At 44.2% G+C, this 576,716-nt stretch overlaps 1 protein-coding gene and 1 non-coding gene across 3 annotated transcripts; one reads left to right on the top strand and one right to left on the bottom strand.

The window, feature by feature from the left end:
* The first annotated feature begins 145,030 nt into the window (after positions 1 to 145,030).
* Positions 145,031 to 535,280, top strand: NLGN4X (neuroligin 4 X-linked). 2 transcript variants are annotated; one of them, XM_086387267.1, is made up of 8 exons: positions 145,031 to 145,403; positions 184,798 to 184,966; positions 188,112 to 188,199; positions 233,177 to 234,002; positions 381,942 to 382,094; positions 510,500 to 510,685; positions 518,866 to 519,655; positions 531,506 to 535,280. In XM_086387267.1, the coding sequence occupies exons 4-8, from the start codon at positions 233,531 to 233,533 to the stop codon at positions 532,350 to 532,352; spliced, it is 2,448 nt and encodes an 815-aa protein (XP_086243393.1). In that variant the 5' UTR covers positions 145,031 to 145,403; positions 184,798 to 184,966; positions 188,112 to 188,199; positions 233,177 to 233,530; the 3' UTR covers positions 532,353 to 535,280. The 2 variants fall into 2 exon arrangements, with proteins under 2 accessions (XP_086243393.1, XP_086243394.1); XM_086387268.1 differs by lacking the exon at positions 145,031 to 145,403 and adding an exon at positions 147,438 to 148,002.
* LOC147339710 (U6 spliceosomal RNA) lies at positions 499,719 to 499,820 on the bottom strand. Its single transcript, XR_015160045.1, has one exon. It is a non-coding gene; the product is annotated as a U6 spliceosomal RNA (small nuclear RNA).
* Positions 535,281 to 576,716: the final 41,436 nt, after the last annotated feature.

Genomic DNA, 576,716 nt, shown 5'->3' with positions numbered 1-576,716 from the left:
CTAGGGAATTACAGGGAGCTTAGCTATTTTAAATATTTTTTTTTTTTTTTGAGAACGCTCCAGGATAATTATAAATAGAGAGTAGCAGTAATCAGTCTTTGTAAACTTTTGTTATTTGGATTCTGAATCTTTAATTAATTGACTGATACTATTCAGTGATAATCCTGTTTCATTTAGTCTTCAGAGAATGAAGATTTGAGAAAGATGTAGCCCCCAATCCACAATAGTTTCCACTTGGTTTGTGTTTCTACTTTTAGGGCTCACGTATTCTGGTATGTAAGTGGTCTCATGCTTTTCATTTTGAGCCGTCCATTTTTTGCTGGGAGTAGAAAATAAGATTTTAACCTCTTAATTTGCCCCCTCTTATACCTAGATTGGGGAAACATGCTATGTTTTAACTGTTTTTTATTTCTAGAACAACACATATGACTTTCCTTGGTTATTTTTCTTAGCAGATATTAAATGATTATAATAGCAAATTTAGTAATTGTAGGTCAATTGCATCACTGAAATTTGATCAGTTTGTGTATTTTCAGAAAAAAGTAAATATTCACGTTTTCCAAAATAAGCAACTTTAATATATGTTTGTTAATTTGCAGTCAATACAAATTTATTGATCTTTTATTATGTTCCTCTTATAAAACATCTTTTTTTTCTGTAAAGTGTAGCTGATTTGCAATATTGTGTTAGTTTCCAGTGTATAGCAGAGCAATTTAATTATACATATATATTTTTTCAGATTATTTTTCATTATAGGTTATTACAATTGAATATAGTTCTCTGTGGTATACAGTGAATCTCTCATAAAGTATCTTAAATTGATCTAATATAAAATATAGAGAAAATCTTGACAGGAAATTGCTTATAGTATAAAGCAAAAATATGCCACATATCTTCAAAGAAACTCTACCAACTACAGCTTTCACTCACCGTGGTGGTTAGTTTATTTCATGTCGGGGTAAACGTATTTTACTAGGAATGTACTGACTCCGAATTGACTCTGTCCCGCATCACAACTTAAAGTCACATCCAGGGCAGTCTAATCCCACAGTGACGGCCCTGTGTGTGTGTTTTCTGAGAGTCCACTTCTGTGATTTCCAGAAACACTGTGTGCTGGCCCTGTCACCAGAACCTTTTAGCTCCGTGGTTTACACGATAACAAAGCCATAGGTCATTCACCCAGCTGGTTTTGGTGGCTTCTGTTCCAGACAGAGCATAGATAAGACCACCATTAATTCACTACGGCTTTGACGGGAACAAGCCCCATGTGTCTCAGCTTGGATCTCTTTCGGATTGCAGGCTCTTACACATCTGTGTGGTTTGCAAAAGTACTCGAGCGTCCATGAATGGAATAGCTAAAAGGAAAATTCTGACACAGGATATAGCGTCTCCTGTACTGAACAAGAGTTAACAGACTCTGCTAATAGACAATCAAGCTTGACTTTACATGTGATGAAAAATTATAGAGTGCACGCCTGTGCTCAGTCATGTCCTACTCTTTGTAAGCCCATGGACTGTAGCCTGACAGGCTCCTCTGTCCATGGGATTCTCCAGGCAAGAATACCAGAGAAGGGGTTGCCATGCTCTCCTCCAGGGGATCTTCCCAGCCCAATGATCAAACTGGCATCTCTTATGCCTCCTGCAATAGCAGGCAGATTCTTTACCACCAAGCCACCCGGAAAGACCCGCAAAATTAGAGCTGATGCTGAAGTGATGACAAAGTTTAGTTATGAAAGTACGTTTTCAAACATTAAAAGTCCTCGTACTGTACACTGGGTCATAAGTTAACAATATTGGTAGCAATCATGCCATAGTGTTCTTCATCACTTCAGTTTCTCTGATCCTGGTGGCTCGGATGGCAAAGCATCTGCCTGCAATGCGGGAGACCTGGGTTCCATCCCTGGGTCAGAAACATGCCCTGGAGAAGGAAACAGCAATCCACTCTGGTACTCTTGCCTGGAAAATTCCATGGACGGAGGAGCCTGGTGGGCTACAGTCCAGGGGGTCCCGAAGAGTCGGACACGACTGAGCGACTTCACTTTTTCACTTTAAAACACACAAACAATAAAAAGATGGAAAACACAGGAAAGTGATGGTCCATGAGTATGTGTCGGAGAATGGGGTCTGGATAGATGAATGTGTGAAAACTAGAGAGTGGTGTGTCCTCCATCAAGGATGGCTCAGCAGGGACACCTGGACTCCCGGTAGGTTTCGTAATAACTCTTAGTATTTTTACAAGCAATCCATCTAGGCATTTTTCTCTTAACAGCTTAAGGGGAGTATCCACAGCAGTGGATCTCCCAGGGTGAGCCATTTGCAGGGAGGTTATGAGTCTTGTGTGTTAACTTCGTGTGCGACATACTGGGAGGACAAGAGAAGGCAACATGTAGCGGCTGGGGATGGTTGCATCTTTGTGGACCACTTCTTCCAAACTGAGGTTTGGCTGCAGATGTTAATGCTTCAGATGGTTTTCCCCCTCCCGAAAACACAGTCAACTGCAACATTTCGAGGTAGATTTCTGGAATAACATATGAGGTGGTGGGGCGCCTAAGTCCCCAACAGGCTGGGCATTGAAAGCTTGCTTCTGCCTGGAGGCTTTAGGAGGAGCAACACTGAGCTATCCGAAATGAGAGGAAAGAGAATATTCCTTGACCTCCTTTCTTTGGAGAAAACTCTTGAGAGTCCCTTGGGCTGCAGGGAAATCCAACCAGTCTGTCCTAAAGGAGACCCATCGTGAATATTCATTGGAAGGACTAATGCTGAAGCTGAAACTCCAATCCTTTGGCCACCTGATGCAAAGAGCTGACTCACTGGAAAAGAACCTGATGCTGGGAAAGATTGAGGGCAGGAGGAGAAGGGGACGACAAAGGATGAGATGGTTGGATGGCATCACCAACTCGATGGGCGTGAGTTTGACCAAACTCTGGGACATAGTAGAGGACAATGGAGCACAGCATGTTGCAGTCCATGGGGTCACAAAGAGTCAGATGCAATTTAGCAACTACACAACAACAACCAACTTTCTCTAGCTACTCAAGAAAAAGCAGGTGTGTAGTGTGTGAGGTTGGGATCCAAGATGGCTGGAGGCTGAGTTAAGCATGAACTTTGACCATGGCCCCTAAGGACGATGAACGATATTTTAAACTTTGTGGAGGAAATAATAAAATCTGTTTTTAGATATGGTGCAGCACCTCCAAATACCAGACTGACAGGAGACCCAGAAAACAAGATACTGAATACATCTGCATTGTGTATCTGCATGTGCCTAGTCGCTCAGTCACGTCCCACTCTTTGTGACCCCATGGACTGGATCCCGCCAGGCTCCTCTGTCCATGAAATTTTCCAGGCAAGAATTATGGAGTCAGTTGCCATTTCCCTTTCTCCAGGGGATCTTCCCGACCCAGGAATCAAATCCACATCTCTGGTGTCTCCTGCATTGGTGGGTGGATTCTCTATCTCTATTGCCATATTCTCTTTGAGGAAAAACAATGTAATGAAGAGTCAAAACTCACATGTTGTTTAAGAAAATGTCTCTAAGGGAAGAGGGGGCACCCGGGTCACTAAAAGTAAGACTATAACTCAGCACTCAGTGCACTTATGGAATTAAGCAGTCAGTGTTGGAAGATAGGGGAAAAAAATCACTTGTTGTTGAGTCTGGGGTAAAGGGAATCATTTGGGAGGGGTTGTAAAGTGGATCATGCTTTTAAGCAAGTGTATCTCAGGGTAAAAGTGGCCTCCAGCTGTCTGCCTCTGGGAAGTAACTAAGACTTGATGCAAATACAGGCTCCTTCCACAGCACAACTGAATCTGCCCGCCAAGACAAAGACGCCACAGTCTGAACGAGAATTCTGTTGCGTCCTCACTTTGAACTTGACTCCCAACGGCTAAATTCATCGCTTGTTTCCAACCCTGTCTAAACATTTGCAAGGCATGAGTTGTGCTTAAGGTTGGCTCCTCCTTGCAGAAGCTCACGGGAAAGAATAAAGCACGTTACGAAAAGATGTGTCGTGTCTAAGTGATCAGCACCCCATCCTGCGCTCAGCCCCGTGAGATATAGCTTCAGATCAAGTTGGGTGTGGCACAGCCGTGCCGTCCAGCCGGGCAGCAAAAGATGCACTGGAGACAGAAGCTACCAGTAGCAGGAACTGATATTTGACAACAGATAACATTCTCTCTCTCTCTTTTTTAACTTTTTATTTTATATTAGAGCATAGCTGATTAACACTGTTGTGATAGTTTCAGGCAGACAGCAAAGGGACTCAGCTATACTTATATGCATGTATTCCTTCTCCCCCAAACTCCCCTCCCATCCAGGCTGCCACACGACATTGAGCAGAGTTCCCTGTGCTGTCCAGCAGGTCCTTGTTGGTTCTCCATGTGAAATACAGCAGTGTGTCCATGTCCATCCCAAACTCCCTAACTACCCTTTCCCCTCATCCTTACCTCACCCTGGCAACCATAATTTCAGTATCTAAGTCTGTGAGTCTATTTATGTTTTGTAAGTAAGTTCATTTTTATCATTTATTCTTAGATTTCACATATAAGGGACGTCATATGATGTTTTTGCTCCCCTGACTTGCTTCACTCAGTAGGAAAATCTCTAGATCCATCCATGTTGCGGCAAATGGCATGATTTCATTCTTTTTCATGGCTGAGTAATATTCCACTGTGTATATGTACCACATCTTCTTTATCCAGATAGGGTATACTCGGTTCCTTTTCTTTTCACCTGTTCAGTGAAAGAATGGAAGGAGGTCACTCATAAGATCCTTTTCCAGCTCTGAAATTCTGTGCTCATGGGGTGGCCATGAGTCTTTAGGACTCAGAAAAGTAGGGAGCAGCGGCCTTGTGTTGGAACTCAGAGCTGCGTGGCATCTGGGTAGAGAGACAGAAGCCAGGAGGTCATGCCGTGGGCGAGAATACGAACAGAGAGCTAATTCTTTGTTTACCGGGGGATTTTGACAGAAACTAACGCCTCTGCCCAGCGATTTTTATTTCAGCCAGCCAAAAATGAATTCTGTTGTTTCATTAACACTTTCAAGGGTAACACCTGTCACACTTGTCATGTCCAGCACCATGAGTTTCATATTCACTTTCTGTATCAGAATCCATCACTAAGGGTTTTTTTCTTTTTTGTCTTTTTGTTGGTCTGATATTCACATCGTCTGAATCAGAACTATATTCAGAAGAACTAGCATCTTCTAAGACACTACTATATACGCTGCTGAGACAATCAGAGAAAGTATCTGCAGACATTCACTGAAAATTCTCCTTCACTCAACATTTCAAGTCGCGTCATTTTTAAAAATGTTATGGTAATAAACTTGCATTTATCATGTGACTCAGCTGGTAAAGAATCCGCCTGCAATGCAGGAGATTTGGGTTTGATCCATGGGTTGGGGAGATCCCCTCAAGAAGGGAAAGGCTCCCCACTCCAGTGTTCTGGCCTGGAGAATCCCAAAGACTGTATAGTCCAATGGGTCACAAATGTTGGACACGACTGAGCAACTTTCACTTTAACTTTCATCATATACACAGGGTTGGAACAGAAACCTGAGGAGTAAAATGTGAATGATAATGACAGTCATAAGTTGTATAAGTGCTTCTCAGGCAGCCCTAGTGGTAAAGAACCTGCCTGCTAATGCAGGAGACGTAAGAGATGTGGGTTTGATCTCTGGGTGGGGAAGATCCCCTGGAGAATGAAATGGCAACCCACTCCAGTATCCTTGCCTGGAAAATCCCATGGACAGAGGAGCCTGGCAGACTTCAGTCCGTGGGGTCTCAAAGCCTCACACAGACCAGTAAAGTGACTTAGCACACATGCATGATGAACCCTTGACCACTTTAAGCTCTAAGCACTTCTCATGGCAATGTTAATTGTATAAGTCTTTAAAATCCCATTGATACGTCTCTGGTCAATAATGTGCTGAAAAAGAACACTTATCTGTGAGATCCTCAGACAGCTTCGGTTCAGCAGAGAATGGCTCATCGAGAGGTACAAGCCATCAAGATGGACACGAGTGCGTTGGTCAGATTTCATGTGTCCTCAGACGACATGCCAGTTCAATGGTTAATCCTAGATGTGTAAGAATCACCAGGAAGTGATTCAGTGTGTGGAGCAATTAAAGCTTCCAGTACTGCATGATGCAGAAGGCAGATGATGTATAAATGTGATTGCACTGTGTAATGTTCAAATTCTCGATGTGCTTTTAAGGAGTGATGGCTCAGTTGGTAAAGAATCTGCCTGCAAGTGCAGGAGACCCCAGTTCGACTCCTGGGTCAGGAATATCTGCTGGAGAAGGGAGAGGCTACCCACTCCAGTATTCTTGGGCTTCCCTGGTGGTTCAGCTGGTAAGAACCTGCCTGCAATGCGGGAGACCCAGGTTGGATCACTGGATTGGGAAGCTCCCCTGGAGAAGGGAAAGGCTTCCCACTCCAGTATTTTGGCCTGGAGAATTCCATGGACTAGTCCATGGGGTAGCAAAGAGTCGGACATGACTGAGCGACTTTCACTTTCACACTGCCTGGTATGAATTAGAAGAGAAATAGGTGGGAAAAAAAGGTGAGGTAGGGTTCCTTATATAGACAGACAAGAAATTTAGAAATAGATTTAAAAAGTGGAGGTGTACTTTGGGACGATGGAGGGTATCATCACCACTGACTAGATTTATGGTATTTAATGCTTATGTGTATCCACTAGATGGAGAAGGAAACGGCAACCCACTCTTGCCTGGAAAATCCCATGGACGGAGGAGCCTGGTAGGCTACAGTCCCTGGGGTTGCAAAGAGTCAGACACAACTGAGCGACTTCACTTTCACTTTCACTTTTCACTTTCATGCATTGGAGAAAGAAATGGCAACCCACTTCAGTGTTCTTGCCTAGAGAATCCCAGGGACGGAGGAGCATGGTGGGCTGCCGTCTATGGGGTCGCACAGAGTCAGACATGACTGAAGCAACTTAGCAGTAGCAGCAGCAGTATCCACTAGACTTGTTCAGTTTCAGAAAGACACACACCAAAAGCAACCAAGAAAGGAAATAGGATATCTTTGTGCCCCCACAAAATATTCATTGGATAATCATTTCTGAACTGATGCTGAAGCTTCAACTTTGATCCAAGGCGCCAACCCATTGGGAAAGACCCTGATGCTGGGAAAGATTGAGGGCAGGAAGAGAAAGGCACGACAGAGGATGATAAAGTTGGATGGCACCACTGACTCGATGGACATGAGTTTGAGCAAGCTCCGGGAGTTGGTGATGGACAGGGAGGCCTGGTTTACTGCAGTCCATGGGGTCACAGAGGGTCAGACACGACTGAGTGAACAACAGCAACGGCACACCCCAAAATCACTGTAGGAAGACACGGAGTTTGACTGAATGGAGCACACAGAATAACAAGGACAAAGCATGCCTTAGTCTTAAGGACTTGGATTCTGGTTAGGCTGGCTCTACCCTGGAGTGGGGGCAGTCCAGAGGGGCTTTAAGGTATAAACACAATTTCCCCTTCCTCGTACATTTTACCCACGAGAACATACCTGTTGCATCTGTAACCGCTAAATGTGAAGGATGCTTCGATAATCCCTTCTTTGCTTGGCTCACACGATTCTCGGCAGACAGGGAAAACCGAGCTCTGCTGTCACAACATCATCATGGGCCAGAGTGACTCCTAAGGGCTGAATGTACTGTTTAATCCTTAATCAGCCTCAGGGTGTCCCCACGTCGGCGCTAGGGACATCCTGGGTGGGCCGTGCCTTGTGTGTGCGTGATGGGAGGTGGGGGTGTGTGATGGGAGGTGGGGGTGCATGATGGGAGGTGGGGGTGTGTGATGGGAGGTGGGGGTGTCGGGGGCGTCCCGTGCACCCTTTAGCAAGCATCCCTGGTGTCTACTTCCTAGAAACCGGTGACAATCTTCTCATTCAAAGAGAAATGTCTCCAGACATTGTCACAGTTCCCCCTGGGGGCCCAATTACCTCTGGTTTCCCCCTTTTAGTAGCTAAGCTCAGCCAGATACCTTACATTTGTCTGAATGAAAGAGTGAATGAGCTGTTTTCCTACTGAGGGTGACTCTTCACTGTAAATGCCAGACTCCCTCCACACCAAACACATCTTCTCCCTGTCCCTCCCACACAATTTTATGAACACAGAGATCCTTTGGCAGAAATCTAGACAGTACATTTTCTTACTAGGTGGCCTTGGTTATAGCAGGAAAGCCCTACCCACCTCCTTCAATATTTGGGGGACGTAAGACTGCAGGGGAAAAAAATAGGGCGTTTGCAAATGGCCATCCATTTTCGTTATAAACAGCAGTTTGATAAACAGTACTAAGTCTCTGAAACGATTGCATTCCACATCCTGTTAAGATTGCTTTCGAAGCTGGGTCTGGGGACTGTTTTGGGGAGGGGGCGGGGCGCGAGTAGAGACATTCCTTCTGAGCCTGCCAGGCGCGTACTCACACCCGTGACGCACCGGCCCAGGAATGCGTTCAGGAGCCAAGCTGAGCCCCTGTGCGCCTTGTCTTCCTGGCACTGAGACCCCAGCAGGCGCGCCAGGGTGGCGTTCTGGGCTCTGGGAAAACTTCGGTCAATGGGCTCATTGAAGCGCATCCATGAAAACGAGGGCGCTTTGCAACTGGCAGGGCGTTCAAAGGATTCCAGAGTGGCCTGGGGAAGTTGGGGGGTGGGGCTGGGCGGGCATTCTTTGGCAAGGAAAGGAGGCAAGTAAGAAATCCAAAAGGAGGTCCGTGCTTACAGGGAGGCCTGAAAAGCTGCGTATAAAAGGAAGCTATTTATGATATTTCAGACGCTAGACTTCAAGTCCAGGCGCCCGTGTGTGCGCAGCGCTGTAAGACGCTAAGGTGCCCGCCAGTCGCGCCTTGACGCACGGGCTCCATGGACGCACGGGCTCCTTGGACGCACGGGCTCCACGGACGCACGGGCTCCTTAGACGCACGTGCTCCTTAGGCGTTACGCTCCCCGTGCTCCGTAAGCCAGGCCCTCCCTTCCCAAGGGACGCAAAGCACAATGATTGTGCCCTGACTGCTGCGTGCCGAGTCGCTGTGAAAATGGCCCTAGAGCCAGGCTCCTCTGCAGAATGGAGCTGGATGAAAGGGATCAACAGGGTTTTCGTTTACATCTTGAGGGTGGCGCTGGTTTTCTCTTTCAGAGATAGTGAGCCGCTTGGTCATCAAGCCTCTGCTTGGAAGATGTGCTCAGTCGCTCAGTAGTGTCCAAGTCTTTGCAACCCCATGGACTGAAGTCCGCCAAGCTTCTCTGTTCATGGGGGTTTTCCAGGCAAGAATACTGGAGTGGGTAGCCTCTCCGATGAAGATATCCCAAAGCCCGGCATCCTCCACTCAGCACTGAGGTTCCTTAGCTTTTGTAAAATTAGGCTGTAGGCTTGGACACCCTCTGCACTTTTCCCTGCTCTGTAGCTGGAGGAAAACAAGTGGAATCTCGGACCTTGATTTCTTCTGTTAAGTCGAAGTGTGAGTCGCTCATTCATGTCCAACTCTTACGACCCCATGGACTAGCCCACCAGGCTCCTGTGTCCATAGGATTCTCCAGGCAAGAATACTGGAGTGGGTGGCCATTTCCTTCTCCAGGGGGATCTTCCTGACCCAGGGGTCGAACCCGGGTCTCCCCCACTGCAGGCAGACTCTTTACTGTCTGTGCCACCAGGGAAGCACCTTTTTAACCCTGGAGCCTTCATGCGATTCAGTGGCACTGGCACCACATTCCGGTCTTTCTGATTATGGCATGAGGCTCCCACCCGCCTCAGCGCCCCATCAGCTCTGCTGGTTCCCGCTGGGATCTCTGAAATCTCCGCAGGCATCCTGCACCTGCCAGTCTAGGCGAGCACCTCTGGACCTGCACGTCTCCTAGCAGCGTTTCTCCTCCTTGGCAGACACAGTCAGGAACCTCACAGGCTCACCGCCCAGTCCCTCTCCTCACAACAGGACAGGACCCACCCCCGCCGGAGAGGGCGGAGCTCCCAACTGTGACGTCAGAAGAGCCCACACGGTTTCCAGGGCAACCGGGCTGCCCGCAAGACAGAGGCCGGCCGGAGGCCCTTGGTCCTGGGCGAGGTGCACTCTGTTGGCTCTGGGATTCCTCACTCCACCCGGGGAGTCTGCCACAGGTGTTGGAGCCCTCTGGAAAGCCTCTGAAACAGACTGCCGCCTCCTTGTCCAGGAAAGCACCTTCCCTAGTCCCTTAAGATTCACATTTGGGGGAAGCCCCACAGAAGAGTTCTGTTGACTGCGGAGAGAGGTAAGAAGCAGCATTCTTTGTATACACCTATGACCAATTCATGTTGATGGATGGCAGAAGCCAACACAGCATTGTAAAGCAGTTATCCTCCCAATTGAAAATAAATAGGCTTAGAAAAGAGGAAGTATTATTTGTTAGGAATGGACCAGACAGCCGTAGATAGGATGCGGTTCGACAGCCCCAGGTTCCATGTTCATAACTGTGTTATGGGCCGTGAGTGCCCTGCGCATCCCAAACCTAGAGCAGAAGTCAGCTGTGGCTCTAAATGCAGACGCCCTTCTTCTAGACAAACCAAAGTGTGAAAATCCCTCGGTCCTACCTGACACTTTGGGACGCAACAGACTCTAGACCACCAGGGTCCTCTGTCCATGGGATTCTTCAGGCAAGGATACCAGAGTGTGTTATCACTTCCTCTTCCAGAGGATCGTCCTGACCCAGGGACCCAACCCGGGTCTCCTGCATTGTAGGCAGATGCTTTACCATCTGAGCCACCAAAGAAGCTCAAGCCCGCCTTCAAATCGTAAAGCAGAAAAGCAATACAGAAAATGCAAAGGATTTGAAATCTGGGAAACATTTTGCTTTTTCTATCTTTCATGCTTGTGGTATTCACATGTAAATTAGTTAGGTAAAGGTAGTGCAGGACTTTTTCTTTAAAAGCAGTACAGGTATAAAAATCAACAAACACCTGCTAGATCAATCACTGCCTCTCAAGGAGACCACGTGATCTATGAATATGTCCACGAGATCATTTCTTAAATGTCAAGTGACCAGTTAGTTTTCCTAAACTAGATGTTAGTTTCAAGCTTCAGGAACTGCACCCCGCCCCCGCCCCTGCCAACTTCGGAGTATCTTTGTGTACACCTGTGCATTGCGAAAGCTTTACCCCAAGTGCACGGAGCCCAGGTTACCCTGGGTTTTGCCAGCAGCCTAAGATCTCAGGAAGTTTGTGCGCAGCGAGGTGGTTTTTCCAGAAAGCCCAGGACAATTACGAGAAGAGACTCTGTCTGGCTAAACTGGTGTCAAGAAAAAGATGAGACACAAATAGGCCACTGGTGGCAAAGAGGGGCACATGCTTGTTTCATGTTTAGTAGACACTATCTTTTCCACCAGTGAGTAATTCCTGGTGGAACACACGGATGATATATGCAAACTCAACAATCGCATCACAAAGAATACTCTTTTTTTAATTACTATTGATGAGAATGACTTCAAGCTTGTGGAATGCAAGGATCGCAAAAGAAGCAAAAGAAAACCTGTGACCAGATTATTTCAAGATTGGACCCAATTTCTAGGGATTTAATGAGATGCCAAAATGCATGTTTGTTTTTTAATTTTTTTTTAATTGGAGGATAACTGCTTTACAATGTTGAGTTAGTTTCTGGTGCACCATGACATGCATCAGCCACATGTATACATATACTGCCTCCCTCTTGAGCCTCCCTCCTTCCCAGCCACCCCCATCTCACCCCTCTAGGTCATCACAGAGCGCCAAGCTGAGCTTTCCATGCGATACAGCAGCCTCCTGTTACCTATGTGTTTTGCACCCCACTCCAGTACTCTTGCCTGGAAAATCCCATGGACGGAGGAGCCTGGTAGGCTGCAGTCCATGGGGTCGCTCAGAGTCTGACAGGACTGAGCGACTTCACTTTCACTTTTCACCTTCATGCATTGGTGAAGTAAATGGCAACCCACTCCAGTGTTCTTGCCTGGAGAATCCCAGGGACAGGGGAGCCTGGTGGTCTGCCATCTCTGGGGTCGCACAGAGTCGGACACGACTGAAGCGACTTAGCAGCAGCAGCAGTGTATAGATGCACTTCCCAGGTAGCTGAATGGGTAAAGAATCCGCCAGCCATATAGCAGACGAAGGGGAAGAAGGTGTGAACCCTGGGTTGGGACAATCTACTACAGGAGGAAATGGCAGCCCACTCCAGTATTCTTGCCTGGAGAGTCCCACGGTCAGAGGAGCCTGGCGGGCTACAGTTCACGGGGTTGCAGAGAACCGGACAGGGCTGAACTGACTTGAGCACACACCATGTATATAAGTCAACTTTGTTCTCCCAGTTCGTCCGACCCTCTGCTTCCCCTGCTGTGTCCACAAGTCCAGATGCATCTGTAACTGTTTCTGCCCAGACAGCCTCTCTCCCTTCTACAAGCCTTTCTTTGAGAACTGGAATCTAAAGACGATCTCAGAGAATAACTGATACACGCAGAATGAGCATGGGGGATGGTGGGAGGACCGAAGAAGAAATTGTTCTACCCTTTCTGTTCAATTACACAGCATTAAATCCCCCATTATCCTAAAAGGCTCATCAGCCACCATGAAAAATTTAAATTGTCAAAAATAAAACAGCGAGGTAAATATAGAGAGAATGCAAAGTTGGCCACATTGCATAAAGATGAAGCAGGCTGCTAAGATGTTGCCAAAATTAGGACCAGTGGGTATAAATAAAATCACGGTACACGTCACCATGTCTGGCAATCGATACGTGTGTCTGGGGGGGTCTCTTCCAAAGAGTGAATGTCACTAAAAAGAACGCAGCAGCAGCAATGACAAAATGAGGGGGAGAAAGTGGGATCAAAAAGCCTAAAGCACTGTATGTAACATGGAGAACCAGCAAGGACCTGTGTGCAGCACAGGGAACTCTGCTCAATAGTCTGTAATAACGTTCTGGTCACGGGGGGGAAGGAGTGGGGAAGGGATAGTCAGGGAGTTTGGGATGGACATGGACACACTGCTGTATTTAACATGGAGAACCAACAAGGACCTGCTGGACAGCACAGGGAACTCTGCTCAATGTTACAAGCCAGCCTGGATGGGAGGGGAGTTTGGGGGAGCATGGATAGATATATATGCTGAATCCATTGGCTGTCCACCTGAAACCATCACAACCCTGTTAATCGGTACCCCAGCATGAAATTAAAAGTTTAAAAAGTCTAAAGGAACCTGAAAACATGCAGCATTGGAATTTTTTTCTGTTTATTGCTATTAATTTCTATTGCATTCCAGAACTCTCTCTCAGAATCCACAGAGTAGTTTCATTGGAATTGACGCTGGGTGGAAACGGGCACAGGTGAGTGGGAATGCTCCCAAGATATGGAGACCCAGGTATCAAAGCAGAATCGGGTAAGAGCGGATACTCCGTCTGTGGAACTCTGAGTGGGTCTCAAAGGGTCTCTACCAGCTCGCACAAATGGGAGGCACACATTGAGAGCAACTCTTAATTCTTAATGAGACCAGGCATTCAGACAGTGACCTTGCCCACACCCCCTCCAGCGTTTATTTGTAGACTTTTTAGTGATGGCCATTCTGCCTGGTGTGATGTGATTCAGTTCATTTCAGTCACTCAGTCATGTCCCACTCTTTGCGACCCCATGGACTGCAGCATGCCTGTCGCTGTCCATCACCAACTCCCAGACTTTACCCAAACTCATGTCCGTTCAGTCGGTGATGGCATCCAACCATCTCATCCTCTGCCGTCCCCTTCTCCTCCTGCCTTCAGTCTTTCCCAGCATCAGGGTCTTTTCCAATGAGTCAGTTCTTCGCATCAGGTGGCCAAAGGATTGAGGTGATTACCTCATTGTGAGTCTGACTTGCATTTTTCTAGTAATTAGTGATGCTGAGCATCTTATCATGCGTTTGTTGGCCATCCATGTGTCCTGTTTGGATAAATGTCTATCAAGATCTTCCACCCATTTTTTCACTTGGGTTTTTTGTTGTTATGTCTGCATCCATCGCAGTGCTAAGATGTGGTATGCCCCCAAATAAACAACTACTATCCCCACAATTGCACTGCTCCAGTGGTGTAGTGGTAAAGAATCCACCTGCCAGTGCAGGAGACATGGGTTCCATCTCTAGGTTGGGAAGATCTTCTGGAGGAGGAAATGGCAACCCACCCCACTATTCTTGCCTTGGAGAATCCCATGGACAGAGGAGCCTGGCAGGCTATAGTCCATAGGGTAGCGTAAGAGTCAGACACAGCTGAGCACATGTGTGAGCACAGACACACACACGCACACACACACACACACACACAGGAACAATTACCGGTTCAGACCGGAATACAATTAACATTCGGTGAAACAACAGTTCTATACACATGGGTAAAAACGTTCTGATGAAGCTTCACGTATGTTCTGTTCATTTCAGGGCTAAATGTGTTACCTAGAAGGTATCGATGCCAATTCTAGACATACGTGCCTTTTCTGGGAAAGGGTTTCTTGCTTAAATTCTTTTGTGGTGGTCTGTGTGCGCTCTTTCAGGGGTTGAAGTGTCGGGCTAGAGAAGTGGTTTTAATAACCGACATGTGTGAATATTTGAAATAACGGAATACTTCTTGGCAAGCTACTTTGAGGACTTGGAAGTCTACCTTGAGGAACGCATAAGCTATACTTTAAAGCGCACAGGACTTAAACAGCTCTTGACTGATTAGAAATTGTCCCCCAGCTACCCATCACCTTCACTAGAAAGTTATTAGCCTGATAGCTTAGTAACAGTTGTGTAAATACTATTAGCACAATGACAAATGGTTTCCTCCAGAAGACTAACTTCTGCGTAACTAAACCACTTTACTAGCAATTTTTAACAGAGAAATCACCTCTGGAGCAGAACCAAAGTGCAACTCTTGGAGTCACAAAGTGCGTTTTATAGAGTCTAGATTAAAAAAGCACTTTATGGAGTTGGGGGTTTCTCTTATAATCCTTCATGGACACTGACTGTATGTGTGCTCAAAATTTTTCTGATCTCGGTGCGATATTTATCCCACTCCTTGGAGGTTCTGTAGACAACCATTTCAAGCACATTTTGAATTTAATGTACATTCAGAAAACGAAGATCATGGCATCCGGTCCCATCACTTCATGGGAAATAGATGGGGAAACAGTGGAAACAGTGTCAGACTTTATTTTTCTGGGCTCCAAAATCACTACAGATGGTGACTGCAGCCATGAAATTAAAAGACGCTTATTCCTTGGAAGGAAAGTTATGACCAACCTAGATAGCATATTCAAAAGCAGAGACATTACTTTGCCAACAAAGGTTCGTCTACTCAAGGCTATGGTTTTTCGTGTGGTCATGTATGGATATGAGAGTTGGACTGTGAAGAAGGCTGAGCACCAAAGAATTGATGCTTTTGAACTGTGGTGTTGGAGAAGACTCTTGAGAGTCCCTTGGACTGCAAGGGGATCCAACCAGTCCATTCTGAAGGAGATCAGCCCTGGGATTTCTTTGGAAGGAATGATGCTAAAGCTGAAAGTCCAGTACTTTGGCCACCTCATGCAAAGAGTTGACTCATTGGAAAAGACTCTGATGCTGGGAGAGATTGGGGGCAAGAGGAAAAGGGGACGCCAGAGGATGAGATGGCTGGATGGCATGGCTGACTCGATGGACGTGAGTCTGAGTGAACTCTGGGAGTTGGTGATGGACAGGGAGGCATGGCGTGCTGCGATTCATGGGGTCGCAAAGAGTTGGACAGACTGAGGGACTGATCTGATCTGATCTGATATGCATATTTAATTAAATATAAGTATGTGCTTTTGTGTATATATATATATATTATGTATATATGTATCTGGGGATTCCCTGGTGGCTCAGACTGTAAAGAATCCACCTACAATGCAGGAAACCCAAGTTCAATCCCTGGGTCAGGAAGATCTCCTGGAGAAGGAAATGACAACCCATTCCAGTATTCCTTCCTGGAGAATCCCATGGACAGAGGAGCCTGGCGGGCTGCAGTCCATGGGGTCGCAAAGAGTTGGACACATTTCAGCGACTATCACTTTCACTCGTGTGTGTGTGTGTGTGTGTGTGTATGTGTGTTTATGTAGGACCACTTTCTGCCCACTTCTTAAAGTTAGTATTTTAAAAACCTTAAATATGTTAAAAATAAGCATCTTAGACGTTTGACTTGGTGAACCAAGATGCAAAATTGAGGAAATTAATGTAGCTATACATACAGCTATTCAAAGTATAACCACTTGGAAATGGTCAAGCCATTGTTAACGGGGTAACAATTAAAAATGAGAAACATAGGTGCCTGGCCAGATTTGACACACTGGGTTGTATTTGGCCAAGCCCTGTATTTAAAGTATCAAAAATGTGACTTCCCTGGGGGTCCCATGGTGAAGAATGCACCTGCCCATCCAGGGCACACGGGTTCAGTGCCTGGTCTGGGAAGATCCCACATGCCTCAGAGCAACTAAGCCTGTGTGCTACACTCTAGAGCCCGGGAACTGCAGCTCCTGAGCACACACGTGTGGCAAGTACTGGGCGCACACACCCTGGAGCCTGTGCTTCACAACGAGAGAAGCCACCACAGTGACAAATCTGTGCAGCACCACCAGAGTGCAGCCCCCATTTCCAACAACTAGACAAAAGCCCCACACAGCAGCAAAGAGCCAGCATGACCAGAAATAAGTACTATCACAAGTGCTCTAAATCATCTGTTCAGTAGTGATGGTGATAGGAATGGGGCTTCCCAGGTGGCAGGAGTGTAAAGAACCCTCCTGCCAGTTCAGGACACATAAGAGACACAGGTGCCATCCCTGGATCGGGAAGATCTCCCAGAGGAGGAAACGGTAACTCACTCCAGTGCTCTTGCCTGGACAATCCCATGGACAGAGGAGCCTGGTGGTCTACAGTCTGTGGGCTCGCAGAGCAAGACACGACTGCAGCGACTTAGCACTGCTTGATAGTAATAATAGAAAGAGGAGAGTGAAAGAGTTGGCTTAAAGCTCAACATTCACAAAACTAAGATCATGGCATCAGATCCCATCACTTCATGGAAAATAGATGGGTAAACAGTGGAAACAGTGTCAGACTTTATTTTTCTGGGCCCCAAAATCACTGCAGATGGTGATTGCAGCCATGAAATTAAAAGACGCTTACTCTTTAGAAGGAAAGTTATGACGAACCTAGACAGCATATTGAAAAGCAGAGACATGACTTTGTCAAAAAGGTCCGTCTAGTCAAGGCTATGGCTTTTCCAGTAGTCATGTATAGATGTGAGAGTTGGACTGTGAAGAAAGCTGAGCACCAAAGAATTGATGCTTTTGAACTGTGGTGTTGGAGAAGACTCTTGAGAGTCCCTTGAACTGCAAGGAGATCCAACCAGTCCATTCTGAAGGAGATCAGCCCTGGGTGTTCATTGGAAAGACTGATGCTGAAGCTGAAACTCCAATCCTTTGGCCACCTGATGCAAAGAGCTGACTCATTCAAGACCCTGATGCTGGGAAAGATTGAGGGCAGGAGGAGAAGGGGACGACAGAGGATGAGACAGTTGGATGGCATCACTGACTCAATGGACATGGGATTGGGTACACTCTAGGAGCTGGTGATGGACAGGGAGGCCTGGCATGCTGCTGTCCACAGGGTCGCAGAGTCAGCCGCGACTGAGTGAGTGAACTGAACTGATAGTAATAATAGCACTCATGACCGCAGTTGCTGAAACCCACATGTTGCAGATCATGGACCCATTTCGTGTGTGGCCTTGTCGGATCCAGCTGAACCCTCACGCCTCAACTACCGTTCTAAGAGCTCCTCCAATGGTCGCTTTGGGAACCAGTGTGATTAAACTCAGTGAGGACACACTCATCTTTTGTCTGAGACGTGCATAAAAAGAACATGATTTGTGGGGTCATCTGGCACACACATTAAGGCCAAGAATCTCTGTGCATGGTCTTCTGGACATTGCCTTCGACAAGCCAGCCTGCAGAGAAAAACAGCAAGCAGTACCCAATACCATGGCATCCTCGGAAAGCCCTCCTGGGATAAAAGATGTGTGACCACGTTTCCAGCCTCAACCTTGGACATTCCCATATTTGCACTAATGGTCCTCTACTGAGTAATGACTCTTAACAATTCTGAAGTCATACGGTTTATATCACAGACACTTCTGTGCATTTTTTTTTTTTTTTTCGGAAGCCCCATGCAGTGGCTCAGACAATAAAGAGTCTACCTGCAATACGGGAGACCTGGGTTTGATCCCTGGGTTGGGAAAATCCCCTGGAGAAGGAAATAGCAACCCACTCCAGTATTCTGGCCTGGAGAATCTGATGGACAGAGGAGCCTGACGGGCTACAGTCCACAGGATTGCAAAGAGTGAGACACGACCAAGAGAGTAACACTTTCACTTTTCAAGCAAAGCCAGCCCAAACTCATCTTGCAAGAGTCATCCTTATATGTGAGATCGCCGACATCATCAAATTAAGTATTGACTATCAAAGGAAAAGAAAAAAGGTAGGTCAGGGAACCTTTGTCCTGCTGAACCTCCAAATTGATGTTACAGAGGAAAGTAATGGACAGGATGTCCAGTGTCACTTCAGCATAGAGCTCAGAGACAGGAAATCAGTGAAGGTCATGGTGGAAGATGCATCACTGGTTTCTAGGTGTTGAAGGTGGAGCACCTTATAACCCCAAGGTCAAGAAATCCAGATCTCTAGCTTGTTCAGTGACCTAATGCTCATCCTGTAGTTACTAACACATTTTCAGATGGTAAAGAATCCACCTACAATGCGGGAGACTCAGGTTCCATCCCTGACTCAGAAAGATCCCCTGGAGGAGGGCATAGCAACCCACTCCAGTATTCTTGCCTGGAGAATCCCGTGGACACAGGAGCTTGGGGGACTACGGTCCCTATGGCTCCTAGGGTTGCAAAGAGTAGAACAGGACTGAAGTGACTTATCATGTTCCAGTTTCTCTTGATTTAGAGTCTATTCTCATAGACTTGAATAGAATTTGTACCCTGCTGCTGTGTGAAACGGAGAAGGCAATGGCACCCCACTCCAGTACTCTTGCCTGGAAAATCCCGTGGATAGAGGAGCCTGGTGGGCTGCAGCCCATGGGGTCGCTACGAGTCGGACACGACTGAGCGACTTCACTTTCACCTTTCACTTTCATGCATTGGAGAAGGCAATGGCAACCCACTCCAGTGTTCTTGCCTGGAGAATCCCAGGGACAGGGGAGCCTGGTGGGCTGCCGTCTATGGGGTCGCACAGAGTCGGACATGACTAAAGCGACTTAGCAGCAGCAGCTGTGTGAAAATCGCATAAATCTTAATTATGTTGAAGCGGTTCGGGTGCTTTTCAAGTCTACTCTATCCTTCTACTTTTCTATCCATTCTATTAATTTCTATGAGTTTGATACTGGAACTCCAACTAAGAATCTTAATTTCCTTACAAAATAATTGTCCCCTGTTGTGGAACACTGCGCAACTTTGTTCTGTATTTTGTCTCCTATCAATGTATTACCATTCTTCCATGATTTAAACAATTAAAAAAAATTTTTTTTCAAACTTCATGAGAGTATTCTTTTTTACATGCAATCCATACAAATATGGACCAACCTTAACCCCAAGGACCCCGGAATGGCCAATGGAAATCATTCCTTTAGGCAATGGTACTTCTTCTTTTGCTCACTGATACTATCTTTGTACATTAAGGGTGCACTGATCAGTTTTAAAGGGCGTTAAGTGGCTCAGATGGTAAAGAATCTGCCTGCACTGCAGAATACTTGGGTTTGATCCCTGGGTTGGGAAGATTCCCTGGAGGAGGGCATGGTCACCAATTCCAGTACTCTCGCCTGGAGAATCCCATGGACAGAGGAGGCTGGTGGGCTACAGTCCATGGAATGGCAAAGAATTGGACACAACTGAGTGACGAACACAAAATATTTTAAATTGTGACAAAATACACATAACAGGAAATTTACCATTGTAATTGTTTTTAAGATTTCGGTGCAGTTGTTATTCAGCGTATCCCTACTGTTTTGCAAACAATAAATCTGTATGCAGGTCAGGAAGCAAAAGTTAGAACTGGACATGGAACAACAGATTGGTTCCAAATAGGAAAAGGAGTACGTCAAGGCTGTATATTGTCACCCTGCTTATTTAACTTCTATGCAGAGTACATCATGAGAAACGCTGGGCTGGAAGAAGCACAAGCTGGAATCAAGATTGCTGGAAGAAATATCAATAATCTCAGATATGCAGATGACACCACCCTTATGACAGAAAGCGAAGAAGAACTAAAGAGCCTCTTGATGAGAGTGAAAGAGGAGAGTGAAAAAGTTGGCTTAAAGCTCAACATTCAGAAAACAAAAATTGTGGCATCCGGTCCCATCACTTCATGGGAAATAGATGGGGAAACAGTGGAAACAGTGTCAGACTTTATTTCTTGGGGGCTCCAAGATCACTGCAGATGGTGACTGCAGCCATGAAATTAAAAGACGCTTACTCCTTGGAAGAAAAGTTAGACCAACCTAGACAGCATATTCAAAAGCAGAGACATTACTTTGCCAACAAAGGTCCATCTAGTCAAGGCTATGGTTTTTCCAGTGGTCATGTATGGATGTGAGAGTTGGACTGAAAAGAAAGCTGAGCATAAAAGAATTGATACTTTTGAACTGTGGTGTTGGAGAAGACTCTTGAGAGTCCCTTGGACTGCAAGGAGATCCAACCAGTCCATCCTAAAGGAGGTCAGTCCTGGGTGTTCATTGAAAGGACTGGTGCTGAAGCTGAAACTCCAATACTTTGGCCACCTGATGCAAAGAGCTGACTCATTTGAAAAAAACCCTGTTGCTGGGAAAGACTGAGGGCAGGAGGAGAAGGGGATGGCAGAGGTTGAGATGGTTGGATGGCATCACCAACTCAGTGGACATGGGTTTGGGTGGACTCCGGGAGTTGGTGATGAATGGGGAGGCCTGGTGTGCTGCCGTCTATGGGGTCGCAAAGAGTTGGACACAACTGAGAGACTGATCTGAACTGTTTTACAACCATCACCACCATCCATTGCAGACCTCATCTCTCACTGAACTGAAGCTCTGTCCCCATGAAACACTATGTCCACATTTCCTGCCCCCTGGTCCCTGGCACCCACCATTCTGCTTTCTGCCTCTATGGTTTTCGTGATTCTCGGAGCCTCGTATAAGTGGAATCGTACCAGTGTATCCTTTTGTAGCTGTGTTATTACCCAGGCTTAGCCAAGGGAGTTTTGTAAAGCTTGTTCCACAAGACGTAGAGTTATAGAATACAATAAACCCGATTTAGAACCGTTTAGAAGAAGCTGGGGCAGCATTTATTTTTCTAAAATCCAGTGGTGGGGGCCTTGTGGTGCAGAGATGAACAACGTAATTAAAACACATGTATTCGTCCTTCAAATAGTGTCCACTTCCTATTAAAAAAAAAAGATGGGGGAATGGCTTCATAGTTCAGTTTGGGGATTTAATTAGGAATTTAGTACAGGGAAGGAATGCTTTCAAATTAAAAAAAAAAAAAAAAAAAACTAGGGTATGGGGTAATAACGAATAAAAGTGATTTAACAGTCCTCTGGAAGCATACTCTGATGTATCCATGTACTGTGGTAATGGTCAGCTTGGTATTTATGGGGAACTGACTTCCAGTAATAGCCGAATGTACTCAGTCTAGAAGAACAGCATAGCCCGCTCTCCATATTAGTTACCTTGTTAAGTGCTCGTCCCATTTTTGTCCTTATATAATAGGAAAAGCCTCATTAGGCATGCTATTTAAGAGAGAAATGGAATGCCTACAGTTCAGTGGCATCCTGAAGGTATATTCTTTCCTTCCATATATCTATATATCCATCTTTCTATTTTTATATATGTGTCTAACATATCTAATCTACCTACATCTTATCTACCTACCTACAACCATTCATCCATTATGTATCTATATCTATCCAACCAAAGAACCAGGTATTTTAAAACAATGTTAACTAATTTGAATATATACCATCAACAAAGAGTAAAGAATCTATGAAAACTATTCACCCCAAATATTTATATGAGTTTATGATTGGTATCCAGAATATATTATGGATATATTATGATATATATCCATACATATATTATGGATATATATATATTATAGAATATATATATATTATGATAACCCTCAAATATATAAGAATATATTTGTATTCTCTGGCTATGACGTACAATTGCTGAAGACCAAAGCGGGAAATAGAGGTTACAGATATTTGCTTCTCTGGTGCCTCAGACAGTAAAGAACCTGCCTGCAATGCAGAAGACCTGTGTTCAGTCCCTGGGTCAGAAAGATCCCCTGGAGAAGGAAATGGCAACCCACTCCAGTATTCTTACCTGGAAAATCCCATGGACAGAGGAGCCTGGAGGGCTACAATCCATGCGGGTCGCAAAGCGTCGGACACGACTGAGATGAAGATGTACGCTTGCCATTAAGACCACAGCAGAAAGCAGAGGTTATAGATATTATACCATCCTGAAACATGCCACCAAAATTCCTGGATAAATATGTAAAATAGATGACCAGTGCAAATTGGATGCATGAGGCAGGGCACCCAAAGCTGGTGCTCTGGGATAAGCCTGAGGGATGGGGTGGGGAGGCAGGCAGGAGAGGGGTTCAGGATGGGGGACATATGTCCAACCGTGGCTCATTCATGCTGATGTATGGCAAAAACCACCACAATACTGTAAAGTAATTAACCTCCAATTAAAGTAATTAATTTAAAAAAAGGAAAAGGAATAGATACATGTACTTGTGTAACTGACTTTGCCAGCCACCTAAAACTAATACAGCTTGGTATTTATGGGGAACTGGCTTCCAGTAATAGCCAAATGTACTCAGTCCAGAAGAACAGCATAGCACACTCTCCGTATCAGTTACCTTCTTAAGTGCTCACCAAGTTAATCAACTATGCTCCAATACCAAATAAAAATTTTAAAAAAAATCCCAGATAAACTCAAACTCGTATTCTGATGGTGACAAGGGTCTCGGCATATATAAAGCTTAAAATCACAATAAGTGAACACACCGGTTTATAAGGATGTATAAAAGTACACACAGAAACACGTTCTGAGAGACACACACATGGATTCCAAGAAACCAAAAAGGAAGGGCAGAAAACCTCTGCAGAAAAGAGGGAATGAAGAGAACTTAGAAGACTAAAACCAGAAGGGCAGTAATAGTCAGTGTCCATTGTTATGGACAGTGACATTCAAGTTAAATGTTGGGGCAAAATTGGGGCAATTTTTTGCCCTACCTTAAATTGGGGTAAAATTTAAGTCAGAGAGTGTGAAGCACCAAAGAAATTGTGAAGCAGGAAGGTGTCCCCATAGTGTTAGAGGGCGCCCAGACTGATCACACCTCTTTGGGAAGACTTCTGAAAGCATCCATGGAATTGAAGATGTGGTCAGCTCTCCAGCCAGCTGTCTGCTCCTCTGAAGCTCACACCATGAGTACAGAGCGTGGACGAGGCTATTCATGGTAACTTGTGCTTCATAATGAAGACTTAGAAACTACCCACACTGGAATAGTTAATTATAAGTTCAATGAATAAACTGTAGTTAGAAGTATCAGTCTAATCAGTCTAAAGCTGAATCGTCAGTAAAAGAAGTGACCTTCAGCATGATGCTGTTTGCTTAAAAATGAATAGCTTGATAAGTGGTGGATAGGTGATGGATACATGTAGGTAGGTGGGTAGATATAAATAGATGACAAGTGAGATAAACAATTAGAACAGATGATAGATGGATAGATATATGGAAAGAAAGAAACAGATGTTAGATATATGCATGATGGATGGATAGATGTAGGTAGATTAGATAGGTAGGTCATAGATATATAGATAGATGTATTAGTCACTCACCTGTTGAGAAGTGGTGGATAGGTGATGGATACATGTCTGTAGGTGGGTAGATATAAATAGATGATAAATGAGATAAACAATTAGGGTAGATGATGGATAGATACATGGAAGGAAAGAGAAAGAAAGACATGGTTAGATGTGTGCATGATGGATGGATAGATGTAGGTAGGTAGATTAGATAGGTAGGTCACAGATCTAAAGATAGATGTATTAGTCACTCAGTTGTGTCTGATTCTTTTGCAACTCCGTGGACTGTAGCCTGGCAAGGCTCCTCTTCCAAGGCAACAGTCCTGGAGCGGGTGGCTGTTTCCTTCTCCAGGGGATCTTCCCGACCCAGAGATTGAACCCGGGTCTCCTGATAACACAGAGAGAGAGAATGAAATGGATGCTGGATGATGGACAGATACAAACAAGGAAAGGAAGAGAGATGAATAGATGGAGAGATAGATACACAAAGCATGGACAGCTGTAAGTAGGTAGGTAGATTACAGAGAGAGATACAGATGAGAGAGGGGCAAATACACAGAAGGAAAGATGCATAGATAGGTATCGATAGAAAGATGATAGGCACGTGTGTGTTAGAATGATAAGAAAACTCGGGGATCCAGAACAGTGTTGAAACCTAATTGAGTTTTCTGTAAAGAGAAGGCGAGCAGGTACACAAGGGACTTAAAAATATTCCTCTAATGTGTCCTTATGTTTTACAAACCAGCGTGAAGAAGACGTGATGGAACTACGAACAACCATTCACCACCCTCTTTTCTTCCACGTCTTCCAGCCCACCCAGGAATCTTTCCAGGCCCTCCCCCACGAGCTGCAAGGCTGCGTTCGACAGCATCAGACAGCTCACATCATCATTTCAAAAACCCTCTTTTTAGGACAGGTGGAAAATCGCAGACATTATTCTCCTGTGATATAATTTCTCCTACTTTTCCACAGCGATGAAAAATATCCAGTTAATTTCCTATTTTCCTCTTTCATCCATTTCTTTTTTTTTTTTCTGTTTAAATGTCACTTTTTTTTGTATCAGCAAATGCTGTATCAAGCACCAAATAGTAGAGAGCTCTTCCCATTGGAAAAATATTAAGTTTTTTTTTTTAAAGATTAAGGCCCCAGGAAATCTTGGACATATGTTAGAACACACGGGCATATGCTCCTGCATTTAGATGAAGAGACTCAGTCATGGCAGTTGACTTGCACCGATTCCATTCCCAGCATCAGTTACGAGAGCAAAGCATCAATTATCTCTGGATTGAAAAGACCTACATCCTTCTGCATGCTGTCTTTCTGTCCTTGCCAGCGCTCTCTCTCTTTCTTTCCTTGCCATACTCAGATGTTCTAGCCTGGACTTACTCTTCCTGTCTCTGAGTGGGGTAGTCCTGAAACACTGGGTGATGAATATATCCAGGGTCTCATAAGTGTGCAAAGGGGTACACAATTGGATGTCTCAGGGAGCACCTATGAGAAGGAGCACCGACAGGCTGCCTGCTCACTTGGGTCCTTGTCAGGCCACCGTTGTTTGAAAAGGAAGATTTCAAGATTTGCTGCCAAGACTGCACAGAGATCCAACCAGGCCATCCTAAAGGACATCAACCCTGAATGTTCATTGGAAGGACTGACGCTGAAGCTAGAACTCCAATCTTTGGCCATCTGATATGAGAGCTGACTCAATGGAAAAGACCCTGATGGTGGGAACGATTGAAGGCAGGAGGAGAAGGGGACGAGAGAGGATGAGATGGTTGCATGGCATCATCGAGTCGATGGACATGACTTTGAGCAAGCTTTGGAAGTTGGTGATGGACAGGAAGGCCTGGCGTGCTGTGGTGCATGGGGTCGCAGATTCGGACAAGACTGAGTGAATGAGAAGCAACAGAAACCATTTAGACACATCAAGCAGACTCACATGTACACATATATGTTTATGGGTCTATATATATGTCTGAATCTCCTTTCTGACTGTCTCTGCATCTGTGTGTATGCTTGGTTGCTAAATTGTGTCTGACTCTTTGTGACTCCAGGGATGGTAGCCTGCCAGGCTCCTCTGTCCATGGAATCCTCCAGGGGATCTTCCCTACCCAGGGGTCAAGCCCACCTCTTGTGTGTCTCCTGCCTTGGCAGGCAGATTCTTTACCACTAGCAACACACCTCTCTCTCTCTCTCTCTCTCTCTATATATATATATATATATACAGAATAATTATATAATTACAGTTTATATTATTGGATGTTAGCATATTGATCATTCTTACATTGTAATAATGTATTATGTTGCATTTATTATATAGCAGATAATGTATAATATGTTGTATATAAATTATGTTATATAATATGTTGTGTATTATATATCAGTTCAGTTCAGTTGCTCAGTCGTGTCCGACTCTTTGCGACCCCATGAATCGCAGCACGCCAGGCCTCCCTGTCCATCACCAACTCCCGGAGTTCACTCAGACTCACGTCCATCGAGTCAGTGATGCCATCCAGCCATCTCATCCTCTGTCATCCCCTTCTCCTCCTGCCCCCAATCCCTCCCAGCATCAGAGTCTTTTCCAATGAGTCAACTCTTCGCATGAGGTGGCCAAAGTACTGGAGTTTCAGCTTTAGCATCATTCCTTCCAAAGAAATCCCAGGGCTGATCTCTTTCAGAATGGACTGGTTGGATCTCCTTGCAGTCCAAGGGACTCTCAAGAGTCTTCTCCAACACCACAGTTCAAAAGCATCAATTCTTCGGCGCTCAGCTTTCTTAACAGTCCAACTCTCACATCCATACACGACCACAGGAAAAATCATAGTCTTGACTAGACGGACCTTTGTTGGCAAAGTAATGTCTCTGCTTTTGAATATGCTGTCTAGGTTGGTCATAACTTTCCTTTCAAGGAGTAAGCATCTATTGTTATATTATACATATTATACGCTATTATATATATTGCATGTTGTATATATACATATATATGTTATATATACATTGTTATTATATATGTTATAAAAATTATGTTATAAATATAATATATATCATATATATAACATAATATATAATTGTATGTGTGTAGCTAATATAATAAATACTTATGTATCTATAGTAACTCTATGGATATATTGATGAATACTGTATTTGCACAGAATTATTAGGAATGTTTTACATCAGGCAGCTTTCTAAGTATGATACGTTTGTCAACTTTAGAATTTAAACTTCACAACAGCCATGAGCTGAAAGGCAACCATTTTTGCAGTGAATTCTGTTGCCCAGTGAGGCAGCCATACCAAGCAAGAAGTGCTAAGAGCAAGCAATGCTTCGATTCTAGTCAGTATGGCCCAGCGATCCTCTCCCAGCCAGTAGGCACTGTTGGAAGTCACCACTTATCCCTAAGAGTAAGATGGCACCTCAACAGGAGACAGATACCCCGGAAATCCGTCATGTCTAGTTTAGCATTCAAGATTCATCATTACCCTGGGTCGGGAAGATTCCCTGGAGGAGGAAATGGCAAACCACTCCAGTATTCTGGCCTGGAGAATCCCATGGACAGTGGAGCCTGGTGGGCTACAATCCATGGAGTTGCACAGAGTCAGACACGACTGAGTGGCTAAACAGCAAATAATTGCAACATCTATTCTTGCTCTTGTGTGTACACAACCATAATCTCTTCTACATAATAGCCGTGTGTGCACCTCAGAGCCAAAAGAGGCTGGCAAAAGATGCTCTGTAGATAATGTTTCTGTTGCTCGACATACAAATATTGCAAAGGAAAAGTTTGGTATGCACCTGAAGTACTCGCCTAAGGAGTCACTAATAGCCTTGGATCTATCTAAGTTGCTTCTGTATGGAACGTTCTTTACGTATTGAATATTTTAAGCCCCTTTACCACCGTCATTAGCATCTGAGGCTGTACTTTGTCATCATCGGCCAAGTAATGAGAAATGTTTTGCTAGCTCCTAAAGTGCTGTGTGCTCATCTCAGAATGTCTTGTGCTCCTAATGCGTTTCTGAAGGACGGTTCCAAGTGGAGATGGGGAACAGGGCCTCTGGCGGTCAGAAAGCCCATGTCTTCAGGTGGAGACATCCCCGCCCATCTCAAATCAGACTGCAGTACATAAAGCTGAGATGACCAAGACTTCAAACTTTGATTCCTGAAACCACATGAAATACCGATGTCCCTTTTCAAGATAACTGCACTTACAGTCGCCTCTGAATTTTGTATGAGTGATTTGCACATTGGAAAAACAGGAAGAGATATCCTTGATGCGTTCTGACTTGGAGACTCTGACCAAGGCGCTTCACTAGACAGGAAAGGTTGTGCTGCGACTTGAAAGGTGACCCTGCGTAGCTTAAATGAGAGTTGGGGGAACTTCCCCGGTGATCCAATGGTTAAGACGTCGCCTTCCAATGCAGAGGAGACCTGGGTTTGATCCCTGGGTAGGGAAGATCCCATGGAGGAGGGCATAACAATCCACTCCGGTATTCTTGCCTTGAGAATCCGGAGGACAGAGGATCCTGGTGGGCTACAGTCCATGGGTTTGCAAAGCATCAGACATGAGTGAGTCAACAACACTTTCACTGCCAGTGGTTTATTATGCAAGCCGTAATTGTGTATATTTGAAACTGAAAGTGAAGTCGTGGCCGACTCTTCCCGACCCCATGGACTGTAGCCCACCAGGCTCCTCCATCCATGGAATTTTCTAGGCAAGGGTACTGGAGTGGGTTGCAATTCCCTTCTCAAGGGAATCTTCATGACCCAGGGATCGAACCTGGGTCTACCACGTTGCAGGTAGACGCTTTACCGTCTGAGCCACCAGGGAATCCTGGTGTATATTTAAGTTCATGATTTCTTGATCTTTCACCTATATCCTAAGGATTTCTTTTTAAGATTTATTGGCACGCTTTCAAATCCTGGGGTTCATTTTGCCTATGAATTTTGACAGCTTATAAATCCTCATACTTAGCTAGAGTTGACGCCGAGAGTAATGATTTCTCAATGAGAAGTCGAACTGGATTTATTAGCAGGTTTTGTAAATCAAGTGCAAAATATATAGTTTAAACTCCTAAAGCACAGATTTATGTATCCTTGCAATAAATTGTGAGTATGAGTACCCATAAAGTCCTATTTTTCCCCCCCTCCACTAATCCAGTCAACTGCTGGGTAGATACGGCTTGTCTTTAAATCCATTCCGTATCCATAATTAGAACTCATTATTTCAGTAAATATCTGTCGATTTATGGTTATCCTAAATGCATTCATTTAGAGAGGTTTTGGAAGCCTGCCCGCATATTAACAGTTACGGAGGATAACTAAGGCAATCAGCGTGAGAATGCATGAAAAATGTACCATAATAATACCGAGTCCCCGACGTAAAGGATAAAGCAGAATTTAAAACAGCTCGGCTTCTCCTCTCAAAAAGGCAGCATTTAGTAATTATTATTAGGAGCGAGTCATTCAACTTGATCATTGCATCACTGTCTCTAATGGGCTTAACTCGGTTCTGCCTGCCCCTTTATTTCCTTCTGACACAGGAGACAGGCAGGGTGCCTCTAACGCCTTTAGCAGACAAATGGATGAAACCAAGGCTCTGCTGCTCAAGGCATTCCCCAGGGTCACCGAGATGGTCTTCTTGCTGCAAGGCCTGACCTCCAGCGCTCACAAGGCTCTCACCTCCACACATTTGATTGTTGCTGTTCACCCGCTTAGTGATGTTGGACTCTTTGCGACCCCCATGAACTGCAGCACGCCAGGCTCCTCTGTCCTTCACCATCTCCCGAAGTTTACTCAAACTCATGTCCATCGAGTCCGTGATGCCATCCAACCATCTCATCCTCTGTCGTCCCCTTCTCCTCCTGCCCTCTGTCTTGCCCAGCATCAGGGTCTTTTCCAATGAGTCGTCTCTTCACATCAGGTGGTCAAAGAACTAGAGTTTCAACTTCAGCATCAGTCCTTCCAATGAACACCCAGGACTGATTTCCTTTAGGATGGACTGGTTGGATCTCTTTGCTGTCCAAGGGACTCTCAAGAGTCTTCTCCAGCAACACGGTTCGAAAGCATCAATTCCTTGGCGCTCAGCCTTGTTTATATTCTAACTCTCCATGCACATGCTTTAGGCTGGGCCTGAATGGTCACTGCTGCGGAAAATGCTCTCTAGGACAACTCCGACCTCCTTTGAAAGTCTCCACACACAAGAATCCCTGCTGCAGGTGAAAACTCTGGAATTCCACTAGTTTGTACCCCCTCCATCATCCTGGGAAGAAACGGCGTGAAAAGAGCATACACCAACTGCACAAAGCCCTTGTACAGTCGGCCCTACACGTCACGTCTCCGTCAGGATCCACTTATTGGCATCGGCAGGAATGAACAGGGGTGCCTGGGAAGCAGTCCCTTGAGCCTGGCAACCGGGGAGCTGGTTCGATCGCTGTCACGCAGTCGCTGGGAAGAAATATGGATTTAATTTTCCAGAAGGGATTAAAGACTTCGTTAATATTGTGAAACATTAGGGTGACGTTTTAAAATTTTAATCAATGATTAATGCCATTATGGGAAAGCCACACGCCAGGGGACTGTCGGAGAAACGGTGGTTCGATATTCTTTGTAAATGACTCACCGTTTAAAAAAGAGAGAAGAGGAGGAAAGGAATTGGAGTTCAGGAGTGCCTGAGTTAAGAGGAATGTGAACAAGATGACTATAAAATGTCATCATTTTACCAGGAATCTTGAGAGAATAGAGACATTAAAAACAAGTATATAAATTCATACACTTTATTATTTTTTAAAAATTACTGGTTGAAAAATAAATTTTATTGAATTGGGAGCTAGACATTAGTGGTCTTAAAAGGAATTTCTACTCACACACATAGTAAAAAAAATATTTCTAAGCAGAGACTAATTCTAAGGGTTCTCATCACAAGGAAAGTTCTCATCAATATATATGTACATATGTGTCGTTCAGTCTTGTCCAACTCTTTGTGACCCCATGGACTTTAGCCCCCCAGCTAGACTCCCTGGAGAAGGGATGGAAACCCACTCCAGAATTTGTGCCTGGAGAATCCCATGGGCTGAGGAGCCTGGCGGGCTACAGTACATGGGATTGTAAACAGCTGGACATGACTGAGCATATATATATATATATATATATATATATATACACACATATATACACAGACACACAGATACATATGGGGCTTCCCTGGTGACTCAGATGGTAAAGAATCTGCATGTAATACAGGAAGCCGAGGTTTGATCCCTGGTTTGGCAGGCAGATTCTACACCACTGAGCCACCTGGGAATTTCTTGCCTTCTCGTTCTGTATAAAATGGTGTATTCTTCTTCAGTTGCCATCATAAAATACGCTAGACAGGGTGCCTTAAATAATAGAAACTTCTTTTTTTTTCCTCACTAGTCCTGGAGGCGGGAGTCTGAGATGCAGGTGTGGGCAGGCCTGGTTTCTCCGGAGGCCTCTCTCCTGGGCGTTTGGACGGCTGTCTGCTGCCTATGTCTTCACGTGGTCGTTCCTGTGTCCATGTGACCTGACCTCCTCTCCTTATAAGGACCCCAGTCCTGTGGGATCAGGGCCCACTCCAGTGACCTCATCTTACCTTGGTGGCTCTATCTCTACTTACAGTTATATGAGGGACATGGGGTTTCAGCTCGTGAATTTTGAGGGCATGATGTTCAGTCTAACATATGAAACCAGTGCATTGCATAGCGCACTGAATGCAGCTGTAAAATCTGGACAAGGGCTTGAGGGACCCTAACCCTGAGCTGGACGGCATATATCTATCAGAAGGGCCAAACACGAATTCATGGAAGTGGATTTGCTCTACAATATCCCTTGCACAGTAAGGAGCCCTAACTTGTCCATCCGAAAGGAAATCAACCCTGAATACTCACTGAAAAGACTGATGGTGAGCTGAAGCTCTGAAACTTTGGCCCCCTGCTGCGAGGAGCCAGCTCACTGGAAGAGACCCTGATGCTGGGAAAGGTTGAAGGCAGGAGGAGAAGGGCAGGACAGAGGACGAGATGGTCGGACGCCATCACTGGCTCAACGGACATGAATTTGAGCAAATTCCTGGAGATGGTGAAGGACAGGGAAGCCTGGCCTGCTGCAGTCCATGGAATCACAAAGAGTCGGACACGACTGAGCCACTGAACAAGAACATTAATGGCAAAGCTGCCATCACAGAGCATCACGTAACTACTGATGGACACTGAGGCAGTACTATTGAGCCTTCTTTTCCAGCACACATTTGCCATATTTCTTGGCCAGTAATGTCCTGTTTCTCCCCCTGAAACTTGCCCTGATGGTTTATTTTGGGTCCTGGCACCAGCTGTGGCTCCATTGGCATATGAGCCAGTTCCACTGGCCACCGTCATCAGGGACCAGAAAGAGTCCACGGGACCAGCTTCCTCTGCCCCAACTCCAGCTGCGTGATCGCTCAGCCCCCTGCATCCTGCCCTTCAAATGAGATGCTCGTGACTTTGCACCCGGGAAGTGTTGGGGAAGGAGGTTGTACAGCTTGCACTTCAGACGTAAACATATGTTTAAACAGGAACCCCGGAGACCACTGCTGCTTTGCACACAGCACCAGAGAAAAGTCATTGCAGAATCCGAGAACTTAACTGTGGTGCTTGGGTCCACGCGTGTGAGCTCTTTTTAATGCAGCTACGGGCAGTGCTTGGCATGCACAAGTATGAAGCCCCTTTAGTCTTATGCAACTCTTTGAGACCCCATGGACTGTAGCCCACCAGGCTTCTCTGTCCATGGGATTTCCCAGGCAAGAATACTGGCGTGAGTTGCCATTTCCTCCTCCAGGGAGTCTTTCTGACCCAGGGATCAAACTCGGGTCTTCTGCATTGGCAGGTGGGTTCTTTACCACTAGCAGCCACATGAGAAGCCCAATGTTTGGCATCATTTACTGGAAATAAAAAGTCTGTGAGAGATGCTATGTTGAGAAGGCTGCTGAGGGATCAGCAGAATAATGCAGGTTTGGAACACACACAATGTCCCATGCAAACCACAAAGAATGGTTACCAAACAGAAAATGGACTGGAAAAAAGTAGTCTACGGTGTCATGGAATACCCAGGACCAGTGGTTCTTTACTTCTGATGGAATAGATAGTATGTAAGATTTCAGAATTTGCTGAAAAGTTGCCAACCAATAGCTCCTGAAGAAGAATGATCCTACACTCAATGTTTTGCCTAGAATTGCAGAGTCTGTGGTGATTCTGAATTCTGTCCACAGGGTCCTTAGAATGGTAACTCCTCAGTGGTCATTGTGGGATTTTGTTGTTATTACAGTTATTATCATAATTCAGGGTCACTCTTGCCTGGAAAATCCCATGGGTGGAGGAGCCTGGTAGGCTGCAGTCCATGGGGTCGCTAAGAGTGGGACACGACTGAGCGACTTCACTTTCACTTTTCACTTTCATGCATTGGAGAAGGAAATGGCAACCCACTCCAGTGTTCTTGCCTGGAGAATCCCAGGGACCGGGGAGCCTGGTGGGCTGCCGTCTATGATGTTGCTCAGAGTCGGACACGACTGAAGCGACTTAGCAGCAGCAGCAGCAGAGTCACTACTCTCATGTAATGGGTAGCAGCCAGGAATGATAAAAAAAAAAATACAGCAGTGTCCTTAACATTGAAACAAACATAATTTTAAAACGGCAAAAAGAGTTGTAGCATTTCCCATCAGTTCAGTCGCTCAGTCGTGTCTGACTCTGTGACCCCACATGGACTGCAGCACGCCAGGCCTCCCTCTCCATCACCAACTCCCGGAGTTCACTCAAATTCATGTCCATCGAGTCAGTGATGCCGTCCAACTTCTGTCGTCCCCTTCTCCTCCTACCCCTAATCCCTCCCAGCATCAGGATCTTTTCCAATGAGTCAACTCTTTGCATGAGGTGGCCGAAGTATTGGAGTTTCAGCTTCAGCATCAGTCCTTCCAGTGAATATCCAGGACTGATCTCTTTTAGGATAGACTGGCTGGATGTCCTTGCAGTTCAAGGGACTCTCAAGAGGCTTCTCCAACACGGCAGTTCAAAAGCATCAATTCTTCGGCGCTCAGCTTTCTTTATAGTCCAACTCTCATATCCACACATGAGCATTTCCCTTAGAATTTTGAAATATCCCACCAGGTGTTCGTTACATTAAAAAAAAATTCTCTGTGATTATCTGAACCTAGAACCTAATTTCATTTTACATCTGAACTGAAGGAGTACTTTTTCTTTTGCACAGTTATAATAGGCACTGAATTTTCCAGGAACACAGCTGCCAAGTAATTAGAGGGAAGATTGTAGTTTATTTGTTTGGAAACTTACCAAGAGCAGTTAGCAATTTTAGAAGAATTCCAACACCGCTCCTGGTATTTGAGTCGCTTGCATGAGCAATTCATCCCCTAACACTTTGGACCACTTCGTTGTAACCTGTGGTGAGAATATATATTGTATTATTTCATATTCCTTTCCATTTGTTTCTTGTTTCTACTGTAATTAAGAAATTCATTACTGCTATTATTACTGTAATAAGTAAGAGAGCTGGTTTTCTATTTCATCATTTATGGGCTTTGTGATCTTGAGCAATTTTTAACTTTAAAAATTTTTAATTTTTAAATGTTTAACTTTTGTGCCTCAGTTTCCCGATTTACAGAACAGTTATAAAAATTGCTAACATCTTAGAACTTTTGAGAATTAGTCACTTATTTTGTCTGTAAAATATTTGTGCCTGAAACCATAAAAAGTTAGCTATCATGATTACCATCGTTGTTGGTCATTAATATACATTAAAATATCAGTGTGAGCATAAGAGATGTTTCAAATGTTTGTTATGTAGCAATATATAATCAATATATAAGATATCTTTGCATATATAGGATATTTGTGTCTCTTAGAATGTTAGTCACTCAGTCGTGTCTGACTCTTTGGAACGCCATTGACTCTAGCCTGCCCGTCTTCTCTGTCCATGGGGTTTTTCCTGACAAGGACACTGCAGTGGGTTTCCGTTACCTTCTTCAGGGGATCTTTCCAACACTTGGATTGAACCCCAGTCCCCCACATTGCAGGCAAATTCTTTCCTGTCTGAGCCATTGTATCTCTTAAGGTTTAGAACGATTGTTCCTAAAATTTTGGTAAACCTATACTCACAGGTTTAAGAAAATCGGCTACTAGGGACAGATTTAATTTTTTTTTTTTTAAGTTAAATTTTAGTACTTTTATTATATTTTAATTTTTAAAAAGTTAACAGTTCAAATGTCACATATAAAACAGTCAAATGTCCAATCATCACAGATAATTGTAATTTTCCCCAAGGAAGCTGAATAATTTTTTATTTTAAGTCCTACCTTTGAAAAGACAGGTAGGCTTGACTCCACTTTCCTGAAATTTGTTTTGTTCTTGGCATCATTGACACATTCCTCCCACCTAGAAAGGAAATCCTAATTTTAAGTATGATTTGCCATCCATGAAACATTCCTCCTTTGCCTCAGGATGTGGGTCCATTTCCCTGTCATTCACTAAGCAGTGATTGAAACGGCTGTGATTTCTAGTGATGCCTTTTTCCTCCAGTATCTAAAACCAATTTTGCTCTAACAAAAGGAACTTCCTAGAGTCCCCTGGAAACAATGACCACTCCACTTTTCTTTCCTGGGGGCTATTCAGGAAGTCTCTGACTTCCTTTCCGCTTGCCTTACTGTCGTTTGCAAGCTCGCCCATCAACAGAATGTTAAGATCAATCATTTTCTCCTTCTATGCTCTCCACGGTCCCCAGTGCCTCCAACCCACCAAATGGTGATATTTCCTCATGCGGGTGTTGCACAGACTTTCTTTCTGAGAAGCAAATATGGTCTTTGATTTCTGCTGGTTAAATGTGGCTGCCTTGAGAGCCAAGAGAGTCTGAGAAATGGCATGGATTTAATAACTTCCTGTAAAAAAAAAAAAGTCAAATCATGCTAAATTTTCTTGGCTCTGTTTTAGGGAAGAGAACTGTTAGGATTCACAAGGAATTTTATTAGTTGTGTGCATTCACCTTCCTGCAGGAATACAGGTTGCTGCCATTTTTGTTTTTCTTTTTTTTTCTTATTCTTCGGTTCTCACCAGCTTAACTAGTGCCTACGTGCCTTTCTTCTGCCCTAAAATTAGTGTTCCTTAGAATCCATAAGTTGTAAAATGGGCCATGCATACGGCTCTGTGTTTCATGATCCTTGCCTGCAGGTGTGCCAAGTTGCTTCAGTTGGGTCTGACTCTTCTGTGACCCCGTGGACTGCAACCCACCAGGCTCTCCTGTCCATGGGATTCTGCAGGCAAGAATACTGGAGTGGGTGGCCACTCCCTTCTCCAAGGGACTGTCCCCACCTAGGGATCGAACTCTCATCTCTAATATCTCCTGTATTGGCAGGTGTGTTCTTTACCACTAGATCAACCTGGGAAGCCCTTCATGGTCCGAAAGGTAAGTAGATCCACTCTTTTTCAGTATCAAGGTACACATCAGAAAGGAATTAATTCCGCTGTGTCTCCTGCCCAAGTTCTCATCAAACCACTTCTGAACGCTTAACTTCATGGGGAATATTTTTTTTAAATAATTTAAGCATTTTATTTTATTTTGGAATATAGCCAGTTAACAAGGTTGTGACAGTTTCACGTGGACAGCAAAGGGACTCAACCATACATATTTGTGTATCCATTCTCCCCCAAACTCCCCTGCCATCCACGCTTCACAGAACATTGGGCAGAGTTCCCTGTGCTGTCCAGCAGGTCCTTGCCGGTTCTCCATGTTAAACACAGCAGTGTGTCCATGTCCATCCCAGACTCCCTGACTATCCCTTCCCCCACCTTTTCCCCTGGTGACCGTAAATTCCTTCTCTAAGTTTATGAGTCTGTTACTGTTTTATAAATGAATTCACTTCACTCATTTCTTTAGAATCCACATATAAGTAATACCATATGGTATTTGTCTTTCTTCAGTTAGTATGAATATCTCTAGGTTCATCCATGTTGTCGCAAATGCCATTATTTCACAATTTTTAATTTCTGAGTAATTTTCCTTGCTGCTAAGTCGCTTCAGTCGTGTCAGACTCTGTGCGACCCCACAGACGGCAGCCCACCAGGCTCCCCCATCCCTGGGATTCTCCAGGCAAGAACACTGGAGTGGGTTGCCATTTCTTTCTCCAATGCACGGAAGTGAAAAGTGAAAGTGAAGTCACTCAGTCGTGTCTGACTCTTCACGACCCCGTGGACTGCAGCCTACCAGGCTCCTCCATCCATGGGATTTTCCAGGCAAGAGTACTGGAGTGGGGTGCCATTGCCTTCTCGGGTAATTTTTCTTAAAGGGGACTAACTGAAGGAGAACTAGCTCATGTACCATTTAGATGTCTTAAACATCAAGAAATTTGTTGTCCTCCATCTATCTGGACACTGTTTTCTTGGGTGGCCCCAAATAGCAGTGAAATCTGGCCTGGATATTGTGTCATCTGCTTCTGTTGAGAATACAGCACATGGAGACAGGAAGTACGTGCTGGACGAGCTCATGGTCTTGGACAGAAGAACAGACCTAAGATCTGGGCGTGTGGAGAATCCTTCCCTGTCCCCCCATGCTCATGCGAACCGATGGATCTACCCTGAAGCCAGTGGTCCCCAATCCTAGCAGGCAGTATCCTGACTACTTGAAGAAATGACTCCATGTTCTCCATTTCCAGAAAAAGAGATGATTAAGTGAACATTAGCTCTCATCGGGCTTCCCTGCTAGCCCAGGTGGTAAAGAATCCACCTGCCATGTAGGATACCCCAGTTCGATCCCTGGGTTGAGAACATCCCCTGCAGAAGGGATAGGCTACCAACTCCAGTATTCTTGGTCTTCCCTAGTGGCTCAGCTGGTAAAGAATCTGCCTGCAATGCAGGAGACCAGGGATTGATCCCTGGGTTGGGAAGACCCCCTGGAGAAGGGAAAGGCTACCCACTCCAGTATTCTGGCCTGGAGAAGTCTATGGGCTGTATAGCCCATGGGGTTGGTGCAAATAGTCAGACATGACTGAGCGACTTTGACTTCCCTTCACTAGTTCTCATCTGCTTTAAATAGACATTCTTAAAGCACGCTGTATGTGATTCTTCTATTAAGTATAATGAACATTAGGACAGGCACTTGGGGATGAATGTATCATGTATTAAAATCTTTGTTACAATTTAAACTAATTGGGTGGATGATACAAATGCCCATAAAACAACAAATAAAAGTCTGAGTATTTACCTGTTCTTTTGCGGCAATTTCAATAAGTGCTTCCGAGTATTATTGGAGTCACAGACACACCAACTGGTAAAAAGCCTCATAAACAAGGATGGACTTGCCTAATTATTTGAATTTATCTCAGATTTGAAGCTCTAACACTTTGGCCACCTGATGCAAAGAGCCATCTCATTGGAAAAGACGCTTATACTCGGAAAGATTGAGGGCAGAAGGAGAAGGGGATAACAAAGGATGAGATGGTTGGATGGCATCACTGACTCGATGGACATGGGTTTAAGCAATCTCCAGGAGTTGGTGAAGGTCACGGAAGCCTGTCGTGATGCAGTCCAAGGGGTGGCAAAGAGTCAGATATGACTGGGTGACTGAAAAACAAATCTCCAAAGGAAAGAGCAAGAGAAGTTGAAAAGGATAAAATCAGCAAAGGCACTGAGATTTAGAAGAGAATGTTTTGAGAGACCTGGTCTAAGTCAGGGTGATGAAAAAAGAGCTTGCTCTCTGGCCAGCAGTCAACTTGAGTTTGTCCGAGTAGACTGGTGAAAAAATAAGAGACCTAGAAATTCTGAAATTTAGATCCATAATTGGACAATGAAAGTGAAATGAAAGTCACTCAGTTGTGTCTGACTCTTTGTGACCCTGTGGACTATACAGTCCATGGAATTCTCCAGCCCAGTATACTGAAGTGGGTAGCCTTTCCCTTCTCCAGCAGATCTTGCCAACCCAGGGGTAGAACCCAGGTCTCCAGCATTGCAGGCGGATTCTTTACCAGCTGAGCCACCAGGGAGGCCCGTAATTGAACAATGGAACACCATAATGAGGTTTGGAGCAGGGACTTGGAATATAAACAAAACACTTCAGTACAGTTAAACTCGTGGGAGTCATTGCCAATGGACACAAACAAGAGAAAGCCTGCAGTCAGTGAAAATCATCAGGAGGCTGTTGGCATCATTCAGTCAAGAAGGTGAGCTGGAGAACTAAAGGCAGGGTGCTCGGACAGGAAGCATCTTTTCGTCCCCACCAACATGGTAGGCTGCTTATGCCAAAGCAACATTTCCACTGAAAAAATGCATAGGAATTCTGAAGAAGGGGGTAACAGACACTTTTAGAACACATAGCAGGAGGGCTTCCCTGGTGGCTTAGTGGTAGAGAATCCACCTACCAATGCAGGAGGCTTGGGTTCGGTGCCTGGTCCGGGAGGACCCCACATGGTGTGGAATAAGTAAGCCTGTGCACCACAGCTGTTGAGTCTGTGCTCTGGAGCCTGGGCGGCACAAACTACTGAACCTTCATGATGCAACCACAGAAGCCCGCACGCCTAGAGCCCGTGCCCTGCAGCAAGAGAAGATACCACAGTGAGAAGCCCGGGCACCACAGTGAAGAGTAGCCCCCACCGGGTACTAATTGAGAGCAACCACACAGGACATGGGGTGTTCCTTCTTGGACAGTTGTGTAGAGTCTCTCTCGCTTAGATGAAGCAAACATCCCATGTCACATCATATCTATCAATAGATATATAAAGCATATGAATATAAATCATCTCTCCTTTTCTACCTCCTTTGTGATTCATCTTCTCTGATTTTACCATGATCCTTCTGTGCCTACGCACCCTCCCCATCTGTGATAGATCCTTCCAGAAATGAGTTAGGCATCCTTCCTACCTGCCATGGAAACAGCAGATGCTCCTATTTGTCTCAACACTTCTGACTTCCAGTAACATGTCCTGGGTCTGGAGTCTTGGAATACACGAGAGCCAGGAACTAGGTTTCTCTCATACCATGGTTTTGTCAAAGTCAGGCATGACTTACTGCTTCCTCAAACTTCCCAAGAGCGATCGATACTTACCCTATACCTCCTTAATGACCTTTTTTTTTTCACCCATTTTATACTGAGTCAGTAGAAGGAGATCAATCTTCTGTTACCCTATCACCTTTCCCAGGGAAAAATTGATGCAGAGATGCTTGGATGTTGTGGAGGTCGTGGATCTCAGATCTCGAGCAGTGCAGAAGTAAATTTTGGCCTGTGATTCTGTAATGTCAAAATGCCTTGAAATCATTGTCTTTCCTGTTTAGAGTGCATTGAAGATCTGAGACTCCTCTCAGGTATGTCTCAGGGTGTTCATGGAGTTTTCGAAAGTTTAACTCTTGCCAAACTTGCTGTAGGTAGTAAGAGGCGATGAAGAGCTTAGTTTTGTTTTATTTTCTCAGGCACTCCCTCCCCCTCACAGAAAGTGTCAGTCGCTCTCAGTCCTGTCCGACTTTTTGCCACCCCACAGACTGTAGCCCACCAGGCTTCTCTGTCCACGGGATTATCCAGGCATGAATACTGGAGTGGATTGCCATTTTCTTCTCCAGGGGATCTTCCTGACCCAGGGATCGAATCCTGGTTTCCCTCACTGCAGGCAGATTATTTATCACTTGAGCCACCAGGGAAGCACACATCATTTTATTTAAGGGTAATGAAGCCTGTTTTAGGTCAAAGACATGCAGAGCACTTTCCCAAAAGAGGAAATGACGTGGACGTTGATGTGATTTTTAGGTGAGTTGGGACTGGACTGATTAAAAAGCTTGAAAGCTGGCAGGTAAAATTCTGCTAAGTATATAAAAATTTCTTTATAGTAGATTAGATGAGAAAAAATATGGTATAAACTAATGTATGTCAAAAATGTTTGTAGTTTTTGTGTTGGAAACAGGTTACAGGGATTATGTATTCATTTTTATTTGCATAAAGAAAACACTGGATGGTTGCATACTAATCTTATTGGGAGAAAACAGAAGTTTGAGCATGAAATATCCAAAGGCACATTTCATACCATTTTTGAATTTTGAATTTTATGGCTATCTCACTCGTTTTAACATTAAGTGAAACTTAGAAACTGGTATATAAAAGTGGCCTTCCCAGGTGTAGTTGTAAAGAACCCAATTGCCAGTGAAGGAGATGTAACAGACATGGGTTCGATCCCTGAGTCAGGAAGATCCCCTGGAGGAGGGCATGGCAACCCACTTCAGTATTCTTGCCTGGAGAATCCCATGGACAGAGAAGCCTGGCAGGCTACAGTCCACAAGGTTACAGTCAGACATGACTGAAGTGACTTAGCGTGCACACACCTGTGTAAGGGTGATTAGAAAAAGAGGTAGGTTAAATTTTTAATTCCTAGATTTCTAGTAGACATTCACTACTCAGGACGTGAGTCTGAGTGAACTCCAGGAGTTGGTGATGGACAGGGAGGCCTGGCGTGCTGCGATTCATGGGGTCGCAAAGAGTCAGACACGACTGAGCGACTCAACTGAACTGAACTCAAAACGTAATTCTGACCAAGATGGAAAAGAACTGATATAAAACAGTTCAAATTTTGAAGGTGAGTACAACTCAAAGACTTTACTCAGTCCCTCATGTTCATTCAAGGGGGAACTGTGACTATTTCCACTTAATTTTAGGCGAACATTTATTGATACACACACGTTTCCATAGTTTGAGCAAACTTTCTTCACAGCAAAGTTTTCAAGCAGACAAGATATTCTCAAAAACGAAAACTTGCACTTATGATCCCAGTCTTTGTGTCTGCGGATCAAGGAGGTTTCTGACTTTGGGATGTTCAAATCGTATGTTCACTTTCTCTTGACAAGCCCTCAAGGGAAAAAGAATGGAGAAATGGACCAGAAGTTGGGTGTCAAGAGAGCGCAGTTTCAGAATAACTTTGCTGTTACATAAGTGCTGAATACAGCTGAGAGTGTTCATAAATCTGTAGTTCTACCAGTGTGACAACAACATCTGTATCTACCATTTTCCTGGAAATTCTGAATAGTCTCTTTTAAAACGTTTTTTAAATTTATTTTTCGATGCACTAGGTCTTCCTTCCTTCTCTCAGGCTTTTCTCCAGTTGCAGGGAGCAGGGGCTACTCTCTGGTTTCAGTGAGTAGGGTTCTCATTGCAGCGGCTTCTCTTGTTGCAGAGCACAGTCTCTAGGGCGTGCGGGCTTCAGTAGTTGCGGCACGTGGGCTCAGTCCTTGCGGCTCCCGGGGTCTAGAGCACAGACTCAGTAGTTATGACACAGGGGCTTAGTTGCTTTGAGGCATGTGGGATCTTCCCAGACCAGAGACAGAAGCCCTGTCTCCTGCATCAGCAAGCAGACTCTCTAGTACCGAGTCACCAGGGAAAACCTAGGTAGTGTCTTGATCCAACAACTTTCATGGCTACAACCCGGGGTGCTTGCCTACACATTGGCCTTCCCTCCCCCTTCCCTCCCCGATCCCCGCCCCAATACAAAGCCAGCATCATTGCAAAGTAACACCCAAAGAGAGTGCTTAGGGATCCCTTTGTGAAGTCATATTCTAGGGTTGAAGCATTTTCTATAACATTAGAAGATGACTTCAAGGAGTGGAAATGTTCTCTGTATAAATGTTATGACTTCCCTCATGGCTCAGATGGCAAAGAATCTGCCTGCAACCCAGGAGACCCGAGTTTGATCCCCAGGTCGGGAGGATCCCTGGAGAAAGGAACAGCAGCCCACTCCACTGTTTGTGCCTGGAGAATCCCATGGACAGAGGCGCCTGGTGGGCTACAGTCCATGTGGTCGTAAAGTTGGACACAACTGAGAGACGAACACACAATAAAACATTTAGAGATGCAGTCTGAGATACTGACCTTTTTCCCCTCAACACTATGGCTGCTGGTGCTGCTGCTAAGTCGCTTCAGACGTGTCCGACTCTGTGCCACCCCATAGACAGCCTCCTACCAGGCTCCTCTGTCCCTGGGATTCTCCAGGCAAGAACACTGGAGTGGGTTGCCATTTCCTTCTCCAATGTATGAAAGTAAAAAGTGAAAGTGAAGTCGCTCAGTCGTGTCCGACTCTTAGCGAGCCCATGGACTGCAGCCTACCAGGCTCCTCCACCCATGGGATTTTCCAGGCAAGAGTACTGGAGTGGGGTGCCATCGCCTTCCCCGAAACACTATGGCTACCCTTGTTATTTATCAAAGATGCTATAGGTTGGCTGTGCTGACTACAACACTCACTACAGGTGTAGGCACTCCTGAGGGTTATTGAATTTATGATAGATCACCCTGGGTATGAAAACTAGGAATGCATTTTGGAATTCATATACACAGGCATCCAGTTTGAGTGGGGGAAAGTGGCTGAAGGTGTTTTGCCGAAAGTTTTAGTCTCCTTTTTATATTTGAAGGATTTGTTAACAAAAGATACCACTCGTTACACACAAGCAAGCAATTTCAATTTTTAATCAAAGATTCTTTGACTTAATTTCAGTATACAGACATTAAAAGAAAAGAAACAGAAGCAAAATAAATACCACTCCACGATTCTTGCCTGGAGAATCCCATGCACAGAGGAGCCTGGCAGGTTACAGTCCATAGGGCCCCAAAGAACTGGACACAGCTAAAGCGGGCTTAGCATGCATGCACAACAGCAGATACATTACCCAGTTGGGCTGACAACCTACATACAGACATGAGCAGTGTTCAGAAGTCCAATATAAGACCAAACTGGATTCCCACTGGGGAAAACGTCCCAAGCGGTGCATCTACCCTGTGGGTGAGACTTCAGATTGCAGTTTAAGTGACTCCTGCTTATAATCCCAGGGTGCAAACTGCTGCCATCATCAGCTTGTGCTAAGAAATTCATCTCTGGTTGTCTCAACTTTTACAATGCTGTTTGTTTCAGCTTGGGAGTCATAAGATGTCTTACACCCTTGTACGACTGGCCAGACCTCCAGGGGCTCAAGACTTCCAAGACCCACTCCCTTTCTTATCCACAGTGCTGCCTGACTTGCTGTGCTTGGGAGCAGGCATGCAATCTGAGCCATCTCCAGGCAGATCAGCGGCCTCCTCTCCTGCTTCTGAAGCCTGTGCAAGACTTCTTCCATTTTAATTTCCCTAACAGAGGGCAGAAAGAGGCTGGTGATGGGGGAGACAATAACCCAGGACCATTGATTTGCGTCTTGCGTACTGGATGAGCCACAGATGTTCAGGCAATGACCGCCACTGGCTGAAGCTGCCTTCCTTGTCTTCCAGGTCAGTACGCTCTGTAGCATAGCTGTGTCTCCCTTCTTCCAATGGCAAATATAGGATTAATGAATATTTGGCTTACCATTCAGAAAATGCCAAAGCACATCTCTAATCTGTGAAAAAAAAATACATATCTAATTTCAACGACGTATTATGACAGCATTCCTTCTAGTTTTATAAGCAACTGCCATCGTTGGCAGTTGTCAAAATATTAGAACCCAAATATTACTGGAATGTTTTACTTGAAAAAATCAGTGATTCTGTGTTTGTCATATTATGGGGTGTACAGTACTATGCTAGCCTAGCTGTGGAATCAGTCGCTCTTTCTCTGAGGTCCTTTCACATTTGCTTATGTTTTTATACACGTCTTTCTTCCCTGCTTTTCCTAGAGAATGAGTGGTAATGCATCATTCTGATTTTATTTCTTAAAGTATGACTTTCTCTTCCTAGGTAAGCCAGGCCATTGCAGACTCATAAGAATTGATGCTTTTGAACTGTGGTGTTGGAGAAGACTCTTGAGAGGCCCTTGGACTGCAAGGAGATCCAACCAGTCCATTCTGAAGGAGATCAGTCCTGGGTGTTCTTTGGAAGGACTGATGCTAAAGCTGAAACTCCAGTACTTTGGCCACCTCATGCGAAGAGCTGACTCATTGAAAAAGACTCTGATGCTGGGAGGGATTGGGGGCAGGAGGAGAAGGGGACGCCAGAGGATGAGATGGCTGGATGGCATCACTGACTCGATGGACGTGAGTCTGGGTGAACTCTGGGAGTTGCTGATGGACAGGGAGGCCTGGCGTGCTGTGATTCATGGGGTCACAAAGAGTCAAACACGACTGAACGACTGAACTGAACTGAACTGCATCTCATGCTAGTCTAAGTCACTTGCTCTTTTCTTTCCATTTTGAATCAAAAATGAATTTGATTGATTCAAGTATTTCTAATCTACTAGCTTCAATAATGTGAGAGATTTTACTGACTCTGAAATGAAAAAAAAAATTTTTTTCACAGCTACTCTATCAAAGAATTTGGAATTTGAGAGTGTGTGACTTCTACTCCCATTAAAATTCTTTGTAATATGGATTGAAAACCCACAGTGTAGTTACAAATATTTAAATGCACACACACACATTTCATGTTATGTGACTATTGTATAAATTCCAAAACAACGATTTTACATTTTATATGCTGCTGCTGCTAAGTCGCTTCATCGTGTCCAACTCTGTGCAACCCCATAGATGGCAGCCTACCAGGCTCCCCCATCCCTGGGATTCTCCAGGCAAGAACACTGGAGTGGGTTGCCATTTCCTTCTCCAATTCATGAAAATGAAAAATGAAAGTGAAGTCATTTAGTTGTGTCCGATTCTTCAAGACCCCATGGACTGTAGCCTACAAGGCTCCTCCATCCATGGGATTTTCCAGGCAAGAGTACTGGAGTGGGTTGCCATTTCCTTCTCCACATTTTATATGAACACTATATAAATTTTAAAATTAATATTTTACATAAACATTGTATACATTATAAAAATTGTATGCGTTATGAAAATTATAAGCACCCAAATACAGAGCATGAGGTTTTGCGACTCACAACATGTGCTAAGAGGGAACAGACTTCAGAGTGAAGAAGGTGGGGGTAGCCACTGGGGAAACAATGAAAATAATGTGTCTTGGGATTTCCCTGGGGACCCAGTGGTTAAGACTCCACTTGCCAATGCAGGGGGACCCGGGTTCCATGCCTGGTCCAGGAAGATTCCACATGCCACAGGGCAACTTAGCCCATGCCCCACAACCACTGAGGCCCACACATCCAAGAGCCCACGCTCCGCGACACGAGAAGCTGCTGCAATGCGAAGCCTGCACACCACTAGAGAAAGCCCACACAGAGTAGCAACGACCTAGAGCAGCCAAAAACGTGAAAGTCGCTCAGTCGTGTCCGATTCTGTGACCTCAATGGGCTATACAACTAGAGAAAGCCCACACAGAGTAACAAGGACCTAGAGCAGCCAAAAACGTGAAAGTCGCTCAGTCGTGTCTGACTCTGCGACCTCAGTGGGCTATACAACTAGAGAAAGCCCACACAGAGTAACAGAGACTTAGAGCAGCCAAAAATGTGAAAGTCACTCAGTTGTGTCTGACTCTGCGACCTCAATGGACTGTACAGTCCATGGGATTCTCCAGGCCAGAATACTGGAGTGGGTAACCGTTCCCTTCTCCAGGGGATCTTCCCCACCCAGGGATCGAACCCAGGTCTCCCACATTGCAGGTGGATTCTTTACCAGCTGAGCCACAAGGGAAGCCCAAATATTAATACTGGAGTGGGTAGCCTATCCCTTCTCCAGCAGATCTTTCCAACCTAGGAATAGAACCAGAATCTCCTGCATTGCAGGTGGATTCTTTACCAACAGAGCTAACAGGGAAGCCAAAAATAAGTAAATAATTAAAAAAAAAATCCTGTTAAAGGCATGGCCCTTCAGGGAAAAATGGAAACAAGGACGAAAAATTAAGATTCCACTCCCCACAGGTTACTGCCCCCATCACAGTCATTGATTAAATAGACCACATTTACTGCAGTCACAGTAAAATGTAGTCTTGACTCAGAAACTGTGTTCACAGCATGTCAAGGAAAAGAAAGAAAAATCAAGCAAAACAATGGTACTGTCCAAAAAAAAAAAAAAAACCAGGAGAAGGAAATGGCAGCCCACTCCAGTATTCTTGCCTGGAGAATTGCATGAACAGAGGAGCCTAGCGGTTTACAGTCCATGAGGTTGCAAAAGTTGGACTTGACTTAGTAACTAAACCACCACAAAGAAAACAGATGTGAACCAGCTGATGAAAATTCTCACTCTAAGCAGAAAAGCAAAATCTTCCAGCTCATCATAATGCTGGGAATTTCCAGGACACATTATGTCTACCAAACCCCAGAATGGTCATTGACCTTCCCCAGGCTGGCAAAATCCCCCACAGGGTCCCAGTATTCTGGTTTCCTGAGAACAACATCTTAACAGCAAGCATGCTCCTGCCCACAGCTGGAATTGCAAGTATTGGTGGTCCCACTGGTTGGACTGTCATCCTCTCTTTTTCTGAAAGATGGCACTTCTCCAAACACAAAGTATGTCCAAGATTTAAGAAGAAAATCCAAATATAAAAAGACTCATGATCCGAAAGGATACATGCACCCCAGTGTGCATTGCAGCACTGTTTACAGCAACCAAGACACAGAAGCAACCTGAATTTCCATCAAGGGAGGAATGGATAAAGAAGATGTGGTACAGATACACAATGGAATATTACTCAGCCATGAAAAAGACTGAAATGATGCCATTTACAGCAACATGAATGGTCCTAGAAATTATCATATTAATTGAAGACAGAGAAAAATAAATATTATATGGTATCACTTACATGTGGAATCTAAAAAAAGAGTGACACAAATTAGCTTACAAAGCAGAAGGAGACTCACAGATTTAAAGAACAAACATATGGCTGCTGGAGGGAAGGAATAGTTAGGGAGTTTGGGATGGACATGGACACACTGCTGTATTTAACACGGAGAACCAGCAAGGACCTGCTGGACGGCACAGGGAACTCTGCTCAAGACTCTGTAATAACCTTATGGTTCCCAGGGGGGAAGGATGGGGAAGGGATAGTTAGGGAGTCTGGAATGGACATGGACACACTGCTGTATTTCACATGGAGAATCAGCAAGGACCTGCTGTCCAGCACAGGGGACTCTGCTCAATACTCTGTAATAACCTTATGGTTCCCGGGGGGAAGGATGGAGGAAGGGATAGTCAGGGAGTCTGGGATGGACATGGACACACTGCTGTATTTCACATGGAGAACCAGCAAGGACCTGCTGGACAGCACAGGGACCTCTGCTCGATGTAATGTGGCAGCCTGGATGAGAGGGGAGTTTGGGGGAGAATGGATCCATGTACATGTGTGGCTGAGACCTTCACTGTCCACCTGGAACTGTCACATTATTATTAATGAACTATAGCCCAATACAAAATAAAAAGTTCAAGATTTTGTTTAAGTTAAAAAAAAAAAGAAGTGGAGAAAAATTCAAAGTTGTGTCCTGTGGTTTTAGCCAAACAAGTATAAAAGTAGGTAACAGGAAATCTTCCTCCATTCAGCTAATACTTATCAGACAAGGAATGTCACAGTTGCAGAAGTCTTGAAAAGGAGATGTTGGCTATTTGCAAAATATTTTGAGACAGAGTTCAAGAAGTAAGACTGTGAAGTTATCGTATTTCATGTATTGAGCATCTCCGAATGAACTCTTGGCGATAGGTGACTGATGATTGTAGATTTCTTCCATGTGACTAATTCCAATTGCTTCTGTCTGTCTCTCACTCTTCCGTACGCCTAGTTCTATTCATTTGTCTCTTTCTTTCTCTCTGTAGAAAGTCCTGCTGTGAACCTGAAGACAGCAATTCTTTCCCCCTGCACCTTCAGCTCTCATCATATTTGCCAATATTTTACTAAAGTGATGATGGCAAAAGAGAGAGAGAACCCAGTTGAAGGGTGGGTCCAGTGATGAGCAGGGCCTCTGGTGATGACGAATTAAGACTGTAATAGAACGTTCTATGATGACGCTGATGGTGATCTGTGAGACAGCACTTCCATCGTCGTTCTTTGTTAGTAATGCTCACATAGTCCTGACCGCTCCCTAAGTAGGAGGTCTGATATAAAACCAGGGAAAGTAATCTGCAGTAAAAGGCACCCTGATCACTGCTGTGTCTTCACTCCCCACGAGGAGTTCAGATCTCAATGCACTCCTTTCTCAGAGCATCACAGACTCTGAGGTCTGTAACATGGAAAGGTAAGTTCAGTTCAATTCAGTGGCTCAGTCGTGTCTGACTCTGTGACGCCATGAACTGCAGCACGCCAGGCTTCCCTGTTCATCACCAATTCTCAGAGCTTGCTCAAACTCATGTTCATTGAGTCGGTGATGCCATCCAACCATCTCATCCTCTGTCGTCCCCTTCTCCTCTTGCCTTCAGTCTTTCCCAGCATCAGGGTCTTTCCCAAGGAGTCAGTTCTTTGCATCATGTGGCCAAAATATTGGAGCTTCAGCTTCAGCCTCAGTCCTTCCAATGAACACCCAGGACTGATCTCCTTTAGAATGGACTGGTTGGATCTCCTGGCAGTCCAAGGGACTCTCAAGAGTCTTCTCCAACACCACAGTTCAAAAGCATCAATTCTTTGGCGCTCAGCCTTCTTTGTAGTCCAACTCTCACATCCATACATGACTACCGGAAAAACTAGCTTTGATAAGATGGACCTTTGTAAAGGCACTCTTAGCTCTGGCTCTTATTTGTATGATACTATGTAAAGAGAGGTTCCTTTATAGCCACATGCTTTAAAAATCGCATGGTAACATTACTGAAGACGGGTTTATTTTATGGTGTGCATGTTTCAATTCAACTTCACATAAATCTAGATTCCATATAAATTTTATTAGTTTCGCTATCCTAACTTAGTTAAGGAAAATTCATTGAGCTTCTGTGTATCCTTGGGTGTCTTTGTCGACTTTCTATTCCATTCCATTCTATTTTTCTACAGGATCAACACAGTTATCATTGTAAAGACTTTGTTGTGTTTTTTTTTGTTTGTTTGTTTTTTTGCTGCGTGTGCTGTATCTTTATTTTTGGGGTGAGTGGGGGCTATTCTTCATTGTGTTCATTGTGGTTTGCAGGCTTCTCATTGCATTGGCTTCTCTTGTTGCAGAGCATCCAGGCTTCAGGAATTGCGGCTCACTGGCCCTAGAGCATGGGCTGAGTAGTAGTCATGCATGGGTTTAGCTGACCCATGGTAACAGGCGTCCAACCTGTGTCCCCTGCATTGGCAGGTGGATTCTTATCCACTATGGCACCAGAGAAGTCCCTTTGGTGTATATTCTAATATTCAGGGTGACCAGACTCCCCTCGTAGACCTTCCTTTGCAGTATAAAATGCACCCCCCAACATTTTTTATTGAATATATTTGACATATAACACTGTGTACACTTTAAGGTGTGCAACTTGTTACTTTACAATTATATAACGTACCATGGTTGATTGCCGTAGAAGTGTTAGTCACTCAGTTGTGTCCAACTCAGTTGTGTCCGACCCCATGGTCTGTCTATAGAATTCTTCAGGGAAAAATACTAGAGTGGGTTGCCATTCCCTTCTCCAAGGGATCGTCCTAACCTAGGAAAGGAACATGGGTCTCCTGCATTGCAGGCAGATTCTTTACCATTTCCATGATTGCCATGAAAATTGAAGTCACTCAGTCTTGTCCGACTCTTTGCGACCCCACGGACTGTAGCCTGCCAGGCTCCTCCATCCATGGGATTTTCCAGGCAAGGATACTGGAGTGGGTCACCATTTCCTTCTCCAGTGATTGCCATAGTAGTGATGTTTATCACATTCCATGATTATAATACAGTGTTATTGTCTACAGTTATTATGCTGTACATTAGATCTCTCTCTGTGACTTCTTTACTGCTCACAGCAGGTTCGTAACCCTTCAACAACATCAATTTTATCCTCCACTCCAGTCCCCTGGTAACCACCAGGCTGCTCACTGACTTGTGAGCTTGACACTTTTAGGTTTCACGTGTGAGATTACTCATAGTGCTTGTCCTTCTCTGTCTGACTCAGCTCACAGAGCGTAGTGTGCTCAGAGTTCACCTGTGACGTCACAGATGGCTGGATATATCTTGTTTCCTCATGGCTGAATCACATCCCATGATTCATATATACCAGCTCCTTTTTTATTCAGTCGTCTATGGAGGGACAGTTAGCTGATTTCTGTATCTTGGCTGTTGTGACTAATGCCACAATAAGCATGGAAGTCCACTTGTCTGTTTTTCCTTTGTTTTAGTAATTTTTACTGGCGTATAGTAGCTTTACAATGTTGTCAGTTTCTGCTGTACAGCAAAGTGAATCAACCATATGTATACAGATTTCCCCTCTTTGTTGGATTTCCTTCCCAGCTCAGTCACCACAAAGCACCGAGTAGGGTTCACTGTCCTGTGCAGTGGGTTCGAATTAGTTATCTAACGTTTGCACCTACTATTTTCATTTCCTTTAAGTATATCCCCAAGTAGTGTAATTGCTGCATCAACTTTCTAATTTTTCGGGGAACCTCCATTTTTTTTCCCATGGTGATTGGATGAAATGTGCTTTTCTTAATGAAAAGAATCAAAATTGGTGAGACCCTTTAGGTGTGAAACTTTTATAGCATTTGGGAGCTTAAAAAAAATTAGAGGTGTCAGCCCACCCGAACACACTTCAATCCAGACTCTTCAGTACTTCTGAATGCGTTTGTGTACACCCACAGGAATACACACCCATGTTCTGCATTTGCCTGGTAAAAAAGGAACAGAGTTGCCTTGATATCTTCATTAGTGAAAGTGAAGTCGCTCATTCGTGTCCGACTCTTAGCGACCCCATGGACTGCAGCCTACCAGGCTCCTCCATCCATGGGATTTTCCAGGCAAGAGTACTGGAGTGGGGTGCCATTGCCTTGTCCGATTACTGATGACACAGGCTGCTAAATCTCCTTTGTAATTGAACAGAACGAGCCTGAGGGTTTCAGAAGGAAACACTTTAGTGTTGTCTTTTATAAACCGATGAAGACCTGATGACGGAGAATTATAAGGGCGGTTGATATTCTATTTCACTGTCAAACCAAGGTAATTTAATGTTCAATTAATCTTGGGAGGAGGGACAGACCGTCTCCTGTACCCCTTCCTGCCAGTGTGTAAGTATTGTCGTATCAAATAATAGCCTCATCTGACTGTAATGAAGAAGTACATTTTTAGCCAAACATTCTGTCTCCCAGTAGCCCATATGTCTAGACCAGACATTTCACAAGAATTTCTAAATGTGTAAGAGATGTTTGGAGTACGTTTTTCACTGCAAAATGTGCTGTCTTAAAAGCTCTCATTAGGTTATTATCAAGTTTATTACCATAGGTATAATTGTAAGAGATTAGTAGACAATTTTGAACATCCCTTTGCAATTAAGGTGTTTTAATTTTTATTTTTAATTGTCCCAGTCAGTGAATCATTAAAAGCTGTCTGACAAGTTTTCTGTTGACAATGATTGTTGTTGATGTTCAATCCCTCAGTCACGCTGGACTGTTTGCAACCCCATGGACTGCAGCACGCCAGGCTTCCCTGTCCTTCACTGTCTCTGGGAGTTTGCTCAAACTCATGTCCTTTGAGTCGGTGATGCCATGAAACCATCTCATCCTCTCTTGTCCCCCACTCCTCCTGCATTCAATCCTTCCCAGCATCAGGATCTTTTCCAATGTGTCTGCTCTTTGCATCAGGTGGCAAAATACTGCAGCTTCAGCTTCAGCATCAGTCCTTCCAATGAATAGTCAGGGTTGATTTCTTTTAGGAATGATTAGAAATGCATACAGTAAAATCCTGAGTGATGCCACTGATCAAACACCAAAATATTTTCCTTTTATTTAATGAGATTTATGAGGGAAGGGGAAATATCTTAGGGGTTTAAAAAAATCATACCTAAAAAAAAAAAATTTGTCCTTTTTCCTAGTCTTTTCAATTTCTCTTCTTTAAGACTGAATTTTATTCTGAAAACATTACCAGTGGCTATAAACCACCGGTGAATTGTCATTACACGTAGAATGGCCATATCTTCATTTTCTATCTTAATTTCTTCTGTAGAATATTAAGTGTATTTGATTTAGACACATGACTTGAACATATATTAGTGGCATGTAGTTGTTCAGTCAGGAAAAAAATGCATTTTTAATAAGTGACTCTTAAGCTTATGACTTAGAGAATTAGAAATTTGCTTTAGTTAGATCAAGTTGGCCAAAAAGTTCATAACGGCTTACAGAAAAACGCGAACGAACTTCTTGGCCAGCTCAGTATAATAAGCCAAAAATATAAAAGAGCACATTTTCAATTAGGTGTCTTTTTCAGATAAAATATGACTGGCCTTTCTAGTTTCATTTCTGTTAAAGTTGCAATTGGGTAAGAAACATCTTAAGGCAACAGATACAAAGATAGCGTGAATAAAACTGTTCTATGCTACCAATCTAATTTTGAACAGTTTTGCTATTTATATTTATCTGCGCCCGTGTTCTGCACTTAACACACAAAGTTTTGAATTATTCTGTCCTCTGGCCTGTCATTTATGGGACGCTGGGTTGGCATCAAGGGAACGGGTTTCTTGTTCTGAATCAGCCTCTGCTGCTGCTAAGTCACTTCAGTCGTGTCCACTCTGTGAGACCCCATAGACGGCAGCCCACCAGGCTCCCCCGTCCCTGGGATTCTCCAGGCAAGAACACTGGAGTGGGTTGCCATTTCCTTCTCCAATGCACGAAAGTGAAAAGTGAAAGTGAAGTCGCTGAGTCTTGTCCGACTCTTAGCGACCCCATGCACTGCGGCCCAACAGGCTCCTCCGTCCATGAGATTTTCCAGGCAAGACTGCTGGAGTGGGGTGCCACTGCCTTCTCCGAATCAGCCTCTAATCATCCCCAGTCGCCACTGGCCGGTGTTCTTTCCTGTGAAATGACATATGGGCAGGTCAGCATCTAAGATGGCAGGCTGGTCATCATCTAAGATGGCGGGCTGGACATCATCCAAGATGGCGGGCTGGTCATCATCCAAGATGGCGGGCTGGTCAGTATCCAAGATGGCGGGCTGGTCAGCATCAAAGATGGCGGCTTTATCTGTCTTCAGGTAGAAGCGGCTCCCGTTGCATTCTTTGCTGAGAAGGAATGGAGGCTTAGTTGGAAGCAGTATTGATCTTTTAGTCTACATGGGAACTAGAAGAGTATCTGGGGGCCTGTGTCACAAACACCTGCTCCTGGTGGCCCTCAAATGTCAACTTGACTTTGTATTTGTGTGTGTGTGTGTGTGTTTAAAAGGGAAGTTTGCCATGTAATGTGTAGGTCTATTTCTCAAGTTCTGGTTCTGTTCATTTGATCTGTTTATCTATCTAAACACCAATATTATATTGTCCTGATTTCTATAGCTGTAGTATATGTTGAAATCGTGTGAGACCTTCAGATTTATTCTTTTTCAATTTTTTTGTTTTTGGCTCTTCTTTGTTGTTTAAATTTACATATGAATTTTATAATAAATTTATCAATTTTGACAAAAAGCCATCCTGCTGAGGTTTTTTGACTAGGATTGTGTTGAACCTATAGACTGATTTGAGGAGAGCTAACATCTTGGCAATAAATAGTGTTTTAAACCATAAACAAAGTAATCTTTGCATTTATTTAGGTCGTCTTCAAATTCTTTCAGCCATTTTTTGTAGTTTTCAGTACACAGGTATCGCACATCTTTGTCAGAATCGTCCCAAAGTGTTTCATCCATTTGATGCTACTATAATTGAGATTGTTTTCTAAGTTTTGATTTTTGAATGCATAGAAATAAAATTTAGATGTTGATATTTTATCTTACAACCATGCCAAATGCACTTACTAGTTCTAGTACTTGTGTATATACCACGGGATTTTTCTATACAGATGATCTTGTTATGTGTAAATACAGTTTTAATTCTTCCTTTCTAATCTAAAGGTTTAAAAACTACTTTTCCATATCTTACTGTCTAGAGTCTTCAGTACAATGGTGAGCAGAAGTTCTAAGAGCAAGCATACTTGTCTGTTTCTGATTTTAGCAGTGACAAATTCACCCTGAAAAATGCTAGTGGTTGTAGATTTTATGTAGATGCCTTTTAGGATATGGAGGAAGTCTCCTTCTTTTCTCACTTCTTTTTTTATCATACTTTAAAAAGAAGTCAGGAATGCATATTGAATTTCAGTAATTCTTTCATATATATTAAGATGATCATTTTTTTTTTTCTTTTCTAACTGGTCACTGGCACATCGATTTTTGAATGATAAAACAAACTTACCTTCTTGAAATGGTCCTCCTTGGTCATGATATGTTATACTTTTTACACTATTTTAATACAGTTTTCAAGGCGTGTGTTTAGAATTCCCAACCCTATGTTTATGAGGAATATTGGCCTGTAGTTTTCTGTTCTTGGGCTGTCTCTGTCTGATTTTGTACAACAGTTCAATTTCACTTTTCCAATCATATATGACAGCATATACTATTATCGTCACGTTTTGATTTTACATATATTATAAATTTCACAATACAGTCCTGTAAATTTTGTTTAACCCATCAGTTCTTTTTAAAGATATTTAAACAAGAAACATATAGATTTATCAAGGAGCTTATATGGTATTCTCCACTCTTGTGTTAATGCAGATGTCCATCTAGTATCATTTTTTTTATGTATCTGAAAGATTATTTGGAAATTTATTATAATGCTGGTCTTCTGGTCATGATTTTTTCCCCAGATTTGTATGCATGTTCTTTCCTCCATTGTTTGATCTAAAGATATTTTTTCTGGGTATAGAACCATAGGTGACCAGTTTTATTTTGTTTGTTTGTTTGTTTTAGTACTTTGAATATGTTTATTAGTGACAAGAAGTCTAAAGTTATTCTGATCTTTGTCCTCGGTATAAAACATGTTTCTTTCCTCTGGGGCTTGTGAAAATTTTATCTCTGTCATGGATTTTGAGCAATTTGGTTATGATGGTAAAATTTTATTTATCTCTTGCACTTGGAGTTTATTGAGATTCTTGAGTCTGTAGTCTTCTATGCTATGCTATGGGGTCACTTCAGTCGTGTCCGACTCTGTGCGACCCCATAGATGGCAGCCCACCAGGCTCCGCCCTCCCTGGGATTCTCCAGGCAAGAACATTGGAGTGGGTTGCCATTTCCTTCTCCAATGCATGAAAGTGAAAAGTGAACGTGAAGTCGCTCAGTCCTTTCTGACTCTTAGCGACCCCATGGACTGCAGCCCACCAGGCTCCTCCATCCATGGGATTTTCCAGGCAAGAGTACTAGCTTTCCTTAAGTTTTGAAAACTTCTGTCCATTATTTCTTCAAATGATTTTTTAGTCCTCTCCTGTCTCCTGTCTTCTGAGCATTCCAGTCACCCATTTATTAGGATACTTGATGGTGTACTGCAGTGAATTTATACTTTTTTTTCTGTGTCCAGTCAACCCTTAAAGAACTTGGGAGTTAGGGAAACTGACTCTTGGATAACCCCATATTACTTTGTATCAGTAATTGGTCTTCCACATCCATGGTCCTGCATCCAGATTCAGTCCATCACTCATCATGTACTACTGTAGTATCTTTTGGGGAAAAAAAAATCCATGTATAAGTGGCCCCTAAACAGTTCAAACTCCTGTTGTTCAAGGTTCTGCTGTATTTCATTTTGGATATTTTCTGTGGCTGTGCTTCAAATTAAATATAGAACACTGAATTTTTACCACTTTGGGTTTGAGAATTATTCCTGTGAAAGTCTTAGCTTTTATTCTGAGATGCAGGTGAGCCCTTAGAAGGGAGCCTGGTCCTGGAGCCTGGCTTATGAGGTTCGGCAAGCAGACTGTGAGCTGTGCTCAGCCTGTGGTGAACAATTTCGCCCTTACAAAGGCTGGACCTTCCTCAGCACTCTGCAGCATCTCAAGTACTGTGAAATTCCATTCCTTTCTGACTGAGGAGGAACAGGCACTATCTGTGGCCCTCTTGGAGGTCTGAGCACTGTGCTACTGAATCCCTTTGGATGGGTATATCCCCAGTAGGCTTTGCTGGTGGCTCAGATGATAAAGAATCCGCCTGCAATGTCGGAGACCCGGGTTCCATCCCTGGGTTGGGAAAATCCCCTGGAGAAGGAAATGGCAACCCACTCCAGTATTCTTGCCTGGAGGATTCCCATGGACAGAGAAGCCTGGTGAGCTACAGTCCATGGGGTCACAAAGAGTTGGACTAGACTGAGCGAGTAAACACAGCACCCAGCATGTCCCCATCTGCGGGTCATATGCATGCACACTGCATCAGTCATATTCGAGTGCCCTTTACTCGTCTGCTAAACACTCAGGGGTGGACCCTGTAATCCTTTGGGATTCTCTGGGCAGCTTTCCCTTGTCCTGCAGACTCAACTCTGAAAGCTTTCCTTGCCTTGTTATCTCTAAACCCTCACTTCAGATGAAGGCATCTGCTGGGTTCTGCTTGGACCCTCTCCTTGAACCATGACCTTGAATCCCGCTCAGTTGCAGCAGCTGTAGTCTCACAGTGCTAATCTCATTTATTCCCCGTCTTTCTGGAGCCACTGTTATCCATTCTTTGAAACTCAGTGTCTTGATGATCATCGTTTTACTTGTCCTGTTGCTAAGGTAATTCTCTAAGAAATAGAAGCCTTGGGAACCTCCCTAGTAGTCCGGGGGTTAAGACTCTGTGTTTCAAATGCAGGGGCTTTGGGTTCGCTTCCTGGTCAGAAAACTAAGATCCTATAGGCTACGTAGCACAGGCAAAAAAACAAACAAACAAACAAAAGCAGTAGAAATCCTATCCCTTGTATGTGGAATCTAAAAAGAAACTGTACAAATGAACTTACTTGGAAAACAGATACAGAGTTACAGACTTAGAGAAGGAACTTGTGGTTACTGGAAACAAGGATGGGAGGAAGCGACAATTAGGGAGTCTGGGATGGACATGGACACACTGCTGTATTTACCATGGAGAACCAACAAGGACCTGCTGGACAGCACTGGGAACTCTGCTCGATGGAGGGGAGTTTGGGGGAGAATGGATACATGTGTATGTATGGATGAGTCCCTTTGCGGTCCACCAGAAACTATCACAACATTGTTAATCAGCTGTACCCCCCAAAAATTTTTTTTAATGTAGAAGTCTTAGTTTTCTACACCTACAATTATATAATTCCTTGTTATGAGAAGATCTGTATTGATCTAGCTGTGAGGATTATTGAACTTCTATATTTGAGAACATTTCTTTTTTACACCGGTAATATTGACACTTGGCTATTTTCCCAAATGCAAAGATGTCTTTGCTACTGTCTTCTGGCTAAGCTTCCCCTGCTCTTGGAGCAGGAATGGAGAGTGGGGATTAGAGTGCTAAAGTCAGGATCCAGAATCTATGGGTTTGTATCATGGCCCCCAGACTCAGTGACTGTGTTCCACTGGGAATTTATCAGAACTTTCCACACCTAAGTTTCTTGATACTTAATGTAAGACTAACATTAACTTGGAAGGCTGTGAGCCCTGTTTGGAAGACATTTGAAACCGTGGCTGGCGCCATACCACATGTGGTTGCTAAAAAAATAAAAATAAATGGTAAATCCAAAAAGGAATTATAAATGTTGCAGTGAAATAATGGGAAAGTGCTATCTGTAATTTCAGAAACCATTATGTAGACAAATAGCTCTCTCATTCCAGTCGTAATGGATTTATCAATAAATTATGCTTAAATCTTTCATAGCATTATATCACATCAGTATTTTTTTTTAAATGGGTCATCTTGACAAGATGGAAATTAAATCATTAATCTTATTTTTAATTTGGAATTCTAATGATACTTGCTCCTAAATACATACAGAGTAATTACCAGCCCTCCAGCGAGTTACTAACAAAAGAAGGAAAAAAAAGAGAGAAGATTTTTTTTTCCTTTGTGTGTATTTGTATGGAAAGAGGATGGGCATGTCCTTAAAAGGGAGTTGAGTGATCTGATGAGAGAATGAAGTTAGTGTCCAGAAACTCAGCCTTTAGATGGATTCCAGAAACCACGTGTTCTTAGATCTGCCCTTTGCCATTGAATGTAGAACAGTCTGAAACTGAATTTATATTGTGTCTCTCCAAGGGCTGTAGGCAGAATGGCAAGGTTTCTCAACCATGATGGTGTCCTCCAAATATGGGAAGGACTAGGGTTATCATTTTAATTGTTGTTATCGTTCAGTTGTTAGGTCCTGTCAGACTCTTTGCAACCCCCTGGACTGTAGCTGGCCAGGCTTCCCTGTCTTGCCTTCCCTCCTATTTCCAGGGAGGGGAGTCACCTGGCTGGGGCTCCGAAAAGCAGATCCCTTCCTTCCTTCCTTCTCATCTCTCACTGCCACCACCAGCCCCCACCCACCCCTTGTTGTTCTGGCAGCCTTTAGTCCAAAGCTTTTGTCTCCGATAACACTTCTCATTTGCTCTGACACCAAAGATGGATGACTTTTTCATAAGCACAGCAGTTCTTACCAGACCAGAATCCCTAAGTCAGATGTTTTAAGGAAGGAATCCCCACATCTTCTGGGTTTCAGGGCATAGTTGCACTTTTAAGTGGGGTTCCCTGGCAGCTCAGCCGGAAAAGAACCCGCCTGCAAAGCAGGAGACTCTGGTTCGATTCCTGGGTTGGGAAGATCCCCTGGAGGAGGGAATGGCAACCCACTCCAGTATCCTTGCCTGGAGAATCCCATGGACAGAGGAGCCTGGCGGGCTATGGTCCACGGGGTCACAAAGACTCGGACATGACTGAGAGACTAACACACACTTTCTCCAATTTTACTGGATATGTGAGTCACCCTGTCGAAATACAGATGCTGTAATAGATGGAAAGCTTGCCCAAATGTACTTTCTATAGATAGATGGAAGACGGTTCTCAAGATTCTGCTTCTCCTAAGAGGTCCCAGGCAATGAAATGCAACTGCTCCAGGAAGCATACTTTTTAAGAGGAAGGCCTCAAAGGCCATGGAGAGATTTCCCTGGTGATCCAGTAGCTAAGACTCCATGCTTCCAATGCAGGGGGCCCAGGGTTTGATGCCTGATCCGGGAACTAGATCCCACATGCCTCAAGTAAGAGTTCACGTGCCACAGCTAACACAAAGTCATCTGTGACACATTCCTTTTTAAATGAGGGGTATGGGGCTTCCCTGGTGGCTCAGACTGTAAAGAATCTGCCTGCCGTTCAGCAGACCTGAGTTGCATCCCTGAGTTAGGAAGATCCCCTGGATATTGGAATGGCAACCCACTCCAATATTCTTACTCGGGGAATCCCATGGACAGAGGAACCTGAGGTCACAAAGGGTTGGACCTAACTGAGCGACCAAAACTTACTTGTGACTGAAATAAATCCTAAGTACTATCTTCAAGACATGTTTATTTGCCAGTGTTGGGGGGCGGGCACTGATTTTAAGAGTGTTTTAAAATGTTTCTCGCTGACTTTGGAATAAAGCTTCTGTGATTACGATGACTAGCTGGAATATTCTTCACTTCTGCAACTGACTCGGATTTGCATGGCAAAAGTTTATTCGTAAGTGATGGTAAAATGTGTACCTGTTTTCTTCAATTAAGGAGCCAATTTATCTACCCATCTCCGTGCAGAATTCTCAAGATTAAGGTTTACAAGAAATGGCCCCAGAACACATTTGATCTTGAAACCCTCTTTAGTGACATCCAGACACCCCAAAGTGAAATGGAAATTTAGCAAGTATCCCATTAATTCAAACTAGGAGCCATGTTGAGAGCCTGATTTATGAAGTAAACTTATTTTGACACGAAACAAATTAGCAGCTGAAAGCATAAGAAAAAAGCAACAGATTGGCCTTGGAAAAGCAAAGGGGGGAAGAAAGAAGTATGGTTTGTAAAAGATAAGAGACACAGCAAATTCACAAACAATAGTGCATTTAGAAACAAGATAACAGATTAAGAAGGAAAACATACCCAATCCAGGCTGCTTCTGTAATCTGTCTGATTTAAATTCAAAACTAAAATTTTAAAGTAACTCCTAAAAATGCCTTTTTAAATATGAAAGTTCTTCATCGCTTCTTCTTTGAAAATGTAATTATACTTCCATGAGTCCCGTAATTTCTGTTTTATTTTGCAAGCAGTTGGCAGTGAACACAAGATAGAAAGGGGAAAAAAAAAAGATGTTTCTTTAAGAAATGGTGACACTATTTAAGTCTGTGAAAGGGTAATTCGATTGAGGATATTATTCATTAAGTAATTATCCTTTGGGCTTCCCTGGTGGCTCAGCTGGTAAAGAATCCGCCTGCAATGCAGGAGACCTGGGTTCGATCTGTGGGTTAGGAAGATCCCCTGGAGGATGAAATGGCAACCCACGCCTGTATTCTTGCCTGGAAAATCCCATGTGAGGAGGAGCCTGGTGGGCTACAGTCCATGCGGTTGCAAAGAATCCAAAAGGACTGAGCTACTAAGCACAATTAATCCTTTATTTTTCATAAGGATCCACAAACAGCAAATAACCTGTGATGTGTACATTTGTAAACTATCAGCTTTTCTTTTTAAAGGGTACAGAGAAATGCAGTTCTAAAATGGCAGCCATTGTTGGGGGATGGAAGTTTGTGTAAGATTCGAAGATCAAAGACTTGGTACTAATTTTCACTTTGCTGGCATGTTGTTGTTGCTGAGTCGTTAAGTCATGTCCAGCTCTTTGCAAACCCGTGGACTGCAGCACGCCAGGCTCCCCTGTCCTCCGATATCTTCTGGAGTTTGCTCAAACTCATGTCCGTTGAGTTCATGATGCCATCTCACTATCTCACTCTCTGTCGCCCCCTTCTCCTCCTCCTCCTTTATGGGCATGACACCCTCTAAACTGTGGATGAAGCACTTGAGCCGTGTCTTTCAAGGAGTCACCCTGCCACGTGTTAACAGCCACGGTTCCTTCCACCTCTCAATTCTCTGACTTTCCCTCAATGAGTCTGCGACGAAGTGAAATGAAAGTCGCTCAGTCGTGTGCAACTCTTTGCGACCCCGTGGACTATACAGTCCATGAAATTCTCCAGGACAGAATACTGGAGTGGGTAGCTGTTCCCTTCTCCAGGGGCTCTTCCCAATCCAGGGATGGAACCCAGGACTCCTGCACTGCAGGAAGACTCTTTACCAGCTGAGCCACAAGTCTGTGATACCTGAGAATTTGGCTTTATAACAAGTTCCCAGGACCATTTTCGTCTTGCTGACTTGGAAATCAAAGTCTAAGACTACTGTTTATACCATGTGCTCAGTTTTGTCTGACTCTCTGCGATCCCATGAACTGGAGCACGCCAGGTTCTTCTGTCCATTGGTTTTTCCCAAGCAAGAATACTGGACTGGGTTGCTGTGTCCTTCTCCTGGGGATCTTCCCAACCCAGCGATCGAACCCGCATCTCCTGCATTGCAGATGGATTCTTTACTGCTGAGCCATCTGGGAAGCCCCCGTTTATATCACGGTATCTTCAACTGATTATTTAGAATGTTCTTACTAAGTATGTGTGTGTGTGTGTGCAGGAATTAGTTACCGATGGAAGTTCTTCATTTTCTCCTTCCTGCTCTTCTATGATAAACTTATAACTAAGGGTGTTTATCAGAGAAAGAACTCATAGAAAAATTTTCAGAGGATTTGTAATCATTTAAGAGATAGGTGGCTATGATTCGATTGCATATTAAAACTGAGGGAACTCCTTGGTGGTCCAGTGGTTAAAACTCCAAGCTCCCAATGCAGGGGGCCCGGGTTCTATTCCTGGTCAGGGAACTGGACATGTGAGCTGAGTCACTTCAGTCGTGTCCAACTCTTTGTGACCCCGTGGACTGTAGCCCGCCAGGCTCCTCTGTCCATGGGATTCTCCAGGCGAGAATACTGGAGTGGGTTACCATTTCCTCCTCAACGGATTCTTCCCCACCCAGGGATGGAACCTGTGTCTTTTATGTCTCCTGTGTTGGCAGATGGATTCTTTACCATTGGTGCCAACTGGGAAGCCCCAATACCCGATGCAGCCAAATAAACAAAAATATTTTTTTAAAAATAAAATGAATGGATGTTGCCCCTTCTAATGTACCACTTTTGGTATTAAAATATTCCATTTGCAATTAAGAAATCTGGTATCAGCCAGGGTACCATGAGGACAATCAGTTCTTACATCTGTTGGCTCCAGGGGAAATTCAAAGTGGGAGTTGTATCCAAAAAAAGTTGCAGAACAATCCTGGTGAAGATATACCTGATGCCTCTTATCTGGTTATCTGGAAATGGCCCATCTTTATTAGGACTGGTTTCTAGAGTTTTGTTCCTTTACAGGAAAGGGAGTTTTCTTGTAGCGGGGATAGAAACTGTTCATGAACCCACTGTCTTCAAACAACACAGCTTTATGATCCTACCTTTCTGGAGGTCGAGATTCTGACCTTGGTCTTATCGGACTAAAAATCAAGGTGACGGTGAGACTTGTATTCATTTTGATGTCTCTAAGCAAGATTGGATTTCCCTGGTGGCTCAGATGGCAAAGAATTTGCCTGCAATGCGAGAGACACAGGCTCGATCCCTGGGTTGGGAACATCCCCTGGAGGAGGGCATGGCAACCCGCTCCAGTATTCTCGCCTGGAGAATCCCGTGGACAGAGGAGCCTGGATGATTACAGCCCAAGGGGGTAACAAAAGAGTTGGACACGACTTAGGACTAAATACAGCAACAAGAAGTTCGAGGGGACCTGCCTTCATTTTCACAACCAGCATTAGAAGCTTCCACCGTGAGTCACCCCATTGACTCCCTCTTACCTGTGTAATCCGAGATACTCCCTCCAACTCAAGATCCTGAACTGGCATCAAAATCGCGATATCTTTTGCCATGCAAAGTTGCATAGTCACGGGTTTTAGGAATCAGGGCGTGGATGTCTTTGTATATATGTGTGAAAGTGAAAGTCGCTCAGTCGTATCAGACTCTTTGCGACACCATGGACCGTATAGTCCATGCAATTCTCCAGGCCAGAATACTGGGGTGCACAGCTGTTCCCTTCTCCAGGGGATCTTCCCAAGCCAGGGATGGAACCTAGGTCTCCCGCATTGCAGGCCGATTCTTTACCAGCTGAGCCACAAGGGAAGCCCTGTATATATAAATATATATATGTATATCAATGTTTTTAATAGAACTATAGTTGATTTATAATATTGTGTTACTATCTAGGTAACACACACACATATTCTTATTCAGATTCTTTTCCATTCTAGGTTATTACAAAATATTGAATATAGTTCCCTGTGCTAAACAGTAGGTCCTTGTGTTTGCTTACATTATATATGAATATTTTGTATCCACTAATCCCAAACTCCGAATTTATCCCTCCCCATACTCCCCTTTTGGCAACCATAATTTCTTCCCTATGTCTGTGAATCTGTTTGGTAAATAAGCTTATTTGAACTACTTTTTCTAGTTTCCACGTGCATGAGATATCCTATGACATTTGTCTTTCTCTGCCAGACTGACTTCACTCCGTGTGACAGTCTCTAGGTCCATGATTCATGCTGCAAAGGGCATTATTTATTTTTTATGGGTGATTAATATGCCCTTGGGTATATATAAGAATATACACTATACATTTTTAATTGAGGTCTGTACTTTTTTTTTTTTAAGGCACCATGCTACTGCACAGTTAATAGACTGCGGTCCAGTGTGACCATAAGTTTTATGAGAAACAGAAGCATCTATGTGACTTTCTTCATTGCCGTCTAGAACTGAGCCCACAGCGTCTCTGAAATATGCCTGTAACCTCGATTTAAGCTGTGCTATTTTCCTTGAGCCCTGCATGCCCATGATGCTATCAGCTGACTGAACACTTCACACTGTTGACTTTTCCTCTGCTGATGGATTTTTAATATCCAGCTCCTCTCCGGCTCTGCGTCCTCCTCATCCTCCATGTTTATGTGAGAATCTTAATAAAATTCTAAATCATTTGTTGTTAAGTTGCCTAAGTTCTTTCTAGACCTAGACAGCATACTAAAAAGCAGAGACATTACTTTGTCAACAAAGGTCCATCTAGTCAAGGCTATGGTTTTTCCAGTGGTCATGTATGGATGTGAGAGTTGGACTATAAAGAAAGCTGAGCACAGAAGAGTTGATGCTTTTGAACTGTGGTATTAGAGAATACTCTTGAGAGTCCCTTGGACTGCAAGCAAATCCAACCAGTCCATTCTGAAGGGGATCAGTCCTGAATATTCTTTGGAAGGACCGATGTTGAAGCTGAAACTCCAGTACTTTGGCCCCCTGAGCGAACAGCTGACTCATTTGAAAAGACCCTGATGCTGGGAAAGATTGAAGGCAGGAGAAGGGGACAACAGAAGATGAGGTGATTGGGTGGCATCACTGACTCGATGGACATGAGTTTGAGCAAACTCCAGAAGTTGGTGATGGACAGGGAGGCCTGGTGTGCTGCAGTCCATGGGGTCACAAAGAGTCTGACACAACTGAGCAACTGAACTGAACTGAGCTGAACTGAACTGACAGAAGTCGTTTCTGAGTCTTTGCAACCCCGTGGCCTGTAGCCTCCCAGGCTCCTCTGTCCATGGGATTTCTCAGGCATGAATACTGGAGTGGGATGCCATTTCCTTCTCCAGGGAACTTCCTGATCCAGGGATCAAACTGCATCCCCTGCATTGGCAGGTGGCTTGTTTACCTGTGAGCCACCAGGGAAGCCTAAGACACTTAAATCCTACCTTCAAAGCATCACTTAAATTCTTCCGTATCTTATACTCTGTCCTTTCTGATCTGACCTACCCTTCTGGTTGACCTCCAAGCCCTAGAGTCTCCGCAACAGAGTCTACTCTGATGCTTACAGATGGTGAACAGAAAGTACTGATGGACCAGAAAACCTCTTACCCACCTTTTCGCCTGAAAGAACGTCCTTAAGATTCAGCCGATCGTCGTTGCCTGTGTGAATTCTTCTGCCCTCCCATCAGAGCTAAGCACTTCCTGCTTTACTGACCCAGCCGCCCTGTTCTTAGTCCTCCTCTGTAATTTCCGCACTGTGCTTCACTTCCTTTCTTTTCTTTTCCCTCCTGTCTCTCCTCATCCTTCCATGTATCCTCAGCTCCTACCAGAGGAAGCGCTGATCAGAAGGTTTGAAAATTCCTTTTTCTGATCAAAGAATACACGAGTCACAGCCCAGTCATCCTGCCCCCCACATGTCATGACTCCTTCCTTTGTTGTCACTGGTTCCGACCAATGGTCTCTCACGTAATCAAGATTTGAGGCCCAGATGCTGAGCAGATTATCCAAATCCCAGGATAATGCCATTACACAGCCTTTTTGACTTAATATGGCTTAGTCCCTCTTAGGCCAGCCTCTGGCGTCTTGGTGAAATCGGTCATAGAGCCAAAACCCACGGCTACTGCTCCAAAAACGTCATTAAGGCACAAGGGTTGAGACCTTCATACAGAGTGAAGTTAAATCAGGCAGAGGAAAAAGAAATATCATATATTAACACATTTATGGGCTTCCCTGGTGACTCAGATGGTAACGAATCTGTCTGCAGTGCAAGGGTTCCATCCCTGGGTTAGGAAGATTCCCTGGGTTGCCAAGGGCCCACATCTGCCATGTGGGCTATACCCCAAAGCCCATTCTCCTAGATCAACCAGAAAAACCTTCTCTGGGTTTTAAGACCTTATAAACCAAACCAGAGTGATCAACCTCTATGAGAAGGCAGTTTAAAGCTTCAGTGTGAGGGGAAAAAAAAAAAAAAAAAGTAGACAAAGAAGCTGAGCTACGAGGTGGAGGGGAGGAAACCCTTTCCAGGAAAATGCAGCTCCCAGACCTTCTAAACCAAACCGGAAGAATCACGAGAAGGCAATTTACAAATTCAGTGTGAGAATAAAAGGAAGAACAAGAAGAAGCTGAAGTTGGACGTGGAGGGGGACAAGCAACAGGAGAAAAGGAAACAAGTAGAGAAGGAAAAAGGAGAAATAGAAAAAAAGCTCTTACCTCTGTTGCTAAGTGCAGAGCGCTTTCCAGCAGCCTGCTTTATCAGCGCCTGATGGTCCACGCTGCAGATGCGTCAAGGTGGCCACACCCCTAACTGTGAGCATCACGGCCCCGTCTCCTGGACAACCTTTGTGACGTCACAGACAGGCAGGACCACAGCCCCATGACATCACCGGGCTCTGGGACTTGGTCCAGTTGAGACCTGAAGGGCTGCCTGCCAGCCTGGTGTCCTGCCTGAGCCATCTCACCTGAGGACAGGTGTTGGCTCAGCTGCAGTGGAATCTGTAACAGAAGATGATCATCATGGGATGCGGGGAGGGTAGCCCATGCTTCTCCTCCCAGGACTGGCGTTGGACATCCTTGGGGACCCAGAAAGGGAGGGAGGTGAGGAGAAACTGTGTGTCGAGGGAGGCTGGTCCAGGAATTGACACGCTCCAGCCTGGAGGCTCGTCAAAGATGCTTATTCTGGGTTCCATTAAAGATCTTAGCTTCAAAGGGGACGGTCCCATGTCCCATCTATCATCGGACTGCGAGGAATGGTGGGGAGACGAGGATGAAAAGGTTGAAGCTGGAAGACCCCTCCCCACCAGAAAACAGACTCAGTGTATCCAACTCCCTCTCTTGTCATACTTTGGACATCATATGAGACTGTCACAGCCAACAGGAGCCTAAGGTGACCAGGGGCGGAATGGCATGGGGTGTCCTAAATAGACGCTGGGAGAGACAAGGGATGTCAGCTATAAAAACAAAGGAAACAGGAAAAACGTGTGGACTGGGGTTACCGATCATGTACACAGATCAGACCATGAGTTGTGAAGACCACACCACGCCTCTGGGTATGGAGATGAACTCTGGGAACTAGAGGGGGTTCTACCCGGGGAGCTCAGCTGGTAAAGAATCCGCCTGCAATGCAGGCGACCCTGGTTCGATTCCTGGCTTGGGAAGATCCCCTGGAGAAGGGAGAGGCTACTCACTCCAGTATTCTTGGGCTTTGCTGGTGGCTCAGCTGGTAAAGAATCCCTCTGCAATGCGGGAGACCTGGGTTCGATTCCTGGGTTGGGAAGATCCCCTGGAGAAGGGAGCGGCTACTCACCCCAGTATTCTTGGGCTTCGATGGTGGCTCAGCTGGTAAAGAATCCCCCTGCAATTCGGGAGACCTGGGTTCGATCCTTGGGTGGGGAAGATCCCCCGGAGGAGGGCATGGCAACCTACTCCAGTTTTCTTACCTGGAGAATCCCACGGACAGAGGAGCCTGGAGGGCTGCAGTCCAAGGGGTCACAAAGAGTCAAACACAGCTAAGCAACTGAACAACTGTAAAGTTACTATTTTTTTGTTTCATAATATTTTTGATACAGAAAGATGCATAGAACAAAGTTGCAATAGTTTTAATTGTGCCACTGTTACCCATTGAGTATATATGCTTTTAGTATTTTCTCTGTATCTGTATATCTCTGTATATTTGTATCCGTCCAGTAGTTTAAACTTATTCTGTTAACTCATATACACTACCTTTCACTTGCATCATTAAGTGTCCCGAAACACCGTCATTAAATAAGTGCCTTGAAATTCAACTCCTTTGCATAATATTTTAGCTGTTCTTCATTTGGGGCATTTCGCTCCAGAACTTTGAGGAACACAGGATGAAATATTTGCCCTCATCAATGACTGTTTGCTTAAGATGCGTTTCTCCAGATGGAATTGCTAGCTCAAAGGACATTCCATTTGCTTAGAGCCTTTGCCGTTTATTTCCTTCTGGAAAGTTTGTTAACCAACTCTAGTCAGAAGTTGTCAAGTATGCTTATTTCCCCAAATGACACCAGTATTTACTGTTTAATATAGTGTATTAATTGGATATATAGATAAATACAGGAGAGAATTGCATATATTAGAATATCCTCTCTTGTGCGAGCGTGCGTGCTGAGTCGCTTCAGTTGTATCCAACTCTTTGCAACCCCACAGACCGTAGCCCGCCAGGCTCCTCTGTCCATGGGATTCTCCAGGCAAGAATACTGCAGTGGGTTGCCATGCCCTCCTCCAGGGGATCTTCCGGACCCAGGGATCGAACCCGAGTCTCTTATGTCTCCTGCATTGGCGGGTGGGTTCTTTACCACTTGGTGCCACTGGGGAACCCCATTCTCTTTTATACTTATATATCCAATTTATATATATATATATATATTACCTATATCACTTTGTGTCCTTTTGGCTAAGATCAGGTGTAGTGGGGGCTTCCCTAGTGGCTCAGTGGTAAAGAACCTGCCTGCCAATGCAGGAGGTGCAAGAGACACAGGTTCGATCCCTGGGTGGGTAAGATGATGAGACATGTGGGGGGCATGTGCTAAGAATCGCTACTTAAAAGATTGTCACGGAGTGTGCAAGGCCGTCATTTCCCGTTTTCCTAACCAGCAGGTGTCTTTACCTTCATGCCATGCCACTTTCAAAAATTGCCTCCGAGACCTCAATCTGAAAGTCCTTCCACCGTGGATGGATAAAAAAGTCCATTTTTTAAAGCCCGGTGTATTGACCAAATGGATCATTTTCACTTTATAGCTCCTGGCGACTCAAGAACTTCCTTCTTTGTGTTTGTTTTTAATTGCCAGATACTTGCCATACTGTGGTGCTTTCTGAGCTATATCAGCATGAACCAGCCTTAAGTACACATATGTCCCCACCTTCTTAAACCTTCCTCCCACCCCATCCCACCCCTCTAGGTTGTCACAGAGCATCAGGTTTGAGCACCCTGAGTCATACAGCAAATTCCCGCTAGCTGTCTGTTTAAGTTATGGTAATATATATGTATATATATATATATTTCAATACCACTGTCTCTATTCCTTCCACCCTCTCCTTCCCCCACTGTGCCCACAAGCCTGTTCTCTATGTCTGCGGCTCCCTTATTACCCTGCAAGTGTGTGCATCAGCACCATCTTTATATATTTGCTATATATTGGGTTAATGTGTGATATTTTTTTTCTCCTTCCAATCTACTTCACTCTATAATAGACTCTGGGTTCACCCATCTCACTAGAATTGACTCATATGTGTTACTTTTTATGCCTAGGAAAATTCTCAGGAAAAAAAAAGGAGAATTTTCTCTCTCTCTCTGTCTCCCCTTTCTTTTACTAAATTCTCAGAAAAAAAGAATTTTCTCTATTCTCTCTATCTCCCCTTTCTTTTTGTAGTATCTTAGAGTTTCGGAATATGATCTAGATATCTTGAAAGTAAAGACACAGAGCAAGGTACTGAATCCTCCTTCGAGATGATGACTTTCTCTTTAAACATTTTTTAAATTGATTTAATTATAGATTGTTGATTTCCAACTATTGAGAAAAGAGAATCTCACCCTGGAAATTTGAGCTTTTTTTTTTTTTTAACCTGAAATATGAATTTTGAAGTTTTGAACCGGTATCCCACATCCATTAACTCCCCCCGCAGTGAAGCACCTGAATAGCAAAAAATTAATTAACATTCATTAGTGCCAACAGCCCATAATCATATTTTTTTTAAGGCGGCTTTTATTTTTCATTGAGCACTCTTTTGAGATGCAGTGCTTTAATATGCTTTTTTTTTTTTTTTTAACAAATTCAACTTTTCCCGTTATTGCTGGCCGATGAAAACTTCAGGGGGCGCTGAGGTTGATGAGCAATTATGCCAACATCAGGTCAAGTGAGGGAGCGTTAAAGAGATGAGAACTGGGGGATGGAATGGTGAAAGTTGCTTCCTAGGACAGACGTCACCAGTAAAACGCTGTCCTCACATGGACGGATAGATGTCATTGATGCAGTTTCCTCATTGCTCAGATGAAAATGCATTATTCTCGTCTCATAACTGAGAGTTCACAGAGACAGAAAGAAGAACAGACTTGTGGTTGCCATGAGAGATCGATGGCGTGGGAGTCCGGGACTAGCAGATGCCAACTGTCCTGTACAGGATGGATCCACAACACGGTTCTAATGGAGCGTGCAGGGAGCGATATTCAGGCTCCTGTGATAAGCCATCAGTGGAAAAGAATATGGAAAAAATGCATGTATGTCTGTAACAGACTCACTTTGCTGTACAGCAGAAATTAACACAGCATTGCAAATCGATTGCGCTTAAATAAAATAAGCCTTTTTTAAAAACTTCAAATTTGCTTTCCATTAAAATCTCTCCCTCCCCCTCCAACACCTCAAACTTGGACATTTCTGTGCCAACTCTTTAACATACTTGATGTAGGTGAGGAGCTGAGAATTACAAATGCATTTCAGATCACCTCTGGTTCCTCCTTTGCAAGTCCTGGTGATATTTATCCTTTCTTGGGGATATGGAGATGTTGGCAAAAAAAAAATTGTCTTGGGTCTTCTAGAAACTAATATTGAGTCCTAATTTAATATCCACTAATAGATCTAACTAAACCAGAAGTCTGAAATTAAACTTAAAACTTTTTTAATTGAAATTATAGAAATTGAGAGCTAAAATGAGGCAAAGGTTATGAAACCAAGTGCTTTATATGATCAAGGAGACATTGTTATTTTCAAACTGAAACTGACAAGTGAATTAAGCTACTTAGTATATTTTTAAAATACATTTCTAACCTATTTTCAGTATTTTTTAAGATGACCAATTATATTTTTAGCATTGCTAATGCTAACACATATCATGATTAGAATTTGTATTTGAATAGATGGGATATATCATATGTCTGTTTTTATCTTTTATAGTTTGTTTTGTTTTGTTTTGTTTGTTTGGAGAAAGTATTAATATGCAATTTGAATTTTGGTGCGTATCAAATTCCACTAATGCTCTGTGGGAATTTTTCTGCACTTTATTAATGCACGTTTAAGATCACTTGTTAAATAGCACAGTGGCTATATTTTGTAAGAATGAGTGGTTGTATATATGTCAAAATTTGAACATGGGCCATTAACTCGAATTTAGTACTCTTCTTACACGTATAGAAAATTCTCTGCAGGACATTAACAAAAACACAAGAGGTAACATTTCACTTAATGGTAAAATTCTGGATTCTTCCCCTCAGGGTCAGAAATATGACAGGTTTTTTTGCTGGTTGTGTTTAATATTGTACTGGACATTCCAGCCTTGGCAGAATTAAGGCAGAAAATAAAACAAAGGCATGCAGGCTATGAAAGAAAGAAGTAAAAGATTTTTTTTTCAGATGTCATCATCTCGTATATAGAAAATCCTAAAGATATTAAATCCACATAAAAAGCTCAATCAAATTTCTATACATTTTCAGCAAAAGATAAGAAAGCAATTCCCATTTACTGTATCATCAAAAATAATGAAGTGCCTGGGAATAACTTACAATGGAAAATATACACCTTACAACCTGAAAACTACGAAACATTGGTGATGGAAGGCGAAGAAGACCCCAGTAGGTGGAAAGACATCTGTATTAATCATTTAGAAGATTTCACGTTGCTGGCATAAATTAGTACTCACCAAAGTGATCTGCAGATTCATCGAAACCCCCGTCAAAATCCCAATGGCCCATTTCAGGAATGGAAAGCTTGATTCTAAAATTCATCTGGAATTGTAAGGAGCCAGGATAGATAAAACATTCTTGAAAAGGAAAAATAAAGCTGGAGGACTCCTGTGTCCATCAATAGACAAATAGGTCAACAAGTGTGGTCTCTGCATGCGTGGTAAGTCGTTCGGTCTTGTCCAACTCTTTGCGACCCCATGAACAGTAGCCCACCAGGCTCCTCTGTCCATGAGATTCTCCAGGCAAGAATACTGGAGTGGGTTGCCATGCCCTCCGCCAGGGGATCTTCCCCACTCAGGGATCGAACCCACGTCTCTTACTTCTCCTGCATTAGCAGGCGGGTTCCTTACCGCTAGTGCCACCTGGAAAGCCTGTGGTCTCTATGTGCAGTGGAATAGTATTCAGCCATAAAAAGAAATGAAGAATTACCTCACGCTACTCTTTGGATGATTCTTCAGAACATTATGCTAAATGAAGAAGCTGGTCACCAAAGACCACATATGGTGGGATTCTATTGATGGGAAATGTCTAGAATGTGGAAATCCATAGACACATTCAGTGCATTTGTGATTGCCTGGGGAGAGGGGTAATGAGGAATTCTAGCCAAAGGTTACAGGTGTTCTTTTGGAGATGTTGAACATACTCTAAAATTTCTTGTGATGATTGAGCAATTCTTCTGATGTACTAGCAATCATTGATTTCTACTTGAAATGGGTGAATTGTGAGGCATTGGGATTAGATCTCAATAATTATATCTTAACAGGCTTCCCTTGCGGCTCAGCTGGTAAGGAATCTGCCTGCAATGCGGGAAACTTGGGTTCGATCCCTGGGTTGGGAAGATCCCCTGGAGAAGGGAAAGGCTACCCACTCGAGTATTCTGGCCTGGAAAATTCTGTGGACTCTATCGTCCATGGGATTGCAAGAGTCGGACACACTGAGTGTAAATATCTCAGTAAAGATGTGATCAAAAAAAGACCACTCAAACAAAAATGTGATGGAAGTCAGAGTAGCTTGGCTCACTTTTTATAGTTGATTCCATTCTCAGTGTTTAAGTTTTCCTCTTCTAGCATGAAGTTTATATTAAGCTGAGACAGAGGACAAATTGAGGAAACTTTAGCCTCTTACTTTTGGGGGGACAAGTGAATCAATTGTTTTCCTGCTTGGATGTAGAGGGAAAATTTCCTGTTTGAGAGTATGGAGTTGAGTCACAGGATGAATTGATGATCGTATGTGTAGAGAGCGATTCTTTATTCAGCCCGCTGTGCTGAGGGCTTTTGATGACACTAACTAAACAAACCAAGAGAAGCATCCTCAGCCTTGAATCCGCTATGACTAGGCTGAGAGATGCATCTTGTTAAAATGTCTCTTTTAGTTTCCCAAGGAGATCCAACCAGTCCATTCTGAAGGAGATGAGCCCTGGGATTTCTTTGGAAGGAATGATGCTAAAGCTGAAACTCCAGTACTTTGGCCACCTCATGCGAAGAGTTGACTCATTGGAAAAGACTCTGATGCTGGGAGGGATTGGGGGCAGGAGGAGAAGGGGACGACAGAGGATGAGATGGCTGGATGGCATCACGGACTTGATGGACATGAGTCTGAGTAAACTCTGGGAGTTGGTGATGGACAGGGAGGCCTGGCGTGCTGCGGTTCATGGGGTGGCAAATAGTCGGACATGACTGAGCGACTGAACTGAACTGAACTGACTGTAAATCTGGAATGGCCAAATCAGTAAATCAATATTGTGCCTAGGTTTCTGCCTTGATTTGAAAGCTGTCTCCACTTCAGCCCCGTACTTGTGAAATGAGCCCTGCTCCCTTCTATTATAGAATTTCTACCCTGCTATTTAAATCTCTATAAGGAAAATATAAGCCATAGGTAAATAAATGGAAATGTAAATATATGTCATCTATCAGCTCTCTGAATATACACAGATATTATTTAGTATATGTTAGTCACTCAGTCGTGTCCGACTCTCTGCGACCCCATGGACTGTAGCCCGCCAGGCTCCTCTGTCCATGGGATTCTCCAGGCCAGAATACTGGAGCGGGTTGCCATTTCCTTCTCGAACCTGGATCAAACCTGGTTCTCTGGCATCACAGGCAGATTTTTACCATCTGAGCCAGCAGGGAAACTTGAGCTCTATTTAGTGTAGAGTCTGTCTTTATGTAGTATAGAGCTAGCCACGCCATGGACTGTATCCCGCCAGGCTCTTCTGTCCACGGGATTTCCTAGGCAAGAACACTGAAGTGCGTTGCCTCCAGGGGATCTTCCTGACCCAGGGATCAAACCCGGGTCTCCTGCATTGCAGGCAGCTTCTTGGCTATCTGAGCCACCAGGAAAGCCCATGCCTAAAGCCTACATATAGTTATCATCAGTTCAGTTCAGTCGCTCAGTCGTATCTGACTCTTTGCGACCCCTTGGACTGCAGCACGCCAGGCCTCCCTGTCCATCGCTAACTCCCAGAGCTTGCTCAAACTCATGTCCATTGAGTCGGTGATGCCATCCAACCGTCTCTTCCTCTGTCGTCCCCTTCTCCTCCTGCCCTCAATCTTTCCCAGCATCAGGGTCTTTTCAAATGAGTCAGCTCTTTTCATCAGGTGGCGAAAGGATTGGAGTTTCAGCTTCCGCATCAGTCCTTCCAGTGAACACCCGGGACTGATTTCCTTTAGGATGGACTGGTTGGATTTCCTTGCAGTCCAAGGGACTCTCAAGAGTCTTCTCCAACACCACAGTTGAAAAGCACCAGCTATCATACAGAGTAACAAACACAGTTATATATATATATATATATATATATATACACACACACTCACATATATGTATGTACATATTCACATATATATTTTCCCTTGATGGCTATATTTCTACCTCACAATTACTTGATAAGCGTACCGTCTCTTCCTCCCTGATTTAGGTTCTTCTCTTTGTAGTGTATTCAGTTCCTCTCTGTATGTCTGTCTACTTATGCCCTCTGTCCTGTCTCTTGCTCTCTGTGTATACTCCGGTGCCGATGTCAAGCAGCTCTAGTAAATGTAGCTTTATCGTACGTCTGAATGTCTTGAGGGGCAGACCCTTCCTCATTAATCTGAGATGCAGCTTTTCTAGTTGCAGAGAAATCCTATTGGCATTTACATTGAGATTGCCTTCAATTTACAAATTAATTTAGGGTGACGGACGTGGTTATAATCCCAAGTCTTCTTTGCCAAGGAAGAAATAACAGGCTTTTCTACTTATTTAATTCTTATTTATGTCAATAACGTTTCAACACCTTTCTCTATATATATTGTATGTGGCTTGTTAAGTTAATTTTGAGGTGCTTTATCTACTATTTAGTTATTTGGTAATGAGTTACCTTCCTGTCAGTTTATTCTCTAACGTATTATTACTCATATATGGGGGAAATACTGAATTTCTGTGCTAATTTCATAAATACCCATGTTCTTTTGTTGTCTTAATATCACTTTTTAAAGATTTTCCAGTTGATTCTCTGAAGATATTGTTATAAAACTAACCTGTCCAAAAATAATGACTTCACCTCCTTTTTCATAATGGGTACACATTTTACTGCATTCTCTCACGTGTTCCGTTCGATAGCAATTCTACAGCAACATCAAGCATTACTATTCTTAGCCATCGCGAAGGGGAATAAATAAATTGTGGTCTCTCAAAGGCTCGAGACGGGGAGGTAGATATGCAACAACAGGCAAACTGGTGAAGCTGCAGAAAGAAATGAAAAATGAGTGTCGTGGTCCTCTCGGCCTGGGAAAGAATCTTGACTGTGTCTGCTGGCGTGAGTCAGCTTTGTGGCTTTTGTCTCTTCAGTGGCTTATTTTCCACTCCCTTCTCCGCACCTATTTGCTGGCGTCAAGCTCTGTGACGGCACCCCTTGCCAGCATTATGACCCTGGAGCATCTCCTTAGCTTTTCTAGGCTTCCTTCGCCCAGGACAAGGGGGTCTGTCATTTCTTCGTAAATGCAGGTTCCACGTTCAGTCCGCAGACGAGGATCTCTGGAAAGTTTCTTCTATTCAAGCTAAAGGCTACTTCTTCCCTCTAGCTTTCCATCATTTCCTGTCTTTATGGCAAATTTTAAGGAAGGAGAGTACAGTGGACATGTCTTTTCCTCAACCACCTTTGGCCAGAAACTTAAATGCTTGTCAACCGAACCCGTATAAGCAAAGGCATTTTGCATAAACTCAAGGACTCATTAAGAATAATGCTTTCAAAAGTCTAGATTCCTGGCACGGGCCAGACCTCTGGGAGCTGAGGCCCCCTTTTTATTGGAACGAATCTCCGAGCTGAGTGACAGGAAAGATAACTCAGATGACCTTGTCCGTTTCCTCACCCCTGCAAATTCCAGTGACTGTTTTAGAAAGCATCATTCTCTAGATGGTGTCAAATGCGTGCGTTTTAAAAAGAAAGAAAAAAAAGTAAAGCAAGACAGTGACTCTATTTACTAAACGATTATGCTGGGAAAGCATATGCTGGCTAAATGATTACCAAGGAAAGAAGTTGTGGGGTGTTGTGCTTGGATTTTCTGTGTTCTAAGTCCTCTGGTATCTCTCAGTAAATATCTCCTCTTCCTCACATTCTAGGGGTCGTCTCTAGCAAAAGAGTTTTGCCCATAGGTCAGCAAAGAACTAAGTGGTGAAGGTCTTCAGCTCAGTAGATTATTTATAGATTTTTGATTCAAAGCTAATAGCACTAATTATTAATAACTATTTTGCAGCACAGAACTGCTGTTAAGGAAATAATTTTCATGGAGATATATACATATATATATTTATATTTAATTTGACTATGCCCAGGCTTTGTTGTAGCACACAGGATCTTTAGTTGTGGCCTGTGAGATCCAGTTCCCTGACCAGGGGATTGAACCTGGGCCCCTGCATTGGATGTGCAGAGTTTTAGCCACTAGACCAGCAAAGAAATCCATATGTGTGTTTGTGTGTGTATATATATAGAGAGAATGACGTCACCAGACTTTGCCAGTCAGTAAGTCAACTCTGAAAAAGTAAGGGATAAGAAAGTAAAGTGTTAGTTGCTCAGTTGTGTCCGACTCGGTGACCCCATGGCCTGTAGCCCACCAGGCTCCTCTGGCCATTGAATTCTCCAGGCAAGAATACCAGAGTGTGTAGCCATTCCCTTCTCCAGGGGATCTTCCTGACCCAGGGATCGAACCCAGGTCTCCTGCATTGCAGGTGGATTCTTTACGTTCTGAGCTACCAGGGAAGCCCCTAACACATGAGAGGGTCTGATCAGTTCAGCTCAGTTGCTCAGTCATGTCTAACTCTTTGCAACCGCAGAGACTGCAGCACGCCAGGCCTCCCTGTCCATCACCAACTCCCGGAGTTCACTCAGACTCACGTCCATCGAGTCAGTGATGCCATCCAACCATCTCATCCTCTGTCGTCCCCTTCTCCTCCTGCCTTCAATCCTTCCCAGCATCAGGGTCTTTTCCAATGAGTCAACTCTTGGCATCAGGTGGCCAAAGTATTGGAGCTTCAGCTTCAGCATCAGTCCTTCCAATGAATATTTAGAACTGATCTCCTTTACGATGGACTGGCCTGGTCAAACGATCAAGTGACCAGATCACTGGCCTGATCTGATCATTCAGATCAAATGAATGAGAAAGGATGAAGAAAAAGGATAAAGGCAGAGGTCACCGAGCTCAACCCGAAACTGAAAATAGACCATATTTCTACCATGTGAAATGGAGACCCCTGGCCGTGGGTTGTACAACTGCATGAGTTTTACATCTGCAGCCGTGTTGACATGTGAGTTGACTACAGGTACTGCGTGCTTCTTGATTCAACTGCCAACATATGACCAGAGTCCCTGTCAGTCTTGTTTCTGGAATTGCTTACGAGTACCAAGTTCAGGGAGAAAGCAATTCCCACCTCACAATCCACGTTCTCCATGTTTCTCTTTCATCATCGCTTAGTTGCCAAGTCATGTCCGACTCTTGAGACCCCCATGGACTATAGCCTCGCCAGACTCCTCTGTCCGTGGGGATTCTCCAGGCCAGAATACTGGATTGGGCTGCCATATCCTTCTCCAGGGGATCGTCCCTATCCAGGGATTGAACCCGGGTCTACTGCACTGCAGGCAGATTCTTTAGCGACAGAGCTACAAGGGAAGCCCAGATTGAACAGAACCTGTTTAGTCATGATAAAGATGTGACTACAGTGTAACATTTAAGGAATATTGAAGGGAGTAACTTTCCTGTTCTTGTTGTTTATGGCATCATGGTCATTCACTGGAAAGACGATCGTTCATTCCAGGTGAATTTCACTCAGAATGCCGTGGGCTGAGTTGGATACTTGTAAGTCTGTACAGAATAATTCTTAGAGAGACAGGGGGTGTTGGCCGTGATGTCGGTACCACTCCATGCAGAAGAACCAACCTCTGGAAGGAATGTTCTCCTCCGTAATGAAGGGAGACAGGGAGAGTGGCATTTTATTTGTCTTCTGAAGGTAGATGCTCTCAGACCAGTCAAAGCCTGGAGGGATGAGTTAACTCCAGAAGGGAGAGACTGTAAGGCAAGAACAGAGGTCAGAATCAAGGAAAAGTCCTTTAAAAAGTGCAACTCCCACTTTTCATGGAGGTGCAAAATCTGGGCTCCCATTGTAACTAATTCAAACAGCGCCCAGTAACTCAGAGCAAAGGTTTTTAAGCAACTGGGTGACCTCTCCCATCGTTCAGCTTCATTATGTTCAAAAATGGAACCAGGCCTGTCTTCTTTACAAATTATTGCTGGTTTAGTCTCTAAGTCATGTCCGACTCTTGCAAGCCCAGGGATGCACACGAGGCTCCTCCATCCATGGGATTCTCCAAGGCCAGAATACTGGAGTGGGTAGCCATTCCCTTCTCCAGCCATTCCCTTCTCCAGGGGATCTTCCCTACCCAGGGATCGAAGCCAGGTCTCTTGCCTCTCAGGCAGATTCATTACCTGCTGAGCTGTGAGGGAAGCCCTTACAAATTATTACCTTGTTCATAATTTTCTTTCTTTTTATTATTTGTCTGTGCTCGGTCTTCACTGCTGCATGGGCTTGATTCTAGTTACAGCGAGATGAGGGGTGGGGGTTTGGGGAGTTGGGGGTGGTTGGTGGGTAGGGGGTGGTGCTGCTCTAATTGTGGAATGCAGGCTTCTTATTGAGATTATTTCTCTTGCTGCAGATCACAAATTCCAATGCTTGTGGGCTTCAGTAGCCATGGCTTCTGGACACTTAGAACACGGGCTTAATAGCTGTGGCCCACAGGCTTAGCCGCTCCGAGGCATATTGGATCTTCCCCGACCAGGGATCGAACTCATGTCTCCTGCATTGGCAGGTGGATTCTTTACCACGGAGCCACCAGGGAAGTCTAGAGGTCGTTTCTCAAGGTTGAAATGGACCGTGTTTGAGAAGCTTCTGATTCACCCCCAACTGGTTCAGAAAGTAGAAGTGTCTTCCTTCCCCACACCCCCTGCAACTCGGTTCAGAAATGCTGATGTGCTTTGATCCTATGCTTAGAAGCCACATCAGGTACTTCTCTGATGCTAATTGGATTTGAAACCGGACCTTATTCTCCATGATGAGGCTCGGCTGCGGCTGCGTTGATACCCTCTCTGCAGACATCAGGCTTTTATAGCTCTTACCTCACTGAAGATCCTCTCTCCCCTAGAGGGGACGCTCTTCAATAATTAATGGCTGCAAGAGAAACGTTGAATCATTCTTGCTTGGAATGCACTGAGATAATGCTCTCAGCAGTGTGTAAACAGACTCATGATCACGACTTGCTTTCCCTGCCTTTGGAGAGCTTAAACTATATCTGTGGCATGCTGTCCCTGTATACGCACCTTTAAGGAACATCCCCCTAGGATGAGCGGGAAGGTGTCTTGTGAGGGACGATATATCTCTGAAAAGAGAGCTGGTCTTGAGGGACACGGGTGGGAAAGCAAGATAGACCAAAGCTTTAGATGGAAGGGACCTTCTTCTTGTTTTATTTTTCAGTTTAAATAACAGATACTCATTTTCTCATAACTCTGGAAGCCAGATGTTCAGGATTAAAATGTTAGAGGCCGTATTTCTTCTTTCATTTCAGCTCAAGGTACAATCAACACATCGTATTCATTTTTATCTTTTTCAATTCAAGGAGTAATCACCATATCATATTCGTATGAGATGTACAACAGAATTTTTTTTAAGGATTTCTCTTTTGTATTTACCCCGATGCTGCAAAAAATTGAAGGCAGGAGGAGAAGGGGCAGAGGATGAGATGGTTGGATGGCATCATCGACTCAGTGGATGTGAGTTTGAGCGAACTCCCGGAGTTGGTGAAGGACAGGGAGGCCTGGCCTTCTGCAGTCCGTGGGGTCGCAAAGAGTTGGACACAACTGAGTGACTGAACAATAGCAAAATTCTACCCACCAGCTTTTAGCTGTGGCATGCAAAAACTAATTCCCAGAGCAGGGATTGAACCCAGACCCTCTGCATTTTGAGTGCAGACTTTTTGCCACTAGCCCACCACGGAAGTTCTCATGATGGTTTGATATGTGTATATATTGTGACAGGCTTCCCTGGTGGCTCAGATGGTAAAGAATCTGCCTGCAATGTCAGAGACCTGGGTTCCATCCCCAGGTTGGGAAGATCCCCTGGAGGAGGGCATGGCAACCCACTCCAGTATTCTAGCCTGGAGAATCCCCATGGACAGAGGAGCCTGGTGGACTACAGTCCTTGGGGTCGCAAAGAGTCAGACACGCCTGAGCGACTAAGCATATACATTCTGACATTGTGACTACCAGAGGTCCAGTGAACATCCATCACCTCACATAGAGATTTTCTTTTTCTTGTGAAGTTTTATGATCTTACTGTCTAAGCGACTTTCAGATACAGAATTATCTTGTTAACGGTTCCCTCCATGCTGTATGTAGTTCATCTCCAGGACGAGTTTTTTATTTTTGTAATGTTTTAAATTTTGTTTAATTGAAGGATACTGGATTTACAATATTGTTTTAAATCTGTTCTATAGCAAAGTGACTCATATATATATATATATATAGTTGCAATAAATAAAATTTTTAATATTCTTTTCCATTGTGATTTATCACAGGAGATTGAATATGGTTCCCTGAAATGTGCAGTAAGACCTCATTGTTTATCCATACTGTGCATAATAATTTTCATCTCCTGACCCCAAACTCCCTATTATTTCGTCTCCTATCTCTCACCTGCTCGGCAACCACAGGTCAGTTCTCTATGTCTGATACACAGCCTGTTTTCTGGTTTGTAGATGAGTTCCCTGTGTTATATTTTAGATGTGGTTAGATTTTTACAGATCCCCAGCATACGATACTTTATCTCTGATGAATTTAAGATCTGATGGCATGCGTTACCTTAGGGATGTCACGGACTGCAGTGAATCTTTTTCGGACTGGAGTGAATCTTTGAAAGCTCTTCTGTTTATTTTTTCCTTTGGCCGAAGTACAACCACCTACGGAAATCAATGACTCTTTACCAGTTGTAAAAAAAATGATTGGGTGTGGCCTGTGTCTATGTCACAGATAAGCTCATTTGTGTCCTTTTTTAGATTCTACATGTAATGGATACCATAAGGTGTTTGCCTTTTTCTGACTTACTTCACTTAATATGATCGCCTCTGGGTCAATCCATGTTGCTACAAATGGCATTTCATTCCTTTTTTATGGGTGAGTAGTATTCCATTATATATGTGTACCGTATATATAGATACCACATCTTCTTTATTCATTTCTCTGTGGATAGACATTTAGATCGCTTCCACATCTTGGTGTCTTGGCTGCTGTGCATAGAAGTGCTGTGAACATAAGGATATCTTATCTTTGTGAACTATAATTTTTTCAGGATATCTGTTCAGGAGTGGGCTTGCTGAATCATGTGTGTGCATGCTCACTGGCTTCGGTCGTGTCCGACTCTTTGCAACCCCATGGACTGCAGCCCTCCAGGCTCCTCTGTCTGTGGGATTCTCCAGGCAAGAATACTGGAGTGGGTTGCCATCCCCACCTCCAGGGTATCTTCCAAATGCAGGGATCAAACCCACATCTCCTGTGTCTCCTGCATTGGCACGCAGGTTCTTTACCTTAGTACCCCCTGGGAAGCCCCTGCTGGATCATATGGTAGATCTCTTTTTAGTTTTTTAAGGGTGATCCATGTTCTTCTCCATCGTGGCTGTACTAATTTGCATTGTCACCAGCAGTGTAGGAGGGTTCCCTTTTCTCCACACCCCCTCTAGCGTTTGTTATTTCTAGCCTTTCTGACGTTGGCCGTTTTCACCACCGTGAGTTAATACCTCACTGTGGTTTTGATTTGCCTTTCTCTAATCATTTGCGATGTCTGAGCACATTCACGTGGCCCCCTTGACCATCTGTCCATGTCTTCTTCTGCCCTTTTTTCGATTGCCTTGTATCTTTTGTTGCTGTCATTGTTGAGTTGTATGAGATGTTCATGTATATTTGGAAATGAAGCCCTTGTTGCTTCCATCACTTGTGAATATTTTCTCTCATCAGGACTGGCTTATTTTATGATGGAAAGTGTGTAGTTTTAGCCCCCTTCATCCACTGTAGATGTCTTTGTCCACACAATTTATTTCACTTAGCCTATTGCCCTGAACATCCATCCATGTGGTCTCAAATGGAAGTGTTTCTTCTTTGTCGTGAATGATAGTCCTGGGTGTGTGTGTTGTGTGCTCCGTGTGTGTGTGTGTGTGTGTGTGTGTGTGTGTGTGTGTACAGCTTTCCTGGTGACTTAGCAGTAAAAACAATCTGCCCGCAAGGCAGGAGAGGCAGGAGATGTGGGTTTGATCCCTGGGTCGGGAAGATCCCCTGCAGGAGGGCATGGCAACCCACTCCACTATTCTTGCCTAGAGAATCCCATGGACAGAGGAGCTTGAAGGGCTACAGTCCATGGGGTTGCAAAGAGTTAGACACGACTGAGCACACACACACACACACACACACACTGTGTGTACATATATATATACATTTCTTTTATCCACCCATCAGTGGACACTTGAGTTGTTTCCATCCATAATCATTATTCTGTTTTCTGCTCATTGCTTCCCGCTGGGCTTTCTTTATGTTAACATTCATTTCTTTACTTTTGGTCATCCTGGGTCTCCGTTGCTGTGTGCAGGCTCTGTCTAGCTGTCCCCAGCAAGGGCTGCTGTTGGTCGTGGAGCATGGGCCGTAGGGCACACAGGCTTCGGGAGTTGTGGCCTGTGGGCTCAGTAGTTCCATCTCACGGGCTCGAGAGCAGAGGCTCAGTGGTTGCAGTGCACGGGCTCAGCTGATTAAGGCACATGGTACCTTCCCAGACCAGGGACTGAACCCGCGTTCAATCTCCTGCAGTGGCAGGTGGATTCTTTACCACTGAGCTGCCATGGAAGCCCCATAATCATTATTAGGGAACTCTTACTGTGATGCATTTAGAAAAGCCTCTGAGAGGCCCTGAGATTATGTATTAGTTTCATTGCTTCCTAGTTGGGCGTTCCCAGTTGAATTACCCTCCTTGTTGGTTGTGTATGTCATCTGCTCAGTCGTGTCCAACTCTTTGCAACCCCCTGTGGACTGCAGCCCGCCAGGCTCCTCTGTCCATGGGATTCTCCAGGCCAGAATACTGGAGTGGGTTGCATCTTCTTCTCCAGAGGTCTTCCTGACCCAGGGCTCAAACCCACATCTCCAGATCATTTCCTGCATTGCAGGCAGATTCGTTACCACTGCGACACCAGGAACGCCTCCTTTGGTTGTAGGTTTTAGAACCCTGACTAGCAAACGGTAACTTAATGTTAGTGCAAGTTCTCCCCTCCGTCACGGATTTAGAGAGCATTGTTGAGCAACTGATAAGAGCTGGCTGGATGTGAAGGAGGTACAAGTGGGGAAGATCCTGCCACTTTTTGTGAGGTCTTCCTGTTGGTGGGGAAGATGCTCCCATAAATGACCGATGTGTTTTCTAAGTATAAGTAGTTAAAACACCTAAAGTGTGAACTGCTGCTGCTACTGCTAAGTCGCTTCAGTCGTGTCCGACTCTGTGCGACCCCACAGACCGCAGCCCACCAGGCTTGATTCTCCAGGCAAGAACACTGGAGTGGGTTGCCGTTGCCTTCTCCAGTGCATGGAAGTGAAAAGTGAAAGTGAAGTCGCTCAGTCGTGTCTCTCTCAGCAACCCCATGGACTGCAACCTACCAGGCTCCTCCATCCACGGGATTTTCCAGGCAAGAGTGCTGGAGTGGGGTGCCATTGCCTTCTCCGAAAGTGTGAACAAAGGACTCTAAAAGGTGAACCTGGAGAGATAAACAGGTGAAGCAGTTGACACTGGGTCCACAGGATAACACGAGGATTAGGATAAAACTCTGCTGCGTTAAGCAAAGGTTGAAATCTGCAGAGGAATGCAGGCAAGCTTTCTTCTGGAGTGGACTGGAGCCACAGAGACTGTTGTTGAAAGACTGCTCTGAGATGTTAAATACAGAATCGGATTGCTTACAAGGCATCAGAATAGCAATAGGCAAGGAAGGGGTAGGCTGGGATGGTTGAATAGCACAGGGAGGTAGAGAGATTTTGCAAAATTCAGAAATGCTCCACCAACATGATGATCTGCTTTGGAATAGGTAAAAAGAGACAGCAAAAGTTGGAGAAATCAACTCAGGGATATGGCAGACAGGTGGAGATGGTTCATGTGAAAGCAAAGAAATGGGATCGATTTTTTTTTTTCTTTTTTTGTGAAATGAAAGGAATTTAGTAGATTTGTTTAGGCTAAAGAGCCCTCCAGAACTGTCACTTTAACATCCAAATAATACAGTTGACACTTAAGAAAATAAAGACCAACGGAAAACGGGAAAATATTGTATGCGTCATAGAAGACATTTTCCTGAGCTGACAAAATAATTTTTATAAATGTTTTAATTTATTTTAATTGGAGGCTAATTACTTTACAATATTGTGGTAGCTTTTGCCGTACATTCACATGAATCAGCCATTTAAGCTGACAGAATAATTGAGTTTGGTGACTTGAGAAGGCTTACCAAGAATTTCATGGAAAAGGCAAGAATCGTCTGTATGCGTTCAAGCAGGAAACACACATAACCTAAAAAATGGAAAGGACAAAACAGATTATCCTCAAGGTTTATTTTTTTTTTTCTCCCGCAACAAATGCCATAAGATAATTTAAAAATAATGCAGAGCCTTGAAGCAAAATGGTTGCAGAGTGTCATTTTCCTTCAATCCAAAATACAGCTCAAAATGAGCTGTATTTTCAGCTCATCTGTGAAAGTAAAACAAACGGAGGGTGAAAAAAAGGTCAGTGATTTAAATGTTGCCTGTTGGTTCGCATGGAAATAAATCACATTGACTCAATGGGTTATATATACGAAAACATAAAAAGCATATACAAAGTCAGAAGATGTAAATACTGTAGTAAGTATTACATTCAATTATAAATATGACAGTATATCCAGATGGGCTTGCAAATATTCTGGGATGAAAAAGAGACATGACATAGTACTTGTTTTATTCGTGGGGACTTACAATGATGCTTCCCCCTTGGTTATCTGACATGTAAAGCATTCCACACTTAACCTGCATTCATTTAATGCTGGAAAACAGAACTTTAATATTTGATTCATTTATGCTTTATTTATCAGCAGTTAACAGATGCTCATACGGCCTTCAAAAGAAAGATCCCTATTGATGCTTTTGAACTGTGGTGTTGGAGGAGACTCCTGAGAGTCCCTTGGACTGCTAGGAGATCCGACCAGTCCATCCTAAAGGAAATCAGTCCTGAATATTCATTGGAAGGACTGATGCTGAAGCTGAAACTCCAACACTTTGGCCACCTGATGTGAAGAGCTGACTCATTGGAAAAGACCCTGATGCTGGGAGGGATTAGGGGCAGGAGAAGAAGGGGAGGACAGAGGATGAGATGGTTGGATGGCATCACAGACTCAATAGACATGGGTTTGTGTAAACTCTGGGAGTTGGTGATGGACAGGGAGGCCTGGTGTGCTGTGGTTCATGGGGTCGCAAAGAGTTGGACACGACTGAATGACTGAACTGAACTGAAATGAGGACTTCTCTGGCGGTCCAGTGGTTAAGACTTAGTCTTCCAACGAGCGGGTTGCAGGTTCGATCCCCAGTTGGCAAGCGAAGCTCCCACGTGTCTCACAGCCAAAGAGCAAGACAAAAGACAAAACCGGGACTATATTGTATCAAGTTCAGTAAAAAATGGTCCACACCAAAGAAATAATAAAATAAAAATGAAGATTATGTTACTTTCAAGGTGTTCACACCTAGAAGGGAAGTTGGACCCGGATGTCAGGATGTCACTGATTTAACATGATGAACGCCTGTCCACTTCTTCATTCCTTTTGACACTGCCAGATCCTGCCCTTTTGTCTCACTGCTGGTCCTTTCCTGCTGATTACCAGTCCCCTTTCCGTTCCCTCTCCTTTCCTTCCTGATGTCCCTCTCCAGTCTTCCTGCCAATTCCTATGTCTGGGCTTTTTCACCATCTTGCATGCCATCATGCACCCTTTCCGACCTCCCGCTCCTTCAACATTCTTGCAGATCCAGCTGCCACGCCTCCATATCTCATTTGCAAACAGCTGTCCAGTTGAGAGTTCTGAAAAGGGCGTATTTCTGGCCTGGTTCACCCCTGCACACGATCCCACATCTGAGGTAGGTGTGCTCGGTCATGTCTGACTCTTTTGCAGCCCCAGTGGACTGTAGCCCGCCAGGCTCCTCTGTCCATGGGCTTCCCCAGGCAAGAAAACTAGAGCGGGTTGCCATGCCCTTTTCCAGGGGATCTTCCCGACCCAGGGATTGAACCCATGTCTCCTGGGTCTCCCACATCGCCAGGCATGTTCTTTGAGCCACAGGGGAAGCCCACATCCGAGGTGTCCAAACTCTCCTGTCCTCTTGGGTGACTGCCTCCACTGGTCCTGCCAACAGCATTCAAGGCATTAAAACAGCACTGCTCATCCCAAGTCCTTCATATAGGAGGTGCAGACAGGGCCGTGAGCTTGTCATTCCCTGAGAGTGAAAAATCAATGGAGGAAAACCAGTGACCATTTTAATAACAGACATTTAGTTAATTGCTAGTACTCAACCCTGTATCATTCTGCTGCTGTTTAAGACATCACACGGCAGGGGATGGCAACGAATCTTGGCTTCCCTTCACATCTAACTCTCTTCTCTCCTCTTTGTCCCCCGCCCCTGGAAACCATTGGAAGATTCTGAAAAGCATATGTTGATTAGCTTCATGAATTCCTGAAAACGACTATAATACTCGTTATTGAATAATGTGCTGTACTCTCTTCATTCATTTAATTACTGCAGAGCTCTCCAGTACTTTGGCCACCTGATGAGAAGAGCCAATTCACTGGGAAAGACCCTGATGCTGGGAAAGATTGAGGGCGGGAGGAAGGGGACGACAGAGGATGAGATGGTTGGATGGCATCACCGACTCCATGGACATGAGTTTGGGTGAAATCTGGGAGTTGGTGATGGACAAGGAGGCCTGGTGTGCTGCGGTTCATGGGGTCGAAAAGAGTCAGACACGACTGAGTGACTGAACTGAACTGAACTGAACTTATAGCTCAGATTGTAAAGAATCTGCCTGCAGTACAGGAGACCCAGGTTCAGTCCCTGGGTCAGGAAGATCCCCTGGAGGAGGGAATTGCAACCCACTCCTGTATTCTTGCCTGGAGAATCCCATGGACAGAGGAGCCTGGTGGGCTACAGTATAAAAAGGACTAATGAGTCAATACTTTAATTGTGTCTGGGTTTTCATTTCATTTCACTTCTACTTTCAGAGGTATGGATAAATACAATGGATGTTAAAAATGTCCTCTAAGGGATGTCCCTGATGGTCCACTGGTTAGAAATCCGAGTTTCCACTGCAGAGGGCACAGGTTCAATCGCTGGTCAGGGAACTAAGATCCCATATGCCTCGTGGCAACTAAGCCTGTATGCCATAACTAGAGAGGAGCCCACGCAGCAACAAAAGATCACAAAAGACCTAATACGGCCGAATAAATAAATAATTTTTTAATGCATGTGAGAGTTGGACCATAAAGAAAGCTGAGTGCCGAAGAATTGATGTTTTAGAAATGTGGTGTTGGAGAAGATTCCCGAGAGTCCCTTAGACTGCAAGGAGATCCAACCAGTCCGTCCTAAGGGAAATCAGTCCTGAATATTCATTGGAAGGACTGATTCATTGAAGGACTGATGCTGAAGGTGAAGCTCCAGTACTTTGGCCACCTGATGCAAGGAGCCAACTCATTGGAAAAGACTCTGATGATGGGAAAGATTGAGGGCAGGAGGAGAAAGGGATGACAGAGGATGAGATGGTTGGATGGCATCACTGAATCAATTAACATGAATTTGAGCAAGCTCTGGGAGATACTGATGGACAGGGAAGCCTGATATGCTGCAGTTCATGGGGTTGCAAAGAGTCAGACACGACTGAACTGAACTGAATTGAGGTCCTTAGTCATTTTTAAGAAGGTCAAGTTGTTCCCCAGGTCAAAAGTGATGGACACTGCTAACTTAGAACATGTGGCTTCCTGCCTGCTCCCCACAAATTTAGGAAAGGTTAAACCCTCTCTCGCTGAAGTGATCTGAGACTTTATGGATGAACCCTCATACGACCTTCAGAAATGATGCCTCCCTTCATGGCAATGAACACTCCATCCTTTGCAAATCTCACAGACATGAACGCCAAGTAGCAGAACTTTCAAAAGAGTCAAGTGTTTCTCTTCGGTTCTCTTGGAGAAGGTGTGTGTTGTTGCTGCTGTTGAGTTGCTCAGTCGTGTCCGACTCTTTGCACCCCACGGACTGCAATGCGCCAGGCTTCCCTGTCCTTCACTATATCATGGAGTTTGTGCAAAACTCATGTCCATTGAGTCAGCGATGCCATCCAACATCTCACCCTCTGTCTCCCCCTTCTCCTCCTGACCTCAGTCTTTCCCAGCATCAGGGTGGGTAAGAAGGGTAAAAATGCATCCAGACAAAGAGCCAGGTCAGCTAAAACATGCCAGGGCAAAGGGAAATAAGATATAGTTTGTGTGTAAATGCCTGCTTCTAGACCCACACTCACATAATCTGGCATACTGATTAATAATTTGAATTAAAAGTTATTTATGTAATGGCTGGGGGCTTCCCTGGTGGTCCGATGGTTAAGACTCGGAGCTCCCAAACTCTGCTTCGATTTTTCACTAATAAAGCACCTTAACCCAAGTGTCTTTGTCCCCCCACTGGTATAGACTTGATGGGTCACGTGATGGTATGCTTTTCATGGAATATAGGTGAGTGTGATTAACACCAGTTGTTGTATCAAAGATCTCTGCTGCTCAGGGACTCGACCCAACCAACATTGACTCTCTCTGAATGCAAATATGTCTGCTATTTTTCTCTGCACCCAGCTTCTTGTATGATCATATGCACAGGAATCACGGCAAGGATTTTGTTGCAATCAAAACTTGGAGCAAGTCTCATATGAGCTTGAGATTCTGCTTTTTTGGGGGGGGGGTTGGTAAAAATTTTACGTGATCCAGGAGTTCCACTTGTGAGTATACCCTTAAAAGAATGTCAAGCAGAATATTTGTATATCCGTGTTCATAGCAGCATTATTTACAGTAGCTGGAAGGTGGAAGCAACCCAAGTGTGTATTGACAGATGAATGGAGAATCAAATTTGGTTTACAGAGACAATGGACTGTTGCTGTTTTAGTAAGTCATGTCTGACTTTTTGCAACCTCATGGACCAGGCTCCTCTATCCATGGGATTCTGCAGGCAAGAATACTGGAGTGGGTTGCCATTTCCTTCTCCAGGGGATCTTCCCAATCCAAGGTTCGAACCCCTGTCTCCTATACATGCAGACAACTTCTTTACCACTGAGCCATCTGGGAAGCCCACAGTGGACTATTATTCAGTCTTAAAAAGGAAGGAGATTCTGACACGTGCTACAGTATTCATGAAGCTTGGGGGTGTTTTGCTAAGTCAGACCCAAAAGGACATACACGGCATGATTCCACTTTGACGAGTTACTTAGAGATCGGTGTTTATGAGCAATCTCCCCAACAGTACTGATGTTGCAGCCCATGATCAAAGATGTTGTTCAGTGCTACAAGTGAAGCTCTCGGCATCTCTTGAATACAAAGCGTCACTGTGCTCCCATGAAGAACAGTAGACACAACATCTAACCACCTTCTGCCACGCACAGACACGTGCATATTAATATATGCGTCTGTGAGTTGCTCAGTTGCGTCCAGCTTTTGGGTCCTCGTGGACTGTAGCCCACCAGGCTCCACTGTCCGTGGGATTCTCCAAGCAAGAACACTGGAGTGGGTTGGCCATTCCCTTCTCCAGGGGCTCTTCTCAATCCAGGGATCTAACCTGGGTCTTCCAAATTGCAGGTGGATTCTTTACCTTCTGAGCCACCAGAGAAGCCCTGAGGTGATGTGTGTTAGTCGCTTAGTTCTGTGCTACTCGTTGCATATTAATATATGTTTGTGGTCTTTTTCAGCGTAGGTACGTTACATGCATGCATTTAACTTTGTAAGGGCAGTCTAATTGGTGAAAACTGATTTCATATTACTACTTAAGGAAAAGAGTCAAATCCTGCTACTCTAAGCGTTCTAATACCTGCCCTGTAGGAATTCACTCAAGGCCTATAAGAATTTCCATAGTTTTCAGCAATGTCCAAAAAAATAATCCCCTCTAGGAAAAGTCCATATTCCATCTTTGTGCCAAGAACTAGGGGGGGGTTATAAGCCTGTAATGCACCATCAGCGAGCCAAATGAATTTGAATTGCTGCACACGAAAATTGTTTTCATCCGTGTTTGTATCACTAATTACAACATGGTTCTGTTTTATAAAACATGAAAATTAAATATGGATGGTCTCTGAAGAGAACAGTTTACATCTAAATGTTTAAAAAAAAATAAACCTTTAAATGATTTACAATTTGTTTTCCTATCCAAACACCAAAAGATTTGATTAAGATGTTGTCTACTTGGCTATCTGTTATTTTAATGCCATTTCTAGCCACTCAGATACTGTTCTGATTTCATGATTCTTTAAAGAAGACGTACACAAATAATAGATGGATAAAGTTGAAGGGTTTTTACAATCAGGCAATTTTCTAGAGTTGAACAAGTCTTTGTTTTTGCCCCTATTGCTGTTGTTCAGCTGCTCAGTCATGTCATGGGATCCCAGGGAAGCACGCCAGGCTTCCCTGTCCATCACCAACTCCCGGAGCTTGCCCAAACTCACATCCATTGAGTCAGTGATGCCATCCGACCATCTCATCCTCTGTCGTCCCCTTCTCCTCCCACCTTCAATCTTCCCCAGCATCAGGGTCTTTTCCAGTGAGTCCGTTCTTCGCACCAGGTGGCCAAAGGATTGGAGTTTAGCTTCCCTATCAGTCCTTCCAGTGAATATTCAGGGTTGATCTACTTCTACCCTGACAAAATTTTGAGTCGGAAAATCCGAAGTTGAGTCCAGAGAAAGCGATATTACATTGATTAGCATGTCCTGCCTATTTCTCTTGATGAGCTTAGAGACTGAATCAAGAAACATAGAACGCAAAGACACACTCACAGACTCACGGTGCAGGAAGGGGCTGTGTGTTGCTCATGCCACCCAGGAGTTCCAGAGTCCCTTGATATATTTAGTGGAGTATGGAAACGAGATCACAGAGCCTACAGTGGCAGAGGGGAGTGTGTGACTGCTGAATGCAGAGGGTGTTATTATATTTTCAATGTGTGGCTCAAGTTATCAGAAATTAACTGTCAGAGTAGGTTGAGGTAGAGACCTACATTTTTTGTTCTTTATTATTGAGACCTGCTTTTTTTTTTTTTTTCATTGAGAAAGTATCAGCCTGTAATTGTGCAACTGGATTCTTGGATATGCCTTTTCTGTTTCATCTTTATCTAACTCTTCCCCACAACAAAAGCATGAAGGAAGTACAATTGCTTGGTCATCGCTTAAAATCTTAGCTCTATTTTTCAACATGTAACCAAGGACACAATTAATTTAAACACTTTGGCCAGCAAATGAAACTTAAAATGTTAGTTGCTGAGTTGTGTCCGACTCTTTGTGACCCCGTGGACTCCCTGTCCATTGGAATTCTCCAGGCAAGAATACTCAAGTGGGTTGCCATTCCCTTCTCCAGGGGATCTTCCTGATCCAGGGATCAAACTCGGGTATGTCACATTTCAGGCAGGTTCTTAACTGTCTGAGTCACCAGGGAAGCCCTTTAATAGCAAACCAGTCTAAACCAGTCCTGAATATTCATTGGAAGGACTGATGCTGAAGCTGAAACTCCAATACTTTGGCCACCTGATGAGAAGAAGTGACTCACTGGAAAAGACCCTGATGCTGGGAAAGACTGAGGGCAGGAGGAGAAGGGGACGACAGAGGATGAGATGATTGGATGGCATCACCAACTCAATGGACATTAGTTTGAGCAAGCTCCTGGAGATGGTGAAGGACAGGGAAGCCTGGCGTGCTGCAGTCCATGGGGTCACAAAGAGTCAGACACGACTAAGAGATTGAACTGAACTGAATGCTAAAACAGTAAGCAATCTTTTTTTAAAGATCTTACAGAGGTCTTTAAAAATCTTGCAGTGATGCTCCTGAACTTAGGAGTGTGTTCTTCCAGTCAGTCCTTCAGATGAGGTCTCAGCCCAGCCCGGCTCCTCTGGTGGAAACCTCACCAACCTCTGCAAGGAGAATCCATCTGGTTCTGAACTCCTGACTCCCATAAACTGTGAGATCACAAAGGCACATTAAGTTTGGGCTATGCCACCGTCTCTCTCAGAGAACACAGAGAAGTCTGCTCACTGCTCTTGACTCACTTCAGTATAAACCCTGAACACAGGGGATGGTAATAATGCATCTTGAATGAGTCATGCGAAGGATAACTTCAATAAAAAAAAAGAAGGGAGAAGTCACGCATTGGAAACGAATGGCTTTGCATTCTGCAAAGCATGTCAACTTGTTGCCAAACACTCCCTGATGCCAGAGAAATCTCTCAAACGAAGACAACTGTAGCACGAACTAATTCATGTCCATTCAACGGAGATCAGTAAAGAGGGAACAGCTCTGGCCCTGGGCATGGAAGATAAGGGTTACAACATCGGTGCTTCCAGTTATCAAGTACTGGAAACTGCCAACACGCTGAAGCTTCTTCGCTCTCAGCTTCCTTATTGGGATGGTGCAAGACAGTCGAACTTCACAGAGAGTTGATTAACCAGAGGAGGCGATGGAGACGCTCCGTGGAAAGCACCAGATTTTGTTCTCCACATCCCAGGACCCTGAGCAATGTGATCTGATTCTCTTTCTTTCTCCCCACAAGTATTAAGGAGCAGCAAATTTTTAACATTTACATGTGTGTTTTTATTTATTGTGGTAATGATAGCTTACGGTGAACAGTGTTGGATTCATGATCTCCGAAAAAAAAGATTTGGCTTCAGGACCAGAACCAGGTTCGATGAGTTCAGTTCAGTTCAGTCACTCAGTCCTGTCTGACTCTTTGCGACCCCATGGACTGCAGCATGCCAGACCTCCCTGTCTGTCACCAATTCCCGGACTTTACTCAAACTCATGCCCATTGAGTCAGTGATGCCATCCAGCCATCTCATCCTCTGTCGTCCCCTTCTCCTCCTGCCCCCAATCCCTCCCAGCATCAGAGTCTTCCAATGAGTCAACTCTTCGCATGAGGTGGCCAAAGTACTGGAGTTTCAGCTTTAGCATCATTCCTTCCAAAGAAATCTCAGGGCTCATCTCCTTCAGAATGGACCGGTTGGACCTTCTTGCAGTCCAAGGGACTCTCAAGAGTCTTCTCCAACACCACAGTTCAAAAGCATCAATTCTTCAGCACTCAGCTTTCTTTAGAGTCCAACTCTCACATCCATACATGACCACAGGAAAAACCATAGCCTTGACTAGATGGACCTTTGTTGGCAAAGTAATGTCTCTGCTAGTAATGTCTGTACTATGATATAATATTATATTATATAATTATATAATATATATATATATATAATATTATATAATCCTTAGTACAGAGTTTAAGCTGAGTTGTTTTGTTGTGTAATCATCAACTCTGGGCTTAAAGAAAAAAAAAAAAGAGTTGTATGTGACTAAGACTAAGGAATGTAGCAAAAAAAAGGTTTGTCCTTTCCTCCTCCTTGAGAATTCCAGACCCCTATCTCCTCCCCGAGAGCCCCAGACCACTCGCTCCTCCACGGGGACCCTGGACTTATCAACCTGCCTAGGAACTGACTCTCTCGGTAAGAACACTTAACGTGAAATCTGCCCTCTTAGCACATGTGCTGCACAATATTGTTAATTCTAGACATGGTGTTGTATAAAGGATCTCTTTTTTAATTTAAGTTTTATTGGCATATAGTTGATTTATAGTATTGTCTTTCTGGTGTATAGCAAAGCGAGTTTTATATATATATATATATATATATATATAAACATACACACACATATATGTATATACACACACATATATACACACATACATATAAATATATATATATCCACTCTTTTTAGATTCTTTTCTCATATAGTGAAGTGAAGTTGCTCAGTCATGTCCGACTCTTTGCAACCCCACGGTCTGCAGCCTACCAGGCTTCTCTGTCCCTGAGATTCTCCAGGCAATAATCCTGGAATGGGTTGCCATTTCCTTCTCCATTTCTCATATAGGTCATTACCAAATATTGAGTAGAGTTCCCTGTGCTAAGTAGATCCTTATTATTGGTTATCAATTTTATATATAGTAGTGTGCGTATGTTCATGGTAAACTCCTGATTTATCCCTTCCTTCCACACTTCCTCTTTGGTAATCATAAGTTTTCTGTATCAGTTTGTCTGTAAATCAAATCGTTTTCAGTATCAGTTCTACAGAATACGGTCATTTGTATATGTTTTTAAAAAATAAGATTCCACATATGAGTGATATATTGTGCTGTTTGTCTTTTGCTGTCTGACGTCCTTCACTAGGATAATAATCTCTAGGACCATCCGTGTTGTTGCAAATGGCATGATGCCATTCTTTTTTATAGCTGTGTAATATTCCACTGTATATATAGACCACCCCTTCTTTATCCATTCCTCTGACAATGGACACTTAGGTTGACTCCATGTCTTGGTTCTTGTAAACTGTGCTTCATTGAACACTGGTGTGTATATATCATTTTTGGATGATAGTTTTCTCCAGATATATGCCCAGGAGTGAAATTGCTGGGTCATATGGTAGTTCTGTTTTTGGTTGGTTTTTTTTAAGGAATGTCCATATTATCTTCATCGTGGTTGTACTAATTTTCATTTCCACTGGCAGTGTAGGAGGGTCCCCGTTTCTTCAGGAGCGGTATTAATCAACTGTCGCAAACCCTCCATCATGGTTCTCTGGAAAACAAGATGAATCTGAGGCATTGTATCCATGCAGCCTGTTGTTTTTCTTATTTTTATTACTCTCATTCAGAAAGGCCACAGGCAACAAGCTCTCTGCTATGAGGGGGGATTTCAGTAGAGATGGAGAACTCTTTCTGTCTCTCGTCTTAATGACTAAGTTGCCTCTCAAATTGCAGAGCATAGAGTTTTGCGTATAGGTTAGAATCATTCATTCAATCATTTTATCAATCTACCGGCAGTGCGGGAGACCTGGGTTCAATCCCTGGGTTGGAGAAGGGAAAGGCTACTCTTCTGGCCTGGAGAATTCCACGGGCTGTATAGTCCATGGGGTCGCAAAAAGTCAGATATGACTGAGCCACTTTCACCAGAATCATTCATTCACTCCTCTGGCAGATAAATATACGGTTGCTCCTCAAACAATGTGAGGGTTAGCGGCAGCCACCTGCACAGCTGAGACTCTCCATAAAACATATATGAACCTCTGCATTTTCTGTTGCATCCTGGAATTCAAGCAACCTTGTATTACTTGGAACTTTAGCATTGGGTTGCCCAAAAACTTTGTTTGGGTTTTTCCATAACATCTTACAGACTTTTGGGGCAACCCAATATTTATTGCTTTTTTTAGAAAGTGAAAATCGCTCACTCATGTCCGACTCTTTGTGACCCCGTGGACTCTACAGTCCATGGAATTCTCCAGGCCAGAATACTGGAGAGGGTGGTGGTGGTGGTTTAATCACTAAGTCATGTCCAACTCTTGAGACCCCATGGATTGCAGCCCGCCAGGCTCCTCTGTCCGTGGGATTCTCCAGGCAAGAATACTGGAGTGGGTTGCCATTTCCTTCTTCAGGGGATCTTCCCATCCCAGGGATTGAACCCAGGTCTCCTGCATTGCAGGCAGATTCTTTACTGACTGAGCTATGAGGGAAGCCCTTTAAAAAAAAAAAAAAAAAAAACCATATATAATTGAACTCCCAGAGTTCAAACCCGTATTGTTCAAGGACAAGCTATATACTGAGAAAATCATTTATGCCAAGTATGGTAGTAGACTCTGTGTATTAAACACATAGAAAACTGGCCTTGATTTTTGAAAGAGTTTCAGATATTCTGACCCTTAATGTTTCCCTTTGATTTCATTGTGCCTCAGGAACAAAATTCTGCAGCGTAACTTGTAAAGGTTAGATCAGAGCTGCCAGTCAAAGTGTGAATGTGGCTCAGTTGTGTCTGACTCTCTGTGACCCCATGGATAGCGTCCGTGGAATTCTCCAGGCCAAAATACTGAAGTGGGTAGCCGTTCCCTTCTCCCGGGGATCCTCCCGACCCAGGGATCAAACCCAGGTCTCCCACATTGCAGACGGATTCCCTACCAGCTGAGCCACCAGGGAAGCCGTGGACAGGGTGCTACCTTAATCTACGTTACCAGTGTCACTCCCGGTTATAAGACGAACAAGAATTTGATAGCGAAAACCTCATCTTTCTATACTTACAGGAAGAATTGAAACCAGATGGCTTTGCGCATGTTGTCAGCTTTAGTGCTGAATCAGCGTGGCCAAATTTTTCAGTGATGTCCAGGGTCTTTTCACATGTACATCACCCTGGAATACATGTTCTTCAAGATGAGACTTCTAACAGATTGTTTTGCCCATAGATGAGTATGTACAAAATACCCCCCTTTTCATCTAACCCCTTACACTGAACTTTGAATGAATTGTGTGTACCTGGGTGAAAGTAATTCGATTGCTCTCATGGTTTGCTCAAGAAAGAACATGACAGTAATCTTATTTTTTAATCGGTGAAAGAAGATCACGTTCTGCCCTCAATGAATTTACATTAAAAACAAACATTAAATATAGATGGGAATTTTTTTTTCTTTATTACAAAACCCTCTGCAAGATCTGTTCAGGGACTTTAGAGTCTAAAGCGTTAGGAAAGACAGATTTCAAACACTGCACGTGATTTTATTGCCACCTATTTTTTTGATTCTCACCAAATCGTATATTTCCATTGAATTATTTAATTCCAATGATAAGTAAGACTGAGCAAACACAGAAATCATAAATCAGCTGTCTGCGAACTAAAGCCCTGTTTTCACTAGAGCATTTCATGGAGAGTTTAAAAGGAATTCACGATGGAGCCAACGGCCTCCCATCACCAAAAAATAGAGAAGGTAAATTATCTTGTTTGTAACTCTCAAGGTACTCCTGGGGGCTTCTCATTGCCTTTTCCAGCCCATTCTGGTTCTATCAATGACTGAAAACCACTGTACAGTGTACCTCGGAGTATATTTGAATGGCAATTTGAGATTGCCTTGTCATAATAAGATGTATGTGAGTACTTTCCTTTCATTAAAGGAATGAAAGAAAAAAACCTTTTTGAAACAAAATGAACCACGGTGAGGGAAGCTCTGTCTTGATTTCCAAGTCGTTCGGTGCCCCCAAAGTCTGGATTTAATACTGATGGGTAATGAAGAGTAGACTTTAAAAGACAGTAGTCCCTCCAAAATTCTCAACCCCTATTAGCCTGGGGGGCGGTGCTTTCCCCCTAGCAGTCTGTCTTCTTCTGTGAACCCAGCTGGTCTAAAGCATCCTCAACCTGACGACCTCACTGTCTGCCCCCACCCGACCTTTTTTTTTTTTTTTTTTTACTGTCTTGGAGAATCTGGTCTGTGGCAAAGAAGTGGAAACATTTACATCTCACAGTGAGAGCTCTAGATGTCCAAACACGCATTTTTGCAACTTAACCCACTGCTTCAACGGGCACCAGCGAGACGGCAGAGGTTAAATCATCATTCCCAGGAGCAGTGGGATGCTAGAAGTTAATGAGGAAGAAGGACCCACTGAGACAAATATCTTTTAAATCGCTTCCAGCCACAGCCACTTATCGTGGATCCTTCTAGAAGTTCTTTTAAAATGAGGGGAAAAAAGAAGAAAAGAAAAGGAAAAAAAACAAAGAAATAAAGAAAGAATTCAAGAGTATCACAGCAAAGGGAGTTACATAATTCTGCAGGCTATTTTTAGAATCATTTCCGCGGTGTGAAAAGCAACCGAGGAAAGAATTAAATTAATCATGCACATCTAGCTTCCTCGTAACACACCAGAGCTCAGTAAGCAGCCAGAAGTGCTTCCCCTTTGCGGACAAGAGCAGCTTTGCAGAGGGTTATCTCCGCCATAGCCTTTCACATCTGACAACGGCGAAGCAAAAGTCATCTAGTTTTCAAGTCTTCATTTTGAGCTTGGGAGTCAGTCTCAGAAGGAGGCGTTGCCGACTCAGACTGGCCATCATTTCCAAAAGAGTGTCTCGTCACCCATTTGGGGTCCCCAGGATCTGTCCTCTCTTGCTTCCATGCACAACCAGTGCTCCTGTTGGCAAGCTTTTCTACCTGCCTGTCAGTCACTCTTCTCAAGATCAGGTCGCTTCAGTTCAGTCACTCAGGTGTGTCTGAGTTTTGCAACCCCATGGACCACAGCATACCAGGCCTCCCTGTCCATTAGCTACTCCCAGAGTTTACCTGAACTCATGTCCATCGAGTCGGTGATGCCATCCAAGCATCTCATCCTCTGCCGTCCCCTTCTCCTTCTGCCCTCAGTCTTTCCCAGCATCATTGTCTTCTCCAGTGAGTCAGTTCTTTGCCCCAGGTGGCCAAAGGATTGGAGTTTCCCCTTTCAGCATCAGTCCTTCCAATGAATATTCAGGACTGATCAGATCAGACCAGTCGCTCATTCGTGTCTGACTCTTTGCGACCCCATGAATCGCAGCACACCAGGCCTCCCTGTCCATCACCAACTCCCGGAGCTCACTCAGATTCACGTCCATCGAGTCAGCGATGCCATCCAGCCATCTCATCCTCTGTCGTCCCCTTCTCCTCTTGCCCCCAATCCCTCCCAGCATCAGAGTCTTCTCCAATGAGTCAACTCTTCGCATGAGGTGGCCAAAGTACTGGAGTTTCAGCTTTAGCATCATTCCTTCCAAAGAAATCCCAGGGCTGATCTCCTTCAGAATGGACTGGTTGGATCTCCTTGCAGTCCAAGGGACTCTCAAGAGTCTTCTTCTCCAACACCACAGTTCAAAAGCATCAATTCTTCAGCGTTCAGCCTTCTTTATAGTCCAACTCTCACATCCATACATGACCACAGGAAAAATCATAGCCTTGACTAGACAGACGTTTGTTGGCAAAGTAATGTCTCTGCTTTTGAATATGCTATCTAGGTTGGTCATAACTTTCCTTCCAAGGAGTAAGTGTCTTTTAATTTCATGGCTGCTGTCACCATCTGCAGTGATTTTGGAGCCCCCCAAAATAAAGTCTGACACTGGTTCCACTGTTTCCCCATATATTTTCCATGAAGTGATGGGACCGGATGCCATGATCTTCGTTTTCTGAATATTGAGCTTTAAGCCAACTTTTTCACTCTCCACTTTCACTTTCATCAAGAGGCTTTTGAGTTCCTCTTCACTTTCTGCCATAAGGGTGGTGTCATCTGCATATCTGAGGTTATTGATATTTCTCCCAGCAATCTTGATTCCAGCTTGTGTTTCTTCCAGTCCAGCGTTTCTCATGATGTACTCTGCATAGAAGTTAAATATGCAGAGTGACAATATACAGCCTTGACGAACTCCTTTTCCTATTTGGAACCAGTCTGTTGTTCCATGTCCAGTTCTAACTGTTGCTTCCTGACCTGCATACAGATTTCTCAAGAGGCTGCAGGCTTCAATTTTATTTTGTCCTCCCTGTGTTTTTTCTTCTCCCGAAGCCTGCTTTCTTTGGAGACAAGCCTGATTTCTTTCCTTCTTTTCGTTACATTTTTTTTTCTTTTTGGAGTATAGCTGCTTTACAAGGCTGTGTTTCTGCTGTACCGCAGAGTGAACCAGATCTGTATATGCATATACATATATCCCCTCTTTATTGTCTTTCCTTCCCACTGCGGTCACCACAGAGCATAGAGTAGAGATGCCTGCACTGTATAATAGGTTCTGATGAGTTATCTATCCTACAGAGGTGGTGGTGGTGGTGGTGGTTTAGTCGCTAAACCACTGACTCTTGCGACCCCATGGACTGCAGCCCGCTAGGCTCCTCTGCCCATGGGACTGTCCAGGCAAGAATCCTGGAGTGGGTTGCCATTTCCTTCTCCAATGTGCTTTATGCATAGTATCAATAGTTTATATATGTCAGCCCGAGTCTCCCAATTCATGGCCTGGTTCTCTAAATCTTGGAATAGAGTTGTTTGTGTCTATTTCCGCTTCGCAAATAAGATCATTGATACCAGTTTGTTTGTTTTTTTTTCAGATTCCACATATATGTGTTCATATAGGATGTTTGTTTTTCTCTTTCAGACTAACTTCACTCTGTGTGAAAGTCTCTACTACTACTACTACTACTACTAAGTGACTTCAGTTGTGTCCTACTCTGTGCGACCCCACAGACGGCAGCCAATCAGGCTCCGCTGTCCCTGGGATTCTCCAGGCAAGAACACTGGAGTGGGTTGCCATTTCCTTCTCCAATGCATGAAAGTGAAAAGTGAAAGTGAAGTCACTCAGTCGTGTTCGACCCTCATCGACCCCATGGACTGCAGCCTATCAGGCTCCTCTGTCCATGGGATTTTCCAGGCAAGAGTACTGGAGTGGGGCGCCATTGCCTTCTCCAGTGAAAGTCTCTAGTCTGGTCCAAATCTCTAGCCTGCTTTCTTTTTCAGCCAACTGTCAGGCAGGAGCTAATCAATGTAGCCGTTTTGTGGCCATCCTTCTCTTTTAGGATGTGATGGGGAAAAAGGTTCCACTGTGTCCCTTAATATTAATGTTACGGGAATACTGACTCTGCTGGTGGGAGTGGTGACCTCACATCACACAAGGAGGTGAGTTTCATAGTGGACACGATGCCAGGTAGCAATAGCTGCTGGCAGACGACAGCTTCTGAACAGGACATGGGGAGACTTCCAGAGAAATTTTTTTTTATTTAATTTATTGGTGTTACATTGAAGGATAATTGCTCTACAGTATTGCGTTGGTTTCTGCCATCCATCAGCCTGAATCAGCCACAGGTGTACATATGTCCCCTCCCTCTTGAACCCCACTCCCAGCCCTCCTTGTTATCACAGAGCCCTGGTTTGAGTTCCCAGAGTCGCACAGCAAGTTCCCACTGGCTGTCTATTTTACATATGGTAGTGTGCTGCCTGATAAACGTGTTGTAGTCACTCAGTCGTGTCCGACTCTTCGAGCCTGTGGACTGTACCCCGCCAGGCTCCTCTGTCCATGGGATTCTGCAGGCAAGAATACTGGAGTGGGTTGCCATGCCCTCCTCCTCCAGGGGATCTTCACAACCCCGTGATCAAACCTGGATCTCCTGCACTGCAGGCAGAATTCCCAGAGGACTTTTATGGTGAATGGTTCCCTCCTCTGATTGCAGAGACCGAAGAAGACCTGTGTGCTATGTGATGTAATCAGTTGGTCAGTCGTGTCCAACTCTGCAACCCCATGGACTGTAGCCCTCCAGGCTCCTCTATCCATGGGGTTCTCCAGGCAAGAATACTGGAGTGAGTTGCCATGCCCTCCTCCGGGGGATCTTCCCAACCCAGGGATCAAACCCACATCTCCTGCTTGGCAGGCAGAGTCTTTACCACTGAGCCGCCAGGGAAGCCCAAAAGATTAGATTAACAAGAGAAAAACAAGCAGAAATTTAGTAACATGTGTACCTTCTATATACTCGGGAAATATCCAAGAAAAGAGAAATTCCGTCTCCTGTGTTGGCAGGCTAGTTCTTTACCACTAGTGCTGAGCTGAAGCTGTTCTCTTTACTACCATTTCTGGGTGTGAATCCAGAGAAAGGGACATCAGGACCTCCAGGAGAAATGCACACTCCTGTGTCCACTGGGCCGTTATCCACAACGACCAAGCTGTGCCAACCACACACAGCTGTCCACTGACCCACGGACGGACCAGGGATGCACAGATAATGAAAAGCGCCATATCCGTACCTCGGGAGGGTAACCTGCCTTAAAGAGAGGGAGGTCCTGCCGTGTGTGACCACACCGATGAACCCGGAGGCCATCATGCTGAGTGATGTCACCCAGACAGAGTGTAACAGGGGAGAAGCTTCGTGTTCCAAGTGCATCCCTAAAGGGTTGTCGCCTGCAAGCGTAAGTGCCACACGATGGCCCATCTCCGGGGACCCTGCCACCCAGGTAATGAGCATTAAGGTAACAAATACTGCCACTGAGTTCAAGATAAATAAACATCCTGCCCAGGGCCACTTGTGAATAACTGCAGGAAGGGAGAGATTAACACATCCCCTGTGGAGTCTGGCCGGAAGCAAGGTCTTACCCTCCTCCCTTTCAGTATAAAAGACTCAGGAGGCTTCCCTGGCAGTTCACTGGTGAAGACTTCACCCTCCAAGGCAGGGGGCTTCCTTGGTGGCTCAGACGGTAAAGAATGTACCTGTGTGATTCGGGAGTCCCAGACTTGATGCCTGGGTTGGGAAAATGCCCTGGAGAAGGGCATGGCTACCCACTCCGGTATTCTTGCCTGGAGAATCCCACGGACAGATGAGCCTGGCAGGCTACAGTCCATGGAGCCTGGCAGGCTACAGTCCATGGGGTGGCAAAGAATCAGACATGACCGAATGGCTAAGACTCTAATTCAGGGTGTGTGGTTTCCATCTTGGCCAGTGAGCTAAGATCTCAATGCCTTATGGCCAAAACAAACAAATAAACAAACAAGCAAAAACAGACACAGATGTAAAGAACAGACTTTTAGACTCTGTGGGAGGAGGCGAGGATGGGATGATCTGAAACAATAGCACCGAAACATGTATATTACCATATGTGAAATAGATGGCCAGTCCAGGTTCAATGCGCGAGACAGGGTGCTCGAGGCTGGGGCACTGGGATGACCCTGAGGGATGGTATGCGGAGGGAGGTGGGAGGGGGCTTCAGGATGGGGGACACATGTACATCCGTGGCAGATTCATATCAAGTATGGCAAAACCACCACAATGTTGTAAAGTAATTAGCCTCCAATTAAAATAAATTAAAAACAAATAAGTTAAAGGTCAAAAAATAAATAAATAAACCTATGTTCATCATCATCGAAAAAAAAGAGAGATGGGGACTTCCCCGGCGGTCCAGTGGGTAAGACTCCAAGCTCCCGGTGCAGTGGGGACCCAGATTCAATCTCTGGTCAGGGAACTCTATGCCCAAAGTCATGACCTTGCATGCTAGAAGGAAGGTCATAGATCCTTTGTGCTGAGACAAAGATACAGCGTGGCCAAATGAATATTTGAAATTATTTTTGAAACAAGAGAAACAGATGCTATTCTACTGTATTTATCAAATTGAATTTATAAAATATGGGACATACTCCAATCTGTTTGTAAGGAAAACCCGTTTGGGACAGATCTTAAATAGATGGGCAAAATATAGCCATGAGGACTTTCCTGATGGTCCAGTGGTTAAGATTCCACGTTTTTAATGCCAGGGGCACAGGTTCAATCCCTGATCATGGAATTAACATCCCACATGTCATGTGTTACAGCCAAGAAATAAAAATTAAAGATATGTATGCATGGGCTTCCCTGATAGCTCAGTTGTAAGGAATCCGCTTGCAATACAGGAGACCCCAGTTCGATCCCCGGGTTGGGAAGATCCGCTGGAGAAGGGATAGGCTACCCACCCCAGTATTCTTGGGCTTCCCTTGTGGCTCAGCTGGTAAAGACTCCGCCTGCAATGTGGGAGACCTGGGTTGGATCCCTGGGTTGGGAAGATACCCTGGAGAAGGAAAAGGCTACCCACTCCAGGATTCTGGCCTGGAGAATTCCACGGACTGTATAGTCCATGGGGTCGCAAAGAGTGGGACACGACTGAGTGACACTTTCACTTTCATGTATGGAGACATATGTTTATATGTCTGCATGTGGACCAAGTCGATTCAGTCTTGTCTAACTCTTTGCAACCCCATGGACTGTAGCCCACGAGGCTCCTCTGTCCATGGGGATTCTCCAGGCAAGAACACTGGAATGGGTTGCCATGCCCTCCTCCAGGGAATCTTGCCCGCCCAGGAATGGAACTTGCCTCTTCTGTTTGGCAGGTAGATTCTTTACCGCTGAGTCATCAGGCAGCAGAACTTTCATAGTCCAATCACATCTTGTAGTAGTTTTTAATGGCATCCCACTCCAGTACTCTTGCCTGGAAAATCCCATGGACGGAGGAGCCTGGTGGGCTGCAGTCCATGGGGTCGCTGAAGGTCGGACACAACTGAGCGACTTCACTTTCACTTTTCACTTTCATGCATTGGAGAAGGAAATGGAAACCCACTCCAGTGTTCTTGCCTGGAGAATCCCAGGGACAGGGGAGCCTGGTGGGCTGCCGTCTCTGGGGTTGCACAGAGTCGGACGTGACTGAAGCGACTTAGCAGTAGTTTTTAACTTGTCCTGCTGCAAATTTGCAAAAAAAAAAAAAAAAAAAAGAGAGAGAGAGAAAAGGAGCTGTTCATTTACCATGGATGTGAGCTGCAGACCTTTTCCATTCAGAGAACTTTGAGTGGCCAATTAATAAAACGTGTCACCCAAGTTGGTACCCTCAATTGTATAAAAAGTCAAGACGCGAACCAGAAAGACTTCTGAAAACCTCTTCCAAAGGCCTGCAGTGGCCAAGGTGACAAGGATCGGGTGTGCAAAAACCCAGCTTCCTGCCCTGTGCCCTCCTCTGCTATTTTCTCATGTTCTACTTCTGCTGTCAGGCAAAGGTGCCCCCTCCGTGTTAATAGCTCTTCTCAGAAGAGGCCTCTCACCTTGTCCTGAAATGCCCCCCATCTCATAACCGGCTCAGAATTCTCCCTCCCACCCTCTGCTTAGTTTGAAGGCTGCACGCTGTCTTTTGTGGTCTTCAGAACAGCCCTTTGGAATTGTAAAACGCTTTCCACGTTGTTTCAAAGGCGTCATCCTTTCTGAGCACCGGGGCAGCTCAAAGAAGCCTCTCTCTGTGCCCCGTTTGCCTTTCAGCTTTTAGCCATGCACTCACACACGCACACACACACACACACACGCAGGCAGGCAAAGGAACAGGAGTCATGTTTATTTGGTGCTAATAAGAAAGGACCACACACCTCCTGGTCCGAGTTGAGCCGTGACCCTCCCATTTATGGTTTGAAGTCACCACTCTCGGCATCTCAGCATGGGACTTTATTTGAAGAGGCAGATGAGTTGGGATGAATCCATGCTGGTGGGCGCCGATCTGATAGACCCGTGTCCTTAGGAAAGGAGGAAATTTGCATCAGAGGCACAAACACAGGGAGAAGGCCAGGTAAAGAAAACAGGGGAACAAGACGTCCATGCACAAGGCCAAGAGAGAGGTCTGGAACTCATTCTTCCTCCCCAGCCTGGAGAGGGAACCGACCCCAAGGCCACCTTGATCTGTGTCTTCTGCAATACGTGGTTTATGTATATGTAGTAGCTCTATCGGCTTCCCTGGTGGCTCAGAGGTTAAAGCGTCTGCCTGCAATGCGGGAGATCTGGGTTCGATCCCTGGGTCAGGAAGATACCCTGGAGAAGGAAATAGCAACCCACCCCAGTACTCTTGCCTGGAGAATCCCATGGACGGAGGAGCCTGGTGGGCTACAGTCCACAGGGTCGAAAAGAGTCGGACACGACTGATCAACTTAACTAAGAGCTCTATCAATGGCAACCCACACCAGTACTCTTGCCTGGAAAATCCCATGGAAGGAGAAGCCTGGTAGGCTGCAGTCCATGGGGTCGCTAAGAGTCGGGCACGACTGAGCGACTTCACTTTCACTTTTCACTTTCACGCGCTGGCGAAGGAAATGGCAACCCACTCCAGTGTTCTTGCCTGGAGAATCCCAGGGACAGAGGAGCCTCATAGGCTGCCGTCTCAGGGGTCGCACAGAGTTGGACACGACTGAAGCGACTTAGCAGCAGCAGCAGCAGGAGGTCTATCAATCTAGCTAAATGTTTATATGCCTATCATTCACCAGACTAAGCAACTAACACTTTCACTTTATACACTCCAGAATACTGAACGTTGTGTGTGGATGGATGCTGTGTTTGGTTGCTCAGTCATGTCCAACTCTTGGCGACCCCATGGACTGTGTAGCCCAACAGGCTCCTCTGTCCGCGGGATTCTCCAGGAAGTATACTGGAGTGGGTTGCTGTTTCCTGCTCCAAGGTATCTTCTTGACCCATGTCTCTTGCATCTCCTGAATTTACATATATTTATATTACAAACAAGTTTATTATGTAGTCTGTTGGATTCACTTTTTTTTTTTTTTGATACATTGCACATATGATTTATTTCAAGGAACTGGCTCCCAGGATTTGCGTGGCGGAGGGGAGAGTACCTTCACATTCAAAATCTGTAAGAGATTTGAAAGTTAGGCAGGAGTTGATGTTTTAGTGCTGAGACAGAATTTCTTTTTTTTGGTGGGAAATCTCAGTTCTGACATAAAGGCTTTTCATCTAACCAGGAAAGACCCCCCTTCATTATGAAGGACAAGCTCATTTTTTTTTAACTTTTACTGGAGTATAGTTGATGTACAGTGCTGTGTTGGTTTCAGGGTACACAAAGTGATTCAGTTATACGTATACATGCATACGGACTTCCCTGATAGCTCAGTTGGTAAAGAATTGGCCTGCAAATAAAGGAGACTCCTGGTCAATTCCTGGGTTGGGAAGATCCGCTGGAGAAGGGATAAACTACCCACTCCAGCATTCCTGGGCTTCCCTGGTGGCTCAGCTGGTGAAGAATCCACCTGCAATGCGGGAGACCTGGCTTAGATCCCTGGATTGGGAAGATCCCTGGAGAAGGGCATGGCAACCCACTCCAGTATTCTGGCCTGGAGAATTCCATGGACTGTAAAGTCCATGGGTTGTAAAGAGTCAGGCACAACTGAGAGACTTTCCCGTTCATACATGTACACACTCTGTTTTTAGTCTTTCCCCACGTAGGTCACTACAGAATATTGAGTAGAGTTCCCTGTGCCGTACCTTAGGTCCTTATTAGTTATCTATTTTGTATCCAATGGTGTGTACCTGTGCGTCCCAATCTTCCGATTTACCCTTCCTCTCCACCCCTGATAACGCTGTTTATTTTCCACATTTGTGACTCTATTTTTGTTTTGTCTTTGTTTTTTCTTTCATGTTGGAGCTATAGTTAATGCACAATGTCGTGTCCGTTTCGGGTGTATGGCAAAGTGATGCAATTATGCGTATATATGTACGCACGCTATTAGATTCTTTTCCCATGGAGGTCTTCACAGATCCCTGAGTAGAGAGGTCCCAATTAGTCATCTGTTTTACATGTACAAGTGTGTCCATGTTCATCCCAACCTCCTAGTTTACCTCTCCCCACTCAACTACTTTCCTTTAAGTCTGCTGATAATGGATGCTAACCACACCGACAGACCTTCACAGCCACATGTAAACTAGTGTTTGATTAAGCTCCTGGGCACTATAGCCTAACCCAGTGGATATGTTCCGGACGAAATTGTGTTCCCACCCCCAGCGCCATTCACGTGCTAATGCCCTGACCCCCCAGGACCTCAGAATGTGCTTTATTTGGAGATGATGGTCTTTAAAAAGGGGATGAAGTTCAGATGAGGTCACTGCTGGGGGGTCCCTGACCCCACAGGACTGGGGTCCTTATAAGAAAAGGAGGTCAGGACTCGGACACACATGGACGGATGACCATGTGAGCACACAGGGAGGAGACGGCCGTCTACACACCCAGCAGAGAGGTCCGCCCTGCTGGTCGGTTGATCTCCAATTCCAACCTGCAGGGCTTCCAGAGGTAGCCTTTCCTCCAAGCTGCCCACTCTGAGATCTTTGTTATGACAACCCTTGCAGACTAAGGCCACACGTAAGACTAACCATTAACAGAGCTAACAGACTGTGGGCTACCATGCTTAAAGTATGTCCAGAATATTCACCCCAAACAATAAAGACAACAGAGTTTGAGAGGAATAAATGTATATATAGCATTAGTGTTAGTCACCGGAGAAGGCAATGGCACCCTACTCCAGTACTCTTGCCTGGAAAATCCCATGGATGGAGGAGCCTGATAGGCTACAGTCCATGGGGTCGCGAAGAGTTGGACACGACTGAGCGACTTCACTTTCACTTTTCACTTTCATGCATTGGAGAAGGAAATGGTAACCCACTCCAGTGTTCTTGCCTAGAGAACCCAGGGACGGGGGAGCCTGGTGGGCTGCCCTCTATGGGGTCGCACAGAGTCGGACACGACTGAAGTGACTTAACAACTTAGCAGTGTTAGTCAGAGTCCTGTCTGACTCTCTGTGACCCCATGGACCACGGCTCCTCTGTCCATGGGATTCTCCAGGCAAGAAGACTGGAGTGGGTTGCCATGCCCTTCTCCAGGAGATCTTCCCAACCTGGGTCTCCCCAATTGCAAGCAGATTCTTTGCTATCTGAGTCTATATAAATTTCCCACTTATTTAAATATATACGTATATGTATATATAAGAGCCTTATTACATATATATATAATGTTATTTATATATACAATTTCCCACTTATTTAAATTTAAGTTTGTATATATAAATATATTAAGTTAACACATAAAACATGTATATATTATATATGTTATATATATATAAGTATATATATTAAGTTAATATATATACGTTAAGTATATATATACTTAAGTTTATATAATAAATTTAAATAAGTGGGACATTAATTTTCCCTCTAAAGTAAAGACATACAAACAGGGATGGGAACCCATAGTTTTAAACCTTCCAATACCATCCCTCTGGGTCATCCCAGTGCACCAGCCCCTAGAGATCTAAAAGCTTGATAACACCTAGTAAGTTTTGGTAATAACAGTGTCGATGGGGCAGCTCCCTAAGGGGGACCTTTGGCAGAGATGATCCACACTTAAAATGCACACAGCCTGTGACCGAGCACCATTTCCTCTGGAGGGGTGTCCTCAGGTATACGAGCACCTATACCTACACTCAGGTATACGAGCACCCTATGGCAGACAGATCTGTGTGGTAGGGTGCGTATACCACACAGTGGCTCCTTGACAGTGCAGAAAAATGCTGAAATCACCGTTGACAAAAGTGTACAACAGCCATTTGTAAATGGAATATTAGGCAGCCGTGAAAAAGAGTGCATGCGTGGGCCTGTGTGTGTGTCTGTGTGCACACGTGTGTACCTTGTTCTAAATGATACTATTTGCAGAAGGTTACAAGAGAACCTCGTAGCAGCCTCTAGGAAATGGTGACTCGGAATCTGCTGCCCAAGAATGGTTGATTTTTAGCTAGTAGAACTGTATCTGTTCTCACACTTTTAATGTTTCCATATGTGTTCTGGCCGTCAGTGAAAAGTCATCAGTTAAATATTATTGAATTCCTTCACTTCTCTTTATTTTATTTTTTTTCAACATTTCATGGTTTATTTCCCACTTTACACATGAGGAAACTGAGGCTCCAGTATTAGGTTTCATACCAGATTTCTGGCCATTAAATGGCTGGGTTGAACCTAGGTCTTCTCATTTTATTTTATTTTTTTTTAATTTTATTTTATTTTTAAACTTTACAATATTGTATTGGTTTTGCCAAATATCAAAATGAATCCACCGCAGGTATACATGCGTTCCCCATCCTGAACCCTCCTCCCTCCTCCCTCCCCATACCATCCTTCTGGGTCGTCCCAGTGCACCAGCCCCAAGCATCCAGTATTGTGCATCAAACCTGGACTGGCGACTCGTTCCATATATGATATTATACATGTTTCAATGCCATTCTCCCAAATCATCCCACCCTCTCCCTCTCCCACAGAGTCCACAAGACTGTTCTATACATCAGTGTCTCTTTTGCTGTGTCGTATACAGGGTTATTGTTACCATCTTTCTAAATTCCATATATATGCGTTAGTATACTGTATTGGTGTTTTTCTTTCTGGCTTATTTCACTCTGTATAATAGGCTCCAGTTTCATCCACCTCATTAGAACTGATTCAAATGTATTCTTTTTAATGGCTGAGTAACACTCCATTGTGTATATGTACCACAGCTTTCTTATCCATTCATCTGCTGATGGACATCTAGGTTGCTTCCATGTCCTGGCTATTATAAACAGTGCTGCGATGAACATTGGGGTACACGTGTCTCTTTCCCTTCTGGTTTCCTCAGTGTGTATGCCCAGCAGTGGGATTGCTGGATCATAAGGCAGTTCTATTTCCAGTTTTTTAAGGAATCTCCACACTGTTCTCCATAGTGGCTGTACTAGTTTGCATTCCCACCAACAGTGTAAGAGGGTTCCCTTTTCTCCACACCCTCTCCGGCATTTATTGCTTGTAGACTTTTGGATCGCAGCCATTCTGACTGGTGTGAAATGGTACCTCATAGTGGTTTTGATTTGCATTTCTCTGATCATGAGTGATGTTGAGCATCTTTTCATGTGTTTGTTAGCCATCTGTATGTCTTCTTTGGAGAAATGTCTATTTAGTTCTTTGGCCCATTTTTTGATTGGGTCATTTATTTTTCTGAAATTGAGCTGTAGGAGTTGCTTGTATATTTTTGAGATTAGTTGTTTGTCAGTTTCTTCATTTGCTATTGTTTTCTCCCATTCTGAAGGCTGTCTTTTCACCTTGCTTATAGTTTTTTAGGCTTCTGTTTTAATCAAACAGTCATGGACTTTGTATGACAGTCAACGTTTTACACAAGACGCTTGTAAAAGACTGGATTCTGTAGGTGGATTCTACTCATTTACATCTTTCTCTGCTGAAGTAGTAATTTAAAATCAAAGCTGGTTCACATACAGCTCCTTGTTAGATAAAGCTTAATCACGGGTTCAGCTCTGGACAAAGAAAACATCAACCTTTCACTGAAGGTTTGATGTATCTTTGAAGCAGACAGTTCTTAAGATCAGTCATCTCAAGTTTACCTTTTACGTAATAAATAATCCATTTTGAGGTCTGGATTAAAGTTTGTCGTGCCCACCACGACAGTTATATAACTATTGATTTAATTTCTGAGCACACCTATCAACGTGTTTTCTGCCTAGAGATACAGAAGGAATCATTAGTACCAATATAAATATGAACAACAAAACTTGCATGAGAGAAAGACTAAGAGGAAAACTTGAGAGCTTAGCTTTGCAGGTTTTTAATCCAGGTTCTGAACATTCTGCCAGGAGGCACGGCCAACTCAGAACATTCTCAAGTGCTGAGAATTGTCAATGCAGGTGCTGAGGAAACAGGCAGTAATTGCTAAGAAGACATGTGAGAAATGTGCTCAGAAGAACGTGCTTGACGTCTATTTAATTGTGCTACAGTAAAAAGGGAAAAATTACAATGAAGCGAAGTTGAACTCATAACCCTCGCTGTTGTTCAGTCGCTCGGTCGTGTCCAATTCTTTACGACCCCATGGACTGTAGCCCACCAGGCTCCTCCATCCATGGGATTCATCAGGCCAGAATAGTGGAGTGGGTTGCCATTTCCATTGTTCCATGTCAGGTTCTAACTGTTGCTTCTTGACCTGCATACAGATTTCTCCGGGTGCAGGTCAGGTGGTCTGGTATTCCCATCTCTTGAAGAATTTTCCACAGTTTGTTGTGATCTACACAGTCAAAGCCTTTGGCGTAATCAGTAAGGTTTCCCTGTCCTTCACCATCTCCCAGAGCTTGCTCAAACTCACGTCCATCGAGTCGGTGATGCCCTCCAATCGTCTCATCCTCTTTCGTCCCCTTCTCCTTTTGCCGTATGTCTTCCGCCAGACCTCAGATTCACTTCATACCGTGTGACTTCTCATTTCTCTGGAACCCACTTTAAAATAAGTAAATTGAAACAGACGAAGTTCACTTTAGTAATATGATTCATGTAACCCACTATAGACAAGATGCTGTCATTTCAACATGCAATTTGTGTACAAATAATTGGGGGGACTTGTTCTGAGTCTTTGAAATCTGTTGAGTATGTCATACTCATAGCTTCTCTCACAATGGACTGCCCACATTTTTCATGAGGGCCATAGTTGTATGTTCCTAGAGCCGCCGTACTAAGCAGCAAAGATGTCTATTATTATTTTCTTTTTTCCAGTCAGTAACCTATGACTGTATCAGTGGTAAGTGTCCTAGGAGGTTAGAGATACACAGGACCATAAATATTTTTCTACTCCATAGAACTGGACTTCTGTTTCCCTTTTGCTGTTTGGTCCATTCACATTAAAGCATCTTTTTTGTAAAAAAAAATAATAATAAATAAAAAGTATAGAGGCTTCCCTAGTGGCTCAGACATTGAAGACTCTGCCAGTAATTCGGGAGATCCACATTTGATCCCTGGGTCGGGAAGATCCCCCGGAGGACGAAATGGCAACCCACTCCAGTCTTCTTGCCTGGAGAATCCCATGCGCAGAGGAGCCTGGCGGGCTGCAGTCCACGGGGTCGCAAAGAGTCGGACACGGCTGAGTGACCATCAGTTTTGCTTCATGGTTGATATTCAGTGTCATTATTTCAGTACATGTGTCTGCTATAGTGATTCATCATTTTAAAAGATTATACTCCATTTATAGCTCGTCTGCCCCTCCCCACCTTCCCTCTCCCCACTGGTAACCACTGCTTTATTCTCTATATCTGTGAGTCAGCCGCTATTTTCCTTATATTCACTAGTCTGTTGTATTTTTTAGACTTGCTATATACGTGAGGTCATACAGTATTCGTGTTTCTCTGACATCCCACTTAGCACAATACTGTCCAAGCCCATCCATGTTGCCGTAAATGGCATGACTTTTTCCTTTTTCGTGGCTGAGTAATATTCCATTGTGTATATGAACCACATCTTCTTTATCCATTCACGTGTGGATGGACAATTAGGTTCCTTCTATGTCTTGGCTGTCATGAACACTGCTGCTGTGAATACTCGACTGCATGCATCTTTTAAAACTAGTGTTTGAGGGGGATGCCCTGGTTGTCCAGGGGTTAGGAGTCTATACCTTCACTACCGAGGGTGTGAGTTCAATCCGTCGTGGGGGAACTAAGATCCCGCAAACCATGTGCTGTGGCCAAAAAATAATCAAATAAAATTAGCAATTTTTTCCTTTTTTTTTTTTTTGATGAATAGCCAGGAATAGAGGTACTGGATCATATGGTATTTGCATTTTGATTTTTTTCAGAACCTTCCATCCTGTTTCCCATATGGACTGTACCACTTTACATAAGCAGAAGTTGACATTTTCTTTTACAAAATCAAGTAACCTGAGCCTGTAAGAAACTCTCACAAATAACAAAAAAACAGCTTGTCACGCACAAACAATTAGAATATATATATTTTTAATGTACAATGTTAAGACTTACGTAACTAGAGGAGAGCTTTATGGTTTACATTTTGGTTGGAGATTGCAGGCCAAGTGTAGATGAGCAAAGGTTCAACAGTCAGGCCTTATCGATGATCAGCTTATATGTCTGCAAGGTATCTTAGACGCTCCATCAGGGAGACTGGACTTAGCTCACATAAAGGCCACCCCCCCCCCATGCCTTAAAGGCTCTTGGCATTGTAATACAAGAGAGAGAGACAAAAATCAATGTGCTCACCTCAAACATCAATAGCTTGTTGAGGTTTGGGAATGAGCATAGAAGGCAGATAATTACAGAGACCTTGCGAGAGGAGAGGCCTGATATTTAAACCTGTCACACAACCCAGAGAGGGTCCTGCATTCTGGAAAGAATGGCTCTTCAGGCAAGTCCTTCCTCTCTGAGCAGGATTCCTATTAGATCTGAGAAGCAGAAAAAGAATATAATAATACTAGCTGAGCAACATTCACCTCTCTGAACGTTCAGGTTCCTGGGAAAAGAATCAGTACAACAAAAATAACAGTGATAGCTTTATTAAATATATATATTAAATAGTATATATTATTTATATATATAATATATAAAAATATATTAAATAATATATATTATATAATAATATATTAAAGAATAGACATTAAATAATATATATATTAAATAACATATATATTAAAGAATATATATATTAAATAATATATGTATTAAATAACATATATATTAAATAACATATATATTAAAGAATACATATATTAAATAATATATGTATTAAATAACATATATATTAAATAACATATATATTAAACAATATATATATTAAAGATCCAGGGGATCTTCCCGACCCAGTGATCAAATCTGGATCTCCCCAATTACTGGCAGATTCTTTAATGTCTGAGCCACTAAGGCTTGACTCTTTGCAACCCCATGGACTTTATAGCCTGTGGAATTCTCCAGGCCAGAATACTGGAGAATCACCCATCCCTTCTCTAGGGGATCTTCCCAACCCAGGGATCGAACCCACGTCTCTCGCATTGCAAGCAGATTCTTTACCAGCTGAGCCACCAGGGAAGCCTAAGAATACTGGAGTGGGTAGCCTATCCCTTCTCCAGGGGATCTTCTCCACCCAGGAATCGAACCGGGGTGTCCTGCGTTGCAGGTGGGTTCTTTACCAGCTGAGCTATGACGGAAGCCCCCTAAAAATGAACACTATCTGTAATGAGCTGCTGGGATAAAGCATCACTGACTCAATGGACATGAGTTTGAACAAACTCCGGGACATAGTGGAGGACAGGGGACCCTGGCGTGCTGTAGTCCATTGGGTTGCAAAGAGTGGGACACGACTGAGCGACTGGACAACAACAACAGCAACATATATAGTGACTGCAGGATGGCGAGGCTGTTATTTATTCCAACTGATAGGTGAGCAGAAGGAGTCAGAGAGAAGCAAAGTCTGTTTGGATTCAAAACCCAGGTCTTACACGCTCTGCTTCTCCTACATTATAATAGGATCACATATGGGCTCCTTGCAGGCTCCATTGATTAGTCATGTTTGACTCCTTGTGACCCCCTGGACTGCAGCCCACCAGGCTCCTCTGTCCAGGGGATTCTCCAGGCAAGAATACCGGAGTGGGTTGCCATTTCCGCCTCCAGGGCATCTTCCCAACCCAAAGAATCAAATGCACATCTCCTGGGTCACCTGCATTGCTGGCGGATTCTTTTCCACTGAGCCATCAGGGAAACCCCGTAATTGTGTCTTCCAGAAATCATAAAACCTTGCTGGGGAAAACAAATTTAAATTCCTATCTGAAGAGCCTGGTTTTCTTTCAGAGACTGATGTTCTATTTTTGCCAACTTCCAGTAGGGTCAGTGTAAACCTTTCAAATTTAGGTCTTCCTCGAATGTTAATATAGTTCCTTTCTCCAGGGAGGTTCGGCATGTTTTTCATGAAGTTTCTTCAGTTCAGTTCAGTCGCTCAGTCATGTCCGACTCTTTGCGACCCCGTGGACTGCAGCACGCCGGGCCTCCCTGTCCATTGCCAACTCCCAGAGCTTGCTCAAACTCATGTCCATTGAGTTGGTGATGCCATCCAACCATCTCATCCTCTGTCGTCCCCTTCTCCTCCCGCCTTCAGTCTTTCCCAGCATCAGGGTCTACTTCTGTTATTATGATTTGTTAATTATTTATGTATTTATTTTTAGCTGTGCTGGGTCGTTGTTGCAGTGTGGGCTTTTCTCTAGTTGCAGTGTGCTCAGGCTTAGTTGCTCCAAAGCGTGTGGAATCTTCCTGGACCAGGGATCAAACTCCCATCTGCTGCTTTGGCAGGCGGATTCTTTACCACGGAAGCCCTACTCGTATTACTGATTCTTTTTTTCTATGCTAGAAGCATTCACTCTTGATTGCTGTGTTTCTAATAAGTTTACCTGTAGAATCTTCCTTTTCAAAACAAGCATTCATCTTAGAAACACCTTTTGGGCAATTGAAACATTGCCTGATAGTCTAGAGAAACCATATGCTACCTGGAAGTATATTGATTTACAGTTTCCCTGAAACATCCAGGCAGGAGACGAAGCGTGAAATTAAAAAAAAAAAGATCACATAAAAACTAAAAATAAGATGACTTCACTAATTATGTTTTTTTTTTAAGTTCACGTTGAAATTTAAGGTGCACATTTTTCAAAGCCATTCTAATGTGACAAAAGGTTTAAAGAAATGTCCAAGAGGGAAAAAAAAAAAAAAAACCTGCTATTCATCAAATAAAACTATAGATAATTCCATAGAAAGATAAGTATAGAAAAACTACAGAAAAAAAGTCCGTAAAAAGATGTACCATTATATATAGATTTGTTACAGATGTCCTTTTTAAAAGTGCACTTTGAATAATTGAGTGGGTACATATAGAAGATAAATTTCTCACCTTATTTTTCTTGAACTCTGTAAGCTGCAATTTAACTCTTTGAAGAGTTTCTTCTAATAAGTTTACCTGTAGAATCTTCCTTTTCAAAACAAGCATTCATCTTAGAAACACCTTTTGGGCAATTGAAAAATTGCCTGATAGTCTAGGGAACTTTGAAGACTTGTTTATGGGGGTTTCCCTCATGGTCTGATGGCTTAGACTCTCAGCTCCCAATGCAAGGGGCCTGAGTGCCATCCCTAGTCAGGGAACTAGATTTTGCATGCCACAACCAGGAGTTTGCATGCAACAGCTGGACAGCCTGACCTCTGTGACTAAGACCCATCGCGGTCAAAGTAATTAATTAAAATAAATATATTTTTTTAAAAAGAGTTGTTTATAACTGGAAAATAGACACTGACTACTGGCCTTTAAGGATATATCATCTTCCATCTGAAGCCATTGCTGTGTTGAGGGAAATTCCACGAGGAGAAGAGAGAGAAAAGCAAAAAGAACTACAGTTGCAACATATTCTTTGCTGGCATAATTCTGTGTGACGATAGTAATAATCACATTAAAATCAGCACCTCTCCTTATAACCTCATGTCCTAATAAAAGGAACTGTGAAGATTCAATTACAAGTCGAAAAATGTTAACCCAAGCACGTTCGATTTTAAAGCAGGAAGCAATTAAAGAGAAAACAGCATTCACTTAATTATTTTCTCCAAAATAAGATTTTCCTCAGAATCCATTTGGCACTTTTCAAAAACACGATAATTTTTTTTTTCCTATCTCCTTTCTGTATCCAAAAATATGCTTGGAGAGCGATTCTAGGCGTCCCCGTCCCAAACCTCTAATAGCTAAGAGGACAGGTCGAATTAAAGTTAATAACTGGAGGAGATTAGGTGATAATTGTCATCACGCAGGTCGTCTCCCTAAGTAATTTCCACCCCGTAACTGCAGAAGGTAACGGAGCATCACCCACAGGCCTGAACCTAAATCCTCCTGTCTGGAGGTCCCCTTGTAATAGCACCTCTTAAGAGATACAGGGCTCATTTCAGATTCCGCCTTGGTGGCCCTTGACCATTCTCATGGGGTCCGGGAGCCTTGCAGACTAGGGCAGTCAACGTTTGGGGGTGGGGTACACCTTACATAACTCCATCTTCCTGTAACCCTGTCCACATGACTTCGAAATGTGGACAAAAAAAAAAATCACCTGCCGTATCAATGAGAAAGGATATCCCAGTCATCAAGCCACTGCAACTACCCATGGACTAAAAAATTAGTCACAACTTGCAAAGACTCAGACACGACTGAAGCAACTTAGCAGACTCGCAAGTAGAGGGCTATCTTACTTGGTGGGAATGTTTAGGACCCCCGATCCCCTAGAAACAGCATCTCAGTAGCTCTGGGAAAACTGCTGAAGAGTCAGGCTATATATAAGCTTGCAACAAAGGGAGCAGGAGGTCTGAAAGTCAAAGATTATTCTGAGGTGAAGAAGACCCTAATGATGGGAAAGACTGAAGGCGGGAGGAGAAGGGGACGACAGAGGATGAGATGGTTGGATGGCATCGCCAACTTGATGGGCATGAGTTTGAGCAAGCTCCGGGAGTCGGTGATGGATGGGGAGGCCTGGCGTGCTGCGGTCCATGGGGTCACAAAGAGTCAGGACTCAGTGACTTAGTAACAAAAGGGAAATGAGATATCCGGGAGACGAATGTAGTGTTCTTCTCTGGGTGAAGAAGCAAGGGAACAGGCTGAGCTGACTCCATCTCGATAAAGAAGCAAACTCCATCTTACATTCCCCGTGAACTTGGGATGATGTGCCTGGTAGCCATGGAAATCATACACCGAACAGGCCTCCCAGACTGATAGACACCAGATTCCATACCACCAGAAAGACTGTAACAGTCCCCTATGTGGTCAATCTCCTTTGTAATCTTAAAGGCACCCGTTGATATACGTTGCCATGTAGAACCATCTGATCCTTCTGATTATTATGAATCATGGCTGTAACCTGATGGCATCTCCCATTAACATTTTCCAGGCTAGGTTTAAGGAATTTGCAGATGTAGGCTTGAGCACATCATACACTTAAGGTACATACGGTTTTCACAAAAGTTGGTCAGTGTCCCTGGCTAAAGAGGATACTCTGCCTTGGACCCGCTGATGTAATAAACTGCAGGTTGTCCTTCTGAGTGAGTTTGTTTCAGCATTTGACTATAACATGGGAAGATGCAAGCCTCTAGGGCTGACCAAATTCATTCCTCTTAGCTATCTGGGGCCAAGTCCTGTTTTTTTATTTTATTTCTCAGACTGGATCTTCACCATTGTACTCCCTTTGGGGAGCCCCCATTCACTTTCAGAGGTTTGCAACGTCTGATGGCTACTCCATGCATGTTTATTGATACTGGCCAGACATAATTCCATCTCGCACACCCCTGACTGTGCACCCTGAGGGGATTCAGGGTGGAGAAAACCTGCTCCTTGGCCCTCAAGAGAGCTGAGGTGCGTATCAAGGGAAGGGTTTCATTCCCTTCTCCAGGGGATCTTCCAGACCCAGGGATTGAACTCACGTCTCTTGTGTCTTCCTGCATTGGCATATGGATTTTTTTTTTTTTTTTACAGCTGAGCTGTCTGGGAAGCCCAGGAATGATTTCAGGGAGCCCAGATTCCTGCATTTTCCCATACATAGAAAAGCTCTAAAGTCATTACCTCAAAATGCCTGTTTTTTGTTTTTTAATAGTAATCGTTTGATCTTCCAGATACCTGATTTTTCTTGCAAGAACTGCTATACATGCTGACCCCTCCCTCACCTGCTCAGAGCAGTCCCTTAGAGCTATCAGAGGGGCCACCTTCCTGGCTTAGGATCTCAGCAGGTCCACCGAGTAAAACATAATTTTCAACTTTTAGGCTGCGTGCTAAAGGGCTGCTTGAAGGACCTAGACTTGCCTGCGCGATTTCTCCCTCTTCCTCTGTCCTTGACTTCAGAAACAATCCCTCTTGCCAGCTTCCTCCTTCTAATGATCAACCCATGGTTTAAGCACAAAATCATGATTTTTGATAGTTTATTAGGCTCAACTCTTTTATTTTTGTTTTAAATTGTTTCGTGTTTTATTAAGTAAAAAGAAAAAAAGAAATTGTTTCCCTTTTGTCTTTTGGCTGGGAAAAAAAAAAAAAAATCTTCCCAATCCCACGGTCACTTCGCCAGATATTTTAGGCACGCACATCCCTGACTGTACTCTTGTAGATGACTGTGGGGATATTGACCCCGTTTGTGGGAATTTATGGCACTTAGCACATCCATGCTTCCAGGAAATGCATGTTAATTATGGAGAATGAAGGAGGATGTTTCTCCTGCTGACTGTTTTGTCTGCAAAATGAAACAGGTGGCGTATTCAGAGCCGTCTATACATACAATAGTCTTATCTCGCTTAACAAAGATAACCCTCATTAAGTAAATGACTCCTTTGTTTAAGGTTTAAGGCCTAACTACGGGAGACGTTTCTTCTGTTTTGCCTCTAACTTTTAAAACTGAGAAATGGGAGGAGGAAAAGTTTAAAAAATAGGGTGGGAAATCCCGTGACATCAAAGTGAAGCTAAGCGTTCCTAAATGGAACTCATCATACAATTTTCGTATTTGAGTGTCAGAAGGAAAAGCTATAATCTGCTTTATCATTCTTTTTATGTCATGCAAAGCAAACACTTTTTCTAAATGATGCTCAACACAGACTTTAAAAGTTTTTTCTTTTTTTTTTTTTCACATCATTCAAACTGGTAGAAGCTTTCTTTAATGCCCAGGCCAAATCAAAAATGACTTAATAGCCAGACCAAATTGGTCGTTCAATTTCAAGGTCTACCAAAACAAATTGAGTGTGTCTTTTTATCCAGATCGTCAGATAGAGACCTATTAGGATGGCCGATCCACTTCTTAACAAAAAAAAAAAAAAAAAAAAAAAAAAACTTAATTTCAGCTTTGTGTGAGCTCTAACTTACCCAGAAGCAGAATCAACTACCTTTTTCCGCAGGTTTTCTTTTTTTTTTGCAGGTTTTCTTAGATAAACCCACAGTACAGCCTTTCACGACCATGTTTCCATGGACTGTATATGGATTTGTTTGGGAATTAAGCACTTGACTCTTTTAGCCCATGGTTTACCCAGAAGACTCTTTTGAGTGTGAAATGGGACTGTAAGAGACCATTTGCTGTCTCTTCCTTCGTTTCCATATCTCAAGGGAAGACACTCTTCCATTGAGTTTAAATATGTGTTTATCTCAATAGGAAAAGGTCCCACGAAAATTCATAGAGCAATGTGGCCAATCCTTGTCTGATTTGCAAACATTAAAATGAAGCTGAAATGGTGGGAAAGGGATCTTTAGGGAGTTTGGGATGGACATGGACACACTGCTATATTTAACATGGAGAACCAACAAGGACCTGCTGGACAGCACAGGGAACTCTGCTCAGTACTCTGTAATAACCTATGGTTACCAGGGGGAAGGATGGGGGAAGGGATAGTCAGGGAGTCTGGGATGGACATGGACACACTGCTATATTTAACATGGAGAACCAACAAGGACCTGCTTGACAGCACAGGGAACTCTGCTCAGTACTCTGTAATAACCTATGGTTACCAGGGGGAAGGATGGGGGAAGGGATAGTCAGGGAGTCTGGGATGGACATGGACACACTGCTATATTTAACATGGAGAACCAACAAGGACCTGCTGGACAGCACAGGGAACTCTGCTCAGTGTCATGTGGCAGCCTGGATGAGAAGGGAGTTTGGAGGAGAATGGACAGTACTTTATAATTACGGTCCTGGAGAAGACTCTTGAGAGTCCCTTGGACTGCAAGAAGATCAAACGAGTCCATCCTAAAGGAAATCAACCCTGGATATTCATTGGAATGACTGACGTTGAAGCTGAAGCTCCAATACTTTGGCCACCTGATGCGAAAAGCGGACTCACTGGAAAAGACCCTGATGCTGGGAAAGATTGAAGGTGCGAGGAGAAGGGTACGACAGAGGATCAGATGGTTGGATGGCATCACCGACTCACGAGTTGGACATGGACATGAGTTTGAGCAAACCCTGGGAGATAGTGAAGGACAGAGAAGCCTGGCTTGCTGCAGCCTGTGGGGTAACAAAGAGTTGGACATGACTGAGCTACTGAACAACAATATATATGGCTGAGTCCCTTTGCTGTCCACCTGAAGCTATGAAAATGTTGTTAATCAGCTGTACTCCATTACAAAAAAAGAAAAGTTTTTGTCAAAAATAAAGCTGAGTTCTTTGGGGCTGTGTAGGTTTCACAAAGCTCTTTACTTCATCGAAACGCTGAGTCCTTGCATTTGTACATCCTTCAAATAGATAGTATTCAGAGTCCATGTTGCAGACGCAGGCAACTCCATCCAAATGATAACAGCCAAGGTAGCTTGGGAACGTCTTGCTGTTCACAGCTACAACTTCTGAGGGCACTTCTCTAACTGCAAGTCTACCACACATGCAGTCTTGCAAAGAAGAAGCCAATTTTACAACAACAAGAAGTTCATTATTTCAAGATGGTTAAACCCTTGAGCAAGCTTCTCTGGTGGCTCAGATGGTAAAGAATCTGGCTACAATGCAGGAGACCTGGATTCAATCCCTGGGTCAGGAAGATCCCCTGGAGAAGGAAATGGCAACCCACTCCAGTATTCTGGCCTGGAGAATCCCATGGACAGAGGAGCCTAGTGGGCTACAGTCCATGGGGTAGCAAAAGTTGGACACAACTCAGCGACTAAACCACCACCACTAAACCAAGGGTTTGAGCATTTGGGAAGCAGTGGAAATACGTCTTGATTGATTCTTTTGCTGGAAAAAATGCTGTGCCTACATGCTCAGTCACTCGGTGGTGTCAGACTCTTTACAACTGTATCCCACCAGGCTCCTCTGTCCATGGGATTCTCCAGGCAAGAATACTGGAGTGGGTTGCCTTTCACTTCTCCAGGGGATCTTCCTGATCCAGGGATTAAACATGCATCTCTGGTGTCTCCTGCATCTTGTAAGCAGATTCTTTACCACTGAGCCCCCTGGACAGCCTCAAACTGCCGTTCCAGAAAGGTTATCCACACTCCAAACAAAACATACACTCTGCACCTTACCTCCCTGTTCCTAACTCACAATTTGCCACTGCAGGCTCATTGACTTTATCACAGGGTCAACATACATTATCATTCACTGTGGTTCTTCATTGTTGCAGAAAGACAGGCAAAATGACCTCTAGCATATCTTCTGTAAACACACATCATCTTAACTGTAGCTCTCTGATGCTCACCGCTAGGAAAATTGTTAGCTCGGTGAGTCGCACGTAAGTGAGAACACATTTAAAGAAATATCAAGACCTCTCTGGTGACTCAGACAGTAAAGAATCTGCCTGCAACGCAGGAGCTCTGGGGTCCATCCCTGGGTCGGGATGATCCTGTGGAGGAGGGCATGGCAACCCACTCCAGTATTCTGGCCTGGAGAATCCCATGGACAGAGGAGCCTGGCGGGCTACAGTCCATGGGGTCACAAAGAGTAGGACATGACTGAGCCACTAACATTTTCAAGGTAGCCCTTAAAATCAGCAGAAAGATCTTTGATATCAGTTATTTGCTTTCACAGAAACATCTCCAGTTGACAAGCTAAGGGCTTTGGGGGCAGATTAAAAAAAAAAAGTAACAGTGTGTCCATAAGTGTTTTTAAAACATCAGCCTTGAGCAACAAAACACTTTGACTGCCAGTGTGAACATAAATACGAGGGACTTTTTAGAATGAAAACTGCGATCTGTGTAACAGCATTGGTCTTCTCTGTGAAAGCCTCCTGCATTTTAACCTCTGCATCACTGAATGGAAGAAATCAAATCTAGTACAGTCCTATAGTTAGGCTCACCAAATGTCTTGCACCAGTCTTTTTTTTTTTCATAAAATGAAATATTCATCTATTGCAAATGTTCATATTCAATCACTATATTACTTTAACTGAAACGTCTACTTCAAGAAGAGAAAGCAGAAGATATAATAAGAACGGAATCTCACAAAACCTACTAAAATCAGCTGAAATTTGTGTAGCCATTACTAATCCGGTTAGAGTGTGAGATGGGCTTCCAAGCTGGTGCCGGTGGTAAAGAATCCACCTGCCAGTGCAGGAGACCTGGGTTAGATCCCTGGTTGGGGAAGATCCCCTGGTGGAGGGCATGGCAAACCACTCCAGTATCCTTGCCTGGAGAATCCCATGGACAGAGGAGCCTGGCGGGCTACGGTCCAAGGGGTTGCAAAGAGTTGGACACGACTGAAGTAGCTTAGCACATGGGCACTCAGAGTGTGAGATACGGTGTTTGAGTTCCACCCTGTCAACAAAACAAATCTCCCTAATTGCACAGAGAAAAAAAAATTTGCTTTTAATTCTTTGTTCTTTATACTTAAATATCATTGGTTTGTAATTAAAAATGAAACATTTGCCAATCCTCAAATGACAGATGAAGAATCTTTTTCCTGATGACTCCATCTGAGTCAAAATATCTAACATAAGTGAGCCTGGTTCATGTCCAATCAGAGAGAGGCAGGTTGGTTTTTTTCTGGTTTTTATATAAGGTTCGTGGTTGAAGGACCGTTCCTGGAATCTTCATTAAGCAGGGAGCTTGTGTGTATCTAGAACAGGCATGGTTTGCATTCTGTCCACTTGGCTAGGACAAGAATATATAAGAAGTATAAAATTTCTGAAGCAGGCTCTTACAAAATCATCAAACGTTATCAGTAAAAAGGAAGACTGTTCTCTAGTAGTTATAGGACGAGGTTATCTAATACATCGAAATATGAACGCCACCGACTTTAATACCTGTCCCATAAACCTATTACCAAAGTCCCACGCTTTGGTTTCTCTTGCATAGATATCATCCTCACCCCTCAACCCCCCAGATTATAAGAATTTGACCCCCCCATCTCCTTTGGAAAAAGAGCCCTCAGCAGAAAACAGGAATCAGTCAGCAATTGTATTGTAACCAGGTCTGTGTTTTTATTTAAATAGGAGTGTGCAAGTTCACAGGGCAGGTTTGTTTCATTTACAAGACATAGTCACTTTTTTGCGAAGTGATTGAAGTAAACTTGATTTACAGTATTGTGTTAATTTCTGATTTCTGCAGTACGGCAAAGTGATTTAGCTACATACGTATATGTGTATATACATATATATGTGTGTGTGTGTATATATACATATATGTATATATATGTGTGTGTGTGTATAGGAGAAGGAAATGGCAACCCACTCCAGTCTTGTTGTAAGATACAGTTCAGGCCGAGGCAGAAAGAGGAAAGACGACCTCAATAGAAGTAGGTTACCTTTATTCAGGCAGGGACGGGCGATGCTCAGCCTAAGGATCATGCTGAGCACAGAGAAGGATCGGGGAGGCTCCATATTTATAGGGAGGTTTGTGGAAGCGCTAAGGGAAACGCTAATCAGGCGGGATGTTTTGGGTATTCTTTAGTTGAGATGGCATTTGTAGTTGGGCAGGGGTGATAAGTCTTCTGGGGAGGTGTAGCGGATGGAAGGTTTCTGGACAGGGAGTGATAAGTCCCAGAAGATGCAACCGGCCTGGAGCATCAGGGCGGGACCTAAAGTTCTGCTTTGTTTTCTCCGAAGTTAGATGATTCAGCAAGGGCCTTTGAAAGTGCTGTTTTGTTTTCCAGGCCCAAAAGATGCCTTCACTTGTTGCCTGGAGAATTCCGTGGACAGAGGAGCCAAGTGGGCTACGGTCCATGGGGTCGCAAAGAGTCACGCGCTACTGAGAGTGTAACACACATTCACACACTCACACACACGCACACTCATGCATTTTCTTGTTCTTGTCCATGAGGGTTTTTCACAGGGTGTTGGAAGTAGTTCCCTGCACTCTACAGTCGGCCCTTGCCGTGTATCCACCCTATACGTAATAGCTTTCATCCGCTAACCCCAAATTCCCACTCCAAGCCTCGCCCTTGACAACCACACGTCTGTCTGTGAGTCTGTTTCTGTCTTATGGATGGATCCTTGTGCCGTATGTTAGATTCCATGTATAAGTGACATCCTGTGGCCTTTGTCTGTCTCTGACTGACCTCGCTCAGTATCATTTAGTACGATCGTCTCCAGGCCCATCCATGTTGTTGCAAATGGCTTTGATTTATGCTTTTTAATGCTTGAGCAATATGCCATCATGGACCACATATTCTTTGTCCATTCGTCTGTCAGTGGACACTTAGGTTGCTTCCTCGTCTTGGCTAGGAATTCCCAGGGGTCTCTAGTGGGGAAGAAGCCACCTCCCAATGCAAAAGACATAGAGACATGGCCAGAATACTGGAGTGGTAGCCTGTCCCTTCTCCAGGGGATCGAACCCAGGTCTCCCACACTGCAGGCCAATTCTTTACCATCTGAGCCACCAGGGAAGCCCAAGAACAGTACAGTGGGTAGCCTATCCCTTCTTTAGGGGATCTTCCCTACCCAGGAATCAAATGAGGGTCTCCTGCATGGCAGGCGGATTCTTTACCAGCTGAGCCACCAGGGAAGCCCGTTCTGCATACTTGTAGACTTTTTGATGATGGCCATTCTGACCAATGTGAGCTGATACCTCATGGTAGCTTTGCATTTCTTTAATAATTAGCCATGATGAACATCTTTTCCTGTGCCTGTGGGCCATTTGTATGTCATCTTTGGAGAGATTTCTCTTTAGATCTTCTGCCCATTTTTCGATCGAGTCCCTTTTTGTTATTCAGTTGTATCAGCTCAGATTGAGTATCCCGAGTGCTCAGTATCATACTTGCAGCTCAAAGTATGAAGGAAGAAATTGTGTTCTTCCTACTGTCTGTCCTGCCAAGTTATTTTTGGTTTTAGTTTCTCTTTTTGGTTATTTTTGGGGGCAGTTGCAGTGAGGGCTTTAGCACTGAGTGATTACAGCCCAAGTGGAAGATACAGGGGTTTACTGAGCTTCAGGTGGTACAGGGTATAGACGCAAAAAGCCAGGTTTAATAGGATAGGAAATGCAAAGCAAAGACATCATTTGAATCATTGCAGTTGCTGTTTTTCTAAACCAGTAGAAACCACCACTTTTCTTATTCACTGTACGGTTAGTTGCTCAGTCGTGTCCGATTCTTTGGGACCCCATGAGCTGTAGCCCTCCCATGGCAACCCACTCCGGTATTCTTCCCTGGAGAATCCCGTGGACAGAGGAGCCTGGTGGGTCTACAGTCCATGGGATCGCACAGTTGGACATGACCGAGTGACTTAGCACACACTCAGCAAACACCATGATAACAAAAGGCCTGACTGTGGAAATAAACTGAAATCAAATGTGTGGTGGATAGCTGACAACTTTAAGAAATGAGCCAAGAAAAAGTTTGTTTTCTCTAAGAATTCTGCAACCGTCTTCCGTAGCTTCCAAGCCACCACTGGACGTCTGAGTTCAGTGAGATGTGAAAGCGTGTGTCCTTTATAAAGAAAAGAAAGTGGCTTGAAAGAAACCACGTTTGAGGAATCAGTCACTGGAGAAGAGACAGCTCTGCCACTCTGACAAGACACTCGTGGGGCACACTGATGAGCCCCAGGAAGAGCGTGTCTCTTGTTCAGTCGCTCAGTCGTGTCCGACTCTTTGCGACCCCGTGGACCACAGCACACCGGGCCTCCCTGTCCATCACCAACTCCTGAAGTTTGCTCAAACTCAGGTCCATGGAGTTGGTGATGCCATCCAACCATCTCATCCTCTGTCGTCCCCTTCTCCTCCTGCCTTCAGTCTTTCCCAGCATCAGGATCTTGTCCAACGAGTCGGCTCATCGCATCAGTATTGGAGCTTCAGCTTCAAGATCAGTCCTTCCAATGAATATTCAGGACTTATCTCTTTTAAGATGGACTGGTTGGATCTCCTTGCCGTCTAAGGGACTCTCAAGAGTCTTCTCCAACATCACAGTTCAAAAGCATCAATTCTTCAGCATTCAGCTTTCCTTACAGTCCAACTCTCACATTGGTACATGACTCCTGGAAAAACCATAGCTGTGAAAATGCTGACCTTGGTCAGCCAAGTGGTGTCTCTGCCCCTTCTCATTTCAAGTGCCCTGTGAGGACTAGCTGGAATCTTGTGGGCTGTAAGTGGTGGCTTGGTCCTGTTGTTACAGAGCAGACAGATGAAAGGGGAGATTTCTCTGGGGCAGTCTTTCTGCAAATGTTAGAAGTGCTGTCGGAAGCCTTGGGGGAACCGACCAGTCGGAATGACCCGAGGGCATCCGAGGCTAAAAAACATCTCCATTGCTTGAGGCTGGTGCTATCCGTAAAAGCGAATGAAGACAGACTAAAGCAATAGGTTATAAGGATCGTGGAATCTTTAAACATAAATGTATACATGTTGAAATAATGTTCTCAGCAACAGAAGAGAGAAACACACCACACTGATTGTTTTGGGGCCAAAACGTCTCAGGCTGGGCTCTCCTCAACCTCTGAGTCTCCTACGCCCCAGCTTTTCAGGGGAGCTGCAGGGGCCTGGAGCCCGGCTAAGGGAGGCTTTCCTGGGAGGGGGTGACTCTGGGAGCCTGTGGACACATGGACGGGCCTGGGGGAGGCCGAGGACTAAGGATGCTCACGGTTCTCAAGGGGGAAAGGTGATTCAGCCTGAAAGCCAGAAGGACCTGTGAGGTTCTTGCGAGGAACAAGAAAACTTGCTCGAAGATAGAACCCTTGGTCTGGGCTGCCCAGTCCTGTGCAGGGAAAAGCATGTGCGTGTGTGTGTGTGCACGCTCATGCGCGTGTGAGTATGTGACTGATTGAGAGAGAGACAGAGAGAGAACGCGATGGAGCGGTCCTTTGCCCTGAACACGCTGACACTCACTTCTCATGTGATCTAAGAAAGATTACAACTGAGGTGGGCTTCCCAGGTAGCTCAGTGATAAAGAATCCACCTGCCGAGGCAGGAGATAACAGGTTCAGCCCCTGGTCCTGGAGGATCCCGTAATGCCATGGAGCAAATAAAACCCGTGCCCCACAACTCCTGAGCCTGTGCTCTGGAACCCCCTGCTCCCCAACAGGAGAAGCCACCGCAACGACAAGCTGGCCCACCGCAACTCAAAAGTAACCTCCCCATCCCCCAGCTCAGCACAACGAGGGACAAATCCACGAAGAAACAAAGACCCAGCACACCCAAAAAGAAAGAACACAGTTATTTTTAAAAATACAATCTCGGGACTTCTGTGGTGGTCCAGTGGTTAACACCTTGCCTCCCAATGCAGAGAGTGTGGCTTCAATCCGTGTTGGGGAAGATAAGAACGCACATGCCTTGAGATGCTCCCCACCCTCCAAAAAAAAAGCCAACAAAAGAGAAAATGGATTCAGCCAAGACTTTAAAAATGGTCCAGAAAAGAAACTTCAAAAATATGATCTGTAAGTAATCTTTATGTTCTTTAAATCGGCCAACATACATGTATGGCTGTATAGTCTCACAGCCCACGGGCTGGGTACTCCCGTTAAAGACTGTTGATCCCCAGTTGCTGTCAGAGAGGACTTGTTTATAATCACCGTCTAGGATCTAGAGACAGACACCTTGATGATGCTAGCAACATTTGAGGTTGACTACAGACTGGAGATGTGGTGGGCAAGACTGCATCTCCATGCAAGACTTGAACCCTTTCGCATTATTAATAAAGTCGTGTGACTTCCCCTCCTATCAGAAGGCTCGTGGCTATAACGTGGGATGAGATCAGTTTGGCAGATGACTTCACTGTGGTTTACCCAAGGATATGGAAACCTCAACCCTCCTGGGAAGACAGAGTAACATCCATCCTTCCCAGTAGATTTCCACTGAGGTTTTTGGAGGGATCTGCCCAATCTATGAAAAGAAAGCCAAATGAAAAAGATGAAGCTAAAGCCAAAACATAACAAACCTTTTTTGGGGGGGACGGGGGAGCCTGGTGGGCTGCCGTCTATGGGGTGGCACAGAGTCGGATACGACTGAAGCGACTTAGCAGCAGCAGCAGCAGTATAGACCCGAATGCTGGGAAAGATCAAAGGCAAAAGGAGAAGGGGGCGGCAGAGAATGAAGTGGCTAGATAGCATCACCGACTCAATGGACATGAGTTTGAGCAAACTCCGGGAGATGGTGAAGGGCAGGGAAGCCTGGCGTGCTGCAGTCCGTGGGGTCGCAAAGAGTCAGACGCGACTGAGCGACTGGACAACAGCAACATATTTGGTTTACAACAGATTGACAATGTTGTGTTACTTTTATGTAGACAGCAAAGTGATCCAGCTGTATATATACATATGTAAATATATATTTTTTCAAATTCTTTAGGTTTTTTATAAGATATTGAACACAGTTCTGTATGCTCTGTCATCGTTTAGATTTCCTGATCCCAAACTCCTAATTCATCCCTCCCCATTTCCCCTTTGGTAATTATGACTTTGTTCTCTAAGTCCGTGGGTATATTTCTACCTTGTAAATAAGGGTAATTGTATCATTTTTAAGCTCCACATATAAGTGACATCATATGATACTTCTGCTTCTCTGCCTGACTTAACATCACTCAGTGTGATCATCTCTAGATTCATCTGTGTTGCTGCAAATGGCACCATTTCATTCCTTTTTCATGGCTGAGTAATATTCCACTGCGTATATGTACCACATCTTCTTTATCTATTTTTCTGTCCCTGGACGTGTAGGCTGCTTCCATGCCTGGGCTAGTGTAAATAGGCCTGCTGTGAGCACTGAGGGTCACTTATCTTTTCTCTTTTAGTTTTTGTCTTTTCTGGACATATGCTCAGAAGTGGGACTCCTGGATCAATATTGGTAGCTCTAAAAAGCAGCAAGCCTTTTTAAAGTGAGGCATTAAGGGTAGACTTCTAAATGCAGCCTACAGGGGACAAGACACACACACACACACACACACACACACACACGTACTTTCTAGATGCCACCAGAAGCAGCTGGTTTACGTACTAGCAGAGGGTCAACCTACGTTGAAAGCGGAGGAGGTCGAATGGCGAGTTTTGCGTACAGGAAGACGTGGGGGAGAGGGGCGTGAGTGATTCTATCAAGACACTATACATCCTTTGCCACTGAAAGGTAGCATCCCCAAGGCCCCGACACGCTGGTGAGCACACAGAGCTGACCGGACGGAGGGGGGGTCCTCTGTCATCCCATGATGCGAGGGCTATGGTACACACCCAGGAGCCTGTTGATGAGGGTTAAAACAATGGTCAGCCAGAGCGCACACCGTCTATTCTGCCGGTTGCAGGAATTACAGATCTACTTGTCAGGTCCTGCCTCGCCCTAATTTGATAACTTTTTGGCAGGCTTCACAGGCAGATGATATATTTCTTCATCTGGTGTGTTCATCTGCGCTGTCCCTTGAAAGAGCTGTCCCTTGAAAGAGCCGTCCCCTGAAAGAGCCGTCCCCATCACGCTGCAAGCTGTGACATCTTTAGCATCCTGGTTTGACTTGGTCAACGTTCTTTTATTTATTTTTTTAAAATAATTATGTTTATTTATTTTCTGGGTTGTAATCGGTCTCCTTTGCTGCACCACGGGTTTTTCTCTAGCTGAGGGGCGTGGGCTTCTCATTGCGGTGACTTCTCCTGTTGCAAAGCAGGGGTTCTAAGTGCACAGGCTTCTGAAGTGGCTGAAGCCCCAGCTTCAGAACGTTGAGGTTGACAAGTGTACAATCCAGCGATGGTACTAGTAATTTTATGGTCAACCTCATTTTTATTAACAATAAAGGTTCGTAAATCATTTTGCATTTTCCAGAGTTGTTCCATTTCCCTATTGGCACCTGGACTCAGTGGTTGAGGCCTGTGGGCTCTAGAGTTGTGGTTGTGGCCGATAGGCTTCAGTTGCCCTGCAGAACGTGGGGGCTCTTCCCGGACCGGGAATCGAACTTGCGTCTTCAGCATTGCAAGGAGGACTCTTTAACCACTGGATCGCCCCTCCCAGGGAAGCCCCGGTCAGCATTCTTTTACAATCCCTGCTTGCTTCAGCTTGGTGACCGCCCTCCACCTCCATATCCATCCTTGCCTATGTCCAGGCAGCCCTCTCTGTTGAAACAACCCAGCTATCTGTCACAGTGTAACAAATTCGCAGCTGCGGAGGCTGCGAACCATCCCTGCGACAACCGGTGTATACCTCCGCGGAGTCCCCTGGTGCTAGCTGTTCTCATAGGCTGCGGTCTGGGTAACAGTTAAGGCTGGAATCTCAGCGCAGAACTCAGTAGGGGAAGGGCCCACTTTTGCCGTTCTGTGCGTGGGAATTCAGTTTGTCACAGGCTGTTGGACTGAGCATTTCAGCTCTTCACCAGGATTTAGCCAAAAAGCAACATCAGTTTCTTTCGCTCTCTCTCTTTTTTTTTCAATTGAGGCATAGTTGATTTACAATCTTATTGTATTTACAATCTTGTGTCCATTTCTGCTGTACAGCACTATGACTCAGTTATACACGCATATCCATTCTTTTTTGCATTCTTTCCTATGATGGTTGATCACAGGGCATTGAATAGAGTTCCCTGTGCTGTACAGGAGGGCGTTTTTCGTCCATCCTATATGTAATAGTTTGCATATGTTAATCCCCAACCCCCAGGCCTTGCCTCCCCTACCCACCTATCTCTTCCTTGTAAACCACAAGTCTGATCGCTATGGAGTCTGTTTCCTCTTTGTAGGTGTGTTCATTTCTACCATATTTTACATCAGTTTCTGGATAGGAAGATATTTCACACGTTGGGCTGTTTTCTGTATAATTTGGGTCATGGCTGTTCCAGGAGAATATTACCTTTTTATTCATGTACCAGTGTCTTAGAGCAGAAGCTGGTCCCTCTTTAAAACTAATTCGTTGGTGTAAATATACATCTTCCTGCTTTGACTCCACAGGCACGCAAATCCACTTCTGTGTACAAGTCACCTGCAAAGCTTCCCTGGCGGACTTCCCTTGTGGCTCAGTGGTAAACAATCCACCTGCCACTGCAGGATACATGAGCTCAATCCCTGGGTCCAGAAGATCCCCTGGAGGACGAAATGGCAACCCACTCCAGTATCCTTGCCTGGAGAATCCCATGGACAGAGGAGCCTGGTGGGGCTACAGTTCATGGGGTCGCAAAGAGTTGGACACGACTGAGCAATTAAAGAACCACACATTCAGAGCACAATTTGGAATACCTTCCTCCTCTTCCCAGGGAAGGATTAAACAAGGAAATGATTATTTTAAAGAAAAGATTCCATAATGAACCTTGAGGTTGAAAAGGTGTGAGAGAGCAGTGGTACTAATAATTTTATGGTCAGCTTCATTTTATTAACAATAAAGTTTTAAACCATATTGCGTTCACCAGAGTTGTTCCATTTCCCTACTGGCATAGTGGGTACAGGTCATAACGAGACAGAAGGCTCTTTGCGTCAATGAATAAGGCACAGCTAGGCCACTTCTCAATTTGTCTACTCAGGGCTAAACTTTTTTCTTTTTAAATATGACTCTCTGAAGTATGGGCTTCCCTGGTGGCTCAGCTGGAAAAGAATCCACCTGCAATGCAGGAGACCCCAGTTCGATTCCTGGGTCGGGACGGTCCCCTGGAGAAGGGATAGGCTATGCACTCCAGTATTCTTGGGCCTCTCTGGTGGCTCAGATGGAAAAGAATCCACCTGCAACTCATGAGACCCTGGTTCGATTCCTGGGTCAGGACAGTCCCCTGGAGAAGGGATAGGCTAACATTCCAATATTCTTGAGACTCCCCGGTGGTTCAGATGGCCAAGAATCTGCCTGCAATGCGGAAGACCTGAGTTCGATCCCTGGGTTGGGAAGATCCCCTGGAGGACGAAATGGCAACCCACTCCAGTATTCTTGCCTGGAGAATCCCATGGACAGAGGAGCCTGGCGGGCTACGGTCTGTGGGGTCGCAAAAAGCTGGACACATCTGAGCCACTAAAGAACCACACATGCAAAGCACAATTTGGAATACCTTCCTCCTCTTCCCAGGGAAGGATTAAACAACGAAATGATTATTTTAAAGAAAAGATTCCATAATGAACCTTGAGGTTGAAAAGGTGTGAGAGAGCAGTGGTACTAATAATTTTATGGTCAGCTTCATTTTATTAACAATAAAGTTTTAAATCATATTGCGTTCACCAGAGTTGTTCCATTTCCCTACTGGCATAGTGGGTACAGGTCATAACGAGACAGAAGGCTCTTTGCTTCAATGAATAAGGCACATCTAGGCCACGTCTAGTCAAGGCTATGGTTTTTCCTGTGGTCATGTATGGATGTGAAAGTTGGACTGTGAAGAAGGCTGAGCGCTGAAGAATTGATGCTTTTGAACTGTGGTGTTGGAGAAGAGTCTTGAGAGTCCCTTGGACTGCAAGGAGATTCAACCAGTCCATTCTGAAGGAGATCAGCCCTGGGATTTCTTTGGAAGGCATGATGCTAAAGCTGAAACTCCAGCACTTTGGCCACCTCATGCGAAGAGTTGACTCATTGGAAAAGACTCTGATGCTGGGAGGGATTGGGGGCAAGAGGAGAAGGGGACGACAGAGGATGAGATGGCTGGATGGCATTGCTGACTGGATGGACGTGAGTCTCAGTGAACTCCGGGAGTTGGTGATGGACAGGGAAGCCTGGCGTGCTGCGATTCATGGGGTCGAGGGGAGTCGGACACGACTGAGCGACTGATCTGATCTGAGGCCACTTCTTCGGAGAAGGCAGTGGCACCCCACTCCAGTACTCTTGCCTGGAAAATCCCATGGACGGAAAAGCCTGGTGGGCTGCAGTCCATAGGGTTGCTCAGAGTCGGACACAACTGAGCGACTTCACTTTCCCTTTTCACTTTCATGCATTGGAGAAGGAAATGGCAACCCACTCCAGTGTTCTTGCCTGGAGAATCCCAGGGATGGGGGAGCCTGGCGGGCTGCAGTCCACGGGGTCTCAAAGAGTTGGACACAACTCAGCGACCAAGCAGAGCACAGCACAGCTAAAGTATAGGGTATAAATCAGGAAGAGAAGTCGTGTGTATACACCGAACAAGAATACAGGAACAGAATCAGGAACTAATCAACTTTTACGGAAATATAAACATCTGTCTACAATCTACAATCTACATACATATAAATGATGTATGTATATTTATATAGTATACAATAGAGAAGGATTATATAAAACATAATAATTATGTCATCATTTCAGTTCAGTAGCTCATGACTGACCCCATGGACTGCAGCATGCCAGGCTTCCCTGTCCATCACTCTCTCCTGGAGTTTGCTCAAACTCATGTCCATATGTATGTATAACTCTATATATGTCATATATAATGCTATATAGACATACCTCATTTTATTGCACTCTGCTTCATTTTACTTCATAGATATTGCTTTTTTTTTTTTAAACAAACTGGAGGTTTGTGGCAACCCTGCTTCAAGAACATCTATCAGGGCTATTTTTCCAACAGTATTTGATCATTTCACATCCCATTTTGGTACTTCTTCAGTTCAGTTCAGTCGCTCAGTTGTGTCTGACTCTCTGTGACCCCATGGAGTGCAGCACGCCAGGCTTCCCTGTCCATCACCAACTCGCAGACCTTGCTCAAATTTATGTGCATGGAGTCGGTGATGCCATCCAACCATCTCATCCTCTCTACTTGGTCCTTCTTGGAATATTTCGTACCTTTTCATTGCTATTATATTTGTGACAGTAGCTGTGATTCATGATCATTGATGTCACTTCTACAACTCGCTGAAGGCTCAGAGGCTAGAGAGCATTTTTTAGAATCAAGTATTTTTTAATAAAAGGATGGACATTTTTAAAGACATAAACCTATTGCATAATTAACAGACTACACTCAAAGGTAAACATAACTTTTCTGTGCGCTGGGAAATCAAACCATCTCTTGACTTTATTTAGACATTCACTTTATCCTGGAGGTCTGGAACCGTACCTACAGTATGTCTGAGGTACGATGCTGGAAGAAGGAAATGGCAACCCACTCCAGTACTCTTGCCTGGAAAACTCCATGGATGGAGGAACCTGGTGGGCTATAGTCCACAGGGTCGCAAAGAATTGGACACAGTTGAGCGAGTTCACTTTCACTTCATTTTTATAATTCTGGGGAAAGATTTAAGGCGGGAGGAGAAGGGGTCGACAGAGGATGAGATGGTTGGATGGCATCACTGACTCAATGGACATGAGTTTCAGTAAGCTCTGGGAGTTGGTGATGGACAGGGAGGCCTGGTGTGCTGCAGTCCATGGGGTTGCAAAGAGTCGGACACGACTGAGTGACTGAACTAAACTGAATGCCTATATATTCCCATTGTCATTACATAAATACATTAAAATTATATATGTATATTTTAAAATACAAACTTACACATAATATATAACCCCTCTCTATTATATAATATTATGTGTGCATGCTCTGGTGTGTCTGACTCTTTGTGACCCCGTGGACTGTAGCCCTGCCAGGCTCCTCTGTCCACGGGATTCTCCAGGCAGAATACTGGACTGGGTAGCCTTTCCCTTCTCCAAGGGTTCTTTCCGACCCAGGAAATGAACCCAGGTCTCCTGCATTAGGGGCAGATTTCTGTACTGTCTGAACCACAGGAAAGCCCTACCAGTCATATATATATGCTGCCAAGTCACTTCAGTCGTGTCCGACTCTGTGCGACCCCATAGACGACAGCCCACCAGGCTGCCCCGTCCCTGGGATTCTCCAGCCAAGAACACTGGAGTGGGCCACCATTTCCTTCTCCAATGCACGAAAGTGAAAAGTCAAAGTGAAGTTGTTCAGTCGTGTCCGACTCTTAGTGACCCCATGGACTGCAGCCTACCAGGCTCCTCCGTCCACGGGATTTTCCAGGCAAGAGTACTGGAGTGGGGTGCCATCGCCTTCTCCCATATACATATATATACACACACGCATATATCCCCTCCTTCTCCTCCCCCCATCCCACCCCTCTAGGCCATCACAGAGCACCGAGCTGAGCTCCTTGTGCAATACAGCAGGTTTTCACTAGCTCTCTTTATGTATCTGTATGTTTTTTACTAAATGAACATGGAGTGTTGCTGCTTCTTGTACACTTTTTGGTGACAGAATCCTTTCTTCATACAGCTGTCCATGTAAGTAGATCTGGTCACAGTGTTCCTAAGAAATTCCAACAAGACGATTGTTTTTTTTTTTTTTTTTTTCTTTTTTCCTTCCTTCCTTTCTCCCTTTCTCTGTCCCTTTCGACTCCCCCAGCACAGCTCATGGGATCTCAGTTCCCCAAACTAGGGTTGGAACCCTTCCCACGGTCTTGAAAATGCCCCGTCCTCACCACCACGCTGCCAGCAACTCCCTACCCTTGTTTCCATTCTGCAACTTTGAATATATGCAGAAGTTTCCGTATTTTATTATATGCAAAAGTTTCCATTCTGCAACTTTTATTATACCTTCAAAGGTTCAGGCCTGGAAGGCAGAGCCTTGTGGATGTCCTGTATTGTATATTTCAGGCAATAGGCAAGATTGTTTCACCAAAGGGGCGGAGCCAGTGTGAGGGAGCCCAGGAAATAGAGCACAAAGATTAAACCAGAAGGGTTCGATTCAACATGGGGTCAGGCCTGCTCTGGTCTGTTGCAGTCCCTTCACAGCTTTCTCCTTCATTTCCACTTCCATGGATCCCTGTGAATTCATGCATCACAGGTATTTCCACAACTTCAGCTACTCTTTTTTTTTTTTTTTTTCATTTCTAATGCTGTTGGCTCCCTTATCCACTGGACTGTTTGTGTCTTCTGAAATAAATGGATGGGTGTTACTCACACACACATTTTTCCTTCTTAGCGTTATGCTTGTGCTCAGGATACACTTGATAAATTTATAAATAAATCAGTTAATTCACACTTTCTTGGCAAAGCCAATGACTTTCGGGCCTGCTGTAAGCTTTGTGTTTGACTTGAGGCTCTGCTTCTAAACTCCACTTTAGGAAGGATGTATGTGTGTGTGTATGCCTGTGTGCACGCATTCTTAGTTGCTTCGGTTCTGTCCGACTGTTTGCGACCCCACAGACTTTAATCCTGCCAGGCTCTTCTGTCCATGGGATTCTCCAGGCAAGAATACTGGAGTAGGTTGCCATGCCCTCCTTGTTTATAACTACACCTCTGTATATATCTATATTTTCGTATCTGAAAGTGGCTCAGTCGTGTCCAACTCTTTGCAATCCCATGGACCATACAGTCCGTGGAATTCTCCAGGCTGGAATACTGGAGTGGGTAGCCTTTCCCTTCTCCGGGGGAATCTTCCCAACCCAGGGATTGAACCCAGGTCTCCCACATTGCAGGCGGATTCTTTACCAGCTGAGCCGCAAAGGGAAGCCCTTTGTATCTGAAGTTACATGTTTTACTACTTTGGAAGGAAAGCTATTATTGACGATACTTTTATTGGATCTTAAATATCTATTCAATGATAGAAGAAAATAAATATGTATATAAATCATATGTAAGTTTCTTCTATTATTAGATTGTATATCTATTGTGTACATATAATGTATTATATAAGTGATCAAAATAGTAAGCTCTTTATGCATATGAGATATACAGCTCTTTTTGGTAAAGGGTGTTTCATGCATATTAGCTCATTAGCCATCCCAAGGGACCCACAGGAGAGCTATTTTAATCTCTGTTTAAAGGATCTATTCCCTAAAGTTCACCGACCCTAACAGACTTTCCAGTAGGTTACAGCTACCACAGATCACACACTTGATCCTAAACTGTGTCCCCTAAATCAGTGTACATCACCTTTCCCTCTACTGGCTGTGTCGCCCAAGTGTCTTTCTCTTAAAACTTGTGAGGAATCCCTAACTGTGCCATCACACCGAATATGACAGCAGATGGGATTAGGGAGAACGTGTGAGCATGTCATAGGGATAGGAGACATCATCTTTTTCCTCCAAGACATAAAGCCATAGGTCTACAAAATTAGGTTATTAACAGAAGCAAACGTTTATTTACAGCATCTTACATGCCTGAGCCCTGTATCAGTTATCACAAGGATATCATGAGGGGATTACTTTCATCTGCTCCACGTCACAGAGGCAGAAACCCAGACAAAGCATCTCAGCACATGCCCCGAAGGTCACAGGCCACTGGAACCCTAGGAATCGAGTTTGGGAATCTGTGTGCAGCTTGCCACAACACTCTACAGCCTTCTCCACCTTGTGGGCAGTAAGCCTCAGATATCAGCCAGTGGACAGCCAACTCACCTCAACCCAGCGATGAAAACCAGGTCCTATCAACAAGCGTGTAGTTGGCTGGAAAAGATGAACTCCTAGATTGCAAAAGTGAAGAGCGACGTTTCAAAGTACATGACAGACGCCACCAGTGTCTTCAGTACTTTATTCATAAGAACCATTGCGTATTTTATTCATCAGAACCATACGTTCTTACGTATAAGAAACAAACCCCAAAAGGGATTAATATTAGCCCATCACCTGGACAGAAAACAGGTTCTGTCCTTTACGGGTCTTCATGTTCATTTTGTTATACAGATGGATACAGATAGCTATCTATGTATCCATCTGTGTATCACTGTATGTATATGGGTGTCTATCTATCTCTCTGTCCATGCATCAGTCCATCCATCTATCCAACCTTCCATCTTTCTATCCATCCTTCTATATATTATCTATTCATGCTTCTATCTACATGTCATTGCTTCCCAGCAGCTCCGTAGATAAAGAATAGGAGACCGGGGTTCGATCCCTGGATCGGGAATCTCCCCGGGAGAAGGGAATGGCAAACCACTCCAGTATTCTTGCCTGGAAAATCCCATGGACAGACGAGCTTGGCGGGCTACAATCCACGGGGTCGCAAGAGTCTGACACAACTTAGTGACTAAAGAGAAAGAAACAAAGACAAACCCAACATCACCCAGAAACAGTAACAGGTTTCGTCAGTCTGTTTGCCTACCCAGGTATCTATCTATGAATTAATCTACATGTCACTGCTTCCCAGTACCAAGCAGAAATGGTAACATACTTGTCAGTCTGTCTGCCTGTCCATCTTTGTATCTATCTACCGATCTATGGCTATGTATCTATGTGTTGATGTATGTATCTGTCTGTGACCGTGTGTATTTATCCGTGTGTTGGTCTGTGTATCTGTTTGTGACTGTGTGTGTATCTGTGTGTTGGTCTGTGTGTCTGTGACTATGTGTGTGTATCTGTGTGTTGGTCTGTGTCTCTGTCTGTGACTGTGTGTGTATCTGTGTGTTGGTCTGTGTATCTGTGTGTGACTTTCTGTGTTTGTATCTGTGTGTTTGTCTGTGTGTCTGTGACTGTGTGTATGTATCTGTGTGTTGGTCTGTGTCTCTGTCTGTGACTGTGTGTGTATCTGTGTGTTGGTCTGTGTCTCTGTCTGTGACTGTGTGTGTATCTGTGTGTTGGTCTGTGTCTCTGTCTGTGACTGTGTGTGTATCTGTGTGTTGGTCTGTGTATCTGTGTGTGACTTTCTGTGTTTGTATCTGTGTGTTGGTCTGTGTGTCTGTGACTGTGTGTATGTATCTGTGTGTTGGTCTGTGTCTCTGTCTGTGACTGTGTGTGTATCTGTGTGTTGGTCTGTGTGTCTGTGACTGTGTGTATGTATCTGTGTGTTGGTCTGTGTCTCTGTCTGTGACTGTGTGTGTATCTGTGTGTTGGTCTGTGTGTCTGTGACTATGTGTGTGTATCTGTGTGTTGGTCTGTGTCTCTGTCTGTGACTGTGTGTGTATCTGTGTGTTGGTCTGTGTATCTGTCTGTGACTTTCTGTGTTTGTATCTGTGTGTTGGTCTGTGTGTCTGTGACTGTGTATATGTATCTGTGTGTTGGTCGGTGTCTCTGTCTGTGACTGTGTGTGTGTATCTGTGTGTTGGTCTGTGTCTGTCTGTGACTGTGTGTATGTATCTATGTGTTCATCTGTGTATCTGTCTGTGACTGTGTGTGTATCTGTGTGTTGGTCTGTGTGTCTGTGACTATGTGTGTGTATCTGTGTGTTGGTCTGTGTATCTGTCTGTGACTTTCTGTGTGTGTATCTGTGTGTTGGTCAGTGTCTCTGTCTGTGACTGTGTGTGTATCTGTGTGTTGGTCTGTGTGTCTGTGACTGTGTGTGTGTATCTGTGTGTTGGTCTGTGTATCTGTCTGTGACTGTGTGTATCTGTCTGTGACTGCGTGTATGTATCTTATGTGTTGGTCTGTGTGTCTGTCTGTGACTGTGTCTAGGTATCTGTGTGTTGGTCTGTGTATCTGTTTGTGACTGTGTGTATGTATCTATGTGTTCATCTGTGTATCTGTCTGTGACTGTGTGTGTATCTGTTTGTTGGTCTGTGTGTCTGTCTGTGACTATGTGTGTGTATATCTGTGTGTTGGTCTGTGTATCTGTCTGTGACTATGTGTGTGTATCTGTGTGTTGGTCTGTGTGTCTGTCTGTGACTATGTGTGTGTGTATCTGTGACCGTGTGTATTTATCCGTGTGTTGGTCTGTGTATCTGTCTGTGACTGTGTGTATCTGTCTGTGACTGTGTCTAGGTATCTGTGTGTTGGTCTGTGTATCTGTTTGTGACTGTGTGTATGTATCTATGTGTTCATCTGTGTATCTGTCTGTGACTGTGTGTGTATCTGTTTGTTGGTCTGTGTGTCTGTCTGTGACTATGTGTGTGTATATCTGTGTGTTGGTCTGTGTATCTGTCTGTGACTATGTGTGTGTATATCTGTGTGTTGGTCTGTGTATCTGTCTGTGACTATGTGTGTGTATCTGTGTGTTGGTCTGTGTGTCTGTCTGTGACTATGTGTGTGTGTATCTGTGTGTTGGTCAGTGTCTCTGTCTGTGACTGTGTGTGTGTATCTGTGACCGTGTGTATTTATCCGTGTGTTGGTCTGTGTATCTGTCTGTGACTGTGTGTGTATCTGTGTGCTGGTCTGTGTGTCTGTGACTATGTGTGTGTATCTGTGTGTTGGTCAGTGTCTCTGTCTGTGACTGTGTGTATGTATCCGTGTGTTGGTCTGTGTATCTGTCTGTGACCGTGTGTATTTATCCGTGTGTTGGTCTGTGTATCTGTCTGTGACTATGTGTGTGTATCTGTGTGTTGGTCTGTGTATCTGTCTGTGACTGTGTGTGTATCTGTGTGTTGGTCTGTGTGTCTGTGACTGTGTGTATGTATCTGTGTGTTGGTCTGTGTATCTGTCTGTGACTATGTGTGTGTATCTGTGTGTTGGTCTGTGTCTCTGTCTGTGACTGTGTGTGTATCTGTGTGTTGGTCTGTGTATCTGTCTGTGACTGTGTGTGTATCTGTGTGTTGGTCTGTGTGTCTGTGACTGTGTGTATGTATCCGTGTGTTGGTCTGTGTATCTGTCTGTGACTATGTGTGTGTATCTGTGTGTTGGTCTGTGTATCTGTCTGTGACTGTGTGTATCTGTCTGTGACTGCGTGTATGTATCTTATGTGTTGGTCTGTGTGTCTGTCTGTGACTGTCTAGGTATCTGTGTGTTGGTCTGTGTATCTGTTTGTGACTGTGTATGTATCTATGAGTTCATCTGTGTATCTGTCTGTGACTGTGTGTGTATCTGTGTGTTGGTCTGTGTGTCTGTGACTATGTGTATATATCCGTGTGTTGGTCTGTGTATCTGTCTGTGACTTTCTGTGTGTGTATCTGTGTGTTGGTCAGTGTCTCTGTCTGTGACTGTGTGTGTATCTGTGTGTTGGTCTGTGTGTCTGTGACTATGTGTGTGTATCTGTGTGTTGGTCTGTGTATCTGTGTGTGACTTTCTGTGTTTGTATCTGTGTGTTGGTCAGTGTCTCTGTCTGTGACTGTGTGTGTATCTGTGTGTTGGTCTGTGTGTCTATGACTATGTGTGTGTATCTGTGTGTTGGTCTGTGTATCTGTCTGTGACTGTGTGTGTATCTGTGTGTTGGTCTGTGTGTCTGTGACTATGTGTGTGTATCTGTGTGTTGGTCTGTGTATCTGTCTGTGACTTTCTGTGTGTGTATCTGTGTGTTGGTCTGTGTATCTGTCTGTGACTGTGTGTGTATCTGTGTGTTGGTCTGTGTATCTGTCTGTGACTTTCTGTGTGTTGGTCTGTGTATCTGTCTGTGACTGTGTGTGTATCTGTGTGTTGGTCTGTGTGTCTGTGACTATGTGTGTGTATCTGTGTGTTGGTCTGTGTATCTGTCTGTGACTTTCTGTGTGTGTATCTGTGTGTTGGTCTGTGTATCTGTCTGTGACTGTGTGTGTATCTGTGTGTTGGTCTGTGTGTCTGTGACTGTGTGTGTGTATCTGTGTGTTGGTCTGTGTATCTGTCTGTGACTGTGTGTGTATCTGTGTGTTGGTCTGTGTGTCTGTGACTATGTGTATATATCTGTGTGTTGGTCTGTGTCTGTCTGTGACTGTGTGTATGTATCTATGAGTTCATCTGTGTATCTGTCTGTGACTGTGTGTGTATCTGTGTGTTGGTCTGTGTGTCTGTGACTATGTGTGTGTATCTGTGTGTTGGTCTGTGTATCTGTCTGTGACTTTCTGTGTGTGTATCTGTGTGTTGGTCAGTGTCTCTGTCTGTGACTGTGTGTGTATCTGTGTGTTGGTCTGTGTGTCTGTGACTGTGTGTGTGTATCTGTGTGTTGGTCTGTGTGTCTGTCTGTGACTTTCTGTGTGTGTATCTGTGTGTTGGTCTGTGTATCTGTCTGTGACTGTGTGTGTATCTGTGTGTTGGTCTGTGTGTCTGTGACTATGTGTATATATCTGTGTGTTGGTCTGTGTCTGTCTGTGACTGTGTGTATGTATCTATGTGTTCATCTGTGTATCTGTCTGTGACTGTGTGTGTATCTGTGTGTTGGTCTGTGTGTCTGTGACTATGTGTGTGTATCTGTGTGTTGGTCTGTGTATCTGTCTGTGACTTTCTGTGTGTGTATCTGTGTGTTGGTCAGTGTCTCTGTCTGTGACTGTGTGTGTATCTGTGTGTTGGTCTGTGTGTCTGTGACTGTGTGTGTGTATCTGTGTGTTGGTCTGTGTATCTGTCTGTGACTGTGTGTATCTGTCTGTGACTGCATGTATCTGTCTGTGACTGCGTGTATGTATCTTATGTGTTGGTCTGTGTGTCTGTCTGTGACTGTGTCTAGGTATCTGTGTGTTGGTCTGTGTATCTGTTTGTGACTGTGTGTATGTATCTATGTGTTCATCTGTGTATCTGTCTGTGACTGTGTGTGTATCTGTGTGTTGGTCAGTGTCTCTGTCTGTGACTGTGTGTGTGTATCTGTGACCGTGTGTATTTATCCGTGTGTTGGTCTGTGTATCTGTCTGTGACTGTGTGTATCTGTGTGTTGGTCTGTGTGTCTGTGACTATGTTTGTGTATCTGTGTGTTGGTCAGTGTCTCTGTCTGTGACTGTGTGTGTATCTGTGTGTTGGTCTGTGTATCTGTCTGTGACTGTGTGTGTATCTGTGTGTTGGTCTGTGTGTCTGTCTGTGACTATGTGTGTGTGTATCTGTGTGTTGGTCAGTGTCTCTGTCTGTGACTGTGTGTGTATCTGTGTGTTGGTCTGTGTTTCTGTGACTATGTGTGTGTATCTGTGTGTTGGTCTGTGTGTCTGCGACTGTGTGTGTGTATCTGTGTGTTGGTCTGTGTATCTGTCTGTGACTTTCTGTGTGTGTATCTGTGTGTTGGTCTGTGTGTCTGCGACTGTGTGTGTGTATCTGTGTGTTGGTCTGTGTGTCTGTGACTGTGTGTGTATCTGTGTGTTGGTCTGTGTGTCTGTGACTGTGTGTATGTATCTATATGTTCATCTATGTATCTCTGTGTCATCGCTTCCTATTACCATCAGTCAGGAAACAGTAGCACTTTAGTCTGCCTGACGCCCAGGGAATCGCTACCACCGCTGGCGCTCTCGCTCTCGCCTAGCCCGACAGGAAAGGGTTAAAGCTGTTTGCAAATACAGCGGCACGTTTGCCGTCTCCGAAGGGTGCCGGAGGAGCGCAAGAACCTCTCACCTCCCCCCCCACCCAACCCCCGCGCTTCGGGCACTGGGGGCCCGGGGAGACGCGGCTCACCTGTTCCACCACCCCGGCACACCCGGGGAATCTCTCCGTTCCAGCTGGTTTGCACTGGGATTAGCTGCTCTTTGCAAGCGCTTTGTAGCTGCGGATTTGGTTTCTGTAGTGACGGGGCCGACTGCGGAGATCTATTGGCTGCTGGCTTTGTAAATTTCATTCAGTTTGGTCCAATAGCAGAGGGCGAGCTGGGAGCCATCAGGACCTTTCGCTTCAATCTCTCTCTCTTTCTTGCAGCCCGGGTCTCTGTCTCTCCGTACAGAGCGCTTATTCAGACCTCACGTTGCCCTTCGAGCTCCGCCTGCGTCCCCGTTTCTTCCTCCCCGTCAGACTATTTACGCCACAAACACCGAATTTTCCTGCCAAAGGCCGGGGTCGGTGGTCCTCGCATTCCTTTGGGGACGTGGGTTGGGGGTGGGGGACGGTGTGCAAATCTGGTTGGGATTCGACAGAACCCCAGGCGGCTGGACTTCTACACATCCTCCTGAATCATAAGCATCAGTCAGGGTTCCCTGGAAAAATCTGGATGCCTAACAGGAACACTCAGAACCGATGCGGCTTCTCCACGGCTGAGGTAGGTGCCGTTTTAAGATACACGTCTCTGGGTTATTTTTCATTTAAAGCCCCCCCCCCCTTTTTTTTAACGATTGGACTCGTGTGTGCATCCCAGAAAATGATGCTAATAAGCCTGATTGCTAACGTTTGCGCTTCACTTCATCCGATATTTTTTTTAAATTATTTTTTCCCTCATTTTGAAAATTTGAATAGGACTTTCATCTGTCGCTCCATTTCTTAGGTGTGGGTGGGAGTGTGGACATGCATGTCGTCTGCCAGCTCCGTGCACATCTCGACACAAACGTTATATTATTATTATTATTTTTCTTTTGACTTAGAAAAATCGCGATATACCACCGTGGGGTTGGAAGCCTTTTGGCTGCAGTCAGCTGTTTGAACGGCGCCGGGGCCGTGTTTGCTGTTTACAAAGTAGCGCTGTGTTACATACAAATAAACAGAGAAGAGTGTGGCCGAGAGAGGAAGGGGGAGAAAAAAAAAAATATATCTGCAGTACAGGGAGAGAAAGACCGAAGCGCTAGCTCTCTGCAAAGCGGGACTGGTGAGGCAGCCTGGAGGACTTAATGGAAACTGTGAGCAGCCACGGCCTTTTTTTTTTTTTTTGCCTTCCTCCTTCTTTAAGGAAAACTGTCAGCTGCTACCTCCTGGGGTGCATTTTATTTTATTTTATTTTTTGGGTTAACCAGGGAGAGGGAAAAAAAAAAAAAAAGCAGGCTTGGCTGGGTTTGCATTAACCGATTTTCCTTTTTTTTTTTTTTTTCCCTCCCTTCGTTCCTCTGCTGGCCTTGAGAGCAGATGACGGGCTTGTGTGATGCACTGAATAACGCGCGTGACTGATTAGGACGGGGCTGGGGTTTGCTGGGCAGCGACCCGGGGCGCGCTGGAGACCCCGGGGTGAAGACGGATTGATGGTTAGCTCCGCGCGGTTTCTGCCAAGCTGGGGGGGGGGGTGGGGGTGGGGGAAGAGGGGGGCGGGCTACCTGCACCCCTCAATCTTCTTCTTCCCGTGCGTGTGGGCTGGGAGAAAAAGCCAGCGGCGCGAGGTGGAGGGTGTTGAGGGGAAGCGAGTCGGGGGCGGCTGGTGGCGGGGGGAGCTGGTCTCACTGCTTCGGGGAGCTGGGTTGGGGAGGTCTGGCCTGTACCTGTGCGAGGGGCACGCGGCTCCCGCGCGCGGCACGGTCCCCAAGGCTGCCCGCTTGGCCCCAGGAACCACAAAAGTTGCTTTAGCAGCGGGCACCCGCGCGGGGCGCTCCGGGCCGGGGTCTCGGGTGGGGGGTGCGGACGGACCCCATCCGAGCCCCTTGGAGGACCCCGATTCTCTAGAGCAGAGCCCACTCCCCCGCCCCCCATCAGCACCACCACCACCACCACCGCCGGGCGCGCGGCGGGCCAGCCCTTTCGTCCCAGGTAGGGGCTGGGGGTCTCGGGAGTCTGTGGGATCTGAGGACCACCCCCACAGACTGGGGCCCACAGAAGCGCCCCACACCCCGACCTAAAAGCCGGCGGCTCTCCTCCCACCCTCCCCTCCCCACGCTTTCAATCCGATTTCGTCCCGACCACCTCCTCGTCCCCCCCACCCCGCCCCGCAACAGCCACCCCCCCTCCCCCCAGCCAAGGCATTCCCGCGCGCCTCGGCCTGGTTACGCCGCCACCTCCAGCGGGCGGAACTGGTGGCCAAGACCCGCCGCCTGGGCTGGGTGGGGGGGGGTGGTGGCTGGAGATGGGGCGGCGGGGAGGGGGGTACCCGGAGGTGGGTGAGGGGCTGGGAGAGCCTGGCAAAAAGCAGCCCCCTCCCCAAGGCAGCGGCGGCGGGGGCGGGCCGGCCCCCGGGCCTGCGTGGCCGGACCTGCGGGCGCGCGGGGTGGGGACCGGGGCTGGGGAGGTGTTGATGGTGGTGGTGGTGGTGGTGGTGGTGGTGGGGCGGGGGGCGGGTGTGCGCCGCTCGGCTGTAGACGGTGCGGGGGGGTCGCGAGCTCGAGGAAGGAGGAGAGGCTGAGGTTCCCCAGCTGTAAACCACCCCCCCCAGCCCCCAGGCACGACAGTTGCCTGCCCCCTCCGGCTCCCCAGGACGCCCGCCGCCTCCTCCCGGCGCGCACGCATCCTTCCGTCTCCCAGACGCGCCCCTCTCTATTCCCCCCTTCCCCGACCTGGACCCCCCGGCTGTTTTCCTCCCGCCGAGAACCCGGGAGGCTCGCCTTCTCCCCTCCGATCCTCCCGGGCGGCCTTCCCGGGTTGCGGAGGTGGGGGGGGGGGTGTTGCACCTCCAGATCCGGACGCGGGTACCCCCCGCAGCCCTGGGCCCGGGCGCACCATTCCGGCGCCTCTCTCTCTCTCTCTCTCACACACACACACTTCACCCGATCTTCCTGCATCGGCGGGGTCCCGGAGTCCCCCCCACCACCACCCCTCCCACCCCCTCCCACCGGGGGCCCGGCCGGGGGACCACCCTGGGAACGGACGTCCGGCCGGGAGGACGAGGGGCGCTCGGACGACGTCCTCTGCATCTCTCCCGCCACCCCTTTTCTCAGCGGGGTTTGATTTTTTTTTTTTGGCTGCGGGTTTCCTCGGCTTCGGACTCATTCCTCGGAACCGACCAGCAGGTGTGGGCCTCTTTAAAAATATATATATATATTTTTTTTACTTTATTTCTGGAGCCACCAGGTTGCTATTTTGGGGCTGGCGTGGGGGAGGGGGGCAGCAGGCAGCGTCTCGGGGGTCCGGGGTGGGGGTGGACCCCCCCAACCCCATAACCTGGAGCTGAGGCTGGCATCTCGCGCGCGCCCCGGCTGCGCGCGTAATGTATGAAAGCCGGAGCGCGGGCGGGTCCCTGGGCGAGCCCGTCTTTCAGGTGGACCCAACTTAAGAAATTTGGGGTGAGGGGTGTCGGGGGCGGGGGGCGGGGGGGGAGCAGCGAAGTAAGCAGGTGCTGTCCTTGCGAGCAGGATCCACAAGGGGGTAGTGTGGCTACTTCCTTTCATTTTGATTTGCCTTCTTTTTCTTTTTCCTTTCCTTCTCTTTGGTCCGTGTGGTGAAATAGCTTTCTGTGATACCCTATAGTTTTGGAAAGGATCCACTGGCCGGCCCTGTTTCCACCTTCTGAGCGCGTTCCATTTTCCCCGTGTCCCCATGCGAGGTGGTGCCGACCTAGCATCTTTTCTGAGTCAGGCTTGTCCCCTGATTTGAGGAACGGGACGCAGAAGGAGGTGGGGTGGCGGAGAGAGAAAAAGGAAGAAAAAAGTTTGGGGAGACTTAGTGATCCTCACGGGGCCGAATTTCCAGTCCGTGGAGGTCTCTGCAGGCCAGAACAGAAGCGCAGGCGTCAGGCACCGTCTGCTGGGCACCTCCTTCGGCTAGAAATGAAACGACCGGGGTGTCGAGACCTGACTTCCCGGTGGAACAAAGCAACCTCAGCTGCTTGGGAGAGCGCCGTGATTTGAATGGAGATGCTTTAGCGTTTTTCCTCGGGGCTGACGGAGTCAGGGGAAATGGTTTTGATGGCCCCGAAATCTGCATGTGTGTGGGGGCACATTGGGGGTGGGGTAGGGACTGGTTGCAGGCCTCCCGTCCGCTGTTGGGAAGAGGTTACTAGCGATCTCGAAAATACTCCGGGTTGGTCCCCGTGTTTGAATGCGACACAAGGTGTGTGTCTGGGAAGCCGGGCGTTTGTGGCACATGGTTGCATTCATCCTTTATGTCCAGATTTAAAATAAAATTGAATTTTAGAAACGTGCCCCGATATTCAAAACAGAAGCGTCTCACAGAGGCCTCTGCAAATAATTTTCTCCCCCAAGATGAGAACCTCAGTATTCTATTACCCAAAGAAATGTAATTGACAATTTTTAAAGAGTATTTTCCTTGACATGGAAGAAAAAAAAAATGAGGGCCAGGATGTAGCAAGTGGAAAATTACTTCATCAGTTTTAAATCACTGGATTAAAATGACATGTTAAATTTTTTGGAAACCAGTATGATTTCGAGCGGGGAGTTAATGATCATTGCTTTTTCATAATAACGGCCGTGCTTTGATGCTGTTTGCAAGGCGTTTTGACATGTTTTTCTTTGGTGGAAGAATTGTTAATGTTCCTTTGTATTTTTTTTTCCCAAATAAAAGAATGCTGAATGTACATTTAGCCCTAAATCCAGCTATCCAGGTAATTTTTTATCCCAGTCTTAAGAATAGGTAACATGCTCCATAAGTGAGGAATTGCTCCATAAGAAGCATAAAGCAGGTATGATCCTGTGAAATTCACAAGTGAATACATGTGCAGAATTGTCAAGTTATTTCTTTGGCCTGGCATGTAGACCGACAGCAAGTATATGGGTGTTTTTCTTTTATTTTTGAACTTGGCCTTTTCTTTTTTTTTTTTTTTCCTTTGCAGTAATTTGTGGAAAGCTTCTGGTTTCCATACAAAGACAAGAGTGTTTCCTGTCTGTCTATACACATTTTGTTGGTTTCAGAATACGCAGGCAACTCTGTAAGAACCCTTTAGAATATTGGGCTTTGATGCCTGGACCACAAAACAAAGACGCAGAGACGGTTCTCACAAAAGTAAATATTCAAGTGCCTGGAATCTGGCAGGGGGCTCACCGGTCTTCCGTTTTAATTGGTACTCCAGATTCTCAACCTTTGTTACAGCCTGGGTATTGTGGACTGTACAACCTGTAGACAGAGTTTATGTGATTCAAATGAAGCGACCCTGTGAAAATATTTAAAGTCCTTTAAATGCCCTCACTCTGAAGACAGGCTTCTCTGATGAAAACAGATTTTAAATCCCAAACTTGATGACAGTTGATTTTTTTTTTTTTTTTGGTATGTGAAAGTCAAGGGCAAGGACCAGATTTTTAATATATCAACCACGACTGTATTCTTTCTGAATATTCTCCATCCTTCACAGCATGCCTTTATTTTCAAATGAGAGAAGTATGTTCAGCTTTAAATCAGTTGCTCAATTAAAAAAAAAAAATTCTGGATGCCGTATTTTTTTTTTTTTCCAGAAGTGACACTTCATCGTCTGCTTAAGGACTTTAAAAAATTTCTGAGACAGGCTATGCCTTCTAACGTAGCAACAGCTGATTTCTTCAGCGTGTCAGCTACCAGTTTCAAATAAAATATTCCGCTTATGTGCAGAGATGGGGAGACAGTGAGGCTCTCAAAACTGAGCCCACGTGGTTGTAGGCAATTAGGTCATCTGTTGTGGCCTGTAAACCATTCATGGGCCATTCATGGCACGAATATTTTCCAGTTTTGTAATTTTTTTTTTCTCTCTAAACAACCTACATTTGGCCTTTCAAAGCTTCTTCTGTTCTTTGTTCAGTGGATGGCAGGATGGGAAATCCTTCCTCTTATTTTCTTGGAGACGGGCAGATTAGTGCAAATGAATAAAGGAGAGGGGGAAAAAAGTGGTGGTTGCTGTTGTTCATTTGCTAAGTCGTGCCCGAATCTTCGAGACCCCATGGACTGCAGCACAGCAGGCTTCCCTGTCCTCCACTATCTCCCCAAGTTTGTTCAAACTCATGTCCATCGAGTCAGTGATCCCATCCAACCATCTCATCCTTTGTCGCCCCCTTCTCATTCCACCTTCGATCTTTCCGAGCATCAGGGTCTTTTCCAATGGGTCAGTTCTTTGCATCAGGTGGCCAAAGGATTGGAGCTTCAGCATCAGTCCTTCTAACGAGTATTCAGAGTTGATTTCCTTTAAGATTGACTGGTTTGATCTCCTTGCGGGACAAGGGACTCTCAAGAGTCTTCTCCAACACCACAGCTCAAAAGCATCAAATCTTTGGCACTCAGCCTTCCTTATGGTCCAGCTCTCACATCCACATGTGTCTACTGGAAAAACCATAGCTTTGATTATATGGACCTTTGTTGGAAAAGTGACGTCTCTGCCTTTTAATGTGGAGTCTAGGTTTGTCATAGATTTCCTTCCAAGGAACAAGCATCTTTTAATGTCGTGGCTGCAGTCAACGTCCACAGTGATTTTTGAGCCCTAGGAAAGAAGTTGGCAATTTATAGGCTGCGAACAAATATCTAGGCTGTGAGAAGGATTTATGTCTGCGGTGGGCATATGACACAAAAATGAAATAAAAGGCTCGTAAAATCGGTGCCCGAGTGGAGAATATATCCAGGCCACTTGGGGCTCTGATTTCAAACTTAAGACATTCACTGTTGAGAGCAACTGCCCTCGGTGTGCAGGACTCTGGAGCGCCCTCTGCCTGTGGAAATGGGCCAATCAGTTTCCAGAATGAGTCTCTGAATCAGTCCTGAATGTTCATTGGAAGGACTGCGGCTGAAGCTGAAACTTCAATACTCTGGCCACCTGATGCAAAGAACTGACTCATTGGAAAAGACCCTGATGCTGGGAGAGATTGAAGGCAGGAGGAGAAGGGGATGACAGAAGATGCGATGGTTGGATGGCATCACCGACTGGATGGATGGATGGATGTGAGTTTGAGTAAACTCTGGGAGTTGGGGATGGACAGGGAGGCCTGGCGTGCTGCAGTCCATGGGGTCACAAAGAGTTGGACATGACTGAGCGACTGAACTGAATCTGGTCCAAACTTCCCCTCCCTGCTCCCCAGAAGGGATGCCTGATAGAACAGAAACCAAACCTCAGCAAACATAAAGTATACAGTTAAGATGAAGTATTATTGAATTGATTCCAGGAAAGAAAAAGTGTCTTAGGAAAGGCGTAAGAAAGAGAAAACCCCGTAGGGCCTCATTGGAAGACATCTCAAACAAGCAAGTCTTGATTTCAGGATGTGTTCTGCGTAGCTGTATCTGACTCTTTGTGACCTCCAGGCTCCTCTGTCCATGGAATTCTCCAGGCCAGAATACTGGAGTGGGTTACCATTTCCTTCTCCAGGGGATCTTCCTAAGCCAGGGATTGAACTCAGATCTCCTGCATTGCAGGCTGATTCTTTACTGTCTGAGCCACCAGGAAAGCTCTTATTTCAGAATGGTATTCAGGAAGTAGCAAGGTGCTTTTACAGGTCTTCAGAAATGAGGACGAGGAACCAGAGCTCTGGTGGTTTTCTTTAAAATGTGTGTTGTGTATAATGGTCTCCCATGAACAGATGACAGCCTTTAGGCTGACAGTTGGAACTTCTTGGTTTGACATGTCGATATTGGTGAACATTTTGGTTTCCAGAGGCTCATATCACATTGGGTGATGAAGTCATCATTTGGTCTTGAGGCCAGCACCCCAGCCATATCTTTGTAATCTTAGGAAAATGTTAGTAGCTCAGTTGTGTATGACGCTTCGTGACCCCCATGGACCGTATATAGCCCGCCAGGCTCCTCTGTCCCTGGGATTTTCCAGGCAAGAATACTGGAGTGGGTTGCCATGCCCTTCTCCAGGGCATCTTCCCAACCCAGGGTTTGAACCCAAGTCTTCTGCATTGGGGGCAGATTCTTTACTGCCTGAGCCACCAGGGAAGACCTTTTTATCTTATGGCATTGTGGTAAGAACATGGGAAAACAGATGTACCCTTTCAGCTTGGGTTTCAGTGTATCATACAGTCCCGTGGGCTGTAGCTACAATATTACACAGCAGGTCTGGAACATCATCACCTTGCTTTGAAAGCGAAAGTGTTAGTTGCTCAGTCTCATCCGACTCTTTGCAAACTCATGGAGCATAGTCTGCCGGGCTCTTCTGTCCATGGGATTCTCCAGGCAAGAATACTGTACCTAACCTTGATAACCATGGATTTGTTACCTGCCATTTCCTCCTGGCCACGCCCATTCTAGTCTGAAATTCTCTGCACTTGACTCTCTGTAGGTTCCTGTAAGCACCCATCCCCCGTCCTGACTCATCTTCCTCTTCTTTTTTTTTTTTTTAAAAACTGAAATATGGCTGATTTGTGGGGCTTCCCTGGTGGCTCGGATGGTAAAGAATCTACCTGCAGTGCAGGATTCCTAGGTTCAGTCCCTGGGTTGGGAAGATCCCCTGGAGAAGGAAAAGGCAATCCACTCTAGTTTTCTTGCCTGGACAATCCCATGGACAGAGGAGCTTGGTGGGCTACAGTCCCTGGGGTCACAAAGAATCACACACAACTCAAGTGACTAACACTTTCACTTTTCACTTTTCCTGGTTGGTTTACAAAATTGCGTTTCAAGTGTGCAGCAAAGTGATTCAGTTATACATACATACATATATTTATATATATATAAATATTTTTTTTTGCAGATGATTGCAAAATAATTGAGTATATAGTTCCCTGCACTTTTCAGTAGCTCCTTGTTGTTTGTCTATATTATATATAGTAGTGTGTATCTATGTGGCTTCCCTCGTGGGTCAGGTGGGAACGAATCTACCTACAATGGGGGAGACCTGGGTTCGATACCTGGGTCAGGCAGATCCCCTGGAGAAGGGATAGGCTACCCACTCCAGTATTCTTGGGCTTCCCTGGTGGCTCAGCTGGTAAAGAATACGCCTGCACTGCGGGAGACCTGGGCTCGATCCCTGGGTTGGGAAGATCCCCTGGAGAAGGGAAGGACTACCCTGTCCAGTATTCTGGCCTGGAGAATTCCACGGATTGTATAGTCCACGGGGTCGCAAAGAGCTGGACGTGGCTGATTGACTTTCACTTTAGTGTGTATCTGTTAATCCGAAACTCCCAATTTACCCCATCCCTTTTCCCCTTTGCTAACCACTTTTGTTTTTGTTTGGCTGATTACAACTTTTTTTTTTTTTGCGGAGGTTGATGATGGGGGGAAAGAAATTGTATTCTGCCAAGTGCAGTCCTTTGAAATGTGGAATTTCACTTCCGATTTTTCTCATGTTAGAAAGCAAACTTGTTTAAGCTTTGGAATCCTTTAAAAAAAAAACAGAACGAAGGTTACAGAAACTGCGATTGGCAGTGATGAGAGGTGTGCACTTGCAGCCCGTGATTATTTTTGCAAAGCACGGAAAAGAGCTCCTTGCTTGTGTTCTTACAGCGGTGATGGGACTGGAACATGGTATCATTTTCCAGGTCTCGTTTGTCAGTATCACCAGTGTTTGGTTCATAGTCACAGCGGGGGACATGGATTGGGTTACCTTGACGGTCCGCCAGCTATGAATGCTCAGCCCGCGGCGTCAAACTGTGGTCTCGGAAACCACCAGCAGGGTTGGGAGGGGTGGGGCAGCTGGTGGTTAGGGGGTGAGGAGCCCAGAACCCACTGAGGTTGGGTAGCTGCAGAGCTTTCAGGTTTTTTCCTGCACGAGTATTCTCTGAATGCGCTAGATGGTGGGAAAGCATAAGCACATTTTTAAAGAAATTTAGATTGATTTGCATAATTTTAGTAGTTTCCCATGGACAACACAGTGATTCGGTATGTTTACACTTTATGCAACACAGTTTCCTGTGCTGATCAGTATGTCCGTATCTCTTTTATAACAGCAGCTTATTTCCTCTTTAAAAAAAAAATTTGAAGTATAGTTGATTTACCTGCTTAATGGGTGGCTCAGATAGTAAAGAATCCGCCTGCAATGCAGGAGACCCTGGTTTGATCCCCGGGCCAGGAAGATTCCCCTGGAGAAGGAAACGGCAACCTACTCTAGTATTCCTGCCTGGAGAGTCCCATGGACAGAGGAACCTCAGTCCATGGGGTCGCAAAGAGTTGGACCCAACTGAGCGACTCACGCTTTCAGTTTCATAGTGGGTTTACAATGTTGTGTAAGTTTCAGGTATACAGCAAAGCGTATCTGTTTGTTTTCTATGTCTTTGAGTCTGTTTTGCCGATAAGCTCATTTGTGCCCTTTTTTTTTCCGTTCCACGTGTGAGTGATGTCATGATATTTGCCTTTCTCTTTCTGCCTTACCTCGCTTGGCATGGTCATCTCTAGATCCATCCACATTGCTCCAAATGGCATTGTTTCATTCTTTTTTTTTTTGTGGCTGAGTCGTATTCCATTGTGTGTGTGTGTGTGTGTGTGTGTATGCATCGCATCTTCTTTACACATGCAGCCATCGATGGACACTTGGGTTGTGTCTGTATCTCGGCTACTGTAAATTGATGGACGCTTGTGTTGTGTCCGTATCTCGGCTACTGTAAATAATGCTGCTGTGAGCATTGTGGTTGGAGGGGTAGTCCATGTGTCTTTTTGAATTAAAAGTTTTTGTGTTTTCTAAATATATGCCCAGGAGTGGGATTGCTGGGTCATATGCTGGTTCTCTCTCTAAGTTTTCTGAGGAACCCTCCATCCTGTTCACTATCGGGGGCTGTGGCAATTCACATTCCGTCCAACAGTGTGGGAGAGCTCCCTTCTTCCCACGCCTGTTTACCGTTGGCAAGAGTTTTTTGATGACGGCTGCTCTGACCCTTTTGAGGTGATATCTCACTTTGGCTTTGATTTGCATTTCTCTTAGTTACCGGCATTGAGTCCCTGTTTCTGTACCTGTTACCACTTATTGGAGGGTAGTGTGTTTTATTATTGCCCCTCCATCTTGCTGTCTAGGTTTGTGGCAGCTTTCCTTCCCGGGAGGAGGTGTCTTTTATATACCTGTATCTATGTATTTTATTCAAGTGTAGTTGATTTACAATGTTGCGTTAGCTTCAGGGATACACCACAGTGATCCAGCTATACGTATAGGTGTATCGATTTATTTTATTGGAGTTTTGTTGATTTACAATGTTGCGTTAGCTTCAGGGATACACCGTGGTGATCCAGCTATCCCTATACATGTGTCTATTTACTTTATTGGAGTTTTGTTGACTTACAACGTTGCGTTAGCTTCAGGGGTATACCATCGTGATCCACCTAACCCTATACATGTGTCTATTTACTTGACTGGCGTTTTGTTGATTTACAATGTTGTGTTCTTTTCAGGTGTACTGCACAGTCGTCCATTTATGCATATGCAGATTCTGTTACACGTGCTTTGCTCTAAGGATTTATTACAGGATGTTGAGACCTCAGTCATGAGACCGAAAGAGTTTGCGAGTGTGTGTTGAGGGGCACACGTGTACTTTCTGTAATTTTCCCGGAAGCTTTCTCTTCCGATGTGAGTAACGTTTATCAACAGGGCATCACTGTCCACGCCCAGGGTGAGCCCCTGTGTGTGGTAGGCGTGAAATCAGACAGCCCCTTCATGGTCATCCATATTCCGCCAGCTTGCATAACTGGGATGCAGAAATTGACTTTTTTTTTTTTCCCGAGGATCAAACCAGACACTCTTTTTTTTAAAAGACAAAACTAAATAGCCCTTTTATCTGCCTGGTAGGAGATGCCAGCCTTTGTGTCTTTCTCGGTGCGCAAGAGCGCTGATGAGAGGCTGTTGCCATTCACTTCAACTGGCAAGATCCAAGGAGCTTTGTATCAGCACAGTGGACAAAGCCGGGGTTCACGTTCCCCAAACCCTGAGAAGCTGCAAGTCCCCAGAGTGGGGCAACTCATGACAATCTCTTTGTGTCCTGGGGGCCCCTGCCTTCGTGCCATTCCCATGCATTCTGGTTCCACGTGGACCGCTCCCCCGCAGAGCACCTACCGAGAAGCGTGGACGACACCCCAGCCCCTGGGAAAGACGGGGCAGCGGTGAATTAACACCTCAGGGTTTCCAGGCCCAGGCTGTCACTGTGTCTCCAGCAGCAGGTTCTTTGTAAATTGGATTGCACGGAATAGCAAAGAGACTTATATAGCAAATACATAAATAGCTATATAGCATATGTATATACACATACAGCTACATATATATAGCAAAGACCTCAATAGCAGATAGACTTAAATAGACTTTAAGTCCCTGATGTGTCTGTTGACTGCCATGTAGGCACAGGGGGGGTCTCAGGACAGTTACAGACGGCATCACAGAGCCCTTTCTCGTACAAATCATTTCATTGGCAAGTCGTATCTAGAAAGCCTTCATCCAGAAAACTAGCTAAAGTCGATTTGAATATATGTGTATATAATTATTGCTGTCTTGCGTTTATGTATTTATATAATTATATTTATACACAGCATTTTTAAATTTGGTTGATTTGCAATATTGCATTAGTGTATACAGCTAAGTGATTCAGATGTATATATATATATTTATATATATATGGATGTATATACATATATATACATGAACTTATATATATATAAAACTTATATATATATATATATAAATCATATGTGTGTGTGTGTGTGTCTGTATGTTTTCAGATTCTTTTCCCTGTAAGTTCCTACAAAATGTTAAGGAGAGTTCTCCATGCTATACAGTAGGTTCTTGTTGGTTGTCTATTTTATATATAGTCATTTTATATATAGTCTGTGTTATGCATATCTAAAATTGAATTTGTATATAGTTTATATAACTGATAAGAAAAACTCATCAAAACATGCTTTATTTCAACATCTATTGGAAAACCTTTATATCCATAATGAATAAAATTCATTTAGCACCATAATGTCTTATGGAGAGAAGGAAATGACAACCCACTCCAGTATTCATGCTTGGAGTACCCCATGGACGTGAGCCTGGTGGGCTGCAGTCCCTGGGGTCACAAAAGGGCCGGATATGACTTGAAAACTAAACAATGTGTTACAGAAATATAGCTGTGTTATATAATGTAAATGAAATTTAGCCTGTATAAGGAATTAATATAAATATATATAAGATTGAGATAGATATAAATTACATAGAGAGATGGATGGGTGGATAGAGTTTGATGGGCATTTTCCAGAAGAAACTCTTGTATGTGGCCAGTCCATTTCCAGGCTGGTCCCCAGAGTCCATGGGGTCGCTAAGAGTCGGACACGACTGAGCGACTTCCCTTTCACTTTTCACTTTCATGCATTGGAGAAGGAAATGGCAACCCACTCCAGTGTTCTTGCCTGGAGAATCCCAGGGACGGGGGAGCCTGGTGGGCTGCCGTCTATGGGGTCGCACAGAGTCGGACACGACTGAAGGGACTTAGCAGCAGCAGCAGAATCTTCCCACTTCTCGCTCAAGTGAAGTTGAGGAGTGTTGCTATGGTAACAGGCTTATTACAGTCCTCACTGAAACATAACTAATTGATAGTTAGTGGGCAACCTTATGTTAGTGGGAACATATGTATCAAGTCAACCTATCAAGTCTATCAAGTCAAGATAGACTTCTTCTGCCCTTAGACTCCAAGACCCAGAATCTGTGTCAGCCCGGACAGAAGTCCCAGGAAATCAGCGCTGGGCACCACGGACCTCGGGCGGCGGTGGTCCCCTGTCTGTCCATCTGAGTAGCTTCTCTTGGCGAGGTGTCTTTTGCTGTCTTCTTCTGGGTGGGAAGTCAGTATGGTGGCTCAGGAATGGAGATCCTTTCAGCACTGGCAGGAAAAGAAATTGGGCGATTAACAAGTATGCATCTTTTTTCTAGAAACTGGTTTCTGACTCCTATTCCGTCTTCCCTTCATCACTTTTCTTGAGCATGTCCAAGGTACAAGTCTGGAAGGAAACTTAGTTCTTGTATTGTAGAGGGGAATTAGGCATCAGTTCAGTCGCTCAGTCATGTCCGACTCTTTGCAACCCCATGGACTGCAGCACACCAGGCCTCCCTGTCCATCACCAACTCCTGGAGTTTACCCAAACTCATGTCCATCGTGTCGGTGATGACATCCAACCATCTCATCCTCTGTCCTCCCCTTCTCTGCCCGCCTTCAATCTTTCCCAGCATCAGGGTCTTTTCCAGTGAGTCAGCTCTTCCCATCAGGTGGCCAAAGTATTGGAGTTTCAGCTTCAGCATCAGTCCTTTCAATGAATATTCAGGACTGATCTCCTTTAGGATGGATTGGTTGGATCTCCTTGCAGTCCAAGGGACTCTCAAGCGTCTTCTCCAACATCAGCTTCCTCCAAAAAGCTTGCCTGTGTGTGTAAATGATCATGAGAAGGTTATTAATATATTTAACTCATGTGTGTGTCATTGCTTACCATTTCCCGGTATGTATTGTGGATTTTCCTTTTTTTATTTCTTCTTTTCTCCTTCCCCTTCCTCCTTGTCTTTATTCTGCTTGGCTGAGTAATGAGGACTCAGACGTCCTTAAAGGATTAAAGGACCAATGAAGGTAATTAGATAGAGGATAATTCTTTCCATTAGTCAGAAAAGAGGAGCAAAATGAAATGGCTAAGAAGATTTTCCACGACAGTGTAATAGAGTCCTTCACATGCCCTGTTTATTCAGCTGCTTGGAGCTTTCAAAGTTGTCAAACCACATATTGGTGAAACACTGATTTTTCGTTTTAGTATATCATGTGAGTGAATACATATATGAAACAGATTATTTTGATTCAACAAAGAATTGAGGGCCCATAAAATACTGTTTTTTTTTAAACATAAAGTAGTGAATCTAGCTAATGAATGGCTATTTCGTATAGTCACTATAAGAACTGATAGGCAACAGTTGTGTATTTCAGCAATTTTGTGGGCCTGAAAAATACCATGGATCCTGATGTAACAGAGTCTCAAAGATGATACAATCTCAGATAGTTGTCTCAAACTCTACCACTTCTCATATATGTTTCAGCTGTTTAAGGTCTTTGACAAGAGCTCCCAAATCAGGGCTTTCCTTTTTTAAAATTTATTTTATTGGAATATAGTGGATCTGCAGTGCTGTGTTAATTTCTGCTCTGCAGAAAATTGATTCGATTTTTATATATATAAATGTATATTATTTTAATATATTTAATATATATATATACATAGCTTTTCATATTCTTTTCCATGATGGTTTATCACAGGCTCTTGGGTATGGTTCCTTATGCTCCACAAGGAGGACCTTGCTGTTTATCCACATATACTAGTTTTTCTCTGCTAATTGCAAACTGCCAGCCAATCCTTTCTCTGCCCTCTATGTGCTTAGTCGCTCAGTCGTTTCCGACTGTTTTCGACCCCATGGACTGTAGCCCGCCAGGCTCCTCTGTCCATGGGATTCTCCAGGCAGGAATACTGGAGTGGGTCACCGTGCCCTCCTCCAGGGGCTCTTCCCCACCCAGGGATGGAACCCAGGTCTCCTGCATTGCAGGTGGAATTTTTTTTTTTTTTTTAACCATCTGAGCCACCAGGGAAGCACCTACCCTCTGCCCATCGGCAACCACGTATCTGTCATCTTTGTGAGTCTGTTTCACAGATAAGTTCTTTTGTGTCGTATTTTAGCTTCCACATATAAGCGATATCCTGGGATGTTTGTCTGGCTTCCTTCACTTTGTATGGTCCTCTCTAGGTTCATCCATATGACTGCAGGTGGCATGATTTCATTCTTGTCTATGGCTGAGAAGTATTCCATTGTATGTATATATACACACCACATCTTTAAGGGATTCTCTTTTAAGGAGACTCCCACATCACATAATTCTGGAGAACCTGACTGGCCATACTTGTGTCTTGAACTTTACACTGACAACAGGCACCCTGAGCATTTGAGAAACCCCACGCTGATGGATTCAGGAGACGCCACCTGATTTGAGATTCTTTGTAACGAGTGTTCCCTAAATTGTGGAACTGGAATAATATTGAAGGCTTCTATGGTATTTTACTGACACAGAGCTAAAAGGATCTAAGGTGACCTGGGAGTGTTTCAGTTGCCAGGGCAGCGTCTTTCCCCTTTCTCGCTTCTAGGCAGCATTTATGGAGGGCTGAGACAGCACTGAAGAAGAGCAAGTTGTTCATCTTTCTTATATGATCCATGTGACAGGTCCACCAGCAAAAATAGTGGGTGGATGATGGGTGGGTCGGGCACATAAACGGAACCAGACTCAAGACTAAGAACAAAGAGGTTTTATAGCAGAATCTTCCTACTGGTGAGTGCGTGCATGGGGGTGTGTGTGTGTGTGTGTCTCCTCGTGTCCCACGGCCAACAATAAGGGAAACGGCAACTTTATTCAGTGTTCATCAATATTTTTCCAAGAGTTAAAGGCAAGATCATTAGGGCCATATAGCTGAAATATTAGAAGGTCAGTAATTCTATACTTTTCAGATAGAGAGGATGATTTATTCAGTCGCCCAGTCGTGTCTGACTCTCTGCGACCCCATAGACTGCAGCACCTCAGGCTTCCCTTTCATCACCATCTCCCGGAGTTTACCCAGACTCATGTCCATCGAGTCGGTGATGCCATCCAACCATCTCATCCTCTGTCGCCCCCTTCCCCTCCTGTCCTGTTAAATTTTATTTTCTTCAACAGCACAGGCTGCTGGGGTTAATACGCAGAGAGATGATTTGCTAAAGAAGCAAAGAGTTAACCAGGGTCCTCTGGGAAAAGCAGTCTGTCTGTCCTTGTGCAGGCTGAAGATGCTACCCGTATCCCGGCCTGGAGCTAGCCATCTAGGTGTGTCTGCATTAATTTACTGTCTGCTTACCCACGGCTTCCCTGGTGGCTCAGCAGTAAAGAAACCACCTGCTCCTCTGTCCATGGGATTCTCCAGGCCAGAATACTGGAGTGGGTTGCCATTCCCTTCTCCAGGGGATCTGCCTGGTCCAGGGGTTGAACCTTGGTCTCCTGCATGGCAGGCAGATTCTTTTATTGTCTGAGCCACCAAGGAAGCCCCAATCGTTATAAGAACAGAAAGATGGAGGAGAGATGTTAATATAATGGCTATCCTGGGAAAATTCCCATCTCAGCCCGCATCTTCTGACAATTTCGGGTCATAGTGGAAGTCAAACAGCAGCGTATTATGGGAATGAACATGTAATTCACACATTGCTTCACTTACAATTTGTGGGCAGGTTTTCCATTGATTCTGCTAAAGCAATTTCACAGATAAAGCGATGTATCTGAGTCGTGCGTGATGATTTTTATTGATGGAAAAGTCTCTCTGATGAACAACAGGGATCAGCTATTAACAGTTATCAAAATTACATGAAAATGACGCAGATAAGCCTGTGTTTTAATTTCACGAGTTTGGGGAGGCGGAGTATTGATTCTGGTCCCATCTAAATTAATAAGAAATTGCTTAATTCTCTGAATATATATCTAAATGGTCAGGATACATGTTGGGCATTTGTAGAGAAAACCAATTTCTTGTTCATTTCTTTAATTCACATTTTTTGAAAAATTGGAAAATAATTGCTTTATTATATTACGTTGGTTTGTGCTGTACCACAGCGTGAATCAGCCGTGTGTATCCATATATCCCGTCCATCGTGAACCTGCCTCCCACCCCATCTTGTTCACTTAGATGTGTTTGTGTGAGAGCTGAGTTGCTTCAGTCGTGTCTGACTCTTTGTGACACCATGGACTGCAGCCCGCCAGGCTCCTGTGTCCATGGGATTCTCCGGGAAAGAATACTGGAGTGGGTTGCCGTTTCCTCCTCCAGGGAATCTTCACAAACCAGGGATCTAACCCATGTCTCTTGCAATCTCCTGCATTGGCAGGCGGATTCTTTACCACTGGGCCCCCTGGGAGGCCCTGTGTTCACACACAGAAAGAGAATAGTTGCTCTGCGTTGTGTAAAACCATAACAGAATCAGCTGAAAGATACGAATGTGTTGATGAGATGGACAAAGTCTGACTGGTAACAGTGCTATTGCTAAGTTGTTCCAAGGTGTATATTTACCTTTTCTCTCTTTGAAGGTCGCTGAAGGAAAAAGTCAAAGGGAAAGGAGCTTGAAATATCATAGTTAACTGTCAACTGTATCTCCCATCTTCCACTGTCTGCATGGTGTTGATTTAGAGAAATCACAGAACAGCCTCAAACCCTGTATGATCTGTGAAGACCTCAGACATCCCTGGAGTGTGGGGCTGAGCCCAGGGAGGGGGGTTTAGTTATAACCAGGAGTCTTTCCCGGATTACCCGCTGTTGAAACAGCTATCTCTTCATCTTTGCTTCTTCTGGTTTCTCTTGATACGCATCGGTGGCATTTCTTCAGAGGGAATTAATTCCCCAGGTGGTCCTAAAGGGGTCCTCCCCAGGGCGAGGGACCAGGGGTGCCCTCTGGGTCCGGCTGGACCTCTGACTCTGATCAGAGGAGATCAGAACGAAACGCAGCCGTTTTTCCTCTGTCCTCCTCCTCCTCCGGTCTGATTTCCTTCCAGACCTACTCAGTAGGAAAAATAAATCCTCTCTTCAAATTAAGAACGCTATTCAAGGGACCTCCCTGGTGGTCCAGTGGTTAAGAATCTGCCTTCCAAGGCAGGGAACGCAGGTTTGATCCCTGGTCGGGGAACTAAGATCCCACATGCCATGAGGGAGTTGAGCCTGAGTGCCACAGCTAAGATGAGATGGTTGGATGGCATCACCAACTCGGTAGACATGAGTTTGAGCAAGCTCTGGGAGATGGTGATGGACAGGGAGTCCTGGCGTGCTGCAGTCCATGGGGTCACAAAGAGTCAGACACGACTGAGCAACTGAACTCAACTGCCACTACTAAGATTCAATGCAGCCAAGTAAATAAATACTTAAAAAAAAAAAAACTGTTCAAGAATGCATTATCTTTTCTTGGCTGTTTCAGTTTTGGGCGTGGAGAGATGGTAGATGTAATAATTCTACCAAAGTGTGCATTTGAGTCCACCTTTAATTCCAGGAAGATAAAAAGGAGCTTAGATCATGATTGAATCACCTACGTCAACTGTACAGGCATTTGGGATATTTGTGAGAAAATAAGATGACACTTGAGAATCACGGGTTATGGGAACTTCTAAGAAACTGAGTAACCATTTGTATTCATTTGTATTCACTCGTTTACACAGAAGGAAACTTAAGGCTTAGAGAGAGAGAGCCAGTTGTTCACTCATCTCTGACCACACAGGTGGTCCGTCCTTTCAAACCCTGTTCTTGAAGATCGAAAGTGAAAGTATTAGAGGCTCAATCATGTCCAAGTCTGTGACCCCATGGACCGCAGCCCGCCAGGCTCCTCTGTCCGTGGGATTCTCCAGGCAAGCATAATGGAATGGGTTACCATGCCCTCCTCCAGGGGATCTTCCCCACCCAACAATCGAACCCACATCTCCTGCATTGAAGGCAGATTATTTGCCATCTGAGCTACCAGGGAAGCCCTGAAAATTTCAGGGTTTGGAATCTATTTTTGCCCATTTTGTGAGAATCTTAAGAATTCAAACACTTCATCAAACAGGTTACTAAGGGACCTCTCTGGTGGTCTAGTGGTTAAGACTCTTCTTGCAGTGCAGGAAGCTGGGGTTTGCTCCCTGGTCAGGGAACTCAGATCCCATGTGCCCCCACAAGCCGATTGGTGTGGCCAAAAAAATAAGGTAAAGTAAAAACACATCAACTAAAAAAACGTAAAGAAGGAAGTACAAATTACTTAAAAAGAAGGAGAACAGGTTACTAAAACAAAGGATATGATTTCATTCTCAAAACTGACTTTATTTTGTGTTGCAGGGATTGAAAAAAGGCAAATCTTTTTGATGAGAAGAACTGGGGGAGGATACAGGGGAAAAAGAAGTCTTCAAAATCGAAAGTAAAACGTGTTACTTGGACCTCTATTTTTTTTTAATTTTTTTCTGAATTGTTATGAAAGCCGCTTACCTGCCTCTGATCTCCCTTTTCTCTTGATTCTTAATTATTCTCTGTAAGAATCCAGTGCCTGTCTCTTTTTTTTTTTTTGAAACGTTAATTAATTGCAGTTGTTTATTACACCTTGCCATGTTTCACACATTGCTAGGAGGAGATGAAACGATTTTAGGAATGCTGTCTCTTCTGTTCCTATAAGCCTTGCAGGGTAGTTTTATCCCAGATGGAAACTTTGTGTCTCTTTTAAAAGAAAGTATTCATTCATTTCTCTGGCCAAGACAAGTCTAAGTTGTGATATAGGAGTTGCAGCATGTGGGGTCTGGGACCATCACTGAGGATTGAACCTGGGCCTCCTGCTTTGGGAGCAGGAAGTCTTAGCCACGGGACCTCCAGGAGTGTCCCTGGACATTCTTTATGAAGGCATAGTGCTGTTGCTCTCTTACTGGACTGCAGTCAAGTATAAGCATCACTTTTACAAGCAGTGGGAACCCCAAGCATTTTTGTCAGCAAATTCACGTAAATGGTATGGAACCATACCTGCATTATTCCAAGGTATTCACACTCTGTTTTCATCTTTAAAAAATAAACTAGGGACTTCCTCGGTGGCCCAGTGGTAAAGAATCCACCGGCCAATGCAGGAGACTTGCGTTTGATCCTTGGCCCGGGAAGATCCCCCGGCCTCCCTGGTGGCTCAGCTGGGAAAAAATCCACCGGCCATGCGGGAGACCTGGGTTCGATCCCTGGGTTGGGAAGAGACCCTGGAGAAGGGAAAGAATTCCGTGGGCTGTGCGGTCCATGGGGTTGCTAAGAGTCGGACAAGACTGAGCAGATTGCACTTTTTCTGGGAAGATCCTACATGCCACAGGGCAAACTGAGCCTGTGCAACGCAGCTACTGAGCCTGTGTTCTCGAGCCCGGGAGTCACAACTCCTGAGACCCACGTGCCCTAGAAGCCGGGCACCTCCAACAATAGAAGCCATCACAGTGAGAAGCCACAGGTAGGAGTAGTGCCCGCCCCTTGCCGCGACTAAAGAAAGCCTGCAGGGACCAGTGAAGACCCAGCACAACCAAAAAATAAAAAATCTAGATTTACCAACCCCCCCGCCCTAAAAAAAACCTGTAAAAATAGTACAGAGGCGGCTTGTTTACCCCATTTCTAATTAATGTCTTATTTTACCCTGGAACATCTGTCAAACTAAGGAGCCAACACTGGTGCAGGGCTGTTAACTAAACACCAGATATGTGTGGATTTTTCCAGGTTTCACCTAATCCTGCTTTTCTGTCCCAGGGTCCCCTGCAGCCCACCCGGCTGAATTCATTAGCCTGTCCCGTCTCCTTCATCTCCTCTCGTCTGTGACCTTATCCTCCTTGATTTTATTAATGGCTTCGTGATATTAGGTACAGAGTCCCCCCCCGCCCAGTTGGAGTTTGAGTGATGTTGTCTGGGATTTGTGTCTGGGCAAGAAAACCCAGGAAGGTCAGTTGTCTTTCTCAACTCTGTCAAGGGCATCGCCTACCCACAGGCTGAGGTTGACCTGCACAAACCGGGGGAGGCAGGAAATGGGTTTTTTCCCATGTTCAAGTAACAGCCTGGCTCACATTGTCGCAGACCGTTCTTCAGAATCTAGGCACTTAAAAGTCCACGGAGGCGAGGAGGTGGGCTGTCCAGCTGGTCGCCTTGGATGGCAGAGTACTGACTTGGATTATTTAGAATTTCTCTGTAATGGAACTCCATGCCTCCTCCGTCATTTGTTCATCGATTGTCAGTCTTTCCTTCGCATCCATAGGGACGAGTGGATGTGAAGCTGTGGATATTCAGCATGTGAAGCTCAAAGTGTCAGTGGCTCAGTCGTGTTCGACTCTGTGCGACCCCACGGACTGAAGCCCACCAGGCTCCTCTGCCCGTGGGATTCTCCAGGCAAGAAGACTGGAGTGGGTTGCCATTCTCCAGTGGATCTTCCTGACCCAGGGATTGAACCGGGGTCTCCTGCACTGCAGGCAGAGTCTTTAGAGTCTGAGCCACCAGGGAAGCCCAGTTTCCTGTACGCTTGTTGCTCTCTATGGTGTAACACTAGAATCCAATACTGTGTTGCTCTTCACTTGGTTACTTGTTCTTTGCTGCTTTTGCCTGGACACCTTGAGGTCTGTTCTTTTTGAGAGCTGCTAAGTCATGTTATTGTTTAGCTGCTCAGCAGTGTCTGACTCTTGGCGACCACGTGGAGTGTAGCCCACCAGGCTCCTCTGTCCATGAAATTCTCCAGGCAAGAACCCTGGAGTGGGATGGAACACGGGTCTCCTGCATCTTTGCTTCTGAGCCACCAGGGAAGCCATCCTCAGTTGTAGAACCACTGGAGGAAAACTCCCATCTGGGGTTTGGACCTGGGAGGGGGATTCTGTCCTTGGAAGATCTAGAAGAGCAAATGTGACTCTGCTGTTTCCTTGGGACTCTTCCTCTCTTGTGGGTCAGCTCTGCTCAGCACACTGACCCGGGGGAACTCAGCTTGCAAAAATGCCACCTTCCACCTCCGTGGACTGGCAGAGGTCACAGTGTTGTTCACGGTCCCTCGTTGCATTAATCTGCAACCCTCCTGGGCAGCAAATTTCAGAATGGCCTGGGGCTCACTCCTTCTCACAGTTTATCCCAATATTTTTCTATTTCTTCTTGTTGTTAAGTCGCTAATCATGTCTGACTCTTTGCAATCCTGTGGACTGCAGCACTCCAGGCTTCCCTGTCCATCACTGACTCCCGGACTTTGCTCCAACTCATGTCCATCGAGTTGGTGATGCCATCCAACCATCTCATCCTCTGTCTTCTCCTTCTCCTCCTGCCTTCAATCTTTCCCAGCCATCAATTCAGTTCAGTCTCTCAGTCGTGTCTGACTCTTTGCAACCCCATGAATTGCAGCACGCCAGGCCTCCCTGTCCATCACCAACTCCCGGAGTTCACTCAAACTCACGTCCATCGAGTCATCAGTCTTTTCCAGTGAGTCGGTTCTTTGCATCAGGTGGCCAAAGTATTGGAGTTTCAGCTTCAGTATCAGTCCTTCCAGTGAATATTCAGGACTGATTTCCTTTAGGATGGACTGGTTGGATCTCCTATATAGTCAAAAAAATGAAACCTGGAGCTGACTGTGGCTCAGATGTTGAGCTCCTTATTGCAAAATTCAGGCTTAAATTGAGGAAAGTAGGGAAAACCACCAGGCCATTCAGCTATGACCTACATCAAAGCCCTTATGATTATAAAGTGGAGGTGATGAATAAATTCAAGGGATTAGACTTTTTTTTTATCAAGAGGCACAAATTTGAGGGAACACACTCCTGACCTTTTTTTCACTGGTACCACAGGGAGGGTAGATTTTGAAATGTTCATAGGCACGGGGTCAGCTTTTCACCTTGATTGATACTGTAAAACCTGAGCTTGTCCTCTTAACATTATGGCTGTGGGACTTACAATGAAATTATCATATGCACACAGGTGATTATCGTTTCAGCGTATCTTGAGAAGCCTTCTGTTTGGAATTCTATGAGTATACATCATAGAAGCACAATGAAACCTTTTCAAGGACATTTTAAGGACAGTGTGATTTTCTTTGCAAAGAAGGGATGAGAGGCGTCTTATAGGAATATAGAAGTTCTGAAACAAATGTTAACAGCAATCCTCAGTCTATAAGCCACTGGGTAAGCACTAAACACCTTGTACAATTTCTCTCTAATTTTACCTATGTTTTACTATTTTAATTGTCTGAATATTTTAATAATATAGTTATTTATCTTTGCGTCCTTCTTTATCTGTATGCATGCGTGCTAAGTCGCTTCATTCGTGTCTGACTGCGACCCCATGGACCGTAGCCCACCAGGCTCCTCTGTCCATGGGATTCTCCAGGCCGGAATACTGGAGTGGGTTGCCATGCCCTCCTCCAGGGGATCTTCCCAACTCAGGGATCAAAGCTGTGTTTTTTATGTCTCCTGCATTGGCAGGCGGGTTCTTTACCACTAGCACCACCTGTGAGGGCCCTTTATCTGTATGTGTGTATGTAAATTTCTTTGTATGTATATCTGCATGCATGTTTCATCAGCATCTACATATCTGTATCTTTATCTGTATCAATCTATATAATAGCCATATCGTATCAGTGACTAGACTAGGTCATGTTGTTCCCACCTGGGTTTATGTCTGAATTGTGTCCATATTCATATCTCTACCTATATCTTTACTTATGTACATACTATGCATTTACTGGAGCTTCCCTGGTGTCTCAGATGGTGAAGAATCTGCCATGCTGGAGACCTGGATTCGATCCCTGGGTCAGGAAGATCCCCTGGAGAAGGGAATGGCAACCCACTCCAGTATTCCTGCCTGGAGAATCCGATAGACAGAGGAGCCTGGCGGGCTACAGTCTATGATATCGGAAAGAGTCAGATATGACTGAGCGACTAACACTTTTGTTTTCTTTATATATTTAAATCTATGCCATTCTGAACTCTACATTTCCCAAAGTGTTGCCGCAAAAGCCTCTTTAAGGTTATCGCAAATGTCCCACCAATGTCCATAAGTGTTATTTTCTGTGATTAATTCTCTCAGGAGGTTACATCCTAAGCATTTATTTTCCGTTCTATTACAGGGCATTATAAGATATTGACTATAGGTTATTATAAGATATTGAACGACTACAACAGGTCTTTATTTTATATATAGTAGTTTGTCTCTGCTAACCCAAGGACTTGAAACCTTTCAAAGTAAAATATTTCAACAGTAATATAATCCCTAAGACTTCAACCACATAAGTTTAAAAACACACACATACCAAAAGATAAACAAGTTTACTAATCAAAACAGTATATACATCAGTCTACAAAACGAAATAAGGAATGCCCCTCTAGTGAAGCATGTGGGATTTATATGTATGAATTTGAAAATAAGTTACAGGTGCAATATCCCTCCCACTATCCTTCCAATATCCCTCCCTGCCTTTCCCTCTTGGTAACCATAAGTTTGTTTCATCTGTGAGTCTGTATCTGCTTTGTATATAAGTGACTTTGTACTATTTCTCGAGACTCAACTTGTAAGTGATACTGTGTGTTTGCCTTTGTCTGGCTAAATTCACTCAGTGTGATCATCTCTGGGTTCCACCGTGTTGCTGCAAATGACATTATTCCATCCTCTGTTACAGCCGAGTAGTGTTGCTTTGTATGTACGGAGCACGTCTTTATGCACTCACCTGTTGATGGGCATTTAGGTGCGTTCTCTGTGTTCACCGCTGTGAACATTACGATGCCTGTATTGTTTCAAATTCGAGTTTTTGCCTTTTACAGATGTATGCCCAGGAGGCAGGCTTGATGGATTATATGGTACCTCTAATTTTCATTCTTCTAAGGAACCCCTGTTGCTCTTCTTGGGGTCTGCACCAATTTCCATTCCCAGCAGCCGTGGAGGAGGGTGCCTTTTCTCCACGCCATCTTAAGCATTAATTGGTTGCAGATTTTTTGATGATGCCCATTCTGACCCAGTGTGAGGTGATAAGCTCCTTGCAGTTCTCATTTGCATCTCTTTTATAATTAACGACATTGAGCACCTTTTCAGCATCTGTTGACCAATTGTATGTCTTCTTTGGAGAAATGTCTATTTAGATCTTCTGCCCGTGTTCCGATGCGGTTGTTTGTGTTTTTCTGTCCTTGGGTTGTATGAGCTGTTTGTTTATTTTGGAAACTAAGCTCTTGTCCGTCCTGGCTCTTGGACGTGTTCTCTCTCATTCTGTAGGTTGTCTTTTCATTTCGTTTGTGACTTCCTTTACTGTACAAAAAGCTTTCAAGTTTGATTAGGTCCAGTTTGTTTATTTTTACTCTTATCTGTTTGCCTTTGGAGACTGACTTAAGAAAACATTGCTGCAATTTATGTCAGAGAATGTTGTGCCTGGGTCTTCTCCTGGGAGTTTTACGGTGTCATGTATTATAATAAAGTCTTTCAGCCATTTTGACTTTATTTTTATATGTGGTGTGAAAGACTGTTCTAACTTCACTGATTTATATGCAATGTCTTTATTTTTTGACTGGTAGAGGGTATATTTATAACTTATTTTCAGATTCATACATATAAATCCCAAATGCTTTACCAGAGGGGCATTACTTATTTTGTTTTATAGATTGATGTATATACTGTTTTGATTTGTAAACTTGTTTATCTTTGGTGTGTGTGTGTTTTTAAACTTATGTGCTTGAAATCTTAGGGATTATTTTACTGTTGAAGGTTTCAAGTACTTGCAAGAAAAAAAAAGAAAGACAATGGAATAATGAACCCCAAGTACCCCATCATTCAACCTTAACAATTATGAATGCCTGATCTAAGTGTTCCTATGTAACGCCATGCCCCCCCCAGCAAATCTCATTATGGGGACGTATGATTCATGTCATGACATGTCAGTCCACTTCTTTAAGATGAAAAAGCACTATTTTTTCCCCCATATGTAACAGTTGTATCTTTACTACCTCTAAAAATTATCAACAGTTTCTCAGTATCACCAACAATGCAGTCATGAAAGTCAGAGGATTTTGATTTCTTTTTTTACTAGTTTGCTAACTTACCCAAGGTCCATGCGTTGCAATAGGTTGATATATCTTTTGAGTTTTGTCTGTCTCTGACCCTCTGCATTTTTTCCTGCGAATTCTTATTGAAGGAACCTCTCTTTTTATCCTATGTGAAAGTAGGTTATAGACTCAGCAAAAAGTAGTACTCAAGTTATTTTTAAAAGAACCAGAGTGTTTCCTGTAATACTCAGTCTTAGCTTACCAGCTCCTTAGGGAGGAAACCTGCCTTACCCGAGCCATTGTTCTCCATAGAAGGAAAGCTTTGTGAGTATGGACTTGTGTGACTGGGTCCCTTCTGGGATCACTGGTACCCATTTTATCTGGTACCCATAGGAGAGGCAGAGATGGAGAGACTTGGATGGTAAACTTTGCCCCATCATTACAAAGGCATCTACACACACATATTCCTGCATTTTTATCCCCCTTTGCTAGCTCAGGTGCTGTGCTTAGTTCCTCAGTGGTGTCTGACTCTTTGTGACCCCATGAAGTGCAGCCCTCCAGGATTCCTCTGTCCATGGGATTCTCCAGGCAAGAATCCTGGAGTGGGTAGCTACTCCCTTCTCCAGGGGATCTTCCCAACCCAGGGATCAAACCCAGGTCTCCCGCATCGCAGATGGATTCTTTACCAGCTGAGCCACCAGGGAAGCCCAACAATACTGGAGTGGGTAGCCTATCCCTTCTGCAGGGGATCTTCCTGACCCAGGAATCCAACTGGGGTCTCCTGCATCGCAGGCACATTCCTTACCAGTTGAGCCATCAGGGAACCCCTGGCTGCTGCTGCTGCTGCTAAGTTGCTTAAGTCGTGTCCCACTCTGTGCGACCCCATAGATGGCCTCCTACCAGGCTCCTCTGTCTCTGGGATTGTCCAGGCAAGAACACTGGAGTGGGTTGCCATTTCCTTCTCCAATGCATGAAAGTGGAAATTGAAAGTGAAGTTGCTCAGTCCTGTCTGACTCTTAGTAACCCCACGGACTGCAGCCTACCAGGGTCCTCCGTCCATGGGAGCTCATGCTTAACCCAATTTTATCAATTTTTTTCTTTTTTAAGAAGAAATGTGTTGATTGATTTTTGGCTGTGCTGCTGGGTCTTCATTGCTACCCATGGGCTTTTTCTCGTTGCAGCAATGGATTTGGGGAGGGTGGGTGGACTTTACTCTCTAGTTTCAGAGCACAGGCTCTCGGGCAAGTGTGCTTCAGTAGTTGGGGCTCGAGGTTCCCAAACCTCCTGAGTGTAGGGTCAGTAGTTGTGGAGCACAGGCTTAGTTGCCTGGGGGTCGTAGTTCCCAGGCCAGCGATGAAACCCACGTCCCTTGCATTGACAGGTGGATTCTTACCCACTGGCCCAACAGAGAAGGCCAAATCTTATCAGTTTGGTTAATAGTCCATGCTGTGTATAAAATTCGCAAAAATAAAGACTAAACACTCGCAACGTAAGCTACACAATTATAGGGCTTCCCTGGTGGCTCAGCTGGTAAAGAATCCACCTGCAGTGCAGGAGCCCTGGGTTGGATCCCTGGGTTGGGAAGATCCCCTGGAGAAGAGAAAGGCTGCCCACTCCAGTATTCTGGCCTGGAGAATCCCATGGACCGTATAGTCCACGGGGTTGCAAAGAGTCGACACCACTGAGCGACTTTCACTTGCATCATTCTCATGGGGCCCCTGGTTAAGACATTTTTGTCTCCGGTGACTAACCGAGGGGCTTTCTCATCACTGTTGGTCTGTCTCATCCTTTCTCCACACCACGGGTTTCCTGAGACATGACTGATACATTGTAAGTGGAAGGTAACTTCCCTGTTGGCTCAGATGGTAAAGCATCTGCCTGCGATTCGGGAGACCCAGGTTGGATCCCTGGGTCGGGAAGATCCCCTGCAGAAGGAAATGGCAACCCACTCCAGGACTTTTGCCTGGAAAAATCCCATGGATGGAGGAGCCTGGTAGGCTACAGTCCATGATGTAGCAAAGTGGAAGGTGTCCAGTCTGAGGATTTGATACCCTTATATCTTGTAGAATAATTGCCACCATGGTATTAGCCACCATCCCTGTTATGCCACACAATTATCCTTTCTTATTTGTGGTGAGCACCTTGAAGACCTATTCTCAGCAGTTTTCAAGTGGAGGAGACAGTCCAGTGAGTCCCCTGCATATGAACTTTCAAGTTGCGAACTTTGAAAGAAGTGGGTGTATTCTAAACCCAGGGTACTGCTTGTGTTAGCTGGGTCCCTGGGCTCACTCTGATGGACTTTGAAACAAATCGGACTTAAGAACGTGGTCTCCGTACAGGACGAGTTCATGGGTAGGGGACTTACTGTGTTGTCAGACCTTATGTCCTAACTGGAAGCTTTTACCCTTTGGCTGACGTCTCCCCATTTCCTCCATCCCCCAGCCCCTGACAGCCACCGCTGTACTGTCCGATTCTAAGTTTATTTCATCCTTCAGCACAATGGCATAGACCTTTTCAGTCAGTGGGTCCATATTTGAGAAAAAAAAATACCTCTTGGATTTCTAACTTGTAGAGAAAAAGAAAAGGGATGATGTTATTATCATTGATGTTGTCAAATAAGAGGGAATTTCCTTGTCTTGGCAGAGTGGTAAAGAATCAACCTGCCAATGCAGGAGACCAGGGCTCAGTCCCTGAGTGGGGAAGATCCCCTGGAGAAGGAAATGGCAACCCACTCCAGTATCCTTGCCTGCTGCTGCTGCTGCTGCGTCGATTCAGTAGTGTCCGACTCTGTGTGACCCCATAGATGGGAAGCCCACCAGGCTCCCCCGTCCCTGGGATTCTCCAGGCAAGAACAGTGGAGCGGGTTGCCATTTCCTTCTCCAATGCATGAAAGTGAAAAGTGCAAGTAAAGTCGTTCAGTCGTGTCCGACTCTTCGAGACCCCATGGACTGCAGCCCACCAGGCTCCTCCACCCATGGGATTTTCCTGGCAAGAGTACTAGAATGGGGTGCCATTGCCTTCTCTGATTCTTGCCTGGAGAATCCCTATGGACAGAGGAGCCTGGCGGGCTACAGTCCATGGGGTCTCAAAGAGTCAGATGCTACCGAGTTCATGCACTTGGGATTCTGTTAGCCTAGTATGCATGCCAGGCATGATCAGAAAAACTGGGCAAACTCTTTTGCCATGAGAGGTAGTAATTGTATTATTTTGGAAGCTCTGTTTTATACAAACTAGGCTTTTTTGAATTATGTCGGTTGTAATGCGAAGGAGGGTGATGTTGGAGACAGTCATTATTATGTTCTTGACCTCAAAGGAAGATGGAATTGACTTGTATAAGGGAGCACTTCAGAGCAAATAAAAAGCGAAAACACGAACAGGAAAATCTCAACGACTGTGTTTCAGAACAAAGTGCTGAGCAAAATGCAGCTGCTGCTGCTGCTGCTGCTAAGTGGCTTCAGTCGTGTCCGACTCTGTGCGACCCCATAGACGGCAGCCCACCAGGCTCCCCTGTCCCTGGGATTCTCCAGGCAAGAATACTGGAGTGGGTTGCCATTTCCTTCTGCAATGCATGAAAGTGAAAAGTGAAAGTAAAGTTGCTCAGTGGTGTCTGACTCTTAGCGACCCCATGGACTGCAGCCTAGCTTATCTAAACCTGGACAAAATCGAGTTGCAGCTGGAAAACTTGGTAGATGAGGATTGAGACAGTGTTCAAACATTGGATGCCTGGAATACGATTTGCACTTCTATAGATGAGCACGAATTGGGGAGAGCTGCCCGTTGCTGAGAAGTGATTGGCATCAGTGGAAACCATAGAGGCGTTCTTTGCAGAGTTTCTGACGCCTTGAAAGTGGTGTTGTGTTTCTGTACACTGTTGCATTGATGGATTAAAATTAGATTCTTGAGCAAAATAAGAAGTGCTAATGTTCTGTGAGTGATCACAAGATGGATTTGTGTGGGGAAAAGGTGTTTTTGAGACATGCTATTGTTAACCTCAGAGGTTCAGATTTAATATTGCTGACCCCAAAGAAGGCAGTGTAAGATCTGTGATAAGTGACCACATTATAACTTACTTTGTATTATCATTTTTAATTTCTCTAAGACCTGGGCACCTTCTCCCTTTTTTTATGATAAAAGGATTGTGCAGAAACAGTGATTTCCATTCACGTGGTTATAAATAGCAGTACACTGCCTTGCTTCAGTTAAACTGCTGATACCAACTGCATAATGGTCCCTCACAACCTGGATGCTGCTGCTGCTGCTGCTAAGTCACTTCAGTCGTGTCCGACTCTGTGCAACCCCATAGACGGCAGCCCACCAGGCTCCCCTGTCCCTGGGATTCTCCAGGCTACACCCTAACTAATACTTAACAGTTTGTCTCTAAAACTGGGTCCTGACGTTTGCTGTTTTTTTTTATCTTCTACAAACATTTCTTTAGTCTGTATGTTTGCTACAATGGATAAGTATTTCATCGTATTCAGTTTGTAGTTGGTAAACAGGAATGCTTTCCTTTTCCCATCTGTGTTTTTAAGACTCTCTCTTATATGTTTGAAGTGTCGATGCCGTGGCAACGATGTGTAATCTAATGGCTAGAGCAGATTTAAAATGAGTGTCTGAACCACAAGGAAAGACAGAGGTGAAGAATCTGGGCTCTGGGATAGTAGAGGCGAGGAAAAGTCAGTTCAGTACTCAGTCATGGCAGAGAGCTTTCTTTCTTTTTTTCTTTTTTTTGAGGTTATTTTGTTTTATTATGCTTTGCGAGGCGTTTGTCATCTCCAGCAATTCCTTTACCATGTTTTGTTTTAATATATATTATTTACTTTTGGATTATTATATCATTTATTTTACATTATTAGTTTGGGATGTGCTGGGTCTTCCTTGCCGTACCAGCTTTCTCTAGTTGCGATTCACAGACTTTTTATTGTGGTGGCTCGTCTCGTCGTGACTTCCGGGCTCCAGGTGGACTCATGGACTCAGGACCTGTGGTTCAGGGGCATAGTTGTCCCGTGGCCCGTCAGATGGCAAACGGGCTGAGCTGTCCCGTGACAAGTCAGATCTTCCCTGACCAAGAACGGAACCAGTGTCCCTGCATTGGCAGGTGGATCCTGAACCACTGGGCCACCAGGGCCGTTGCTGGGAAAGAGCTTTGGATGCTCGCGTGCAAACTGTTCCCAGGGGCCATCTGGTTCCCATTCTCCTTCCATTTCTGGCGGGGTCCTGTATGCAAGTGGCTTCTGCAGGGAACACACCTTCTGGCTTCATGCAAATGTGTAGAGGGGAGTTTTTTGTATAAAGGAAAAATACAATGAAATAACCTGGTTGAAAGCAAACCATCCTGCCCGTGGTTAGAATGTTGTGGTTCCAGGATTCCAAATGTGTGTCACACACACACACACACACACACACACACCTGGAGCAATTTTCTTCTATTTCTTTCCAGGATTAACACTTAGACACTAAAAGCCAAAAATCCAGAAGCCCGACCATCTCATTTAGAAGATAAACCCGGCCCGGTGAGTCGACCTGCCCTTCTCCAAAAGATATGATGCGTTCCCAACCCCGAGGACCTCCGAAGGTGACCTGGGTTGAAACTGTGGGCTTTGCAGATGGCATGAAAGATGAGGTCATCGGAGCAGGCTGTGATCTCACATCCCTTTAAGAGGGGCAGACGCCACGTGCAGACACAGACAAGGCAGGGTGGAACAGACAATGCGTGAGGGGAAGATGCTGATGTGAGTGCCTGGCAACAGCTCCGAGTCAGGGAGCGCCCACCCTGGCCAAGAGCCTTCTGATTCTAGAACACAGCAGGGACCACCCTCCCAGGGAATCTTCAAAGGCAGGGAGGGCACCTTGAGTTTAGGACTTTTGGCTTCCAGAATCAATAGTTCCTACTGTTTTTTTTTTTATTATTAAAAAAATTTTTTTTTGCTCACCGAACATTTTTAATTGAAGTATAGTTTGCTTTAAAATGTGCTGTTCGTTTCTGCTGATACATACATCCCCTTCCTCATTTTATTTTTATTTTTGGCTGTGCTGGGTCTTTATTGCTGCACCTGGGCTTTTGCTAGTTGCAGAAAGAGGTGGGGGGTGTCTACTCCCCAGTAGACTTCTGATTGCAGTGGCTTTCTCTGGTTGAGGGGCTCCAGGGCAGCGCATGGGCTTAGTTGCTCTGACGCCACGTGGGATCTTCCTGGACCTGGGATCGAACCCGTGTCCCCTGCATGGGGGCCGCATATCTGCTGCATCACCAGGGAAGCCCTCATGAGGATCACTAGGATGGCGCTCTACCCTTAAAGAGCATCACCTGTCCCGGGGCGAGGATGGGTCCCCCTTCCTTTTTAATCACAGCGCTTACAGGGGAGGCAGCTTCCTGTCCCCTCGACTGTGAAATGAGTGGGTTGGACCCATCCCCAGGTCCTCTCCAGCTCTTAATTCTGCCTGATTCGAGAGCGGTGATCATTGTAATTAAGACTCTCCATGTGAATAGGGCTCGTCGGACACCGTGATTATCGAGACCACACGCTGTGGGGATTTTACTCAGTGTCTTGGCGACCGGGTGAGACATCACAGACATATTGGGAAAAGGGCGGGGCTGAGGGGGAGCGGTTTGCAATTTGAACTGTGCCACTGAAATCGAATGCAGGGGGATGGACATCTTAAGTGACAGCCAGCCCGTCCCGACCCTGGATCCTTAAAGCTCAGGGTGGCCTTTATGTCAGGAAATCAAAACTGCCCTGAAATTAACCCTGGACAGAGAGGTGTTAGTTGCTCAGTCATGTCTGACTCTCTGCGACCCTGTGGACTGTACCCCCCCAGGCTCCTCTGTCCATGGGATGCTCCAGGCAAGAATAGTGGAGTGGGTTGCCATGCCCTGCTCCAGGGGATATTCGTGATCCAGGGTCTCCTGCACTGCAGGCAGACTTGTTACCATCTGAGCCACCTGGGAAGCCCCCAGAGATGTAGGGTTTGTCCTATCTCATCTTCAGCTTTCTCTCCAGCGTCCAACACTAAGCAAACAGGAGCTGCCACGTCGGTTTGCCCCCGTGTATTTCTCCACTTGTAGCTCACGGATTGTAAACAGTTAAGCAAATAGCAAACCTTTTGACTTAGGCGTGTTTGCACGAGGTGACCCGCTGTCCAGCCCTTCACGCCTTCTCTCTTCTCTGCTCCCCGAGGATGGTATTTCTTGACCTTGATCAACTGGATGGATGGGAACGTGGAAAACAACTCCCAGTCGCCGTGAGTGTCAGAACCTTTAGAAGTGCAGTCGTGTGTTTTAACACGCTGGGCAGTCCTGGGCGGGCATCGGACTTGCCGTGGGGGTGGCTAGATAAGCGGGAGACACCGTCTTGGTCTTGGAGTCTTGTGGTCTGTTGGAGGACTCAGATGCTAACATACGTTCAGGTGATATCATTCCTTGAATCAGGGTGACGTCGTGTTTATGGCCCTAGGGGAGAACAGCCAGGAGGGGGAGTGCTTCTTTAGGCCGAGTTCACGGGACGCCTTCCTAAAGAACTGACACCTGCCTGCTGGGAGGGTCTTGAACAGATCATGAAGGATGGGGGCATTGGGGGTCAGAGAAGTGTAAAGTTTAGAGCAGCTGCTGAAGACTCCTTACTCTTTCATGGCCCATGAAAGAGTTGGAGGGCTTCCCTGGTGGCTCAGATGGTAAAGAATCTGCCTACAATGCAGGGGACCCAGGTTGCCTTCCAAAGGGGGTGTTCACTGGCTATGTGTTGAAGAAAGGAGCAATTGTCAGGCACCCTATATGTATTCACTGAGAGAATGAAGAAATCAAACGTAGCCTGTTAACAAGTGTTAACAACCGAGGCATCACTGTCGGACTTGTAGGTGAGTCAGAGAGGCTGGAGAGACCACCTCTGTCATTGAATCAGTTTATGGTCGGAGCAGCTGGCCACAGAGGCAAGATGGGTCTTCTTTGATGGCTCAGCTTGTTTATAGACCAACACGATTTACTAAAATATAGGGCTTTCCCTGGTGGCTCAGATGGTAAAGAATCCACCTGCAATGCGGGAGACCTAGGTTCAGTCCCTGGGTCTGGAAGATCCCCTGGAGAAGGGAATGGCAACCCACTCCGGTATTCTTGTCTGGAGCATCCCATGGACAGAGGAGCCTGGCGGGCTACAGTCCACCACAAGGAGTAGGACACGACTGAGCCACGAACACTATTTTGTCCATTTAGGTTATTCTAGAATATCAAGCAGAGTCCCCTGTGCTATACAGCGGATTCCCGTTAGTTATCTACTTAATACCTAGTATCAATAGTGTATGAGCTTCCCTGGTGGCTCAGCCGGTGAAGAATCCACCTGCAATGTGGGAGACCTGGGTTCGATCCCTGGGTGGGGAAGATCCCCTGGAGGAGGGCAAGGCTACCCACTCCAGTATTCTGGCCTGGAGAACCCCATGGACTGTATGGTTCATGGGGTCGCAAAGAGTCGAACATGACTGAGCAGCTTTGGCAGTATCAGTGGTGTCTGTCTGCTAGTGCCAAATCTCCCAGTTCATCCCACTCACCCGCTCCCTGTGGTATCCATAACATCTGTTCTCTACATCTGTGTCTCCTTCTTTTTTCTCAATAAGATCATCTCTACAAAAAATTTTTTTTTCAGATTCCGCAGAGAAGTGGCATCCTCTCCAGCCTATTTTTTTTTCAACTATTCTCGCTCCATTTTTGCAAGTCGTAGATTGAGTAAAATGAGTACCCTATTCAGCAACCACCCACGAGCACAGACATCTTCCATCACCCATCCCACCCCCACCCCCCAGCTTCATTCATCCCTTCTCAGAGCGTCGCGATCCACCCGAGCTGAGACGCTCGGACATCCGCTGCTCTTGTTCTTTGTGTGTTTCCTGTTGTTGATTCTTCCCAGCCGCTCCTTCAGCCTGGACTACCCTTGTATTCCCCTCTCCCCTATTGTTTGGGGAAAACTGTGCTCACAGACTCAACAATCCTCTGACCCCAGATGTGTGGGTTCCCCTACTCCACCAAGTCATAGCCTGTGACTCCAGCTGGGTGTCCCCCAATTCCGTTCAATGTGTCACTAATTGGAGTTAGCACAGACCCCACCGGTGAAAGACTCAGCCCCATGAGGCTGCTCCCTGACCCCCAATTCTTCTGCCAGTTGCAAGCAGAAGGTCCTTGCAGTAGGTTGCAAGCCGATGACCCTCTGCTTTGCTTCAACTTCCCTATAAATTGAAGGTTCCTTTACCTTCCTGAGTGGTGCTAGTGGTAAAGAACCCACCTACCAATGCAGGAGACTAAAGAGACTCGGCTTCCATCCCTGGGTCGGGAAGATCCACTGGAGGAGGGCATGGCAACCCACACCACTGCTCCTGCCTGGAGAATCTCATGGACAGAGGAGCCTGGTGGGCTACAGTCCAAGGGGTCGCAAAGAGGGGGACACGACTGAGTGACTAACACACACAGTTCGGAGCTTTGTGCCAGAAGGCAGGGGCAGAGAGTTACATGTATATTTTCGCTATTTCACATGCGGGCATCCTTTGTCCGTCGCATGAGGCTACGGGTCTGCTCCTCTCACACCCTCCCCTCTCTCCGACAGGCACTATTGGCCCCCCTCTTTGGTACTCACCCGTTTCTACCACTGTAGCCAGGCCACCTCTGACACTTCCCAGGTGTGTGAATTGCAATAGCTGATTTTTCCCGTTTCACTTTTCTCCTCCTCGAAGAGGCTTTATACGAGAGTCCCTGCTTGTAGAGATGGTTGCAACATAGGCCGAGGAATCAGTGAAAACTCACTGAAATGCAGGCACATAGTCAGTACCAGAGGCAGGTTTTTTGTATTATTTATCTTTGACCTTGTGCTCCTCCTTCTCAGCCTAAAATAGCTCACAAAGAAGGGCTGCGTATGAATGACTCTTAACATGAACCCCACATTCCTTTCCGTGACCTATTTGGCTTTGCAGAAGGAGCTTCCCTGCCTGCCTACAAGCTCCGTCACGTAGGGGTCTCTGAAGACATCGCTGCTGGTATACCAGCTGTCTTTAGGTTTCGTGGTCCAATCAAGCAAAGTTAGCACACGGCCACTGCCCCTGCCTTCTTCCCACGTAAGGTAGGCTGTACACCGTTGCTTTCTTCTTAAAAAATATTAATTGATCTGTCTATTTTTGGCTGTGCTGGGTCTTTGTGGCTTCACAGACTTTGTCTAGTTGCCGTGCCCGGGCTTCCCATTGCGTTGGGTTTATCTTGTCGTGGACCGCAGGCTTAATAATAGCTGTGGCACATGGGCTTGGGTGCTCTGTGACACGTGGAATCTTCCCTGACCAAGGATCGCACCCATGTCCCCTCATTGGCAGGCGGATTGTTATTTCATCTCCTGCTTGCTTCCCTTTCCGTGCTCGCCCAAACTCGAAGGCATTTTCACTCTTTGGCTACATGTGTAGGTTGAAACGTTTTTCTGCTTTGCCCTCACAAGGGGGTGTTCATTGGCTATGTGTTGAAGAAACGGGCAATTGTCAGGCACCCGATACGTATTCACGGAGAGAATGAGAACATCAAATGTTGCCTGTTAATAAGCATTAGCAACCGAGGCATCACTGGTGTACTTGTAGGTGAGTCAGGCTGGAGAAACCACCTCTGTCATTGAATCGGTTTATGGTCGGAGAAGCTGGCCACGTGAGGCAAGGTGGGTCTTCTTTGACGGTTCAGCTTGTTTACAGACCAGCACAATTTACTAAAATATATGGACTTCCCTGGTGGCTCAGATGATAAAGAATCCGCCTGCAATGCGGGAGACCTAGGTTCAATCCCTGGGTCTGGATGATCCCCTGAAGAAGGGAATGGCAACCCACTCCAGTATTCTGGCGTGGAGAATTCCCTGGACAGAAGAGCCTGGCAGGCTACAGTCCACGGGGTCAAAAGAATCAGACATGACTGAGCAACTGGCACTTTGATACATGAATGGATCATTCAACATCCTTCTGGGATTTGTTTCTAAATGTCTACTTATCTTTGAAGATCTCTGCCGGTATTCGTGTCCCGTGAATTTTTAGTTTCTTTTTCTGTATTATTTTAAAGACACTGTCATAGAAAAGCTTTATCAAATTTCCCATTCTAGTCCACACCTAGAAAATTTAGAGGGATATGGTTTAGGAACGTTAAGGATTTTGGACTTTAATCCTTTTAAGTCTTACGTGAAAGCTATAAATGTTCATTGCAGCATTGTTTCTTTGCGCCATTTGCGGGATAACGACTCTAGTACTTTTTAATTTTGTTGTAAAGATTGGGTTCAAAATTAGCAAAGTGAATACGAAATGAATTTCTTGAGAATCATCAGAATTCTGGGATGTTCTCGGCAGTGTAGAACTGTGTACAATTGATTATCTGTATTTTCAGTTACTCTTTAAATGCTAAGGAAAATTTTTCTCTGTTTCTCCTCGCTGGATTTTCCTAATGCTAAAAATGAAACAATTTGAGCATTGCTTAAAGTTGGGAGCCAATCCAAGACAGAAACACATGTTTTATTAAATATGCATCTTTTCAAAACCGAATGTGGTTTGGAAGATTGTGACAGAAAAGAGATAAAGTCTGGGTTAGATACATTAGGGTGCAAATTAAGATGATTTATGTTAATTGGAACATTTATCTGCACATTCAGACATGTCTGGGACACCCTGCTCAAACCTCGCAATAAGTACAATTCTCATCTGAGCATGCATTTTACTTAATTTGTTTAGCTACTCATGAAAGTCTATCAAAATTCAGCCTCTCCCATTTTTCATTTAGAAATTCAGCAAGTCACTGAGATCCAAAAGACAGTTAAATGATGAATGATACTAGTTTTTTTTTAAATTTAAAAATATCTCTGAAATATCTTGTGGTCTTAAAGACAGTTTTTATATTTTCCCCTTTCTGTATATGTGTGTGCAAGAAGACAATACATGATGACGGACACCAGATTTTTCTTTTCTTTTGAACTTTTTTATTATTTTGTATTGGGGTATAGCCAATTAACACTGTTGTGATGGTTTCAGGTGAGCAGCAAAGGGACTCAGCCATACACATACATGGATCCATTCTCCCCCAAACTCCCCTCCCATCCAGGCTGCCACATGACATGGAGCAGAGTTCCCTGTGCTGTCCAGCAGGTCCTTGTTGGTTCTCCTTGTTAAGTACAGCAGTGTGTCCGTGTCCATCCCAGACTCCCTGACTATCCCTTCCCCCATCCTTCCTCCTGGTGACCATAAGGTTATTACAGAGTCTTGAGCAGAGTTCCCTGTGCTGTCCAGCAGGTCCTTGCTGGTTCTCCATGTTAAACACAGCAGTGTGTCCGTGTCCATCCCAAACTCTCTGACCATCCCTTCCCTCCTCAGCAACCATACCAAGTCTAAAAAGAAACGATACAAATGAACTTAGAAAACAGAGACTCTCAGACTTAGTAAACAAACTTATGGACACTAGAGTTTGTTTTTAAACAAATCTCTCTGAAATATTTTAGGTTTTAAATATGCACTTGTATTTTCCCATTTTGTCTATGCGTGTGCTGGACTACATGCAGATACTGGTCACGAGTGATGTGGAAACCTCAGGCCCCCTTAGCTGTAATCCTGGCTCCGACTTCTTGAGGGCTTCCCTGGTGGCTCAGTCGGTATAGAATTCGCCTGTAATGCAGGAAACTTGGGTTCGATCCCTGGGTGGGGAAGATCCCCCAGAGAAGGGAATGAGAACCCACTCCAGTATCCTTGCCTGGGGAATGCCATGGACAGAGGAGCCTGATGGGCTGCAATCCACGGGGTCGCAGAGAGTGGGACACCAGTGAGTGCCTTTCACTGCACTTACTTGAACCTTATTTATTTGGCCGCAGTCGATTTGCTTGCTGTCCATGGAGGCGTCAGTCTTTGTTGTGGCCTTGGAGCTCTTGTGGGGAACTCTTGGGGCATTGGGGCTCTTGTTGCAGCTTGTGGGCTCTTTAGTCACTGCATGTGGGATTTAGTTCCCTGACCAGGGATGGAACCAGGGCCCCTGCATTTGGAATGCAGAGCCTTAGCCATTGCACCACCAGGAAAGTCCTTGATATTTCTTTTCTAGTATCCTCAAATCTTTCGCAAAGTGTGTGCTCAATGAACATTTCTGAAATGAAATAACTTAGGATTTCTACGCAGTGTTTTCTGTACAGCATTTGTTGTTGTTCTTTAGTCGCTAAAGAACAAGTTCTTACAGTCGCTGGACTGTAGCCCGCCAGGCTCCTCTGTCCATGGGATTCTCCAGGCAAGAATACTGGAGTGAGTTGCCCTTCCCTCCTTCAGGGGAATCTTCCTGAGCCTGGGAGCAAACCCACATCTCCTGCATTGGCAGGTGGATTTTTTACCACTCAGCCACCTGGGAAGCTCACAGTATTTAGCTACCAGGGAATAAAATCATATTTGTACCCTACTGAAAAGTCCTAGCTTCATCAACGGTGTCTTTTATGAAAGTACTTATGTCCCTGTTACCTTATGTTCTAGGTTTCTGCTGGACCTGCTGCCCAGAGCCATCTGGAATGGCTGTGAACACCTCTAGGAAACCCCAGGTCTTCGGTCATAGAGATGACATTATTTGGAGAAGCTTCCTTGAATTGTTGTCATAGAGTGGAGTAGACCGTTCTTAGCTTCTGCATCGAATATTCTGCTAGAGGTCTGTATACTTTGACTTATGTGTTTGCTGCATCCTAAGACGCCAGCAGCGTGACATAAGATGTTCATGCTAGGATTTGCTAATATACCAGTAACTCATCAATATTGGTGAAACTTGAGAACTCAATATCAGTCATCTCAAGGGATTTTTTTTTTTTAATCTGCACTGGTTCTTCATTGCGGAATGCAAGCTTGGTAACTGTGGTACACTGGCTTAGTAATTGTGGTACACGGGCTTACTAGTTCTGGTACACGGGCTTAGCTGCCCCGAGCATGTGGCATCCAAGTTCCCCAACCAGGGATAGAACCCAAGTCTCCAGCATTGGCAGGTGGATTCTTAACCACTGGACCAGCAAGGAAGGTCAGGTTTTGAAAGAAACTGTCACCGATGAGTCAATAACATAATAATTATAGTGTAAGTTTTTTTTACAGGTGGTATCTATATGGTAGCTTATAACTTTATATCCTATACAGTGAAACTGCATAATAAAATGTAATTTCTTACTAATTTTTAATGAATCAGCAGTTTGTTGTTATATTTATCTGTTTTCAAGACATCTGTAATATGTCCTCCAGCACAAATGTAATAGACCCATCGATACTTTTCTTTCCCCCCGCCCAATAAGTGATTTATCATTTTGGTAGTTCTTTGCTGACACACACACACACACAACTTGTGAAATGGACACTGAGCTGTGGGTGTGAACCAAGGCAGGACCTCTGATCAAGGGAAAGAGAAACAGAGCCGGTTTGTAAATTGTGATATGTAATCCCGCTATGTTATAATAGCTCCTAGTCCATGGATGCTTGCTATTCCGATCCGCATCACTGGGGCACTGAGGCTCTTTGGTCCTGATACAAAGTAACCTTTGATGGAAACCGTGTCAGGCTGAGATTCTCACAGTCTGGGGACTGAGAGGGAGACAGAGAGAAGGTATTATTGCTCCACCTGATAGAATGTGTCTTGATAGTCTGACTGCCCACTTTGAGCCCTACACCGCCATTAATAGCACGGTGATCTTGGGTGAGTTCCCTAATACCTCCTTCGTGTTCTTTTTTTCCAATTAAAGGAGATAATGCTGTCTTTTGCGCTCATTGAGAGGATGAAAAGAGTCCGAATGGGAATTCCCTGGTGGTCCAGTGCTTAGCACTTGGTGCTTTCATCACCTGGACCGCGGGTTCCATCCTTGGTCAGGGCACTAAGATCCGAAAAGCCAAAAATGAAGAGTCCATCCATGTGTAAAGCAGTATGTTTAAGGTTGACCCACCATATATATATGGGCTTCCTAGGTAACTCAGTGGTAAAGAATTCTCCTGCCAGCACGGGAGATGCAGGAGACTCCGGTTCGATCCCTGGGTCGGGAAGATCCCCTGGAGGAGGAAATGGCAACTCGCTCCAGTATTCTTGCCCGGAGAATCCCCATGGGCAGGGGAGCCTGGTGGGCTACAGTCCATGGGGTCGCAAAGAGTCTGACATGACTGAACACGCACACACACACACACACACACTATACACGTTTAACATTGACCCACCATAGACACGTTACCTACTGTAACAATTCCTATTATGTTTGGACAAAGACACAGCTTGATTCTGGGCAAAGGATGTGTTCTCTGAACTCAAGGTAGACGTGGGTCCAAACTCTGTCTTGCAACTGGTGAGTTGTGAGACCTAACATCTGAATATCGTTTTTCCTAAAAGTATTTAAAATCAATGTGATGGTAACTGTCCTGCATGGCTATAGAAGGGTCAAGAATAATGAGTGCAGCTAAGATTGTTTGTTTCATACAAATTCATTTTCACGAATATATTTGCCCCGGCGATATTTATGACATAGTAACTAATGGTGGCTACGTGTTACCAGTGATCAAAAAAAAAAGAAAAAGAAAAATGACAATGAACCTCCCTTCCTACAACCGAAGAATGGGCTGAGTCGTTAGCTTTGAAAGCCAAACATCAGTACCGATGTCCTCTAGGGTTGAAGTGCATTAAATTGAGGGTTGAAAGGTTTATCCTCTCTTCCTACTTGCTGTCTTCTTGCAGAAGTAAAGTGATGACTCAATGACAAGTGCGTAGTCTGTCCATATGTCTCACGGGTGGTGGTGGGGTCACTTGCTTTGGGGTGATCCTCAGTTAGAAGTGGGATTGTTGACAGTCATCCTGTAAAGAGAAGACTCCAGCCTGAGCTGACAAGTAAAGTACCAAATGGTCCGAAGATGGTTCCTGACCAAACAGGGCCTGGTTTTGCCATAGGAGAGTCAAGACACATGGACCGCTTGAATCTTGCCCGTCTGACATACTGCTGTTGGAGGAAAAAAAAATCTCTGCAGGTTGAGAAATAGTCTCTCAACTAAATGATGCCTAAGGTGTTGCTGCTACTGCTGCTAAGTCGCCTCAGTCGTGTCCGACTCTGTGTGACCCCATAGACGGCAGCCCGCCAGGCTCTGCCGTGGGATTCTCCAGGCAAGAACGCTGGAGCGGGTTGGGCTTCCACAAATCAAATTGTGCAAGGAGCTGAGTTGCCTCAGTCTTGTCTGACTCTTTGAGACCCCATGGACGGTAGCCCACCAGGCTCCTCTGGCCATGGGATTTCCCAGACAAGAATACTGGAGTGGGTTGCTATTTCCTCTTCCAGGGGGGTCTTCCCAACCCAGGGATCAAACCCTAGTCTCCTGCATTGCAGCCGGATTGTTTACTCCTTAGCCACCGGGGAAGCCCAGGCAAAGAGTTTAAATCCTTAACTTAAATAAACTAGATCAAACATAGACATGAACTAAACTGATCGTTCATTTTCAATGAAAATTTAATGGCGGCCCGAGGAGTGTAAGTGGTAAGTATTGATACATTGCTGACTTCCAATGGTCTCAGTTTATTCTGAATTCTCAAATCGCCCGTGGACTCGTGCGGTCACACAGAAAAGCTACAGTTTGCGGTAATCACTGTTTTGGCGTCCTTTCTTGATTGGTTGCTTGAATTTAGGAAATCGGTTCGGAATTACTTGATGTCTCTACCCACCCCGGTTTTTCTAATCACAGAGAAGAAGGCTTAGAAGAAATGTCATATTGATTTTGACACAACGATAGCATCTCTTTCACTGAGTGGATTTTTCTCTCTCTTTCTCTGTGTCTCTGTTTTATGGCAACAGGGGAGAAATGTGCTGAGATGGAAAAGCAATCAAGTAGATTTTCATGGAGGCATTTTTAAAAGCATCTTCTTAGAAGGACGATGTAATGGTAAGTATGAAAAAAGTAAAGATTGATCTCCGCTGGTTTATTTTCCTGAAGCATTTACTGCCTGGTTAATTCACATCTAGCAGTGCTTTGAAATTACTTTGGTGGGGACCGTGGTTTTCTTTAAAAACAGAAAGAAAAAAAATCCATTTCAAATTCAGCACAGTGCAGAGCAGCGATTTCAGCCTCCTTTGGCGTGTACAAGGGGCATGCCTTGTGAATTTAGGATTTCGTAATAATCATTTGTTTCTGCAAATAGCCCCAGTGCAGAGTCTATCTCATTAATGAGACAGCAGGGTCAATCCTCTGACTCAGCTTGTGTATATTTCTTCCAAAATGGACCCTCATCCCACTTTATCCTGCAGGGAGCATCTCAAGCTACTGAGATCTTTGAATGGCCTCAATGTATCTTTGTATCATTTTTGCGTGCAGCCCTGGGGAGTGGAATACTAAATACCAGATGTACTTTTAATGCAGGGTGGGGGCCCACTGAGGCCCCGGAATCCTTTTCTTTATCAGAAATAGAGCACAGCGCAAAGAAGGGGAAATGGAGAGAATATTTTGATGGTTGTGAGCTCGCAGTAGTGAAGGTACTTTACAAGTCAAAACTGACACACTTACCCACCTCCCCCCATGCTTAAAATTTAAAATGAATGCATGCATACTTTGTCCAGAGTTGGGTCCAACTCTTTGCAACCCCGTGGACTGTAGCCCGCCAGGCTCCTCTGTCCATGGGGATTCTCCAGGCAAGAATACTGGAGTGGGTTGCCATGCCCTCCTCCAGGGGATCTTCCCCACCCAGGGATTGAGCCCAGGTCTTCCGTGTCACAGGCGGATTCTTTACCATCTGAGCCACTGGGGAAGCCCTTAAAAGTATGTCAGTATACTAAAAAGAGCATGTCTTAATGTATTTCAAGTAAATAGTTGAGGTTTTCCATGACTCAGCTGTCCATTCAAGCCCTGCTGATATATATGTGATTATTGCTGCTCTTTGTTCAGTCAGTAAGTCGTGTCCAACTCTGGCTTTTAACTGTCTGTTTCCCATTTAACCACTTAATTTTCCAGTCTTCACTCTAATAAACCTCAGTGGTTTTCCGGGATTTTAGGTGATTGTCAAGGTCATGTCCTTCACTGGACTCTTGCTTTCAACAAACTAGATTTGCAAACTCCTGTTCCTATATCCTGCCATAAGCAAATGCTAGGTCGCTTTCTTTTTTGGCTTCCCCGAAAAACTAATTTGTAATGAATAGGTAGGATGCAGTCCATGGGGTCGTAAAGAGTCGGACACGACTGAGCGACTTCCCTTCCACTTTTCCCTTTCATGCATTGGAGAAGGAAATGGCAACCCACTCCAGTGTTCTTGCCTGGAGAATCCCAGGGACTGTGGAGCCTGGTGGGCTGCCGTCTATGGGGTCGCACAGAGTCGGACACGACTGAAGCGACTTAGCAGGAGCAGCAGCAGCAGAATGCCACCCCTGTTTATGCAGTTAACATGGAAATGTGAAAGATAGCAGATGAGGAAACACATGAACCCCAGTTCGCTCTTTTTATCTTGAGTAGACGTACCTATTTTATCAAAGGAGTTGTGTGCACACACATTTCTCATCAGGATATACGGCTCACCAATCAATAACAGCACATTAATCAAATTTGTTTCTCTTGTGAATTCTGAAACTTTTTTTTTTTTGTATTGTCATTTTCTTTTTGGAGGAACATCAGATATATGTGACCAAGGCGTGAGGTTGCACAAGTATCGGGTCAGCCGAAAAGTCTGACACCCCGAGGAACTCCTTGTCCAGCCCGATACGTGTCTTCCTTCTCATAACACCAACCTTTAGAACAACCCTATGCAGTTCTACTTGTCATCATTTCAGCAGCCACCCTGCAAGGAGCATTCAGTGCAGTGAAGCAGGCCGTCCTGGTTTTAGAACCAGGCGAGGCGGTGGTTACTAGGTTTGGAGTTTGAGCTCTAAACCGCACAGCTCTGAATATGGGCTTCCCGTGTGGCTCAGCTGGTAAAGAATCGGCCTGCAGTGCGGGAGACCTGGGTTGGGAAGATCCCCTGGAGGAGAAGGGAAAGGCTACCCACTCCTGTATTCTGGCCTGGAGAAGGGTTGCAAAGATTAGGACACGACTGAGCGACTTTCATTTCAGACCATGAAACCCATAAAGGAACATCATGGAAAGTGCAGCAGTGAAGGGCTTTCCCAGGCGGTGCTAGTGGTAAAGAACCCGGGCGCCAGGGCAGGTGACCTTCGAGACTCAGGTTCGATCCTTGGGTCAGGAAGATTCTTCTGGAGGAGGACTATAGTCTATGCAGTTGCAAAGAGACGTGACTGAGCTTGTGTGCACATTAATATATAACAAATTATGGATACTATAGGTGTAAGCTTTCATAATTAGGAATTTTGTGAATGCACCCACTACAATGTCTTAACCGTACAGCAGCTGTTTGTCAGCTGAAATTTGGGATGCATTCAAGCGTGAGGCCTGGGTGGTGGTTGTTGAGTTGCCCAGTCGTGTCTGACTCTTTGCGACCCTATGGACAGCAGCATGCCAGGCTTCCGTGTCCGTCACCAGCTCCTGGAGTTTGCTCAGGAACGTCTGGGAGCTCCCTGGAGTTTCATGTAAGAAAGTGACCTGCCCCAGGGAGAGAATCCACGGCCATCCACAGAAAAGCGGCCATCCACAGAAAAGCGTGTGTGATTCAGCCGCTCTGATGAGGGCGGGTCACCCCCAGCAGCTGTCGTCCCCTGTCCGTCACGATCAGAATCGAGAGGAAAGGACTGCTTGAAGAAGCGCCTTCAATCATTAAGACTTTTGGTTTCTGCTCCCCTGAATGTTTTAACGAAGGGCATTTATAGGGTTTAAACCAAGCAGTTCGCAGATCCCATTTGTGCCTGTCTGAGGCAGCCAGGTGATTGTGACTCAGCAGGCTTCCAGGAAGAGGGTAATGAACATTAGGATGGAACGCACTTGTTTTCTCTTTTCTCTGGCGGGTTGTCGGACGTCACGCCTTGGCGTGCTGGGGACCTGCAGTAAATATTAAGAAAATATATTTTGGTTGTACGTGATTTGGGATCTTTTGCATAAACATATGCCTTTTTCTCATTTTTTTTTAAATTGGAGTCAAGATGCTTTACAAAGTTGTGTTTTTTGCTGTGCGAGAGTGTGACTCAGTTCAGTTCAGTTGCTCAGTCGTGTCCGACTCTTTGCAACCCCATGAATCACAGCACGCCAGGCCTCCCTGTCCATCACCAACTCCCGGAGTTCACTCAGACTCACGTCCATCGAGTCAGTGATGCCATCCAGCCATCTCATCCTCTGTCGTCTCCTTCTCCTCCTGCCCCCAATCCCTCCCAGCATCAGAGTCTTTTCCAATGAGTCAACTCTTTGCAAGAGATGGCCAAAGTACTGGCGTTTCAGCTTTAGCATCATTCCTTCCAAAGAAATCCCAGGGCTGATCTCCTTCAGAATGGACTGGTTGGATCTCCTTGCAGTCCAAGGGACTCTCAAGACTCTTCTCCATCACCACAGTTCAAAAGCATCAATTCTTCAGCGCTCAGCTTTCTTCACAGTCCAACTCTCACATCCATACATGACCACTGGAAAAACCACAGCCTTGACTAAATGGATCTTTGTTGGCAAAGTAATGTCTCTGCTTTTGAATATGCTATCTAGGTTGGTCATAACTTTCCTTCCAAGGAGTAAGTGTCTTTTAATTTCATGGCTGCAGTCACCATCTGCAGTGATTTTGGAGCCCAGAAAAATAAAGTCTGACACTGTTTCCACTGTTTCCCCATCTATTTCCCATGAAGTGATAGGACCGGATGCCATGATCTTCGTTTTCTGAATGTTGAGCTTTAAGCCAACTTTTTCACTCTCCACTTTCACTTTCATCAAGAGGCTTTTTAGTTCCTCTACACTTTCTGCCATAAGGGTGGTGTCATCTGCATATCTGAGGTTATTGATATTTCTCCTGGCAATCTTGGTTCCATCTTGTGCTTCTTCCAGCCCAGCATTTCTCATGGTGTATTCTGCACAGAAGTTAAATAAGCAGGGTGACAATATATAGCCTTGACTATTCCTTTTCCTCTTTGGAACCAGTCTGTTGTTCCATGTCCAGTTCTAACTGTTGCTTCCTGACCTGCATACAGGTTCTCAAGAGGCAGATCAAGTGGTCTGGTATTCCCATCTCTTTCAGAAGTTTCCACAGTTTGTTGTGATCCACACAGTCAAAGGCGTTGGCATAGTCAATAAAGCAAAAATAGATGTTTTTCTGGAACTCTCTTGCTTTTTCCATGATCCAGCACATGTTGGCAATTTGATCCCTGGTTCCTCTGACTTTTCTAAAACTAGCTTGAACACCTGGAAGTTCATGGTTCACGTATTGCTGAAGCCTGGCTTGGAGAATTTCGAGCATTACTTTACTAGCGTGTAAGATGAATGCAATTGTGGGGTAGTTTGAGCATTCTTTGGCATTGCCTTTCTTTGGGATTGGAATGAAAACTGACCTTTTCCAGGCCTGTGGCCACTGCTGAGTTTTCCAAATTTGCTGGCATATTGAGTGCAGCACTTTCACAGCATCATCTTTCAGGATTTGGAATAGCTCAACTGGAATTCCATCACCTCCACTAGCTTTGTTCGTAGTGATGCTTTCTAGGGCCCACTTGACTTCACATTCCAGGATGTCTGGCTCTAGGTCAGTGATCACACCATCGTGATTATCTGGGTCATGGAGATCTTTTTTGTACAGTTCTTCTGTGTATTCTTGCCACCTCTTCTTGATATCTTCTGCTTCTGTTAGGTCCATACCATTTCTGTCCTTTATCGGGCCCATCTTTGCATGAAATGTTCCCTTGGTATCTCTAATTTTCTTGAAGAGATCTCTTGTCTAGTCTTTCCCATTCTGTTGTTTTCCTTTATTTCTTTGCATTGATCGCTGAGGAAGGCTTTCTTATCTCTCCTTGGTGTTCTTTGGAACTCTGCATTCAGATGCCTATATGACTCCGTTATGTGTGTACATATAGTGCCTCTTTTGTGAGCCTCCCTCCCACCCCTCTAGGTCATCACAGAGCCCCGAGCTGAACACCCTCTGCTATACGCCAACTTCGCACTAGCTAGGTGTTTCACTAGCTCAGTTGGTAAAGAATCCGCCTGCAATGCAGGAGACCCCGGTTTGATTCCTGGGTTGGGAAGATCCCCTAGAGAAGGGATACGCTGCCCACTCCAGGATTCTTGGGCTTCCCTGGTGGCTCAGCTGGTAAAGAATCCGCCTGCAATGTGGGATACCTGGGTTTTCGATCCCTGGGTTGGGAAGATCCCCTGGAGAAGGGAAAGGCTACCCACTGCAGTATTCTGGCCTGGAGAATCCCATGGACTGTATAGTCCACAGGGTCACAAAGAGTCGGACGCGACTGAGCGGCTTGTACTTCACTTCACTGTGTATACATGTCAGAGCTACTCTCTCCATTCATCCCGCCCTTTCCTTTCACCTGTGTGTCCACAAGTCTCTTCTCTACATCTGTATCTCAATTCCCGCCCTGCAAATAGCTTAATCCATACTGTGACTCAGAAAGACACAAAGCACCCCAGTGTTTGCAGCCAGGACATGGGAGCCACCTACATATCCATCAAGACACAAATGGATAAGGAAGCTGTGGTAGATATATGCAGTGGAATATTACATAGCCATAACAAAGAGTGGATTTGACTCACTTGTAATGATGCAAATGAACCTAGAGCCTGTCATGCAGAGCAACTTAGAAAGAGAAAAATAAATATTGCATATCGATGAATATGTATAACAGCAAGGGCATCCAACCAGTCCATCCTAAGGGAAATCAGTCCTGAATATTCATTGGAAGGACTGATGTTGAAGCTGAAACTCCAATCCTTTGGCCACATCATATGAAGAGTTGACTCATTGGAAAACACCCTGATGCTGGGAGAGACTGAAGGCGGGAGGAGAAGGGGACGACAGAGGATGAGATGGTCGGATGGCATCACCAACTCAATGGACGTGGGTTTGGGTGAACTCCAGGAGTTGATGATGGACAGAGAGGTCTGGCGTGCTGCAGTCTTTGGGGTCACAAAGAGTCGGACACGACTGAGCGACTGAACTGAACTGACTGATGGAATCTCAACATATGCCTCTAACGTGCCCTGCCTCCTTCCCTTTCCGTGGTGACTGCTAAAATAAGATTTTCCACTGTGTTCCTCAATGTTTACTGAAGTGTCTTGACGTGGGGTCATGGAGAATGGAACAGTTCGATCCTCAGGGAGGTATCACGAAACATAACCTCATGAACACCGTTAGCGAACGGGACCTGAACCTTCCTGGATTCTTCTTGGCATGCAGTTGGAATTTTTTTTTTTGACTGTCCTGGGTCTTCATTGCTTTGTGTGGCTTTTTCACGAGCTGTGTCGAGCAGAGGTTACTCTCTGGTTGAGGTCCATGGGCTGTGCATTGCGGTGACCGCTCTTCTTGCAGAGCACGTTCTCTAAGGTGAACTGGCTTCTGTAGTTGCGACTCATGGGCTCAGTAGTTAACAGCACATGGGGTTAGCTGCCCCGTGGCCTGGGGGAATCTCCCCAGACGAGGGATCAAACCCATTTCCCCTGCATTGGCAGGTGGATTCTTAACCACTGGACCACCTGCCAAGTCCTGGTGATTTAAGTCAGGAAGATTGAGTCTTCTGTGTTCCCATCATACCACAAGGCCACACAGAAGGTTCTCAGTAAATGACCGGTGAATGCAGGTCAACAAGCTTGACTCCTGGTCTCACAGGGACACGTGCTTTCTGGAAACCAGTAGCTCTAAGGTCTAGTCCGGGCTGAGACGCTCAAGGGAGCAAGTCAAGGACACTGCACTGGTCCTTTGACCTCCTTCCTGTGCCATCTGCTGACAAGCGAAAGAATCAGCCTGGCGGATGCAGTTTTATCCAGGTATAAACGGTCCCGTCCTGTGCGTGAAGCTTTTCTGCCCAGCGTCTGAGTGGACGAGACTCCTTCCCGTTGTGCAGATAATCCTTCTTCGAACCTTTAATATCAGACGGAGAAAACAAAGTCATTCCAGCCCATGTATGCTGTGTTTCAGGAGACCAAACTTCTTCTTTTGACCCCAGGGATGGGACCCCTTTGGTAGCTCAGTGGATAAAGAATCTGCCTGCCTATGCAGGAGAGTCGGGTTAGATCCCTGGGTCGGGAAGATCCCCTGGAGAATGGAATGGCAGCCCACTCTCCAGTATTCTTGGCTGGAGAATCCCCATGGACAGAGGAGCCTGGTGGGCTACAGTCCATGGGGTCACAAAGAGTCAGACACGACTGAACGACTAAACCGCCACCACCACAATGGAGCCTCGATTCTCGAGAATTTTTATTTCCCTCGCTATTTGTTCTGGTCTGGTTCATATGCACGGGAGACTATAAATTATTTAGCATTGACTTATCTGTAATTAAGTCTTCTAAATGGACTACGATTTCAGCTGCTGTGTTTTCTTCTCAATTACTTAGAAAATTTAAGGCTTCCTTGGGGGGGCATGTTGAGTCTTTCCCTTGTCCTTTTAATGGTAATTGATTGGCTTGTTCAAATTAGGCTGTTCTGGGAAGAAGGTTAACAAATAATACCTGGCAAGGGGAGAAGCAGGTGGCGTCAGATGAATGAAGCGCTGTCCGCGCTGGGTCTGTGTCCTCATTAATTTCTCACCTTCCCAAAGTTGCAGATGCATCATGAAGGGTAACTTGAAAAAGGAGCCTGTGTCAGCTACGGAGTTTCAGTTTCCTAACAGGTGTTCCTTTGCTCTCTTGGGTTGCTGTTATTTGCATGGGGTCTTTTATTTTTTGTTGGTGTCTCGTCGCTCAGGCGTGTCCGACTCTTTCTGACCCCCATGGACTGTAGCCCACCAGGCCTCTCTGTCCATGGGATTTCCCAGACAAAAATACTGGAGTGGGTTGCCCTTCCCTTCTCTGGGGGATCTGTCAAGCCAGGGATCCAACCCACGTCTCTGAAGTCTGTTGCATTGCAGGTGGATTCTTTAACACTGAGCCACCAGGGAAGTCCCTTGAGTCTTTTATAACCCATTGTTAATTAAACATCTCAGCTAACTGCATTATCTTGACATTGTAGGTTTAATTTTTTAAATGTTGAAACCACGAACTTCCTCAAAAATCGATGGATGAGGGGAACTGAGGCTGAATGTGGAATCCTGGTTGGTCATTTTGTTATTTTATGGTTGGAAACGTCAGATCAGAGTTGAAGAATTTTACAAGGCGGGTAGTTTAATCTTCTCAAGTATTTTCAAATCATTAGGTTTTCTGTGGTTAAGTCTTAGAAGAGATCTCTGAAAATGATGTGCCGTGAAAACCATTTAAAAAAATGTTTAGGTTAATTCTTTATTTTGGCTGTGCTGGGTCTTAGTTAAGGCATTCACATTTTTTAGTTGCAGCATCAATTCAGATCAGATCAGTCGCTCAGTTGTGTCCGACTCTTTGCAACACCATAAGTCCCAGCACGCCAGGCCTCCCTGTCCATCACCAACTCCCGGAGTTCACTCAGACTCATGTCCATTGAGTCAGTGATGCCATCCAGCCATCTCATCCTCTGCCGTCCCCTTCTCCTCCTGCCCCCAATCCCTCCCAGCAACAGAGTCTTTTCCAGTGAGTCAACTCTTCACATGAGATGGCCAAAGTACTGGCGTTTCAGCTTTAGCATCATTCCTAAAGAAACCCCAGGGCTGACCTCCTTCAGAATGGACTGGTTGGATCTCCCTGCAGTCCAAGGGACTCTCAAGAGTCTTCTCCAACACCACAGTTCAAAAGCATCAATTCTTTGGCGCTCAGCTTTCTTTACTGTCCAACTCTCACATCCCTACATGACCACTGGAAAAACTATAGCCTTGACTAGATGGACCTTTGTTGGCAAAGTAATGTCTCTGCTTTTGAATATGCTATCTAGGTTGGTCATAACTTTCCTTCCAAGGAGTAAGTGTCTTTTAATTTCATGGCTGCAGTCACCATCTGCAGTGATTTTGGAGCCCACAAAAATAAAGTCTGACACTGTTTCCACTGTTTCCCATCTATTTCCCATGAAGTGATGGGACCAGATGCCATGATCTTTGTTTTCTGAATGTTGAGCTTTAAGCCAACTTTTTCACTCTTTTCACTCTCCACTTTCACTTTCATCAAGAGGCTTTTTGGTTCCTCTTCACTTTCTGCCATAAGGGTGGTGTCATTTGCATATCTGAGGTTATTGATATTTCTCCTGGCAATCTTGGTTCCATCTTGTGCTTCTTCCAGCCCAGCATCTCTCATGATGTACTCTGCATGTAAGTTAAATAAGCAGGGTGACAATATATAGCCTTGACTATTCCTTTTCCTATTTGGAACCAGTCTGTTGTTCCATGTGCAGTTCTAACTGTTGCTTCCTGACCTGCATACAGGTTTCTCAAGAGGCAGGTCAGGTGGTCTGGCATTCCCATCTCTTTCAGAATTTCCCACAGTTTATTGTGATCCACACAGTCAAAGGCTTTGGCATAGTCAATAAAGCAGAAGTAGGTGTTTTTCTGGAACTCTGTTGCTTTTTCGATGATCCAGCGGATGTTGGCCATTTGGTCTCTGGTTCCTCTGCCTTTTCTTAAACCAGCTTAAACATCTGGAAGTTCACGGTTCACATATTGCTGAAGCCTGGCTTCAGCATGCAAACCCTTAATTGAGGCTTATGGGAGCTAGTTCTGAGACTAGAGGTCAAACCCAGGTCCCCTGCATTGGGGGGATACTTTTACTCACTGGACCACAGGAAAGTCCCTAAATGGCTAAACGGCTTTGGAAAGAAGTGTCATCGTGTGTGACATCTCAGGGCTTGGAGAGAACCCTCTGGAGCTCTGAATGTGTCCCTTTCTCACCAGTGTTTTCTGCCCGCTGCTGGTTGAGAAGCTTTCCGATCCATTTCTCTGTCAGGCCGTTCTGTTGGGAGATGCTATGTCAGTCATTGCAATCTGAAAGGCACCCTCTTGAAGCCCCACCATTAAGTCTGCTGTATTTTTCTCAGCCAGTCTTCTTTTCCTCTTTTAACTTTTTATTTTGAATTGGGCTGTAGCTGATTAACAATGTTGTGGGAGTTTCAGGCACACCGTAAAGGCACTCAACCACGCATGTACATGGATCCATTCTCCCCAAAACTCCCCTCCCATCCAGGCTGCCACACGACATTGAGCAGAGTTCCCTGTTCTCAGCCAGTCTTCTTGAAGAAAAGAAACTGAAAGTTGCTCAGTCGTGTCTGACTGTTTGCGACCCCGTGGACTATACAGCCCATGGAATTCTCCAGGCCAGGATACTGGAGTGGGTCGTCTTTCCTTTCTCCAGGGGATCTTCCCAAAAGCCAGGGATCGAACCTGGGTCTCCTGCATTGCAGGCGGATTCTTTACCAGCTGAGCCACCAGGGAAGCCCAAGAATACCAGAGTGGGTAGCCTATCCCTTCTCCAGGGGATCATCCTGACCCAGGAATTGAACCCGGGTCTCCTGCATTGCAGGCGGATTCTTTACCAGCTGAGCCACCAGGGAAGCCCTCTTGAAGAAAGGGGTCATGGAAATGCCTTTGCGTCACTTCCCATTGCTTTTGCAGTGTGTTCATTTCCTCCTACTGCTGAACAGAGCATCACAAAGTTACTGGTGTGAACAGGACGCACGGACGAGCTCAGTGCTGGAGCTCCCATGTCTGGGGCAGAAGCCAGGCTCAGCAGGGTCAGTTGCTTCTGGAAGGTCTAGGGGAGGGGAGGATCCACTGTCGTGCCTTCTCCCGGTTCTGCCCCTCCTTGATTCCTGCTCCCTTGTCCCATCACCTCCTCTGTCTGCTTCATCTGTCACATCACCTTCTCTCACTCTGACCGCCGCCTTCTCGTTTCATTTGTTTCTTAGTCACTCAGTCCTGTCCCAATCTTTTGCCACCCCAAGGACTGTAGCTCGCCAGGCTCCTCTGTCCGTGGGGATGCTCCAGGCAAAAAGACTGGAGCGGGTTGCCATGCCCTCCTCCAGGGGGATCGTCCCAACCCAGGGATCGAACCTCCACCCCCCGTGTTGGCAGGCTGATCTTTCCCCGCTGAGCCACCTTGTGAAGGAGGCCCCCTCTTCCTTTTAAGGACCTTGTAATTCCTCTGGCCTCACCCGGATGAACCAGGGACATCTCCCCATCCCAGGACCCTTGGTTTGATCACGTGTTCAGCGTCCACATTAAGTTCTCTGCCAGGGAAAGCTGTGTGTTCTCAGGAATTCTGGAAATACAGAAGTGGATGGCTTTGTGGTATGTATGTGTATGTCTGGCTGGGGGTGGAGTCATTCAAAAGCATTAGTTGCAGACTCTTGAGAGTCCCAAGTACTGCAAGGAGATCCAACCAGTCCATCCTAAAGGAAGTCAGTCCTGGGTGTTCATTGGAAGGACTGATGCTAAAGCCGAAACTCCAATCCTTTGGCCACCTGATGCGAAGAGCTGACTCATTGGGAAATACCCTGATGCTGTGAAAGACTGAGGGCAGGAGGAGAAGGGGACGACAGAGGATGAGATGGTTGGATGGCATCACCGACTCAATGGACATGGGTTTGGATGGACTCCGGGAGTTGGTGATGGACAGGGAGGCCTGGCATGCTGTGTTTCCTGGGGTTGCAAAGAGTCAGACACGACTGATCGACTGAACTGAACTGAACTGAACTGGAATCATTCAACCTACCGCAGGTCGAAGGCTGCAATCCTGTGAGTGTCAGGAGATGAGTCTCAACTCTCACCTTCAGTGACCTCTGCCACACCCATCTCCTTCCCTGGCATGGTCTTTCTTCCGTCTGTCTGTCTCTCTCTCTTATTTTGGCCGCACCTCCTGACATGTGGGTTCTTAGGTCCCCAACCAGGGATGGAACCTCTGCCCGCTGCAGTGGAAGCCTGGGGTCCTAATCCTTGGACCCACAAAGAAGTCTCCTCCTCCATCTCTTTTACAAAATTCTTATTCCTTTTTCTTTTCCCCTTCCTTCTTAGCATCCTCTTCACTTGCGTTCCACCTGCTCCCACCCCTTCCTTCTCTTCAACTCTTTGAGATGCCATGGACTGCAGCACACCAGGCTTCCCTGTCCATCACCCTCTCCCAGAGTTTGCTCAAACTCATGTCCATTGAGTTGGTGATGCCTTCCAACCATCTCATCCTCTGTCATCCCCTTCTCCTCCTGCCCTGAATCTTTCCCAGCATCAGGGTCTTTTCCAATGAGTCAGCTCTTCGCATCAGGTGGCCAAAGTATTGGCGTTTCAGCTTCAGCATCAGTCCTTCCAATGAATGCTCAGGGTTGATCTCCTTTAGGCTTGAGTGGTTCAATCTTCTTGCAGTTCAGGGGACTCTCAAGAGTCTTCTCCAGCACCACAATTTGAAAGCATCAATTTTTCGGTGCTCAGCTTTCTTAATGGTCCAACTCTCACATCCATACATGACTACTGGAAAAATCATAGCTTCCTGTAGATGGAGCTTTGTCAGCAAAGTGATGTCTATCGTCTATGGCATTGCATAGCGTTGGACATGACAGAGTGACTAACACTTTTCACTTTCCTCCCTTAGCTGACCTTTCTTGGGAGCTAGGAAAAAATTCCGTTCAGCCTTCTGACTCCATTCCCGCCCACACATCACTTCTCAGGGAAAGCTTCCTCCCCCTGTAAAATCCCTTATCTAACAGCATCTCAGGCTAACTGGAGCGCTCCATGTTTACTGGAATGTCTCACTTCTCTCCCAGACTAAACATTCGAGTGTCAGAAATATTTTGTGTTACTATAACCATCTGAGACAGTGCTCATGCACAGTTAAAACCTATTTATTGAAGACAGTATAATAAATTATGATAAGCTTATATGCTATATTATAAGCTTGTAATATAATTATAATAGATTATAATACTGTTGTAATAAAAATATGTATTAGTAGCAGGGAAGGCTGTGTTTTGAGCAGTGGTCCCCAACGTTTGGTACCGACCTCTGGTTTCATGGAAGACAGTTTTCCCACAGACCAGGGGCGGGGGATGGTAATGCGATGATTCGAGGATGTTGCATTTATTGTGGTCTTTATTTCTATTATTATTACATCAGCTCCAGCACAGATCGTGAGACATTAGATCCCACAGATTCCGGACCCCCGATTTACAGGTCTATCTCACCACTCTACCGACAGTCTCTCTTAGCTTTGCTTATTTGTGTTAATTTCCATAGTATGTGTATGTTTGGTGGTGATTTAGTCGCTAAGTCGTGTCGAGGTCTTGTGACGCCGTGGACTGTAGCCCTGCCAGGCTCCTCTGTCCATGGGATTCTCCGGGCAAGAATACTGGACTGGGTTGTCATTTCCTTCTCCAGGGGATCTTCCCGACCCAGGAAGTGAACCCAGGTCTCCCGCGTTGTAAGCCAATTCTCTGCTGACCAAGCTAAGAGGGAACGTCTATGTAAATGATACTGGGGCTTCCTTGGTGGTGTGAGTGCTAATGAACCCGCCTGCCAGTTCAGGAGACACAGGACCTACGGGTTCCATCCGTGGGTCGGGAAGATCCCCTAGAGGAGGAAGTGGCAGCCCACTCCAGTATTCTTGCCTGGAGCATCCCATGGAGCCTGGCAGGCTACAGTCCATAGGGTCAAAAAAGAGTCGACTGAACAACAAACTCAGAACGGACGACTGAAGAAGTCAGGAATCCCTTGGCAGTTCCCCGTGCCACCTGCTAGAATTTATTCCATCTGTACAGAGTTGGCAGAAGGCGGCCAATGTCCCCGATGACCTGAGCGGACTCCCTTCTACTTGGTCAACACTAATGTCGCCGAGACCTCTTGATATACGGATGCAGGTGAAAATAAAGCTCCCTTCTGAGCACACAGAACATTTGTCTCTGTCTCTGAAGAGACAGGCTAAATATTGCTGTCTTCTGATGCAATATTGTTTTCCTCCAAGAGGTGCTCAGCCTTCACTTAAAAGAAAAATGTTGGCCGGGCCCGTGGAAATGAACTGATAACCTTGTTTGGGGCGGGTGAGGATAGGACTCTGCTCCAGGGTAGCTACTAAAGAGTAATGTTTTCAAAATAACACTGAGAGATGAAAGTGAACGTTAAAAAAAAAAATGCTGTCAGCGATTTAGACCTTCTCAAGGTCATGTGGAGAATTGCTTAACTGGAGTTATTGCCACTCTGATCTCATATATATATATTTTTTTTTTCCCCTGAGAAATGGCCTAGCCAAAGATTTATTTTTTCTCTTTTTTAAACCCAGTACGGTTTCTACTTTCTATATTTATAAACAGGAGAGAAACATACCCGGTGTTAATTGTAACCAACAGGCACAATAGGAGGAACCGGTTCCTCTTGATTTGTGCTCTGGTGGAGTTTTACCGAGGAAGGTTGAGTTGAAGGCTCTCTCTGTTGTGGAAATGAGTTGTTTTGTTCTGTCCAGGGGCTCCCCTTTCTAAAGGGGACGTACTCTCTAAAGCTACACATTTAATTTTGTAAGACAAAAGGAGCTAACTTTGCTTAAAACAGGAAGGGCTTTTAGTGTTGCTAGTAGCTTGTCATTTCCTGTGTGATGGTAGCTGTCTTCAGCACTTTAGTCATTAGGAATGTGTGTGCTAAGTCGCTTCAGAGTGTTTGACTCTGTGCAACCCCACGGACTGTAGCTTCCAAGGCTCCTCTGTCCATGGGGTTCTGCTGGCAAGAGTACTAGACTGGGTTGCCATGCCCTCCTCCAGGGAATCTTCCCGACCCAGGGATCAAACTTGGGTCTCCTGCATTGGCAGGCAGGTTCTTTTACTCCTAGTGCCACCTGGGAAGCTCAACTCTTAGGTGACAGAGAGAAATAAGGAAATGTCTTTGGGAAGGCGGATAAGGTTCAGAGGGTGTGCACATCCCAGCCTTGCAAGGGAGCAACAAGCCATCTCTTGCTTTACCTTCTTTGAACCCGAACTTTGCTGGCCTCCATGGGTCTTATAATTGTTTTTTGATCCCGAGAGACAATGACTTGCTCCCTCAAACTGTTGGACAGTTGAGTCTTCAAGGGCCCAGAGGTCACGCCGGCTAAATCTGCCATCGGTGACCGACCGTGTTGTAATATGCTGTGAACCCAGCCGTGATCACATTGGGGCGTCCAGGTCAGCATGCTCACACCCAGTAATCAGACCACGGTGCCCCTCGTGGAGACCAGGGGTTTTCTCTCCTTGTAGAGGAATGCCCTAAGATTTACGCAAATGGCTCTTCTCTCAATTTTAGCCTACCGTCACCTGTTATCTAACAATTTTTTTTAATATGAATCTATTTTTGGCTGCACTGGGTCCTTGTTGCTGTTCACAGGCTTTTCTCTAGTTGTGGTGATCAGGGGCTGCTCTTGACTTGCGAAGCATGGGCTTCTCATTGTGGTGGCTTCTCTTGCTTCGGTAATTATGGCTCGGGGCTGAGGGGTAGCATCTCCTGGGCTTAACACAGGCTCGGTAGCCATAACGCAGGGGCTTCATCGCTGCGTGGCCTGTGAGCTCTTCTTGGACCAGAGATGGCACCCGTGTCCCTGGCACTGGCAGGCGGATTCTTAACCGCTGGACCACCAGGGAAGTCCTCCTACTGTGTTTTAAAAGATAACTGCAGAGTCATGGACACTCACAGGAGGTGGTTGACATCAGGCATACTCTTTTCCCGCATGTCCGGATGATGCTGTTGCTAAGATAACATGACCTGAAGCATGCTGCTTTTACCCTTGGCTGTGTGACGGTTTTAGAACCTTGGTGAAGAAAGCCTGCCTTTTCTTCTTTGCCACGCTATAATCAGTGGTTTGATTTTTTTAAATTTTTTTTTTTTAGTTATTAGCACAGGGGAGTTTTGTTAGCTCAGAACTCCAGAAGGTCAAGGTGATATTCTATCTTTGCCAGTCCCATGGAATTTAGCATTTGGCCATTCTTGTCATTGCTGTTCAGTCGCTCAGTCGTGCCCGACTCTTTGCGACCCATGGACTGCGGCACGCCAGGCTTCCCTGTCCATCACCATCTCCCGGAATTTGCTGACTCATGTCCATCTAGTCGATGATGCCATCCAGCCGTCTCATCCTCTGTCGTCCCCTTCTCCTCCCACCCTCAATCTTTCCCAGCATCAGGGTCTTTTCCAGTGAGTGAGCTCTTTGCATCAGGTGGCCAAAGGATTGGAGCTTTGGCTTCAGCATCAGTCCTTCCAGTGAATATTCAGGACTGATTTCCTTCAGGATGGACTGATTGGATCTCCTTGCAGTCTGAGGGACTCTCAGGAGTCTTCTCTAACACCACAGTTCAAAAGCATCAATTCTTCTGTGCTCAGCTTTCTTTATGGCCCAACTCTCACATCCACATCTCCTGGATTTTAGTTCGTCTCTGGCATTTCAGTTAGTCAGCTATTTCAGCATGCACACATGCGTGTACACACACACACACACACACACACACACCTACAAATGTGACTCTTTTCTGTATAGGTGATGTAGCAGATTTACATTAATCACCACCAAAAAGATCTCTGCTGATGATCCAGACTTGGGATATGTAGGGCATCAGGAATCCACTCCTTTTGTTTTTGCAAACATTTCTATCACGGCGTCATAAGTGGGCTTACTTACGACTTACACAGACTCGCAAAACATCTTTCCACAAAGCGAATGGCACCTTCCTCTGTACTGCCTTAGGTTTTCAAGATCAAAGCTTCATTGAAAACATTCCATGCTGGAGATGGGTTTAAGAACTCAAACTCTGGAGGGACGGATTTAAAGGCAACCACTTTATATTAATGCTTTATATTAGTGCTGCCTGATATCTTGAACTTAAGCCGGAAGTAAGGAGCACCAGCATGACTTCACTTTCACTTTTCACTTTCATGCATTGGAGAAGGAAATGGCAAACCACTCCAGTGTTCTTGCCTGGAGAATCCCAGGGACGGGGGAGCCTGGTGGGCTGCCGTCTATGGGGTCGCACAGAGTCAGACACGACTGAAGGGACTTAGCAGCAGCAGCAGCAAGGGCACCAGGAAATTTAAAGCTCAATAAACATGTCGTGGTTTTATTGTTTCAACATTTCAGCTCTGCTAGGTAGACTATTATAACACTGAAGAGACTTTGTATCCTAGTGGTTAAGAGCACAGAATTTGGAAAGAAAAGAAACATAGTGTGACTTGTGATATCACCTCTGCTTCCTTAGACAGGTTTCAAGTTCCTTAGAGCATCCACCTTGTTCTCTGTAAAGCAGGTAGAGAACAGTTGTTCTCATCGCAGTGTGTGGGGTAAGAGAAGAGAGCCTGGCATTCCACCTGGAACTCTGTTGGTACTCACTCGATTCCTCTCAAACAGTGATTTCATGGGGACAAAGTAGTTTATTTAAAAAACATATTTTTTGCAATTATATGACCATTTTCTGAATTTGTCATTCTTCAGTCGCTCAGTCATGTCTGACTCTTAGGGGTCCCATGGACTGCAGCACGCCAGACCTCCCTGTCCTCCACTGTCTCCTGGAGCTTGCATACATTCATGTCCATCGAGTTGGTGATGCCATCCAACCACCTCATCCTCTGTCATCCCCTTCTCTGCCTGCCTTCAATCTTTCCCAGCTTCAGGGTCTTTTCAAATGAGTCAGCTCTTCACATCAGGTGGCCAAAGGATTGGAGTTTCAGCTTCAGCATCAGTCCTTCCAGTGAATATTCAGGGCTCATTTCCTTTAGGATGGACTGATTTCCTGACTCTCAAGAGTCTTCTCCAGCACCAGAGTTTGAAAGCATCAGTTCTTTGGCGCTCAGCCTTCTTTATGGTCTGGCTCTCACATCCGTACATGACTACTGGAAAAACCATAGCTTTGACTAGACGGAAGTTGTCGGCAAAGTGATGTCTCTGCTTTTTAATAAGCTGTCCAGGTCTGTCATATGTTTCTTTCCAAGGAGCACGTGCTTATTTATTTTATGGCTGCCTTCACTGTCTGCAGTGATTTTGGAGGCCAAGAAAATAAAATCCGTCACTGCCTCCACGTTTTCCCCTTCTGTTTGCCATGATGTGATTACACTCACATTTCTTTTTCAGAGCTGCTTTAGATTTACAGCAAAGGTGAGAGAGAGGTACAGACAGTTTCCATTCCCTCCCTGCCCGTGTTCATGTTCCAACCCCACTATTACGAACACCTCTCACTTCCACCCCCAGAGTGGGGTGCCTGTATATACATATCTATTTAACTAAGGAATAACCTACATTGCCACATTGTCAGCATCCAAAGGCCAGCCTTTGCATTAGAGTTCACTCTGGGTCTTCTACATCCCATGGGTGTGGACAAGCGTGGAACGACATGGATCCATTGTTAGAGTGTCGTCAAGAGTATTTTCAATGTCCTAACGCTTCTGTATATCACCCTTCTCACCACCCCAGTCCTGGCACCCACTGATGCTTTTACTGTCTCTATAATGCTGCCTTTACCAGAACGTCACGGACCTGAAATCACACATTCTGTAGCCTTTTCAGATCAGCTTGTTTCACGGAGTGAAATCCATGCATTGAAGGTTCATCCGTATCTTTTTTATGGCCCAGTAGCTCAGTTCTGCCTTATCATTGAGTACTCTCCCGTTATCTGGATCGACTGTAGTTTATTTATCCTTCCAACTGCCGGGGAATATCTCGGTTTCTTTCAAGTTTGGACCTCGATCGCTAGAGATACTATAAACAGCAGCGTGTGGATTTTTGTGTGGCTACAAGTTTCCAGCTCCTTTGGGTAATTACTCAGGAGTGTGATTGCTGGAATCTACTGTATTCGTCACATCCTATGCAAGGGAACACTCTGGATTTTCTTCTTGAATACCGAAACAGTGGTATGCCTAGGGAATGACAACAGACTTGGCAAAATTAGGCTTCCAAATTCAGTGGCGATGTGTTTGCCAAAGGGATTAATCACACCTATTTTTAGGATAGTATTTCTGGCACGAAAAGCAAGGAAAGGGAGGAAGCATTTGAAAATGCCCACTTCTCCGCAGACCAGCCAATCCTAAAGGAAATCAACCCTGGATATTCATTGGCAGGACCGATGCTGAAGCTGAAACTCCAATACGTTGGCCACCTGATGTGAGGAGCCAACTCACTGAATAAGACCCTGATGCTGGGAAAGATTGAGGGCAGGAGGAGAAGGGGATGACAGAGGATGAGATGGTTGGATGGCATCACTGACTCCATGGACATGGGTTTGAACGAACTGCAGGAGATAGTGAAGGGCTGGGGAGCCTGTCATGCTGCAGTCCATGGGGTCACAAAGAGTCAAACATGGTTTAGCCAGTGAACAATTTCTCCCCAGACCAGCTCTCACTGACGTCAGTTGCTTGGACAAGGCTCGTATTTGAGACAGATCTACCTTCATAAACAGCCATGCTTCCGTAGCAAAGCTCTACCTCTGAGAACTTAAAGAATTAGACGAATCTAATATATCACTGATGCTCCACAAAGTTACATCTGATCCATTGTCTTCTCTCTTGTTTTCTGTAAATGCATTTTTTCCCCCTACATTATCACAGACTTTCCCCACCAAAGCTTCTGTCCTGGGGAAAGATGGTTGGATTTAATTTTCTGTATATCTAATCCTAAGATTGGAAACTTAATCCCACAGTACTGTTTAGGTAAGCTATTGGGTTTTCTTTGGCAAATTCAAGAATATGGAAATCATCATATATTCCCGATATGTTTCATATAAAAGACAGAAGGGCAGGAGCGTGTCCATCATTCTCTCGTTTCTGGCATGGCTGCAAAGTCACTGTAATGCATTTGTCTGCTTTGACTGTCGTTTAGTCATTTAGTCATGTCCGACTTTTTGCGACCTCATGGACTGTAGCATGCCAGGCTCCTTTGTCCGTGGGGCTTCCCAGACGAGAATACTGGAGTGTATTGCCATTTCCTCCTCCGGCGGATCTTCCTTACCCAGGGATCATCGAATCCACGTCTCCTGCATTTGCGGGCAGATTCTTTACCCTGTGGGCCACCAGAGAAGTCCGAAAGAGGCATAAATGGCTTACAGGAGGCTTCCCGGATGGTGCAGTTGGCAAACAGACCCACGAGACGCAAGTTTGATACCTGGTTCAGGAATATTCCTTGGAGGAGAAAGCGGAAACCCACTCCAGTATTGTTGCTTGGGAAATCCCATGGACAGAGGAGCCTGGCGGGTTATAGTCCTTGGAGTTTCAAAGAGTGGAACCTGACCCAGTGATTGAGAACACATGCAGATATCTTATACATAAATTATTCTGCCATCATTGAAAGATCTAAGCTTCCGTGCCTGCATGGCACACTGGATACCCAGCATGAGAATGAAATGAAATTCACTCCCAAAGCACGCTGCTGGGAAGCTTCACAACAGCAGCTACAGAGAGAAGAGCCTAAGAATCTGGGGTCTTCAGGCGGTCGGAAGGGCAAATAAAAAAAAAAACAAAAACAAAAGAATAACCTCAAATAATCAAGAGTTACAATACCATGGGCACTTCAAAAATATTCCATTAACCTAAGTAGAGGGCTTCCCTGGTGGTTCAGTCGGTAAAGAATCCTCCTGCAATGCGGGAGACTTGGGTTCAGTCCCTGGGTTGGTAAGATCCCCTGGAGGAGGAATTGGCAACTCACTCCAGTATTCTTGCCTGGGAAATCCCATGGACAGATGAGCCTGGAGGGCTCCATGGGGTAGAAAAGAGTCAGACACGACTGAGTGACTAATCACACATTCTAAACAGAACTGATTTCCGATCTAAAACTCTGTTCTGAATGATACAGTCCACTGGAGGTCAGAGTCTAGAATCTTAACTCATGCAGGGTCTCTAAAGATAGCCTGCTCTTGCCTTTTTTTCTCTGAAAGCTGTGTGATGCTGTGTTTCTTCAAATAGCAAAATACATCAAGCTTCCCTAGCAGTCTAGTCGGTAGGACCCTGCACTTCACACTGCTGGGGGCTTGGGTTTGATCCCTGGTCAGGGAACTAAGATCCCACAAGCCATGTGTCTTGGCCAAAAACCGAAAAAGCAGAATACTTAATGAATGGAAAGACTTGCTTTCCAAGAAGCAGTGGACTTCACAGAACATAGCCAGAGCCATTGAGTCTCCCATGAATTCCGGGCAAAGACTGGGACAGAAAACGATGTTCAAGAGAGACATTGAGGGGAAAAAAAATAAATAAACAAAAAGGAAATGGAGCGTTTGGTCATTTGCACATGCTCATGGGCTGCCCAGTTGGACAAATGATGCTTTAGAAAAGGGTATCCACCTGCACGCACCCTCAAACTTTGACTTTATTATTTTTTCTTTGAGAAAAATTTCATTTCAACAACGAAAGACTTAGTGTTGTCTTTTTTCTTTTTAATGTTTCTTTGTTTTATTTATTTATTTATTTAGGCTGTGCTGAGACTTTTGCTGTGTGCGTTACTGCTCACGGCCTTTGCTTTAGTTGCAGCGAACAGGGTCTGTTCTTGGCTGTTCACAGGTTTCTCATTATGGTGGAGTCTATTTTTTTATGGAGCACAGGTTCAGTAATTGTAGCACACGGGCTTTCTTGCCTCAAGGCATATGGGATCTTCCCGGACCAGGGATCAAACCCGTGTCTCTTGCATTGGCAGGCGGATTAACCATTGGACCATCAGGGAAGTTCCCCACTTTGTCATAAAAGCCAAACTTCTTTTATTGTTTAACAATTGTTTTATTGTTATTGTTTAAGGACCAACTGCAACCTCAAACAGCTAATTCCTGCCCCAGGGTCTACCCCCTCCCTCACAAGCATGCCTGTCCTGAGAGGAGAGTTTCTGGTGAAGACAGTCCTGGAGATGGGCATCATGTTTTCTCTTTTGTTTTTTGGCGGGGAAGCATTTAAAAAAATGAACAATAGGTTCACAGCAAACATGAATACAGAGTTCTTAGGCTGTTAAACTGTCTCCAGTTAAAACAGGTCATTCAAAAGAGGAGAGTTTTTTTAGACAGCCAGTGGGAATTTGCTGCTCAGGAAACTCAAACTCTAGGCTCTGTATCAATGTAGAGGGGTGGGATGGGGAGGGAGGTTCAAAAGGGAGGGGATATATGTACACCTGTGGCTGATTCATGTTGAGGTTTGACAGAAAACAGCCAAATTCTGTAAAGCAATGATCCTTCAATAAAAAAAAATTTATTTTTTTTTATTTTAAAAGGAGATTTTTGTTAGACTCCAGAGCTTGCTTCAAGAGTCCCGTTAATTGCACAGTGACACTGATGTTTGTAGTAGAGAATTATAAAAGCTAAAGAGTGTCTGTAACTGTTCTGGGAAGTTTAGACACGAGGCAAAGAGGATGGATCCTGTCTACATATGATGTAGACATTCTCCATCTGCTGTTGTACCTTCGTAGCTAGGTATTCTACATATGATGTAGAGTCATTTATGCATGTTCCAGCTGAAAATCACATATCAAGAAAATGTAGCGGGGGCTTCCGAGGTGCCTCGGTGGCCAAGAATCCACCAGCCAATGCAGGAGACACGGGTTCGATCCCTGATTGGGGAAGATCCCGTACGCCGCAGGGCAACTAAGCCCATGAACCACAAGGACTGAACCTGTACTCTATTGCCCACATGCCCTAGATCCCTTGCTGCACGAAAGAATCCACCCCAGGGAGAAAGCCAAGCACCACAGAGAGTAGCCTCTGCTCACTGCAACTAGAGAAAAGCCTGCCCGGCAACAGAGACCCAAGACAGCCAGAAACAATATATACAATTTAAAAAAAAAGAGAGAGAGAGAGAAAGTAGCAAAGCATATATTTTTTAGAACTTTGTGGGGAAAGATAGATTGAGAGTTTGGGACTGACACGTAGATACTGCTCCATTTAAAACACATAGCTCGCAAGGACCTAGTGTTAAAAATTTTTTTTTTTTTGATGGAGCATATTTTAAGAAGCAAAGCTGAGACACGCCTGGAGATTGTTCTGCCTCCACGGCAGGCATGGTGGGTGGGGGGCAAAGGGATTGAACCTTGGGGCCCACGTTTGCTGTGTTGGGGTATCACTTCTGCTTAAATAATACTTACAGTTTCCCTTTTAAGACAGCGTATGAGTATTTGTGTTGAAATGAGATTTTCCTAAAAGAAAAAATAAAAAAAAGAATAAAATAAGGCCCAAGTTTCATGACATTTTTTTACATGTAAGCAGAGACCCTGGGTCCAAGCATCAGTGGCCGGTCGGGCGGCCCATTCGAATCTCCTGGAGGATCTGATATTTACAAACACCTGGTCTTCCGCCCCTCCCCACCCCTGGAGATGCTTGACCACGTGGGTCTGGAGTGGGGCCTGGACCGGGGGTTTCTCAGTTCTCCCCCAGGCGTCCAGGACAGAGCTGAGTCTCAGAACCAGAACTATAGTACAGAGTTTCCTGCTGATTCAAAAATCACGTCCCTGGTTCCCTTCACCGAGGTACGGCACTTACCCTTAAAAGATAAATACGAGGGTGTACAGCGAATGCCCATTGGCTCTCTAGTTTACATTTGTTAATGTAACTTTCCATGCTACTGTCTCCATACATCTCACCCTGTCCTCCCCTCTCCCAATGTCCATAAGTCTTTTCTCTGTCTGTTTCTCCATTGTTGCCTTGTAAATAAATTCTTCAGTACCATTTTTGTAGATTCTGTATATATGCTTTAGAATACGGTATTGATCTTTCTCTTTCTGACTCACTTCATTCTGTATTACAGGCTCTAGGTTTATCTGTCTCTTCAGAACTGACTCAAATGCCTTCTTTTTTATGGCTGAGTAATATTCCATTGTGTATATATACCCCCAACTTGAAACTCAAACAGGGGCTCTGGATCAACCTAGAGGGGTGGGATGGGGCGGGAGATGGGAGGGAGGTTCAAGAGGGAGGGGATATATGTACACCTCTGGCTGATTCATGTTGAGGTTTGACAGAAAACAGCAAAATTCTGTAAGGCAATTATCCTTCAATTAAAAAATCAATCAAAAGAAAAAAATACATTAAAGAGCAAAGAAAGAGAGAGGGACTTAAAATCCGAAGCCTTAGTTTAAATCTGGAAATTACACCTTATTAACTATATAATACTGATTCATTTAATCTCTCTTTTCTTCAAATTTTTCCACCTGTTAAAAGGAGGGTTAAGTTCGACTGTTTTTAGGGTTACGGTAAAGATTACATCATTTTAAACCTTAAAAAAAAAAGAAAAAGGCGAGGGTGTACCATGAGCCAGGTTCATACTCGTTTCTTGTTTTCCTTTTCCTCCTTATTATCGGATGTGCTCTTTCCAGAAAGGCAGCCGTGGCTGATAAGTGACCTAATGCCCCTCTCAGAAAGCCTTTCACTCTTGGGGTTGTTTTCCTTTTCTGTTCTTTAAAAGCCCAAGTCACAGAACGTCCTCGTGGTGGAGGGCTTTTTGTCTGTCCTGCGGGAGGCCCATCGGGCTGGTTCAGAGGCACCTCTGCCAATTTCACCGTTGCCCCCTTTTCTTTCCTGTTTCTCGAACATTGCATGAGGTTAAATTAAACACAATTATCTCAGTTTGCATTTCCTGGGGAAGTCCGGCCTTCTAAGTGGCTCTTTGGAGGAGCTCCCTGAATTCTTCGGGTCTTAATTCCGTGAGGTCCTTTCATGACATCATTACCTGCTGTAGAAATTTGTCCAGTGGTCAGGGATGCACGTGTGGAAGCCAGGTTTTCCTTTCACCGTAATCTGCTTCTTCTGAGCGTCTACCCTGATGCTGGGAAAGATTGAGGGCAGGAGGACAAGGGGGCGACAGAGGATGAGATGGTTGGATGGCATCACCGACTTGATGCAAATGAGTTTGAGCAAACTCCGGGAGTCGGTGATGGATGGGGAGGCCTGGCGTGCTGCAGTCCATGGGGTGGCAAAGAGTCAGACCCAACTGAGCGACTGAACTGAACTGAGCTTCTATAGTGAGAAGTATTGACCTTCTCCCGACAAACCCTGGTCACTATCAATACCATGCTTTACCTTCTTCAGCCAGCATAGCCCGCATGATGGCGTGCAGGTAGGTCTCTGTATTATGAGACGAGAAGTGAGGGACTCAGCTCCCTTCTGTTTATTTTTAAAAGACACTGTTTATTTTTAAGGAGTTGCTTTCTTCCAAGCAGAAACCCACTCACGAAATCCACGTGGGCTGGCATATTGAGCTGGCATTGTGACATGATCTGATCCTTGGGCCTCTTTCTCAGATGATGGATGTTGCTGGAACTCATTTGTTCCCCCATAGCAAACACCTGTGTTTCCTCTTGCCTGGAGGTCCCTTCCTAGGATCTAGAAAAGTCTTCTTCATGAATGGCGGGCTGTCTGTCCTTCCTGCCTCTCGGGATCCGTCTTCACCATTTTCCTTAAAGAGTTTTGCCTTCCTAACTTTACTCTTGTGTGTTTAAGCTTTACTCAGTTGCTTGGTCATGTCCGGCTCTTTGCGACCCCATGGACTGTAGCCCTCCAGGCTCCTCTGTCCATGGGGTTCTCCAGGCAAGAACACTGGAGTGGGTGGCCATTTCCTCCTCCAGAGGATCTTCCCGACCCAGGGATCGAACCCATGTCTCCTGCGTCTTCTTCATTGGCAGGTAGATTGTTTACAACGGAGCTACAGTCTTGTTAAAGCTAGTGGATTTCTGATGTTCTTGAGTGTGTGCATGTGTGTGTGTGTTTAATTTGGAGGATAATTGGTTTACAGTATTGTTAGTTTCTGCTGTACGACAGTGTGAATCAGCTGCACATATACATACATCCCCCGCTTCTTGATTCACACCTCATCCCACCCGGGTCATCACAGAGCTGAGCCGTGCTCCCTGTGTCACACAGCACCTTGCTAGCAGTCTATTTCACACGCGGTGGTGTATAGAAGTCAGTGCTGCTCTCTCAATTCGTCCCACGCTCTCCTTCCCCCTCTCTGTCAACGGGTCTGTTTTCTGTGTATGCATCCGTATTCCTGCCTAGCAAATAGGTTCATCAGGACTATCTTTCTGTATTCCATATATATGCCTTAATATTTGATATTTGTTTTTCTCTTTTTCACTTTCCTTTCCTCCTTATGACAGACTCTGCATTTCTCCACCTCACCAAAACAGACTCAGTTTTGCTTCCCTTTTATGGCTAATATTCTGCAGCCTAGCAGTCCATCTAACATGAATGGATCAAGAATCTGTGGTACATACCCACAATGGGATATTGAGTATATTTTTAAAAGCTCTTCATTTGGGAAGTAAAATCAAGCATCTAAATGGGTCTCCTTGAAAGAGGGTGAAAGTAAAAGTCACTCAGTTGTGTCCGACTCTCTGTGACCCCATGGACCTGTGGAATTTTCCAGGCCAGGATACTGGAGTGTAGGTAGCCTTTCCCTTCTCCAGGGGATCTTCCCAACCCAGAGATCAAACTCAGGTCTCTTAAATTGCAGGCAGATTCTTTACCATCTAAGCCACCAAGGAAGTACCTCTAATAAAGTGAAGGGAAATGTTAGTCACCCAGTCCTATCTGAGTCTTTCTAACCCAAAGACCTATAGCCGACCAGACCCCTCTGTCCATGGACTTTTCCAGGCAAGAATACTGGAGTGGGTTGCCATTTCCTTCTCCAGGAGATCTTTCCAACCCAGGAATTGAACCGAGGTCTCTTTGGAGAGACACTTGAAGCTCGTCTGTAAAAGCCTTGGATAAGCAATTACACCCCCTCCCCATAGACACAGACAAGTGAAGTTTATAAATACATATGGAAGGCTGTTACCTGGACTGCCATAATTACCGTGTGTTTTCCTAATGACCTAATTAATTCAAAGACATTCTCAACAGAGGCAAGTTGTTTTGTATGTGGCTGTTTTAAAACCTCTTGGACATGATCACCCTGCCCTCCTCCAGTATCTGAAGCTCCTTCGGAATTCAGTCTTAAAATGGCAGTGTCGTGTTGGTGAATTCCCACTTGGCAGGGAGTCTTCCAGGTGAAAATCTAACATGAAGATTTTATCTGCGTGTGTATCACGCCCTCTGAGTGATACCGCCGGGGGTGTGGGCCAGTGGAAAAGAACACGCAGTAACAGGGACGTGCTAACGGATAATTAAGGTGGGGAAAATAGAACCATCATGGCAGAGGATTTAATTGGGTCTAATTGGGTTAAGAGGAATAGGCCAGAAGGAAAGAATAGCTCTTAATAGGAGGTCTGAAAATAACCAAGGAAAGCGTTCATTGCAAAAAAAAAAAAAAAAGCTGTGACATCTGATGATTGTAATGCAAAGGAAAAATCAACCTTTTTATATCCTGCTCTGTGCAGAAGGAGGTGAAGGGTAGAAAGAAATCTTTCCATATATTTATATGTGTGTGTGTGTGTGTGTGAAAAGTGCAAAGTCTGAAAGTGTTAGTAGCTCAGTCGTTTCCGACCCTTTGCGACCCTGTGAACTATAGCCCTCCGGGCTCCTCTGTCGATGGAATTGTTCAGGCAAGAATACCGGAGTGGGTTGCCATGCCCTCCTCCAGGGGATCGAACCCAGGTCTCCTGCCTTGCAGATAGATTCTTTGCCATCTGATACATATATAAGAAAAGCAAGAAAAGAGTTTTGAGTTGCGAAAGGGGAGATGCCACAGGTTACACGTCAGAAAGGATAGCGTTATCTTTAGGGTTTCAGGGTTGCGCCATTAAACACTCCGGAGCATCTATAACATTGAGGCTTTCCGCGTCCCTTGTCTTAGACACGGATCGCGGGAAACAGATGGGCGACACGACCGAAAGCAGTGGCTTTATAAATGCCGTCCTCAGTTCTGTTCTTCCCTGCATTGCTTCTCCACGGCTTTGACAAGTGGAGACTCCGTCTGGGTACCCAGCATCCAATGGTATTTTTTTTTTTAATCGGAGTATACTTGATTGACAATACTGTGTCAGTTTCAAGTTCACTTTCAGATTTATGATACAGTAAATCAGTTATACATATACACATATCCACTTTGGCTTAGGTTCTTTTGCCATCCACGGCATTATAGAGTATTGAGTACAGTTCTCTGTGCTATGCAGTAGGTCTTGTTTCCTATTTTATAAATAGTAATGTGAATATGTCAATTTCGATCTTCCAGTTGGTCCCTCCCCTCGGGCTCCCTGGTAGCCATAAATTTGTTTTCTACACCTGTGACTCAGTCTCGGTTTTGTAAACAGGTTCATTTGTATCATTGTTTTTTATCAGTAGATTCCACGTAGAAGTGATATCATATGATACTTGTCCTTCTCTTTCTGACTTAATTTCACTTAGTTTGATAATTTCTAGGTCCATCCATGTGGCTACAAGTGGCAAAATTTCATCCTTTTTTTATGCGATAAAACGAGCAGAGAGAAAAAAAAAAGGATTGCTTGGCATGTGGCATCCCTTACTTTGCTTGCAGAGGTCACACCAGTAGATCCTCAAAACCAGATCTGAGCCTTAGGGGATGGGTTTTTTTTTTTTTTCTACTTTGCTTTATTAATGGAAGGACTCATTGCTTCTCCGTGTGTTGGTTTCTGCTGTACAACAATGCAAACCAGTCCTAACTGTATATATACTATTTTATACTGGACTATATGGTTAGGGACTTTGGCAATGACATGTACACACTGCTTTATTTCAGAGGAACCTCAGTTTTTAATGTTAGATTCCATTGAAACTGGGAATTTGTCAAGTGCCAAAGACTCTAGCACTGTTGACTCCTGTGTCAAAGGGCAAAGGCTAGAGGCTCTCTTTAGCATGAAATTTCTGCGGGTAGGAAGCATAGAGGCTGGGACTTCCCTGTGGTCCAGTGGTTAAGACTTCGCCTTCCAACGCAGGGGCTGAAGTTCGATCCCTGGTCGGGGAGTGAGGATCCCACATGCCTCATGGACAAAGGACCGGAAACGTAAAACAGAAGCAATGTGGTAACAAAATCAATAAAGACTGTAAAAATTAATAATAATAATAGTAAAAAGGATAGAGATTGAACCATGGGACTCAAAGGAGGTTTTATGTCTGGAGTATGAATGGAGTTGATGGAAAGGAAGAGGTTTACCAGCTACCCAGAGGAGACAGAGCTGAGGAGAGAAGCTTGATCGCTGACCTGGCCTTCCTCATCCGGGTACTTTCTGACTTCTCTCTGCATCTCGTCTCTTCCTTTTCATGGAATAACCTTTGCTGAGGACCTTCTGCTTCCCCAGAATCAGTATTAATTGTCTGTGGTCTTTGACCTTCTATTGCTCATCGTCGGGCAATGAACGTCAACCTGGAGGAATTAACTCTGACTTAATGTGTGTTCCTTGATCCTTTCCGACGTCCATAAGCCCTTGTAGGCTTGTATGCACACGCTCAAAATTCAGTCCTTCACTTCCTCTGTTACCGCGTGACCGAACCCCTTGGACTCAGCTCTGTCTCCGTATCTAAGATATTCAAACACATCTCTCAGACGCGCCATCTCAAATTGCACCCTGCATGCACCCAGGGTCCCACAGGAGAAGGGAAGGGGAGCACGTGCACCAAGCATTTGCTCAACTGTAATAATTTATATCTGGGCTTGACCTCATCTTCTGGAATATAGACTGTCTTCAGATGGAAGTTTGATGGATGTATCTTCGTATTGATCAAAGTGCATTTCACAGTGGAACCACTGACGAGCACCTTAACAAGTAATTACAGTTGGCTCTCATTTCTCTAGGGGACATGTCTTGTACTAAATGTACGTATGTTAACATACAGGTAAGTGAAAGTGAGAGTTGGGGTGGCTTAGATGGTAAAGAATGTGCCTGCCGTGCAGGAGACCCAGGTTCAATCCCTGGGTCGGGAAGGTCCCTGGAGAAGGAAATGGCAACCCACTCCAATATTCTTATCTGGAGAATCCCATGGACAAAGAGCCTGGGTAGCGTCCATGGGGTCACAAAGAATTGGACATGACTGAGTTGACTGTGGCTCAGTTCATGAACTCCTTATTGCCAAATTCAGACAAACTGAAGAAGTCGGGAAAACCACTAGACCATTCAGGTATGACCTAAATCAAATCCCTTATGATTATACAGTGGAAGTGAGAAATAGATTTAAGGGCCTAGATCTGATAGATAGAGGGCCTGATGAACTATGGATGGAGGTTCGTGACATTGTACAGGAGACAGGGATCAAGACCATCCCCATGGAAAAGAAATGCAAAAAAGCAAAATGGCCATCTGAGGAGGCCTTACAAATAGCTATGAAAAGAAGAGAAGCAAAAAGCAAAGAAGAAAAGGAAAGATATAAGCATCTGAATGCAGAGTTCCAAAGAATAGCAAGAAGAGATAAGAAAGCCTTCCTCAGTGATCAATGCAAAGAAATGGAGGAAAACAATAGAATGGGAAAGACTAGAGATCTCTTCAAGAAAATTAGAGATACCAAGGGAACATTTCATAAGAAGATGGGCTCGATAAAGGACAGAAATGGTATGGACCTAACAGAAGCAGAAGATATTAAGAAGAGGTGGCAAGAATACACAGAAGAACTGTACAAAAAAGATCTTTATGGCCCAGATAACCACGATGGTGTGATCACTCACCTAGAGCCAGACATCCTGGAATGTGAAGTCCAGTGGGCCTTAGAAAGCATCACTACGAACAAAGCTAGTGGAGGTGATGGAATTCCAGTTGAGCTATTTCAAATCCTAAAAGACGATGCTGTGAAAGTGCTGTACTCAATATGTCAGCAAATTTGGAAAACTCAGCAGTGGCCACAGGACTGGAAAACGGTCAGTTTTCATTCCAATCCCAAAGAAAGGCAATGCCAAAGAATGCTCAAACTACTGCACAATTGCACTCATCTCAGACGCTAGTAAAATAATGCTCAAAATTCTCCAAGCCAGGCTTCAGCAACACGTGAACCGTGAACTTCCAGATGTTCAAGCTGGTTTTAGAAAAGGCAGAGGAACCAGAGATTAAATTGCCAGCACCTGCTGGATCATTGAAAAAGCAAGAGAGTTCCAGAAAAACATCTATTTTTGCTTTATTGACAAAGCTTTTGACTGTGTGGATCACAATAAACTGTGGAAAATTCTGAAAGAGATGGGCCACCTGACTTGCCTCTTGAGAAACCTATATGCAGGTCAGGAAGCAACAGTTAGAACTGGACATGGAACAACAGACTGGTTCCAAATAGGAAAAGGAGTACATCAAGGCTGTATATTGCCAACCTGCTTATTTAACTTATATGCAGAGTACATCATCAGAAATGCTGGGCTGGATGAAGCACAAGCTGGAATCAAGATTGCTGGAAGAAATATCAATCACCTCAGATATGCAGATGACACCACGCTTATGGCAGAAAGTAAAGAACAACTAAAGAGCCTCTTGATGAAAGTGAAAGAGGAGAGTGAAAAAGTTGGCTTAAAGCTCAACATTCAGAAAATGAAGATCATGGCATCCGGTCCCAACACTTCATGGGAAATAGATGGGGAAACAGTGGAAACAGTGTCAGACTTTATTTTGGGGGGCTCCAAAAATCACTGTAGATGGTGATTGCAGCCATGAAATTAAAAGACGCTTACTACTTGGAAGGAAAGTTATGGTCAACCTAGATAGCATATTCAAAAGCAGAGACATTACTTTGCCAACAAAGGTCCATCTTGTCAAGGCTATGATTTTTCCAGTAGTCATGTATGGATGTGAGAGTTGGACTTTGAAGAAAGCTGAGCACCGAAGAATTGATACTTTTGAACTGTGGTGTTGGAGAAGACTCTTGAGAGTCCCTTGGACTGCAAGGAGATCTAGCTAGTCCATCCTAAAGGAGATCAGTGCTGGGTGTTCAATGGAAGGAGTGATTTTGAAGCTGAAATTCCAATCCTTTGGCCACCTGATGCGAAGAGCTGAGTCATTTGAAAAGACCCTTATGCTGGGAAAGAACATCACATGTATTTGATCATCTCCAACACAAGGAGCATTGACCAAGGTGTTTTAGAGATTTAGAAAGAATGGAGAAGGTGTACTTCTGAGCCCAGGGAACTTAATTCCTCAGTGGGTTGGTTTAAAGATAGACACACACACATAGACATACATATGCACATACATGCACATATCGTATATTATTGGCTTAGATGTAGATGTATGTATATTTTAAAACTTGTTGTTGTTTAGTCAGTCCATTGGGTCTGACTCTTTGCAACTCCATGGACTGTAGCCTCCCAGGCTCTTCTGTCCATGGGATTCTCCAGGCAAGAATACTGGAGTGGGTTGCCATTTCCTCCTCCAGGAGATCTTCCCAACCAAGGGACTGTATCCAGATCTCCTGCATTGACAGGCAGATTCTTTACCACTGAGCCACCAGGGAAGGCTTTATTTTGAAACTGTATACAGGTAACTACATACATGTATATATAACTTAAAGTACTGTTCAATTCAGTCGTTCAGTTGTGTCCGCCTCTTTGTGACCCCATGGACCACAGCACGCCAGGCCTCCCTGTCCATCACGAACTCCCAGAGCTTGCTCAAACTCACGTCCATCGAGTTCGTGATACCATCCAACCATCTCTTCCTCTGTCATCCCCTTCTCCTCCTGCCTTCAATCTTTCCAGACTCTGTGAAATAACCCCATGTGGTTAAATATGGGAAGAAGGCAATCGATTCTTTGTATAGGACAGTGACTACAAGGACTCTGTGAATACTGGGGGTAAAGAGAATTAGTATTCATTCTGAATCTGTCTGTAGACTTCAGGTGCATGACCTTCTACTGACATTTTAATCCTGCTCGGAGAGGGTTTGTGGTCTTGGAAAAGTATATCCATTAAGAACAGGGTTGGAAGGCTGTCTTATCTGCTTCTGACAACATTAATCTTACTGTATTCTTCAGTACCCGTGGTCTCCCCGAACTGTGACTTCCTGCTTCACTGGAGACCTTTCTGTCCCCACGACTCCCATATTTCATGTACAGTCCAGCCGTTGGTTTGGTTACTTAGATGTATCTGACTCTTGTGACCCCGTGAACCATAGCCCACCAGGCTCCTCTGTCCATGGGATTTCCCAGGCAAGAATACTGGAGCAGGTAGCCATTGCCTTCTCCAGGGGAATCTTCCCGACCCAGTAATCGAACCCGGGTTTCCTGCACTGCAGGCGGATTCTTTACCACTGAGCCACGGGGGAAGCCCGTGGCTTTGAAGATATCTGCTTTGAAGATAACAGTCAGGTTTCTCAGGACCCTCGGGCTGAAGGCGACTGATGAGGTCACTTCATCCAGGCCCTCGTGGCTCGGTCCAGGAAGCCAAAGTGCTGGGCGCTACATGATGTTTCAGAGATCTGCTGGCTAACTGGTGACCAAGGCAACGGCAGTCTTGGGTGACCTGACTCTGTGAGCAATGCCGACAGCCTCTGCTGCTTTTTATGGATTGTGTGGGCAGCTGGTCTACCTCCTTGGCCTTGGAATGTAACCTTGGTGTTGATATTTTTCCTTCTCTCTTATTTTCTTATTTTTAATTAATTTATTTTAATTGGAGAATAATTACTTTACAGTATTGTGATGGGTTTTCTTTTTGCCATACATCACCCTAAATTTTCTTGTAAAGTTCAGTTATGTTTTAAGTGCTTGGGAAGATCAATTTTGGGGAGAAACCTATAGAGATACGCCTCTCCTAATGGACATTTGCACTGTACAGTGAAAGAAGGTAGAAAGTGTTAGTTGCTCAGTTGTGTCCAACTTTGTGACCCCGTGGTCTACCAGGCTTCTCTGTCCGTGGGATGCTCCAGGCAAGGATGCTAGAGTGGGTTGCCATTTCCTTCTCCAGGGGCTCTTGCTGACCCAGGGATCGAACTTAGGTCTCCTGCACTGCAGGTGGATTCTTTACCATCAGAGCCACCAGGGAAGAACTGTACAATTACCACACTCAGAAAATGTGCACTGTATGGAAAGATATAAATAAAAATATTTATATATGTGCATATATATATATAAAAGTTAAACAAATACATCTACTGACGTACTAAAGAAGAGAATGTCACCAATATCTTTGTATATCCATATGAATTGCTACCCAGAATAGACTAGTTACTGTCCTGGCTTTTGGTTTTTATAATGCCCTTGCTGTTTTTGTATTTCAGTACAAGTACAGCTCTAAGCTGTTTACACAATGCCAATAACAACATCCCATCATATGTCTTTTTCTGTGACTTGCTCTTTACTTGGAGGACACATCTGTTTTGACTCCGATCTTCATTTTATTTATTTTTCACTATTGTGCAGTATTCTAATACCCTAACATGTACTTATCCATTCACCTCTTAGTGCATGTCTGGGTTTTTTCCATTTTTTTTTTCCTATTATAATTTTGCTTGTAAATGGAACGTTCTGGTTAGGTCTCCTGACATGACTGTCAAGGAAGCTCCATAGGAGACATACAGACTATTTAGGCTGTATAGTTGGTATGTCTGCATGGTGTATTTGTTAGTCTGCACCAGAGTTGTGTGCACGCTTGGCACTCCCCTATGACACAGAATTGTTTCCCAGGGGACCACCCTAATTTGTCACCAGCCTGGCATGGAACTGCTCCACATCGGGGCTCAATGCTTTCTGCCTCTTGGCTTTTGCATTTCAGTGACCCTACGTGACCTCTTCTCTCTTTCACTGATACCCAATGAGCTAATCTCTCTAGTCCACTACTAAGACGCTCTGCCGATTTGAGGACTTACTGTGTGTGGCGTCTTGGAAAGGGGAGACACTGGAGATGGCTTTGAATTTATCTAAAGTGAAAGTGAAGTCGCTTAGCCGTGTCTGACTCTTTGCAACCCCGTGGACTGTAGCCCGCCAGGCTCCTCTGTCCATGGGATTTTCCAGGCAAGAGTACTGGAGTGGGTTGCCATTCTCTCTTCTCCAGGGGATCTTCCCCACCAGGGATGGAACCCAAGTCTCCTGCATTGCAGGCAGACACTTTACCATCTGAGCCACCAGGAGAAGTCCTGAATTTATCTAAATATTTAGAAAAAGGATGGTCCTAGTTAGTGGAGTGTGGAACAAAAATTATGAAGGCTATTTGAAAAGCACAGAAATGGGAAATTTTTCAGAGACATGATGTCTTGAAGGCCTGACACTTAGACCCTGATGTTCTGTGAGTGAGTCTGATGAGAGAGCTCCACACAAACCCTGGAGATATTTGCAAGTAACTTGATTTATATTTGGAAATCGTGTTTAGTAATATGCAATCATTTTTTTAAAAAAAATTTAAACATGTGTTTATTAAATTTTTCTGTTAAATATTAAACACTTTTGTTTGTCCTAGGGCTGCAGTGATAAATAAGATGGATAGATTTTAAATTTTTATTTATTTATTTTAATAACTTTACAATATTGTAGTGGGTTTTACCATACATTGACATGAATCCGCCATGGGTGTACCTGTGTTCTCCATCCTGAACCCCTCTCCTACCTCCCTCCGCATCCCATCCCTCAGGATCATCCCAGTGCACTGTCCCTGACCACCCTGTCTCATGCATCGAACCTGGGCTGGCCATCTATTTCACATATGGTAATATACGTGTTTCAATGCTGTTCTCTCAAATCATCCCACCCACCCCTTCTCCACATAGTCCAAACGTCTGTTCTGTACATCTGTGTCTCTTTTGCTGTCTCGCATATAGGATTATTCTTACCATCTTTCTAAATTCCATATATATGTGTTAATATACTGTATTGGTGTTTCTCTTTCTGACTTACTTCAGTCTGTATAATAGGCTCCAGTTTCATCCACCTCATTAGAACTGACTCAAACGCGTTCTTTTTTTCTTACAGCTGAGTAAATACTCCATTGTGTATATGTGCCACACCTTCCTTACGGATGGGTAGATCTTTTTTGAAACTTTATTTTTTGTTGGAATGTAGTTGACTTGGAGAAGGAAATGGCAACCCACTCCAGTGTTCTTGCCTGGAGAATCCCATGGATGGAGAAGCCTGGTAGGCTGCGGTCCATGGGGTCACACAGAGTCGGACACGACTGAAGCGACTTGGCAGCAGTTGACTTACAATGTTTCAGAATCTTTTCCCTTATATGTCATCACGAAATATTGAATATAATTTCCTTTACTATACAATAGGTCCTTGTAGTTTAGTTAACATGGAGTAGTGTGCATGTGGTAACGCCAAACTCATGATTTATCTCCCCCACCCCTTAGTGTTTCCCTTTTGGCAACCATAAGTTTGTTTCCTGTGTCTGTGGGTCTGTTTCTCTTTTGTGTGTAAATTCACTTGCATCTTTTAACATTTTTTTAGATCCGCGTCTAAGTGATATGACACTTGTTTTTTGTTTGACTTACTTCACTTAATATGACAATCTCTCCATCTGTGTTGCTGCAGAGGGCATTATTTCACTCTTTTTTTATGGCTGAGCAATATTCATTGTATCCCATAATCATCCATTCGTCTGCCGATGGGCGTTCAGATTGCTTCTGTGACTTGGCTGTTGTGAATATTGCTGCAGTGAATATAAGGGGTCATGTGTCTGGTGATGGTTTAGTCCAGATACAAGCTCAGGCTATCCAATCAGTCTTGAGTGGACCACCTATGAGCCCTTAGACCCTTTTTCCTGGGTTTATTCTGAGTTCTGTCTCTCGTTGCAAAGTCCACTTCCTACGGCCGTGCCCCAGATGTGTTCCTGACCCATTAAACTTCAGCACAAGAACGGAAACGGTGATGGAGGTGACAATTTGGAGCCCCTCACTGGGCACCAGTCCACCTTGAAGGCAGTTCCTATGACATCTTTGCTCTTTGATTATTTACATGTAAGCCTCGTGGTTCAAAAGCGTGGATTTTGATGGGCTCTGCTTTTTAGAAGTGCAACTACATGGATGGGTGTACAAAGAACTGTAAGATTTGACAAAAGATAGAGTAGTACTCTCGTCCATCTGAGAGATAAAATCAAAGCCAGGTTTTTTTTTTTTTTTAAGGAAACACAAAAATATACTAATTGGCTGAGTACTGGCATGGAGTAAGTCTTGAATAAGGATTGGGTGTGTGTGTGTGTGTGTGTGTGTGTTGTAAGCCAGTGAGAGTGTGTGTGTCTTGTAAACCAGTGAGAGAGAGAGAGAGAGAGAGAGAGTGTGTGTGTGTGTTGTAAGCCAGTGACAGGTGTGGAGGTTGTAGACACTCGTAACTGGTGCCCTGGGCTATCTCACAACAGAGATATGTGTGCTAAGGTGTAAAAGATGAACCACACATCACTTGAAGAAGTGAAAATGTGAAAGTGTTAGTCACTCAGTCGTGTCCGACTCTCTGCGACCCCATGGACTATAGCCTGCCAGGCTCCTGTGACCATGGGGATTCTCCAGACAAGAACACTGGAGTGGGTTGCTATTCCCCTCTCTAAGAGATCTTCCCGTCCCAGGGATCGAATGCACTTGGGTACCATAAAACACTGGTGTGTCCGCCCCAGAATCTACAGACAGAATAATAGATCTTGGGAGGTATACAGGCTCTGCAGTTTGGGGAAAGGCTATTGCAGACTTTCTAGCCCACAGGGTGGAAGGATTGCTGTACAGGCTCCTTCATTTGGACAAGGACCTGGATCTCTTGGTCTTGTTTTCCTGATGCTTCATGGTGTGAGATCAAAGTGCATCTTCCAAGTGCCTCTGCTTGTTGGCAGCCTCCCGGCAGCAGAAAGCAAATCCCGGACGTTCCTGGGAGCTGAGAGTACCACCAGAGGAGGGCTGTTTCTAACCTCATTAATTCTCTCGTTTTTTTTTCCCCTGGGAGATGCATCCTCAAAGATCTAACATGTAATGTATTTCATGACCACAGAGTGGTGTGGCTGTGAACACCCTGGAGACGTGATTTTACTCCTTGAAAGGTCAAAACACCAAGGTAAATTTGACCAGGCCTCCCCTGAATTAAGGCTTCCCTCATAGCTCAGTCGGTAAAGAATCTGCCTGCAAGTGCAGGAGACCCGGGTTCAATCCCTGTGTTGGGAAAATCCCCTGGAGAAGGAAATGGCAACCCACTCCAGTATTCTGGCCTGGAGAGTCCCACGGACAGAGGAGCCTGGCGGGGCTACAGGCCATGGGGTTGCAAAGACTCAGATACAACTGAGTGACTAAACCACCGCCACCACCCCTAATTAAATGTATACATTTTAAAATTAAACCAGTCTCATTCTGAGTGATGTTCACTTTGGGAGGAAGTCCATTGCGATTCTAGATTGACAGGCCTGAGTTGTTGAAGCCTTGCCTTAATGACAACCTCAGATAGACTGGGGGTCCTACAGAAACCTTTTACAATTACCCAGTCAGGGGTCTCCCTGGTGATCCAGCAGTTGGAAGTCCACCTGCCAGTGTAGGAGACACAGGTTGGATCCGTGATCCTTGAAGATCCCACGTGCTACGGAGCAACTAACCCCAGGGGACACAATGACTGAGCCCATGCACTAAAGCCCTCAAGTTGAAACCACTGGGCCCATCCATCTGAGAGCCTCTGCTCCCCAGTGAGAGTAGTCTCTGCTCAGCAAAGCCAGAGGAAGCCTGTGCGTGGCAACGAAGACCCAGCACAGCCAAAAATGGATAAATATATAAATAAGTCTAATTATGTATTTTATGCCATGTATGGATGTGAGAGTTGGACTACAAAGAAAGCTGAGCACCGAAGAATGGATGCTTTTGAACTGTGGTGTTGGAGAAGACTCTTGAGAGTCCCTTGGACTGCAAGGAGATCCAACCACTCCATCCTCAAGGAGCTCAGTCCTGAATATTCATTGGAAGGACTGATGCTGAAGCTGAAACTCCAATACGTTGGCCACCGGATGCGAAGAACTGACTCATTGGAAAAGATCCTGATGCTGGAAAAGATTGAAGGTGGGAGGAGAAGGAGACGACAGAGGATGAGATGGTTGGATGGCATCACCGACTCAATGGACATGGGTTTGGATGGACTCCGGGAGTTGGTGATGGACAGGGAGACCTGGCGTGCTGCGGTTCATGGGGTTGCAAAGAGTTGGACACGACTGAGAGACTGAACTGAAATAAAATTATATAAAAAGAAAGCCCAATGTCCTTAAAAAATACCCAAACAAGTTATAAAGCACGTTGAAATGCCACTCAGAGATATTACTCTTTGTGCAACTTTTGCAGAGAAGATAGGCTGTTAAGATTCCTCCAAACTCCCCAGTTTCATGTATGCAGTAAAGTTAGGTTTTTAACTTTTCATGAAAATATTTTATTCAGGAATTTTTTTTGTAGCATCTTGTTTTTATTTTGGACACATTTCAAAGCTACGTAAACACATCTTATAGAGAAAATATATATAAATATGTGTACTATTAACATTTACTGAGAATACACATATATTATATTATGTGTAGCTGAAACGTTCTACTCCCTGTGAAATTATTTTCAGTGTGAAATTTACATGAGAAGTCTTTTTTTTTTTTTTTTTGTCTTCAAACATATTTGAAAGGGCTTCTCTGGTGGCTCAGAAGGTAATGTGTCTGTCTGCAATGCAGGAGACCTGAGTTCAATCCCTGGGTTGGGAAGATCCCCTGGAGAAGGAAATGGCAACCCACTCTAGTACTCTTGCCTGGAAAATCCCATGGACCGAGGAGCCTGCTAGGCTACAGTCCACAGGGTCACAAAGAGTCGGACACGACTGAGTGACTTCACTTCACTCAAATGTATTGGTTGGTTAAATTTCTTCTGTGGAAAAGGAAACGGCACCCTGCTCCAGTATTCTTGCCTGGGAAAGCCTGTGGACAGAGGAGCCTGGCGGGCTACAGTCCATGGGGTGGCAAAGAGTCAGACACGACTGATTGTGTACACACACATATTCATTGTGATTTTTAAGTGATGAGGAGGATGCCCATTTAAAAGGTTTATCTTAAAAAATCTTTGTTGTCTGTAATGTTAAAACATTTAAGGTTGCCAAGTATTTGAATGTGAAACACACACACACATACACACACACACACAAACATATATCTGGTTCCACTGATAATTCTCACACCTACCTAGAGATGCTTAGTTATTTAGACGGCTGCTGTAAATCATAAATTTGATGATGTACACCAGCAGTTCTTACCTTGAGATGATTTTGCCCCCTGGGGGTCACTTAGCAGTGTCTGGAGAAAATCTTGATTTTGGAAGCTAGATTGCTAAATCTAGTGGGTATAGACCAGCAAAACTGAGACACAAGACTGTTGAGACTCCCTTGGACAGCAGGGAGATGAAACCAGTCAATCGTAAAGGTAATCAACCCTGAATATTCACTGGAAGGACTGATGCTGAAGCTGAAGCTCCAGTACTTTGGTCACCTGCTGGGAAGAGCTGAACATTAGCAGTGGCACCAGATAAATGTTTGTGTGTATATGTATGTGCGTCACCTTCAAATATTTCGCAGCTTGAAGAACAGTGGGGTCCGAAGTGTCACCAGCACTGAGAGACAGTGCTGGAGGTTGATGGTATGTCATTTTCTGCAAATTGCCAGATTCTAGAACATGACTACATAAGGTAGCTGGGAGCCTATGGTTATTGTGACTGCCTAACCTGGATGCTATGAGTGTCCGGGTAACGCCCCACCCCCACGCCAATGCCAGGCTCCTCCTCCAATGCCCTGCTGGTTCATGGTCTCCCCGTGGCCCCCTGCTCCTTGTGGGGAGGTAGGCTTGAGCACAGGACTCAAGCGTGAAGGCTCCGTGTGACCCCACTTGCTCAGTCGTAAAGAGCATGCCACACAGAAGTGTTCTCATATGTGGAGGTGCAGGAGTGATGGAGTGGACCAGACTTCCTCAAGGCGCACACCTTGGAAGTCCTGGGACCGAGCCCCTGCCTGAGTGCTTTTTGTTGTTATTCAGTCGCGTCCATCTCTTTGCAGCCCTATGGACCGCAGCATACCAGGCTTCCCTGTGCTTCACCATCTGCTGGAGTTAACTCAAACTCATGTCCGTCGAGTCCGTGATGCCATCCAACCATCTCACCCTCTGCCGCCCCCTTCTCCTCCTGCCTTTAATCTTTCCCAGCATCAAGGTCTTTTCCAGTGAGTCGACTCTTTGCATCAGGTGGCCAGAGTATTGGAGCTTCAGCCTCAGCATCAGCCCTTCCCATGAATATTCAGGGCTGATTTTCTTTAGTTTGATCCCCTTGCAGTCCAAGGGACTCTCAGGAGTCTTCTCCAGCAAGACAGTTCGAAAGCATCAACTAAATGCTACTTGTACAAAATGCTGCCTTCCAGGGACAGTGTGGTGCTGCGTGTAAGCTAACTCAGTTACTCCCCCAAAGAACTAGAAGAAAGTAAGTGGAACGAGAATCAAATACTTTAAACAACTTGCTCTGTCTCCGTACGTGCTTCATGCCAACAGGGGGCTGACTTCAGTGCATTTTATGTCTGTGTTCAGGAGCCTTTTGAGCAGCTGTGTGCATAAACTCCCCGCATGTCAAGTCAGGAAGACATAAAGGAAATACTGCATATTAACACACATATGTGAAATGCTGAAAAATGGTACAGATGATATTACTTGCAAGAAAGAAATAGGAACACAGTCGTAGAGAACAGATGTATGGATACCAAGGTGGAAAGAGAAGGTAGAACGAATTGGGAGGTTGGGATTGACACACTATTGATAGTATGTATAAAATAGATAACTAATGAGAATCTGGGCTTCCCTGGTGGCTCAGACAGTAAAGAATCCGCCTCTAATTGCAGGAGACCCAGGTTCGATCCCTGGGTCACAAAGTTCCCCTGGAGAAGGGATAAGCTACCCACTCCAGTATTGTTGGGCTTCCCTGGTAGCTCAGATGGTAAGGAATCTGCCTGCAATGCAGGAGACCTGGGTTCAATCTCTGGGTTGGGAAGATCCCCTGGAGAAGGGAAAGGCTACCCACTGCAGTATTCTGGCCTGGAGAATCCCATGGACAGAGGAGCCTGATGGGCTACAGTCCATGGGGTTGCCAAGAGTCGGACACAACCGAGCGACCAGCACTTTCACTTGTCAATGAGAATCTATTGTCCTGCACAAGGAGTTTTGGTCAGGGCTCTGTGTTGATCTAAACAGGAAGGAAATGCAGATAAGAGGGGATATGTCTGCATGTATAGCTGATTGACTTTGCTATAGAGTAGAAAGTAATCGAACCTTCTAAAGCAACTATATACCAGCATCTCCTGATATTGAGGGGACGTTTTCTAAACCCCGACCCTTTGCTTACCTGTGGCTCGCCCCAGCCCCACAAAGAAGGCGGGACACACCATCCGTATAAAAGCTCAGGGAGGTTGAGTCACATCTCCCAGCTCACACAGAGGTAGCATTTGGCCACCCAAGTCTGTCAGAATCGGATATGACTGACACTTCCTATGACCTCGAGGCAGGGTTGAGAAGGACCTGCTGATGCTGGTTCTAAATCAGAAAGGACTTTCAGGATCAAAAAGTCCGAGCAACTCAACACCTCTGCCCCGTTCTTGTCTGTCCCTGAATTATCCAGCGGTTGGATCACCGCGTGGCAGGAATCCAAATGTTGTCTCCAGTGCAAAGATAGATGCAGACACAGCAATTAGCTGTTTGGTGCGATGCAGAGTTTTCCCTGTTGATGCTACCACCCAGCGTCTCTGAGTTTTCATCCAGCTCTGATTAACTCGGCCTGGGCTGTCATGGATGGCGGAGCTTCCCCCAGGGATAGTCTGGCTCCCCGACGGACAGATCTGGCTCAGCTACGTTTCATTAAAAAGTAAATTATCTGTTTGACATATTTTGCTCAGCTTCGTTCCCTGGAATGAAATGCATAATTACATTCTGGTCCAGAAAGACTCTTGAGTAACCCACCGTGTCCTTAGAAACACATTCGTCTATTCTGGGTTGCAGAATGCTGTGTATTTAAAGGCAGGGTCTGATGGAGAGTTGGAGAAGGAAATGGCCACCCACTCCAGTATTCTTGCCTAGAGAATCCCATGGACAGAGGAGCCTCGGGGGCTACAGTCCATGGGGGGTTGCAAAGAGTCGGACACCACTGAGCGACTGAGCAGCTGATGGAGAAAAGACTGGTGGTTGCCAATGGTGGGGAGGTTGAGGGAAGGATGGAGTTGGAAATTAGGGTTAGCAGATGTGAGCTTTTATATACAGAATGGAGAGACAGCAAGATCCTCCTGTATAGCACAGGGACCTGTATTCAGTATTCTATGATAAACTATCATGAAAAGGATTATTAAAGTACATAAAGGTATAACTGAATCACTTTGCCATACAGCCAAAATTAACACAACAGTATAATGAACTATATTGTATGGTCTCTTAAGTCCTGTCTGGCTCTTGGGACCCCATGGCCCATAGCCCACCAGGCTCCTCTGTCCATGGGATTCTCCAGGCAGGAATACTGGAGTGGGTTGTCATACCCTCCTCTGGTGGTCTTCCCAATGCAGCAATCGAACCCAAGTCTCCTGCATTGGAGGCAGATTCTTTACCACTGAGACCCCTGGGAAGCCCGTAATCAACTATACACTTCAATAGAAAATGTTGATTTTTAAAAAGTAGCATCCTTGTATCATCACTTGAAATACTTTCTGTCTCTAATGCATTATTTGTAATGCTCATGTGTGACATTCTTACGAATATCATACATCCCTTATCTATTGAGAGTTGTGGGATCCACACCGAGATGCATTGAAATGGTTAGGTTTGTTTTTGAGAGAAGGGGAGGGGAAGCCAGTGGCTTGCAGGGTCTTTAGTTCCCCAATCAGGGATTGAACCCAGGTCCTTGCAGTGAGGGTGTGGAGACCTGATCACTAGACTGCCAGGAAATTCATTCCCAAGGATGTCACTGTTTCAAAGTGGACTCCTCCAAACTCCACAGGTCGATAGCTTAGATGTATCATAAGCTTCTTACAGAGGCTGCAGGGTCTCCTCTCAAAGGCAGGTGATATTTGACATGAAAGTGAGCATCTCTGTACCAACACTCTTAATTATGAATGATGACTTGATAGGACAGGCTGCATGACTTGCTGATGATCCTGGAGATGTACCTACCATGTTCTTCAGTCTCTTCCAAGGAAGCTAAGGTTCAGGGCAACAATGTCTGGAGCCCAGATGCGTGCTATTGAGCCGCCCAAGACTGATAAGTATTCACTGTCTGCATGCATGCTTAGTCGTGTTAGTCCTGTTCCGACTCTTTGCGACCCTATGGACGGTAGCTCTCCAGGCTCCTCTGTCCATGGGATTCACCAGACAAGAATAGTGGACGGAGTTACCATTTCCTCTGCTAGGGGATCTTCGCGGCCCAAGGATCGAACCTGTGTCTCTTAACATCTTTTGCTTTAGCAGGCTCTTTCAATTTGATCCTCCCTTTGTGGTGGGCCTCTTAGGTGGTGCTAGTGGTAAAGAACTGGCCTGCCAGTGCAGGAGACCTAAGAGATGTGGGTTCCATCCCTGGATCTGGAAGATCCCCCTAGAGAAGGAAATGGCAACCCACTCCAGTGTTTTTGCCTGGAGAATTCCATGGGCAGAGGAGCCTGTCAGGCTACAGTCCATAGAGTTGCAAAGAGTCAGACATGACTGAAGCAACTTGGCATGCCCTTGGGATTGGCAGATAAATGTCCACATGGCAGGAAGCTGATCTGGTCTGGGTGCACACCTATGTTTCCCACATCTCAGAAGACTTTCAGAGTTCCACTCATAATATCTTAGGGCGTAGTGATGGTTTTTATTAATACTTATTTTTTTTTAATTGAAGTATAGTTGATTTGCAGTGTTGGGTTAGTTTCAAGTGTACAGTGAAGTGACTCAGCTATATATGAGTGTGAGTGTGTGTATGTGTGTGTATTTCGGATTCTTTTCCCATATAGCTTGTTATAAAATATTGGGTATAGCTCCCTGTGCTATACAATAGGTTCTTGTTCATCTGTTTTATAAAGGTAACTCTTTTTTTAAAATATGAGAAACTGTTTAGGTTATGCATAGTGAAATTGTACTGGAGAGGCCGCTGCACTAGATTGATCGGTGAAAAAGGATTTCCTGGAGTGATGTGTAGGGTTTCCCGGAAGATGTAAGATGCCCCCGGTGACGCGGGTCTTCCGTTCATCATCTGTGTCTGGTTTCTCCTTTCCCCTTAGGCCGCCTGCTGTGCGTCGGCGTTCTTATAAAGGATCACTGTTGCTGGGAGGTGCTGGACGGGCCTGCCATCTTTGGAGCCCTACAGCGGCGGGAATCCAGTCCGAGGATTAAGGCAGCGCAGTGGTCTTGCGATGGGCGGTCAGGACCACCGCCCGGCTGGCTGTTGACCTTGGGCTCTGTCTATGCCTCATCGGGAGTGGGTCTGCAGGAAGCCCTTCGCCTTTCCCGGCTCTCGGTCTTTGGAAGCCCCTCTGTCTCCCCGAGGGCACCCCCTCCCAACTCCCCTGTCTGGTCTGCTCAGAGTCTCCGCCCCGGACGCCCCACCCACCCAACCCCGGATGTGCACGTGAGCCATGTCGAGACCCCAGGGACTGTTATGGCTTCCGCTGGCCTTCACCCCCGTCTGCGTCATGGTCAACTCCAACGTCCTGCTGTGGATCACCGCCCTGGCCGTCAAGTTCACGGTCATCGACAGCCAGGCCCAGTACCCCGTGGTCAGCACCAACTACGGCAAGATCCGGGGCTTGAGAACGCCGCTGCCCAATGAGATCCTGGGGCCCGTGGAGCAGTACCTGGGGGTCCCTTATGCCTCGCCCCCCACCGGGGAGAGGCGCTTCCAGCCTCCCGAGCCCCCCTCCTCGTGGACCGGGGTCCGCAATGCCACCCAGTTCGCCGCCGTGTGCCCGCAGCACCTGGACGAGAGGTCGCTCCTGCACGACATGCTGCCCGTGTGGTTCACGGCCAACCTGGACACACTGATGACCTACATGCAGGACCAGAATGAAGACTGCCTCTACCTGAACATCTACGTGCCCACGGAGGACGGTGAGTACCCGTCTTTGGCAGAGAGCGGCACCTGCTGGGTCCGCCTCCCCGTGTGCCCGACAGCCTTTTATCACGTCCTGTGCATGACAGTTTCTATGACCCAGTTATTATCTTTCATCTCACAGTGAAGTTATCACTCGTGACTTTCTGCAGTGTGTATTTACGCAGCTGGACAGTCCTGAAATGAATGACTTAGTCTTTTCTGGCTTTTGTAGTATTGCTGCCATCTTTATTTGCAGATGAGAATCTGTGCAAGCATATAGTCTTGTAGATTTCACTGGGGTCGCCTGTAAAAGGCCAATCTAAAGAAACTAATAGAATTAACGTGATCGGCCTTCACGGAGCCACTGAGAATCATATCAGGAATAGCGCCTTTGGCTTTAACATCTTAAGATGCTCGCGCTTTTCCTTTTGAGTCTTAAGAGGAACCACCGATTGTTTTAAATACACAAGCGAGGGATAGTTCGTTGAATGATTGGACTTGATTGTTGAGAAGCCACCTTGTCGCGGTAAACTTGGACGTCATTTCGTTCCAGTAGTCACTGCCGGCAAAAGGCAGATGTGTGTCGTCAGAAGAGTCTAGCTACCTCAGAAAAATAATGTTCTTGCTGGGAACCAATGCCCCCTTTCCTTTTGGATAACTCAGCAGTGAAAGTCTCGGTAACAGTAATGTTCCATCTAAATCCAGAGCTTGTAAAACTTGGGTATCTCCTTCTTTGTGTAGACTTCAAAAGGCCAACCAGACTGAAGTTGGGCCAGGTCCATGAGAAAAATTATGTTCTCACTAGAACAAAATGACCCTTTTATTTTGTTTGGATAACACAGCAGTGAAAGTCTGTGAAAGGCATCACGTTTCATATATTATTATAACTTAATATCACGCTAGTAGAACTTGGCTGTCTCCTTGTTCGTGAAGACTTTGAATTAAAATGTTTGATACAGACCAACCAGACCACTGGATATAGTGTAGACCCATTTTTTTCATTTATTTACATGTGCTATTTTCATACAAGGAGAAGAAAAAGGATAGAATGAAATCTTTCTGGAATTTAAAATTTAGAGGCATCATAGTAGCCATCGTGTCTACTCTGAAAACCAGAGTGCATCCTTGTCCTTGGTAACTTTCACGGACACCTTTGTCTTCCTTTTTTTCCCCCTCTTTAATCCTTGGGAGATGTTTCTCCGTGAGACTCAACTGAGACCCTGGCCACAAGCGATGATATTACTCAGGGATATCCAGAATCGCATCGCGTCCGCCATGTGGTTCTTTCTCAGGGCGGATGCAGGGAGGTGGTGTGAGGACTGTTCAGGAGAAAGCAGGCCGCTGGCATCTGTTAGGGAGATGACAAAGGATGCCCAGGGGAAGATAACGGAAGGGTTGGGCTTCATCATATCAGCAGAGGTTGGCATGGAGACAGCCTCCTTGTTGCTATGGAGACAGATGAACCAATCACCTTGCATAGTCTAGGGCTGAATGGGGTTCAAGGAGTGACACCCGATGCCTTACTTCCATGTCCTACCCTGAGCTGTCCTTGCACGTGGCAGCTCCTGGTACCTCCTCGGTGCGTCGACAAGGATGGGTAACCCCATCCCAAGCAAATTAAAGGTTCACCTTTCAAAACCACCTAAGTCCTGGACTTTCTCATCATGAGCTGTCCACGTGAAGGAATTAAAAGAAAGATGGAAGGGGAGGCAGGGTAGAGGGAACAAGCCTGGGTAAAAGATTAAAATTGCTTTCACAATAAATTTGACATGCTGGGGTTTATGAACAGGTGACTTGAGAGTGCTACCCTTCCAAATAAGGACTGTGCTTCAAAGGGAATACTTCCTTATGAGAAAGTGAAAAAGTTTTAGTCCCTCAGACATGTCCGTCCCTTTGCGACCCCGTGGACTATAGCCCGCCAGGCTCCTCTGTCCATGCGATTGTCCAGGCAGAAATACTGGAGTGGGTTGCCATTCCCTTCTTCAAGGGACCTTCCCAACCCAGGGATCGAATGAGGGTCTCTTGCGTTGCAGGCAGGTCCTTTACAGTCTGAGCCTTGAGAGGTAGGGCGCAATTAGACCATCCAGGAAGAAAAGTCAATAGCTTCCTTGATTGCAGACTCATAAGTGCAATTGTGTGGATGGAAACCATAAGCAATTTGGCCATTTCTTTGTGGTTCAGTATTCAATAGGAATTTGGGGGGCGGGGCATGAAAAATGCTGCCTAACAGAGAAGCAATCTAAATTTAAGAATAAAGGCAGTGCTGCTTGTTGACTCCTGGGGTATTTTTATAGCACTTTGGCATGCCGTATCTCACACCATCTTGATGGGAGAATCAGAAATCTAATAGGGGCTGAATAGCCAAAATTGATCTCCGTATAATATATAAATAATGGATTTTCGCTGGTGAGTGAAGCCACACACCTGTGTGTTTGCAGAAACAGAAAATTGCAGCCTATTGGGTCCGGAGTTCTGTGCGTTTAAAAAAGATAACTCTTGTCCATTTCACAATGAACATGGAGGTTTAGATATTTAATTACTGGTTCTTCCTAAATGAAGAAACCCTACTTCTACCACAACACATGAAAATTATGGCTTCATGCTGGTCCCTGCAAAGAGCTTCCTTTAGGGCATATCTAAATTTGTAACTGTGCCTTTGATTAAATGGATGTATGGTGATACCAGCTATTTGGAATTCAAAATTCCACTTTGGCACTCGGTTACTTAATTTTTTTTTTTTTTTTTGGTTTGTCGTGATGCTTTGATCAGCTGGTGTTTCCATGTGACTTCACTACCAATAATGTAATTATGTATTGCTGTCATGTACCAGTTAAGCTTTACATGTTGGCATGGCAACAGAGACAGCCATTCTTAATTTCCAGAGACACACATTTATTGGAAGCAGAATAGTGGCTCCCCCAGAGAAGGGCGGGCTTCTCGGGTGCCTCAGTGGTAAAGAACCCGCCTGCAATGCAGAAGGCCTGGGTTCGATCCGTGGGTGGTGAAGGGTCCATGGAGGAGGAAATGGCAACTCACTGTAATGTTTGTGCTGGAGAATCCCATGGACAGAGGAGCCTGTTTGGCCTCAGTCCATGGGGTCGAAAAGAGTCGGACACGACGGAAGCTACTTAGCAGGCATGCATGGCCGCACATGGAGGGCAGGGTGAGTCCTAAGCCCAGGAAACATTGACTGTTATTACCTTAGAGTGCTAAGCGGAGAAGGTTGTATCTAAAATTAATACCTGCTTACGTGTTGGAGGAGGAAATGGCAACCCTCTCCAGTGTTCTTGCCTGGAGGATCCCAGGGACGGGGGAGCCTGGTGGGCTGCCATCTATGGGGTCGCACAGAGTCGGACACGACTGAAGTGATTTAGCAACAACCTGTTGACTTTAAGAGGCAGAGAATATACTATGGCTTATCTGGGTGGGTCCATATGTGATCGCAGAGACTGTTAATTGTGAATGAGGGAGAGACAAAAGGTGAGCAGGGCCAGAGGAGAACAAGAGGGAAAAGGCGCAGTGGGCCATTGCTGCCTTTGAGGACAGACGGAGCCGGAAGTCATGGGATTCGGCACCTTCTCGAAGCTGCAAAAGACAAGATATCTCCCCTTGAGCCTCCAGAAAACCCTGCCCACCCGTCAATTTTAGCCTGGTGGAACTCTGACCTTCAGAACTCTAAGAGCCTCAATAGCTGCCCCTTGAAGCTGCAACATTGGTGGCGATTTGTTATGGGAGCAACAGAAATCTCATACAAAATTTGGGCAGCTTTTATCACAGTTTGAAATTTATCGTAAAGTGTTTCCCTGATTGAAAAGAACCCACACACCACTAAACAGTTAATGTGAACTTTGTCTGTCACTACTCATTCTGAGATGGCAATTCCTTTGTTTACCTTTGCAAGGCCGCAATGGCTTGTTTTTGTTAAACAGTCATTTTAATGCTGGGTGGTTAAAAATGTGCTGCTTTCTGTTATACATAGTAAGGAGTCAGCGCTGGTTGTGATGGCTGGGTGGAGATTTTTGAAGATGTGAGGTTTAAACTCTAGAAAGTAGACATCCAACTTGGATGTGTGGAGGTGTGAAAAGAGGTTTATGGCAAACCTTCAGTTCAGTTCAGTCGCTCAGTCATGTCAGACTCTTTGTGACCCCATGAATTGCAGCATACCACTCTAGTTTTCTTGCGTGGAGAATCCCAGGGATGTGGGAGCCTGGTGGGCTGCTGTCTATAGCGTCACACAGAGTCGGCCATGACTGAAGTGACTTAGGAGCAGCAGCAGCAGGCCTCCCTGTCCATCACCAACTCCCGGAGTTCACACAAACTCATGTCCATCGAGTCCGTGATGCCATCCAGCCATCTCATCCTCTGTCGTCCCCTTCTCCTCCTGCCCCCAATCCCTCCCAGCATCAGAGTCTTTTCCAATGAGTCAACTCTTCACATGAGGTGGCCAAAGTACTGGAGTTTCAGCCTTAGCATCATTGCTTCCAAAGAACACCCAGGACTGATCTCCTTCAGAATGGACTGGTTGGATCTCCTTGCAGTCCAAGGGACTCTCAAGAGTCTTCTCCAACACCACAGTTCAAAAGCATCAGTTCTTCAGGGCTCAGCTTTCTTTATAGTCCAACTCTCACATCCATGCATGACCACTGGAATACCCATAGCCTTGACAAACCTTACTGGTATTCAAAAGTGATGCTGATTTTACACGGGAGCGTAGTGAAAATGTTAGTCCCTCGGTTGTGTCTGACTCTTTGCAGCCCCATGGACTATAGCCCTCCAGGCTCCTCTGTCCATGGGATTCTCCAGGCAAGAATACTGGGGTGAGTTGCCATGTGCTCCTCCAGGGGAATCTTCCCGACACAGGGATGGAATGAAGGCAGTGTAATGAAGGCACCTTTAAAAATCTCCAGATGCTCAGAGTGGGTGTAAGTGAATGGCATCAAAGAAAACACCCAAATGATTCTCTTCCCTCATCTGACATTTAGAAGCAGCTGTACCTCTGAATGGCTTCTTCTCGTGTTAGCATAATGTTTTCAGCTCCTTGTTCCTTCTGTCAAGACCTCGAGATCTGATCTCTTCTGGGTCATGTAGATTCTCTCCCCTTTTGAAAAACAACTTACTGGTGAATTTATCTGAGAGGATGTCAGTAAGTTCTCTCCCCTCCCCAGTTTTAGTGAGGTGTCCCTGAGGGACATCGCCATGCAAGTTGAAGGCAGATAGCATGACACTTGGACTTCCATGAACTGAGAGACATGATCACAATAGTTTCAGCTGACGTCCGTCTTCTCATGGGCTTCCCTGGAGGCTCAGTCTGTCAAGAATCTGCCTGCAGGAGACATGAGTTCGATCCGTCGATTGGAAAGGTACCCTGGAGGGGAAGACATGGCAACCCACTCCAGTATTCTTGCCTGGGGAATCCCATGGACAGAGGAGCTTTCGGGCTATAGTCCGTAGGGTTGCAAAGCGTTGGACACAACAGAGCAACTATACCACCTACCACCCAGATCTCATATAGCTGTGAGAAAAAGAAAAAAAGGAGAGATTTTTTTTTTCCTTGTGATGAGAACTGTTAGGCTGTACTCTTTTTTAAAAAAAAAATAATTTATTTTAATTGGAGGCTAATTACTTTACAATATTGTAGTGGTTTTGCCATACATCGACATGAATCAGCCATGGGTGTACATGTGTTCCCCATCCTGAAGCCCCGTCCTACCTCCCTCCCCATCCCATCCCTCATGGTCCTCCCAGTGCACCAGCCCTGAGCACCCTGTCTCACGCATCGAACCTGGACTGGCGCCATCTCCAAGTTTCCTGTGTCTCATCCAGCAGTGGTAACTACAGCCGTCAACCCTGTACATTACAGCCTTGGTGCTAGTTTATCTTAAAACTGGGAGCTTGTATATTCCGACCACTTTCATCCAACCCCCCACGCCTCCTCCACCCTTCCACTTCTGGCTGCAGCAAATCTGATCTCTTCTACGGGTTTGGTGTTTTTTAAAAACGTACTTTTTATTGGGGTATAGATGGTACACAATGCTGTGTTAGTTTCTGCTGTACAGCAAAGTGAATCTGCTAAACATATACACATATCCCCTCATTTTCAGATTCGTTTCTGGCATAGCTCACTACAGAGTGTTGAATGGAGTTCCCTGTGCTATGCAGTAGGTTCCTACTAGTTATCTGTGTTTTATAGAGTAATGTGTAATTGTCAATCCCAATCTCCCAATGTATCCCTGCCCACCTCCTTACCCCTTGGTAACCATAAGTTGGTTCTCTACGTCTGTGACCCTGTTTTGTAAAGAGGTTCCCTTGTACTTTTTTTTTTTTAGATTCTACATATAAGTGATACAGTATGATTTTTAGATTCCATATGGATGTGAATACAGTATTTGTCCTTTTTTAAAACCAGTCTCACTTAGCATTATGCCATCGAGGCCCACTCACTTTGTCACAGACAGTAGGAATTTCCTTTTCAGCAGCTGGGTAATATTCTACCACATACCTGCACCTACATACCAACTTGTCTACCCATTTGTGTGCATGTGATTGCTTTGGTTGTTCCTGTGCCTTGACTCCTGTATACAGTGCTGCTGTGAAGGTAGGGTTGCAGTAACTTCTCTGAATCCTTCCGACTGTCAGCTTGGTTCAGTCCTTCCACTGAGATTGCAGCATTGGTTGGCTAAGAACACGCCTGCCAGCCTGCAAATGCCAGCCTGTTCCCTTGCCAGTTGAGTGATTATGGCTGGGTTCTTAAGCTAGTGCGTGCCTCAGTTTCCTTGGGTATAAAGGAGAGATGAGCTGGGAGACTTCTTTGCACACATATCCAGCCCCTAATTGGATGTTTGTGAAGCATAGTTAATACAAGAACAGAGAACCTGAAGATGTTTCTCGCTCTGTCTTGTCTGACTCTTTGCGACCCCATGGACTGTAGCCCACCAGGCTCCTCTGTCCATGGGATTGTCCAGGCAAGAATACTGCAGTGGGTTGCCATTCCCTGCTTCAGGGGGTCTTCCTGACCCAGTGATAGAAGCCTGGTGTCCTGCATGACAGGCAGATTCTTGATTGTCTGAGCCACTAGGGGATCCCGGAGAACCAGAATTTTTCAGCTAATTTGTACATATGTAGAGTTGACTCATTGGAAAAGTCTGTGATGCTGGGAGGGATTGGGGGCAGGAGGAGAAGGGGACGACAGAGGATGAGATGGCTGGATGGCGTCACTGACTTCCATGGACGTGAGTCTGAGTGAACTCCGGGACTTGGTGATGGACAGGGAGGCCTGCGTGCTGCAGTTTATGGGGTCGCAGAGTCGGACACGACTGAGCGACTGAACTGAACTGAACTGATCTGTCTTAATGTCCAGTACATCCCTAATGTAGATTGTCTGTAACATAAGTGTCTATATGTCATAGTGCAAGGGTCAGCTTAGGAAATGGGACCAAGGCTCTATCACTTCTGACAGTTCCTAATATGGCTTTAACAAAAGGGAGTTTTGAGAAATGGAATATTTCTTTTTTAAATTAAAGTGTAGTTGAGTTACAGTGCTGAGTTAGTTTCTGCTGTATAGCAAAGAGATTTCATTTACATGCACACACACATATTTGTTTTCGTGTTCGTTTCCATGGTGGTTTATCACCGAATGTTGAATGTGGTCCCCTGTTCGGTACAGTAGGAACTTGCTTGTCTGTTCTAAATACAGTCGTTTCCATCTGCTAACCCCAAGGTCCTATTCCATCCCTCCTCCTACCCTTAGGTGGCCACACATCTGGCCTCTGTGCCTCTGAGTCTGTTTCTCTTCCGTAGATAAGTTCCTTTGTGTCGTGTTTTGGATTCCACATTTAAGTGATATCACGTGACACTTGTCTTTCCATTTCTGAATCACTTCACTTAGTATCACCAGCTCTCAGTCCATCCACTTGCTGCAAATGACAATATATCAGGAATGGTATTTTTTTTAAGTATTTCCTTCTCCTTTATTCCTAAGCTTTGTCTTTTTCAGCCTGAGTCGTCAACTGGATTTTTAGCATCCCACTTGATTTACAGAAATTAATCGTCAAAGTAGCATTAAAATGCATTTCTTGGAACAGGCTCTCAGAACAGCCAAAGACAATAGCACAATTCTTTTTTTAACATCAGATAAAGGAAAAAGTAAGTGCCTTTCTCTTCTCAAGTCACAAATAGGTCAGGTGTATGCAGAGGGGAAAAAAAAAAATCTAGGTGAAAAACTTAAAGCTGTGCAAAGTAACGCAGTTAGACAGGTGTTTTGGCCGGTCCACATCAGCAGGAAGCTACGTGAGAGTCACTAATTACTTTCCATTTTCATGTCAGGGGGATGTTTGACATTGTGTAGACGTGGCTTGTAAGTGGAGATAATTAGGAAAGATTATTAGATAAGTATCTCCCTGACAAGGATTAATTGAAAACAATTTAGTATTTTGTGAAAACGGTTAAACAAGAGTGGGTTTCTGGCAACATGTGTTTCTCTCCCAGCTTAAGAAATTCTCCAATAGAATAATCCTGTGGAGGGTTAAGAAATTTTCCACGTTTCGAATAATACTATTTGCTTGGCATGCCTTACAAGTTAGAAAACCTGTTCTCTAAGGAAGAGAATTTCCCACTGCATTTGTCATCTTCCAGAATATGAGTTTTAACTCATTTGGCAGTTTATAATTTTTTTCCGTTACTAGAACAAGTCCCAGTGACATCCTTTCTGTTACATCACTCAGTCGTGTGTGACTCTTTGTGACCCCATGGACTGCAGCATCCCAGGCTTCCCTGTCCTTCAACATCTCCGGAGTTTGCTCAAATTCATATCCATTGTGTTGGTGATGCTATCTACCCATCTCATCCAAGTCACTTCAGTTCACTTCAGTTCAGTCGCTCAGTCGTGTCCAACTCTTTGCGACCCCATGAATCGCAGCACGCCAGGCCTCCCTGTCCATCACCAACTCCCAGAGTTCACTCAGACTCACGTCCATCGAGTCAGTGATGCCATCCAGCCATCTCATCCTCTGTCGTCCCCTTCTCCTCCTGCCCCCAATCCCTCCCAGCATCAGAGTCTTTTCCAATGAGTCAACTCTTTGCATGAGACAGCCAAAGTACTGGAGTTTCAGCTTTAGCATCAGTCCTTCCAAAGAATGATGCTACAGCTGAAACTCCAGTACTCTTAATATGTATTAAAAACCACGTTTGCTATCTATGCATGTTTATAAGCAATATTTAAAAAAAAAACTGTTGGAAACTTGAGGTGCAGGTTAATCTGCTAGAGTATGTGTGTGTGTCCAAAAATTTGCTCGTTATTTGTTCAGTATCCCACCACCCACAAGGGCTTCCGTTGTGGCTCAGCTGGTAAAGGACCTGCCTGCAATACTGGAGACCTGGGTTCGATCTTTGTGTTGGGAAGATCCCCTGGAGAAGGGAAAGGCTAGGCATTGCAGTATTCTGGCCTGGAGAATCCCATGGACTATATACAGTCCATGGGGTCGCAGAGTTGGATGCAGCTGAGCGACTTTCCCTTTCTTTCATCCCACCCCCAGGACGTGTAATAGCTTCATTTGCTGCCAGAGACACTGCTGGTTTGGACACTTGCTTATTTTGCATATTGTCTTAGTGAAACTTTCAACCTCCTTAGTGTTCAGTGACCTCACGAGTAATAATCGTATTGTGTCTATGTGCTGCTGCTGCTAAGTCACTTCAGTCGTGTCCGACTCTGTGCGACCCCATAGACAGCAGCCCACCAGGCTCCTCTGTGTCTGTGTGGGTGTACTTAATTGTTCAATTGTGTCCGACTCTTTGCGACCCCATGGACTGTAGCCCAGCTCCTCTGTCCATGGGATTCTCCAGGCAAGAATACTGGAGGCGGTTGCCTTTCCCTTCTCCGGGAGATATTCCCAACCCAGGCATCGAACCCAGGTCTCCTGCATTGCAGATGGATTCTTTACTGTCTGAGCCGCCAGGGAAACCCAATAGTATTTTATCTCCTGTGAATGTCTTTTCATATTATAGTGATTTGGGTCTAAGCTACTGTATACGAAATAATTAGAAAATAGAAAACATGGGTATGTTCTTGTAACCTCAGTTTCATGGCCATTCACTGTTGGCCTCATTACCAGTATCTGTCACCGGAAGATTAAATTTCTTCAGTGTTATGAAGGGGAGTCGATTCCTGTCTGTCTGGTTTCTTGCTTGCTTGTCCTAAACCAGGCTGTTAGTATTAACGAATTACATTCATTAATGTTGGTACAATGAATTCCTGTTAATGTTTTTTCTCTTTTATGGTTAACCAGGCTGTTGGTGTAATGAATTAGTTTCATGTTTTGCTCCCTTTATAGTTAACCAGGATGATTCTGTAACGAATTAATTTCGTGTTTTACTCCCTTTATGGTTAACCAGGATGATTCTGTAATGAATTAATTTCTTGTTTTCTCCTTATAGTTAAACATGAATCAGTTTCATGTGTTACTCCCTTTACAGTTAACCAGGCTGTTTCTATAATGAATTAATTTCTTGTTTTCTCCTTTATAGTTCGACATGAATTAATTTCATGTGTTACTCCCTTTACAGTTAAGCGGGCTGTTTCTGTAATGAATTAGTTTCATATTTTCTCCTAATCAATTAGTTTCATGTTTTTTCCTTTACGGTTAAACACGACTTCCTTTCATGTTTTACCTCCTTTATGGTCAAGGAGGCTGTTTCTGTAATGAGTTAGTTGCGTGTTGAAGGCGATGGCACCCCACTCCAGTACTCTTGCTTGGAGAATCCCATGGACGGAGGAGCCTGGAAGGCTGCGGTCCAGGGGGTCGCTGAGGGTCGGACACGACTGAGCGACCTCACTTTCACTTTCTCCTTATGCTGCCTGCAGGGACAGACAGACTGCAGTGAAAAGCGAACAGAAGCTGATACTCCGTTCAGTTCGGCTGTCAGGACCACAGAGAGTTTGTGAGGCGTGCAAAACAACAGCCCTGTGTCAATAGATCAGACCTACAAATCACCTGGGAGCTTGCAGACAGAAAGTGTGAAAAAGAGCTGTCTGTTCACGCCCTCACCCCTTGTTAGGATGAAATGAAGCTGAGATACAAGGTCGTCTCTGTCTCATTAATTCAGTCGAATATTCTATGTAGGCTTGGAAAAGTAAGTTTCTACAACTGGAAACAGATTTTAAAAAATGCAAAAAAAAAAAAAAAATTCTTGGTAGATTTCACATGTCTGATGATTTGGAGTGGTGATGTTGGAGGTTGGTGTATAGTTTGTTCAGTATCTGTGTGTGTCAGTGTCTCTGTGTGTGTATGATTTAGGAGGAAAATCCACAAGAAAAACCACCCATAATCCCCTCAAGATCCCGTGTGTCCCCATTTTCTGGAAAAAGCCAAATTGCGCATGGAGATGACTAGACCATGCCTTCCTCCCAGAGTCCCCAGGTACTTTGAGTTTTCCCTTCACTGGGACACTGCCTTGTCTGACGTGACTGCCGTCCCTTGTACAATCCTGGAGTTTCCCTTGGGGAAGAGGGTTGTGTGCCCATCTGAAAGGGAGGAAAACTGAGAGTACTGATTTGTCTCAAGCCAAGGAGCTTTTGTAGTCCGTTTCCATGAGTTCTGAAAATGACACGTCCCCAAGCACTCCTTTTGCCTTAAGACGGGTGCTTTGAGCTGTGTTGTGTTCTGTTCTATGACGCGACATAATCCATCATCCCATCCAAAAGCGGACACGTTCACCTCACCTGCTGTATCTTCAGTGTGGTTCTAACTCGAGCCGGATCCTCTGTGGGTCTTTAGAGCCCAGCAGGGAATCTCTGTGTATTTTTTCTTCTCTCCTCCATTTCTTATTCTCCTCGCAGCCTTCTTGGAAGGTTCATTGAGAAATAGTGATGAGTCATTGTTTGTACTTAGCGTACACATGGTTTTGGGTGAATCCAACAGAGGTCCATCTAGTCAAAGCTGTGGTTTTTCCAGTAGTCGTGTATGAATGTGAGAGTTGGACTATAAAGAAAGCTGAGCGCCGAAGAATTGGTGCTTTTGAACTGTGCTGTTGCAGAAGAGTCTTCAGAGTCCCTTGGACTGTGAGGAGATGAAACCAGTCAATCCTAAAGGAAATCAGTCCTGAATATTCATTGGAAGGACTGATGCTGAAGCTGAAACTCCAGTACTTTGGCCACCTCATGCGAAGAGCTGACTCACTGGAAAAGACCCTGATGATGCTGGGAAAGATTGAAGGCGGGAGGAGAAGGGGACGACAGAGGGTGAGATGGTTGGATGGCATCACGGACTCAATGGACATGAGTTTGAGCAAGCTCTGGAAGTTGGTGATGGACAGGGAAGCCTGGCGTGCTGCAGTGCATGGGGTCACAGAGTCGGACACGACTGAGCCACTAAACCAACAAAAAAGATGATGTATAGAAATATAAGGCCTTTGATGGGAAAGTACATGAGTCCCAGCAAAAACTAAAGTTTCAGAAAGGCATCAGTAGGCACAGTGAATTCAAGCAGGGAGTGCTTTAAGTTTCCACGGAGAAAAAAAAAAAGAAAGAATTTGAAAGTTATCTTTTCTCTTGAGGATCCATGATGGAAATGTTCCCATCAGTCTTGAGATGACGAGCCAAACATCCAGTCCTTTACCGTGAGATGAAGAAACTCTTTCCGAGTTTCTGAAAGCTAAGCTTCTTGTTCATTGTTTCTCTAGATGGACCAAGACATAAAATGTACACAATGGTGAGAGAGGGAGAGATAAATAAAAACCACGACACAACTACAGGGAGGTGCTTTGGTGGTGCAATTCAACATGCAAAGTACGCACTTGGCTTTTTGTTTCCTTTTTTGCATAGCTCTATTTTTGACATTGGAGGATTCATAAATGGAATTACATCCGAAGGAATGCTAATGCCTATTTTTCTTCTTAACAGACTGTGCAATAAAATCTATGTCAAAGAGCCCAAGTTTCCTTTCTTACCAAATTCAAATACACTTATCTTCTGAAATTAGGAAAAAAAAATTATTAAGAGTTTTGCTGCTCCTCCCAAATCTTTACCTAGTGAAATACTTTCATAATGTTATATTTTAGACTCCAGAAGTCTTATGATATCACTATAATATTAATTTCCTACATTTTGACATATAGCTGAGGGACTTCCCTGGCAGTCCAGTGGTGAAGACTCCACTTTCCAATGCAGGAGGCGTGGGCTTCATCCCTGGGAGGGAAATAAGGTCCCACATGAAGCTTGGGTGCATCCAAAAATTAAAAAAAAAAAAAAAGTTTAAATTAAAAAAAACAGAGTAGTAAATTGTAGAGAGGAAATTGTCTCTTTCCTAAGAAAATTAAATCGATAAAAACATAAGAAAGCTCAATTCGATATTTCCTTTGGAGTTTAAGTCAGGTAATGAGATTTGCATATTGTATAAGGATGTTTACCTTCCTCTTCCTCCACCTCCCAAAGAAAGGGATCCTACGACCCAGTGATCATACTACCCGGGAGTGACCAGGGAATTCAACCAGCAGGTGAATCCCAGAGTCACGAGGTCCTCCCTAGGCTGCTGTGGATAGCCTGTCCGTTAATTATCTGACTCTTGGTTGGCTGTCTTGGTACCAACAGTCATAGCCAGTGTCAACCAATAGGCGTGTGTTTTCTCTCATTGATCATGGCATGTGCGTGGCAGTCATATTATTATTTTTTTTAACTGGCGGATAACTGCTTTACAATGTCGTGTTAGTTTCCGCTGCTTAGCAGTGTGAATCAGCCATATGTATACATGTACCTTCTCCCTCTTGAGCCCCCCACCCACGCCCCCATCCACCCCTCTAGGTTATCACAAAGCACCGAGCTGAGGCCCCTGTGCTATACATAGGAGCTTCCCACTAGCTGTCTGGTTTAGGCACGGTGCTGTATATGAGTGGGCTTCTGTGGTGGCCCAGATAGTAAAGAATCTGCCTGCACTGCGGGAGATGCAGGTTCAATCCCTGGGTCGGGAAGATCCCCTGGAGAAGGGCACGGCAACCCATTCCAGTATTCTTGCCGGGAAAATCCCATGGACAGAGAAGCCTGGTGGGCTACAGTCCACGGGGTTGCAAAGAGTCAGACACGACTGAGCAACTGACATTATCGTTTTCAGTATATATATATATCAGCAGGTTTTTTTTTTTTTTTTTGGGCAAATGCATGTAATTCTTGGCTCATCTATATTGAACCTGAAATGTTTTCATACTTTAAAAAAAAGAAACTAATATAGATCCAATATGAATTACAGAATGAGAAAGAAAATAGATTTCCTCTGCTTCTTGCGACAAGCAGATCACGTGCACCAGGGAGGAAGCATTTTGCAGCTGAGACTTCGATTTCCCCACAGGAAACCCTCTGCACGACAATAACCAGCTTCAGTCTTCTGAAGCTGCGTGTTTCCCCAAAATAGCAAACCCCAGAGGTGTTCCAGGGGAAGGAAGCAGAAAATTGTGACGGAACGGCCAGCACCCTAACGTGCTTGCATTTCGGGGATAGCAGTGGGTTGCCCGGCTTTAAATGCAGTCGTCTATAATTTGATTTCATGGAGATGGAATCATTTCCCAGGAATTAATTAAAGTTCACAGGTAGGAAAAAGAGTTGAGCTTAACATCTCAGAGGGCTTTCTCTAGACTTAGGAGAAAATGCTCTTCCTCTAGCCTTTTTTTTAAAAATTAAGGTTGTGCAATTATTATTATTATTGTGTGTGTGTTAGCCACTCAGTCGTGTCCAACTCTGTGCGACCCCATAGACTGTAGCCCGCGGGGTTCCTCTGTCCTTGGGATTTTCCAGGCAAGAGTACTGGCGTGGGTTGCCATGTCCTTACCAGGGGATCTTCCCGACTCAGGGTTCGAACCTGGGTCTCTTATGTCTCCTGCATTGGCAAGCAGGTTTTTATTACTAGTGCCGAGAAGCCCATTATTGTTGTTACTTTTTTTTTTATTATTTATGTTATTTATTTAGGGCTGCACACAGGTTTTCGCTAGTTGCTCTGCTCGGGCTCTTTCTTGCCGAGGTTTCTCCTGTTGTGGAGCACGGACTCAGTACTTGTGGTGTATGGGTTTAGTTACTCTGTGGCATGTGGAATCTTTGCAGACCAGGGATTGGACTCTGGTCTCCTGCATTGGTGGGATGACTCTCCTCATCACTGAGACCCCAGGGGAGGCCCCTTATTATTACAATTACTATGGTCATGGTTGAAAGTAAATGAGCTATGAGGAGGTAGCGTGAGGTGTCTAGGGGCACATGAGATGTGGCGGGGGGAATATAGTCTGGGAGTATATAAATGCTTATTGGGATTCCCTGGTGGTGCAGTGGTAAAGAACCTGCCTGCTAAGGCAGGATTCATAATAGATGTGGGTTCTAGCCCTGGGTTGGGAAGATCCCCTGGAGAAGGAAATGGCAATCCACTCCAGTAACTGCCTGGAGAATCCCATGGACACAGGAGCCTGGCGGGCTACAGTCCACGGGGTCGCAAAGAGTCAGACGTGACTGAAGCGACTTAGCACACACAGAATGTCAGTTGGAATCTTTTAAAAACTTTGAGACCATGCCTTGGCTATGCCTTCTTCAGACTTTTTTCTTGTCACATGTTTTGAGTTTACCTGAGTAGACGTTGAATTGTGTCCTCCCCCTCCCCAAACTCTGCAAAGATATGTTGAAGTTTTAGCAGCCCCCCAATACATATGAATGACACCTTATCTTGAAATAGGGCTTTCACAAATGTCATCAAGGTAAAAATGAGGTCATAGTGTATTAGCTGCTGCTGCTGCTGCTAAGTTGCTTCAGTCGTGTCCGACTCTGTGCGAACCCATAGACGGCAGCCCACCAGACTTCTCCGCCCCTGGGATTCTCCAGGCAAGAACACTGGAGTGGGTTGCCATTTCCTTCTCCAATGCATGAAAGTGAAAAGTGAAAGTGAAGTCACTCAGTCGTGCCCGACTCTTACCGACCCCATGGACTGCAGTCCACCAGGCTCCTCCGTCCATGGATTTTCCAGGCAAGAGTACTGGAGTGGGGTGCCATTGCCTTCTCCAACTGTACTAGTAGGGCCCCTAAATCTGTTATAACTGGTGTCTTTATAAGAAGAGTTAGTGTATTCATTCAGAAATTTCTATTTACGATGAAAATGGGCAGAAAATCAGAATAGGTGTTTTCTGAAGAAGCCATAACACAAGGTCAGTGGGTACTTGAAAAGATGCTCGACATCTTTAATTATCAGGGAAATGCAAGTCAACACTGGGAGATGTACTTTCACACCTGTTAGAACACTTGATATTGAAAAGACAGCGTTGGCAAGGATGTGGACAAAAGTGAACGCCTGTTTGCTGTCGATAGGAATGTAAATCGGTACAGCCACTATGGAAAACAGTATGGAGGTTCCTCAAAAAAAGAAAAAAAGAGAGCAGCCGTAAGATTCATCAGACCTGCTTCTGAGTATTTATCCAAAGAAAGCAAAAGATACTACCTTGGGAAGATGTATGCACCCCTGTATTCATTGCAGCATCGGTTACAATAGCCAAGATATGGACAGTCCGTCAATGGAGGAAATCAGTGTCCATCAGTGGGAGAAAGGACAAACAAGATGTGATCGATACATTCAGTGGGATATTACGCCACGATTGAAAGAAGGAAATCCTGCCATTGGCAACAATATGGACGGACCTCAGTGGCGATATGTTTAGTAAAGGAAGTCCGACAAAGACAAATACTGGGTTTTTTTCAGTTATGCGTCAAATCTGAAAAGCAAAACCAGAAAAAAAAAAAAAAAAAGACAGTCAAGCTCATACCGAGAGCAGACTGATGGTTACGTGGTAGGGAGTTGGGAATGGGAGAAATAAAACGTAAGAACCCTGTAAATCTCACTTCCTTCCTTTCTACGACTGTATAAAAAGAAAGAAAACTAGCTTGTGGGAAGCTGTCCCTTCTGTGTGAGCTTTGTCCATGGAGTCCTAGTGAAGTGTTTGCATCAGCATTTCAGAAGGAACTAATATAGGAGTCCTGGGTGTTCTTTGGAAGGACTGATGCTGAGGCTGAAACTCCAATACTTTGGCCACCTCATGCGAAGAGTTAACTCATTGGAAAAGACTGGTGCTGGGAGGGATTGGCGCAGGAGGAGAAGGGGACGACAGAGGATGAGATGGCTGGATGGCATCACCGACTCAGTGGACATGAGTTTGGGTGAACTCTGGGAGTTGGTGATGGACAGGGAGGCCTGGCGTGCTGCGATTCATGGGGTCGCAAAGAGTTGTACACGACTGAGCGACTGAACTGAATATAGGAGGGAAGATAGTCAAACACATCACCAGCAACGCTTGGTCTTTGTTTTGTCTTGAGCAAAAGGTTCTTCAATCTGGAGAGTGGATCTTAAAAAAAAAAAAAAAACAAATCTTAGCAGAAGTGTTCATACCTTTCGTATGAGAAGATCGTGAATTTAATAAACAGGGATTGAGCCCTTACATTGGGAGAAGGAGGAGAAAAAAGGAGAAGGAGGAATACAGAGGAGAAATAGGAGGAAGAGAGAAGAGGTCAATGGAAGTGGATTTCAGGGAGGGGATGAGATCGGAATGGAGCCCACAGAGATTCAGAGGGAAAACAGCTATGACGATGGAGGCAGAGACTCAGAGATGGAAGGGGTGCATCTCCAAGCCAAAACCCACCAAGGGCCAACACCAACAGCTCTGAGCTGAGAGAGGGACATGGAACAGAGCTTCCCTCACAACCCAAGGAAGGAACCCAGCCTGTGACCCCCTGACTACTGCACGTCTGTCCTGCAGAACCGTGTGACCGTCACATTCTCGTCGCTTAAAGCCACCTCGTTGGTCAGACTTCCCTGGGGGCTCAGATGGTAAAGTGTCTGCCTACAATGCGGGAGACCTGGGTTCCATCCCTGGGTCGGGAAGATCTCCTGGAGAAGGACATGGCAACCCCCCTCCAGTATTCTTACCTGGAAAATCCCATGGACGGAGGAACCTGGTAGGCTACAGTCCACGGGGTTGCAAAGAGTTGGACACGACTGACTTCAGTTTTAGTTGGTGGTCATCTGTTCCAATTGTGCTAGTAATCTTTTTCTTTTTTTGTTTAACACCCAAAGCATTTTGCGTTGAGGTATAGCCAATTAATGATGGTTTCAGGTGGACAGTAAAGGGACTCAACTGTATGTATATGTGTATCCATTCTCCCCCAAACTCCTCTCCCATCCAGGCTGCCACATGACATTGAGCAGAGGTCCCTGTGCTGTCCAGCAGGTCCTTGTTGGATCTCCATGTTAAATACAGCAGTGTGTCCATGTCCATCCCAAACTCCCTAACTATCCCTTCATCCCATCCTTCCCCCTGGTGACCATAAGGTTATTACAGAGGATTGAGCAGAGGTCCCCGTGCTGGACAGCAGGTCCTTGTGGGTTCTTCATGTTAAATACAGCAGTGTGTACGTGTCCATCCTTTCAAACTTCCTAACTCTCCCTTCCCCCATCCTTCCCCCTGGTGACCATAAGGTTATTACAGAGTATTGACCAGAGTTCTCTGTGCTGGACAGCACGTACTTGTTGGTTATCCATTTTAAATATCAGCTGTGCTAGGAATCTTAATACAACCTGGACTGCATATTTTCTATCTGCACCTCCTGCTGAGGTCAGAAGAAGCTAGAACAACTGTCCTCCACCTTCACGCTTCCTAAAACCATCTCTCTCTCTTTGGGAAACCCTCCTGAGACCCTCACAGTCTTCTTCCCCTCTGCTTACCAGAGAATAATGTCTTGTCTTCCCATCCCCCAAGAAACGAAATTGTGTTTGAATGACCTTTCAGCATACTCTTGGGAAACTGATAAGTTCCCTTCTTCATTTTCTCTATTTAGTGGACTCTGCAAGAAGCACAGAAGGTCAGGCTCAGTTGCTGCTTTCTGCTTACTGGGCTCTTTTTTAAATTTTGGTTGTGCTTGGTCTTCATTGCTGGCCGAGGGTTTTATTCTAGTTGCAATGAGTGGGGGCTCCTCTCTAGTTGTGGGGGGTGGGCTTCTCACTGCAATGACCTCTCTTGCTGTGGAGAATGGGTTCTACACATATGGGCTTCAATTGTTGAGGCTCGGGGTCTCAGTAGATGTGAATCACGGGCTTAGTTGCTCTGAGGCGTGTGGAATCTTCCCGGACCAGGGATTGAACCCACGTCCCCTGCATTGACAGGCAGATTCTTATCCACTGTGCCATCCCTGGGCTTTTTGTGGGTGGGTTCTCAGGATGGTGGTCATACCTGGTTTTCCTTTGACCATGCAGCTCTGTAAATCCAGGGGGTGCCACTGGTAACCTTGCTTCACTGACTTTCTTTGGCTTGGTTGTTAACCTTTCCTACTCTGTGAGCCCTGACACAAGCAAAAACACAGTTATTCACCTGTCTTCACTGACCTCATGAATACTTATTTATTGTTGTTGCTCAGTTGCTCAGTCATGTCTAACTCTTTGTGACCCCAAGGACAGGCTTCCCTGTCTTTCACCATCTTCCGGAGTTTGCTTCCTCTCAACGTCCATTGAGTCGGTGATGCCATCCAACCATCTCATCCTCTGCCGTTCCCTTCTCCTTCTGCCCTCCATCTTTCCCGGGATCAGGGTCTTTTCAAGTGAGTCTGGATCAGGGGCTTTTCCACTGAGTCAGCTCTTTGCATCAGGTGGCCAAAGTATTGGAGTTTCAGCTTCAGCATCAGTCCTTCCAGTGAGTATTCAGGATTGACATCCTTTAGAATTGACTTGTTTGGTCTCCTTGCTGTCCAAGGGACTCTCAAGAACACTTACTGGTCAGCTTCTAATTATCAGTCCACTTGGCTGAATGTGGTCGCTACCCCTGTCCTTGTTACCACACAGGAGAAACCAGACAGCTGCCTGGAATAATCGTTTAGTTTAATGAACACGGCAGTGTCACAAGTCAGAGAGATACACAGATATTCAGAGAGACACTGACTCTCGACGCAGGGTCAGAATCCACTCGGGAGGAACTTGAAGGACATGCAGTTGACCCTGTTGCTGTGGGGAGGGGTACTTTTGAGAGCATGAATCACAGCTTCAACGATGGAGCCCGGAAGCCGACGTTCAGATCGATTCTCTTAGAGGAGCGTCATCGTTTAAAGAGATGGAGCGAGTGAATTGGAAGTGTTTGCTCAGCTGAGGAACTGAAGTGCGGCCGCTGTGGTCAGTGAATTGCAGGTCAGTGTGTTCCCGGCATCAACTGAGCTAAAGAGAGTATTGACAGACGTGCTTTTAGGAAAAATTGAGAAGCCCAACATGGTATTGAACTGAAAGAGTGCCCCTGCTGCTTTGCGGAGATGTGAAGCAGGAGTGGGCAGTGTAACGCGGAGGCTGGATCCTTCCTGCCATTGAAAAAAAATAAAAGTGAATGGAACACGGCCATGCCCACAAATTGGCCTGTTTTCTGTGGCTATGCTCGCACTGCAGTGGCAGGGTTGAATAGATGCAGCAGAGGCCATGTGGTTTAAGAATGTAAAATACTGTCCTTCATAGAAAACAAAGGGTTTGCGTACCCTCCATGTGAAGGAATGAGTTCGTGAAGGCATTTGGGCATCTTCTCATAAGCACACAGAAATGAAGGACAGAATCCAGAGGTTCATGTTCTGGAACACTTGCTCCCAAACTAACTGGCTGTTTTTCAATATGCGTGTGACCCTATCTGTGTCCCCACTGGCTGACTCATTTAGGGAGGGTGGGCCCTGGTGGCTCAGTGGTAAAGAATCTGCCTGCCAAAGCAGGAGATGCTGGTGCAATCCCTGGGTCAGGAAGATTCCCCTGGAGATGGAAAGGGCCACCCACTCCAGTCTTCTTGCCTGGGAAATCCCTTGGACAGAGGAGTCTGGTGGGCTACAGTCCATGGGGTCACAAAGAGTCAGACACAATTGAAGTGACAACTTAGCACGCCTGGGCCCCAAGAAGCTGTATTTGCTGGCAAAGATCTTTTCTGTAAAAGTCATAAACAAGATGTATTTGTCTGTAAAAACTCCAGGAGTTGGTGATGGACAGGGAGGCCTGCAGTCCATGGGGTTGCAAAGAGTCGGACACGACTGAGCAACTCAACTGAACAGAGCTGATGGCTATATGAACACCATCTTTCATGACGGGACTAAATATATGAAGAGTCGGCACAAACAGGACCTCACAAAATTCAGCCTGGCTTGTTTTGTTTTTTCAGAAATGATTTTTAAAATAAAAAAAAATTTTTTTTCTTTTGAGATATTATGTTGGTTTTCTTCGTACAATAGTGCAAGTCCGTTGTAATTATACATACGTGCACTCACTCCTGAGCCTTCCTTTGCCCCCATCCCACCCCTCCAGGTCATCACGGAGCACCAGCCTGGGCTCCCTCTGCTACACGGCAACTTCTCACCGGCTGTCCATCCTACAGTTGATAGCGTATATATGTTGATGCTGCTTTCTCCATTCCCTCTACTCTCTCCCTCCCCCTCTGTGTTCCCAAGTCCATTCTCTATATTTGCATCTCCATTCCCTCCCTGCAAATAGTTCATCAATATCATTTTTCTAGATTCTCTCTCTATATATGCTGCTGCTGCTGTTGCTAAGTCGCTTCAGTCGTGGCCGACTCTGTGCGACCCCATCGACGGCAGCCCACCAGGCTCCTTCGTCCCTGTGATTCTCCAGGCAAGAACACTGGAGTGGGTTCCCATTTCCTTCTCCAGTGCATGAAAGTGAAAACTGAAAGTGAAGTTGCTCAGTCATGTCTGACTGTTAGCGACTCCTTGGACTGCAGCCTACTAGGCTCCTCCATCCATGGGATTTTTCCAGGCAAGAGTCTTAATATGCATTAGTTTTTTCTCTTTCTGACATTTTCATTCTGTACGACAGGCTCTAGGCCCATGTACCTCACTAGAACTGACTCAAATTCTTTTTTTATGGCCAAGTAACCGTCCATTGTACATATGTACCACACTTTCTTTATGCAGTCACCTGGACTTGCTATGTTCCTAAACCAAAGATAAACAAGTATTCCTTTCTGCCAATAGGGAAAAAATAGGGAAAAAAAATGAATCATTAAAGAAACCAGGGTCTATATACAGTAACTTTTTGGAGAGACCTTTAAGAAGGTCAAGTTGTGTATTATATCTGTAGGCAGTTTGATGAATGGATATGCCACAAGGGATTGTTAGAATAGAGCTTTGAATTTAAGTCATTTTAAACACAACTCTCACATGCTAGTAATAAAATCCACAACCAGCCCATGGATGATTAAATATAGTACTAGTAGGTGATTTTGGTGAAGCTGTTGATGTAAATGAAGAATACTATGGTGATTAGTGGTGAGGAGGGGAACTATGATGGTGGTGATTGTAGTGATGATGAATTTGATGATACTCATGATGGTTTTGTGGTAACAAGGATGGTGATGGTTTGCTGGTCGTGTTGATGGTCATGATTGTCATGATGATAGTGATGATCGTATGGTGATAACAAGAGTGAAGACGATAATGGTGTTGCTGATGGTGGTAATAATGATCCTGATGATGGTGCTGGTGTCAACAAGCAAGATGACGATGGTGTTGCTGGTGGTGGTGATGGTCATGAAGATGGTGATATAGGTGATGAGGTTCATGATCCTGATGATAGCACTGCTGATGGTGGTGATGGTCATGAAGATGGTGGTGATGATGGTGGTGTTGACGATCCTGATGGTGGTGCTATGGTAACAAGGAAGATGACGACGGTGTTGCTGGTGGTGATGATGGTCATGAAGATGATGATGTTGGTGATGAGGAGGTTGATACTGATGATGGAGTTGCTGGCGGTGGTGACGGTCATGATCACGGTGGTGGTGGTGATGATGACATCGATAATATTGATGATGATGTTGGTAATCGCAGTGAAGATGGTGATGATGGTGGTGACGATGGTATTGAAGATGATAATTTTTCTGATGATAATTTTTTCAGGTGGTTGTGCTGAAGATGACTGCGATGATAGGCATCATGATAGTCAGAGAGTATTGCTCGCTCCTTTCCCCTTTGGGAACCATAAGTTTGTTGTCTATGTCCATGAGCCTGTTTCTCTTTTGTAAATAACTTCATTTCTACAATTTTTAAAATAGATCCCAGAGGTGATGTGATGTAACATGTGTCTTTCTCTGACTTAACTTCACTTAGTATGAGTATCTGTAGCCCCATCTGTATTTCTGCCAGGGGTGCTATTTCCTTCTTCATGGCCGAGTAATATTCTATTGTGGTATATGTATCTGTGTGTGTATCTTTATATATGCACAGTACATCTTTTAAAAGCAATCACATCTTCATTTGCTTCCATGGCTGCTGTAAAAAGTACTGCTATGAGCATTGGGGTGCATGAATTAAACTTTTCCCTTTTTTGGATATATACCCAGGAGTGGGATTCCTGCATCATATGGTAATTCTCTTTTTACTTTTTCAGTTCTCCACAGTGAAAGTGAAAGTCGCTCAGTCGTGTCCGACTCTTTGCGACCCCATGGACTATACAGTCCATGGAATTCTCCAGGCCAGAATACTGGCATGGGTAGCCTTTCCCTTCTCCAGGGGATCTTCCCAGTCCAGGGATCAAACGCAGGTTTCCCGCATTGCAGGCAGATTCTTTACCAGCTGAGCCACAAGGGAGCTCAAGAATACTGGTGTGGGTAGCCTATCCCTTCTCCAGGGGATCTTCCTGATCCGGGAATTGAACTGGGGTCTTGCACATTGAAGGCAGATTCTTTACCAGCTGAGCTACCAGAGAGGCCCAATAGTAGCTGCACCAAATTTACATTCTCATTCACGGTGTTGGAGGGAGTTCCCTTTTCTCTACACCCGCTCCAGCATTTCTTATTTGTAGACTTCTTGATGAGGGCCATTCTGACTGGGGTGAGGTTATACCTCATTGTCCTTTTTGATTTTCATCTCTCTAATATAGATTAGCGCTCCCCTGATGGCTCAGATGGTAAAGAGTCTTCCTGCAATGCAGGAGATCTGGGTTCAGGCCTTGGGTTGGGAAGATCCTGTGCGGAATTAACAATGTTGAGTATCTTTTCATGTGCCTGTTGGCCACCTGTATGTCATCTTTAAAATGTCTGCTTAGGTCTTCTGCCCATTTGAAAACAAACTTTTTTTTTAATAGACTTTTTGACCCATTTGTACAGTTTAGATATTAACCCTTTGTTGATTGCATTATTTGCAAATATTTTCTCCTATTCCGTAGGTTGTTTTTCTGTTTGGTTGATGATTTCTGTTGCTGTGCAAAAGCTTTTAAGTTTGATTAGGTCCCATTTACTTGCTTTTGCTTTTACTTCTTTTGCCTTGGGAAACAGGTAAGAAAACATGGCTACAATTTATGTTGGAGAATATTTTGCTTATGTTCTCTTCTGGGGTTTTTATGGTGTGTGCATGGCTTTTCTTGGTAGGCATTTTTGTAAATCGGTAAACGGAAAAGCATGCTTTTTGGAAAGGCAACATAGCAGTATGTGTGAAAAGGATGAAAAATGTCCATCATTTTTGAATCAGTCCCTCGGCCTTGTTTTTACAAAGGAATTTTTAAAAACGCTCCTCAAAACTTATGCTTAAGAATTTCCACTTACGATAGGGGAAATAAAAGATAAATCAGGTGAGAGGTAATTGATGACCTCTTCATGGAATGAAATACTGGGTAGGATGCTTTCATTTATTGTCTTTAAGGACTTGCTTATGAATAATACTTCAGGTACAGGGACTAGTTAGCTGTAACCAGAGTGGAGGGCAGACAGCAGAGCCAGTCGGCTTGCAATGCGTCTTCCTTTTGGACCACAGCTTCCTGTAGCTCTTCACAGCTAGTCAGCGCCCTTCTGTGACTAGCACATGAGCAAGGGAGTCTAACCAGCAGATTTCCTATGTAGGCAGATAAAGAACGTGGCAGGTGGATGGTGGTCATTGGGGTCACACCCACTCTTGACGGTTGACACACAGGGTCTCGTTAGAACTCCTTGACCATGAAGGAACCCGGGAACTGAGGTCTGGGTTCAGAACCTGCCTCAGGCATCAGCAGCTGGATGTCCTGTGACATACCATGAACAAATGACCGACCCATTCCGTCATTTTGCCATGCACTCTAACACCTGTCATCCACACTCAATCAGCAATATCGTCTTTAGGTTCTAAACGATTTGTTGTTGTTCAGTTGCTAGTTTGTGACCAACTCTTTGCTATCGCATGGACTGTGGCACACCAGACTTTCCTGTCCTTCACTGTCTCCCTGAGTTTGCTCAAAGTCATGTCCATTGAGTGGGTGATGCCATCCAGACATCCATCGTCTGTCATCTCCTTCTCCTGCCTTCAATCTTTCCCAGCATCAGGATCTTTTCCAGCGAGTCAGCTCTTCACATCAGGTGGCCAAAGGATTGGATTTTCAGCGTCAGCAGCAGTCCTTGCAATAAATATTCAGGGTTGATTTCCTTTAGGATGGCCTGGTTTGATCTGATTCAGTAACACAGGTCAGATGTTGAAGTACAGTCTTTAGGCGTGAACCCAGGGCTGGTGTGTTGAGTCCAGAGTGATGACAACAGAATCTTCAGTGGGCAGCGTTTCTTTCACATTCTAGAGATCGCTGCATCCTCCGTGCTCATTAATGTCTGGTGCAGGGAGATTTGATTATAAATGTGTGTCTGCCATTTCATTTGCAGTCCTCTCCACAGAGAGGGGACTGGACCACTAATGTGAGACTGTCTCAGCTTGGCATAGGACCCTGACTTTACATAGCTCTTTGTGGAGCACATTCCTGTCTGTTATGTTTGCAAGAATTGTTCATGTAACTTCGTGGCAGAACAAGGAACAACATCAAAAACCCTGAGTGTACAGAGTGTGTGTGTGTGTATATATATATATACACACACACAATAGCTGTTATATATATATGTATATGTATATATAGTTGTTGTATATATATCAAAACTCTCCAAGACAGACTTCAGCAATACATGAACCATGAACTTCCAGATGTTAAAGCTGGTTTTAGAAAAGGCAGACGAAATGGAGATCGAACTGCCAACATCTGCTGGATCATTAAAAAAGCAATCGAGTTCCAGAAAAAAAAAAAAATCTATTTCCGCTTTATCGACTATGTCAAAGCCTTTGACTGTGTGGATCACAATACACTGTGGAAAATTCTGAAAGAGATGGGAATACCAGACCACCTGACCTGCCTCCTGAGAAATCTGTATGCAGGTCAGGAAGCAACAGTTAGAACTGAACATGGAACAACAGACTGGTTCCAAATAGGAAGAGGAGTACATCAAGGCTGTATATTGTCACCCTGCTTATTTAACTTCTATGCAGAGTACATCATGAGAAATTCTGGGCTGTAGGAAGCACAAGCTGGAATCAAGATTGCCGGGAGAAATATCAAAAACCCCAGATATGCAGATGACACCTTATGGCAGAAAGTGAAGAGGAACTAAAGAGCGTCTTGATGGAAGTGAAAGAAGAGAGTGAAAAAATTTGCTTAAAGCTCAACATTCAGAAAACGAAGATCATGGCATCCAGTCCCATCACTTTATGGCAAATAGATGGGGAAACAGTGGAAAGAGTGTTAGACTTTATTTTTCTGGACTCCACCAGATAGGCCTTCACCTTCTAATGCAGGGGGTGCCGGTTCAATCCCTGCTCGGAGAACTAAGCTCCCTCATGCCCCCCCAAAAAACCCAAAATGTAAAACAGAAGCCATATTGTAATACATTCAATCAAGTCTTTTTTAAAAAGAAGAAATGGAGCATTTAGAGGAGGAAAGGATAGCACATACAAGGAAAACAGGACAATGTTGTCTCAATTGTTCAGTCGCTCAGTCGTGTCCAACTCTTTGCGACTGCATGGAATGTAACCCTGCCAGGCTCCTCTGTCCATGGGATTCTCCAGGCAAAAATACTGGAGTGGGTTGCCATTCCCTTCTCCAGGGGATCTTCCCAACCCAGGGATCTGTGCTGAGTCTCCTGCATTTACAGGTGGATTCTTTAGTGTCTGAGCTACCAGGGAAGCCCACTTGTCTCAGTTACTTTTTGCTTAATTTTGGCATGGAAATGTTTGCTGGTAGAAGTTATACATGGTTGGTTCTGCTTCCCAAGTTGGGTTATGAACATTTTTTTGGTCACTTGCTGGGGTCCTGCCCCGGCTGATCCAGGGTATTCGAAGTGGGGATGGCGTCGGCGACCTATTTATTTAAATATTTTATCAAAGATATAAAGAGTAATAGGATGAGGATAGCTCAGTAGGAAAATTCAGTGGAGAAAAGAGGCTGAGTAGCTTGGTTTACGCGGGAGACCAATAAAACTTCAAGACAAGAAGTTTGCACCACTTACGTAGGCCGCAGGCGTCCTTCCGTTCTCCCGAAGGAGAGGAGACACTGAGGCCTCCCCCGGTCGGATCTTAGAAGCCCAGGCATAATTAGTAAGCATGGCGGGGTCCGCGCTCCAGATGGAGACTCAACCAGAGTGAGAGAGAGAGCTACATGGGGAGACCAGTATTTCGAGAAAGTGATCCCAATTCTTTATTTTCCATGGTCTACTTTTATACACTGAGATGTTATGCAAAAGTCACGTGGGGACAGCAGTCCTGACTTTTATCAAAGTCAGGTGCTTCATACAAATGTATACAGAGGTCTTAGGGGTGTTACATCATCTTCTGGCCAGGGGGCCTGCTGACAATTTATGACCCTCTCCTTGTGACAGCAGTCAGTCAACCAGGACACTTATTTCTCCAGGGGTGATTATTCTTAAAACAGACGCCACCCAAATAAAGTTACATTCCTATAGGGTGAGGGTGTAGTGGGTTTTAGTTAAGGAAAGAATTTACTTAGCCTAAGGTCTAATGTGATTAATATCAAAGGTTAATACTTATTTCTTCTATATATTCATTAATGTGTGTAAGGGCAGGGGATGTGGAGACTTAGCAACAAACATTGGCTCAACAAATGAAAAACCCTTCACCAATACAATTTCTAATCAGCCCATTATACTTATACTAATAGTTTTCTAACTTTTCTAAGGAACCTGTTTTTAGAAGGTTTAAAGCATCTTGTGCCTCTCACGGTTGGGAGGCTGTGAGCAATCACATGTGGCCGGACAAGCCTGTCAGGCAGGCTAGAGAACCTTCAGAGGAGTTTGTAGGTTAAAACACTCTTATCACACCCAGGAATTATTATTAACTGGAGCTCTAGGTTAACTCCTTCTCCGAAAGAGGTGGTGGGGGACAGCTCCCCGTAAAGTCAGAGATGTAGGTGAGAGCACAAAGTAGTAAAGTAGGCAGGCTCTGGTAATGGGGGTAGATGCTCGAGGAGTTCCAGGGGGACTCCTGAGGCTCGATCCCGCCTTTGCGTATGTCGAGCCTCCTTCCTCATGACTTTTGTCAGGGCAGAGTACCTCACTCTGGCCCCCAACAGTCACTCTTGTCCAAGTGGTGTACTAGTGTAGTAACATTCAAAGGGAATATCCACAGGTACATTTAGAAAGAAAAGATGAATCTTCCTTCATGGTAGAAGAAATGATCTAGTTACTATTGCATGGAGCATAAAGCAGAAGCTGACTCATCGGACAAGACCCTGATGCTGGGAAGGACTGAGGGCAGGAGGAGAAGGGGGCAGCAGAGAGTGAGATAGTCTGATCGCATCACTGACTCAGTGGACATGAATCTGAGTTCAACATCTTGAGGAGACGGTAAAGGACAGACAAGCCTTGCTTCCCGCAGTCCGTGGGGTAGACTGAACAACAACAAATTATGAAATGACAGACAATTATTTCAGAGTTCCTTTCTTGCTGCAGTGATGATAGCTAGAACGCAATGCCAGAAAGAAATACTTTGCCCCTTGTATATACAACTGGGTCAAAAATGTCCCCATATGCAAACACTCTGTAAAGAGTACACCCTACAAAGGGAATGTTCCACCATCACAATTAACAAAATTAGCCAGTGGTCATTATCCTGGGATTTGTGGTACATTTTATACGGTCCTGATTAGATTCAAGAAATGAACAATAAGGCCTAATTGATGAAAACCAGGCTGTAATTTTGTTCTTTTAATATAATGGCCACTGGCCAGATACACACAAAGGGAAGAGGGTTTGGTTTGTGACTTTAGATCCGTTTTTCCCATCCTCCTCGAAAATAGCTGTGGTTTACAGTTTTAATATATTTTTCACGCACAATTAACATCATTGTTGCCAGATTTACGGAAGAGCTAGGAGTGTGAAGCTGCAGTGATTTATGTGGGATGCGTGAAACAGAATTAATGCCACCAGAAGCCAGAGTTTAATGGGAAAACGCTGAAGCACAAAATCTTAAGCATGAAAATAAAGCTTAGTTGCCTAGATATCTCTGCTTTGGGTAAGCGTCTGGCCTTCGTGGGGGCTTCCCCAGGGGGCGCTGGACTAGGGAACCCAGTAGCTAGTGCAGAAGCCGCAAGAGACTCTCGTTCCATCCCTGGGTCGGGAATATCCCCAGGAGAAGGGCATGGCAACCCACTCCAGTATTCTTGCCTGGAGAATCCCATGGACAAAGGAGCCTGGAAGGCTACAGTCCATGGGGTCACAAACAGTTGCCAACCACCGAAGTGACTTAATGAAAAGATGTCCTTTTCATTATAGGGGTCTGCAATGCAAAAGTAGGAAGTCAAGAAACACCTGGAGTAACAGGCAAATTTGGCCTTGGAATACGGAATGAAGCAGGGCAACGACTAATAGAGTTTTGCCAAGAAAATGCACTGGTCATAACAAACACCCTCTTCCAACAACACAAGAGAAGACTCTACACATGGACATCACCAGATGGTCAACACCGAAATCAGATTGATTATATTCTTTGCAGCCAAAGATGAAGAAGCTCTATGCAGTCAGCAAAAACAAGACCGGGAGCTGACCGTGGCTCAGATCATGAACTCCTTATTGCCAAATTCAGACTTAAATTGAAGAAAGTAGGGAAAACCACTAGACCATTCAGGTATGACCTAAATCAAATCCCTTATGATTATACAGTGGAAGTGAGAAATAGATTTAAGGGCCTAGATCTGATAGGTAGAGTGCCTGATGAACTATGGAATGAGGTTCGTGACATTGTACAGGAGACGGGGATCAAGACCATCCCCATGGAGAAGAAATGCAAAAAAGCAAAATGGCTGTCTGGGGAGGCCTTCCAAATAGCTGTGAAAAGAAGAGAAGCAAAAAGCAAACGGGAAAAGGAAAGATATAAGCATCTGAATGCAGAGTTCCAAAGAATAGCAAGAAGAGATAAGAAAGCCTTCTTCAGCGATCAATGCAAAGAAATAGAGGAAAACAACAGAATGGGAAGACTAGGGATCTCTTCAAGAATATTACAGACACCAAGGGGACATTTTCATGCACAGATGGGCCCGATAAAGGACAGAAATGGCATGGACCTAACAGAAGCAGAAGATATCAAGAAGAGGTGGCAAGAATACACAGAAGAACTATACAAAAAAGATCTTCATGACCCAGATAATCATGATGGTGTGATCACTGACTTAGAGCCAGACATCCTGGAATGTGAAGTCAGGTGGGCCCTAGAAAGCATCACTACGAACAAAGCTAGTGGAGGTGACTGAATTCCACTTGAGCTATTTCAAATCCTGAAAGATGATGCTGTGAAAGTGCTGCACTCAATATGCCAGCAAATTTGGAAAACTCAGCAGTGGCCACAGGACTGGAAAAGGTCAGTTTTCATTCCAATCCCAAAGAAAGGCAATGCCAAAGAATGCTCAAACTACCCCACAATTGCACTCATCTCACACTCTAGTAAAGTAATGCTCAAAATTCTCCAAGCCAGGCTTCAACAATACGTGAACAATGAACTTCCAGATGTTCAAGCTGGTTTTAGAAAAGGCAGAGGAACCAGAGATCAAATTGCCAGCATCCGCTGGATCATGGAAAAAGCAAGAGAGTTCCAGAAAAATGTCTATATCTGCTTTATTGACTATGCCAAAGCCTTTGACTGTATGGATCACAATAAACTGTGGAAACTTCTGAAAGAGATGGGAATACCAGACCACCTGACCTGCCTCTTGAGAAATTTGTATGCAGGTCAGGAAGCAACAGTTAGAACTGGACGTGGAACAACAGACTGGTTCCAAATAGGAAAAGGAATATGTCAAGGCTGTATATTGTCACCCTGCTTATTTAACTTATATGCAGAGTACTTCATGAGAAACGCTGGACTGGAAGAAACAGAAGCTGGAATCAAGACTGCAGGGAGAAATATCAATAACCTCAGATATGCAGATGACACCACCCTTATGGCAGAAAGTGAAGAGGAACTAAAAAGCCTCTTGATGAAAGTGAGAGTGGAGAGTGAAAAAGTTGGCTTAATGCTCAACATTCAGAAAATGAAGATCATGGCATCCGGTCCCATCACTTCACGGGAAATAGATGGGGAAACAGTGGAAACAGTGTCAGACTTTATTTTTGGGGGCTCCAAAATCACTGCAGATGGTGACTGCAGCCATGAAATTAAAAGACGCTTACTCCTTGGAAGGAAAGTTATGACCAACCTAGATAGCATATTCAAAAGCAGAGACATTACTTTGCCAACAAAGGTTTGTCTAGTCAAGGCTATGGTTTTTCCTGTGGTCATGTATGGATGTGAGAGTTGGACTGTGAAGAAGGCTGAGCGCCGAAGAATTGATGCTTTTGAACTGTGGTGTTGGAGAAGACTCTTGAGAGTCCCTTGGACTGCAAGGAGATCCAACCATTCCATTCTGAAGGAGATCAGCCCTGGGATTTCTTTGGAAGGAATGATGCTGAAGCTGGAACTCCAGTACTTTGGCCACCTCATGCGAAGAGTTGACTCATTGGAAAAGACTTTGATGCTGGGAGGGATTGGGGGCAGGAGGAGAAGGGGATGACAGAGGATGAGATGGCTGGATGGCATCACTGGCTCAATGGACGTGAGTCTGTGTGAACTCTGGGAGTTGGTGATGGACAGGGAGGACTGGCATGCTATGATTCATGGGGTCGCAAAGAGTCAGACTGAGAAGCTGAACTGAAGTGACTTAGCACACACACCCTGGCCTTGTATGTCTCTTTTTACTCTTTGCAACCCCATGGACTATAGAGTCCATGGAATTCTCCATGCCAGAATATTGGAGTGCATAGCTATTTCCTTCTCCAGGGAATCTTCCCGATCTAGGGGTTGAACCCAGGTCTCCCACATTACAGGGGGATTCCTCACCAGCTGAGCCACAAGGGAAGCCCCTTTTTAACAACAGTAGTGAATTCACACTGAGGACTTCTCTCCACTTCAGAAGGTTTCTTGTGGGCTTTCCATATGGGAAAATACAATGACTCTGTGATAAAAGGGACTGAGGGAAAATCCAGTGATGAGATGGACATTTGTAGAAAGAAATGTGCTATCAGGAGTGTTTTAAGAATTAGAACCCCCCCTTTTTTTGGGCACAATTGGTACAGAAACTGACAGCCATGCATTGGATAGACAAATAGGTTTCAAAATTGAAGTATGGTAGATTTACACTATTGTACACTTCCAGGTATACAGTAAAGTGATTCGTTTGTGTAATTTTTTTCAGATTCTTTCCCATGATAGGTTGTTACAAGACAGTGAATATAGTTCCCTGTGCTATGCAATAGGTGTTTGTTGGTTTTCTGTTTTATCTATAGTAATGGCACCCCACTCCAGTACTCCTGCCTGGAAAATCCCATGGACAGAGGAGCCTGGTGGGCTGCAGTCCATGGGGTCGCTAAGAGTTGGACACGACTGACCGACTTCACTTTGACTTTTCACTTTCATACATTGGAGAAGGAAATGGCAACCCACTGCAGTGTTCTTGCCTGGAGAATCCCAGGGACGGGGGAGCCTGGTGGGCTGCCGTCTATGGGGTCGCACAGAGTCGGGCACGACTGAAGCGACTTAGCAGCAGTGTGTATCTGTTAATCCCAGACTCATAATTTATTCCTCCCCTCCTTCCCCTTTGTAAGCCTTTGTTTTCTACGTTGGTGAGTCTGTTCCTGTTCTGTAAATAGATTTCATTGTTTTTTCATGTTTTATATTCCACATACAGGTGATATCATACGGTATTTGTCTTTTTCTATAGGACTGACTTCACTGAGGATGATCATCTCTAGGTCTGGTATTATTTCATTCTTTTTCATGGCTCAGTAATATTCTATCATATATATGTATCACATCCTCTTTATATCCATTCATCCATTGATGGGCACTTGGGTTGCTTCTGCAAATAGGTTTTTGTAGCAATTTTAGTATAAAAAAAAAAAGTTCAGTCTTGGGTGCTCGTGTATGACTTCGTTATGTATTTGTTATGTTTTTTTGTTTGTTTTGTTGTTGTTGTTTTTGAGAGAGAGCAAGGGGACCTTTTCATTGAATGTTGGAAATTTTACTGAAGGAGGAAACGGCAACCCATTCTAGTATTCTTGCCTTGGAAATCCTGTGGACAGAGAAGCCTGGTGGGCTATAGACCGTGGAGTCATAAAGGGTTAGATACAGCTGAACACACAGGCATGGAAGATTAAAATGCATTTTTGGCAGGAGGTGCACCCATGGACAGATTTCTTGACTTTTTGCACGCCTTTGTTTGAGACGAGAAGCAAGTGAAACTCCTTTTAAGCGCAAAGATGCGACCTCCTACCCATGACACCTGTTCTCTTTCAGTGGAAACAGAGACGTTTTGCAAAAAAAAAAAAAAAAAAATAAGGACAAGGTAAAGAGCTTACCAGAAAATATTCAGCCATCCGTGAATTTAACGTTTTGGAGCGATGATTATACATAGGGAAGCCTGCTTGTCCATGTAGCTCGTAAATGTAGACAGACAAAATCCTGCGTCAATCCATGGGTTCAACGAAGCTTGATTCCAGAATGCCTTCTCCCCCACTCTGACCTCAAAGCTCCCTCCTGTCTGTAATGGCAGGTTTTCTCTGATTTGCAATTCTCTGTTCTTCCCTGTTTACATCAGATGACCTGCTTGCCTTCTAAATCCACTGCAAGCAAGACTCTAGCAACAGGGCTGTTTACCTCTCCAAGAGTCTTCAAAGTTGCTAACGATGGGGGCATTCAAAGTATAGCTGAGGCTTATCATCCGTTAAATTGAGATCTGTTTCTACCTACTTATTAGACTCGTGTTTTCTGTCTGTTTGAAGGGAGGACTTCAGTTTTCTCTGCAGCTGCTGTACTTTACAGCATCAATTCCTCTTCATTCTCCTAAAACTCCCCGAGCTGCAGGGTGGGGTGAAATGCCCACCCACACAATGTTGGAGGGTTTGCAAATTGTCCTAGTCTTCTCAGGAGAAAGCACAGCAGTAGGTAGCAAATGCCAGGAATACATCACACGACATGGGAGTTTTATCCTCGGGAAGGATTCGGACACGTGCAGAAAGACCCAGGTATCAGGCATTTTTATAGCCGAGCGCTTAAGATGGCAAAAAGGAAAAAAAAAAAAAAAAGGGATGAACTGTTTTTCACAGTCTAGAATTTGTTATGCAATTAGAGATACAGTATAAGCGTGGGATATCAGCCATTAAAAAGCCATTATAGAGTAATGTTTAGTGACATGGTGGAAACAGAGGGTGTTGTTACGTCAAAAGCATCTTAATCGTATTAATTTCTTCCATTTCACTTGCAGTGTTTTTAAGTTGCCTTGTACAGTCTACTCGGGGGCGTCTCAGTTTTATTTCTTATTATGACACGAACAGAAAACAATGAATTACGACAAGAATACAAAACAATGACAGGCTGACACAGTAGATTTTGAGAATATTTACACTGGTGTCAATAGAAGATCCCGCTGGCTTCCTTCATCCTTCAGGTTACATCCCCCTTAGGCACCCCATGTCTTGGCTTTCCAGCCATAGGGTGCCAGGCACACAACTCAGCAAGCTTTGCTTTAAAAAACAAAATCAGCCATAAAATTTTTTTTTAAACATTTCACGTGTCTTCTCCCAATTCCCTGCCATCCTTACCACCATGTCTGAAGCAAAAAAAATGAATATTTTTCATTTAGCAGTAATCCCTCAACACTTTTTTTTTTCCTCCCTTAAATCTTTTTTGTGAAGGACATATTGAAGAAATACTAATCTATTTCAAGGTCATGAAATGTTCGTCTTACATAGGATTTTCGGAATGCTGGAGTTCATCCCTGCGTTCTTATCTATGCGGATTTTATTTGTACGTATGGTGTGAGGTAGGGATCTGATATTATTTTCCTCCAAATGGTTAACAAATGTTTTCAAGATAGAAGGTAAACAGTGTTTCTTTAGCCAATGATTTGCAGTGTCACCTTGCGTCTAGATAGGGCAAGATGGTGCACGTACAGAGGGGTATATTGAAAGATGTGTGTGTGTGTGTTCTGTTGCCTAAGTCGTGTCTGACTCTTTGCAACCCTGTGGACTGTAGCCCACCCAGCTCCTGTGTCCATGGGATTCTCCAGGCAGGAACACTGGAGTGGGTTGCCATTCCCTTCTCCAGGGGATCTTCCCGACCCAGGGATTGAACTAGGCTCTCCTGCATTGCAGGCAGATTCTTTACTGTCTAAGCCACCAGAGATGCCCAGTAAACTCAACTAGAAATCAAACAGAACAAATAATCTGTGTTTTTCTTCTTCACCTGTTCTCTTTGTAAAAGTAAAACATCTTTGTAGATGTTTATTCTTCCGCGTACACTGGAGAATCAGTGTGTCAAAATCTGTAAAATTCTGCTGGCTTTGTTGAAAGCTATATTGAGTTGAAGGATTTAAAAAAAAAAAAGAAAAGAAAAACAGATACTTTTTCAAATTCTTGAAGCCCCCCATGCATAAATTGGCAGAGTTCCACACTTGCTGAGTTCTTATTTTAACTGTGTTAAAATGATATTGAAGGTAACTAATTTTGGGGGTACGTGTTATCTTCTTTCCAGTGTCACTTCCTGCTTCTGATACAAAATGATATCTTGACTCTTGATACGTTATGATTATATATTGAGCAATCTTTCTGAGTTGTCTACTCTTTCGAGTGCCTTACCAATTAAAGTGCTTGCAGCTGACGAAGTCCATATAGCCTAAAGTGTGTGCTCCACAGGAAGAGAAGCCACTGGATTGAGAAGCCAGAGCATCAGACCTAGATAGCAGCCTCCACTCCATACTCCACTCCATACTCTGCTCTTTTTTGTAGGGAAAGCCCACACACAGCAGCAAAGATCCAGTGCAGCCAAATATAAAAATAAATACATAATAAATAGATTTTTTTAAAGTGTGATGTTGCCTAGAGGTATTTTTTTTTTTTTTTTTTTACAAATGGCTATTACCAGATAAAAGAAATTACCTGTAATTTGGAGTGTTTTAGTAAGTTATTAATAGAATTTTTTTCTAAACTATAAATAGGAATTTTGAATATTGTAAAAAAAAAATAAAGTAAAAGTCTTGGCATGTCTACAGTTGATTACACGACATCTTTCTATTTTTTTCTCTTCACCTGGTTTAATAATTTGTTTTTTCCTATTAATGTATTTTGAAAATAGCCCCATGTTGATCCTGATGTGAACTTTTAAAAAATTGTGAGGGCTATTAAGTCTGGTTTGTTAGTGTTTCACTTAGGGTATCTGTGTCGGTACATGCATGACTATTTTGCGAGCCCATGGACTGTAGCCCACCAGGCGTCTCTGTCCCTGAGATGTCCCAGGCAAGAATACTGGGACGGGTTGTCATTCCCTTTTCTAGGGGATCTTCCTGACTGAGGGATCGAATCCAGGTCTCGTGCATTGCAGGCAGACTCTTTACCATCTGAGCCATCAGGGAAGTTGCAAGTTAAAGGTACTCTTACAAAAATATTTTGGCTGCTTCCTTTCATTTTATCTTTTCTGAACAAATGTCAACAAAAAGGATTGTTAGCAGTTGCCTGAAAATTATCTTGATTGGAGAGTTTTATGTGGGAATTCGTTTTTATTTATAATAAATAGTCTTTAGTTAGCTTCAGTTCAGTTCAGTCTCAGTCCTGTCTGACTCTTTGCGACCCCATGGACCACAGCACGCCAGGCCTCCCTGTCCATCACCAGCTCCCGAAGCTTGCCCAAACTCATGTCCATGGAGTCGGTGATGCCATCCAGCCGTCTCATCCTCTGTCTTCCCCTTCTCCTCCTGCCTTCATCGGTGTTTAAGATGGTGATGGACAGGGAGGCCTGGTGGACTGCAGTCCACTGGGTCGCAAAAGACTCGGACGCGACTGAGCAACTGAACTACGACAATCTTTTCTTATTTTTTCTCAAGTATTTATTTACGATCGACTGATCAACAAACGTTTATTTTTTCACAAATATTTATTTCAATTTAAGTTTTTTTTAGCATCAGTGATTATATCATTAAAAGACTTTTTTTTTTTCTATTTTTTTTAAATCACTGAGTCCAAGCTTGGTCTGCTCACTTCATGAGAGGCCAGTGAATCCCAGAGTTGAGGTGTTGAGGCAAGGAAGAGACTTTAATTGGGGAGCCAGCAGACCTAGAAGAGCTCTGGCTAGCTCCTCAAAATAACCATCTGATTGGGGTCTGGATGCCAGGTTCTTTTATAGACCAGAGAGAAAGAAGCAATGTGGTTCGAAGGTCAAAAGGCAGAATAGAGAGGTAGAGAAAGTTGGGAAGTAAAGCAAGAGGGTCTTCAGTCTTGCAAAACATATCTCAGAATTGACAGTCTTGGGAAGGGGTGTGTTAATCTCTCCTACTCACAGGTGGGCAGGGACAAACCCTCTTTCCTTGAGCTGAACAAAAAGGCTCTTTAGTTCAGAGTCCAGCAGAGGAGCAGGTCCTCCAGGCAACCACTGAGTATGATGGTAATAACAAAAGCAAGGAAAAGCAAGTCAAACAGTTTCCAACTTGGAGTTAGAATTGGCTTTTCCCCTGCAACATAGATAGGATTACTTCCAATGAAATCCCCCTTTGTTCATTTCCTTCCATCAGGTTTTGATCTCGCTTCAGCCGTCTTACCAGATGTTTGCTTATATGACCAAGCTTCTCAGTAAATTAGATTTCATGTTGCTAATTATCTGAACTGTTTTCCTGTTCCCTGTTTCACAGATTTATACTCTTGTCTCTATCAGACGTTATTTTCCTATTTACTTGCGTTTATTCTGTGTCTCTTATTCTGGGTTTTCTGTTTTTTTCTCTGGCTCATTTATTTCCAATCTTTCTTGTTATCTTGTAAATGTATTTCAAAGTTTTAATTATCTCTGAAAGCATTTTCTTTGGATCTGTCAGATTTGTACACGTGATGCCTTAGTTATCATTGAATTCCAAGTATATTGGATCTTTACTCTAGCTTTAAAGTATGTTCTCAGACAGATCCAACGTCCTAACACCTTTTGTATGCACCCAGTTGCTCAGTCGTGTCCAATTCTCTGTGACCCCATGGACTATACTCTCCCAGAATTCTCTGTCCGTGAGATTTCCCAGGCCAGAATACTGGAGTGGGTTGCCATTTCCTATGGGATGTTGTAAAGTATTGACTTATAATTCTGATGAATTATGTATCAAAGAATACATTGGCTTATGATGCTGCTTCTTGAAAGTATCGCTTGCGATTGGAACATTTTGTCAGTATTCTGTGTGTGCTTGAAAGCTGTACATACACACACACACACACACACACACACACACAAACACACACTCACGACGCACACACCTCTGTTTCTGCATATGCACATTTACAAACGTGTATTTTCAGGGGCATAGATTTCCATGTATAGCTACCAGATCACATTTTATATCCTAATTTGATCAGTTCCTAGAAAATGCTATTTTAATTTCTTGTCATATTTTTTCTTACATTTCTTTCATCTTAAATGTTATAGGTTAACATTGTATATTAATATATAGTAACACATTATCTGTTATACAGGGAAAGTGAAAGTTGCTCAGTCATTTCTGACTCTTTGCAACCCTATGGTCGGTAAACTGCCAGGCTCCTCTGTCCGTGGGATTCTCCAGGCAAGAATACTGGAGCAGGTTGCCATTTCCTCCTGCAAGGGATCTTTCCGACCCAGGGATCTCACCCAGGTCACCTGCATTGTAGGCAAATTCTTTATCCTCTGAGCCATCTGGGAAGGCGACATTGTATAATATATAATACTAAATGTAATATTTATAAAAGTGCATTATTTATATATTGGATTGGTCAAAAAACTTGTTCTTTTTTTTCTTTACCATATTGCAGAAAAACCCAAATTAGTTTTTTTGACTAACTGAATATTATTGAATGCATAAATAGGTTACAGATTGCATATCTAAATATATAATTATAATTGCAATTATCATCATACTATAAATATAATATTTCTGAATAATACATATGTGTTACTATTTAATAGGATGCTTTATGTGTTCTTCATATAAATGTACAATATATATATATATTACTTTTTTTACACACTTTGAGGCTTTGTTATGAAGGAGTTACATAAATATGTCCGTTACATCTTTTCTCTCTTGTACTCCTTTCCCAGAGTTTAGTAAATCATTATGACGTTTATGATTTTTCATCTGAGATTAAATTTGAATCCCAGAAATGTTTTCAGTCCCTTTTATATTCTGCTTTATCTTTTTAGTCTGTTCTATCTCAAGTTTCCTTAGCCCTGAGTTTTAAATATATCTACTGTCAACAGCATATTGATAAAACTATTTGTAGTTCTAATACATCATCTTCTCCGACTTGTATTTCTGCAGTTACATTTCTTCTACGGTCTAAGTGAAAGTCGCTCAGTCGTGACGGATTCTTTGCTTCCCCGTGGACTAACAGTCCGTGGAATTCTCCAGGCCGGAATACTGGAGTGGGTAGCCTTTCCCTTCTCCAGGGGATCTTCCCAACCCAGGGATTACACCCACATTGCAGGCAGATTCTTTCCCAGCTGAGCCACCAGGGAAGCCCGCAAATATTGGAATGGGTAACCCATCTCTTCTCCAGGGATCTTCCTGACCCAGGAATCGAACCTGGGTCTCTTGCATTGCAGGCGGATTCTTTACCAGCTGAGCTATCAGGGAAACCCTTATAATTCATGTTACTATTTTGGTGTAGTCGGTTTGCCATGCTTCCTTAGTTTTTATTTACTTTGCGTTTTTTCGAAGTGAAATTGTCGAACTCTGAGTTATTATCACTACTTTTATTGTCATATTATTGTCTTTTCCTGGGGTGTGTTTTCTTCCGTCTTCCTATAGGATGGATTCATCAAAGTTTCCTCTAACCACTTGAACGTTAGCATCTGTAATTACATTTTACAATAAGATGCATATCTGTTCTTAGTATTATCAGTTAACAGTTTTGATATTTGGAGAACAGGATAAGGACCTAGTAGGCTTTTTTTGCCTGACTCTCTTCTCTCCCCCATCATCCCCTACCATGTTGGGTGGGAAGGGAACGTGAGCTCTAAATGACTGTTTTCTGAGACTGCTACATAAGCTTACTTCTGTCGTATTGCTTTCTTCTAGTCCTGTGTCTCTCTTGGCAGAACTAAATCATTCCAAGAGTATTTTCCCGAGGGCTTAATGCAGTCAATTTTATAAGACTTGCAAATTTGGATTTCCTTTTCATTTAACAGATAGATTCACTGTATATAAAGTCCCACACTTCCTTCCCTTCCCTTTAACTTGTTGAAAATAATATTCCACATATATACTTGGTTGCTTTTTCTATCTTGACTTGCTGTGAAAACCTCTGATTACAATGATTTTGCTTCATTTGCTCTTTTTTTTCTCACTGGAAGCTTGAAAAGTATTCTGTGTGTTCTTAATGTTCCTAAAAATCATAGTGTTTGGTCCAGAAATTGATTTTTTGGTTTGGTTTTTAAAATAAGCTTGTTCTTTAATGTGTGAATTTTCCATGCTAAGCATACATTTTTCTTCACTGCTTGGACAGTCTCAGACATTCTTCTATCCCCCCTCCTCCCTTTTTTTTTTTTTCCTTTGGGTTTTGTTTTTTTTCTTTATGGAGATAAAATTGGTGTAGCATAAGATTTGTCATTTTAATCTTTTCAAAAGGGGCTTTGCTATTGGCTCAATGATTAAGAACCTTCCTGCCAATACAGGAGACACTGGGTCGATGCCTGGGTCGGGAAGATCTCCCAGAGGGGGAAATGGCAACCCACTCTAGTATTCTCGCCTGGAGAATCCCGTGGACAGTGGAGCCTGTTGGGCTACAGTCCTTGGGGTCGCAAAGAGTCGGACAAAACTGAGCGACTAAACGAGAAGAACAATAATCATTTACAAAGGGTGCAGTTGAGTGTCAGTCATTATTGAATAGAATTCTTCTCAACCTTTTTGGGCTGGTAAAGAATGTACCTGCAGTGCAGGAGATCCGGGTTGATTCCTGGTTCAGGAAGATCCACTGGAGAAGGGATAGGCCACCCACTCCAGTATTATTGGGCTTCCCTGGTGGCTCAACGGGTAAAGAATCCGCCTGCAATGCAGGATACCCTGGTTTGATCCCTGGGTTGGGAAGATCCCCTGGAGAAGAGAAAGGCTACCCACTCCAGTATTCTGGCCTGGAGAATTCCATGGACTGTAGAGTCCATGGCGTCGCAAACAGTCGGACACGACTGAGTGACTGTCACTCTCAGCCTTCTAGCCTGCGTTGTCTTTTGATGATTCTCCTCTGAGATGACACACGTATTCAGCCTTTGTCTTCCATATCTTGTGATGGAGGGTATTTCTTTTTCCCATTCCTCATTCCAGATCCTTCTGTGAAAATGACTTCATCTTTTGGCGTACACATTGTCTTCGTTGGGTGAATTTTTTTGGCGTACACATTGTCTTCGTTGGGTGAATTTTTTCATTTCAGCCGGTTCTTTGAATTTGGCAGTTCCACCACCCTATTTTTCTTGCCCAGCAACTCTCGGGACCCCCTTCAAAACTGTTCCTGTGTCTGTTGCCTTCCACTGGGGGAGGATAGTTAATCTCCTTAGAGTGAAGCCTCATTCTGATATACAGATGATTCTATCTGTTGTGCTTGTTGGATTCCATCTGTCTTATCTGTTCGTGTTTCCTAACTGGCTTTACCATATTTCCTATGAGTTGATCAGGAGCGTAAGTCCCCTACATACGAGTGAGTTTACTTCAGAGAGTCTGTTATTACGTCAGAGTTGTTGAAGAGTCCCAACAAAGTTAGCCTAGGTGCCCAACTAACAGCACAGTTGCCTCTGTACTGCTGCGTTAACGCTTGCTTTCTGGACTTCCTGTGCTTGAAATAAAGATCCTCTATTCCTGTATTCTATCCAGTAAGGTACACAAAAGCACAGCCTCTCGTTAAGGAGACTCATGACAATGTACGCAAGACACGTGAGCTATATTACCCAATTGGACATGCAAACACACACCTTCACCTCTCTGATGGTTTGCAACTCAAAGGTTCCTATGTGGGTGACTTGCTCTGTTTCCTTGGGGCCAGCAGATAACCCTGACAGGTGACTTATGTCCCTTTGCTGCTCAGAAACCCTGCTCTCAGCTTGATGCCTCTGGGTGTATGGAAGGCGCTGTGGATCTCCCTTAAAGGGGCTGTAGAATTTTCTGGCTCCTCAACCAAAGTCTTTATGCCCTTTTCCCCCTGTCCCTTCTCACCTCCACAGGTAGGCTCTTCTCCAAGAAATCTACAAAGTTGAGTTGTAAATACACGACCTGCTGCACGGAGGGTTCAGGGAGGAAATGCCCCAGTGTTTCATCAGCCAGACTTTTCCATCATCACAGAAACCTCACTCTTTAGCTGAAATGTGTCCTCTGTGTACGGGTGCTGCATTATATCTCAGAGATAGAGTTTTGGGTGAAGTAGAAAGAGCTAGCTTTCTAGCTTAGCCAGGCAGAGGGGAGCCACTGTGGGCTGATGCCCTCAAGATTGCGTGTTCTGCTTAGATGGGATAGAAAGGAGTCTGGTAACGTTCAAGAAGCAGGGTGTGGTCAGCTCATGGACATCCTTCTGATGAGATGGTGATGCAGTAATCACAAGTCAGCATCAACAATTTTCGTGTCCAACTCTTCTGCAGTCTCTGTGCTTGTGGGCAGCATGAACTTAATTTATCCCACCTGGCGGGCTTTTAATAAATGCTAAACAGCCTGGAGAATCCCAGGGACGGGGGAGTCTGGTGGGCTGCTGTCTATGGGGTTGCACAGAGTCAGACACGACTGAAGCGACTTAGCAGCAGCAGCAAACAGCTCAAAGACTGGGCTCAGAATATTATCTGTAGCACTTGATTGTGTGTGTGCTAAGTTGCTTCAGTCGTGTCCAACTCTTTGCGACCCCATTGGCTGTAGGCTCCTCTGTCCATGGGATTCTTCAGGCAAAAATACTGGAGTGGGTTGCCATGCCCTCCTCCAGGGGATCTTCCCAACCCAGGGATTGAACCTGCGTCTCTTATGTCTCCTGAATTGGCAGGTGGGTTCTTTACCTCTAGCGCCACCTGGGAAGCCATTCTATCCCGTGAGGAGGAACTAAAGGCCCTTGACTTTGTGTAATGGCTAAAGCATTATTATTGTTGTCTTGCTTGACTATTTTCCTTTCCTTCTGCATTTCCTCACATGTCTGATTAAATGCATCCTTGGACTAAAGTTTTTGTACAGAAGCAAGGCAGGGTGAGGCGGGGGGTGGGGGATGATTTCTGGGAAGGCCTCACGGGGTCCTTGCTTGGTTACGCCTCCAATGGGAAGCCAGACCCCTGTGGAGTTTGCAGGAACGCAGGCACCTCGAGTTTTCCCAGGTCTGTACCATGAAGTCCCTGATTCAGAATCCTGGTGATAGGAAACACCATGATCTCCTGGTAACCAGGAAGGGTTAATTGTGAATTTATGCTGAATGTGGTGTTGGAGAAGACTCTTGAGCATCCCTTGGACAGCAAGGAGATCCAACCAGTCCATCCTAAAGGAAATCAGTCTTGAGTGTTCATTGGAAGGACTGATGCTGAAACTGCAATACTTTGGCCACCTGATGCGAAGAACTGACTCATGGAAAAGACCCTGATGCTGGGAAAGATTGAAGGCGGGAGGCGAAGGGGACGACAGAGGATGAGATGGCTGGATGGCATCACCAACTCAATGGACATGGGTTTGAGCAAACTCTGGGAGTTGGTGATGGACACGGAAGCCTGGTGGGCTACAGTCCATGGGGTCGCAGAGAGTTGGACACAACTGAGTGACTACACTTTCTTTTTTATTGTGCTGTCCTAAGTCTCTTCAGTCGTGTCTGACTCTTTGTGTGATCCTGTGGGCTGTAGCCCTGCAGACCCCTCTGTCCATGGGGTTCTCCAGGCAAGAATACTGGAGCGGATTGCCGTGCCCTCCTCCAGGGGATCTTCCCTACCCAGGGATCAAAGCCAAGTCTCTTACACCTCCTGCATTGGCAGGTGGGTTCTTGACCACTAGTGCCACCTGGGAAGCCCGTTCATTTTTTAATTAGAATGTTGAAATGTGATCATCTTGCATTCTGAATCTGGATTCTAAAATAACTAAGCACAAGTACCAAATCTAAACGTGATTAGTAAAGAATGTTAAGGAAATGGCGAAGGCTTTGCTTTCAAAATACAATAGTCACCTTAGGGAGTAACACACAAACACAGCCTCCAGAATCAAGTCCCTTCCTGGTTCCACCACCTTGTCTGGGATTCACTGGCCTTCCTTGCAGTGAGCAGAGGGACCTTGGACTCAGTAACATCTCTACCCAGTCAGGGAAACGTGGGCACTCACCCATCCTTCTCACCTGGGCGGTTCAGGTTCTAGGTCACCCCTACCTTGTCACAACGGAACACAGCTACTCTTTATCCCTCCAGTTCAGTTCAGTTGCTCAGTTGTGTCTTGACTCTTTGTGGCCCCATGGACTGCAGCACGCCAGGCCTCGTTGTCCATCACCAACTCCCGGAGTTTATTCAAACTCATGTCCATTGAGTTGGTGATGCCATCCAACCATCTCATCCTCTGGTGTCCCCTTCTCCTCTTGCCCTCAATCTTTCCCAGCATCAGGGTCTTTTCAAATGAGTTAGCTCTTTTCATCCGGTGGCCAGAGGATTGGAGTTTCAGCTTCAGCATCAGTCCTTCCAATGAACACCCAGGACTGATTTCCTTTAGGATGGACCGGTTGGATCTCCTTGCAATCCAAGGGACTCTTCAAGAGTCTTCTCCAACACCACAGTTAAAAAGCATCAATTCTCCGGCACTCAGCTTTCTTAACAGTCCAACTCTCACATCCATACATGACCACTGGAAAAACCATAGCCTTGACTAGACGGACCTTTGTTGGCAAAGTAGTGTCTCTGCTTTTTAATATGCTGTCTAGGTTGGTTATAACTCTCCAAGCTCTTCTCAATTTTTGTAGTAATCTCAGATGAGATAAAGAGTTGGGTCAGAGAAACAGAGAAAGGAATCGAGGTGACTCAATGAGAAGATGGTGTGAAAAGTTCTGTGACTGAACTGCTTCTGGCAAGACATTTTTTCCATCTGTTGATCAAAAGAAGCAGTTTCCAGAACTCTTAAAACAATTGATGCTGCCTCTGCAGAGTCTCTCACATCTGGCCACATCTCCATCTGATATTCTTAACCTGTGCGCCAGCCAAGCTCTGGCATTCTGGAACATTTGGATTGCCAATGGTCCTCTTAGAACATGGAGCAGCTGTTTATTTCTTACGACACCTTCAAGTGTCCTGCACTTTGTGACCTGTTGACTGTTTCAAAGACCCGAATTGACTTTGGGAAGCTCCTCTTTACTGAGACAGAGCTACACAGTGGGCTCTTGTTTTCCTTGTTGTTTCATCGCTTTAGTCGTGTCCGACTCTTTGCAACCCCATGGAGTGTAGCCTGCCAGGCTCCTCTGTCCATGGGTTTCTCCAGGCAAGGATACTGGAGTGGGTTGCCATTTCTTCCTCCACGGGATCTTCCCAACTCAGGGATCGAACCAGAGTCTCTTTCATTGGCAGGATGGTAAATGTGAGATTGGTAGCTGTGGATCGGAGTGTTGGCTGGAAATGGAGAGTGTGGCCTGGAGATACCCATTCAGGAGACCTCAGAAATTAGAGGTGTTTTAAAGTTTTGAGACTGAGTCAGAGTTTCAAGAGAAACGAGTGTACGTAGAGAAGCAAGTGTGGTCACTGAAAAATAAGGAGAAAGGGGAGGAAAGAAGGAGAGGAAGAGAGAGACATAGAAGGAGTAAAATTTGTGTAATCCAGAACCATCATGCCAATTATTTACAACAGGAGTGGTTTGTCTTCCTTCCGGTGGTGAGTTGGTTTCTGCCCGGCTTTCCTGCCACATCATCCTCATTCTAGAATCCAAGCCGAGGGGGCCCAGGAGACCAGGCTGACCACACTTGGGAAATAAGCAGTCATCCCTCAAGCTTCTGCTCAGATGTGGGATGTGTCATGTTGAGAGAGTCAATTTCTAAGCAGGTTGATAAGACATCCAGAGTCCCCATGGAGGAGAGAGGGGTCTGGAGCTCTCGAGGAGGAGATAAGGGGTCTGGAATCCTCAAGGAGGAGGAAAGGAGAAAGGTTTTCATTGACATTCCTTAGTCTTAGTCACTTTCCTTGTGGCTCAGCTGGTTAATAATTCACCTGCAATGCAGAAGACCTGGGTTCGATCCCCGGGTTGGGAAGATCCCCCAGAGAAGGGAAAGGCTACCCCCACTCCAGTATCCTGGCCTGGAGAATCCCATGGACTGTATAGGCCATGGGCTGGCAAAGAGTTGGACACGATTGATAGACTTTCACTTTCTTTCTAGTCTTAGTTACATAAAACATTTTTTTCTTTAAGCTGCTATTTACAGAACAAGCCAAGTAGGTTTCACCTCTGTACTAAGGATTAGGTAACAGCAAGGTAGCCTTGCTTGAGGACAGTTTCTCCTTCTTGAGAACCTTCTGACTAATCCTGTCATCTTCAAATGCATATTATGGGAGTGGGCCTGGTAAGATCTTTCTATTGTTAGTTCTAAGCCTCCCGTCCTAAAATATAAATGGTGGGAGTGGTTCTAGTAAGATCTTTACAACCTTGAGACATTCTTTTGATATATTGTAATAACCAATTTAAAAAGTATACAGCTCCCTTGCTAAGACTAACAAGGGGGGGCACTCTCTGTCCCCCTTCTGATGTTGATGTCAAAAGCTTTGTCTGTCCCTTTTTATACTTTAATAAAACTCTGCTACACAAAAGCTCTGGAGTGGTCAAGCCTGGTACCTGGTTTGTCCGGAAGCCAAATCTTCTTCTGGAGATCACGAGTCCACCACTGTTTACTGCAAGCTGTCAGTGTCCACGCTCAAACCTCTGGCTCCAGGCTGCAAGGAGCCAGCCAGTGGCTCTTGATGGAGACTATAAACAGGAGATGTGTTGCAGGAGGCATGCAATGCATGCAGTATTTCAGGGGGAAAAAACAGAATTAGGAATGACTGTGCTAAACGCAGCCGTTGAGAGTAACGATCCAGAGATCGCAGGTGACTGACCACTGTGACCGTCGCTTGAAGGTCACGGTGACGTCGCTTTGTCGGGACTAAAGCTGCTTTGAAGAGGCCTCCAAAGAGTCAAGAAAACCAACAGAAGAGACTCTGATCAAAGAATTGTGCCGTGTAAATAGCAGCACACGGGTGGGGCCATCTGTAACTGGGGTCGGAGGAGGGAAGGGTGTGAAGGGTGCAGGGTTTTGCCAGGTGCAGAAAGTTAGATAAGGTTTGTGGGATGAACTGAAGAGAGGGGGTGAAGATACAGGATGGGAGACTTGCGTGATGGTCCTGTGGTTCAGCACGTCCACTGCGGGGGGCGAGACTTCCATGCCTGCTGAGATCCTACGTGTTGCGTGGTCCAGCCAAAGGGAAAAATAAAAGATACAGGATGAAAGAGACAACTGTAGCGTGATGTCAGCGAGTTCAGTGGGCTGGACGGTTCCCTGGAGTGGGGAGCTCACAAAGACAGGACCTTTCCACGCGTGCCTGAGACGCTCGGGGTGACGGGGACTCTTGGCTGAGATGCAGGAGGCTGGGCTGGTGCGGCCTTTGGAGGAGTATTCTTCTGATTGCGTGTGCTTTCTCACATCTGTCCCTGAGAGCAAGGCTGTGGAGGGGCTGGCACAGAAAGCTGGAACAGACCGTTAGGAGACAGGGTTGATGAGACTGTGGAGTGACAGGTGATGGAAAGAGGTCTGTGTCCTGCCCAGCAAGAGGGGAGGGCAGGAGCTGGAGGGAACCTTCCAGAAGGATGGATCCGCAATCTAATGTGGGCAGGCCCAAGGCAGGTAGGGGAGGGGAAAGGCTAGGAAGCTTCGTGCCCGATTGGTTACTTACGTACTTGTTTTGTATTGAAGTGTAGTTGAGTTACAATGTTATATGAGTTTCAGATGTACAGTGTAATGATTCGGTATTTTGTAGTTTATGCTCAATTCAATGTTGGCCATATTCTCTATGTCGTGTAATGTTGTTCAGTTGCACAGTCGAGTCTGACTCTTTGCCACCCCATGGACTGCAGCACACCAAGCTCCCCTGTCATTCATGAATTGGCTCAGACTCATGTCCATCAAGTCGGTGATGCTGTCCAGCCATCTCATCCTCTGTCATCCCCTTCTCCTCCTGCCCCCAATCCCTCCCAACATCAGAGTCTTTTCCAATGAGTCAACTCTTCGCATCAGGTGGCCAAAGGATTGGAGTTTCAGCTTCAGCATCAGTCCTTCCAATGAACATTCAGGACTGATCTCCTTTAGGATGGACTGGGTGGATCTTCTTGCAGTCCAAGGGACTCTCAAGAGTCTTCTCCAACACCACCGTTTGAAAGCATCCATTCTTTGGCGTTGCATTACACATCCTTGTTTCTCATTGATTTTACACATAGTAGTCTGTACTTCTTACAGCATCTTTCCCCTCCTGCCCAGTGGCAACCGCCAGTTTGTCCTCTGAGTTCGTGAGTCTCTTTCTGTTCGATTATATACCTTCATTTTACTTTCCAGATGTCGTAGAATAACAGAATATTTGCTTTTTGACATTCTCAAGACGTGATGCGAGTTTGTTCTGCTTCGTGCTGCTGTCATCATGTAAAATTCATCTCTTCTCCTCCCAGCTCTCCTCTCCCTTCTGAGCAATCAATGTGTTCTGGAATTTCTGGTCTGAATTATTAAATGATTCTCTCAGCCACTCCCTTGTTAAAGAGCACACCTCTTTCATCACAGGATCAATTTTTTCTCTCTTCCCAAAAGCCACTTAGAGATGAAGACCCACTTAAGGAGATGGGTTGATCTTTAAAACTAGGTTATTGATGGCACGAATCGAGGACGTGGTGACTGGTGTCAGTATCTGTCAGGGATTGGTTCTCTGGATTGAATGAAAGAGACAACCTTTCATGTTGCAGGTTATCCACAGTCTTTGGATGGTTTGCAAGATGAAAGTGATGCTTTCTGAGAACGCAGATGTTTAAAAAGAAATGGCAGCCTGCTCCAGTATTCTTGCCTGGGAAATCCCATGGACAGAGGAGCCTGGTGGGCTACCGTCCATGAGGTCGCAAGACTTAGACATGACTTAAGTGACTAAACTGTCTCAGCAGACATTAGGAAATGGGCAAGGAGGTTTACTGAGCTTCCTGTAGGTTGAAATGATTCACAGCCTCACAGATAAGTTTTATGCCTACAGTCCCCGCCGACCACTGTACCGGGCTACCTTCATTTTAATATTTGCGCGTGTGAAGGAAAATGTTCTGTGATTTGATGTTTCATTTCCCTGACTGTGGTAACTACAGTAACGAGGAAGAAATGTCAGTAATGAAGAGACAAAATTATACTTAAGGTTATAGGTAAGGTTATCAGATGTTGCAGGGACAGATGCTGTGTGTTGCGTTTTGGCCAATTGGGTTGCTTCTGCTGTTTAGTCATGTCTGACTCTCTGCGACCCCGTGGACTGTAGCCCACCAGGCTCCTCTGTCTATGGGATTTTCCAGACAAGAACACTGGAGTGGGTTGTCATTCCCTTCTCCAGGGGATCTTCCCGACCTTTGGATTGATTGAATCCATCTCCTGCTTTGGCTACTATCGCCCCTGGGAAGCCTTTGTCAGTTGTACAGGAAGAGACTTTACAAATACTGGGTCTTCCCTGGTGGCTCAGCTGGTAAAGAATCCGCCTGCAACGTGGGAGACCTGGGGTCGATTCTTGCATTGGGAAGATCCTCTGGAGAAGGCAAAGGCTACCCACTCTAGTATTCTGGCCTGGAGAATTCCATGGACTGTATAGTCCGTGGGGTCGCAAAGAGGCAGACACGACTGAGCGACTCGCACTTTCAAGTCTTGTTAAGAGCTTTCCATTACATTTAGAACTTCAGCTTGGTTTTAACATTGATGGCATTAGTCTGGGGAAAAATGGGAGTTTGTGCCTTAAAAGGTATTCACACCTGGTGGTGACCCGGATGGGAGTGTGTGCACGTGATGCTTTTATATCTGGTTATCGACAAGAGCTGAATGTTGGGATTTGTCTCGATAGTTAGTTCCATCAGTGGATGTAGGAAGCGAAAGTGAGAGGGTTGGTCACTCAGTCGTGCCCACCTCTGCGACCCCATGGGCTGTAGCCCATCAGAACACAGTTTGTACGGACAGGCTCCTCTGTCCATGGGATTTCCCAGGTAAGAATACAGGAGTGGGTTGCCATGCCCTCCTCCAGGGGATATTCCCACCCAGGGATCGAACCTGGCTCTCCTGCACTGCAGGCGGATTCTTTATCACTGAGCCGCCAGGGTACATGTAATAAATAAAAGTGACAAATATCCTTCTAAGACTATTCCTTCCTACACGCTCTTTGCCAAGAGCGGTTTTAAGTCTCTGAAGCTTTAAATCTGTGGTTTATGAGACAGGGGAGAAGAAACACACGGAAAATGAAAATGCAGACTAACTTAAGATTCATCAGTTGAAAAGAAGCAGTTCAATTCTGTGAACATCTACAGTAGCTCAGACATGAGTTGACTGTTCAAGTCTATCTGTTTATTGTATCATATGTATCTTTCTCAGAATGAACGATGTCCCAACCTGAATGAACCCTTAGTATCCTGCTCAGAGCCAGGTCCTTCAAAAGGACAGTGTTGATAATCTGTTCAGTTCAGTTGCTCAGTGGTGTCTGAGTCTTTGTGATCCCATGGACCACAGCACTCCAGGCCTCCCTGTCCATCACCAATTCCCGGAGCTTGCTCAAACTCATATCCGTCAAGTTGGTGATGCCATCCAACCATCTCATCCTCTGTCGTCCCCTTCTCCTCCTGCCCTCTGTCTTTCCCAGCATCAGGGTCTCTTCCAGTGAGACAGTTCTTTGTGATGTTGCTAAATGTTATAAATCTGGGACTTTTGTTAATTCTTTCTGAATTTGGGACTTATTGAATTGTAAATCACTCCAGGCTTTCTTTTTTCTGTAATACCTAGTAAGTCTAAAAAAAATATCAACTACTTATTTCTTTTCATTAAAAGATTGTTCTACTACTTTGCATATTTAGATATTTTTACTCAAGTTTAAAGTATAAAAGAAATATGCTATATATACATTGAAATGTACATTTTAATGTCTTTCAAGTTTATACGTATGCAAATTACTCCCTTGAGAAAACAGTATGTAAGATTTACATTCTTGAGCCAATATTATCAAAAACTGCTTTTAGACTGTACTTTTAACTCTAGTATTATTTTTTTTTATAAAGAATTTTTTTTGTTTTGTTTTGTTTTTTGATGTAGACCGTCTTTAAAGCCTTTACTGAATTTGCTGCAATTTTCCTTCTATTTTGTTTTTTCTTTTTTTTCTTTTTTTTGTCCACAAGCCAGGTGGGACTCTTAGCTTCCCAGCCAGGGATTGAACCTGTACCCCGCTGTACTGGAAGGGGAAGTTCCAACCACTGGTCTGCCAGGAAAGTGCTGGTTTAGTTTTCGCTTTACAAATGGTTGGAGGGGATATCCAGTCTCCTTGGAGTCTCTCGTGGTCCATATCCCACCCTGGATTCCCTTCTCATTAGCATCCTCTGTTACTAAGGTACATCTGATACAAATAAGGAACCTGTCTGTGTGCGGTGTTAACTAACCACAGTTCACAGAGCTTCCAGGTTGCCTCAGTCTCCATCCTTTGTGTGGGTCTGACCCAGGAGCCCATGGTCTAATGCCTTGATTGCTTATAGCTCCGTGGGCAGCTCTTGTCTGTGACCGTCTCTCCTCCTTTGCTTGTCTTCTGGGACCCTGACGGTTTTGGAGGAGGACCGATCGGGTATCAAGTGGAATGTCCCTGCATCGGGGTTTGTGTAGCACTTGGACTGGAGTTGGGGGTGTGGAGCTGAAACCCACAGAGGTGCAGTGCCCATCTACTCACATGGCAGCCAGAGGGCTTTGCCCTCATGGCCCATGGTGTGACCTTCATCGCCCGGCCAAGGTCGTCTTCCTTGGGCCCTCCACCATGGAGGGACTTTCCCCCTTTGCCTGCCATCCTCTTTGAAAGAAGGCTGTACTGTGTGTTCCTGGCTTCAGGATCGGGACTCACTGCTCTCTTCCTGTTCTTCGTCTACATCATTTGAAGGTTTTTTGCATGAGAGATTTGTCCATCTTCCCCTGTTTATTTATTTATTCAGTCATTTACTTGTGCCAATATAGAGTCAATAGATACTTTAATCGTTGGTTTAGAATCCAATATATATCAGGCATATATATATATATTATATGTTATATATTTTGACTTTATAATATGTATTATATATTTTGATTTTAACATGCTGGAGTCCTCAGAAACTAAATGTGGGCTTGCCAAGGAAATGAATTCTGTTTCTCTTGAGTAGATCTCACAAGCACCTCCAAGGTCATGTGCATTTTTTTTCCTTCTTTATTTTATAGAAGTGTGCACGCGTGCTAAGTCAGTGCAGTCGTGTCCAACTAGGTGAGACCCCATGGACTGTAGCCCGCGAGGCTTCTCTGTCCATGGGATTCTCCAGGCAAGGATACTGGAGTGGGTTGCCATGCCCTCCTCCAGGGGATCTTTGCCCAAATGTGCTGTTGCCAGTGAGCCTGGTACCTCTGTCTCTTCTTGCCTCTATAGAACTCTTGCGTTAAAGTCGACATTCTTCTCTGATGCTTTGATGTTTTCTTGTTGTTCAGTCGCTCAGTCGTGTCTGACTCATTGCAACCCCATGGACTGCAGCACGCCAGGCTTCCCTGTCTTTCACTGTCTGCCGGAGTTTGCTAAAACTCATTTGCATTGAGTCAGTGATGCTATCTAACCATCTCATCGTCTGCCGCCTCTTTGCTGCTAGAGACATTGCTATAACTCCTCAATGGCTCTTGGTCTGTTCGTTGGGGTTGTGCTATTCTCAGTGTGGCTTGGCAGGTGAGAGTGTGGATATCTACCCTTCCTCCAATTGAGTGAAAGCCTTTAGTGTTCCTTTTCTGCTTCAGAACAGTTATTCTCTGCTTCTTGACCTTGGAGCTCCAGGACGCAGGTACCCGTTAGGGCATGCTGGAATCTTGCCTGGCTTATTTCTGAAACTTTTCCCTTTCCAGATTCATTGCTTTAATTACCGAACCTGTTACCAGCGGGTCTGGGAAGGGTTTGCAGTCCCAAGAGAAAGCATTCCTCTCAAAAGAGAAATAGACCGTAGGTTCAGCCATGGTGTTTGTGAATTCTCATGTTTTACGCGCTTGGGGTTTTTTGTTGTTGCTTTTTTTTCCCACCCACACTGCTCAGAGAAGAAACCCAAAATGCACGTATGGCAAATATATGTCTGATATTTGCTGCTGTGGAAACTCTGAGTTTATGAATAATGTGCCCAAAGGTTAAAGATCAGGAGATTTAAAAGAAGAACACAGCCACGAATCGATAACGTACTCAGATTTTGTTCATTAGCCCTAGCAAGTCAGCGAATACAGGCAAAAGTGTCAATAGACCCCAGGATAATGAGAGTTGGGTCCTGTCCTCCTGTTTAACCCCCTCCTTCTGTATGTCTTTCCCTTTACTGGCTTCACCCGCACATCACTCTCGTCTCTTAAGTCAGCAGACCCCAGGCTTTTTGGTCCCAGTGACTGTTTTTGTGGACGATACCGTTTCCAAGGACCAGGGGTCGGTGGTAGTTTCCTGATGATTCGAGCACGTTCTGTTTATCCGGCACTTTATTCTTAACGGAAGATGCTGCTGCTGATCTGACTGGAGGTACTGGTCAATGGCATGGAAATCGGGGACCCCTGTTTTATGTGATTTGGTGGTTCAAGCCTCATGTACAGTGTACAGCCAGGTGTTACTTGATTTCAGAATGTTTACAACATTGTCATTGTGATGCATAGGGTGTTAAGAGCTCTTGATACAAGGGAAGAGAAACAATAAATAAATACTAGAAAAAAAAAAAAAAAAAAACCCCAAAGTTCCTCTTGTGCAGCTTTTAAGACAAATGACACATTTGCGAACAGCTAGAAACCTCGTCTGAGTTGATCTTGGACACAGCCTGGAGGGCTTCCTGGAGGAAGCACATTATGGCAAAACCTGAAAGATAAGAAGGGAGGCCATGAAAACCCACACACTGAATTATGTAGTCAGTGCGTTGAATGCTACGGAAAAGGGATTTCTCCAACTAAGCATTATGTTTCCTCTCTCTCTTTTTTTTTTTAAACCGTATTTTCTCTCTGTTGTTTTAAATTGAATGGAAGATTGTTTAAATTCTGTGTGTGCTAAGTCGTGTCCAACTCCTTGTGACCCCACGGACTGTAGTTTACCAGGCTCCTCTGTCTACGGGATTGTCCAGGCAGGAATACTGGAAAGGGGTGCCATTTCTTTCTCCAGGGGATCTTCTGACCTAGGGATTGAACCCATGTATTCTACAATAGCAGACGGATTCTTTACCACTGAGCCAGCAGGGAAGCCCAAATCAACTGTACTCTGATATAAAACAAACAAAAAAATAAAGTGAGAAAACATAAGAGCTAAGAAATGATTTAAGAACGTGTAAAAATTCTAAATCCCCTCCCTTTCCACAAAGCATCTTCCTTCTCAAGTGTTTTCAGATCCCCTTCAGTAGACCTGAGTTACCAAAGGTATTATTCAGAGTCTTGGTGGTCGGTGGTCAAGTGGATATAAGATGTGCAGAGAAAGGCAGTGTAGCCTGGACGTTAGGCAGTGTCTGTGGCAAGAAGTCACATTCAGTGTTTTCCATATGATTTGTCTCTGTCCCGTGCTTCTGAAGACTTACACATGGGTGGTACCTAGAGAAGATGCTACAAGTTGAAAAATAAGTGTGGTACCCATTACATGAGCTGACTCACTGGAAAAGACTGTGATTCTGGGGAAGACTGAAGACTAAAGAAGGGGTTGACAGAGGATGAGATGGTTGGGTGGCATCCCCGACTTGATGGGCCTAAGTTTGATTAAACTCCTGGAGCTGGTGATGGACAGGGAACCATCGCATGCTGCAGTCCATGGATCACAGAGTTGGACACGACTTAGAGACTGAATGACAACATTACAAGATGGCATTTCTTTGTAGAGAAAGGAGTTAGGTGATGCGTCTCCGTGTGAGTTGCTTAATTTTTTTGGACTGCACTTGCTGTTAGCTGTAACGTGTGGGTTCTTTAGTTATGACCTGTGGAATCTAGTTCCCTGCACAGGGATTGAACCCAGGCCCTCTGCATATGGAGCACAGAGTCTTAGCCACTGGACCACCAGGGGAGTCAGTGTGTAAATGAAGCTCCTGCTTCTTCACTGGGATGGATTTCCAAGGGACGATTCTGGGACTCTGTGATCGCCAGAGGAATATGCTGATTTCTCCCGTTCATAGTAATGAAGTAAAATAGTACTTTATTTAATCAGACACATCAGACAACGCTTTCTAAGTGCTAGAAGATTAGTAAACCCACTTATATCTTGGAAGGAAAGTTATGACCAACCTAGACAGCATAGTAAAAAGCAGAGACATTACTTCGCCAACAAAGGTCCGTCTAGTCAAGGCTGTGGTTTTTCCAGTGGTCATGTATGGATGTGAGAGTTGGACTATAAAGAAAGCTGAACGCCGAGGAATTGATGCTTTTGAACTGTGGTGTTGGAGAAGACTCTTGAGAGTCCCTTGGACTGCGAGGAGATCCAACCAGTCCATTCTAAAGGAGATCAGTCCTGGGTGTTCATTGGAAGGAATGATGCTGAAGCTGAAACTCCAGTATTTTGGCCACCTCATGGGAAGAGCTGACTCATTGGGAAACACCCTGATGCTAGGAGAGATTGAGGGCAGGAGAAGGGGACAACAGAGGATGGGATGGTTGGATGGCATCACCAACTCAGTGAACATGGATTTGGGTTAACTCCGGTAGTTGGTGATGGACAGAGAGGCCTGGCGTGCTGTGGTCCATGGGGTCGCAGACTCGGACATAACTGAGTGATTGAACTGAAGTGAACATTTGTTCACGTCCAACCCCTTAGTCTGATATTCAAATTTATTTATTTTTGTTATTTTTTTTCACCTCTCCCGCAATGTTTGTTAGGAAGCTTTTCAAACATAACTAGAGAAAACCAAAGAATTCTATGACTCACATACATACAGCTACTACCTAGATCCTACAATTAATATTTTGCTCTGTATGCTACCTCATGTGTCTCTCCACAGACTGCCTTTTAAAGAGGCCAAGTTTTATGATGGTTACAAAAGACACATCATCCAAGACAAAATAGCACAAGCTAGTTAAGTCAGAGAAAAAATAACCCGTATTTACACATATACGTGGAATCTAGAAAAATGGTCCCAGATGGACCCATTCGGAAGGCAGAGAGAGAGACGCTGATGTAGGGCATGTGGGTATGGAGACAAAGGGTTTTGGTAAAAGGCGGGTGGGATGAGTTGAGAGGTTGGGATTGACATAGACACTACGATACTGTGTGTAAAATAGGCGGCTAATGAAAACTGCCTTACAGCACAGGGAGCTTTACTCAGAACTGCGTGCTGACCTAAATGGGAACCGAATGCAAAAAAGAGGGGATACTTGTATACCTACAGCTGATTCACTTTTCTGGACAGCAGAAACCGTTCACAGCATTGTAAAGCAACTATACTCCAATAAAAATTAAAAAAAAAAAAGAAAAGGAAGAGGGTTCCAGAGTCCTTAGAGTTTTTGCAGATAAATGGAACACTTAGGTCCGCATGTAAACCCACCCACCGATGCTTATCGCTGCTTTTATTCATGCCTGCTAAAACTTGGGAGGAACGGAGAATAAACGCTGTGCCCCAGCAATCCCACTCCTGGGCATATGCCCCGAGGAAACCAAAACCGAAAAAGACACGTCTCCGACTGTTCACTCAGCACCGTTCACAGTATCTAGAACGTGGAAGCAACCTACATGGCCATGGACAGATGAACGGATAAAGACGCTGCGGTCCATATACGCAATGGAATATTACTCAGCCACCAAAAGGGACGTCTTTGAGTCAGTTCTAATAGATGGATGAACCTAGAGCCTCTCATGCAGAGGGAAGTCAGAGAAAGATAAATATCATATTCTCACGCATATATTTGGAATCTAGAAAAATGATACTGAAGAGTTTATTTACAGGCCAACAATGGAGAAACAGACATAGAGAATAGACTTATACGCAGGGGGAGAGGGGAGGAGAGGGTGTGAGGTATGGAGAGAGTAACATGGAAACTTCCATCACCATATGTAAAAGGAAGAACCAATGGGAATTTGCGGTATGGCTCAGGAAAGTCAAATAGGGGCTCTGTGTCAACCTAGAGGGGTGGGATGGTGCAGGGAGATGGGATGGAGGTTCAAAAGGGAGGAGATATATGCATACCTATGGCTGATTCATGCTGAGGTTTGACAGAAAACAAGAAAAATCTGTAATGCAATTATCCTTCAATTAAAAAATAAATTAATTAAAACCGCAACAAGAAAAGCAATTTGGGAGCAATCAAGAATGGCCCTCTGGTAAATGAAAGGGTAAATAGTGGTCCATGCACCCAGTGGGATGGGACTCATTGCTCAAGAGAAATGTGCTATCAAGCCATGAAGAGTCATGGAGGAAGCTTAAATGCGTACGACTGAGTGTGAAAAGCCAGCCTCAAAAAGGCAAAAAACTATGATATGCCAGTGAAGAGACTGGTTAAGTTTTAGAGCGGGGATGAAGAAGGGGAGTATAGAGGAGTTTTAGGTCCTTTTGCTATTTATTTATTTTTAATCTCTCGACTGTTCTTCGCAGCCTGCAAGATCTGACTTCCCTGACCGGGAGTCAAGCTGGTGCCCCCTACATAGGAGCACAGAGTCTTAACTGCTGGATCGCCAGGGAAGTGCCCATTTCATCTGCTTTAGACTTGCTCATACACAGTCTGAATGCAAGACTCTTGGAAGGCACGGTCTTTGGGCTCACGGTTTGACTCCCTTTCACACCCAGTTGAAGCATATTATTCCATATACCAAGTTTTCTGTGAACACACACACACACACACACACACACATGGCTGTGAGTTAAGGGCCTAAAAAACTGAGACAGACACTTGCAGACATTTGTAAAATAACGTTGATTAAATGCTCTAAAGCGATTTGGTTTTGCTAATCTGGTTTCCGCTCCCACACACACACACACACACATTATTCTTCCAGTTCAAGCAGGACAGCTATCTCGCCACTTTGTTTCCATCCCTACCTTGAAGGGACGCCAGAGGACGAGATGGTTGGATGGCATCACCCACTCGGTGGACATGAGTTCAAGCAAGCTCCCGGAGTTGGTGATGGACAGGGAGGCCTGGCGTGCTGCGGTCCATGTGGGTCGCAAAGAGTCAGACGCGACTGAACGACAACTCTTGTCCATTCCCGCACTAGATCTGCCCATTCTATGCGATTGATGCATGAGGTTCTTTTTGCTCTCCTCCATCTTCATGATACAAGTTGTTATTTGCATCTCACCCACCATGCATGTGGTTTACAAGTGTCTCCTTGTCTGCTAAGGCGCTCAGCCCTGTCCGACTCTTTGCAACCCAATGGACAGCAGCCCACCAGGCTCCTCTGTCCATGGGATTCTCCAGGCCAGAATACTGCAGTGGGTTGCCATCTCCTCCCCCAGGGGACCTTTCTCACTCAGGGATAGAACCCGGGTCTCCTGTGTCTGCTGCATTGCAGGCAGACTCTTCACCCACTGAGCCATCACGGAAGCCCACACGTGTCTAGCTCCCAACAACAGTGCGTGTCCCCCAGAAATACACAGAGAAGGAGGGGAGACGGGAACTCTGGGTCTGTCCACTTTGTCTGACTTCCATCATCCTATAGTTATACATGCTTTCTCTCTACTTGTCCTAACACTTCTCTCATCACGCAAACACTCCCAGAGCAAATCTTGGTCCTGGAGGCCTTCCTATGGGTATTTTTTTTTTTCTCAGAAAGGCTTTCAGGATGCAAGTCAGAGACGATGGGGAAGCAAGCATGCAAGGTATGAACACCCTCAGATATAATCCTCCAGACTAAGTTAAGAGCGCATGCATAGTTAGAGATGGTCCAACCTGTAAAGGTAGGTACCTGGAGGAGGAGACGGCAACCCACTCCCGTATTCTTGCTGGGAGAAGCCCGTGGACAGAGGAGCCTGGCGGGCTGCAGTCTGTGGGATCACAGGAGTTGGACGTGACTGAGCGACTGAGCACAAAGTTGGCTTTCAGAAATACACTGCATATGTATTTCTCCACATGGAGTACTGTGTGAAGCCCTCAGTGAGGATGAGAAAGACAGTAACAGCTTTAACAACTCCGCAATCGCTTTGCTTTTATGTTTTTTACACTTAATGCATGTTTTTTTCTTTTCACTTTTTTGTTTCCATCGGCATACAGCCAATTAACCATCTTATGGGTGTTTCAGGTGAACAGCAGAGCGACTCGGCCGTGCATAAACATACATCATGAGATATAAGATTTCTTTCTAGAAATGTGTATTTGTAGAAATGTGTCCGTACTTGAACGTTCCAAGAATGCGTTCAAGCTGCTTAAGAATAAGTAGGAAGTAAATGAGCCGCCGTGACAGGCGGCTCAAGAGGTGACTTTCACAGGAAACATTAGCAATTTTGAAATCTAAAATGGAGATCTACGTAGTTTCTGAAAATACTGAATCGCTTTTCCAATTAATCCGTTGTATTGAGGTGTAGTTGGTTTACAGTGTTATCTTAGTTTCTGCTTTACAGCCAAGAGACTCGATGATACGAATATATGCATTTTCTTTTTTTTCTGTTCCTTTCCACTGTATTTTATCACAGTATGTGAAGTACAGTTTCCAGTGTTGTGCAGAAGGTCCTTGCTGTTGGTCCATCCTGAGCACTAATTTGTACATGTAGACAGTCCGTGGCTCCCGTCTTCCTTGCGTAGATTTTAAAGTGAGTCAGAGTGTATATGGGGCTTCCCTGGTAGCTCAGTTGGTAAAGAATCCTCCTGCAGTGCTGGAGACCCTGGTTTGATTCCTGGGTTGGGGAAGATCTGCTGGAGACGGGATAGGCTACCCACTCCAGTATTCTTGGGCTTCCCTGGTGGCTCAGATGGTAAAGAATCTACCTGCAGTGCGGAAGACTTGGGTTCGATCCCTGAGTTAGGAAGATCCCCTGGAGAAGGGAATGGCTACCCACTCCAGTATTCTGGCCTGGAGAAGTCCATGGACTGTGTAGTCCATACGGTCAAAAAGAACTGGACACAACTGAGCGACTTTCACTTTCATTTTTTCAGTTTCAAGAGTGTATACACACACATACACAAATGTATCTGTGTATATATATATACACACAGCTGCTGCCGCTAAGTCTCTTCAGTCGTGTCCAACTCTGTGCGACCCCATAGACGGCAGCCCACCAGGCTCCCCCGTCCCTGGGATTCTCCAGGCAAGAACACTGGAGTGGGTTGCCATTTCCTTCTCCAATGCATCAAAGTGGAAAGTGAAAGGGAAGTCGCTCAGTCGTGTCCAACTCTAAGCAACCCCATGGACTGCAGCCTACCAGGCTCCTCCATCCATGGGATTTTCCAGGCAAGGGTACTAGAGTGGGGTGCCATTGCCTTCTCTGCTTATATATATATATATATGGATATACATAAATATATATTATTTAGATATATATGATATGTATCATATATATGATATTTTGTGATACAGGAAATTTTAAATTTTAGATATTATGGTATCCATTTTAAATGTCTTAGATGTGATCATGGTATTAGAGTTACTTAGGAGAAGGTCTTTGTTCTTAGGAGACACACAACAATGTTTGTGGGTGTTTGCGCTCAGTCGCTCAGTATTGTCTGACTCTTTGCGATCTTATGGACTGCAGCCTACCAGGCTTCTCTGTCCATGGGATTTTTCCACACAGAGTACCGGAGTGGAGTGCCATTGCCTTCTCCGATACACACAGCACTCACTCACGAATCTACATACCACATACATACACACACCCCACGTTCATCCACCCATTCCCCTCACTCACAAAGGCATCCCTCACCCACAGTCACACCACACACACACCTCCACACCCCTCAGACACATGTACTCTGTAGCTGTTTTTTGCTATAGGCACTGAATTTTGGAATAAGTGCTATATACCAGCGTCATGGTTTGGTCAGTAGCACCCTAAGGGTTCACATACTGTGAATGTGGTGTGGATTTCCCTGTAGTGCTGAACCGTGAAGTGTCGATGTCTAAAAATAAAATTGGGCAACCTTTTGGAAGAAAAACCCTGACGTATCATGCGTTCATGTTAAAAATATTTACTGTATTGAAGTGCAGTTGATTTACTGTGCTGTACTGACTGAGCTATGAGGGAAGCCCATACTTGATTTACACTGTCCTGTTAATTCCTCCCGTATGGCTTCGTGACTCAGGTATACATCCATGATTTTTCGTATTCTTTTCCAGGATGGTTTATCACAGAATATTGAACAGAGTTCCCTGTGCTCTACAGTAGGACCTTGCTGTTCATCTGTGTGATCCCATAGATGGCAGCCCACCAGGCTCCCCTGTCCCTGGGATTCTCCAGGCAAGAACTCTGGAGTGGGTTGCCATTTCCTTCTCCAATGCATGAAAGTGAAAAGTGAAAGGGAAGTCGCTCAGTCGTGTCCAACCCTCAGTGACCCCATGGACTGCAGCCCACCAGGCTCCTCCGTCCATGGGATTTTCCAGGCAAGAGTACGGGAGTGGGGTGCCATTGCCTTCTCCGGTATATACAGCACTCACACACAAATACATGTACACATACAACATGCATACATAGACACCACATTTAATCACCCATTCCACTTATGCATAAAGACAGCCTTCACACGTAATCACGCCACACCCACAGACACAGGCACACACACACACGGACACACACATACCCCTCACAAACATGTACTCTGTAGTTTTTGTTTGCTGTAGGCACTGAGTTTTGGAATAAGTGTAATATACCAACCTCATGGTTTGATAAGGAGCACCTTAATGGTTCACATACTGCAAAGATGGTATGGATTTTCCCTGTAGTGCTGAACCATGACGTGTTGGTGTTTAGAAATAAAATTGGTTTGCAGTTTGAAAGAAAATGGTGATGTATTATCTGTGTACTTTAAAAAAAAAATTTACTTTACTGAATGATCGGTTCAGTTTGGTCACTCAGTCGTGTCCGACTCTTTGTGATCCCAGGGACTGCAGCCCGCCAGGCTCCTCTGTCCACGGGGTTCTCCCGGCAAGAATACTGGAGCAGGTGGCCGTCTCCTCCTCCAGGCACCCACCTGTACAGGTGGACCATCTCTGACTATGCCTGCGCTCGTAGCTGAGTCTGGAGGGTTATATCTGAGGGCATTCATCTCCTGTGTGTTTCCTCCGTGGCATTCACAGAGATTTTGCTCGGCATGTGCTGAACTAGGTGGGGAAGGCATATACCTTGCTTAAAAGGTGAGGAAAACAAAACTGAGATGCAGGATACACGATCTTGTCCCCAATAAGGAAGCAAAGACGGGACTCTTGGCTTCACACTGACTGCATCCCAGTGCTAGCTGATCATTTTTCCGGTATCTGCTAGTTCCTCCATGCTGAAGGCTTAAATCACACTGAAAGTGAAGTGAAGGTGTTGGTCACTCAGTTGTGTCTGAGTCTGAGACCCCATGGACTGTAGGCAGAGATACAGAAATATAGAGATGGATGGATAGGTAGATGGATAGATATTGTGAGTGTATTGCATGTGTTAATCACTCAGTGGTGTCCGACTCTTTGTGACCCCACGGACTGTAGATAGATAAAGATATAGAGGTAGATAGATAGATAGATATTTCTATAGATATCCATATCTGTCTATCTGTGTGTGTATGTGTTGTGTCTGTTAGTCAGTGGTGTTCAACTCTTCACGACCCCATGAACTGCAGCCCACCACGCTCCTCTGTCCATGGGATTCTCCAGGCAAGAACATTGGAGTGGGTTGTCATTCCCTTGTCAGGGGGATCTTCCCAACCCAGTGATCGAACCCAGGTCTCCCACATACGGGCAGATTCTTTTCCGTCTCAGCCACCAGTGAAACTCACTCAGTCGTGTCAGACTCCTTGCAACCCCATGAACTATACAGTCCATGGAAATCTCCTGGCCAGAACACTGGAGTGGGTAGCCATTCCCTTCTCCAGGGGATATTCCCAACCCAGGTCTCCTGCATTTCAGGCAAGATTCTTTTCCATCTGAATCACCAGTGCAAGTGACTCAGTCATGTCCAACTCTGCGGCCCCGTGGACTATACAGTCCATAGGATTCTCCAGGCCAGAATACTGAAGTGCGCAGCCATTCCCCTCTCAGGGGGATCTTCCCAACCCAGGAATCGAACCCAGGTCTCCTGCGTTTCAGGCAGATTCTTCACTAGCTGAGTTAGCAGGGAAGCCCAGGAAGAGTGCAGTGGGTGACCTGTCCCTTCTCCAGGGGATCTTCCTGGCCCAGGATTCGAACCGGGATTTCCTGCCTTGCAGGCAGATTCTTTACCAGCTGGGCCACCAGGGAAGCCCCTAAATACTACTGATTGATACAGAGTATATAATTCAATCCAGTGCCAGTATTTGCAGAATATTGGTTGAGTACTTGGTCTACTCTGGACTCGATGGTGTCAGTACTAGCTGATGACGTCGCATGAGCAGGACAGCTCTTGTCCCCATCTGCTTTGAAAGGCAGGTGCCTGGTGGTGGAGTCATGTCACAAAGCAGTTGTGGGAATGAAGACATGTGTCTGCAGTCGGTTAGCTCAGAAACCAACTAGGGAGGGAGCAAAAAGCAGGGTTATACTGCCAACCACAGAGGTCATAGGGGAAAAGAAGCCCGTCTCTGAAGTGTTTTTACGTCTTCTTCAAAGTCACCAAGTGCTCAGACCTTGGTAGAAATCGATAAATCAGGCTTGCTGATTTGCGTTGGGTCTCGTAGAGTATTCCACCAGTTATCATCAACTCTGAAATTAACCCACCGTGAGTGTGGATGGATTCATTTGCTCGCCTAAATGTCATCAGTGCCTCCTAGGCGTTCTCTGTGGAACTGCGCTCTGAAACTACAACATTGAACAAAGCAGTTTCGTACCTTCAATGGGTGGTTGTTACCCAGTGGTGGTTTTGCTCCCAGAGGACACTTGACCATGTCTTAGGGCAGATTGGATGGTCGTGACTGGGCTTTACTCACAACATCTCAGCCAGAGATGCCTCTGAACACGAGATCATTCTCACGAGAATTAAGTGTTCGACCCATAAAGAAGACACAGTGCGAGTACAGAAAGCAGTACTACTCAGCCGTGAAAGAGAATGAAATAAATGCCATTTGCAGCAACATTGATAGACCTAGAGATTATCGTACGGAGTGAAGCCAGTCCGACAGAGACACACAAATGTTATATGGTATCGCTTATATGTGGAATGTAAAATTCTCTGAAAATAGAAGGACACTCACAGACAGAGAACAGGTTTGTGGTTGTCAACGGGGAGGGGGCAGGGACAGAAATAGATGGAAAATTTCAGCTTAGCAGATACGAACTATTATATATAAGGATGGGTAAACAATGAGGTTCTACAGTATAGGACAGGGAACTCGATTCAATATCGTGTCATAAACCATAATGGAAAAGAATATTTAAAAAGAATGTATGTGTGTGTATATATATATACATCCAGGATCTCAGGGTACCGGTGCAGTTCAAGGGCAAAGGTAGAGATGGCCAAGGGGGAAAGTATATAGAAAAGCAGAGAGGGGTCAGATTTCTGGATTTCCCCAGCCATTAATAATATGGGACACTGATACGATTCTCTGGACCCCTGTCCTCTCTCCTTTAATAATAATCAGTTTCTGGATCACCATTTTTTGCTGTCTTTTGTTCCTGTGGTTCAGTCGCTGAGTCGTGTCTGACTCTGTGACCCGAGGGACTGCAGCCAGGCCTTCCCTGTCCTTCACCCGTTTGCTCAAACTCATTTCCATCGAGTCCGTGATGCCATCCAACCATCTCATCCTCCGTCGCTCCTTTCTCCTCCCACCTTCCATCTATCCCAGCATCAGGGTCTTTTCCCGTGAGTCCGTCAAAATTATTGGAGCTTCAGCATCACTCCTTCCAATGAGTACCCAGGACTGATCTCCTTTATGATGGACTGGTTGGATCTCCTTGAGCTTCTCCAACACCACAGTTCAAAAGCATCCATTCTTCGGTGCTCAGCTTTCTTCATAGTCCAACTTTCACATCCATTCATGACTACGGGAAAAACCATAGCTTTGACTGTATGGACTCGTTGTCCACTCCCATCTAAGCCAATGACAGACCCTGGCATGCAAGCAAAGATAAAAATGGTGCCTGGGGAAGGGACTTGGTGTTCTCTGAAGACCCTGGCTGGGCTACACCCATGGGTCTCAGAAGTCTGTAATTTCATGACCATCGCTTATTCTTTCCTAGCTTTCCACTGGGCTTTTTACTTCCCACATTTTAGGTCCAAGCCACTGAATCCTCACTGTGGAGGTGTTTCCTTTAGCCTTTGTTTTCCCCGCATTTCCAAAGTCAGACGGCAAAGAAGGAAACCTTGTCACTCAGGCCCCTGAAATGCTAGACGCGGATTCTTAAAGTGGCTTGTTGCAAAGAGCTCTGATTTGAGGGCTTCTGGCAGTTTTTTGTTTGAAGCCTGCTGTTGAACTGATTTGAAATGTCTGTGATCCTTCAGCTCTTTTGTATGGGTGATCTATGAACTGACACGTGACGTGGAGTCTTTGAAAAACTCCCTTTTTCAGCTCGAGAGTACCCTTTATAAAGTCATCGTCTTAGAGCACCTGAAGGCCAAAGGGTGTATTTGCTGCCCAGATGAATCTCTTTCTCTTTGTTTTTAGCTTTTCTCGACTTCTTTCCCATCTTATTAAACCATGTCTCTCATTTTGGGGGTTCTGTCATTTTTTTTTCACTTTGGGATCACACAAGGAGGGCTAGCTGGCTGGGGTTAGGATGAGGGAATCTCCAGAAAGCCATTGTTCACAGCAGCATCATTAAGAGTTGCTCATTAGATTCTATTTGTCCTGTGGCTTACATTTTGGAACACAAAGCATTTTCAAGAGGATAAGCAGCGAAAACATAGGTTGATAATTGCTTTCCGTTTACAGCAAGATCTGAAACAAGACAAATATGTCTGCTGTCCCCATCTCTGTCTGACAGAAAATTGGAGTGCTTCACCAGGGCAGGAGGGTTTTTAAAAAAGGAATTACGTGTATGTATTTGGAACGGAAGAACTGTATTTACATGCAGATGACATGCTTGGTTATGTAGTGACTCCTAAAGAATTTACAGAGTGGTAAAACAGAAATGATTTTATCAAGATTTCAGAATTAAAGACACACATCTGTATTACTCTCAGTTCAGTTCAGTCGCTCAGTCGTGACCGACTCTGTGCGACCCCATGGACCGCAGCACGCCAGGCCTCCCTGTCCGTCACCAACTCCCGGAGTTTACCCAAACTCATGTCCATTGAGTCGGTGATGCCATCCAACCATCTCATCCTCTGTCGTCCCCTTCTCCTCCCACCTTCAATCTTTCCCAGCATCAGGGTCTTTTCAAATGAATGAGTTCTTCACATCAGGTGGCCAAAGTACTGGAGTTTCAGCTTCAGCATCAGTCCTTCCAGTGAATATTCAGGGGTGATTGCCTTTAGGGTGGACTGGTTAGATCTCCTTTCTGTATTACTCTATTCAACATAAAAACGCTGGAAAGTAAAACTGACCATAAACCATTAACCATCGTAATCTTTAAAGGTGAAAATATTAGAAAAAAGCTAATTTGTGAAACACCATTCAGACTTATAGAATGTGTATTATTTTAACAAAGAAATGAGATTTGGGGATTTTTTCATTAAAATGGTTAAGATTGTATAAATAATTTGACAACTTTTAAGACTGTTAAGTCTTCCAATTCATTAACATGATTTAGTGCTGTGTTGTTTGAATCGTCTTAATTTTTTGAGCAAGTTTTTCAATTTTAATGTAGAAATCTTTCCAGTTTCTGTTAAAAATATTTCTGTATCAAAATGTATCCACATAGTGTAACTGAAATTCTGAAACATACATACAGAGTCATAATTATTCCTGCTGATGAAAATAAAATTAATAATCCTTTTAAAATTAAAAAATCTTAACTTTTATAATATCTGAAAGTGATATAAAATTTTAAAAGCCAGGATATGAATGTTATTACTGAATTTGTCTCTTCTGAAATATTAATACCTGCTTAATGGTTACGTATTTAATATTTAATCAGTTCGGTTCAGTCGCTCAGTATAGTCCTTTTTGAAACCTGTCATATAAATGTTTTTTTCATTTTCATAGCAAAGGGCCAAATTCAGTATACACCCATTTGTATAGATTTTTTTTCCTTTTTATATGTTGCACGGTTTCTATACTTTACTAGAACGTTCTTTTCACGGCTTTTAATTGACTTATTTTTTGTGTCTCCACCTGGCTGTTCCTCAACCCTTGATATTGTTTTCTTCTGCATTTAAACTAGTTATTTCATAAGAAACACGTTTTGTTCAAGTAGAGTTCCTTTACAATGCTGTGTTAGTTTCAAGTATATAGTGAAGTGACTGTTACACATACACATGTATATACACATATATTCTTTTTTTTAATATTCTTTTCCACTATGGTTTATCATGGGATATTGAACAGAGTTCCCTGTGCTGTACCGTGGCTCTTTGTTCTTTATTTTTTTTATACATAATTGTGTGAATTTATTAATCCCCAGATTCCTAATTTATCCCTCCGCTTCCCTTTCCCCTTTAGTAACCATTAGGTTGGTTTTTTTTTTTTCCTTATGAGTGTTTTTCTCTTTTGTAAGTAAGCTTATTTGTGTCACTTTTCAGGTTCCACATACAAGTAATACCGTATGATATTTGTCTTTCTATATCTCATTTCCGTTAGTGTGATGATCCCTAGGACCATCTGTCTTGCTGCAAATGGCATTATTTCATTGTTTTCTATGACTGTAGTATTACTGTGTGTGTGTGTGTGTGTGTGTCTCACATCTTCTTTATCCATTCCTCTGTGGTTGCATATTTAGGTTGCTTCCCTGTCTTGACTATTGTGACTAGGGCTGCAGTCAACAGCGGTGTGCGTGTATCTTTCTGGATTACAGTTTTGTTGGAATGTATGCCCATGAGTTGGAGAAGGCAATGGCACCCCACTGCAGTACTCTTGCCTGGAAAATCCCGTGGATGGAGGAGCCTGGTGGGCTGCTGTCTACTGAGTCGCACAGAGTCGGACACGACTGAAGCGACTTAGCATGCACGTGAGTGGGGTTGTGGTATGGTATGGTAGCTCTATTTTCATTTTTTAAAGAAACCTCCATGCTGTTTTTCATAGAGGTTGTGCCAGTTTCCTTTCTCACCTACAGTGTTGCAGGGCTCCTTTCTCTCCCTGCCTTCTCCAGCTGTTGCAGTCTGTAGACTTTTTGATGATGGCCGTTCTGACCAGTGAAAGGTGATGCCTCACTGTCGTTTTGATGTCTGTTTCTCTAACAAGTAATACTGGGCGTGTTTTCCTTTGTCTGTGGGCCATCTGTATGTTTTCTTGGAGAAACGTCTGTAGAGGTCTTCTGCTCATTTTTCGAATGAGTTGTTTGTTTTCTAAATATAGAGTTGTAGGAGCTGTTTTTATATTTTGGGAATTAAGCCTTTGTTAGCTGTATCATCTGCAAATATTTTCTCCCAGTCTAAGGTTGTCTTTTTCACAATCATCCTTTCTTGAAGGAAGAAATTACATCTTCACATCTATGCTGTCTTCTCTTATTGCTTATGTATGTATGGATCAAGGGTCTGCCATATTTTAACTAGGAAGTAGTTTTTTTTTTCTTTTCTTTTTTCACTCAACCAACTGCAATCATTTTGGAAGGTCCTATTTTACACAGCTTCACAGACTAGAAGATGGCATCACTGACATGATGGACATGAGTTTGAGTAAACTCCAGGAGTTGGTGATGGACAGGGAAGCCTGGTGTGCTGCAGTCCGTGGGGGGCACGAACAGTCAGACACCACTGAGCGCCTGAACTGAACTGAACTGAATAGACTAAAAGAGCAAGTATCTTTGAAATCAGCATTTTTATAATTTTGTTCAGTTATACCATGTTTCCTCACATTTTTGTAGGACTCTTCAATGTCCAAACTGCCACACAAATGTCTTGATGGTATTACTCACTTCATGTCAGATGGATAGCATTGTTGTAGCTGTTCAGTTGCTGAGTCATGTCTGACTCTTTGCCACCCCATGGATGTAGCCTACCAGGCTCCTCTGTCCATGGGGTCTCCCAGGCAGGAATAGTGGGGAGGGTTGCATTTGCTTCTCCAGAGGATCTTCCTATCCCAGAGATCAAACCTTCATCTTCTGCATTGGCAGGCAGATTCTTTACCATTGAGCCACCACGGAAGCCCTACACATAGCATTCAGTTCAGTTCAGTTCAGTTCAGTCACTCAGTCGTGTCCGACTCTTTGCGACCCCATGAATCGCAGCACGCCAGGCCTCCCTGTCCATCACCAACTCCCGGAGTTCACCCAGACTCACGTCCATCGAGTCAGTGATGCCATCCAGCCATCTCATCCTCTGTCGTCCCCTTCTCCTCCTGCCCCCAATCCCTCGCAGCATCAGAGTCTTTTCCAATGAGTCAACTCTTTGCATGAGGAGGCCAAAGTACTGGAGTTTCAGCTTTCGCATCATTCCTTCCAAAGAAATCCCAGGGCTGATTTCCTTCAGAATGGACTGGTTGGATCTCCTTGCAGTCCAAGGGACTCTCAAGAGTCTTCTCCAACAACACAGTTCAAAAGCATCAATTCTTCGGTGCTCAGCCTTCTTCACAGTCCAACTCTCACATCCATACATGACCACAGGAAAAACCATAGCCTTGACTAGATGGACCTTTGTTGGCAAAGTAATGTCTCTGCTTTTGAATATGCTGTCTAGGTTGGTCATAACTTTCCTTCCAAGGAGTAAGCGTCTTTTAATTTCATGGCTGCCGTCACCATCTGCAGTGATTTTGGAGCCCCCCAAAATAAAGTCTGACACTGTTTCCACTGTTTCCCCATCTATTTCCCATTAATCCATCATTAATAGATGAGCCAACCACATGTGAGTTGAGTGACTCATGTGAGGTCTAGTTAATCCACCCACACTTCAGATCCCAGTGATTAGGCAGTCTTTCCATCCTTTACAGGAAACTAGCTGCTTGAGAATAAGGAAAGCACTCTTGAGATGTATTTAAATAGCTATTAGGATCAGTTCAGTTCAGTCACTCAGTCGTGTTTAACTCTTTGCGACCCCATGGACTGCAGCACACCAGGCCTCCCTGTCCATCACCAGCTCCCGAAAATTGCTCAAAGTCATGTCCATCGAGTCAATGATGCCCTCCAACCATCTCATTCTCTGTCGTCCCCTTCTCCTGCCTTCAATCTATTAGGATAGTTTCATTGCTTATTTTTATTTATAACTTGATTGGCAAACCTCCTTTTGCTGGGGTTGAAATGGTTGATTTTAGCCAAACATCTCTGAAACATTTTCTTTCTCGTAGCAAGATGCACTCACGATTATATGTCCTTGCTTCTGCTCATGAGATCTTAATGTCAAACAGCCAGAGGCTCTCAGCAGATTAACATCTGTGACCTTGAATTCCTCGCATAATGGCTTACACTGTCCATTCTTCTAGGAGAGGCATTTTGAGCATCTCGGGACACAGTGGTTTTCCCTTGCAAAACAGAATTTCATTTGCATTGTTCGTGCAGTCCTTGCACTGGGGTATACCTTATAGCCTTAATATATGTTTTTAAAAAATACGTATTCTAAAGATTGATTCTGAGCATGACACTGTAAAGGTTGATGCTGACCCAGGGGCCACTCCAGGGTGCATGGTTGATGTCAGTGATTTCAGATAATGAGATTATTGTTTATGCCTTCCCACTCCAGAGTGGTCGCTGATCCCTGGGCGAGGCTGGCCCTGAGACGTAGGCAGTGGGGCTGTAAGAGTCGGGAAACACCCCTGTTAATGGCCCGTCACAACACAAGAGAGAAATGTGAGGGAGATTGATGGATGTGCCCTTTGACGGGCTTTGTCTGGGTTAGATTCATGGCTGGTTGACCTCTTCCCTCTCCAAATGGTCAACAGGATGAAGTTTCAATAGCAAAATCCCAAACGTGTCCTCCAGAATCCGAATTTGTCTGTGAACCTTCACTTCTGTCTGGGCTGGAAGATATACAACAATTGTCATCTTCCTTATGCAGTCAGTCGTATTTTATGAGTGTTCTCCACTTAGTTAATATTAATAGTCAAAGCCTAGATAATAGTCAAAGCCTAGATAATAGTCAAAGCTATAATTTTCCCAGTAATCATGTATGGATGTGAGAGCTGGTCCATGAAGAGGGCTGAGTGCCGAAGAATTGATTAACAGTGGTGTTGGAGAAGACTCTTGAGGGTCCTTTGGACTGCAAAGAGGTCAAACCAGTCCATCTTTGACTTCCTTTACCTGAATATTCATTGGAAGGACTGATATTGAAGGTGAAGCTCCAATACTTGGGCCACCTGATGCGAAGAGCTGACACATTGGACAAGACTGTGATGCCCGGAAAGACTGAGGGCAGGAGGAGAAGGGGGTGATAGAGGATGAGACGGTTGGATGGCATCACCGACTCAATGGACATGAGTTTGAGCAAACTCTGGGATATAGTGAAGGACAGAGCTGTTATGCTGCAGGTCCAGGGAGTTGCAAAGAGTTGGACACATCTTAGCAACTGAACAACAATTTTGTGGGAAAGTCCTAATCTTGGCATGACATTTTAAATTTGTGTAGATATTGCCTGATTTCTTTCCACAGAGTCTGTACTGATTCCCCTTTCCACTCTGGGGCTATCTTTTGATACCTCTTTTGCCAAATTTATGTGTTCAAGTCCCCTGACCAGAAAGAGAAATGACTGAATTCATATCCTGAATTCATTCCTCTGCGATCTTCTTTGTAAATGGGCTTCCCCAGTGGCTCAGACGGTAAAGAATCTGTCTTCAATGCAGGAGACCTGGGTTCGATCCCTGGGTCAGGAAGATCCCCTGGAGAAGGAAATGGCACCCACCTCCCATATTCTTGCCGGGAGAATCCCATGACAGAGGAGCCTGGTGAGCTACAGTCCATGGGGTCGCAAAGAGCAGGACACGCCTGAGCGACTAACACTTTCACACTTTGAGAATGTTCGCTTGACCCATTCTCAGGCATATTTGAGATGCACTGCATATACTCTGCGTGATCCCCTCCCTTCCCGAGATGTTAATCTCCAGGATGGTGACCTACTCTTGGTGGTTTGTGTAAGACTTTTCCATCTCTAGGCTTCCCTCGTAGCTCAGATGGTAAAGAATCTGCGGGTAGTGCAGGAGATCTGGGTTCGATCTCTGGGTCGGGAAGATCCCCCTGGAGAAGGAAATGGCAGCCCACTCCTGTATTTTTGCCTGGAGAAATCCCATGGACAGAGGAGCTTGGGGGGCTGCAGTCCACGGAGACGCACAGAGTCGGGCACAACTGAGCGGCTAATGCTTCCCTTCTGTAGCACCGAGAGCCCCTGACTCAGGAAACACCTCCATTGCAAACAAAGCCTGGCATGTGCTTGCTCTAATTTTAGGGCTGGTGGAAACAGCCGTGGTTCCTACAGCTTTGAGATAAAGGTGTCTGGGATTCGGCAGTGATTTTTAAGTCTCTTCACTGAGAAGATGTTCTACTTCATTCCTAGAAATTTGGGATAGAATGTTGGTGTGTATGTGTGTAGTCAGTCGTGCCTGACTCTTTGCGACCCCCATGCACTATAGCCCTCCAGGCTCCTCTGTCCGTGGGATTCTCCAGGCAAGAACGTTGGAGTGGGTTGCCCGTTCCTCCTCCGGGGAATCTTCCTGACCCAGGGATCTTCCTGACCCTGCATCTACTGCATCTCTTGCATTGGCACGTGGATTCTTTACCCCTGCCCTACCTGGTAAGCCCCCAAAGCATGCCTTACCCAGATGGGATTGTTCTAGAGAGGGACGTTCTATCCGAGTATTGTGTATCATGTTCTAGCTACCGATGATGTACGTGGAAGCTTTTCATTTCAGAAAGTTTCTCCCGATCAAGAGATAAAGAGAAAGGAATAAGGAGAGAGGGAAGAAAGGCTGGAAGAAGGGAGGAAGGGATGGAAGTGTAGAAATAAGCAAGGCTTGCAGGATGGAGAAAAGGGATAACGGTGCTGACCTTAGCTAGCTGTCAAAACTAGTTCTCATATGCTCTTCCTCTATGAGCCAGTAACTTTTTTTTTTTTTTACCCCCAGAGAGAATTGGACTATCTCTTACTCTGTAACACAGATCCAAGAGACAATAGGTTTCAGGAAAAGGGATTTCATGGTATTAAACAGTTGGCAGGAATAGAGCTCCATGTTGTAATGATGGGTCCTAATCTTAAATAGGAGGATGAGAAGAATAAATAGCATTAAAAGGGTAATTCCATTTTTTGTGCGTCTGCATGAAACCCATCCCATACCGATTACTGATTTTCCACAGTGCCTAAGGTTTTGAGGCAGCTGCTGCTGCTGTTGCCGCTAAGTCGCTTCAGTTATGTCCGACTCTGTGCGATTCCATAGATGGCTGCCTACCAGGCTCCCCCGTCCCTGGGATTCTCCAGGCAAGAGTACTGGAGTGGGTTGCCATTTCCTTCTCCAATGCATGAAAGTGGAAAGTGAAAGGGAAGTCGCTCAGTTGTGTCCGACTGAGAGCAACCCCATAGATGGCAGCCTAACAGGCTCCCCCGTCCCTGGGATTCTCCAGGCAAGAGTACTGCAGTGGGTTGCCATTGCCTTCTCCGCTTGAGGCAGCTACTCGGCCGTTAACAGAATCTGTTTTCATATCCTGTAAGGGAAGGGCCCTTTTGTAGAAACCAGGTTTTTGCATTCATGTATGAAAGTGTATTGGAGGAGGAAATGGCAACCCACTCCAGGATTCTTGCCTGGAGAATTGCATGGTCAGAGGAGCCTGGTGGGCTGCAGTCCTTGGGGTCTCAGAGAGTCGGACACGACTGAAACGACTTAGCAGAGCATGAAAATGTGTGTTCATTTTGTGAGGGTTCTGTTTTCTGGGACCTAAGACAGGTGACTTAAGAAGGGGTCTTACAGTATGCCGAGTCATTGACTTGCATACTTTAAAAATAGATGTATTTATCTGGCTGTGTTGAGTCTTGATTGCAGCAAGTGGAATCTTTGTTGCCACATGCCAGCTTCTCTCTATTTGTAAAAGGAGGCCTTAGCTACCCCGTGGTATGTGGGTTCTTGGTTTGCCAATCAGGTAATGAACCCGCTTCCCCTGCTTTGGAAAACAGATTCCTAATCTCTGGACCACCAGGGAAGTCCCTCTTTCTTGACCTCACGTAAATAGAAGGTCTCCAGGAAGTAGACACTTTGAACCTGCAGTGTTTGGGGCAAATCATTGATCTCAGTTCTGTTCGGTTTAGTCTCTCAGTCCTGTTCGACTCCGCAATCCCATGGATCGCAGCACGCCAGGCCTCCCTGTCCATCACCGACTCCCGGAGCTCGCTCAGACTCATGTCCATCATGTCGGTGATGCCATCCAACCATCTCAGCCTCTGTCGTCCCCTTCTCCTCCCGCCTTCAATCTTTCCCAGCATCAGGGTCTCTTCCTATGAGTCAGTTTTTGACATCAGGTGACCAAAGGATTGGAGTTTCAGCATCAGTCCTTGCAACAAGGTATTACAGTTCTTGCAGTTAAATGGAGGTAAAAAGGTCTAGCTTTCGGTTACTTGTGGGAATAAATGATCTGTTTTTGCATATAGCCAACTGCCACGATAGCAGATTGTTTCTGTGGATGTCTTAAATTACTGCCCTCCATTTCAGCATCCTCTCTTTATGTATTTCTCCTTTCTGCCAGCCTTCCATTCTCCCTTTTCCCTTTGCTTCTCTCCATCTCTTCCCTATAATACTGGATTTCTCAACCTTGCTTCTACCGACGCTTCAGCCTGGAGATTTCTATTTTTTTGCTGTGTGTGTGTGCGCCTGTGCGTGCGTACATGTGACCCTTCTTCTCTCTCTTAAGAAAGGTAGCAGCCACCCTTTCTGCTACCTGCTGGATCCCCGCAGCACTCTGCATCAATGTATGAAAACCAATAATGTTTCCACACATAGTGATATCTCCTCTCTGGGGCAAAAATCACAGGGCCCCTTTCTCTAAAATGGTCCACCTGTTCTGAGAATCCTGCTTTGTCTCTTTCACTCGCTGCACGTGCTGTGCACTCAGTTGAAGGGTGCAGTTTTATAAGATGATGGTGTTCTTATCAAGTACCCTTGGATTGAATCTCATTTCCACTCTTGATGGGGAAAAGGCAAATGATACTGCTGTTTTTATAGCTCCTCACACAGAACCGTAAAGTTGGAGTTTTATGGGAATAAGCACGAGCCTAAATCTCATTATATCACCTACTTTTACGTGTCTGAAAAAGAGGTTGTACTAGGAGAAAAGGCAAGGAAAAGGGTAAATAGAAAGATAAAGATATGGCATTGTAATTAACTTGCTTGTTTTCCGTGTCAGATTCGCGGTACTGACTTTATTCCACATTATTTCTGGTAGGTTCTCGGGACTCTTGAAGACAAAAAGAAACTTCTAAGTCTTTATTTATTTGGCTGCCTCAGGTCTCATTTGCAGCACAAAGGATCTTCATTGCATCCGGGAGCTCTCTAGTTGTGGCTTACAGGGTCACGTGGGATCTTAGTTCTCTGCCCAAGGACTGAACCGGCTTCCCCTGCATTGCAAAGTGGATTCTTAACCACTGCAGCTCCAGGCGAGTCCCAGATGAAAATAGTTTTAATTAGCTTTTCTCTAAATATATTCACAGTGCATTATAGAATCTATATTTCTAGTGGACCCTATGTGCCTCTCTATCTACCCACCTGGTTATCTATTGAGTTATATCTTGACAGTGAAATAACAAGTATATTACTATGTATAATTATTTTTGTTAAAGAGAATAGTAATAGTTGAGCATGCAACATTGGAGGGATCAAAAGATTTGTGTGGATTTTTCTGTAACGTCTGAGGAAAAACCTGAATGAACTTTATGGCCAACCTCATAATTAAGCAGGTAGCAGTTAAGAGAAAATGATAAAACACAGTACATGAACTTTGTGTTTTTGCTTGTCTAAATTTTACTGGAGTACTACTGTATTTTTTTAGGATTCAACAAAGACAGCTAAATGCCAGCTTTGACGCCGTCAGGAAAGAATTAGGATAAAGGAGACAGAATGGATTTTTCATGGAGATGTGAGTGATCCAGTGACTGGTCAGATGATAAAGCTAAGTGTTCACCCCCTCCATCACTAATACCCCTTGATGTGTCCGTGGCGTTGCCATGGGTTACATCATCGTCCCGGACGACACGGACCCCGATGCCATGTGAAAGCATCATTGTCATTCAGGGAACATTTAAAGAAGGAGCTGTTCCCTTCACTTTATTCTTAAAGGAAATAGTTTACTTACTTCCTAGCTATATAAGAAAAATATTAAATTTTTTTTAATATGGTCCATTTTAAAGTCTTTATGGAAGTTGTTACAATACTGCTTCTGTTCTGTGTTTTGGTATTTTGACCTCAAGGCATGGGGGATCTTACTGACCTGACCGGGGGTCAAATCCACACCCCCTGCTATGGAAGGCAAAGTCTTAACCACTGGACCGCCAAGGAAATCCCTTAAACAAAGCATTTTCATGGCAAAGCATAACCAAAGGATGGTTTAGTAATTTTGTTTTTCTTTAATCTCACGTCTAATTTCTATGATAAAGTCAAGGCAACAGACATGCGTGCGTTGCTTTCTAGGTACCAGGATGGGGTAGGGCAGAGAGTTTGATGATAAGACAGATTGAGACAATTGTCAGGCTGAGATCCTGGTGTGAACACACTTCCTGATGGCACAGCGGATAAAGAACCACGTGTGATGCAGGAGACACAGGAGATGGGAGTTCGATCCCTGGGTCAGGAAGGTCCCCTGGAGAAGGAAATGGCACTGCAGTACTCCACTCCAGTACTCTTGCCTGGAAAATCCGATGGACTGAGGAGCCTGGTGGGCTACAGTCCATAGGGTCGTAAAGAGTCAGACAAGACTGAGCGACTAACACCTGTGCTTTTATTTTTGCATACCCTGTGTAGTGAACCTGTGTTAACAGACTTGTGGGGAGAAACAGAAAGCTCCACGTGATCTTTTCATATTTGGTGCCTAAAGGGTGTTTTCTTGAAGGCAGTGAAGAAAGAGTTCAGTGGACAAAACGGAGGGCAAGCAGACACACGGGGCGTGGTACCTGTGATGGTCTTGGGCAAACCAGGGTGGTACACCGTTCTCAATGGGGGCAGGGCGGTGGGTCCTGAATGCATAAAGTAGATTTGGGCAAGACAGTGTCTTTCCTGTCATGTCATATAAGGTGTTGATAGTCGGAAATGAAGAAGTGAAGGGAGTTGAAGCATTTTATTTTTGTATATTTTTATTTTCTTATTTAATCTGACTGCTGGTTCTCAATTGTGGCTCGCAGGATCTTTAGTTGTGAAATGTGAACTCTTAATTGTGGCAGGCAAATTCTTAGTCTTTTTTTTTTTTTTGGTGGTGACATGGGCTCCAAAATCACTGCAGATGGTGATTGTGGCCATGAAATTAAAAGACGCTTACTCCTTGGAAGGAAAATTATGACCAACCTAGACATCATATTAAAAAGCAGAGACATTACTTTGCCAACAAAGGTCAATCTCATCAAGGGTATGGATAATTTTCCTGTAGTCATGTACGGATGTGAGAGTTGAATGGATGCTTTTGAACTGTGGTGTTGGAGAAGACTCTTGAGAGTCCCTTGGCCTGCAAGGAGATCCACCCAGTCCATCCTAAAGGAGATCAGTCCTGGGTGTTCATTGGAAGGACTGATGTTGAAGCTGAAACTCCAATACTTTGAGCACCTGATGTGAAGACCCTGATGCTGGGCAAGATTGAGGGCAGGAGGAGAAGGGGACAACAGAGGATGAGATTGTTGGGTCATATCACCGACTCAATGGACATGAGTATTGGTAAACTCCAGAGTTGGTGATGGACAGGGAGGCCTGGTGTGCTGCAGTCCATGGGGTCACTAAGAGTCGGGCACGACTGAGCGACTTCACTTTCACTTCACTTTCATTGACCTTAAGGAAAAGTTGATCAAACAATTGAGAGATACTTCTTAATATTTATTTTTAGGTCATTAAGTCGTCCATCACAACAGATTTTAAAGTTAAATTATTTTTCTTTCATTGTTACATGTACCCAGACGTTGATGACTGTAAGTAACCTTTTTCTTCATTGTATGGTGTGAATTCTACTTCCTGACATTTATGTAGAGATGCTTTTATTAATTTAGAATAGTGATCTATATGAATACGGCATTATATATATGTGCCTGTATCTGTGTGTGTGTGAAGGCTGTCAAAAAGTTCCTTTTGGTTTTTCCATAGCATCTGGCAGGAAAATCCAGATGAACTTTTTTGGCCAACTCTATCTACACACACATGCACATATATATTTTATATTATATTATTATAGTGTATCTTATATTATCATCAGACATGTTCAAAATTCAGCAGTGTTTACTGCTACTTTGGTGAAAAAGCTTCATGTAAAATAGTATATTAGGTGAGTAGATGGAGAAAGTAGAAGTTGATTATTTTTCCTTTCCGGTTTTAACCACTGAGGGTTGTTGATGACAGCCGTGCACTAGCCCTCTTCAGTCATCTGACGATGTACAGTAAGTCTCTAGTTCCAGTAGCTATGAGGGCATTTGCCTGGCCCAGACTACACAACCGCATATTAGGAGCTGACTTCCTTTTTATCGAGGATCCAGGCATGTAGCATCATGCCGTGCCATCCCTGAATAAAAGCAGAGAAAAGCAAGCTCCCACACACGGGGACAGATGTGTGACTGTCACCCACCCAGCGTGGACAACCACACGTATGTGAATGGCTCTGGTTTCAGGCATCTTGACGCTCTTATGGGAAGCTCTGGCCACGGACCGTGAAAAACGGCTTCTGCACGGGCCCCAGGTAGAAAGTGAAGGCGGCTGCATTTTCTCTCAGCATTTGCTGCTCTTGCTAAAAAGATCACACGTGCAATTTAAAACGCTCCATGCGTGGAGCTTGAGAAATGCCACCTAGATAATGAAACTGCTTCCGTCCGCATTTTTGGCCAGCTTCCAAAGGGGATCGTTTTTTCCCCTTTTCCTTCTCATGGATTTGCAAATTTGGGCTTCTGTAAAAAAAAAAAAAAAAATGCCTGCTCCCCTGTGAATCATGGGCAGAGAAATGTACTGGGAAGATATGGGAATTGTGTGTAGATAAACAGAGTAAATGGAGAATGAAAGTGATTAACGGCAAAAATAAAGAAGAGAGGAGCAACTTGCAAAGGATGCTTTCAAAACTATTAGGAAGCTCATAGTTGAGGAAGTTGAATGTCTGAAACTCCCATCAACAGAAATGCCCAAACCCATTCATGTTTAGAGATAGGCTGATGAATTTTATAATAGTTTGCTTCACTTTATTTGAAAGTGAAAGTCACTCAGTCATGTCCGACTCTTTGCGACTCCATGGACTGTCCATGAATTCTCCAGGCCAGAATACTCGAGGAGGTAGCCTTTCCCTTCTCTAGAGGCTCTTCCCAACCCAGGGATCGAACCCTGGTCTCCCGCATTGCAGGCGGATTCTTTACCAGGTGAGCCACCAGGGAAGTCCACAGAGACAGGAAAATATATATTATTTTCCTTTACACTATTATACTCTGGCCTAGCTTAATGAGAAAGCTAAATACATTTATCTGTGGGCGTGGTCAAATGAGCATTCTCACACTTTGCTGAAATGATGGAGAATTTTGAAAGAAATTAGGTGTTATATATAAAAATGTAATAGGATAACTGCTTCTCTCTGCAGCAGTACTCTAAGAATCTTTCCTATATGAAAGTGAAAGTCACTCAGTCGTGTCCGACTCTTTGCGACACCATGAGCTACACAGTCCACTGAAATTCTCCAGGCTAGAATACTGGACTGGGTACCCTTTCCCTTCTCCAGGGGATCTTCCCAACCCAGGGATCGAACCCAGGTCTCACGCATCATGGGCAGATTCTTTACCAGCTGAGCCACAAGGGAAGCCTTTCCTCTATAATTAAGTGCAACGATTAACTGTCTTAGTTCCTTGGAGCTGCTGTAACAAAAATGCCTCTGATTGGCGGTGGGTTGGGTGGGATGGGGTTTAAACAGGAGACGTTTATTTGTTACACTTCTGGAGGCAGGACGTCCAGGATCAAGGTGTCAACAGACATGATATCTGGTGAGAACCTGATTCCTGGTTCACAGATACCATCTTTTCACCGGGTCCTCACATGGTGAAGAGGGTGGGAGAGTTCTCTGGTTTGAGTGGAGGTGGTTCCTTTTCTAAGGACACTGATACGTCTGCGTCTCCCATTTCCGCTCGTGTTCCCTCCACTTTCTGCTGGGTACCCTGCGTTCTCTTCCCCTGGAGTACAGGGCTCGAAGGCCCCCGAGTACAGTCTGCTCTTGCATCCGCCCCCGAGCCTTCCTTCTAATGAGCTGTATACTCAGATGGCCTCCGCCGCATCCTCCATCTGGGAAAATACCAGGCACTTATTACATCCAGTAAAAAGTTTTTTATTTCCCCCACCCCCTCTTTTTTTTTTTTAAAGACAGCGGAAGGGAAAGGGAGGATAGACTCTATTTGAGAGAGTGTGTGTTGCAGGTATCATTGTGGGTTTTCAAATATTTCTCTGTGTATTTGGCTGCATTGGGTTTTACTTGCCTCACACAGGATCTTCCATCTTCGTTGCAGCTTGTGGGGTCTTCAGTTCAGTTCAGTTCAGTTGCTTAGTCGTGCCGACTCTTTGCGACCCCATGAACCGCAGCATGCCAGGCCTCCCTGTCTGTCACCAAATCCCAGAGCCTACCTAAACTCATGTCCATTGAGTCATGATGCCATCCAACCATCTCATCCTCTGTCATCCCCTTCTCCTCCTGCCTTCAATCTTTCCCAGCATCAGGGTCTTTTCCAATGAGTCAGCTCTTCACATAAGGTGGCCAAAGTATTGGAGCTTCAGCTTCAACATCAGTCCTTCCGATGAATATTCAGGACTGATTTCCTTTAGGATGGACTGGTTGGATCTCCTTGCTGTCCAAGGGACTCTCAAGAGTCTTCTCCAACACCATAGTTCAAAAGCATCAATTCTTTGGCATTTAGCTTTCTTTGTAGTCCAACTTTCACATCCATACATGACCACTGGAAAAGGGGTCTTTGGTTGCAGCATGGTCAACTTTGAGTAGGGTCTTGTTCACTGTAGGTCCCGGACCAAGGATCCAACTTGGGCCCTCTGCATTGGAAACAAAAAGTCAGCCAGTGGATGACCAGGGAAGTCCTCTATCATTGTATTTCTCATGCTTAATGTCATTTTTTTTTCCCCAAATGGTTCTTCTCTCTCTCTCTTTAGTCGCTAAGTCATGTCTGACTCTTGCGACTCCATGGACTGTAGCCTGCTATGCTTCTCTGTCCGTGGGATTGTCCAGGTAAAAATACTGGAGTGGGGAGCCATTTCCTTCTCCAGGGGATCTTTCTGCCTCAGTCATAGAACCCTGGTCTCCTGCACTGCAGGCAGATTCTTTACCAACTGAGCTACAAGGGAAACAAATATTTCCTAGCAAATAATTTTTGGATTGACAAATGCATGTGAGAGATGATTTCTTTTCTTTTTTTTAACCAAATTACAGGCTATCCGCCAGTGAGTTCGGCTTAAAACAAAGAGGGTAGGCTTACTTTATTTTTGAAAATCATTGAGTGAATTATTTAAAATGTGCATTTGTCTAAAGTGTTGATAACTTAAGAGGTGGAGATATGAATCATTGCAGCCTTTATGCATCAGAGCAGAGGTAAAGAAAGATGTGGGGGCTGGGGTTCTCTTGGATTTCCTTTTCAATCTTCGATATGTGTAATTCCGGCGGTCACAACTCTATTTTGGCATCATCATTGCAGTGTTGCAAAATGAGATCATGTATTTCTTCATTTATCTTGCCTCAGCTTGCATTTTGACTCCTCAGTTCAGTTGAGTCCAGTTGCTCAGTCGTGTCTGACTCTTCACGACCCCGTGGACTGCAGCACGCCAGGCCTCCCTGTCCATCACCAGCTCCCAGAGTTTGACTCCTCATGGGTTTACTGTTCCAGGTGTTTGGTTTCTGGACATGGGCAGGGGATGGAGTGAATGATGCAAGGAGAATATTTGCTCTAGACAGATGCTGTCATGCCTTCTGGGCTCCCTGTGTCTTTGTCTGCCCTGACCTTGTGTTTTCTCTTGAGTGGTTTGCCTCTGGGATGTCTCCCAGCCTCCTGCCCTAGGGAAGGAAATTTTTTTCCTTTTGTCGGGGGCCGCATTGTCCAGCTGACTGGGAAGACATGCCTTTTCACCCCCTTGCTTGCGCTTTATGAATCGGAGTAATTCTTGAACCTTCCAAGGGAATGATATCAGGGGCCCTTCGCATTTGAAGGTAGCAATCATTAGTGACCCATCTACGGCAGGGTAGACCAGTTGTCTCATTCGCTGCTTTCCCTTCTCCAGTAGTTCAGTTGGTAAAGAGTCCATCTGCAATGCAGGCTGTCCCAGTTTGACCCCTGGGTCGGGAAGATCTCCTGGAGAAGGGAGAGGCTACCCACTCCAGTTTTCTTGGGCTTCCCTGATGGCCCAGCTGGTAAAGAATCCCAGTGCAATGCGGGAGACCTGGGTTTGATCCCTGGGTTTGGAAAATCCCCTGGAGAAGGGATAGGCTACCCACTCCAGTATTCTGGCCTGGAGAATTCCATGGACTGTATGGTCCGTGGGGTCACAAAGAGTCGGACGCGACTGAGCCAGTTTCACTTTCACTGTGAGGCAGACAGGCTGTTGTTTGTTGCTTTCGAATTGACCTTTTTGCTACTTGGCTCATTTTATATTTAGTTTCGGTTGGTAAAGAAAGAGATTAATGAAAACCCAATAACCACACTGGTTAAGTAGCATTGTACATATAATAGTTTAAAAGCTTTTACCCCAACAGTCTAAGCACAGAGCGTTTTTACCATATTAATTGGTAACAATGTTTTTATTTTATGAAAAATGTTTATAAGATGGCGTTAAAAAAAAAAAGGAAAACAAGCTGAATGTTTTCATTAGACTCAACAGACACCGAATTGCATTTCAGTGAAGGCAATCAGAACAAGTATAACCTACCAGAAAGGAAAATAAGAGCAGACAAGGTACACTCTGCTTGTGAAAGTCTGCATGTAGCCATTAGGCACAGAGAATTTGTTACCTTCACAGCCTTCTGTTATCTCATACCATAACATCAGATGACTTTTTGCTTTGGTGGTGCCTCTTACATGTATTTTTTTTGGAACCGCCTTTTCTCGGCCTTCTTTTCTTTCTTTCTTTTTTTTTTTAAATTGAAGTATAATTGATTTATAATGTTTTGTTAGTTTCAGATGTACAGCGAAGTAATTCAGTTATGCTTACATATGTTATCTATGTTTTTTCCAAATTCTCTTCCCTTACAGGTTAATATAAAAGATTGAGTAGAATGACCTCTGCTTTACAGTAGGTCCTTGCTGGTTATCTATTTTATATATAGTAGTGTGTATATTTGGAGAAGGCAACGGCAACCCACTCCAGTATGCTTGCTTGGAAAATCCCATGGGCGGAGGAGCCTGGTGGGCTGCAGTCCATGGGGTCGCTAAGGGTCGGACGCGACTGAGCGACTTCATTTTCACTTTTCACTTTCATGCATTGGAGAAGGAAATGGCAACCCACTCCAGTGTTCTTGCCTGGAGAATCCCAGGGATGGGGGAGCCTGGTGGGCTGCCGTCTATGGGGTCGCACAGAGTCGGACACGACTGAAGCGACTTAGCAGCAGCAGCAGCAACAGCAGTGTGTATATTTTAATCCCAAACTCCTAATTTATACCCCACCATTCCGTTTGGTGACCATAAGTTTTGTTTTTCATGTCTGAGACTCTATTTCTGTTTTGCATATTAGCTCATTTGTATAATGTTTTGGATTCCACATGTAAGTGATACCACGTGACGTTAATTTTTCTCCTGTGTGACTCATTTCACTGAGTATGGTAATCTCTAGGTAATCTCTAGGTCATGTTACTGCAAAATGTTTTTTTACGGCTGAGTTCTGTTCCACTGTACATATGTAAAAAGCATCTCATTATCCGTTCTTCTCTTGATGGGCATGTAGGTTGTCTTTGCTGTTGTTGTAAATAGTGCAGCTGTGAACATCGGGGTGAATGTATCTTTTCCAGTTATAGCTTTCTCTGGACGTCTGCCCAGGAGTGGGACTGCTGGATCATGTGTTAGCTCTGTTTTTCGTTTTTTTTTAAGGAACCTCCATACTCAGAGTCCCTGGTGGCTCAGAGGTTAAAGCGTCTGCCTGGAATGCGGGAGGCCCGGGTTCGATCCCTGGGTCGGGAAGATCCCCTGGAGAAGGAAAATGGCAATCCACTCCAGTACTCTTGCCTGGAGAATCCCATGGAGGGAGGAGCCCGGTAGGCTACAGTCCATGGGGTCGCAAAGAGTCAGACACGACTGAGCGACTTCACTTCACTTCCATATTGTTATCCACAGAAGCTGTGTAGCAGCTTACGTTCCTGCCAAGTGTAGGAGGAGACTTCTTAGGAAGTGATAACCTTAAAAGTGATGTAGGTCTCTGTGTCGCTGACCGTGGACTGTGGTTTCCAGGCAACCCATATAGATCCGGTAGTCTTAACCTAATTATAAACATGTGGATCTTATCTGTAGACAAATGAGTAGTCAGTAGCCGGGGAGAGAAGGATTAATGACAAGTCTCAGGTTTGAAATGCTGGCCCGAGATCTTCCCATCTTTCCATCTATTGCACAATCACTTTTCTCTGTCTGTGAAATTTGAAACGTCCAAACAATTGCTTATCAGATCCTGACTGTTACATTAAACACTATAATCTTGTCTCAGCCAGGTCACTTCGTTTTCTAAAGAAAGGTACATGGTTGTTATTTTCCTGGGAAAAGCGTCCAGGCTAAATACATTCTTCCCAAATAATAGAAAGCCTGCTTTCAGTATTTATGGCCCGAATGGCTGTCAGTAAACAGGCCAGTCCCTTGAGGATATGTTTAGACTGGAAAAGAAAGATGCTCCGTTTTATTTATTTTTATCGAAGCATAGTTGATTTACCCTGGTAGTTTGAGGTGTACAACGTAGCAATTTGGTATCATTTATATATTATACACCCTGCAGAGTTGTCACAGTGTTACTGACTGGATTCCCTGTGCTGTGTGTTACAATTCCGTGACTGTTTTACATCTGATTTTCTGCCTCTTAATCTGAATTTCAAATTTCCAGTTAGTTCTAGAAATCTGACTCCATGAACCTTTCATATATATCACCTTTTTCTGTCGAGATGAAGATAATTTTGCATCGTTGGATCTAGATACTCTCAGCTAAGCCCAACGGATCTTGGGGAAACTCCTCCCCGCCAACCTTTATGGCACTTGAGTGACTACATGAGAATGTATTTTCCATGGAAAGGTATAACTCCTTGGAGAAGGCTGTGACCCAGAAAAGAAGAAGCATCTCTGACTTAGATTCTGAATGTCAGGACCACTCACTTGAAACCAAAGCATCTCTTCTTAGCAGCTATGAGAGGGAACCATATGGAGCTGACATTTGCTTGGACCTAAAAATGTCAAATACCATCATGTTCCCAGGGCTCATACTATATTTTTCCTACATTTGCATTCTCTCCCTTCTTAAATAGTCGTTTCCTTCAGAAGACAGGGGGATTTCTGTGCCTTACTCAACTCGTGGTAAAGATGGTGACTTGAAAGGGTACGTGTGAGCAAGCAATCTTGTCTAAAGTGTCATCTTTACAGTCCAGGGTGAGTTCATGCTACTGTCTGGAAGGCTGGAGTAATAAGACCTCTTTGGGTTTTGGTAAGCATTCCTTGAAACAATGAATTTTACAATAAAGAGAATTTCCGTCTCCCCTGGTGTGACTAATATGACATAGACAATGATGTCACAGGTCTCCTTGCTATTTTTTTTTTTATTATAGTTGCTTTACAATGTTGTATTTTTCCCTGGTGGCTCAGAGGTTAAAGCGTCCGCCTGCAGTGCAGGAGACCTGGGTTCGATCCCTGGGTCGGGAAGATCCCCTGGAGAAGGAAATGGGAACCCACTCCAGTATTCTTGCCTGGACAATGCCATGGACGGAGGAGCCTGGTGGGCTACAGTCCACGCCGTCGCAACGAGTCGGACACGACTGAGTGACTTCACTTCACTTACAATGTTGTATTAGTTTCTGCTGTACAGCAAAGGGAGTCAGCTGTACATGTGGCTATATCCCCTCTTTTTGTGGCTTTCTCTCCCGTTTTAGCCACCCACAGGTTCTCACTGTGGAACCCAGTAGGCTCTCACTAGTTATCTTTTTTTTTTTTTTTTTTAAACTTTACAATATTGTATTAGTTTTGCCAAATATCGAAATGAATCTGCCACAGGTATACCTGTGTTCCCCATCCTGAACCCTCCTCCCTGCTCCCTCCCCATACCCTCCATCTGGGTCGTCCCAGTGCACCAGCCCCAAGCATCCAGTATCCTGCATCGATCTTATACATATTATCAGTAGTATGTAGGTCAACCTGAATCTCCCTATTTATCCGTCTCCCTTTCCCCTCTTTGTGACCACACATTTGTTCTCTACATTCGTGTCTCTGTTTCTGCTTTGCAAACAAGATTATGTACACAGTTTTTTCTAGATTCCGCTCACATGCCTTAATGTAAGATAATTTGTTTTTCTCTGACTTCCTTCACTCTGTGTGACACTCTCTAGGTCCACCCACATCTCTGCAAACGGCATCCTTAATATTGTAGACACATAAATGCAACTCACGTTGACTCTTCGCTACAGGTCAGGTACAATTCAGTGTGTTACGACACTGATTCCCTGCAAAACAGGTGTTTATTTCGTTGCTGTATATGTCTAAGCCTGAAGACAGAGGCATCAGTTTTGTTTTTCTCTTTTAATTAAAATTTTAAACCTTTATTTATTTTGGTAAGTTAATTTATTTATTTTAATGGGAGGCTAATTACTTTGCAATATTGTAGTGGTTTTTGCCATACCTTCACATGAATCAGCCACGGGTGTACGTGTGTCCCCCATCCTGAACTTTATTTATTTTTAACTGACGGATGATTGCCTTACAGTGCTGTGTTCATTTCTACCAAACATCAACACGAATCGGCCACAGATTGACCCCTGTCCCCTCCCACCTGAACCTCCTTCCCACCTCCCGCCCACTCGTTTGTTATGGACCCCCAGGTTGAGTTCCCTGAGTCATACAGCAAATGCCCATTGGCTGTGCATTTTAAACTCCCTGAGTCATTCCCGTTGGCTCTCTGTTTTAAAGATGGCAATGTACGGTTCCATGTTCCTCTCTCCATACTTCCATACCCTCTCCTTTCCCAGCTCCCAGCCATGTCCATCTGTCTCTTCTCTATGTCTGCATCGCCACTGCTGTGACAGAGTTTATCTTTAGCTACAACGGCTTCCATGTTCTCATGGGGGAAGATGAACCTGATCCATTAGACTCAGGAGTATAAAGCGGTACAGGTGGTCATAAGGGACTCTTGTGATTATTAAGGCAGGATGGAGGTTGTCAGGACTTGAGGTTGGAGTTAGATTAAATCAGGAGATTTTGGGTGGGCACCTTTGCTAGCTGGCATTTGATCTGGGACTTCCCTCGTGGTCCACTATCTTAAGATGCTGCATCCCCAGGTTCAATACCTGGTCAGGGAACCAGATGCCACATGCTGAAACTAAAGGTCAGACGTGCTCCAGCTAACACTTGGCTGCTACTGTTGTTCAGTCGCTCAGCTCAGTTGTGTCCAACTCTTTGCAGCCTCGTGGACTGCAGCACGCCAGGCTTCCCTGTCCTTCACCATATCCCGGAGTTTGCTCGAACTGTTGTCCATCGAGTCGGTGATGCCATCTAACCATCTCATCCTCTGTAGCCCCCTTCTCCTCCTGCCTTCGATCTTTCCCAGCTTCAGGGTCTTTTCCAATGAGTCAGTTCTTCGCATCAGGTGGCCAAAATATTGGAGCTTCAGCATCAGTCCTTCCAATGACTGTTCATGGTTGATCTCCTTTAGGATGGACTGGTTGGATCTCCTTGCAGTCCAAGGGACTCTCAAGGATCTTCTCCAGCACCACAACTGGAAAGCAAGCATCCATTCTCTGGCACTCAGTGTTCTTTAGGGTACAACTCTCACATCCATATGTGACAACTGGAAAAATCATGGTTAAACCATAAAACCAAGTAGACAACAAAAAGCAACCTGATGTGACTTTTCATAGTAGCGTCGGGAGATGATGTTATTCATTGACTGCAGTTTATAGATATGGAAATTGAAAATTAGGGCTACGAGAGAACTTGCAGTCTTCAGATAAGGACTAGGGTAAAAGCCTTTATCACTAAACTCTCTAGCAGCTGCGCACATACTCTTAGCCTCATTCCAGCAACCAGAGTATAAGACCAGGGTTCATCTCAGATCTATTTATGACGGTATGTCCACCATTTAGTCACCTCATTCAGCTGCCTCCAAAGCGTTAGTCAGGGAGCCACAGGACAACACTTCTGAGTGGTTTCAGTGTAATTGAAAAGTCCTCCACCCTGTACTTGTAGCTTGTGATTAATTAGAAAATGGTGCATTTCATCTCAGAGGCTGGGCTCATCGGATTATGTGGTAGACATTGGGGATGATCCATTGCCGGGAGCATATAATTAGAGTCTCTGTGAGCATATAATTAGAGTCGCTATGCTGAGTTGCCATGGAAACAACCCTGTCCCTTCATCTCCCATCACAGCAAGCTTGCCAGGGGATGGACATACTCAGTAGTGAGATATTAGAAGTAACAGAAGATCAGAAGTTGGTGGAGAAGGACCAGTGGAGTACCTCATAAACACAGGTTCTTGGGAGCAGGTTAAATGAGCCCTGTGGAGCCCATCTACTGATTAAACCAACCAACCCAATGAAAAAAAAGGAGGGGAGGGACAGAAGATCTAAACAGACATTTCTCCAAAGAAGCCTTACAGAGGGCTAATAAACACATGAAAAGGTGCTCAGCATCACTCACTCTTAGAGAGATGCAAATCAGAACCGCAATGAGGTATCACCTCACACCAGTCATGATAGCCATCATCACAAAGTCTGCAAACAGACTGGAGAGGGTGTGGAGAAAACTGACCCTCCTACACTATTGGTGGGAATGTAAGTTTGGTACAGCAGCCGTGGAGAACAGTATGGAGATTGCTTATGGAAACTAGAAATAAAAGTACCATATGACCCAGCAACCCTACCACCGGGCATATCCTCTGAGAAAAACGTAGCTGAAATAGACACATGGACTCCACTGTTGACTGCAGCACTGTTTATAATATCCCGGACTTGGAAGCAGCCTAGATGTCCAGCAACAGAGGGATGGATAAGAGAGCGATGCTACATATTTACAGTCAAATACTGCTCAGCTATAAAAAAGGATGAAATGATACCATCTGCCTCAACATGGATGGACCTAGAGATGACCACACTAAGTGAAGTAAGCCAGACAGAAGAAGACAGATACCATAAGAAATCACTTATATGGTTTTCTATGTAGAGGATCGTGTCATCTGCAAATAGTGAGAGTTTTACTTCTTCTTTTCCAATTTGGATTCCTTTTATTTCTTTTTCTGCTCTGATTGCTGTGGCCAAAACTTCCAAAACTATGTTGAATAGTAATGGTGAAAGTGGGCAGCCTTGTCTTGTTCCTGACTTTAGAGGAAATGCTTTCAATTTTTCACCATCGAGGATAATGTTTGCTGTGGGTTTGTCATATATAGCTTTTATCATGTTGAGGTATGTTCCTTCTATTCCTGCTTTCTGGAGAGTTTTTATCATAAATCGATGTTGAATTTTGTCAAAGGCTTTCTCTGCATCTATTGAGATAATCATATGGTTTCTATTTTTCAATTTGTTAACGTGGTGTATTACATTGATTGATTTGCGGATATTGAAGAATCCTTGCATCCCTGGGATAAAGCCCACTTGGTCATGGTGTATGATCTTTTTAATGTGTTGTTGGATTCTGATTGCTAGAATTTTGTTAAGGATTTTTGCATCTATGTTCATCCGTGATATTGGCCTGTAGTTTTCTTTTTTTGTGGGATCTTTGTCAGATTTTGGTACTAGGGTGATGGTGGCCTCATAGAATGAGTTTGGGAGTTTGCCTTCCTCTGTAATTTTCTGGAAGAGTTTGAGTAGAATAGGTGTTAGCTCTTTTCTAAATTTTTGGTAGAATTCAGCTGTGAAGCCGTCTGGACCTGGGCTTTTGTTTGCTGAAAGATTTTTGATTACAGTTTCAATTTCCATGCTTGTGATGGGTCTGTTAAGTTTTTCTATTTCTTCCTGGTCCAGTTTTGGAAAGTTGTACTTTTCTAAGAATTTGTCCATTTCTTCCACGTTGTCCATTTTATTGGCATATAATTGTTGATAGTAGTCTCTTATGATCCTTTATATTTCTGTGTTGTCTGTTGTGATCTCTCCATTTTCATTTCTGATTTTATTGATTTGATTTTTCTCCCTTTGTTTCTTGATGAGTCTGGCTAATGGTTTGTCAATTTTATTTATCCTTTCGAAGAACCAGCTTTTGGCTTTGTTGATTTTTGCTATGGTCTCTTTTGTTTCTTTTACATTTATTTCTGTCCTAATTTTTAAGATTTCTTTCCTTCTACTAACCCTGGGGTTCTTCACCAGAAAATTACTAGAACTAATCAACGATTATAGTAAAGTTGCAGGATATAAAATCAACACACAGAAATCCCTTGCATTCCTATACACTAATAATGAGAAAACAGAAAGAGAAATTAAGGAAATAATTCCATTCACCATTGCAACGGAAAGAATAAAATACTTAGGAATATATCTACCTAAAGAAACTAAAGACCTATATATAGAAAACTATAAAACACTGGTGAAAGAAATCAAAGAGGACACTAATAGATGGAGAAATATACCATGTTCATGGATTGGAAGAATCAGTATAGTGAAAATGAGTATACTACCCAAAGCAATTTATAGATTCAATGCAGTCCCTATCAAGCTACCAACAGTATTCTTCACAGAGCTAGAACAAATAATTTCACAATTTGTATGGAAATACAAAAAACCTCGAATAGCCAAAGCTATCTTGAGAAAGAAGAATGGAACTGGAGGAATCAACCTACCTGACTTCAGGCTCTACTACAAAGCCACAGTTATCAAGACAGTATGGTACTGGCACAAAGACAGAAATATAGATCAATGGAACAAAATAAAAGCCCAGAGATAAATCCACGCACATATGGACACCTTATCTTTGACAAAGGAGGCAAGAGTATACAATGGATTAAAGACAATCTCTTTAACAAGTGGTGCTGGGAAAACTGGTCAACCACTTGTAAAAGAATGAAACTAGAATACTTTCTAACACCATACACAAAAATAAACTCAAAATGGATTAAAGATCTAAACGTAAGACCAGAAACTATAAAACTTCTAGAGGAGAACATAGACAAAACACTCTCTGACATACATCACAGCAGGATCCTCTATGACCCACCTCCCAGAATATTGGAAATAAAAGCAAAAATAAACAATGGGACCTAATTAAACTTAAAAGCTTCTGCACAACAAAGAAAACTATTAGCAAGATGAAAAGACAGCCTTCAGAATGGGAGAAAATAATAGCAAATGAAGCAACTGACAAACAACTAATCTCAAAAATATACAAGCAACTCCTACAGCTCAACTCCAGAAAAATAAATGACCCAATCAAAAAATGGGCCAAAGAACTAAATAGACATTTCTCCAAAGAAGACATACAGATGGCTAACAAACACATGAAAAGATGCTCAACATCACTCATTATCAGAGAAATGCAAATCAAAACCACTATGAGGTACCATTTCACGCCAGTCGGAATGGCTTCGATCCAAAAGTCTACAAGCAATAAATGCTGGAGAGGGTGTGGAGAAAAGGGAACCCTCTTACACTGTTGGTGGGAATGCAAACTAGTACAGCCACTATGGAGAACAGTGTGGAGATTCCTTGCAAAACTGGAAATAGAACTGCCTTATGATCCAGCAATCCCACTGCTGGGCATACACACTGAGGAAACCAGAAGGGAAAGAGGCACGTGTACCCCAATGTTCATTGCAGCACTGTTTATAACAGCCAGGACATGGAAGCAACCTAGATGCCCATCAGCAGAGGAATGGATAAGAAAGCTGTGGTACATATACACAATGGAGTATTTACTCAGCCATTAAAAAGAATACACTTGAATCAGTTCTAATGAGGTGGATGAAACTGGAGCCTATTATACAGAGTGAAGTAAGCCAGAAAGAAAAACACCAATACAGTATACTAACGCATGTATATGAAATTTAGAAAGATGGTAACAATAACCCTGTATACGAGACAGCAAAAGAGACACTGATGTATAGAACAGTCTTTTGGACTCTGTGGGAGAGGGAGAGGGTGGGAAGATTTGGGAGAATGGCATTGAAACATGTATAATATCATGTATGAAACGAGTTGCCAGTCCAGGTTCAATGCATGATACTGGATGCTTGGGGCTGGTGCACTGGGACGACCCAGAGGAATGGTATGGGGAGGGAGGAGGGAGGAGGGTTCAGGATGGGCAACACATGTATACCTGTGGCAGATTCATTTTGATATTTGGCAAAACCAATACAATATTGTAAAGTTTAAAAATAAAATTTAAAAAAAATCACTTATATGCGGAATCTAAAAAAAAAAAAATACAAATGAGCTTTTTTATCAAAACACATAGAGACCCACAGACAAGGAAAACAAATTTATGGTTCACAAAAGGGAAGCAGTGATGAAAGTGAAAGTGTCAGTCACTGTCGCGTCTGACTCTTTGCCACCCCATGGACTGTAACCCACCAGGCTCCTCTGTCCGTGGGATTCTCTAGGAGGAATACTGGAGAGGGGTGTCATATCTTCCTCCTCCAGGGGATCTTCCTGACCCAGGGATTGAACCCACGTCTCTTATGTCTCCTGAGTTGGCAGGTGGGTTCTTTACCACTGGTGCTACCTGGGAAGCAGGGATGGCTATATTAAAAGTTTGGGATTAAGAGGTGCAAACTACTGTATATAGGATCGATAAACGCCAAGATCCTACCGTGTCGCTCAGGAAACTATATTCAATATCCTGTTATAAATCATAATGGAAAAAAATGTTAAGAAAAATATGTGTGTGTGCATATAAAACTGAATCACTTTGCTGTATATCAGAAAGTAACAGAGCATCACAAACAACTCCACTTACAGTTTTTCTAAAAAAATGAATATTGAATAAAAACAGGATTTCGGATTGTAATGAGAACTGTGAAGGAACCCAGAGTAACTCCCCTGTGGTGGGGTTACTTAATATTGCATGATCAAGGAGGGCCTCTCTGAGGATGAGAAATTCAGGCAAAGAACAGATAAAATTGCAACAGAAAGAACAGGGCAGATAGAATCCAGACGGAGATTCTGGGCTACACGTTTGTCTTTTCACCACGTGAATGAGCGTTGCAAGTTTGCTGAAATTTAATAAACTTTAGCGGCAGGAGTTCAGGATCACACTACAGGGAACTCAGCTTTCTCCGTGGCTTGTGGGATTACAAAAGGTGCTTTGCTGGAAATCCCATTTGCACTTTCGAAAGCTGGTGACAGGCTATGACCGAGAACGTCTTATCATTTGCCAAGCAAGGAAAAGTGTACTGAACGTGGCGAAAAGCAGTGTTCTTCTACAAATCCTTGTCTTTTCTGATGTTCAGCTTCTATATTTGTTTCCATTTTGGTTGAGTCAGTGGGTGGTTGGATGATTAGCTCAATGTTTCTCGTGTAAGAGGAAGGTAAATGAGAGTAAAGGAAAAACAGCCAATTTCTATTTAATGCCAGGAGAAAAAAAAAAAAAGAACGGGACTTCTCTGGTGATCTGGTGGTTAAGACTCAGACCTTCCAGTGCAAGGGATGTGAGTCGCATCTCTGATCAGGGAACTAAGATTCTACACTGAGTTTTTTGTGCAGTGCAGCCAAAAAAAAAAAACTATTTTAAAGAAGGTAGGTAGGGTGAAACAGCTTGATTGGGAAACATTTTCAAGAGGAAAGAGGTAATCAGTTCACTTCAGTTCAGTCGCTCAGTCGTGTCCGACTCTTTGCGACCCCATGAATTGCAGCACGCCAGGCCTCCCTGTACATCACCAACTCCCGGAGTTCACTCAGACTCACGTCCATCAAGTCGGTGATGCCATCCAGCCATCTCATCCTCTGTCGTCCCCTTCTCCTCCTGCCCCTAATCCCTGCCAGCATCAGGGTCTTTTCCAACGAGCCGGCTCTTCCCATGAGGTGGCCAAAGGACTGGAGTTTCAGCTTCAGCATCAGTCCTTCCAGTGAACACCCAGGACTGATGTCCTTTAGGATGGGCTGGGTGGATCTCCTTGCAGTCCAAGGGACTCTCAAGAGTCTTCTCCAACACCACAGTTCAAAAGCATCAATTCTTCGGCGCTCAGCCTTCTTCACAGTGCAACTCTCACATCCATACATGACCACAGGAAAAACCATAGCCTTGACTAGACGGACCTTTGTTAGCAAAGTAATGTCTCTGCTTTTGAATATGCTATCTAGGTTGGTCATAACTTTCCTTCTGAGGAGTAAGCATCCTTTAATTTCATGGCTTCAATCTATATTGGTGCCTAAAACTAAAATGTCTGAATGTGATATTAATGCTACAGTGAACTGTGAAATAAGATCATGTAAAACATATATATTTGAACCATGTGATGTAACTTTCTCTCTAGGCTTTAGTTACCAAAATTTGAACATAAACATTTTTAAACGCACACCTGTGCAAACGGCAGGTGGCACATCACTTTTTATATTTAAGAATTACGTGGGAGTGAAAGAAACGGTCTTCAAAATGGTAAGTTTAACAGTATTTAACACAGAATTTTGAAGAAAGAACATATTGGATGTATCCAAATATTTTTTTAGGACTTTGTTCCTTTAGGGTCTGATCACAGGCAGTGCTAAATATAGTTCCTTTCCCTCTTTTTTTGGGCATTCTTTGGAAATAATGTTAATTACTGAAAAGAAATAGTGTAAAGAAGCAAAGGAAATTAGCAAAAATGCATTTCCTATCTTTTCGTTTTCCTGTGTCGAGGAAATAGGAAAGACCTGTAGAGTTAGTCTAATTAATTGGTGTTTCCTATCAGTGGAGAAATGATGCCTGTGGTTAAAGGCACACAGCATTTCCAACTGCAGCCTTCTTTAGATCCCATGGGAGAGTGTACTGAGTGGTCAGCTTTCACGTGGAGTTTGTCCAGGAGTTGGTGAAGACAAGGTCCTCACTCTGACTACACAACACTTGCTGCAAGACAGATGGACCAACCTTGTCTTCTAACAAGAGACAGAGAGATGTGCCAAACTGCGTTGCCTGGAATTCTCCGGGCAACAGTGCTGGAGTGGATTGCCATTCCCTTCTCCAGAGTATCTTCCCAACCCAGGGATCAAGCCTGCGTCTCCTGCACTGCAGGAGGAGCTTTACAGTCCAAGCTGCCAGGGAAGCCCCGTCACACAATACTATCCTAACAATTAATGAGAGATGAGATATGCGCCAAACTGCCTATCCTACATACCTAAGGCGTTTGCTTTCCTGAAACTCTCCTGGACATTGAGGATCACCTTGATGCTGGGAAAGATTGAGGGCAGGAGGAGAAGGGGATGACAGAGGATGAGATGGTTGGATGGCATCACTGACGGGATGGGCATGAGAAAACTTCCGGGACATAGGGAAGGACATGGCACAACACACGGGGTTGCAAAGAGTTGGACACAACAGAGTGACTGAACACCACCAATTCAAGCTCACCAAAGAGAGCTCTTGTCAAAGTCTGCTAGTTGCTCAGTGGTGTCCGACTTTTTGTGACCCCGTGGACTGCAGCCCGCCAGGCTTTTCTGTCCATGGAATTCTCCAGGCAGCAATGCTGGAGTGGATTGCCATTCCCTTCTCCAGAGTTATCTTCCCAACCCAGGGATCAAGCCTGCGTCTCCTGCTTTGCAGGAGGAGCTTTTTGGTCCAAGCTGCCAGGGAAGCCCTGTCACACAATACTATCCTAACAATTAACTTCCTCTCTGACATCTCTTCCCTACTTGGGATAATCTTGAGTTCTTTCTCAGGAATCACTTTTGAAACGAAGCCCAACCTTGACTTGTTGCAATATTCTCATTACTCTTTCTTGATCTTGTCTCATCCTGCACTTGGGACTCTGTCTCGTCATTTTATTCCTTCCTAGTTGATGATCCAGCTTCCTATATATTGTCTGATAATCACCCCCTGTCATCTCACCCGCTGTGTATTTTTCTCCTCTGCTTTATCCCCCTCCATCCCTGAGGACAGAGATCTGGACTTACACGTCTCTCATCTTCAAAACAAAATATCACGATGGCACAAGAAATTCTCTTTCATGACCCTCCGTCCTATTTTTGTTTGTACACAGGGGCACAAATTTTGTCAAGATGCCATAGGTCCTCTGAGCAAATTTCACCATCAATCTTATGTCTAATTTATACTGATTTTAAAATATATACCCTCAATGCTATTCTTGACATTTTATGTGAGGCATTAATTCATTCCAACAGCAAACATTTATTGTGCTCCAGATGTATTCACTTCAGTGCCATTGGTACCACTGGGGAAAAAAAATGTGGAACAGTCACTTTGTTTTGTAAGAGAAATACAATCTGTGTTCGTCATAATCTGGGAAAAACAAGGCGTCTTCTTCTTTTTAAAAAAATTTTTTTTGGATGGGGACCATTTTTAAAGTCTTTATTGAATTTGTTAAAACATTGCTTGTTATATATTTTGGCCATGAGGCATTGTGGGTCCCTGAGCAGGGATTGAACCCGTTACCCCCTGCATTGAAAGCCAAAGTCTTAACCACTGGACCACCAGGGAAGTCCCAAGGGGTCTTGATTATCTAAAGCACAGTATGTTCGAAGACGGAGCAGAAGATGAAGCTACAACCAGATTTGGGAATGAACCCAGAGTACAGTGAAATGTCCGTCTAGTCACAACTATGGTTTTTCCAGTGGTCATGTATGGATGTGAGAGTTGGACTCTAAACGCAGCTGAGCACCAAAGAATTGATGCTTTTTGAACTGTGGTGTTGCAGAAGACTCTTGAGAGTCCCTTGGACTGCAAGGAGGTCCAACCAGTCCATCCTAAAGGAAATCAGTCCTGAATCTTCAGTGAAAAAACTAATGCTGATGCTGAAGCTCCAATCCTTTGGCCACCTGATGTGAAGAACTGACTCATTTGAAAAGACCCTGCTGCTGGGAAAGATTGAAGGCGGGAGGAGAAGGGGATGACAGAGCATGAGATGGTTGGATGGCATCATTAGCTCAATGGACATGAGTTTGAGTAAACTCCAGGAGTTGGTGATGGACAGGGAGGCCTGGTGTGCTGCAGTCCATGGGGTTGCAAAGAGTTAGCCACAACTGAGCAACTGAACTGACAGTGAATATGAGAGAAAAGACTTTGGGTTAATTTGGGCTGTTGGTGGGACTGTCCCTAGGTTTTTCAGACATGGGTCTGCCAACGCTGAGTGGCACGGAGGAAGGTGGGCGGGAGGGAATTGGACACTTCTCTTCAGGATCCTCGGGTGGAAGCTCATAGAGGTATGAGGCATGATTTACAAGGGATAACAGGGCAGCCATGAATGGGCAAGAAGATAAACACAAGGATGACCCCAAAGGTGGACTCAGCGTGACCTCAGCAAGGGAGAACATGCTAAGAGAAAGTGAACACAGAGACAGACACACATGTCACGTGGAGGGGCTGGGAACCACTGATAACTGGACATTTATTGTAAAGCTAACCCGAAGGCTAGAAAAAAGATGGACACTTTCCTTAGAAATGGAGCAGTTCAAAGCTTTTAGTCCCAATTCAGAATCTCACACCTCTGCTCTCAAGTAGTTCCCTTCGTTTTATGGGAAAGAAGGGAAAAAGAAAAAAAAGACAAGCTGGAAATAAATCTCCCTGACATTGTGCTATTCAGGAAGTCAGACCTCCCCCACGCATCATGGAAGTCTGTCTCCGGCTTTCTCTTGTAGTCTCTGAAAATGAAAGGGCACACACGGCCTTCCCCACCATCCCTTGGGCCAATAACCGGTCTCAGCTCATCGGGAAAAGTGGGGGGGAAAAAAACCATGCTTCTGTTGTAGAGGTGTCTGTAATCTGTTGAGGCGTCATCAGCTGTCCGTGGTGCTGAATTCATAATGGCGGCGTCCAGTTGACAAGCCTAATCCTTGCTCTTCTCTGAAGTCTCCCTGGGTGCTGCTTTCATGCTCCCAGGTATCCAGACTGTCATGTATAAAGTCCTCTCCAAGTGTCTTCCATAATCACGTTGGGTAAGAAGCCTTGGCGGCCGTCCTCAAATTCAGATCTTGCGTGTGCACCAACCAGGGCTGGGTTTCTACAGACATTCAGATACTCCTCCAGCCGCGTGAAGCACGTGATGCATGTCAGCGATGTCAAGGAGCAGAGCAGCTGGCCGTGTCTAGAATTAGGATGCTGCTGCTGCTGCTATTTTAGTCGCTCAGTCGTGTCTGACTCTTTGAGACCCCATCGACTATAGCCTGCCAGGCTCCTCTGTCCATGGGATTCTCCAGGTGAGAATACTGGAGTGGGTTGCTATTTCCTTCTCCAGGGCATCTTTCGGACCCAGGTATCGAACCTGGGTCTCCTGCATTGCATGCAGATTCTTTACCATCTGAGACCCCAGGGAAGCCCCTGGAATTAGGGTGCTAGAAACCTGATGGGAGATTTTCTCCTGGCCCAGTTACTGCAAAGGGGAAAGAGAACAAAACCATAAATGTGTCATTTGGCTTCACCTTCAGTTCATGCCTTCCTCCTGGTGAGAACAGCTCTCCTATCAGGCAGCTTTTCCTTCACTGTTTTTAGATTTTGTTCTAGCAGCGTGTTTTACAATAGCACATTTTACTATGGTTAGAAAAACTTTGAGGTGGTCTTAAAGAGGCATAATTTTCCCTCCCTCCCACCACCACCATTGACTTACAACATAAAAATCATCCCAAAACACCATAAATACAAAGTCTTGGCCTGAAAGGGTCTTGACCACAAACTTAACTGAAGTATTGTTGAATTAATCCATTTAGACTGTGTTTAATTAATTCGTTTAGACTCCTGTGTTAATTTCTGATGTAACTACCAAAGTGACTCGGTTATATGCATGTATGTATACATATATACTTAGGAAAGTCACTCAGTCGTGTCCGACTCTTTGCAACCCCATGGACTATACAGTCCATGGAATTCTCCAGGCAAGAATGCAGGAGTGGGTAGCCTTTCCCTTCTCCAGGGGATCTTCCCAACCCAGGGATTGAACCCATGTCTCCCGCATTGCAGGCGGATTCTTTACCAGCTGAGCCACAAGGAAAGCCCGTATATATACACTTATAGATACATATATACACATGTGTACAGATGGGCTTCCCGGTGGCACAGTGGTAGAGAATCTGCCTGACTGTGCTGGAGACAGAGGTTTGATCCCTGGGTTGGGAAGATCCCCTGAAGAAAGAAATGGCACCCACCCTGCTCCAGTGTTCTTGCTTGGAAAATCCCATGGATAGAGGAGCCTGATGGGCTACAGTCCATGGGGTCACAAAGAGTCGGATGGGACTGAGCTTGCAACACATATGTATGAATATATGGGAGTACTCTTTTTCATATTCTTTTCCTTGATGCTGTTATCCCACAGGATATTGAATATATCTCCCTCTGCTATGCAGTTGTGTTAGTCCCTCAGTCGTGTCCGACTCTTTGCGATCCCATAGACTGCAGGATTGCAAATGTCATTATTTCCTTCTTGTGGCTGAGTGGTGTTCCATTGTGTGTGTGTGTGTGTGTGTGTGTGTGTATACACCAAATCTTCTTTATCCGTTCCTCAGTTGACGGACCTTTAGATTACTTTCATAACATGGCTGTATTACCTTCTTAATAGTCATGAAGACATGTTGCCATTGGTTCCAAGGGGTTTCTCACTCTCTCGTGCAATGATTTTATCAGGTAAGATAAAACCTGTGCGTCATATGCACGCAATGGAAGGTTTTCTATCAAAGATACTGTTTGCCTGTAGAAGCTCTTGGGAAATCTGTATTAAGTCGAAAAAAAATACTGTAACAAACATTTGGGAAATAGCTGAATTTTCAGTAAAGCCACCGGTTTAAATGGTTGTGTTTCTACACTCCTCCATGTGCTTCTTTTTAAAGGTTATATACCCTTTTGTTTCTTCGTAAATGCTGGTACTGTTTTTGCTCTTTACCTGTCCCGCTAATCGGGGAGCGTCTCAAGAATCTGGACCATCTCTTATTTTAACAAATAGTCTGGTGTCAGGAACCCAGGGTGAAAAAAAATCTCATTATTCCATTTCTATTTGTTGCTGATTATAGTGGCTTTTTATTGTATTGGGTTCATACATCGTTCATTCCTACCTCGTTATTCTCGATCAGTGGAAGCTAGAATTCTCTTCAGGCACCTCAATTACCATCTTGTATCAGGCACCCAGGAAATTTTCCTCTATTTTGCATTTCAGTATGACGTACGGTAAAATTATGATACATTCTCACAAGGGCACGTCTTACTTCTCCAAAGGGCATGTCCTGTGTCGGTCACAAAGAACATCTGTCTAATGCAAGTCATCTTCTCTGAAATGATTAAAGATTGTTCATAGATTCTATTTCTGGATGAGCTCCTGGCTCATTAGATATATTGCCAGGTGATTTTTTTTTTTAAAAAACTGTTGGTGCTTCACTTAATTTTTCAGTTTTACTTTCTGTAACATTTATCTTTGAAGCTTGAACTCTACAAGAAAAACGTACTGATACGAATTAGCCATCACTCACCTTTCTTAGGAAGAGCAGTAACTTTTGACATTTGTTAGAATCCTCATAATATTTCCTGATCTGGATTTTTATTGGTATTTAATTTTTATTCAGTGGTTTTCTTTTATAAGTCTTGTCTCTTCAAAACTCAGCACGAGAACTATCTTTCTTTTATGGTGGCTCCCTTAGCATGTAGGCAGGACAGCCTTTCCTCCTAGATGCTAAATACATCTGTGTCATCTGACTTTATCCTTTTCAACGGATTGTTTATGTATTTGCTTGGTGAAAAACGTTCATTCAAGTTTTTCCGTAACATCTTATGGAAAAACTGGAGCTAACTTTTTGGCAACCTAACATATTGTTGCTTTCAGATGAAGGAATTGGAACACTAATCAAATCCTTCAGTTCAGTGACCTTCAGGCATTAAAATGGAATTTCCCACTGAGAGCAAAGCAGTTCTTAGAATTAGACACACCTTGGTTGGCTGTCCCAATGCACTCTCACAACCTGTATGTGGGCAGGGAGGGGATCAGAGATGAATGGTATCAAAAAGACATCTTACGTGTCTAGTTCAATTAATTGATTTACACTGCAACATACCAATACATGAACATGTGTGTATACATGCATATATATGTCTATATGAATATATATGTGAGAGTGTGGAGAAGGGTATGGCAACCCACTCCAGTGTTCTTGCCTGGAGAATCCCATCGACGGAGGAGGCTGGGGGGCTACAGTCCATGGGGTCACAAACAGTCAGACACGAATGAACAACACACACACACACACACACACACACACACACTGAGAGTGAGCATTGCTCTGTTGTGTGCAACTCTTTGAGACTGCATGGACTGCACCCTGCCAGGCTCCTCTGTCCATGGAATTCTCCAGGCAAGAATACTGGAGTGGGTTGTCATTCTGATATACCCAAGTCACTTTGGTGGTTACAGCAGAAATTAACACAACAGTGTCAACCAAGTAATTGAACTGCACGCATAAGACAAGTAAGGAGTCTTATTTATTCTTATGGGGACTATTTCTTCTCAAGCTTCCTCTCTTCTGATAAAAGAGACCCAGGTACCTTGCAGCAATGACCTCCCTTCCCTGTATGTGTATGTAGGTGACTTACAGGGTCATCTTCTGTCAGGAGCTACAAGTGTGAAGACAAGATAAAATCTCAACACTGAATGTGGGCTGTTGTTAGCAAGACAGAGATGACCTCAGTTCCCGTTGGCACAGTGGAATACATGCTCCATAAACATCTCTCGTTGGCTGTGTCATCGGATAAAAAATAAATGTTTCCTTCTTCTTTTATAAAATTCTTTTGGGCTTTCCAGTACATACGACCTATAGCAGACTCCGGGAGATGGTGAAGGACAGGGAAGCCTGGTGTGCTCAAGTCCACGGGGTCGCAAAGAGTTGGACACTATTTAGCAAAGAGTCGGACCCAACTTAGCGAAGGGTCAGACAGGACTTTGCAAAGAATGGGACACAGCTCAGTGCATGAACAGCAATGCTGTGAGAGATGCGGATCACCCCAGATTCTCCGTCTGTGGCCCCTGTGAGTGGGCAGGGGTCTGTGCTGCAGGGAAATTGGACTCTGGGGAGGTAGTCTACACGGTCGTGTGCTTGGAGAAATGACCTGCTGAGTCACTGGGTTGCGAAGGAACGCACAACATCACCATGCAAGTCCACTCCAGGGAGCTCATTCCAAGTGTCATGATGCAATGAAGGTGTGTACAAAATAAGCACTTGTGTGTGTGTGTGTGTGTGTGGTGTGTGTGTGTGCACACGTGGGGTGTGTGTGTGTGTGTGTGTGTGTGTCTTCTCTCCGACTCAAGGTACCAGAGAAACCCAGTTATATGAAAAGCAATAGTGTCGAAAAGGGAAGAGAAAGAATAGTCAAAGCAGGACAGAAGAGATGAGAAGAAATGGAAGTTGGGAAAGAATGGGCATCTTTTCTGCTATGAGGACTGCAAGCTCATGGCAGGCCATCCCCATGAACCAAGGAGCCTGGAACTCCCCACAGAGCCACGTCCACTGAAGGATGGACAGTGAGAACTGTGAGGCTGGTCATCACATCACACATCTCCTAAGGTCTTGACTTTGGCACAGTTGTAGGCACTTGCTTGCTGCTGGTCTTGACCGGTATTTAAACACTGAAACGGAATGTGATCAGGGTAGATCCGTGTGGGAAAAACCACCAACGGTTCCAAAGAGGATGTGCAGAGGAGAAAGAAAGAATTGTCCACGGCTTGAGATGAAAATCAAAGTTACGGGTGGAGGAAGACAAGAGAAGAGTCGCAAATGATAAACGTTTGAGAGGACACTTATCGTCTCAAAAGTGAATGAGTTCATAAGGGAAGGAAATCACTCAGAACGAGAAACATAACTTGCACCTCTGAGCAGAGCAACTCTGGGTGCAAAGAGTGAACGTCATACCTAGTTCAATGCCATGTTAAACCAGAGATACTTGGGGACATCCCTGATGGTCCAGTGGTCAAGAATACGCCTTGTAATGCAGTGGTTGTGGGTTCAATCTGTCGTCAGGGAACCAAATTCCCACATTCCTCGGGGAAACTAAACCCTTGTGCAACAAGTACAGAGCCCAAAGGCTGCAACCAAGACCTTTATTTGCCACTAAGCCAGATAAATGGATACTTATTCTAAAAAATAATATACATCATTTACTCCAACCTCTTATGATCTGTCAGGGCACTGAATGTTAAACCTGGAATAGATAGTGTCTTTTTAAAAACTGAGTATTCTATTTAATAATCCATTTTAAGAATATTATAATGTGTTGAAACCATCTACTCTATTTCCCCGGCGAACATATAATCTAATTAGACGGTGCAAAATATTTTGCTGTTCTGATTTTTTTTGTTGTTGACATCTTCAAATTAGAAATGTAGTTCTTTGAAAAGCATTGTTAAAAACAAATAATCTCAGTGTCAGGAAGTGCAAGAGAAAATCTTAGGCACCAAATCATTGATGACACATTTTCTGACCTATCTTTTATGTGACTTGGACGGAGATTTTCTTTTTCTTTAAAGGAAAGAATCGATTCTATTTTTACTGCACCAAAGCAAAATTTCAGGTTATATGTGGAAGTCAGCTGTAAAGACGAAGTCATTGAGGTCACCATGGAGCATTGAATGGACTTTCCTGTGATGTACAGTGAGTTCTCATTAGTCAGCTACTCTGTACAATGTGTATATGTATCCATTGCAGTCTCCCTGTCCATCCCACCTGCAAACGTGAAGGAAATCCAAGAAAGAGTGGATATGTGTGTACATGTGTCTGATTCACTTTGCTGCTCATCAGAAACTAACAGATCACTGGAAAGCAACTATACTCCAATAAAAAACAAATTTAAAAATTAAAAAACAAAGAGGAATGCATGTCTAAGTCTTCCACCCTCAACCCCCCCAAATATTGGATGATAAAATATAATAAAAGCCACCCCTGGTGGTGCATTGTTTAGAATTCAGCACTTGTACCGAGGAGACAGGTTCAATCCTCGGTTGGAGAATTAAGACCCTGCAAGATGTCTGATATAGCCAAAAGAAAAAGTTTTCTAAGTAAAAAGTAAACACTGTGTTGAAGCTGAAACTCCAATCCTTTGGCCACCTGATGCAGAGAGCTGACTCATTTGAAAAGACCCTGATGTTGGAAAAGATTGAGGGCAGGAGGAGAAGGGGACGACAGAGGATGAGATGGTTGGATGGCATCACTGACTCAATGGACATGGGTTTGGGTGGACTCTGGGAGTTGGTGATGGACAGGGAGGCCTGGCGTGCTGCGATTCATGGGGTCTCAAAGAGTCGGACACTAGTGAGCGACTGAACTGAACTGAATCATCGTGTGCAATAGAGTTTCTTGTTGTCATTTATTTTCTAACTTCTCTGTATTTCTTGACATTTCAAATTAAAATGTAGGCACCTTTTGATTGGAAGCCGTGATGACTTTTTTCCTCTTTGCTGATTGACTCATCTCTTGGTAGTTTTCACACATCTTTTGATTTCTTGCTTCCTTTGCATATCGTAGCCTGTCTTCTTGAGTACACCGTGGGCCCCTGTTTCCACATTAGTTCCCACAAAACCACACACCCCTCACCTCACCTGCTTCTGTTTCTTTGTTTGTGGTCTGTTTTGAGCTCAAAGCGTGGCCCTCCCTACATGGTGTAAAGATGAGATAATTGTACGTGTGTTTCCCGGAATGGAATGGCTCCCAAGAGAAAGTCATAACATCTCTTCTAGAAATGGTGGGGAAGCATCACAAGATCTACCCACTCCAGTATTCTGGCCTGGGGGAATTCCATGCACTGTATATTCCACGGGGTCACCGAGAGTTGGACATGACTGAGCGAGTTTCACGTACTCCCGTGTTTCAGATGCAGTGCGGACGGTTGTCTTCCTGTGCAAGACAGAGGTTGGATCTATCATCGTCCAGACACCCTCCCCAGATGTGTGCCTCTGTTACCAGTCTGCAGGAAAGCAGAGTAAATGTGGCGTCAAATCTTGGCAAATGAGAACCCTGCTTTGCGACAACAGCCCTTTAGGACTCTTACTGGATTATTAACTGAAAGTGTATTAAAACATCTTTTGTTTGTTGTTGTTTTGCCGGTAAGTGATGTCTGACTCTTTTACGATCCCCATGGACTGTAGCCTGCCAGGCTCCTCTGTCTGTGGGATTCTCAGGGCAAGAATACTGAAGTGGGGTGCTATTTCCTTCTCCAGGAGATCTTCCTGACCCAGAGGATTGATCCCACATCTCCTGAATCATATAGGCTGATTTTTTAGTGCTGAGCCATTGTGGAAGCCCCGAATTTTACTGAGCAGAGACATAGCAATACATTTTTAGAAAGTGATACAGTTAACACAGAGAAGGCAATGGCACCCCACTCCAGCACTCTTGCCTGGAAAAATCCCATGGACGGAGGAGCCTGGTGGGCTGCAGTCCATGGGGTCGGTAGGAGTCAGACACGACTGAGCGACTTCACATTCACTTTTCACCTTCATGCATTGGAGAAGGAAATGGCAACCCACTCCAGTGTTCTTGCCTGGAGAATCCCAGGGATGGGGGAGCCTGGTGGGCTGCAGTCTATGGGGTCGCACAGAGTCGGACACGACTGAAGTGACTTAGCAGCAACAGTTAACAACACTGTTGAAGCTGTAAGAGCCTAAAATTGATAAAGGATTTGTTATACAACTTAGGAGTATTGTTCTCATTCATATTTTGCACCATCAGGTTTTTGTTTCAACCTTGTAAGTATTATAAATGCAAGTTTATCATCATAGAAGGTTCAGAAAGAACATAATTCAAAATTTTGAGTGAAGAAGAATCTTCCAGTGAATTTGACGCAGATACTTTGTCTGATTGTGCAAGTGACATGTAGACTAGCATCTCAGAAGACGACAGATAGTTCTTTGGGATATAGCCCTGATTCAGATAATGTGAATATTAGGCCAAGAGAGAGGTAGAAACCCTTACTGTGAGGGACTCTGATATGGAAAGTGAAAATACAGCTCATGGCGCTGGAGGAGACTTGACAGGTGTGTGAGCTGTAGCTATTGAATGGAATAACCCACAAAGTGATGGTGCAATCACAGAATGAATTTTTTTTGTCCGGTCAAAACCAAAACAGCTGCCTGTTTGTTTCTGCAAAAATCCTCCAGTCAGTAATAAGTTAAGAAAATCCAGAGAGAGAAGTTATGGGGAGGTAGGCACAAGATGGGGCTGGAGGTGACAGGAATAAATAAAAACCATTAGAAAACCACAGGATATGTATACTTCATCGACTTCTCGGATATCAGTGCAGAAGAAGTATAAATTCGCTGATGGTGCCTAAAAATAGGACAGACATAGGGAAGAAACAATAGGAAATATAGGTTCATGTGTGACAAAAACAAGAAGCCAAATGAGCAAATTGAACAGAGCCTCCTGCAGCCCTGGAAGCAGCCGTCTTACTCATGGTTCAGTGACCTTGGAAGGACTTCTCAAGTATTTCCATATCTGGTAAGGCACAGTCTGTACCTTCTCTTGATTTGTCCTTCAACAATTCTGTCTCTCAACTAACCCCAAAATTCGTCTTTTCAAAAGATTTTTGTCTCTAAAATTTTTAAAGCATTTTTATGCTTTACCTAGACAGCATATTAAAAAGCGGAGCCGTCACATTGCTGACATAGGTCCGTCTACTCAAGGCTATGGTTTTCCCAGTAGTCATGTATGGATGTGAGAGTTGGAACATAAAGAAGGCTGAGCTCAGAAGAATTTATGCTTTTGAAAAGTTGTGTTGGAGAAGACTCTTGAGAGTCCCTTGGACTGCTAGGAGTTCCAACCAGTCCATCCTAAAGGAAATCAGTCCTGAGTGTTCATTGCAAGGACTGATGCTGAAGCTGAAACTCCAATACTTTGGCTACCTGATGTGAAGAGCTGACTCGTTTGAAGAGACCCTGGTGCTGAGAAAGATTGAAGGCAGGAGGAGAAGGGGATGACAGAGGATGAGATGGTTGCATGGCATCACGGACTCAATGGACATGAGTTTGAGCAAGCTGCAGGAGTTGGTGATGGACAGGGAGGCCTGGGGTTCTGCAGTCCATGGGGTCCCAAAGCAACAGACCAGACGGAGTGACTGAACAACAGCAGCAATATCAGTGTCTGAGTTTCCAAACAATACTCACAATATAGTATCTTTTACTAATTGATTTTTGCCATTGATTCTGTCTTTCAGCTAATATTGTAATGCTTATCATGTGTATGTTTTGCTCTAAGCATTGTAGATGCATTGATGTACATAACAGACAAAACTGCCTATCTTGTGAAATTTATATTCTCTGCAGGGAATGGAAAATAAACTTTAGAATTAAATATGTTATGTATCACTTTGGGTAAGTAATGAGTGCTTTGAAAAAGGGACAAATGAGATTTGGATGGCAGTGAAAATTGAGCTTTTGTGTTAGGGAGTCAACAGGCACCTCACTGAGAAGGGAGAGTGTGAGTAAACAATTGAAGGAGGTTGTGAGTTCCAGTGGCTAAGAGTGTGCACGCCCAGTGCTGGGAGCCCAAGTTTGGTCCCTGATCGGGGAACAGGATCCCACATGCCTCAATGAGGATAGAAATATCCCAAGTGCTGCAGCTGAGACCCAGTGCATCCAAATAAGTGAGTTGAATAAATACCTTTTAAAAAAAGAAGGAGGTGAGGAACGAAGCCAGGATGATGGCCCTGAAGGGTACTCCAGTCAAAAGGAGCGAGCCGCACAAAGACCCCAGGGAGGAGGCTTTTCTGTTGCATTGGGGAACACCCATGAGAAAGAGGGGGCTCAAAGTGGAATAAGGCTATGAAGGGTTTGATTTTAACTGTGGAAACAGAAAGAGACCTCTTAGAGGAATTCAGCAGGAGGATCATAAAGGAGTTGTGTTTTCAGGAAACAGTGTAGCCTCCTTGTTGGGAGTACCCTGGAGAAGCAAGACTAAAAAAGCATGGGATAGCTTAGAAGATGAACGCCAGAGTCCACGTGAGAAATGATGACTGCCTGCCTATGATGGTAGCAGTGGAGACGGAAGAAACGTTGTTTCATATATTTTGTTACATCGTGCAAAATGCCGGGCTGGATGAAGCACAGGCTGGATGGAATCAAGATTGCCGGGAGAAATATCAGTAACCTCACATCTGTAGATGACACCACCCTTACGGCAGAAAGTGAAGAACTAGAGCCTCTTGATGAAAGTGAAAGAGGAGAGTGAAGAAGTTGGCTTAAAACTCAGCATTCAGAAAACTAACATCATGACATCCGGTCCCATCACTTAATGGAAAGTAGATGGGGAAACAGTGGAACCAGAGACTTTATTTTGGAGGGCTCCAGAATTACTGCAGATGGTGACTGCAGCCATGAAACGAAAAGATGCTTACTCCTTGGAAGAAAAGCTGTGACCAACCTAGACAGCATATTAAAAAGCAGAGATACTACTTTGCCAGCAAAGGCCCGTCTGGTCAAAGCTGTGGTTTTTCCAGTAGTCATGTATGCATATGAGAGTTGGACTATATAGAACAATGAGCACCAAAAAACTGATGCTTTTCAACTTTAGTGTTGGAGAGGACTCTTGAGAGTCCCTTGGACAACAAGGAGATCCAACCAGTCCATCCTAAAGGACATCAGTCCTGAATATTTACTGAAAGGACTGATGCTGAAGCTGAAACTCTAATTCTTTGGCCACCTGAAGCAAAGAACTGACTCATTGGAAAAGACCCTGATGCTGGGAAAGACTGAAGGCAGGAGGAGAAGGGGACGAGAGAGGATGAGATGGTTGGATGGCATCACCGACTCGATGGATATGAGTTTGAGTAAACACCGGGACTTAGCGATGGACGGGGGAAGCTTGGTGTGCTGCGGTCCATGGGGTCGCAAAGAGTTGAACATGACTGAACTGAACTGAACTGATATTTTGTTGTTTATTTGTCTTGGCTGTGTTGGATCTTTGTTGCATCATGCACATCCTTTGTAGCGGCACATGGACTCTGAGTTGTGGATTGTGGGCTTTGGCAGTTGCAGCCTTTCTAGAGTTGCAGAGCACAGGCTTAGTTCCCTCATGGCATGTGAGGTCTTCGTTCCCCGAACAAGGATTAAACCTACATCCTTTGTGTTGCAAGGCAAATTTGTAACCACTGGAGCACGAGCAAAGTCCCATTGATGGATTTTTTAAAAATGCAAATGATTTGGATGTGAAGTGTAAGGGAGGAAAGGTCTCCAGTGTTTGGATGTGGAGTGTAAGGGAGGAAAGGTCTCTAGGATTTCTGACTCAAGCCCAGGTTGGCCACAAAAGAATCTGGAAAAACAGCTGGTGGAGAGAATCTGGAGGATTCCGTGCAGTTTGAAAGTTTGAATTGGAAATGTTTTGGGGATATCACATAATTGGCATTGCATAGATGAAGGATGTAAGAGTCTAGCACTCAAGGGAAAGAGCTGTGTAAAGAGAAGAATGTTGAGCTAGTGAACACAGGTTGTGTTTACACACACACACACACACACACACACATTTATATTCGCATACACTTTTTTTTTCCTTTGGCTCCAGCATGCAGCTTGCAGAATCTTACTTTCCTGACCAGGGATTGAACCTCAGGGCCATGGCCGTGAGAGCACTATGCCCTAGTAACCGGACTCCCAGGGAATTCTCAATGCAAATGGTATTTAAAAATCACGAAGTCATGAGACTGAGTGAGGTCGTGAGCAGAGTTCTGAACATAGAGAAGTGAGAAAAAAAAGTTTGCCAGCAGAGCAACTCGGAGGCTTACTGGCAACTTCGTTGTTCAGTCGCTCAGTCATGTCCGACTCTCTGCGACCCCATGGACTGCAGCACGCCAGGCTTCCGTGTCCTTCCCTACCTCCTGGAGCTTGCTCAGTCTCATGTCCGTTGAGTCGGTGATGCCATCCCACCTTCTCATCCGTCGCCCCCTCTCCTTTTGCCTTCAGTCTTTCCCAGCATCAGGGTCTTCTCCAATGAGTTGGGTCTTCCCATCTGAAAGGCAAGGAGCAATCACAGCAACTGGGATAATTATTGATACCTGGGCAACTGTTTTTGTTGGAGGTATATGGAAATTTTCTTCAAATTAGTGTGATTTTTTTTTTTCAATACAGTTGGAGACAAGTTCATACGCCGACCGTAATGATGGGAACAGATGCATCAGAAATCAGAGGAGGCAGGAAGCAGGTGTTAGGGATTTAGGGAAGCTCTGAAGGAAATTTATTACAGTCTCCACCGTGAGCATACTGCATGTCTGTGGTCAGCCATTGAAAGTGAGACCAGTCCAGATGGGCCTACAAAATTCCTTCATCTCTGCTCCCCCTCAAAGATACAGGTGTGCCCTCGATGGGAAAGTCAAGTTTTATCAGGTTTAGGATTTTGCTAAGCAAAAAAATGGAGATTTGAGAGAGTGATGTGTGGGACCTGGGGTTTATGCAAGGGTATGACTCTCTACGTTGCAGGAGGAAATATCAAATCTTAATCTCCTGTTCTTAGAAATGAGAAAAGAAGGAAAGGAATGTATTTACCATTTTGTAGCCTTCTGGAAAGAGTTCTTAGGTTGCCTATTTCCTTTATAATTCTCCTCGTGTGAGTCAGAGCATCTTTGAGGGTATGCGCTATAATGGGAACCGTACAGATTCTTGGAATGAAAGTGTAAACGAGGGAACGTATTGATGAGACATTTTCATATTTTCCGTATTCAGAGAGTGGCCCCCTGTGTTTCTTCCCAGCAGCAGAAGAAATTTGTCACGTGTCCAATTTCTGCCCCAGAGCAGTGTTTAGAAAGCAGTGGTATCATCAGTGAGGCGACTGATAAACTGTTAGATCAGGCGTTGACATGTCCTGACTCAGGGAAGAGTCCTTGTGCCATCTTGGGATAAAAAAATAACCCAGCATTACTCGTTGCGATGAGACAGTAAACAGAACGTGAGAGCAACACCATATATCATGGAGGCAGAAAGCCGCAGAAAATACATGTTCTCAGGACAATAAGTGGCTGGCTTAAATTCTCATCATTTGTACTCCAGACCTCTTCTCTTGGTCTCTCAGCTGAAGTTGCCCTTCGTCACAACTCTTTGAGCATTGTGACACTGGATTCTTATTTAGCAGAAAGTCTTTGTTGACGGTATATTGTGCCGGGCAGGTAAAGAAAGTTGCTTCAGAGAGCAGCACAGATTTCCATGCACTTCACGAGAAGTGTAAATTCTTGTTGAGAAAAACGACAAGGCTGCAATTAGGGAATAAGAGAATGTGCAATTAACCGCCAAGCCTGTACGGGGTAGGTAATTAGAGAATAAAGAGGCACTGATATTTTAAGGTACTGATGGTGGGATTTAGACAATAATGGAAAATTGAGGGAAACATCATCCCCGTGGGCTGAAATTGTTAGCTGGAGAACTCCGCCTTTCTCTCACGTTGTAACCATCTAACCAGTGTTACTGAATTTGATATTATTGCTCTGAATGCAGGTTTCTTATCTGGCCTCACTTTATCAGAGAACTGTTTCGCGTCGTGAGTGGAGGGATTCATTCATGGATAGACACGTGGGTCGTGAATTTCCATTTTTCTGGTGGACAAAGGAGAATTCCCAACAAGATCAAATCATAGTGCTTTTCTGGAAAATGCCCAAATGCATTCTGAGGTCCATGGAGGTCTAATGTGTGTTTTCAAGCCAGTTCCAAAATGTACTTCACTTTGATCCACAGTTTCGTATGAATTCTGTGTTTTCATTCTCTGTCAAATATCTGTGTGATTAATCTTTCAGTAGATCAGAGGTCAGAGAATTGGGGTTTATACTTGTACTCAGTCTCTAATGATTCATCTTCACTAGAGGTAGACGCATCCATCATATCGAACCCATAGCTCGTGTGGTTGTATATTCTTATTTGTCTTTTATTATTTTTAAGCGGCTAATGCAGTTGGCAGAGAACTTCAAATGGGCAAAATATTTGATATAAAAGAACAGTACTCATAATTATTCTTATACGTTTAAATTCACGTTTAATTATAAGAAAAAATATTTATGTTACATTCTCCAGTATCAGTCCTTTGCTTGAAATCACTTTTAACTTATGTTTTTTTCCTTTTTTATTTATTTAATTTTATTTATTTAATTTTTATTGGAATATAGTTGATTTACACTGATGTGTTAGCTTCTGTTATACAGCAGTGTGAATCAGTTATACATGTATATGCATATTTCCACTCTTTTAGATTCTTTTCCCATATAGGTCAGTACAGAGTATTGATTAAGGTTCCCTGTGCTATACAGCAGGTACTTATTAGTTATTTATTTTATCATTTCTTAATTACTATACTCCTTTTTACTATTATCTATGGTCTTGAGGTTATTATTTTTTTTTAAATTTATTTAGTTTAATTGGAGGCTAATTACTTTACAGTATTGTAGTGATTGTTGCCATACATTGACATGAATCAGCCATGGGTGTACATGTGTTCCCCATCCTGAACCCCGTTCCCACATCCCTCCTCATCTGTTTGTCTATCATATACTGACAATAAGAATTCCTGACAATGAGCGAGTACATTTTATAAACGTGCAAAATATGCACGTAGGTAGTTCAGAAATAGAGTTTCAATAAAATATTCTTTTGATCAAATAGTTAATGTTCATGGAGTTTTTAATAATCTATTTATAGTAACTGAGTTGCTCTTTACTTGGAAAATCATCATCAACTCTTCTGCGACCCGATGAAGTGTATCCCACCACGCTACTCTGTCCACAGGCAAGAATACTACAGTGGGTTCATTTGCTTTTTCTATTTTACTTTATTCTTAAATTATTTTTTAATTTGACGTATAGTTGATTTTCAAGATTGTGTTAGTTTCTGGTGTACAGGAAAGTGATCCAGTGATACACGTGTGTGTGTGTATATATATTTATACGTGTATATATGTATATCTACAACTACCACACAATTGCACTCATTTTACATGTTAGCAAGATCATGCTCCAAATCCTTCAAGCTGGGCTTCAACAGTATGTGATCCAAGAATGTCCACATTTACAAGTTGGACTGAGAAAAAATCAGTGAGACCAGACATCAAATTGCCAACATTCATTGGATCATAGAAAAAGCAAGAGAATTCCAGAAAAACATCGACTTCTGCTTCATTGACTACTTTAAAGCCTTTGATTGTGAGGATCCCAACGAACTATGGAAAATTGTTAAAGAGATGGGCATATCAGACCAGCTTACCCACCTCCTGCAAAAGCAGATCAAGAAGCAACAGTTAGAACCGGACATGGAACAATGAACTGGTTCCCACTGGGGGGAGGAGTACAGTAAGTCTGCATATTGTCACCCTGCTTATTTAACTTATATGCAGAGTACATCATGAGAAACGCTGGGCTTGAGGAAGCACAAGCTGGAATCAAGCTTTCTGGGAGAAGTATCAATAACCTCAGATATGCAGTTTACACCACCGTAATGGGAGAAAGCAAAGAAGAAGAACGAGAGAGCCTCTTGATGAAAGTGAAAGAACAGAGTGAGAAAGCTGGCTTACAACTCACACTGAGTTCAGAAAAATAGGATTATGGCATCTGGTCCCATCACTTCATAGCAGAGAGTTGGGGAAACAATGAAAGCAGTGAAAACTTTATTTTCTTGGGCTCTAAAATCACTGCAGATGGTGACTGCAGCCATGAAATTAAAAGACGCTTGCTCCTTGGAAGAAAAGCTATGGCAAAGTTAGCATATTAACCGGCAAAGACATTACTTTGCCAACAAAGGTCCGTCTAGTCAAGGCTAACGTTTCTCCAGTGGTCATGTATGGATGTGAGAGTTGGACTCTGAAGAAAGCTGAGCGCTGAAGAATTGATGCTTTCAAAGTGTAGTGCTGGAGAAGACTCTTGAGAGTCCGTTGGACAGCAAGGAGATCCAACCAGTCCATCCTAAAGGAAATCAACCCTCAATATTCATTGGAAGGCCTGATGCTGAAGCTGAAGCTCCAATACTTACCTGATGCGAAGAGCCGACTCATTGGAAAACACTCTGATGCTGAGAAAGATTGGAGGCAGGAGGAGAAGGGGACACCAGAGGATGGGATTGTTGGATGGCATCTCTGACCCGATGGACATGAGTTTGAGCAAGCTGCAGGAGTTGGTGATGGACAGGGAAGCCTGGCGTGCTGCAGTGCATGGGGTCACAATGAGTTGGACAGAACTGAGCAACTGAGCAATAACAAATATATACAGATATATATCTACATGTGTGTATACATATATTCTTTTCCATTATGATTTAGTACAACATACTGAGTAAAGTACTCTGTTATAGTAGGTCCTTATTACTTATCTATTTATATAGGGTAGTGTGTATCTGTTAATCCCAACTCCAAATTTTTTATATCTGTTAATGCCAACTGGAATTTGTCCCTGTCATCTTTTCCGTTTTAGTAAACATGAGTTTGTGTTCTGTCTCTGTGAGTCTGTTTTTGTTTTTTAAATAAGTGCATTTGTAGCGTATGTTTCCTTTAGTTTCGTAGTTGAATACCTTGCACACATTGCAATGTATTTTGTGTATATGGATTTGATTGACTTCAGCATTTGGTGATGGTTAGAAATTTGTTTTCAAAGTTAAAGATGCAATGTTTTCCATGTTCAAGCTGTCTGTACTTCAATTATTACATGTATGTATATAAGCACACATATTCACATATACATTTTTAATGTCTTTTAGTTCATTTTTAGTAAACTGAAGACTTCTTTTTTTCTCTTAATTTTTACTCCAACAAGGAAAATTCTATGCTAGGATTCTGTGTCCTGCTGGACCATTTTTCAGTGTGTCTGTGATATTTCAAACTTAGAGATTTACCGCATACCTTTCAGGTATGGTATTTACATACCTGTAAAGGTAAAGGTATTTACATACCTTTTCCCGTATATGCAAGCTTTGTTTTGTTATGATAAGTTGTTCAGATCTGTTACATTAGAAACTTTTTAGGTAGGGACTTGATTTAGTATGAGTAAAATCTTAGAGTGAGTATGTAGCTGAGTTACTTTTGTCTTCTCTGGAGGCTTTTTTTTTTTTTTTACTATCACTATCCATCCTACTAATTTGGAAATAACGTCTTCTCTGTGATTCTGTCAATTTGTGAAACATCTTCTGTTAGTTCACATCATGTAGTTAATTACAGGACGGCTTAAGCAGTTTGTCTTAAAACTAGAAACGTTGAACCTATATGGAGTTGGACGAAGTTAAATTAGCCTGATAATGTGTAGCAGTGATCTCATAAAACCTGTGATCCTTACGTATAGACCTGGGCGTGTTACTGATCTGGAAATATGAAGAAGTTAATCTTTTTCTCTTTCACTATATATATCCATCCATCCATTCATCCATCCACCCATCCAGTCATCCATTCTTCTGTCTGTCTAGCTCGTCTTTCCGTCCATCCGTTTGTGCACTTTGTAATTTAGTCTTCTTGTAGAACTGTCAATAAGGCGTTTACTCCTTCTTCTAAATAATTCAGAGCCTCTTAACGATTTTCATCTGGACTCCTTCTTTCCTCTGAGTGTCTGTCTAGGCATCTTGACCTTGCTTCACTGAAGTGAAGTCGCTTAGTCCTGTCTGACTCTTTGTGACTCCATGGACTGTCGCCTACCAGGCTCCTCTGTCCATGGGATGTTCCAGGCAAGAGTACTGGAGTGGCTTGCCATTTCCTCCTGCAGGGGATCTTCCTGACCCAGGGATCGAACCGCGGTCTTCCACATTGTAGGCAGATGCTTAACTGTCTGAGCCACAAGGGAACTCTGGTACACTTGAGAATCATCTGCAATCCTGTGACCCCCATGTAGCCCTCGTTGCTTGAACCTGATTCTGCAGAATCAAAGTCTCTCCACAGCCAACCTAACCCAGTTTCCTATGATGGGGTTCCTGGATCCCTTTTTCCAAAGCTGCCGAAACATTTCTGTTTTGTCTAGGGAAAAAAAACACTACATTTGCAATGTACTCAGTCAACATTAGGCATCTTACCTTTTGGCAAGCTCTATTCTTTCCGATGTGCCCTTGTGATGACGTGACACTCTCTGTGCATTCAGATAACCAGAATGGTTGAAATCAGCAGCATTGTTTAATACTAAGTGCCTTATACCGTCATTTCTGTTTTCTTATGCAGCTTCACTGCATTAGATCTGTATCATTAAAAATATTCATAGCATCGCTGAAGTTGCTCCCCAGTAGCTAAGGAATGTGTTCCTCTCTGGAGTGATCCAACTACCATTGGCAGTTGCTGGGGTTTAGAAGGTTGTGTGTCTTTTCCTGCTGCTTTTTGTCAATAACCCCCTTTCCTTGGTTACAGGGGAAATGTTCCATGTATCCAGAGCAGCGCCTGGTAGATTTATTAATAGAATTCATCTTCACACTGGACTGATCCCAATCTGGTCTGTTCCGCGCAGCCTGTCACCTCATAATATCTGGCAAAAAAGATGCTAATGCGTTGCTGGGCCACGTCCAGTCATCTCTGCCTAATTGTTTGGTTTCAAAGCGATAGTCCACGTTACGCGTGATCACCTCTCTGTCCAATTAACGCCTGTTCCCCCGCCATTATGATAGATAGACCGATGCTTCTTCCTCCGGCCCGAAGAAAACAAAGCAGAAAGCTTACATGATACACAGCAATGTGATTCAGTTTTGTGTGTGTGTGTCTGTATGTGTGTGTATATATATGAGAGTGAAAAAGTCGCTGATTTGTGTCCGACTCTTTGCGACCCCATGGACTATGGGATTCTCCAGGCCACAATACTGGAGTGGGCAGCCTTTCCCTTCTCCGGGGGATCTTCCCTGCTCAGGGATTGAACACAGGTCTCTGCATTGTGGGCAGATTCTTTAACAGCTGAGCCAGCAGGGAAGCCCGTGTATATATGTGCTGCTGCTGCTGCTAAGTCGCTTCAGTCGTGTCCGACTCTGTGCAACCCCATAGACGCCAGCCCACCAGGCTCCCCCGTCCCTGGGATTCTGCAGGCAAGAACTCTGGAGTGGGTTGCCATTTCCTTCTCCAATGTATGAAAGTGAAAAGTGAAAGTGAAGTTGCTCAGTCTAGCTGACTCTTAGCAACCCTATGGACTACATCTTACCAGGCTCCTCCACCCATGAGATTTTCCAGGCAAGAGTATTGGAGTGGGGTGCCATCGCCTTCTCTGGTGTATATATATGTGTGTGTGTGTATATATATATATAAACGTATACATACATGTTGTTGTTTGGTTGCTAAGTTGTATCTGACTCACTGCGACCCCATGGACCACTGCACGCCAGGCTCTTTTGTTCTTCACTGTCTCCTATATTTTATGTATACATTTTATATATGTGTGTGTGTGTGTGTTATCTGCTCAGTTGTCTCTGACTCCTTGCCACCCCACAGATTGTAGCCCACCAGGCTCATCTGTCCATGGAATTCTCCAGGCAAGAATACTTGGAATGGGTTGTCATTTCTTATTCCGATATGTATGTATATATGTGTATAAATATATATCCCTTTTTAGGTTCTTTAACAAAATATTTATTTCTGTATTCTGTTCTTCATTACAGCATGTGGGAAATTTAGTTGCAGAGTGTGAATTGTGGTTTCTAATTCCCTGACCAGGGACAGAACCTGGGTCCCCTACAATGAGAACAGACAGTCTTAGCCACTGGATCACCAGGGAAGTTCCCTAGATTCTTTTCCATTCTTTTTTTTTGAATGATATTGTGTAGAGTTCTGTATGCTATAAAGTACACCAGACACTGAAACAACATTGTATTATAAATCAAGTATATTTCAATAATAATCTTTAAAAAAAAATTACAAATGATCCTGAATTTTGCTTCTTCTTAAATCTCTTAGGCTACGTTTCCTCTCAGGTGTCACTTACCCATCTTTCCAAAGCGTGGACTTGTCTGGTTATAATTGCAGCTCTTTATTGACGGCATGAAAAAGCTTCGTTTGGATTTATTAAAATAGGGATAGGTTATGAAGGACAAGATGACTGCATCCTTCAGCCTCGGTCTTGTTGACGTCTGAGAAGCCCAGCTTGGCGGCGGGCTCTTTGCACCTGCAGGATCGTCCTTCAGTCAGTAGGATGAGCCAGTCAAGTGCACACACGAGTCGTTCCGTTTGTCCTGCCGGGAATCCGAGATGGCAGGGTGAACAAGGAGCTGTAGGCAGTTAAGAGCAAAAAGTTCAGCTGCTGGGCACCAGCCTTCCATCCTTGTGGGGTGCATCTGCCTCAACAGCAGAGTAGCTCATCCTTCCCAAACCGGAATGGTGTGGGCCAGTGCCCGTGGGCAAACTCTCAATATTCGAATGATGCTGTGGGAGACCCGGAGAAGCGTGCCCAAGAAGGCAAACCCAGTGATCTCCTCAGTTATGTAAATCACTGTAGAGTAGCTGTTGTTCAGTCGCTAAGTCGTGTCCAACTCTGCAACCCCGTTGACTGCAGCACGCCAGGCTTCCCTGTCCATCACCAACTCCCAGAGTTTACTCAAATTCATGTCCATTGAGTGGGTGATGCCATCCAACCATCTCATCCTGTCGTCCCCTTCTCCTCCTGCCTTCAATCTTTCCCAGCATCAGGGTCTTTTCCAATGAGTCAGCTCTTCATATCGGGTGGCCAAAGTATTGGAGGTTCAGCTTCACCATCAGTCCTTCCAATAAACATTCAGGGTTGATTTCATTTAGAATTGACTGGTTTGATTTCCTTGCAGTTAAAGAGACTCTCAAGAGTCTTCTCCAGCACTGCAGTCAAAAGCATCAATTCTTTGGCGCTCAGCCTTCTTTATGGTCCAACTCGCACATCCATACATGTCTGCTGGAAAAACCATAGCTTTGACTAGACAGACCTTTGTCAGCAAAATGATGTGTAGAGATCCACAGTCGAAAGGCAATATCTCGGACTTCCCTGGTGGTCTAGTGGTTAAGACATTGCCTTCCAATGCAGCAGGTGTGGGTTTAACCTCCTGGTCAGGGAGCTAAGATTCTCATATGCCTTGCAAAAAAAAACCCAAAACATAAAAGAGAAGCAATATTGTAACAACTTCAATAAAGATTTCAAAAAATGGTCCATACCAAAAAAAAAAAAAATCTTTAGAAAGATGTTGCTTTAAAAATCTTTGCTTCTGTTTTCATCACGTTCATGATGTTAAATCACAAAAGAACCTTTTAGCTGTTCCAGTAAATGGAAGGTTGGAATAATAGGGTGAAATAAAGCACGTGATTTTTGATTTACGATTTGACGTGATTAAAATTTAGAATTAACATGATGAAATTTAGAATGTAAGTTACCTTCTTATTCCTCCAAAAAACAGGTTATGTTCTAGTTCAGGGGCAGACATCAAAATTACTGTATTAACTCCATTTTGACTAAATGCTTATCAGCGAAAATTACTTTATTTCTTTGGTAATTTCTTAATAATAACAGTGCAGGGGGACTCTATTGAGTTTTAGTAACTTCTGAAAGTGAAAGTCACTCAGTCATGTCCAACTCTTTCAGACCTCATGGACTGTATAGTCAATGGAATTTTCCAGGCCAGAATACTGGAGTGGGTAGCCTTTCCCTCCTCCAGGGGATCTTCCTTACCCAGGGATCGAACCCAGGTCTCTTGCATCGTGTGCAGATTTTTTACCCGGTGAGCCACAAGGGAAGCCCAAGAATACTGGAGTGGGTAGCCTATCCCTTCTCCAGGGGATCTTCCCTACTCAGGAATAGAACCGGAGTCTCCTGCTTTGCAGGCAGATTCTTTACCAACTGAGCTATCAGGGAAGCCCAGGAACTTCTGTGTTTCCCTTAAATGTAGATCATTTGGGGACATTGTTCCAGGTGGCTCCGCGTTAAAGAGTCAGACTGCAGTACAGGAGACCCTGGTTTGATGCTTGGGTTGGGAAGATCCCCTGAAGAAGGGAATGGAAACCCACATCAGTATTCGTGCCTGGAGAATCCCACAGATGGAGAAGCCTGGTGGGCTGCAGTCCATGGGGCTGCAAAGAGCTGGACATGGGTGAGCACACACACACACACACACACACACACACACACACACACATTTGGTTTGCAAACCGCATTGTCATACAAAGCTGGTCCATTGTAGAGTCATGATAAAAGAGAGACTGCTTTCCAGGTGAAATGTGAAACAAGGGAGACCAGGCTTCATGGCTGAAACCGTTATTTTCCAAGGCTCCCTTTGAATAGCCCTCAGCGAATCCGTGGCAAATAGAATATTTCTGCCTTAAAATGGCTTATTTAGCTCTCTGTGTTTGAGAACGCTTCTTCTGTGAAGCAGGGTGCCAGAAGCTAAGAGGTGCTTTTGTGGGGAGCCAGAGTCTGCCTGGGCAATGTTTACAGGGCGCTGTTGGAAATGGTGCTGGGGTTTCCTCAACGATCTCCATGGCGATGGGATTATGCTGTCCATCAGAGGGGTTCCCGTCTCTCTCTGTCTCTCGAGTCATATGCCTGTAAATACAGGGACTTGACGTTTAAAATAAGAGTGAAAAAAATAAGCCCTGTCTCCCCCTTCACTAACGTGATGGTTCTTTGCCATCTGAGTGGCAAGGAAGCCGCTGGCCTGGCTCCACTGGTTCGTGCCCATCGATGCTGGCATCAGCTCTGCAGTGCTCTGGGCCAGCAGGCACCCAGACTTCCAGTCTGTGGTGTGAAGAGCAAATAGAGAACCATGCTCTCCCTGAATTGCCCGCAGGCGTCCGCATGGATGATCTGTGGGACCTCAGAATTCCTGCCGCACACAGGAACGCTCTCTCCTCACCGAGTTACTGCTGTGCGTCCAGCCCACGGGAGGATGCGGAGAACGTCGTCATCCTTAACGAACCGGGCTGTCTCAGCACCCACGTCTGTGTGCAGACACCATCAGGGCTTAGCGGGGTGCTTAGGAGGCAAGGAAGCACGCAGAGGCCTGGGACATTTCCTTGCTTTCTCAAGCTGTGTCCTGGGTTTTCCAGTCTCAATAAAATTTTTTTAACTTATTTTTTATTTTTATTTTTTTTTAAACTTATTTTTTTTAATGAAACAAAGCGGAATATTTTTCATGATAAAAGTTACAGTCCACAAAGACGACAGACATCATAAACCATTAGACTCCTAAACACCAAAGCGACAAAGATACATACAGTGAAAAGGAGAATAAATATAAGGGAAAAGAAATAAAATAGATAATAACAGGGAGACATATTAATGTTTCTCTGAGAATATTTTATTCAGTGCAGAAAGCATAAGCATCTTTTTTCATGTTGTTAATGATTTAGATTGATTTATTTGTATATTACTGGAGATTAATCTTGGGCTTCCCTGGTGGCTCAGACTGTAAAAAAAATCAGCGTGCAATGCAGGAGATGCAGGATCCATCCCTGGGTTTGGAAGATTCCCCTAGACGAGGGCATGGCAACCCACTCCAGTATTCTTGCCTGGAGAATCCCATGGACAGAGGAGCTTGACGGGCTGCAGTCCATGGGGTTGCAAAGAGTCGGATGTGACTGAGCAACTTTCACACACGCTTATTAATCTTATACCCTACACAAATGTATTTTAAATTTTGTATCTCATATGTTCTTATTCCATGGGAGATTCAGAAAAACTGGCAAAAAGATAAACAGTACCAAATTTCAAAATGTAGAATTTTTATGTGATTCACATATATATGTGCATATACATATATTATTTTTGAAATTATTTTCTTTATTTTTTATTGCAAGATATTGAGTATAGTTCTCTGTGCTATAACCAGCCTCAATAATTAATTTCACGAGGAAAGTCAGGGGTTGTCCATCTAATGGCTCGTGGTGGGGGAGATTCTTAGATTCTGATGATGACAAGTGAAGGAGAAAGGCAAAAAGGCAAAGAGAAAGAAGCAGGACAAACCACACAGGGTTTTCCAAGCAACCAGGAAAAACCGGACCCGATCCCGTGGTGTGAGGTGTACTCAATCGGGGATGCTCAGTCTGGGGCTGCATCCACGCTGCAGGCAGGACTAACACCTCAGCACCCGAATGGGTCCACACGGTGGCTGGTGACCCCCGGCCCTGCTTCAAGTCCTGCTGGTCTGGGGTTGCTCCCAGAACCCCCATTTACCTGGCAATGCAGGGAAGGCATGGGGTTGGCGTGATTGGCCAGTTGATTAAGAATCCGTCTGCAGTGCGGGAGACCCAGGTTCAGCCCCTGGGTCGGGAAGATCCACTGGAGGAGGGCATGGCACCCCACTCCAGTACTCTTGCCTGGAAAATCCCATGGATGGAGGAGCCTGGTGGGCTGCAGTCCATGGGGTCGCTAAGAGTCGGACACGACTGAGCGACTTCATTTACTTTTCACTTTCACGCATTGGAAAAGGAAATGGCAACCCACTCTAGTATTCTTGCCTGGAGAATCCCAGGGACAGAGGAGCCTGGTGGGCTGCCGTCTATGGGGTCGCACAGAGCTGGACACGACTGAAGCGACTTAGCAGCAGCAGCAGCAGCAGCACTTCATATATTTAGAAGTAACAAGTCTCCCATTCTATCTTATTTATTTATATGTATAGAAGTCGACTTTTCTATTTTGTATTAATACATTTAGAAGTAATAAGTCACCCATTCTGTCTTATTTAGTTGGTGACGTGAATTCCTTTTTTTGGTTAAATACACATCAGAAGGAATCACTCCTTTGAATATTTTCATATAACTCAGCCTTTTCCAAAGCATGTTGTTTGCACTAATACATCAGCTCTTTATAAATTGGATGAAAAAAGGGTTCCTTGTCAAAACAAATACTACAGAGCCTCTAATCCTTTCCTTGACTGTGTTAATTGTATCAAATGCTATTTTCCTTCTTCCCAATGGTGTTTTCTCCTTTGACCATTCTGTTGCTCGAAAGTGAAAGTCGCTCAGTCATGTCCGACTCTTTGAGACCCCATGAACTATTTGGTCCCTGGAATTCTCCAGGCCAGAATACTGGAGTGGGTAGCCTTTCCCTTTTCCAGGGGATCTTCCCAACCTGGGGATCTAAGCCAGGTCTCCCTGCATTGCAGGCGGATTCTTTACCAGTTGAGCCACCAGGGAAGCCCACTGCTTTTCACTTATCTTTTCTCCTTCCCCTGTTGATGCCAAGCAATATACCTCCTTTTTTCCCTTTGATCTGCCATCTGCATTCTTAAAGTCATTTCCTTATGTTATCTTTAGACAATTTTCCTTCTTTTTGCAAGCTTAGCATTTTATCGTATTCATCAAAGTGTTTCTCTTGAGGAGAATGTGTCAGGATTCCATAAAGTAAAAGTCGCTCAGTCGTGTACGACTCTTTGCGACTCCGTGGACTGCATAGTCCATGGAATTCTCCAGGCCAGAATACAGGAGTGGGTAGCCTTTCCCTTCTCCAGGGGATCTTCCCAATCCAGGGATCGAACCCAGGTCTCCCACATTGCAGGGGGATTCTTTACCAGCTGAGCCACCAGGGAAGCCCATAACCTCAGCTTTATAGTTTAATATTGCCATTTGAACAGTAGTTTGAGTGAGTGCCCTGCTCAATGACTAGTCCTGCCGGACTCTTTGCGACCCCATGGACTGTAGCCCTCCAGACTCCGGTGTCCATGGTATTCTCCATGCAAGAATACTGGAGTGGGTTGCCATTTCATTCTCCAGGGGATCTTCCTGACCCAGGGATCGAACCAGCATCTCTTGCATTGGTAGGCATGTTCTTTACCAGTGAAGCAATTGGGAAACCCCACCTTTTCGGCAGAGAAGGATAAAAATCCCATAGAATTCTCTGTTTGGAGACTTTATACCTGAAGCAACACCCGATGTTCAGGATTTTGTTTATTGTCTTTTTTTTTTTTTTTGGTTTGTTTGTTTTTATTTTGTTTGCTTTTTCTTCCATCTCCTAATGGTAGATCTCTTGCACGTCATCCTGGCATTGTGATCCTGAAATGCATAAATGCTGTGTATTCTGAGTGCTCCCGTCAAGCAGGCCCAACTCTTTTGCGACCCCGTGAACTGTAGCCCGCCAGGCTCCTCTGTCCATGGGATTCTCCAGGCCAGAATAGTGCAGTGCATTGCCATTTCCTTCTCCAGGGGATCTTCCCCACCCAGGACTCGAACCCGAGACTCCTGCCTTAGAGGTGGATTCTTTACCACCTGAGTCTCCAGGGAAGCCCAGTTCCTTCCACTACACTTGCTGTTTCTCCCCATGAACATTCATCACCTTCGTCTTTCCTGTCTTAGACTGGCCCCATTTCATGCCTCTGAAACCAAGGAAACGACATCTTATTCTACTCCATGAAAAATGGCAAACAGTTATCTAAATGTCCCCACGGAGTCTTTCAGAGTCTGCAGTTATCTGTTGTTCCATGCTGCTTTTATTCCCCGACAAAACATCCACCGTCCTTCTTCATTTCTTCTTTCTTTATCGTAGAGCAAGTTAGGATTTATCCAGATAAGGTGTCTGCCAGCTGAAGGGAGGACTCAATAAGAATATGTGTAAGAATGAATGAAAGCGCGTTTCGTTTATCAGTTATCCAGCGGGCTTCATCGTGCAGTGGAGTGGTCACAAATCATCACACATTCCTGGGTGTTCCTAACAAATGTACTGGTTGTTGTTATTGTTATTGGGCTCAGCCTCCCAGTCCCTTCCCAGGTTTGATCCAGTTAACTCTTTTTCAAATTCAGTTTCTAATGAAACATTCACCTCCAGGCAGCCTGGGCCCCTTACCAAGACAGTCTGCATATTTGTTAACACTCATGCACTCTGTATTTGTTGAGTGTGTGAAGAACTGCACTGGACTTCTCAGATCTGTTCTGAATTGTCCATTTCTGCAGCGGTTAGTGACTGAGCGTTTCCATGCACCGACCCTTATTACGCCTTACCTGTTTCTTCCAGTTGGTTTAAAATTGGTTTCGTTTAAAGGTACGCTTTGTGAAGTTGGAGTCGGGAGGTTTCCTGAAATAATGTTCAAGCAACACCCTGAGATAGGAGTGTGTCTCTCCGTTTTTTAGTTTCATGTAGGAAATGGCAACCCACTCCAGTGTTCTTGCCTGGAGATCCCAGGGACAGAGGAGCCTAGTGGGCTGCCGTCTGTGGGGTCGCACAGAGTCGGACACGACTGAGTGACTTAGCAGCAGCAGCAGTGTGTGTACTCAGTCACTTATGACACTTTTGTGACCCCAGGGACTGTAGCCCAGCAGGTTCCTCTGTCCATGGGATTCTCCAGGCAAGAATACTGGAGCGGTTGCCATGCACTTTTCCAGGGGATCTTGCTGACTCTGGGATCGAACCTGCATCTCTTACATCTTCTGCATTGGTAGGTGGATTGTTTACCACTGAGCCACTTAGAAAGCCCTGTTTGTCAAGGTACAGGCACTATTCTTAGGAAGAGGTGAGTAAATATACTAGGAGAGGAGATCCCAATGGTTTACTGATTGATTTTCTGTGATTTTTTTGTTAAGTTCATTTTGTATTGTGGTGTACAAATGAGGGACTCAACCATACAAACAGGTGTATCCAGTCTCCCCCAAACTCCCCTCCATCCAGGCTGCCACGTGACATTGAGCAGAGGTCCCTGTGCTGTCCAGCAGGTCGTTGCTGGTTCTCCATGTTAAACACAGCAGTGTGTCCATGTCCATCCCAAACTCCCAACTATCCCTTCTCCCATCCATCCCCCTCGTGACCATAAGGTTATTACAGACTATTGAGCAGAGTTCCTTGTGCTGTCCAGCAGGTCCTTGTTGGTTCTCCATTTTAATACAACAGTGTGTACATGATCATAGGCTGATTCCCAGTGTATTATTGCCTCCAGAAAATTCCTCACTAGCCGGAACTCTCTTCAGCGATGGGATTAGGTTTCATCGAAACCTACCAGATGCAGCCTGAGATTTTCCTCTGTGCTGGGTTTGCTAAGATGTTTACATCTTCTTTTTTGTTTTCCTGAGTGTTTTAGTTGGGAAATTTGCATCCAGGGATGCCTCTGAACACAGCATCAAGAAGGCGCTTCTTAAGAGGTTCCTGCAGAAGTTCATGCGAATCTTGAAAGCTGCTTGGGATAACCATGGGAACAAGAATGGCTTTTCTTGCTGAAGGACCAGCAATTGAATATATTTCAACACTATTAGCCATCTTCTTGTTGACTTTATGGTGATGAACATTTTGAGCAGGACTCAGTCATTCCCTTTTTCTGTAACTGAAAATAAGAAGAATCATGACCCAAATCCATAACCTTGAGGGATTTCCATAAATACCTGAAATTGCATATAATTGCCTAAGAGACCAAATCATCAAGCTCACAGTTGAATTTGTCTCTGGTTCTCAAATTAACATGCTTTCAAAGCTGGAACCCATTTTGCTTAAATCTGTAAACATCTAGAGAGATATTAAGCTTACATCTAGGCCCAAGGCAAGTGCTTTAGGGATTTACAATACAATGCATTGATTGCCTTAGAGTCCTTTAAGCCTATGGGATTAAACATTTGTATTAATGAAAATCCCATCCTGGTGTGACCATGCAGTTTTCTTTCCTGAGGCAGTGTCTCGCTAATGTAAGTATGCAGGAGTATCACGATGGAAGTCAATTAGAAATGATCAGCATGCATTCAGCAAGACTGGGTCATATTCTCTGATCGCACCATATTGTATGGATTCTCAGTCTTTGTGGACAGTTTCTTGACTAGCTTAAGGATCTCTTAGCGTTAACATGTAGGACTATATCTAAAACACAATGTTGTTTTGTTTTGGTTTCCAAACTCAGTGCCACATTCTTGCCCAAAGAATGGTTTTACTTAATAAACAAGATTCATAACAATATTGTTGTGATAAACAGTCGTAACAGTGATGAACACATCGACCTTTAGTCAAAAGGGTCTCTTTGCGTGTACTTTTTTCCTCCCCATCTCGCTCTTTGAAACAGTGTCTGACATCTGGTTCTTACGTTTCTCTGAACAAGTGTTTTTCTTCATTCACGCAGCTGCTGTTGTTGTTGCCCTCTTGCTAAGTTGTATTCGACTCTTTGTGACACCCGGGACAATAGCACGCCAGGCTTCCCTGTCTTCCACTGTATCACGGAACTTGCTCACACTCATGTCCATTGAGTCAGTGATGCCATCCAACCGTCTCATCCTCTGTTGTCCCCTTCTCCTCCTGCCTTCAGTCTTTCCCAGCATCAAGGTCTTTTCCAATGAGTCAGCTCTTCACATCAGGTGGACAAAGTATTGGAGCTTCAGCTTCAGCATCAGTCCTTTCAATGAATATTCAGGGTTGATTTCCTCTAGGACTGACTGCTTTGATCTCCTTACAGTCCAACAGACTGTCCTTCTCAATAGTTATTTAGGTATAATTTTCATTTTCTTGATTACACCAGTTGTCCTAGGATGTCATCATTTGCTTATTCTTCTGTGATGCGTAAGTTTATTTGTGGGACCCAAACAAAACCACATTCCCCAGTCTAACCCAGCACGTCGCATACATACCCTTCATCCTTTGTCAGATGCTGATGCTGTATGTTGTCCACATGCGCTTGGGTCGTGGTTTTCACGCCGCCGACTGTGGCACGTTGATCTCCTGGAACAAATTACTTAACTGCTTTCGGATTCCGTTGTCTCGTCTGTACAGTGGGGGCAAAAATAATTTCTGACGAGTCTTCAGATGGTTACAAAGTAGATGGACCAGCGCCCTGCAGGTTCTAAGCCAACACGGTAATTTGGACAATCGTAGCATCATGATGAAATAACCATTGTCGTGATAGGAAGATGAGCTGGATGAGGGGAATAACGAGTGATCAGGTTTGGTCTGTCACTGGCTTGCTTGTTTTATAGGCCCAGCTATATACTGTAAAGCCTGTCGTGTAAATATTCACTAGGTCACCAACTCATTCTCGCATCTCTTAAGGAAGAAATCCTCGTTTGACCTCCGTCAGCTTCTGGACTTACAACAGTATATACAGATGTCAAATTGAAGGAACCAGAACTCCCTGGAGAAGGGGCTGATTCTAGAAATGTGGTGGAAACTGTACCAGACCATCCTGAAGTGTCTGATAGTGCCAGGAAGCAAGGCAGTGCTTAAAAGTCAATGAAAAATAACCACAGTGATGGGGGTTTGTTGAAGGGGTATAGGGCTTCCCTGGTAGCTCAGCCCGTAACGAACGTGTTTGTAATGCAGGAGGCCCCAGTTTGATTCCTTGGTTGGGAAGGCCCCCTGGAGAAGGGATAGGCTACCCACTCCAGTATTCTTGGGCTTCCCTGGTGACTTTGATAAAAGACTCTCCCTGCAATGTGGGAGACCTGGGTTGGGGATTTCCCCTGGAGGAAGGCATGGCAACCCCCTCCAGTATTCTTGCCTGGAGAATCCCCATGGACTGAGGAGCCTGCTGGGCTACAGTCGATGGGGTCGCGAAGAGTCAGACATGATTGAGTGAATAAATATATCACATAAACCAAATAAAGAGTTCTTACTGGCCAAGGCTAGAACAACTTGAGGAACAAAATGAAATACTGTTGTATTAGAATACATACTTACAATCTCATATGGTTGTAAATGACTGAGAAAATAAAAAGGAAGTATGAGTTTTGTATTGCTGCTGGAACAATGACTTACTGGCTTTTAACAACACATATCTAACTTACAGTTTTGGAGGTCAGAAGCACAAACGGTTCTCACTGGGTAAAATCAAGGTGTACACAGAATTGAATCCTTTTGATGAATCGAAGGAAAACCTTCTTTCTTGAATTTTTTTTTAATAGATAGAAGGCATCTACATTCTTTGTCTCAAGGTGCCCTCTTTAATCCGCAAAAAGCAATAGAGAATGCAGAACTCCCATCAGCATAGCATTTTCCAGTCTGTGACTTCTCTCTTTCTGCCTCCATCTTTCTTTATAAAGGACTCTTGGGAAGACACTGGGGCCCAACTGATAATCCGGGATAATTTCTTTATGTTAAGGTCAAGTGATTATCATCCTTAATTGCACCTGCAAATTTAAATCCCTCTTGCCATGCATCGTATCATATTCTCAGATTCTAGGGAGCAGGGCACGGATCTCTTGAGCAAAGTGTGACAACAGTCTCCCTACCATGGGGGAGAGGAAGCCAAGCTCCTATACAGAAGTAGTCTAGATAATTTTTGAAGATTCCATCTGTTGACTCATTGGAGCATGCCTCTACTTGAGCTCGGCTCTGCCTGCTGTTTTCCATCCAAGCAGTCTAAAATTCAAGGAGGAGAAACCTGCCAACGGAGAACTCTGACAACTGTGACCTTGGCCTTGATGGAGGTCCATTTCCACCTTGTAAGTCATGTTGAGAGCACACGCCCTTGATATGTGACGAGAAGGACATTTCACCCCCGAGCTTCCTCTCCAAAATCGTAATCCCCATCTACTCGTGAAAAATCCAAAAAAAAAAGGAAAAAAAAAAAGGCCAATTGTGGGAAATTCTCCAAAAATGCCTGGTGAGAGCTCTTCAAAACTGTCAAGGTCAGAAGAAAGAGGAAAAGTCTGAGAAGCTGTCACGGCCAAGAGGAGTCTAAGCAGACGTAATGACTAAAATGGAATGCAAGATCCTGTGACCGAAAAAAAAAAAAAAATGATATATGGTAAAAATGAAGGAAACCTAAATCGAGTATGGTCTTTACTTACTTGTAATATTTCACAATTGAATCATTTCTTATAACACATGGACCAGTTCAGATGTTAATAGAGCAACAGGATATGAGACAGAGAACAACACTGTATACTGTCTTGACGTGTTTTGGGTTGGTTTTTACGTTTGAAACTTTCCTAAAATCTACGTTTATGAAAAAAAGGAGCAACAACAAAAAATGAAGATTCCCAACCTTCCCCTCTAATTCCCAAGGATGTTTTGAACATCCCAATGTTTGATATCCATGGAGATGTTTTCAAAGTGTCTTTCAGTTAAAATCCATGTGGGATTTTGCTTTTTTTTTTTCCTTCTTCTTCTTTAAATCTTCCTGTCAATCTTACCGGCATTGAGTGATCTAGAGAAGAAGTGGATATGATTAGCTTCATGCTAACCATCAAGCATTGTCCTAAAATATACATTTATGAAAAAAAGGAGCAACAACAAAAATTGAAGATACCCAACCTTCCCCTCTAATTCCCAAGGATGCTTTGGACATCCCACTGTTTGATATCCATGCAGATGTTGTCAAAGTGTCTTGCATTTAAAATCCAATGGGATTTTTCTTTTCTTTTTTTTTTTCAATCTTGTTGTCAACCTAACCGGCACTGAGTGATCTAGAAAAGAAGTGGATATGATTAGCTTCATGCTAACCAGCAAGCACTGTGTTGGCAGCTCCGGGTTTACTCTTCCTCTTTCAAGGAGTCTTGGTTCCACACGTCTGATTTTTTGCGACCCTCTGGACTGTAGCCCACCAGGCTCTTCTGTCCCTGGGATTTCCCAGGTGAGAACACTGGAGTGGTTTGCCATTTCCTTTTGCAGGGGATCTTTCTGACCAAAGGATTGAACCTGCAGCTCCTGCATTGACAGGAGAATTCTTTACCACTGCCCCACCTGGTTGAGCAGGAAGGCTTCTTCTACATGTATTACTGAACCCAAGTGTGGCTGCTGGCTGCTAAACCATTAGAGTTCTGGCTTGTGGGAAGGAAAGTCTGCTTTATTTGGATGATGGCAACTGAGGGTAGGTGAAGCCCTCTCCAAAGGCTGACTCCTCTCAACCTGACAGTCGGGGGCAAGAGCTTTTATAGAAGGTGCAAAGGCAATCCATGCAGAAACAGCACAGTCAACTCTGACTGTCTCTTGAAATTGGTCATTGGTGATCTGATTAGGGTCACTCCCGTTATTTTAGGTACAGTTAATCTTCACTCCCAGGGTCGGTTTATTCCCATTCACTTGAATCCAGCTCTCTGAATTGCGGCAGCTTATGTCATGACTGGACTTCTCTGGTGGCTCAGCTGGTAATGCATCTGCCTGCAATGTGGGAGACCCGGGTTCGACCCCTTGGTCAGGAAGATACCCTGGAGAAGAGAATGACTAACCCACTCCAGTACTCTTGCCTGAAAAAATTCCAGGGATGGAGGAGCCTGGTGGGCTACAGTCCATGGGGTTGTAAAGAGTCGGACATGACTGAGCGGCTTCACTTTCTTTCTTTTTATGTCATGACTACAGTCTGGTCCTCATGTGGTTAACTTCTTCACCTGGTGGGGGTTTCAGTATCTATAAGACAGCTCACAGGAACATGGCTCAGAATGTTACTGATACCTCTTCAGAAGGAACTAAAGGTCCTTGACTTTGCTTAAAGTGAAAGTTAGTGAAAGTTGCTGAGTCGTGTCCGACTCTTTGCAACCCCATGGACATACAGTGCATGGAATTCTCCGGGCCAGATTACTGGAGTGGGTAGCCTTCCTCTCCTCCAGGGGGGTCTTTCAAACCCAGGGATGGAACGCAGGTCTCCCGCATGGCAGGCGGATTCTTTACCAGCTGAACCACCAGGGAAGCCCTGCCTTTGCTTAATGAGGGCATTATTATTATTTGGTCTTTTTAGTGTTCTCCTTTGTTCCTGCATGTTCTCACTTCTCTGATTAAACTTAGGCTTTGGCTAAAGTTTGTCGCAAACAAAAGGCAAGCAGAGGACAAACGGTCCTGCTACATTTCAGATGCACCTCCTCTCCTTGCAGAATGTGGGGCACATAATGTGACAAAGGGAAATCAGTCCTGAATGTTCATTGGAAGGACTGATGCTGAAGCTCCAGTATTTTGGCCCTGTGATGCAGAGTCGACTCAGTGGAAAACACCAAGATGCTAGGAAAGATAGAAGGCTGGAGGAGAAGGGGATGATAAAGGAAGAGATGGTTCAGTGTCATCACCAACTCAGTGGACATGAATGTGAGCAGACTCCAGGAGGTAGTAACAGACACAGAAGCCTGGCTTACTTCTGCTCATGGGGGAACCAGGTTCAGTTCCTGGGTCGGAAAGATCCCCTGCAGGAAGGCATGGCCATCTATTCCAGTATTCTTGCCTGGAGAATCCCACGGACAGAGAAACCTAGCGTGCTATGGTCCACAGGGTTGCAAAGAGTTGGACACGACCGAAGCGACTTAGCCCAGCGTACGTAGTCACATGTGGGGGTTAGTGCTACATACAGAACTGTTACTTTTCTTTAATGCGAAAACAAAAAGTGGTGATTCTAACAGGTAAAGGAGGCGTGCACTTTTTAAGGAAAAGTACTACATTGCTTTTGGTTCATGAACATCAAGCATGCTGGGTAACAAGATACATTTCTGATCTAAAGTGATATCTTTCGTGGAGGTACATTTGGGGATGTTAGGAGGTGTGTACACATGGCTTAGTCTGTGGGGATGTATCTGTGTGTGTGTGAGCGTGAGTGAGAAAGTGTCTCATGCAGACAAATAGTTACAACAAATAGTAACAAAGGTTAAGCTGTGCTGCTGTAACAAAGAAGTTGTACGTTTCAGCAGCTTGCAATAGCAGAAGCTTCCTTCTCTTTTATGAAGTCTGTGTCCGTTTCAGGCTGACCAGCTGTTTTCTACACCCTCTTCTTTCCAAGACGAGGCTTGAAGGGGTAGTTCCCACCCGGGAGGTCCTGGACTGGTGGTGTTTCAGGAAGGGGGACCCCTTTCAGGGCCCAAGAGTGGGCTCTTGCCTAACACTCAGAAAATGAGCTGTCCGAGGAGACACAGGGGCTGAAAAAGCAATAGGCTGTAATGGGAAGGGGCCTCCTGGGCGGAGAGCAGGAGGGTCAGGGAGCCCAGGAGGACTGCCCTGCGTCTTGGTTCTTGTGTGGAGTGTGTCAAAAAAAAAAAAAAAAAAAAACCTATGCAACCTAAAAGTTGAGATTGATGTTTTATCTGATGGCTTTTCTGAGGACTTAAACTTGGGAGGCAGGCTCTAGGATTACTCTGATGGAATGGTCCATAGACAGTCAGTGAAGATCCAGGATCTAAAGGATATTTTGCAGCGAAGACCAGGTTCTCAGGATATCAAAATATGACAGCTGCTTAATGAAAATCAGTGACCTCAAATTAATGAATGTAGCATTGTTGTTGTCTTTTTTTTTTCTACAAATGAAGAGTTGCAAGAGTCTGGGCTCTTGGAAATAATTCCTTTGCTGTGCATGTCAGCTCTCGGGGGCCAGCATCCTGTTTTTCCCCATCCTGAATCCCCTCAGGGTACCCATAGCTGCTGGCTTGATTTCCTGCGGCATCCTTTGTTTATCAGTGAGGCAGGCATCCTTGCTGAGTCTCATGTGTTGATCCCTTTACAGCCAATCATGCAGATGTGGGGGTCACAGAAGACTTGTCCTGGAGCAGGGGGTGTTTCCTCCTGTCCTCCCCATCTCCCACAGTCTCAATTGCCCCGGCCCCCCTCTAAAACTCCCCCCTCAGAGCAGTCCACTTCCTTTGCTTCTAGAAAGTGAGTCCTCACCCTAGCCTTACTGAAAGCTCAGCCTCTCGGCGCAGTGGAGCCAAATCATGTCTCAGAGCCAGAGTGCTGCACGCAGTGGAAAAGGCTAGCTTTATTGCTTTGCCAATAAAGAGAGACACTCTGGAACTTCTGCCTTGAAAAACTCCGTGTCTCAACCCCAGAGGACTTGATTCGTGTTTTTTTTTTTTTTTTTTTTTATAGCAGTAGGGTGAGAGGTGTAGTCTCGGACAAGACTGGGATGTGAGCAGAGCTTGCAGTCCCTTAATCTCATCTGTCTTGAGAATCCTTTGGGCTGCAGATCAAATCAGTGAATCCTGAAGGAAATCAACCCTGGAGATTCACTGGAAGGACTGACGCTGAAGCTGAAGCTCCAGTACTTTGGCCACCTGATGCAAAGAGCCAACTCATTGGAGAAGACCCTGATGCTGGGAAAGACCGAGGGCGGGAGGAGAAGGGGGAGACCAAGTATGAGATGTGTGATAACATCAGGTCAATGGACGTGAGTTTGAGCAAACTCCTGGAGGTGGTGAAGGACAGGGAAGCCATGCCTGCTTCAGCCCGTGGGTTTGCAAAGAGTTGGACGTAACTTAGGGACTGAACAGCAACAAGAGCTTCAGTCCCTTATTGATTAGAAGACGATAGAGTAGTCCTCTGTTGCCTAGTAACTACCTGATCAGCGACACATCTCTGATAGCCAAGAAAGCATCCATTTCCCCCATTTGTTGCTGCTGTCCAATCGCTCAGTCGTGTCTGACTTTGTGACCCCATGGATTGCAGCATGCCAGGCTTCCCTGTCCTTCAGCATCTCCTGGAGCTTGCTCAAACTCATGTCCATTGAGTCGGGGATGCCATCCAGGTATCTCATCCTCTGTTACTTTCCCATAACCCAGTATATAATAACTTCCTCTGTATGGAAAACAGTGCTTTTAGCCTAAGCACTACACTTTTTGAGATACTTACTTAAGATAACATGAATAGATAATACTTAGAATTTGCCCTTGCAAGGGACAGAAAAAAATATATATTTTTTAATATGTTGTATGATGTTTTGCTCTTTCTGAAGTGAGTCACAAAGAGAAAAACATGTATGGTATTTTAATGCGTATATCTGGAATCTTAAAAGGTTGGTTTAGGTGATCTTAGTCACAAAGCAGAAATAGAGCCACAGACATAGAGAAAAACATAAAGACACCAAGGGAGGAGGGAGAACGGGGTTGAGTTGGGAGATTGCATTTGATATATATGCTGTTGATACTCTGTGTAAAACAGGTAACTAATGAGAACCTACCACACAGCACAGAGAACTCTGCTCACTGCTCTGAGATGACCTAAATGGGAAAGAAATCCAAAAGAGATGGGAGATATATATATATATATATTTATCTGATATATATATATAAATATATATATATTTATCTGATATATATATATATATATATATTTATCTGATATATATATAAATATATATATTTATCTGAGATATATATATATAAATATATATATATTTATCTGATTCACTTTGCTGTACAGCAGACACTAACACAATATTATAAACAACTATACTACAATAAAAATTTTTTTGTAATAAATAAAAAGCAAAAAATGTACACTATGTAAGATTAAATGAAAATAGTTTTATTCATAAAAAATTAATGTGAGCTGATGACTCACATTAATGTTAATGTATTAACATTTTTAATACAGTATATCACATTAAAAGCAATAGTTCAATGGTTTTTGCGGGTTCTGTCAAGTAGATCTTACATAGATAATGTGATTTCATAGCACCATTTGGTGACTTTATAGGGCAGTTTGCATCATTGGTGGTAATGTATCATCATGTATATTAAAAAAAAAAAACACATGTAAAATTACTTTCCTGTGTCCAAATTGTAACTGCAGCATCTACAGGTTTTCCATATTCTTGTGTTTTCCCATTGACTCTGGTTGGTCTATGTGTTCCATACACTGTACAAAGAGTTTCTATCACATTTATGACATAAAGTACCTCCGTGGTGGCTGTGATGGTAAAGAATCTGCCTGCAATGTAGGACACCTGGGTCTGGAATATCCCCTGGAGAAGGGAATGGCTACCCACTCCAGTGTTCTTGCCTGGAGAATTCCATGGACAGAGGAGCCTGGCAGGTTACCATCCATAGCTTCGTAAAGACTTGTACAGGATGGAGCAACTGTAAGTTTCACTGTTTAAAATAGTTTGACTTTGAAATGATGTAGATATACTACTAAAGGGGAAGATGAGAAGAACAGGTGTAAAAAAAAAAAAGAAAAAGACATCCTTCAGGAGTGGGGACTGAGATATTTCATTTTTAAAATCGCATTGAAATTTTAATGAAGGAATGGCTATACATTTGTTTGAAGTTATTTAAATATTCCCTTTCATATTTAGAGCCATCTCCCCACGAGCTTTGCTGGAGATGCTAATTATTAGATGTAAAGGAATAAGATTCTGGCCTTCTGGGGACCGGGAGAAAACTCATGGCCCGTCTGGACCTTGAAACACCTTTTCAGTAGCTATGGAATAAGTGTATTCTGGACTAAATTACAGCAGACTCTTTTCCTGTGTCCTCTAATCCCTGTGTTGACATAGTTCATGAATGTAAGTAAATGAGATACTCAAGAGAACTCGGTTGGTTTTTTAGGCCATTTAATTAGTTATATTTGAGAGAACAAATATTGCAGCAGCTTACCGACAAAGAACAAAAGGGTGGGAATTTAAATATACAACATTACAGGCGACATCTAATTATGTTTCTGGGTCAGACTGCTGTATCAAATTAATTTAAAATTGTGGTGTGGCAAATAATTTCCATCAGAATCTCAGCAGGTGTTTCTTGCTTCCATTGACAAGCTCATTCGAACATCTCGTCTGTACGCAGAAAAACCAAACTGTGTTGAAAAATCAGGGGAAGGTTGGAAGACTTGTCTTTCCCTATTTCCAAACATACTGTAAAGCTCAGACAGTAAGGTACTCACGTGTGCAGAAATACAGAAGGAGATATAATTAGAGTCCAGGAATAAGCCCTTGCATTCATAGGCAGTTGAGTTGTAAAAATAGTGTCACAACACTTCATTGAGGAGAGTGTGTTTAATTAATCATTGGTGCTGAGACAACTGGATAAGAGATGCATTTCAAACCTCTCCTCATAGCATGTGCCAACATTCACCGAAAATAAATGACAAATGGACGTCACAGGAAAACTTCAAACATCTAGGAAAAAACTGTAAAATCTTCCAGGTTTTCTGTTAGGCAAGGATTTCTTAGATATGATATAAAAAGCACAAGCTTTTTAAAAAAAATCGATGTTAGACTTTCTTGAAATTTAAAACTTTTCACTTTGACAGAAGCTGATGCGATTTTATTTTATTCTGGGAGCTGGCACTGATAGCTTAAGGGTGAACGGTGTGGGATTTGTGATCTCCAAAGAAGATTTCAGGACCGGGGACCAGGCTTATCCCTCAAGAACTTTTGTGTGGCAGAGTTTTATTGAAGTATGAAAACGGACAGAGAAAGCTTCTGAGAGAGACATCAGAAAGGGGAGGCAGAGTGCCCCGCCTAGCTAGTCTCAGCAAGGGAGCTGGATACTTTTGTCACAGTTAATCAAAAGAATGTCTCAAGGTTGTAAAGGTCTTAGCTGACCCACTCCTGTAATTTACATTGGAAGATGACAGGATTAGCCAGAAGGTTTTCAAGAGGGAGGAGAAACTGTCCTCAAGCAGGATACATTGTTGTTATATAACCCTTGGTACAGAGTTTAAACTGAGTTGTTGGTTCTTTACTCATCAGTTCTGGGCTTAAAGGAAAAAAAAAAAAAAAACGTTTTATCTGACTAAGACTAAGGAATGCAGAGAGGAAAAAAAAAAAAAAAAAAAAACCAAGGCATTTGTCCATTCCTTCTCCTTGAGAATTCGAGACACCTGTCTCTTTTTTGAGAGCCCCAGACCCCTCTCTCCTGCTTGGAGACCCTGGGCGTCTTATCAGCTTGCCTAGGAATTGACTCTCTCAGCACCATGCCATGCATCTGTTCTGCCCAGTGTGGTTGTTAGTAGTCCTTCTTCTGAGGCCTTTCCTTAAGGATGCTCGCTGAGCTGACTCTTCAGTCTTGCCAGCGCCTGCAGTCTTTTCCATCAGCTGTTATGCGCCGCGCGGGTCTCTGTGCTGCAGTGCTGTGCTTTTGCACGTGCTTCAGTTTTCCGTCTACTTGGCATGTGTCATCCGTGCCCGTGACTCTTGCACGTTGGACAGGGAAGAGAGATGCCGGGTAGTCACCCAGATCTGCCTCTAATGGGGCTTTGGCCCATCCCATCGAGCCCTTGACGGGTGATTAGCACTGCCTTCAACCTGGGTTTCCAATGCCTTTCGTCCTCCTACATTTCAAGTGATACCTGAGGGCTTTCCTTGGTGTCCCGGTTGTAAAGAATCCACCTGCCGCTGCAGGACACCCAGCTTCGATACCTCACACGCCTCTGAGCACCTGAGCCCGTTGACGCCACCACTGCACCCACGCCCAAAAGCCTGTGCTGTTCTACAAGAGAAACCCGCGCACTTGAGCACATGCAAAAAGCTCCAAAAGCCAGCACCAAAACCAAGACCCAGATCAGCCCAGAGTAAAAATAAATATATACTTAAAAAAAGACACCTTTGATTAAACCCAAAGAGAAGCAGCAGACCAGGAGGAAAGATTTGCATGTTATCTGCAGTAAAAGAGCTGTCTCTACAAAATATAAAGGACTCTTTCTTATAAGAATGATGAGCCAAGAAACCAATTTTTAAAATGGGCAAAATATTTGCATCAATCACCTGGTAAATAATCCGCCTGCAATGTGGGAGACCTGGGTTCGATCCCTGGGTCAGGAAGAAGCCCTGGAGAAGGGATAGGCAACCCACTCCAGTATTCTGGCCTGGAGAATCCCATGGACTGTACAGTCCATGGGGTTGCAGAGAGTCGGACACGACTGAGCGACTTACACTTTCACTTTGCACTTTTACCCACTGAAAAAGATTGTACAGGAGAAGATACTTGATAAGATTAAGTCATTATCTAAATTCAAATTAAGGCCGCAGTGAGGTACCGCCTCACCCCCACTAGGATGCTTACAATAGAACAGATAATAGCAAATCTTCGGTAAGAGGTGGAGGAATTGGAACTCACATACACTGCTGATGGGAATACACTGTGATTCAATATACTTTTTAGACTATTAAACAGGAATGAGTCCTGAGAAGTAGCACTTCCACTCCTCCATATCCACTTAAGAAAAATTAAAATATGCACCCATAAAAATATTGAATGTAAATGGTTCATGGGCTTCCCTTGTAGCTTAGGGGGAGGAAAAAAAAAATGCCTGAACTGCAGGAGACCGCCTGGTAATCTAAGAGGTGCAGCTTCGATCCCTGCGTTGGGAAGATGCTCTATAGCAGGAAATGGCAGCCCGCTCCAGTATTCTTTCCTGGGGAATCCCATGGACAGAGGAGTCTGGTGGGCTACAGTCCATGGTATTGCAAAGTGTTGGACATGACTTAGCGACTGAACCAGCAACTGTTCATAGCAAGACAGAAAGGAATACATATTCTGTGAATGTAGTTATAGGAGACCTGCACCAAAATGGCAAGCCTATGCTTGTCATTAGTTGACTAAGAGAGATTGATGTTAGAAATATTGAATGCCTGCAGTGGACAGAAGCAATCATTTTAGGGGCATGGAAATGTTCTCAAATCAGGTTACGCTGTGAGTAATATGGTACTGTTCAGTAGCTCAGTTGTGTCCGATTTGTTGTGACATCTTGGACTGTAGCCCGCTGGGCTTCTCTGTCCATGAGATTTCCCAGGCAACAATCCTGGAGTGCTTGCCATTTCCTCCTGCAGAAGATCTTCCCGACCCAGGGATCGAACCCACGTCTCCTGCATTGGCAGGTGGATTCTTTACCACGAGCGCCACCTGGGAATCCAAGGTTACGTTGCTGGTTGAACAACTCCACATATACGTACACACAGGCACACAGACACAAATCCTTCAATTTCACACCTTGGTGAGTTGATTTTGTGATTGAAAATTATCCCTCTCTAGAGCTCTTACAGATCATACTTGTGTGATCAAAGAAATTTGCTGAAGCCTTGAAGACACTGCCTTTGTATTGGCACTTAATCAGTGATATAACTAGGCTGTGTGACTTCTAAAAACTTCGCAAATCTTCCAAGCATTTTCCTGCACCTTGTGGAGCTGGTAGGGATAGTTTCCTTCAATACTGCCTCTCATCCTTCCCCAGAGAAGAATTCCAGATTCCTGCAATTCCATGGACTGACGGTGAGCCTGAAGACACTGAGAACTGGAGCTTGAGAAAGAACTCTGGCATTTAACTCAGCCCAGACCTTGCAGAGTGGCCTCTGTTTGGGTTTCAGCCAGGCCAGCGGTCGTGTTCCTGAGATTTCAGCTGTGGCTGGGAAGACAAAGGAGTCTTAAGAAGAAGAAAATCCAGAAGAAGGCAGGGCTATAAGGGCAGACTCATGTGAAAGCCAGAGTGCAGGTGTGGGGTCCAAGGTACAGACCTTTGTCATTGCCTACCGAGCGGGAAAGGCTGTGGTCAAGGGAGGTAGTCAGATTTCACGACGAACATATTTTCTGGGAAGGAATTTGCATCATCAGATAACACTTTCAGTCCCCTAATCCATTCCACGTCTCTTGAAAGTGAAAGTTGCTCAGTCGTGTCCGACTCTTTGCGACCCCCTGGACTGTACAGTCTGTGGAAATCTCCAGGCCAGAATACTGGAGTGGGTGGCCTTTCCCTTCTCCAGGGGATCTTCCCAACCCAGGGAATCGAACCCAGGTCTCCCGCATTGCAGGAGGATTCTTTACCACCTGAGACACCAGGGAAGCCCACACCTTTTTTTTTTTCCAGTGTCTTTTCTTTTTCAATGAAAGAGGTGACCTGTTTTTTTAAAAACTCAGAAAATCTTCAAAAAGCTGAAATTTTGATCAGAAATGCAGAGGAATTTATTTCTAGCCTCCACATGGACTATGTCTGTAAGAAAGGCATTTCTTAGACTTCTGTGGTGGTTCAGGCATTAGGACTGTGTTCTTCTACTGCACGGGACACAGGTTCCGTCTCAGGTTCTGTAAGGTGCGTGGTGCAGTCGAGAAAGCGAGGTATTTCTTACACTATTCTTAACGACATGTAGCCATAAATCCAGCCCGTGAGATAGCTTGGAAGTAGGTTTTATACTGATAAACTATGAACTGAACAGTGCAGAAAACAATGGCGCTTATTTGAAGAAGGTTGTTTCTTTAAGTTTGTTTTAAGATCTTTCGTTGCAGTGGAATTCTTGGACATGAATTGACTTCCGTGTTAAGCTGATGGCTATAACAGGTTGAATCATCAGGGTCATCACTTCAGTCCTTTAGTCGTGTCCTGACTTTTTGCTACTGCATATATTGCAGCACGCCAGGCCTCCCTGTCCATCACCATCTCCTGGAGTTTGCTCAAACTCCTGTCCATCAAGTCAGTGATGCCACCCAACCCTCTCATCCTCCGTTGTCCCCTTCTCCTCCTGACTTCAATCTTTCCCAGCATCAGAGTCTTTTCATATGAATCCGTTCTTCTCATCAAGTGGCCAAAGGATTGGAGTTTCGGCTTCAGAATCAGGCCTTCCAATGAATATTCAGGACCGCTTTCCAAGCTCTCCTCAGAGACTTTTATGTGGGTAGCTTGAGATTGTCTACAGTGGGGAATATTTAAATCTTAAAAAATCTACCAGCAGAGGGAATCAGGTTTTCAGCTTCCCTCCCAGTTCTGCTTGGTTAATCCATGTGATTCTTCCAATATGCAACCCTTGCTGAGGGATGAAAACAGCAACTTCGGATCTTGATTTCAAAACATAATGCTGTCCCCTGAGTTTGTAACAACTGTAGTTGCTTTTTAAGATACAAGTCTTGTGGGTGACAGGGACGAGGTTTATCCAGGAAGGAATGTAAAGGGAAAGTGTTACTGCCTCTGTAGTATCCAAGTCTTGGCAACCCCATGGGCTGTATAGCCCACCAGCCTCCTCTGTCCGTGGGATTCTCCAGTCTGAGACACTGGAGTGGGTTGCTATTCCCTTCTCCCAGGGGATCTTCCCGACCCAGGGATCAAACCCGGGTCTCCCACACTGTGGGCAGATTCTTGACCCTCTGAGCCACCAGGGAAGCCAGGAAGGAAAGTAAAGACCATTTTTTTCACTATTGGCCACCACCACTCAGGTTTTCCAGAACTAGCATATACATCCTAGTGGGCCAGATCTGTCTGTAAAAAGAAGGCAGTTGAGCGAATGGAATAATTCAGTGATATTTAATGTTTTCGCTTCTTGTATCTTAAAGATATAGAAACCCAAATGGCAGACTGCATACAGAGAGCCTTGTTTGGGGTTTTTTTGTTTGTTTTTGAGGGTTTTTTGGTGGCATTAAGGGAACCTCTCTGTTCATTTTGCTGACAAGGAAATTTCAAGGTGGTTTATGTTTCATGTCATCCAGGTAGGTGACTTTATTTATTTATTCTTTTTTTTTAAACAACAATAACCTTAAAGCAGTATTTAATAAGTATTCGAAACACAGAAAAACATGATTTGTAGTGTTTTATCTTGATTTCAGAAACGCTTGTTGAGGGTGTTAGCTTACAGTAGACCAAAGGAATCAATTCTGTGCAGTCTTCTCTACTAGTTGTAGTTTCTTTTAGAAACTTAGAATTGTTTCTTTTCAGCTCCTAGTGACAACTGAGCATTCGTGATTTAAATAAATTGTACTGACTGTCTGATGTTTATCAGGAATGGTATGCTTTTAAGTTCTTATGCATGAAACGAATGTCAATTTTAAGATATTTTGAATCATCTTTCATGTTTATTATAGTTTAACATGTTTCTTCTTAATGTATAGAATTTCCTAAGCAAAGTGTATCAGTGACATTTCAAAAATGTATCTAGATTATTACTTGTAAAATTAGAGGAATATTTCATATGCATTTCTTTTTAAAATTTGGGAAACCCTTTAAAAATAATTTGATTTCCTTTTTTTTTTTTTTACAACTCACATTCCCTCTTTTTTTTTTTTTTTTTTGCAGTAGTATTATTTTAACCCTGAAACTGCATTTTCACTGGGTATCAAATTTTTTTTCGCAAGTAACATTTTGAATTTGTTCTTCTTGACATATTTATGTTTCTATGCATTTTGCATCTCCCTATTTCATGTTTTTGAAATCCGATGTCACAGATTTCAGCTTTTTGTATAACGTTTTTTTTCTTTGACTGCGTAGTATCTTTCTTCTGAATTTTTTTGCAAACCTGTTGTTTTTGAATTCTCTTTTTTTTTTCCCTTTATTTTCCTTCTCAATATGACCCCAGGAGCCAAGTCAAAGAAAAACGCTGATGGTATAACGAGTAATGACGGTGGTGAAGATGAAGGTATTTTTTGTTTTTTACAAAGCTCGATCTTGATGCATGATTTTATATCTTTTTTTTTTCTTTTTTCCATTTCAACCTGTTTTTCCTCCCCTTATCTGAAGAGAGTACACTTCTGTGTGCTTATTTATTTTCTTCTTGTTTGGGGATTACTGTCATTTTTAACCACAATGGCCATGTAACCCCCCTGGGAGAATGTAGATACGTGTTTCTCAATATGAAGTGAGTAAGAAAATGCCATTTACAAGGAAACTCACTGTTTTCTTTTCCCTAATTTTTTTTTTTTTTGGCTTGATCACAAGAAGAGAAAGTAAGATTTTAAGGCATGCATGTATGCGTTCTTTTCTTTCTTCCAAATGTTCTTTTGTAATTTCGTGTTGTATTTTTGAGCTTTGGTCTTGCTGGTTTCTTCTGTGGACACCAAGACAGCTCAGTACAACTTTTTTTTTGGTGGGGGGGGGGTGGCTGGCGTTTCCATCTTTGTTTGTTTTTACGATTGTTTCTCCCAAATGTACTGATTCCAAAATAGGGTTTTCAAAGCATCTTCTCAGTAACACACACGAAAAAGTGTCTTGAGGACAATTGGTTGTTTCTCTCTGAAACGCATTTTGGAAGCTTTAAAGGAAAAATAAAAATAAAAAGTAGGGGGTATAGCGAAGAATTGAAAAAGGCTGAAAAGCTAGGTCTTTGCATCTCTGTTTTCAGACCATGGCTGCTTTCAGAACTTTTTTTTTTCCCCCTCCTAAAAATGTTTAGTTGCTATGGAGAGTTTCTTTGTGAAGGCTCTCAAACTGTTGGACAGATTACCCACTGGAAGTAGAGTGATGTTTTTTTAAAGACGGAAGATAACGCAGCATGTAAACCATCATTAGCAAGTGGTTATCTTCTTCCTTCAGTGCAACAAATGGTTTCGAAGGAAAGAAACAGCTTAAAATGAGCCTTTGCAGGCTCGGGCAGGTCGGGTCTGCCTCTGTGTGCTCAGTCGCGCAGTCGTGTCCGACTCTTGGCAACCCCACGGACTGTAGCCCACCAGGCTCTTCTGCCCATGCGATTTCCCAGGCAAGAATACTGGAGCGGGCTCCCAGTTCCTTCTCCAGGGGACCTTCCCAACCCAGGGATGCAACCTCGTGTATTCCATTGGCAGGCGGATTCTTTCTGCCCTGAACCATCAGGAACGCCCAAGGCAGACTGGCATGGATTTCTGACTATTTAAGTTAAAGGGACGAGCGCCCTTGATGGACTTGTGGTTCTCTGGCTAAAAGACAATTTAAAGTGGACCAGAGACCCGTCCTTGCTGGGAAGCAAAAGTTCCCTCAAAAAAAGTTCGCCTTTTTATCACTTGCTTGGTTTTCCCACACTCATAGATTTCTTTCATAAATCAGCAGGTCTCTGACAAAAGCTCCGCCAGGGTTGCCTCCTAACCTGCTATTCTCTCAATATGACTATTATTTAATATTTTGTAGACCCGCATTCAGAACGTTCCCCTTGCTTTCAGTATTCACCGTAGAAGTTTCTTCTGATGCCTGTGGACCACGACAGCTGCCCTGAGTCATCAGCTACCCTGGCCTTGTCAGGCCGCAGACCACCTATAATTTCATCCTTATATAACCAACTACAGGTGTAATTTGCATCTTGCACCCTTGTATGCTTTTAGCGTCTTATTCCTTTTTTTTATCACTGGCATCTGTTTTCACAATCCCACCAGCTACCTGTTATATTAAAATGCTTTCTCCTTTTAAATACCAAGAAACTGTTATTTTTTCTTTTCCCCCTAACATTGAATAAATATGACATCTGATTATTTCTTCCCCGAGCTCACAAGAACCTTCTTCAGTGTGTCTCGGAAGGTAATAGCTGTTAACCTAACTTTTTTTTATTTTTCCCTGAGGGAACCCCTTAAAACAGTCCAAAAAATGTCAACTTCTTTCTTTCCTGTAATGCAACCAAGAAGGGTAACATAAATAAGAACTCAGCAGTAAATCAGTGTCCAGAGACACTAGAGGATGGTGTAAAACACCACACTTTATTTGGACGATGGTTGATTAAAGAGTTCCACACAGCACATGATGAGTGAGGGCCTCCCAGGAGGCTGCGTTGTGAAGACTATGCCTGCCAGCACAGGAGGTGAAGGTTCATTCCCTGGGTTGGGAAGGTTCCCTGGAGAAGGGCATGACACCCCACTCCAGTATCCTTGCCTGGAGAATCCCATGGACAGAGGAGCCTGGCAGGCTATGGTCCATGGGGTCGCAGAGAGTCAGATTCGACTGAGCGACTGGTGAGTGAAAGATTCAAAAAGGATTTTTTACTTCTTCCTTAAATTTTACATGAGAAAATTGCGCTCTTCTGCTGTGGGTTAAGTATCTACAGACAGATGGGTGGCTTGACACTTTCCTGTACTTTCCTGTACACTTTCCTGTACTTGACTGTGACCACAAGGTTCTATGGCCTCCGGGAGGGTGTCTGGTAGCAACCAGGAGCCTGTTTACAGATGGTGCTCGTAATTCATTTTATGAGCAGCCTCCATCCACATGTTGGTTTATTTCCTTAAAATTCTTTTTGATCATTCAAACATGTCTCCATCAATTAAGCAAAAAAAAAAAAAGTTTTTAAGGAAAAAAAAGTAAATACAAGTACATGGATACGTTTGCTTTTTTCTTGATAACACACATCCATCACTCGCTCAGTCATGTACGACTCTCTTCGACCCCATGGACGGTAGCCCTCCAGGCTCCTCCATCCATGGGATTCTCCAGGCAAGAATACTGGAGTGGGTTGCTATTTGGTAACGGGCAGGTATTTAAATGACACACATGTATATGTTTATACATACAGAAATTCCCAGAAGGAATTACAATCGAGGTCACGATTCTTAAACACTACATATAAGCTCAAGGGACAATGAACACCAAAGACGTTATTTGATCACAGCTTTTGAGAAAGCAGACAACTGCTGGCCAGATTTCTCTTGTCACAGACCATTGTAAAGTAGGATTTTCACATCAGTGTCAAAGTCATGGTGACTAAGGATACTCTGGTTTCACATCACACTGGGAGTTTTTATTCCATGTGGAATTGAGCAGGATTGCAACCTTTTCATCTTGAGGTTGCAGGCTTGTGCCGTCTTTATTTCAGTTCACGTCTCTTTCACTTCTTTTTCTCTTTCTGTCACTTCAGTTGGCATATCGTTGCGAACAGTCATTTAGAGAAAAGACACTTGCTTGGGCACCTTCCTTTGCTTTTCCACCCTTCTGTTCTGTTGATCATTTTTAACCATTGTTTTCTTCTTGCAACAGTGTATCGAGAGCTTGGGGTTTCACTACTAGCATTATGTTCTCATCGTTAAGTCGAAAGTGGATCTTGAAGCTCAAATGTTTGACTGAAGAAGGCAGTTACAGTAAAAATTGATAATTTTGAAGTTGACTTTGCACTAACTTAGATAATTAAAATATATGCTTTAGTAGATACTATGTATGTGTGTTAGTTGCTGAGTCCTGTCCGACTCTTTGTGACTCCATGGACTGTAGCCCACCAGGCTCCTGTGTCCATGGGATTCTCCAGGCAGGAACACTGGAGTGAGTTGCGTGCCCTTCTCCAGGGGATCTTGACATCCCAGGGATGAAACCCGGGTCTCCTGCATTGCAAACAAATTCTGTACCACTAATAGAAGCCATGGGCTTCTTCAGTGCATGTCCCCTTCTGGGGTTTGATTACTACGTAGCGAAGAAGTGATTCATTCATCTCAGTGGTTAAATCTGTAGTGTCATAGGTACATATGGAAGCATACCCATACATACAAGCTCATTCCAACGTCTGCATCATTTCTATGAGTAGAAAATGTAGCAACATCGACTATTATCCTTAACCATCTTAACTGTTGTTTTAGTCGCTCAGTCTTGTCCAACTCTTTGCGATGCTAGGCTTCCCTGTCCTTCCGCACCTCCCAGAGTTTGCTCAGACTCATGTCCGTTGAGTCCATGATGCCATCTGACCATCTTAACCGAGGTATTCCTAATTCAAGAAAGGGCCATGCGATGGATTCCCATCCCAACTAGGGAAAGTCACTCACGTCTTTTGGCCGAGTCTCGGTTAATCAGTGTGATTTTTTTTTTTTTCCCCTTACTTGGCTCTTTCTTGCAGACATCCATGATCAGAACAGCAAGAAGCCGGTGATGGTGTACATCCACGGCGGGTCCTACATGGAGGGCACGGGCAACATGATCGACGGCAGCATCCTGGCCAGCTACGGCAACGTCATCGTCATCACGATTAACTACCGGCTGGGGATCCTAGGTGAGTGAGCGCCTGCTGACCACGCGTGAGTTCTGCTTCTTGTTCTGTGGGGGTTCCTTGCTTGCACGAATGTTACTGCAGTTCCTAGGAATCTCTGCTAGAAACCTCACTTAATGCTCCAAGAGGCATCTGTTCCATCACTTTCACGGCGCACCGTCGGTCGGTCCGTCGGTTTTCTTTTTTATCACGCTAAAGATGCATCTGTTGCGTAACTTTCACATTTCCTTTTTGGTTCGTTTCTGTTACTTTTCATATTTTCATCCAGAGACTTCATTCCCTTGGACCGTCCTCAACCGTGAGAAAATTTTGCTTCTTGTTTTGTGGGCTTCGTTGCTTCCACGCATGTTACTCCAACGCCTAGGAATTTTCTGCTACAAACCTCACTTCATGCTACAAGCTACATTCCTTCCCTGACTTTCAGGTAGCACCATCCATTTTCTTTTTTGTTTCATTTTCACATTTTAATCCAATGGTTTCTTTTCCTTGAACCCTCCTCCAACAGATTCAGCCTCCTGGGTCATCGAATGAACTTGGGATGTTATGGAAAGTACTTTTCTTTCTCTGGGCTTGGCTGACATAAGCCTGTTGCGTGAACGCAGTTGGGTGCTGTCTGATAAAGCGTTTGGTAACAGGTGATAACTCGATAAAGTGGACAATGGGCCATATACATGCGCTTTTGTGGTTTTGTGGCTGTGTTGATCATGAGTTGGAAACGCTTTTACTTACTCTCTAGGATATTGTGTATCTAGTGGATCTTGAAGATGAGAGGCGGTAGGTGGTCACATGACTTGCATTCTCGTGTGATGAAATACTCTTATTTGAATTTTGCAACTTGCTGATATTTAATTTTGTGTAAATTTTACAATTGACTATGAGAAGACCTTGGCTAAGAGCGTAGGAATTCAAGAGCAGCAATCTGTTGTTTTGGTATTATATTCATTTTCACGAACAGTATGGTTGCGAAAAAAATAGCATTTTGATGGCAATGTTTTGAGGCTTATCTGCTGTGGTTTTTCCTGCTCTTGGTCAGTTCATGAAGAATATGCATGGTCTATGTAAGCGCATTTATTTTCTAGGCAAAAATGCACTGAGGGGGCTTCCCTGGTGGTCTAGTGGTTGAGACTCTGAGCTTCCACTGCAGGGGGTACGTGTTCAATCCCTGGTCAGGGAACTAAGATTCTGCAAGCCTAGTAGCAAGGCAGAGGGAAAAAAGATGCACTGAGATGGTGCAGAAAATTGAATTTGTAACAGTGTGGCTGTGAGAAAGAGATCTGTGTGTTATAGGATGTTTATGGTAAAAAAAAAAAAATCTGGACTCAAGGAATTGCGTCAAACAAGAAAACATTTCTTCCAGATACACAGGTATCACCAAGAATATTTTATTTTCAACTTGATGTTTAAATTTTGTTGTGAGCATTTCGTTTCATTCACCAGTAAAACACTGACGTATAGAAGACCCGAGGGAAGTGGGACAGTTGTTGAAGTGACTTTCTAATTGAAACATGCAAGATGTCTGCACACTTGTACCTTTGGGAACAGCCATAGAGTACTTGAAATTTCAGGTTTTCAAAAGGGAAACAGTGACAGACATTACTTATTTATCTTATTGTCTTGGACTCCAAAATCTCTGGAGATGGTGACTGCAGCCATGAAATTAAAAGACACATGCTCTTTGGAAGAAAAACTGACCAACCTAGTCAGCATATTAAAAAGCAGAGACATTACTTTGCTGACAAAGGTCCGTGTAGTCAAAGCTATTTAGATTTTTCCAATAGTCAGGTATGGATGTGAGAGTTGGACCATAAAGAAGGCTGGGCACCGAAGGATTGATGCTTTTGAACTGTGGTGTTGGAGAAGACTCTTGAGAGTCCCTTGGACTGCAGGGAGATGCAACCAGTCCATCCTAAAGGAGATCAGTCCTGAATATTCATTGGAAGGACTGATGCTGAAGCTGAAACTCCAATCCTTTGGCCAGCTGATGCGAAGAACTGACTCATTGGCAAAGACCGAGGGCGGGAGGAGAAGGGGGCGACAGAGGAGGAGATGGTAGACAGCATCACTCAGCGTCTAGAGCCTTCTCGTTTCGTGATCTTTATTTCCTTTTCTTTTCTCACGCTGGTGCTCCGAGCCAAATCTTTGTCATTTCCGTTCGTTTCGAAGACTGTGGATCGCATGCCCCTCTGAGTATTTTCTTGTTTGTTTGCTTCAGAATCCTCTGGGGAGTTGCCTTGGCTACTGGTGTTTGAGACAGGAAGTGGTGTTCGTGATCCCTCACAAAAGGTCCATTCTCAGGACGAGGTGGGCAGAGGAAGCCAGGGACCACCACGTGACCCCTGGCAGCGCTTTCAAAGAGCGCAGTGTGGGGGTCTGTATGGAGCATCACCAGCTCCCGTTGGCGCTTTCTTATCGGGGCCGTGGTTTTGGGCAAGCTCTCGCTTTGCAGGAATAGCAAAACATTTCCTCGCCTGAACGCCGTGGCGCTGATGCGACTTAAAAGGTTAGATTTCAAGAGAAATCGACACCTGTCCCCTCTCTAATGCCCAGCTGGTATTAAGCGGCTTTACGCGGTGATCTCTTATCTGTTTGGCCCGTTTTTTGAATCTGGAACAATTCTGTGGGAATTACACATACCTTCTTTTCTTTTTCTTCCTTTTTTTAAAAAGAAAGGAAAAAAGCTTCCGATTCTAACTTTCCTCATCTGAACCGTTTTAAGTTTACCTTCTGCTGCTGAGAGTTAGAAGAAACAAATCTTGGGGAGGGCAGCACAGAAGCTGCAAGAGTCACGGCGAGGAAATGAAAGAAGCAATTTAGCATCCCCGAGACAGTCTATTTACATTCCGCGAATGAGTTCGTGTGAAGCCCAACACCACAGACCCCCTTTTATCTGAAGGTGTGAACGTGTGCCAACTTGGCCGACTGCACAGGGCGATAGATTTCGTTCAAGCGTGACTCGGTCAATCTTTCTCAGACATCTTGCGTGGACTGCCGTCCTCTTGCAAACCAGGAGGTGGTCGTTTAACTTCTTTGCTTGCAGGGAAAATTGCTATTATCGTTGTGTGAAAATATTTCAAACTGTTGTCATGCAGATATTTATTTTTTTTAATGAGTCAATGAAATGGCACAGCATCTGCTGTGACGATCATCTGTATTAGAGCTTTTCATAGGAGTAGACATTTATTTTACCAAAACATAGAAATCATCTTTTTTCTTCAAAAAGTTGTACATGCCGAAATGCTGTTTTTCTGCCTAAGGAATGGAAAAGCATTGTTTGAGATGATTACTGCTTTTTTAAATTTTTTACAGAGTAACAAATTCTGTTTTCCTATCCTCAAAGAGAAGTTTTGAAAAATGGATGATGGTCAGAAAGAAAACAGGACACTGGCATGGAATAAAAATGCAGTGGGACCTTCTCTCCACTTGCTGTCTGTCCTGTTACATTGAGAAAAGTCAGCTAACATTTCCTGAATCTCTGTAAAAGGTGGTTCTGTTCTCTCCCTTGCGAGGTGATTGTGCACACCACTTGACTGTCCAGTGGCTTTGTGCTTGCGAGGTTTGATAGCCCAGGACTTGCTGCTGTTGCTCAGCTGCTCAGCTGACTCTCTGCCACCCCATGGACTGCAGCACGCCGGGCTTCCTTGTACTTCACCATCTCCCGGAATTTGGTCAAACTCATGTCCACTGAGTCACTGATGGTGTGACCGTTAAGCCCAGTTACGGAAAAATTTCCAGTGTTATTAATAGCCTTGGACATCTTATTAACGTCACTGTTGAGTCACTGGGAGGTGGGGAAAAACTAGTCAAAAATGTAATGTTGTAGTATCTATCCAATACCACCTAAATTTCCATTTATCATTCTTTCGAAAAACAAGGATAAAGCACTTGTAATAGGAGGTCAATGAGATTATCCCCACATTTGCTTTTCAGACAAGGAATATTTTCTTTCATCGGGACTGCCTAAGGCAAACCTTGCTTAGCTACTGAGCACCTAATTTATTGTCTAATCTAGGACTCTTTGGGAAGTGTTAATATTGCTGCTGGGCTTTCAGTGTGGTTTTATATTCCTGAGAGCGGGTCCTTGATTGCTGATACAGTTTCCTTAAAATCTCTATTGACGGGCCACTGTGACACGTCTTCGTAATATGATGTGTGCCCCCAGCCATGGTGTTTGAAAAAAGCAAGGCTCTTGTTGCAGTAGATCCAAGGCTTTGTCCACCCATCCAGTGTCTAACCTCTGAAGCCCACTTAATTGTACTCTTCCTGTCTTTGACCCACGCGTGGCATTAAGACCACTGACCTAACGAACGACTTCATCAGACTTCTCGCCTGACGAGTATGTTACAGTCTGATGAAATGTCACCCATACCGTTCTATATAACTGCCTTTTTTCAAGGATTCCCAGAACATCAGAAACACATGCTCACTTTTCATGCACACACAAGCAAATTTCCATCTGGGCAACTCAGTGGCTCCCTTCTATTAAAACATTCCGGCTCTTTCTCTGCTGAAAAACGTCAGTTTTCTATTTAGCTGGTATGTACATTTCTTTTTCACTTAAGAGTTGAAGATGCCATCTACTGTTTGGTACTTTGACCATTTCCCCCCCTATAAATCTTTATTCTTTATCTTTTCCTACAGATTTTCTTTTGGATTTCTCATGGAAGTCATTTTCCCATCAGGTCAAAAGTTGGTGTGTGTGTGTGCATGTCCACGCACACTCTGTTGCTAAGTCATGTCCAACTCTTTGCAATCCCATGGATTGTAGCCCTCCAGGCTCCTCTGTCTGTGGAATTTTTCAGGAAAGAATAACTGGACTGGGGAGAAAAAAAGAGAATACTGGAGTAGGTTGCCACTTGTTACTCCAGGGGATCTTCCTCACCCAGTGATCTCTTTACCCCAGTGATCCTCTTGTCTCTCCTGCATTAGCAGATGAATTCTTTATCCCTCCTGCCACCTGGGAAGCCCCCAAAACTTCATCAACATATCCATAAAGGAAAAAAAAAAAACACCATCTCTCCCTTGTGGCATCTTCATGCTTCCCTCCCAAGCCCATTCTCTTGTCTCACCTATCAGGTTCACTCTGGTTAGATTTCCACCTTGAAAAACTTGCCTTCTCATCCTCCAGAGAGAACGTCTTCACTAGTCAGTGATGGGAGAAGCTACATGGATAGAGGAAATATGAGGTATTGCCCTGAGGGGAAAGAAAAGCAAATATGAAGAAGTACAGGAGGTCTGAGAAAATTGGGTGTGTCCAGACACTTTATGTAGGACCGCTCACAACTCCCGATGCTGGGAAAGACTGAAGGCAGGAGGAGAAGGGGGCAGCAGAGGATGAGATGGCTGAACGGCATCACTGACTCGACGGACATGAGTTTGAGCAAGCTCCTGGAGTTGGTGATGCACAGGGAGGTGTGGCATGCTGCAGTCCATGGGGTCGAAAAGAGTCGGACATGACTGAGAGACTGAACCGCGAAGCCAAATGGGGGTGGAAGGAGCCAGTGGAAGCCCTTAGAGTAAGACCCTCCATGGTGGGTGTGCGTGGGGGTGATTGGCCAGCCTGCAAACAGGCTTCCAGCCTCTGTATCTCCAGTGATCACTGATGTTGTTCTAGAGGGAGTGGGGGATGGAGGAAGGTATATCCATTAGAGTCAAGATGACATAGTTATATAGGACGGACACCCTGCAGCAGGGAAGAAGGTCAAGCTTCCTTGGTCTAGTCAGAGTGCTCAGTCACTCAGTTGACTTTGACTCGTCATCACTGCATGTGCTGTAGACCACCAGGCTCCTCTGTCCCTGGGATTTCCCAGGCAAGAATACTGGAAAGAAAGGGGAAGTGTTAGTCGCTCGGTCGTGTCCCATTCCTTGTGACCCCCGTGGACTGTAGCCTACCAGGCTTCTCTGTCCACGGGATTCTACGGGTAAGGATACTAGAGAGGTTTTCCATGCCCTCCTCCAAGGGATCTTCCCCACCCAGGGATCGAACCCACGTCTCTTTTGTCTCCTGCCTTGGCAGGTGGGTTCTTTACACTGCTCTGTCAAGCCTTCCGTGATCCAAAAGTTTTGCAATAGAGGAAAAAAACAAGATGCTTATCCCTCCCCTCTGCTAAACAGAAGGTCTTTCGTCATCTTCATCAGTAGCTCTGTGTACATTTAATACTCGCTGGGAAACTGTCAATCTGGTCTCTGTTGTTGCTGGTGTGTTGATAAGTACCAGGACCTTGGACAAAAAAGTCAGGTTTCATGTCTCTGATCATTGACTTAGGTTTTCCTCTTCTGCCTCCTGGTGGATGAAAATGCCCATTGCATTTGTTGATTTGTCCCGCACATAAGGAGGAGGTTAGGTTGACAGTGAATGCTCTATTTCTGGGATTTTAGAAGCGCATGAGGAGGGTAGATAGGGAAACCATTATGGTGGGATAAAGAACCATAGTGGTCATGAGACAGATGTCACTTCAGTTCAGTCTCTCAGGCGTGTCTGACTCTTTGCGACCCCATGGACTGCAGCATCCCAGGCCTCCTCCCTGTCCGTCACCAACTTCCAGAGCATTCTCAAGCTCATGTCCATCGAGTCGGTGATGCCACAGAGAAAAGTAATACTCTGCAGCAGATAAAGGCACTGAGGGGTGGCAATGAATTTGACGGGTGATGAGAAGCTACAATAGAAAAGATTTTTTTGTTCGATCTCAAATGCACAAAATTATTGATTATCGTATGATAGGGAATTTCCTCCAACTCTTGAATGATTCAGAATTTCTTCAAAGAAGTTGCCTTGTTATTTTTTCATGCATAGTCTCTTGTGGAAATCACAGCGTTCAGACATGTTTGACAGAAGAGTCTATTCTAAAAGCACATGTTGGGACTTCCCTGGCTGTCCATTGGTTTGGAATCCACCTTCTGATGCAGGAGACACAGGTTTGATCCCTGGTCCAGGAACTAAGATCCTACATGCCCCGGGGCACCTGAACCCTCGAATGCCTCAACAAAAGATCCCACATTCTGCAACTAAGACTCGACTCAGCCAAAAATAAATATATAAATGCATTAATTATTTTAAACAGCACATGTATGTGCTTAGTCACTCAGTCATGTCCAACTCTTTGCAACCCCATGGACTGCAGCCCTCCAGGCTCCTCTGTCCATGGGAATTCTCCAGACAAGAATGCTGCAGTGGGTTGCCATGCCCTCCTCCAAGGGATCTTCACAACCCCGGGAATGAACCCAGGTCTCCCACATTACAAGCATATTCTTTACCATCTAAGCCACCGGGGGAGTCCATACGTTGCAGTTAACTGATTTGAGGCTGTCACATGAACTTTTCGGAGAAGGCAATGGCACCCCACTCCAGTACTCTTGCCTGGAAAATCCCATGGATGGAGGAGCCTGGTGGGCTGCAGTCCATGGGGTCGCTAAGAGTCGGACACGACTGAGCGACTTCACTTTCACTTTTCACTTTCATGCATTGGAGAAGTTGAAATGGCAACCCACTCCAGTGTTCTTGCCTGGAGAATCCCAGGGTCGGGGGAGCCTCGTGGGCTGCCATCTACGGGGTTGCACAGAGTCGGACACGACTGAAGCAACTTAGCAGCAGCAGCAGTAGCAGCATGAACTTTTGCTAATGATCACCCAGGGCATCTGATAAACAGTGCTCTTTCTTGGATGTTTTCTTGGACGTTTGCCTCGCACACAGAGTCTGTGATGATGACTCATTCTAAAAGAAAGAATCCAGTTTCTCTGCCTTCTGCCCTTTCTTCCTTTGGCTTTGCACACAGCAAAAGAGGGGCTGATCGATTTTCCTTCATTAAAGGGTGGTTTCTATCTTCATGGGGATAAACACACACAAACATCATTCTAAATGAAACATGTGAGACTTCGCTCGTGGTCCAGTGTTTAAGACTCTGTGCTCCCACCATGCAGCAGAAGGTCCCCAATTTAGTTTCCTCATTAAGGAACTAAGATTCTGTACGCTGCACAGCCAAAAAAAATTTTTAAAAATAATATGCTTTGAGTCATGACTTTAAAAAAAAATGGAAAGGAAAGAAAGGTGTGACTGGTATTTGAGTTGGGAAGAAGACGGTGTAGTGTGATTAAAAAAAAAACAACAAAAAACTGGTGAGTTCCGAGGAGTAGTGTTGAATTTGAGAGCCTCCAACATTTGCTTGATTGGGGTGAGCCTGAAATTCAGTTTCAGGCAATGATTCCTGAAATGATTTTTAACTAACACTGGTAAGAGACATACCTGCTTTTTTCCTGCATACCTTTTCTTCCTCTCTCACATGTAGTTAAAGAATTAGTCCTTAGTCCTAAGTCAGATCATTGAAAAAAGTCTCTAAAAGGCGATTGGAGTGTGAACTTGAAAGACCCTTGGGGCTGAAACGCTCCAAGACTGTACACATTCTGGCCTGCAGACCATGTTTCTTTCTCTTTTTCCCTCTCTGGACTTTCCATCATGGTCTTTATGAAAATAAATCCTTGCGTACACAAGGATCAGAGAGAATATGTTTTTCTGGTTTTGGATGTGTACCGTTTTAAAGTCTTTATGGAATTCTGTTACAGTATTGCTTCTGTTTTATACTCTGCTTATTTGGCCCCGAGGCATCTTAGCTTACTGGGATCTTCTCTCCTTGACCAGGGGATTGAACTCTCACCCCCTACAGTGAAAAGTGAAGTCTTAACCTCTGGATGACCGGGACGTCCTCAAAGAGAATATTTTAAGGGTTAAAATGTAACCCAGAAATGGCAGATATGCTATGCATTTAACAATGTAAATCATATTTAAAAAAAAAATTTCAATCCATCAGTTCGGTTCAATTTAGTTGCTCAGTCGTGTCCGACTCTTTGCGACTCCATGAATCGCAGCACGCCAGCCCCCCCGTCCATCACTGGTTATTGTTTTTTTTACAGCATTATAGAGAAATCAAAGGCTGTGCTTTCAAAGAGTATGCAGACATGCACTCACATAGAAAACTAATATGAAAGTGTGACTTGAAGAGGTACTCCAAATTGCCAATCATCAGAGAAATGCAAATCAAAACTATAATGAGGTATCTGTTCACACCAGTCAGCATGGCCATCGTTAAAAAGTTTACAAATAGCAAACGCTATAGAGGGTGCAGAGGAAAGGGAAGCCTCCTGCACTGTTGGTGGGAATATAACTTGGCAAAGCCACTGCGGAACATGACATGGAGATGCCCCAAAAAAGCAAAAACAGAATTGCCATGTGATACAGCAATCCCATTCCTGGGTACATACACAAACAAAACTCATTTAAAAAGATACAAGGACCCCTTATGTTCATAGAAGTACTGTTAACAGTAGCTAAGACATGGACACAATGGAAATGTCTGATGAACAGATACAGATGAGTCGATAAAGAAGATGTGGTGCATATATACGATATAATAGAATAATTGACAGCCATAAAAAAGCAGGAAGCAATTCCATTTGCAGCAACATGGATCAATCAACCGAGAGATCGTAACGTGAAGTGAAGTAAGTCAGAAAGAGAAAGACGAATACCATATGAAATCACTTCTAAGTGGACTCTGCAACACAAACGATTTTACCTACAAGACAGAAGTACATTCACAGCCGTTGAGAACATCCTTGTGGTTGCCTAGGACTCAGGGGGCAGAGGGATTAGAAATTTGGGATGAACAGATTCAAGCTGTTGCATATAGAATAGGTAAACTGCCAGGTCCGACTGCTTTGTACAGGGAGCTAAAACCTCAATCATGTTTTTTAAAATAAGATTCCGTAGTAACATATGGATTGGATTAAGTCCCATCTGAGGAGCTGGGCAGCTTTTCCTTTGATTTAAAAATAATAATAATAGTTCTTTGAAAGAAGGGTGTGAGTCTCAGCATAAAAGCTCAAAAGCATTTTGGAATGTTAAATGCATCCCTTTGACGTAACAGACATTGGACACGGATGACCTGAGGTCTTCGTGCAAGTACATCATTTGGAAGACTCTTTATGCCATTAATTGGGGTCACAGGCATTGGTTTTTATTGCATTCAGTACAGTGGCTTTTATTCTAGGTTCTGATATCATGGGGAAAAAATCCAGGTCTTGGGCAGTGGGTTTGTTATAGGGAGGTAGGTAGGATATACACGCATGTTACAAAGATACACGTTTCAGTACAGACAGAGGTATGAGATAACCTCACTAAGAGACACCACCGATTCTGGAAGTGAAGTGAAAGTTAGCTGCTCAGTCGTGTCCGACTCTTTGCCATCCCACGGACTGTAACCCATTAGACTCCTCCGTCCATGGGATTTTCCAGATAAGAACACTGGGGTGGGTCGCCATTGCCTTCTCCAGGGGATCTTCCCGACCCAGAGATCGAACCCAGGTCTGCTGCGCTTCAGGCAGACTCTTTACCAACTGAGCCACCAGGGAAGCCCTAAGCATAGACAGAGGTATGAGACGACATCACAGCAAGACACCACCAATTCTCCCGAAGAGAACTAACGTTTGTATCGGAGCTGCAGAAGGGATTTCGGAATAAGGAAACGTTTCCCGTTTGAATTGAGAAATGCTTTCTGTCACTCAGAGTGGTTGTTGTGTCTTTAATAAAACATCCCAGGGATGGTTTAGATAACTCAGTTGTGAGTTTTTTCTTAGCCATCTGGCAGATAGAGTCAATAAAATAGGAAAGATAGATACTAGATAGATAGGTGATAGATAGGTAGACAGGTTGGTAGGTAGGTAGAGACATAGATAGTTAAAGATGCATAGATAAATACAGATAGAAAACATAGAAAGGACAGATGGTAGCTAGATAGATGGTGGACAGGTAGGTAGATAGGTAGACATATAGATATAGTAAGAGATTAAAAATAAAGAGATAGGTGTATATGTTACATATAGAGATAGTTATATGTATACAGTATATAGACAGATACAGAGAGATGGTTCAGTTCAGATCAGTTCACTTCAGTTCAGTTGCTCAGTTGTGTCCAGCTCTCTGCGACCCCATGGACTGCCTCCATGGGCATGCCAGGCCTCCCTGTCCATCACCAACTCCTGGAGTTGACTTGAACTCAGGTCCATTGAGTCGGTGATGCCATCCAACCATCTTATCCTCTGTCTTCCCTTTCTACTCCTGCCTTCCATCTGTCCCAACATCAGGTTTTTTTCCAATGAGTCAGCTCTTCGCATCAGGTGGCCAAAGGATTGGAGTTTCAGCTTCAGCATCAGTCCTTTCAATGAACATTCAGGACTGATTTCCCTTAGGATGGACTGGTTGGATCTCCTTGTAGTCCAAGGGACTCTCAAGAGTTTTCTCCAACTCCACAGTTCAAAAGTATCACTTCTTTGAAGAACTAAAGAGCCTCTTGATGAAAGTGAAAGAGGAGAGTGGAAAAAGCTGGCTTAAAACTCAACATTCAGAAAATTAAGATCATGGCATCTGGTCCCATCACTTCATGGGAAATAGATGGGGAAACAGTGGAAACAGTGTCAGACTTTACTTTTCAGGGCTCCAAAATCACTGCAGATAGTGACTGCAGCCATGAAATTAAGACACTTGCTCCTTGGAAGAAAAGCTATGACCAACCTAGACAGCATATTAAAAAGCAGAGACATTACTTTGCCAACAAAGGTCTGTCTAGTCAAGGCTACGGTTTTTCCAGTGGTCATGTATAGATGTGAGAGTTGGACTGTAAAGAAAGCTGAACGCCAAAGAATGGATGCTTTTGAACTGTGGTGCTAGAGAAGAGTCTTGAGAGAGATGGTTATATATCTGTATATAGAGAGATATACTATCCAGAGATAAGTATGTATGTATTTAATAGATATATGCACACATGTATGTTTCTTAATTCTATGCTTTTTGAAACACATGTGGGACACCCCAGAAGGATTCCTACTTCAGTCCATTTTTGATCGTTTACCCTGTCTTCTTCTCCCTTCTATATAAGCTAAACTTATACTTTAGAAATACCACCCATCTTTTTCTACAGCATTGATACTTCTTTGATAAAACCAGGCCTTTCACATCTTTCCGGAAAAAAAGAATCTTGTGCAAATGGCCTCATCTGTTTCTGCATCTCCTTTTTGCCCCCTTGCTATTCATGTTTTTCTTCTATTTATTTCAGTTATATTTATCGGTTTCTTCCCCTCTTATGCCAGTTAGTCTCCTCTGTCCATTGCGGCAATAGTTCATGGACTTAGTTCTCTGGAGGGTCTTGTTTTTTGAATACTCTGAATTCTTTTAATGGCCTTTCCCGCACCCTCTTCTTCACCTTCTTGTAAATGAGCCACTGGATTGCTTCGTCTCCCACATTGCAGTGTCTGTATCCTTTATTTAAAAGTCTATAGACAGGGTGCAGGAGGAGAAGGGGACGCCAGAAGATGAGATGGCTGGATGGCATCACTGACTCGATGGACGTGAGTCTGGGTAAACTCCGGGAGTTGGTGATGGACAGGGAGGCCTGGCGTGCTGCGGTTCCTGGGGTGGCAGAGAGTCGGGCACGACTGAGCGACTGAACTGAACTGCTAGTCAGGGTGCACATTTGAGAAGTACCACCATCAACACCCTCTAATTGTTGAATATTTTCATCCATCCAAGGAGAAACCCAATATTTATTCTTCCCGACTTCCCAAAACTTAATCATCAGTCTATCATCTCTCACTGTGGATTTGTCTTTTCTGGGCATTTTATGCTAATGGAATCATATACTGGGTTGGCGAAAACATTCGTCTGGGTTTTCCCGTAAGATGTTACGGCAAAACCTGGAAGAAATGTTTCAATAGACTCAAAGAAGATGCTATTTTGAGTCTGCCTTTCACTGAACGTAATGTTTTCAAGATCCTGTCCTCATTGTGGCATACCTGAGTGCTTTGTTACATTTTTATGGATAAATATTATTCTATTGCATGGATATAATGTTTTATTTATCCATTCATCTTTTGATTTCTATTTTTTTTTCCAATTTTTGGATGTGATGAATAATCACACTCTGAACATTTGCATACAAGTTTTCATGTGGATATACATATTTTCTTCTCTCGAATAGGAGTGAAATTACTGGGTACTATGTTAGGGTATTATGTTTTAATCATCTGACTAACTACGTTTTTAATCATCCGACTAACTTCCCATTTGTTCTGTAAAGTGGTTGCACTAGTTTGTATTTCCTCCAATATAAAGTTTCCAGTTTCTCTACTTTCTTGCCAAGAGTGGTTCTTGTCTGTCTTTAGGACTATAGCTGTCCTAGTAGGCTGCAGTCCATGGGGTCGCTAAGAGTCGGACACGACTGAGCGGCTTCAATTTCACTTTTCACTTTGATGCATTGGAGAAGGAAATGGCAACCCACTCCAGTGTTCTTGCCTGGAGAATCCCAGGGACGGGGGAGCCTGGTGGGCTGCCGTCTATGGGGTCGCACAGAGTCGGACACGACTGAAGCGACTTAGCAGCAGCAGCTGTAGTGGGTATAAATACTCTGCCATTTTTTATGTGCTTTCTCTGATGGCTAATATTGTTGTGGTCTTCTCATGTAAATATTGAAATAGTGGCCATTTGTACGTCCTCCATTTACCCATGTTTTCTTGAGTTATTTACTTTTTAGTTCAAGAAGAAAAATGGCAACCTATTTCAGTATTCTTACTTGGGAAATCCTGTGGACAGAGGAGCCTGGCGGCATTCGGTCCGTTGGGTCGCACTGAGTCAGAACATGACCTTGCGACTAAACCGCAATAGCAATGTTTTCAGCATTGATTTATGAAGAGGGTTTTTAATGTTTGATTTTTAGATGACATGTTCTGCATGCACGATCCTTAGCTGTTAAGTTGAATTTATTTCTTTTGCCTCTTTCTGCCTTTGCCCTTTTCTCTTTTTTTCCTTTAACAAGTCTTTACATAACCCAGAATCACACCTATTTATACCTATTTTTTTTAACAATTTATCGACAAGAGATGTATTAATGTACCTTTTATGACCCACATGTTATTGAATGGAGATGTGTCAGTGTTCACGTTACCTAAAAGTTCGGCAGCCACAGACCACCGGACTTTAGTTTCTGCAAAAATCCCTTAATCAATTATGTGTTCAGAGCTCTGCAGTTTTAGACGTTGTTTTAGACCAGATTCCTTTTGAGTTCGTTTTTTTTTTTTTTTCTCTTTTGAGTATTCCCACGCGGTTTTTGTTCTTGATATATTACATTAATCAATTTGGGGCTATTGAACTGCCATCATAACCTGCAGTAAATCCCCTTTTGGTCACGGTGTATAATCCATTTTCCATGCTGCTGGGCTTGGTTTGCTAGTATTTTTTGAGGCGCCCCCCCCCCTTTTTTTTAAATTGGTTTAACTTTCCATTCTGGGAAAGGAAATGACCTCTAACTCCCAGGGTATTATTGTGCTTCCCAGGTGGCGCCAGTGGTAAAGAACCCGCCTGCCAATGCAGGAGACATCAGAGACACAGGTTGCATCCCTGAGTTGTAAGATCCCCCCTGGAGGAGGGCAGGGCAACCCACTCCAGATCCTTGTCTGGAGCATCCCATGGACAGAGGAGCCTGGTGGGCTACAGTCCCTAGGGTCACAAAGAGTCGAGTATGACTGAGCAAGTAACACACACACGTCAGAGTGTATTACAGATTTCATGGTTTCTGGACCTCTGCACTCCTGACATTTGGAATGGATGTTTCCTGTTTTGTGGGGGGTCACTGTTGTGCACTGTGGGGTCTGAACGGCATCCCTGACCTTTGCCCTCTGGATTCCAGTGACATTTCCCAGCCCACAGTCAAGACAGCCACACACGTGCCCGGGGAATGGCCAAGAGTCCCCTGCTGGGGAGGGCTTGGGACGCATGGACCCGGTTGAGAACCGCTTGCTCTTTCTGGATCTCCGTTCTCTGAGAACGAAGGGGCACAGTGGCATTGTCTCTTTATTGAGAAAAGCCCACACTCAGTTGCATCCGGCTTTGTTTCTTCACCCGAAGGATGGACCCAATCTTCCTTGTGGGCTGGGGTGCGGGGATGCGGTCATAGCTTATATTGTACTTCCCTTCCAAGTGTTTGCTGCCTTTTAGTTGCTAAGTCGTGTCTGACTCCTTGCGACTTCATGGACTGCAGCACACCAGGCTTCCTTTTCCTTCACTATTGCCCGGAGTTTGCTCAAACTCGTGTCCATTGAGTCGGTGATGCCATCCAACCATCTCATCATCTGTCGACCCCTTCTCTTCCTGCCCTCAGTCTTTCCCAGCATCAGGGTCTTCTGCAGTGAGCCAGCCTTTCACATCAGGTGGTCAAGTACTGGAGCTTCAGCCTCAGTTCTTTTTTTTAGGATTGAATGGTTGGATCTCCTTGCAGTCCAGGGGACTCTCAAGAGTCTTCTCCAGCAGCACAGTTGGAAAGCATCAATTCCTCGGGGCTCAGCCTTCTTTATGGTCCAACTCTCACCTCTGTACATGACCACTGGAGAAACCATTTGTTGATGTTCAGTCGCTCCGTCCTGTCTGACCCTTTGAGACCCCATGGACTGCAGCACGGGAGGCCTCCCGGTTCATCACCAACTCCCAGAACTTGCTCAAACTCATGTCCATAGAGTCAGTGATGCCATCCATTCACCTCATCCTCTTTCTCCCCCTTCTTCTCCTGCCTTCAGTCTTTCCCAGCACAGGGTCTTTTCTAATGAGTCAGTTCTTCGCATCAGGTGGCCAAAGTACTGGCGCTTCAGCATCAGTCCTTACAATGAATATTCAGGATCAATTTCCTTTAGGATTAGAACCATAGCTTTGACTATATGGACCCTTGTCTGCAGAGCTGTGTCTCTGCTTTTTAATTCTGCCTGTCTACCAGACAATAAACACCTTTCGGATGATTTCTCCTGGCTCTGTTCTGGACTTCATAATGCAAAATTAAACCTCGTTCACAAAGGAGAGAGTATATTTACTCCAACATTTGTTTTCAATTGCAGAATGAGTGAACTCCTAGTTGTCAAAATCCTTGAATGCCTAATTTTATGGAAATTGTGTTTATTTCCACTTCTCACACTCAGCAGCTGTTGCTTTTTTGCGAGTACCGGAGGTTTCATTTTCCTTGAAACATGTCCTGATGGCAGTGTCATCCATGCAGAATTCATTTTCATTTCGTGTCGCTTAGCTTGAACAGAGACAGTTTTGTCAGTGGCATGCATTTGTCCTTGAACGAAAACCAGAGGTTTTAAACAATGTTTTCAATGTGCATGTCTTTATATTTTCATCAGATTTTGATAGTTATAAAAACAAAACAGTACAAGTCTCTAAGAGAGCTTTTTTTTTTTTTTCAAGTCGTTGCATGGATATTTTAACCAAGTATAATCATTTTTAACCTTTGAAATGTACCTGCTAGCTTTGAAAGAAGGAAAAGCATTTTTTCTCATTGGCTACAGAATGTATGCCTTTGCTCTAGCAATGCATAAGGGCTGTGTCTCCCATTGTCTTGTTAAATTACAAGAAAGAAAAATGAAGTCGCTCAGTCGTGTCTGACTCTTGAGACCTCATGGACTGTATCCCACCAGGCTCCTCCGTCCATGGGATTTTCCAGGGAAGAATACTTGAGTGGGTTGCCATTTCCTTCTCCAGGAGATCTTCCTGCCCCAGGGATTGAACCCGGGTCTCCCACATTGTAGGCAGATGATTTACTGTCTGAGCCCCCAGGGAAGTCTTAAACTACAAAGCTGTGCATATAAAGCAAAACCTGTCACTTTTCTATTTTCTTTCCACCAATCCAATTACAAATGCTTCTTAATGCCCTCTCTGGGGATTTCAAAGAAGGCCCATGCCATCTTTCAAGTTGAGTCTGCTGCTGCTGCTGCTAAGTCACTTCAGTCATGTTCGACTCTGTGCGGCCCCATAGGCAGCAGCCCACCAGGCTCCCCCGTCCCTGGGATTCTCCAGGCAAGAACACTGGAGTGGGTTGCCATTTCCTTCTCCAATGCAGTTGAGTCTACTGAAGGTTCTTATGTAAGATTAGTCTAAGCAAACTAGGTGTCCAGTGGCCGATGAATGGATAAAGAAGTGGTACATATACACAATGGAACTTGAGTCCATTTAAAGAGGTGGATGGAAAAGTGAAAGTCGCTCAGTTGAGTCTCTTTACAACCCCACGGACTCTACAGTCAATGGGATTCTCCAGGCCAGAATCCTGGAGTGGGTAGCCTTTCCCTTCTCCAGGGAATCTTCCCAACCCATGGATCGAACCCAGGTCTCCAGCATTGTGGGGGGATTCTTTACCAGCTGAGCCACAAGGGAAGCCCAGGGACGCACTAGGTGGATGACCCTAGAGCCTATTGTACAGAGCGAAGTAAGTCAGAATGACAAATATCGTATATTAACAAATATAAATGGAATCTAGAAACACGGTATTGACGATCCTACACACGGGGCAGCAGTGGAGACTCAGCCGTAAAGAACAGACTTTTGCACTCAGTGGAGGAGGGAGAGGATGGGGTGATTTGAGACAGTAGCCCTGACACATGTACATTACCACATGTAAAATAGATGACACGTGGGAGTTTGATGTTTGACTTGACACCCAAAGCCAGTGCTCTGCGACAACCTTGAAGGATGCCTTGGGGAAGGAGGTGGAAAGGGGGAGTCAGGATGGAAGGGATACATGTATGCTTATGGCCGATTCATGTAGATTTATGGCAGAATCCATCACAGTACTCTAAACTCATTATTTCATATCAGTTCAGTTGCTCAGTCATGTCTGACTCTTTGTGACCCCATGGACTGCAGCACGCCAGGCCTCCCTGTCCATCACCAACTCCCGGAGTGTACTCAAACTCATGTCCATCGAGTCAGTGATGCCAGCCAACCGTCTCATCCTCTGTCGTCCCCTTCTCCTCCTGCCCTCAATCTTTCCCAGCATCAGGGTCTTTTCAAATGAGTCAGTTCTTCGAATCAGGTGGCCAGAGTATTAGAGTATTAGCCTCAGCATCAGTCCTTCCAATGAATATTCAGAACTGATGTCCTTTAGGATGGACTGGTTGGATCTCCTTGCTGTTCAAGGGACTCTCAAGAGTCTCCTCCAACACCACAGTTCAAAAGCATCAATTCTTCAGCACTCAGCTTTCTTTATATCCAACTGTCACCTCCATACATGACCACTGGACAAACCATAGCTTTGTCTAGACAGACCTTTGTTGGAAAAGTAATGTCTCTGCTTTTTAACATGCTGTCTAAGTAAAGTCATTATCTTTTAAGTTAAAATTATTAACTTAATAAAAATATTATAGTAAAATAGCAAAAAAGTAAATTATGTGGGTCTTTTACTCATTATTGACTGGGGGATTTTCGCAGAAAATGATACTCATGAGCAGTGATTTTTTGGGGGGGCGGTGGGGAGAGGGGGCTGGCCAAAAATTAAATCTGTTATTTCACCAGGAGTTTGGGGGTTATGACATTCAGCAGGTACAGATGACACATCTGTAAATTCTTCTAATCTTTGTGAAATGTTGCGTTTAATCCACTCTTCTGCAGAAGCCTAAGAGAGCTGTCTCACATACCGTGATTTTCATTTGCACTTCGCATGCCAATCACTGAGGTTTTCTTTTGTCTTTTCGTTGATATAATATTCACATTGTCCCTATCAGGCCTATATTCCGAAAGAAATGGCATCTTCTGAGACACAAGGATCCATGTCGTTGGGATAATCAGAGAAAGCTCCCACATAAGGTTCACTGAAAAATTCTTCTGCACTCAACATTTGACAATGTGTCAGTTTTATTTTTTATATAATTGAATTTATATTAAGGTTAAATTATATTATACATTTTATGTTTATAATATACACAGGTAGGAGGAGACACCTATCGGAGTGAAACATGAATGATAACAGCAATCATATTTTTTATAAGGAACTCTTGATCAATTTTAAGCTCTAACAGCTTTACACAGTCATGTTAAGTGTATCAGCCTCTAAAAACATATTGGTAGGTCTCCAAGCAATAACATTTGGGTAACAAAAGAAGTATTAATACATGTCTGGTCAGTAATGTGTTGAGAAGGGATTTTAAATACATCTCAAGTTTTAAAGTGATTGACAGACTTTTCAAGAAAGCTGAATTCAAGAATTGATGCTTTTGAACTGTGGTGTTGGAGAAGACTCTTGAGAGTCCCCTGGACTGCAAGGAGATCCAACCAGTCCATTCTAAAGGGGATCAGTCCTGGGTGTGCATTGAAAGGACTGATGCTGAAGCTGAAACTCCAATACTTTGACCACCGGATTCGAAGAACTGAGACTCATTGGAAAAGACCCTGATGCTGGGAAAGACTGAAGGCGGGAGGAGAAGGGGTCGACGGAGGATGAGATAGCTGGGTGGCATCACCAACTCCACAGACATGGGTTTGAGTGAACTCTGGGAGTTGGTGATGGACTGGGAGGCCTGGCGTGCTGCAGTCCTTGGGGTCGCAAAGAGTCGGACAGGACTGAGTGACTGAACTGAGCTGAGACTTTTCGCAAAAGGAGGGGTCTTCTGGAAGCCTCACCGTTACTTTTCAAACTCAGTGGCTTTACCCATTGCCCTTCAAAGCAACTTTGGTTTTCCGGAGGATGGCATTTGTGTGGTGGCTCTTTACTTTCTCTCCCTGTTACTTTGAAGAGGCCTTTGAACATTCTTTCCTGGTTTTTAGATGCAGTTGACTAATGACTGTGTCTTACACACACACTTAGCCAGGTGTTGTTCAAAAATTTGGGGTCCTTTGCCTACTGAGCCTCAGATATAGGAGTGGTCCTCACTGGTGTTGGGACCTCTGGCCAGTGAGAGCGAACTTAAAGGACATATGATAACTGGACAAGATGGGGAACAGACGTGCCTAAACCCCACCGGTCCCTAGCACCCTGGTTGCAAGGGCATGATAGTTTTCTGAAAGCTAACCTCATCTCCTCATCTTACAGCTGTTCCAATAGGCTCTGCCCAGTGCAGATAAAAGAATCCATTATCAGGATATTCTTTTTCTCATTTTTATTAGAGGAGAGTTGGTTTAAGCTGTTGTGTTAGTTTCTACTGTACAGGAAAGTGAATCCGATGTACGTATACATATATTCCTGCTTTTCTTTCTTTTGTTTTTTTTTTTGCATTTCCTTCCCCTTTAGGTCACCCCTGAGCACTGAGGAGAGTTCCCTGTGCTGTACAGGAGGTTCTCATTAGTCATCTATATTTTATGCATTAGCAGTGTATCCAAAAAAAAATACATTTTTAATGTATTTTTAATTCCCTAGAATGATGCCGGAGTGCCACTTCTGAAACATAGATAAATATTTTATATTTTATACAATATATTTTATATTTTATACATATAAAGACATAAATGTTTTATGTCTTTATATGTATGTGTGTGTGTCACACACACACACACACACACACACACACACACATATACGTAATCCTGAATTGTGGGTGGTAGTTGTTGGCAGAGAGTCATTTGAATGGAAATAAACTTCCTTTCCTTTTGGCCAACAGTTATATTCTCCTTTTCCCCAGATTGCCCAAATGAGTGGCTTCAACATACAGGGGTAACTGAGGCTAGCTTGCTAATAGCTCCTGTTACTGCTCGCCGAATTAATTAATATTCCTTTATTAACTTACATGGAGAGACTCAACACAGAGAGCAATTTTCCAGTTCTATATAGATGTATTTGACAGCTAACATTATGTTCCTTTTAGGTGTATAACAAGGAAGTTTGATATTTGTCTCTATTTCCACCTCAGTACAAAAAAAATAAAGAACATTTCAGCTGGCATATGCCTCACTGAGCTCCCCTCTTTAAAACAGTGTAAAAGCAGCTGAGTTCAAAGCTGAGTCTCAAGAGGAACACATCCACAGACCGAATAGCCAGCAAAGGAACATGTCCGCCCACACCGCGTTTTATAACGGGGCTCAACTTGACTTTTTACAACTCCAGTGTCTCAACTTGAATTCAGAGCGAACTCAAGTTGCTCTTGGAATGTCTATGCTTCTGACCAGGTTGAAAGACCTCATTTTAAGACCTTTCCTCAAAATGGAAAAGTCACGGAATGTTATGTGTATTAATATATGTTATATGCATTGCACGTTTTACATATTTCATTCGTCTTATACATATTGCATTCATATGTGTTGAAAAATACGTACAACATGCAGTGCATATAACATATGTTATTCACACACAAGTTACAAGGCTTTATGGTCATACCTACATATTTCATTTAGCATTTTCATTTAGCGTTTGCCTCCACTGTTTTGTTAGCAAGTATGGTTTAATTTTTTTAATTGCTGGAGTCCATTTAAATGTAAATCATTCTGTTTGAGAGGAAAAAAAAAACCACTTATGATTTAAATTTAACACTGAGGACCTCTCACTTCCTTCCTTCAGAAAGAACAATAGCAACTCACTGTCAACTTAAATTGCACATATAAATGACCTTTAGACTTGCTAAAGTGGTGATTTTTAAATATTTATCAGTGTATACCCATGGACTGGGATTCCCAGGTGGTGTAGTGGTGAAGAATCCACCTGCCTATGTAGGAGATTCAAGAGATGCAGGTTTGATCCGTGGTTCAGGAAGTTCCCCTGAAGGAGGAATTGGTAACCCACTCCAGTATTCTTGCCTGGAAAATTCCATGAACAGAGGAGCCTGGAGGGCTACAATCTGTGGGGCCTCAAAGAGTCAGCACTCACCACCAATGCAATAATTGTTGCTGTTTGTGATACAAAGAAATGACATTTTCATCCTTGGTGACAATTTTAAAAATAAGGAATATTCTTTAAAGGAGCGTGTTTCAACTCAGCTTTTCAGTATTCAGTGGTCATTCATGTCTGTTTGTATTGTAACCTGTTAAAATGATGACTTTTCACAAAGAGCAGGGAAATTATATTTGTCCGCTATTTATCAATGCCGTGTCATTTCCAGTTACAAAGGCATGCCAAAGCCCCAAGTTGAAATGTGGAGAATGAAATAGCACAAGATTCAAATATAAATCATTCGGGAAGGAAATTTGTCTTCAGAAAGATTAAATCTTCTGAAATCCCTCTTTGGTGTGGATTTCCAAGATTTCTTAATATATTCTACACAGTCCCCAAATTATTCAGGCTTTGAGCCAAATGCCAAGATGTTATTTACTTTTGCTTGGGTTGTAATAAAATTTCAGAGTCTTAGTGAAAAGATGATTTTCATTAGTAAAATTGTTTTTGGGGCATTCAGAATTAGTGTTTTGGAGAAGGCAATGGGAACCCACTCCAGTACTCTTGCCTGGAAAATCCCATGGACGGAGGAGCCTGGTGAGCTGAAGTCCATGGGGTCATGAAGAGTCAGACACAACTGAGCGACTTCACTTTCACTTTTCACTTTCATGCATTGGAGAAGGAAATGGCAACCCACTCCAGTGTTCTTGCCTGGAGAATCCCAGGGACGTGGGAGCCTGGTGGGCTGCCGTCTGTGGGGTCGCACGAGTCGGACACGACTGAAGGGACTTAGCAGCAGCAGTAGCAGCAGCAGCAGAATTAGTGTTTAGATATTTTTTCTTTTTCATATTTCCTGTTGCTTTTCTAGCCACTGGAAATCTTCCTTCTCTTTTGTCTCCCCACACTGCAACAAAGAAACAGGCTGCTCCTTTTAGTCCCTTACAATTTTGTTAGCCATTTTTTTTTTTTTTAATGTTCTGCATCCTTTAGAAGCGAGTGGCCGAGGTAGGTGAGAAATTTGCCTTTGATTAAAAATACAATTTAAAAAATGTCTGAGAACTTCTGTTATAAGAGAATGAAGAGCTGGGGACAACAGAGGATGAGATGGTTGGATGGCATCACCGACTCAATGGACATGAGTTTGAGCAAGCTCATGGAGATGGTGAAGGATGGGGAAGCCTGGAGTGCTGACGTCCTTGTGGTCAAAAAGAGTCGGACGTGACTTAGTCACTGAACAACAGCAAGAACAATGTATTGGATCCTGGATTTGTCCTTGATTTCTTTCACAGGGTTTTGGCTCATCCTGGATTGAATCAGTAACCCAAATGCTGGCATGACTTGGTGGCAACCTCTACATGCAACCACTAGATTTAGTATTTTAAAAGCCAGGACTGACAAAGAGCTTGTAGGATATGAGGTCATTCTACTTGGTTCTGAAATGGTTTGTAGTGTTATTTTTTTAACCCCAAAATGAAGTTTTTTTTAAATGAAAATTTTTTTTTCCCTAAGCATTTTTTTCACATCTAAACCTGGCCAGTGTTCCTTTCCTCAGAGCCGTCACCCTGCAGGTGAAAACCTTCTTATATAACTATGATCGTGATCCACAAATCAGCAGTTTGCTGTAAGAAATTTGAGCCTCTTTTATCATAAGTATAGCCCGGCCCTTTATGGAGAGCATTTTTAAATGATTCCATTTCTTTTTAAAAAATTGATTTACTGTTCGTATTGATGTGTAGTTGATTACCAATCTCCTGTTGGTTTCAGGTCTACAGCAGTGATTGAGTTTTGTACACACTTATGTGTGTGTATGTGTATATATATGTGTGTGTGTATATATATGTGTGTGTGTATATATATATGAAAGTGAAGTTGCTCGGTCGTGTCCGACTCTTTGCGACCCCACGGACTGTAGCCTGTCAGGCTCCTCCATCCATGGGATTTCCCAGGCAAGAGTGGTGGAGTGGATTGTCATTTCCTTCTCCAGGGGACCTTCCCGACCTATGTATGTGTGTATATAATCTTTTCCATGTTCTTTTCCATTGTGATTAATTATAAGATATCCAAATAGAGTCCCCATGCTACACAGCTGTTGCTGTTGTTCAGTCGCTCAGTCGTGTCTGACTCTCTGTGACCCCATGGACCGCAGCACGCCAGGCCTTCCTGTCCATCACCAACTCCCGGAGCTTGCTCAAACTCATGTCCGTTGAGTCGGTGATGCCATCTAACCATCTCATCCTCTGTCGCCCGCTTCTCCTCCTGCTATACAGTAGGTCCTTGTTGGTTCCCCATTTTTTTGTCTAGTAGTGTATATAACTGTCAACCCCAAACTCCTAATTCAGCTCTCCCCCACTTTGCCCTTTGGTCTCCCGTAAGTTTGTTTTCTGTGTCTGAGAGTGTGTTTAGTAGATGGGTTGATTGCTATCACAGTCTAGAGTTCATAAGTAGGTGATTATTGAGTGTTACTTGTCTTTGATTTCACTCAGTGGGATCATCTCTAGGTCCGTTCATGTTGCCGCCAATGGTAAATTGTGCCATTTTTATATTTTTTGATGTGGACCATTTTTAAAGTCTTTACTGGATTTGTTACAATATAGCTTCTGTTTTGGAGAAGGCAATGGCACCCCACTCCATGGATGGAGGACCCTGGTGGGCTGCGGCCCATGGGGTCGCTAAGAGTCAGACACGACTGAGCATCTTCACTTTCACTTTTCACTTTCATGCATGGGAGAAGGAAATGGCAACCCACTCCAGTGTTCTTGCCTGGAGAATCCCAGGGACGGGGGAGCCTGGTGGGCTGCCGTCTATGGGGTCGCACAGAGTTGGACACGACTGAAGCGACTTAGCAGCAGCAGCAGCAGCAGCAGCTTCTGTTTTATGGCTTGGGTTTTGTTTTTTTGTTTTTAATTTTTTTTTTTTATTTGGTTGGGAGGCAGGTGGGATCTTAACTCCCAGACCTGAGATGCAACCCACGCTCCCTGCATTGGAAGGGGAAATCTTAGACATTGGACCGGCAGGGAAGTCCCAATTATGTTAAGTGAACCCCCCGTGCATTTCCCCTGGTTCCCCTGTGTTAACTATATGCTCTGTTTTCTTTTCTTTCCGTTTGATATGGTTTATAAAGTTCGGATATGACTGAGCGACTTCACTTTCACTTTTCGCTTTCATGCGTTGGAGAAGGAAATGGCAACCCACTCCAGTGTTCTTGCCTGGAGAATCCCATGGACGTGGGAGCCTGGTAGGCTGCTGTCTATGGGGTCGCACAGAGTCGGACACGACTGAAGTGACTTAGCAGCAGCATACAATGGTAGCTCAGTTGGTAACAAATTTGACTGTAGTCTTGGAGATCCAGGTTCAGTTCCTGGGTCAGGAAGAAGGTAACCCACTCCAGTATTTTAGCCTGGAGAATCCCATGGGGTTGTAAGACTCAGACAAGATTTAGTGACTATTTCAACATATTTCAGCAGCAGTAAATACAGTTCACAGTGTAACATTTGAATGGGAAAAGGCTCCTACTGGTTTCTCTTTGCAACCGAAATCCTGCTGGGGTTAAGAAGCCAGATTTAGAACACTTTCTGGCTCATAAATGGTAAAGGGATTCATGTGGAAGTTATTTCATAGGTAAGATCCTGGCTTGCTGTGGCAGGCAATTTCCCACCATCAAACCTCCTCTGAGATGCCCTTAAATAGAATCTGATTGCACACTTGGTATTCAGTAAATGCCCAGGGCCTGGCCAGTAGTGAAGGTTAGCTCTTCAGACACAATCCGTGTGTCCCATCCATCAAATCAACTTGTGTAATACCTGAGAAGGGGCGTGAAGAACAGATACTTGGAGTTACCAAAGCTATTCCCAAGTGGAATTGACTTTTGGTCTGAGAATTGTCCATCTGACCTAAGGAGAAGAAAACAGCAGAAGGAATACATTTTACTGACCTCATTGTTTACTGGCCATAATCAGACAGATGTTACTGATAACTGATCTGGGTCCTGAAACTGTTTAATCAATAGAAATGGATAAGATACCAGACAAGGCGTTCAGACGACTCTTAGTTGGGGCTTATGTTGGCTTATGGGTGCTCCACCTCGTCCAACTCTTTGCGACCCCATGGACTGTAACCTGCCAGGCTCCTCTGTCCGTAGGATTCTCCAAGGAAGAATATACTGGAGTGGATTGCCATTTCCTCCTCCAGCTGATCGTCCTCCCCCAGGGATGAAAACTGCATCTCTTGAATGTTTCCGCAGGAGGCACAAGAACCAGTTCTCTGGGAGCTGGGGTGAGCTGGTCCCTTCTGTGGGTTGCGACTGGGAGCGGGTCCAGTGGGTTGTGTTCGAGGGGTGTCTTAAGTGGTTTTCCCATCTCCTTGGTGGTGTGTGTGCAGAAATCATGCACAGGACTGTGCTTTTTCTCCCAGCTTTTCAGAAGTTGCCGTTGTGGTTTTGGTCTTTCTGTTCCTTGTTCATAATTTGCCCCAGCTGTGTATGTGGGCCCTCGTTATCAATCGCTCATAGTTTCTTTGTATCGGTTGCTCCAGGAGACCTTTATCCAGGTTCAAGCATTGCCTCCAAAGAGTCCCAGATCCCAGCCTGTCTCATTGTTAGAGATGTTTGGTTATGTACATAAGAATGAAAAAAAAAATACTCTTATTACCATGATTTACTAAAAGTTACACAGTAATTAAAAGATAGAATTTCTGAAATATATGTCTGTTTTTTTTAATAAAGAAATATTCCAAGGCATTGCTAAAAGGTTAAATCAGGGGGCTTCCCTCATAGCTCAGTTGGTAAAGAGTCCGCCTGCAATGCAGGAGACCCCAGTTCGATTCCTGGGTTGGGAAGATCTGCGGGAGAAGGGACAGGCTACCCACTCCAGTATTTTTGGGCTTCCCTGATAGCTCAGCTGGTGAAAATCTGCCTGCAATAAGGGAGAGCTGGGTTTGATTCTTGGGTTGGGACAATCCCCTGGAGAAGGGAAAGGCTACCCACTCCAATATAGACTTCTCTGGTGGCTCAGACAATAAAGCGTCCGCCTACAATGTAGGAGACCTGGGTTCAGTCCCTGGGTTGGGAAAATCTTCTTTAGAAGGAAATGGCAACACACTCCAGTATTCTTGCCTGGAAAATCCCATGGATGGAGGAGCCTGGTAGGCTACAGTCCGTGGGATCACAAAGAGTCAGACGTGACTGAGCGACTTCACTTTTTTCTTCCTTTAAAACAGAAACGAAACAAAAAGCCAAAAACCTTCCATTAATTGATAATTGTTACAGCATTCTTGATATGAAAGCTTATTAAGATTTCTTAAATACTTTAAGTATATTTCTAATGAATACATTCCAACATTAAAGTGTATATTGTACAACAGCCCAATTAAACTAATTTTGAGGAAGATTCTTGCTGGCTTTTATGCTGAAATTATTTAGGACAAATAGTTTTTTTGTTTTCTTTTTATTTCTGATGTTTCCTACCTCCTTGAAAATTATGCTACATAGTGAAATCTAGAGAAGAAAGTGTACTGTTTTGGGAACTTTGTCATCACAGAATAGTAAAAGGAACAGTTATAATGATGGCTCCATCTCTTTCATCCAATCCTGACATAAAGATGTTTGCTTGTGACGTCCCATTCAATCTGTAAGCCTGAGTTAAAGAAAAGATGCTACTTGGATCTCTTTATCAACTCTTGCAGGGTCGAGTGATTCCCGTTAACCACATGGCCGGCGATCTTCGGATATGTGGTTGTCATTGTTACTGAACGCACGTTTATTTGCCCAAGTCACAGTGAGGCTCAACAGACCGCATCTTTGGAGTTCGGATCAGAGAAAGGTTTATTGCAGGGCCATGCAAGGAGATGGGTGGCTGGTCCCCTCAAAGATTTGCATGCTGAACTCCCCGAAAGGTCTCAGAAAGGCACTTCTTTTTAAAGGCAAGGGGCTGGGTGGGTGTAGATGGTTGTTGCTAACTTCTCGGTGCAGGAATCCTTGGTTCTTGCAGCTGTCCACCTAGGTCAAGTGTCCTTTTGTCTGTAAACCTCAGACAGGACAAATGTTCTTCTCTGTTCTGCAACTTTATATCTCCATATGAATGGAAAGTTACATCTTTAAAGGTCAGGCATGAGAGAAGGCTATCAGGTATATTTCAGGCTGTAGGCAGCATTCTTTGACAAAACAGAGCACAGATACTAAAGGAAAAGGAACAGATCTAAATATAGAGTCAGATTTGTTCTTCCCTATTAGAGACTCCTGCTTCTGAGCCCCGTGGATAACCAGTGACATTTCTTTGCTTGAGCACTTGATATCAATCCAGAGCTTCTTTAGGTAAACTGTTAGAAACCATCAAGGCTTTTATATCCCTTTTCTACTTCGTCAGGCCATTGGCCTGAGAACCACAGAGGTGGTGGAGGTTGTATGAATAGAAGCACTGCGGTGTGTATGATTCTCAGCAATACGATAGCACGCTCTATAGCGGTGACGGTGAAGCTCTGGGCTATGGAGCCCACACTGATTAAATTAAGTGCCCAAATACTGAAAGGAAGCTTGACCTCAGTTAGAGAGGGACTTCCCGGGTGGTCGAGTCGTAAAGAATCTGCACGCCAGTGTAAGGTCACAGGTTTGATCCCTGGTCCAGGAACATCCTGCTTGCCAGAGAGCAACTAAGTCTGTGCATCACAGCTGACAAAGACCCCGTGCCTAGAGCCCGTCTTCCACAACCAGAGAAGCTAACACAATGAGAAGCCATGCACTGCAGTGGGAGAGTAGCCATTGCTTGCCGCAGCTAGAGAAAAGCTCACATGTACCAACAAAGACCCAGGGGAGCCCCCCTGCCCCCGCCATGTCCAGTTCAGTTCAGTCGCTCAGTTGTGTCCGACTCTCTGTGACCCCATGAACCGCAGCACGCCAGGCCTCCCTGTCCATCACCAACTCCCGGAGTCCACCCAAGCCATGTCCATCGAGTCGGTGATGCCATCCAGCCATCTCATCCTCTGTCGTCCCCTTCTCCTGCCCCCAATCCCTCCCAGCATCAGGGTCTTTTCCAATGAGTCAACTCTTTGCACGAGGTGGCCAAAGTATTGGAGTTTCAGTAGCATCAGTCCTTCCAGTGAACACCCAGGGCTGATCTCCTTTAGGATGGACTGCTTGGATCTCCTTGCAGTCCAAGGGACTCTCAAGAGTCTTCTCCAACACCACAGTTCAAAAGCATCCATTCTTCGGCGCTCAGCTTTCTTTATAGTCCAATACTTTGGCCACCGGATGTGAAGAGCTGACTCATTTGAAAAGATCCTAATGCTGGGAGAGATTGAGGGCGGGAGGAGAAGGGGACAGCAGAGGATGAGATGGTTGGATCTCATCATGACTCAATGGACATGTATTTGGGTGGACTCTGAGGGTTGGTGATGGGCAGGGAGCCCTGGCGTGCTGCAGTTCATGGGGTCGCAGAGAGCCGGACACAACTGAGCGACTGAACTGAACTGAACTGAACAGTTCATGAAAACCCTTTGCCTCTGCAGGCAGATTAGCGGTTTCCTATCTCAGGCACGTATTTTATCTGACTTAGTTGATCGCTCTGGCTTCAGTGGGGACATCCGGCCAGGGCCCAGGTGTGAGGTTCTTTCCTGGGGAACCGGGATTTCTGAATCCTATGAAAGCAAGTCGGAGAAGGCAATGCACCCCACTCCAGTACTGTTGCTTAGAGAATCTCAGGGATGGTGGAGCCTAGTAGGCTGCCATCTATGGGGTCGCACAGAGTCGGACACGACTGAAGTGACTTAGCAGCAGCAGCAGCATGAAAGCAATTTCCAAAGTCTCTCAGCAAAGACTGTCCACAGGAGTCTCGACTGTGAACCTTCAGCCACCACCAACCTCAGTGCATCGTTTTTATTTGTTGCTGAAATGGGACATCTTAAACGGTCGGTGTGTTCTCTAGTGGAATGCAGTCTTCATCAGACTCTCTAGAGTTTCAGGAAGCTGGAGAAATAAACAGGAATCGAGTTGCTCACATACAGGGGGCACTTGTGTGGCTGATTAGCAGACGATGTCCTGTCTTCTAAGGGTGAGAAAACGTTTAGGATGAGAGAGGTCCATGTACAGCCCAATCTCTCCCCATATTTGGGGTGGGGCTCCTCAACACCAGCCTCTGTGAGTTCTAGTTGAATTGTTACAGTTTGTATATCTGGTAAAAATTGTTACATTTTGTGTATCTGGTAAAGACTCTTTCACACTGCAGAATCTTTTTTTTTTTTTTAATCCTCTGGTTTGGCTGATTGTGGTCAGGTCTTTGTCAGTCAGTGGTAGCTGATTAACTGCAGATAAAATGACCTTTATGCCTGAATTCCGCAGGGCAATCTATGAGCCCTAGTTCTTCTCTCCTTCGAATGGCCAACTATAGCTTGTAAGGCCATATGGACCTGAAGAGACTGAAATTCACCAAGAGCTGGCAACAAGATTGCAACATGCAGAGAGAATAACCTAGCTAAAAACTCAAGGAGAACATTTATTCACCTACCTTGCTTCTCAGGTTTAAAGTAAATGATGAAAGACCAAAGGAAAATATGGGCAAAAGAGATCCTGGTGAAATCTATTGGCAGTCATAAGCCCTGAATTTGTACACTTTCAACCTGATTTTTCTAATGTATGGGATTCTAGGTTTTGAGATCCGAAAGAGATACAAGGAGACTTTTATGTATCTAGAAATGCAAGTTATGTTTTCTTGCTTCTGATGAGTGAGCATCTCATTTTGGGGGGCAACTTTTTATTTTGTATTGAGATCCAACCAGTGCATTCTAAAGGAGATCAGCCCTGGGTGTTCTTTGGAAGGAATGATGCTAAAGCTGAAACTCCAGTACTTTGGCCACCTCATGCGAAGAGTTGACTCATTGGAAAAGACTCTGATGCTGGGAGGGATTGGGGGCAGGAGGAGAAGGGGATGACAGAGGATAAGATGGCTGGATGGCATCACAGACTCAATGGATGTGAGTTTGAGTGAACTCCAGGAGATGGTGATGGACAGGGAGGCCTGGTGTGCTGCGATTCATGGGGTCACAAAGAGTCGGACACGACTGAGCGACTGAAGTGAACTAAACTGAAAGACAGTTAACAATGATGTGAGAGTTGCAAGTGAATGGGGAAAGGACTCAGTCAAACATATACATGTATCCATTCTCCCCCAAACTTCCCCTTCCATCCAGGCTGCCACATGACATTGAGCAGAGTTCCCTGAGCTGGACAGCAGGTCCTTTTTGGTTATCTGTGTTAAATATAGCCGTGTGTACATGTCCATCCCAAACTCCCTATCGCTTTCTCCAGTTCATCCCCGCTGGTAACCATAAGTTCATTCTCAAAGTCTGTGAGTTTCTTTCTGTTCTGTATATAAATCATTTGTATCATTTCTTCTTAGATTCCAAATATAAGAGATGTCGTACAACATTTCTCCTCTCTCTGATGTACTTCACTCTGTATGACTGTCTAGATCCACCCATAAAGCTCATCTTCAAGAAGGTTTCAAGAGAGGCGATAATGTCCTATTGATGTATTTTTTATTCCTTTAAGATTGAAGTGTATTTGGTTTACAATGTCATATTAGTTTCCAGTTTACAATACAGTGACTCAACAATTTTATGCATTTATACTCTATTTAAAGTCACCACAGCAGAAATAAAATAAAGTCACCACAAAATAATGGCAGTGTTTCCCTCAACCCTGCAATATGCATGGAACATCATGCGTCTCACACAGAGTAGGTTCTCCCTCTTAATTCCCGACTCTCCAAACCACCTCTTGTCTTATCCCTCCCCGCTGGTAAGCATGAGTCTGTCCTGTATTCCTGAGTGGGCTTCTCTTTTGTATGTGCATTCGTTTGTATTATTTTTTAGATCCCACATGTTAGTTATAACATGATAGCATTTCTCTTTCTCTCTCAGACTTACTTCACCAAACATAGTATGCTCTCCTGGAGAGGGGAAAGGCTACCGACTCCAGCATTCTTGCCTGGAGAATCCCCATGGACAGAGGAGCCTGGTGGGCTACAGTCCATGGGGTTGCAGAGTCGGACAAGACTGAGCTACTAAGCAATGCAACATTCTCTAGGTCCGTCCATGTGGCTGCAGATGGGATTGCTTCATTCTTTTTATAGCTGAGTAATATTCCCTCATCTTTATCCATTTCTGTGTCAGTAAAGACTTAATTTCTTTCCATGTTCTGGCTACTGTAAATAGTACTGCTGTGAACACAAGGATGCATGTGTCTTTTTGAATGACTCTTTTTTTGTTGTTGTTTTTAGGATTTGTACCCAGGAGTGGAATTCCTGGTTCATAAGGTAGTTTAAGAAGGTCAGGTTAGGAAAGAAGCTGATGGACTGTTTTAATGTTTTCCGATACAGAACTTTACTGGTAGGTTTCTTCAGGTTGGTAATTAATCCTGTGCCCTTTAAACCATTGCTGGGAGTGTTTACACAGGAGCATTGAAGCTGCAGGCAGAGCTGGCGGGCAGATAGCAGGAGTGGTCAACGAGTAGAAAGGAAAAGATATATTTTGTGTCCTCTCGCAGAAGCAAACACTCCTGGTTAACCAGGAGAGATCACTGGGAGAAGTCAGAGACGGGTCAGCTCCATGCTGGTGCCTGTTTGAATGTCTGTTTGCTTTTGAAGCTCAGGGCAAGAAAGAGCTGCCGAGGAGCCTTCCCCATGATGAGGAGGCGTGCTCATGGACAGAAGGCACAGGGATCCTAAAATTGGTTTAGCACCAGGTAGGCAAATTGTGCAGATTTTTTTGACAGAATCTATTTCACCTGGACATATGTGGTGGTGGTTAATTGGTAAGTCTTGCCCAACTGTTTGTAACCCCATGGACTGTCGCCCACCAGGCTCCTGTGTCCATGGGATTCTATAGGGAAGAATACTGGAGTGGGTTGCCATTTCCTTCTCCAGAGAACCTTCCTGACCCAGGATTGGAACCCATGTCTCCTGCATTGCAGGTAGATTCTTGGAGTGCTGAGCCACCCCAGTACTTCATTGAAACGGAACTATGGCAGTTTTAAAGGGTGCCATTTTTGCTCTTGGAAGACAAAATCCAATATGCTTCCTTCATATGCCTGTATGGTTGGGAGTCTGAAGCTCATATTTCAACATAGTCTGCAAGCATTTTAAACATATGATTGATACAAAATCATTTTCCTGGGCTGCTGACACATGATACAAAACATGATATAAACATGATTTAAGACCACGTTCGTATCTTGGGGTCATGTCAGCCAAGAGGTCTTTCCAAGTGATGCTCACATTGAGAAATGTGTCTGAATGACAGTGTTCTCGAAGTTGCTCTGGGTGGTGTGACAGAATGCACAAGCAACTTTCGTATCATCATCAGAAGAGGTGTAAAAACCTTCAGGGTGCAGCATTCAGCAAAGGAAGATTAAGGTTGCCGAAAAATGCATCTTCCGTGCTGTATGTCTTTACCAGTGGCCAAATGAGCACTGCAATACGACCTCAGGAGCTGTGTGAAGCTGAACAGTTGACCGAACCCCTCTGGTCTTCATTTTCTCTTCTGTAAGATGCAGACAGTCAGAGAACTCCTCCGATTCTTTGTGCGTGAATCAGAAGGTGCTTGTAAGAACACCTGCTACATGCAAAGACTGAACAGATGTTTTGTTCTTGTTCAGTCGCTAAGAAGTGTCTGACTTCTGGTACCAGTTGGACTGCGGCACACCAGGCCTCCCTGTCCTTCACCGTCTCCTGGGTTTGAATTAAACTCATGTCCATCTGGTCGGTGATGCCAACCAACCATCTCACCCTCTGTCTCCCCCTTCTCCTCCTTGTCCTGGGTGGTCTCCTCCTACCTGGCGTCAGGGTCTTTTCCAGTGTATTCGATTTCACATTCTTTTCCATTATACGTTATTACAAAATATTGAGAAGAGTTTCCTGTACTTTACAGTAGGTCCTTGCTGGTGATCTGATTTATACATCTACATCGTACTATGAAACGAAGTCACTCAGTCGTGTATGACTCTTTGCGACCCCATGGACTCTAGCCCACCAGCCTCCTCCATCCATGGGATTTTCCAAGCAAGAGTACTAGAGTGGGTTGCCATTTCCTTCTCCAGGGGATCTTCCCAACCCAGGGATCAAACCCGGGTCTCCTTCATTGTAGGCAGAAGCTTTGCCGTCTGAGCCACCAGGGAAGTCCTATATATTGTAATATGTGTATATTAATCTCAAACTCCTGTAATTTATTCCTTTCTGTTTATCTTCCTCTCATCTCTCTCAATTTCATAGCTTTCAAGTAATATGTGTGAAAAAGGACTATTAGGTAGATAGCCATATATTCACAGGTGATATCTCTGGGTGAGAGTAAAGATTGTACTTCTATCCTCCTTGCAAATTCTCTGTAATTAGAAAGATAACAATATTAAAAAAAAAAAAAAGTCTACATCTTCCCTTTGAGTATTCATTGGAAGGACTGCTGCTAAAGCTGGAATTCCAATCCTTTGGCCATCTGATGCAAAGAACCGACTCATTAGAAAAGACCCTGATGCTGGGAAAGATTGAAGGCGGGAAGAGAAGGGGATGACAGAGGATGAGATGGTTGGATGGCATCACCGACTCAACGGACATGAGTTTGAGTAAAACCTGGGAGTTGGTGATGGACAGGGAGGCCTGGTGTGCTGCAGTCCATGGGGTCACCGAGTCAGACACGACTGAGCGACTGAAATGAGCTGAACTGAAGTGGACGTGTGGCCTTTGGTGGAGTGTTCCCAGGTGTGGGTGTTAGACTGAGTGTGCATCGGGTCCTCCTCACTCCCCGCCTGGCCTGCGCCTCTCTGCCCTTCTTCCCTCGTCCACCTTCCCACACGTGGCCCAGTCTCAACATCCGCTATCGGGGTTCTTGTTGTTCTCCCGGACCAGCCGTCTGATCTCTGTACTCCATTGGCCCAGCAGTGTGATGCCCTCCAAGCCACGTGTGGTCCCCAACTCGGGCCCCTGCCTTGCCTTCTGCTCCAGAAGGCTATGTTCTCACCTCCTCATTGCGTAGGAGAACTTCCAAGAGCCACCTGCAGGGAAGGAAAGGAATTGTGTTGTGCACTGACGTCCTCTTGGTTAACAAAAACGGGGTCACAGATGTTAGGGGGCTATTAGGTGATTGTGGAGGGAATGGTTGCTCAGGCAGAATACTTGGAAACTTATGTACACACACAGATGAATAAATAAACACATAAAAATACATATGTGCGTGTGTGTGTGAGTGTGAATGCTCAGTCACACAGTCACGTCGGACTCTTTGTGACCCCATGGACTATAGCCCATCAGTCTTCTCTGTTCGTGGGATTCTCTAGGCAAGAAGACTGGAGTGCGTTGTCATTCCCTCCTCCAGGGGATCTTCCTGACCCAGGGATAGAACCTGAGTCTCCCACATTGCAGCTAGATTCTTTACTGCTGAGTCACTGGGGATGCTATACACACACACATATATATATATACACATATATATATATATACACACACACAAATATGCATATATATTTGCTACCGATATGCCAAGTAAACATATACATGCTAAATATACATAAATTCATATGTGTATATGTGTGTGTATGTGAGTATAAGGCTTCCCTGGTGGCTCAGATGATAAAGAATCTGCCAGCAATGGGGGAGACCTGGGTTCAATCCCTGGGTTGGAAAGATCCCCTGCAGGAGGGAATGGCAACCCACTCCAGTGTTCTTGCCTGGAGAATCCCATGGACAGAGGTGCCTGGTGGGCTACAGTCCATGGGGTTGTAAACAATGAGACATGACTGACCAAGGAAGCACATTTATAAACATATACATAGAATACACACAGATGTATTTTTTCTAAGTTGTGTATATACATAAGGTTCTCAGTTTTTTTTACATATTTTATATACATATAATATTTTGTTACAATATGTTTTTATCTATAGATACATTTTATATAATATTTCAATAGGTAACATATCCCTGCATATATTTTCACAGAGTATAGCCCTGTTATTTTAATGCAACCCTTTCCCTTACTCCAGCTCCCAAAAAAGTAGACACTGAAAGAAAGAGAATGTCAGGTCCCACCTGCCTTACACAGGAGCAGCAAACAAGATTAGCAATAAACATGTCATCTTATTACACAGAATTTACTTTCAGGCTTTTTTATTATCACAATTTGTACTTAAGAGCGCATTATACACTTAAGTCTGCTCTTACATGTTACTGCCTCAGTTTCCACTAGAAAAAAAAAGACATGGGATCTTTTATGGCTTATTTTTTGTTGTTGTTGAGAAATAATTGCTTTACAATATTATCTTGCTTTCTCGTATATGTCAGCATGAATCAGCCACAGATATACAAATGTCCCTTCCCTCTGACTCCTTGGCAGGAAAGCTATGACCAACCTAGACAGCACATTAAAAAGCAGAGACATTACTTTGCCAACAAAGGTCCGTCTAGTCAAGGCTATGGTTTTTCCAGTGGTCATGTATGAATGTGAGAGTTGGACTATAAAGAAAGCTGAGCCCCGAAGAATTGATGCTTTTGAACTATGGTGTTGGAGAGACTCTTGAGAGTCCCTTTGACTATGAGGAGATCCAACCAGTACATCCTAAAGGAAACCAGTCCTGAATATTCATTGGAAGGACTGAGGCTGAAGCTGAAACTCCAGTCCTTTGGCCACCTGATGCAAGGAGCCGACTCATTGGAAAAGACCCTGATGCTGGGAAAGGTTGAGAGCAGGAGGAGAAGGGGACAACAGAGGATGAGATGGGTGGATGGCATCACCGACTCAATGGACGTGAGTTTGAGTGAACTCCGGGAGTTGGTGATGGACAGGAAGTCCTGTTGTGCTGTGGTTCATGGGGTCGCAGAGAGTCAGACACGACCGCGGGACTGAACGAAACTGAACCGAACCTCCTTCTTGAACCTCCCTCCCACTTCGCACGGTGTCCCACCCCTCGAGGCTGTCACAGAGCCTTGGCCGAGCCCCCTGATTCACATAGCACATTACCCCTGGCTGGCTGTTTTACCTCTGGTCGTCCACGTGTTTCCACGCTACTCTCTCCGTTCACCCCAGCCTCTCCTTTCCCCACTGAAGACAGGCGTCCTTATTGATGTCTCCAAGGGCAGGTCCACATGATTCTGTTCCTCAGACAGGTCACCTGAACCTGTGACCTTCTCTCCTGAGCTGGTACCCAACGTCATCCTCTCCGGAACCCCTTCCTTCGGCCACAGGCTCCATAAAAACAGCTCCTTCACCCTCTGTCATGTTCCAGGACCTCAGTGAGTTGGGCGGAGAGAAAAGGGGCTGAAACCAAACTCAGGAGCAAAGGAGGACAGCCCAGAGGCCAGGACAAAATGCAGGTTGCAATCGCAGGTGTCAAAACCAGACTCTTGTATTCAGGGAGCTCCCCTGAATGTCTGCTTCAAGCCTTGACCTTTGGGAACCCCTTCAGACATCAGAGTCGCTTTATTGATTTCAGTCCTTTCTGTATATCCATGGAGGCGCTGGCTTACATCACTCGACTGACTCCCTTTGGAGGCAGTCCTTTTGGAAGTATCTCTGAGGGGTTCTCTGGTGGTGCGGTGGTTAGGACTCTGCACTCCTGATGCAGGGGTCTTGGGTTCAGTTCCTGGTCGGGGAAGTAAGAACCTGTATGTAGAACCATCTAGCCAAAAAAGACTCTGAAAAGAAGTATCTCTGGAATTGCTATCATGGCAGAGCTATTCTTCAACCGTAACAGGATACATGTAGGTCTGTGTCCATGTGATATGTTCTAAGCTCATGAAAAGCTGAAGCACAAGACACAGGGTTCCTTCCCAGAAATGCAGCCGCGTGGACGATGCTGCCTGATGGGTTTGTGTGTATAGCTGGTTCCATCAACCTTCTCTGTAATCATGAGCTAGGTGCCAAGATGTCAGAAAATAAGCAGAGACGTTCGCCTTGGTGTGGGTATAGGGCTCATCAGCGGGGCTCTTACTGTCGAAAGAACACCAGGTTTCAGAACTAAACTCACTTCTCTTGCACCTCCAGCACTGACAGGCAGATTCTTCACCAACAGTGCCACCTGGGAAGCCCCTATATCCTGAACAAATCATAAACGAAAGAGATGCTGCACCCCAATGTCTTTTTCAGCATTTTGTATAGTAGCTAGGACATGGAAGCAACCTAGATGTCCACTGAGAGATGAATGGATACGGAATTTGGGGCGCGTGTATACAACAGAAGAGTACTCAGTTATGAAAGAGAACACCTTTGAGTCAGTGCTAAGGAAGTGGATGAACCAAGAGCCTATCATACAGAGGGAAGGGAGTCAGAAAGAGAAAGACGATTATGGTATATTGACACATATATATGGAATCTAGAAAGATGGTGCTGATGAACCTATTTGCAGGGCAGTAATGGAGATTCTTGCAGAAGGAAATGGCAACCCACTCCAATATTCTTGCCCGGAAAATCCCATGGACCGAGGAACCTGGTAGGCTATAGTCCATGGGGTCGCAAAGAGTCGGACACAATTGAGCAACTTCACTTTATAATAGAGGTTCAGACATAGAGAAGAGACTTGTAGACACCGTGTGGGAACGAGAGGGTGGGACAAATTGAGAGAGCTGCATGGAAACCTATCCAGTATCGTACGTGAAATAGATGGCCATTGTGAATTTGCTGTGAGATGCAGAAGAGCTCAAAGCTGGTGCTCTGTGACAATCTAGAGAGGTGGGATGGGGTGGGAGATTAGAGGGAAGGGACGTGTGTGCACCTTTGGCTGATTCATGGTGATGTGTAACAGAAGCCCTTACAATATTGTGAAGCAATTATTCTCCAATTATAGTAAAATTTAGGGCCTTCCCTTCTGGTCCGGTGATAAAGAATACACCGTGCAATGCCTGGCACGTGGGTTCCGTCTCTGATGGGCAGACTTCATATCCTACATGCCGTCGAAGCCCGTGCACCACAGCTTCAGTCCACGGCCAAGACCCAACACAGCCAAATAAATAAATCAATTGAAAAAAAAAAAGAAATTTAATAAAAGAAGAACACAGCGTTTCATTTCCATTTTAGCCAAACCCAGTATCTTAGCCCTGCCTGATGCTAAGTGCTGTTCAATCAATCACTTGTAAATGACCTTTTTTTTTTTTCTTTTAATCCCACAGGCATTATTTTATTTTCCTTTTGAAAGAGAAGCTCCACTGTAAACATATCACTGGGCACACAGTATTAGATACCTAAGATTTTTATTTTACTTAAATCTCATCTGGAAAGGGTACATGCGTGGGCGTGGAGAAGTGCATAGGAGAGAGAGAAGTGAGAACATTTAATTGCACCTGCCTTTCAAAAATACTTTCCATTAATCATATATCACCTGATTCTCTGACTGTCTGACCTTTCCCCACCCCATTCTCACTTTATTATCAGATGGAATTGAAACAGTCGATATAGGTCAATTTCTTTTTAAAAGCAGTTTCATCAGAAATTCAACCTGCCAGTAATATTAGCCTTGAGTTCCACGATTGAGAACAGAAGCACATTGTAATTTGTTTTTTAAGTATCTTTTCATATTTGGGTAGAGTCTTTCTTTTCTTTTTCTTTTCTTTGCTTCCTCAATCATAGGACAAGTAATTACACCTAACTTTTCGGGAATTGAGGTCAGGGATAACGGAGCAGAGTACAAAGCAGTTCCTTGATGACTTGTCAAATATAGCTTGTCTGAGGTCGAGTTGCTTTGGTGTTCCCAGAGCTTCTCAGAAATCTGCCATCAGGGCTGCTGATATTTGTCTCTGCCTTCTTGTCTTCAGCATCAGTTCATTTGCTACCTGGCTACACAGCCAGCCTCTTTTCGATGTTGCTCAGTCACTAAGTCGTGTTCGACTCATTGTGACCCAACGGACTGCAGCACGCCAGGCCTCCCTGTCCATCACCATCTCCTGGAGTTTGCTCAAACTCAGGTCCATTGCATCAGTAATGCCATCCGATCATCTCGTCCTCTGTCATCCCCTTCTCCTCCTGCCTTCAATCTTTCCCAGCATCAGGGTCTTTTCCAGTGAGTCAGCTCTTCGCATCAGGTGGCCAAAGGATTGGAGTTTCAGCTTCAGCATCAGTCCTTCCAATGAATATTCAGGGTTGATTTCCTTTAGGATGGACTGGTTGGATCTCCTTGCGGTCGAATGGACTCTCAAGAGTCTTCTCCAACATCGCAGTTCAAAAGCATCAATTCTTCGGCACTCAGCTTTCTTTATGGTCAAACTCTCACATCCATACGTGACTGCTGGAAAAACCGTAGCTTTGAATGTACGGACCTTTGTTGGCAAAGGCTATTGCCCTGAGGGAAAGCTCAGTCCGTCCTTTAGTTCATAAACTTTGACCAAGTATTGCAGTTGGTCAACATATTACCACAGTGAGATCAGACATCTGCAGCTTCTCATGACAGAACTCCGTTTCCGCTTTGCAAAACTCATCAGTCCTTGGGCTACACTGTTATTTGTTTTGGGGAGGAGAAGGGGACAACAGAGGATGAGATGGCTGGATGGCATCACTGACTCGATGGACATGAGTTTGAGTGAACTCTGGGAGTTGGTGATGGACAGGGAGGCCTGGCGTGCTGTGATTCATGGTGTCGCAAAGAGTCGCACATGACTGAGCGACTGAACTGAACTGATACGTGAAAAATGAATCAAACATAATCAACATGCTTTGACTGAAACTCAATCAAAGGAGTGCTTCCTAAATGCTTTGATTGAAACTCAAAGTCTTTGATTCCCAAAATGCTTTGATTGAAACTCAATCAAAGGGGGTGCTTCCCAAACCTTCCTCCTTTCTGATTTCTCCCTAATTCATCTTTTTGTTGCTGCAGACCTCTCTTCTTTTATTATCTTCAGACTGCCTTCTGCACATGTAAGCGATTTATCACACAAGATTCCTCAAGCAAAGGAGAGACCTGGTACCTTCATGGGATGTTCTTTTCCCGTTGAGTAGGATTCACACACTTCATCAAGCCTTTTACTTTGCTTCCTTAAGTGATGTGGAGGACGCCTTGTAAAAAGGCAGCTAACTTGAGAGGAATTATTTTAAAATATGCACCTCTTCATTGGATGAGCCAGTGACAAAGGGATAATAGCAAGAAGGATTATTATTATTTTTTGTTTGTTTTTTTTGCTTTGCTGGATCTTAGCCACTGTGCGGGCTTTTCTCTAGTTGCCAAGAGTTGGGGCTAGTCTCCTGTTGCGGCTTGTGGACTTGTCCTTGTGGTGGCTTCTTCTGTTGTCGAACTCGGGTTCTAGGCACGTGAGGTTCAGTAGTCGCAGCACCCAGGCTCTGTACTTATACGTGGTCTTAGTTGCCGGGAGATGTGTGGCACCCTCCCAGATCAGGTATTAAATTTGTGCCCTCCCCCCTGCAATGGCAGATGGATTCTTAACCACGGGACTACCACAGAAGTCCCTCAAGGAGGATCTTTAAAGGACCTAGAAAATATGAAAATATTGGATGGGAATAACGTCAGGACATGCCATGGATGATGTGGTGATGATGGTCACCTCTCTTCTCGTGAACTCCTACATCTATTCTCTTGAACTGATGTCGTTTCTAGAAGTGGTCTTCTTTCGAGATGACCACAGAACACTTCTTCGTAGGAGGTCAGTCACCACCCCAGGGTCATGATTTTCATGTTGCAAAAACCTGGGTCATGATTTTCACATTGCAAAAAACAGGGGTGCTTACAAGTGGCTTACAAGTCCTGTTGGGGCCACAGCATTCTACAGGACATGGCCAGGATGTCAGAGGCTCTTCTCCCTGAGCTGAGAGCATCATGGTCCCTGTGAATCTGCCAAATGCTCAGAGAAGGGACCCAGGACATAAGGACATCATCCTTATATGACTGGGTCTCAGAGGTAGATCTGGTGGTGAGGTTCTCCATGGTCAAAGAGAGAATGTATCCACCAATGTGGTTTTGGTTGAGGGATGTATAAGATAACCTTTACCTCCACTATGTTTAAAAGACAGTTAAAAACTGAGTATCATACACAACTGACCCCATGGGTTGTCTTATTTCAGCCCTGAGGGCTTGCTAAGCATCTGGGGTAAAATATTGCAATAGTAGATCATTAGCTTTCCAACCTTCCATGAGTATATTCCCTGAACTGGATTCCAGTAAGGGGCAGATCGATGCTATTCACTGTAGCATCAGTGGGAAGCAAGTTTATCCTTTGTACAGGTTACATTTCCATCCACTCTGTGTTCTTCTTCCTCCTCTTTGAAATATTTGGCAAGAGCCATCCTGGCCACTCACAGATGGTAATTATCCAGGTCGGTCAATAGCAGTGTCTCCTGCAGTGTAGAGCTTGTACATTCAGGAAGAAAAGAGCATCAGGCTGGCCCATTTTCTCATCAAGAGGAGACAAGAAATAAAGAGGAAAAAGCAAACTCTGACATGGCCAGTGGAGTTAAAAATCTAACGCCGCTGCTTTCTGGGAGTTTGACCAAAGCCAAACCTGACTTAGAAGGCATTTCTGGTTTCTAAGATCTGGTGGTGGGTCCTGCCCACCACCTTTGTTTCGCTTGGGTCACAACTCTTCTCTTGAACTCCTACACCTATTCTCTTGCACTGATGTGGTTTCTGCAGGGGGTCTCCTTCCGAGCTGACCGCAGAACCGTTCTTTGTAGGAGGTCAGTCACCACCCCAGTTCACAGGGTCTTCTCTCCACAAACTCTGGCTCCTTCAATCCTCCATAGTCTTTTCTCTGCCTGATGAGACCCGACTGAGACTGATGGTCTAGGTAAGGATGCAAACCCAGCCTGCAGTCTGCAGGAAGGCACGACGTCTTTGGACCATCTCGTTGATTAAGAACCTTGGGGCTTACCTGGTAACTCAGATGGTAAAGAATTCACCTGCAATGCGGGAGACCCAGCGTTCGATCCCTGGGTCGTGAAGATCCCCTGGAGAAGGAAGTGGCAACCCACTCCAGTATTCTTCTGGAGCATTCCACGGACAGAGGAGCCTGGTGGCCTACAATCCGTGGGGTCACCAAGAGTGAGAACATGGCTGAAGTGACTTAGCATACATGCACACAAGCTGCTACTCAGGGTCAGGTTTGAGAATTCAGTAGCCAAGAGCACAGGTTCTAAAGACATGGTCTCTGGAGACTAACTGCAGCTTGGATTCCTGTCTGTGATGTTGGGCAAGTTGCTCTTTCTGTGCCTTGAAAATGTGTATTAGTTTCTTCATGCTTCCCAAGGTCCAGCATTCCTAGATCAATAGATGCTGGGTGCGAGTGCAGTTGGTAGGAATTTCCTTGGTGGCTCAGATGGTAAAGAATCTGCCTGCAGTGTGGTAGACCTGGGTTTAACCCCGGGGTTGGGAAGATTCCCCTGGAGAAGGGAATGGCTATCCACTCCAGTATTCTGGCCTGGAGAATCCCATGAACAGAGGAGCCTGGTGGGCTACAGTCCATGGGGTCGCAAAGAGCTGGACACGACTGAACGACTTTCACTTTTCCAGTTTGAGCTGACCAAGAGTGAGCACTTGGGAAGTGTGGTTCTGGCAAGAGCTCTCTGTTTCCATCTCTGGGACACGGAGGAAGCAGGAGAAGGCTTGTATGAAGATCCCTCCCACACAAACCTCCCTCTGTCCAGAGGCAGTCCATCTGCTATCAGATAATCTGACATGTCGAGATTTTTTTGCTTGTCTGTTTACCTTGTCCCATTCGTTAAATACAATCAGATTTTCGGTGAATGTCACATAAAGCAGTGAGAAGCCTGTCTTCTCACTGGACGTCCAATTAGTAGCATCTTCCTCTGCAAATTCAGTTAGAACTCATTCACATTCTCAGGCCACCTGGAGATATTACTCTGTCTTGTCAGGATTTCTCATCAACAGCTGGCTTTGTGCATGGGTTTCCTGCCATGAGAAGGAATGGCTATGATCTCCGTGGCTTCCTCTGACTCTTGTCTTACCAGGAAGAGATCTCATTTCCTGGCCGGTTTCTGCTGCTGCTGCTAAGTCACTTTGGTTGTGTCCGACTCTGTGCGACCCCATAGACGGCAGCTCACCAGGCTCCTCCGTCCCTGGTATTCTCCAGGCAAGAACACTGGAGTGGGTTGCCATTTCCTTCTCCAACGCATGCATGCATGCTAAGTTGCTTCAGTCGTGTCTGACTATAAGACCCTATGGACAGCAGCCCACCAGGCTCCTCTGTCCACAGGATTCTGTAGGCAAGAATAGAGGAGTGGATTGCCATTTGCTTCTCCAAGCGAGTTTCTAGACCTCACCCTGTTCATAGAGAACTCTGCTAGCCCCCTGAAACTCCCATTATATCTGTCAGCTTCTGGCACCATGGTTTTACAGGGAAGAGCGGTTATGAGTCCCAAGTTAGATCTGCTGCTTTTACTTTAATCTTTGCTTCCCGTGGCTTTTGTTCACTGCGAGATTGTTGCCCGTACATAATGGTCTGCCCCAGAGAAACCCTGCCCTTCTGCCTGAATGTTACACCAGAGTGCTTTTGTTCAGGACCTGGTCCCCCCGTGGGTGGCTCCAGGAAGGAGTCAGTTAGCACATCCCCTCCCCGAGGCTGGCTGTTCCAGGAAAAATTGCCAGGTTAATGGCCTTTTTACTTTACCCCCTTGCCTCCCCCCGTTCTCTGTTCTATAAAGGGAAAACTGGCATCGAGACCCCGAGAAGTCGGTTATTTTGAGACGTTAGTCTGCCGTCTTCTCAGTCAGCTGGCTTTCCAAAAAAAAGTCGTGTGCCTTGCCTCGACACCTCGTTCTGTGATTTTGTTGGTCTTTCGTGCTGTGAGCCGAGCGCGCTTCGACTCGGTTAACAGTGGGGGGTGCAAGCCTGCCTCTGCTTTTGGAAACTAGGACAAAAAATCTCAGCTTCTGAGAAGCTTCAGCACGCTCCGCTCACTTTTCTGTCCTCGGAGATGGAAGAACCCCGCACGGTTGCACTAAATCGTGAGGAAAGCAGACAGGATGGACACCGTCCCTACAAAGAACAGCAGCTCCCCAGATACGGTTCTCTGGCAAAAGAAGCAATTAAATACACGCCCATGTCCATTTTCTTCTGACTTGTCTTTGGAACCTGGATGCCAGTCAATCTCAGCGGCGACTGTCTCGCAGGGAGGAGATGGTCCATATACGTGTGTTCTTGGTGCCGGCATTTAGATTTACTGTTTCGGGGGTAGGCTAGCCAGATGGCAACCCAAATAAAGTCACTCTTTTTGCAATTCCGAATGTTAAAAGTCTGCACAGAGGCTTGTCAGTTGTACACGCTGTGTACTAAGCAAAGGCGGGCAGCCAAGGCAGCAACAGAGTCTGATATTCAGTCCTGGAAAGGCTCTGTAAGCCGTGTGCCTGGGAGTGACTGCGTTCTCTGGCCAGAGGTTTTGTTAATTCTAACAAACCTGGTCACAGGCGCCTTGTTGGCTTCAGGCTCTCATCCCTTACCCCGAGATGCAGGATGCTCGCGTGTGAACATGCTTATTGTCTGTAACCAAACTTTGTGAGTTTGTGTTTGGCTTATCCTTGGCTTCTGAATCGATTTTTGGAATCTTGAAGGCCTTCAGCAAAAACTTGCTGAAGAAAAGAATGGTTGCATTTCGTGCTTTTTCTGGTTGAGTAGTATTCCTTTGTGAATACCTATACTATATCTTCCTTATCCATTCCTTGGTTGATGGACATTTAGCTTGCTTCCCTGTATTGGCTGTTGTGAACAATCCTGCAGTTAATATTGGCATGCATGTGTCTTTTCCAGTTAGTGGGATTTTTTTCCGCTTGAAGCAACAGAATGAATGTGGACGGCATGATGATAAGTGAAATGGTTCAGGTAGAGAAAGGCATATACCGTATAATCTCACTTATAGGTGAAATCTTTAAAAAAAAAAACAACTAGTGAATATTACAGAAAAAACAGACTCACAGATATAGAGAACATACCAGTGGTTATTAGTGGAGAGAGAGAAGGTGACATATAGGAGTGAGGATTAAGAGAAACTACTCTATATAAAATAAAGAAGCTACAAGAATGTATTACACATTGCAGGGGATACAGTGATATTTTATAATAAGTATAAATGCAGTGTAACCTTTGCAACTGGGAGTCACCATGTTGTACACCTGTAACTTATATGATATCGGGCATCAGCTATATTTCGTTGACAGAACTGGTTGAGATATCAACTACACAGAATGGAGAAAGACTGTGTCCACCATGTCCATTTGTCTTGACCTGCTTTTGTATGTCATTCTGGTTCTGTTTCTCTTTCTTTGTTCATAAATCATTATTTTAATTCATTTAGTTTCTCTGTCTTTTCAATATGTGTGATGTTGGGCTTAACCTTATGGTATCCAGAAATTTCAACGTGGTGTGACTCCACATGAGATTTTAGAGTTTTCATTCATTTGGAGGCTCATTTCTCGGGGTACTGCAAAGTGTTCTGGTTTGTTATTTTTTTCTTAGCTATTTCTGCCCTTCTGCTTTTCATACTCTTGTCTTTGAAAAGACTCTCCAATTTGAGAACTCAGATATTTAAACTGTTATTCTTTCTTACATAATTTATCATCTTTTTTTTAATATTGCTCCCTAGGAAAATTATTTTCTATTTAATTTTTAAAATTTCAACTAGTATATACTTGAGTTGAAAAATTATACTTTTAAAAAATAAAATAAAATGCTATTTCTTTTTAAAACATTTCAACAGCATTTCTGGTATGTTTTTATGGAACTAAAGTTTTGTTACTTTTTAATGAATGCACGATTTTCCTTATTCTCATAATATTCAATATTATTTTTTTTTTGCTGATTACCCATGTCTGCATTTCCTCCAAAACTTAGTGTTCAGTTGTTTTGTTTTTTAAGGTGTTTACTTAAAAAAAAATGTTTCTGCCTGTTTATTGGCCCCTTGTATTTCTTGATGCATAAAGGGCTTTTCTTTTTAAGAGCATTTTTAAGAATTAGAACAAAATTGAGGGAAAGGTACAGAGATCCCTGGGAAAACCCCAGCCCCTCACATGTGCAGCCTCCTTTACAGTCCACATCACACACCCGACTGGCACGTTTCTGACCGAGGAGGCGCCTGAACTGACACATTGCCAGCGCTGAACACCTGTGGTTCCTATTAGGGCGGATTCTTGCTGTTGCACATTCTGTGGGTGTAGGCACTGTATCCATCATTATGGTATCTGGCTATGTGGTTTCACTGCCCTCGTGCATGCTGACAATCCTCTATTCATGCCTCTCTGTACTCTCATCCCCCTGGCAACCGCTGATCCTTTGACTATCTCCATATTTTTGAGAGAGTCAATTCTTAGGTAGGTTGATAAGAAGTCTGCAGTCCCCAAGGAGGAGAAAGGGGTCCAAGTCTTTCAAGGAGCAGAAAACGACAAACCGGTTATATAACAACAATGTATCTTGTTTCAGGACATGTTTCTCCTTAACAAGAACCTTCTGACTAGTCTTGTTATCTTAAGACATATGTTGTTGGGAGTGTGTTTGGTAAGACCTAGCTATTGGTAGTTCTAATCTTGTGAATTTAAGATGTATGTTGCGGGAGAAGGTCTGGGAAAAGTATATACGGCCTTGACTAGTGAGGTGGGCACTCTCCATCCCCCTTCTGATGTCTCTGTCAGAAGCTTTCCTCTATCCCTTTTCACACTTTAATAAAACTCTGCCCCACAAAAGCACTTGAGTGGCCAAGCCTGGTCCCTGGTCCCGAAGATAAATCACCTTCTTCGGAGAGCAGGAATCCGACATCGTTCAGCACAAGCTGTCAGTTTTGTTTGATCGTTAGAATCCTGCAGTATACAGCCTTTTCAGAGCGGCTTCTTGAACTTGGGAATGTGAATTTAGGGTTCCTCCAAGTCTTGCCGTGACTTGATTGCTCCTTTCTTTTTCAGTTCAGTTCAGTCGCTCAGTCATGTCCAACTCTTTGCGACCCCATGGAAGCATGCCAGGCCTCCCTGTCCATCACCAACTCCCGGAGGTTACTCAAACTCATGTCCATCGAGTCCGTGGTACCATCCAACCATCTCATCCTCTGTCATCCCCTTCTCCTCCCACCTTCAATCTTTCCCAGCATCAGGGTCTTTTCCAAGGAGTCAGTTCTTCACATTAGGTGGCCAAGTACTGGCGTTTCAGCTTCAGCATCAGTCCTTCCAATGAACATTCAGGACTGATTTCCTTTAGGATGGACTGGTTGGATCTCCTTGCAGTCCAGGGGACTCTCAAGAATCTTCTCCAACACCACAGTTCAAAAGCATCAATTCTTCGGCCCTCAGCTTTCTTTATAGTCCAACTCTCACATCCTTTCTTTTTAGCGATGAATAATGTTCCATTTTCTCAATGGACCACAGTTTATTAATCCATTCGACTTGTTGTTGTTCAGTCGCTAACTTGTGTCTAACTCTCTGCTACCCCATTGATTGCAGCGGCCAAGCTCCTCTGTCCTCTGCTGTCTCCCAGAATTTGCCCACATTCATCTCCACTGAGACAGTGATGCTATCCAACCATCCAACCCTCTGTCGTTCCCTTCTCCTCCTGTCCTCAATTTTTCCCAGCATCAGGGTCTTTTCCAGTGAGTTGGCTTTTGGCATCAGGTGGCCAAAATATTAGACCTTCAGCTTAAGCATCAGTCCTTCCAGTGAATATTCAGGGTTGATATCCTTTAGGATGGACTAGTTTGATCTCCTTGGAGTCCAAGGGACTCTCAAGAGTCTTCTCCAGCACTTATTGATGACAATATCTGTTAGCAAATATTTTAATAAATAATAGTAAAATATTGAAGATATATAAGTGCTGACTCTTACACAATTAGGCTGATACAATTTACCAAGCATATCAGAAACTGTACCAAAGGAGTGTGATTATATATAAATGAGTCACTTCAGAGGCAACACTCTTAATTGCAATAAAATAAGATTGTTGGAACCTATTTCGTTTCTGCTGGCTTTAAATTGCTTGAAAGCCCTTGGTAATTTATTTTCAATATCTTGCTATGAGGCAGCTCTTAATCTTGAAGCTGGGAGTGGGGGGGCGGATTTATATTTGGAAGCAGCCAAGGTTCTGTTGAGTACGGTCGGTAACCATGTTGCATGATGCAATTTTAATTCAAAAACAAGGTACAGCCATAAATAAACGTTAACTTGATTCCGCTAACTCCTGAGGCACACTGAAAAGAGAAAATCAAAATGCTGTCCGGTACCCCCGAATGCTGTCCACCTGAATGCCGCCCGTACCCCTTTCCAAATTGACTATTCTGAGGGATGGCTTTCATTCGGAGCTATGATTTGCATCCCGCCTATTTTTAGAAAGCTCATTTTGCACCCTCATCTTTAAAAGCCTGTTTAATGAAAATGCTTCCTGACTGTTTCATGTATCTTCAACCCAATTTTGGCGAGTTGCACAGTAACCCATCATGGTACCTGATCCTTGTAATTAAAACTTAGGCAATGTGTTTTCTGTGGAACTAGGTCCTTTTCTAACAAAATAAGAAAATGTCTTTGAAGGAATGCCCTGGTGGTTTAGTGCTTAGGATTCTTGTATTTTCACTGCCCGAGGGCATGAGTTCAATCCCTGGCCAGGGAACTAAGATCCCGCAAGCCATGTGGCATGGCCAAAAATAATAATTTTTTTTAGGTGTCTGTGAATAATTAAAAATTTTATCACATCCTCTCCATAGAAATAACTCTGAATACTTCATATAGCTAGATAAATCACTAAAGATATAATAGCTACTGTTATAGATTTCTAAGATGTTTTTTAGTCGTTAAGTCATGTCGGACTCTTTGCCACCCCATGGACTGTAGCACGCCAGCCTTCTCTGTCTTCCCCTATCTCTAGGAATTTTCTCAAGTTCATCTCCATTGAGTTGGTGATGCTATCTAACCATCTCATCCTCTGCAACCCCCTTCTCCTCCTGCCCCTCAATGTTTCACAGCATCAAAGTCTTTTCCAATGAGTTAGCTCTGCCCATCAATTGGCCAAAGCATTGGAGCTTCAGCTTCAGCATCAGTCCCTCCAATGACTATTCAGGGCTGATTTCCTTTAGGATTGACTGGTTTGATCTCCTTGCAGTCCAGGGGGACTCTTAAGAGTCTTCTCCAACACCACAGTTAAAAATCATCGAGTCTTTAGTGCTCAACCTTCTTTATGGTCCAGCTCTCATATCCATACATGACTGCTGGAGAAACCATAGCTTTGACTAGACGGACCTCTGTTGGCAAAGGGATGTCTCTGCTTTTTAACACACTGTATAGGCTTGTCATAGGTTTCCTTCCAAGGAGCAAGCATATTTTAATTTCTAGGCTGTTTTAAGATGACTAGTAACTTACCACACATGCAGACACGCAGTCGGAAGAAATAACTTTCCTATCAACCTCAGACGATGCTAACGATGTGAGTATACCCAAGGGATGTATGGAATGACAGATTCATTTACGTTGGAGTTTGACATCTGGGAACGAATAGACTCAGGCTCTCAACCAGCTACTTGTCCTGTAGGAAAATGGGTAACCTTAGCCATGCCTGAAGGGACTTGGAGTGAGGGCTTTCCCCAAACCTTTCCTGTGTATCTGTAAGAGGAGGACTGAGTGGCCACTGTAAATGTTCCCTGTTACCACGAATGGTTCTCCAGTGATGGGTCCATGTTTCTAATGGTACCGTGGCTCAGAGGTTAAAGCGTCTGCCTGCAATGCAGGAGACCTGGGTTCGATCCCTGGGTTGGAAGATCCCCTGGAGAAGGAAATGGCAACCCACTCCAGTACTCTTGCCTGGAGAATCCCACGGATGGAGGAGCCTGGTGAGCTACAGTCCACGGGGTTGCAAAGCGTCGGAGACGACTGAGCGACTTCACTTTCACTTTCAGTGGCAAGATGAACCATTTAAAGGCACCCATCAGAAGCTACTAATAATGCTGGAACACACATATATACTAGATATATTGATGCTGATATATTGGGTTGGTCACAATGTCAGTTCAGTTTGTTCTATTTGCCAACCTAGTAGAATGTGTATATCGGTTACTATTTATGTTGCAATTCAACCTACACTAACCGAAAAATAAAACCACTCCATCTGAAATACAACACATACAGAAGTCCACACAGCATCAATTTCCAGGACAGTGTCAAAAAGGAAAGCAAATATTTCCGTGACTGTAGCCCTGTCACGAAAGAGAAAGCTGTCATCTTCACAAAAGCATTTCTCTCTTCCTATCTTAAAGCCCTTCAGTCGTGTCCGACTCTTTGCGACCCCGTGGACTGTAGCCCTCCAGGCTCCTCTGTCCGTGGGATTCCCCAGGCAAGAATGCTGGAGTGGGTTGCCATTCCCTTCTCCAGGGGATCTTCCTGACCCAGGGATCAAACCCCAGGTCTCCTGCATTATTCTGTTATGCAAATGACTTCCTTGTTTCCTGTTTTCTTTTCTCCACGAATATAGGCATCCCCACATCACATGAATTAAACTTTTCGTGTTTGGGGACTTGAGATGAATGCAGCTGCCTCTTCTGATGTCTTCACTCACCGTTGTGATCTTATTTTTAATCATTTTTTTTTAAAAGGAATTCATTTGTTTTGGGCTGTGCTGAGTTTTCTGTGCTGCACACAAGCTTTTGTCTAGTTGGGTTGCGTGGGGGCTACTCCCTGCTTGGGGTGTGCAGACTTGTCATTGCGGTGGCTTTTCTTGGCGCACAGCATGGGCGGTAGACGCACCAGCTCCAGTAGCTTTTAGCATTGGGACTCAGTTGTTGTAGCAGTCAGGTGGAATTGCTCCCTGTCAGGTGGAATCTTCCCGGACGAGTGATCAAACACATGTCCCCTGCCTTGGCAGAAGGATTCTTAACCACTGGACCGCCAGAGAAGTCCACGATTGTGCTTTAATGGTACATGTGTGTTGTTTTTATGTACGACTGTTGTATTCATTTTAATTCTTCTGTAGTATCACCTTGACGGGCTTCCCGGATGGCGCTTGTGGTCAAGAACCTTTTGGCCAATGCAGCAGACATAAGAGACGTGGGTTCCATCCCTGGGTGGGGACGATCCCCTGGAGGAGGGCATAGCAACCCACTCTAGTATTCCTGCCTGGAGAATGCTATGGACAGAGGAGCCTGGTGGGTTACAGTCTGTGGGGTCGCAAAGGGTCAGACACATCTGAGCAAGTTACCGCACACACACATCCCATGACATGACTGCATCACAAGGCTTTTGTCCATTGTATTGTTACTAGATGAATGCATTATCTCCAGTCTTGGCTATTAGAATCGTTAGTGTTTTAACAATTCGTGGAAATACATTCTCATTTGTGAACGCATATGCGACTTCTGAGGCACATGGCCACGCTGGAACTGTTGGTGGAAATCTCGACTTTTAGCTTTGATAGGAATGAACTGTTTTCCAGCGTGGGGATAAGTATTTTCACCAGCAGTGTGAAATCCATGCCACATTTGGCACTATCAGAATTTCATTTTTCTTCTCCAGTTTAATAAGTGTGTGGGGAAACTCAATGCATTTTCAGTTTTGGCTTCCTGAGGTTGAGAGTTTTCCGTAGATCACCCGGCCATTTTATTTCCTGTTTGATGAATTGTCCCATTTATCAATTTTTCTATTGCACTGTTCAGTCATTTTCTTACTGATGTATTTTGATGAGTGTGTTTCAACAGTTACTTCTGCAAATATTTCATATCTCCTGGATTGCCTGTTACCATCACTAAGTGAGCTAAAGTCATTCATTAAATGACTGTATCGTCATTTACTTTAGGATTAGTGCTTTGGAATACTGCTTAAAACATTTTTTTTGGCCCAAAGATGTGAACCTATCTTTCTTTAGTGTCCTAAAAAGCCTATTTATGTCTTTTTTATGTTATAATTCCACATGGAGTTTTTATTTTTTATGATTCAGATGAGTACAATTGATTTTTTCTATATAGATAATTCAACATCACATAATGCCACTTCTTGAAAAAAATTAATCTCATATCCTCAAAGTTCTTATCTGTCTCTGTGCCAATATCATATTCTCTTAAATATTATATTTTATAAAAATTCACAGTATTTGCTATCACAAGGGTTCTCGTGTTGATATTTTAAAAGTCTTCATTATTTTTTAAACTTATATTTGTGTAGACTTTAGAGTCTCCCCTTGGAAAATAAACATCTGATTTTAATTAAGAATTTAATTAATATCTTACCAGATTGTGTTTATTGAACATCTTTCAATATTGAGTAGAAAGCCAATTTATGAAAATGATGAATCCTTAACACTAGTTTAAGAATTTTTATTTTTTCTTCATACTGTTTTATAATATTCCGAATAGAGATTTTGTACACATTTTGTTTAACTGATTTATGGAAACTGGTGTTTTCAGATCATCCTTTAAAACCTTTCATTTTCTATTTTTGCTGCAGTAATATATAATTTCTGTTTAATTTCTCAATTTGATAATCGGTAAGTGTATTAAATTCTCATATTGTTTGGGATTTCTGTGTCTATACACATATCATCTGTGAGTAAAAACAAACTTAATACTTACTCTTTGATCTTTATATGTGTTTATTTGTTTTCACTTTCTTGTTGTAAGGCCTCCAGTGTAATCCTAAATAGAAACAAAAGATGTGGGTATTATTTTTTCTAGTTCTGGCTTCAAAGATGGTGTTTCCTACCTTGAACCAAGTGGGGTGATATACCCACCAAAGGGTTTTACTCGAGAGTTTATATCAAATAGAGAAGTTCCCTTCTATTCTTTGTTGCTTAAAATCTTTGTATTTGGATATTAGCTTTTATTAGCATATTTTTTCTAAATGTGGTGGGTTGGTCATTTTTGAAACATTTTTTACTAGGTTGATATTATCTATATAGATAGATATTTAAGAGTGTATAAACTGGAGATATAGGAGATAAAGATATATATGTATGTTTTAATCACTCAGTCCTGTGTGACTCCTTGAGACCCATCATAGACTGTAGCCCACCAGACTCCTCTGTCCATGGGATTCTCCAGGCAAGAATACAGGAGTGGGTTGCCATTCCCTTCTCCAGGGGATCTTCCTAACCCAGGGATTGAACCTGGGTCTCTTGTATTGCAGGCAGATTCATTACTGTCTGAGCCATCATATAGTGAAAGTGAAAGTCACTCAGTCGTGTCCGACTCTTTTCAACTCCATTGGCTGTACAGTCCATGGGATTCTCCAGGCCAGAATACTGGAGTGGGTAGCCTTTCCTTTCTCCTCCAGGGGATCTTCCCAACCCAGGGATGGAACCCAGGTCTCCCGCACTGCAGGTGGATTCGTTGCCATCTGAGTTACCAGGGAAGCCCATATACTGTAATATATAAAGAGAATATATTTGTGTAGTATAATGTTAATATAACTTGGTATGTTGGAATCAATCCAATGTAGTGATGATTAATTTTTCTGTTTTTCATATGTTAGTGAATATAGCTCATGAGTGGCTTGGTTTTCCATTTGCTTAGTCTGTTCTCTGCTGGGGTTAGTGGGCACGTTACACTCTCATACAGCAGATTGAGATAGTCATTTAAAACATTTATTTATTGGAATTTAGTTCATGTCCAGTGTTGTGTTTATGTCCTGTATGTGGCAAAATGATTCAATTATTCATAGATATATAAACATATATATATATGAATTTTTTCATTATAGTCATGTAAATATTGAATGTAGTTCCCTGAGCTATATAGCAGATCCTTGTCATTTTTCTATTTTCTATTTAGTAATTTCTATCTGCTGATCCCAAACTGCTAATTTATCACTCCACCTTTGCCGTTTGGTGGCCATAAGTTTGTTTTCAATATCTGAGTATGTTTCTGTTCTGTAAAGAAGTTCATTGATATCATTTATTAAGATTCCACATATAAACAATGCCTTATGATACTTGTCTTTCTCTGACTTACTTCACTTAATATAATAATCTCTACGTTCATACATGCCTCTAATTTTCTCTGTAAGAAAAAACTTTTTAATTTAATTTAAAATTTTTTTTAAATTTAAATTTTAAAAATTAAAAAAAAATCTAGTGATATATTTTCAGAGCCTGTGAGCTATTGAAAACCCTAGTTCACTTGGTTAAGAATTTCTTTTTGATATCCGCTCTTAAAGAATATGGTCACCACATTTTAATTTGCAATTTTCTCTGCAAATTTTTTTTTTTTTTTTGGCCATCAAAAATATCATTCTGCTGGTCTCGGTTCTCTTGTTGCTGTAGAGAAGTTAGCTGCCTGTTCAAAAGTTACTGCTTTAAAAATGACACATTCTGCAGATGTCAATTTTCAGGCGTGTTTGCCTGTGAATTTCTGCGTGTTTTCTGTGATGCAGCTGATGGTGGTGTTCTAATTTACTCTATTAGAATTTCTTAATCTTCTCAACTTTTGGAATCGTGTTTTACTTAAATTCTGAGAATTCTTAGTCCTCTCTTTCTCAAATGTTGCTACTATATGTGTATATATATATTTTTTTTTCTTTTCTTCTTTGATAGCCTAATTAAACATCTCTTACTTTTTATCTCCATGACTCCATTTTTACTGTTATTTTTGTATTTGCACCTACTTTTATTTCCAAACTCCATTCTGCATTATTTTTTTCTCCAGTATTTTATTTTATTTCAGCAATTCTCTTTTCTTCTGTATCTAATGAGTTGGGTCAGCCATTTCACCAAACTCGTAATTTTGTTACATGTTTTCTTTACCCTGCTGAATTTAATTCTGGCTCTTCCCTATAATTCTCACATTTTTGAAATTTTCAATTTCCTCTTTTCTTGACTGTGTTTCCCCAGTTGTATTAAATTCTGAATCTTGTATTGGCTTCATCTCATTCACCCCTGAATATGTTTCTCTCCCTTGATGATCCCATTGTCTAATATTTCATTCACCAAGAACTGTGACTATGAAAACTTGCAAATTCTCTTTTTCTTTTGTCTGTTACTCTCTTTTCTGTATTTTCTTCCTTTCAAGAATTTTTCCATGGCACATTCTGGATAACTTCTCCTCTCTTTCTCCTCAAGTATATTCATTTGCTTTTCAGTTTTGTCCTATCTTCTCTTCAGTTCTGTTCAATCATTCAGTCGTGTCCGACTCTTTGTGACGTCATGGACTGCAGCATGCCAGGCCTCCCTGTCCATCACCAACTCCTGGAGCTTACTCAAACTCATGTCCATCGAATCGGTGATGCCATCTAATCATCTCATCCTCTGTCGTCCCCTTCTCCTCCTGCCCAGCATCAAGGTCTTTTCCAATGAGTCAGTTCTTCCCATTAGGTGGCCAAAGTATTGGAGTTTCAGCTTCAGCATCAGTCCTTCCAATGAATATTCAGGACTGATGTCCTTTAGGATGGACTGGTTGGATCTCCTTGCAGTCCAAGGGCCTCTCGAGTCTTCTCTAATACCACAGTTCAAAAGCATCAGTTTTTTGGTGCTCACCCTCTCTTAAGCTGATCTATTAGCTATTAATTTTTTTTTTTATTCCTCTTATACTCATTTAGAATTTTCACCGGGTCTTTTAAGATATCCTTTACCCAAGTTTTGAATCATTTCTCACTCCCTGCAGAGCTTTTTGGTTATTTGAGCATTGTTTTTAAGTTGGTTTGTCATACATCTGGACTTCCCTGGTGGCTCAGATGGTAAAGCGTCTGTCTACAATGCGGGAGACCCGGGTTCAGTCCCTGGGTTGGGAAGATCCCCTGGAGAAGGAAATGGCAATCCACTCCAGTACTCTTGCCTGGAAAATCCCATGAACAGAGGAGCCTGGTAGGCTGCAGTCCATGGGGTTGCAAAGAGTCGGACACGACTGAGCGACTTCACTTTGTCATACGTCTGATAATTACACTCTCTTCATTAGTTGGGCAAGGGGAACCTCATTTCAGTCACTGTTACTTCTGCTGGATCTTTTATCACTGCCTTCTTGTTATGTTATGTGCTTCATCATCTTTGTGACCATCCTATGGGAAAGTGAAGTGAAAGTCGCTCAGTCGTGTCTGACTCTTTGCAACTGCGTGGACTGTACCCTCCATGGAATTCTCCAGGCCAGAATACTGGAGTGGGTAGCTGTTCCTTTCTCCAGGGGGTCTTCCCAACCCAAGTGTTGCACCCAGGTCTCCCGCATTGCAGGTGGATTCTTTACCGGCTGAGCCACAAGGGAAGCCCAAGAACAATGGAGTGGGTAGCCTATCCCTTCTCCAGGGGATCTTTCCAACCCAGGAATCGAACCAGAATCTCCTGCATTGCAGGCGGATTCTTTACCGACTGAACTTTCTACCAATAAAAACCCCAATATTTAAATTTATGGTTTTGGATATTTTATTTTAAATATATATATTTATATATATATATGTATCTAATATTTTATTGAAAAGGAAATTATTAATAGTAATAAACTGGCACAGACTAGAGGTTTGTTCCTCGTGGGCTGACTACCTGTGGATATTAAAATTCATGTTCTATAATTCACGAAGACCTGCTATTCTTCAAATATTTTTTTTTAAGATGCTGTGGGAGTGGGCTGCAAGTCCCTGTAAATCTGAGTTTGCATTTGTTTCGTACTTATCCTGAGGGTGAAACGCACAGAGGGAGGAAAGTATGACGGGGAATTGATCAGAGTGCACACTTGCCATGGATCCTGGGCTCTGACACTGCTCCCTTCTACAACACTTCCTTCCAGAATGGAAAAGTCTTTAAGATAAAGCCTCTTTGTGTATGGGGTGTCCTGTAGTTGTATGCCCCTGAATCCTCACTTTCTCGTCTGTGTTGGTGCCATCATCTCTATGATTTTATGGAATTGTGTTTTTTTTTTTACGTTTTGGCTGTGCTGGGTCTTCGCTGCATGGGGGTTCGTTGAGTTGCAAAGATCGGGGGGCTACAGGCTACCTGTGGTACGTGGACTTTTCATTGCTGCGGCTTCTCTTGTTATGGAGCACAGGCTTTAGGGTTTAGTTGCTCCATGGCAGCTGTAATCCACCTGCAATGCGGGAGACCTGGGTTCTCTTCCCAGGGATTGGGAAGATCCCCTGGAGAAGGGAATGGCTAACCCACTCCAGTATTCTGGCCTGGAGAATCCCATGGACTGTATAGTCCATGGAGTTTCAGAGTCCGACACAACTGAGCGACTTTCCCTTTCTCTTTCATGTGTGACCTTCCCAGATCAGGGATTGAGCATGTGTCCCCAGCATTGACAGGCAGGTTCTTCACCAGTGAGCCCCCAGGGAAGCACCTAAGTGTGATTTCAGCATTCAAAGTTTTATAAAGAATTTTTATTTTTGGATCATGCAAATTTTCTCTTGTTCTCACAAAGGGGTTGGTTTGAATTTCCAATGTTACTACATAATGAAGATGTCAGGTTTATTCTCATTTTTAACACAAATATGATAAGATAGGGGATAACAGTTTATAGAGATAATGCAAAGTACCATATTGAAGCTGTACTCTCTTAGCTCAGAATTCAGAGGACTTCTTCATTTCACAAGCATTAAATAGGTAATATTATTCCTAACACCCCAGACTTCAAAGAAATTTCAGACAGTTATTCATCTTTCATAAGACAGCACATGCAAGTTGAGTTTTAATTACGATTTATGTTACTGCTGGAGTTATGGATGAGAGGATATTTTCATTAACAGTTCTCTGTGAAACACTGAATCATAGTGTTGGTTTTTCACACGTTTCTTTCAACTTTTCAATCAATATTTGAGTGTTTCTTGGGAAATAAGAGTTTGGCTCCGTTGGTTTGTTGGAGAGTGTCTGATCTTTTTGAAATGCATGATGAAAAGCCATCATAGAAATAAACTCGTGGGTGTTTTACATAGAAATTACTATAGCCAGCGTTTCGTTTGAAATTCAGGTATTAAAAATTGCTCGTCAAAATGCTCCCATTCTTATTTGCATAATTTTATGTGAGGTCACTGAACTTAAAGATTAACGGTGAAGATACAGCCAGCTGTTCACGAGCATGTGCGTGTTAAATCTATCAGACGGCAGTAGCAACAGCTAATTCACAGAGTTACTGAGAGAAATAATGAAACAGTGTATATCTGAGGACCCAGTAAGCTTCACTGTATGTATTGAAGAATCAGTGAATAGTGGGCTTGTGATTGCACATCTATGGATCTGTTTCATCCTAGTGAATTTATGTTTGAAATCCAGGCGCAGTATAAAAGCATACGGGTGTATTTTATGCCAAAATGACATTTATTGGGATATCAACAATAACATACTCTTCTAGAGATGCAAATTGAGCTTTTATATTTTTGAATATTTATAATTTGAATGTTTATCCTTTATCATTCTGAGTACTTGACTCTGTTTGAAATCCATTCGCCGTTTTAGTTGCCTGATTTGGAATGCAAAGCAGCTTCCAAAATTTTTCAATATTGAGAGTTTCTTTAAAACGTCTTTTAAACATTGAAGTACAGTTGGTTTACAATACCATGTTAGTTTTAGGTATGCAGCAGAGATTCAGTTATGTGTTTATTCCTATTCCTTTTTCAGATTAGATTCCATTATAATTTATTACAGGTTACTGTATGTAGTTCCCTGTTGTATACACTAGGTCCTGGTTATATATATATATATAAATATATATTTTTATATATATAAATATTTTGTATATACATTATATATATAAATGTATATATATGTGTGTATGTGTGTATATATATATAAAGTAGTTTATATCTGCTAATCCAAATCTCCTGATTTATTTCCCCTGCCGTGTCTTTGCCCCTTTGGTAAACATGTTTGTTTTCTATGTCTGTGAGTCTCTTTTGTAAATACATGCTTTTGTATTAATTTTAGATTCCACGTATAAATGATATCCTCTGATATTTGTCTTTCTCTGTGTGACTTGGTGTCATCATCTCTACATCTATCCATGTAGCGGCAGATGGGATTGTTTCGTTATTTTTCATGGCCAAGTAATATTCTGTGGTGTATATATATACACCACATCTTCTTTATCCATTTATCTGTTGATGGAGTGTGTTTTAACAACAGTGAATTTCCGTCCGTATTACTCTGACATGCACACCAAAGGAACACAGACCCACATATAAAACATGACATTTATCAACTAGTCCAGGCAACAGGCATTGAAGTTTTATCAGATTGTCAATGAGAAGCAGAAACGAGAGCAAGGTAGATGTCATCAGAATGTTAGCAAATACTTTAGAAATGAAGAAATTTCAAAAGATTACTATTTCTCAAGAAAAGTCTCATAATCTCATAACACAACAGTTTTAAAGTATCTGTCATGGATAATTAACTTTTCTTTTTTTTTTTTTTTGGTTATTTGTTATTTCCAGTCCATCACAGAAGGGTAATTTCATATATAAATATGCAACCTATATAGTGTTAAATCTGATGAAATGAGTGCAAGATGAGAGGATTGAAAATGGAAAGGAAGAGTTGAATGAGTGGTTATTTCTAGCCTAAAATTGTATGATGTACAGAATTAACATAAAGAGAATCTACAAAAATATACATGAAAATGAAGTCACTCAGTCGTATCCGGCTCTTTGCGCCCCATGGACTGTAGCCCTCCAGGCTCCTCCATCCATGGGATTCACCAGGCAAGAGTACTGGAGTGGGGTGCCATTTGCAGTTAAAAACGTTTAGCCTTAAAAGTTATATTTTATTAGCACTTTTAAATCATGCAAAAAATGAAATTAGAGCCTGATAGTCATAGTATACTCGATCATGCAGTTTTTTTGATTGTTGTTGTTGAATATTTTTTGGATCCCGCTGCAAGATCTACAAGTATTCATTGTAGATGGTTTAAGTGAAATAGATTCAGAAGTTTGTTAACAGGTTGAAATGTTTAAGGGTAAAAATATGCGTCAAAGCCAGTGATTTTTTTTTGTTTATTAAGGATTGCTTATAAAATGTTTCTCAATTCAAGAGCATCCAGATTATTTTGGAATTATTTATCTAATGTTTTGAGTAAAAAAAAAAAAATCCTACCCAGTATATAGTGGATATATATTGGTATCCTTGCCTGCTTTTCATTTTTGATTTTTTTCCTCAGCTTCATTAAAGTATAAAGTCACCCAGTATTTCTTTATTTCTCCCTGGCACCCACTGTCACCATGAGACATGACACATCTATAAACCAATCAACAGGGAAACAATTTTATTTTCACCTCATTCTCTTCTGTGTGACCTATATAATTAAACAGGAAATAACTTTCAAGGGAATTATTTCCCTTAAAAAAAGGCAATTTTACTTCAGTATTTATATGGCATTGTGGAACAGAAATAGATTTAGGAAAAGGCATGTGAATTTGTTATTCACCTACATGAGACGAATTTTGAGAAGAGATATGTAAGTCTGCCTTGAAATGTGTTAATGAACATTCATATCCATGAGAAATGCTCATGAATGAGGCAGTGTTGGCCACATTCAAAAAAGATTTGAATGCCATAGGCCAATGGGGGAAATTTTCAGTAGTTTTATGAAATTGTTCATCTTTCTTTTAACCATCATGAGACAAATGTATGATCAGAGCATTCTTCATTGGTCCTATTTCTACGGAAGCGGAGGGTCAGGCCATGTAGATCGACTGTACTTTCTAAAAGATTTTGGCCATATCCAGTGGCACACGGGACTTTAGTTTTATCCCCGAGCAAGGATCAAACTCATGGTCCCGAAGTGAAAGTTAAGAGTCTTAACCACTGGACCACTGGGAAGTGTCCAGATTGTATTCTTTATTTTCTGAAAAGGCGGTAGGGACTTAGAATGAAGTACCTTCAACATAGTCATGCAGAGATCCTCAAAGCAAAATCGTTGCTGAGATCCAGAGTAAAGGATGTTGGGATTGGAATAGCTCTGTTTGGTTTCGGTTGCTGTGGTATAAGGAACTGAGGCATGAGACCGGATCATTCATTTTATTCTTCGTGAGCACCAAGAGAGCAGAAAAACGCAGTAACCGGAGGGGAAGACGCACCAGTGCGTATGACTTCCTGTCCCCAGTGAGTAATTTTTCTTCTCTCTACCCACTTTGCTACAAGATCCGTATCTCAGCTTTTGATTTTCCATTCTTAATAATCGTGGCCTTTCATAACTAGGCACGAGAAAGTCCCTTTATGTCCACATAAGGAATACAGTCATGCGTTTGCAAGTCAAACTATAGCATCATGGGACAGTGAGTGGAAAGTCTCACAGTCGTGTCCGACTCTTTGCGACCCCATGGACTCTACAGTGCATGGAATTCTCTAGGCCGGAATACTGGAGTGGGTAGCCTTGCCCTTCTCCAGGGGGATCTTCCCAACCCAGGGATCAAACCCAAGTCTCCTGAATTGCAGGCGGATTCTTCACCAGCTGAGCCATCAGTTCAGGTCACTTCTGTCGCTCGGTCATGTACAACTCTTTCCGACTCCATGGACTGCAGCACGCCAAGCCTCAACAACTCCTGCAGTTTACTCAAAGTCATGTCCATTCAGTTGGTGATGGCATCCAATCATCTCATCCTCTGTTGTCCCCTTCTCCTCCCGCACTCAATCTTTCCCAGCATCAGGGTCTTTTCAAATGAGTCAGTTCTTTGAATCAGGTGGCCAAAGTATTAGAGTTTCAGCTTCACCATCAGTCTTTCCAATGAATATTCAGGACTGATCTCCTTTAGAATGGACTGGTTGGATCTCCTTGCAGTCCAAGGAACTCTCAAGGGTCTACTCCAACACCACAGTTCAAAAGCATCAATTCTTCAGCACTCAGCTTTGTTTATAGTCCAACTCTCACATTCATATATGATTACTGGGAAAAACCGTAGCTTTGACTGCACGGACCTTTGTTGGTAAAGTAATGTCTCTTTGTTTTAATATGCTGTCTAGGTCGGTCATAGCTTTTCTTCTAAGGAGCAACTGTGTTTTAATTTCATGGCTGCAGCCACCATCTGCAGTGATCCTGCAGATGAATTTTCAATTTATCATGATGTCAATCTGTATGATTTTGGGAAGGGAAAATTGTGTTCATGTACTCTTTATATTTTCTCTTTCCTGCATTCCTGCTTTACCTGAGTCTCACTAGGTGTTATGTATTCTTCCATCATGCCTTGCAGAACTTTAGTTGGAGACCTAACTTGTGTTTCTTCTTATCTACCATTTCTTAAGCTTGCTCCTTGCATTGCATCACACATGTGCTTCAGAAAGGCAAATCTGAACGACTTTTTCAGCTAAGCACACCTCGTGTTTTGCTTTAATTTCTGCAGCGTTCATTGTGCCTGTGGCTAACAATCCAATATAGCTAAAGGCATACAGGGAAGCACAGACTCACCCAGCTGATAACCTGTGCTCAGACTGCAGCAGGGAAAGTCAGGTGACTTTTTGTTTTGTTTCCCATGCATATGAAAACAATGTTTACAGATCCCTGCAGTCTGCTAAATGTGTAATAGCATGATGTCTGAAAAGAGCCTAGAGACCTTACTTTTAAAAAGATTTTATTGCTAAGAAATGCCGTCCCCTGAGCCTTCCACGAGTTACAGTAGCAGCGTCACAGATCACTGATCACAAAGATAATCTCAATGACAGTGTTTGAAATATTGCAAGAGTATTATTTGTGGAATCTAAAAAAAGAAAGTGGAGAGTGTTACAACAGAGAAGCAGGCTCACAGCTCTAGAGAACAAACCAGTGTCTGCCAGGGGAACAACAGAGTGGGAGGGGCAAGATAGGGACAGGATTTCAGAGAGGGGACTATGAGATACATACTGCTGTGCATAAAATAAACAAGCCAGAAGGATATATTGTATACCACAGGGAATATGGTGATATTATAACTATTAAGGCTTCCTGGGTTTGCTCAGACGGTAAAGCATCTGCCTGCAATACAGGAGACCCAGGTTCCATCCTTGGGTTGGGAAGATCCCCTGGAGGAGGGCGTGGCAACTCACTCCAGTATTCTTGCCAGGAGAATCCCACGGACAGAGGAGCCTGGCGGGCTACAGTCCTTGGGGTCACAAAGTGTCGGATCTGACTGAGCAACTAACACACACACATAATAACTATTAGTATAATTTTTAAAATTATGAATCATTGTGTTGTACACCTGAAACTTACATTATACATCGAGCATGCCTCAATAAAATTTTTTTTAAATATAATATTACCTTCAAATTTAGTTTGGTTTAAAGTTGATAAAGGATAGAATAAGCAAAGAAATTAGAAAGTCATTTTACTCCAGAACATGTAAGGGTTGTGTACAGAACACTTTCTGGTTAATTACATAATTAGTGAAATAAATTTCATTATTGAAAAGATAACAGTGAAAAAGATTGAAATATTGCAAGAATTACCAGTATGTGATACCATGATAGGAAATGAGCCAATGCTGTTGAAAAAGTGTTGGCACTGACTTGATCAATGCAAGTTTGCCCCAAACCTTCCACTTGCCTTTCTTTTTTTTAATGCATTATATTCAAAGCACAATAAAGAGCAGTAAAAGGAGATATTCCTATATCTGTGCTTCTGTGCGTATATGCTAAGTCGCTTCAGTCATGTTTGACTCTTTGTGGCCCCTTGGACCGCCACCTGCCAGGCTCCTCTGTCCCTGGGATTCTCCAGGCGAGAATGCTGGAGTGGGTTGCCGTGCCCTCCTCCAGGGGATCTTCCCGACCCAGGAATCGAACCCACGTATCTTATTGGCAGGCAGATTTGCCACCTGGGGAACACCTTCCTGTATCTGGGGCTTCCCCAGTGGCTCAGCTAGTAATCTACCTGCAGTTCAGGAGACAGAGGAGACACATGTTCAGTCCCTGGGGTGGCAGTCCATGGGGTCGCAAAGAGTCGGACATGACTGAGTGTCTTAACACGCACACAGCTTCTTTAGTAACTATTAATTTTACATTCAGTGTAATACTTTGCAAAGGTTTTTTTTTTTTTTTTTATGTTTAGTAAAGGCTTGTTGTTTAGATACCTGGTCAGTTCAGTTCATTTGCTAAGTCGTGTCCGACTCTTTGTGACCCCACGGACTAGCACGCCAAGCTTCCCTGTCCAGCACCAACTCCTGGAGCTTTCTCAAACTCATATCCATCGAGTCGGGGATGCCATCCAACCATCTCATCCTCTGTCATCTGCTTCTCCTGGTAGGTTCCTGGTAGGAACCTGGTAGGTTCTGGCTTTTTGACTTTTAGTCAGAAATCTTGTTTTTTAGCATAAGAAGGCTAGCACTAAAGAATTAATGTTTCAAAATACCATCTTTGATGAGTACAGGAAACTACAGAAGGAATTTGGGAAGTCACAGAGTAACTAGATCTGGGAGAATTATCTTCTTTTGTTAAATGCATTTGACAAATGGGGTTCCAAGTTATTTACCCCTTATTTGGTATTTTGCGTTTGTGTCTCAAGTGTGAAGGGTTTGTAGCGAATCCCCTTCAAGGGGCTGAGACAGAGTGGACACACACCCACACACAAACAAGTCTGGATCTGGGATGCTAAGTTTCATATGACTTCTGTGTGTTAAACATCTTTATCCTGCATTATGTACACACGTGCTCAGTCATGTCTGACCCTCTGAGACCCCGTGGACTGTAGCCCGCCAGGCCCCTCTGCCCATGGGATTCTCCAGGCAAGAATCCTGGAGTGGGTTGCCATGCCCTCCTCCAAGAGATCGTCCCGACCCAGGCATCAATTCTTTCCCCCTTCCACCACCATTATCCTTCATTAGACACTGTTTATTGACACAGTACTGTGCTGTAAGATTGCCATCACTTAAAAGATGGTTCACATTCCCTTCAGAGCAAAAAATCAATTCATTGCCTTTAAGGATGTGCTTGCGTCTGGCCAAAAGATGACCGCGAACATAAAAGAGAAACTGAATGCTGTCCTCTTGAACTAATGTCCTGCTTCACCTTCCCCCACCCCACCCCAGACGAGAACGGTCTCTGCTTCCAGCCCCCTGTTATGATTCAGTTACTAGTTTCACACTCTCTGACCCAGGACCCAAGATCCTGAGAAAAGACAGCGGGGAGTATCTGCATTGAATTCCCAATTCTGTCTAAGACATTTTCCCCAAAGCCCATTATCTCTGTTATTCTGCAAGTCACGCCCAGATGACACAGGCCGTAGAGAGGAAATTGATGCAAGAAGTGTTCTCATCCTCTCGAGGAAGGGAGCGTGTCATTGAAGGAGCTGCGACCGATAAGACTCAAGTGTTGACATCACTCCCTTCTCCTTTGCCGCGATGAACATCTATCTTCCGAAAGCCTTTCCGGGAAGGGAAAAAAATTTACAGCGCATTCAGCTCCGATCCGTCGTGACTTGACCCTTCTCTCAGGAACCGTTTCAAAGTCACAGAGGACTCCATGATTCACGCCCGTGACTCTCGGTTTCCTGCAAATGAAGACAGTCACTGCTGATGGCGTCGCACACAGCCTCAAGGCTTTTGTGAAGACCGAGCAGGGAGACCATTAAGTCAGGGGAAAAGCATAAGATATTTCCACCGGCTAAGGGCTTCCCCGGAGGCACAGTGGGACAGGATCAGCCTGCAGTGCTGGAGCCGCAACAGATGTGGCTTCCATCCCTGGGGCGGGAGGAGTCCCCTGGAGAAGGGAATGGCCACCCACTCCAGGATTCTTGCCTGGAGAATCCCCATGGACAGAGGAGCCTGGTGGGCTACAGTCCATGGGGTCTCAGATTCAGACACGACTGAGCGATTAGCATTATGGCTGATTCATGTTGTTTTCCAGCCGAAAGGAGCAGACCATTGTAAAGTGATTATCCGGGAACAGACCTGTGCTCTTGTTTCTGTCTGCCCTGAACACTGGCAGAACTTCAGCAGCTAGCTTTCCAAGGGTGGAACCAAGCTCGGATGAGGTTGCCCCCCGGCAGTGGTCCCATGGAGGGTACCTAGGAAAAGCTGCTTTTCTCTAGCTCTGGAATTACTCGTCATAAATAGATTGATAATTACTCTGCTGAGAAGCTCTATTTTGGCGACAGCTATAGTAGTAATGCATGTCGTATTGTGTTCGTTGCTCAGTTGTGTCTGACTCTTTGCGACCCCCTGGGCTGTAGCCTGCCAGGCTTTCTCCAGGTAAGAATACTGGGGTGGATTGCCATCTCCTGCTGACCCAGAGATCAAAACCGAGTCTCCTGTATTGGCAGACAGATTCTTTACCAGTGAGCCACCAGGGACGCCCATATTCAATTGAAATGTCTAGGTATGCTTGATTTCAGGGGACTTGACAAGAAGCAAAGTCACGAATGAGTCCTGTTACCTGGAGCTTGGCCCATTGAAGCTCCCAGAATTATTTCTAATGATCACAGTTAGATTTCATATAATTATTTTGTTCCCAATCATTAAATATTTCTAATAGTTATCAATTGTTTTCTTATAACTGAGCTGTTCAGCCATGGGATGGGCCTCACGAGGTCACAGCGATTTCCTTATCGTAACAGCAGCTGTACCAAGAGTGACCAAGACAGGGCAAAGTGGATTCTCATTTTTGGAAGATTTGAATTGCACTAGGGCTGTGGTTCTTGGCCATGAAGGATGCTTTAAATCCAGGCTCTGAAGACCCAGACCTCCTCACCGGCTTCCCTGTCATCACGGTTCTCATCATCTCCTGTTTTATTGTTTGAAAAATGAGTTCAGGTGCGTCCTTGTCTTCTAACGGGGCAAAGTTTTCCTTGATTGCTTAGGGTTTTAAGACGAAATTGGTAAAGACCAAAGGACTTCCCTTGTTGTCCAGTGGTTAAGGCTGCGAGCTTTCAGAGTGAGGGTACAGGTTTGATCCCTGAAAAAGTGAAGTCGCTCAGTAGTGTCTGACTCTTTGCGACCCCCTGGAGTGTAGCCCACCAGGCTTCTCTGTCCATGGGATTTTCCAGGCAAGAGTACCGGAGTGGGTTGACATTTGCATCTCCATCAGGGAAGTAAAGGGGCTTCCTGGGGGGCTCAGATGATAAAGGATCTGCCTGCCATCCGTGATGCCTTGGGGTTGAATCCCTGGGTGGAGAAGATCCCCTGGAGAAGGAAATAGGAAATGGCCACCCACCCCAGTATTCTTGCCTGGAGAATCCCATGGACAGAGGAGCCTGGTGGGCTACAGTCCACGGGGTCCCAAAGAGTCAGACAAGACCCCCACATGCCACAGGGTGTGGCCCCAAAAAAGAAACAGGTGGTAAAAGGAGAAAGACATAGTGGACAGATTTAGTTTATGTTTTATGTGACCTGAGACCTTCTTAAGGAAAGGAAGGCCCAGAGACACAGGGACCTGGTATTTCACAGCTGGTTTGATGACGACTGGAGAGTCTTGGGGGGATATGGCAGCTTAAAGCGTGTACGGTGAATGAGGTCAACTTGAGGAGATCACCAAGGTCCACCAGGCTTCTTCTCATGTTGCCTTGTCTTAGAGATTTCAAAGCTTCTTTTTCTTGGGTACAAAGAGGGCACCTCTCCCTTGAGGGTCTTAGGACCTGTTTAAGGGGAGATGGGTGGAGTGTACAGGGGCCCTTCCTGCTTCTACCCTTTCCTCAAACTCCTTCAGCTTAAAATATTCTCTGCAGGGGTGCTGTATTTTCGGGGATCGTGTCCTGAAGCCTATTGCAATCAAACCGGTATACATGCCGATCCGGTTAGTACAAGCAAGACAAAAAATAAATAAACAGCAGGATGTGGACAGAAATTGCAAATCCACAAAGTCGTGCTGAAAGTTTGCAACATTGGTAGAGGAAGCGAGGAGACAGATCAGCTTCCCATCACGTTTATTTTCGGTCCTGGTGGCTCTGTGGTAGAGAACTCGCCTGCCAGTGCAAGAGATGTGGGTTTGATCCCTGGGTGGGGATTTCCTTGGCAAGAGAAATGGCAACCTACTCCAGTATTCTTGCCTGGGAAATCCCATGGATGGCGGAGCCTGGTGAGCTACAGTCCATGGGGGTGGCAAAAGAGTAGGGCAGAACTTAGCAATTGAAAAATGACAATATCTATCTACAGTGTCAGTTACCATTCCCGTCTCTTCTAGAGAAGAATGAAACATTTAGAACAGAAGGGTGCAGTACTCTTGAGAGTCGGAATAAAAATTCCTCATGTGGAATTTTTCACTTTCCTTTCAGCATGATTCACTGATTCCTCCTTTGGGGAAAAAAAAATATATTGATCAGCTACTTAGCTTGTGGCTTCTTCCCTCAAAGATTCAGGTCACAGTCTGTGGGGAGGCTTGTCCATAAATGATTTTTTTTTTTTCTTGCAGTCTGAAGGTAAGCAGAGAATGGAATACTCCCTGATGTCCAGCCCAGATGGGAAATTGGGTTTCAAGGCTGTCAATGTCTGAACCGCTGGGAGTTAAGTAGATAAAGACGAGGCAGTGAACGGGCGGCGGGAGTGATGCTGTGTGATGGATAGAGGGTTGTCGCATTAGCAAAGCATACCTCATTTAGTCCCCAGGGTCCAGTAGGAGGTAGGTGCCGTCCTGACTGATCCTACGGGGCTAACAGGTACGAAGCTCAGGGAGCCCCCTTTCCTGGGTGTCCAGCATGTGCTTTTCTTTGTCTGCGAGGTTTGCAGGAGAGTCAGTCACCCAGACTCCTCCTGTCTGGATGTGTCACTCACACACAGCCCTGTGGACGCAGAGAAAAGTAACCTTTGCTTAGAACTGCTTGCCCAGCTCGCAAGATTGAACTCCCTTAGCGAGACCCAGGGACGAGGAAACTTCCAGCCCACAAGGCAAGCGGAAGCAGAGTGACTCATGGTAATTTTTTTTTTTTTCCCGAATTTCCTTGAGGTTTTTTTTTTTTTTTAGCTTTCAGCCTCTGCATTTTGATCAGGGCACTGTCCTGTGCTGCTTGCTGAAACACACTCAGAAAATCCAGACAGGGGCAGGGACATAGAGGGAAAAGGAAGCATCTTCTCTCCTTCGGTATCCTTGTATCCTTCAGGCTTCCATTATGGAAGCATGAGAGTGCTTCAGGTTTTCTTTTAATTTAGTTAATTAATTAATTTTAATTTATTTCTTTTAATTAGTTAATTTATTTTTAAATTTTAATTATTTATTAAATTATTTATTATTTTCTTTTACTTTATTTTCATTTATTTCTTTCAGTTAATTAATTTTAATTTATTTAATATATCTATCTATTTTAACTTATTTATTATGAACTAATTTATTTATTTATACCACTATGAAGCATGCTGGTACTTTTCTTTTTCTTTTTATTTATTTGTTTTTGGCTGCATGGTGTTTTCCTTGCTTTCCCTAGTGGCTGTCACAGGGGGTACTGTGTCGCTGAGATGTGCAAGCTTCTCTTTGCAGTGATGTCTCTTGTTGCAGAGCTCAAGCTCTAGAGTGTGGCCTTGGTAATTGTGGCCCAAGGGCTTGGTTGCCCCCAAGGTGTGTGCGATCTTGCAGGACCAGGGACCTAACCCAAACTCCTGCATTGGCAGGCAGATTCTTAACCCCTGAGCCCCCAGGAAAGTCCCTGTGAGGTCTTTTAGGCAGTAGATTGTTTAAAAGCTGAAATGGGCACGGGAAGAAGGTTTTCAACATTCCATGGACCGTCAGCGGTTGGGTTAATATTTTGCAATGAGTCCTCCCTACCTTTTGCTTTAGAAATTGGTATTTGAGTCTGCATCAAGACTCTAGACAGGAATACGTGGACAGCCCCAAAGGCATCAGGCTTACCCTTCACCCGTGATATCTAATCTTTCTCCCTCATGACAGAGTGACCTCATTCTGTCGGCCAGAGTTCCCTGGAACTTTTGCTCCTACGACAGACTGGATTTATCCCTGGTTTATTAGGCAGCTTTAGTGCCTTCGCAGACAGCCTGCTGTATTGAGGGTTGTGATGAAGAATGTACGGTATCACCATGTCTTATGGAAACAGGAAAAGTGGAAATGGTCCTATAGACTTCTTTTCCGGTTTCAGGAGTAGGTTTCATGACACAGGGACATTTTCCCTCCCAAGTATTAAGTCTTCAGGATTCACAACAGTCTCTCATTCCCAGTTTGTGCCATGGCTGACTCCTACCTTCCCAAGTGAGCTTTATTCCCTTTCGTGCAATTCTATGGAAACTGGTTGACATTTACTAAATGCTGGATATTCTACATTAGAATCTATCTTAAAGGGTTCATTTCAAATACAGAGTTTGTATACAGTTGTCAGGATTTTATCTGCTTGGATGTCCCCGGAAAGCATCCTTGCAGATTATATTTCAATGAAACACTAAAGCCTGTAGACCCAACATTAAAGCCCATAGACCTGAATTCTCCAGACCAGAATACTGGACTGGGTATCCTTTCTTTTCTTGAGGGCATCTTCCCAATCCAGGGATCGAACCCAGGTCTCCCACAAGGAGGCTGATTCTTTACCAGCTGAGCCACCAGGGAAGCCCAAAAGCCTGTAGACACTTACCCGTATTTATTTGGGTTTTAGTATATTTAGTGAAGTGAAAGTGTTAATTGCTTAGTTATGTCAGAATCTTTGTGACCCCATGGTCTGTGACCACCAGACTCCTCTGTCCATGAAATTCTCTAAGCAACAGTACTGGAGTGGCTAGCCATTCCCTTTTGCAGGAGATCTTCTTGATTTAGGGATCATACCCAAATCTGCTGCATTGCAGTCATATTCTTTACCACTAGAGAAGCCCATAAGAGTCCCTTGGGCTGCAAGGAGATCAAACCAGTCAATCGTGAAGAAAATCAACCCTGAATTTTCATTGGAAGGACTGATGCTGAAGCTCCAATCCTTTGGCCACCTGATGTGAAGAGCCAACTCATTGGAAAAGACTCTGCAGCTGGAAAGTTTGAGGGCAGGAGGAGAAGGGGACGACAGAGGATGAGATGCTTGGATGGCATCACCAACTCATTGGACATGCGTTTGAGCACACTCCTGGAGATGGTGAAGGACAGGGAAGCCTGGCGTGCTGCAGTCCATGGGGTCGGAAAGAGTCAGACACGGCTGAGTGACTGAACACCAAAAGTATGTTTTTCAACAGTAATGAAGCAGTGTGATACATGGTGAATCACCCCTTTTCAGATTCCTAGAGTCCTTGCTTGATGGTCCACATTTGCTCTATACATAACACTTATGAATTATCCTGCAAATCTCTCCATGAATCTTGAGGACCTGTGTGGTATAGGAACAGATCAGCTTTTGTAAAGAAGCTATCAAGGATGCCACGGAAAGTGAAGCCAGATCCATACAAAGAAAAATGATTGATTCACTAAGTGTCTGTTAATATTTAAGTTAAGTTGACGTATGACTCAGCATGTTACACACAGATCTGCTCCTTTAGTTCCCAGCTATCTGTGGTATTTTGTGATAGAATATTAAAAGAGCAACAAAAGTATTAATATGCGCCAGGCTTCCCAGGTGGCATTAGTGGTAAAGAATCTGCCTGACGATGCCAGAGATGCATTAGACAAGGGTTTGATCCCTGGGTTGGGAAGATCCCCTGGAGGAGGCATTGGCAAGCCACTCCAGTGTTCTTGCCTGGAGAACCCCATGGATGGAGGAGCCTGGCGGGCTACAGTCCATGGGGTTGCCAAGAGTCGGACACGACTGAGTGACAGAGCACTCGGAGCATAAAAGTATATATGACAATTTAACCTTTCGAGAGCTCCAATGAGCATATTTTGCTAGATGCTGTTTTTCATTTTTTAAACCACTATGACGAAAATTGCAAAGCCATACCTTTGCAGGTTCTCTGCAGAGGTTGATGAATTGTCAGTAACATTTGTGAGGATCTCAGAGTGAGCCTTGTTCTTCTTCAGCCCCTGACAGGTTTCCCCCCAGGGCTCCTTGCAGCCAATAAGGCATTAAATTTTATTAACTGAAAAGGATGTGAAATCTGCTCTAGTGATACTGGGAGTTAGAGCCTCTTCTTGGATTTTTTTTGTGGGGTTTGGGCAACACACAAAAGCTTCCTGCCATTCTAGCTGAGCAACTCTTAGACACCTGAGCCATCAAATCCACGTTTGTATAGCGAGGGTCATTGTTTCATGTAGCTTTAGGACATTTGAAATGAGATTTCCTCCCCAAAAGATTGCAATTGGTCAGCAGGTTACCTTGTCATGTGTCCAGTTTTAGCAGTTACATACAATGAGGGAGACCCGGGTTTGATTTCCCTGGGTGGGAAAGATCCCCTAGAAACGGGCATGGTGACCCACTCCAGTATTTTTGTCTAGGAAAATTCCATGGACAGAGGAGCCTGGCGAAGCTAGAGTTCCTGGGGTCCCAAAGAGATGGACTCTGCTGAACGCCTAATGCGTTCACTTTTTTCAGTGCAAGAAAAAAAGTGAAGGGGTGTGGCCAGCAAGCCAGATGTCCTAATGCTTATCTCCTTCTGGCCAGATTTCAGCACCCAGCCCAGTGGACAGGTCCAAACAGTGCCTCTAGCTATCATCCTGGTGGTCTCTCGCTGTGGTGCTCAGTGTGAAGCTGTTGAAGACCACAGCACGGGCAGGCACCACCCAGCAATGCAGCCGAAATAGCACCTGCGGGGTTGAGGGCTGGATTAGAATGAGCAATGCCTCACTCAGTCTCCTTTCACACATTGCGAGCATTCTGAGGTTTCCCAGAGGAACTGAGCTCCAGGTGGCCACAACGGAAACACACTCACCCCTTCCCCTTTTAACAACACTTCCCCCATCCAAAGCATGCATTTCCATGCTTATGCGTTTCTCACATGGTGCTTTTCAGTCGTGTCCAACTCTTTGTGACCCCATGGACTGCAGCATGCCAGGCTTCCATGTCCATCACCATCACCCGGAGCTTCAAACTCATGTCCATTGTGTCGGTGATGCCATCCAACCATCTCATCCTCTGTCATCCCCTTCCCCTACTGCCCTCAGTATTTCCCAGCATCGGGGTCTTTTCCAGTGAGTCTGTTCTTCACATCAGGTGGCCAAAGCATTGGAGTTTCAGCCTCAGCATCAGTCCTTCCAATGAACAGTCAGGACTGATTTTCTTTAGGATGGACTGATTGGATCTTCTCGCAGTCCAAGGGCCTCTCAAGAGTCTTCTCCAGCACCACAGTTCAAAAGCATAAATTCTTTGGCACTCGGCTTTCTTCAGAGTCCATCTCTCACATCTGTACATGACTACTGGAAAATCCTTAGCTTTGACTAGACGGACTTTTGTTGGCAAAGTAATGTCTCTGCTTTTCAATATGCTGTCTAGGTTGGACATACCTTTTCTTTCAAGGAGCAAGGGTCTTTTAATTTCATGGCTGCAGTCACCATCTGCAGTGATTTTGGAGCCCAAAAATATAAAGTCTGCTACTGTTTCCACTGTTTCCCCATCTATTTGCCATGAAGTGATGGGACCGCATGCCATGGTCTTAGTTTTCTGAATGTTGAGTTTTAAGCCAACATTTTCACTCTCCTCTTTCGCTTTCATCAAGAGGCTCTTCAGTTCTTCTTTGTTTTCTGCCATAAGGGTGCTTTTAGGGTAATTTAAAATAAGGCCAAGTAGGGCTTCCTGGTGGTCCAGTGGTTAAGAATTCATCTTTCAACGAAGGGGACACTGGTTCGATCCCTGGTCTGGGAAGATCCCACATGCCATGGGGGCAACTTATCTGATGGACTACAACTGCTGAATGCCACTTGCCCAGAGCCTGTCCTCCAGAGCGAGAGACGCCACTGCAATGAGAAGTATTCATACAGCAAGTGAAGGGGAGCCCCTGCTTGTATACTCGAGAGAAGTCTGAGTGCAGTAGCCAAGACCCAGCACAGCCAAAGATAAACCCATAATATATCTTTAAAAAAAAATAAGGGAAGGTGGATATAGAGGTTGGAAGTTTGATGTTTGAGGCTTGCATGGTCCTGCTGAGTTCTAATCATCAGCTTTGCCCAACAGAGCTCACATTCCTTTTTCTCCCTGACAAAGCTTTCAATTAGTGTCTTCATCAGTTCAGCCTTTTCTAAGAATGTGCTTAATGCGTAGTCACTCAGTCATGTCCAACTCATTGCGACCCCAATGACTGTATAGCCCGCCAGGCTCCTCTGTCCATGCAGATTCTCCAGGAAAGAAAACTGGAGTGGGTAGCTGTTCCCTTCTCCAGGGGATCTTCCCAACCTAGGGATTGACCCCAGGTCTCTTGCATTGCAGGCAGATTCTTTACCAGCTGAGCTACCAGGGACGCTACAGACTGGATGTCTTGTTAACAGCACAAACTTATTTTCCAGGGCCTTGGAGGCTGGAAATCCAAGTTTAAGGTGTCCAGCGATTTGCTGTCCAATGATGATCCACTTGCTGGTTCTTGCTGTGTCTGGTGGATGAGATGAGGCTCCTTTGTGGGGCCTCTTTTATAAGGACTCTGCTCTGGCCACCTAATGCAAGGAGTTGGCTCATTGGGTAAGACCCTGATGCTGGGAAAGACTAAAGGTAGCAGAAGTGGGTGGCAGAGGATGAAATGGTTGGATGGCATCACAGACTCAATTGATGTGAGTTTCAGCAAGCTCTGGGAGATGGTGAAGTACAGGGAAGCCTGGTGTGCTGCTATCCACGTGGTCACAACGAATTGGACACGACTGAGCTATTGAAGAACAACAATTCCATCTTTCGGTCTCCACTTTCACTATCTGATTACCTCCTGATGACTGCAACTCCTGCTTCCATCAGATTGGTGGGATAGGGAAGGAAAAGTGTTTCCTTCGTCCCTTCTAGGTTCTTTGGCTGATCTGAGACTTACATTGTCATCACACAGATAAACGAGAGAAAGATTTTGTACATTCGGAAGCTCCAAAGACATGAGACCCAAAGACCATCAGATAATTGAGGCTTCTTTGCCATCCTGAGCTAAGAGGAGGAGAGAGGGGAGGGAGGGGTCAATGGGGAGGTAAGCAGTCCTCAGGAACCTGAGAATAGCAGATATTTGTAACACAAATGTTTGTCATGCTGTGCAGATACATGTCTCTAATATAAAAGGTACCTCTTCTAATAACGCTCTCCTGGTGTAGAGTCCCTATCTAAATTTATTCAGACAGTCAGTGCAAGGGAACGTAACCAGCTCTTTCTTTCTGAGCCTGTTGAACTTTGATTACCTTCACCCCAAGATAATCCACAGGCCAAGGTCCTGTGTGTTGGACTCTCATATTCTGTTCCCTCTCAGGTGAATAGGTTTTGATATATGAGTTTTAGGGGGGACTGAAACTTTTGGCCTGTGACAGTTTGATAGGATGATGTTAGAAGGTGTTTCAGCTCATCCCTACCCAGCTCTTAACTTCAGTTCAGCATGTAAGTGTTTTCTCTTCGTGGTCCATGCAAGATGCATGCCTGTGTGCCTGCTAAGTTGCTTCAGCCGTGTCCGACTCTTTGCGACCCCATGGACTGTAGCCCATCAGGCTCCTCTGTCCATGGGATTTCCCAGGCAAGTATACTGGGTTGCATTTGGATGCAGACTCTTAACCACTGGACTGCTAGGGAAGTCCCGCCATCTTACATTTTGGTCAAAAAGACCCAGCTCTGAAATGAAAAGCAATCGGCGAGACTGCATTGTTCTTTGAAGAAATTAATTTGTCAATTCAACCTTGCCTCCCCCCTCCTTTTTTTTTTTTTTTTCTTTCAGTCTTTGGGAGGCAGCCCATTCTTATTTTAGTTGCAATCCTTTTAGAGTACTTAGGACTAGAATAAATTATACCATTCTCTGCATCCACTGTAATGACTCATTTTAGTAACTTGCTATCATATTTTAATGATTTGTGTTGGACAGGTCCATCACCTAAATGTGCTGGGAGCCCTCTAAATCAAGAATTCCTCCAGGGAAAGGATTTCCTCTCATTTATTTTTGCACGGGAGGCAGGTTATTCAGAACTGAGCACGTTGCCCGTTTCCGCCAACCTATACGCTATTTCCTGCACACTCTATTAAAGGCACTTAGTTGTATTAGTCTTAAGATAAAATGCAATCTTATTTTTGTTTTTAGGATATTGACTAGAGAGCCAAGGAGATTTTACAAAGAAGGTATGGAAATCCACAAACTCTTCCAGTTTCTCATTAAAAGTATGTTTTTGGTTCTACAGCTTGAACTGTGCCATGCTCAGTCTCTTGGTCCTGTCCAGCTCTTTTGCAACCCCACGGACCCTAGCTCGCCAGGCTCCCCTGTCTATTGAATTCTCCAGGCAAGAGTCCAGGCGTGGGTTTCCATTTCCTTCTCCAGGGGATCTTCCCTACCCAGAAGTGACACTTGCATCTCTTGTTTCTCCTGCATTTTGCACGTGGATTCTTCACTGCTTGGTCACCTGGGAAGTCTTTTAGGTTGACTGTGTTCCCCTTTATTCAGTCAATCAGTGTACGTAATGATATTGCATCTTCTTCCAGTGTGTTGGCCAAAGTGTGGCTTTGATTCTCCGGAGGTCTCATCTCAGGCTGTTTTATTTCTTATTTATTGGTACTTTTGAGTGTGCTGGGACTTTGTTGCTGCACATTGGCTTTTGTTCTAATTGTGTCGAGCAGGAGCTACTCTCTAGTTGAGGTGCCTGGGCTTGTTATTGTGGTGGCTTCTCTTGATGCTGCCCGCATCAAGCTGTAGAAAGTGGACTGAGTACTTGTGGTATGACGACTTAGTTGACCGAGGCATGTGGAATCTTCGCAGACCAGAAATCAGACCTGTGCCCTTTGCATTGGCATGCGGATTCTTAACCCCTGGGCCACCAGGCAAGTCTGTCTCATCTCTGACTTCATGTGATCTTGAGAAATTTATCCCATATTCAGAACTTGGTTTCTTGAGTCTTAAAAGATGAGTGTGGAGTAAAAATGGTTTCTCTGAGGTTCTAGGTTCCTGCCTGGGGATAGTGAAACTTAAGAGAGATTAAGAGAAAATCAACCTGAAGGTTTTGAACATGTGTGCCTAGTATGTACATGAGAGATACACAGGATGTGTAACTCTGCAAGAAATGGCTTAAGATTGAGGCTAAGTACTGGAGTGGGTTGCCATTGCCTTCTCCACCACTATATATAAAAGTTATAAACCACAACGTCCCACTGTATAGCACCTGGAACTATATTCAATATCTTGTAATAACCTATAATGGAAAATAATCTGAAAAAGAACACACACACACCCCCCACATATATATGCCTGAATCACTTTGCTGTATACTTGAAAGTAACATTGTAAATAAATTTACAAAGTAAATTCACAATGTAAATAACATTGTAAATCAACTGAATTTCAATAAAAATCAATATATATATATTTATACATACAGACACACACACACACACATATATATATATTTATAAATAGAGACATGCACACACACACACACACACACACACACACACATATATATATATATATATATATATACCTGAATCACTTTGGTGTATACTTGAAAGTAACACAACTTTGTTAATCAACTATATTTCAATAGAAATTAAAAAAAAAAAAAGACCTTCAGAAATAACAGAAGTCAGGGAGGGCTGGTTTCTGGGAGGTGACCAGGAAAAATAAGGCTAACGAAAGTAAGATTGTTACACAGGCTAACATGCATTCCTTGTTGCTTCTTGTGGAAGAAACAAGAGTTTCTTTTCATATAAATTCATCGGTCCATTCCTGCTAACAGGGAGGGAGACGCTCTTCCAAATGGAGGTTTCCTTTATAAATGTCACTGCCACTTGGCAAAGACTAACTTCTACTCTGTGTTCAGAGCCTCAGGGTCTCCTGCCTCTCTGAAAAATCAGCTCAAAACAATCCACAGGCTCAGAGCACATTATGGATGCCGTCCATTCCGCCATCTCTCAGCTGCAGTGACCCGGGTCCTGCCTAGCTTTTCAGGCCACACTTGGCATGATCCATCAGGTTGCCATGTCTTTGAGTAAAGAATTCTTGTACTCCGCCATTAGGGATTATTGTCCTCCATTTGAGTCTCCATTTCCTCTTTCTTTGAAAGCATGTATACTTGTTTAAAAAACTAATTCTGATTGGTGTCTAGGTGCTTTACAATATTGTGTCGATTTCTGCCAGACAGCAAAGTGAACCAGATAAGTGTCTGCATATATCCCGTCTTTTTTGGATTTCTTTCCCATTTAGGTCGCCACAGAGCATTAAGTACGGTTCTGTTTGCTGTACAGCACATTCTCGTTAGTTATCTTATACATAAAATCAATAGTGTGTATGTATGTATCAATTCCAATCTTTCAGTTCATCCCACCACCACCCCATTGCAGCTTGGTTACCGTACATTTATTCTCTATCCGTCTGTCTGTTTCTCCTTTGCAAATAGGAACATCTATCCCATTTTTCCAGATTCCACTTACATGCATTAATATATGATACTTGTTTTTCTCCTTTTGACTGACTTCACTCTGTATTACAGACTCTAGGTCCATCCACGTCTCTACAGATGATCCAGTTTCATTCTTTTTTTATGGCTGAGGAATATTTCACTGTATATGTGTGCTACATCTTCTTCATCCATTCATCTTTAGATGGATGTTTAGGTTGCTGCCACATAATGGCTATTGTAAATACTGCTGCTGTGAACATTACATTGCATGTGTCTTTTTGAATTATAACTGTCTCTGGGTATATATGCCCAGGAGTAGGGTTGGTCGATCGTATGTTAGTTCTATTGGAATCCTACATACTCTTCTCCATAGTGGCTGTACCAATTTACATCCCCAGCAACAGCGTAGGAGGGTTCCCTTTTTCCTCCACCCTCTGTAGCTCTTATTCTTTGTAGGTCTGTTTGATGATGGCCTTTCTGACAGGTGTGACGTGATCCCTCATTCTAGTTTTGATTTGCGTTTCTCTAATCATTAGTGATGCTAAGCACCTTTACATGTGTTTGATGGCCATCTGGAAACATACATTAATTTGTTGTTGCTATTCAGTCAGTACATTGCATCTGACTCTGCAATCCCATGGAGTGCAGCACACCAGGGTGTGAACGTCACCATCTCCCAGAGGTTGCTCAAAGTCATGTCCGTTGTGTCAATGATGCCATCCAACCATCTCATATTCTGTCGTCCCCTTCTCCTCCTGCCCTCAATCTTTCCCAGCATCAGGGTCTTTTCCAATGAGTCAGCTCTCCCCATCAAAAGTATCGGAGCTTCAGTTTCAGCATCAGTCTTTCCAATGAACACCCAGGACTGGTCTCCTTTAGGATGGACTGGTTGTATCTCCTTGCAGTCCAAGGGACTTTCAAGAGTCTTCCCCAGCAACACCATTCAAAGGCATCAATTATTTGGCACTCAGCCTTCTCTATGGTCCAACTCTCACATCTGTACAGGACCTAATGGAAAAACCATAGCCTTGACTATATGGACCGTTGTGGGCAAAGTGATGTCTCTGCATTTTAATATGCTGTCTAGGTTTGTCATAGCTTTTCATACATAAACAGTTGATGTCAAGCAGTGTGGATTATTTTATTGGCTGATTTGGAGAAGCAGCAATCTCCGTCCATTGCATTTTTTGGACTCCACCTGCTAAGAACTCAAGATGAGTTTTTGATTCATATTTACGTGGACATGGAGACAAGGAAACTTGATGTAGAGTTGAAGTGGAAGAGGGGTGTTTGAGATTCCTCTTTGTTTGGCTTCTCCCACGCCTTGAAGAGGTGACACCCACCTCCTTGAGTATCCCCGGTTGAGATAAGCCAGTTCTTAAACACCACCTTTCAGCAGTCACCATCCTGTTTCATGTTGTAAGACAGTCACGGGATAAATCCTCCTGAAGATATCTCAGCGGTTCACACACAAACATGCAGAAACATGGTTAAAGGCTGCAGTGACTCATGCTTTTCAGTATCCATGGCAAAGAACTTCTGTCCCAGCCTTAGCAGGATTTCAAATTGACATTGACATTTTAGGAAATCAGAATTAGCTTTTTTTTTCTGTTTCAACTCCCCTGTCTTATGTAAATGGCTGTGCTGACTTTTATGGAATTGAATATTCCAGAAAATGTCATGGAACCTAATATAAAACAAGTTAACATTCTCAGTTTTAGAACTTAAAGGGGTAGGGGGTTAAAATATAGATGTTGACAACCATGGAGCCTGTGTGAGGTTTTCTGCGTGTGTGAATTTCAAAGCCAGGAATTTAGCAGGTATGAAGGCACATCTGTCCCCATTGAGAACAGAGTTGAAATTCTGAAGGAATTATTATAATTTACTTCACTAAGAATGCTTTAAAAGTCAAAGACTCTATTAATGGGCTAACAGTAGGTTTCAACCGAGAACTTCAAAAGCTTTCTACTGCAATTACAATCTTAAAAGGCTACCAAAACAATTGTTAGATTATGAAAGCCAGCCTCTTGTTACAAAAGTCATTATTCAAAATTTTAACTTATTTTTACACAAAGAAAATGCTTCAGTGTTACTGTACATGTTTATACAGTAACAGTCTCCCTCCTAAAGTCTAAAGGTTATTACTAGTGTGAAAACGTTGCGTATTTTCAGAAGGAAATAGTTTTGAGATGAGTTTCTAAGTTATGGAAAACACCCCAAAAGAGTATAAATTTGGCAAACTTGATAGAACATTTATGGGCATTGTGAACTAATTGTTGGGCCATATGACAAGGCTCAGATGACATCTTGGCTAGAGAGGATAAGAATTATATATATGTATGTGTGTGTGTCTAGCAATAAATACGTACTTACTTTCAGAAAACATACCCCACTGAGAGGTTCCTTTTATTTGAGTTACCCTTTGATTATTTCATCACTTTAAGAAATCTTGTTTTTGCAAGGCAGTCAATTAATATGCTCAGTCTGTGCTCAGTAGCTCAGTTGTATCTGACTCTTTGTGACCCCATGGATTATGGCCTGCCAGGCTCCTCTGTCCATGGAATTCTCTTGGCAAGAATACTGGAGTGGGTTGCCATTCTTTTCTCCAGGGGATCTTCCCAACGTAGGGATGGAACCCACGTTTCTTGCATCGCAGACTCCAGGGGATCTTCCCAACCTAGGGATGGAACCCAGGTTTCTTGCATTGCAGCTTCTTTACTGTCTTACCCACCAGGGAAGTCCTAAAGCCCCAAAATTTGTCATCTTGGGGTTTTAAAATCTGACAGTTTTGTTTTTCCCAACCTTGCCTTCTGCCTTTTAGTCTCTAGGATGTGAAACTGAAGGTATTTGTTACAGCTGAAAGGAATGTTGAGGTATATATATAAAAAAAGAGGGACTTCCTGGTGCTCCAGTAATTAAAATTTCACCTTCCAATGCAGGGGGTGTGGATTTAATCCCTGGTTGCCTCTTGGCCGCCACCCCCCTCCCCAAATCATAAAACAGAAGCAGTATTGTAACATGTTCAGTAAGGACTTTAAAAAGAGTCCACATTAGAAAAGCTTAAAATACACACACACACACACACACACACAGAATAGGCAGTTTGGTATTTTGTATATACCAAGCTGTTTTCAGGAGAATGTTGGAATGTTGTTGCTGTTCATTGGCTAAGTTGTATCTGACTGTTTTGCTACCCCATGGACTATAGCCTGCCATACTCCTCTGTCCATGGAGATTCTCCGGACAAGAATACTGGTGTGGGTTGTACTTTTCTCCTCTGGGATCTTTCCAGGGATAGAACCCGAGTCACGTGCATCACAGATGGGTTCTTTACCACTGAGGGGCCACCAGGGAAGCCCCTTTAAGGAGGATGTGCTAAGTCATTTCAGTCATGTCTGACTCTTTGTGACCCTATGGACTGTAGTTACTTTGATGACATGTCCTCACTCTAGGAGTGATCAGCTAGCCCTCTATCAGAAAATTCACAGGCTAGTCCTTCAGCTGATCTGCTTGTATTCAGTACGTCATAAATGCATTATATCTGTGAAGGGACTTGCTCGTTATTTTGGGATAAATGTAAGGATGGATTCTCACTGGAGAGATTAAAGATATCCAGGATCGATGGGTTGGCTGAAATATTTAGAGACCATCCACCCGGTTGAATGATCGAGTGCAGGTGGTTATGTACTTGATGGATTTGTACAAATCTGGAACTGTTTGTAGATTTGACATTGCCCCGTGGCCATGGCTTGATGGCCTACCAGCCCTGTACAAACCCACCAACTAAGGGAAATTACTCACAGGTGCATGAGTTGATCTCTGGACTTCCCGTTCTAGTCCACTGACATATATTTCTGTTTTTGTGCCAGTACCATACTGTTTGATGACTGTAGGTTTGTAGTGTAGTCTGAAGTCACAAAGGTTGATTCCTCTAGCTCCTTTTTTCTTAAGGCTGCTTTGCACCTCCAGGTTCTTTGTGTTTCCATACACATTGTAAACATTTTTGTTTTGGTTCTGTGAAACATGCCATTGGTAATTTGATCTGCATTGACTCTGTAGATTGCCTTAGTAGGTATAGTAATTTTCACAATATTGATTCTTCCAGTGCTGGAAGATGGGTATATCTCTCTATCTGTTTATATCATCTTTGTTGTCTTTCGTCAATGTCTTATGCTTTTCTATATACAGTCTTTTGTCTCCTTGAAGTGAAGTGAAGTGAAGTCATTTAGTCGTGTCCGACTCTTTGCGACCCCATACACTGCAGCCTGCCAGGCTCCTCTGTCCATGGGATTTTCCAGGCAATAGTACTGGAGTGGATTGCTGTCTCCTTCTCCAGGGGATCTTCCCAACCCAGGGCTCAAACCTGGGTCTCCCACATTGTAGACAGACGCTTTACCATCTGAGCCAACAGGGAAGTCCTCTCCTTAGGTAGGTTTATTCCTAGGTATTCTTTGTGTTGCAGCAGTAAATGGGCTTATTTCCTTAATTCTGTTCTCTGATCTTTCACTGTTACCGTATAGGTATGCAAGGGATTCCCATGTACTGATTTTGTATCCTGCTTCTTTACTAAATTCCTTGATTAGCTCTAGCAGGTTTCTGATGGGATCTTTAGGGTTTTCTATGTATAGTATCACTTTGTCTGCAAACGGTGAGAGGTTTACTTCGTTTCCAAATTGGATTTCTCTTATCTCTTTTTCTTCTCTGATTGTCATGGCTAGGACTTCTGCATTTCATACTGTAATCTTAAAGGGCCACCCTTTGGGCTGTCCTTGGAGACTTAGGGCTTAGTGGGGCTTTGGGACACAGTTGTGCCTACTGAAAGTTCTTGGGGCTCCAATTGTTATGTGTGCTTGCTGTGGGCATACACTAAATGGCCATCGATATGACTGATGTGGGTTCAGTAATTACAGGCGTGGAAGAATAACTTAACACCAGCTCCTTCATTTTCGGGGGTTCCTGTTACCAAAACGAATGTATGCATTTGCATAAACAAATCCAGTTAGGGAGCTTTGCATCACTGATTTTATGGTCTGACCCCAGGCTGGCCCCTGGGATAAACAGAATGAAACTCGGCCAGGTTACATAAAATTGCACAATACTGTATCTCTTGGCTTTCCACAACCTCATTTCTGTATAGGGAAATGGTGCATGCCTTTGCTGCAGGCAGATCTTAAATAAATCATGACGGAATGAGATGAGTAATAGAATTATGCGGCGAGATCATTTAGGGAACAGATAAGACCGCGACATTGAATGTGAGCCAAAACGGTACAAATACTCATGTTCCATTACAAATTTAGGAGGTTTAATTATTTTGGAAAGCCATGTTTTAGGTTGTGCTAATGAGGTGTCAAGCATTCAAGGTACCCTGCCAGAGCCATAGAGTCCATGGTGTTAGCATTGCCCCTTAGACCCCAGGTAGCAAAAAAAAAAAAAAAAAAAATACCCATTTAACCACTTAATGCCATTTAAGCAAGAGGATGGGAGGGGGCACTGTTATTCATTCTGTAGGTAAAGTCATTCTGCATTGTCTCCCCAAATCCCTACAGCCTCTATTTAATGTTAGATAGAACGAAACTCACGTTGAAGCTGCAACTCCAATACTTTGGCCACCTGATGCGAAGAGCTGACTCATTGGAAAAGACCCTGATGCTGGGAAAGATTGAGGGCAGGAGGAGAAGGGGACGACAGAGGATGCAATGGTTGGATGGCATCACCGACTCAATGGACATGAGTTTGAGTAAACCCCGGGAGTTGGTGATGGACAGGGAGGCCTGGTGTGCTAGAGTCCATGGGGTCACAAAGAGTGGGACAGGACTGAGCAACTGAACTGAACTGAGAATGAAAGAACTGTGGGTGGATGTATAGATGGATGAATGGGTGGGTGGGTGGACAAGTAGGTGAATAGGGAGATGGGTATATAGCTGGACTCATGGATGGGTGGATGAAAGAGTGGTTGGGAGGATGGATGAAAGGATGAGTGAGTTAATGGGTGAATGGACTGGTGGATCCATAGAGGAAAGGGTGGGTGAGTGAAGAAATGGATGCATTGAGTGGACGGGTGGTTGGGTGGATAAATGGATGGGCAGATCAATGAGTGAGCTGGTGGGTGGATGGATGGATGGATGAAAAGATGAGTAGATGGATGGGTGAATGGATAGATGGAGGAGTGAGTTAGCGCATAGATGGATGAATGTATGAAAAGTTCAATGGATGGGTGAATGCATGGGTGGGCAGGTGGATGGATGGATGGATGGTTGGTTGGATGCATGGATAGATGGATGGTTGGATGCGTGGATGGATGGATAGATAAATGGACAGATGGATGAATGGATGGATGGATTGATTATTGGATGGATGGATGGTTGGATGGATGGATGGTTGGATGCATGGATGGATGGATGGATGGTTGGATGGATGGGTAGATAAATGGATAGATGGATGAATGGATGGATGGATTGATTATTGGATGGATGGGTGGATGGACGGATGCATGGATGGATGGTTGGATGGATGGGTAGATAAATGGATAGATGGATGAATGGATGGATGGATTGATTATTGGATGGATGGATGGTTGGATAGATGGATGGATGGTTGGATGCACGGATGGATGGATGGTTGGATGCATGGATGGATGGATGGATGGATGGATGGATGGTTGGATGGATGGGTAGATAAATGGATAGATGGATGAATGGATGGATGGATTGATTATTGGATGGATGCATGGTTGGATGGATGGATGGATGGGTGGATGCACGGATGGATGGATGGTTGGATGCATGGTTGGATGCATGGATGGATGGATGGATGGTTGGATGGATGGGTAGATAAATGGATAGATGGATTATTGGATGGATGGATTGATTATTGGATGGATGGGCAGATGGATGGATGGATAGATGGATGGATGAGTGAGTTAGTGCATGGGTGGATGGATGAACAGATGGGTTGGTGAATGGATGGATGGATAGAGAGACAGGCAAGCAATAACACTGATTTTAGGGAAGATAGTATATATTTAAACTCACTTTGGCCACCTGATGTGAAGAGCTGACTCATTTGAAAAGACCCTGATGCTGGGGAAGATTGAAGACAGGAGGAAAAGGGGACGACAGAGGACGAGATGGTTAGGTGGCATCACCGACTCAATGGACATGAGTTTGAGCAAGCTCTGGGAGTTGGTGATGGACAGGGAGGCCTGGCGTGCTGTGGTCTATGGGGTCACAAAGAGTCGGACATGATTGAGCAACTGAACCAAACTGAATCTAGTTACTGAGAGCTAAACCTTGGGGTTGTTGCTGAAGGATAAGACTTGTGTGATAAGAAGCTGATCATGGTAGAGCCCACTTTGCTCAGTCGCTTCAGTAGTGTGCAGTTTTTTGCCACTGTGTGCACTGTAGCCTGCCAGGCTCCTGTGTCCATGAGATTCTCAAGGAAAAATACTGGAGTGGGTTCCTCCTCTAGGGGATGTTCCTGACTTAGGGTTTGAACCCATGTCCACTGTGTCTTCTGTGTTAGCAAGTGGATTCTTTACTGCTGAGCCACCCAGGGAGCCAAGGGTCCACTCTAGATGCTTGCAAAGCCCAATGCCACTTTGCGAGTTGATAAACTTTGTTTTAGAGCGATTTCATGTTTTTCAAGTATCTGGTCGAGTCAATCGACAGTCATCAATTTTGAGAGCGTCTTGACTTACGTTAGCTTTACATGGTTCAAAACAATCAACTCACAAGATATCTAAGAAACAGAGACTGGATCTGAAAAACGCTAGCTATGATAATGATCTCTGATGCTGGATCTGTCCTTGGGATCATTGCAAGTGTTGTTGAAATTAAAAGATTAAAAACATGCATGAATTAAATAGAAGAGATAAAGGAGAGAATGCAAATGATCCCCAGGGCCCTTTGAAGTCCTGGATTCTGAGTTAGACACACGCAGCTGGTATTTGTTTTGTTTTCTTTTTTAACATTTTTATTGAAGGAGGCTCAGACGGTAAAGAATACCCCTGCCGATGCAGGAGATGCTGGTTTGATCCCTGGGTCGGGAAGATGCTCTGGAGGAGAAAATGGCAAGCCGCTCCAGTATTCTTGCCTGGAGAATCCCATGGACAGAGGAGCCTGGTGGGCTGCAGTCCATGGGGCTTGCAAAGAGTCAGACATGACTGAGTAACAGCAATGTAGCATGTTTGCAAACCTGTCTTTTGTTTCTACTGTTTGTCCTGATTTCAGCAACGTGAATCAGCTACACGTATACACATATCCCCTCTCTTTTGGACTTCCTTCCCGTTCAGGGCCCCACAGAGCACTGAACGGAGTTCACACGTTCTCATTAAATATCTCTTTCATACAGAGTCTCAGTAGTGTTTCTGTGTCAATTCCAATCTCCCGATTCATCCCACCCTCCCACCCCAGCTTTTCCTCTTGGTGTCCATGTGTTTCTTCCCTAGGACTGTGTCTGTATTTCTTTTTTGCAAATAAGATCATCCATACCATTTGTCTAGATTTCACATGTACTCCTTGTGTGTGTTAGTCGCTCAGTCATTCCCGACTCATTGCCACCCCACAGACTGTCACCCGCCAGGCTCCTCTGTCCATGGAACTCTCCAGGCAAGAATACTAGAGTGGGTTTCCATTCCCTCCTGCAGGGGATCCTCCTGATGCAGGGATTGACCCTTGGTTCCCTGCATCACAGGCAGGTTCTTTACCATTTGAGCTACAGGGAACGTATGATATTTGCTTTTCTCTTGGTGACTGACTTGTCAATGTGTGACAGTCTCTGGGTTCACTCGTGTCTCTAGAAATGGCCCAGTTTTGTCCTTTTTCGTAGCTGAATAATATTGCATTGAAAGTATGCATCACAGCTTCTGCGGCCATTCATGTATTAATGGACACTTAGGTTGCTTTCTTATCTTGGCTATGATAAACAGTGCTGCTCTGAACATTGGAGTACTTGTGTTTTTTTGAATTATGGTTTTCTCAGGGTGTATGCCCAGTTGAGGGATTGCTGGGTCATATAGTAGCTCTATGTTTATTATTATTATTATTTGTTAAACTGGCCTCCAGTGGAGGAGAATGATAACAGAGAGAGGGGAGGAAATTTAGCTGGGAATTACCAATGCTATGAACTAAAATTCTTCAGCCCTTTCTGTTTCCCCAAATACCTTGATTCCTCGTACACGGAGTTTTCTCTCTAAACTTCCCAGATAACTGAGCCAAAATGGAGTTCAGAATTTGGGTTTTCACAATAAGCTTTCTGCATGACCAGGAATCCCCAGGCAAATACCAGGACTCCCCTCCTCTGCGGACTCTTCGATGCAGGCATAAGTTATGACTTTATTCAGCTGAGTGCATCTGGCCAGAATCCACCAGAGGCTGTCCAAGGCCCAACTTTTTGACAAAGATGGCACCTTCCTTTTCACTGTGATCCCCATCCCATGATAGGAAGGATGAAGCTACACACACTATAGTCTGCCTTTACGGGTGATACCAGCACCCTGTAAATGAAAGGTTGTTGCTGAACAAAAAGACGCTGGGATTCTTGGCCTCCGGAGGAGAAGAATTCGATCTGGGGCCAGAGACGAGGCTTGATCGCTCAGAGCTTTTGTGTAATAAAGTTTTATTAAAGTATAAAGGACATAGAGAAAGCTTCTGACATAGGCATCAGAAGGAGGCAGAAAGAGTACCCCCCTGCTAGTCTTCAGCTGGATGTTATATAGTCACTAGCAATCTGTTAATGAAAGAAAGGAGTGTCTTAAACTCAGAATGGCACCAGGCCCCTCACCCATGAGATGCATTTTGGGATTATCCTGACACCAGAAGATTCATCCCGGGCCATAAAATGATAAACTTTAATCTTGAAGAAGGGCAGATCACCATACAAATAGTTTCGTTTTAGTGGAACAATATCTGAGTATAACATACTGGTTTGTCAAGTGGGTTCTGAGCCATTAGGAGGAACTGACTTGAAGACAGAGTCTGGGATAAATGCATAGTACATTAACATAGCTTAAGACAAACATTTCCGTAAGAAAAATGCATTGGTTATCTCTAGGTTTGAGAATAGTTAAGTTCAGGTGAAACCAGGTGTCATTATGACAACACAGTATATTAAGAGAAACCTCCTTTCAAATTTGTATAGAGAAGAAAAAAACGTCGCTATTTGTTTCCTGTTGCCCCTTAAGAGAGATAAAAATGTCTGACGCTTGCAGGCTATTTCCTCCCTTTGGAGACCCCTGGCCTTCCTGCCTGTTACCCTCTCATAAAGACATGCCAAATGTTCTAATGCCCTTTTGCCCCCTGGGTAAAAATGCTTGCAGAGAGCCAGACACAGCATAGCAACGGAATTGAAAAATGACTCCTATTGCATTTCCAAAGGAGGAAGAGAGAACTGTATTTCCACCTATTCTTCAGAGTTTGTTATATGGAATTTAAAGTAGAAAGCTCTCAGTTTTAAATTCTATAAGTTGCTCTTCCAGTAAAGACAGTATTATCTTTGACTTGACTTGATGGAGTTCCCACAACAACTGGGCCTTCAAAAACATCTGGGGATGAAAGAGGCACCCCAAAAGACGTCTTGAATTGGCATTAATCTGAGTTCATGACTGACGAGAAGGGACCTTATGGTACCTACACAGATACACTAAAGCTGTTTCTGTTGCTCTGCAAACCGATAGGCAGAAATCCAGGCACAATACATAATATTGTTGTTTAATTGCTAAGTAGTGTCTGACTGTGACCCCATGGACTGCAGCACACCAGCCTTCCCTGTCCTTCAGTATTTCCCAGACCTTGCTCAAACTTGTATCCATCGGGTCATCAATGCCATCCAACCATCTCATTCTCTCATGCCCCCTTCTCCTCCTGCCCTCAATCTTTCCCAGCATCAGGGTCTTTTCAAATGAATCAGCTCTTTACATCAGGTGGGCAAAGAATTGGAGCTCCAGCATCAGTCTTTCCAGGTTGACTTCCTTTAGGATTGCTTAATATTAGAACAGGGCAAATTAAATATGGAATATGGGGTGGATACAGATTTTCTTTAGGGATGTCAAACGGTGTGGTCTTTTGCTCACACCTGGGGTGCCTTTCATGCCAGATGAAAACCAACAGGCTTTCCTTTATGGAACTAGTATTTCGCAAGAGATGCCTAGAGCCGTATAGCTGTGTTATGATAGTGGAATTTTCATCTGTCCCCTGTAGGGTGCTCAACTGTCTGGAACAACTTGGTTAGAGCATATAGTACCTTGTCATTTAATCATCTAAGTGTTGCTGTGCATGCAATCTTGTGGATGTGGTTGATGTCTAAAATCTGTTGATTTCGGTAAAGCAGATCACTCCGTCATGTGGGTGAGCCTTATCTCATCAGTTGAGATTTTAATTACAAAACCCGAGATTTCCCAGAAAAGAAAGAATTCTGCCTCACGTCTATAGTGTCAGCTCCTGCCCGAGTTTCCAGCCTGCCAGCTCCCTCAGTGGTAGGACGACATTCCTTAAAATCAGTTCAGTTCAGTTGCTCAGTCGCGTCCCACTCTTTTCAAAGCCGTGGACTGCAGCACGCCAGGCCTCCGTGTCTATCACCAACTCCCGGAGTTTACTCAAACTCAAGTCCACTGAGTTGGTGATGCCATCCAACCATCTCATCCTGTGTCGTCCCCTTCTCCTCCTGCCTTCAATCTTTCCCCGCATCGTGGTCTTTTCCAATGAGTCAGCTCTTCGCATGAGGTGGCCAAAGTATTAAAGCTTCAGCTTAAGCATCAGTCCTTCCAGTGAGTATTCAGGACTGATTTCCTTCAGGATGGACTGGTTTCATCTCCTTACAGTGCAAGGGAGTCTCAAGAGTCTTCTCCAACACCACAGTTCAAAAGCCTCAATTCTTTCGTGCTCAGCTTTCTTTATAGTCCAACTCTCACATCCATGTATGACCACTGGAAAAACTATAGCTTTGACTAGACCAACCTTTGTTGGCAAAGTAACATCTCTGCTTTTTAACATACTGTCTAAGTTGGTCACAGTTTTTCTTCCAAGGAGCAAACGTCTTTTAATTTCATGGCTGCCATCACCATCTACAGTGATTTTGGAGCCCCCAAAAATAAAGTCCTTAAAAGGGATGACTTCAATCCACTTCTCCGACACAGTCTGATATAGTTAACAGAGAACTTTGAGACAGCTTGGTATCCCCAGTCGTATTTCATAGTGTTCACGGAAGTTGGAACAACTTACGTTAAAGTAGAACTCATTTTCTGGCCTTACGTGTTCACACAGATGCTCAGATCGACCCAAAAAGTGCTGTGATGACAATCAGACGTAGAAATTGGCAATGCATGGAGGAAGAAAAACCCAAACATAAGCCATCCTATGTTGGAAATCCCATCCTTCTCGCACACAGTCAAGACGCCCCCACCCACCATACCGCTCTCCTCTTCTTCCTCTCCCCCGGGTACACCTACCACCACATAAATGTTCTCACATTGATCCCTTTTGCATATATTTCACCACACTTAATTCTCCCGCTATGCCCCATATCTTTGTTCGTATAGCATCAGTCTCTTGGAAGTATTCTCTCCCAATCACTGTCTCAATTCCTCTTTTCCTATCCTCTCTGTTTTCTTTTTAATTTTTTAAAATTTATTTTTAATTGAAGGATAATTGATTTAGAGTATTGGGTTGGTTCCTGCCATCCGTCCATCCACGTGAATCAGCCATAGGTGTACCCATGTCCCCTTCCACTTGAACTTGTTTCCCACCTCCCTCTTCATCCCAGCCCTCTAGGTTGACACAGAGCCCCGGTTTGGGTTCTCTGAATCATAGAGCAAATCCCCGTTGGCTGTCTATTTTATATATGGTGATGGATGTTTCCCTTTTACTCTCTCCAAATACCCCACACCTTGTCCATAAGCCTGTTCTCCATGTCTGCGTGTCTACTGCTGCCCTGCAGATCCTTTCATCGGTACCATCTTTCTAGATTCCATATATATGTGTTAGTATTCACTATTTGTTTTTCTCTTGGTGACTTAGTTCACTCTGTATATCAGGATCTATGGTTGTACCAGGGCTTAGTTGTGACCTGCAGGATCTTTAGTTAAAGCATGCAAACTCTTGTTTGCACCATGTGGGATCTAGTTCCGTGACCCGGGATCGAACCCGGGTCCCCCTGCATTGGGAGCACAGTCTCAGCCACTGGACCAGCAGGGAAGTGCCTTCCTTCCTCTGTCTTGAACCTGCTCCCATCAGTGTACTTCGCTCGCCGCTCCGACAGACGCCTCTGGCCCAGGTCACCGTTGGGCTTTTCACTTGCTGGATCCAGAGGCGACTCCTCAGCCTGCGTTCCATCTGCTCTGCTTGGACTAGAGAACCTTGAAACGTTTGAGGAAGTCGTGAGGTTAGACTTAGCTGCAGGAAGTAAAGTGGAAGGAGATGGAGGAATCCACAGATGCTTCACTGCGTGTGGTGGTCACCCTCTGTTTTCCCAACAGACAGACTCAGGAGGGTAGGACTTGATTTGCTTCATGCCCTTCTTCCCCCCACGTCCGACAGACGTGCAGATTTCTGGTTCTAATTTTCCTGGTCCTTCTGATCATTTGTCAAATTGCTCACTTGCCCGAAAAATGAATCACAGGACTTCTTTGGGATTCTGGAGTAGAAACTAGGTAAGGAAGGGAGCCAAGTTCTGGTGCCATCTTGGACTAGCAGTACTTGTGATATTTTTCGTTTTGCAAACGTCGATTACTCCCTCCCGTCTTTTTCTGGACTTTCTTGTTTGATGGAGCTGTAAATAAATATAATGTTCTTGATCCCTGACAATTCCGGGAAGGTAATTAAGACTGCTCTTAAGTGAGAGAGCGTCATTTTGTAAAAGAATAGTTAATGAAACAGTGAGTCATTGTAACTCCCTTCATGATCAAGGTGGAAGTGAACAGTATTATTTGGGGCATAAGAGAATGCTAATTATTGAAGGTTAATTATCATTCTCCGAGTATATTCTGACGTGCGGTGACACAGCTGCCGGAAACAGAAAGGGAGAAGGGCCACCCGCAATCCGAGCCTTCTTACGCTCCCCTTTGGTGGGGGTCTTGTCTCTCCATCCTCCCTCGTAAGAATTTAAGGATGGGTTCTCAAACACCGAGAAGGCAGGTCAGACCCATCCCAGTCACTTCCATGGTTCATGGCTTATTGGCACTCTGTACTTCTGCGTTCTCTGCAAATCGAGGTAAGCAAGGCATCTTAGAAACACAGTGTTCTCAGGGTAGCCCTGTCTATAGACATGTCCTACGGGGACTCCCCTGGCAACCCAGTGCTTAAGACTCTGCACTGGGCATATGTTCAGTCCCTGCTCGGGGAACTAAGATCCCACATTGCTGTGGCCGAAAAAACAAACAAACAAACAAAAAAAAACACTTTTTTTTTTTTTAATTACAATAAAAAGATTTGTTCCAGGAACTACATGCATAATTTCGTATTTTCTAACAGTGACATTAAAGAGAGTTAAAGGAAAAAAAAACAGATTAAGACTGAATTTCCTTTGTCAAAGTATTTCCAAAATATTAACATGTAATACAGACAAAAATATTGCTAAGATTTTTTTTTTTGCTAAATACTTGCTATCCAGTGTGTATTTTACATTTACAGCACGTCCCAGTTCGGACAGGCCACATTCCAAGACTCCATAGTGAAAGATGCTCAGCCGTGTCTGACTCTTTGTGACCCCTTTGACTATACAGTCCAGGCCAGAATACTGGAGTGGGTAGGCAGCCTTTCCCTTCTCCAGCAGATCTTCCCAACCCAGGGATCGAACCCAGGTCTCCCACATTGCAGGTAGATTCTTTACCAGCTGAGCCACCAGGGAAGCCCAAGAACACTGGCATGTGTAGCCTATTCCTTCTCCAGGGGATCTTCCTGAACCCAGGAATTGAACCGGGGTGTCCTGCATTGCAGGTGGATTCTTTACCAGCTGAGCCAGAAGGATCCCATAGCCATAAGTGGTTATGGCTACCATCTTGGAAATCACAGAAATAGAATCAAAACATTCCGACCATTATTAATAATCCCTTCTCCATCAGCCACCGTCTCTTGATTGGTTACTAGACATCCACCCCTACCCCCAAAATCAGTTGCCTTCTAGGAAGACCATGTAACCTTCTTAGCAATGCGTGATCAGTATTCATTTATGTGTTCGGATCACCTTTACAATTGGACGCTCGTTACTACATGTGGTTTAGAAGACTCCACGTGGGCCCTGCTAAGCCATTTTGCTTCTGCTCAAGCCATCGCCCCCTCCTTCTCTGGACCCTACGTTTTCTGCACTAAATGTCCATGACCCTCTGCTTCACCTTCACATCTGTTCTGATGCTTTTCGTTTTTGCCGTGTATCTGGCTTCAGTTCTTGGTCATAAGCCCCACGGTAACATGCACTGTGTCCGCCTGCTTCACTGTCCAGCCAGCTGTCCTGCATAGAAGGGGATTCAAACATAGGAGACCCAACACTGCATCAAATGTGTTGGATTTGTATATGAAAAATCACATCTGCCGGTGTAACGGATCGTACAAGTGTGTATTTTTGTTGTCTATATTTTTAAAAAATGGTGAAAGAGTGTCGAGTTCCATCTATATCCTTGTTACTGCTGTAGAAATGAAGCAGTATTTCAACAGCAGTCTGGCTTAATGTGATGGTTAGTGACTAGTGTGAACACACATGATTACTTGCGGGGGGAGGCCTGAGTTTTATTTTTGATGGACACCCCATCTGTGGGTTGATGTTTAATGTATGACTTTGGGCAGTGGGAGGGACTCGCACTCATCTGTGCTAAATCTCCACTTTCCCGTGTTTAAAGGGATTTATTCCTTAAGAATAAATCAGTGTCTTCAATTCATAGACTGGCCTTTTGCTCCTGGCAGACATAATTAATCGATCGCAGCGTTTAGTTTATCTGAGTAAAGAGGCAGATTCTTTTCAAGGTAGCACTCTGCTTATAAGCCTTGCATGCCAGCTCAGTTGCTCATTCGTGTCTGACTCTTTGCAACCCCATGGACTGTAGCCCGCCAGACTCCTCTGTCCATGGGATTCTCCAGGCAAGAATACTGGAGTGGGTTGTCATTCCATTCCCCAGGATCTTCCCCACCCATGTCTCTTGCATCTCCTGCATTGGCGGGCGGATTCTTCACCATGCCGCCCCCCGGGAAGCCCAATAAAATAATAGTTAACATGAATTTCAGAGGTATACTGTTATTAATAGTCTCAGTTTAGCATAATTTCCATCGTATAGTAAAAGGTCAGGGATGCAATTACAATAGTAGGTTCATTTTGCTTCTTTTTGTTCTGCTTCTGTGTACATTGTCAGCATCATTTTAATTTTCTCGTATAATCCATGCCTGTTTCACTGTTCGAGTCACATAGAGATCGATTTTTACATTATGAATCTTGCAAAACATATTCCCACAGAAAAGGGACAATTTATAAAACTTGCAGGATATGCCTATCTTTTCTTTCAAAGTGAGTTTCCGACTAGTTTTCCTTCATTTTTATTACTTTGCGTCTGTCTACTTACGCTTTTGTTCAATTCATTCCCAACTATTCCTGAACGTTCTGGTAAAGTTGAAAAATATCCTTCAAATTCTTCTCAGTCTTTCTCTGCCTACTAAGTACTTAAACTACATACTTATTTCACTGAGGGTATCCCTCGTGGCTCAGATGGTAAAGCATCTGCCTGCCAGTGCAGGAGACCTGGGTTCGATCCCTGGGTTTGGAAGAGCCCCTGGACAAGGGAATGGCAACCCACTCCAGTATTCTTGCCTGGAGAATCCCATGGACAGAGGAGCCTGGTGGGCTGCACTCAGTGGGGTTGCAAAGACTTGGACAGCACTGAACAACTAACACCATCACTTTAACTTTTTGATTTCATCGACTACTTGCAGGTATCTGTTTCCATTTTCAGGCTCAAATTAATGTACAAATTCATCTACATTTAAGGGATAAGACATATAGAAAAATAGGACATCTATATTTTCTTGCACAATGTTTCTTTTCTTAAATATGTGTTACTTTCCTATTTGACAGTTTCAAAAGCATCCACAATGTGTTTGTTCATGAAACAGTTATGTTTTATAGATGTGTGTATACATATACATGTATGTGTCTTTGCTGATGGCTCAGTGGTCAACAATCTACTTACTAATGCAAGAGATGCAGGTTCATTCCCTCAGTTGGGAAGACGCCCTGGAGGAGGGCATGGCAACCCACACCACTGTTCTTGCCTGGAGAATCTCATGGACAGAGGAGCCTGGCGGGCTACAGTCTATGGGGTCGCAAAGAGTCAGACACGACTGACCGACTTTCACTTTCTACGCTGTTCACAAGTAAGATTTTGGCTGTGTGCTTATGCAGTTTCTCTTTGGAGCAGAGAGCTTGAATAGGGGGCAGGGTACCTCCCAGAAGTTTCCATGTCAGTGAGAACATGGCCTCCTCGAAATTCCCCAGGGACATGGGTTTCCTGATTTGGACCCTGAAATGGTACGTTTGTGTGTATGCTCTCGCATTTGAATGTCAAAGAGCTTTTCACCCTCTCGAAACTCCCTTCCAAATCGGATGGCTCCAGGCAGACCAGCAGGGCATTCAACAGCCTGCTGTCTTCTGCTGGGATCTTTGACAAATGAATCATATGTCATTTTTCCTTCCCGAACCAGATGCCGTTTTATTTTATTCTGGGAGTTTGCATCGCAGCATGCATTTGCTGTTTCATGCATTTCCAACAGTCTTTCCTCCAAGGGGTTTTTTATAAGATGCTCACTGACCTAACCCATCAATCTCACCTCTGCCACCAGCCCTTTCTATAAACTGTTTAGAGCTTCGCTGGTCTTCTCATTGCAGTGCCATGCTTTCTACCTGCTTCTGTTTTCCATCGACTCGGAATTTATCATTAATTATCGTGACCCTTCCATTTTGGACAATCAGAAGAGACGCTGGGCAGTCACTCATGTCTGCCTCTAACAGGGCTGTTGCTGATCACATCAAGCGCTTGAAATATGGTCAGCGTTGCCTAAAACACGGATTTACAAAACAATTAGTCTGCCTACATTTAGAACGGAGCCCGAGGGCTTCCCTGCTGGCTCAGTGGTTAAGACTCTGCCCGCTAGAGGTGGAGAACACACTTGTGGACACAGTGGGGGAAAGAGAGGGTGGAGGAAATATAGAGTAGCGTGTAAACATGTGCATTACCATATGTAAAATAGATGTTGTTATCTTTCAGTCACTCAGTCGTGCCTGATTCTTTATGACCCCATGGACTGCAGCAAGCCAGTCTTCCCTGTCCATCACCAACGCCCGGAGCGTGCTCAAACTCATGTCCCTTGAATTGGTGATGCCATCCAACCATCTCATCCTCTATCGCCCCCTTCTCCTCCTGCCTTCAACCTTTCCCAGCATCAAGATCTTTTCCATTGAATCAGTTCTTCTCATCAGGTGGCCATAGGATTGGAGTTTCAGCATCAGTCCTTCCAGTGAATATTCAGGGTTGATTTCTTTTAGGATGGACTGGTTGGATCTCCTTGCTGTGCCAGGGACTCTAAAGAGTCTTCTCTAGGACCGCAGTTCAAAACAGACAGCCAGTGCTAATTTGCTGTGTGAGTCAGGGGGCTCAACCCAGTACTCTGTGACAACCCAGAGAGGTGGGGTGCAGTGGGAGATGGGAGGCAGGTTCATAAGGGAGGGCCAAAAAAAAAAAAAAAGAATCCGTGGGCCAGTGCAGGATGCACAGGTTCAATCCCTGCTCTGCGAAGATCCCATGTGCCGTGGAACAGCTAAGTCTTTGCCCTTCAGCTGTGGAGCCTGTGCTTTGGAGATCGGAAGTCACAACTTCTGTAGCCTGTGCACTTAGAACCCATTCCTGCCAACAAGACAAGCCTCCTCAAGGAGAAGCCCCCACAGTGTAACTAGAGTAGCCCCCTGCTCCCTGCAACTAGAGAAAAGCCCACACAAGCAACAAAGACCTGGCCCAGCCAAAGGCAAATAAATAAAACAAATTTTTATAAAGCTATCATATTAAAAAAAAATAAGATGGAACATGAGTGTTTGTACCATTTTGGGTCGTGTTCTACTCTGCTACCTTGTCCTATCTTATGAGTTCCTCCTCTGTCCCTCCACATAGAAGCCTTATTATTTACATTCATATCTGACACGACACAAGAATATTTCACAGCCTGCCGGGGATTCTCCACCTGGGGATCAAGCAAAACCAGGGGGCTTGAAATCTGTCTTCTGGCTCCAAATGGACTGTTTTTTGTGTGCTCTTTGCTATTATCCTACTGAAAATAACCTTTAAAATCCATAGGTGTTTATTTATTTATTGTTTTTAGCTTTGGCCAATATCCTCTTTCAGACAAGAAAGGTTTCCAGGGTTGACATGATCCAGTGATGTAATTGTCTCCCTAAGTCTCGTCAAGGCTTTGGTTTTTCCAGTAGTCACGTATGGATGTGAGAGTTGGACCATAGCGAAAGCTGAACACCAAAAAATTGATGCTTTTTAACTGTGGTGTTGTAGAAGACTCTTGAGAGTCCCTTGGACAGCAAGGAGATCCATCCAGTCCATCCTAAAGGAGATCAGTCATGAATGTTCATTGGAAGGACTGATGCTGAAGCTGAAGCTCCAGTATTTTGGCCACCTGATGTGAAAAGCTGACTCACTGGAAAAGACCCTGATGCTGGGAAAGATTGAAGGCAGGAGGAGAAGGGGATGACAGAAGATGAGATGGTTGGATGGCATCAGCGACTCAATGGACATGAGTTTGTGTAAACTCCGGGAGTAGGTGATGAACAGGGAGGCCTGGCGTGCTGCAGTCCATGGGGCCGCAAAGAGTGAGACACGACTGAGCCACTGAACTGAACTGAGTGACTTTTTGCTTTGGAGTCAAATAGCAATTTCTTGGGTGAGTCAGAGCTCCTCTTGTTCATTCAAGGTTGGAGGAAGTTAATCTTGAAGGTGGAATGCCCAGAATGTAAGTGGTTTTCTTCACTGAACTTGTGGGTCACCTCAGCCACGTACAGCAGAGATAGAGTCAATGCACTTGCAACCTTTATGATCAGAGTTGGAGCCTGCGGTACATTTTCCTCTCAAATTCTCCTGGCCTAGTCCAAGCCCCGTAAATATTATCTCAGGGTTATCAGTTGGCAGGCAGGCTTCCCTGGTGGCTCAGATGGTAAAGAATCTGCCTGCAGTGCAGATTTTTCTTTGGCCAGTTTCCTCTTTCAGACCAGAGAGGTTTCCAGGGTTGGGGAGAGCTGGGTTCGATCCCTGGGTTGGGAAGATCCCTTGGAGGAGGAAATGGCCACCCCCGCCAGGATTCTTGCCTGGAGAATTGCATGGGTAGAGGAGCCTGGAGGGCTGCAGTCCATGGGGTTGCGAAGAGCTGGCCAGGACTGAGTGACTAAGCCCAGTTCAGCACATGGATGGTAATTAACAAGCCAGCGTCAGAGCGCAAGTCACCCAGAAGATGCAGGTAAAAACCACCTAACAAGGCTTTGCTATGGGCTTCCTTTGTGGCTCTATCGTAAAAAATTGGCCTGCAATGCAGGAGATGTGGGTTTGATCCTTGGGTTGGGAAGATCCCCTGGAGAAGGAAATGGCCACCCACTCCAATATTCTTGCCTGGAGAATCCCATGGACAGAGGAGCCAGGTGTGCTATACAGTCAATCGGATCGCAAAGAGTTGGACACGAATCTACTAAGGAGACAGTTCTCCCCTTAAACAGTCATGGTGGGCTGCCAATATTCATGTTCTTTTATTTCAAAAATTTTTTACGCGTATATTGCAGTATTTATTTTTGACTGCACTGCGCCTTGTTGCACTGGGCTTTCTCTTCCTTGTGGAGAGTGGCAGCTACTCCCTACTTGTGTTCCCTGGGCTTCTCATTGCGGTGGCTTCTGTTGTTGCAGAGCACGGCCCCTGGGGCACACCACGGGTTTCAGTAGCTGCATCTTGCTGCCTCTCGGGTGCTCAGCTTTTGTAGTCGAGGCACGTGGCTCGTGGGTTGTCGCAGGCGGGCCGTAGGGCACACAGATGTCAGTAGTCATGACTCATACGCTTCATTGTTCCTTGGCATGTGGAATCTTCCCAGAGCAGACATGGACCCCTGTACCCTGCATTGGCAAGTGGATGCTTCTCCACTGTGTCGCCAGGGAAGTCTTCGTGTGATTTCTTCATCAGGGTGGGCCTCTTATTCGGAAGGCATGGTGACCAAGTAGGACCTGGTAGCTCTGTGTATTTAAATTCTCTAACTCGGAAGGAGAATTCGCCACCAAGTGGGTACTGAGAGTCTCAGATTCCATGCAAATACATTTCTGAGTGTTTCCGTATTTGTGTCTCCCAGCCCCATCCTTTGCAACGTCAAGGTCATGCTTGCGGTCAACTCTGCCCGCATTTCCCTGCATCCATTTCCTAGGGCCACTGTAACAAAGACCCAGCCCTTAGTGGCTTCGAATAGCTCACAATTCAAATAGAAAAAAAGGAAAAAAAAAAAAACGAATCTGGTTCTTCCCTGTGAGTCCAGTGGTTAAGGCTTCACAGGGGATTTGGGTTCGATCCCATATGCTTTATGGCCAAAAAATAAATAAAGAAAAAAACAGAAGCAGTATTTTAGCGAACCACATCATAGTATATATATACAGTGGAATCTGACTCAGGCATTAAAAAGAATGAAGGAATGTCATTTGCTGCAACAGGGACGGACCTAGATATTGTCATACTGAGTGAAGGAAGTCAGAGAAGGAAATAAGTGACACCCCTTATACGTAGAATCTGTAAAGACATGATACAAGTGAACTTGAGGGAAGCAGACTCAAAGAGTTAGAGAATGAACTTATGGTTACTATGAGGAAGGATGGGAGGAAGGGATAGCTGGGGAGTTTGGGATGGATGTGTGTTGAGTCACTAAGTGACGTTTGGCTCTTAGCTCAAATTCACGTCCGTTGAGTTCATGATGCCATCCAACTGTCTCATCCTCTGCTCCCCCCAACCAGCTATCAAACCCACGCCCCCTGAAGTGGAAACCTGGAGTCCTAACCAGCCCCATCATTTCTGCCTTCTTAGTTAACACCCTGGAAATTCCTCTCACCACTTAACTTTGTTGTCTCTTCATTGTCTTTCTCTCCGAATGCAGCACCCTGAAATGCACCGACGTGAAGTGTATGGAGGACATGATCTATCTATCCATTTCTGTCTAGGGTGAACATTTCATCTCACCTTAAAGGACTCTGGTACAGAGGGCTCTTGAATCTGATACAAGGGCTCCTACCTTACTTTCTCCATGCCTTTGAATCATCCCGTGTTCAAATTTTCCCTTCATCAGTTTTCAGCCCTGACTCCAAAGGTGGATGCATTTTCATGCATCAGCCCTTTTGACACCCTCTGCATTTTTAATCAGCTTGCAGTCACAGCCGAGAACAAGGAAAGACCTTGGGAGATGGTTCTGTTCTTTGGAAGTCTTCTGTTCTTATGAAGAAAGTTGCAATGCCTTTTTTTCCTCAGGGTTTCCCCGATGTCTGCACAGTTAACTCATTATTGACCAGGGTATTTTTTCTATAAACCAATGCCTGTGACCACTGATGTTTCTTTTGACGGATCAAAAATTCATTCTCTTACTTTACTAACATTTTGTGGGTTACAACATTCAGTGTGACACTTGACCTTCTAATTTTCATAAACTGTTGTCTTCAGTACTCTTTTCTGGAAAAAGAACAGAGAGCTCTCTAGCAGCATTTTCATGTCCCCTCTCCGTAGTGGGATCGGCCACCAAGGATTTTTGTCTTTCTCTTGGTCTACTCTTTGCATCGTCTGAATCTGAACTATGTTCGGAAGAGCTGTCACCTTCTGAGATAATATATGTCGCTTAGACAGTGACAGAAAGTATCTGCATAAAACTCACTGAAAAACCTCTGTCTCACTCAGACTCTCAAGATGCATCATTTCCCGCAATTTTTTAATGATAAACTTGTGTTTGTAGTAAACACAAAAGTTGGAACAGAATCCTAATGGAGCAAACTGTGAAAGATGGCGGTCATAAGGTGTATAATGGCAGGAAAGAGACAGTGCAGCCAATGGACAGGGTAGCCTTGAAACATATACACTGCTGCTGCTGCTGCTGCTAAGTCGCTTCAGTCGTGTCCAACTCTGTGCGACCCCATAGACGGCAGCCCACCAGGCTCCCCCGTCCCTGGGATTTTCCAGGCAAGAACACTGGAGTGGGTTGCCAGTTCCTTCTCCAATGCATGCAAGTGAAAAGTGAAAGTGAAGCCACTCAGTCGTGTCCGACTCTTAGCGACTCCATGGACTGCAGCCTACCAGGCTCCTTCATCCATGGGATTTTCCAGGCAAGAGTATTGGAATGGGGTGCCATAACCTTCTCCAAAAAGAAGAAAGATATACACTACCTTGTGTGAAATAGGTAGAGCCAGTGGGAGTTTGCTGTATGAATCGGGGAACTCAAGCCAGTCCTCTGTGACAAGCTAGAGGGGTGGGAGGGGGTGGGAGGTGGGAGTGAGCTTCAAGAGAAGTTCGAGACAGAGGCGAAATATCCATTTTTATGGCTGACCCACGTTGATGTACAACAGAAACCAACACAATATTGTGAAGCAGTTATCCTTCAATTAAAAATAAGCAGACTTTAAATATAAGTTGTGTAATGAATCTTTGATCAGTTTTAACCTCTAACAACTTTGCATGGGGATAGTAATTGTGTCACTCTGTAAAAAACATATGGATATGTTTTGAATCAATAATATTCGGTCAAGAAAAAAAAACACACCATTAATAATATATATCTCAGGTCAGGAATGTGTTCATACTTACCATGGTTCCTCCCTGCAGTTCAAAGTCATTGCCACAGTGTCTCACATCTGTATCCTTAATCTGTCTTATTCATGGTCATTTTGCAGCCTGAGACAGGTCTGTAAGGAGAGCCAACTGACCTACAACTTCTCTGATATTTATTTTCCCTTAAATTCATTTGCTGGTTTGGGTTCTCTGTTGATTTATATCCTGTACATTTGTTGTAATTTCCTAGGAAATACGTCTTTAGATGAGAAATGATCTTTCTTCACCTCTCGTTGTTGTTCAGTCGCTCAGTCGCGTCCAACTCTTTGCGACCCCATGGACTGCAGCACGCTAGGCTTCCCTGTCCTTCACCATCTCCCCAGGTTTGCTCAAATCCATGTCCGTGGTGATGCCATCAAACCGTCTCATCCTCTGTCATCCCCTTCTCCTCCTGCCTTCAATCTCAGCCAGCATCAGCGTCTTTTCCAGTGAGTTGGCTCTTTGCATCAGGTGGCCAGAGTATTGGAGTTTCAGCTTCAGCATCAGTCCTTCCATTCAGGACTGATTTCCTTTAGCATGGACTGGTTTGAACTCCTTGCAGTCCCAGGGACTCTGAAGAGTCTCCTCCAACACCACAGTTCAAAAGCATCAGTTCTTTGGCGCTAAGCCTTCTTTATGGTCCAGCTCTCACGTCCATACGTGACTACTGGGAAAACCGTAGTGTTGACCAGATGGCCCGTTGTTGGCAAAGTGATGTCTCTGCTTTTTAATATGCTGTTTAGCTTTGTGGTTGCTTTTCTTCCAAGAAGCAGGCATCTTAATTTCATGTCTGCAGTCACTGTCCACTGTGAATTTGGAGCCCAAGAAAATAGAATCTGTCAGTGTTTCCACTTTTTCCCTGTTTGCCCTTAAGTGATGGAACCAGATGCCATGATCTTCATTTTTTGAATGTTGAGTTTTAAGCCAGCTTTTTCACTCTCCTCTTTCACCCTCACCCAGAGGCTCTTTAATTCCTCTTCACTTTCTGCCATTAGAGTGGTATCATCTGCATATCTGATGTTGTTAATATTTCTCCCAGCGGTCTTGATTCCAGCTTGTGATTCATCCGGCCTAGCATTCTGCATCATGAACTCTGTTCAGTTCAGTCGCTCAGTCGTGTCCAGCTCTTTGCGACCTCATGTACTGTGGCTCGCCAGGCTTCCCTGTGCATCACCAACTCCCAGAGTTTACCCAAACTCATGTCCATTGAATCTATCTGTATAGAAATTAATAAAAATGTTAGTGTAACCTCCAGACCAACATTTTATCTTCGGATCGCTCTGAGATTTCCATTGCTTTGTGCTGTCTTAGACGTTGCACATAAGAGCCTGGCTTGTTGATTTAGAGATTTAGTCATCACGTTTTATCAGCTTCTCCAGGACCAGAGTAGGTCATAGTGGAGCCTGTGGAAGGAAGGTAGTTTAAAATGATTTCTGATTGTAGATCGCATTTTGCTGGCCTGTACAAAAAAAGCTGTTATTTCCTTGAAAATAGAGCCGAGCAGAGCCACTGTGAAATATTCCACAACACCCAGTTCTCCCATGGATGTGATTCTACCATTTCCTCCCATTTTTTTCATAGCACAATAGCTATTAAGCCCTTGTCCTGAAGGCAACAGAAATTAGCTTCTTACAAGACAGTGAATCCTAGATGAGCTCTAAGAAAGGGTTTGACTCATCTCTTTACCCCTTAAAAAATCCTCTCTTAAATTGCAGCTCAATTAAGAGTTAGCCTAAAATAGACATTTTAATTTAAAAAAATGTGGTTATAAGTTATGGAAGTGACTTTTAAATCTCACCCCTGTTATAAGAGAGTCGAGTAAATTTAAAAGAATGTTACAGATGCTGATTGAATCCCTGAAAAGTACAGCTTCATTTTCTACAAATGAGTATTTTTTGTTGTTGCTATTCAGTCATGTAGTTGTGTCTGACTCTTTGCGACCTCATGGACTGCATCACGTCAGGCCTCCCTGTCCATCACCAACTTCCAGAGCTTAGTCAGACTCATGTCTGTTGAGTAGGTGATGCCATCCAACCATCTCATCCTCTGTCGTCCCCTTCTCCTCCTGCCCTCAGTCTTTCCCAGCACCAACGTCTTTTCCAGTGAGTCGGCTCTTTGCATCAGGTGGCCAAAATACGGGAGTTTCCGCTTCAGCATCAGTCCTTCCAGTGAGTATTCAGGGTTGATGTTCTTTAAGACGGACTGGTCGGATCTCCTTGCAGTCCAACAAGGGACTGTTGAGAGTCTTTCCCAGCACCACTATTTGAATGAGTATTAGACATAAGTGGTGTTTTTCCCTTACGTGAAATGCGGCCTGGTATAGAAGAGGTGTATGAGTAAGTGTATTTTGGTGTATTTCTTCCTGCAACAGTGTGGTGTTGGTGCCCCCCAGATGGCTCAGCCAAGGTAGGGAAAACGATGAGATGACATTCTGGATTTTTCCAAACATGCTTGCCGATTCACCTCCATCTGTCTTTCAGAGCTGTCTTACCTGGGCAGCCAATGCAGGTGTCCAGGGAAGCTTTAAAAAAAATTAGCATCCAAGCAGAAGGAGCCTCCAGGCATTTAAAAATAAGAGAGCTGGCCAACACACCACATTCTATATGCTTTGCGTTTCTAAATCAACTCAACTATTTCAGGTGTGTCTCACTGACATTTTTTTTTCCCTTGTGTTATTTTAATTTTGGAACATCACTTGGAACTTAGCACACCGCAGGGCTTCCTTATCAGATCCATCGTTATGATTGAAAATCATAATTAGGAAAGCACACGGAGAAGAAGACGACTTATTAACTGAGGTAGATATTGAGACATAAATGCTGAAAGAGAGCAAGCATAAGATAATTCTGCGTGGTAGGAGGAGAAAGATTATTTTAAAATCCAAGGTTTTTAAATTTGTTTTCTTAAATTTTATATAAAGGTTTGTATTTAAAATGCATATTTTAAAGGTTTTTAAAATTCATATTTGGGACAGACAAAGCACCAGGAAAGGATGTTCTATCAATACAGTGATTTAGCCAATTGACTTGATGAAACATGGACATTCTGACCTTCTTTTAGCCAAGAGCTTCCTCTTAGGTCAGTCCATTGGGAGTTATGGCGATCGTGTAAGTCTCCCTGTGTGTGTATTCATGGGTGCACACGTGTTCTCCGTTCCAGTGGTCAAGATTTTCACAATTGCTATTGTGAGTATTTTGGCAGTCCTCCATGTACATATTTACACATTTGTGGAATATAAATGGAAATGATTCACATGAACTGACAAGATGGAAAAAGACTTACAGACTTAGAGAACAGACTTAAGTTTGCCTTGGGGAAGGATGGGGGAAGGGATAGTCAGGGAGTCTGGGATGGACATGGACACGTTGCTGTATTTAACATGGAGAACCAGCAAGGACCTGGTGTACAGCAGAGGGAACTCTGCTCAATACTCTGTAATGACCTTATGGTTCCGAGGGGGAAGGATGGGGGAAGGGATAGTCAGGGAGTTAGGGGTGGACATGGACACACTGCTGTATTTAACATGGAGAATCCACAAGGACCTGCTGTCCAGCACAGGGAACTCTGCTCAATGTCATGTGGCAGCCTGGATGGGAGGGGAGTTTGGGGGGGCATGGATACATGCGTATGTGTGGCTGAGTCCCTTAAGTGATCCACCTTAAGCGATCAGAACATTAGTGACCATCTATACCCCAAATACAAAATTAGAAGTTAAAAATGTAAGTTCTTATTATTGTCATAAACTATTTCTGAATGTTCCCTTCCTCCATTAGCTGCTGCTGCTGCTAAGTCGCTTCAGTCATGTCCGACTGTGCGACCCCATGGATGGCAGCCCACCAGGCTCCCCCCGTCCCTGGGATTCTCCAGGCAAGAACACTGGAGTGGATTGTCATTTCCTCCTCCAATGCATGAAAGTGAAAAGTGAAAGTGAAGTTGCTCAGTCGTGTCCAACTCTTAGCGACCTCATGGACTGCAGCCTACCAGGCTCCTCCATCCATGGGATTTTCCAGGCAAGAGTACTGGAGTGGGGTGCCATTGCCTTCTCCGTTAGCAGTGTTCTGCAAATCTCCTCTCGGGTCCTGCAAATCCCGCAGGCCCCGAGCGCTCCCTGACTTTCATGCTCTTTTCCTGTTCCCTTCCTCTGTGTGTTCTAGCAGTAAACTATGCTGCCACAATTCTGTGGTGAGACCCTTGGCATCAGAGAATAGAATTCCCCAGGGAAGGTGTCACAGGTTTAGAATCATCCGGCTCTCTGGAGAGAATAAAGTGCTTAAAGCCACACTCTTTAGCAGTGTACCTGAAAGTGAAAGTGAAAGTGTTGGTCACTCAGTCGGGTCCGACTCTTTGCGACCCCTTGGACTGCAGCCCACCAGGCTCCTGTCCATGGGATTCTCCATGCAAGAGTACTGGAGTGGGTTACCGTTCCATCCTCGAGGGGACCATCTCAATCCAGGGATCTAACTTGGGTCTCCTGCCTTGCACGCGGATTCTTTCCCACCTGAGCCACGAGGGAAGCCCAGTTTACTCTAAAGACATTTATAAACATTCTTCTATATATTTTCAGATAAATCCTGATACCAGACGTATCAGGATTATAAATGCTGGAAGTGCATTTATAAAGTTTCTCTTCACATTGACCTATGACCAGTTTTTTTTTAATTAGCAGGACACTAAGAAGCCTAATTGTAGAAGGCAATGGCACCCCACTCCAGTACTCTTGCCTGGAAAATCCCATGGATGGAGGAGCCTGGTAGGCTGCAGTCCATGGGGTCGCTAAGAGTCGGACACGACTGAACGACTTCACTTTCAGTTTTCACTTTCATGCATTAGAGAAGGCAATGGCAACCCACTCCAGTGTTCTTGCCTGGAGAATCCCAGGGACAGGGGAGCCTGGTGGGCTGCCGTCTGTGGGATCGCACAGAGTCGGACACGACTGAAGTGACTTAGCAGCAGCAGCAGATCGCTTAAGGTGGATCACTTAAGGGACTCAGCCACACATACGCATGTATCCATGCCCCCCATAGAATGCCCCCATTCTATATCTGAATAGAATGAAGGTATGGATAATGTAATTATATACACATTTAGAAATCTGATGTATATGATATATGGAGTTTGTGTTCAGGGTGATTGAAAAGTTCTGGAACTGTTAAGCTCGAGGGGTGATGGCAGTACAACATTGTATAAGTAATGTTAATACCACTGACTACTACCTTTAAGATGGTTAAAATCGCAGAGATTCTGTTATGGAGAATCCCATGGACAGAGGAGCCTGGCAGGCTACTTTTCATGGGATGGCAAGAGTTGGACTCGATGTAGCGCTATCCTTATCTCTTATAGATATTTGACTACAATTAAAAGCATATATATTGCCTTTGAACTTGCATCTGCAAGAATTCAAACTGCGATGTGAACACTTGCCCTAAACTAACCACAGGGTGCTGACTCTACCTCTAACCTTAGACACTTGATGCTAACTCCTCCCAGATGAAACTTGACCTTTGACTCTTGACCTCTGATATGAACACTGACATGGAAACTTGAACAGAACCTTCGTCTGAGATTGAAATCTGACACCAACCCTCACCAGGAAGTGAAGCCGGGGACTTTGACCTCCAGATTCCTGGCCTTTGATTTGCCCCATGATCCCAAACAGTGCCTGTGGACCTGAACCTGAGCCCTGACGCAAATGGAAGCTGAATATGAATCTTTGAGTTCAGTTCAGTTCAGTCGCTCAGTAGTGTCCGACTCTGCGACCCCACGGACTGCAGCATGCCAGGCTTCCCTGTCTATCACCAACTCCCGGAGCTTGCTCAAACTTACGTTCATCGAGTGGGTGATGCCATCCAACCATCTCATCCTCTGTCGTCCCCTTCTCCTCCCGACATCAATCTTTCCCAGCATCAGGGTCTTTTCAAATGAGTCAGTTCTTCACATCAGGTGGCCAAAGTATTGGAGCTTCAGGTTTAGCATCAGTCCTTCCAATGAACATTCAGGACTGATTTCCTTTACCATGGACTGTTTTGATCTTGCAATCCAAGGGACTCTCAAGAGTGTTCTCCAAAACCCAATGAATTAAGAATGAATCTTAATTCCGCCCAATCTTGAAAAAACCCAGACCCAACCCCTAACTCTATCATAAATCTTTGAATTAACCCTTGAGCTTTGACCGGAACCCTTGACTGTTGGCTCTTGAGTCAAGCACCAAAGACAGCTTTCACAGAGAGAGCCTGATCCCTCGGCCTTTGAGCTAAGTCATGACCTTTGATCCCTGCCACTATCGTGAACTACAAGCCCTTTATGTTAATATTGACTTCTGCCCCTACCTCGTTGTCTGAAATTTGACCTTGCCCTAATCTCTGAACCTGAATCCATCCTCAAAAGGTGTCCTAACTGTGGACCTTCAGTTTTCAACCCTTTGTCTTCACTCCTTGAGTCCTGACTTTGAATCCTTCACCTGTATGGAAACACAGTCGTGTCCTCCACCTCCCTTTCTCACCTGAATCTTAACCCAAACGCAAACTTGAAACTCCGCCCTGACCACCAGCGACCAATCTGACTCCCACACCCGTCCCTAAATCTAAGATAGGCTATTTGGTGTCTGGGTCGTGGAGGAAGGGTGTGGGATTTGCAGACCCACAGCCCTACGGACATTGCAGACTCAGACCCTCACACGCAGTTTTCCAAAAGGTTTCATTCACTAGAGATCTAAGCATTGCAGGTTTATGGTCAACCCCTGTTCCTACAGATTTCAAGGTGAAATAGGCATGGCTTTACCTGTGATCTTCCCAATTTCAGACTTGTGTAATTGTGTGATGGAGAGCGAGTCGTAGGTGTCCACCTCCGGGAAAATCCTATTCTTTCAGCAAATACTTCATTGAGAACCAGACACGGAATCTGGGCACAGCCAGGAACGAAAGTGCGCAGCCCAGTTGAATCAACTTTTTTTTTTTTTGTAGTGGACATAGAGTAACACTCAGTCAAAACCAAGACTCACTCCATGTTGAAGTCCCATCTGCAGATCAGAATGAAGATTTTAGTCACTCAGTTGTGTCTGACTCTTTGGGACCCCATGAACCATAGACCGCCAGGCTCCTCTGTCCATGGAATTCTCCAGGCAAGGATACCAGAGTGGGTTGCCATTCCCTTCTCCAGGGGATCTTCCCGACCCAGGGGTCAAAGCTTGGTCTCCTGCATTGCAGGTATATTCTTTACCATCTGAACCACCAGTGATCAAACATGTCTTCAGCTGTCTTGCAGAGCATGGGAACACAGTTCTCTCTGAAAGCAATTTTCTCTACTTCTGTATATGAATGATTTCTTTACTACATTGGGTACCAACATGAGAAACTCAGCTGCTTCTCAATTTGTACAGAAATCCACCCATCTGTGTGTATAGGTGTGTGTCTGTGTGTTTTTTGTATCTTAGTATGTATCAGATTTAACTTACGCTTTGAGGAGAAACTCGAAACATTTTACTGTGATAATGTAAACTTACACCTTTCAAATGGATTATCTCTCAGCTCTTTTCATCTTTTGGGTATCCTATAACCGGGGATTTTGTTCTGCATGTTTTAACTCATCAAACTGGCCAATTTGCTGAGCCATATTTATAATCTGGGCTTCCCAGGTGGCGCTGGTGGTAAAGAACCCGCCTGCCAGGGCGGGAGACATAAGAGACCCCGGTTTGATCCTTGGGTTGGGAAGATCCTCTGGAGGAGGAGATGGCAACCCACTCCAGCATTCTTGCCTGGAGAATCCCATGGACAGAGTTGGACACGACTAAAGAGACTACAGACAGCCCAGCACCTGTATAATCTATTCTTTCTTCGGCATTCTCTTTCTGCCATGCATGATTTAAGAAAGAACGCAATGTAACTCGCTTCTCTCCCCAAGATGCGTTCGCTTCTCTCATCAAAATAATAATAAACTCATGCTTTGTTAAGGTAGTTCTGAGTACATGATGGAATCCCTTTAGAAGCTGTATTGTCTCCATAGCTGTTGTTGCCATTTGAATAATTATTATCCTCCCAGCCCAGGAGCACAGTCAATAGGTCGGAATCTTCAGGAGGTTTAGTCTCGAACTTTTTTGAAAATACCTCCAAGGTGTTCAGCTGTGTCTGGAAACCCCTGGTAAAAAGTTAGAACACATTCCCCAGATGTGGCATATTAGAACATCATGCAATACTGGATGCTTGGGGCTCGTGCACTGGGACGACCCAGAGGGATGATATGGGGAGGGAGGAGGGAGGAGGGTTCAGGATGGGGAACACATGTATACCTGTGGTGGATTCATTTTGATATTTGGCAAAACTAATACAATTATGTAAAGTTTAAAAATAAAATTAAAAAAAAAAAGAAAACTTGCACTAAGTGCCTTCATAAATTCTAATTGAGACTTAAGAATTTAGATTCCTTAGTTCTCGATACTGCAAAACAGGGTTTGGCACAAGCCAGGGAAGAATTAGAACATGTGTCACTGTGTACATTACAAATAAACGATTGTTGTTTTAATGTTTGTCTAAAACGAGACCACTAACGTAAAGCCATCAGCTTCTCTGCATTAGAAAATTTAGGGTTGGTGATTATGCTGGTTGTTGAGCTGCTGAATTTGACCTGGAAAAGAAAAAAACAATTTTATATTTTAAATATTATTCTCTAGCTACTTCATGGAGTCCTGAATCCAGTTTTTAAGGTAGTTGTAATCTTTTTATCGTTTTTAACATGAGAGAAATTTTCATCCATGGACATGAATAATTAAACAGCTTGCTAAAGTGTTATCTGAAATAAAAGTAGAACACGATGAAGATTTTTTTTGGATCCCTCTCTCTTCCCCTTTTAAACTATATGCCTTTGGTCTTATTCAGAGAGTCATAACCTCTCTGATTCTTGTTTATCATTTCCTTCTTCTGCTATATTTCACTTATACAAATCATCTCTAGCATGACCCTTTTAATATGCTGCGGGTAGAGTGGTTTTGATCTTCTGTACATTCAATCCTATGTTCATCTTCACTTGACGTTTTGCGTGGAAGGCCGTGATTTTGGTGTTCAGCCCTGGCGATGTTTGAAGCTGTAGCTTGTTTATGCATGAATCCCTCTGAGTTACGCCTTCATACATTTCACTTCTTCCTTTGCTTCTGTTTTGTTCCTCGTACTAGTTGTACTTTGTAGATTCTGTGTATAAATAATATCGTGCAGTATTTACCTTTCTCTGTCTGATGTTTTTACACTTAGTACAATACCCTCTAAGGCCATCCATGTTGCTGCAAATGGCATTATTTCATTCTTTTTTATGGCTGAGTAATATTCCTGTGTGTGTGTGTGTGTGTGTGTAAAACACCTCCTTTATCCATCCATCTGTTGATGAACATTTAGGTTCTTCTATGTCCTAGCTATTGTAAAATGTGCTGCACTGAACCCTGGGGGTACGCATATCTTTTTGAATTAGAGTTTTCTTTGGATATATGCCCAGGATTGAAATTGCTGGATCATATGGTAACTCTAAATTTTTAGTTATTTTGAGGAACCACCATACTGTTTTCCAAAGTGTCTGCACCAGTTTACATTCCCACCAACACTGTATGAATATTATGTGGTTTTTCATAAAAAATGAAGAGCTTCTAGTGAGTTTCTTCCACACCCGTCATGTACCTTGCAAAGAATCAGTCTTTGAGATCAGAAGAGACTTGTCACCCTTCAATAGTTGGGCATAAGGTGGTAGAAATGACATTTCTATTCCATTCAGTTGACTTTTCCGCAAGCTGACATAAATCTATATTTAAAATTAATTTATTCCACTCTGTAATTATAACAAGATGCCCACTTTATGAATTTTCTTTATAAATCCCTGCTTATACATTAAGAGTTTGGCATTCACATATACACAGCTGCTGTACATATGCAATTTACCAGATATATGATTTGGACAAGGAGGGTAATGAAAAAATTCTGCATGAGAATCTAGACAGTGTATTAAAAAGCAGAGACATCACTTTGCCAACAAAGGTGTGTATAGTCAAACCTACTGGTTTTTCCAGTAGTCATGTATGGATATGAGAGCTGGACCACTGAGAAGGTTAAACACTGAAGAACTGATGCTTTCAAACTGTGGTGCTGGACAAGACTCTTTAGAGTGTGTTGAACTGCAAGGAGATGAGACAGGTCAATCCTGAAGGAAATCAACCCTGAATATTCATTGGAAGGATTGATGCTGATGCTCAAGCTCCAATATTTTGGCCACCTTATGCAAAGAGCCAACTCATCGGAAAAGACAGTGATGTTGGGAAAGATTGCAGGCTGGAGAAGGGGATGACAGAGGGTGAGATGGTTGGATGGTATCACTGACTCAATGGACATGAGTTTGAGCAAGCTCCAGGAGATAGTGCAGGACAAGGAAGCCTGGTGTGCTGCAGTCCATGGGGTTGCAGAGAGTTACACATTACCTTGGAGAAGGCAATGGCACCCCACTCCAGTACTCTTGCCTGAAAAATCCCATGGATGAAGGAGCCTGGTAGGCTGCAGTCCATGGGGTCGCTAAGAGTTGGACGCGACTGAGCGACTTCACTTTGACTTTTCACTTTCATGCATTGGAGAAGGCAATGGCAACCCACTCCAGTGTTCTTGCCTGGAGAATCCCAGGGACAGGGGAGCCTGGTGGGCTGCCGTCTATGGGGTCACACAGAGTCGGACACGACTGAATCGACTTAGCAGCTTAGACATGACCTAGCAACTGAGCAACAACAAAGATGATAATCAGCTATTTTCTTTTAAAAATAACTCATTACTAATCAACTGTTTGGTGTCACTTTATGCTTTTAAAATAACATGGTGGTTTAGCCACAGACATTAACTCTAGAAGCCATCAATATTGTTAATTAAAGGAAAGCTCAGTTTTAGGAACACAAAATGAATTTGTTAATTAGAAGTTGTTTTGCGTGAAAAGGTCAGGTGTTATTTGAAGTTTGTATTAATTATGAAGGTCAATTAAATATTTTTTTTTCATCTCATTCCTTGCATTTTAGTGAGGAAGAGTGTAGAAGTTAGCTATGTGGGAAAAATGAATAGGATCAACATAATGGAACTTTTCTTGGAAACTGAACGTTATGCCATATTCCATAGTCATCCTGTTGCAAATTAGCCATGATTTCCAGTTCCTCAGCCAATTGCTCTGAGGTTAGAAGCATGTTGGCTGATCCAAGGCCTCACTCGACTGGGTAACACTGGTTGGTTTTTAAACAAAACTTGAATAATTAGATGAAAGGTCTTCTGTTTTTCATCATATGCTGTTTCCTTTCTTAAAGTAAATTCATTGCACAATTCCTTTACCCATGTAAATTAGGTTATAAAAATACATCCACAGTGAGACCAAGATAGTATGAAGGGGTCTTACAAGTTGAGTGTTGTAGTAGACTCTTCATTGGAGAAATGGACTTTCAAACCTCCTCGTCAGCAAGGGCGTGTTGAGTCAGTTCAGTCGCTCAGTCGTGTCTGACTCTTTGCGACCCCATGGACTGCAGCACGCCAGGCCTCCCTGTCCATCACCATCTCCCGGAGGGTGCTCAAACTCATTTCCTTTGAATCAGTGATGCTGTCCAACCATCTCATCCTCTGTTATCCCCTTCTCCTTTTGCCTTCAATCTTTCCCAGCATCAGGACCTTTCCTAGTGAGTCAGCTCTTTGCATCAGGTGGCCAAAGTATTGGAACTTCAGCTTCAGCATCAGTCTTCCCAATGAATATTCAGGACTGATTTCGTTTAGGACGACTGGTTTGATTCCCTCGCTGTGCACAGGACTCTCAATAGTCCTCTCCAGCATCGCAGTTTGAAAGCATCAATTCTCTGGTGCTCCGCCTTCCTTATGGTCCCACTCTTACATCTGTACATGGCTACTGGGAAAACCATAGCTTTGACTCTTTGGACAAACATCTTCTAAGTGACGTCTCTGCTTTTTAATATGCTGGTCTAGGTTTGTCGTAGCCTTTCTTCCAAGGAGGATATTTAACAATTGAGAATTCACCAGGAAGACTGCATAGTCAAGCTATTCAACCAAAGGGACAATTTGAGTGTGTGTTACACAGAGGGGATATACACTCAGTCCTGAGAAATATCCCTACTTCTTCAACAGCTACCTTTCTGTACCTGAAACTGAACTTTCTGTTGGGGTTTTATTGGGTTGTCCAAAAAGTTTGCTCAGGTTTTTCCATAGCATCTAATGGAAAAACGCAAACGAACTTTCTGGCTAGCCCAATAGCCCTTTCCAAGGTCACTCCAATCACTTGTTGCTAATGTTGTGTTGTATTTCCTCTCAAACCTTCCCAGGGTCTTTCGTTATGTCTTTTTTCCCTACGGTATTGTGTCAAGTTTCAGGTGAACAGCAATGTGATTCAGTTTGATGGATGTATGGATAGATAGATGGATGGATATCCATCCTTGGTTATTACAAGATATTAAGTCTAGTTCCCTCTGCTGTACACTAAGATCTTTGTTTATGTAGTTTATATATAGCTGGGTGTGTATGCTAATCCCATACGTGCTGTTCCTACCACTTCGGATCCCCTTTGATAATGATGTTTGTTTTTTATGTTAGTCTATCTCTATTTTGTAAATAAGTTCATTTGTAGTATTTTTAAGATTGTATCAGGGGCTTCTCTGAGAGCTCAGTTGTTAAAGAATCCACCTGCAGTGCAGGAGACCCCAAGTTCGATTCCTGAGTCTGGAAGATCCCCTGGAGAAGGGAATGGCTACCCACTCCAGTGTTCTGGCCTGGAAAATTCCATGGACTGTATAGTCTGTGGGATTGCATGTATAAGTGATGTCATATATTTGTCTTTCTCTGACTGACTTCACTTCGTATGATCATCTCTGCATTGATCCATGTTTCTGCAAGTGGCCTTATTTCATTCTTTTTCATGGCTGAGTAGTATTCTGCTATATGTATGTACCACATCTTTATCCGTTCTCCCAAGGCAATAGAAATAAAAATGAAAATAAACAAATGGGACCTCATCAAATTTATAAGCTTTTGCACAGCAAAGGAAACCTTAAACTATCTTCTTAACCAAGTTCCAAGGTTCCCATTGAAAACCAACATTGGAAAGCTTGGGGATATTTCTGGACACAATTAAGATTACATGAGTTAGTCTGCATGACTAGGTTTTGATAGAGATGAAGAAGAATGTCTGGTTTTTTTTTTATATTTAGTTGTTAGCATTTTATGGACAAATAACAAACCAGATTAATTCTTATCTGCCCCTAGATAGTATCCAGTCATAAATACTAGGAAACCCAGCAACCAGCCATGCTTGTCTTGCAGTTGAGGATGAAATAGTGTATCTAATAGTGAGCTTCCCTGGTGGCTCAGCTAGTAAAGAATCCACTGCAATACGGGAGACCTGGGTTCGATCCCTGGGTTGGGAAGATCCCCTGGAGAAGGGAATGGCTACCCACTGCAGTGTTCTGGCCTGGAGAATTCCATGGAGTGTGTAGTCCATGGGGTCACAAAGAGTCGGACACGACTGAGTGACTTTCCTTACTTAGTGTGTCTAAGCAGGTCAGCATATTTGGAATTTGTGCACTTTGTGAGAAACTATCAAAATTGGGTTTCACAGAAAATTGGGTTTCACAGTTGTAACATTGAGTTATGTAAATTATCTTTATTTCTTAAATACAGTTTGTAGTGCCATGAATACCATATAAATACAAAATCGCTATGGGCTTCCCTGGGGGCTTCCGACTGCCAGTGCAGGAGATGGGGGCTTTGATCCTCTGGGTCTGAAAGATCCCCTGAAGGAGGAGATGACAGCCCACTCCAGTTTTCTTGCCTCTGAAATCCTATGGACAGAGAAGCCTGGCGGGCTACTGTCCATGGAGACACAAAAAGTCACACACAGCAACTGAGCATGCCGTCAGACACACACACACACACACACACACACATATTTCATGCATGTTTCATAAACAGTATGTGATGGCAAAAAAATGACTTTCCTAATACGTTTTAAAATATTTGTGTTAAAAATGAATTGTAGCTCACAAATGAAATAAAGCTGTCTGTAAGTTTTCAAAATATGTGTCAGAATCCACTCTTATATCATTTTCCCTCAGCTTTTATCACGTTAGTTGGGTCATTGCGTGTATATCAGAAATTTGGTTGGATAAGGACCTCCATCATTTTCTCAGCATGATTGCAGCTATATTTTTGCCTTGCGTTTCTCTTTAGACTCTGAGTACCCAATAAACACTAAATAAATAATAAACAAGCACTGAATACACAGACTGAACAGATAAATGTGCATCAGCTTCATGCAAAGTTATTCACCAACAACATTTTGCAGTCGGAACATATAAGCTTTATCGTCTGCATAATCTTTCTTTTCATTGAAGTGTAGTTGATTTACAGTGTTGCTTTAATTTCTGCTATATAGCAGTGTGATTCAGTTATACACACATACTCTTTTCCATGATGGGGTCTCAGAGGATATTGAATATAAAGTTCACTGTACTCTGCGGTCTGTGGCAGGCTCTTGTTCACCCATCCTGTGTATAACAATTGGCATCTAGGAATCCCAAACTCCCCCCCGACACCTCCCTCCACCCTGTCCCCCATAGCAGCCACAAGACTGTTTTCTCTCTGGGACTCAGGTTCTGTTTCATAGTTAAGTTCATTGGTATCATATTTAGGATTTCACATGTGATATCATAGCATATTTGGTCTTCCTCTGTTTGACTTACTCCACTTAGTATGAAAATCTCTAGGCTCATTAATGTTGCTATAGATGGCATGATTTCGTTACTTTTTTTCTGGCTGCATAATATTCCTCTTTGTGTGTGTGTGTGTGTGTGTGTATCTCACTGCATCATCTTTTTTTTAATAAATAGTATTTTGTTTTTTCTTTTTTATTAATTGGAAGAAAATTGCTTAACATTGCTGTGTTGTTTTCTGCCATACAACAACGAAAATCAGACATAATTATGCATATATCATAAAAAACAACAATGAAAATCAGACATGATTATGCATATATCATGAAAAATATGAAACGATCCATGAATTTTTGTGTCATGCTTGCTGAGGGCCATGCTAATCTTCTCTGTATTGTTCCAATTTTAGTGTATGTGCTGCAGAAACACACACTATACCACATCTTCTTTTTAAAATTTTTATTGTAAGTTATTTGCTTTACCATAATGTACCACATCTTCTTTATAGCTTCATCTGTAGATGGGCATTTAGGCTGTTTGCATACACGGCTACTGTGAATACGATCATCTGTATAATACAGACAGAGCCTAGGTAGACCAGTTATCCACTTTCCCTGTGGCATTCTTTCATTTATCAACTGATACTTCTCCTTACTTGCTCTCTGTGGGTGAAACAGAAATAAATGGCAGGATTTGTGATATCCCATTTGTAGCATAGAGTTCTATATAAATCATCTTTATGTCCTAAATACAATTTGTAGTGTCATGAAAAATATATAAGTGCAAAATGTATATGGGCTCTCCAAGAAGCATGACGCTTTCAAAAGCACATCATCCAGTTAGTTTCTCAAGCTGTGCTATCGGACTAAGATGTACTCTTCTCGACTTCACAGCTGAGAAATGTGAGGCTTTCCTGCAGATTCAAAGCCAGAGCTGACTGACTCTGTGTGTGTGCGTGTGTGTGTGTGTGCATGAGTGTGTGCACACATTTGTGCAGTTAGTTGAGTCTCTTTGTGACCCCATGGACTGCAGCCCGCCAGGCTCCTCTGTCCATGGGATTCTCCAGGCAAGAATACTGGAGTGGGTTGCCATTTCCTCCTCCAGGGCATCGTCCCGACACAGGGGTCGAACCCAAATCTCCTGCATCTGCAGGTGGATTCTTTACCATTAGCGCCATCTGGAAAGCCCCCTACTGCGTGACTCCACTGCAAAATATTGACATGCTCCTGACCTGGGAGCAGATCCCCGTCATAGAAAGTGCTAGGTTCTATCACTCTAACTCACTTAATGCAGTGAACTGACTTGAAGGAACTAAGACCATTAGGAGAAACTTGAAAAGGGACACTCGCGTTGGTGGTGGATAAGAGATGAAATGTCTGTGGTTGATTCCTGCCTAAAGGGATGGACCACAGAGGTTATGGAGTCAGTCTCCAGGTGGCGCTGTGCTCCAAGATCAGATAGTAAGTTTTGAAGTGAGGCCCTATGTACAGGAGGAAGGGACCTTACAGGATGCTGGCGGTTGTATAAAGGGCGTCTTAGGAAGAGATGGGTTTCCCAGGGAGCTCAGTTGGTAAAGAATCTGCCTGCAATGCAGGTGACCCTGGGTTGATTCCTGGGTCAGGAAGGTCCCCTGGAGGAGGGGTAGGCTACCCACACCAGTGGGCTTCCTGGTGGCTCAGCTGGTAAAGAATCCACCTGCAATGCAGGAGACCTGGGTTCGATCCCTGGGTTGGGAAGATCCCCTGGAGAATGGAACAGCTACCCACTCCAGTATTCTGGCCTGGAGAATTCCATGGACTGTATAGACCATGGGGTCACAAAGAGTTGGACAGGACTGAGCGACTTTTGGTTTCACCTTCAGGAAGAGATGGAAGATACTGTGTACAAAGAGAGACGGAGATGCAAGGTGTATCCCAGGGGACAGTCAAGTGGAATGTGGTCAATTTGTTGGCTAAAGGGCATGTGTCAAGCATGGCCAGCGATGTAGAGATGGACCACAGTGGATGACCCTGAACATCCCACTAAGACATTTGACTTTCACACAAGCTTGCTGTGTTATGTGTATACGTGTGTATGTCCGTGTACAATGGATAAAAAAGCAGTTATACATGGGAAGAAAAAGCAGTTATTTAAAATTAAGTGTGAAAATCACTTATAGCCACCTTCTTAACATTAGTCACTCAGTCGTGTCTGACTCTCTGTGACCCCATGGACTGTAGCCCACCAGGCTCCTCTGTCCATGGGGATTCTCCAGGCAAGAATACTGGAGTGAGTTGCCATTTCCTCCTCCAGGGGATCTTCCCAACCCAGGGGTCGAACTTGGGTCTCCTGCATTGCAGGCACATGTTTAACCATCAGAGCCACCAGGGAAGTCCCTTCCTAGAGACAAACACTATGAACTATTTGATTTCTTTGCAGAGTTTATATTTTTGCACACCCTTTTTGTTATGGTCATAAAAATGGGATCTATAAGACAAAGTATTCCGTTTTCTCTGAAGACATCTTAGACGTGATTCTGTGTTTACACATAGAAATACTCTGTATAATTTTATATACATATATAGCTCCTGTTATGTGGATTCAGCCAACAGAATTCATGCAGCAACTCTATTCATGGATTTTGAGATTGCTGTCATTGATGTTTTATTGTTGTTCAGTTGCTAATTTGTGTTCAACTGTTTGCGACCCCTTAAACTACAGCCTGCCTGGCTTCCCTGTCCTCCGCTATCTCCCAAGTATGCTCAAATTTATGTCAATTAATTTGCTAATGCTATCCAAACATCTTACATTCAAGATTATAATCAATAGGTATATTTTTGGTCAGTCCGTGGTTAAGACTCTGTGCTTCCGAGGCAGGGGGCTCAGGTTCAATCCCTGGTCAAAGAACTAAGATCCCACATGCCATGAGGTTTGGCCCAAAAAAGTAATATATATTTTTTAAAAAATTCTGAGCATTAGCACATTGCAAACCCTCGCATGGCTATTTCTGTACCAATCCAGATTTTTATAGAACGCATTTATGGAAATAGAACTGCTGAGTCAGAGGGCTTCAGGTTTTGATTTTCGTGTGTTTTGCCCTTTTATATGCCTTCGGAGTGCCATGATTATATTGATGGTGTAGAAATGGATGGAAGCTGCAAGGTTGAGTGAGTGAATCAGACCTCTTATCTTGGACACTGCGATGCAGCCTTGAGGAGTGATGAAGTGTATGAGCTATTCAAGAGTTGAATTTGTTGTTCAGTCACTAAATCGTGTCTGACTCTTTGCAACCCCATGGACTGTAGCACACCAGGCTTCCCTGTCCTTCCCTCTCTCCTGGAGTTTCCACAAAGTCATGTCCGTACAGTTGGTGATGCCATCCAACTATCTCATCCTCTGTCGTTCCCTTCTCCTCCCGCCTTCAATCTTTCCCAGCTTCAGGGTCTTTTCCAGTGAGTCAGTTCTTCCCATCAGGTGGCCAAAGGATCAGAGCTTCAGCTTTAGCATCAGTCCTTCCAAAGAATATTCACAGTTGATTTCCTTTAGGATTGATTGGTTTGACCGCCTTGTTCCCCAAGGGCCTCTCAAGAGTGTTCTCCAGCACCACATTTCAAAAGCATCTGTTTTTTGGCACTCAGACTTCTCATCAACAAATCTGGAAAATATTCAAGGATGAGGTTTTGATTTAAGGAAAAAAAAAATCTTGTTGGCTCAAAGGGGATTTGGTTCCAGACTGGCTGTTGCCAAATTCTCATCATCATGAAATATGTTTATCAATGATCTTCACCTTTTGATCAGCGTTGTATAACAAACAGGGGTTTATCATTTTCTACTTTGTTTCCAGAATTTAATGAGTGTTAGTTTTGTGAATCCATATATTTTCAGCTAAAATACTTTAAGACACCTGTGCAACCTCAGTGCAAATTGTCAGTAAGGGATAGAATATGCTTTATAAAAATAGTGCAAGGAATCCCACTGATACAGTCATGAGCCCCACACTCTGAAACACGTGCTGTAGAAATCATGTGTCCGTCATCATTCTCTTAGATTTATTCTCCTGACACAGGAAATTGCTCTGACTCTGTGCAATACTGAGATGGCAACGAAATATCATAAAAGTAGCATTAGTTACGACTTGGGCCATTTTTAAGCAAAATGAAAACAGAATCAGACACAATCCAAATAGCTTTGCCTGTCCTGCCCACAGGATTTAAATGTTTTCCCAGTTTTATCCCATTCTTTAGAACCTATGCACTCTTGTTAAATCATAAATGAATCCAATAATAAAAATTCAGGGACTCCCCTGGTGGTCCTGTGGCTAAGACCCCATGGTCCCAATGCAGGTGGCTGGGTACAACCCCTGGTCAGGGACCTGAGTTCCCCAAGCCTCGACTAAGACCCCACATGGCCAAATAAATAAATAAATATTTTTTTAAAAAAAGAAGAAAACTTCAGTTTCACCTTGTAACAAACACACCCAGGGAATGATTTTCTGTAAGCATCAAAGAACGAAAACGGGCATTTATTGTCCTGCTTCGTATTTCTGCCTTAGCTCTGGTTCTCGTTACATAGATTTCTGTTCCAGCTAATTTACGTGACCTAAAGCAAATTGTGTGACTTTTCTAATTGAAATGTTTTCATTAACACATTTGGTTTTTGCTTTTACTCCGTTGAATTAAATATTGTGTGCACAAATACAAAATTTTCTCTCAAATGCAAGCACCTTGAAAATGTAAATGCTTTTCTTCTATGGTCACTTGGTTGTTATCTTCTGTTTAATGATCATAAAAAAAAAATGCCTACTGTGCCTGTGGTTGTTCAATCGCTCAGTCGTGTCTGATTCTTTGTGACCCCATGGGCTGTAGCACGCCAGGCTTCCCTGTCCTTCACTATCTCCCAGAACTTGCTCAAACTCATGTCCATTGAGTTGATGATGCCATCCAACCATCTCATCCTCTGTCGTCCCCTTCTCCGCCTGCCCTCAATCTTTCATGCTTAGGTAGTGAATTATTTCTCAAGGGATTACATCATCTGTGGCATTAAAGTCATGTTGCAAACAACTGAAGTGTAGTTATTAATACATCTGACCCCACTGGGCTTCTTACCGCCCACTTAATGTGTGTTCTGGAACCAATCTCTTAAAGACTTGCAGTTCAGTTGAATGAGGAGCATTTAGATCCTGGTTAGCCACTGTACAACCCTCAACTTTCTGTTCCAGAGCAATATTTTGACCAAATACAATGCACACAATACTAATTTCATTCAATGTGCAATGAGAGATGGGATTTAGGGTTTTAAAGCATCTTTTCCATGAATCACATTTTAAAATAAACACCCAGCCACTTAGCACATCTTGTGTGTGTGTGTGTTTTATTCCTTCCAGTGCTTTCAATGAAACTCAGTATCAATTTAGTCCCTAATCTGTCTAAATTCAAATGACTTCTTTTGTGCATCTCTCTCCTTGTTCAGTTAATGTTGTTGGTGGTGCGGGGGCGGGGGGGGGGGGGCGGCTTACTTATTTACAAGCTTCACTTCAGAGACAGTAAATCTCAAAAACCAACGTTTCATCAGCTGAGATGCTTAGAGGATTTGGAGCCAGGAGTGTGTGTCCGTGAAAAGGAGCCATTTGTCTAAAATCACCGGGTTTGGCCAGTCAAGGGACTGGCTTCTGTGAATTCATCGGAAGCACGTTAGGGAAGTTGTGAGCTGATCTGGGAAACTGACCCCTTGAGACCCTTCCATCTTTGGTAAAGTGTGTGATTGTTTCCCAGTTGACAAGCTGTTTTCATGTTGTTCGTACAATCCCACGCCGGGAAACCCCGGCCCATGCTCTGTCTGGATTATATCAAGCACTGCGATCACTTTCACTTTCATGCATTGGAGAAGGAAATGGCAACCCACTCCAGTGTTCTTGCCTGGAGAATCCCAGGGATGGGGAGCCTGGTGGGCTGCCGTCTATGGGGTCGCACGGAGTCAGACACGATTGAAGCGACTTAGTAGCAGCAGCAGCAGCAATTTGTTTTGTTTTGTTTCTAGAATTTTTGATGTGAAACATTTCTAAAGGCTTTCTTCGATTTGTGAAACAGTGTTGCTTCTGCATTGTGTTTTGGCTTTTTGGCCACAAGACTGGTGGGATCTTACCTCCCTGCCCAGGGATCGAACCTGCACTTCCCACCCCCCTGCTTTGAAAGGTGAAAGTGAAAGTGAAGTCGCTCAGTCGTGTCCAACTCTTTGCAACCCCATGGACAGTAGCCTATCAGGCTCCTCCGTCCATGGGATTTTCCAGGCAAGAGTACTGGAGTGGATTGCCATTTCCTTCTCCAGGGGATCTTCTCGACCCAGGGATCGAACCCCGGTCTCCCACATTGCAGACAGATGCTTTACTGTCTGAGCCACCAGGGAAGCCGAAGTTGCAACAACTGGACCACGAGGGAAATCCATCAAACACTGTATTTTGACAGTTAGACTAGGAAAGCAGTTTGCTTTCATAGGGAATATAAAACCACTTGCATTCATTCTGGTCCTGCCACGGGAACTCAGAAGCACTGAAAAGAACAAATGAAATGGGGGAAGGATGGGGGAAGGGATAGTCAGGGAGTCTGGGATGGACATGGACACACTGCTGTGTTTAACATGGAGAACCAGCAAGGACCTGCTGTCCAGCACAGGGAAGTCTGCTCAATGTCATGTGGCAGCCTGGATGGGAGGGGAGTTTGGGGCAGAACGGATACATGTGTATATATGGCTGAGTCCCTTTGCTGTCCACCTGAAACCATCACAACACTTTTAATTGGTTATACTCCAGTACAAAATAAAAGGTGGAAAAAGAGGGAAAAAAGCCGTCCCTGGTGGTAGCAGTAAATGAAGATTCCATGTCAGACGCTATGGAAACACCAGCTTCAAAAAACCCCTGGGTACCTTTGCTGGGGTTCTGAGACACATGGAAAGCTGTTTCCTGCAGACCTTTTGGAAGGAGATTAGAATCGCCAGCGTCAAACCTTTCCATGAGATGCTTTTAGAAGAAGTAGGATTTGCCAGGGTATGGAATGTTAATGGTCTCTCCTATCGCAGAGGTTATTGAACAGTCACATTCTGCGCGGAGAGACGGTCATGTTTCACTGTGGACCGAGGGGCTCTGATTTCCTAAAGACTCGTGATTTACCATCCATTGCAAAAATCGTCAGGCTTATCTCCAGAAAAATAAGTGAGGAGGTCATTCCGTGAGAGTGAAATGTAGGAGAGAGGTGGATGGGTTAAAACCAGGATGGTTCTGCCAGAAAATTCCTAGAGCCTTTAGGAAGGAATCACCTCTTAACTGAATGGAGGGAGAGAGGCTTTCTCTTTATGGTTATTATCCAGTACCCAAACGTCATTATCAACCGGTTTCATCCATAAAGTCGGCTGAAAGAGGCTTTTCCCCCTGAGCAAAGTGGGATTCATTTTATGAGTAGGCATTTGAAATGTGGTGGCGGGGGTGGGGGGGGTGGTGTTCCAGAACATTCTCCGGCAGGAAAGACTAATTAATAATTGCCAATTACATAAGGGAGCGTCTGGTAATGTCTACACACTCCCATCCTTTTGCTCAACTCGAAGCCACACCTGTGAACTCTCAAGGGGAGTCGATTTGTGCGACGTTCCCTAAATGTGCATCCTGGCAGTTGACATCCTTATATGTACTCAGGCAAGGAGGTTGAGAGTCCAGATGATTGCAATTTCAAACAATAGCAAAAAAAACCCACAAAACATTCTTGCTGCTTTTATTTGAACCAGACCATTCATTCCCAATCCCCTCCTGATTCACACACCCCGTGGCTCATAGGTACTCAGGCAAACTATGGGAAGGTAACCTCATTCCTCAGTTGGTGAAAGATCTCATTCTTTACGATTTTGTTTTAGGTTTTGAGAAGCTGGTTCAGTTCAATTCAGTCACTCAGTCGTGGCCAACTCTTTGCAACCCCATGAATCGCAGCACACCAGGCCTCCCTGTCTATCACCATCTCCTGGAGTTCACTCAAACTCATGTCCATCGAGTCGGTGATGCCATCCAACCATCTCATCCTCTATCACCCCCTTCTCCTCCTGTCCTCAATCTTTCCCAGCATCAGGGTCTTTTCCAATGAGGCAACTCTTCACATGAGGTGGCCAAAGTATTGGAGTTTCAGCTTCAACATCAGTCTTTCCAATGAACACCCAGGACTGATCTCCTTTAGGATGGACTGGTTGGATCTCCTTGCAGTCCAAGAGACGCTCAAGAGTCTTCTCCAACCTACTCTGAGGGTTTCTTGGGTTTCTGCCAGCTTTGCTTAGGTGCTCAGTTGCTCAGTCATGTCTGACTCTTTGGGACCCCATAGATGGTAGCACACCAGGCTCCTCTGTCCAGGGGATTTCCCTGATAAGAATACTGGAGTGGGTTGGGTTGCCATTCCCTTCTCCAGGGGATCTTCAGACCCAGGGATCAGACCCACATCTCCTGCTTGTCAGGTGAACTCTTAACCACTGAACCACCTGGGAAACCCTCCAGGTTTGCTTAAGGATGTCTTTGAAGGCGTTGGTTTTCATTTCTGTTATTTTCAGTCCCAAATAGCCTGTCTTCATGTAAACGCTGTACTTACTGGCCATGCTTATTTAATAAGCAGTCCCTGAAATATGTGACTATCATAACCCTTGCAATAAAGAGGAAAATAAAGGGGGGAAAGTGGAAGCAATGTCAGACTTTCTCTTCTTGGGCTCGAAAATCACTGGGGGTGGTGACTGCACCAAACTACAAGCAAGGAAAGTAGAAGATGCTTGCTAAGAAGGAAAGCTATGACAGACTTCAACAGTGTATTAAAAAGCAGAGGTATCACTTTGCCAACAAAGGTCCATGCAGTCAAAGCTATGCTTTTTCCAGTTAGTCATGTACAGATGTGAGAGTTGGACCATAAAGAAGGCTGAGCACCAAAGAATTGATGCTTTTGAACTGCGGAGTGGGAAAAGACCGTTGAGAGTCCTTGGTTAGCAAGGAGATCAAACCAGTCAATCCCTAAAGGAAAGCAGCCCTGAATGTTCATTGCAAGGACTGATGCTGAAGCTGAAACTCCAATCCTTTGGCCACCTGATGGGAAGAACTAACTCATTGGAAAAGACCCTGATGCTGCGAAAGATTGAGGACAGGAGGAGAAGGGGGTGACAGAGGATGAGATGGTTGGGTGGCATCACGGACTCCATGGACATGAACTTGGGCACACTCTGGAAGATGGTGAAGGACAAGGAAGCCTGGTGTGCTACAGTCCATGGGGTTGCAAAGAGTCAGACACAACTTAGTGAATGAACTACAACCACACAGAGGTAATATATTGGCATTTTGTGTAGGGTCATGTAAGAGTGGGAAGTAGGGGGGAAAAAACTTTTTATGACTCTTTTCTTCCACCCAGAAGGCTTACTCAAGACAGATTTGCATGTAAAGTTGGATTAAAGTTTGTGCTAGTATTTAAGCTCGCGGACGCTTCATAAAATATTCATAGATTTAAATCTGAGCAAGACAGCATCTGTCTGTCCCACAGGAAGACTTCAAGCATCAGAGGAAAGCAGAGGTTCCAGGTCAAGATATTTCTGCAGTGTGAACCCGAAAGGGCATGTGATCTCAAAAATAAAAAAAATTATCACTTTGCCACAATGAATGCCCAGATGGTCTTCTTTGCAGCTTTTAAGGTGGCATTTAGGGTTTGATTCCTTAGCTTATGCTTTTTAAAATTAAAACTAAAAATTAAAATCCTCTTAGTTTTTAAAAGAAAGTATCGCAGTCCGTGCTATTCTGGGGGGACAGTTGGGGAGATTTGAATATGCATTGCCTTTTGGCCAAGATTAAAAAATTTTAAGTTTCTGCATGTAACTGTAATATCTTTTTTAATATAGAAAAAGAGAGATGCATTCCAAACTATTTAAGAGTGGCATGTCTTGATGGTTCTAATTTCCTTTGAAATTTGTGAGTTGAATGGAGTTAAATAAAATATGTTAATGAGGAAGTCAACGGGCAAAAGATAACCTACTGTTCTTATAACAGTGCACACAATCTTATACACTGATGATACACAGACTTTTTGCCCTGAAAAATTAGTTTTTCTTTTTCCTGAAGTGTTTTTTGTTTTTTTTCCCAAGGAAAACCTAGATACACACACGAGTAATGACTTGAATCTAGTAAAATGAATGTTTAATCGCTAAGTCGTGTCTGAATCTTTCTAACTTCAGGGACCGTAGCCCTCCAGGCTCCTCTGTCCTTGGGATTTCCCAGGCAAGAATAGTGGCGTGGGTTACTATTTCCTGTTCCAGGAAGTCTTCGTAACCTAGGGATTGAATCAGCATCTCTTGCATTGCTAGTGGACTCTTTACCGCTAGCCTATAAAATGTATAGGTTTCTGATATGGTCGTGTATTGTGAATATTTCAGATTCACTTTGCCTCATACAAAGCCCCAGTGAGACATTTCCTTATACTATCAAAAGAAATAGGGCTTCCCTGGTAGCTCAGTTGGTAAAGAGTCCGCCTGCAATGCAGGAGACCCCAGTTCGATTCCTGGGTTTGGAAGATCTACTGGAGAAGGGACAGGCTACCCACTCCAGTATTCTTGGGTTTCCCTTATGGCTCAGCTGGTGAAGAATCCGCCTGCAATGTGGGAGACCTGGGTTCAGTCTCTGAGTTGGGAAGATCTCCTGGAGAAGGGAATGCCTACCCACTCCAGTATTCTTGGGTCTCCCTTATGGCTCAGCTGGTAAAGAATCCACCTGCAATGCAGGAGACCTGGGTTCGATCCCTGGGTCAGGAAGATCTGCCGGAGAAGGGATAGGCTACCCATTCAAGTATTCCGGCCTGGAGAATTCCACGGACTCTGTAGTCCATGGGGTTGCAAAGAGTTGGACACGACTGAGCGACTTTCACTTTCTTTTCAAATGAAAGAAAAACCATTGTAACTATTGTTTATATCATATAACCCTTTCTGCCATGAAAAGGTGCTGTTCTCTTGCTTCTATGTACAGGGAGGAGAAGCAAACAAGGAACAAGGTGTCCCGTGAAATATCTTTCCAAGTAGCAGCGATGCTATGGCCGTGTACTCTGTTAGGTGACGACCCCAAAATCTCCTGTCTTCCTCTGCAGGCTTTCTGAGCACCGGTGATCAGGCGGCCAAGGGCAACTACGGGCTCCTGGACCAGATCCAAGCCTTACGCTGGATCGAGGAGAACGTCGGGGCCTTCGGTGGGGACCCCAAGAGAGTCACCATCTTCGGCTCGGGCGCGGGCGCCTCCTGCGTCAGCCTCTTGACCTTGTCTCACTATTCAGAAGGTAAGAAGAGCGTCCCTCACACTGGGCAGGGGACCCCTGGGGCTAAGAGCTGAACCCCCTTTGTGAACTCCATAGATTTCTTTTTTTATGTTGATATCATTTCATTTTATTATATATATATTCCTAAGTCGCTTCAGTGGTGTCTGACTCTGTGCGACCCTCTGGACTGCAGCCCACCAGGCTCCTCTGTCCATGGGATTCTCTAGGCAAGAATACAGGAGTGGGTTGCCATTACCTTCTCCAATTATATCTATATATGCTGCTGCTGCTGCTAAGTCACTTCAGTCGTGTCCGACTCTGTGCGACCCCATAGACGGCAGCCCACCAGGCTCCCCCGTCCCTGGGATTCTCCACGCAAGAACACTGGAGTGGGTTGCCATTTCCTTCTCCAATGCATGAAAGTGAAAAGTGAAAGTGAAGTCTCTCAGTCGTGTCCGACTCTAGCGACCCCATGGACTGCAGCCCACCAGGCTCCTCCATCCACGGGATTTTTCCAGGCAGGAGTACTGGAGTGCGGTGCCATTGCCTTCTCTGATATATATATATATATAATAATATACAATAAAAATAATGGAAAGCAGTGATTTTTTCCAAAGAAATTCTCAAGTTGGCCTTCTGTTCTACCCTTTGATTCCAATCTGTTGCACCTATTTTTTTTTTTTTTGCACTTTTGTTTTCTTAAATTGCTTTACAATATTGTGTTGGCCCCTGCCACACATCAGCATGAGTCAGCCCCAGGTGTACTATGTGGGGCAGCATGGAAGCGTGGGATCCTACAGATTCCTGGCTGTTGCTATTCGGTCACCAAGTCATGTCCGACTTTTATCGACCCTGTGGGCTGCAGCACTCCAGGCTTCCCTGTCCATCACCAACTCCCAGAGTTTGCTCAAACTCATGTCCATTGAGTCGGGGAAGCCACCCAGCCATCTCATCCTCTGTGGCATATACGTGACCATATGTAAAATAGACAGCAAGGAGGAATTTGCCGAGTGATACAGGGAACTCAGCACAGTATTCTGTGATTAACCTAGGGGGATGGAGTAGGGTAGGAGATTACAGGGGGCTTCAGGTGGGTGAAATGCTTCCCTGGTGGCTCAGACGGTAAAGCGTCTGCCTACAATATGGGAGACCCGGGTTCAATCCCTGGGTTGGGAAGATCTCCTGGAGAAGGAAATGGCAATCCACTCCAGTATTCTTGGCTGGAAAATCCCACAGATGGAGAAACCTGGTAGGCTATACAGTCCATGGGGTCCCAAAGAGTCGGACAGGACTGAGCGAATTCCCTTTCAGGTGGGTGAAAGTGAAAGAAAGTGAAGTCGCTCAGTCGTGTCCAACTCTTTGTGACCCCATGGACTGCCTATCAGGCTCCTGCGTCCATGGGATTCTCCAGGCAAGAATACTGCAGTGGGTGGCCATTTCCTTCTCCGGGGGATCTTCCTGACCCAGGGATTGAACCCAGGTCTCCTGCATTGTAGGCACATGCTTTACCATCTGAGCCACCAGGGAAGTCGTGGGTGGGGACATATATATATAACTTTGGAGTTCTTATTCAGGACACAGGCAGGTGGGACCGTGGTGCCTCTTTAAACCTCCACAGAAAATGCCCCAAAGGACTTCCCTGGTCGTCCAGTGGTTAAGACGCCACACAGCCAGTGCAGGAAGCCCGGGATTTCAGAAGTAGATTCCAGCATGCCATAACTAAGACCCAGTGAAGTGAAAACGTGTTAGTCATTCAGTCGTGTCCGACTCTTTGCAACCCCATGGACTGTAGCCAACCAGGCTCCTCTGTCCGTGGGATTTTCCAGGCAAGGATACTGGAGTGGGTTGTCATTCCCTTCTCCAGGACATCTTCCCTACCCAGGGATTGAACCCAGGTCTCTTGCGTTGCAAGCAGACTCTCTACCAACTGAGCCACCAGAGAAGACCATACTGCCAAATAAATTAATGAATTTTAAAAAAAGAAGAAAATGCCCCAAATGACGTGTATCCGCATCCTCTTCTAACCTGGCTTGCTTTCTGATTTTTCTAATTGAGGTATAATTTGACATACACCAGTATATGTATTTCCTGGAGAAGGAAACGGCAACCCACTTCAGTATTCTTTCCTGAGAAATCCCATGGACGGAGGATCCTGGCTTCCATGGGGTCGCAAAGAATTGGAAATGATTGAGTGACTAACACTTGCACTTGCGTTATATATGTTTAATAATATACATGTAAAATAATGATTACTTTCAACTGTACAAGGTAAGAATTCAATCTACGTATGTAGTGCAAAGCAACCCCCACCATAACTCCAATTAACATTCATCACCGTTGAGTTAAAAACTGTTTTTCTTCTCATCAGAATTTTAAGATCCACTCTCTTGGCAACTTTTAAACATGCAGTACAGGCTTCCCTGGTGGCTCAGTGGTAACGAATCTGCCTGCCAGAGCAGGAACCCAGCTTTGGGTCGGGAAGATCCTCTGGAGGAGGAAATGGCAACCCACTCGAGTATCCTTGCCTGGAGAATGCCATGGACAGAGGAGCCTGGTGGGTTACAGCCCAGGGGGTCGCAAAAAGTCAGACACAGCTTAGAGACCAAAAAAGCAACAACAAGTATTATTAGCAATGTTAACAAGATTTTTTTTTTTTTTTCACTTAAGACTCATGACCGACAGCGGTTGCTTATCATCACTGGAGGAAAATGACTTCTGTAGAAATGTTTGCACCCTGGGTTTGCCTATCTGAGTTTATTTGGTGAACTTTAAATGTTATTAACATCAGTTTTCAACTTGGAAGAAGTGTGAGAGGGAATTAGTATGTGGATGATGGTTGCAAACTTGTATGTTTCATAAACACCATTTGCAGCCACATGCTTATAGACTTAGGTCTTTGTTGCAAACTTAACTCAAGGTGATTCCCTCTGGTCCTTTGTTGCTGGACAGATAAGAGGTTTTTAAAATAGAAATGAACAGGGGTCTGGTGCAGGAGGTCTGGAAGCAGTGGAATAACTTCCTGACACTCCCTTCAAAAACGAAACAAAAAGAACAAAATTGAAAAGTGCAGCCCTGGGATAACTTTTGCAAGTCCAGGTGGACATTGACAATCATAATCTGAATCTTCAAGTTCGTGTTATATTTCCTTCTGTGTCCATTTGCTGGTTTAAGAATTTCCCCATATCTGTGTGAACTATGTATATCAATACACCTGAACTTTAAAGGAATTCTTATTCTTTAAAGAGTCTAAACTGAAAGTGAAGTCGCTCAGTCGTGTCCGACTCTTTGCGACCCCGTGGACTGTAGCCCACCAGGCTCCTCCATCCATGGGATTCTCCAGGCAAGAATACTGGAGTGGGTTGCCATTTCCTTTTCCAAGGGATCTTCCCGACCCAGGGATCGAACCCAGGTCTCCCGAGTTGCAGGCAGACGCTTTAACCTTTGAGCCACCAGGGAAGCCCATTAAAAAAAAAAGAGTCTAGCACTATCTTCGGAGAAGGCAATGGCACCCGACTCCAGTACTCTCACCTGGAAAATCCCATGGACGGAGGAGCCTGGTGGGCTGCAGTCCATGGGGTCGCAAAGAGTCGGACACGATTGCACGACTTCACTTTCACTTTCATGCATTGGAGAAGGAAATGGCAACCCACTCCAGTGTTCTTGCCTGGAGAATCCCAGGGGTGGGGGAGCCTGGTGGGCTGCCGTCTACGGGGTCGCACAGAGTCGGACACGACTGAATGGACTTAGCAGCAGCAGCAGCAGCACCATCTTTCTTTAAAAATATGTACCTCTCTTTAAAAATGTGTATCTTTCTTTAAAAATATGTGCTGTTTAGTTGCAAGGTCATGTCTGATTCTTTTGCAACCCCGTGGACTGTAGCCCACCGGGCTCCTCTGTCCAGGGGACTTCCCAGGCAAGAATACTGCAGTGGGTTGCCATGCTTGCCTGGGGATCTTCGTGACCCAGGGGTAAAACCTGACTCTCTTATATCTCCTGCACTGACTACTTGCTTTCTTTTACAAATATGTATCTTTCTTTATGAAGACATTTCTTTGAAGATATAGTGGGAGGAATAAATTGGGAGGCTGGAGTTGACATATACACACACTACTCTAAATAAAATGGGTAACTAATCACAACCTACTGAACAGCATAGAGAACCCTACTTGAGACTCTATAGCAACCTACGTGGGAAAAGTCTAAAAATGAGTAGACGTATGTATATGTGTAACTGATTCGCTTTGCTGGACACTTGAAACGGACGCACCATTGGACATCAAGCATACTCCAATAAAATTTCTTTAATGAAAAAAAGCGTACCATATAAACATGCTAAAAAAAGAGGGGGAAATATAATTGTGTTGTGTGACAGCATGCAGTGTTTTGTTTTTTTTTTTTTTTAGCTACCTGCACTGTTGTGGACAAGTTTCTGCATTGATGGGTTCATTAGCAATGTGTGATTGATGATGATTTTTAAGTCTTCTGAAGTCTGAATTTCTTTTTTTCTTCATATATATATTTTATTGAAGAATAGTTGACTTACAATGCACAGGTGTACAGCAAGGTGATTCTACTATACATATACACTCATGTGTCCATGTATATCATTTTCTATTATAGGTTATGACAGCATATGACTACAGTTTCGTGCTCTATATAGTAAACCTTGGTGACTTGTTGCTTATCTATTTTTTTTTTTTTACTTAGAAATGTAGCATTCTATTCATACTAAGTCGAACAAGTGAAATCTGAATGTCTTGATTCTTTATTTAAAAAATGACTGTGGAGGAGTTGAATGAAAGGCTTACGTTTTATATTAACCTTTTATTCAAAAAGGAAGAAAGAAATGAGTACGTTAGATCCTTAGTGATAACGATTCCTATACCATTTCAGAAGATGATTATGCTTTCCCATCTGTCCGTGGCTGTCATCACAGTTCTCGATTTACAAAAGAGTCAGGTCCAACTTCAGGAGTAATCACACACATGTCAGCCAACACTCGTGGAGGAGGTGTTAATTACTTAAATCAATAGATCAGAAGTGATTACGGGAGTGCCTTGCATGGGTCATTTCTACAAAGCAGCTCTCCAGTTACAGTCCAACAGTACAGAATCAGGACTTACCAGTCAAAACACAGCCAGACTGCTGACCTTGGAATTCCCCTTCTGGTGGCAGCGCTTAATGAAATCAACATAAAGAAGGGAAAAGGGTATTCTCATGCAAAAATGTCCACCACAGTATTCTCAGGGCAAAGAATGAAACAAAAACCTACAAGACTGAAAAGATAAGAACGTTATAAGGAACATGTGCACTTCCTCAAAGGAGAGATAATTTGCTCCGAGAATTGTGGTTAAAATATGCATGAGACTGGCCCAGTGTGAAGGGGTCATTCAGTAATCCATCACCTTGACCGGGTAACACTTCACCCTGTCGTGGATAAGGATGCCATTCCAGGCACTTCTCAGACCCTGATGGAGCAGAGAGAGTTTCTTAATTATGACATCCAATATACTATGCAGGTATCAGGCACAATTGGAAAAGGCTCTGTTTGCTGGGAAAAACTGAAGGCAAAAGCTGAACCGGGTGGGTGGCAGTGAATCAGATGGTTGGATGGCATCACCGACTCAATGAACATGAATTTGAGCAAACTTCGGGAGAGAGTGAAGGACAGGGAAGCCTGGCGTGCTGTAGTCCACGGGGTGGCAAAGATTTGGACCCGACTTAGCGACTGAACAACAGCAAAAACTAACCGTGTTCAGACCAGTGGGGTGAAAAACACCAAGAAGGGATGATACTAAAAATATTAAAGTAACTCCCATTTTATAGTATGAATTATAGGTGACATTTTCTTCAGTTTTTTTTTTTTTTTTTTTGAGTTTTATCACAGGTTATACTATCGCTTCCTTGAGAAACCAATGTATATACATACACCGCTATCCCAGTCATGGCCAACAGCTGTGAGAGAGAGAGAGGACAAGAAAATACATTCCTTCTAGCAGCATTCTTCCTAATTCTGGTTGTCTTGATTTATGACTGCCTTTATTAGGTCAAATATGGACCTTGTGTCCATGAGGTACTTTAAGGCTGTGCTCTCCCAACCTTTCTTGACACCAGTTCTGTGGAAGACAGTCTTTCCAAGGACCAGAGGCTGGGGGATGCTTTCTGAATGAATCAAGAGCATTCATTACATGTATGGTGTATTTTATTCCTATTTTTATTGCATCAGATCCACCTCAGATCATCAGGCGTTAGATCCCGGAGGTCGAGGACCCCTGCGTTAAGACATTTATCTTGAGAAGCAAACACACAAGTCAATAGCTGCCCGTTTCCAGCGGAATGATCAATGTTTGGAAATTGGCCACCAAATGGGCTTGATGGTGTGTTGGGCAAAGCCAGATTTGTTTCACATTTCAATCTTGTGTGGGCAGTCCGCCAAACTTTAGAATCACATTTATCCCGATGGCAGTGATATTTCTTTCATCCTTGGTTGCACGGGAGACCTTAAACATGGAGAGGACATGAGCTGGTGGACTCCAGGCTGAATGCTTTATTCTCCCAGCAACTCGTGAGGCACTGGGACTAGATCCTTCGGGGGTTCTGGGCAAAGGCAGGAAGAGATAAGAAACAGAATACTGTGATCTTGTAGCCCTTCATCTCTTGTACTGGAGTAGTACAATGGCACCCCACTCCAGTACTCTTGCCTGGAAAATCCCATGGACAGAGGAGCCTGGTAGGCTGTAGTCCATGGGGTCGCTGAGGGTTGGACACGACTGAGCGACTTCACTTTCACTTTTCACTTTCATGCATTGGAGAAGGAACTGGCAACCCACTCCAGTGTTCTTGCCTGGGGAATCCCAGGGACAGGGGAGCCTGGTGGGCTGCGGTCTATGGGGTCGCACAGAGTCGGACAGGACTGAAGCGACTTAGCAACAGCAGCAATGACAGGTACACTCTACTGGAGACTACCCTGGTGGTCCAATCATTAAGACTTCTCTTTCCAATGGAAGGGCTGTGAGTTTTGTATCTGATCAAGGAACTAAGATCCCACATGTCTCACCACAACAAAACCGAAACATGAAACAGAAGCAATACTGTAACAAATTCAACCAAGACTTTCCCAGGTGACTCTGAAAAATCTTCCTGCAATGTAGGAGACCCAGCTTTGATCCCTGGCTTGGGAAGATCCCCTGGAAGAAGGGAATGGCAACCTACTCCAGAATTCTTGCCTGGAGAACCCCATGGACAGAGGAGCCTGGTGGGCTACAGCCCATGGGGTCGCAGAGAGTTGAACACGACTGAGTGACCAACACTCTGACTTAAAAGTGGTCCTCATTAAAAAAAAAAATTAAAACATTTTCTTTTAAATACTTTTGCTTCCCTCTGGACACTCACATACTAGACTGATTGGATCGTAAATTTTAAGCTACACAGATTTTTACTTGTAAAACACCCCAAAAGTTTTTAAACCATTTCTCATCAAATGAAATATTTAAAACGTAGCAGGGTAAGTTGTACCAAAGTCTGGGTTTTGAAAGGATGCCATTTTGAGATTAATGACTTTTTTCCTTTGGGAAAGAAAGTATGTTACAGTGGGGGCATTCAAGTGAAGGTTTCTTTAGGAATAGCTAATGTGATGGATGTATTTTAATTGCAATTTTTTTAGCACCTTCCGTGTATGGAGTGTGGAAATTAAAATGCATTCCAGAATGTTATACTCTGAACTTGATGTCAATGGAATCCCCCCAATCCCTCCACCCAATAAAGTGGTACCCAGTTTTGCCAGTAAGGCAAAACGCCCTTTGACCTCTTATGACCGCAAAGCATGTTTTAGGGGATGGAGGGTGTGTGATCACTCTGCGAAGCTTTATGACATCTAAGGATGGAGCCGTATTGTACACAGTCAGGGAAGAGGAGAGGGATTGTATCTTTTATGACCACTGCCACCAGAGTGTAAAGGTAGTTTCATTTCCCTAAATTGTGGTGTGTGTGCAAGAGAGCATCCTTCAAGTCCAGCGAGGCGGGGAGGGGAGGGCCCAAGAACCAGAGAGATATGAGAGAGAGATGCTGAGAGGGCTGCAATGCTCCCGCATCCAGAAACTCACGTGCCCCTGCGGGACAGTCAGAGCCATCTTTGCCGGGTGGAAGGCTGCCCTTCTGTCTCTCGGGTTTTAATCTGTGTGTCCACCGTTTCGCCCCTGCAGGTCTCTTCCAGAAGGCCATTATCCAGAGTGGGACCGCCTTGTCCAGCTGGGCCGTCAACTACCAGCCTGCCAAGTACACTCGGATCCTGGCAGACAAGGTGGGCTGCAACATGCTGGACACCACAGACATGGTGGAGTGCCTTCGGAACAAGAACTACCGGGAGCTCATCCAGCAGACCATCACGCCGGCCACCTACCACATCTCCTTCGGGCCCGTCATCGACGGGGACGTCATCCCCGACGACCCTCAGATCCTCATGGAGCAGGGCGAGTTCCTCAACTACGACATCATGCTCGGCGTCAACCAGGGCGAGGGGCTCAAGTTCGTGGACGGCATCGTGGACCACGAAGACGGCGTCACGCCCAACGACTTCGACTTCTCCGTGTCCAACTTCGTGGACAACTTGTACGGCTACCCGGAGGGCAAAGACACCCTGCGGGAGACCATCAAGTTCATGTACACGGACTGGGCGGACAAGGAGAACCCCGAGACGCGCCGCAAAACCCTGGTGGCCCTGTTCACGGACCACCAGTGGGTGGCCCCCGCCGTGGCCACCGCTGACCTGCACGCCCAGTACGGCTCGCCCACCTATTTCTATGCCTTCTACCACCACTGCCAAAGCGAGATGAAGCCCAGCTGGGCGGACTCGGCCCACGGCGACGAGGTCCCCTACGTCTTCGGCATCCCCATGATCGGTCCCACCGAGCTCTTCAGCTGCAACTTCTCCAAGAACGACGTGATGCTCAGTGCGGTGGTCATGACGTACTGGACTAACTTCGCCAAGACCGGGTACGTTCTTCTCCCCCCCGCCATCACGCTGTTGCCTGTCTGGTTCCTCCTTCTGCGTGCGTTTTCTGTAGCCAGCTTGACCATGGTCCGCAGGCTCGCACGCACCTGCCCACCCAGTCCTGAGAATAGTCATTTCCGCCACCCCGCCTCCAACATAGAGGGAGACCTCGGTTCTTCTTTACCCTTGAGTCCTTCTCTGTGAAGCCAGGGTTTTTTGGTTACTGCAATATTCCCTGCCATGTTGAAAATTCTCCATTGGGTCCATGCTGGGGTAGGAGATAATCATTCTGGGCTATTCTGTTGAACATCATCAAGCTGGAGTTTCAAACCTCGGTTTTGACCTTGTCTGGTGGGGGCTTTAGATACTCTTGGCTGTTCCGCTCAGAGTTGAGTTGGAGCTTCAAAGGTAGGTACGACCCTGTCTTATTGAGGACTTAGACATCCTTGGTTGTTCCATTCAAAGTTGAGTTGGAGTTTTAAATCTAGTTAGGGCCTTGTCTTGCCAGAGATTTGGACATATTTGGCTATTTTATCAAACCTCGAGTTTCCAGTCTACACAGGATCTTGAGTTGTTTGGTCAATAACAGGGTTATCAAAATACATGTACCGCAGGGAAATTGTCTTTACTGCATAGCCAAAGAGTGAATAAATCTGATAATGAATATATAGAAATACTGTTTGTGTATATTGTATAGCTATATATTATGTATGCGTTAGCACATATAACCGTGGCTACAGTGAAAGTCACTCAGTCGTGTCCAACTCTGTGACACCATGGACTGTAGCCTGCCAGGCTCCCATGTCCATGGGATTCTCCAGGCAGAATACTGGAGTGGGTAGCCATTCCCTTCTCTTGGAGCTCTTTCCAACCCATGGATTGAACCCAGGCCTCCCGCATTGCAGGTGGAGTCTTTACTGTCTGAGCCACCACTTAACTCACAAGTGTAGAGAAATCCTGTTTGTGTATATACATTGTCCATATGAGTTATGGGGTTTATTTATATATATTTACAAATATATTTTACTTATATATAAATATTTATTCATTTTTAAATATACATATTTGCAAGTATATTTATTTCATTTGTATATAAGTATATACCTTAGTTCAGTACTATATAGAAATTTCATATATTTGCCTAGATTTATCTGTATATCTCTCCATGTACATATATAGAAAGCTCATTAGCGAAATGCAGCAGAAAATATACAAGAGTTACATACGCAGTGGGGTCCACCCATCTTCCCTGGAGCAGATTCTCTGCAGACAGTGAGATAAAACACCCCCCAACATCTCAAGCAGCCCCCAGTATCACGGAATCGTCTCATTTTCTCTCTTGTCGAGTAACTTAATTGTGGGAAATAATGAGGTGTCCTTGAGTTCTACCTGTGTGTACTTCTGTGATTAACCTTGAGCTCCGGGTTCTGAATTTAAAACGAAGATGCTAAATCTTCCTGTCGACCACCAGCAGTGGGAGAACGGTGGGGGTGGGTTAGGAGCAGAATTGGGCCCCCTACATTGCAGCCTCACACAGCCCTGGTGAGGGAATGCGGGGAGGTGCAGAGGGTTAGCAGAATTGGGGACCCCGTGGACCATAACCCAGCAGGCTCCTCTGTCCATGGGATTCTCCAGGCAAGAATACTGGAGTGGATTGCCATTCAGAGTGTTAGCAGATTTTGGGACCCTGTGGACCACAATGCAGCAGGCTCCTCTGTCCATGGCAAGAACACTGGAGTGGGTTGCCATGCCCTCCTCCAGGGGATCATCCCCACCCAGGGATAGAACCCACGTCTCCTGCATTGCAGGCAGATTCTTTACCGTCTGAGTCACCTGAGAAGCCCTTCCTTCTTTTCCGTGTTTCCAAATATTCTCTGTTGGGAAGTGGTTTCTCGGTTTTAAGTTCCTAGGAAAAGACTTGAGTTTTTTTCCTGAGTAGCAAACGGTTGTGTGTGAAGGCCCATGTCGAGTGCTCCCATTTTACGAGTTTGATCTAAAGAAGACAGCGGGGAAACAGGGAAGGTCACAGCCATCGCAGGTAGAGATGCTCCTCTGTCACCGCGAGGATCTGTCTTCCACGGGGAGATAATTTGAGTCAAGTCAGCAAGTGTCAATGTTTTAACGTAGCCTTGTTTCTTAGATCTCTGGGGCTGCAGCAACACATCACCAAATGTTTGCCTTCCAATAACATATGTATATTGTTGCTCAGTTCTCAAGGCTTGAAGTCCACGCTGAAGGTGGGGCTGGGTGACCTCCATCCAAGACCTGTCGGGGAATGTTCCTGTGATGAGTCTTAACTCCTGGTGGTTTGATGGTAGTCTTTGCTTCAGCCTGACTTAAAGCTATGTCTCTCCAAGCTCTGGGTCTCTCACCACATGGCCCTCTCCCAGCATGTCTGTCATCACACGGCCAACTTCCTCTATTTATTGAAATATGGTTCATTTACAATGTGGTGTTAATTTCTGCTGTACAACAAAGTGATTCAATTATATATATATATATGTATATAAAATATATACACACATGGTTTTTCATCTTCTTTTTCATTCTCTTTTTGCTTTTCTTGTTTAGTTGCTCATTCCTGTCCAATACTTTGCAACTCTATGAATCATAGCCCTCCAGGGTCCTCTGTCCCTGAGATTCTACAGGCAAGAATACTGGAGTGGGTGGCCATGCCCTCCTCATTGAGCACATGTATAGCTATTTTTTTAGTTGAGAGAAGTGCTCAATATATCTTCTGTGTGCTAAGTCTCTTCAGTCGTGTCTGACTCTTTTAGGACCCCATGGACTGTAGCCCGCCAGGCTCCTCTGTCCATGGGATCCTCCAGGCAGGAATACTGGAGTGGGTGGCCGTTTCCTCCTCCAGGGGATCTTCCCTGCCCAGCGATCAAACCCGCATCTCCTGCCTTAGCAGGCGGATTCTTTCCCACTGAGCCAGCAGGGAAACCCTTCTTCTGGTTTATCGCAGGATACTGACTGTGGTTCCCTAAGCTCTGCGTTATCCATCCTGTATATAATGGTTGGTATCTGCTCATCCCAAACTCCTGCCCCATCCTTTTACCTGCTTCCCCTCCCCCTCAGCAACCTTGAGTCTGGCCTCTTATGTCTATGAGTCTGTTTCCAAGCTAAGTTCGTGTCATATTTTATATTCCACATATAACTGATATCATATGGTATTTATCTTTTTGTGACTTACTTCACTTCGTACGATGACCTCCACGTAGGTCCATGCCCCACATGGCCACAGATGCTATTGTTTCCTTCTTTTTTTTTTTTTTTTTTATTATGACCACCTTCTTATAAGGCCACCAAGCACATGGGTTTAGGAGTCCATCCTGCTTCAGTATGACCTCATCTTTTTTTGTTGTTTTTCAATTTCTGGCCACACCCCTTGGCTTGCAGAATCTTAGTTCTCTGACCAGGGGTCGAACCTGGGCCCTCTGCTGTGGAAAACACAGAGTCCTAACCGGTGGAAGTCCTGGTATAACCTCGTTTTCCCTTGACTGAGGGCACATCTGCAATGACCCTGTTTGCAATAACAGCACCCTGCAGGGACCTGGGGGTTAAGGCTTCAGCATGTCTTAATTTGATGGGGGTGCACTTCTGTGCATAACCCCTTTTAAAGGCAGGACAAATGCCCAGTTACATCAGGGAACTCAGATACATGGGTGCTCTTGGCAACTTTTGCCTTCCCTTGAAGGAAAGAACATTCCGTGCACTGTGGCCACGCCCATCCATGATGGTAACAGCCTAACCCATCGTCACTCCATAATATCTAAACACAACATCGTGACTCACCTTTGTGACAGCCACCCACTTTCTATTTCTCTTACGTGTTTCGGGGAAAAGTTTTTACATGACTTTCTTAAATGGAAAGCTAGGATCGTTCATCACCCATTTAACAGAGCCATTAAAGAAAACTGAAAAATCCAAATAAAGCCATTAAACTCTCATTAGCTGTTCTCGCCTGCCAAAGGCTCTGAGATGAATTCTCTCTGTGTTATAAAAACAGAAAAAGAAAGAAAAAGGTAAAGGGAATTAATTAATGCCATCAGATGGTAGAGAAATACTTAGACCAAATGGGTACTTTAACCAGAACCTGTGGGCGACTAAGCTAGGATTGCAAATGTTGAGTGTTTGAAATGTTGAGTGTTGTTTTTTTTTAAGGTACGACTCTTTTTTTGTTGTTTTGGTTTGTTTATTCATTTAGGGAAATTGAATTACTTCTACGTATTGAAAGTGTTTATCTGAGGGAATTTGTTTACTCTTCTAGATCTATTTTAACTGTAATCAGAATATCAGGGTAACGCGTTGAGTGGTTTTTAATGCTGTAATTCCATTTTCTAAAATCACCGGGGCGGATGCCTGTGGTCCACGCCCCTCATCTGAGGAACGTAGCCTTGGAGATACAGAGTAACTTGGGCTTGATGGCTGCTCCAGGTCACTCTTATGGGCGTTAGTGGGGTGTGTTTAGGATGCTTTGGGATTTCATTAAGTTGCTGGTGTACAAGACTAAGAAATAAGGATGCAGCTTGGAGGAATAGCCCCATCTTCTGACCGGAGTCCAAAACTTCAGGTAGAGATGTCATTGCAGTAGCAAGTTGAGACTGACTAATGGATGGCCTTGGAAGTTAGTCTGAAGAATCTGAACTTTATCCAAGCAGGAGCTATTTTTGCTCCCGGGGTCCACGTGGAGTGTGGCTGAGATCATCCTTGGAGACGTTAATGCAGTGAGTTTTCACAACTCGTTTGAAAGGCCATTGGAGTGACTCGAGTCGTCTTCCAAAGAAGTTACTCAGACCTTCCTCTGACCTACAGCACAAACGTGCAATTTCAGATGTAACTCGGGGAGGACCACTATTGAGTGGTGTCTGGTTAACCAGAAAACGGGAGACTGAGCTGATGGCACAGATGGTGACCGAGGTGTTTGCCAACGGATGACACGGTTTCACGGGTGGTCGTTAGTTAATTCTCTAAAAGACTTCAATTTATTTAACTGCTTACTTAAAATAGGATAATGGCGTAAGCGGCCATGTGTGGAAGAGGTATTCTTTTCACTAGGGGCTGAAAAGTGGTCCTGCTATGGAGAGTGTGGTATCATTGTCCCAATAAGGGAGAGGCATGGGGTAAACCATCTCTGATGTCTTGAGGGGTCTCACAGCTTATCTGATGTCCCTCAGGGAGCAGCCATGGATGAACCATCTCTGATGTCATGAGGGGTCTCACACCTTATCTGATGTCAGTCAGGGAGCAGCCATGGGATAAACCATCTCTGATGTCATGAGGGGTCTCACACCTTATCTGATGTCCGTCAGGGAGCAGCCATGGATGAACCATCTCTGATGCCATGAGGGGTCTCACACCTTATCTGATGTCCCTCAGGGAGCAGCCATGGATGAACCATCTCTGATGTCATGAAGGGTCTCACAGCTTATCTGATGTCCCTCAGGGAGCAGCCATGGATGAACCATCTCTGACGTCATGAGGGTCCTCACAGCTTATCTGATGTCCCTCAGGGAGCAGCCATGGATGAACCATCTCTGATACCATGAGGGGTCTCACACCTTATCTGATGTCACTCAGGAAGCAGTTATGGGATAAACCATTTCTGATGTCCTGAGAGGTCTCACACCTTATCTGATGTCCCTCAGGGAACAGTCATGGGATAAACCATCTCTGATGTCATGTGGGGTCTCATACCTTATCTGATGTCCCTCGAGGACCAGCCATGGATGAACCATCTTTGATGCCATGACGGGTCTCACACCTTATCTTGAGGCAGTGACTCTCAAAACATGATTGAATACACTTGACTATACCATCCATTGCTACCGTGGGTGCAGAGAGAACATGTGGTTCTAAGATATCATGTCATGTTATCTGTCTCAGCATGTGACTGAGAAGAAAGGATTGTGCTGAATTGAAGCACGCTTAGACGTGATCACTGGGTGGAACTTTGGATCTGCTGAACCTTGTTACCAGCATCCCGTGTTCCTGGTTGTTCATCCCTCTGCCGAGATGAAGTGAACGCTTTGGCTGCTTTGCATTTGACCACAGCTGACAGCTCTGGCCTTACTTGTAGGCGTAAACCTAAACACTTCTGGTATGGCATAGGCTCTTTGTTAAGCACAGAAAAACAATGTGGGGATGGTGAGTTAGCAGGCACTGAAGGCAGGGTAGGAGGGAAGGAAGAAGGAAGCAAGGAAGGAAGGAGGGAGAGAGAAGAGGGAAGGATGGAAGGAGGATGGAAGGATGCTCTTGTTGCTAGGAGACTGTTTCAATCATCCAGGTGAGAAGACTCTACTGAAACAGTGCTGGGGCAAAAAAAAAAAAACAAAAAAACAGTGAAACCAGAACCTTTAAGTATTAAGCTCCTTGGAGAGCTCCATGATACATCAGAAGTACTGTCAAGGAAAGGTTAAAGCTCATCCCAAGGTTTATAAATATCACACAGATTGCAACTCTTTGTCACAGATTCCCACAGACAGCATGGTGTTGGTCCTGACTGGTCACTAGAAATCCAGTGTTTGTCCATCAGGGACCATTGCAATTTGGCTTCTGCGTGTTGGATAAGAAGGGCAGAATGAGAGTCCCAGCAGAAGTCACGGCCCGTGAATGGTACTTTTCAAGTATTCTACTTTGAAGACTCAGAGCCTCTTGGAATTTAGAGTTGGGAAGGCACTTGGCCAACAAGCCAATGTATATGATGTAGGAAAGGCAAGCATATATTGGATGTATGTCTGAGTATACTGGTGTAGGTCGAGTGGATAGAAGAATGACATGTTTTGCATTGCCTTTCCGATGCCATCTCTACTCTTGACTTTGCTCATATCCTGTGGTCAATTTCTGCGTCCGCTTTTGTGCAATCTTTGCAGAGCTCAAGAAACGGAGAAGATGGCTTTGAAACCGTTGCAGCCCAAGTCCGGTGTTAAAAGTGACCTTTGTTGTGCCGAAGCGTTTTAAGCTCAGTGAGTGAACATCACTCCCTGCGGTACGGGATGGACCAAACACATGATTCTTGCTGTAGGGGGTAATTTTCTTCTCAGACGTCTAAGGAAAAATAGTCAAGCACGACCTTGTTTTAGGGGTGAGGCAGACCTCATACCAACCTCCAGAAGAGCCCGTCAGAGGGGTCATCGGTGTCTGTAAAGAAATCGTGTTACCCGTCTGTCCCAAATAAAATGAGCTGCAAGACCCCGAACACGCATTTAACCGCCAGCTGCCAAGGTGGTGCTGCAAGTGAAATATGACGGGTGAAAATGGACCTTCAGAGAGAAGATGTGTTTGTTTCATTCTCTCCTTAATCATGCTAATCTTTAGTTTTGCCTGTGGGAATTAAACAACATGGTGTGCTGAAGAAAAGTCTAAAAAACAAGGCCCTGGTACCCCACGTAGAGATCTTGCTTGCTTCAGAGTGTTTGACACCAGAAAGCGATGAGCTTCCTTCCATAAGCGCCCCACATTTATCTCCATTTAAGGCTTCTGACGGTGCATCGCCAAGAACTTTCACAGATTGTTTTGGGGCTAAAGCGTACTTACCTGGATTTTCAAAATCCTTTATTCTCTGAGAACAAAATAAATGTGTTTTCTTTACCTTTCAAATGTACACCAAATGCCGGAAAAAAAAAGCCAAATATCTAACATAAACACTCTTTCCTAGATGCCAGCTCTTTAATAAAAGGTCAGTAGAACCAGAAGGCCTGATTCTGTGAAATCAGATCAATTCAAAAAGAGTAGGAATCCTTGCTCCCTTTCATTGCTTTTAGAACAATAAAAATCAATTCTTACTCTCAGCCTCTTAGTTTTATTTTATAAAAATGTTTCCATGGCAAGTCCAATTAAATAGGAATTTTCCAACACTTTATTTCAGAAGACTCAAGTAAGAGAATGCGAGATGCTATATTGCATCCAACATTTTTTCTAAAACATGTAAAAATAAAAGCACAAAGGCAGATTATTTTAGAATACATCAACGGTTATACATGAACACATGGATAAGAAGGCTTATGGTATATTTTTAATATTTTTTCATGTCACTAATAGGAGCACAGCAGTTGCAATTTATTTATCTTGCATGCCACATATGTAATCATATGTGTAGGTCATATATGTATCTATCCATCTATCCGTGTGCATATATAGTATGCAGGAAGTCTTATAATATGCAGTGTGAGAAAAGGGAAAGTGTTAGTCACTCAGAGGAATCTGACTGTTTGCAATCTCATGGACTGTAGCCCCTCCAGGCTTCTCTGTCCATGGGATTCTCCAGGCAGGAATACTGGAGTGGGTTGCCATTCCCTTCTCCAGGGGATCTTCCCAACCCAGGGATGGAACCCAAGTCTCCTCTGTCTCCTGCAGTGCAGGTGGATTCTTTACAGTCTGAGCCACCAGGGAAGCCCGGCATGCAGTACAATTTCATGCAATATATGCTGTCCGGAGAAGGCAGTGGCACCCCACTCCAGTAGTCTTGCCTCAAAAATCCCACGGACGGAGGAGCCTGGTAGGTTGCAGTCCATGGGGGTTGTTTAAGAGTCGGACACGACTGAGCGACTTCACTTTACCTTTTCACTTTCATGCACTGGAGAAGGAAATGGCAACCCACTCCAGTGTTCTTGCCTGGAGAATCCCAGGGACGGGAGAGCCTTGTGGGCTGCGGTCTGTATCCACATTATATAATACACATACTGTATGTGATACAGCATTTATTATATACAGTATAGAGTGAGCCATACAAGCTATGATACAATGGTATCCTTTTGTACAGGGCACACTATATACAGGATGTCGTTGTTTGGTTACTAAGTCACGCTTGACTCTTTGCAACGCCACGGATTGCAACACGCCAGGCTTCCCTGTCCTCCACTATCTCCCAGCGTTTGCTCAGATTCATGTCCACTGAGTCAAGTGATGCTGTATCACCATCTCTAATGATAAACATACAAAGTACCGTCCATCCTGTGGTATACAGCGTATGTGAAAGTGAAGTGGAAGTGTTAGTCACTCAGTCGTGTCCGACCCTTTGCGACCCCGTGGACTGCAGCCCGCCAGGTTCCTCAGTCCATGAGATTTCCCAGACAAGACTACTTGAGTGAGTTGCCATTCCCTTCTCCAGGGGATCTTCCCGATCCAGGGATTGAACCTAGGTCTCCCTCTTTGCAGGCAGATGCTTTAACATCTGAGCCACCAGGGAAGCCCATATAAGTATATATATGAAACGTTTTATATAAGTATATAAAAATACACTATACTGTATACAAAGTATACCATATAACACATATATACTGTTGTATACAGGACACTTTGACACAGCATAAACTATATGAAGTATATAATGTAACATATATGCTATGATACATACAATATGCTTTATAACAGTATGTATGATATACAGTCTACAGTGTATCACATAAACAGTATCGTTATGCAGCATACACTATGTATATTATATACTGTACCATATAAGCTAGTACACAGTATACTTTTATGCAGTACGTGCTATATAAAGTATATAGTATAAGATCTGTGGGCTTCCCAGGCAGTGCAGTATTAAAGAACCCACCTGCCAATGCAGGATATAGAAGAGATGTGGGTTTGATCCCTGGGTCGGGAAGATCCTCTGGAGGAGGAAATGGCAACCCACACTCCAGGATTCTTGTCTGAAAATTTTCCACGGAAAGGGAAGCCTGGTGGGCTGCAGCCCATGGGGTTGCAAAGGGTTGGACACGGCTGAGCGACTAAGCACATAAGATTTAACACTGTGAATATATACCGTTTATTATTTATAGTCTTCTCTGCCAGTTTGTAGGTATTCTGACATATTAATGCACTCTTTGTATACACCAGGACTATTACGGCTTCCTCACTTAATTCCAATCCCAATATTCATATCCAGTTTATAGATCAGGATAAGAGAGGTTTAAGAATTTGCTCGACATCTCCCAACTTGTGAAGCGGGAGAAAGGCACAGCTTAATGTATGTTCATGATGTTCACAGCCTCAGACTGAAGACTAAAGCCCTCCCTATGGCAATGCCTGGATCTGTGGGTCAAGGGTATCACTTGAAGCCTGCGTGCCACCTGGGAATGTCTGCAGACGTTGGGTCTTCCAGTGCAACCTTCTGGTGCCCCAGCCTACTGGCACATAAGCCAAGAGGTGGTGGCTTTATAAGTGTGTTGCCAATAAGGCGTTGCCTGGAACGTGGAGGTTAGGGCACCCACAGCAGTAGACCAGGGCGAGCTAGGTCTGCACGCCACTTCTGAGAGTTCACTGCTCTCCCCGAGGTGACTTTTATCATGCACAATCTCAGGTGTTCCAAACCAGCAAATGTGAAAAGACAAAATCTGTCTTACAGGTCACTTTACCAAGCCTAAAAAAAAAAAAAATTGGAAGAAATTAGAGAATATCTTTGAGAGGGTTTTCTTAAAAAAAAGCTGGGTGGCAACCATGTTTCAAGTACCATGTTCTGTGGAGAATCTTTCAATATTGACGATTGTCCTGCTTGTGGCCGTTCATGTACATCACGGGGGATGTCAGGTTCATAGTTGCTGAAAGTGAAAGTGAAGTCTCTCAGTCATGTCCGACTCTTTGCGACCCCATGGACTGTAGCCCACCAGGCTCCTCTGTCCATGGGATTTTCCAGGCAAGAGTACTGGAGTGGGTTGCCATTTCCTTCTCCAGGGGATCTTCCCGACCCAGGGATCGAACCCGGGTCTCCCGCATTGCAGACAGACGCTTTACCGTCTGAGCCACCAGGGAAGTCCGGACACTTGAAATCTATAAAAACCCTCAGTTTACTGCATCTTGTGGTATTTCTCCTAAAATCCTTGACTTCAGCGTGTCTAAAAGCACAGTCTTGCCAAACGTACGACATCAATGGAATGTTATTTGATCTTCATGCGACTCAGTCTTCAAAAGCTTTTCAAGTTATGTACATATTTCTAATAGAGCTCAAACCATGGATGCATATTTCTATTTATTAGCATTTTGTAATGACAGAAGCCAGATTCTTTTTTTTTGCATTTTTAACATATTTTAATTGTTATAACTGCAATATATATCCATCTACCTAAGAAGCAGTTCTTGAGGAAGAAAGAAAATGTACACATTTTGGACAATAATCTCCAAATCAGGATTTCTCAAGTTTAATACTGTTGACATCTGGGATGAAAAATTTCTTTGCTGTGGGGGTGGGGGGAGCTGTCCTGTGCCCTGGAGAGTATTTGACAGTCATCATGGTATCTACCTTCATTCATGGCACCATCCTTCATGTATAACAACCAAAAACATCTCCAGGTATTGCCAGATGCCCACCCCCGTCCCCGCCTTGTAGGGGTGCTGGTCACTCTCTGGTTGAGGTTAGTGACTCCAAAAGTAGTTCAGCCTGAAATGCTGAAAATTTTCCAACCAAAGTAGTTTAAATTTGAAATCCTGAACCGTATCCGAGACACGTTTGTTTTCCTCCTGAAAAATCTCCAAGTTTGGAAGACAACTGGGTGCGTTAAAAATACAGAAATGTTACAGAAACGGTATCGTGTTTTCATTGGGACTTATTTTAAAGGTTAAGGTAAGAGGGGATTCTTCTATAGACAAGGCGGAATGGTAGGCATACGTGGATTAAACCACAGGGTACTCATTGCCACTTCGATTCTTCTGTAGACAAGGCGGAATGGTAGGCATACGTGGATTAAACCACAGGGTACTCATTGCCACTTCGGTACTGTGCGCGTATCAATAAACACGTGAGATGATCTGACTGTCATTTCGTTTTGCTTGATTAAAATTGACTTGTGACTTGCGGAAGAGTGTGACCTTCTTTTTTTCCTCTCTTTTCTCTCTCTCCCTTCTGTCCTCAGTGACCCCAATCAGCCTGTTCCACAGGACACCAAGTTCATTCACACAAAACCCAACCGCTTCGAGGAAGTGGCCTGGTCCAAGTATAACCCCAAAGACCAGCTGTATCTGCACATTGGCTTGAAGCCCCGCGTGAGGGATCACTATCGAGCCACGAAAGTCGCCTTCTGGCTGGAACTGGTCCCACACCTGCACAATTTGAATGAGATATTCCAGTACGTGTCTACCACCACCAAGGTGCCCCCTCCGGACATGACGTCCTTCCCCTACGGGACCCGGCGGTCGCCCTCCAAGATCTGGCCCACGACGAAACGCCCAGCCATCACCCCAGCCAACAGCAACCCCAAGCACTCCAAGGACCCTCACAAGACGGGGCCCGAGGACACCACTGTCCTCATCGAGACCAAACGGGATTACTCCACCGAGCTGAGCGTCACCATCGCCGTGGGGGCGTCCCTGCTGTTCCTGAACATCCTGGCCTTTGCCGCCCTCTACTACAAGAAGGACAAGAGACGCCACGAGACCCACCGGCGCCCCAGCCCGCAGAGGAACGCTGCCAATGACATCGCGCACATCCAGAACGAGGAGATCATGTCCCTGCAGATGAAGCAGCTGGACCACGAGTGCGAGTCGCTGCAGGCCCACGACACGCTGAGGCTCACCTGCCCGCCGGACTACACGCTCACGCTCCGCAGGTCTCCCGACGACATCCCACTCATGACCCCCAACACCATCACCATGATCCCCAACACGCTCACGGGCATGCAGCCGCTGCACACATTCAACACCTTCAGCGGAGGCCAGAACAGCACAAACATACCACACGGACACTCCACCACCAGAGTATAGCTCTGCAGTCCCCTCCTTCCCCTCCCCGCCCTCTTGCCACCCCGCCCCCTGCAACGGGAAGAGGGACAAAGAAGCACCATCTCCAAACAAGGAATGTGTTTCATCCCACTGGCTTAAGACACACACACACACACACACACAAACCCCAAAAGGGCAACCATTGTGTCTTTACAGACCTCCCATGCTGGCATTTCCCGGTACCACGAGATCAACTTTCAACCCGACGAAATGTGAAACGGTATCCATTCGCTGTCACAGTTCTGCTTTTAAGACCCACCACCATCCAAGCCGACTTTAGTGCGACAAGGACGTCGACGAATCAAGGACCTGGGCGTTTCCAACCGTGACCGTAGAAGCTGACACCTTTCTGGAACTCAGCCAGGGACACTAATTCTTTTTTTTTTTTTTTTTAAATCACAGTTGAAAAAAAATAAATAAAGTTCTTTATGTGCCACACGACAGATGGCTCTCCTTAAGTGAAAAACAAACAAAAAGAGTCTGTGGGCTTTTACCCAGCATACAGAGCAGTAATCCAGAAAAGAAGGAAAAGTAGAATTTTATTATTAAACGAACAGACTATGCAGTTACATACCTAGAGTTCTGTGCAAAGAGATGTTTTGCCAGCCTGAACTATATTTAAGAAACTTTGTAAAAAAAAAAAAAAAGAAAGAAAGAAAATGTATATAGCTGTGAGTTTAAACAAAACGGAGAGAAAAAACAAAACAAAACAAAAAAAACAAGCAAAAAAAAAAAAAAACGCTTTTATTGGTGTTTTCAGTTTGAAAGAGCTTTTAGCAAGGTTGTGCTTTCTTCATTGTGGTCTGTATGTATATAAATCGGTATATACATTAGTCATATCACGTCTGTTCCCTCCAAGACACAGAGGGGCTTCTTCTTCTTAAATCCTTGTGGCCAACAGACACGGGGTTTTATAAGGCGTTTCATTTGTAAGAGGATATGGTTGTCACGCGGCGGACTCTGACCGTCCCTGTGACCAGGCTCTCTCCCCATTTTTTTTTTTTTTTTTTTTGTTTTTGGGCTGGAAAGTGCATGCGACGGCATTCTTAGAAGACTGTTTTTTTTTTTTTTTTTTTTTAGGCAAACTTTTATTTTTGGGTTGTTAAAGACTTCATGAAGTTGCAACTGCTCCCCCACCCCCCCGCAAGAAGGATCCCCAGCGTGGAGTCTATTTAAAAGCTTGTTGACTTAGATACACATACGCATGCAGAGAAATCGCAGGGCCTGGGGGGGGAGGGTGTGGGGAGCAGAATACAAGTCTCGTTCTGTAGCTGTGGCTCTTTGAATCTGTTAAGGAAGAGTCGCTTCCCACACCCAGGGTCCTGCCAAAAGAGAGAAAGAAAGCTTGTGTTTGGTGGGCCGGCGGTCTGCTGAGTCAATACATCTCTGTGTTCCCCGGCAGCTGCAGAAATACCTGTTCAGCTTAGCTAATCAGATTGAGGGAGGGGGCATGTGTCTTTCCTTTCTGGTAAAAGCAGTCAAGTCCATTATTTATCAGTAAGCGGGGTTTTTTTGTGGTTGTTGTTGTTGTTTTTGAATTCTTTGGATCATTTATGGGGTAAAACATTACGCTTGTCTGAAATGGTTATCTTTTGTGCATTTTGCGTATCCGTCACTGATCCGGGACTATCACACAGAGGAGATCAAGGAAGGGAGAGAACACTCCAAGAGCTTTGTGTGGGTTTTCCAGGAAGTTAGAGAATGGCTTGACTGTCAAGATAACACACGGAAATATTCAGCCATTCTTCACTGATGAGGTGGGGATGAGAATCTCGGCGCCTCCGACACCAAGTCATTTTCTTATGGTCGTTTTAGCTTTCCTTAAGGGATATCACGCAGGTATCGTTAAGTCGAAGGAAAATCGATAGCAACCACGGTGACTTGAAGTTTTGGCTTTCAAAAACCCATCGCCAAGCCAGGAAATAGTAGCCAAAGATGGGATGTCTTGGGGCGTGGTTATCAGAGCAACTCAGCTAAGGTGCACGTTCTCAAGAAAGACAGTCCAAATTCCTCGTCCCTTGGTACAATCTTTGATTACCGGAACCCCTAGACTAAAACTGTAACAGCACTTCTCCAAAGTCTTTGAAAATGACCGCTCTCCACCCTACAACCCCCAGAAAAACAGAGTTCCTAGGAAGTCAGTGCAGACCGATCTCCCAGCAAATTCTGCTGTTCATCTTGGTTCACATTTTAAGAGTGAGTCTGTGTACGTGAAATGTAATCCCAACTTTGCACAGAGTGAAGTGCACACTCCTGCAGCTCAGAGGTGTCATGGGTAAGGTTTTCGATCATCCTGTGTTAAAGCTCCCGTCAGACCATTTCTGCAAGCTATGTATTTATTACCCCAGCTAAGTGACCACAAATAGGCTGTCCAGGAAGTTACAGGGGAAGTGGCACTCGACAGCCGTGTGGGACCGGTCTGTTTGTGATGTGAATTTCAGTATTTGTTTAGTATTTCCAATCGTCTTCTGCTAGCAATATGCACAGTAATGTATCAGGCTTGTGACATTTGGATAAGGAAAAAAAAAAAAAGAGTTCTTGTTAAGTGAATAACTTTAGCTTTTACAAAGGGTTATGATCAAAAGCAATTTAATACACCTTAAATGATATCTTATTTCTACATGGAAAGAAGTTATAGAATCTTCATAGAGTTCTATGAGAATAAAATATACTTGCTATCTATAAAAAAGAGAAAACTGAGAAAAAAAATAAGTTAAAAAAAAAAACTTTCCTAGGCTTTTATTCTTGAACTTCACTGGCACGCAGGGTTTAATGGTTTCTCGGATTATTATTTTGCGATTTTGTTTTTGATTTTGCCTTAAGTAATGATAGAAGATATATATGGCTGGACACATATGTATAAACTTTTCAGCAGCATTTTTAATAATAAAATATCACAGTATTTTCTAATGCTTTGTGCAAATAATTACGCGTCCATTCTTTTTTTGGAGGTGGCCTGTTGTATTTCTTTTCTCGGCTTCAGACGTCTTTCTCGCTTTCAGGGCTAAACGATACATTCGATGTACATGATCCGTGGTAAACTCAGTCGATTACGGACCGGTTTCTTGTGGTTTGTCCTGGGGAACAGGTTTTGTGTCCCCAACAGGGACATTTCTCTTGGCCTGACGCTGAACATGGGGGCGGGGGTGGGTGCTCCGAACGGTGAAATTGGTAACAAGAGGGTATTTCCTGAAATGAAACACTTGAGTTTATTACTTTGACCTCAGCTTCTTGTGTTGCTGGGGTTTGTGTTTGCCATCATGTCTTAAAACTTTCCAACAAAGAGCCTCCTTTGGGTATATGTCCGACAGCAAGAGGTTTATTTGAATACAACTCAGGAGGTGAAAGTCTAGTATCACACTATCAGAGCAAATCTGTCCAGGCTTCCCATACACTGGGGCTTCCCAGGTGGCTCAGACGGTAAAGAATCTGCCTGTATTTCAGAAGACCTGAGTTCGATCCCTAGGTCAGGAAGATCCTCTGGAGAAGGGAATGGCAACCCACTCCAGTGTTCTGGCCTGGAGAATTCCATGCACAGAGGAGCCTGGCGGGCTACAGTCCATGGGGGTCACAAAGAGTCGGACACGATTGAACGAGTAACACACTTCGCTTTGCACCTGGCTGTTGTTTATCTTAACAACTTATTGACCAGAGACATACTAACACATCTTTTGTTACCCGAAAGCTATTGACCGGAGACATTTCAGTATTCACTTACATAACAAATCGCCAGCCACAGGTATTACTTTCTGGACAAACCACCCCCCAGTCAATGATGGATTAACATCCTTAAGAGGCCTAAGGGAACAGGCATGTAGAGTATTTCTGTTTTAAAACTAGAGGCGTTGAGAGTCAGGAAGGTTAAGCAATGAGGCAGCAGCAAAACTTTAGATTCAAAGGAAGATGGTGTGTTCATAGCCCAGGCTCTTCACCAGTAAGGAACTCAGCTTGGACTTTTAACTCAAGCTCATGAATGTCGTGACGACATTAGCTAATTATCAGACAAAGGAAGGCAGCAAAGACTTTGAATGCCGTATTCAAACTCTGAAGTTTTTTCGCATGTTGGATTCAGCTTTTTTGCCAAATGAGAGGTGCACAGGACTTATATGTGCGTGCTAAGTCATGTCCGATTCTTTGTGACCCCATGGACTGTAGCCCGCCTGATTCCTCTGTCCGTGGGATTCTCCAGGCAAGAATACTTAAGTGGGTTGCCATGCCTTCCTTCAGGGGATCTTCTCAGGCCCAGGGACTGAAATGAACCCAGATCTCCTGCATTGCAGGCATATTCTTTACCATCTGAGCCACCAGGGAGACCCTAAAGAAAAGAAAATCTCTAAAAAAAAAAAGAAGAAAAAGATCACTATCATGTCTCTGTATCTTGAGAAAACAGATAGCGTTACACTTTAAAGTGCTTTTCTTGTGGTCATAACCCTCACCCTGATGGACACACTGTGGGTGCCCTCTGTGTATGTATCGAATTTTGTAGAACATCGGTTGATCTGAAAACACAATTTTTATCAATTTTCCCTGCCTTTTTATGCACAATTTGGAGGTTCATTTGAGGTCGTTAAACATTCGCAATCTTGCTTTTGCTGGAATGGCATTTTAAAAATGCCGGCGGGGGCGCAATACCGTAGCGGGCGTGGCCAGTCCGAGTCCCGGGAGGCGGGGCGCGCGAGACCACGCAATAATATAAAAAAATAAATAAAAAAAAAGAAAAAAAAGAAAATAAAAATGCCGGCGATCCCTGCCTTTCGCCGGAACGAGTGAAGATAGAAGATGAAATTTGGAGTAGGAAGGTTGCAGGGTCTAAGGGGACACACGAGGAAACGTTATAAATAATTTATCACATACGACGGGAAGCTGTGTGCCTGCAACCTGTTTGGCGGATGCCTTCTAAAACCATCTTTGGAAAGATGTAACAATTGAATGATATGAATGCAGAGAGAAAACCTGTTCACAGCCAAAGACGCTTCTATAGCCTCCACCTATCTGTGAGGCCTCAGTAGGTGCTTTGTGGAGTATGTGTTGTAATAACCCCATGAATCCCAGTACACTGGAGTCATTCTAATGGGACTATAGGAGGAACCCCATTTCTCCAGACTTTGTCGTTACTGTTGAGTGTCTCAGCCGTGTCTGGCTCTTTGCAACCCCATGGACTGCAGCACACCAGGCTTCCCTGTCCTTCACCATCTCCCAGAGTTAACCCAAACTAACGTCCATCGAGTCGATGATGCCATCCAGCCATCTCATCCTTTTGCCTTCAATCTTTCCCAGCATCAGGGTCTCTTCCAGGGAGTCAGCTCTTCGGATCAGGTGGCCAAAGTAGAGTTACTCAGTGTCAGAAACCATTGTCTGATTGTCCAGTAATCTCCATGTCCATAGGTCTGTTTTAAAAGCCCTTCTGTGCTTCTCATATTATTGGAAGAATGATGCAGAGTGGGACTGAGACCTGATCCCGCGTTCTGGGCAAATCCCTACCTTTGTTTAATGCTGCTGCTTAGGGAATATGCTTCCAGTTTTAATATCTCTGCTCTGTTTACACGCAATGTTTTCCCTCGCTGCGTCTGCTACTCAAATTTCTATGAACCAGCTTGATTCCAACAGGATAAGAATTTAACAGGACCTGTGGCTTCCCTTGTAGCTCAGCAGGTAAAGAATCTGCCTGCAATTGGACAATGTGTCCAGTGTACCAGCAGAAATACGGTACTCAGTCATGTTTTTGTGGGAGAGCTGGGTTTGATCCCTGGGTTGGGAAGATCCCCTGGAGAAGGGAAAGGCTACCCACCCCAGTATTCTGGCCTAGAGAATTCTATGGGGTCACAAAGAGTCGAATACTCGAGTGAGCAACTTTCACTTTCACATGGTCAACTTTAGGAGTTTCCCAGGTGGCACCATTGGTAAAGAATCCGCCTGCCAGGGCAGAAGATGGAAAAAGATTCATGGGACTTGGGTTTGATCCCTGTGTCAGGAAAATCCCCTGGAGAAGGAAAAGGCAGTTTCCCTCCAGTATACTTCCCTGGGATATACCTTACAGTCCATGGGGTCCCAGAAGAGTCGGACACGACTGAGTATACATGCGTGCAGGATCAACTTTGACATCGTGGAATCCCGTTTTAATTCTACACCTAATTGGTACCCGTCACATAATAAGATTTCATCTTGTTCTTTCAAATTGCTTTTCAATCGCATTTAAATGTGTCCATTGTAGCAGCAGAAATACTGTAATATTGTTTTCAGATGTGTCTGTGTCCATGTGGGAGCTTATATAAAATACTGTGTAATGTGGAGAGCTAAAATTCTGCATTTTGCATCAATTATCAGGGTAACCAGGAAAAGTAGCAATCTGTATCTTGTCTACAGAGAATATATGCAAAAGAATGTCAGCATTGGCTGATCTGGGTGTGCTAGCCAAACAGACGAAAATTCTCTTTATAGAAAAGATAGTCAGAACTTCCCTTGGGAGTCCGATGGTTAAGGCTTGGCCTTCCAATCAATGTACAGGGTGCGGGGTGGGTCCTGGGTCGGGGAACTAAGATCCCGTGTACCCCCCGGCCAGAAAACCAGAACATAGACAGCAGTAGCAATATGGCAACAAATTCAACAAAGATTTTGAAAAGGGTCCACATGAAATTATCAAAAGATAGTGGATGACTGTTGTTGCTCAAAATAGTCCCTGGAGATCTCATTCCAGTATTACGCTTATGAGAGAAATGGACAATTTGCAGTGTTCCGATGCTGAATAAATGGTCTGCAATGTCACAATTACTCTTATCTTTATGGGTGTTTGATGTCCACAATCTAGAGGGAAGGTGACCTTCCATGGTGGGTCATGAAAATGAAAACATGCACCGTTTTTCCTCACAGAAGTTTTGGACTCTTGGAATTATGGCAAAAATAATTCAGCACAAAGGGTATCCACCTGGGAGCCAGGTGATCCGGCTAAAATGGCTGGATTCCTGTTTATACCGGAAGTCGTAGGGTACCTTCTATTTACTTTTCTCTTTTACTGTAACATGCTTTCATGCTCGTTTATGGTAAGAGAAAGGTTGGAGCCACATAATGCCAGTATTTCTACAAAGAAGCATTAGAAACTGACTTTCTTATATAACACACCGTATGATTAGTATAAGCAGTGCATGCTCAGTTGCCTAGTCGTGTCCGATTTTTTTGTGACCCCATGGACTCTCCATGGACCCCATGGGATTCTCCAAGCCAGAATACTGGAGTTGGTAGCCTTTCCCTTCTCCAGGGCATCTTCCCAACCCAGGGGGATCAAACCAAGGTCTCCCTCACTGCAGGCGAATTCTTTACTGTCTGAGCCACCAGGGAAGCCCCTGACCTGTAAGGCATGCATATAAATAAGAGGTGAGGTACCCAGGAGCCAGGGACCAAAGTGGCATTCGGGGAAAGAGGCTTCATGTTTCTCCTCCACCTGCCAAGGGGAGGTCAAGCGCCCTTCGGCAGTTGACTTAATTTCTATATGTTGATCTGCTAAACAGGCACAGGCTTTGCACCTCAGGGTCCAATTAAAGGTAAGACAAAGGGCAGCTTTGAGAATTTTGTTAGCAACGCGTATGCATCTCCAAGGGTCCTTGGCAGTCACCTCCTCTTTCAAGTTTGTCCCCAGGCAGTACTGGAAAAAGGGGCTTCCCTGGTGGCTCAGAGGGTGAAGAATCTGCCTGCAGTGCAGGAGACCTAGATTTCATCCCTGTGCTGGCAAGCTTCCCTGGAGGAGGACACAGCAACCCACTCCAGCATTCTTGTCGGGAGAACTCCACGGATAGGGGAACTCGGCGGGCTACACAGCCCGTTGAGGTCACAAAGAGTCAGACACTAGTGAGCGACTAAACCAGCACTAAATTCTGGAAGAAAGGTGTCATTGGATGCCGTGGACTTGCAGGAACTCTGCTTAGCAACCTGGGATCATTTGTGTTTCGTTTCACCTTCGTTCATTCGGCTTCTTTACGGCTAACACGCGAGTAGGTCCTGTGAAGCTACAGGAGACACAGAAGCTACGGGCTTTGTTTATCTCCCTTAGAAGACGGCAGGGTTAGGAAAAAAGAGAGTATTTTGCAAAGAGTATTCAAGTGGTATTTATGGGAGGAGAGAAAAGAAAGGGAAAGGGGCTTAGATAGGCGGGGGCGGGGCGTGTCTCAGACGTGATGCTTTTGATCTCAGAGGAAGCAGGAGATGTGAATGGTGAAAAGAAAGCACTAAAATTTCATCCCTCGTGATCTTCACACACCTCTGAGCACACACACTACGTCGGGTTGTTTAAATCCTAGTAATCCCCTTCAGGGGCTACCGAGACAGGAGAAATGGATGATGGGGGGCAATTTCCCGAGATTTGCATGGAATCATAAAGTACTGGAGAAATTTCTCTGTGTTTCTGTATCAGTAGCAAGTGTTACTATAAATCCATATGTAGTATTAACAGGAGGTATAATATGTATTTGGGGGCTTCCTCTGGTGGCTCAGAGGGTAAAGCGTCTGCCTGCAATGCAGGAGACCCGGGTTCCATCCCTGGGTTGGGAAGATCCCCTGGAGAAGGAAATGGCAACTCACTCAACTGTTCTTGCCTGGAGAATCCCACGGATGGAGGAGCCTGGTAGGCTACAGCCCATGGGGTCGCAAAGAGTCGGACACGACTGAGCAACTTCACCTTCACTTTCATAATATATATTGTACATTTATAATGTATAGAAATAGCATTCACTTGTGGTTGAAAGACAGTATTTGGTGAGACAGTATAGCAGATATGCATATTTGCACATATATATATCCTAGGACTGAAGTGACTTAGCATAGCATAGCATATCCTAGGATAATATATCTACATATATAATCCTAGTATTATATGAAGTATTAAATATTTGTGCTGAATTGGCCAAAAAGTTCATTTTTACGGAAAAACCCAAATAAACCCTTTGGCCAGCCCAGTATACATCATATATACAATTTTATTATAATGGGATGGCTACATATATCTATAATACAAAAAACACTGATCATACCAAGTGTATAATATGTACACTATCTATGGTTCTTGTTCGGTTGGTAAGTTGTGTCCGACTCTTTGTGACTCCATGGACTGTAGCCCGCCAGGCTCCTCTGTCCTCTATTGTCTCTTGGAGTTTGCTCAAGTTTGTGTCCGTTGACTTCATATATTGAAGAGTATACTATACTTTATATACTATGAATATAACATATTGTGTGTAGGTACACGTATGTATACCGTTTACATATATGTATTCCATATACACGCGTGTGTACACCATGTACATATAGGTATACCATATACATATTTGTATACTACATGTACTATGTATAAATATAGAAATATATTTTATACATGATATACAAACACAAATGATGTATGTGTTGCGTACACATATAGATGCAGTATAAATAAATATATATACACACACACACACTCATAACCCGGTGGAAATCAAAGTGTCTATAAAGCATGCTAACTTTCCTTCTGAAACAAACCAATTCTACATTTTGTTTTTTCATATTCACTCTTACACATGCTTCACCCAGTACTTGAACAACATTCTTTCCTTTTCTTAAACTGTTGGATGAATGACCTTAAGATAAACGCAGTCCGTATCAATCATTTCAGAGTAATTTAAACCTGCGCTGCTAAGACAAAAGAGGATTCCGGAGACAGGTTCTGAGGCTTTTAATGTTAGCCTCGTGTGGACACTAGCAGTCCAGATAATGTCGCTCTGTGCTTCCATCAGAGACAGCACCAAGACCAGCTTAGGTGTAAGTCGACACCCCAAGCGGCAGATCTCTCATATGCATGGCATTGTCCCAGCAGAGGAAAAGCTATACTTGCAAACAGAAAAAGATGGTAATACTAAGGTTTCTTGTTGTTCAGTCGCTAAGGCACGTCTGACTCTTTGGGACCCCACGAACTCCAGCACGCCAAGCTTCCCTGTCCTTCCCTATTTCCTGGAGTTGGCTCAGATTCACGTCCATTGAGTTCGAGTTTAATTTTCCTCAATTCATTTGGATATACATATCTGTCATCTTTTGGAGGACAACCAGAGACCAGCTTCTGCTTCGTGCTTTAGGAAATATTTTTAAGGATGTTAAGGGTGTGTACACACACACACACACATGCACACACACCATGTTATGTAAGGTTAAGGGTGTGTGTGTGCGTGTGTGTGTGTAAAACATAAGCTGTAGGTGGTACATATATAATATATGTTTGCTGGTAGCTGCTGCTAAGTCACTTCAGTCGTGTCCGACTCTGTGCGACCCCATAGATGGCAGCCCACCAGGCTCCGCCGTCCCTGAGATTCTCCAGGCAAGAACACTGGACTGGGTTGCCATTTCCTTCTCCAATGCAGGAAAGTGAAGAGTGAGAGTGAAGTCGCTCAGTCGTGTCCGACTCTTCGTGACCCCATGGACTGCAGCCCACCAGGCTCCTCCATCCATGGGATTTTCTAGGCAAGAGTACTGGAGTGGGGTGCCATTGCCTTCTCCGAATATGTGTTTGCATATAAGTAAATAAATAAATGGGCTTCCCTGGTGGCTCAGACTGTAAAGAATCTGCCTGCAACACAGGAAACCTGAGTTCGATCCCTGGATCAGGAAGATCCCCTGGAGAAGGAAATGACAACCCATTCCAATATTCTTGCCTGGAGAATCCTATAGACAGAGGAGCCTGGCGGTCTACAGTCCATGGGGTTGCAGAGAGTTGGACATGACTCAGTGACTAACACTTTCACTTTTTCACTTCATATGTGTGTGTGTGTATGTATATATGTATACATATACCCACATATATGTTTTACTATATAATATACATGTAGACATATACATGTGTATATATATGTGTGTGTGTGTACATGTATATATGTACATGTGTGTATACATGTGTGTATACATTTATTTTACTATGCCATTAGAAATTATTTCTATAAAGTTGTTCAGGGCCCTTTGCAAAGGTGTCATTAGATGAACATAAGGCAGGGGTTTTTTTCATCCATTCCCTTTGTCTCTCCTGAGACACAATATTTTGTGAGAGGACTTGTCTGAAACCACCCTGATTCCATTCCCAGCTCCCACACTGTCTAGCTGTTGCTCCTTGGACACATGACTCATATTCTCCCGTTTCTTCCCTCCTATGCTTTTAGGATGGTAATATAAATAATGTCACATATTAATACATGGGAGGAATGTTTTAAATATTTTTAGGTTTCCCTCTTCTTCTAGCGCATGTATAGGAATGGTATCATTGGAAAAGCATATAAACATTTTTTTAAAGATTTTTTTTTTTTGAAATTTATGTTTCACCATGCCGGTGGTCTTTGCTGCATGCAGATATAAACATTTTTTTAAAGATTTTTTTTTTTAATTTATGTTTCACCATGCCGGTGGTCTTTGCTGCATGCGAGCTTCTTCTTGCGCTGATTCCCCTTGTTGTGGAGCATGGGCTTGAGGGCATGAAGGCTTCAGTAGTTGCTGGACGTGGGCTTAACTGTCCCAACGCACGTGGGACCTTCCCAGACCAGGGATCGAACCTGGGTCCCCAGCACTGGCCAGCAGAGTCTTTACCACTGGAACACCCAGGAGGTCTCCAAAATATTCATTTATTAAAAATCAATTCTTTATTGCAAATTCCTAGAAAAACAACGAGTACTTCTACAGCCTTTTGTTATGTTCTGTTTCTCTGGCCACTATAAAGTATTTTTGTAAACGAGGGTCTTCACCTACTGGCACGTTTTGTATATGTTCACCTTCTCATCTGCATTGATCCACATTTTCAATGAGTATGTATTAACTTTCAGTACTTTGACTTTTTGTTAAGTTATACCTTTTTATTTTTGGTCAAGAGGGATTTGTGTTTCTTTCTTTTCAAGTGAATTTTTTTGGAGTATAGTTGGTTTATAATACTGCGTTAGTGTCTGCTGTATGGCTAAGTGAATTACCTGTAAGTATACTTGTATCCCTTGTCTTTTGGGTTTCCTTCCCTTTAGGTCACCACACAGCACTGAGTACAGTTCCCCGTGCTGTATCTCAATCATTATCTGTTTTATACACAGCATCAGTGATGTATATGGGTCAATCCTGATCTCCTAATTTATCCCATTCCCTCTTCCCCACTTGGTGCCCGTGCGTTTATTCTCTACGTCTGTGACTCTATTTCTGCTTTGTACATAAATTCATCTATGCCATTTTCTAGATTCCAAGTGTGTGTCTTAATATATGATCAGTTCAGTCCAGTCGCTCAGTCATGTCCGACTCTGCGACCCCATGGACTGCAGCACGCCAGGCCTCCCTGTCCATCACCAACTCCCAGAGTTTACTCAAACTCATGTCCATTGAGTCGGTGATGCAAACCAACCATCTCATCCTATCGTCCCCTTTTCCTCCCGCCGTCAATCCCTCCCAGCATCAGGGTGTTTTCCAATGAGTCAGCTCTTCACATCAGGTGGCCAGAGTATTGGAGCTTCGGCTTCAGCATCAGTCCCTCCAATGAACAAGGGAACCAGGCTCCCCATCAGCACCCAGGAAACCTCTGTTGCCTGAAGCCTTGGGAGTGGCCCAGTAGGTGGCGCACTCTGCTCCGTGTCTGGACAGACAGCAGAAATGTTGAGGAAAAAAAAAAAAAAAATGAGGCCAGGATGGTCAATGGTAGGACACACACAGAAAAAAATGCAACCCAGGGAAACAGGCTCCCCATCAGCACCCAGGAAACCTCTGTGAAGGCACTCATGAGCATCCTTCATAGGCAGCCTCAAGACTGTCAAACTCATTTGAAAACAAGAGCAGGATTCTCTGGTTTCGTAGACTTCCCTTCCACCTCCCTGAGCACTTCCCGGAGGAAACAAGCAAAATCCCAACCAAGATTTCCCTTTCAACCAGCAGCCAAGGAGAGCTATCGACAGGAATATATGAGCATCTATTTTATTAACACCCTTGAATTCCCAGTATATCCTCTGAACATTAAAAAAATCTTCTTAAAATCTCTGCATGATTACATTGGGTATTTGTGACATCTCAATTGGAGAAGTGTCCAGTGCTTCAAATACACAAATTAGAGAATGATTTCCACATTTGCTTCTTGTAAAATCGGACCTAGGAAAGGATGCTGCTGCTGCTGCTAAGTCGCTTCAGTCATGTCCGAAAGGATGCTAGTTATTTCAAAAGCTTGGGCAGAGAAATGTACACAGACGTTTCATCCTCATGCTTCCCATCCGCCTGCCATGGCAAGAGGCACAAGAGATGTGGGTTCGATCCCTGGATCGGGAAGATCCCCTGGAGAAGGAAATGTCAACCCACTCCAGTATTCTCAACCCACTCCAGTATTCTTGCCTGGAGAATCCCCATGGACAGAGGAGTCTGGTGGACTGCAGTCCACGGGGTCACAAAGAGTCAGACAGGCCTGAGCACACACACAGAGACATCATTCTCAATCACACTGCTTAAAAGAACTGAGTGATGTGGTATAAAACTGGGGGATAATGTGTTTTGCATGGTTTAGACCATATTCTATATTAGAATATGTCGACTCTGAGGATGCCTCATGAGACGGTCTTCTTTCCACAGCTGAGTCTTCTGTTTCCAAGTGCTAAATGATTTGTATCCCAAAGCGCTTTCTTAAAAATCGGTCTCTTCCAGGGATGTCTATTGAGTGATTTTTTTTTTCTTTAATGTGTCTGGTTTCCCACATGCTTCTGGGACACGGTTTCACATAGAAGCTGAGCTTCCGGTTTCCTGGAGAAAGTAAATAATAAGAACCTGGAAACGAGAGGCACGGTTTCAGACTGCGTTTTGCACATACAGAACAGACCGCCAGGTGCCTGATGCATCCTCAGACAAGACGTGCCCAGGAAACGGAGTTCGGTCTGATGAGAACTGAAAGAATGCAAAGGAGCCCATCGTTAGAAAGTTTCGGGGTGGGTGGGAGGAAAGGTACAGACTGGAAGGAATTCATTGTCAGGTCAGAAACGTTATGAGGACTGAAGGAAGCCTTGGAGGACTAGATGGAGTGCCTGTGCGTCCAGGCTAAGTCGCTGCAGTCGTGTCCTCTTGTGGCCCCGTGGACTGTAGCCTGCCAGGCTCCTCTGTCCACGGGATTCTCCAGGCAAGAATACTGGAGTGGGTTGCCGTTTCCTTCTCCAGGGGCTCTTCCCAACCCTGGGGATCAAACCTGGGTCTCCTGCATTGGCAGGTGGGTTCTTTACCACTAGCGCCACCTGGGAAGCACTTGATGGAGTCCATGTGAGGGTGTAAATGTGAACAGGAGTGAGAAATCTATGATCTCAGTGGTTCTGTTGAGAGATGGATGCGTTGCTGGCAATTCACAGGGAAGCGACTGGTTTAAGCCAAACAGTGACATGAGGCTTGCATCCACAGAGCTCTGTGAAGCTTGGCAGAGGCCAGAAGCAGAGACGCTAGGGCAAGGTGGGTGGTGAGGAGGTAGGTTTAAAGCCAACTGGTGAGGGTGAGAGAAGGTGGCTTGCGTGACATGGTACAGATGAGGAAGGCTGGGTGGCTTCTGTATGGGTCGTGGGCATAGGAGCTCATGGCCTTGTGCTTGGACGGGCCGGGGCAGAGAGGGGAGAAGCCAAAAGTCTCTGCTGTCGTTCAGTCGCCCAGTCATTCAGTCTGTCTCTTTGCGACCCCACGAACTGCAGCACGCCAGCCTTTCCCTGTCCTTCACCATCTTCCAAAGTCTGCCCAAGTTCATGTCCATTGCATTGGTGATGCCATCCAGCCATCTCATCCTCTGACACCCTCTTCTCTGCCCTCAATCTTTCCCAGCGTCAGGGGCTTTTCCAATGAGCCGGCTCTTCCCGTCAGACAGCCAAAATACTGGAGCTTCAGCTTCAGCATCAGTCCTTCCAACAAGAATTCGGGATTGATTTCCTTTAGAATTAACACCTTTGATCTCCGTTCCCAAACTCTACTCATTGGGAAAAATGCTGAAGATGCCTTCTCGGCATTAGGAAGTGTGGAAATAACTTCTTTTCTTTCTAGGCAAGAAATCAATATGTCTATCCTGGCCATGAAAAGTGGGAGAGACTTGAGGTGTGATGTATTTGAATGCCTATGTCAAGGGTTCGACACCAGAGCTCACAGAAGAGAGAAAGTGAGCCAAAGTCAATGGTATATGCTATCTGATTTGGGAATGGATGGTTCTACCGATAGACAGAGGTGCCAAGAAATCGGTTTTTTTTTTTAATTTTTAAAAATTTATCTTATTTTGCATTATAGTTGATTGATAATGTTTTTATTATTTTCAGGTGAACAGCAAAGGGATTCAGTGATACATGTATCTATTCTTTTTGACGTTCTTTTCCCTTGTGAAACTGAAAGTCACTCAGTCGTGTCCGACTCTTTGCGACCCTGTGGGCTATACCGTCCGTGGAATTCTATAGGCCAGAATGCTGGAGTGGGTAGCTGTTCCCTTCTCCAGGGGATCTTCCCAACCCAGAGATTGAACCCAGGTGTCCTGCATTGCAGGTGGATTCCTTTACCAAATGAGCCACCAGGGAAGCCCACATAGCTTTTCTTACATAGGTTATTACAGAATATTGAATAGAGTTCCCTGTGCTGTGCAGTAAGTCACTGTTCATGATCTATTTTTGATATAGCTGTGTATATATCTTTTGGGGGGCTTCAAAATCACTGCAGATGGTGACTGCAGCCATGACATTAAAAGACGCTTGCTCCTTGGAAGAAAAGCTATGACCAACCTAAACAGCATGTTAAAAAGCAGAGACATTACTTTGCCAACAAAGGTCCATCTAGTCAAGGCTATGGTTTTTCCAGTAATCACGTATGGATGTGAAGGTTGGACTATAAAGAAAGCTGAGCACTGAAGAATTGATGCTTTTGAGCTGTGGTGTTGGAGAAAGTCCCTTAGACTGCAAGGAGATGCAACCAGTCCATCCTAAAGGAGATCAGTCCTGGGTGTTCATTGGAAAGACTAATGCTAAAGCTGAAACTCCAATACTTTGGCCACCTGATGTGAAGAGCTGACTTATTGGGAAAGACCCTGATGTTGGGAAAGATTGAGGGCGGGAGGAGAAGGGGACGACAGAGGATGCGATGGTTGGATGGAATCACTGACTCAGTGGTCATGAGTTTGGGTAAACTCTGGGAGTTGGTGATGGACAGGGAGGCCTGGCGTGCTGCAGTCCATGGGGTTGCCAAGAGTCAGAAACCAGTGAGCAAGCAGACAGAAACAATGACGTGGAACATCTTGTTACGCGTTTAGTAGCCATTTTTGTCTCTTATTTGGAGAAGGATTATTCAGTTCTCAATTTTTCAAATTGGGCTATATGTCTTTTTTTTTTTTTTTGGCTGCCACACACCATGCAGGATCTGAGGTCCCCCACCAGGAATCGAACCCATTACACCTGCAGTGGAAGCAGATAATCTTAACCACAGGATTGCCAGGGAATTCCTGGGCTACTGGCATGTTGCCTGCCAAACGAACCTACCTTTAACGCTTCTTTTGGTGCGATAACAGACTGATTTGAGTAGAGAGAATAAAAGTAACTCCGTGGGCATAGTGATAAAGTATGAACACCTGTAAGACGGTTGTAAAATACAGCTTGTGTGCCTCTCCAATCCTTGTAACTGTGTGTGCTTAGTCGCTCAGTCGTGTCCAACTCTTTGCAACCCCATGGACAGTAGCCCGCCAGGCTCCTCTGTCCATGGGGATTCTCCAAGCCAAGAATACTGGAGAAGGTTGCTATACCCTCAAATCAAACATCTTTTTTTTTTTAAAGCTGTACACTGGCTTGACTGTTGGATAATGCGTAGGCTGCAAAGCAGAGTTATTAATACAGGCTATATTTTGTTGCAGTTTTAGCAGGGACAGATACCAACAGTGCACTCTATGTTTTTAATCAGTAAACGATACATGCATACTAGAAAATATGTCTTATAAAATGCTTTTATTCTGTTATCATGGCCGTGGGCTGACTCCTTTAACTTAGTTACTCTTTATAGAGTATTTTTGATTGCATTGTTTGCAGCTAGGGAATCCTGCTAAGTTGCTTCATTCGTCTCTGTGGACTGGACCCCGCCAGGCTCCTCTATCCATAGGGTTTCTCCAGGCGAGAATACTGAAGTGGGTTGCCACGCCCTCCTCCAGGGGATCTTCCCCACCCAGCGATCGAACCAGAGTCTCCTGCACTGACAGGCAGGTTCTTTACTACTAGCACTGCCTGGGAAGCCCCAGCTAGGGTATAGCCCCAAAGAAATCATTCCCCCAGCCCCCTGCTCCAACCAGCAAGACACAGACGCCTGACATGATGTGATTAATACATCATCCTTTCATGAGGAACTGCCTTCGCCTTACAAGCCCTGTTCTAAGCTGCAGCATTTCGAAGCCAAAAATCCCATACGGATTTCTCCCATTGCTTTCTAACTTATCATCTTTCTATCACATGCATGGACTTGACTTCACTCACGTACACTCTTGGTCATACAAGCTAGCTTTCCCTTCTGCTTTACCGCGTTTGAATTCTGTAATCGGAAATCTTCTGCTAGAGAAGTGAACTATGTCTCAGCATGTATTTCTTTCTCTTTTTAAATTTTACTTATCTACTTTTTAAATTATTATTATTTTTGGCTGTGTTGGGTCTTTGTCACTGTGTGTGGGTTTTCTGTAGTACCGAGCGAGAACTACACTTCATGTTAGCAACACCGGCTTAGTTACCCTGTGGCATATGGAATCTTCCTGAAAACCGCTGGATTACCAGGGAAGTCCCTCAAAGTCTGTCTCTATTAAGGAGTAACAAATGATGCCCCTTTCATTTTTTTTTATTGTTGTGGAATCAGAATGATTCTGCCATATAAAGATTCCTAGGACTTGGCCCCCCCTTCTGAATGCTAAATTTTCAATGAAATCCAGCTTAAGTCATTTGCATTAAAGTGTGAGAGCACCTTTCCTCATTCTGCCTTTTGCAACTGCAGAGAAAAACTGCTCTCTTCTGTCCCCTAATATCTCTTCTTGTCCTCTTGCTAAATGCCGGTGATGACTTCTGTGGTCTCCACAGATAGATCCTGCTGAAACATAAATGAGAACAGAGTCCACCCGCCTCCCCCAGCCATTTAATGAGCTAAAACTGAGTTACGCCTGTTCATCGTAATTCAATTCTGTATGATTTTCATGTAGTTAGCGCTTCGAGCTTGTTATTGCAATAAGGAACAAGAGACTTAGCACATCAAAGAGAGGACGGGAGAGAGCTAATGTTTTATTAAGCACCATCGTCGACCAGGGTAGGTCTGATTAAAGCAGAAGCCACTATTTGCATAAGTTTGTTCCGGAGTGTGTTCGCAGCCTCCCAAATGAATGACTCCTCTCGTTGATTGAAGAGACCTCATTAACAATAATTTTATCGGATGAAGATTGTGAATGATTGATTTGCACTCTAGAGAAGTTCCTCGTGGCAACATTAGCGGTAACCTGCCCCCCACCCTGGCTCTTTCCCCTATATGACATGCTTTCGGAACCCAGGGGAAGGGAACAATTAGTTTTTTTTTCCAGCATCAAAACTATCTTGGGGCTTGCCTGGTGGCTCCTCTTTATTGCTGCATGTGTCCAACTCTTTGCAACCTTGTGGACTGGGTAGCCCTCCAGGCTCCTCTGTCCATGCGATTTTCCAGGCCAAGTATACAGAAGTGGGTAGCCATTCCCTTCTCCAGGGGATTTTCCCCAACCCTGGTCTCCTGCATTGGCAGGTGGATTCTTTACCACGGAGCCACCAGAGAAACCCTGTGTCTTCTTTACTTACTGTTAAAGCCAAGATAAGACCCAGAGGCTTTCTCCAATCAGCAAGTAGATGAAGAGTGGGCTTCAGCAGATTTAAAACCTCTACCAGTGGTCGTCATCTGACAAGCCATCCAGACCAACTCTGTTGACTTTAATCTGGACTAAAATGCACACTTCCAGCATCTAAAATTTAGTTGCCTAACTCTGAGAAGTCAAAAGCAACTGAGCCAGCTATGTAAGCTATAAAAATCAAGCAAGTTTGAATGCATTATTCATTAAGGGTCCCAGCCGCTGAGCTCTGGGATTTGTCACTGCATTTGAACCAGAACTTCAGCCTGCCAAAATTCCCGGCCTGGAAGAAGCCGGGAGACTAAGGCAGGCTTTTTTTTTTTTTTTTTCTGGATGTCACATGATGCCTTTGGCCGCTGACTTTTGACTTTGAGAATCCTCCCACCGTCTTCCAAAATTTTCTTTGAACCACCCTGCAAGGTAGACAAGATGCTTCCTTACCACCACCTCGCTTTCTTCCTTCCAGGGGTCAGACGCTCATCACGGTCTGATGTCTCCTCCCAGCCCCTCCTGGCTCCCTCTCCGTGTCCTCTTACAAGAATTCCTGTTCATAAATGTTTTGCACATTGAACTCTGTCCCATCTGTTTGTCCCTGTATCTGGACTAACATACAAGCCTAGCTCAAGCTAAGAAAGGGCCACAGTCTCCCAAATAGATGCAAGTTTTCATTCGTGCTTTATTTTAGTTTATATTTTTAAATCCTTTTATTTTTTTAATCTGTTAATTTATTTATTCATGGCTATGATGGGTCTTCATTGCTGTGCAGGAGCTTTGTCTGATTGCAGCAGTCGGGGTCTACTCTCTGCAGTGCATGGGTTTCCCATTTTGGCGTCTTCTCTTGTTCCAGACCATGGAGTCTAGGGCATGCACACTTCAGTACTTGTGGCTCCTAGGCTCTCAAGCACGTGCTCAGTACTTGTGGAGCACGGGCGTAGTTGCACCAGAACATGTGGGATCTTCCTGAATCAGAGATCGAACCTGTGTTTCCTGCATTGGCAGGCAGATGCTCAACCACTGGGCCACTGGAGGGCTTTAAATCATGTATCACATCCATCATGTTTTTCATGGAAAAATAGAACTAGTAATTCTCTATTATTTTATTAGCTTCCTTATTCCTGAGAAGAAGGCCCCGACTGTGGGGTAGCCTTTGTTTTTTCCTACCTTTTGACATCCGTCACAGGCACTCACGGCCTCAGATGAAATAGTATCACCAGGAGTGTCTGCAGCTCGACTCAAGACAATCTCATCTGTTTACCAAACAGCGGGTCCCTAAGGTTTTATCTGACAGAGAAGGCAATGGCACCCCACTCCAGTACTCTTGCCTGGAATATCCCATGGATGGAGGAGCCTGGTAGGCTCCGGTCCATGGGGTTGCTAAGAGTCGGGCAAGACTGAGCGACTTCACTTTCACTTTTCACTTTCATGCATTGGAGAAGGAAATGGCAACCCGCTCCAGTGTTCTTGCCTGGAGAGTCCCAGGGACAGGGGAGCCTGGTGGGCTGCCATCTATGGGGTCGCACAGAGTTGGACACGACTGAAGCGACTTAGCAGCAGCAAGGTTCTGTCTGAGGCATTCAGGATTCGCCCAAATTTCAGCCCAGTGCCCCGTTCTACTGCCTAAAATACACTCCTGTGAGAACGTTTGTATGTTTCTTCAAATCCACGTAAAGTGCAACTCCCTGACTTTGGTGGAAGCTGGATTATCTCTCCCGTATCTCTGCCCCGGTAGCAGCCCTTCTACCCACAGGCAAGGGCAGTTTAGATCCAGGGGAAGGCACTCAGGGGAACCCTGACTGAGTGATCTGCAATGTATACTTGTGACTTCAAAAAAAAAAAAAAAAAAAACCTGACTCTGTCCAGTAAATTAATTCATTCATTTCTCAAGGCTTTGTCCCTCAGAGCAAAAAAATTCCGTCAGACCAGAAACGATTACCACAATGCCTTTCATCGTTGGCTCAGACGGTAAAGAATCTGACAGCAATGCAGGAGACTCGGGTTCAATCCCTGATCTGGAAGATCTCCTGAAAAAGAAAATGGCAGCCCACTCCAGTATTCTTGCCTGGAGAATCCCATGGACAGGGAAGACTGGTGGGCTACAGTCTATGGAGGCCATTCCATGAAGTGCAGTCCATGGCGTCCCAAAGAGCCAGACACCACTGAGTGGCTAATATAACTGCTTTTTATCTGGATAGCAATTGGCAATCTTTTTGTTGTTGTTGTTAAATGGTGAGATAGTAAATATTTTTGGATTTAAGTGCAAACTTTGCAACTTTGCCATTTTTGTGAGAAGGTAGCCATAGATAAGACTTTGATCCCTGGGTTGAGAAGATGCCCTGGAGGAGGAAATGACAACCCACTCCAGTATTCTTGCCTGGGAAACCCCATGGACAGAAGAGCCTGGTGGGCTACAGTCCACAGGTAACAAGAATCAGACACGGCTTAGCAACTAAACCACCACCTACCATCTGTTTACTCTCTTAGTATTAAATAAAAAAAAAAAAGGATTGTCCATTGTCATCCAGATAAAAGGCAGTTCCAGTAGTTTCATTTGACCAGCGCTTGTCAAATGCTAGTATCCAAAAAGCTAGTAGTGATTTTTCATCTAACAGAACTTTTGTTCTGAGGGACAAAGGCCTGAGAAAATAATAAAATAATTTGTCGGACAGAGTGATTTTTTTTTTTCTTTCAACTTGGCATTTCAGAAGTTCCATTGAGGAGAGGAAGAGTTAACGCTTTACTTACATATACAACACAGTGTCTTGAAGACCCACTTCACGGTCATCTGATTAACACAACATTGAGTGGTCCTGGAAGTAGTTGAGTTTTATCTTGTTACATAAATTCCAGCTGTTTCCTGCTGTGTTTGTATGTGTAACCACAGCTGGTAACCCCTTGTGTCAAGTACCACTGTTATGCTGGTCTCTAGAATACTATACAAATAGAAAAAAAGATCAAGACAAAGCTTTGAAAGCATTCCTCATACCTTTGCCTTTAAAAAGTGATTTTTGTCCCAAACCCGATAACATCACTTACCACTCACCCTCTCAGCCAGCATTTCTATTCTGTAAAATGACCTTCAGTTCAGTTCAGTCGCTCAGGCCTGTCTCTCTGTGACCCCATCGACTGCAGCACCCCAGGCCTCCCTGTCCATCACCAAGTCCCACAGCTTACTCAGACTCATGTCCATCAAGTCGGTGGTGCCATCCAGCCATCTCATCCTCTGTCGTCCCCTTCTCCTCCTGCCTTCAATCTTTCCCAGCGTGTCAGTTCTTCACATCAGGTGGGCAAATACTGCAGTTTCAGTTTCAGCATCAGTCCTTCCAATGAACACCCAGGACTGATCTCCTTTAGGATGGACTGGTTGGATCTCCTTGCAGTCCAAGGGACTCTCAAGAGTCCTCTCCAACACCAGAGTTCAAAGGCATCAATTCTTCAGCACTCAGCTGTCTTTAGGATCTAACTCTCACATTCTTGTATGACTACTGGAAAAACAATAGCTTTGACTAGAGGGACCTTTGTTGGCAAAGTAATGTCACTGCTTCTTAATATGTTGTCTAAGTTGGTCATAGCTTTTCTTCCAAGGAGCAAACGTCTTTTAATTTCGCAGCTGAAGTCACCATCTGCAGTGACTTTGGAGCCTAAGATAATAAAGCCTGTCACTGTTTCCATACTTTCCCCATCTACTTGCCCTGAAGTGATGGGACCAAATGCCATGATCTTCACCTTTTGAGTGTTAAGTTTCAAGTCAGCTTTTTCACTCTCTTCTTGCATTGTTTTACTTCAAGAACTAGGGCCTTTCCTGGTAGCTCAGCTGGTAAAAAATCCACCAGCAATGCAGGGGTCCCCAGTTCAGTTCCTGGCTTGGGAAGATCCCGGGTAGGCTACCCACTCCAGTATTCATGGGCTCCTCTGGTGGTTCAGATGCTAAAGAATCCACCTGCAATGCAGGACACCTGGGGTCAATCCCTGGGTCCAGAAGAGCCCCTGGAGGAGGGCATGGAACCCACTCTAGTATTCTTGCCTGGAGAATCCCATGCACAGAGGAGCCTGGAGGGCTGCAGTCCAGGGCTTCGCAAAGAGTCGGACACAGCTGAGCGACCAAGCACACACCACAGCTGATTGTGTCTATATGAACATATTAAGTGTGCAGTACTTTAACATCAGTTCTTTAGCTACATTTTGTAAGATTTCCTTTGACAGTAGTATTCAGATGTTGTCGTATGGGTTTTAAATCTGAAGCGTGTACATTTGGGCTTCGCTGGTGGCTCAGACGGTAAAGAACTGACCTTCAATTGGTATTTTGTTTTTACTACGAGCGTGTATCCTAAGTCTCTTCAGTCCTGTCTGACCCTTTGCGACACAACGGACTGTAGCTCACCAGGCTCCGTCTGTTCAAGGGATTCTCCACGCAAGAATACTGGAGTGGCTTGCCATGCTCTACTACCTAAAATTAAATCTTCATTTACTTACAAAACAGGGTTGTCTGCATGTTTAATTTCCTATCCATAGCGTTACAACTTGAGTTATTTAACTAGAAATTTTCCCTAGCATAATTATTACACTTTGCTCTAAACCTCTAATGGGTGTTTTATATTGAATGTTGCTTCTCTGAATTAGAATCTCTTAATCCTCTTTCACATTCTCCTTATAAATGTGAGGCAGTATTTCTTTCTGTAACACCCAGCGAAGTGCCATATCTAAGTTATAGGTGGTGCACATAAGTAGTTCAGAAGACTCATTTAAATAGTAAGTAATTGGGTCATTAAACTGAATTATTTCCAGAGATATAAAAACAAGAAATTCATTTGTTTAAAGGTAGCAAATCAGGAATATTTCTAAGCAAATATTTCCAAGTACAGCCGACTCCAACCCAGTTGCCAAGGCAATATAACTCATGTCCATGACTTTAAAATATTTATCCTATATGGTATTCATTATTAACAAGTAGTACAGGACTTCCCCGGCAGTCCAGTGGTCCAGACTCTGTGGTTCCATTGTCAGGGGAGAGGGCAAAGGTTTAACCCCTGGACAGGGAGCTAACATCCTGTGTGATGTGACCCCCCAAAAAAATTAATATGCAGACTCCATCTTATGGCTAAGACCTTAATCAGCACATATATCGCGGTGATTATTTTTAACCAAAAGTCAAAGGCCTTTTAGAAATATGCCCAAATGCACATACAGAGATGCAGGTTCGATCCCCTGGGTGGGGAAGATCCCCCGGAGGAGGAAATGGCAACCCACTTCAGTATTCTTGCCTGGGGAATCCCATGGACAGAGGAGCCTGACGTGGGGTCACAAAAGAGTCGGACACGACTGGGCGACTAAAATGAAATAAAGATACAGACAATCCTGGCCTTCTGACAGAGTTTCAGTTTCACCATCTCAATAGGAAAGACACAAAACCTTAGGTCAAGAAACCTTAGGGACTTCCCTAGGGGCCCAGTGGTTAAGACTTTGCCTTCCAATGCAAGGGACGCAGGTTCGATCTGTGGTTGGGTAGCTCCGATCTCACATGCCTCAAAGTCAAAAAAACAAACAAACAAAAAAATGAAGCAGAAGAAAAAAACATAGGAAACAGAAGCAATATTGTAACAAATTCAGTCAGATCAGATCAGTCGCTCAGTTGTGTCCGACTCTTTGCGACCCCATGAATTGCAGCACGCCAGGCCTCCCTGTCCATCACCAACTCCCGGAGTTCACTCAGACTCACGTCCATCGAGTCAGTGATGCCATCCAGCCATCTCATCCTCTGTCGTCCCCTTCTCCTCTTGCCCCCAATCCCTCCCAGCATCAGAGTCTTTTCCAATGAGTCAACTCTTTGAATGAGGTGGCCAAAGTACTGGAGTTTCAGCTTTAGCATCATTCCTTCCAAAGAAATCCCAGGGCTGATCTCCTTCAGAATGGACTGATTGGATCTCCTTGCAGTCCAAGGGACCCTCAAGAGTCTTCTCCAACACCACAGTTCAAAAGCATCAATTCTTTGGCACTCAGCTTTCTTTATGGTCCAACTCTCACATCCATACATGACTTCAAAAATGGTCCACATTAGAAAAAAAAACTTAAAAAAAAAAAGAAAGGCAGAGAATGTAGTCTATTCTCAGTTCTCTTATCAAGTAGCAAACTCCTCTTTCTCATTGTGGAAGAACCCTTGTAGAACACACTAGCGCTTGTCAGCCTCTCTCGTCCCAAAGAAAGGAAGAGAGAGGTTCTTCTTCGTGCAGGAGGAGCTCTGATGTGACCTTTGGACAAACCAGGCAAAGGCCGCTTGACTGATTTCAGAATCAAGAAACCCATTGGAATTACCGCCCTGGCTCGAAGCTCTCTCAGAAACCCATTTAATTTTGTCCATACGGGTTAGCCTCCGAGCACAGACTGCCCAGGTGGTACTAGGGGTAAAAAACCCGCCTGCCAATGCAGGTTAGATTTAATACATGCAGGTTTGATCCCCAGATCAGGAAGATCCGCTGGAGGAGGGCAAGGCAGCCCACTCCACTATGCTTGGCTGGGGAATCTCCATGGGCAGAGTCGGACAGGAATGAAGTGACTTAGCATGCAGAGAATATCGAAAACAGACAGTGACTCTCAACAGGCAAATGAAAGGTATTCTTTTTTTCCTAATTCTGGTATTTCTCAGATAGGAACCCAGGCCTGGGCTATGCTCACTTGTGTCTGGCTCTTTGCAACCCTACAGACTGTAGCCCTCCAGGCTCCTCTGTCCATGGGATTCTCCAGGCAAGAATCCTGGAGTTGGTTGCTATTTCCTCCTCCAGGGGATCTTCCCCACCTAGGGATCGAACCTGCATCTCCTGCATCGACAAGCAGATTCTTTGTCTCGGAGCCACCTGGGAAATTCATGACCCTGTTCTTTGATCCAAGAACGTTTCTATGTTGCTGTGCACCATTTTCCGAGGTCTCATCATTCTTTTTTGAGATACATTAGACATACATTATTTTCTTGTTGGGCTTCGTAGGACCGAAGAATTCAAGATTTTGCCTCTTCTGAGATGATTTTTTCCTTGCCAGAAAATTTTAAAATGCAGTGTTAATATTATTGTTTCTTTCAGCCCAGATTGAATTTAATCAAAGACCTCTTACATTTTCATGATTAAAAACATGAAAACTCTGTGTGTGTCCAATAAGTGGTTCAACGTTTATGAGAGTTGATAAATGCATCAGGGTCAATAAGAGCCAATAGCTTGTACATATGTTAATCTGAAATTATTTATGTGAGTTTGGTTTGTGTAAAATAAATGATTAACATTTGCATATTTAATTTCAGCTTCAAGTGATACAGTTCTTTAAATAAGATCTGCAATCCCAAATGTTCTCACTTGTTATTTTTGCAAAGACCAGATTGAGATTTAACCATCCCCATCCTAAATCAGTGGACTGACAGAATAAACCACCTCTTAGGAATAAAATTAAACTGAAAGTGAAGTCGCTTCAGTCGTGTCCAACTCTTTGAAACCCCACGGACTGTAACCTGCCAGGATCCTCCATCCATGGGATTTTCAATATTTTAATACCCTGCTGCCAAGGATGTAGTTGCTTTCATTCCGTCTCTCAGACGTGTCCAACTCTCTGTGACCCCATGGACTGCAGCACGCCAGGCTTCCCTGTCCATCACCAACTCCCGGAGCTTGCTCAAACTCATGTCCATCAAGTCAGTGATGCCACCCAACCATCTCATCCACTGTCGTTCCCTTCTCCTCCCACCTTCAATCTTTCCCAGCATCAGGGTCTTTTCCAATGAGTGAGTTCTTTGCATCAGGTGGTCAAAGTACTGGAGCTTCAGCTGCAGCATCATTTTCCTTCCAATGAATATCCAGGGTTGATTTCCTTGAGGATTGACTGGTTTGATCTCCTTGCGGTCCAAGGGACTCTCAAGAGTCTTCTCTGGTGAAATTATAAAATTAATGAAACTGCTTTATATTTTCCTAAAAAGACATAGCGATTTTCTACTCTCTTCCAGTATAAAATCACATTATAAATGCACTTCATGCACCACCTTTGTGATCAGAAGTACGAAACCACAGTTGTACAACTGTGGGGATTCAAAAACAGGTGAACACTTTTGTTTGCTTTAATTTTTCTTCTTAGTTTTTGAACAGTCTGAACCTTGAAAGGATTTATCAAAAGGTGAAAACTTTGCTTTTACATAAACCTTTGCTGCCGTCTGAAAGCAGGAATATCTGGTCTTTAACAACCAGCAAATGGTTTCCCTAAATTACAAGACATGGTTTTTTTTTTCCTGACATTTCTCAAGATATCAGCAGGGTTAGACACGATATTATTATTTAAGCAGCAATCAGTGACATTCTTTCAGTCCCAGACACCTATGAGTCTCTGATCAAAATGAATGACCTTGGCCAGAAAAATGCACACAGCTGCCTTTGCACATAACACACACTCAGGAATTTTCAACTCATCTATGGATCAGTGGTTAAGAATGCCTCCTTCAAAGTAAATTATCCTTGGGGGAACAAGCTGTCTTTCTTAATTTGGGAGGAAGAAGAACTGAAAGGGAGAACTACCAGCAAAGATGCACAATGAAAATGATAAGTTACCAGCATTTCCTGAATGCTTCTGCCTTAAATAAAATGATTTCCAGGAGTGAGACGTTTTCATGACCTCAGTGTTCACAAAGATGTTCAAAGGATAATAGGCGACGCTGAATGCTCAAACACGCTTTTCTAAAGCTGAGTGTTTGTTAGGTAGAAACTGAAGCTAGAGTCTGATACCAATGGATTCTCTATATTCTGTATTCTGATCCAATTCTATATCCCTAATTATATCACTCTGTTCTGATATCAGTGGAAATCTGGTATCAGTGGTTCCTGGTGGGTACCAGAATGATCGACCATCTTTCTGTTGTGCTAGTGTTAGATTTTAGAGGCTGCCAAGTTCTGTTTCAGAATATGGAACCAAGGGTTGCAATGTCTACTGGCAGTCTCCTGGGCTTTGGTGGTAACTCACTGATGATGAATCTGCCTGCAATGCAGGAGACCTGAGTCCAATCCCTGGGTTGGGAAGATCCCCTGGAGAACGGAATGGTGCTAAATTGAGATTTTTAAGAGATTAGCATTATTTAAAGAAAAGCCAGACATCTCAAGCTAATGAATTTAACACTTTCTAAGCCTGGTGATTCACTGGTTAAGAAGCCACCTGTAATGCAGGAGATATGGGTTCGATCCCTGGGTCAGGAAGATCCCCTGAAGAAGAGAATGGCAACCCACTCCAGTATTCTTGCCTGGAGAATCCCATGAACAGAGGAGCCTGAAAGGCTGTGGTCCATAGCATGGGACCTGACTGAGTGACTGAGCACACAGCATCATGAGCGCCTCGAAAAATATCTTTGCTTTTGGTAGACATCTCCAATAAATGTAATTATTTGGGGGAGAAGCATACAACGCTTTCAGCTCCTTAGAAACTGGATAGCAGCGTGGGTCTCCCGAGTGCCTTTTAAATCTGAGAATTCTGCGATGTGATGGTTAAATCTGTAGTGGTTCATTTTTAAGCCTACTCGTTTCATGAAAATTCATGAAGGTGGATTTTTTTTTTCTCCTTAACCGCTCAGTACACGCTAAAGCTGAAACCTTCAAGGCTTCCAAATGAGACCCAAATGCTTTGCCTCACATTCTCAGCAAAGCCATGTGTGTTGAAGATTGTGACAGACCCTTTTAACTTAATGATCTTTGCACGGCTGCCTGTCTCTTTGTCTCCGTAGATTTTTCTCTGACATTTGTAAGTAGGACTGCAGTTCCATTTTCATCTGCCACTGGTAAACAGGTCTGTTATTTATATCAGCTACAGCCTCCACTTGGGGAGAGGTCAGGAATTCATTCTCCCTGGAGTCTGAACACCCAGCTGACCCAGAAATGATTAGCGATATCATGGTTGTCATCACACACCCAACAAGAAGCCACTTACATCCTGTGGTTTGTTTTCACGACAAATTAGAACACAATGGAACATAGGAAGCTGACATTACTTGAATAAAAATGAGATTAAAATTTGAATCTGGAGCTAAACTTCTTCCCACCACCTCCCACTAATTCCATCCGTCTTTTGGCTACAGATTGACCTATATAGATCACAGTCATCTTTTTTTTGTTGTTTGTTTTTGTTTTCTCCTGTGCTATGCTAGGTCGCTTCAGTCATGTCCAACTCTTTGTAGGCTGCCAGGCTCCTCTGTCCATGGGATTCTCCAGGCAGGAATACTGGAGTGGGTTGCCATTTCCTCCTCCAGCGGAATCTTCCCAAACCCAGGGATCGAACCCACATCTCTCCTGCATTGGCAGGCAGATTCTTTTCTGCTGAGCCACCAGGGAAGCCCAAGAATTTACTCCTAAAACACAGAGAATCAGGCCAATAGATAAAAGAGTGTGTTTGATAAGTCATTGGAGGAAAAATACAAAGCAATGAAGAATGGAAACTTCCTCGAAGGTATTGGTAGGACTCCAACTGGATTTTTCTTTTCCTAACTGCAGGATAATTCTTATTCTAAAATCTCAGATAGGTCACAGCAGTTACATCAATTTGCGTTTGGTTCTTAAATGAATTTGTGCTAGGTTTTAAACCTTTTTTCTTTCACTGCCTTGTGTTGGAGAGAGGTAATTTTCTTTCAGGTTGTATTAAAAGATATTGAATGTGGTTAAGACCGCCGGTCCAGTGGTTTAGATTTGTTGTTTTTAACTGCTGTGGTTCCAGATTCAATCCCTGGTTGGGAAACTTAGATCCCAAGGGCTGTTCAGGGTGGCCAAAAATTAGAATAAAATGAATGTTGGACATTTTCAATTGCTCAGCATTTTTTATTGAGATACCTTTGAACACCCAGAAAATGCACTGATTTGAAGTACTCAATTTGTTGCTTTTTGTCAGTTTATTCATTCATATAATAATCCCCTGATATTTGCACAGAATATTTCCATTATCCTTGACTGCCCATCAGTAACCATCCCTCATCAATTAACTCCCCACCAGAGGCTAGCTTCTGTCTTTCTGAGAAGCTTTTCCCAGTTCCTATTATTTTTAAAAATTAGACAATATCATATATTGTGTTTTTCAGACTCAGTATAACATTGCGGAGATTCATCATGGTGCTGTGTATATCAACAATCATTCATTTTTATTTTGTGTTAGCACCGGTTCTGACTTGGACAAATATTCAGATGGTTTACCTTTTGTCCAGATGTTGGACATTCAGGTTGCTTCTAGGTTTGGGCTTGTTACAAATCTAGCTTTTGTAAACATTCCTGTGCATGTCTTTGCATGGACATATTTCTTCATGTTATTGAGACTTGTTGAGTTGCAGAGTTGATGTACTCTTTAGAGTGTTGATATACTTTAAAGAAACTACTAAATAGTTTTCCAAAGGAGTTCTCCTGTTTTGTAGTCCCCTAGCAATGACACCCCACTCCAGCACTCTTGCCTGGAAAATCCCATGGATGGAGGAGCCTGGTGGGCCACAGTCCATGGGGTCGCTAAGAGTCGGACACGACTGAGCAACTTCAGTTCCACTTTTCACTTTCATGCATTGGAGAAGGAAATGGCAACCCACTCCAGTGTTCTTGCCTGGACAATCCCAGGGATGGGGGAGCCTGGTGGGCTGCCGTCTATGGGGTCACACAGAGTCGGACACGACTGAAGCGACTTAGCAGCAGCAGCAGCAGCAGCAGCAGCAAAGCATGAAAATTCCACTTGCTCCAAGTAGTCACCACAATATGTGGAATTGCCCGTCTTTATCATTTAGACTGTCCTGGTAGACATGGCTTGAATTTCATGTTGAGCAAATTGTTCATAGGGTTATTGGTAATTTTAATAGATTGCACTGTGAATTACACATTTTAGTCTAAGCCATTTCATTCCATTGTTCATCCTTTATCGTTTGTTTGTACGAGTTGTTTATATACTGTGAAAGTGAAAGTCGCTCAGTCGCATCTGACTCTTTGAGACCCCAGGGACTATACAGTCCATGGAACTCTCCCGGCCAGAATACTAGAATGGGTAGCCTTTTCCTTCTCCAGGGGATCTTCCCAGCCCAGGGATCGAACCCAGGTCTCCCACATTGCAGGTGGATTCTTTAGCTTCTTAGCCACCAGGGAAGCCCAAGAATACTAGAGTGGGTAGCCTATCCCTTCTCCAGGGGATCTTCCTGACCCAGGAATTGAACCAGGGTCTCCTGCACTGCAGGTGGATTCTTTACCAACTGAGCTATCAGGGTAGCCCTTATATAGTATATACAAATTTAATTCTATTAAATTATAGAATTCAATATAATTTTATCATTCTAAGGTAGGGAAATGGCAATCCACGCCAATATTCTTGCCTGGGAAATTCAGTAGATGGAGGAGCCTGGCAGGCTACAGTCCGTGGGGTCGCAAAGAATCAGATATGACTACCGTGACTAAATCGAATTAATTATTAGCTGATTGTGAGACAGAAATCTAGGTTCTCGATTTTTTTTTTTTCAGTTTACTAAATAATATTCCAGGATCATGTATTGAAAGTTGTTTACATACCCTTGAGTGTGCTCCTCAATCTCCTGTTTCTTTCTGGGGTATCCTTATCCGTGTTATTGCCACAATGTCACTATTCTGAAAGTAATATTACAGTATGTCACTGTCTCTGGTGTTCAGTCGCTCCGTCGTGTCCGACTCTCTGTGACCCCAGGGACTGCAGCCCACCAGGCTTCCCTGTGCATCACCGTCTCCCGGAGTTTGCTCAACCTCGTGTCCATGGAGCTGGTGATGCCACCCAATGTCTGGGGGTGTAAATTCTCCCTTTGTTCTCATTTTCCAAAGTCATAACGTAACAACCTTTTTATGCGTTTCTGGATTCCATTGCCTGATATTTTACTGGGCGTTCTTACCTGTAGATTCGAGAGCTTGTTGTCTATTATTGTCCCTGTTTGTTCCTTTCATCAGGGTTTCATATCAAGGTGATGCTGACTTTCAGAACAAGACGGAAAAGCGTGCATTTTGTTTTCCAAAAGTGTTTCTGGGGTATTGGTGTCACATCTCCTTTAAAAAGGTTTTTTTTAGAGAATTTGCCAGTAAATCTACTGGCGTGGAGGGAGTGTTTTTATGGAAGTTTAAAATGATGATTTTTCAAGCTAATTAGGTGGCTTTATATCTGTTTGAGTTTAATTTCTCCTTATGTCACTTTTGATAAGTGATTTTTTTTTCTTTTTTAGGCAATGTTTATTTTTGTCTAAGTTATTGCATTTATTACCCTAAAGTTATTCATGGTGTACCCTAATCATCATTTTAACATCTGTTAGCCTTTTACCATTCCTGGCTTTAGTAATCTGTGTTTTCTGTGGTTTTCTTGATCACTCTTCAGAAACATTGATCAATTTTATTAAATTTTCAGAAATAAAAACCACTTAACGGTCATGACTATCTCGATTTTGCATGTTTTCTAAAATATTATTTTCTACTCTTTCTATAATTTCTATTTAGTTTCTTCAACTTGCTTTGGCTTCATTTTGCTCCTTTTTTCTTTTTAGCTTGTTCTTGTCAAATCTTAGTGTTTGTTTTATTTTTCCTTAAATCCAAGCACAGTTCAGCTGCATCGTATACACATTGACTTGCGTGTTCTTTTCATCTTTGGGTGTCAACATTTTCTAACTGTATTGTAATTCTCTGTTCATTCTCTGGGTTAAAATAAATATATATATCTTCTTAGTTTCCAAATACATGGATTTTCTCTCTGTCTCACACACATACACAAAACCGTATACATACCTCTTGCTTTGTTAAAGTGTTTGAGATATTTTTTCCTCTTTGATTGCCATTTCCTTCTCCAGGGAATCTTCCTGACCCCTGGATCCAGCCCGTATCTCCTGTGTCTCTGGCACTGTCCAGGCAGATTCTTTAACCCGCTGAGCCACTGGGGAAGCCCATTCAATTGCTGCTGCTGCTGCTGCTGCTGCTAAGTCACTTCAGTCGTGTCCGACTCTGTGCGACCCCATAGACGGCAGCCTATCATGCTCCCCCGTCCCTGGGATTCTCCAGGCAAGAACACTGGAGTGGGTTGCCATTTCCTTCTTCAATGCATGAAAGTGAAGAGTGAAAGTGAAGTCGCTCAGTCGTGTCCGACTCTTTGCGACCCCATGGACTGCAGCCTTCCAGGGTCCTCCATCCATGGGATTTTCCAGGCAAGAGTACTGGAGTGGGGTGCCATCGCCTTCTCCGCATTCAATTGCTAATGACATCTAATTTCAGTTCCTTTTAGTCTGTGAATATACATATAGTTGCAAGCCATTAATGATTTTTGAGGTTTCTTTTAGGGCATAGCCCTTTATCTTAGCGAATGTCCGTGTGTGCTTGAAAATCATGATACATCGAAAACTTCTTTGAGGTCCTGTTACAAATATGTCAGTGAGGTAAGTTTTATTAATCACGTATGGCAAATCTGCCATATTTTTACTGAATTTCTCTTTGCTCCGTGCTACGAGATGTGAGTGAATTTTTCCCCTTTTTTTTTGCACTTTGGTGTTGCTCAGTCACCCAGTTGTGCCCGACTCTTTGTGACCCCGTGGACACCAAATGTCCCTGTCCCTCACCGTCTCCCAAAGTTTGCCCACGTTCATGTCCATCGAGTCGGTGCTGCCATGCAGCCATCTCATCCTCTGATGCGCCCTCTTCTCCTTCTGCCCTCGATCTTTTCCCACTTAAAACTGCATCATTTCCTGCGTTTCAAAGTTGTATCATTAACATCTCTTGTTTCTCAAGTCTACAGAGTGCAGGTCCTCCAGCAGTTCATAGTCTTTATTCGGTTCTCTTCCAGGCTCCTTTGTTTACACAGAATTGTCAGTATTTCTCCTTCTGCTTGCTTCCCTGAATATGTGTCTTTATTCTGTGACTCCTTTGACATTTATCTTTCCTTTGACTTTCAACAGACTGTGCTGTAGCCGGTCTGCTTTTCCATGTATTTATTCTGCTTGGTGATTGTCAAGCTCCTTATCTTATCTGGGCGATGTATTTTTATCAACCTTAGAATTTTTTTTTTTTTTTGGCCATTTTGCTTTCAAATATTTATTCTGCCCCTTTGGGTGTGTCTCGTCTCTTTCTGAAATACTGTTTGCATGCTATAACTTTCGATGTTGTCCATCAGATATCTGATGCTCTGGTTTGTTTTCCACTCTTTTATTTAAGATTTTTGTTTATCATTTTGGATACTGTTCTTCCCTCTGTGAACTTTATATCTACTTTCCATTTTACTGTTCCGCTCTCTTGTGGGGTGAGTCCAGTGAATATATCCTTCCATAGTTTTAAGTTTCCAGTATTTCTTTGTAATGAGGTGACCCACTCCCGTCTTCTTGCCCGGAGAATCCCATGGACACAGGAGCCTGGGGGCCTACAGTCCATGGGTTGCAAAGAGTCGGACACGACTAAGCGACTGAGCAGGGCTTTTAGCAGTTTCCGTATCTCTACCAAAATACCCACTCTTTTTTGAAACTGAAATATACTGGTGCAGTGATAAAGAATCCGCCTGCTAATGACGGTTCAATCCCTGGATTAGGAAGATCCTCTGGAGGAGGAAATGGCAACCCACTCCAGGATTCTAGCCTGGGAAATACCATGGACAGAGGGGCCTGGTGGGCTACCATCCATAGGGTTGTAAAGAACTGGACACAGCTGAGCACACACACATGCATAGCTGATGTACCATATTGTGTTAGTTTCAAATGTATCGCAAACGGGTTCAGATATAGATGGATAGATAGATCCTTTCCCAGTTCTTTTGATTATAGGTTAGTACAAGATATTGAATGTAGTTCCCTGCACGATACGGTACATCCTTTTCGTTTCTCTTTCTTTTTCTATTTTGGCCATACTGTGCAACTGGAAGAGTCTTAGTTCCCCAGCCAGGGACTGAACTTGGACCCTCAGCAGTAAAAGTGTGCTGCCCTAATGACTAGCGGGGAAAGTCCCCTGTGTATGTATGTTGTGCATAGTGGGGTGTATCTGCTAATTTCAAACTCCTACTTCACCTCTCCTTCTGTCTCCCCTTTGATAACCGTAAGTTTGTTTTTGAAGGCAATTAATCCGTTTCTGCTTTGTAAATAAGATCATTTGCATTATTGTTGTGGTATTTGTCTTTCTCTGACTTACTTCACTGAGTATGATCGTCTCTGGATCCATCCCTGTTGCTGCAAGTGGCATCATTTCATTTTTTTTTTTGCAGTTCAGTTCAGTCACTCAGTCTTGTGTCTGACTCTCTGTGACCCCATGGACTGCAGCACGCCAGACTTCCCTGTCCATCCCCGTCCATTGTCTTTTAGGGCTGAGTAGTATTCCATTTGGAGAAAGCAATGGCACCACACTCCAGTACCCTTGCCTGGAAAACCCCATGGACGGAGGAGCCTGGTGGGCTGCAGGCCACGGGGTCAATAAGAGTCAGACAGGACTGAGCAACCTCACTTTCACTTTTCACTTGCATGCATTGGAGAAGGAAATGGCAACCCACTCCAGTGTTCTTGCCTGGAGAATCCCAGGGACAGGGGAGCCTGGTGGGCTGCAGTCTGTGGGGTCACACAGAGTCGGACACGACTGAAGTGACTTATCAGCAGCAGTATTCCATTGCGTATATGCACCACGTCTCCTTCACACAGTCATCTGTTGATGGGTGCTGAGGTTGTCGGCAGTCTTGGCTACTGTGGGTAGTTCTGCTGTGAGCATGAGGGTGCACATGTACCCTTTCAAAGTAGAGTTTTCATCTTTTCCAGATACATGTCCCAGAGTGGGGATTGCCGGATCAGATGGTAGCTCTATTTTTTTAGTTTTTAAAGGGACCTCCATCCTATCTTTCACCGTGGGCCGCACCAACTTCCATTCCCACCAACAGTGAAGAAGGGTTCCCTTTTCTCCACACCCTCCCCAGCATTTATCGTCTGTAGACTTTTGATGCTGACTCTTCTGGCTGGTGTGAGGTGATAACTCACTGTTGTTTTGCTTTGCATTTCTCTAATAATTAGCAATGTTGACTGTCTTTCCGTGTGCTCATTGGCCGTCTTGGTCTTTGGAGAAATGTTAACTTGGGTCTTCTGTCCACTTTTTTAAAAATTGAGTTGTTTGTTTTATTTTCTTTTGCTAATGAGCTATTTGAGCTGTCTATGTATTTTGGCAATTAAACCCTTGTCAGGGAAGCCAGATTAGTAGAGAAAATAAAAGAGATTGTGAGAAACGCAGAGTCCCTTGGGGTACACTCACATATATGGTTATAAGCTTAGCTTCTGAGGTGGCACAGCAGCAAAGAATCTGCCTGTCAATGCAAGAGACTCAAGTTCAATCCCTGGGTTAAGAAGATCCCCTGGAGGAGGAAATGGCAGCCCAGTCCAGTATTCTTGCCTGGAGAATCCCACGGACAGAAGAGCCTGGCGGGGCTACAGTCCATGGGGTTGAAAAGAGTCAGACAGGACTGAGCACACAGCACCCTTATATATAAATCCATATCTATGAATCTACCGTGAAGTCTTTTGTATTTTTGACATTATGTAAGGTCCAGCAATTGCATATGGAAGGTCCAATCATGGAAACCTTTTTTTTTAAATCAATACTTAGTATTATATGAGTGAGCAGTGGAGAAGAAAGAGGCTCAGTTTTCCCACAATACACCCTTCCATTTCACACACTACTTTGTAATCCCTGCTCATTCAAGTCTCTATAAAGGTATATTAATAGGTTTTATACAAAATTCCTATCTTAGGAAGGCATTCAGTCCTTTGTAGCCTCACATATTAGAACGTTCAAATAATTACAGTTTTACAGTGATGAGAAGAAGCATATTTCACTTTATAAATTGAAGGACGCACGTGTAGAATGAAGATAAAGGGTATTATGCATTTTCTGTGGAAGAAGAAAATCTTGGGAATCTGAGGCTCTATGTTCTTTCCTGTGGAGAGGCAGGTAGAAATGATACTCTCCAGGCTCAGACACCATAAAAGGGAAAAATGACATTTTTTTCCAAGATCAGAGGTCAAATCACTGTCTTTTCTGTGCCGTCTCATATTTTCCTGACAGTCCTGGCTGAATTCCAGATGTTTTCTATTTTGTTTTTACACGGTGAAGAAATGGAAACGTTAGTCGTTCAGTCATGTCCAACTCTTTGCAGCCCCGTGGACTGTAGCCCACCAGGCTCCTCTGTCCTTGGGATTTCCCAGGCAAGAGTATGGAGTGTATTGCTGTGCCTCCTCCAGGGCGTCTTCCCGACCCAGGGATCAAACCTGCACCTCTTAAGTCTCCTGCATTGGCAGGCAGATTTTTTACCACTACTGCCAATGTGTGTGTATATGTGTGTGTGTGTGTGTATCAGCTCAGTTCAGTTCAGTTGCTCAGTTGTGTCCGACTCTTTGTGACCCCATGGACTGTACGGTCAATGGAACTCTCCACGCCAGAATACTGGAGTAGGTAACCTTTCACTTCTTCAGGGGATCTTCCCAACCCAGGGATCAAACCCAGGTCTCCCGCACTGCAGGCAGATTCTTTACCAGCTGAGCCACAAGGGGAGCCCAAATATATATACACATGACCATGTGTAAAATAGATCGCTGGTTGGAAGCTGCTGGGAACTCAGCCCAGGGAACTCAGCTCGGTGCTCTGTGATGACCTAGAGGGGTGGTGGAATGTGGTGGGAAGGAGGTCCACCGGGGAAGGAATTATATGTATACACGTGGCTGACTCGCTTTGTTGTACAGCAGAAACTAACACAACATTGTAAAGCAATTATCCTCCAGGGCAGGAAAAAATAAATTTCATGATGAAAACGAAAATAAAGCAATAGGAGAGTATTGATGAGGAAAACAAAAACCCCTTGAAGGCTGAAGGTTGGTCATCAGAATGATCCTTGGCTCTCACACATGGGCTGGTCTGCTCTATGTGTGAATTGCTGTTGCAGTTTTTAGCAAGTAGTAAGTTAACAGGGAAGTACAGTTTTCAATGGACGCTGAGTGGTACCCAGGTAACAGAGAAATCAAGCCGGATTTTGCTGCCAACTGTGGTCTTACTCGTAGGCTGGTGGCTAAAGCATCGTATCCTCAGGCTGATGGTCGCGTAAACGCTGTACATCACTAACTTCTCGCTGGTCGTGCAACAGGTACTTTCTTTCTAACTGAGGAGGCTTAGTTCTTGAATATTGTAATGTAGTTACCCAAGCGTCCTCGGAACGCAAATAGGTCAGCCATTCATCTGTGGTTGGTTCAAGGACTCTTTGCAGATGGTCTTAAAGAGAGAAGCACACTCCATTCGAGAATGCATGAAATGGGGGGCTTCCCTGCTGGCTAACTGGTAAAGAATCTGCCTGCAGGACATGCAGGTTCGGTCCCTGGTCTGGGAACATGGCACATGCCCCAGAGTAACTAAGCCGGGGCACCACAACTATTGAGCCCATGCTCTGGAGCCCGGGAGCTGCCCATAATGAGCCCACCTGCCACAAGCACTGATATCCACCTGCCCTGTGGCCCGTACCCTGCAACAAGAGAAGCCTGAGTACCCCAACTGGAGAGCGAGGCCCTGCCCGCCACAGCTAGAGAAACCTGGTGCAGCAATGAAAACCCTGCGCAGCCAAAATAAATTAAAAAATAGTTATTTTTAAAGTGCATGGTCTGGATGATTTACATGGACCATGAGTTCAACTGAGATTCCTTCGTTGTATTTGGAGAAATTCCATTTCGCTTCCTCATTTGGATACATCCTTCCTTCCAAAGTAGTTGAAAGGATTGATGCAGTTGTTGGCTGGAGGCCTTTGCCCAGTAGAAGATGGACTTGGATGGAGGGTGGATCAAGGAGAGCCTGGCCTCTTGTCTTTATTTCTTTTTTTAACTGATTAATTTTTGGCCACACCGCATGCTGTGGTAGATCTTAGTTCCCCTACCAGAGATTGAACCCACGCCTCCTGCAGTGAAAGTGTGGCGTCTCCACCGCTGGACTGCCAGGGAAATCCCTGGACTTTGCTTAAGAATACCTGTTTGAAAAAGGGTCATTAAATCCAGGGAACACTTGTTTGGAAAATGGGATTATGTCCAGGGGAAATTGAGGACATGGAATGGTATGGTCGCACACTTACATTCTCAGATAATGTTTCAGACTATATCCTGACGTTTTCTTTAAGAACTTAAAAGCAACGTCAGCTAGGTAATAGAAGGAAAATCAACATTAGTCCCACAGCCCTTGCTGGCCGCCATTCTGAAGTCATGAGCAAGGTTGGAATTAGGTGAGCGGCTCACATCAATTTACTGCTCACAGAGAACGCGTACGCCTCTTGTCTTTCCTAAGAACTGATATTTATAAAGGCGGAAGCTAAAAGGGTGGATACATGCTGGAGCGTTTAGAAGTTGGCTTGCACATGCATTAATTTAAGATTAATGTTAAGATTTTCTGGAAACACAATTACAGATGCTGGTCACCGTTGGGCACTCCTGCTTTGAAGTAACCACTCATTAGGGCATAAGTAGAGGCTGACGTGTTGTACAAGGTAGAAAGAGAAAATGCCACCCCTTGAAAATGCGTGTCCATGATGGTGACTTCCAGAAGCATTTATGGCCACTCTATGCTGTCACAGTTTTGCAACCTGACCTCCTTACTTCTGAATTCTGAAAAAAAAAAAAAAAAAAAAACGTTGACACAGGGCCAGTGTGAGCCACTCAGCCCCAGCCTGTGATAGAGACCAGGATACAGTGTGTTATCGGTATGTCTTGTCTGCATTTTTTCCAGAGCCCACTTGCAGGCAGGAGGTGACCATGAAACAGATCACAGGAACTCAAGGATAAGCTGTACCAGTGCTGGAAATGTTCCATCCTCTCCTCCCATATCGGTTCATGTCTTCATGACCAAAGAGAGTCACGCTGTTGTTCATTTGCTAACGTGTGTCCAGCTCTTTGTGAGCCCATGGACTGCAGCATGCCAGGCCTCCCTGTCCATCACGAACTCCCGGAGCTTGCTCAAACTCATGTCCATCCAACCATGTCATTCTCTGTCATCCCTTCTCCTCCCGCCTTCAGTCTTTCCCAGCATCAGGGTCTTTTCCAATGAGTCAGCTCTTCACATCACGTGGCCAGAGTACTAGAGTTTCAGCTTCAGCATCAGTCCTTCCAGTGAATATTTACAACTGATTTAGGATGGACTGGTTTGATCTTCTTGCAGTCCATGGGACTCTCAAGGGTGGTCTTCTCCAGCACCACCATTTAAAACCATCATTTCTATGCTTTGCATTCTCTAAAGTAGGATTCACAATTTGATGGAAGGACCGGCAAATTGTAGCCAGGAGCCCCAGACCCCTAGAGCTTTGTGAGTTTGCTGAAGTCACTTAGCAAGTTAATGATATATCCGAAATAAGCAACTGATGATTCTCGAAGCCTTCAAAGAAGGCAGAATGTCCACAAGCCTGTTCTCTATGTCGGCGTCTCTATCGTTGGCCTTCAGATAGGTTGATCAGTACCATCTTTCTAGATTCCACAGCACAGGACTCTTCTTGACACAACCCATAAGACAAGAGTATGAGTGTTTTGTTATTAATCGCCCACTGTGCTGACTTCGATGTAATTCTATGACACACGTCTCTTGCTAGTATAATCTGGTGCAATTTACTATTTCGTTTGTTTTGACAGCCTCACTGAGGTGTAATTGACAAGTAAAAGTCCTATATATTTAGATGTAAAGCATGATAATATGAGTTATGTATCTATTTTTAATAATGATGATTATCAAGGTAATTCACGTATTTATCACCTCACATACTTGCAATTTTTCCACGTGTGGTAAATACACTTAACATCTACTCTATCAGCAAATTTCAAATACACAGTACAGTATTATTGATTCAATACATCAAATCGCTTCTACATGTTTTCCTTGTATAACTGAAACTTTTTAACCCCTTGACCGATATCTTCCATTTCTACCAGCTCCCAAGCCCTGAAAATTTAGTCACTCAGTCTTGTCTGACTCTTTGTGACCCCATGGACTGTAGCCCGCCAGGCTCCTCTGTCCATGGGAATCTCCAGGCAAGAATACTGGAGTGGGTTGTCATTCCCTTCTCCAGGGGATATTCCCGACGCAGGGATTGAACCCAGGTCTCCCACATTGCAGACAGACTCTTTACTGACTGAGCCACCAAGGAAGACCTCCCAATCCCTGGAAAGCACCATTATTCTCTCTGCTTCCGTGAGTTCATTCTTTTAGATTCTACGTGTAAGCGGAATCAGTGGAAAACACCCTGATGCTGGGAAAAGTTGAGGTGCAGGAGGAGTAGGGGGTAACAGAGAATGAGATGGTTGGATGGCATCAGTGACTCAGTGCACATGAGTTTGAGCAGACTCCTTGAGATGGTGAAGGACAGGGAAGCCTGGCATGCTGCGTGTTCATGGGGTCGCAGAGAGTCGGACACGACTTATCCACTGAATAACAAACGACAAGTGAGAGCTATTTGTTTTCTGCAGAATTTTGCAGTATTTGCTTTCTTGTGTCTGCCTTATTTCACTTAGCATGGTGTTCTCATGGCCCATCAGTGTCGTCATACAGAGCTGAATTTACTTCTTTTTCAAGACCCGATAAAATTCCCTTGTCTGTGTGTCTATCTCTACTATCGGTCTCTCCATCCACTTTTTATCTATCTATCCATCCTTCTAATCTATTATCTATGTATCTATCTCTACTATCTTATCACCAATCTACTACGTCTATTATCGTCTATCTATCTGTCTACCTATCTCTGCTATTATCTCCACTATCCGTCTGTCTATCTGCCCATCCATCCTTCTATCTATCTCTTCTTCCATCCTCTTCTCTCTCTTTCTCACATTTGCTTTATCCATTCATCCATCCACAGACACGTGGGCTGTTCCCACATCTTGGCCATTTTGAATAACACCACGATGAATATTGTCCTGCAGTTGCCCTTTGAGGTCCTAATTTCTTCACTTCCTCCTTCTTAACTCCTTGTTCTTATACCGTCAGTCTTGCTAGATCACGCAGGACAGCACTCGCATGCCCATCTGGGATATTAATGCTTTTTTCTGCAGTGGGTGGTTTCCAAAACCTTTTAGAAACACTGCAGTCGCTAGATGGCTTTGGAGTTCAGTGGCATATTACAGAATTAGAATTGTTAGCAAGCCAAAGCAAGCTGCTGGCGGTAGAATGAAGAATGAGGTGGCACCAATTGTTTTCTGAGTTTTTCTAAGAAGCATTCCCAGCTTCACCCACTCCTGCCACTTAAAATGACTTTCAGCGTCGTTGCCTGCTTTTGTGACACCAGCGTGCATTTTCCAGGTGAGATATTTAGGGATGAGTAACCTCGCAGGTGGATGACAAGACATGTTATAAACGAAGACAGATAAGTGCTGCCTTTCACAGTCTTTAAATTTCACACGTGTCTCCTGCAAACCCGAGAGTTAATTAGATTTTCATTTTCTCAGCAGTTTTCTTTTTCCAGAATAGAAGCAAGTTTGAAACTAAAAAATGATGTTCTTTTTGCAACTTCTAGAAGGATGGGAGAGATTTCAAAGTCTTGCGTCTTTTCAGGACCTCTGTATATATGAATGTGTTCATCATGCATGAATTGCAGCTGAAAAAAAAAATCAGCTTTAATAATAGATTTCAAAATTCACCTGAAGATACTCTAAAGGATGCATGTCTTTATGTTCTTGCTACATTGGAGGAAGGTAAGACCATATGGGAAAAGGATATATTGAATCTAATATATCGATATTTCCAAATAACACATCCTATTATCAAAAATAAATTTTCTGAATTAATAAATTTGATAAAGTGCGGCAAAGGAGTATAATTATTATTGTGTGTGCATGCTTAGTCATGTCTGACTCTTTGTGACCCCATGGACTGTAGCCTGCCAGGCTCCTCTGTCCATGGCATTCTCCAGGCAAGGATACTGGAGTGGGTTGTCATTTTGTCCTCCAGGGGATCTTCCTGACTCTGGGATCGAATCCAAGTCTCTTGTGTCTCCTCCCTTAGCAGGAGATTTTTTTTTTTTTACCACGGACCCACCTGGGAAGCCCACATAAGTGTTATCTTGTGGGGAAAAAAAAATAATTACAGCCAAATCAGGTCATTATTGTCATCAGACACAAATCTTCCAATGTGAAAGCAATCTTAGACAATGTTTTATCCAACGACTTAATATATAGATGAGAATGCTGAGTACAAAACTGTGTTTTATTTTTACCCTCAGTAATAAAAAACAATTACTGTTCAGCAATTTTTCCATTTTTTGACTCTATTTCTCAAAAAGTTACGCCCATACTTAGTAGGGAGGAGGAAATTCCCTTTACGTAAGTATGTGGATGCTGGAAAAAATAAGATCCTTTGTGCAGGCAATTTCAGAAATTTTAATATTCTTGTGTAGATTTTCCAAATCTGTAAATCTTATTAGATGCCATAACACAGCCCCACGTTTTTCTTTTAGAGAATCTCCTTAGATGAGTGTGTCAAGTCATGATACAGTTTAGAAAAGATGAAGATCTGTTATATCCTTGCTCTTTCCCCAACTTCCATGGAGACTGTTAGCTTCAGTGAGTCCATATTATCTCTGCCCCTCCAAGACTGTGTTGGTAACTGGTCTACCATGATAAATCTGTAGGAAATGCTTCGTTATGTACCCCTTTCCTGTCTCAGGTGGGCAGCCCTCTGCATGACCCTTAAGGAGAGAGAGTGCTCCTGAACTCACTGAGAAGGCTTCAGAAATTTCATGGTGACCTCGTACACCTGTTTTGGAACAGAATTTGTACAGGTATGCTTAAGTCTTCCTTTTTGAAATACTCCTCTCCTTATGCAGTTAATACGAAAGAAGACGGAGTAGGTTCCTGCTTACTTAGTCGCTCAGTTGTGTCCGACTCTTTGCGACCCCATGGACTGCAGCCCGCCAGGCTCCTCTGTCGATGGGATTCTCCAGGCAAGAATATTGGAGTGGGTTGCCATGGCCTTCTCCAGAGGTTCCATAGTAAAAGGAATATATACCACTTGAAAATTAAAAAATGGGTCATGCTTATATCTTTATAGTTGCTGATGGAAACACATCATGATGTCATGATGAAATATATATCCAAATAAATATCATAAGCACATATGTGTATGTTATAGGCATAGATAATTTGTAATAATACATATACAAAATATATATATTAATGTATGTAATATATTAGTGTATATTGCATGCTCAGTCACTCAGTCATGCCAAGCTCTTTTGTGACCCTGTGGACTGTAGCCCACCAGGCTCCTCTGTCCATTGGATTTACGAGGCAAGGATTCCACACTGGATTGCCACTTCCTCCTCCAGGGGATCTTCTCGACCCAGGGATCAAACCTGCATCTCCAGGTCTCCTGCAATGCAGGCAGATCCTTTACCCACTGAGCCATCAGGGAAGCCCTCAAAATTTCTATACATACAGAAAGCAAAGAACAGTTCATATAAAAAAGAAAATTTATAGAATACCCTTAAAAGAAATATGTGGTATTATAAAAATGTGTTTGTATTTTCTTCCTGCTCACTGAGTGTTA

The sequence above is a fragment of the Bos grunniens genome, chromosome X (assembly GCF_055505025.1).
Source record: "Bos grunniens cultivar Pamir isolate PY7600 chromosome X, Bosgru_T2T1.0, whole genome shotgun sequence".
Lineage (NCBI taxonomy): Eukaryota > Metazoa > Chordata > Mammalia > Artiodactyla > Bovidae > Bos > Bos grunniens.
Note: the sequence above shows the minus strand (reverse complement) of the source record. Positions and strands in the feature narration are given on the sequence as shown.

Coding starts and splice junctions, on each gene's coding strand:
- NLGN4X (XM_086387267.1), top strand. CDS start 233,531: ATGTCGAGACCCCAGGGACTGTTATGGCTTCCGCTGGCCTTCACCCCC. Junction 234,003..381,941: donor CTACGTGCCCACGGAGGACG/GTGAGTACCCGT, acceptor TCTTTCTTGCAG/ACATCCATGATCAGAACAGC. Junction 519,656..531,505: donor ACTAACTTCGCCAAGACCGG/GTACGTTCTTCT, acceptor TTCTGTCCTCAG/TGACCCCAATCAGCCTGTTC.